Source organism: Thermobia domestica, chromosome 10, assembly GCF_964235325.1.
Source record: "Thermobia domestica chromosome 10, izTheDome1.hap1.1, whole genome shotgun sequence".
Taxonomy (NCBI): Eukaryota; Metazoa; Arthropoda; class Insecta; order Zygentoma; family Lepismatidae; genus Thermobia; species Thermobia domestica.
The window spans coordinates 188,388,458-188,965,173 of record NC_137463.1 but is presented as its reverse complement, the minus strand read 5'-3'; the positions used below and the strand labels follow the sequence as shown (position 1 = coordinate 188,965,173).

The window sequence follows — 576,716 nt, the reverse complement described above, 5'->3', positions numbered from 1 at the left end:
TGTGAGATTTGGCATATGAGTACATCTATGGGATATCTCCCCACATTCTAAATTTCATGTTTCTACCCTTAATAGAATCGGTTTTACAAAGCCTCGAAATCGGCGATTTTACCCAAAACTCTTGTTCGTGTATAATATGCTTACGGCAGTGCAGGCCAGTTTTCATTTGCTTCGCGGAACTTGGCTGCCATGCACTGCCGTGCATGTTGATTAAGAGTAAATGCAGAAAATTCACAGCCAGCAGGTAGCAGTTCACGTAGCAGTTCAATGTCTCACCTGTAGCACTGTTTTGGTATTGACTGGAAGAAATCTGTTAGCCATTGGTCAAGAGAAGCTTTTCTGTGCTGTTCTTTCAGCAATTGCTTCGTTCCCGTACACTGCACAATTTGTTCTCGCAGCTTCTGCTGTACTGGATCCTACTCAAGGTGACCAGAATTTTCACTTACGAAAACGGGACGCATACGAATCGGCTACGGGGGGGGGGGTATCTGACTTCCAGATTGCATTTTGGGACTCAGCAGTGTTCTGAATTTACAAAATACACAAGTAAGAGTTATAACATACCGTTTCTAATTTTACGTGTACCACACAACAAATAATGGTTCCCGATTGCAAGTTCTACCCAACAATTCTTTTAACTAGTTGAACAGTCAGAACTCCCACTTGAACCACGAACACTCAATTCCCATTTGAAAATTCAGAAGTTCTAGATACGGCTGAACCTTGGTAACGAGTATTGGTACGGAAGAGAGTAGAATTTCCATTGACGATGTATATTTTGAATAATAATTACGGGACAACTCGGTCATTTTTACTTAAAAACGGGACATTTAGGCGTCCCGTTCGAGAATCAGAAAAAAACGGGACAATGGTTGGAAAAAAGGGACTGTCCCGGCTAAAACGGGACGTCTGGTCACCTTGATCCTACTCGAAGAGTAAAATGTGACGGAAATGATCACTTTTCTCAACTTGACATTCCATATTAATTTGTCTGAAATATATACAAAAATACATTCACAATAAAGAAAACCTGTGTTTCACAACATATAAACTTCAAACTACGGTAAAACAACGGAATAACAATAAACAATCGCTTCACGCCGCATTGTTGCCAACCCGAAAAAAAAAACGTGCGAACTAATGCATCGACCCAATATAAGATAAAATTACATGGACTCACTCACTGACATAAAATAACGGGCACTTCTGATTGACGTGGAAAGTTGAAATTTGGCATGATTGTAGCTTTTTGGGACTAGCCCACACGGAAATTGCCAAAAGTGAATATATTTAATTTTTAGGGGTCTAAAGGGGACATGAATAAATTCCCCATGTTATTTATTTGGGCCTTTTTGGACCTATAATCTTATGTTTTATATACTTGGAATTGGAATAAACACTAGAAATTCAATATGCATGTACGTTTTCCATAGGATTGTTTAACAAAATCACACACACACACACAATCCTATTTAGAGGGGTTTTATGCGGAACTGAAAAATCTTCCCCATGTTATTTATTGGGCCTTTCCTGTAGGGCTACAATATAAAATTTGATATGATTGTAGCTTTTCGGGATTAACCGACAGGAAAATTGCTAAGAGTGAATATTTTTAATTTTTTGAGGGTTTAAAGGGGCGATGAAGAAATTCCTCATGTTATTTAAATGGGTCTTGTTTTGGACCTATAATCTCATATTTTAGGTACTTGCAATTGGAATAAAAACACTTGTAACACGGTATGTTTGTACGTTTTTGTTAGCGCTACGTAAGTAAATCACCAAAAATAAAAATTTCTAATTGTAGAGTGGTTTTATGGAGAACTGAAAAATCTTTCCCGTGTTATTTATATGGAATATATTCTACACCCTAAAATGTTTAGGTACTTCCGTCATGATTGGAATGATGAAATCTGGCATTATTGTAGCTTTTTGGGATTACTCCACAGGAAAACTGTCAAAAGTGAATATTTTTAGTTAAGGGGTCTCAAGGGGGGGATAGGGGGTCTAAAGAAATTTCCCGTGTTATTTAAATGGGATTTTTCTTGGGATACAAAATCTGATCTTTTAGATAGTTGAAATTGGAAAAGAAACTTGACATTTGGTAGAATTGTGGGTTTAAGATTTGCGAGGCTGTATGCCGAGCAAACGCGGGGATCTGGGTCAAAGCCCCCAGCTGGCGAAATTCAGGAAATATTAAGAGCAAATGCACGAAATTCATTGTTGATGCAATGGCTGATACATAAGAGACGCGAGCGATGTTTTAAGTAGCACCCATCAATTATAACGCTTCTGATCTCTCTCTATTTCACTTTTTATCATTCTTTCTTTTACGTGCCTGTTTAGATAACTCTGCTATCATTAAGTATCTCCCCTTTCCAGCTTCTGGTAACTGTAAGACTTCATCATTGGTTTTTCGATCCATGCAACTAATTATCTCTTAACAGTACTGAAACTTCATATATACAGGGTGTTTCAAAACAACACCGACGTTAGGGAGGTGATTCCTGACACCAAGATAAGACAAAAAAAAGTATAGACCAACCTGGGTGCACAAATGCTTCTTTTCGGAGTTATAGGCTGCCGAAAACATGAAAAAAAAAGAACTTTATAGGTCCATAGCTCCAAAACTATCGGACCTACCGTATTCGGGTTAAGACTTAGCTTAGGAACTAACATGTGAGCTACCCAAAAATACATGTTCCACAATTCTAAAGACTCACGCAACAATTTTTATAGAGGGAGTTTAGCTACCTGCATATAATTTGAAGTACTCACCAACTACCTTTACAAAAATTGTTGCAGAAGTACTGCAGGATTCTGAAACTTGGATATTTGGATAGGGCATATACTAATTCTTAAGTGAAGTCTGGACCCATACGGTAGGTTCCATAGTTTTGGAAGTATGAACCTTTAAAGTTCATATTTTCATGTTTTCGGCAGCCTATAAAACATACATTTATTTATGTATTTATTGCAACATGGATGAAGTGAACAACAAATTTCAGCACATCAAATAAAGATTATCTGTGGGATATTTGTAACGTCTGTAGTAAATTATGAAAATTATTACTTTGGAACTGAAGACAACTGGAAACTTTTTGCAGGGTTCGGCAGCCAACACCATTGATCTGTGCGTAATGTCCTGTTTCAAATCGTCCAATGTTTGAGGACATTTGATGTATACTTTGCCTTTTAAACGAGGTAGTCGGGTGATTTAGGTAGCCACAAATTCTCAGAAATTATCCGATTCACAAAGAAACTCAAAATCAGCTTCCTGAGCTCCTTTAAGGTATACCATATGACGCCATTTTAATGAAAGTAGCCGTGATGCAATTGGATATCATTAAGTTATTTAACAAACTCTATGAATATATGTCAGTAGTCTGCACTGTCCACAGTCCGCTCAAGAAAAAATGAACCTACTATCTGTACAGATATTACCTTGGAGAAGTTGGAGAAAACGGATCTGTGCAGGATTATTATTATTATTATTATTATTATTTTTTTTTTTTTGAATCTATACCTATAACATGTATGTTCCAAATTGTTAGATGTGATTGGGCTAGAGCATAGTTTTTGGTCCGCCACCCACAAGTTGTCCTAGAAATGTACTCTTTTGATCTGTTTAGGTTGAACATCAGTCCAGAACAGAAGAAGAAAAGCAAGTGATTTGCATATCAGACATTACAGTTGAGAATCTCAAACAGGTTCGGATTACGATGTATATACAATTTAATAAGGTAAAGATAATATGAATTCTAATAATTTATATAGATGTATTAGTGTAAAATGTTCGTGAGTCAATTCTTTTAAAAATGGATTTTTAAATTATAAATAACAATATAAAATTAAGAAAATTGTAGTTATTCCTATTTTAAAAATACAAGTATACGAGGTCTGACAGTTAAGTTCGCGAATTCATTACCTTGGGCAGCACTATACAAGCTGTATTCTATTTTTCCAGATGTCTATTATTTGAGTGTCACATCAGTGTTTGAGTTGACACGTGACGGTTTCGTGCTAAGTGGCGTCTATTGTGGTTTGTGCTTGCGTGTGTGTTTTCTGTCGTGATAATATCAGAGCTGAAGTTGCAAAAACGAACAAACGTGAAGTTGGAAATCAGGGACAATAAAATATAGTAGGTGTACGGCGAGAATGCCATTAAGAAAACAGCAATATACAAATGAGTTAAACGACTTTCGTACGGGAGGGGCAAACTGGTTATTAGTTACGAGAGTGTGGAGGACGGGCTGTAACGAGTCGAACAGACGAAAACATTGCCGAAATTCGTCAAGTTGTGCGTGCAAATCGGTGACTGTCTGAGCTATTGATAGCAGACAAAGTGAATATTGATAGAGAAACTTGCAGAAAATTTTAACTGAAGATCTTGGCACGCGCAAAATGTGTGCCAAAATGGTATATTGGTTGGAAGTGTGCAAGACCTGTTACCGAAGCAGGTCAAAGTTTTAGGCCAAATAATCACAAGTAATGAAACCTGGGTCTTCATAACCCTGGGTCTGTTGATAACATTTTTTTGAAATCCGTGGGAACGTATACCATGAGTTTGTTCTCATACTATTTGGGAGTGATGTAAAAATTGTATGAGAAGATGAGGCGCAAACACCCAGAACTTTTCGCGAGAAACTCATGGCTTCTCCATTATGACAATGCACCTGCCCACACGACACTGTCCATATGGGAGTTTTGGACCAGAAAACAAATAACTGTGCTAGGCCATCCGCTGTACTCACCTGATCTCACCCCAATGATCTTTTTCTTTGTCCATAGATGAAAATAGTGTTGAAAGGGAGGCACTTTAATGATATTGATGACATTAAGGCTAATACGACGGCAGTACTGAAGACCGTTCCAGAAAGAGAAAAACACGAGTTATATATTTGCTTTGGAAGGGGACAAGGGAAGGATGGTCCGTGGAACTTTTTGACTCATAAAAGTGGTTCCCACTTGAAAAAAGTTTGAGAAACTCTAGAATATATGCACTTATCGGGAAAAGGAAAGGATATTATTATTATTATTATTATTATTATTATTATTATTATTATTATTATTATTATTATTATTATTATTATTAATAATAATAATAATAATAATAATAATAATAATAATAATAATAATAATATAATGCAGCTAATCCTTTCCAGTGATTTGAGTGTTCATATCTAATCGTGCAAACCTAGCCAAAGCTTGAGGAAATTGTATAAGTAATTAATTTCGGCACCGGACCATAATTGAATTGCATAAATGGGAACCAGGTTGACATCTTCGGTTGTACCGGTACTGTAATACATACATTTCCCGGTTTTTTTTATATATATATATAGAGATCTATTGTGTCAGATACCAAGCTAAATCTTTTAAGTGTGTAGAAGTGGGAGTTGAAAGTCCAAATACGTGATTTTTTTTTAAAAAGTAAAGAAGGAAAACTATAATCAATCTGACACATTCTAGTCAAATTGACAAATAATGGGAAGACGGAATGCCGGGGTCTTGAATTTGTGAAATCTAAACATTAAAGAGGCTGGGGACATTTATGTGGAGAGGAACGTCAGAGGAAGAATTGAATATGTATCCTACGAAACACATTTGATGTATGTGTTTCAGATAAAACGTTCAGTGCTTATAAATCACAGTTGGAGAGAGAGAAAAAAAATTACAGAAGTGAGATACGGTAGGTAAAATGTCAGAGGCTGAATCGAATGAAACGTTCTTGCTTCATGTGGCCTTCTATCGTGGGACTGCGGTGATTACTTGAAAGTTTTAAATAGGAAGGTATGTATTTTTTCCACACCATTGGAAAAAAAGGGGGAAAAAGTTATGTTGAAAACAGTTTTATGGATGAGGCACTGTTTACGAAGTATCCACTATTTAATAGCGAATTCTACCTAACTGTGCAAAAAATCCACAATACAATTGTGGTCATTTCGTTAACAGTCTCCCACATGAAAACAGTTTTCTTCAAAAGTCGTTTGTTTTTCTATAATCTTTTCAATTATGTAACAAATTACATATCTTACTATTTGAAATTTTCCGGTAACGCCTCGCGGCCCCATGATAAGGGTTTATGTGAAAAAAGGAGAGCACTCCACTTGATTCACCCTTTGTTATTTTCCTATTTCGATTTTTTGTTTCATAGATTTATCTCCAACCATTTGAAATGTATAACAATTTGGCGTTTTATGTGTAACATCTTGTAACTCCGTAAACCAGTGGGGGCTCTACAAGGTAAAAACTGGTTGTAGTCAGACTCCAGACTATGATAGGTAAATCATGACTTTACTATACACTTTCCAAAATATATAAATAATAGCTTAAATTATTTTTAATTAAAAAAACTGGGGCGTAGGACCCCTCGGCCCCCGGCTAGAACCGCCACTGCCGTAAACAATCATATTTTAAAAACTACGGTAAAACACATAAAGTGGAAATGTCAGTATATGTTATTTAACTTGCTGATGAGTTTGTTCTATCGAGAAGTTCGGTGTCTTAGAAGTTAGCGGTAGGTAGATCATAGGGCTCAACTTTAATGGGAAGTTTGTGTCCAATTTCAAATCGTTTTAGTTCGAAGTGGACAAAATTGTAACCGTGGATTTTCTATGTGTCAATCAACATTTCAATTTTCGTTTCGCTTTGTTGCAAAACTCTTGATTGATAATTTAGTTCTTTAGTTAGGTAGTTAAAAAAAAAAAAAAGGTTTTTATGAATTGAGAACACATCTTGTAAAGTGCGTTTTCGTTGATACACTCAGTGTGTTATGTAATGACATGAGAAAGTTTAAACAATAATGCGCCTTTGTCAACTTTTTTAAATCATTTTTTTAAAAAGTGTTTTGATTTTTTCACTTCCTTTTTCTGTGCCTGAATGTCACGGTTAAAAATATAAATTAGAAAAAGCCATTGAAGTCTCTCTCAATAGCCTTTTTACGAGTAAATAAAGAATAAAAATATTTTAAAAAAGGACTGACAACTACGTAGACAAGTATTCTCTTTAATATGACCTTGAGAATCCAAAAATAAACACCGGAAAAAGCCAGGAAAAATTTGTAGAGCTCGTAACTTTAACTAGTAGCCACGCCTACTTCCTTGGGGTGTTCCATAATACCCAACCAATGCGAAATGCTCTTACATAATTACATAACAACATCAACAACGGAATAAAAGCAGAAATACTGTAGTGGAGGGAGAGAAAGAAAGAAAGAAAGAAAGAAAGAAAGAAAGAAAGAAAGAAGTTATGTAGCGTGTTTACTGGCGCGTTTTATATCGTATTCTTCTTTTGACATGTGACCCACTATAAAGAAAGACAGAAAGAATGAAAATATAAATATAGCACAAGCTTGTGTTATAGAAGTTTGCATTTAGAAAACGGTTATTTGTATTATTTTCGCATATCATTATTATTATCATTATTTTCAATGACCAAATCACAGATGGTCCCAAGCTTTTGCAACAAGCAGACGAAATAGCATATAATCAACGAATGGAAACAAATATATAATTCTGAAATAATTTATTGAATAGGAAACGGAGGAATAAATTACTACTTTTGAGAAACTCTAAGTGCTCAGTATTGTGTACCATAATAACCACATAATTGAATCTGTATTCGAACTAGTAAACCTATGTAATACGAAATATGAAAGCTGTACAACTTCCCATCATCACCATAATCCCTCTACATAGTGTATAGTAGTTACTGAGATATTTTGCTAGAGAGGGCCATTGCCCCTAATTTCTGAGAATTGAAAGAGCCTTACCTGTGGTCCAACGGTATTGTAGGCAAGGCCTGTCCTCCTTTAGTTTCACCTGTGGCCCAGTAGTCGTCTATATTGCACTTAGTTAAAATATAGTAAACAAGCAAATTGTAGCTTTTGAGCAAACGAATCACAAACATGAAGATACAGTTTTTATAGCCAGCGTAAAAAATTCCAGATTAAATGTAAGTTATATAAGTGCCATAACAATAATTTTTGAGGTATCTGGGAATTATTTCAGGTATGTTGAATAGCTAATCATCTGAATAGCATTCCTCATTGGCCATTCCATTCTTGATTTTAAATTGTCATCAGTGGCGTACTTTGCAGGTATCAGACCTACCGGTGTAACTTTACAATATTACAGAACAAAGTTAACGTGCAGGTGTAGTTTTGCCTCAAGGGGGCCAACAGAGATAATTGTTGAAAAATTACAATTCTTTTTCGATTTTCGTATAAATACGGTTTCCGGATTACGGCAGTAAGAACTACAGCGCAAAAGCACAAACCAACTTGTGCTAGGTGGCCACTAAAAAGCAAGAATGCTATCTAACCGAGTCAGAGTAGGGTGAAGCTGTGCTGCCGAACGGAGCAGGTGCGTCAGCGATGGTAGCTGTACGCATTAGCGAGGACAGTGAAAAAGAAGTGGATTTTGACAAATATGCGAGTTTCAATAGCACTTGTCATGGCTTTATACTAGTAACGTTCCAGTTGTAAACATAAAATACAGCTTCTATACATTGTGTAGAAATACACCGCCGGCGGAAAATATCTAGAGTCATCTTTCATATGCACTCACTTATTTTATTCACCGTAAATTTTGTTTAAAAAAAATTGTCGCCTGCAGAAATATGTTCCTTATGAATATACGAGGGTTGTACCAAAAGTAAGGTTCCCATATTTTTCACCAATAGAAAACATTGTTTATTGTTACTAATTTATACATCGTTCGAAAGCTTACACTGTTGTCTATCTTTCAACATAGTCTCAATTTTCTTCAACAAACTTTTGAAGACGGTGCTCCAGCTTTTGTATTCCTAAGTCGAAGAAGTCTTCCGCCAATCCGTTGAGGAAGCGTGTGATCTCTGTTCGGACTTCATTGTCGCTCTTGAAGCATTTGCCACCTAAGTGTTCCTTTAGCTTGGGGAAGAGGGAAGGATAAGTTCACGGACAGTGACCCTCCGATCTTTGAGCAGCTCACTGTTGATCTTCTGGACAATCGCATCCGACACCGGCGGTCTTTCACTTCGTTCTTCATCGTGAACTTCGGTGCGACCCTCAGCAAAAGCCCTGCACCATTTGCGGACGTGCTGCACGGACATGCACTCTTCACCATAAACCTCAGTCAGTTGCCGATGAATCTCCACGGGCGGTAACTTCCTTGCGTGAAGAAACCGGATTACTGCTCGAATCTCGTACTTGGCGGGAGTGGCGATCAACACTTCCATCTCTGACGGCTACCAAGCGAACACTGAGCGACCTGAAAAAATGGAGACTAAGTAGAAAGAGAGACAACAGTGTAAGCTTTCGAACGATGTATAAATTAATAACAATAAACAATGTTTTCTATTGGTAAAAAATATGGGAACTTTACTTTTGGTACAACCCTCGTTTCTTTTCATACAAAGTATTCAATTTCACCTGTAAATCTTCCAAAATGTTGTGCACCAAAACTTCACCAGCACCAAAGTTAATATAACACATATTAATTAATTTACTTTTTTAAAGTTTATTATCTTCTTTTAATAGTATATGTGTCTCAAAATTTTTCGTAAACATTAATGCGAACTAAGATATAGATGCTATCAATTTTGTGTACAGTCCGTTTTGGTTTCTTACGAGATTCGCTACATACCAATATGTAGAAACCTCTGGCGAGTGCCCATGGCAAGAAATGTGTCGTTTGTTTGTATTCACATTTGCGAGTTTATGAACGGGCTATCGGGATGGTGTAGTTGCCTCTGAGTTTATCGGAATCCATCGGTGTGAATCAAGCAGTGTTGCCAACAACCTCTGAAGAAAATAGGCTAGATGACCTTAAGAAATAAGATCTTTTACCCCCCAAAAATGGCTAGATATTGAACTGGTAACCTATAATTCAGATCGTACAGTTTAAACCCCTTTCTTGTCTGTGTAGGATTATATGTGAATTGTAGTACAATTTGAAATGTTGAATTTTATTCACTGAAGACTAACAAGCAACATTCATACTTTAAATTACAATAAAAACCTATCAATAACTCATCTGATTCGTGAAAGTCAACAGCCATCAGGGACGGCTTTAGAATTTTAATTTTGGGTAGACCCGCTCCGTCTCTTATATATATTCGGAGTGCACTAGTGTTGAGGATACCTGGATTGAAATTAGAGATACATTAAAATTTCAGCAAAAGAAAAATTGGGACACGCAGAAATACGTAGGAACAAACCATGGTTCGACCAGGAATGCATAAAACTAGCAGAGAAGAGAAAACAGGTAAAATTACGCTGGCTACAAAATCCGAATGAAATAACTACACAAAATTTCGCATCAGGCGGGAAACTTTCAAAACTTTTAGAACAAAGAAACGCGATTTTCTGAAAGCTAAAATTAAGGAACTTGAAGATAATAGTAAAAATAAAAGCATCCGGGACATGTATAAGGGAATCAACGAATTTAAGAAAGGCTATCAACCTCGTGCTTATATATTAAAGAAATCTGACGGTACAGTTCTCACTGACACGGATAGCATCTTAAATAGATGGAAAGATTTCTTTGACGATTTGCTTAACACGCAACCAAAAACTAGTGTGCGTGGAGAAAAGGAGATACACACCGCAGAACCGTATATTCCAGAACCCAACCGAATAGAAGTAGAAACCGCTATAAAGAAATTAAAGAAACACAAATCTCCGGGTGTAGATGAAATTCCGGCTGAGTTAATTTTAGCTGGAGGCGAAAAATTGTGGAACAAGATACACAAACTCATTCTCCTTATCTGGAACAAGGAAGAATTGCCACAAGAGTGGAAAGAATCAATCATTGTTCCAATTCACAAGAAAGGCGACAAAACAGACTGTAATAATTATCGAGACATCTCTCTTCTGTCAACATCCTATAAAATCCTTTCAAATATTCTATTAGCAAGGTTGACTCCATACGCAGATGAAATTATTGGAGATTATCAATGCGGATTTAGACGAAATCGATCAACTATCGACCAAATATTTACCATTCGCCAAATACTCGAAAAAAAGTGGGAATACAATACCCCGGTACATCAACTATTTATTGATTTTAGAAAGGCGTACGACTCGGTTAGGAGAGAAACATTATACAACGTTCATACAGAACTTGGAATACCGAGAAAGCTAATTAGATTAATTAAAATATGTTTAAATGAATCCCAAAGTAAAGTCCGGGTAGGAAAATTGTTGTCCACGAGCTTTCACGTCGAAAATAGCCTGAAACAAGGAGATGCGTTGTCGCCATTATTATTTAACTTTGTTCTGGAATACGCTATAAGGAAAATCAAATATAGCAACCAGGGCCTAGAGTTGAACGGTATTCACCAGGTTATGGCATATGCTGATGATGTAAATTTAATAGGGGATGATAGGAGAACAATAGAAAGAAATGCAGAGATCTTATTAAACGCTTGCAGGGACATGGGTTTAGAAGTAAATGCTACATGGAAGTGCGTCGGGACCGTAATACTGCAAATTATAGATGCGTTAAAATATTAAATAATACTTTTGATAAAGTGGATAGTTTCAAATATCTAGGATCAATATTAACAGAGGAAAATCATATCCACGAAGAAATTAAATGTCGACTAAAAGCAGGAAATTCGTGTTACTATTCGGTTTAAAATCTCTTGTCGTCGCGAATTCTGTCGAGGAATTTGAAGCTTAAAATATACAAAACGATAATCATGCCTGTTGTTTTGTATGGCTGCGAAACATGGTCACTTACTCTGAGGGAAGTACATAGATTGAAAGTATTTGAGAACAAGATCCTGAGACGAATATTCGGACCCAAGAGGAACCGGAATGGGGAATGGCGGAAACTTCATAACGAGGAACTACATAATTTATACGGTTTACCCAACGTTGTTAGAGTCGTCAAGTCTAGGAGGCTTAGGTGGGCGGGTCATGTAGCTAGAATGGAAGAAAGTAGAAATGCTTTCAAAGTCTTGACTGGAAGACCAATCGGAAAACGACCATTAGGAAGACCTAGGCGCAGATGGGAGGACAATATTAAGATGGATCTCGCGGAGATTGGAATACAAAGTAGAAACTGGGTGCAGTTAGCTAAGGATAGAAGTCAGTGGAGAGCTTTTGTGAACGCGGCATTGAACCTCCGGGTTCCATAGGCCATAGAGTTAGTTAGTTAGTTAGTTATATATATATCTATATATCTATATATCTATCTATATCTATATCTATATCTATCTATCTATCTATCTATCTATCTATCTATCTATCTATCTATCTATCTATCTATCTATCTATCTATCTATCTATCTATATCTATATCTATATCTATATATATATCTATATATCTATATATCTATCTATATATATATATATATATATATATATATATATATATATATATATATATATATATATATATATATATATATATATATATATATATATATACACGTTTAATTAATGACTGTTGTAAATTACTTTTACAGTGGTGGTTGATGCTATTTGTTAAATAATTATCTACCATTAATATAAAGAGTGGTAAATATACATATTTACTCGTTACTGTATCTTTTAACGTTTATATATTTTTCAAAATTTTTGGCTAGGCCCGTGCCTACCCTGCCTACCGCTAAAGCCGCCAGTGACAACCATAATTATCAGTTGCATTGAAATGAGTAATTATTAGGTCCCGGAATTTTATGTGCTAAAAACTGTAAAATATTTATTTTTTGTGCTAAAAAATTAAAAATATTTGCTAAAAATTTTTAAAAAAATAACAAAAAGTAACAAGCAAAAGTATTTTAAAACTCCCAACATAAAAAATAAATACTGGTACTCACCAATAGTTCCCATACATCAGATGTCGAAATTCCATGGGCATTGCAGTAAATTGCTAACGTCTTTAGCAAGTTGTGATTCGTAAAACCATGTCTATTCTCAGGGAATAACGCCTTATATTGAGAAAAGGAACGTTCTACATCATACGATGTTAACCTCGTGTATTTGAAAAAGGGCATACCACGAATATTCACACCATCAACTTCACTTGTGGTTTGACCTTCCAATATTTCAGATATTTGACATAGGGTTTTATAGCCTATGTTTTGTCTCAAACATGTCCTTTTTTTTTTTTTTTCTTACGACTTCAGCTTTCGAAGCAGAAAGAAGATTCAGCTTTCTTTCAGCGCATTGTACTTCTTTAACCAAAGTAGTCAATAAATCTTCTGTAGTTTCTAGTTTCTTTATAGAGTGAGTCACGAGATCGAAATTGGCAGATATGAAAGCCAAGTCACATATCAAGATACTGTCACTTACAAAATTTTGAACAATTTCAATGGATGAAGGATCGACTGAGCACAATTTATGACGATGCTGTTTCTGGAGGTGGGAGGTTGTAAATACAATGGATAGATTTATGTAGCCTATTATTTTCCCCATGTTAATTTTTTTTAAGGATGCGCACGAGTCGAGACATTTCTCGAATCTCGACTCGTGACACACTTTATAAAATTCGAGACGAGTCGAAACAAACGTATTTCTCGACTCAAATTTTCGAGTTGAGACACGAGTCGAGTCGAGACTGTTAGTAAAAATCTCGACTCGACTCGAATGTCTCGAAAATCTTTCTATAATTTTTAAATATTACTTTAAAGAAAGTATTCATTCAGAAATAGCCTTGAAACCAATTCCAGCATTTATTACTTTAGAAAGGTACAGAACTCTGCATATACAAGTGTGCAGGTGGACCGGTTCTATGTGTACACCAAGCGTCCTTTTCCTTTGTTCAATTGAGCTCGGTTCGAAGAGAACAGCTCCTTGACACCTGCACTGCGGAACGGAGACAAACTGGCGGCGGCTTAATTATGTTCTGGGTAACATTCACGTGAGCATCCATGTGTCTAGTGGAGCTCGAGCAAGGCACAATGACGGCCGAGGCGTATTACACACTGCTTGCAGACTGCGTACACCCCATTCATGGCGACCATATTTCCCAACGGTAGTGGCAATTTTCGACAAGATAATGCACCATGTCACAACGCCAGGAGTGTGAAGGAGTGGTTCGAGGGGCACAGGGGCAAGTTCCAAGTGATGTGCTAGCCTCCCAACTAGCCAGATCAGAAACCCAATCGAACACGTCTGGGATGTGATTGAACGTGACATTAGAGCGCATCGCTCCCCCCGGAATGTATGGGAGTTAGGTGACCTGTGTGTGCACTTGTGGTGCCAACTCTCTTGAGCTACCTACCAAGGGTCATTGTGTCCATGCCAAGACGCGTCGCCGTTGTTATCCATGCCAAAGGTGGGCATACTTACAATTAGGTAGGTAGTCATAATGTTTTGGCTGATGTGTGCGTATATTTTGTCTCGACTCGACTTTGAGTCGAGTCGAGACACGAGTCGAGACAGAAACATATTTTCGAGTCGAGCCGAGACAGGCTTAAATCTGACTCGACTCGACATGTGCGCATCCCTAATTTCTTTCGAGAGAAAGAAAAAATTGTGAAATTGAGAATGAAATAACGGAAAATTATTAAAAATATGTATTTATTACAAAAATGTCCAAAATATTTCTTTACATAACTTTTTTCAGAAAATATGTATTTTTATGTGAAGTAAAATTTGTAATTTACACTTGTAGACTCTTAATTGGGGTAATAAACTTCGTTTTGGGCTTGTATGTGCTTGGAAAGAAATATGTTTTTACATACAAATCCGGTTCTTACTCATTATCTATGACGTTCCAGCTAGCCGAGGTGCTAGAACTGGATGCACCATCGTTGAATTATGGATTGGTTGTATAGTAGATTGCAAGTATCCCAATTTTCAGTATTACTTCTTTCGGCAGGTCATAGTCCTTACAAGGCTTCTAATTTCTCCGTACATCCAGCGGCGCAAATCTGTCTTCAACATTGGGTAAGACTGTTCCCATTTTTTTATTTTTTTTTTTTTTACGATGTCCAAAATATTTTTGAAGTTGAAAAACAATGTTGTGGAGAATCAGAATTGTCTTCAACATTGGAAGGCGAGCAGATTTGAAGCTTATTCTGAGGAACATCAATTTCATCTCGCGTTCCTTTGTGGCAATTGGACAAAAATCATCAAATTTCTTCCCCAAAATACATTTGAAATCGAATTATTGGGGGGAAGGACAGTCCACTTTAATTACTGATTGGAGGGAACATGTCCCCCTCATCCCCCGGAATTTGCGCCAGTGCGTACACCCACACGAATCGTCTTGATTGCATTGAGCATTTTCAAGCTAATTAGATATTCTATTTGTTTCCTTTAATAAACTAAAAGAAAACAATCCCTGTGGCCTGAAGAACCGACAGTTACTAAATTTTTATTAGAAAACTCTCATTTTTGCAACAAAATGCGAAAATTAAAATAATTAAAAAGTAGCAAAAAGGGCCGTTACGGGAGCGACATTAAAACTCTTTGAGTTGACAAGTATTGTTAAGTACCTGTAAATCTGTTGGTGGGGAGAGAGAAGAAGAATAAGAATCAATGGTTTGTTCAGTAATAAAACACCCTCAGTCAGGAGAAATCAATTAGTGATAAATAGGCTTTTACATACGATTTTATATAATGATAAATGTGTTTTCTTTAAAATTACACTTTATTTTCAAAGAAAAAAGTAATTTTTGAATTAATTTAAGGGCTAATAAAAAGGGCCGAAAATGGCAAAAGGCTTTCATAAAATAAGCTTGTTTAAGGCTATAAGTATTTCTTAGATTTGTATGGCTAAATGCCTCTCAAAATAAGCTACATTTAGCCAAAAATAGGCTAAATTAGCATCACTGGTATCAAGTTTCAAGGCGTTTTTGTTCTTTCGTTTCGGAAGTAGAAATGTACGACAGAGTAAATGGATGTTATGACAGGAACCATTTAATATTAAGGAATCGATTAGAGAATGTATGGCATATAAACTCCATTTACTCTGGGGAGTGATATTGAGTACCATATAGTGGGAAGAAAATACTACGACCAAAAGTGACATTAAAAAATTGCCAGCATTTTTAATTTGATTTTTGAGTTTAACGTCTCTTTCAGTAGCAAGTCTATATGAGACGTGGACCTACAGCTTAACGTGGGATCCGAACCTCATGAGCTCCCGCCAGGTATCGAACCTGGATCGTCCACGCCAGAGGCTCTTCGCTAACCGCTTAGTCACGAAGGAGCTCAACTAGCATTTTTATTCCAGAGTAGAGTAATTACAAAATATTATTTGTACTTCTAAGTGGCAGGACAATAACTGTGAGTTTAGATTAAAAAACAGAGAAGCTAGGCCTATTCCGTGTCAACCATCACAAAATTTGCAGACCACAACACAACCCAACCATTCCATAAAGATCTATAGGTTGGTTAGTTGATTAGAGTTTATCGTCCTTTTCAACAGCCAGACCACGAGACACCGATGACTACAGCTTAACGCATGATCCGAACCACATGAGCTCCCCCCGGAAATCGAATGTTTCTCTAGCACCGAAGATGCATACGCCAACCATATAGCCAGGAAGGAACTCCTTTCCAAATATTTGTGGTTGTGAGTCTGTTATAAGAGTTACGCAGGATAGATGACTGCAAAACGCAAAATTTGCGCTACTGATGTCATTCGGAAATTAATATGTGAAAGTAGTAGAAAATGGATCGATCTGGGCCAACCTAGCTCATACTAGGACAACTCACAAGCCCCTGGGAAAATGACCACCGTACACCGTGAGCCCATTTAGGGGTGAATTTATTCCCTTTTATGAACACTTTTTAGGGGGTGTACTCGTTCTCTTTTAGGACCTCCATTTTAGGGGGTGTACTCGTTCCCTTTTATGAGCATATTTTCCAACCCTTATTTTAACATAGCAGAAATTACACTGAGACTATGAACACATAGAAGAGCAGATAACACACAACAGAACAGATAATACATAAGACTCGTTCCCTTTTATGACCTCCATTTTAGGGGTGTACTCGTTCTCTTTTATGAGCATATTTTTCAACCCCTATTTTAACAAAGGAGATAACACATAAGATTACGAACACATAGAAGAGAAGATAACACATAAGAGTGCGTAACACACAGCAGATTAGATAACACATAAGAGTACATAACATAACAAGGGTGTACTCGTTTCCAACCCCTATTTTAATTACGAACACATAGAAGAGAAGATAATAGATAAGACTATGAACACACAGCAGAGCAGATAATACATAAGAATACGTAACATAACAAGGGTGTACTCGTTCTCTTTTATTAGCATATTTTTCAACCCCTATTTTAACATAGCAGAAATTACACTGAGACTATGAACACACAGCAAAGCAGATAACACACAGCACTATTTTAACATAGTAGGTAACATAAGATTACGAACACATATAAGAGCAGAAGACTATATAACATAGCAGGCCTCCATTTTAGGGGTGAACTCGTTCTCTTTTATGAGCATATTTTTCAACCCCTATTTTAACATAACAGAAATGACATAAGAATACGTAACTCATTCCAACCCTTATTTAGTAAAGATTACAATCGAACACCACACGGTCTACAGATAATCATTTTAGAGGGTGTATTCATTCATTCTCTTTGATGACCATTTTTACCACCCCTAATTGAAATTACATAGGAGAGCAGATAATACATAAGATTCGTTCCCTTTTATGAACACTTTTTAGGGGGTGAACTCGTTCCCTTTTATGAGCATATTTTCAACCCCTATTTGAACATTTTAACATAGCAGAAATTTATGAACACATTCTCCACCCCTATTTTAACGTAGCACTGATTTCGTTCCCAACCCTTAATTTAACATAGCAGAAATGACACAAGCATGTCCCCAAACTACTGACCATCGTGAACAAAGGTCAAACTCAAAAACAAAACAACATATCGAGGTGCTGTTTCCACATTTAGTAAAATTCCAAAATAATGACCATCGAGGTCAAAGGTCAAAACTCGAAAACGGAGCCACATACTCAGGTGCTGTTTCCACATTTAGTAATTGGTCATCAACTACTACAAGTTCCAAAATAGTGGCCATCGAGGTCAAAGGTCAACATACTTAAAACCTAATCACTCGAAAATGGATCCACATATTGAGGTGCTGTTTCCACATTTAGCAATTGGTCATCAGGTACTACAAGTTCCAAAATAGTGGTCATCGAGGTCAAAGGTCAACATACTTAAAACCTAATATCTCGAAAACGGAGCCACATACTCAGGTGCTGTTTCCACATTGAGTAATAGGTCATCAGGTACCACAAGTTCCAAAATAGTGGCCATCGAGGTCAAAGGTCAACATACTTAAAACCTAATAACTCGAAAACGGAGCCACATATTGAAGTGCTGTTTCCACATTTAGTAATTGGTCATCAAATACTACAAGTTCCAAAATAATGACCATCGAGGTCAAAGGTCAACATACTTAAAACCTAATAACTTGAAAATGGATCCACATATTGAGGTGCTGTTTCCACATTTAGTAACTGGTCATCAACTACTACAAGTTCCAAAATAATGATCATCGAGGTCAAAGGTCAACATACTTAAAACCAAATAACTCAAAAACGGAGCCAAATATTGAGGTGCTGTTTCCAAATCTAGTAATTGGTCATCAACTACTACAAGTTTCAAAAATAATGGTCATCGTGGTCAAAGGTCAATCTCGTAAATGAAACCACATATTGAGATAACGTTGTGTGATCTATTCAATTTTGTACAAAGCAAAAAAAAAGTGAAGAAGGAATAAATTTGAGTGGCTTATTCACTTTTGTGTTAATGAGAAAGAAATCAAAGGAACACAATTTTAACTAGCGCAGACTTTCTGTGCCTGTTTGGGCTATTCAAATGGATTAACAAGAAAGAAAGCAAAAATATGCCATATTAATTAGCTATGTATTATTTAAGCAAAACGAAGGGCTACATTTGAGAAAGCGAACATGGACCATTTTACTCAAATTTGGATGGAGTATTTATCTTTGTATGAACCAAAAAAATGAAGAAGGTTCAATATTTCTATACAATTTTGTACTACCCAAATAAACGAAATTTTATTTTTGTACCAATCACAAGAAAATCAAAGAAGGGTCATTTTATACCTTTTTGTGCTATTCAAATAATAGAGGGAACAAATTTCAGTGGTCTATTTTATTTTTGTACCAATCACAAGAAAATCAAAGATATGCCATTTTAACTATTTAAACAAACGAAAAGATAAATTTGAATGACCTATTCAATTTTGTACCAAGGAGAAATACCATTTTTACTAATCAAATAAACAAAAAAAAACCGAAGGAGGATCATTTTAACTAACTCAGACTTTTATACCATTTTGTACTACTCCAATAAACGAAGGAATACCAGTAAAAAATAAGCGAAGATTAGGTGAATTATTTTCTTTTGTACCAACTGGAAAAGAGAAGAGGAGCAACTTTAACTAGCTCAGAATTTATGTAACTTTTGAACTACTGAAATGTTCTATTTTTGTATCAATCAGAAAAACCCGAAGAAGGATCATTTTAACAAGTTCATAATTTCGATGTTCTACTTTTTATACCAAAGAGAAAAAAAATGAACTAGCTGAATATACGAAATAATAAATTTAAGTGACCTATTCAATTTTGTACCAATGCTGAAATGTCATTTTTAACTGGTTCAGAATTTTACTACTCAAATAAACAATGGAGTATTTAGTTTTGTACCACCAAGAAAAAAAAGAAATTGCACCATTTTGGAGTATTCAAATAAACAAAGGAATTATAATTTGTGTCAACTCTAAAATCAATTAAACGAAGTAATGCATTTGAGTGAGCTATTTAATTTGAAAAACCGAAGTTGAGTATTTTATACCATTTTGTATTATTTCAACAAACAAAGGAATAAGCAAAAAAAGGATCATTTTATATCATTTTAAACTAGTCTAATAAACGAAGGCATAAATATGAGTGAGCTATTTAATTGTGTAGCAACCAAAAGATTTTCACGAAAGAACAAAATTGTACTAATCAGAAAAAGCGAAGAAGACCCATTTTAACTAACTGAGAATTTCTGTAACTTTTTGTACTATTTAAACAAACGATGGGATAAATTTGAGTGACCTGTTTTTTGTACTAACCAGAAAAATCGAAGAAGGTACCTTTATACTAGCTCAATGAACGAAAGAACAAATTTGGGTGTTCTTCTTTTTTATACCAAACAAGGAAGAACCATTTTGTACTACTCAAATAAACGAAAGAAAAAGCTAAAAAAGACCTTTTTAACTAGCGCAGAATTTCTGTAACGCAAAAATTAATTTGGATGGAGTAACAAGAAAGAAAGCAAAGATATGCCATATTAACTATTTAAATAAACGAAGGGATAAATATAAGTGATCTATTCCATTTTGTACCAAGGAGAAATGTCATTTTTATCTAACTTAGAATTTCTAGTGCATGTTGTATTATTTAAACAAAACGAAGGGCTAAATTTGAGAAAACGAACATGAACCATTTTACTCAAATTTGGATGGAGTATTTAGCTTTGTATGAACCAGAAAAAAAAGTGAAGAAGAACCATTTTAACTAACTCAGATCATTATACCATTTTGTACTACTCCAATAAACGAAATTTTATTTTTGTACCAATCAGAAGAAAATCAAAGAAGGGTCATTTTAACTAGCCAAGCAAAAAAAGGAAAGAATTAACACTTTGTACTAACCAGAAAAGGAGAAGAAGGATCAGCATTCTATACTTTTTGTGCCATTTATTGGGGTGTCCTATTTGTTTTTGTACCAACGAGAACCATTTTTAACTGACTTAGAATTTTATACCTTTTTGAAAAATCTGTATCAAATCGAAAAAAGCAAGGAAATATCATTTTAAATAGCTCAGCATGTTATAGCTTTTTGTGTTTTTGGTCTACCCAATTTCTTGACCATGTTGTACTATTTAAACAAACAAAGGAATAAATTTGTGTGACCTATTCACTTTTATAGCAAGCAGAAAAAGGAAAGAATACATTTGAGTGGCTTAAGCAAAGAAGGTCAATTTATACCTTTTTGTGCTTGACCTATTGAAGAATGAATCAATTTTGTTTGCAATTAAAAAAGCGGAGAAGGTCTACTTTCTGTACCAACCAGAGAAAAACAAATTTGTTTGACCTATTCACTTTTATAGCAAGCAGAAAAAGCACGAAAAAAGGGAAGAAGGTTCATTATAACAAGCTAGGTATTTTTATACCATTTTGTATTACTGGTGGTCTATTTCATTTGTGTAACAATCAGAAGAAAAGCTCAGAATGTTATACCTTTGTGATGCTACATTTTGTATTATTTTTGTGTCATTCAGATCCTTTGTAATTTTAGCCCTAACATGTTCTATTCATTCACAATCAAATGCATATGCTACAGTGTCTCAGTGTTCATTTACAGAATTAAATAATTGTTTATCTTTCTCTAAAAATATTTCTACTATTTCTTTGATATAATAATCACACTCTGTAATGCATTCATATACCAGATTAAATTTTTTTCCAAAGTATAAGTGTTCTTAATATTACAACTTTTAAAATGCTTCTTTAAATAGAGTTTATAGATTTGTCCACAAGATTGTCCACACCTTTTGTAATAATTCGTAATCATACTGCAGCAAACAGTTGTGATCTTTTTCATTTTCATTATGGTTGGAACATGCTTCACATAATAATAATGAATTTGGTGTGCACTCATTAAATAATTGTATAACACATGTATCACTAATACTTTCACTACTACACTCGCACTCATTAGCTTCCACTCCAAAACAGGTAATATTTGAAATACTGTCATCATTACTTTCCGGGAGTATTTCATCATTATATCTATTATACCGTCTAAAATAGTACACTTCTTCTATTTCCTGTGTTCGATATATGATTCTCACTTTATCACGTAATTCATCTGGCAATTCGGGGTAAGACGGGTGAATTAAAAGTATAGGTTTTTCGTTTTCACGCTGAATTTCTTTTTCTCTAGGTGAAACATAAACATTCTCCATGCTCTTCAGCAAAAACAAATCAAGTGTGATACATCTATTTATATACCTACAATAAAAGCATTCTATGCATTCTCCGTGTTTAATAACATGTTTTAAAACAATACAAAACAATTCGTTAATATAACATCATGATGTATGTTCTATTATTTCCAAATATACTCCATAAACTTATATTCCATTATAATAAAATACATAAATGCAAAAATATATATTTGTCTTTTTTGACTTAGACGAGAAAAAATGTTTTAAAAATATAATTGAATCGTTGAACAATAGGCAGTATACTAGAAATACAAATGTTGGGTAACGTTGCTTAAATATCTTCAGCACTCTTTATAGATGGTGTTCAACATGGAACTTTGAAAACTTTTCTTCTCCTTGATGAGCTGATTCTTCTGCTGTGATTCAAATTGGCCATGCATGATGTTACGCAAATTGCTATGGAGTCTGATCTACACAATTATGACGCAACTATGGTTTGTTAAATCTCACGTTCAAATATTTTATGAGCCTTACTTAGTGACGGGAGAGTCAATTTAAATTGTTCTCTGGATGACACAAAAATATACAAAATGTAAAACCACAAAGGTATAAAATTCTGAGCTGTTTTCTTCTGATTGTTACAAAAATGAAATAGAGTAATACAAAATGGTATAAACATACCGAGCTTGTTATAATGGACCTTCATGGTTGGTATAAAAGTGAATAGATCACACAAATTTATTCCTTCGTTTATTTGAATAACACAAAAAGGTATAGAAATTCTGAGCTTATTCCGTCGTTTGTTTGAGTAGCAGAATATGGTATTTCTTTGTTTTTCTCTGGTTGGTACAGAAAGTAGAATTTGAGTAGTACAAAATGTACATAAAATAGACCTTCTCCGTTTTTTTTAATTGCAAACAAAATTTTTTCTACTTGGTATAAAATTGAATAGATCACTCAGTTTTAATAGCACAAAAGGTACAAATTGACCTTCTTTGCTTAAGCCAGTCAAAATTTATTCTTTCGTTTCTTTGAGTTAGTTAATATGGTTATTTGATTAGTACAAAATGTTAATTCTTTTCTTTTCCTGCTTGTTCTCAAAACTGAATAGGTCATAAAAATTTATTCCTTCGTTTATTTGATTAGTACAAAATGGTATAAAATTCTGAGTTAGCTAAATTGAACCTCCTTCGCTTTCTTCGTTTATTTAAATAGCACAAAAAGGTATAAGATGCTGAGTTATTTAAAATGGTATTTCTTATTGATACCAAATTGAATAGGTCACTCAAATTTATTCATTTGTTGATTTGTGTATCACAAAACTACTCAGCTAGTTAAAATGGCTCTTCTTTGCTTTTCTTCTGATTGGTATAAAATTGAATAGATCACTCAAATTTATTCCTTCGTTTATTTAAATAGCACATAAAGGTATAAAATGATCCTTCTTCGCCTTTTCCGGTCAGTACAAATTCTTTCCTTTTTCTGCTTGGCACAAAAAATAATACTCCATTCAAATTTAGTTTTTTCATTTGTTTGAATGGCACAAAAGTACAAAAATTCTGAGCTAGTTAAAATGATCCTTCTTCGGTTTTTTTGTTTATTTGAATACTACTGAGCTGGTTAAAAAGGCATTTCACGCTGGTACAAAAAGTAGGACACCTAAACAAAACGTATCTAAATTCTGAGCTGCTAGTTAAATTGGTCTTTTTTCGTTTTTTCTTTCGTTTATTTGAGTAGTACAAAATGGTATAAAATTCTGAGTTAGCTAAATTGGACCTCCTTCGATTTTTCTGGTTAGTACAAAAAACAGGCCACTCAAATTTACAAAAAGGTACAGAAATTCTCAGTTAGTTAAAATGGGCCTTCTTCGGTTTTTTCTGGTTAGTACAATTTTGTTCTTTCGTTAAAATACTCAGCTACAAAATTAAATAGCTCACTCATATTTATGCCTTCGTTTATTAGACTAGTTTAAAATGATATAAAATGATCCTTTGTTTTTGCTTATTCCTTTGTTTGTTGAAATAATACAAAATGGTATAAAATACTCAACTTCGGTTTTTCAAATGCATTACTTCGTTTAATTAATTTTAGAGTTGACACAAGTCATAGTTCCTTTGTTTATTTGAATACTCCAAAATGGTGCAAAACTAAATACTCCATTGTTTATTTGAGTAGTACAAAATTGAATAGGTCACTTAAATTTATTATTTCGTATATTCAGCTAGTTCATTTTTTTCTCGTTGGTATAAAAAGTAGAACATCAAAATTATTCTTTCGTCACAGAAATTATGAACTTGTTAAAATGATCCTTCTTCGGGTTTTTACTGATTGATACAAAAATAGAACATTTCAGTATTTCAAAAGTTACATAATGGTCAATTTTCGTTTGTTTAAACAGTACATAATGGGCTAGTTAAAGTAGCTCTTCTTCTATTTTCCAGTTGGTACAAAAGAAAATAATCCACCTGATCTTCACTTCTTTTTTTCTGGTTGGTATTCCTTCGTTTATTGGAGTAGTACAAAATGGTATAAAAGTCTGAGAATGGCATATCTTTGCTTTTCTTCTGATTGGTACAAAAATAAAATAGACCACTGAAATTTGTTGCCTCTATTATTTGAATAGCACAAAAAGGTATAAAATGCTGATCTAGTTAAAATGACCCTTCTTTGATTTTCTTGTGATTATTTGGGTAGTACAAAATTGTACAGAAATATTGAACTAGTCAAAACGGACCTTCTTCATTTTTTCCTGGTTCATACAAATATAAATACTCCATCCAAATTTGAGTAAAATGGTCCATGTTCGCTTTCTTCGTTTTGCTTAAATAATTCTCAGCTAGTTAATATGGCATATCTTTGCTTTCTTTTGAATAGCCCAAAAAGGTACAGAAATTCTGCGCTAGTTAAAATTATGTTCTCAAATTTATTCCTTCTTCACTTTTTTCTGCTTTGTACAAAATTGAATAGATCACACAAATTTACTAAATGAGGAAACGTTATCTCAATATGTGGTTTCTTGACCTTTGACCTCGATGATCATTATTTTGGAACATGTAGTACCTGATGACCAATTACTAGATGTGGAAACACCACTTCGATATTTGGTTCCGTTTTCGAGTTTTGACCTTTGACCTCGATGGTCATTATTTTGGAACTTGTAGTAGTTGATGACCTCTTGCTAAATGTGGAAACAGCACCTCAGTATGTCGATCCATTTAAGAGTTATTTGGTTTTAAGTATTTTGACCTTTGACCTCGATGACCATTCTCGATGACCATTATTTCTGAAACTTGTACTAGTTGATGACCAATTACCAAATTTGGAAAACAGCACCTCAATACTTGGATCCGTTTTCGAGTTATTAGATTTTAAGTATGTTGACCTTTGACCTCAATGATCATTATTTTGGAACTTGTAGTAGTTTGTGACCGATTACTAAATGTGGAAACAGCACCTCAATATGTGGCTCTGGTTTTGAGTTATTAGGTTTTAAGTATGTTGACCTTTAACCTCGATGGTCATTATTTTGGAACTTGTACTAGTTGATGACCTCTTGCTAAATGTGGAAACAGCACCTCAATATTTGGCTCCGTTTTCGAGTTATTAGGTTTTAAGTAGTTTGACCTTTGACCTCGATGATCATTATTTTGGAACTTGTAGTAGTTGATGACCAGTTACTAGATTTGGAAACAGCACCTCAATATGTGGATCCATTTAAGAGTTATTTGGTTTTAAGTATGTTGACTTTTGACCTCGATGGCCACTATTTTGGAACTTGTGGTACCTGATGACCTATTACTCAATGTGGAAACAGCACCTGAGTATGTGGCTCCGTTTTCGAGATATTAGGTTTTAAGTATGTTGACCTTTGACCTCGATGGTCATTATTTTGGAACTTGTAGTACCTGATGACCAATTCCTAAATGTGGAAACACCACCTCAATATGTGGATCCATTTTCGAGTAATTAGGTTTTAAGTATGTTGACCTTTGACCTCGATGGCCACTATTTTGGAACTTGTGGTACCTGATGACCTATTACTCAATGTGGAAACACCACCTCAATATGTGGATCCATTTTCGAGTAATTAGGTTTTAAGTATGTTGACCTTTGACCTCGATGGCCACTATTTTGGAACTTGTGGTACCTGATGACCTATTACTCAATGTGGAAACAGCACCTGAGTATGTGGCTCCGTTTTCGAGTTATTTTGTTTTAAGTATGTTGACCTTTGACCTTGATGGTCATTATTTTGGAACTTGTAGTACCTGATGACCAATTACTAAATGTGGCTCTGTTTTCGAGTTTTAATTTTTGACCTTGATGGTCAGTACTTTTTTGATGACCAATTGCTAAATGTGGAAACAGCACCTCGATATGTTGTTTCGTTTTCGAGTTTGACCTTTGTTCACGACGGTCAGTAGTTTGATGACATGCTTATGTCATTTCTGCTATGTTAAAATGTTCAAATAGGGGTGGAAAAAGTAATCATAAAAGGCAACGAGTTCACCCCCTAAAAAGTGTTCATAAAAGGGAACGAATCTTATGTATTATCTGCTCTCCTATGTAATTTCATTAAGGGTGGAAAAAATGGTCTTCAAAGAGAATTAATGAATACACCCTCTAAAATGATTATCTGTAGACCGTGGGTGTTCGATTGTAATCTTTGCTCGTTATGTTAAAATAAGGGTTGGAATGAGTTATGTATTCTTATGTCATTTCTGTTATGTTAAAATATTGGTTGAAAAATATGCTCATAAAAGAGAACGAGTTCACCCCTAAAATGGAGGCCTGCTATGTTATGTAGTCTTCTGCTCTTATATGTGTTCGTAATCTTATGTTACCTACTATGTTAAAATAGTGCTATGTGCTATCTGCTCTTCTATGTGTTATCTGCTATGTTCAGAATAGGGGTTGGAAAATATGCTCATAAAAGAGAACGAGTTCACCCTTGTTATGTACTCTTATGTATTATCTGTTCTGCTGTGTATTCATAGTCTCAGTGTAATTTCTACTATGTTAAAATAAGGGTTGAAAAATATGCTCATAAAAGGGAATGAATACACCCTTGTTATGTTAGGTAGTCTTATGTTCTGCTGTGTGTTCGTAATCTTATGTGTTATCTCCTATGTTAAAATAGGGGTTGAAAAATATGCTCATAAAAGAGAACGAGTACACCCTTGTTATGTTATGTACTCTTATGTGTTATCTAATCTGCTGTGTGTTACGTACTCTTATGTGTTATCTTCTCTTCTATGTGTTCGTAATCTTATGTGTTATCTCCTATGTTAAAATAGGGGTTGAAAAATATGCTCATAAAAGAGAACGAGTACACCCTTGTTATGTGTTCGTACCCCTTTGCTATGTTCATTGTCTGCTATGTTGAAAAAGTGCTCATAAAAGAGAACGAGTCTTATGTGTTATCTTCTCTTCTATGTGTTCGTAATCTTATGTGTTATCTCCTATGTTAAAATAGGGGTTGAAAAATATGCTCATAAAAGAGAACGAGTACACCCTTGTTATGTTATGTGTTCGTACCCTTTTGCTATGTTCATTGTCTGCTATGTTGAAAAAGTGCTCATAAAATAGAACGAGTCTTATGTGTTATCTGCTCTTCTGTTATGTGTTCGTAGGGGTTGAAAAATATGCTCATAAAAGGGAACGAGTACACCCCCTAAAATGGAGGTCGTAAAAGAGAACGAGTACACCCCCTAAAAAGTGCTCATAAAAGGGAATAAATTCACCCCTAAAATGGAGGTCGTAAAAGACCGTGGGCTCACGGTGTACGGTGGTCATTTTCCCAGGGGCTTGTGAGTTGTCCTAGTATGAGCTAGGTTGGCCCAGATCGATCCATTTTCTACTATGAAGTCAGCAGAGTAATAAAAGATCAAGAGAAGCATATACAAGTACGCCTATCTCCTGAACTAGCCAGAATACTAGGTTTTGATCATATTCAACAAGAAGATATTGCAGTTGTTCATCATGCTCGTTATCCACCTGATTTACAAAAAGCGCTACCTACACTTATGTATATTTACAGTAATATTGTAGAACCACAAATGGTGGGTGACACCGTAGCTCCATTGTTACGTATTATAAATACAAATATTACAGAGCATGGTATTAATAATGTACATATTTTTGATAATCCTCATTATGTCACTGTTCAACGTAAACAATTTGATCAAATTATTATTGATTTAAGAGATAGTACAGGTAATCCACTTCCTTTCCAATATGGCAGTGTATGTGTAAAATTACATTTTCGTAGACGTAATATGGTATTGTAAATTTTACCATGTGTGAATATTAATTGTAAGAAAAATGCAGTGTGAGTGTATGAAATCAGAATTAGATTTATTTGCTGGTTTACCCACTCAAACCAGTATTATAGGTAATAAAATAGTTCCATATAAGCCTGTGGCTTCAATAGCTGATAATGCACCAATAGAATTTGTAGTCCCCGGTCATGGGGATGACTATATTGACTTACCGCACACAATGTTATATGTTAAAGGTAAAATTACTAAATCAGATGGTTCTAATTTAACTTCTACCGATAAGAAAATCGGCCCTGTAAATGATTTTCTCAATGCAATGTTCAGTGAAGTGCAATTATATTTAAATAATCAAATTATTTCCTACTCTTCACATACATATCCATATCGATCGTATATTGAAAAACTACTAAATTATAATGCTGAAGCTAAAACAACGCATCTTCAAACATCAATGTGGTTTAAAGATACTGCAGGGCATATGGACAGTGTGGCCGATGCTAATGTAGGATTTAAACAACGTTTTCTTCTCACTGCTTTAAGTCAGTCATTTGAATTATTGGGTTATATTCATGCTGATATTTTCAATCAGGAGAAATTTTTACTGAATGGTGTACAATTGCGTATTAAACTAATTCCAGCTAAACCTACATTTTGTCTAATGGGTGACGCAGATGCTGATGGAAAAGTTGTAATTACAGATGCAACATTGCTTGTGAAAAAGGTTGATGTATCACCAGCAGTTAAAATAGCACAAAATAAAGTATTACAAAATCCTAAATTTAGAATAAAATATTCTATAACAAAAGTGCAGGTGAAGACATAAACTCTGCCACAAGGAATTATGGATAGTACACTTCCAGATCTGTTTTCAGGCATAGTGCCTAAACGTATTATTATTGGTTTTGTTACTAATACTGCTTTCAATGGTACTTATCAAACAAATCCATCAGTGGCGGCGTAAGGCAAACAGGGGCCCGGGGCCAGAGAAGTAGATCGGGGCCTTTTCTCAAACAATCATGATTTACACACTGCTATTTTTGACATTCATTTGCATAATCATTCTTTCTCTCTACTTCTCCTCCCTTTCCCGTTGGTGTGTGTGTTTAAACAATCTTAATCTAGGATATATTAAATAAATGGGGGTAACCTTCAGCATCCCTGTCTATTATTTTAATGCTCACAACCGCCTTCACACTGGTATCTTTAAAAAAACGAACCAAGACTATCATTGCATTCATTTTTAACCAAGGACACGATAGAAAAAGGATTAGGGATACGATGTTTCTCTTGTGGAATTTCTCATATAGTTAAGTTTATTCATGGTTTCTCACCTGCTTGAGTTTACGATTACATTTTTCTCCTACAATTATCCCCATTCACTTTAACATTTAGTTTCTCTCCAGTGATCATACACGATACTTAAACACTTTTTTTTTTTTACCAAACTATCAGTAAATAATGGCTAGAATAGATTTCTCTCCTGCGTGTCTCCTTCACTTATTTTTTACTGTGTTTCCCTCCAGTGATAATATACAATCTATTTAGTCCCACTGCTTTTGCCGAAATATCAATGAATAGTTAAGTATTAGAATATTTCTCTCCTGCTTGCCTTTTTTATTATTGTTTATATATTTCACATTTTTTTGTGATTATATTATTTTCTATTTAATAATTCAACCAGGTTTATATTCTGTCATGTATACTAACATACTTTGTACTAGGAAGTATTACCTAGGTATAACAAATAATCCTGAATATGTTGAATAATTTGGGATATATCATAGATTAAGTATGTGAGTTCAGAATTCTACTACGGGTTGTACCATCCTGCTTTTCTTATTGACAGACAGATCTTGGCGGCTTTTTGTTATTCTTTTGGTACTTTTATATTTTTATTGTCTTAAGTTGAAATATGAAACTACTTTCGACGATAGTTCCACTACCTTATTAGCCTATGTTCCACCAGCATTCAGAATGCTACCTTCCTTGCTTTGGTAGCTGCGAAAGCCTCAATTATATTATCAAAATCCAAAGTAGATGCTATTTCATTTTCGGTAGAAAGAATGGCCAGATTCGTGAGTCTTTCTTGACTCATTGAGTAGCGCAAGTATGATTTTATCAGCTTCATTTTGCTGAAAGACCTTTCACGTGATGCGACAGATACGGGCAGTGGTATCAAAATCGGAAGAGCGGTTGTCAAACTTTTGTCAACTTCAAGCCTCACTTGAAGACACGTATTTCAGTATGCCTTGTGAGAAAAAGTTAAGTTGCTCTTTAGTTTTCTGAGCACACCTTAGTGAACGGATTATATCCTTACAATCCTGAAATAATTCTAGGCCATCCAAGTCATTCGGGTAGAACAAAGCCAAATCAGAGCAACGTGCTTTTAGCCTTTCTTCGTTCTCATAATCTAGCTGCGGCACAAAGTTGGCGATAGAACACAGGAATCCAAATCTATCGTTCAGGTCAGGCATTTGAGTAAAATGGTCATACATTTATTGTCTCATCTCATCTAAAATTTCATTTACTTCGGCCTGTGCAGTCAGAGATTCATCCTTTGCTTCTCCAGGCATGCATCTCCTCCTACTGCGTGTACCCACAGTTATTTTCCATTCTCTGCAACTTCCTTCAGCTGCGGATATGATTTCCTCGGCCAGCTCAATTCTCCAGGTGTCAATGATGTCAACCAGGGTCTGTAACTGAATAAAAGCCTGATTAAAACTCATATCCTGAGATTGAAGGCATTTTTGGATCCGATCAATATATGGGAGAACTTCAGACCAGAAATACAGTAAAGCGATGAAGTTAAATGACTTGATACTTGCAAGAAGAAAACCAACATGAGTATCATGAGTTTCAGTCGAAGTGTCACGCAATTCTTCCAACCCATCAATTACTTCATCCAATTGACTAGAAAGTGCCTTCACAGCTTCTGCTTTTGAACTCCATCTAGTGTCACTTTCACGTTTCAGACCAGTTTACGTGCTTTTGCAGCACATTCCATCGGGGAGTAGATGGGAGTAGATCTAGAAAAGAATACATACAAACATTCCATTACTCCAAAGAAAGTGACCCCAGAACGTTAACGTGCGCAGCATGTATTCCAACAAGGTTCAATGTATGATTGTTACAAGGAACGAAAATGGCAAAAAGATTTATATTTCATATCAAAGTTTGAAATCCAGAATATTGCCCGGCCATTGTAGCCTGATTATCATAAGACTGGCCTCTGCAATCGTGAATATCAAACCTATCATGTTGAAGTTTCTTCACTATTTCAGCAGAAATACTCTCAGCAGTCTTTCTTTCGCCAGAGATTAAATCAATAAATGCTTCCCAAACTTGAATAGAATCACGTTGTATGTCAACAAGTCGAATGATTTGTGACAACTGTTCCACATGAGAACAATCAGGAGTTGAGTCAAATACAATGCTGAAGTATTTTGCTCTTCTCACGCTTTCAAGTATGTGCTGTCGAACTTTTTCTCCAAGAAAGTTAAACAATTCATTCTAATCATGTGAAAAGTAAAATAATCGTCTTCGTCTTCCGTGTTAGTGCTTATTGAATCAATATGTGCCTTCATAACTGGATCAATTTTTTTTTCCTATGGGAGTCCCCAAGAGTGTGAGACTTTTACTTTTTCTATTTTTCCGTATATTCAACACTTTCCTTTAAATTTCTTTGGGGCCTCCAAGATAATGAAACTTTTATTTTATTTATTTTCAATCTACATTCATTTTTTTCTTTAAATTTCTTTTCGGGTCCCCAAGAGAGTGAGGCCCGAAGCTTATAGCTTGTTTAGCTTATGCGGAAATCTGGCACTGATTAGTTTTATTAGATACATATTTATGTTGTCTCATTCGTTATTTGGTGTAATACTGATTGACAACTAATTGCGTTTACTTTTAGAGAAGGTGCGGATTATAAATCTTGACGGCATTTGTACGGTTCATGTCAAAAAGGTTCTTTAGTAATTATTTTTTACTTACCGTCCAGGGGCCCCCACAAAGTGGGGCCCGGGGCGGAGGCACCGCTCGCCCCGCCCTTACGCCGCCACTGAAATCCATTCAATTTTCAACATTTTAGTATGTCATTTTTTACATTGTATGTTGATGGAAATCCAATGCCCTTCAAACCTTTACAACCAGATTTTGATAATAAGCTATATGTACAAGCATATTCTACATTATTTACAGGTTCAGGTATTTATTATTCTAATCAAGGTAATAATATTTCACTCGCTGAATATCCTAATGGTTATACTCTACTGGTGTTTGATTTAACTCCTGATTCAAGCGCAAGTGCTGCATTTCATACTAGTCCACAACGGCAAGGAAGTGTACGTTTAGAGGTTCATTTTTAAGAAGCACTGCCATCTCCTGTAACAACAATTATTTATGGTGAATTCTCTTCAGAATTAGAAATTGATTTCCAGAGAAAAATATATATTAATTAAAGAAAATGTTAAATACAATTGAGCTTTATGAAGCATTACAACAAAATTTGCCTAAAGATCATTTTATTGGTGTATATGCTGCTGATGAGTTACCTTTGTTTATTCATACATTTCCAGCCGCCATAATTATAAATACTGATTCTAGTGATAAGCCTGGTGAACATTGGATTGCTGTTTATATATCTAATATGTGTGTGGGAGAGTATTTCGATAGCTATGGTATACCTCCCTATATACAACATCATATAAGGTTTTTAAAACGAAACTGTCTGTATTATACATGGAATAATAGACGTATTCAAGGTGATTTATCTCAATTTTGTGGACATTACTGTTTCCTATATCTAGCATGTCGTGCATCTGGGTATTCGTTGCACGATTTTTTAAACAAATTCTCACTCACTACTATTGATGCTAATGATATTATGCTTTATTCATTTATGAGAGTATGATGATGTTATTTTTTTAAACTCCGCCATTGCCGGTCCCAAGCCCTGGATGAGAAAGGAGGAGGGTTGGGGGTGTTGCTACCCCCGTAAAAGAAAATAATGTTACATTAAAATAGGGGTTGGAAACGAGTACACTTCAATTCTCTGCTATGTTAAAATAAGGGTTGGAAAATATGCTCATAAAAGGGAACGAGTTCAACCCCTAAAATGGAGGTCGTAAAAGACCATAATATACCATACTCTAAATAAGGGTGGAACGAATCTTATGTATCTGCTGTGTGTTCGTAAAAACGAGTACACCCCCGCTATGTTACGTAGTCTCTGTCTGATGCGCTATGTTGAAATAGGGGTTGGAAAACGAGTACACCCCTAAAATGGAGGTCGTAAAAGACCATGGGTTCAAATAGGGGTTGGAAAATAAGCCATGCTCTTTCATTAGCTGTGCTATGTAATTTCTGCTATGTTAAAATAGGGGTTGGAAAAGGGAACGAGTTCACCCTTAAAAGAGAATGAATACACTCCTAAAATGGAGGATGTTGTGTTTATTATCTGCTCTGCTATGTGTTCGTTCTTATGCTAAGGGGTTGAAAACGAATACACCTCTGCTATGTGTTCGTAGGGGTTGAAAACGAGTACACCCCTTAAAAGGGAATGAATCTTACGTATTCTCTGGTCTGCTGTGTGTTCATTGTCTCAGTGTAATTTCTGCTATGTTAAAATAAGGGTTGAAAAAGTGGTCATAAAAGAGAATGAATACACCCTTGTGTGTTACGTATTCTTATGTATTATCTGTTCTGCTGTATGTTCATAGTCTCAGTGTAATTTCTGCTATGTTAAAATAAGGGTTGAAAAATATGCTCATAAAAGGGAACGAGTTCACCCCCTAAAATGTGTTCGTAAAAGAGAACGAATACACCCCCTAAAAAGTGGTCATAAAAGGAAACAAATTCACCCCTAAAATGGAGGTCGTAAAAGACCGTGGGCTCACGGTGTACGATGCTCAATTTCCCAGGGGCTCCTGAATTGATTGATGTTGGCCTAGGTTGGCCCAGATCGATCCATTTTCTACTACTTGTGAATTCCATTATTGTAAAGTAAAACGCAAAGTTTGCATTGCTTTGGCATTAACCGCTATGGAATGAGGCCCAAAATCGGAAAACATGTTTCAGTGTTGGAAAGTGATACACGAAACATCGCTAATTTGCTTTAGCACGGGGAAAATCTTGCACAAAATCACCATCATGACCCGGCTCTGGAGGAAAGCCAAGTCAGTAAAAAAAAAAAAAAAATGTAGTTACAAGTTAATTGTATGACGACCCTTCTGTTATGGCGATAAACAATAATGGTCTGTGCGGGGCCGTATTCCGTCAGTGGTATACTCTAGTTAATTTTGAAACTCAAATATCCACAACATCAAAAAATATATATATCAGATAGTGTAAAAAGTAATGATAATTTTAGCATGAGATGGTGATAGTGAATCAATTAAATCTCAGGGAATGAATCACACCACATAAGGGCTAATGCCACGAGCGACGAAAAGTTAACCTACCACAATGTGCGAAAGAGATAGTGGTCGAGGCGAGGAAAAGTTCCACAGTTTGTAGCAAAGCCACCAGGGATATATGCAGGAGTTGGGTCCTGGAAGTCCTGAATCTCGACTTTTCCGTAAATTTAGTCTAACTTAGGGCTGGTTTTACAAATTTAAATATAATTTGTCCTCATATTGATTTTGAACTCGCCGAAAGCTTTGGATACTACCGGAAATAAAATCCTGTGTACGTCCCTAAAGCCTACATTAATGTTGAGGAAGACTATAGTGTTCGTTTGGTGGGATTGGAAGGTTATTATACATTACGAGCTGCTACTGCTGAGCATAACGATACACTCAGAGCTGTTCTGGCAACAACTAGCGCGAATACACTTAGCAATTCAAAAGAAACCGTTGGAACTGATCAACAAATAGCGTGTCGTATATAACGCTGACAACGCTAGACTACATCTTGAACGACCCATCAGAAGTGCCGACAACTTGGCTGGGAAATTCTAATGCATATATCCGGACTTAGCACCGGAATCAGAAACTAAACCTGGATTCAGAACCACATGAGCCCCTACTGAGAACTAAACCCTTGTCTCTTGTATACGAGGATAATATAATATTGAAGATAGTTAATAGCCCGTTTCGAGCTGTGGTATTTTACATTTACAATTCTTATGATATTGTTTCCTAAATGAAATTGAAAATAAAAAAGTTACTCAAAGAAATATTCTCAGTCTCCGGGTAGGTAAGGTACAAAAATAGTAAGGACTTGAATACATGAACACATCATTAATAAATTAAATTGTTCATCCAAACTCCTTGACTATCCCATACGTTATTGAATATGTGATTTGTGAAAAGTTATTTTGCATTCCACATTAGCTTTTCTGTTCCACAGTCAGGAACGATTGAATTCGCGGCGAATAATTGGAAATTACAGCTATTGTAAAATATAAACGCATTTCGAACAAGTTACAGTTTCCTTTGCATCACAATAACTGTAGGGATGGGCACGAGTCGAGCTAAAACTCGACTTGACTCGAAACTCGAAGCTAATTCGAGTCGAGTCAAAGGCAATTTTCTCGAGTCGAGTTCCGAGCCGAGTCACTTTTTTGAGGTCGAGTTTCGAGTCGAGTCGAGTTTGATAAATCGCTCGCTCGTTCAGCTCGTTTTAGCTTGTTTTTGAAATCACGGCCTGATTAGACTGGAAAGCGAAAGCCATTAAAAATGTAAGCAATAATGTGGAATACTTTTAGTGTTGCTCATGAGAGGGGACACTGCTCGCATTCCGTCTTGTCTCGATAACGAGGCGACAATATATTTTTATAACAAGACAGACTCAAATGTCGGGAGCACCAATGTATAAACAGTACCTATGTGGACAAACTTGGACAGGTAATAGTACATCTATTAATAAAAAGAAGCAAAAAAAGTCCTAGTGAACATGGAGGAAATTCCGTCCCGTTTAGGAGTGACAGTGTCGAAAGCGTGGGAACATGAACTCCAGAGGCCAACAGCTTAAAAACAATACATCGTAGAGAGTCACTTAGTAAGTCATACCTACTCCACTGAAAAATGCATGTTTGAAAACGCAGCTACATGTGCGCACTGGATTAACAACGTGTGACACCTCTTTCCTTTACAGCATGTCTGGGAGTCCCTCCGTTCCTTTGGGGAATGCCGTGCGCACGCATAGCTGCGTTTTCAAACATGCATTTTTCAATGCATGTGACTCTCTAAGTGACTCTCTATGATGTATTGTTTTTAAGCTGTTGGCCTCTGAAGTTCATGTTGTCACGCTTTCGACACTCTGTCACTCCTAAACGGGACAGAATTTCCCCCATGTCACTAGGACTTTTTTGTTTCTTTTTAGATGTAATATCACTCGTCCAAGTTTGACCGCGTAGTTACCGTTCACCCTGTATATATATATATATATATATATATATATATATATATATATATATATATATTAAGCCCGAGTAATGATGTCAACCGGCTCCGCTCGGTTCAACTGAGCGAACAGCCGGAGCCGGCTCTGTTGGGATGAACCACTGAGTCGGCTCAGGTGTACCATCGGCTCAAGTCGGCTCGGTTGGGGTGAGCCATCAGCTCGGTTCGTTTCGGATCAAGTGAGCCACCAGCTCGGTTGGGTGATCTGTTGGCTCGGCTCGATAGTGAATGAGCTTAGGGCTGAGCCGCTCGAGCCGTTAACAACTCTAAACCCGGGCCGAGCAGTTTTGAAGATGTTTGGCCGGCGCCCTATAACTTTTAACAACATTTGACTCGAGCTCGAATACTTCCTCCTCTGGAACTCAAAAGCAGAACTTCCTGAACGATATCCTTGCCTCCTAGACTTCACGAATACCGAGGTCGGCAGTCAACAAGGTTTTAGTATTCAGATACAAACCTTTCATGTTTATACACGGTATTGTTATAATAATAATAAGCTGTAGTAATAGTAGTAAGTATCATGCTAATAATTAAATTGTCTATGTAGGATACTTGAAGAAAATACTTGAAACTATACACAGAATTTGGCTCGTTTTGGCTCGACTCGACTGGAAACTCGATCCAAATTCGAGTCGAGTTGGAGGAAATTTTTCGAGCCGGGTTCTCTAGTCGAGCTCAAAGATGTCTGTTTCGAGTCGAGTCGAGTTCAATGAAAACTCGCTCGTACCCATTCCTAAGTAACTGACGTAAAACAGGTTAAATCTGGAAAATAATTGTGGTTGGTATAATCGTTAATAATATGAAAGTAATAATGGAATTGCAAACCAATGATCTAAATAATAAAATTTGATCAAGAAAATTAATTAACTCAGCTAATGATCATTTCTTCATAGAGCCTTAGTGGCTCGTCTAGATTTACATGAAAGGATTTTAACTACGTAAAAACTTTTGTATAAACTTTATGAAGTGTATAGCAGAGGTGAGTGGCTAACGCTTTTAGTTTCTGAGCAGAAGTTACAGATTCGAGTCACAGCAGGTTCAAATTTTTAAGCATGCTTCAATTTTAATTTAAATCCATGCTCAGTGTGAGAAGTAGGATCTTTTGCTTTTGAAAACGAGATGTTGGAATGGGGAGAATGGCAGGGATTGAAGTAGGACAATGAGACGAAACAAAGATAACGAACTTACGTATTTCCTTTAATTGTTACTGATTTATATTTTCAACTTATCTCAACCAGTTTCGAATTCATATATGATCAGTGTTGTTTCTTTCTTCTCATATGCAGTACACACAACGAGTTATAACATCTTTGATATATGACACTAACTGGACAAGACGCTTCGAGATCAATTGCACCGCAGAAGTTTGTTTCAGTATTCCACGGGCTTACCAATAGCTTGAAAAATTGAAAAATAATGTTGGGTTGCATCTGACTAGGCTTTGTGATAGCTGCAAAGGTACTGGATCCTACCTAATGGAGTTTCAGGAGTCAGGTGTTCAACTACTTTTGTCGCTGACTGTACATCCACGTATTCAAAACTACACGTATGTCTGATGTAGGTTGGATTTTAAACAAAAAATAAAAGAGTCGTTCTCAATACTTTTACATCATGGACATGTCTCATTATTCTGAACATAAACATGAAACAGATATCAGCCAGGATAATCCACTGTTGACCAATACTATACATATAATACCAATAGTTTAATAGAATAACTTTCCAGTTACATCTATTCTCAGAAAAAAAGCTATTTTTATTTCATGGTTTTTCCGTCTGCAATCTAATGTTCACTGTGGTGGTAATTACACATTATACAATATCTAATGATCAACAGCATAAAACAATTATAGAAAGGCATTTCGATCCAACACAACCAGGTTTCACCTGTAGATAACAATTTGACTGCTCATTATACAGGATGACCCAAAACAACCTCACGCATTTGAAAGGCGAATAAAACAAAAAAAAAGTATTGCGGATAGAAAGTTGTTTATTAAAAATACAAAATAGTATTGAAAATAATTTGTAATTACTCTGTTCTATTGCGTGTTGAAATTACACTGCCATTTCAATATAATCATTGTCAGTTGCACCCAATAAAACTACTTACTTTTTGATTGACTGTAGCGCTTGTAGTGGAGGGGCAAGAGGGGCTCATAGTATGAGCTTACTCGGGAAGTGCGTGGAAATGCGTTATTCTCTTTATATCCAGTGCCAAGAAATGGAACCTTTCTGCAGGTACCGATACAAATCAGGATAACAACCTACTGTGGAATAAAAGATTCGGCCTGACCTCCAAATAGCGACCAACCCGTGCATTGGATCTGGGGAAGGAAAGGAGACGTGCGACCTCGTCATGATCTCATCAAGGTAGATAATGTAAACTGCCGTCTCTACAGGCGAAGCTGAGGGCTCACATTCAGCCTCTTAAATGGGCAACTAGGTAATGCCCTTAGGTTCGGGAGATAAGACTACATGGTACTTTAAGATGCATGAAAGAGGGATAGTGGTGTACCCACTGGGGCGGATTCATGCCGTACCGGGAGGATAATGTGGTACAGCTCTCAATTAGCGTGTAATGCGTGCTTTTGGGTCTGGAATGGGATATTTGTATCCCAATGGATTCTCAAGAGTAAGAGAAGTAGTGGGACCAATGCTTCGTCCCAGGTTTTCCTATTATTTTACTGAGTGCAGAATCCTACCAGGGGAGCCGCCACTCCCAAATGGCCATTATCTTTAAAGGGAGACAGTCTATGTCAGCCATTGGGTCTGGTAATGTAATGTACGGTATACCTATACCATTAATAGAGGTAATCCGCTGTTACTACTTGGATGAGCCTACCTGAGAGTGGGAGTGTCGGTCTACTGCCTGGAGGAAGACTGAATGACGACTATGGAAAGGCGTCGATCGTAAGTACCTGGGTAAAAACTTCTGATCTCAGTAGAAGGGAGAAATCTCTCTAGGATAAGGAATTGTCATCGAAATCAAATGATGGCCAAACACATACCATTAGATCCGAAATGGGATATGAGAGTATCTCGACATCACGGTACCTTTACGCAAAAGGCGGTAGCCATTGAACGACAGAGGTAGGCAGGGACAAGAATGATCAAGTCCCCTCGGATTCACCTGGAGCTTCTGGATTGGATTGAACTCTGCTGGGCTATAGTCAAACCATGGGATACTGTAGCAGTAGCTGTGCTCACACTGGCGAGAGGTTTCAAAAAGTTCGTGCGATCACCTAGAATTTGACGAGCTACGAACCTCCTCGAATATGCATTTTATAGTTAGGTTCTTGTATATTAAATATTCAGATTCTGCACTCGTTAGAACAACTCTTTCTTTCTTTTCTTTTTCTTTGTTCTTTTCTTTTCTTTCCAATTAAATTACTGAAAGTGCTATGATTGACAAGCTTGAGGCACGGAGCGTCATGAAGTTCCTCCATTTTCAGGGGGATCAGCAAAGTATATCCAAGAAGAGATGAAAGAAGTCTATGGGGATGAAAGCCCATTCTATGAGATGGTATTCAAATGAAAACGGCAATTCCAAACTGGACACATGAATACTGCGGACCACTAGATCTGGAAAACCATCTTTCCCTGATGAAGCTGCCTTGACGGAGAAAGTTGAGAAGATCATGATGGAAGACAGGAGGATAACTTCCAACTTCCCCGGACGTTGTTCTGCAATAGTATATCGCAAACGATACAGAGGGGTAGCATAGACATCACCCGTGATTGTCGTCTTGTTAGGCATGCTCCACTACCAAATGTCCTTGAAAATCCAGAATATGGTCGCCATGATCTTCCCTGTAGAAGGCTATGTAGAGAACTTATTCGGGGGCGGGAAATCGCGGTGTTTCTACTGCATGGACTTCTGCTTGCTTTTAAGATCTCAATGTTGGATTGAGATTTCGTCCCCTGCCACCAGTTGAGCCAGGAATTTGTCCCGGTCCTCCTCAAAGAAGTCCAACAAGTTTGGGACAGCTGCATCTGGCACTGCTTCTGTGTATGCGTGAGCATTCTGGGGACCCACCGAGCACATACCTTTGACATGAGCAAGCGGTCATGTAGAATTGTCAGGACGGATCTTTTGGATATGCCACATGCTGCTGCAACCTCAGCGACCTTCACACGGCGATTCTGCAGGACCATGTTCTCAACTTTGCGGTGCATTTCGTGGTGACTGTATCCGCTGGTTTCCCGGAGCTGCGATCATCCTTAATGGACTCCCGTCCCCACTTGAATTGCTTTGACCAGTGTTTGATCTGAAATTCTGACGGTACTGCATCCTGGTACGCTTTCGCCAGTCGCTCGTAGAACTCCCTTGGTATCTTCCCTTCTTTAGGGAGAAACTTGACGAGAGGTGTTCCACTTTCTGCAAATCCATTGTTCACGGCGTAATACAAACACTCTGCTGACAGCCGCTGCGTTGCTCTGACTGACCTCAAATTGGGTAGCGGGGTTCCCCACAGTCGGCTTGGCGTGCATGTCAGGCATCATGCTCCGCCTCTCCCTTCTTGTCTAGGTATGACGCCCCTCACAATTCCGTCCCACAACTATCATTAGAAATAGGTGGTTAAATTTAATAAAAACAAACAGCTTCCTACTAGTTGACATTCGTCTATTAGGTTCCTAGCAGTTCTCAACCTTTTTGGATCTAGCCCTCATTTGGTTGAATGCTATTGTCCTGAGCCTCTCCTATAATCTTAAACCAATCCATCCATGTATAGGGGTGAACATAAGACTTGGTCGAAGCAGTAAGAACCAGAACAAAGCTTCAATTCTTAAAATCAGCCTTGAATAATGTATAAGTATATACCGGGTTTATCAAAAGTCCCGGGCCATATGCCAAATACGTGATAAATAAAGAGATGAAAACGTGGAAAGAGAAAATAGTTGTTGGAAATAGGTGGTTTTCAATCTAAAGTAGTGGGATTTTTCTAATCACACCAGATGTTTGGACTCGATAATTGTAATGTGCCTTATATTAAATAAATAAAAAAAGTTGGCAGTTAATTAGGCTTTTCCTTTTGACTCTCACCATACCAACATTGTTGGAACACGGAATTGAGGTATTTAAGGTTCTCCATAATAACAATGGGTATACTTTCCATGCCATTTTTGTGTATTCTTAAGTTCCCGTCGAACAGCCTGCTGAACTGGAAACGTTTGTTTTTCATTCAATATTAGACGCCTTACCAATATGGAGTCCAAGCACCAGATGCGATTGGAAAATTTCCACCAATTTTGTTTGAAAAGGAACCAATGAAGATTTCTTTGATCTACTTTTTTAAAGCTATATTAACCGATTTGTATGTCGGTTGGATACATTTCACCATAACAAAATAACATTAATAATTATTATTACTCTGTATGATCATTATAATTGTAAAAAAAAAAAAAGTTTAAGCTTTTGATAATTTGCAAAATGCGTAATGCCTTTCGACTGATGATAGGAAAAAGCCCAACAGGTCATGAAATGTTAAACGTCCCCTAAATAATCTATCTCCCTCCCTCAATTGGCCCTTTTTCTTCCACAGGTTCCTTTAGGAACAAGAATGCCTCTGGGGGCCTTAACACCCACATTGAGAACTGCTTGTCTATACTGTTTATTTGATTTGTGGAAATAAATAAATCTTTTTAATTAGAATTAGGAAATGAAACATTTCTTTTCACATACTGGTGTTCAGATACTTTTAAGAGATGGCAAACTTTTAAACTTTTGTACCGTGACGATTCTTCTAAATGTACTCAGACGCAAACTGTAACGAAACTTTCATAAAGTAGTCCATTGCACAGATTCGTAACTCCAATGACAGTATAATATTTTTTTCATAAATTTTGCTGGAGATTGTTGTTTTACTGTAAAATTAATTAAGTTATTAATTGTTCTCTACTAACATATATATATATATATATCTTATTCTGAGACATAATCGTTGAATGTAAAAATTATATTAATCTCACTTCATATCCTATTCCGTTATTGGAGTAAGGCTAAACGCATTACGCACAATTTAATAGTGAAAACTTAAACCCTCAGTAGTATGGGCCTGACTTGAGGAAACTTTTTGGCCCCTGGGTCCCTGCCTCAGGACCCATGGTCCCTGGCCGGGGTCAATGACCTAGGGGTAAATAGGACCACCCCCTCTAAATTTTGGCAGGGGTACCATGGCCCACCCCTAAATTTTGGCAGGGGTACATAGGACCACCCCCCTTAAATTTTGGAAATTGCCAAATCTAAAAATTTGGTATGGTAGCCTAGGACCATAGTATGTACCTCTATCAGTATTGGGTGTCTATGTCGTTCCCTTTCATGGGTAAAAAATTGCCAAAAATTCAAATTTCGGGGGTTTTTGACCTAATTTATCCCCTTTGATGAGGTGTTATTACCCTATATGGTTATATGGGCGTATACAGGGGTCCATTCCCTTTCATAAGACATGGGTACATTAATGCACCCCTTGAAAAATTTGGGAGGGGTACCTTGGCCCACCCCTTAAATTTTAGAAATTGACCAATTTAAACATTTGGTATTATAGTACAGAACCCTAATATGTATTATGATAAATTTGGATGGTCCTCCTCGTTCCCTTCTAGGGGTACCAAATTGCCAAAAAATATAAACGTAAGCAATACGTAGTACCACGTGTTTGGTTTTCGACCTAATTTATTCCCTTGGATGAGGTCCTATTACCTTATATGTTTATATGAGCGTATACAGGAGTCTATTACCTTTCATAAGACATGGGTATATTGGTGCACCCCCGGGAGGGGTACCTTGGCCCACCCCTTCAATTTTAGAAATTGCCCAATTTAAACATTTGGTATAATAGTATAGAACCCTAGTATGTATCACGATAAATTTGGGTGGTCTACCTCGTTCCTTTTAGGGGTACAAAATTGTCAAATTTTAGTACAACCACGTGTTTTGTCTTTTGACCCAATTTATCGCCTTGGATGAGGTCCTATTACCTTATATGGTTATTTGGTTATGTATAGGGGTCTATTCCATATCATAAGACATAGGTACATTTGTGCACCCCAGGAGGGGTACCTTGGCCCACCCCTTATATCTTGGAAATTGCCCAATTTAAACATTTGGTATTATAGTATAGGACCCTAACATATATTACTATAACCTCGTTCCCTTTTAGGGGTACAAAATTGCCAAAAATATAAACGTAAGCAATACGTTGTACCACGTGTTTGGTTTTTGACCTAATTTATTCCATTGGATGAGGTCCTATTACCTTATATCGTTATATGGTCGTGTATAGGGGTCCATTACCTATCATAAGACATAGGTACATTTGTGCACTCCTTTAAGTTTTTGGTAGGGGTACATTGGACCACCCCTTCAATTTGGAAATTGCTCAATTTAAACATTTGGTATTATAGTATAGGACCCTAATATGTATCATGATAAATTTGGGTGGTCCACCTCGTTCCCTTTAAGGGGTACAAATTTGCCAAATTTTAGTACAACCACGTGGTTGTTTTTTTGGCACAATTTATCCCCTTGGATGAGGTCCTATTACCTTATATGGTTATATGGTCATGTATATTGGTCCATTCCCTATCATAAGACATGGGTATAATGATGCACCCCGGGAGGGGTACTTTGGCCCACCCCTTTAATTTTGGAAATTGCCCCTTTTACATGTTTGGTATTATAGTATAGAACCCTAATATATATTACTATAAATTTGGGTGGTTCACCACGTTTCCTTTCATGGGTACGAAATTGCCAAATTTTAGTACAACCACGTGTTTGGTTTTGGCTCAATTTATCCCCTTGGATGAGGTCCTATTACCTTATATGGTTATATGATCATGTATAGGGGTCCATTCCATATCCCCTTAAATTTTGGAAATTTTCCAATTTAAGCATTCGGTATCATAGTACATGACCTCAACATGTATCATGATAAATTTGGGTGGTCCATCTTGTTCCCTTTCATGGGTAAAAATTACTAAAATATAAACATAAGCAATATGTTGTACCATGCGTTTTGTTTTTGGCCCAATTTCTTCCCTTTGATGGGGTTCTGTTACCTTATATGGTTATATGGTCATGTATATGGGTTCATTTCCTATCATAAGACATGGGTACATTGACGCACCCTTTAAAATTTTTGGGAGGGGGTATCTTGGCTCATCCACTCGGTTTTAGAAATTGTTTAATATAAGCATTTGGTATCTTCGTACAGGTCTTCAATATGTACCACTATAAATTTGGATGGTCCACATCGTTCCCTTTCATGGGTAAAGAACTACCAAAAATCAAATTTCGGAGGTTATTGACCCCTATTTAGCACGTTATATGGTTTATTACCTTTATATGTTTATGTTCCCTTTTAAATTTGGGAATTATCAAATAACAAAATTCGGTAAACGTTTTCTAGGACCCATTGGTGTTCCTCTTATGGCCAAATATTCAAAATTTAAATGTTATTGACCGGCTTTATTATTGAATAAGTACAGGATTTATTACTTTTTCATAAGACACAGGTGTATTTGTGTACCAATCTTAAATTTTGGAAGGGGTACATTTCTTATTGTCGTATCAATAATTGGTAATTGGATAGTATCTCATTCATTGGGTAAATCATTATGATCACGTGATCAGTTATTGACCTATGATGGGATTAGGAGTCCAGGACATTGGTACATTGAAACTTTGTAGGATAATTTGAGAATGCGTCATTGGTTTTGATTATTCCCGCCAAATATAAACGTAAGCAATACGATGTACCACGTGATTGACCTTGATGAGGTAGTGTACAGGGATACATAGCTAACCTTATTGAATCTTATGACTCATAGTCTTAAGGGAATACATGCTACAACACTGGCAAAGTTATTGTTGATGTAATTTGATTGGTTGATCACTATCTTTCGTGCAATCTGATTGGCTGATCACTATCTTTCGTGCAATCTGATTGGTTGCTGATTTTCAAATCTTTGCTGCATTCAGTTTTAAGTTTTGTTTAACATTTAAAAATCTTGGTTTCGTTCAACATTTTGCACTCACTGATAAATATGAGTGAATTTTTTGTTTCAGAATTTTGTTTGAAATTTGTTTCAAAATTTTTTGTTTGAAAATTTTTTTGTTTGAAAATTTTTAATTTTTTGTTGCAAAATTTTGTTTGAAAATTTGTTGTTTAAAATTTTTTGTTTCCAAATTTTTTGTTTGAAATTTTTTGTTTCGAATTTTGTTTTTTCAAATTTTTGTTTGAATTTTTTTTCGTTTGAAATTTTTTGTTTGAATTTTTTCGTTTCAAAATTTTGTTTCAAAGATTTTTGTTTGAAATTTTTGTTTCAAAGTTTGGTTTGACATTTTTAAAGTTTGTGCACTCATTAGTAAAGAACCGGAACTGTTTAGAACTAAAACCTCTGGCAACATTGTGGTGCAATAGTACACGTCAGAACATGGGGTTGTACTTGAAATGAAAAAAACACAATTCATTGAAATGGATCATTTTATTACACTCCACATACATCCATACCAGATAGTGGTTCTGGATATTGTCGATACAATGTATTTTGAACTTCTTGCACTAGTTTGTCTTTAGCGTATAATTTTAATTCCAATTGAAGTCTTTTAAGGTCTATTGCAATATCAATTGGTGGAAACTCAATGTCCATTTGATCACAAATAAACTGTTTATCAATACAGTTATGCACCCACGAACGATGTTGACAACCATCACAATATCTAGATACATGTTGTACAATATGCATGACACATTTTTCAAAATAGTACTTTTTCAGGAATATACTTGTTTTGTTGCACACTTCCACTGCATGTTTCACACACTGAAAAACGCTGATGAATTTGTTCCATTCCGTTTGTGTTAGATACACCATGTTGCGAGGGACATGGAATGTACTCTTTTTACGTAACAGCACCATCTTCCCTTCGAGGACTGTACGCAGCACCACTTCATGATTTGAGCCTAATGATTTGACTATGGTCACATTTAGCTCATCATGAAAATAATCGTTCATTTGGTCGATTCGTGAACATAATATTTGCCATTCTTCAAAGGTCAGTTGTACACCAAATTGTTCTGCTTTGCCCAATCGAATTACTGGTTCAAATGTTCTAGCACTGATACCAATCATCACATGTTTTGTTTGAAATATATTTATTGGATAATAGCTTGCGAAGATGAACTCTTTATCGTTAGAAGTACACATCTTTCCACCTGAAAAGCACTTGCTCAAATGATTTCGTGGGATGACACTGTATTTGCTGGTTTATAGAACTACGGCTGACGTCATTGGAAAGGAATGTGCTGACATTTGAATTTATGGTTTCATCACAGTTACTGACGTCATGCTGACCAACCAAATTCATACAACTATGTCTGATGTGCTGACGTTTGAATTCATGATTTCATCACAATTGCTGACGAATCTGGCTGTGTACTAAATTCAAATTGATGACTTCGACCCAAGAGTCTTTTATAACATAAAGATACAGATCCAGTATTTAAGAAACGCAGCAGTTCTTCTTGTTTTGATGCTTCCATGGGTAAATATCTTGCTGGTAAAATTATATTCTTATCATTTTCAAGCTTCACTACGATTCTTAATCCAAACTTTGTAGGGATCATTTGGCTAGCTAAGATTCTATAAGGTACATTCTGTTGTAAATCAGTAATCTTGGTAAATGATTTCATCACATCACGTGTGTTTAGAAACTGCAGACAAGTAGCCATGATGATGTTATCATGAATACTAACTCGAACGATACTTATATATGATGCAAAACTGATGACGTTGCATTATCATGTTCTGACGTGTACTATTGCACCACAATGTTGCCAGAGGTTTTAGTTCTAAACAGTTCCGGTTCTTCACTAATGAGTGCACAAACTTTTAAAAATGTCAAACCAAACTTTGAAACAAAATTTTTGAAACGAAAAAATTTGGAAACGAAAAATTCAAACAAAATTTTAAAACGAAGAAAATTTTCAAACAAAATTTTGAAAAAACAAAATTCGAAACAAAAAAATTTTAAACAAAAAAATTTGGAAACGAAAAAATTTTAAACAACAAATTTTCAAACAAAATTTTGCAACAAAAAATTAAAAATTTTCAAACAAAAAATTTTGAAACAAATTTCAAACAAAATTCTGAAACAAAAAATTCACTCATATTTATCAGTGAGTGCAAAATGTTGAACGAAACCAAGATTTTTAAATGTTAAACAAAACTTAAAACTGAATGCAGCAAAGATTTGAAAATCAGCAACCAATCAGATTGCACGAAAGATAGTGATCAGCCAATCAGATTGCACGAAAGATAGTGATCAACCAATCAAATTACATCAACAATAACTTTGCCAGTGTTGTAGCATGTATTCCCTTAAGACTATGAGTCATAAGATTCAATAAGGTTAGCTATGTATCCCTGTACACTACCTCATCAAGGTCAATCACGTGGTACATCGTATTGCTTACGTTTATATTTGGCGGGAATAATCAAAACCAATGACGCATTCTCAAATTATCCTACAAAGTTTCAATGTACCAATGTCCTGGACTCCTAATCCCATCATAGGTCAATAACTGATCACGTGATCATAATGATTTACCCAATGAATGAGATACTATCCAATTACCAATTATTGATACGACAATAAGAAATGTACCCCTTCCAAAATTTAAGATTGGTACACAAATACACCTGTGTCTTATGAAAAAGTAATAAATCCTGTACTTATTCAATAATAAAGCCGGTCAATAACATTTAAATTTTGAATATTTGGCCATAAGAGGAACACCAATGGGTCCTAGAAAACGTTTACCGAATTTTGTTATTTGATAATTCCCAAATTTAAAAGGGAACATAAACATATAAAGGTAATAAACCATATAACGTGCTAAATAGGGGTCAATAACCTCCGAAATTTGATTTTTGGTAGTTCTTTACCCATGAAAGGGAACGATGTGGACCATCCAAATTTATAGTGGTACATATTGAAGACCTGTACGAAGATACCAAATGCTTATATTAAACAATTTCTAAAACCGAGTGGATGAGCCAAGATACCCCCTCCCAAAAATTTTAAAGGGTGCGTCAATGTACCCATGTCTTATGATAGGAAATGAACCCATATACATGACCATATAACCATATAAGGTAACAGAACCCCATCAAAGGGAAGAAATTGGGCCAAAAACAAAACGCATGGTACAACATATTGCTTATGTTTATATTTTAGTAATTTTTACCCATGAAAGGGAACAAGATGGACCACCCAAATTTATCATGATACATGTTGAGGTCATGTACTATGATACCGAATGCTTAAATTGGAAAATTTCCAAAATTTAAGGGGATATGGAATGGACCCCTATACATGATCATATAACCATATAAGGTAATAGGACCTCATCCAAGGGGATAAATTGAGCCAAAACCAAACACGTGGTTGTACTAAAATTTGGCAATTTCGTACCCATGAAAGGAAACGTGGTGAACCACCCAAATTTATAGTAATATATATTAGGGTTCTATACTATAATACCAAACATGTAAAAGGGGCAATTTCCAAAATTAAAGGGGTGGGCCAAAGTACCCCTCCCGGGGTGCATCATTATACCCATGTCTTATGATAGGGAATGGATCAATATACATGACCATATAACCATATAAGGTAATAGGACCTCATCCAAGGGGATAAATTGTGCCAAAAAAACAACCACGTGGTTGTACTAAAATTTGGCAAATTTGTACCCCTTAAAGGGAACGAGGTGGACCACCCAAATTTATCATGATACATATTAGGGTCCTATACTATAATACCAAATGTTTAAATTGAGCAATTTCCAAATTGAAGGGGTGGTCCAATGTACCCCTACCAAAAACTTAAAGGAGTGCACAAATGTACCTATGTCTTATGATAGGTAATGGACCCCTATACACGACCATATAACGATATAAGGTAATAGGACCTCATCCAATGGAATAAATTAGGTCAAAAACCAAACACGTGGTACAACGTATTGCTTACGTTTATATTTTTGGCAATTTTGTACCCCTAAAAGGGAACGAGGTTATAGTAATATATGTTAGGGTCCTATACTATAATACCAAATGTTTAAATTGGGCAATTTCCAAGATATAAGGGGTGGGCCAAGGTACCCCTCCTGGGGTGCACAAATGTACCTATGTCTTATGATATGGAATAGACCCCTATACATAACCAAATAACCATATAAGGTAATAGGACCTCATCCAAGGCGATAAATTGGGTCAAAAGACAAAACACGTGGTTGTACTAAAATTTGACAATTTTGTACCCCTAAAAGGAACGAGGTAGACCACCCAAATTTATCGTGATACATACTAGGGTTCTATACTATTATACCAAATGTTTAAATTGGGCAATTTCTAAAATTGAAGGGGTGGGCCAAGGTACCCCTCCCGGGGGTGCACCAATATACCCATGTCTTATGAAAGGTAATAGACTCCTGTATACGCTCATATAAACATATAAGGTAATAGGACCTCATCCAAGGGAATAAATTAGGTCGAAAACCAAACACGTGGTACTACGTATTGCTTACGTTTATATTTTTTGGCAATTTGGTACCCCTAGAAGGGAACGAGGAGGACCATCCAAATTTATCATAATACATATTAGGGTTCTGTACTATAATACCAAATGTTTAAATTGAGCAATTTCCAAATTGAAGGGGTGGGCCAATGTACCTCTACCAAAAACTTAAAGGAGTGCACAAATGTACCTATGTCTTATGATAGGTAATGGACCCCTATACACGACCATATAACGATATAAGGTAATAGGACCTCATCCAATGGAATAAATTAGGTCAAAAACCAAACACGTGGTACAACGTATTGCTTACGTTTATATTTTTGGCAATTTTGTACCCCTAAAAGGGGACGAGGTTATAGTAATATATATTAGGGTTCTATACTATAATACCAAACATGTAAAAGGGGCAATTTCCAAAATTAAAGGGGTGGGCCAAGGTACCCCTCCTGGGGTGCACCAATATACCCATGTCTTATGAAAGGTAATAGACTCCTGTATACGCTCATATAAACATATAAGGTAATAGGACCTCATCCAAGGGAATAAATTAGGTCGAAAACCAAACACGTGGTACTACGTATTGCTTACGTTTATATTTTTTGGCAATTTGGTACCCCTAGAAGGGAACGAGGTGGACCATCCAAATTTATCATAATACATATTAGGGTTCTGTACTATAATACCAAATGTTTAAATTGGTCAATTTCTAAAATTTAAGGGGTGGGCCAAGGTACCCCTCCCAAATTTTTCAAGGGGTGCATTAATGTACCCATGTCTTATGAAAGGGAATGGACCCCTGTATACGCCCATATAACCATATAGGGTAATAACACCTCATCAAAGGGGATAAATTAGGTCAAAAACCCCCGAAATTTGAATTTTTGGCAATTTTTTACCCATGAAAGGGAACGACATAGACACCCAATACTGATAGAGGTACATACTATAGTCCTAGGCTACCATACCAAATTTTTAGATTTGGCAATTTCCAAAATTTAAGGGGGGTGGTCCTATGTACCCCTGCCAAAATTTAGGGGTGGGCCATGGTACCCCTGCCAAAATTTAGAGGGGGTGGTCCTATGTACCCCTAGGTCATTGACCCCGGCCAGGGACCATGGGTCCTGAGGCAGGGACCCAGGGGCCAAAAAGTTTCCTCAAGTCAGGCCCATACTACTCCCTCAACCTTAGGAAGAGCGCCCGCTCAATGCTTTTAGCCTTAAGTGACGTCACTAATATTCATAAAGTGTTTAGGTCTTAACCTTAGTATTAATAAAAGCCTATGCTTTTAATCTTACTGCAATTATTCATTTTAATACAGAAGGAGAGAACTTTTTAGTGGATATTATAAAAGCAATATTTTTGCAAAATGTTTTCAAAGAACAAGAAACGAACTTTTAACATTAGCTGTAGTACTTTAGGGGCGGATCCAGGACCGACTTCTGAGGTCGGTCATACTGCTACTTTTGAGGGCTCCAAACTTTGGGATGGGTTTTATTTATATATATAAAATAAGAAAGTTTCCTCTTCTGGGGGGGGCGATCGTTCCTCCCCTGGATCCGCCCCTGATCAAATTAAACATCAAGTTACGTTTAAATCTATATTTTGCTTCATAATATTAGAAACATGAGAGTCTAATTAATGCCCACCCTGCTGCTCTAGTGCCTATTGCATGCCCCTTTGATGCATGTAGACTCAGATTCGAGTCCCTGTGGGTTCGATTCACAGTGGTTTAGATTTCATATTAAACTGTAAATCCATGTCTCGTATGGCATACTTCAGCTGAAAAGCGATGCTATACTTCAATAAATAAACAAACAAAAAAGAATTAAGACTTGTTAATAACGTAAGATAAAATCTACTGTTATTGAACTATTTGAGAAAACTGGCTTTAGATTAGAAGTGACAAAAAGTAAGTAGCATGACTAAGTCATGTGAAGTATTGAGCCATGTTCACTAAACGGTGTGACAAACATCTTGGCATTTGAAGACGGCGCTTCAAGTTCCCTTTAAATGCTGCTAGCAAATGAGAGGCCAGCGGTATTGCCACGTTTATTTTGTACACATACACGTCTATCCCTGCCACCTGATCGCTCTGTAGTTTGTCTACTTAGCTATAGCCACTTCGCAATGTTGCGCCAGAGCTTGCGTTTTATTCGTTTAGTTGAAATGCCAAGATGTTTGTCACAGGCTTTAGCAAATGAAGTTAATACTTGCAAATCACACACTCTACGATAGGAGAATTTAAAAATAATAAAACGTGTGTATGTGTGTATACACAATCTAACCTTGTATAGTAAAGTATAAGCAATTCAGTTTGTAGTATGAGAGGACATTCAAATGATTCTTGATCTATTCAACTATGTAACGAAGTGACGTAAAAAATAATAAAAAGACAGGTAGAATAAAATGGTATTACGTCATTGGGAAGTTTAACATTCCGTTCGAGGCATGTTGTTCAACCAGTTCTCAGCACGAATGGTAATGCCTATACCCACGAGGGAATAGCGTGGAGACAACCAATACTTATTCAAGTATATGTTCTCCCATATTAACCCATTCCTCCAATCCGGTTTCCTCCATCTCCGGAAAAACGTGGGTGAGTCGTCGTCGTCTTTTTGTTTTTGTTTCTATCTATATTTCCTTTTTACTTTATTTATTATCCGCTTGCTACTCATCCTTCTACATCTTCTTCTTCTTCTTGTTTAAGTAATCTTTTGCAAATACCACAGCCAAAGAGTCTTTCATTGGATGACCGCAGAAGGACAAACTGTGCCTGCGGTGAAAAGGTGGAGTGTAGGTAATTTTCTTTGGTGAACGAAGGAAGGTAATACATTTGTTGCTGTGCGCTTTTTTCACAGATAATATCCTCTCTCCCCCGAAATATAGCGAGAGTTATTATTATGCAAGTAGTTTATTTATTTAAATTACTTTGATGAGTCAGGAATTCCCATTGAAGCACTCATATGTACCTATATTGGCAACTTCACATGTCTGTAAGTCAACTGCCTTGTGGTTCTCAAACCCTTGTTAACCGCATTATTACTTATAAGATTGTATTTTTAGGATTATTATTATTTTTTTAAAACAATTCCTCCGATAGAAGCAGGGAAAAAATTATGATATTATATACAGTTTCTATAAAAAATATGTGGGTGGAAATCACCCTACTAGAGACCATCTATATTTCTCTACTGTCTCTTCTGGGTAACGTGATGTTACAGTCAAGTCTCTTTCGTTTATTTTTATAATATACGCGGCGAATTTCCATAGGATGTCATTTTAGTTTAGTTTAACACTCCGTGATTATGCTCCGAACCTAAGAGTGACGGTGATTGATGATAGTGAACGAGATGATAGAATGAAGAAAATGGGAGGAAACGGAAGATCTCGAGAATACTCAAGCACACGGTGTTTTCTCACCGCAAAGCCCACTTGGCGGGAACTGGGACCGAACTAGGAACCCCATGCATCTATGCACCTAGAAGCACAATATGACCTAGAAAACTAGAAGTATCATGCACATAAATGTGATGTAATAATGGGTCATAACATATCGATATCTACTTGCCAATTAAATTCTTTTTTCTATAAGGATCTTTGACATGTATTCAAGTACTGAAATCTTATGAAGATTTGCTGTTCCTAGTCCTTTTATGGTAGTATTCCTTGTTTTGGTATTAGCTCAGTGTTGCTCAGCCATGCCAATTGAAACATAGACCCCATATATTCATAGTTCTATATTTGGGTTTTACGATCTGTTTGAGAAATGCTTTGGCAGGTCTTCCGAATATTAATTATGACGTCAAACAGTTTGGGTAAGAGAGCTTTCTATTATTTGTGCCAAATATCATTTGGATTTTATCCAGGACGTTGACACTTATGCGATGATTTGACCCACCCAGTGTGCGAGGAATGCCATTACTCATATCTCCTTCACTTTTTAACTGTATTTTTCATTTGCACGATTTCTCTCTTTATTGCTTATTCGGAAACCGACCTTGGCCATGTAACGTAACAAGCTCAAGGAAATTAAAGCAAGCCAATGAAAAGAATGAGTTTATTTTGAATGATTTCTTCTTCGTTTTCTTTTCATCTTCAATGTCACATTCACTTAACCGTGTGACTCGTTTCGTATTCGAACCCACGTTTCATACTAAAAATAACTTGAAACAATTGCACACTGGGAAAAATCGCATATTTTCTATTCGGGCATAAGGAAGTGTTAAATATCAGTTTGTTTCTTAATGGGTGCATGCTTGATGTATAATATTTTAGACAGAGCTCATGGATTGAGAAAATGAACCCTTCGAAGAATTCTCTCCTCTAATATTCTTCCTCTTCTTCTTTTTTTTACGGCACATTAATAGCCTAAATTGAAAATTTGTCTTTAAGTCTAGTAGTACCAGTGCAGAAATCAGGCATGGTCAAGGGAGTGCTGAGCCCCTCTAGAATATATATGCGTCCCCCCTAGAATACCTACACATATGCATTGAAACATTTGATTTTTGTTTTGTTTATTTGTTTCGGAAGTAAGAAGTCTTAAAAGTAAAGACTTTCGTTTTTTTGTAATTAGTTTCTTCTTTTGCCCAACCTAATTGTTCTAATTAACAAACCGCGTTTTCATATAAAGTCGAGGTGAAATAAAAACTTGGAAATTGGATACAAACGCTTTACAACATTAGTTAGGTCAAAATGGCAATATGTTGATTATTGCAACCGAGCAGACAATAACAAGTCGCAAGTTTTGTTGCGACATATTCCTGCTGCCTTATTGCAATCTAGAACACAGCCCCCCACCTTAATTTTTTATTGTTCCCCTTGTACAAAAGTCTGAATTCAACACTGAGTAGTATTATGTACAAAAACAAATATATTCAGTAATACTATGTACAAAAACAAATGTATTCAGTACTACTACGTACAAAAACAAATATATTCAGTAATACTATGTATATACAAAAACAAATATATTCAGCACCACTATGTACAAAAACAAATATATTCAGTAATACTAAGTACAAAAACAAATATATTCAGTAACACTATGTACAAAAACAAATATATTCAGTAATACTATGTACAAAAACAAATATATTCAGTAATACTATGTATAAAAACAAATATATTCAGTAATACTATGTACAAAAACAAATATATTCAGTAATACTATGTACAAAAACAAATATATTGAAAATAAAGCTAAGTACACATCGCTTTATCTAGCAAATACTCATATCACTCTTACTAGTTAATATTCCTATCAAAGTATTCCAGAAATTAAATGTATGTGAAACAGAGAGAATATAGAAAAGTGCTTTTTTAAAATAGTATTATTCTATTTCAACTTTTGTCATTCATTCAAATATGTTACATGTACTGTATATTGCGAAAACGTAATGCTGGTTGTAGATGTAGTGAGCTACATCTTGCGGCCGCGATAATTCGAACTTAGAGCGCAATATTGATAGTCTTTAGCACATTTTTATTTTTTTCCTCTTTATGGAATTGTGTTTACGAGTATCTTCTTTCAGAAACGCATAGTATATACTTTTTTCATTAATACACTTACAAAAATATTCTAATAGTAGTTGGGGTTTGTTTTTCCTTAAAATATTATTTTCCTTTATGTATGAGTTTTATTTTTAGTATATACGTATTTGAGAACAGAATATGAGAATTAGTACTTCGTGAAAAGAAACAAAAAAGAAGAAAGCTTGAGTAGTGATATATAAAACCTAAAAAAAAAAAAGTTAAGACCTTACCTTTTGTTAACATCTTTTGTTGAATAGTAAACCAATTACAACAATTTTGTTTCGCTGTATTTTTAACGGGTTGAGTGTCTACACTACCTTTGATTATTGATTTTTAGATTATTGATTTATGTATCATCATCATCATAGGTATTCTGCCATTATTGGCAGGTCACCTTCCATTTGAGAAGCTTCCATGCTCCACGGTCTTCCGTAAACCTCTTCGTCTTCACGTACGATTTTTCTGTTTTGATACCTTCCAACAGTTGTAGCCTCCTTTGCCCTCTCCCTCTCTTTCCTGCCACCATACCCTCTAGCACATCTCTCATAATACAGTTCCTTCTTAGCCAGGGGTGCCCACAAGGGGGGGCTATGACGCAAACTGCGTCATTGAAATATTTGGGGGGGGTTAAAATCTATATAAATATGTTTGAGGGTGTGTAAAAATTAATCGAAAAGTTTTTTTTTTCATGGAACAACACCTACGGATAGACAATTGAGGGGGGTGCGTCATGGACATGAGGGGGGGGGCACCACTGTAAGTCTTAGCCAATGTCTCAACCAGTTTGTCTTCTTCTTTTCAACGATATCTATAATTGTTCTTCTCTCTTCCAAAATTTCTAACACCGCCTTATTCGTTCTCCGCTCGAATAAGGTAATTGTTACATTTCGAAAGCTTCCAGTTGTTTTTCATCAGTTTTGCGTAATGTCTATGTCTCTGTCGCATACGGTAATTCCACACGAAAAATTGTATGAGTCATTTCTCAACTCTTTACTCAAAGACCCACAAAAGAGACTTTTCAGTTTTCTTCTTCCTGAAGGCTTCTTTCGCCACTCCTACCCTTGATTTTATTTCACATTCGCACTTCATATTATCAATAATAATACTACCCAGGTATCGAAAACTCGTAGTCACTTGTTCTATTTTCTCCCCTGCCACTTCGGTAATTGACACTGACCGTTTGGCTCCAATCACCATGATTTTTGACTTTCTAACATTTTTCATCCCATATTATTCACAGCCCTTCCTCAAGTTTTCTAACATATTGATTTTCTTTTCAGATTACACAATAAGCTCCTAATTATCTGCTAAGCGTATGCACCTAATCATTCTACCTCCTATTGAACTCTTCTAGATATAGGGCCTATATTAAATAATGTTGGAAAGAAACAGCATTTTTGTTGAACTCCCTTTCCTATTGCACTCTCCTCTGTCATTTTCTCTTCTATTCTAATACTTACTTGTTGCTTCATTGTTATAAGTTTCTGAGAACTATTTAGTCTTCTTTAAAATCAAGTTGAATTTTAATATTGTGATTTTACTAATTCAGTCTTCTAATCTATGTACGTGTTCCTTGGTTCGACAGAATTAAGTATTGTGATGTAGAATTATTAATATTTAATTTTAAATATATAATAAATTTAATGTAAGTAATATTAAATGTGTATATAATGCAAATTCATTTTGAAAAGGTTAGGAAGATTTAACTAAACCTGAAGAAGAAATAAATAAAATAACGTTAGTACAATTCCAGATCGTTTCACACAGAACATAAAAATAATTGTGCATTTAAATGAATGGGATAGACACTTAACACCTTTAAAAACATAACAAAACAAAATTGTTGCTACTGGTTTACTACTATTGGAATTGATGTGTCTTCAATTAGCGTAGAAATAGATTTTTAAACATCTATTTCTACACTAATTGAAGAAATAGTTTTTTTTAAGGAAAAGCTATTTGATTGCTTTTATTGAAGAACTCAATTCCACCCATTCATTCACTTTACAAACTTTTTTGGCTCTCATGCTGACCAAAATGTTTTTGTTTAGAGCAGAAATAACCATAGACACACTGATGACAATGAATAGTGGTAATGGTCAGAGGAACCACGTGGTCAGTGAATGCATCTATAATAAAACGTAGGCACCTGCTTTGGAGCTCCATGATTTATATCTCTTATCACACTTTACGCGAGTTTTATTTTTGTGGCATTGTCCAATGGAAGTTTACCAATTTGACCTTCAGAAACTGCTTTTGTATGCTAAGAGAACATTTTTACTGACGTCAATGTTAGCAAAAAAAGATTTTTCTTTACAATACACGCCCAGCACAAGAGAGGAACGTAGGATGATGTCCATGGTATATAGTGACTGTCATAATTTTCATCCTATTGCTCAGAGTAGACTGAGACAACAAATTAAATGTTGTTCTGCCTAATAATAATGGTGCCATTAGACTTTTCTAATATTTAGTTAGTTGTTACTGGAAGAAAATGCAAATAGATTATTACCATTAACTGCTAAAATTGTATTCTTTGTTTATTTTTGTTTCTACATCTTACCGTTTTAAAAGAAATAAGAAAGGAAGTAAAATTTTAAGAATAAATGACAAAAAAAAAAAAATGTAAGTCTATATTACTTGTTTAATTTATTTTAATTTTGGGTAATTAGAGTATGTTTTGTTTTCGCAGTGTATAATGGTTAGACATTAGAAATACGAGAGATGTTAATTTTATGCTTGAAAGTTCTGAAATGCAAACATATTTTCATTGTTTCTTTCAAGGGATGACCAGGAGGTATTACTCCCAGACTTCGAGATTTATCCCCTCCCCAGAAAATTGTTAAATTTATGATTGGTGCAAGAAAAATGTTTGGAAATATTTCTTAAATATGACAACTGAGTAATAGGTGACAGAGACTCAATACGTTTAACCTCCTAGGGTTTCTTGTTTAAAATTTTTGATCGTATTTAGCTCATAAAAATGCCAGATATTAGAAATTTTTGTCAATTTTCCTGAGATATATGAAGATCATGTACAACAAGATGTAAAATCCTTCAATTGTTAGACAAAAACTTGAATGTCAGTGTGTTCACATTAAAATATATTCTGAATTTAGATTATGATGCACTAAAATACACGTCTGCATCAACGCTACAGTTGAAAGGTCTTTCAGCACAAAGAATTGAATAATGACGCCACTAAGAAATAAACTATTTTTATTGAAGGGAAATATGTTCCAAATGAAGAATTTTAAATACCAGTTCTTGAGCGGTTTGCATTCATAAGACAAAGAATAATAATTTTAGTTTAAATAAGGAATGCCTTTGCAAGAATTGTTGCAACTTGTATTATAAGTAAAATAATAAGCAACAGGGGCGTCATTTGGGGAGGGCAGGGAGGGGCATTTGCCCCCATGAGTTTGAGATTTGTATAGATTTTATCAATAGAATAGTAGTAAGTCAGTGAAAAACGCGAAATTTTACTTGTATCAAGAGGTCTTGCCCCCCCCCCCCCAAGCCAAATGGTGAAAGGACGCTACTGATAAGCAATTCTCTAGTATAAATCCTCTGATGTTAAATTTAATGGATTCGACCTTTCCAATAAAATGCACAGAGAAGTTTTATATGTAATAATTTGCGAATAATTTTGTGACTGATGACTACAGCCCGGATTTATATGCAAAATTCATGCTTATAGTAACATGCAGAAACGTATTGAAATTCTCTCTTTCTTTCCGACGGATATTCAAGAATTCGTTTGAGAAGCATATAGCGCATATAAGTGCATATTTTGAATGAATTTCGATGTGCATGGATATTTCGTAAACTTTGCAGGATAATGTATATTTCCGAATTTTATTGCTGCATACTAGCACATTTCAGAGTTTATCACAAGAAAGTAGATTATATTTTAAGTGAAGTGCATCATTTGTAGCGCAGATGTAGAATAAAATGTTTTATAGAATAATAGTCTAAATAATATGTGTTGTCTCCCAAATTAGTCCACCATTTTTGTCTTGCACACGGTCTTCATAGCGCAGCAGAAACAATCAAATGACAATATCTGGAAGCAGACGCGCTTGTACGAATGTAAAGAAAGTATTTGTGGAAGTTCCATCGCGCGTACATATCTTTTGCGAAGTTATGAAAAATATTCCACTTTCTCCTCAACCGGTTTTAACCTGATGGGGATCGAGCTAAAAGCTGTGTCGTATTATGCAAAAAACTAAAATCAAGTGAAGACAGTTGTAGACTCACTAAATCTCGATGATGCAGACTCTGTTTATGTGTAGCAAAAATGTTTCTCTACAAGTGGTAACACAACCATTTCTCAAGAATACCTGCAATTATCAGACAGTTGGAATCCCGTAACAATGCTTTGCAGCATTCACTCTCCTAGTAGGGCGAATTATTGCAGACTTTGTCCAGTAAAAGTCACGGTATTACGAAAATAGCATCAGATAAACTGGATTTTAGATATTAGGTAAAAATTCCGGATAGAAAACAATCTATAACATTGCAAATGTATTTACTTTTGAAAACAAGGAATTGGAAGAGGACCGAACACGAAGAAATTTGGTGTTTTCACTAAATTCTGCTGATGTAGAAACGAACTTTTCGATCTACAAAACGTTTCTCACTGATAAACAGAGAGGGTTTATAGAAGAAAACGTAAAAAAGGCGTTAATAGTTCATAGCAACAGAAGTCATTACGAAAAGATATTTTTGTAAGAAATTGAGATTTTATTTTCTTAGTGTATATTTCAGCTCATATGTTAAATATTTAATGCATATTTTAGTGCATATTTTTTAAATATTTTTCGTGCATATTTGCATGCATATCTCGCGGTTTGTTTGTACATGGAAATCCGGGCTCTACTGATGACTAGTTTGAAATACTGTAAGAAGAGCTACTTTCAAAAGCTTTACATATTAGGGCTAATTCAAACTAAACTTTCTTTGCTATTCATTTAAAGAAATCTCCCGAGTGAATAATAATAATAATAATACCCAGATTTAAACTCTTGGTAAACACTGTATATGCTTGGCTTTGTTGTTTTGGATCATGAGTATTATTATTTACTAGTTAATATTTATTTAGTAACATGTGCGCATGTTCTTCATTCTTTTTTTAAAAAATGAAGAGAAATAAAATAGTAAAAAACAATATTAATTTTTAAATCTTGTATTATTTTATGTAGTATTCGTGGAATAAAAGTCACGTGTCAACTTCATCATTTCAAAACATTAATACGAGGTGGTATCAAAAAGTTTTGAGACTAGTTCTGTAACATGGCAACAAATGGCAACTCAAGGCTGGACGCACAGGCACAGGAAGCACGGACCTTCATAAGTCAGTGTGCTAAGACACATCGTCTTGTATACATTGGGAGCTGTGCAGCTGATGCTATTCTGACCTCGTACGTTACAACGTCTGCGATTTTATCGTGGACAGCAAACCAAAACAATGAACGAACGTGAAATTCTGTGTGACAACTGGGCAAATCCGCCTAAGAGAGCTGAAACAATGAAACGGAAAGAGACGGAGGACTATTTTGAATTGTTACGTGTGATCTGTGAATACGAAGGGGTGCTGATAAAAAATAAGCCTTACCAGGAAAAAAATTAGCAAAGAAGCTGAAACTCCCACACTATCCCACATATTCCCCTAGTAGGTCAATGAATTTGCGACATCTGTCCTGCAACTTTTTAAGTCCTTGTAAATAGTAGTCTTTTGTCTGTTGCTGTAACCACTGATCTGTAGCATCAGTTAATGCTTAACACTCTGAAAACGGTGACCTTTGAGATATTTTTTTTTTTTTGATTCGAGAACAGATAATCGGATTCAGCTAGGTCAGACAAATAGTGGGATGAGGTAACACTTGAAAGCTTAGGGTAGCCAATGTGTCCTGTGTTTCAGATGCCGTGTGTGAGGAGGCATTGTCGTTCAAAAGCAGAACACTTTCGGAGATCTTACCGCGATGTTTGTCCTTGATATTTTCACGCAACTTCCTCAAGAGACCACACTAATATGCTGCATTAATCGTTGCACCCATAGTCCAGTCAAATTACATCGAAAACGGGCCAAACCTAGACATTTAAAATAAAAAGATGGGACCTTCTGGAATTTGTTTGGAATCTCATCCTCATTAGTCTCCAGAAAATCCCAAAATATCCAATTTCGAGTTTTCCGCCATTTTGAATAAATAGTCTACCATCTTGGATTTCTCACATACACTTAGTTTATGCCACATAACTTCTAAACTAATTAACGTAGAAGGATCATTCTTTCTTTATTATACTTCTAATATTATAGGCAATGTAACAAGTTATTATCACTTTTCTCTGAGTAACCATTTTTGCATAACTTTAAGATAAAGTGAAAAATTGGGATCTGTATTAGGGGACATAACATTTTCATTGCCTCATACAACTTAACAGAATAAAAATATGAAAAAATGTGCTCGAATAAAAGTTGTTGGAAATTTCAGAAACTTTAAAAGATGTATATATTGTCACTATATGCAATGTCAGAGATGCGCAATCAAGCTTCAAACGTCATCGAACTGCGCACAATTTTTGTTGAAACATATGAATGAATCTTTTAACATGAAGAAAGAGAGAGACTTTGTAGTGATTTGAGACGACTTTTTGTTGCAATTTTCGGTAAGTATCAACTGGTTTGGAAGTCCGGCTAGTTTAATAAATAGTTCATAAAACAGTGGCGTCAGCAGGGGTGCGCAACAACTCTGAAAGTAGACTTTCGCACTATCTTTCTGTATGTAAGCCTATATGTCCATTGAAATTAGTGTTTGAGATAAACGTTTCAAAAAGATGAAACCTATTGAAATATGTTTTACCAATTTTATCCTACAAAAAAATCCAGTTGCGGTTTTCCGCCTTTTTGAATAAATAGCCGTAGTCCGGTGCAATTACGTCAACAATCGATCAATCTTAAAGATTTTCTTAAAAGAAGATTAAACCTGTTAGAATATGTTATATGTATGATATTATACTAAAAGAGTACCAAAACTCCAGTTGTTGGTTTTCCATATTTTTTGCGGCCAATTATGTGAGCAATATGTGAGGTTTATCACAAAATACTATGGTAAATAAATTATTGTATTTGATGGTTATGATGGTCGACCTATCGTAAAGGATATAAAACAGTTGACATGAACAAAGAAATTATGAATACGCGTAATCGTTGAGGATAACATCCACGTTGTTCGTTTATCTCAACAGGAATTTCTTTGTAACATAAAGAACAAATCCGAATTGATATCACTTCTGACGAAATATCTCGATAAATCTGGTTGTACCTTACATCAATCACCTGGAGCTGCACACACATTAGTTGTATTAATCGCAACAAATCTTGCAAAATCTGGCTCGTCAGTAATAGTGGGAGAAGATTCAGATATTGGTTCTGATGGTAGCACTCGCAACAGCTGAGACTTACATGTTTATTCCTGACTCGAAGCCAGCACATAAGATATACAGCAGTACCAATCTTCAGAGAGCATTGGGCGATATGGCGAACTGCATTTTATTTCTGCATGCCTTCACTGGTTGTAATATAACTTCTGCTCCACACAGTGAAGAGAAGAAAGTTGCGTACAAAATACTGGGGAAAAAATGAGGAACTGCGTCAAGATATGGATGTTTTCAACAACCGAACATCTTCTGCTGATGATGTGGCAGCTGTTGGAGAAAAAAATGTTTTTATTGTTATATAGATGTGCAGAGAAAGAAAATCTGGATTGTAGAAGATTCTGCATGTACAGAAAGATTGTATCCAAACAACGCATTAGTGACACTTTCAACTTAGCAGTACTATCTCCAACAACTACTTCTGCAAATCACCATAGTCTCCATGTGTTCTATCAAGTTCAGCAATGGAAAAATCAAGAGATGACTCCAATTGAATGCGGCTAGAGAATTTGTGGTGATTGCCTTCTTTCTGTAACAACGTTTGAACAAACTGTTCCAGAAGATTTGTTAAAGTTTATAGCATGCAACTGCCAGGGGAACTGCGGAAACAATTGTGGGTGAAAAAGAAGAGAGCTAGATTGTACATCGTTTTGTGGGCAGAGTAGAGGACACGGATGCCACTTTAAGTGAAGATGCAGATGTAGGAAGTGATGATGAAGCTGTCACCAAACCCAACTTCTTTGAGAAGGAAGTTAACGAAAACTGTAGACATTCAACTGGAAATCGTCATCGAGAAAAGTAAGTCTCAAAGTACACTGGTATATTTAGAACTTTCGTTTAAGCTCATGTATCGTCGCAAGGCTTTTTACTTTGCCATATACACTGATCAGCAGTTGAACTAGAAACAGAAGGAAAGTTGCAGAAACCGCCCTGCAGATGCTCCACCAGTGCATGTGAATGAAATGCATCACAAGGGTACTGCTGTAGTGTACTTCCTCTCTCGGTATCAATGTCAGTACAGTGTGTGATTGGCAAGACGAAGGACCTGAGTGCACTTGACCGTGGTCAAATCGTAGGGGGCAGACGACTGGGTGGCTCGATTTCGGAAGTGGTTGCGGCACTCGGATATTCAAAGGCAACTGTGTCAGGGGTGTATCGTGAGTACCTGGCTTTCGGTAAAACCGCACCCACACGGGCAAACTGCCGCGGTCATTGGCGTGTCGACGACAGGGGCAGACGCTGAGTGGCTCGCATCGTAACGCCGATAGACGGGCCACAGCGCGTCAAATCGCGGAGAGATTCAATGCAAGATAACAACGCCGTACCAGCAGCCACACAATTAACAACCACCTACTCGCCATGGTGTACAGAGGCCCACGCGAGTTTCCCTTCTAACAGCACAACACAGGAAACGTCTAGCATGGGCAAAGAAACACTGTCTCTGGACCGTGGAAATGTGGGAAAACGTTTCCTGGACAGTTTCACATTGGTACATACCGATGAACCGGTAAGGGTGCTTCGCCTACCGCAAGAGCAAATGGATCCATCGTGACAGCAGGGAACTGTGCAAGGCCGGTGGTGGTGGTATTCTCATCTGCGCCATGTTTACGTGGAGTGAAATGTTTCTCCTAACACGTTAACACAGTCCTTCACAGGTAAACATCACCGCGATATTCTGGACGACCATGTCATGTCATTTGTTCGGCTGGACATCCAGGTGGTGACCTCATTTTGCAGCAGTACAATGCGATGGCCCATCGCTCAAGGATTGCAGCAAAATGGTTTGATGAGCACTCCTCTGATCTCGCAGCACGGTCATAGAACCTCAATCCGATCTAACACATCTGGGACGATGCATTCGGCTGTGGACCCTCTTCCAACTAACCTGCAAGCTCTGTGAGAGACTTTGCAGCAGATATGGATTGAGATTGCACAACAACACTTCATGCGCCTCGTGGAGTCCATGCCGCGACGGTAGCCTCCGTTATCAAAGCGAAAGGTAGTGTTACACGCTATTAGGTAGGTGTCTATAATTCAACTGGTGAACAGTGTATTTTGTCTTCCTTTTTATAGTTACAATACTTTTAAGTTCAGCAGTTTAATAGATGCGCAAAAGAATCTAAGCACAATTATAAAAGCTAGTACGTATAGTGAAATTATGAAAATCATGAAACAGGATATGATGGTATTTGTGTAAGTAGGATACAAAACGCACCTTAAATAATTCCGGTAAGTATATTTTCCCTCATTTTAAATAATTAATCCCTTGTTTCAATCACCATTTTTTAGTAGGGATCACTTATTATATAGCCTATGCTATAATATTAGAAGTATAATAAAGAAAGAATTATACATTTACGTTTATTGGCTTAGGAGCCATAAGGCAAAAACTAAGTGCTGAGAAAATTTTCAAGATGGCGTACCGCTTATTTAAAATGGAGGGAAACCAGCAACTAGAGTTTTGGGACTCTTTTAGTATGATATCAATACATATAACATATTCTAACAGGTTTAATCTTTTTTAAGAAGAAAATCTTTAAGATTGATCGATTTTTATCGTAATTGCGCTGGGCTAGGGCTATTTATTCAAAAAGGCGGAAAACTGCAACTGGATTTTTTGCAGGATAACATCAGTAAAACATATTTCAATAGATTTTGTCTTGTTTTTGCAACTTTTATCTCAAACACTAATTTCAATGGACATATAGGCTTACATACAGAAAGATAGTGTGAAAGTCTACTTTCAGAGTTGTTGCGCACCCCCTGCTGACGCCACTGTTTACGAACTATTTATTAAACTAGCCGGACTTCCAAACCAGTTGATACTAACCGAAAATTGCAACGAAAAGTAGTCTCAAATCACTACAAAGTCTCTCTCTGTCTTCATGTTAAATGATTCATTCACATGTTTCAACAAAAATTGTGCGCAGTTCGATGACGTTTGAAGCTTGATTGCGCATCTCTGACATTGTATATAGTGACAATATATACATCGTTTTAAAGTTTAAGAAATTTCCAACAACTTTCACTCGAGCACTTTTTTTCATATTTCTACTCTGTTAAGTTCTATGGCAACGAAAAGGTTATGTCCCCTAATACAGATCCCAATTTTTCACTTTATCTTAAAGTTATGCAAAAATGGTTACTCGGAGAAAAGTGATAACTTGTTACATTGCCTATAATATTAGAAGTATAATAAAGAAAGAAAGATCCTCCTACGTTAATTAGTTTAGAAGTTATATGGCATAAACTAAGTGCATGTGAGAAATCCAAGATAGCAGACTATTTATTCAAAATGGCGGGAAAACCCGAAATTGGATATTTTGGGATTTTCTGGAGACTAATGAGGAAGAGATCACGAACAAATTCCAGAAGGTCCCATCTTTTTATTCTAAATGTCTACATCAAACCTTATTTTGACTGCACTACCACTGGAAATAGTCCACCAGCAGAACTCCGTCCTTATCCCAAAATATTGTTGCCATTTGTTTCTGTGCAGACCTCTGCACACGGCACTTCTTTGGCCGGGGAGAAGAACTGTGCCTCCATTCCTTAGACTGTTCTTTAGTCTCGGTATCACAACGATAGATCTACGTCTCATCACCAGTTAATAGTTCCCCCCCCCCCAAAAAAAAAAAAACTCACTTCTTGCAAAATGTTCCAAAACTGTCTGCGAAGTTTTCGCTGTTTCTTGCTTTTGTTTCTTCGTCAGAAGTTTGGGGATCCACTTTGCTGCAACCTTCATCATATCCAGATCATTATGAATAATGTTACCAACTCTTTCATGTGATATCCTAGGAATCCTTTTGACTGATATTCGATGATCTTCCATTATCATGTCCTGGATGGCTTGTACATTTTCGGGAACAGGCATTTTCAACATCAAAATAACCAGTTCTGAAGTTTGCCACCCAGCGTTTGACAGTTGCATATGACAGTCCACGGTCTCCCAAAGTTTGTTTCATTTCATCGTCGATCTGCATCGCACCTTTCCCTTGGAGGAAGAGAAACTTCATGACGATCCTATGCTTCTCTGGACTGAAGCATGCTGGAGGTGCTGTCATGTTCACTTCTGAAATTAATAAGAAAAGTATGTTAATATCATAGAACATTGCATTTTGCAACATAGTTTATACAGATCCTGCCCTATATACCCTGCTAATTTCAGGTTCCTAGCTCAGCTTTTACTTAGTAAGGCTCAATCTTTATCAGCAACCCTTCGTATAATGCTTCCTTTAATAAATCTGAATTCAGGTTTAATGTCGATGAAACTGCTTTCCATATGAACTTCCGACTTGAACACGTTTCTGATGTGCCTTCGAAACCTAGAAAGGAATTTTTCATTCTTGATGGCCATGCTTCTCAGAGTTCTCACTGTACAAACCCAGAAATGCTTCGTATAGTATTTGTACTCATATTTTATCGCTGTGTCTGCCTAGCCATTCAACTAATTGGCTCCAGCCTCTTGATCGCGCCGTTTTAAAACCTTTGCATCTAGAGCTGTGAGTCACCAGGGGAGGAAGTTGAGCTGCAATCAATTTGGACTGTTTCTTCATTAAGTTTGGCAGAAGTCTACAACGATTGGCATCGTAAAGTGAGGATTAGACGCCTCTAGCATTTATCCTTTTAATCTTTCAAGACTTCTTAATGTTGCCTTTTCGATACCTGACAGAATTGGATTTAACATTTCAGCATTAAAAACAAACAAAACCTTTTTCAAATCTCGCCTTCCTAAATACGGAGAACAAAAACAAACAACAATTAACAAGACTTCACGTTAAGAAACGTCAACAAGCACTGCTTGTTTTGATCAGTCCTCGATGTCAGTCACAAAATCTCTCAGAGTAAAATTGACTGCCGCATTTCTGACGTCTCCGTAAATATGGTTCCAAGAATCGTATGACGAAAAAGAAAAGTCTGTATCGAACTTCAATGTCCCTAGCATCTCTACGAAACAGTTTTTCCACCGAAACTACAAATACCAAAAGGAGAAGGAAAATAACTTTGGTGCACTTTCCAGGTAGTCCTAAAGTGCATTCATTCAGAAATGGTTTCATACTACATGCTCTAAACATCCTGCTAAGTGTTCTAGTTGTAATTGTACATCGTAAGCAAATCTTTCTTGTTAGTGTTGGATATTACGAGCAGATGAAGTGGTGCCCATATCATACTGTATTTGAACAACATTAATCAAATGATATTTAAAAAATGCCTCTTACCGTTAGTACTGTGTAATAATATTTCTATAACTATTTAACATTTCTGATATTATGTCCATAGTACATAGCTTTATTGTAATTTCTGGTTTGTTATCTACTTTTACTCATTATATCTGTATTCAAATTGCCCTCTGTCTTACAGGCACGTAGCCAGGATTTCATAATAGGGGGAGTCCGTGACGAAATACTGCTGTTATCACACCAGAGGCTCGATCATTCTAAACTAGTTTACTGGAAACATATATTGGTTCGTTTAGCCAGGATTTCGTAATACGGGGAGGGGGGCGACATGTATTACTATGGTTACACATCAAGGGCTCGATCAATCTAAACTATTTTACTGGAAACATACCTATATTGGTTTCTTAGAACAATAAAGTGAGGATATGTTAGTACATATTTTAATAACGAACTATGAAAAAACTCGAGCAAAAGAATATAACAAAAACTATTGAAAAAGATATAATCTTCCGAATTTCTGAAGTTCTTCTGAGAGTCTATCTGATCGAACTGGTTTATCGATCGTCATTTGTAGTACATAGGATTAGCATGGAGCTAGATGGAATTCGGAATGCTCCGTTACAGTAATATCCATTTTAAACTTAACCCTCCCGTTTCCTCCAAACAGAGCTCATAAGAAAGAATAACCAAACACTAGCTGTAGCTTTATATTTTTAACGCTGATTCTTCTTTTTCTCGTTTCTTTTTGTTTCATCCTTCCTTATTTTTTTCATTTCTGATTCCGAAAGGGAGAGGGGTCCAGATCCCCCGGACTCACCCCTTAGCTACGTGCCTGTGTCTTAGTCTTGAAAGAAAGATTTTCTTGGAGTTACATGTTTTTTTTAATACAATACTAGCTGAACTTGCGCTATTTACACAGCGCACAATTTTAATATGAGCGAGAATCTCCTTCCCATTTCTCAGTATCTGTGAAGCCCCTTTACGGATACAAGCAAAGAACAGAAATACTCTCAAAGGAAGTGAATTGCTACGTCTGTGAAGTTGTCCCGCCCACCTAACGAATTTTTCTTTTTTTATCTACATCGTTAGTTTATCGTTAGTTTACGTTAGTTTTGCTAAAATTATAGTTAGTTTTGCAAAACTAACGATTTTATTCGAGAAATAAATGGGCAGGCCAACTTCACGGTTCCCCGCCCACAAACGAATTTCAAAAGTTTTTCATATCACATCGTTAGTTTATCGTTAGTTTACGTTAGTTTTGCTAAAACTATCGTTAGTTTCGCAAAAATAACGATTTTATTCGAGAAATAAAGTTTCTCGCCAACTGTGAATTGGCCCGCCCATATGAATTCTCATAAAATTCCAACTCATATCGTTAGTTTATCGTTAGTTTACGTTAGTTTTGCTAAACCTATCGTTAGTTTCGCAAAAATAACGATTTTATTCCAGAAATAAAGTTTCCCGCCAACTGTGAATTAGCCCGCCCATATTGAATTCTCATAAAATTCCAACTCACATCGTTAGTTTATCGTTAGTTGACGTTAGTTTTACTAAAACTATCGTTAGTTTTGCAAAAATAACGATTTTATTCGAGAAATAAATGGGCAGGCCAACTTCACGGTTCCCCGCCCACAAACGAATTTCGAAAGTTTTTCATATCACATCGTTAGTTTATCGTTAGTTTACGTTAGTTTTGCTAAAACTATCGTTAGTTTCGCAAAAATAACGATTTTATTCGAGAAATAAAGTTTCCCGCCAACTGTGAATTAGCCCGCCCATGTTGAATTCTCATAAAATTCCAACTCATATCATTAGTTTATCGTTAGTTTACGTTAGTTTTGCTAAAACAATCGTTAGTTTCGCAAAAATAACGATTTTATTCGAGAAATAAAGTTTCCCGCCAACTGTGAATTAGCCCGCCCATATTGAGTTCTCATAAAATTCCAACTCATATCGTTAGTTTATCGTTAGTTTACGTTAGTTTTGCTGAAACTATCGTTAGTTTCGCAAAAATAACGATTTTATTCGAGAAATAGTTTCCCGCCAACTGTGAATTAGCCCGCCCATATTGAGTTCTCATAAAATTCCAACTCATATCGTTAGTTTACGTTAGTTTTGCTAAAACTATCGTTAGTTTTGCAAAAGTAACGATTTTATTCGAGAAATAAAGTTTCCCGCCAACTGTGAATTAGCCCGCCCATATTGAATTCTCATAAAATTCCAACTCATATCGTTAGTTTATCGTTAGTTTACGTTAGTTTTGCTAAAACTATCGTTAGTTTCTCAAAAATAACGATTTTATTCGAGAAATAAAGTTTCCCGCCAAGTGTGAATTAGCCCGCCCATATTGAATTCTCATAAAATTCCTACTCATATCGTTAGTTTACGTTAGTTTTGCTAAAACTATCGTTAGTTTCGCAAAAATAACGATTTTATTCGAGAAATAAAGTTTCCCGCCAACTGTGAATTAGCCCGCCCATATTAAATTCTCATAAAATTCGAACTCACTTCGTTAGTTTATTGTTAGTTTACGTTAGTTTTACTAAAATTATCGTTAGTTTTGCAAAAATAACAATTTAATTCGAGAAATAAATGGGCAGGCCAGCTTCACCGTTCCCCACCCGCAAATGAATTTCAAAACTTTTTTCTATCACATCGTTAGTTTATCGTTAGTTTACGTTAGTTTTGCTAAAACTATCGTTAGTTTCGGAAAAATAATGATTTTATTCGAGAAATAAAGTTTCCCGCTAACTGTGTGTTAGCCAATCCATATTGAATTCCCTTAAACTTCCTACTCATATTGTTAGTTTAACGTTACTTTACATTAGTTTTGCTAAAATTAACGTTTGTTTTTTAATAATAACGATTTTATTCGACAAATAAAAGTTCCCGCCAAATGTAAACCCTAACAGCACATTTACATAACAGGCATACGTAAGAAGAATATAAGGCACATACTGCAAACATTCTCATGTACTGTACCTGAGGGAACATGATAGGCGTACGCCTGCTATGTAATTGTGTTTACATTTTGCGTGAACTTTTATTTCTCGAATAAAATCGTTATTTTTGCGAAACTAACGATAGTTTTAGCAAAACTAACGTAAACTAACGATATACTAACGATGTGATATGAAAAACTTTTGAATTTCGTTTGTGGGCGGGGAACCGTGAAGTTGGCCTGCCCATTTATTTCTCGAATAAAATCGTTATTTTTGCAAAACTAACGATAGTTTTAGTAAAACTAATGTAAACTAACGATAAACTAACGATGTTAGTTGGAATTTTATGAGAATTCAATATGGGTGGGCTAATTCACAGTTGGCGGGAAACTTTATTTCTGGAATAAAATCATTATTTTTGCGAAACTAACGATAGTTTTAGCAAAACTAACGTAAACTAACGATAAACTAACGATATGAGTTGGAATTTTATGAGAATTCAATATGGGCGGGCTAATTCACAGTTGGCGGGAAACTTTATTTCTCGAATAAAATCGTTATTTTTGCGAAACTAACGATAGTTTTAGCAAAACTAACGTAAACTAACGATAAACTAACGATGTGATATGAAAAACTTTCGAAATTCGTTTGTGGGCGGGGAACCGTGAAGTTGGCCTGCCCATTTATTTCTCGAATAAAATCGTTAGTTTTGCGAAACTAACGATAATTTTAGCAAAACTAACGTAAACTAACGATATACTAACGATGTGATATGAAAAACTTTTGAATTTCGTTTGTGGGCGGGGAACCGTGAAGTTGGCCTGCCCATTTATTTCTCGAATAAAATCGTTATTTTTGCAAAACTAACGATAGTTTTAGTAAAACTAATGTAAACTAACGATAAACTAACGATGTTAGTTGGAATTTTATGAGAATTCAATATGGGTGGGCTAATTCACAGTTGGCGGGAAACTTTATTTCTGGAATAAAATCATTATTTTTGCGAAACTAACGATAGTTTTAGCAAAACTAACGTAAACTAACGATAAACTAACGATATGAGTTGGAATTTTATGAGAATTCAATATGGGCGGGCTAATTCACAGTTGGCGGGAAACTTTATTTCTCGAATAAAATCGTTATTTTTGCGAAACTAACGATAGTTTTAGCAAAACTAACGTAAACTAACGATAAACTAACGATGTGATATGAAAAACTTTTGAAATTCGTTTGTGGGCGGGGAACCGTGAAGTTGGCCTGCCCATTTATTTCTCGAATAAAATCGTTAGTTTTGCGAAACTAACGATAATTTTAGCAAAACTAACGTAAACTAACGATAAACTAACGATGTAGATAAGACAAAGAAAAATTCATTAGGTGGGCGGGACAACTTCACAGACGTGAATTGCTATAGACAAACATATAAATGTAGTATATTAATATGTAGAATGTTGGGGTGAGTTTGTGGCAAACTTGGGTAAGTGATAGATGATACCAAATGCATTTTTTTTCTTATAATTCCACATCCAAGTACGCCTCATTGTGGGTGCACAAGCCTTCGTAGTTACCAGCTTGCGATAGATTTTGTCATTCAGATTAAAGCAAAGCACCTGAAATGTCCATCAACCCGCTATACGTAGCTCCTCTACTGGCTGCCTTTCACCAGGGTATCAACCTTAACGTCGTAGTGGTAATATTAAACCAATAGGGTCAAAACAACGCCTAAAATGTGGAATAGAAAAATAAAGACTAGTTTTAAAAAAATTAATGAGAACTGGCAAATCTACACAAAATTTGAAATCGCTCAGCGAACGGCACGTTTCTGGCTCTTGTGGTTTTCGAGATCTTATTGTCGAAAGGATTTCCACAAACATATAAATTTCCCTTGACCACAAGCATTTTAGTACATAGGCTAGCTGAACCTGTGCTCTTTACACAGCGCATTCATATATGAGCATGAATCTCCTTGTTATTCCTCAATCCTCACATCTGTACATGTTTCTTTGCAGACACAAGTGAAAGAAGTCTTGGAAAAAATCGGCAAGAGATACCGTAAAGGGGAAACTTTTTTCAATTACTTTTTCAATACCTCGTACCATTTGCAAGATTTGAGCCTACTTCCGGTTACAGTTTTTAATTCATATATGATCTCTCTTTTCTTTCTTCTTGCATGTAGTATGTAATAAGCAAATACATCAACTAAGTAACTCTATGGTCTATGGAACCCAGAGGTTCAATGCCGCGTTCACAAAAGCTCTTCTTGATTGTAATTTTTCTAATCAAGTCACTGATTGGTGTAATAAAAATGATATATTTCTTGGGTTCTTATTGTTTGAAAACTTTGTTGAAACTTTTTTTTTTTTACACAATAGGATTTCGTGGATCGTAGTATCCTATTCAATTTTCACAATCACCACTCATTTGCATTTGTATGGAGGGAGGGGTAGGTTGTGGTATGTTACTATAGGTGTATGCATTTTTCAATCTGGCAGGAAGCTGTGCAAATCTCTCACGTGACCTATTAATTCACAATGTGAGTAATGCAATAATTTCAATAGAAAGAAAACGTTTCGTTTACAACTTTTATGCACACTTCTCTGATGCTATAGCGTTACTACTGTTTCTCGTGCGTGTTACGCCAGTTCCGAAACATTTATCGCGTGTGTGCAAAAATTCCATATGGTAAACCTGAAGAACCATAACGAACTGCGCAATATGCTTTCTCATACCCTACCGTCTTTTCTTTTCATTCTTTTTTAATTTTTTAAAAAAGAAACAAAACGACCAAAACAACTAGGGAAGGAATAAAAAGCACTTCCTTTCTTGCTTGTGGTCAGGCAACCCATTTCTACAACGCAGCTTTTGTATGTATATACGTGTGTTGATATAGTAACCATTCTCAGAGCGTTTGAAGAAGAAGGAATTCTTAACGTGGGATATAAATGACCTTTTATTGACATTGAAACATAAAAGGCATTGGATCACTATTTTCAAACAGATGAACCTGAGGAGTGTTCAGTGTTACTAGCTTCACAAACTTTGTCAAAATTTAGGTACCATAAATCAACCTTCAGCAGTGTCCATCTGCCCACCAAAAGCTTGGGCACAATCCTCCCAAAGGGTATATCCGAATAAGGGGCTGAAAAGTGTCCTTACACCAATTGATATGATATTTATACCAAAGGTACCTCATATCCAGAGATAACTTTGGTCAGAAAATCAACTTCATATTTCTTCGACTTTCGAAGTTATCGTTGAAAAGTCAAAAATCAATAATCGTTCATATCTCGGAAACGACTTAAGTTACGAGGTTGAAAGAAATATGAATATATTTTGCTCAAAGAGCCTTACAGGAAACAATAAACGATGTATTTCGCCCTTCAAATTTCTAGCGAAAAGAGCGTCGAAAATACTCGAATTCAAAACTTTTTGTTTCACATTTAAGTAACTACCTTCTGTTTTCCACCATAGAAGCATCACCAACCCACCTTTATAATATATTTTGACCATGGTTTGCTTCCTTCCGTGCAACTTGCTGTAAAATGAGGAAAACCAAAGTCCGGACGAAGAACTTTCACCTACAAGATAGACAACCCACATCACATCATATACATTTTGGCCGGCACAAATACTGTTAGAAGTCAAAGATGGTTGATTTTGGGTTTTTGATTTATGAATCGCTCTCATAATTTCACATCTCCCAGAAACCGCATGAGAGCGCTAGTGCTATATTTTCAGCCTGCCTTCGTAGGATACCAATATTTTAAATCGTTATTTACAGATATAACGTACGGTTATCCTATACATAATCTATACCCAAATGTAATGTACTATATGTTACAATGCACAAGATGATGATAATACAAAAAAATATATAATGTGTTTATTGCAAATTCTTTCCTGAATTAGAAAGCATTACAAGAAAAATGAAGGATACGGTATTCGACACATCCGCCTACAAGATTAACAATTTTTGTTACGAAACAAATTTTATATTTATAGTTGTATGTATACGTCGACTAAAAGCAGGAAATTCGTGTTACTATTCGGTTCAAAATCTCTTGTCGTCGCGAATTCTGTCGAGGAATTTGAAACTTAAAATATACAAAACGATAATCATGCCTGTTGTTCTGTATGGCTGCGAAACATGGTCACTTACTCTGAGGGAAGAACATAGACTGAAAGTATTTGAGAACAAGATCCTGAGACGAATATTCGGACCCAAGAGGAACGGGAATGGGGAATGGCGGAAACTTCATAACGAGGAACTACATAATTTATATGGTTTACCCAACATTGTTAGGGTCGTCAAGTCTAGGAGGCTTAGATGGGCGGGTCATGTAGCTAGAATGGAAGAAAGTAGAGACGCTTTCAAAGTTTTGATTGGAAGACCAATCGGAAAACGACCATTAGGAAGACCTAGGCGCAGATGGGAGGACAATATTAAGATGGATCTAGCAGAGATTGGAATACAGAGTAAAAACTGGATGCAGTTAGCTAAGGATAGAAGTCAGTGGAGAGCTTTTGTGAACGCGGCATTGAACCTCCGGGTTCCATATGCCATAGAGTTAGTTAGTTAGTTAGTTTTTTAGTTGTATGTATACATATAAATATATTTCGTTATTAACATATTTGAAAAAATGATTATACAAATATATACTTTTCTCACAAACTTTTATTTTAATATTTACTTTGTTGAAAATGTTAATAATTTACATGAGTGATAATTTTATTACTACGAACCTTAGTCCTACCAGGGAAATGCTGAGTCGACTCCGGGATTTACGACCTAGGTGTAATTTGCAATTTCACTCACCAGTAATCGAATCCAATAGTCTCTGAAAATTACTACCAGATTAAACTTGGTCCAGAAGGTTACTCAAAGTGGTAGGGAACAGTGGTTCCCTGACCACGTGGCTTCCCCCAAAACCAACGTGGCAGGCTATGGTTCTTCATGGACTGTTTTGCCTCAAAGTTCTTTCGTTATGAGTAAAATGTAATTTATTTACGCCTTTGGTCACCTAAAGCTCAGGCCGGAATAGCGAAGGAGCAAGAATATGAAAAGGCAGCAATCCGGCCTTACAGAAAGTACTATCGCAGCATTTCCCTGATAAGACCGAGGTTTGTAGTAATAAACATTATCACTCATGTAAATTATTGACATTTTCACCAAAGTACGTATATATAATTAAAAAACGTTTGTGAGAAAAGTATATATTGATATAATCATTTTTGCAAATACGTTAATAACGAAATATATTTATATGTATACATCAAGGTGACCAGAACTTTTACTTTCAAAAACGGGACGCATACGAATCGGCGACCAGGGGGGTAGCTTATATATCTGACTTCCACATTGCATTTTGGGACTCAGCAATGTTTTCAATTTACAAAATATACAAGTAAAAATTATAACACGCCGTTTCTAACTTAAGTACAACCCAACAATACTTTTAACTACTTGAACACTCACAATTCCAACTCAATTTTCACTTGAAGCACAGAACACTCAATTCCCATTTGAACATTCAGAAGTTCCAGACACAGCTGAACCTTCCCAATGAGTGCTGGTACGGAAGAGTATAGAATTTACATTGACCATTTACATTTTGAATAATAATTACTTCACACCTGGGTCATTTTTGTTTTGGGATATTTAGACGTCCCGTTTGAGAATCAGATAAAAGCGGGACAACGGTGGAAAAAAGGGACTGTCCGGGCTAAAACGGGACGTTTGGTCACCTTGGTATACATACAACTATAAATACAAAATTTGTTTCGTAACAAAGATTGTTATCTTGCAGGTGGATGTGTCGAATACCATGTCCTTCATTTTAATTGTAATGTTTTCTAATTCTGGAAAGAATTTGCAATAAACACATTATATATATTTTTGTATTATCATCATCTTGTGCATTGTAACATATAGTACATTACATTTGGGTATAGATTATGTATAGGATAACCGTACGTTGTATCTGTAAATAACGATTTAAAATATTGGTATCCTACGAAGGCAGGCTGAAAATCTGGCACTAGCGCTCTCATGCGGTTTCTGAGAGATGTGAAATTATGAGAGCGATTCATAAATCAAAAACCCAAAATCAACCATCTTTGACTTCTAACAGTATTTGTGCCGGCCAAAATGTATATGGTGTGATGTGGGTTGCCTATCTTGTAAGTGAAAGTTCTTCGTCCGGACTTTGGTTTTCCTCATTTTACAGCAAGTTGCACGGAAGGAAGCAAACCATGGTCAAAATATATTATAAAGGTGGGTTGGTGATGCTTCTATGGTGGAAAACAGAAGGTAGTTACTTAAATGTGAAACAAAAAGTTTTGAATTCGAGTATTTTCGACGCTCTTTTCGCTAGAAATTTGAAGGGCGAAATACATCGTTTATTGTTTCCTGTAAGGCTCTTCGAGCAAAATATATTCATATTTCTTTCAATCTCGTAATTTAAGTCGTTTCCGAGATATGAACAATTATTGATTTTCGAGTTTTCAACAATAACATCGAAATTCGAAGAAATTTGAAGTTGATTTTCTGACCAAAGTTATCTCTGGATATGAGGTACCTTTGGTATAAATATCACATCAATTGGTGTAGGGGCACTTTTCACCCCCTTATTCGGCTATAACCTTTATCATTCTTCCTCTTCGCAAAAGAAGTAATAGAGTAGATCGAAGTTGGTTGTGACAAAACCAAATCACTTCCTTCGTAGACTAATTTTTTTTTTCAATTTAGCATTGTATGGCATCACTATGGTATTATTAAAGTTCGATTGTGCCGTTTTCAATTAAAAATCTTTCGATGCAGTGGCGTAGGGAAGGGGGAGCAGAGGGCCCCCCAAAGAGGTCCGACAATGTACTTTGGTACTTTGATGTTTGTAATTTTTATATATATTTTTATGTTTATATATTTTTATGTATATATATTTTTTGTTTGTAATTTTTCTATATATATCTATAACAGCACTAACCCCCCTATCCTGGTTACACTAGTGCCTCGATGGGTGTGCAAAATTAGGTAACTCCAAAAAAGTCATTCTGAGATCACCGAAATTTAAAAACTGGTTTCCGTATGATCGCACAATTTTCGTGAGATTGAAAGTTAAGTTTCTTCACAACCACTGGCGATATATGATACTGCTTTAAACATAGCGGTGCGAAAGAATGTGGGCTTCTTCGTAGTTTGATAACTGAATTTCCACTATTTCGGAGATACCTCTTTTTACACAACAACTCGAGAATAATCGTCCAGGAATTTCATGGGCGCAACGTGCGCCCTGAAACTTACCTGTGGACATCTTTCACTATTTCTGTTCAATATAAACTTTCTTCCAGAAATTTCTTCCAGGAGCAAAATCAAAATACGAGGGGCATTAAATTGGGATACTACTCTACACAAAAGTTCATGTAATCGCAATTATCTTAGCTATGGGAGAGGAAGGAACACTAGTATTGCTGTCCTAAAAGTTGTTGAAAACGAACAAGGATTCAAACGAATGGCAAGAAATAATTGCTGATATAATTTTCCAATAATAATAAATAATAATAATAATAATAATAATAATAATAATAATAATAATAATAATAATAATAATAATAATAATAATAATAATAATAATAATAATAATAATAATAATCCAAACTCATGCGTTTAACTAGAGATTGAACCGATCGTGACCAAAGACTACTTATAGATGTATATCAAGGCAGGAAGAAAGCTAATTGAATGTAGTCAGTCAGAAGCAGAACAAAAGTTCCCAGAAATTTAGTTAGATAAAGCACAAACACCCCGAAATTTTCATGAAACAGGATGCACAGAAAATAAGAAAACAGTGAAAGCAAAGCAAAGCAAAGAATTTTTATAAATCTGAAATCTGAAATCTCTGAGTTTTACGTCCCATGTTTATACAAGTTAGGCTAAAGGAGACGGTGATGATGAGTAATGAATGAAATGGTGGAATGAAGAAAGTGGGAGGGAACGGGAGAACCCCGAGAAAACCCACGCATACGGTGCTTGTCCACTACAAAGTTCACTTTGCTGGGGCTGGGATCGAACCCGAGACCCTAAGCACCAGAGCTGAACGCTTACTACTGAGCCACCGCGGCCCTACGAAGAATTTTTATTAGAGGTGTAACTGATACAGGGTATTTCAAAACAACACCGACAACGTTTGGGAGGTGATTCCTGACACCAAGATAAGGCAAAAAATATAGACCAACCTGGGTGCACAAATGCTTCCTTTCGGAGTTATAGGCTGCTGAAAACATGAAAAATTGAACTTCGAAGATCCATAGCTCCAAACCTATGGGACCTACCGTAGTCGGGTCAAGACTTCACTTAGCATCTAATATACACCCTATCCAAAAATACATGTTTCAGAATCCTAAGGTACTCACGCAGCAATTTTTGCAGAGGGAGTTTGGCTATGGGCATATAACTTAAAGTACTCACTAACTACCTCTATAAAAATTGTTGGAGAAGTACCACAGGATTCTCAAGCATGGTTATTTGGATAGGGACTACACATACTAGTTCCTAAGTGAAGTCTTGACCCGTCTGCGGTAGGTCCCATGGTATTGGAGCTATGGAGCTTTAAAGTTAAATTTTTCACGTTTTCGGTAGCCTATAACTCCGAAAGGAAGCATTTGTGCACCTAGGTTGGCCTGTACTATTTGTCTTATGTTGGTATCAGGAATCACCTCCCGAACGTTGTCGGTGTTGTTTTGAAGCACCCTGTATATAATTTCCTACAAGGAGACACATGGCTCACTGGTCGGGCGCACCTTTGGTGTATGGGGTCCTGGTTTGATCCCCGGCTAACGTCGTATTGGTACGTTTTCTCTCGATACTTCCGTTTCCTCCCACATTATCATTCCGCCAGTTTTTTCATCATCATTCTCTTACCTTAATCATCTATTTCCCTTTGCCTAACGGATATAACGGGACATTTAAGTGGAAAATTTCATTTCATTTCATTGCTTTTTCATTTTCTACAAGCTATTGCTCAATTATTTTTTGAATGTATGTAATTATTTAAGGTCATAAGTTAATTAATTGTTATGATTCAGTAAATTTTACTTAAGTTCTATAAACAGTAATTTGCCGACATTGGTGGGGATAACAGCCCCACAACCCCTGTAGTACAAGGGATGTGGCAAACTTTAGGGACTTCCTTAAATTATGAAACTCGATTCTTCGCATAGGTCTTGGTTTCAGTTCTGCGGGGGGAAGGGGCCGTCACTGTTTATCGGGTTTTGAGAGGTTCATTTTCTTGTGTTGATACATCTCCCAGGAAAATTCAGAAAAACATGATTCGTGTGATATTAGAGAGCAAGATATGCGCGTGTGTGTATGAAAATCAGATGAACATCAGTTTTATAAGTCTCACACTCCAAAGATGGATTATTATTATTATTATTATTATTATTATTATTATTATTATTATTATTATTATTATTATTATTATTATTATTATTATTATTATTATTATTATTATTATTATTATTATATTTCTTGAGTTGAAAAAAGAAAATTTACTTTTATTTCAATGCAAGAAAATCATCTCTAGTGCTATGGAGTTTATGAATCTTACGTGATCGTAATGTTTTACTAGCGATTTGAACTTTCATTTTGGGCTTTTGAGTCTTTGTGCAATATCGGCTCAGAACCACGATTGGGGGTTGAGTCTGGTGCAGTTTATGGGTGCAAGAGAGATCAATTGAATTTCAACGCTTACAGTACAGACCGTTCGCCATCACACTGTCTCACCTACAAGAAAGCTGGATTAACATGGTTTCTCAAAAGTCCCCTGATATATGATAACTCTGTTATTATCAGAGTTGCAACAAATTGTAAGAGGGAAAACCGTCTCCAAATACGACGTTTCCAGTCTAAAGAGAAGGATTTTTTTTTTTTTTTTAAGATCGGGCGACCTGTTTGGGCTGTACACTCTTTATGAGCCCAATGTGAAATGAAAATGGAACGTTGCCATTTACCTGGACCCACAATATAAGCGAAAGAAGTTACTGTCTTTCACACTAATGTGTCGATGGCCAGAGCCCATTTCAAACATGCCCCCATTCATCATAAGTCTTACAAAATTTATCCACCTCCCGTCCCGCTCTCCCCTTCTTCAGTAGTCTCTCTATTAATGGCAACGTTGTATTTTCATTTAACATTGGGCGCATAAAGAGTGTACAGACCAAATGGCTCGTCCGATTTTAAAAAAAAATCCTTCACTTTAGATTGAAAACATCGTATTTGGAGACGGTTCTCGTCTTACATTTTGTTGTAACTCTGATAATAACAGAATTACCCTATGTCATGGGACTTTTGAGACACTATATATATATATATATATATATATATATATATATATATATATATATATATATATATATATATATGCCACCGCCGCTCTCAGCAGGATCAATTTTTAATAATCCTATTGTGAAGGCAAGAAGCTATACTAAAATGAATACTGTAAAATCAAAGAAGTATTGCTAGAAAATTAAATACATTTTTAGTGGTAGATAGTATGTCAGAAGATGGCAGCACTGTAAAAGAAAACGACGAAGCAGGAAGTTGTAAGTTACACATGAAATGGATGCTATAGTGAGGGGAAAATCGCAATCTGTTTTTAACCAATAATTGTTGAGAACTTTTAAAAAAAAATTCAGGATATAACTTTTTTTTTCTTACATAGGCTATCCTTTTAGACTACATGTATTTCCCCCATCTTTCTGTGTTTTGATGAGTTTTTAGTTGCCTTTAGTCCAGTGTGCTGAAGGAGAACTTTTAAAAAAGAAAAGTCGTTTAATGCGGAATTCGGGTCAAGGAAAAGGGAAAAAATAGAAATAGGACGAACAAGACAACGGGACGAGGGAAGGGTAAAGAAAAACTTGATGAAAACGAGTGAGAGGGAAAATAAAAATACAGTGAAACGAGTAATTTGCTGTTGGCGTAAAAACAAAGTAAAAAGTGTAAAGCCATAACGAAATGGAAAAAAAAGAGGGGAATTGCGATCGAGTAGAAGAATAAAAACAAATTAAGAACTTGAGCTCAGAATACAAGAAGCCAGTAGTTAGGAAAAGGCCTCAGGAGATTAAATGACTGAATCACTAGTTCACATTCATTTAACCTTGACATCTTTCATTTATTCGTATGTTGAGATCTGTTGGTTGTGGATTTATTTTTTGACAATTTATTTTTAATGTGTTTGCAATCCTCTATAACTAAAAGGAACTTAGCTCTGACAGAACCATTCCAATACGAACTGAATATACAGTAGAACCCCTCTAATCCGTCATCTTGTTGGGCTGGGGGTATGGTCGGAACGCAAAAAAGGTCGGATTATCGGAAAATACAGAAAAATGCCGATTTGCAGTAAAATAAACAAATCTCTGAACTCAAACTATTGTTCTCTACTGTAAAAATAAACGAACAGTAAGCACCAAAAACTGTGCAGTAAAGTACAGTAAACACACACAACGAAGGAAACGATACAAGAGATGACGGAGCACTAAAGCGGACAAGCGACAACAACAATACCGTGACGATGGGATTCATGAGTCGCCGACGAGTCGGGACAAGATCGGCTCAAGCACGGTCGGGTCAACCGGAGTGGCGGACAAGAGAGGTTCTACTGTATTTATAAATTATGTTGTTTTCTCACAGTGGTGATTTACAAATTCCACTATTTAAGTAATCATGACAAGAGGGAACAAGTTATCGTGTCCTCCTCATTAATAACTTCAGCCTCATCTTTTCCCCCTTTTTATAAAAAATACTTCGATTTTACGTTCTCTATAACGTAACCAATGCATGGACTGAGGTCACGTTCACGCAGTAAACAAGCTCTCTACATGTTTAGAAAACAGGATGGGGTATCCAATCAGTCAGGAATTAGTGTGTTGTTGAAGAGGGTGAAAGTACACAGTGGGGGGCACAAAATTGTGAGGGTAGGCTGCCGCACAACGGGCGAAACGAACTTCGGTTTTCATCTTCCCTACAATAATTCATTGAGTTTTGAATATCTAATCTTTGCTCTTTGACACAAGTAGCTTTTTGTTAAAACAATCGATTTCAATAAACATATATTTTGAAGATATTATTACAATATTTAAGGCCATAATGCAGAATTACATATTTCTGTTCCATTCAACAGAAGAATGTGTTATAAAATATATTATACTATACTTGTTGTACTTAATGTAGTTTAAATAGTGAAATATGTACTGTTATACGTTTAGATTTTCTCGCGTACATGTGTGTTTCTTTACATATGTGCATAAACGAATTTATTAAATACATTTTTTTTCTGTCTCATTCATCCCCAACCTGCTCCCCACATTACTAAAATTCTACATCCGTTATTGATTGTGAGTGATTTAACACTAATTGAAACTGAAATATTCTGCACATCTAGCCGGAAAAAAAAAAAAAAAACACTATGTTTGGATCAGGAGTAAAATGAATGCACTATATAATGTTAATTTGTGAAAATTTCGTGCCGGTGACACAGCTTTGGAAAGTTAGTTCCACGGCCAGCGGATGGTCTAATGAGTTTCTCGGAAGCGCTATGGAAATGGACCCTTGAAGAATATATATATATATATATTTTTTTAAGAGTTAGGTATACATCATACCGCTGTCGTTTGTCGACTCTGAGCAATCGGTAAGATGGAAAAATTTGACTTAGTTCCATATAAGTTGATACTGGCCATGTGCTATTGCACTGTAGATCACTATAATTTTGAGATATTCTGATGACAATATGAATATTCTGTATATTGCATGTTCATGTTTGAATTAAGCCTATTTTCTTGCTTTATTTATAATTTTGCAATAAAAATATGTACTATAAGTAGCCTAGAAGTACAGTAGTTTATATTATTTAAATACGTTTTTGTAGACAATCTTCCAGTAATACAGCTATTTCTATAACTGGAACAGACTGGTCTTATCTGTAGGATTAATGAGAGCCAACTGAATTGCGGGGGGGAAAAGATACTAAAACTTATTTCCGTAGTTATTAGGTATTTAGTAAATACTACTTAGGAAAATATTTTGTGATTTCGACGTGTTCCTCGTTATCAAAAAGTAGTCTTCAAATTAATTTTGGGCGTCGTAAGCTTAGAAGGACAAACGAATACCATTCCAAAAATACTGACATGTTAACTGAGTTCTTACTAGGAAATGACAGAAATTTTAACATCTTTTGATTTCTGTGATGTCTTTTAAAAAAATAATGCATATACAAAGTACATAAGCTCATATGGCGGGTTCAGTGCACAAGTGAATCAAATCCACTTTTTTGGTGGTATTGGGCATATTCGATCTTTATGATCTCTATCTGAATCTCCTTTCACAGTTTAAAAGATTCGTGTCTAGATATTGTAGATACCTCTTATAATATACAGAGTGTTTCAAAACAACACCGACAACGTTTGGGACGTGATTCCTGGCACATATTAGTTGCTAAGTGAAGTCTTGACCCGACTACGGTAGGCCCTATAGTTTTAGAGCTATGGACCTTTAAAGTTCATTTTTTTTCGTGTTTTCGGCAGCCTATAACTCCGAAAGGAAGCATTTGTGCACCCAGGTTGCTCTATACTTTTTGTCTTATATTGGTGTCAGGAATCGCCTCCCAAACGTTGTCTGTGTTGTTTTGAAACACCCTGTATATAAGCAGTGTTAACGTTTTCATATACTTAAGTGTACCATACGAACTTTATATCTCTTTTACTCACAACTTTGGTCATAATTGGACTTTATTCTCTCGTGCTTTGAAAGCCCCAATACGATTTTCCTTTTTAAGTCACACAAGATTATGCACTGAGGCTAAGGGAGACGATAATGATCAGATGGATGATATGGTGGAATGAAAAAAAGTGGGTCAAACAGTAGAAACCAGAGAAAACTCACCCACACGGTGTTAACCCACCACAAAGTTCACTTGGCGCTGCTGTGATCGAACCAGGAACTTTACGCATCAGAGGTGAGCGTTCCACTACTGAACCACTAGTGTCTCAGCCCTGTGTGAGATGGTATTTAAATAACGATCATAAGGACAGAAAACTAAACAAGATGAAGGCAACGTCCTGACCACTTAGAAGAATTGACATTTTTTTAAAATCATTTTATTTAGTAAAAACATAAGCAGAGGAACAAAAATGAGAATATACAAAACGTTAATAAGACCGATAGTAACATATGGTTCGAAAACATGGCCACTGACAAAAGAAATTGAGAAAGATCTTAGAACCTTCGAAAGAAGAATGATAAGGAAAATTTACGGACCAATTAAAGAACAAGAAACCTGGAGAATCAGAGCTCACGAGATAAACGATATAATAAAGAATCAGGATATAGTTAGGTTTATAAGATCGAATCGACTAAGGTAGCTAGGGCATGTAATAAGAATGGAAAGCGGTAGGATGCCATACAAAACAATGAGAGAGACTATACTGCAGCAAAACAAAATTTGTGAGATGGATGGACGGAATAGAAAGTGATTTGGAAAAATTGAAGGTTTGAGGCAAATAGTGGGAGATGCCAAAGCCCACCCAGAGCTATATCCTTTTATATATTTATTTATTTTTTACTTCTTAATATCTATCAAACAGCATTGTCAAATTTATCACAGTCATCTTCAAAGTTTTACTATGCATTCTTTCGTCTTTTCTTTGATATAGGCCTACTTAACTCGATTATCTTGCTTGTTTAAAAATTTAAGTTCCCATTTACCACATCTGAAGATGTTTCTGTTAACAGAATGCTGTCTTCTTGTGTTTCTTCTCAAAATAATTAAGTACGGTCTCGGCATTTATATTAATTTGATCGAAAAATTCAGAGAGTTGCCTCAGGGCTTGTAAAGAGCATTTGATAGACGGAAGATGGCAATATGAAATTGTACCAAAATCTTTAATTCTTCAGAAACGTTCCCGGCAGGAGCTCATGTGATTCGGAAACCACGTTAAGTTGGAGGTCCACGTCTCATATAGCTTTGCTGCTGAAAGGGATACTAAACGTAAAATCAAATGAATAAAAATCGTGCAAATCGTTTTGATTGGTATATCATTAATCCTCATTTCTAATTTAAAGTTTTTAAGCTTGCTTTCTATACCACATTTGGTTATACCCTTCATAGAATGTGCGGGCTTCTGTGATTTTCCTTTTGTGAGCACAGATTGTACTTAAAAAGTTCATCTTCAAGGTATCTTTTATTAGTTTCTACAGTATTAATCACACCAATCAACGTAGCCTACTTTATTACTGTATAATATAAAGACTTATCTATAAATAGCTTCTATTTCTGTGGTGATTGAACCTTCGAGTTTACTTATTTACAATTGGTACTCACCAGGCCCGCAACCAGCCACAGAGGTTGGGGGGGGCATGAATATGTTAGGGGGAGCAAGTCATTAAACATTCGCTTACCAATAGCTAAATTGTGTTTTTTGTATTAATAATAGCATTTTGTGTTAAGGTCTGAAGAGGCCACGAAAAGTTTTTTTGGGGGGCAGGCCCCCTAGTCCCCTCTGATTGCGGGCCTGGTATTCACTCGTACAACAATCGAACGGGTGTTTTGAGAACAGTATGTAGTCACTCATTTCTACACCCCTGTCGTCCATGTAAACGTTCCGGTGAGCATTATACGGTTATAGCGGGGGGGGGTCCACGAATCTTTTGATAATTGAGCAAGATTCACCTGGATGATTTTGGAGTGATGGGGGGTAAACGCACCTGAATTCAACATACCTGTGTTTAAATGTTGTAAAATAAGCGTTAGAGGTAATCTCTGCACTCGTTCATAGAAGTGCCAACATAATGGGAGCGTCTTTTCTCGTGTCAAAAGCGCGGTTACAGTAGATAAGTCATACGCATGGAGAAAAGAAGCACATTGTTGTGTGTGTGGCACATTCTTCGAGAAAATACACATAATCTTAAGGAAATCATAAGACGGCAAGTTATTTTCGTAAGACGTTTATTAAAGTTAGGTTTGCAGCAAACCTAACTTTAATAAAAGGGGCGGATCCAGGACCGACTTCTGGGGGGGCGGTGGGTTGTCATACTGCTACTTTTAAGGGCTCCAAACTTTGGGATGGGTTTTATTTATATATATAAAATAAGAAAGTCTCCTCTTCTGGGGGGGGGGCGATTGCCCCGATCGACCCCCTCTGGATCCGCCCCTGGGTTTGCTTCAAGCAAATAGTGGTACTTTAATGTTGTAAAGGAGATTCAATCAGTCCGTTTTGTTTTCTTCTATGAGGACAAAGGTTGTGATGTAACATGAACGGAGGTGGTCGAAAACACGAGCCTTTATTTGTAACGTGAACTGGATTTCGACAAGGATGTCGAACTTATGATCAGTAGTGCAAATATAATTTTAAATGAATATCTAAACGTACAGTATGTTCAGTCTTTCATAAAGCTGTTTGTTGCATAATTCTCAGATACTTGAAATCTCAGTTCGACATGGGCTGTCGAAATCAGCTTCCAGCACGACGAATTAAGGATCATCGAAGTAACTACTCAGTTCAGAAAATTGAAGTTGTGTTCTTTTGCCCGTCTGATAATTTCTGCATAATAATAAAACAGTGTTTGAAGCTGAGAAGTGATTACTATTAGAGGAGAAGGTCTAAATACGGGCTACCATTTTTATTTTTCGAATATCAATAAAATGTTCTAAGGAATGTGCGAAATAACAACTCCAAATATGTTGAGAGACGTTAACTTTATAACAGAGTTACAAATATAGCTGAAAATTCCAAGACTAACAATAATAAACACAGTTTTCCGAGAGAGGTCATAATGTTAAGTTTTGAAAGTATGGTCTAAATATAGGCTAGCTTCGAAATTTGCCACAAAGAACTAAGGAAAATGCTTGAAGGTACAAAATAAGGTGAAAGAATAATGTAGAGGTGATGACCGTCTATTTACAAAAGTCACAGATGTAGTCTTCCTTTTCCGCACCAGCACATTCGATATGTGCCCACATTGAACACATTATACATCTAACCAATAGCTCCCCTTGTGAATCTTCAGAGAATTTCCTATCGCAGAATATACAATTTGCGTCTTCATCATCAGGCTTTTCGTGTCCAACAGGCATATCTAAGTTAGTATCTTCATCATCACAAAAATCTAAGTCAGAAATCACCATCCTACATTCTTCTGAATCTGATTCTGAGTCTTGCAAATTCCAGAGATCTTTGCCTTCTTTTCTGTCCAGATGTATTCTTTTTACTTGTGGTCAACGGTAGTCAACGATAATGGGACGTTTGTAAGGAAGTAAGAACTGTTTCTTTGTGAGGAGTACCCGTTGCAACAGTAGCACGTGCTGGTTTTCTACGTCGATTGCTGAGCCTTTTTTAATTATAGGAACTGTTGAAATATGAAATGGACTTACTAGATTTGAAATACCAGATACTGTGTTGTGAATATCTTGAGATGTGAGGCAGGGAAACTCTTCAAACGATGATGTAGAAGGAACAGGATCTTTGGCATTGTTGTTTTGGCTCGGATCTTGGGCCGCAGTAGGTTTAACGGTTGGGTTGCATGTTTTTGTGCTTCAATTTCAGAAGTTATGAAATCTGCATCACTGAAAATATTTGGATTCAATGGGAAAATACCTGTGGATTAAAACCATTTACAGCTATTTCCCCAGTTTGGACTTTAAGGTATGCTCTTTCAAATATCTCCATGATGTCATAAGGTGTAACTGGTCGTTGCGAATGCCGAAGCCATTGCTTAATTCCTCACTATAATAAGCCTTTAAGGCACCCATATAGGTCTTGTCTAGTGGCTGAAATTTGTGAGTTGTGGGTGGTGGCAATGAAATTATGGTGATGATTACGCGCCATCTCAATGACGTCAATATTTTGAACGTGACTATAGTGTCCATCAAGAATCAGCAGAGCCGGTGATTCTTCAGTCGGACGAACTTTCTCAACAAAATGAGAAAACCACTTGGTGAATAAATTGGCTTGTACCCACCCACTAGGATGCGCTACGCCAATGGAACCTGGAGGACTTCCTTTCATTAACTGACTACTCATGTTAGTTCGCGGAAATATTACCATGGGAGGCACAAATTGTCCATCGGCACTCATACAGGCAATAATTGTGATTGTTGCACCTTTCTCTCCAGAAGTTAGAGCTGCTATTTGTCTTTTACATTTCCTTCCAATTATAGACGGGAATTTGCTTTGAACAATTGTAAGGGCCGTCTCAACCACATTGTAGACATTCTCTGCAGGATATTTGTATTTTTCATATGCATCTTCGAGCAGACGAAAAAACTGCTGAACATTTTCCTTGTTGAAACCAAAAGTGCGAGCAAAAGACGTTCATGGTTTACGAAGCGAAATAACGTTTTTGTTCCGACGAAGGAAAAGATCAAACCACGATCTTCCAGCCTCTGTGTCCCTAAATGGATGTTGAAGACCATTTCGTAATGCTAGTTGATACGCCATCGTTGCAAGTCGCTCCTGGTGTATCCAAATAAATTTTGTTCCATCAGGAGTACATATTCTACCAATTGCTTTTCAAGCTCGTCCCCTAATATCGGATTTCTTCCAAGATTTGTCGTTGCTGCTTGAATGGGAGTTAGATTGTGTTTCTTGCTTAACGTTTGCAGAGTTGTACGTGGCACATTAAAAGTCTTTGCTGCTTTGAGCGTCTCCATGCGGTTTTCCCTTACGGCGCAAATATCACTTGGCATGTTCTCTTGCTTCCACATCTTTCTCTTGCCTTTTGGAGTGTACTTGGGTTTCGATCTTGGCATCCTGAAACAAAAGAGATACTTTTGAGAATTTTACAATGATGGTGCAAATATGGGCTACTAGCTTATATTTAGACCTAGCAAGGTAGCCTGTATTTAGACCATTCGTAGATTTTGCTTTGTCACGCAATAGTACTCATACACAATATTATTTAGGTTTTGTTTTCTACGAACTACAAGTGCTATCCCTGCATAATACAACTTACCTGTTACAATTTTTCAAACTGGGTTTTCTTATGGTCAAAAATAATACAAAACACATACCTGATAAAACTTTCCCACGATTGCACACAGGCAAAACACACAAGTTGATCAACCAGACCCAACTGTTCGACGCCAACTGAATCACGCCAGCACCTTCGTTCTTGAATAATGCTTTCGCACCTTTGTCACTAAGTGCTAGTACTACACAAGCACACAGAAGTCTGGAACGTCACCTAGCCCATATTTAGACCACTGCCCGTATTTAGACCTTCTCCTCTACTAATAATGCCTACTTAATGTTTTACATGGATATAATTGAAGGTGTCGAATTTAGGTACCGCAACTGTCGAAGCCAGGTGGTGTGTCGAATTCGAGTTCCATTAGCGAATTCCAGTTTTTTTTTTTTTTAAATAGCATTAACATTTGTACCGTGTCATGCGAAAACGAACTAAGCGCCACTTTCGTACTTTTGAGAAAATTACGTTTAAAGGTTGATGTCCAGCATTAGTGTAGCCGTAATCAAAAGTGAAATTATGTTTCTTTTTTTGGAAAGATGTTGGTTTCCCTCTCTTTTCGATTGTGCAAAACGTTCTAATGCTTATCAGGAACCAATCGTCGCATTTACATGGATTTTCAAAATTTGGCGCTTAGTTCACTTTTGCATAACACGTTACATTTGAGCCTTGAAGTGAATTTTAGTATTAGTAGGGACTATACAGTTCAAGGAAAAAAATGGACCAACACCGACCAATATTATGGCCACAATAGGCGATTGATTTAAAAAAAAATGTCCTTAACCTATCGAAATCCGGTGCGTTTACCTTAATTGTTTGCAATATACAGTATTTCTACAGTCGTTCATGTGTTGTCCGATATCTGGAACCAGTGGCGGCGTAAGGCAAACTGGGACCCGGGGCCAGTAAAGTAGGTTTGGGCCCCTTTTCAAACAATCGTGATTTATACACTTCTATTTTTGACATTCATTTACATAATCATTCTTTCTGTTTGCTCCTCCCCCTTTCCCGTTGGTGTGTGTTTAGATCATTATAATCTGGGATATATTAAACAAATAGGGCTGACATTTAGCATCCCTGTCTATTTTTTAAATGCTTAGAACCGCCTTCAGGCTGGTGTCTACAAATAAAACTGGACCACGATTATCATTGCATATTTTTTTCTTTTTTTTTTTATTCATTTCTAACAAACAAAGAACACGATAGAAAAAGGATTAGGGATACAAGTGTAACGGAAACTACAACCCACAACAGAAATAACAATCTTAAGGGGGCAGACTACTAAATATTTTTCAAAAGCTAAAAATTTTTCTTTTACCAGTTTTTCGTAAGTGAAAAGTAATAATGAAATGTAACTTACCACAGTAATAGATAATGTTATTCTACACTCGAAAATACGAATCGGAAGAATTTTTCAGTGTTGCCATCCATAGAAATTACAATGTGACCAGAATTTGAACTACCCCAAAATCTAGGTTATGGCAACGACTAGAAAAATGAACTCAACGGCATTAATGACTTATCATGCTGTCTGTGTTCCTTGTTAACTACTTTTAAAATAATATTTGTATTTATTTTGTAATAAAGAGTAGAAAATAAATACTTTTAATAAACAGTAGAATTAAAATACAAACATTATTTAAAAAGTAATTAACAATGAACATAGACAACATGACAAGTCATCAATTGCCGTTGAGTTCATCTTTCTAGTCACTGCCATAACCTAGATTTTTGGGTAATTCAAATTCTGGTCACACTGTAATTTCTATGCATGGCAACATTGAAAATTCTTCCGATTCGTATTTTCGGGTGTAGAATAAAATTATCTATTACTGTGGTAAGTAACATTTCATTGTCACTTTTCACTTACGAAAAACTGGCAAAAGAAAAATTTTTAGCTTTTGAAAAATATTTAGTAGTCTGCCCCCGACGTAACAATCAAGAATCCAGAATTTATCCTACACCTATACCATCGTAGTATCAACGCGTACTGTAATTAGATAGAATAGTGTAAGTAATTCTCCTAATAATACAGTTAGAGACAAATTTACGTACAAAACGTAACAATGAGCTGATATTGCAAACATTGCAAATAATAATATAACCGATGCGATTTTTAAATGTAAGCTCTATGTTTTCTAGAATATTTTTGTTCGGTTCTCGCCTTTGGTGTTTCTCCTGCGCAATTTCTCATATGGTTAAGTTTATTCATAGTCTGTATTTACGTTAGATGGGTTTTATTTGATTAGATTTTTCTTCCTACAATTAGCCCCATTCACTTTAACAATCGGTTTCTCTCCAGTGATAATGTACGGTCTATTTAGTCCCGCTGCTTTTCCCGAAATATCAATGGATAGTTAAGCACTAGAATATTTCTCTCCTGCTTGTCTTTTTTACTATTATTTCCAGATTTCGCGTTTGTTTTATGATTATATTATTTTGTATTTAATAATTCAGTCATGTTTATAGTCTGTCACTTATGACTATTTCCATTACCATTTACTAACATACTTAGTATTAGAAAATATTATAACAAAAAATCCTGAATATATTGAATAATTGGGGATGTTATAGATTAAATATGTGAGCACAGAATTCTACTACGGGTTATACCATCCTACTTTTCATTACCACCTATCACCAGTCAATTGACAAATCTTGACAGTTTTTTTATTACTCTTTTGGTACTTATAGGGGCGCGGTGGCTCAGTGGTAGAGCGTTCACCTCCGGTGCTTGGGATCCCTGGTTCGATCCCAGCTCGCGCCGTGTGGACTTTGTGGTGGACAAACACCGTGCTCGTGGATTTTCCCGGAGTTCTCCCGTTTCCTTCCACCTTTTCATTCATTTCTCATCATCACTGTCCCATTTAGCCTAAGCGGCATACCGTGGGACGTAAAACAAAGATTTCATTTTCTTTTGGAACTTTTGTATTTTTATTGCCTTTACTTGAAACATGAAACTACTTTCGACAGTAGTTCCACTACCATATTAGCCTATGTTCCACCAACATTCAGAATCATACCTTCCTTGCTTTGGAAGCAACGAAAGTCTCAACTATATTATCAGAATCCAGTGGATGCTATTTCATTTTCGATAGAAAGAATGGCCAGATTCGTGAATCTTTCCTGATTCATTGTGGAACGCAAGTATGGTTTTATCAATTTCATTTTGGTGAAAAACCTTTCACATGATGCGACAGATACGGGCAGTGTTATCAAAATCTGAGGAGCGGTTGCCAAACTTTAGTAAATTTCAAGCCCCATTGAAGATACATGTCTCAGGAACCTTGTGGTGAAATGTCAAGTTGTTCTTTATCTTTCTGAGCACACCTTAGTGAACGGATTAAATCCTTACAATCCTGAAATAATAATAACCCATTCAGGTCATTCGGGTAGAACAAAGCCAAATGAGAGTACATGCTTTTCGCCTTTCCTCGCTCTCATCATCTAGCTGCTGCCATAGAACACAGGAATTCAAATGTGCCGTTCAGGTCATGCATCTGAGTAAAATGATCATTTGTTGTCTCATCTCATCTAGAATTTCATTGATAGAGCGCTTCACTTCGGCCTGTGCAGTCAGGTTTCATTCCTTGCTTCTTCAGGCATGCATCTCCTTCTACTGTGTGCACCCACAGTTATATTCCATGCCCTGCAACTTCTTTCAGATGTGGACATGATTTCCTTGTCCAGCTCAAGTCTCCAGATATTAATGGTGTTAACCAGGCTCTGTAATTGAATAAGAGTTTGATTGAAACTCATATCCTGAGATTGAAGGCATTTTTGGATCCGATCAATATATGAGAGATTTGCAGACCGGAAATATAGTAAAGCGATGAAGTTAAATGGCAGAATGCTTGCAAGAAGAAGACCAGCATCTCCTGTAGTATCAAGCGTTTCAATCGAAGTGTCACGCAGATCTTCCAACGGATCAATTACTTCATCCAATTGACTAGAAAGTGCCTTTAAAGCTTATGCTTTTGATCTCCATCCAGTGTCATTTTCACGTTTCAGACCAATCTTTACGTGATTTTGCAGCACATTCCATCGGTGAGTAGATCTAGTGAAGAATAACAACAAACGTTCCATTGTTCCCAACAAAGTCACCGCCAGAACATTAACGTGCGCAGCATGTAAGCCACAAGGTTCAATGAATTATTGTTACAAGGAACGAAAATGGCCAAAGGACTTATATTCCGTATGAAAGTTTGAACTCCAGAATATTGCCCGGCCATTGTAGCCTGATTATCACAACACTGGCCTCTGAAATCTTAATACCAAGTCTATCACATTGAAGTTTCTTCAGTATTTCAGCAGAAAAACTCTCAGCAGTCTTTCCTTCGCCAGAGATGAAATCAATAAATGCTTCCCGAACTTGAACATAATCACGTTGTATGTCATTAGATCGAATGATTTGTGACAAGTGTTCCATATGAGAACAATCAGGAGTTGAATTAAACATAATGCTGAAGTATGTTGATTATTTGAACACTTGTTTTCTTATTGAACATTTTCTTCACTCTAAATTTGTGGGCTGAAATGTAAATTCATACGCCAAAAAACAAGAGCAGAAATGGGGAAAGCAGCTAAGCAAAAGGGTTTCGCTAGCTGAAAATTCGACATGTAAAGGACAAAAGAATGAAGACAGAAGGAAAACAAGTGAATCAGCTACTATAGCGTCTGCACCAAAGAGTTAGGAACAGAATGCTAGTACCCTAATAAAGCATTATGTACGTTGATTCCTTCTTTCTATCCTTCTCTTAAACTGATACATGAATGAATAAATAAATAAACAGTGATAGTTTAGGAAGCAGGATAGCAGACAGGGCCCCACTACTTGCATCATGAGACCTTAGAATGTAAAGAATTAGTCCCAGAAGCGACAGTCCTATTAGCGACAGGAACTGTTATCTGTCCTATGAGCGACCGATTCATTTACATTGAGATGATGGAAGATGATATGATTTCATTTCGTAAAATATGTTTGCCTATGGCGTTATTAGCGCCCGAACAACCTTGGTATGAAATACGTACGTGCCAGTGATACTGTTCGTCAAATATATATTTTCCTCTACTGTGAGTGCAAATAAAACTTATTTTAATTTTGAGTTAGATTTGACATAAAACATATCAAATAACTTAACGAGACAACAAGGATATTTCCCTGAAAAATATATTCCTATGTAATTATTGAAAATCCAGTTGTAATATCCCCCTTTCTTCAAAAGCTCTGTTTTTTGCACTTAATTTGATTCAAATCTAATTACTCACTAAGCACAGTAATATATTTTATTTTGAAAAACTTAAACGTGTAACTGTTTCGCCAACTATCTACTTTTTAGACTTCCTAAGATTCGATGAATAAAATGAAAAAAAAAAATGTCAATGATAAAAGACAGCTTTTGAGATCCCTTACATCTGATTGGCTATTCTCAACCAATTCCACCAATTACAATGCAGTTCACACTAAACAATCCAAAAGGTAAACAAACTCTTTAAACTACCTTCCCCCCTATTCTAAGCTAGTGAAGAGTAAACTAATTGCTTAATTTGCCTTCCTCCCTTGTTTTGACTTATGCATAAAAGCTTGTCGTGTAGCAATCTGAAATAATCGCTTATAACTAGACGAACTGTTAAGTCCTACGAGAGATTTGTAACTTGTGTAATAATTTCTTCGAATGCACCGTGCTTTTAGATTTCTTTGATATCCTCAAATGGTGAACATCTTTTTTCCATGGGCGCCCGATGGGAAGCCAGGGGTCGCCCCCCCCCTGGCTCACAAAAATGTATACGTAATATAGCAAACCACGAATATTAAATACCAGATATACCAGACGTGATACAGCAACCATGGAGATGCCCCTCTCTAGAAAATTTTCTTCGGGCGCCCCTACCTCTTTCTGATTTCTTTCTTATGCCATAAACATATTCAATCTAAACTTATGCTCCGTATCATTTTAACATGAAGTTTTTAATATATTAGAATCATAGGCAAAGGCGGAGCTACTTTAAATATTTAGTTAGTTTTCCCCTTGATAGAATCAATGTATTCATAGAAATTTATTCAAAAATATAATATTAGGAAAAACGTATAAAAGATTGTTAATGTAATGAGAGCATTCTCACGTATTAAATTCAGGTAGAGCGAAATTTTTCATAGTACATTTTGTTAGGTTGTAAATCACTTTAGCATTAAACAAGTTAAATAAGAGAGAACCTTATCTTCTTCCATTATCTTAGTATGAACGAATCGGTAACTCATAGGACAATTAACAGATCGAATCGGTCGCTCATAGGACAGTTCCTGACGCTAATAGGACTGTCGCAAGTGGGAAGACACCAATGTAAATAACACAATATACTTTGACTTTCATTATATTTTAATCTACACTCAGCTTTTCCTTTAAATTTCTCAGGTTATTGAACAGAGTGAAACTTTTATTTTATTCATATTTTAATCCACATACATTTTTTCCTTTAAATTTCTTTGGAGCCCCAAGAGAGTAAAACTTTTATTTTATTTATTTTTCACCTACATTCAACTTTTTTTAAAAAAAATAAAAGAGTATGAAACATTTACTTTATTTTTTACCTATATTCAGAGCTTTTTCCTTTAAATTTCTTTGGGGGCCTCCAAGATAATGAAACTTTTATTTTTAATCTACATTCAGTTTTTTCTTTAAATTTCTTTCGGGTCCCCAAGAGAGCGAGACCCGAAGCTTATAGTTTGTTTAGCTTATACGGAAATCCAGCACTGATTAACTTTATTAGACAGATATTTCTGTTGTTTCATCCGTTATTTGGTATAATATTGATTGACAATTAATTGCGTTTACATTTAGGGAAGGTGTGGATTATAAACCTTGACGGCCCTTGTACGGCTCATGCTAACAAGGTTCCTTAGTAACTATTTTTTACCTACCGTCGGGGGCCCCCACAAAGTGGGGCCCGGTGCGGGGGCAACGCTCGCCTCGCCTTTACGCCGCCACTGCTTGGGACGGGCCACCTCCGGATATTATAAAGGGGTTCTTACTTTGAGATGTCCAGGCTCAGACACCTTCTTTCCTAAATGGTTAATGTCTCTGCTTTTAGTGCGGAAGTCCAGGGTTCGGTTTTTAGATGTGCAAATTCTCGGAGTTCGGATCCAGCAACAGTATATACAGAGTTATAACATCACAATTTTTATTTGTCATCATTTGATATTCGCATGTGGTAGTCACACAATCCTATTATTCTTTTGTTATGCCAAAAACGCACGAAAAAAGCAGTTGTCCTAGTACTACAAAATACTGACTGCATGCGTGATATTAACATGAAAGCTGGCTTCATGTTAATTTTATAAACATAAAAGTTTAAAAATACTTACGTATGCACTCTATGGATGACATACTTTTTTTGTGCTGTGAAGATTGAGAATAATATATGCACTGTACGTTTTATATATTTATGCAGCTAGTTCGAATTCACAAGAGTACATGAAAGCAAAATTCGTCAGTGAGTACGTCTGTGTTTTCCAGTGATTCTCTCCTTCACTCTAATCCCACGAGATTATAATGGCAGAGCAAAAGTTAATGATGTATAAATATTAAAGAGTTTTCCAACGCAGAAACCTACCTTTGTGTCCTAAATGTTTCTCAAACGTGATTAAACTCGCATATGAGATCGACTAACAGCTTTAATGTAGGGTGTGAGATCAGTACTTGCTTCAACGTCTTTACTTGAAAGGAAAATTGCTTACAGCATTGTTCTGGAGCAAGAAAGAATAATAAATGTGTTAATTGTAAATACAAAAGAAGTGTTCTCCCTGTAATAAGAAGTCGTGCTTGGTGCGCGTGGCCTCAAGTTCGATACCCGCTGGAAGCTCAGTACTTTTGCTGTTAATCCAATAAGCATTTTCCGTGACGGCTCGCGAGAGGAGTCATTTTGGAGAAAAATCAACTTTTATCCCTTCCCTTAGCTTGTAGCGATAAATGTTTACTTGTTACCGATGTAACTTCCCTCAAATCCCGCTAGTGACTGTAAGGAAATCGGGAAGCTACCTGAATTAGCCAAGTAACGAAATTCGCCAGAAATAATGATATTGGAAGCCGACGCGTCGGCTACACATAATTCAGTTGTATGTTAGCCGCCATAAATGTAATTGGTTATACAACACTAGGGTCGAACATCCCGTAGGCTCTGTTTGGCATATTTAAAGTTTATCAGTACATCATTTAGCTAAATTGATATTTAGCTTGTGTTGGCTGTTATCAAAATCTAGCTATTCTTAATCTTGATTATTGCAGTCAGCGAATTTAGAAAAACCTTAGGTTGTTTTGATTGTTCGTTGTATCCCTCTTCAATGTTCCAGTGAGGCATTAACGAAAGGAATCTTAGAATAAAATATGTATTGTTTTTCACGTGTGAACTAATAGAATTCCATAACTCGAAATGAATATTTACTGATGTCCTTGAAACACCTGTTGTGGTCCAGATATAACCAGCAAGTTCTTAGCCCCAACAATCCAAAGGCTTGCTTTTTAATTAAAAATTCGATACTTCTATCTCTCTGTCTCACAGCACAAACTCAGCACACAAAACTACAAAGTATTTATCTGAAGGACTCTATTTGTGTCAGAAATAAACATTCCCCAAGTGCAGCATGCAATTTGGTTGCTCCATCATAGGTACCAAACTTATGTGATAAGAGCTCAAGTGCTCAAATAGAACTCACCCTCATTCGACCTAAACATCACGAAGTAAGCGTGAGTTCCAAATCATAATTTGTGGTCGAATAACCGTGATATCGGTCGAGTGGGTGTTAAGTCGAACAAGTTATATGAAGTTGAAGTTTGGTGAGAATGATGTTGAGTTGGTGATGTAAGCATGAGATGGAGTGAGCACAGTGTCAAGAGTCCAAGCTCGCGAAACTGGCTCTAGCAGAGCTCAAATGGCTTCGAAGTCAATAATTAAGAGCGAGAGTGGAGAGTAAACCAGAGTCCTAATCCGAACGAGCTCGAGCCCAATGGTTGCAAGCTCCATTGAGGACAATGAAGCTAAGCTTTGAGCAAGCGGGAGCCCAATGAGATTAATAACAGCGAGCCTGACTTTGGTCGAGTGCAAGTCTGAGCAAGTGTGATATTCATTGAAATTAGTGAGCACTAGATCAATTGAGTACAATGAGCCTGAGAACGCGCGATTCCGAGCCAAAACCCAACTACGGAAGGACATCTCTCTGTCAGACTTATGGCGTGAGCGTGAAGTTGCGTGAGCGTTATAGCAGACTGTTGCCCAATAATGATGTCTAAATGATGTGACTGTTATGTCAAACAAGCACGATGTTTTGTTGATGATGTGAGCGTTGTTAGGCTGAGGTTAAGTGACGTTAGGTCAAACTGGGAACTAGTTTCACCTATCGGTTTCCTAGATACCGGTCTGTGTGGTATCATCAAAACGCCATTGTTATTGACCTACCTTTCATGTTACGGCATTTTAAAACTTTCATGTTCATAAAACTAACATGAAGCCTGCTTTCATGTTAATATCACGCACGCAGTTAGTGCTTTGTTACAGTACGACAGCCGCGTTTTTCGTGCATTCTCGGCGTAATAAAAGGGAGGAAATTAGTATTAATATGGTGGATTGGGTGACTTCCACACGCAAATATGAAAAATATATTATGACAACCAAAAATTGTCATGTTATAACTCTATACATAATAGTAGAAATTGGGATATAGTGACAACATTCTAAACTTACTCTTGTACGTATAATGTATGGTCTATTGTAAGCTTTGTCAATCTATTTCATATCACAACCCTCTTTTATCACATTCTCTTGCTAGAAACCCCTTAAGTAATTTCCGGTCTGTAATAAGCTTTACAGTTGTATATGTATGTAAGTCTTATATAGGAATGGGAATGACAGTTTGGGAATAAGTTTGTAAATAAAAATACGTCTATACAAATGAGATATTTAAAATAATATTTAAAAATATTTTTCATGCTGCTAATAGATTCTAATAACATTTATCTTTTACGTCTCCCTTCACGACCCCTATGTGTTTCTCTTGTGATTCCTTAGGAGTCTCTACCCTCAGGTTAAGTTGAGAAACTTTGGGCTATTGTTTAGAGATTGCTACTGATAATTTATCTCCTAGACTTGGACCTCTGTTTCTTCTTTAACTCAATTCCGTATAAAATCTTGAAAACACATATAATAAATTTTTAATGCCTTATTTGCACTTTGTTTGGTATGCATGCGTATTGCATAATACTATATCAACGGAAGATGCAGACTCTTAAAGAGGATAATACATATTATGTTTCAAGGAAGTCATTTACTAAGGAATGATTATTGTTGTAGAAATATGATAATACTTTGATCGTAATTTCTCGAAATGGAAACGTCTGCATTTCTCATTGATTCGGCATCACCATTATCATTGTCATCATCTATTGTGTGCGTACGCTAAAGAAAAAGAAAAGGAAAATACTTATTACATCTCACTTTTCGTTGTCAGAAACGAGTTCTGCGGAGATTTGCATATTTCTGTCACTTCCTGTATTTGTTTACTGGATGAATAGTAAGCATCTGAAAGATAGGAAGTTGGGTGTGAACATATTAAATTTCTTCATACTTTCCTTTGTTCACAAAAGGATGTGCTCAATTTGTGAATGGAGGATCCGATCAGATTTGTCTGGAAATTAAACTTTTTTTTTTTTTTTGGTTGCTTATTTTAATAATCGCAGAATAGTATAAGATGACGTAATGTTGTAACTCGAACTTTCTTTAGTCCTTTAGGGGAAAAAATGTATCTTAAGGGAATATCCAATAGTTCTAAGGCCCTACAGAGCCGAAATGGGTCCCTTGATTAGCATCATAGAATCTTATACCTGTAGTATTCCGAATACACATATTGGCATCGTGCCTTACGGGACAAGATTCAGCCATAACTTCCGTATCTTCTCTTTGGGCCTCAATGACTCACACCTCATGTTCTATAAACATAATAATTAATAAATAAAAATAGAAAAAACAAAAATTGAACGTACCTAGAGGCGGCTCCAGATTTCTTCAAGAGAAAAGGCACATTGGCAGTGGCGGCGAAACCGGCTTCACCTCCCAGCAAAGTAATAGCACTAACCCTGATTTGGGGTGTTCAATGACTTTTCATTTGTTAGATTCTCATATAGGGCACAGTGCTGATTTCAGATTATTTTTTTTTTTCCAAGGGCGACTTTCAATACACAGAGGGTAGTAGTAGAACTGGGAGTAATTGTTGAAGGCTGACGTTAAATCATAGTGCCTAATATAGTCAGGTGTTTAGTTGCTGAAACTTTCACAATATATTACGTTTATAATAAAATTGTTTTGCTTTCCTCAGCGATTAGTTTATTATTTAGTTATAGCATATAATAAGCAAAGCTAGTTTAATGGAAAATAGTGCTGAGAAGAAACTAGTAATTCACGTTGAACAATTAGATAAGTGCCCCAAAGGGATTTTCGTAGTTCAAGGGGGAAATTCCCCCCGGTTCACCCCATGAGATTGTTGCCATTACATAATCATATGTTTAGTATATGCCATACATACGGAATTATTAAACTTAATTTTAAATGCCTTGCTCAACATAAAGAATTCGAACTATTCAACGAGTTGAAAACAATTGATGTTCCCAACACAGCTCAATCTACTTCTTCTATTTGAATTTCTCAATCGATTATGTAAAGATCATCCCGTTACCTATCCATTAACGCATATACTTAGTAGCAGTGATACGGATACAAAAAAGTAAGTAATGGTGAAAAGTTAACTAGCCTCATTTCTTGTATATTTATAATATTTATTAACTTCTAATATTTTCAAGATGTATTGAAATGCAAGTATGCATTCGATTTCGATCTTCTCTAAAGCATTATTATTATTATTATTATTATTATTATTATTATTATTATTATTATTATTATTATTATTATTATTATTATTATTATTATTATTATTATTTTCAGGATAAAGACATTGATTGACTATTTAAAGCACAATCTGAATCACACATACTCTTAGCGAGAATCAAATCTTGATATCCCATGTCGAAAGCGCGTTTGCTAGCTATAAAACTCTATCCAAGAAGAAGCACTAAAATATCGTGCAAGCTCCACAAGTCTAGTGGGAATCGAATTTACTGAATACCCTCTGCGTTTATTCCTTTAACCTCCCTGCATGACTTGACACTTGACTATTCTGTGTTGATAATATTTTATAATTATTTATTTGAGTTACAGGTGTGACACACATATTTGTCTGTGGCATGGCATTCTTTCTTTCACAATAATATTTCACAGAACTAAATCAATATATAATGTATAGGGACTGGATGTTAGGCAAAATTCCTAATTGAAGCTATGATCAAAAACAACATTTTAAAGTTTATATGAGGGGTTACAGTTTCAATTTAAGCCAATTTTATTTTGCCTATTTCGCCCCGTCCTTCCTAAATAGTTGCTTTAGTGCCTAATGTTGCCTATTCTATGCATTTTCTTCAAAATAAGACTTTATTAGGAAAAATATGTAATTTAGTGTTTCAAGAAAGGATTCTACTTCTTCCGAGAAATATAAGTGCTGTTTGTAATGATAAGATGCCGTAAAAGTTTGAACTGCCATGTGTACTGACAAAGTGTTATAAAAGTTTGGACTACATAGTGATGGAGTATTGTATAGAATGTATTTACCAAATACACACGGAATAATGTCAAGCTTCGTTTTTATATATACAGTTAAAGAAGATATTAACAAACAGATATGTTTCTATATTCTTTGAATTATCTATGTCTTGAATTTATCTTTTAATTGTATTGAGTATTTATCTTCATTATTTCGAGTTATATTTTAGTGCACATTTTACTGCCTATTTTTTAAATTTTTAGTTTCTATTTGCCTGCCTATTTTCCAGATTTTTAATGACTAAACATCCGGTCTCCAATAACGTAGTTCAAGCAAGGATGTTACAATATATCTATAGGAACATCCTTGAGTTCAAGAATATTCATTCGTTTCTTAATGCTTGGAAACAAGAAGAAGAAATTACGCAAACATATATTAGGGGCCTATTTGTCAAAGGAATAAGTCTTGTAATATGTTTTTCCAAGTCGCAAAATATCATGAAGTAGATATTCTAGGATAATAGTAAAAGTTGCTTCTAAATACTGTTCCTAGTACCTATAATTAGTCCTGATTTCATGGTTTATACAATTGTACAGATCGCGCCACAGAAATTGATACAAGACTTTGCCATTGAAATTACTCAAATATATTGTTTTGAAGGTGTATAGGCAGCCCAACTTACGTTCTTGAGTGATTAGTTATCTCTGGTTTTCAATTTCGCTCCAGCTCCTTTTGGCTTGTCTAAAGCAATCTTTTTCAATTCATTGCTGCTGAGGCGTGATATATTCCTTCCATTCAGAGAGAAATTCATTTGGAGCGATTTCTGAATCATGTTATAATGTGTTTATCAAACTTACACGTTAACCAAATGTAAAATAATTTTGCCACGTTTGAGAAGTTGTTTTCGAACACAAAAGGTTTGTTCTCAAAAAGACAGTATTATTTGCAGTATAACTCAAGAAGAAACGTAAGTCACTGTTTGCAGTTACTAAACGTAGACTATGTGTCTAATCAGATAGGAGTGAAAAATCAAAAGCATGAATATAATTGAAAAGGATCAGAGCAAGATATGTCTTAAGTTCACATCCTTCTCCCAGCAACGAACCAAGGCACTGCTAAAAGGTTAGTAAACTTAGGTTTTTGTAATAAATCCGCTTTGGGTTAAGCGAACAGCGTTTAGTTTCCTCGTAGGGCAGTGTTTAATGTACTCGTCTCCGGTGCAGAAGACACTGGTTCGATACCTGGGGGGAGTGCATGTGGCTAAGATACCACGTTAAGATAGTAGGTTCCGTCTCATATATTCTTGCTGCTGGAGGGACGAAAAAACTGAAATTACGAACAATGTTTGCTTGTTTTATACGTCTAAAAATTTCTATTTTCGGTACTAGTTTTTGCGGAACCCAAGTTCTCTAATGCAGGCGCAGAGCCCTAAGTTTGAAAAATGATGTTTACATGGTCATGCCAGCTACTAAAAATACGATCCCTCCGTTCAGAGACTTCAAGTTTTATTTCACTTTAAAGACAAATAAAAAAATGGCAAAAACAGCCTTTACCTCATTATTAGTATTGGCATTTTTCATATGGAATACAATTAAAAATAAGACATAATTTTCAGATAGACGGAGCTTGGTTTAAAGCAATGAAACGAGCTCATTTACAAGAGACCGACATCTCTAATTGGTGTTTTCGTTCAACATCTTTCTGTCTAGTTTGAAATTGAGATTTTGATAGTTTTCATATGTTTTACCTCTTATAAATCTATTATTTAATTTTTGAGTGATCATAGAAATACAGGAAATAATTCTGTAGTTAAAATTATAAATTAATAAATAAATTTCCGCAGATCTACTTATTTTATTAGTATAATAAGGACAGAAAAGTCGATATTAGAATTGTATATATATTCGGAAGCTTAATGGATGCACATTGCAAGGATTTTATTTCAAATTTAAACTTAAGATTTTTAAAGATTTCTTTAGTTATTTGTTTATTCATTTTATATTCACTTCCTGAAATAATACATACCTACTAATGAGCCAAAACGAAAAATTGTGATCCTCTCGAAAAAAGTGAATTTGATGAATTTTGCAAGTTCACATTATCAACTAACTAATTGCACAAAGCGATCTGTTTCAATGATATTATCATATGCTATTTAATGCGAGAGGGTGGTCCTTGTGAAAAGAAAACACAAGTAAAACTCAATCCTATGTAAGAAGAACAAATTACAACTCCTCAAAAAAAAAAAAAAAAAAAAAAAAAAAAAAAATTGTTTGAACGTTGCAGCAGAGAAAAGACTCAAAAGTCAAGACGACGTTTTCAATTTCATGAAATGTGCTTTAGATGGTGCTGTGATAGAAGTCCGTTATTTTTATTCTGATCCCCAACAGAGACGTTGCGTATTTTGGTCTCAAGCCATGCAATTACAGTCATTGACAGCTAGCTTTCTTTCTTTCTTCTTTCTTTTTAACTTTGAAGATAGATCTGTCTGTACTTTGCATTTGCGAGAATCAGTTGCACGAGTTAATCCACGTGAGAAACAAGGTCATAAGGAAGGGCGCTCCTGACCTTTCTCAAACTGTTCAGCTGAAGAATTTCAGGTTTAGTTGACACACTCGCAGACCAAGGCTCTGTGAGTAAAATTATCCTCATCTGGGAAGATGAAACAACAAGTTCATTGTTAAAATTAGAACTCTCTTATAAACAATTCTAATTGTCAACAGTAGTTAAAGGGGTATTCTTGATGCTTATTTCTTGGTGTAACGTAACCTCAATAAAGTTTCTTATTTGATTTCGTGTTTTGTGCTTTCCGTTCTCACCCAACACCGAGGTTATGAACGACATAACGTGACTTCCAAGCCAAAATTGTGGCTTAGCCCGTTCGTTTGATTCCAGGCCATGTGAGTTTGTCACTGACAACATTGTGTCCGGGTTTTCTTGGGATTTTCTCGTTTCCTTCCACACTATCATACCACCAATTATTTCATAACATTCACTTCCATTGATCATCCGTCTCTTTTAGCCTAACAAGTGTAAACTTGGATCATAAAGCTCAGGGCCGACTCTAGGTATTTTGACGCCCTAGGTGAGAAATATTTAGACACCCGCTGATTTAACGATATTACCTTTTCTATTGCTGTTCTTGTTTAGGTAAAGGACCTTAACCTAAACAAAAATGTACCGTTCTGGCTCGATGTCATTTCGATTTCGATGAAGTACGCGATGAAGCTTCCTGTCATATATGGTAGTTAGCTTTAATGCTTTTGACATAGCTTGTAATATCAATTGGTGTTCGCCCTATTAATATTATAAACATATCAAAGAAAGAAAAAATGTCCCGCCACAGCGCCCCTAAAATTTTGCGCCCTAGGCGGCTGACTAGTTCGCTTCCGTGTGTTTCGGGGGGGAGAGGAACAAGCCATTATACAATGTCAATCCTCACATGTAGGCCATTCCCCACCACAATATCTACCTCCAAGAATGTTGGATTACAATACTACACCATGGCCCTGGCAATAAATGTTACCCACAACACGAGGCGAGACGAGAAATAATGTTTTTTTTTCTCATATTGTTTCGTCTCGTAAATTTTGTACAAGTCTCGTCTCTCAAAGATTCATTTCCATCTCGTCTCGATGCTCAGACAGCTTTTCTAGTCTCGTCTCATTTTGAAAATTTATATCCTGATACTATCTGAATTTCATCTAAAAGTGATCTACGTCACGAGCGAATCACGAATGATTAATATTTAAACCACATTTATTATTGGAGTATTGTGTAATAACTTAAGATCTTTAAATGTTGATAAATACTCTTCATGATGTTCGTACAATCATTTTATCAATTTATAGTGTATATACTGTGAATTACGTAACACTAGAACAGTGGTTGAGATCTTAGGCTTGAGTGAACTAGTGTTAACCATGAAGCTTGTGAAATTTCTTGTCTCGCATCTATTCTTGTTTCTAACTTGTAATTTCGCGTGTCAATTGTGAAACAAAACATCAGATGTTTCTTAAGTAAGTACCTATATATATATATATATATATATATATATATATATATATATATATATATATATATATATATATATATATATATATATATATATATATATATATATATTATAAAAAGAGAGAACATTATTTGCATAATGTTTTATTTTCACAGAATGCTACACATCTTAAACTACTTCTCCACATACTTTCACCATTGTTGAGGCATTTGTCGTAATGGGAAATTTTTAATATTCCTTGGAAAGGCAACCAGGATAGATAATATATCAATCGAATTCGTTAAGAATATGAAAGGTGAGAACAAGACAGAATTGCATTAAGCAAAAATTGTGTTTCAAATACTAAACAGAAAGTTGTATGGAAGAACAAAATAATGAAGAAGTTCAGGAGGAACAGTTGGGGTTTACAATAGACAACAGCACAAAGATCAAAGATGCAATTGACTTATTAATGATAAGTCGGTAGATAATTTAAAGAAAAAGGGGGGAAAGGTGTATATTGTGTTTATTGATCTAGAAAATGCTTTTGACCGAATGAATTGGAGATTGTTGATAGGAATTTTAAAGAAGGTTGGATTGGAATGAAAATATTGAAAGCTCATTAGAAACTTATATATGATAGCGCTGTCAACGAGACGAGCCGTGATACGAGAAAAGACAGACTTTTTCCAATAGAAACAAATATACCTTTCGAGACAAGAAAAATCTTTCATTGCATCTATTCGAGACAAGATAGACGCAAATCTAGTCTCGTGGCAACATCATATACACAGTATGAACCAAAAAATAAGTGTTAGAATGGGGCAAGAAATAACACAGCGGAGTGCAAAGGGAGTTTAGCAGGGATATTGTCTGACGTTATTTAATATCTATCTAGAAGAGATAGTTGAGAAGAATCTACATCACGAAGACAGTATTTCAGTAGTAAATAGAATGATTAGTTGTATACAATTTGCAGATGATATGGCACTTGTTGCAGAATCTGAAAAAATAATAAAGATGTTAGAAAACTTTAGGAAGGATTGTGAAGAGTATAAGAAAAAATAAATGTTAAAAACATCAAACTTACGGTAATTGGAATGAAGCGACCAGTGTCAAATTTAGGAGGGCAGGGAAGAAAATGGAACACATGACTAGGTTTTCGATACCAGGTAGTATTATTAGTGATGACGTGAAGTGGGCGTAAAATAAAAGCAAGGTTAGGAATAGCGAAAGAAGTGTTTACAAGGAAGAAAAGTCTATTTTGTGGGTCCTTGAATAAAGTGTTAACAATAGACTCATAAAATGCTTCATATGGATTACTGTACTATATGAGACAGAAGGATGGACGTTAGGCAAAAGCAATATTACAAGACTCCACAAGCTTTCGAAATGTGAATGTGAAGAAGAATGGAGAGAATTAGTTGGGTCGAACGGAAAACGAATGAGATGATGTTAGATATAGTGGGGGAGGAAAGAACAATTTTAGATATTATTAAGAAGAGGAAGAGAATCTAGTTGGGACATTGGCTAAGAAGGAACTGTATCATGAGGGACGTGCTAGAGGGTATGGTGGCAGGAAATAGAGGGAGGGGCGAATAAGACTACAATTAATAGAGATATCAAAACAGATAGATCTTACGTGAAGACTAAGAGGTTAGCTGAAGAACATGGAGCATGAAAGCGTATATGTTGCGGCAAGTGACCTGCCAATAATGGCAGAATACCTATGATGATGATTTCAATATTACTTTTATTAAAAAAAGTATTAAAATAAAAAAAGATCACACTAAAATCATAAATAGTGTTGTAAATAGAAAAAAAACGGTTCGTATTTTTTCAGAAATGTACGTTTTTTTTAGAAAAAAAAAACATTGCCTCTCGTTTTTTTTCTAAATTTCGTTTTTTTTTCAAACAGTCATTTGTAATGCATTTTACGTATATTTAAGTATGAAATATTTTTATGTAGGGGTAATCACCGTAAAATGCAACATAAATTAAACGCTAGATACTGATACGCTACAAATATTTTACAATTTACATGAATACCATACCTATTAACAATTCGGGTTTCAGCAATTTTCATCAATATCAACTAAGAAATAAAAGTAGAAATGAAATTTTGTTTTTTCGTGAAAGTAGGCCTTTTAATAAGTACGAAAATAATGTCACGAACAGTATAAAATTCCAATAACCTGTCTAAAGGTAAAGAATAATACTAATTTGCCTAATAGTATTTTTCTAAATGTCATATATAAATAATTTGTCGACTAGATATATATATGATATGCAGAGCCGGCTCTACCATATAGATTTTGTTTCGGGAGGGGCTTTGCTAACTTTCGGGGGGAGGGCTTTGCCTGAAAATGTGAAAATTCTGCAAGATATTACATATACTTTACTATAGTAAGATTTCGGGGGGGGCCTTAAGCCCGGAAGTCCTCCTAAATACGCCACTGTATATATACAACACGTGCATTTGCGTGGAACGGCACGCTTGGATGGTCCGGCAAAATCTGTCATAAGTATATTATTTAAATTAAATATTTCTTGTTGGAAATAGACTTCATGATGATGGTAGTTACATTTACTAAGCTGACCTTCTATTTGAATACTACATTCATAAATTATGTTTAGGTTGCATTAGTTTAAGGCCACATGGACAATGCTAAAGCAAATGAGCGAATAAATCCGAGCACAAATTGCTTGATTGTTGTCAAATGCAAGAATTCAATTCTCGAATAGTAATGAATATATGTTCCATTTAGTAAGTTATCGCAGTTTTGATATGAAAGTAATCTTGTTTTTGTCTGAAGCAAGTTCCTTATCATTGAAGATAGAAACAAGTTTTTTTTAAAAATGTTAGAAGATGTAGAAGAAAAATCAAGAAATAAAGATAAAAGAGCTAGTTGCACTGGAAATGCAAACTGATACATTGAGATTGAAGCTCGATAGTGAATTCTATAAAAAGGTTACCATCTTTCCTCTGCAGGTGTGTTTGCTTTATCTTTCACTATCATAATAGATTAACATTTAAAGAAAAAAAACAGACACAACGGAATTGCATTTTTAGTAAGTATTTAAGCCTTTCTAAGTACGGCTGCACTTTTCCTCACCTTTGTTGTTCATGCTGGAGTAGCATACTTAAAATCATGACTTCTAAGATTTGTTCTTTTTGGAGAAAGGGGGAGGCGGCAAATTATGCCATTACACGAGGAGACAAATTGACTAGGACCTGAATATAGGATGACTCAATTTGAAGTAATGCAGGGTGTTTCAAAATTAATATTAGGGTTTTGAAACTTTGTAGTATTTATTACAATTAACTTACAATTATAAATATTATATCAGATGAAAGAGCAACTCAAACAGTTTTGTACGCACGAATGTACATGCATTTTTCTTCTGTCTGCCGTCAGAAAGAGCAAGTAGCGATGATGGAGACTAGAGAGCAGAAAGCTTTTTGTGTTTTAATAAAGACTGAACCTGTACAGTGCAACCGTCTGTGTGAAGAATATTAAGGAGACGCTTGCAACTACGTCTTTATTGTTTGCAGTTGCTACAGGTCTAAAACCTACAGACTACGGTTTACGTGCCAATTTCGCAAGTGAAATATTCCTGCATAACAATGAAGATTTTCTGGATCGTGTCGTCTACAGTGATAAATCGACTTTTCACCTAAGAGCTAATGTGAACACTCATAATGTTTGCATCTGGCCGTCAGCAAATCCTCAGGAGATGGTACAATTGAAACGAAACTCCCCTAAATTGAATGTGTTTTGTGCCATATGGCGGAAAGTTTATGGGCCTTTCTCGCCTATCGACTAGATGTGTGCCGTGTGATGAATGAATCTCACATTGAACACTTGTAAGAAAGACTGTTTGAGGTGCTCTTTTACTTGATGCATTGCTTATAATTGTACGTAAAATGTAATAAGTACTACGAAGACTTAAAACCCCAAAATTTATTTTGAAACACCCTACATTTCTCACCAACAGTGTTGGAACTAAGATGTAAAAAGGAGAGAAAATTTTCCTTATAAAGTTATTGTTTACAACGATATTATTAGTCGAGACTATAAGTACAACAACAACACGAGTTAGTAGTCAAAAAATGTAATCAAATGTGTACTCGGTAGCTCAGGTGGCCAAAGTGGCACACACAGGTGTGTCACTTGTTTAATCCGCTCCAGGGTGGACTCTAATTAAGATATCGGGATATTATTCTTGCTAAATGTGGTTGGACTATAGTTTATCATATTAATTTCTTTTTCTTCTGGTGTCGAATTTCCTTCTCAAATTTCACCCCAGTAAAAGATTAGAGAATTTTCTAATTTCGAATTTCCTTTACTTCTTTTTCCCTGTAGCTTCCTTCGTTGTAGAAAGACATCCTTAAGACTTGCCAGGTAAATACCTCGAATGGATACCTAACTGTTGACATCAATTGGACGGGCCTGCGCGCAGTGTTGCCAATTAGGGAAATTAAAAATCTCCTATATTTGGGCAAAAAATTAGAAACTTTTGTTTATAAATCCGTACCTATATGTCCGAGTGCAAGTCAACTTACACCAATCGAACATTTGTCCTTACTTAACAAACGAAAGTACAGATCGTTACAATGGGGTAATTAGGGGACGCACGTAAAATTCGTATTTAGGTTCTAGCCCCTGATTTTTCTAATTTTTCCTTACTTTTCTGTTTACCGTAATATATTTTTGGTAATTAGAAGCTTTGTTCCTTAAATATCGCCATAATAGTTGTAGGATATATTAGTAGTGTACCAATGTTTAATTTAAGATAGTTTGCGTCTGTCTGGTTGCAGTGTTGCCAGCTACAGAATATTTTAATTCCAGATTTTAGGGGGAAATTTTGGAAAAATTATATGTTTTGTCTCTATTATTTCCATCTTGTTGGCTATATCGGAACAAACGTACCAGTATCTGGAAGTCTTGTCTTTACTCTACACAACGCACTATAGAAAGTTTCAATAGGATAATTAGGGGAAGTAAAGTTGAGATTTACAGTGGACCTTGTTCTCTAATTGAAAAGATAACTTTTTAAAGGTAGAATGAGATATTTTTTTTATTGACATGCTTACTTTATTAGATATTGTCACAAAACTTGTAGGATATATTAGAGGGATACCAAAGCTTATTTTAAGATAGTTTCTGTGTGTCTGATAGTAGTGTTGCTAGCTACAAAAAAAATTAATTCCAGATTTTAGGGGCAAATTTTGGGAAAAATTCCCTTTTTATTTCTATTATTTCCTTCTTGTTGGCTACATTCGAACAAATGTACCAGTGTCTAACAGCCTCATCCTTAGCCTACACAGCGCACCATAAAAAGTTTTACTAGAATAATTAGTGGAAGTACAGTTGAGGTTTATAATAAACCATGTTCTGGAAATGGTAAGAAAATGGTGAATTTCTGAGGTAGAATGAGATTTTATTAAATTTCATGCTTACTTTGTTATATATCGCCATGATACTTGTAGGATATATTCTTTGAGTACAACGGTTTATTTTCAGATAGTTTTCGTCTGTCTGATGGCAGCGTTTCCAGCCAAAACAATTAATTCCCGCTATTAGGTGAAAAATTCGGAAAATTTCCCTTTTCCCCTCTATTATTACCCTCTTACTGGCTACATTGAAACAAACGTACCACTACCTGAAAGCTTCCTCTTTGCCCTACAGAACGCACCATAAAAAGTTTCAATAGGATAATTAGAGAAGTCTAACCCGGCATATTTGATTTTTGCCTCTGAGGCGTAAAAAGTGTCAAAATTTCATGTGTATGACAGAATTTTTTCTTTCCCTCTTTGAATGGAAGCCAGCGACTTCAGGATTTCACTGTACCTTGTCAACACACCAAAGATTTGTTTAGGTGACTTGAACCCATATAGCAGCAGTGGTGCTAGATACAAAATAAAGTTTGAAATTCGGTTAGGGATTTTTTGTAAATTTTCATCCCTACATTTCCCTCAATAATTTCCCACCCGTTGGTAACACTGCAATGCAACTTACACCAAAAAATAGCCACATCAATTTTCTTAAAAACAAGGCCTTAACCATATCAATCGAATGAATAGTTTTTGAGCAATAAGTCACTAATTGGAAATGTAGGAAAACGCCAAAAATGGCCTAGGACCGAAAGGAAAAATCACACAATTGTGCTCGTATAGGTACAAAGAAACAAACGCTTTTTAAGTTACGAGTGCTTCGACTCAAGTTCTGTTAATTATTTCAATAATCTGCAACATAAATAAATAAATAATAGCTGCCAGAAAAAAAACAGACTTTTGAAAAAAAACATGAAAAAGAACGGTGTTTTTTATTGAAAAAAAAAACTTCACAGAAAAAAACCGTTTTTTACAACACTAATCATAAAAGTACTCGTAAATAAAACAGGAGAAAAGGGTGTTAGAAAGATATAATAATTTTTCATTATTTTAATAATGTTTGTTGTTAGTATTGTTATTCAACTTACAACGTAATTCGTTATACACAGGTCCTCAGTCATGATTATAGCTAGATTAAATTACTAAAATCACTTAAACGAGTTTATGCTGCGTTTAACTTTCCTGATTTTTATTGTGGCACACACTTATTGAAATAAATACACACCTTTATGATTATGCGTACATTCCTTTTTATGATGGTTCCTGAATTATATCGTTTATTTACAAAACTTTGCTATGACAACGTAAAGACAAAAAGTCATCACAAAAGATCATATTAGAATCAGTTTTTTAATTCTCTTTTCTTTTTTTCTTTTTTTCTTCTTCTTCAAACTGGTTAGTGCATATTTTAAAATCATACATTGCCCGGAAATATAAGAAAAGATATTTAAAATTACACTGAAAATACAATACTTAATTATGCAGTATAACCATATAAAATAATAAAACCTTATTAAAGAGAATACATCAGGTGAAAAACCTACTTTTCATTTCTGGCCAAGTTTTAGCCTTAGAAAGGAAGAAGATGGATCAACCAAACTTATATGCTACAATAGCATTTTTTTTTTTTTTTTTTTTTTTGTAATTTCCGAAATTTAAAGCGGGTAATCTTATGCACCCATCCCAAAATTGAGAGAACAAGCCAAGGTACCCCCGTCAAAATCAAGAGAGCCTTGATCCCTATGACTCTATCTTATATTATTAATATTATTTTGTTTACTTCTTGAGGTCACATCAAACATTCACATTTAAGACAAATAACAATTTAACACTAGTACTGACACTAAACACAAAACAAAAGTAACGTCTTTCTATTCCGGGTTTCGTTCCAAGTGTGTCATGTTCTCTCCTTCTCTTTTCAATGTTTCTATTCCACAGGTTTCCTACTATACTGTATGCTTTGTCAATTCTTGGAACTTCTATAGCTTTATTTCGTCGCATGTGAACCAGAGGAACGTAACTCCAAAAATGCGGTTTTCGTTTTCTTCATGTTTGGACATAATTTTGAAAGCCCCATTTGGTGTAAATGAAACGTAATGCCATTTGTTTTCTTTGTCGATCATCTGTTGTAATGTAGCTCAGTTATCATCTTATTAAAAACACATCTTTCTAAGAAAATAATATTTTTTGTCCTCTCGCCTGTAAACCTACGAAAATGGAGTTACGTTTCTCTGGTTCTCATGCGATGATTTTATCCTGTCTCGTTATTTGTCATAGTATTTCGAAAATTGTCATTTCATTATTTTTCATCCACATTTTATAAGCCTGTCTTCTGTGTTAGCCGGTCTACAAAAATATCTTGGATTTTATTTCTAAATGAACTAGGTAATTCGAAACGATATAAATTTGGGTTAATTTTAGCTATTATGTTGCTGGGTCCATGATAGGATTTTGACCATATCTCAGTGACTCTTTTTTGCGAAATGGAAAATAAACAAGTACTCTAGTTAATTTTAAATTCAACCTGATTGTTCCTTTTGTCAAAATATTTTTCTCTTTTTCATGGGCCTTCAAAAGGTTCGTTTGCACTGTTTCCCTTATGTTGGTAAGATTTTTCTTTGAACTTGTATTTGTGTTGTGTTCAGCTAATAGTTAGCGAAGGTTCTCGCTTCGTATCTATGCATCCATAGGAAAGCATAGCCCTTAAATTCTATTTGAACGAACGTGTTTGCAGCGAACGCGATGTATGACACAAGTGCAGGATATTCTGACTAATTTTCTTAAACGCAAAATTAAAATAAGTTGTGAATGGTCTTGTCTACAAGTGCAATATCAGACTGGTTAAAACTAGACAGAACTTATACTGGAAATCGTAGATTTTCGCTAATTTCTGAAATCTTTTTACTTTGAGTACGGGATGTTGACCCAATTGAATGTGACTAAATGCACTGAATTGCAAAATGATGTCCTACACAAGAAATGTTTTTACTATTACGTACTCCGATATAAATAGCATTAACTACTCGTGTTACGATATATCTCATTGCCAACTTAGTTGCGAATAGGATACATTTTACTCTTCCGTTTACTGTTGGGAATAAACCTAGGGCGAAAAATTGACATTGACATCAATAAAACCAACTGAGTTATGAAGTAATTTAGCTTGCAGTTTTTGTGGTAAGCGCTTCAACTTCTGACATTGTGAAGGCTTTAATTTTGAATGCTTCAAAAGCTTTTATGTTTGGCAGGTAATGTTTATATACAGGTAATGTTTATGACGGCTCTACAAGTGTTGGTGAATCCATAGTGAGGAAATGTGAATGTCATACACTAGTTCAAACCATTGATTAGCTAAAGACTTAGGAATGCATAATTAATATGTAAGTCCCACTTTTGGATATTTTAGAGTGCAAATCATCTTTCAAACGAAAATATCGAGCTGAGTGTAGTGTGCATGATTTTGTCTGTTCATTTTCTTCTAATACTGAAATAATGTCTGAATATGAACTATTTTTGCTTTGTTCTTCTGTTAAATTCTTCAATGCTTTACTGTGATCTATTTGAAGAATGGAATATTGTAATACATTCGAACGAAATGTGTGAAAGTCTTCAGTTTCAAGAAACTTGTCTTAATCTTTTTTCTTTTTCCTTGTTATTTTTATTCTATTCGGGTTATAATATCAGCAGGGTGTTTATTTACTGCGCTATTTTCATATTTCGAAGTGATAGCTAAAATTCTTATATCTTCTGCATTTTCCAATTGCCCTATTTCTCAGCGTATTTAGCGACGTGAGGCACTTTGCTTAATTTGAATTTCCGGTTGATTATTAAAAAAGTGAAATTTTCTAAGAACATAAATCAAGGCAATAGTTCTTTTCGCCATGAGGCGCTTTGCGTTCGGATTTGGTTAGTCTACGACTATAATAGGCGACTACTTTTTCTATACTTATTTAGGGTCTTAACAGACGAGTAGGTCGCCGGTCTATACAGAGGGTGCATCTGAACAAGCTATGTTTTTTTAGATTACTGTCGATATGATGAGATGGCGCATTCAAATTGTCTTCTTTTAATTTTTCGAAGAGTTCGACATGAGTAGAATCTCACTTGAATTTAGAATTTTTGGAAAGATGCATTTAGAATTGTTCAATTTTGGTTGTAATTATGTAGTTTCGAAAATACGAGTAGATGGCAATAAAACTCTTGCTAATAAGTTTAGTAGTTGGTGTTTTAAAATTTCTAATTTTATTTGCTACCTTCGGTCATGCGCTGATGTTTTCACCTGAGACACGGAATCCTAGATACGTTTAGTTCCTTGTAGAATAGGTGTGTTTTCTTTGGACTCGCCCTCATATCATGCCTTCTAAGGGGTTGAAATAGGAGCTCCATGTCCGAAATTTGTTGGTGCCAATCGTGCGATCCTATCACAAGGTCGTCAACGAAGGAGGATGTGTTGTCAGGCCGACCTTCTGAAATCCTTCTTGTAGGTATTAAAAGAGCTTATGCTAATGTGGAGTCTCCCATGACGCATCGAAAGAAAGGGTATGATTTTCATGTGCGATTGAGTTGAAAGGTGATATATTTAGTGTTTTTCGGATGTAACAAAATTTGGATATGAGATTGTGAAACGTCAATTGTTGATATTACTGCTTTCTCTTTTAGTTTATTTAATACATCCTCAGTCGGTTGAAATGGTATATTTAAATATTTTTTTATACTTGTTAGCATTTTGTAAATTGAAGGCAATCCGAAAATCTTGAATTTGGCTTCTTTACTATTAACAAAGGAGAAAATGAGCTGCCACTACTTTCTTCTATTATCTAGTCGTCTGTTAGTAGCTGAATTTGTTAATGTATTTGAGGTCTGGTGATATTGATGGTGATTGATCGTGGAGTGATGCCGCTTCATTAATTGGAATTTTATGTATATAACCACAAAAATATCCTGTCTTTAGGAGATTATGCAAAAATCTTTTTCTTTTTATAATACATTATGCACTACAGTTTTTTGAGGATCAGATAAAGTTGGAATTACATGAAAAATATGAATATTTTTTTTTTAACTTGGTGGTTCGTTTTAGTCTTTGTTCAATTTCTCGTTCAGTTCTGTACTGAAATTATTGATGATTGATCCTTTTTATTTCGTCTTCGTTAATTTCGAACGAGATTCCCCCAGCATCTGTTACGGGAACGCCACTGAAGTATCGTTGTAAAGTGTTATAGAATGACTTTCGAAATTCAAAATTAACAACATAGGAATTTTCATTGCCATTGCTTCGAAGTCAAAGCGATCTTGCAATGTTTACAAAGTGTTATAAGGAAATATGCTACATCTTATTTTTACTTCTGAATATGAATAGGGACAAAGAGATTTTCCAGGAATTGTGATCTTTCTTGCTATAAAAGACATCAGCTGTGGCTTGCTGATGTATGTAGGTAATAACTGTTTGAGGCATTTCCGATTTTCCTTCTTTTGTGAGAAAGGTAGGTTTTCTTGGGTTACGAAAACAAAGACATCGTGTTTGTTTCCAAATCAATCTTGGCGTATAATCGTCTTATTAAACTTGTCCAAAAGAGATTGAAGTGTCCATGCTCTAAAATATGAAAATGGTGTAAAGGAAAAAACACCGTTGTTAATTCTAAGTTTGAGAAAAGCAACATGCTTTAATTTAATAATCTTGTTTGAAATTCTTTTAATTTGCCTTGCCAATGGCATTAATTTGTAGATATCTTTTCGTCCATAATGACAAAGATTGCCAGTGTTGATTATCACTGGTAGGCTCTGGGAATCCACCTCAACGTTGATTAGTAACTTATTTGCTTCTGTATTTGGGGTTGCATTTTAATGAGATTCACTTGATATTAATTGACTAGAAAGTGACTCGTAGACTTCAGGTGAACACTGAATGGTGACAGGTGATGATCTTTTAGCCGAGTCTTCTCTTGTCCTCGGGAATATGTTTTCCCTTAACGCGCTTGCGCGTTTTCCTGTCATTCTGCCAACATTTACTTTGTGCCGTATTGTTTTTGAAGCAAGTCGTGCATATAGACACTTTTTCCTCTCTTCTTGTCATTTTTACTGTTATAACTATTTTCCCTCCGTAATTATTGCCGTTGGTTTTACCATTATGTCCGAATCTTGATTGCTTATTTTGACTTCGCCTTTGCTCTGCGTTATTCCTGTGTCGTGAAGTTTACACTGTATTCTGAGCTACTTGTAGCTATAATTCGGCAATTTGGTTAGCTAACTAAGTGATGTCGGTAGAATTGTTAGATTGTTAAGGATGAGAGGGCAGGTGTTACTTCGAATTGAGAGGAATACTAATAGAAAGATTTAATGTTTGCATTTGTTCTTCTTGTGATAGGCTTAAAGTTGGTTGAGATTATGAAACTTTTTAAAGGAAGTTCTGAAGGCAAGGTTTGTAAATATTGAAATTTTTGATACTTGGTCAGATTTGGGGATTTTCCACATTAGGAATTGTTTGCTGTATATGCATATTAGGTAGAAGTGAAGATTGTTGGTTCGTGTAATAAGAAGTGTGCGAATTTTGGCCCTTAGAATGAGTAAATCGCTCGCGAAAGTTCCACATATTCCGTTTTTCGTAATAAGTCTTGGGTTGTTTTCAATCAATGCAAGTGGTTTTGTCGTGCTTGTACGGTTTGGAATGATTCTAGTGTGATTTTCTGTAGAAAACTGCGTTGCAATCCTAATGATAAAAAATATTTTCTTGTTCTTCCGCAGTCTCTGACATGACTTGTCTTATCGCCCTTAATTTACTAAGAAAATAGACATCTATGGGCTCATTTTCTCCTTGTTGACTTTGAAAAAATCCAGTTCAGCCTTGTATGCTGGAAGCTTTGGGAGGCTTAAGGCTACTAATTTTTGTTTTAATTGGTCATATGTAAGACTGACAAATTGTTCTGATTCTGTAATTGGAATACTAAGTTGAGAGGGATGTCTTGCAAATACATTAGTTGAATCTGTTTTTTCTTCTCTGGATCACAGGTTTGAAGGATGCTACATAATCAAATAGCATGAAGACCCTATCCAGGTCTGTCTTAATCCTACTTGAGTTTTTAGTTAGGTATCGCATAGTAAATGGTAACTTTGAGGTGGCTTCCTGATGTTTCCAAAATCCACTAGATATTCGTGTACTTTTCCTACATTTTCATCTCAAGTATTATTTTCCTGTTCTTGTCCTCGGCGAACGATTCATTTTTTAACTTTTTAAATTAAATCTCATAGAAAAGCTTAAGAGACATGCCTGAGGCAGTGCTGGTTGAAGTTTCTGACGAAAGTCTGTGTTATCGATTAAAATTTGGTTGATTGACCTGTCACTTCCGCCATGTAATATTTTGTTAGTAGAGTCAATGTACACAGGATTTTGTGTTTTCTCCCTTCACCTCTTTATTATAAAAGTTTACAAGAAAACAGTCCGAAGATCTAGTATGTCGATTATTTCAGATTTTCCTTTTGACTTAGGTCATTATTTAGTGGTAAGAGGAGTGTTTGGTCAGGATAACTCCGTAAAACAGGTAATCGACCAGAGTAGGTAAACTCGACTGGAAGTTCCGGCCCACGTAGTCGGAACAGGATGTTCAAGGCTCAAGCAGCCGAGAAATGTGAAGAATTTCTCAAGGAACAGGCTGCCAAGAGAGAGGTGAGGGTGTTTCTGGAGGTCCAAGAAGCCAACAGACAGGAATGATCAGCCCCACGCAGACTGATGTCGAAGTATGTGGTGCTCCTCCTTTTATACAGAAGTTTCGGAAATCTTCGGTCATCCTCGTTATTGTTGGTGACGTATCCTTTCTTCGTGACAACGTGATGGTTGGTTGACAGTTGATGCTGCTGTTGATATCCAACACATGGACTGGATATTACAATATCATTAAATCTCTTATATTAGATGCTGTCAAAAATCCTTGGAACTTAGATTTTGGCAATGTGTTGCCGTACGAGAGATAAGTATGAACAATTCAAATTTACAAAAGTATTTACCAAGTAATAAAGTACAAATTCCAAATTTTGTTTTGACCATATTTACAAAGGTTCGTATTTGTATCTAGATTCCCAAATTTAAGGGGTGATTCTATGTAGCCTCCCGAAATTTAAGTAAAATGCATCAATTTGTTAAAGATTACACCACTGTACTCAACTATTTACTATATTTTGTAGTAAAGCTTTATCAAAGAACATAGTATGTAGGTCAATAACCAACCTCGTAATGAGCACGTGACAAATAAATATATTTTAGGCAATTTTTAGCCATAGAAAGGGACAAAGTGGACCAATCAAATTTACAGAAGTGTATATTTGGGTCCTAGAGAACATTTGCCAAATTTTATTTTTTGACAATTAAATTTTATGAGTAGTCCTATGTACCCCTTTTCAAATTTTAAAGAGAAGCGTATCAATGTATGCATCTTATGAAATGGACTGGGCCTCTATATTTAATTATACAGTATAACCATATAAAATAATAAAACCTTATTAAAGAAAATACATCAGGTGAAAAACCTACTTTTCATTTCTGGCCAACTTTTAGCCTTAGAAAGGAAGATGGACCAACCAAACTTATATGCTACCATAGCATTTTTTTTTTGTAATTTCCGGAATTTAAAGCGGGTTATCTTATGCACCCATCCCAAAATTTAGAGAACGAGCCAAGGTACCCCCGAGAGGCTTGATCCCTATGACTCTCTCACGTGATCTGATCACTTGAGGTCCTTCAGCCAATCAGAGCCGATTAAGATGAAAATCAGTTGGTACTGCAGTCATCTTCTTAATGTCCTAATGCAGAGCATGATGATTGTATACTTCAACTAGAGATGCAAAAAAGCCGGCTTTTTTGAATCGATGGTTTTTTTCACATAAAAAGCCGGCTTTTTTGGGAAAAAAACGAGAATTTTGGAAATTTTGGCTTTTTTCAACTTCATAATTTTTCTATCTAAATAGCTTTCTTATAATATATTCTATAGTTAGATAAAAATTCCGTGACCTGAATGTGATATTTCGCTCTGAAATTCACCATCAAGATGGATGGAGCACATGTTTTACGAATTAAAGCTAACATGAAGAATGTAGTATTTGAGGGTAATTTTAGAGGCTATTTAACTTTATTTTAACTTTTGAGTTATCGACATCTTTTTTCTTCTCTAGTTTGTCATCCGTGTTTCATTTCTAAGAGCTTTTAGTACTCTAGCTTCTAGCGCAAAAGTTAAACTTGCCCGTTTTTCTATTTATCCGTCAAAGCGTACGTTTTTCAATATATCCGTCAAACCGTACTTCCACATTTCTGTTATACTGTAGCTGTGAAGTGATTTAGCAATAATTTTCCGGACACAACCTTGAATACCAATTTATACAAATAATCAGTAGCGGATTTAGTAAAGTACTTTAGGAGGGTTTTTTCTGATTGTTTCGTTTCCTAAAAAGTCCTAATTTTATTTGGGAAGTGCTTGAAGTTTATGAGTACAGGCATAACTAATATTTCGTTTCGTTTATATGTTTAGCAATAATCTTCCGGATACAACTTTAAAAATCATTTTATACTGAGAATCAGTGGCGGATTTAGAAAAGTATTTTGGGAAAGGTTTCTTACTAATGTTTAGTTTTTTTAAACATTCGTAATTTTTATTTGAAGGGAGCTTAAAGTTTATGAGTAAAGGCATAAATAATAGATATTTCGTTTGTTGCAGACATTCCGTAACTTTGGGGAACGGGCTTCAGTCCGAAAGACCGCTCCCCTAACCTTCGCAAAACCGTCACTGCTGGTAATTAGTAATAATAACGAATAAAAAACAATAAAAAAGGAAGTCGCCCAACTCACAGTACACGCACTATTTCTACATTCACAGATGGAATGAAGAAAAGCTTTGTCAGAATGGTCGAATGCTGGTTGAATCCCGGACTTCCCGATAGAAGCGCAAAAGCTAATCACTCAGTCATTTTTGTTGTGCAGTTGTATTTAACTTAACTTAAATATATTCCGTAGTCTTTTTTTTTTGGGGGGGGGGGTTCCGTAATGATATGTTGAATCCCTCTTGTTAAAAATTCAGAAAACTTGAGGATTGGGTAAACTGTGATGGTGGTTCTATAAAACTTAACTGTAGAATTTCAAGAATATACAGAACCAAAAGCTCTAGATGTGCAGCCTTTAAGTGTATCATATAAAATCTAAGTATTTTGTTTATCTAGGTATTTCTTTATTTCTAGGTATTTACTTAGGTTTGAAAATCTAAGTATTTCTCTTATGTTTTATTTTAATTTTATTTTGTTTCAAAAAGAGGGTATGGAATATTTTGAAGTAAAAATACTACATACTATTTTGCTAGTTATTTGTGTATTCTTTAAAAAGAAGTGTTTACTTTTAGGGTTGGCTGATTTACACCCATTTTTTTTTTTAATAACTGGTTTAAACCACAAAAATAAAAAGAATGAAAAATGCGAATCGTGTGAACTTCATGGTAACGTTTCCAGATATCAAACCACCTGCAATAGTTTTATTTCCCTTTCACCTTTTAATCAAGGTGTCCCATGTTCAATTCTCGGTCGAACCACAATCCTTTTTTCATGCGTAACCCAAGTAGAGGTTCGGATGTCAGTTTAAGCGAAAGTCTTCTCCTTGATAACCTCGGTATTTCGTAAGGATGTTAAGCCTAAATATACGAAACAAACCAAATTGTATATTTCTACATGCCTAAATGCGTGTTGTTTTATAAAGAAGCCAATATTGCTTAAATATATTGATAGAAATTGGCAAAATTTATCGATTGCCTACGTAGCTTCCAACATTAGCTTGGATTGGACTTTCAATGATATCTACGTACCGGTACTAAATTTATAATTTAATACCTCAGTTTTAGCGTACTGATTATGGTACGTTGACCTTTAAATTTTACATGCAAAGCAATAACAGGATTTTCCCGTTATTGTCTTACATTTCAAGTAATGACGGGATTTTCTCAATGGCTAGGGCGGGAGATTCTCAACTTAAGAAATTTACTGACCGCACTTCTTTAAGCTTATGGGAGTTCTTCCGGCATAACCCCGCTGTTGCATAATAACATCAAGGCGAAACAAACTTAGGCTATTTCTGTGAATATGTAATATAAATACATAAAGCAAAAAATCTAAGTCAAAAAAGCCTGGTTTAAACCAAAAAAGCCTGGTTTAAACATCCCCCAAAAAACGGGTTTTTGGCATATTCAAAAACAACCACGGTTCTTGCCAACTCTGCTTACTTTTGTATATAGGAGGTTAAAAAATTCTTATTATATACATTGGTTAATCCTGTGGAATTCATAATGTAAATATGTTGAAGAAAAACTGTTTGAAATATTTTTTCGAAATTCATAGTTTATTTTCGATGTTTTATATTATTATCAGCATCAACCACTAATTAAATGATCTTTTGTGTTATAGAGAAGCGATACAAAGTCTGTTTTATCAATTTAAAGCAGTATTTTGAAAAAAGCCCAAAATTTCCGAAGCAAAAAAGCAAAGCAGAAAAAACCGAGTTTTTTTCCAAAAAAGCCGGTTTTTTTCCGAGCCCTTGCATCTCTAACTTCAACCTCTCAGTTTCATCTTAATAGTGAAGTAAAGCATCAATGTTGTTTATAAAAAAATCTTTTATCGACTTTCTCGAAAACTACGTATGCAGATGCATGATAACCACTCCAGTTGCAGTTATTAAGATCTCACTCGCATCATTTTCATCTGCTCTGTGAGATCTTTCGATTAGTGTCTCATCTTCGGACTGCTTCTTTCCTAACAAATGTTAATAATATCGTAGACTGTTTTTGCGGGATGCTCTATGCATGAGCAAGTGTTGAATAGAATGTTTCATCGAAGAAAGGATGCAAATTTTAAAACAGGTTTAACAAAAGATATAACAGTTTGCAAATTGCTGATACAGAAGCAACTAATAAACTTCAGTGCCAGATTTTAAAGAAGTAACTTCCTCACTCGCTATTCCCAATCTTCACATTCTTTTTAAATGTAAGTAAAAATTATTTACATATTTGTACATCATAGCTGGAAATAATTATCGTAAAAATTATTTTCCACACGCGATAGAGTGAAACACAGTTTAGTAGTTTGTTTTTTGTTTTAAAGGGCTTTATTCGTCGTCTGCTAGATCCAGAGAACGGGAAGAGAGTGGATCCAGTGAGCGATGGCTTCCGTTAACGTGCTATCTCGCTGAAACTCCCTTACAGATTTTAAATAAGGATGAATTATTTCACAGAAAACTGCGTACACCGTATTTGACATGACTGTGACACCATAGTAGTGAATAGACTCCTTTAAAAAAATACTAATTACAGTTCAGTGTTTCTTTTTTAATGGATATTATTTTAAAATGAACTTTCCTTCATTAAATTAATTAACATGTACTTTATGTATATTCTGTTTGCAGTGTAACAGTAAAACGAAAAATTAAACACCCTGATTTTCTTTTTAATGTTCCAACAATCTTCATTAAGCGCGGGAGACTTGGATTCGATTCTCAGTGAAAGTTCATGTGATTCGGGCTCTACGATATGCTAGCACACGTGCCTTTAGTTCTCGAGCTCTGGTTTCGATTTCCGCTGGAAGAGAAACAAACGCACTACAATAGTTCAAATACCACTTTGAATTATATATCTAAACTAGTACTTTTCAAATCTTCCCTTATGGCGACACCCTATTAGTACACACAATTTTACACAACACCTTTTCACTAATAGTAATTGTACAATATATATTCTGTTGTAAATATGGTTTATTTTAGTGAAAATTTATTTTTATAGGGGATTTCCAAAGTATAATACTGTACATTAAACCACTTTTGAAGTTTCAAAGACGCCATTTGGATGATACACTTTATCTTGTTTTAGCTATAAACTGCCCTTTCTGACAACAAATTTGCCTATTTCAAAATATATCACTTTGAAGTAATAAAATAATTACACATGTCATGGAACAAAGAAACAAACTGAAGTGAAGGAAAACACGTGAATATTTCGCACTCTCATAGTATGTGGTGAGATGTCAAAACTCGAATAGTTCAAATACAATCGACAGCTATCGCCAATATAGTATTAAGAATAGAAGTATATGGTGCAATCATTCAATATTACTCGCAAAAAAAATCATAGAAATCATCATCTTCAATCATCTGAACGAAAATAAGAAAATTTATTATCTTACCACAAGTTCTTCATTTGTTTTGTCCTGAATTTCTAACAACAAAATCTCGCGACACATATTGGAAAGCTCTTATCTAGAGCTACCATACACCCCGACTAATCGGGATTCTTCCCTATTGAGAACGTAAATATATTGTCCCGATTTTTAAAGGTATATTTTGACACTTATTTTTATCACTATAAAATAACTTAGTTTAAGTTTTATTGTCATAATTATATGTTCATTATGTAACATTGTTTTACTATGTTTCTAACTTCACAATAAACACTGTTTCGTTTCAGATTTTCATTTTGTAATATATTTCACTGTGAAATAATTAACTTATTCCAAAATATAGTTTTGCTGCAACATTTTCTGATCTTAATTTCAGCTGTTGAAATTATGGTCGCTCCATACAACCTAGAGATCTGCACGGGGTGGAATATTTAGCCTGGGCCCGGCCCAGTTAAAGCCCAACCCGAGTCCGAAATATTTTTTAACATTTAGGCCCGAGCCGGTCCGAGCTTGTGTGATGATCAAATGAGCCCGAAACAAGCCCAAATTACAAAAACATAATAATTAACAAAATTGTACTTTTATTTACAGCAATTAGAGGTTTAATTTTTCAGTTTAAAAGTCTACATGATTCAGAGAGAATAACGAAATAAAGGCTATCCTTTACACTTATTACCTATATGAATTATCTAAAGAAAATTTCATTTATATAAATTTCGTCTCCCTTAGCCTCGGTACGTAATTGTGGGGACGTTAAACTAAATATTTCATTTCATTTCAATTTATATAACGTTAAATTATCATGAAATGGAAACATGAATACTCCAAATATTTAAAACAAAATGTCAATGTGTACAAATTCTTATGCAAATGGATGTGTACTGAACTCCCTCAGATAGTCCTCAAAGCAGTCATTGTCGATTGCTGTGAAGAGAAAAGAGTGGAATCCACACTCTGGCTGCTCAAACTTTCACTCACAGATGAGCTAACAATCGCACAATGATAATCAGATTTTTAGTGTGGGCATCTCAAGTTAAAAATTTAGATGTGCTTCAAAAGATCTCCGGAAAGAACAGTCCGATAACTATCGTTGTACAGTCTATTTACAAAGTTGGGCCGGAAATGCCCGAGAAATATGGTTATATATTTAAAATTTTCGGCCTGAGCCCGACCCGAACTCGGAGTGGTCTTTACTTTGTAGACCCCAGCCCGTGCAGACCTCTAATACAGCCTCACTATTGACAAAGAACGTAATATAAATCAATCAATCAACATATGTTGAGACGTACAGTAGCTTCACGTTTCATATAATCTCAGTGCTGAAAAGGAACACTAAACATAAAATCAACCTACCACAGCTCTTTACTAATGACTAACATTCTGTATCTTCAGTTGCGTTGTCGGAGTATATCTATTTATAACATTTTTCTTTTTATATATACGTATATAATTATACACACGAAGAGAAATATTACATCATGATGAACATGATTAGCTCTTATCTTTCACTGCACGTATGCGTTCGTGTTCATGTCTTGGCAGATGGAGGGAGGAAAAGGAACACGTTGGAGGGGAGAACAGATGTGCTAAAAGTAAAATATGAAAAACATGACCAAGTAAGCACTCAGTTGTTGCGGTGCTTGTTCGTTCATCCACCAGATGTACTTACGGCAGAACATACCGTGAAGGTCACCTTCAAATACATCTCTTGTTATGCACTGGTACCACGTGGTTTCCATGTGCAGTCTTACTAAAAATCAATAAACAACTCCACATAGAAGACTCCTTGTATTTGATCACGAGAGAGAGAGAGAGGTAACAGTGGTACCAACTTCTACTTCATCGAAAGGTTTATTTACGCCGAATTCAGTAGGATGAATCTCAATGATAAGCTATGCATTTAAGTAAAAGAATGAAAAAAGAAAATGAAATAAATAAATAAATATTCATTAAATTCTACTATATTATTAGCATTTACGAAAAAAAATGTCCGAATATGATACATATCTTTATACAGGGAGGTGCAAAATTCCGTTCACAACGCTTGGGAGAAGAATCTACACATGAAAACAAATAAACAAGTTAATATGACAGTTTGTTAAATCCGGCAACATTTTGGAGTTCAAGTTGTCGAAAATGACAGCGAAACCAAGTGTGACAACTCATTGCGGACAAAGGAAACGTGCAACAGCAAACAGTCCCAAACGGCTTAGAAAAGGTAATACTTGAATGACAATGGTATGTCAGAAACAGGGCGGTAGGGACGCAGCGCAAGGAATTTCTCAAAGGATATACTGATGTGGACAGACTGACATGAGGAAAATAGATGCCTTTGAGAAATTTCTTGCGCCGCGTCCCTACCCCCTGTTTCTGACACCATTGTAGGGTGCGAATTACGGCCAGGGATGCAGGGATCCCCCTTGGGAAAGCTTTTGTCCCTGGCTGGAAGGCAGAAAATAAATTCCCAGGGGGATGCTATTTTCCAGTCCTATTCTTAGTTATATTTCTTGTATCATTCAAATTCTACAATTCAATGTGCTAGACATAAATCCGTTTGAAAATTGTTAACAGAAAATTCATTGTAAAAAGTAATTTGGTTAGGTTATGTTAGGGTTGGTGTGTGTTGGGACCTTTTAAAAAAAAAGAAAAAGAAAAAGAAAAGAAATTTTAGTGAGATCTGGTGCTGTAGGTTAGGATTAAAATCGTATAATACTGGTGTACTTTCTCCCTAACCTAAGCTAAGTGTGTTAAGTTTAATCGTTGTTCTAAGCAGAATTGGCACGATTATAGCAAGTTTACTTAAATGGGATTTTTTTAACTTTATTCCCCCCCCCCCTGGAAAAAATCGTCTAATTCGCACCCTGCACCATTGTGTCATTCAAACATTACTTTCTCTAAACTGTTTGGGACTGCTTGCTGTTACACCTTTCCTTTATCCACAATGAGATGTTACACGTCGTTTTACCGCCATTTTCGACAAATTGTAACTCGGAAATGACACCGAATTTAACAAAATGCATCATAAACTTTTTTGTTTGTTTGTTTTCATGTGTAGATTCTTCTTCCAATCGTTGTAAACGGAATTTTGCATCATCCTGTATAAAACACCCCAGAAAAACTCGCAGAACTTTTCCAATAAGGGAAGCAAAATACTTGGCAGCGAATGCACATAATTATTTCATGTAAAATAATAATTATTAACACACACTGCATAACTTTATTAATTGCAGTAAATATATTAAATATTGTAATGGGTGAGTAAGCAAAACCAATATGTTTTGACATGTATTCCCAAGATGTAAACCCTTTTCGAAAATCGAGGGAGGGCAATTGTCCCTTCTTGACCCCTCCTGTGGGCGTCCTTGGGGCTCTGATATTTCTAGACTAAGAAAACCGGGACACCTTATGAAAATTTACAGTATATTCATACTTATAGACTTGTTTATTGTTGAAATATGAAAATTAATTAAATAATAGTAAATCAACATTTACCAAAAGTGAGAGACAGAGCAGATTATTACTTCAGTATCAACGAATAATGAAGAAACGGCAGTAGTATTGGGCGCTCTTTCTAAGATTAAGAACTAAATGCGCTATGCATATTGGGGAATCACTTGAAAATTAAATCATTCCCTATGTTTTTAGTCTTACTAGCATTTCTTCAGTTTACCCCATAAAAAAAAAATTATATCTTAGTTTCTACTGCGTTTATTAACAATATTGTTTTTAAAGTTTTCTTAACGTTGTTATGATTATTTTTTTTATTTTCAACGATCTTAAAAAGTCCGTTACTGAATTCCTTATGTCTGTGTGTCTATCTGTCCATCTGTCAGTTATTTGCGATTTTTTTTTCAATTTTGAGCTCTCCATTCTATATGGCGTTAAAAACATCTGAGAAAGTGGTGGAATTTTTCGAGTCTCTCTTTCTGTTCCTAAGATATTAGCTTAAAAAAAAAAAAAAAAAAAAAAAAAAGATTTCCGGAAATTTAAGGAGTCATATCTTGGGAATCGTAAGTTGTAGAGAGATGATATTGGTGTTGATTAATACCTAAGAGGATGGTGAACATTTTGATACCAAATAGTATCCGGTGGTCTCTGGCTAACTGGCCACCGTTCCCCAGATATTGACTAAAAAATTTCAAATTTCGGGAGATTTAAGGAGACATATCTCGGGAACCGTAAGTCATAGAAAAATGATATTTTACGAGAAAAAGAAGAAGTTGTGGGTAAAAAATTTACTTTTGCATGTAGGAACAATGACAGTTATCCTCCCCGTTCCATCTCTCCATTCTTTTTAAGTTCGTTCTGGCAATGCTCTTGGAACATTCTCAACTGGTTTATTATATTTTCATACTAAATCAGTTCTTAATCCAGCATAGTTTCACAATGTGAAACAAACTTGTCAAGATTTCCTGGATGATACACTACATATCGTCCCTCTCGAGACAAAAGAGTGTATCTCATTTTCTTAACTTTTCCATGAGACAAGTTTCAATCTTTTGTCATTATTTATTCTATCGCCTTCTTTTAAAATTTAGTTTTGATTTCCTTCTTTTCAGGTATATAACTTACGAGATCAAATTAAATTTTAACAGAACACGATAGAATAAATTGCGATAAAATCTTTAAACTTATCTCGTGGAAAAGTTGAAAAAATTAGATACGTCCCTTTGTCTCGAGAGAGACGATATATGAACTCTGGAGAATGTTTGGTTGCATAACCAAATAGGATATACGCGTATAATTGGTAAAGAATAATTGAATAGCATATTTTCCGTCCACACTAACTAGTTTTACAGTAGGAGTAGAAAATGTATTTGTCCGGGAATAGGTTGCTTTTAGGGATGCGCACGAGACAAGATTTGTGGTTGTCTCGTCTCGAGTGCTGTAAAAGTGATGCCTCGACTCGAGAAATGTATATTTCTCTATTGGAAGAGCCGTCTCGACTCGAATTTTTGTCAGGAAAATCCTGTCTCGACTCGTCTCGTGCGCACCCCTAATTGCTTTACAAAACTAGAAACGACTAATTTTAATTTGTAATTTCTAATAAAAAAAAAAATACCCTTTGAATAAAGTCTGTTGCATAATCCGATAGAGCTCTTTCCAAAGTCAAAAACTCTTGAAAAGTAAACTTGAAACAAAACTAGAAACATTCACTTTTGAAAATATGCTCCTAAATTAATAAATTAATTTCACCCTCCCCCCCACAAAAAAAGTCTAGAGTGAAAAGATATATGGAAATATTGTATTGTCTCCGGGTTTGCGCAGTGATGTTATTCTAATGTTTTAACAACCGGTAAGAGATAGATAGATAGAGATGAATAGGTATCTTAGGAAACAAACCATGCAAGGTACAGAAACAGCGTTTTTTTTTTTTTTGTTGTTTTTTTTCTGGATATCACGAGTAACAAGTAGAGAGCTACACAACATCCTAATTCAAGATAAATTAGATAGCACTGCGAATATCTTGGAAACGAATTATCCAAGATAAGATTGCTGTCCAAGAGTATTGGAAAGACCTTAATCCAGCAATGGACCAACAATTGTTGATAATAGTATGTTTGGGTTTCAAATAGAATTAACCCTCACCACCACTACACTCACGTACTCAGGAATTGATTTCGGGAGAGATCCAAAGTTTTGGGGAAATCCAAATTCAATATGAAGATAAATTATATTAAAATTTATAAAATCACTTCTAGAATTAAACTAAATTTACAGAAAAGTCGAGATTCCGGGAGGAGCGGTCCAGGCCCCTAGGACACGTCCCTGCTCCATTGTGCTCCTCGTACTTGATCATATACATGGTAAACCATGATTGCAAATATCCTATTAAATGTATCAGGCTATATTCCGTTTATATAACGACAGCATTTGTTCATTTGTGGATTTTCTAGTTTAAAACCTGTCCAATTGCTTCTGTCGATTGTTTGTAGATTTGTGAGGTAACGATGTCTAGTTACAAAAATACTGTGTTTTGAAAACCTTTTATATGGTACTGTCTCACTCATGTTTCCAAGGATCGCACCAGAGACTGCTCGTACCAGAGGCTCGTGTGCGCTCTACTTTGCAATTGTATATTTATTGTAAAGAACATTATCATATCCAGGTAAATTCTTTGTTTTTAATTCACCTATTGAGTAGATCTGTACTGCCAAATGTTTTCACTTTACTCTACACGGTGCGTATGAGGATCACATAGGATTTATTGCTAACTTCTTGTTTTAGTTTCACAAGTTTACCCACAGGATAAATAGGGGGTGAGAAGAGATTACTTGGAACAACAAGATCTCTCATCAGGGAGCATTTAAAATGCCATTTAATCATCCTATATAATCCTAGGGAAGCAAGTTTTAATTCCTTATATCCTCCAAGTATACCCTTGGTTTACCTGAATAAATTTTAGCTGCACTTGTTGTATTTGTTTGTAGTTCTATTACCTTTCTGAGATTAATAAGGAGTAAACTTCAGTCTGAAGTGGAATCCAAACTATTTGTATTTCCGTTAGGAATCGAACCTAGTTCCCAGTTGGAAATATTATGTATTGTCGATGAATGAATTAATTGTTACCTATGTTATCTCACGGTTGACTACATAGCAGATCGATTATATCTGCTTTTTCTTCTTCTTCTTTAAACTAACATTAGGAATATTTACTTCTGCGCCGCGCCGTACGCTTCAATCATCATATGGGGCTGTTTTCGTTGTCAACACAGAGCACTGTATTCATCTCAAGTTGATTTTCACTTCATTTTGTTATTTTGAATTCCAGAATTGTCAGAAAAATCGAAAGAAGCTGGTTCTGATAATACGAGGGTAAGTCAAAAATTATCCGCAATGTAGCTATAACTTTTCTTACTTATCTCTGTCACCGTTTATTTTATTGTTATGCTGTTGTGGTCATGCTGTGAAAGTTTGATCCGAATTCCTCCATTTGTATTTCCTTCTTGTAGACAGATCATGGCTGCTGCATTAGAAGTTTAAACCACAGAGGAACAACAAGCAATGATCCGGTTTTTGTGATCGGAAGGTGTATCAGGAGCCGCAATCCATCAAAGACTTTGGACACATGCGAATGGATTGAAAAATTAAAAAATGGTCGCACAAGTATTACGCACAGGGAAGGAGCCGGACGACCATGTACAGCCACAAATGAAGACAACATTGAGCGTGCACGTGACATGGTTCTGGTAGACAGCGAGTGACTATTGATGAAGTGGAACTCATCTGAAGTCTGGATATTAATCATGGTTCCTGATACACCTCCCGACCTCAAAAACTGGATCACTGCTCGTTGTTTCTCTTTGGTGCAAACTTCTAATGGAGCAGTCATGATCTATATCAACAAAAGGAAGACGAATGGAGAAATTAAGACCAAACTTCCATAGCATGACCACAACAGCATAACAATAAAATAAAAGAGGACAGAGATCAGCAGGGCTGTGCAGTGGGGGGGGGGCAAGCGGGGCGACGGCCCCGGGTGCCGAAATAAGGGGGTGAAAAAATCGGGATAGAAAAGGAAAATATATATGAAAAATTACTTGGAATATACGTATGGAGGCGCCGTCATGTAGTCTCGCCCCGGGCGCTGATTTTCCACGGCACGGCACTGGAGATCAGTATGAAGAATGTAAGAAAAGTTATAGCTACATTGCGGATAATTTTTGACTTACCCTCGTATTATCAGAACCAGCTTCTTTTGACTTTTCTAACAATTCTGGAATTCAAAATAACAAAATGAAGTGAAAATCAACTTGAGATGAATACAGTGCTCTGTGTTGACAACGTAAACAGTCCCATGTGATGATTGAAGCGTACGGCGGCGCGGAAGTAAACATTTCTAATGTTAGTTTAAAGAAGAAAAAAGAAGATATAATCGATCTGCTCACGCTAATATTAAATAAAACGTGTTCTGAAGGTCACATTGTAAACGGTAAGTGTCACCTATGTGTATACAGTACATGTGTGTGTGTGTGTGTGTGTGTGTGTGTGTGTGTGTGTGTGTGTCTGTGTGTGTGTGTGTAAGGAAGTGTTTATCAACGGGACAATGACTATATCCAGTTGCAGTGAACACGCCAAGAAAAATACAGTGCATATGCATAAATATAGCTTTCTCTGTGCTCTTTGCGCAGGCTTGGAAGGTGTGTTTCTGGGAGGGTACGATTTTTCATACGCAAGTATTTCGTAGTTGCAAAATTATGCAAAATAAAATGAGAGTAGAGGAAGATGGTTGGAGTTTCTCCTTCTTCTAGAATTCGTTTTACGCTGGTATCCCATGGCACCGGCGTTAAAGCATGCTCTCTCTCTCTCTCAAGGTCTATTTCATCGCCTCTGGTGCGTGGGGTCCCGGGTTCGATGCCAGCCCCCGCGAAGTGAACTTTGTGGTGGAGAAACATCATGTGTGTGAGTGTCCTTGGGGTTCTTCCGTTTCCTCCCACTTTCTTCATCCCACCATTTCATTCATTACTCATCATCACCGTTTCCTTTAGCCTAACCGGCATAACCGTGGGACGTAAAACTCAAAGATTTCATTCCATGGTCTTCTATTAAGCGACTTATCATGCGGTATTAAAATATGGTATCATATTCTGGAGTAATAGTATCAAGGATAACATTGCTCTTAAATAAAAAAAAAGAAAAAAAAAAAGAAAGCGGTCATGGTTTTATGCTGAAAGAAGTGTAAGATCTTATATTTTACCATTACAAAACTTATAATTCTATCATGCAATAGTACCCACAGAGTTAAACTATGAAGATTTTGTATTAAAGATATACATACTTAGAATACGCATAGAAGAGATGACTTTCACAGATTAACTTAGACAACATGTATTAAAAAGATGTAACATACGTACAGGGGTAAGGTGAGAGACCCGGGTTCGATTCCCAGCAAGAGCTCATATGGTTCGAATCCCACATTAAGCTGTAAGTCTGCGTCTCATATAATTTCACTGCTGAATGAGTTGTTAAACTCAAATCTAATTCAATATGCAGGTAAGGAATTATTCAGTATTTTATCCACTGAAATAATAATAATAATTTAATATAAATAAAATAATGAGTTTGTTTGTGTGTTTGTCTGTCTGTCTGTATGCGGCCTGGGGACCAGACGAGTGGACCGAGAGTTACCAAATTTTGGTCAGGGGTACCTTGGCCCAGGCCCCAGATCAAGACGAAGCCCTTTTTTCAAATTTCGAACCAGGGGGTATCAGGGGGGCGTTTACCGGAACCGGCTTGGAAACCAGACAAATTGACCGAGTTACCAAACTTTAATCACGAATACCTTGGTCCAGGCTCCAGACCAGAGTTAAACGTTTTTGTGAAAATTCGAATCATGGGGGTCTCAGGAGACGTTTACCGGGACATGTAAAAGTAGTAGAAAATGACCAATATTAGTGTCGAATTCATAGTTTTCGCGGTCGCTGAAATCAATGGTGAAACTCCGATCGCATCAACTTCCAAATTCACGCTATTCGGCTCCGTGCCGGGGGTCCCTGGGGGGGGGGGGATGATATACCGAGACATATAAAAGTAATCCAAAATGACCGATATTAGTGTCAAATCCATAGTTTTCGCGGTCGCTGAAATCAATAGTGACACTTCCATTAGCGATGACTTGCAAATTTAGTTACAATTGTATGCGGGCCGGGAGTCAGCGGGGGGAGGGATACCGAGACATGTAAAAAAAAATAACCTAAAATGACCGATATTAGTATCAAATCCATAGTTTTTGCGGTCGCTGAGATCAATAGAGATACTCCCACAGGCGTTGACTTCCAAATACAGCTCCCGTGCGAAGCATGGGTATATTCAACTAGTAATAATATAAAATGAGGAAAGTACTGAATTACTGAAAAAGAAATTACTGAAAAAGTGTCTTCAAAAAAAAAAAAACTTTTTTTTTTACAAACATGGAATTATCCTTACAATTTGACAAAGCTAATATCATGTATATACTGTATGTATATCAGGGGTGACCAATGCATGGCAATTGCCCTCCCTGCTCTCTCCAAATGAACAAATGACGTCCTGCTCTGAAGTAATGTCTTTATATAAACATACAATTTATATATATATATATATAATATATAATATGGAGTGCGTTGCCACTTGCCAGACTTTTGGTATCAATGATTTATTAGAGGTGTAAAGACAAGGAATAAACATATTTTGATCATTCCTCAGTAATAGGAAATATTTTCATACCTAAACATTTTGTTCCATAACAATATCAATGTACTAGACTTGTGTGCTATTCTCTTTTTTATATAGTATATATTTTTTATGTCATAAACGTAAAAAGAGAAAGAACGAGAAAGTAAATTACATACTGTCGTTATTTAGACGGATCTACTTTTCTTGTCCTTCTCCCGATGGGAGGGACGTAGCCAAGGGGTGAGTCCTGGTGATCCGGATTTCTCCCGAAATCCCAACTTTTCTGTAAGTTTAGTCTAACTTTAGGGCTGATGTTTATGAATGTTAATATAATTTACCCTCATGTTCGATTTGGACCCTCTCCCGAAAGCTTTGGATCCCTCCTGAAATAAATTTCTACCCACGTGACTGCCCAATGGGGACACTTGGTCTTTTCAGGCCAGCCATCCTGAGGAGGGATTCCTGGAATGTTCTCACTCGCACCAGACAAATGAAGGGATAGTATCTACCATAAAGGTTCCGGGCCCATTCTTCCTTCCCCATTCGTTTTTTTCCTTTCCTAGTCCTCGCCCATTATAGTGTGATCCCCAATGGACATCTTCCCTCACATGTGACGGACTAAAATGGTTATAGATGCTAAAAGCCCAGAAACATAATTCCTGAATCCTTTTTCCTTCCCATCGACAGAATTATTGAAGACAACACTTACTACGACGTTTCAGATAGAGTGTATTTAGCCTTTTAAAAAAGAAAGAAAAGAAAAGAAAGAAAACTGATATAAGATGTAAATATGCGATTACATTTTATTTATTTGCAGGAAATGTCAATTTATTGCCATCCTGCTGAACTACTACTTTCATTCTGGTTCAAGTGTACTTTGTCATTTTAATATGTGAAAAATAAGAAAAAACTTCTTCCACCTGTTTCAACTCAAGCTCTGGAATGACATAAGAGTCATCTGGTGTTGAATCTTTAAACACGTTCTGTCTCGTGCTGCCATCTACGCAGAATTGACAACGACCTTCATTCGACCTTGTAATTGTTTGGCGAATCAGAAGAATACATTTTTGCTCATCATGGACAGTATTTCCAACTGATATGGGAAACCACTGTTACTTTTCTTTAGTTTCTCATGAACTATATTTTTAGTTTCTCGTAATTCAGAAGAAAATATAAAAATAAAATAAATTTTAATTCGAAAATTGTTTTATTTATTTTAAATATTCAGTATATTGTACACACTGAACTGGCTACCGATTCTTAAAAAATATAATAATAATAATAATAATAATAATAATAATAATAATAATAATAATAATAATAATAATAATAATAATAATAATAATAATAATAGGCTTATATATATAAATGATTACACTACTTTACTCCGATTTGATGTAAAACTCTATATTTCAAGCTTATATTAATTTTCCAGAAGGCGATCTGCCACTTCAAAAACGATCCTTCCGGATCTTCTACTAATTATAGGATCTAAATGTATTCTTTAATATATATTCAAAAAATCACTACAAACGCGTTTGGCTGTTGTTTACTGAGTGTTGTTCCGAGTAATGTTTCTTTTAATTTTTTCACTCCCCAAAACGAAGATTTTTTGTAGTTTCCTTTTGAGTTTTGTGCTCCTCGGTTTTCGCAACTTGTGATATTTATTTGTCCAAACTTGGAGTAGAATCATTGGTGAATACAGTAATATTTTTAGTTTTAACTTCTGTTCAATATTTAAGCTTGTGGGGAACTTTTTTTCGTAATGGTGACCCTTTTGTACCTATGAATATTAGGGCATCGTGTACCTTTGAATGATAAATAATACTGTTTAAAGCTACACAATGTAAGTAGTTAAAACAATTGATATATTTTATATGCTCAACTTTATTGTTCACAAGTTTTTCTTAGAATTCTCTTCAATTTCTAATTTAATTAATAAAATTTCAATTCTGGGGAACTTTTTTATAGCTAAACCTTTTATTGCAATTGATAACTGTTAATATTTGTGGTTTCTTTTTATATTATTGTCGCAGAAACGTTGTAATTATCACTTTGTTCAAAGGTACAAGAGGGTTTGTTCAATGGTACACGACCATAATGTACCTATGAACAAAACGGATACGTTCATATTATAACCTATAAAAGCTATTGCAATTACGTAACACGTCTAAAAACCATCCTATCTGATAGCAAAGAGATGGCACTTCAAATATACGACAAAAATTGGGGGAAAAGTGCTGAATATTAGCACCAAAATTTCGAACACTCTAAAAGTGCATTATATATATATATATATATATATATATATATATATATATATATATATATATATATATATATAATGCATCCGTGAACTTCCATGTATCTTTAACTAACTTTACAAGTGATGTCTGAGTGCTTTGCTCAAAAGTGATATTAGGGGCACAGTGGTTTACTTCTGGAGCGTGGGCTCTTTGGTTCAATCCCCGGCCAAGTAAGTTTTTGGTGAACAACATCGTGTCGTGGGTTTTCTTGGGGTATTCCACTTTCTCATTCCACCAAATCATCATTCACTTGCCTTAAGCATCGTCTCACTTAGCCTAAAGGGTATAATCGAAGGACGTTAACCTGAAATATTTCATTTCATTTTCGAAAGCAATACTCTAGCCCATTTATCCAGCTTAGAACCATCAAGCCAGAACAGCAAGAAAGTATGGCCAAATCGCATTAAACAAGCTGTATAAATATGCAACGTCAACTACATAAAGAAGAAAGAGTTCGTTTCCTTCTGTTCCAAACATGTCCTAATGCTATTGCGTTGATTCAAATAACCTGTGGCATATGAGTTTCATTCTTTGACAAACACAATGAGAGAATCTATTAGAAACCTAACGTAAATCGGATCGTAATCGGTTAGAAACCTAACGTAAATATTACCACAGTAATAGAATTGTTTCGCACTGCTGCTACTTGTGGGCGGATATAGGGGAAGCTTTGGAGTTCTCGTTTTACAATTAGCAAGTACTGAATTCAAATCGGCCGACAGCCATCCTGATTTTGGGTTGTCATGAAGAGATTTCTCGGTATCCCCATGTATTTATGTTTCAGGCTTTTGCACAAAGGCAGGTTCTAGTCCAATTACCTCAACATTCCTAGGTAATAGTTTGGAATAAGATCATTGTATTCTTGATATATTTTGTCTCATTATACAATATTTAGGAAGTGTAGGTCTTTGTGTAGTGACATACATATTAGTAACTGCAAATTAATTCCGCATATGGAGATAGATTCATAGTATTTTTAAATACTTTTATTTATGATTTATTTATTTGAACACAAACATAGAAAGTAAAAACAGTATGCAATTTATTGATCTAGAAATTTAAAGTTTAGGTCTATTTATGATTTTAATTCAAAGAAAACTCCAGGGCTATCTTTTACGGTTATTTAAATAGCACTGTATACAGATGTGCAGTATGTTCGTACATTAAAACAGTACCATTGTGTTTTATAAATTGGCAACACTGATTATTCGATCATTTGGATTCTGTGATGGTAGTGGTTCCACAAAAGAGCAACTATTTTTTTTTTCTTTTTCTTTCATGTTCTTTTTTATATCTTGTTTGTAGTTCCTTCTTCTTTCTCTCTTTTTTTATTTCTTTCTTAAATTCTTGTTGGAGATCCCATCCATCCTCTGGACCAGTTTTGGCAAGATGCAGGATGCAGCTATCTTCTATTTCCATCGTGCATCTTGCTCGCTGAACTAAAGCTCTTGAGAATATACTTTCGTATGCTGAAATGCACTTCTAAATTGGCTGCATTACAAAGGGTATGAAGTGGATTACATTGGCTGCATTACAAAGGGTACAACATACCGATATTGTTGTATATATTGAAATTGTAAAATATGTAAGACTGCATACATTTAAATTTGATTCTTATTTATAAGATATGGGTATACATACAGTTGTATGATTAGATTAACTGGACTTGGTATCTTGTTTCATTCCAACTGAAGACCCACTCTTTCTTTCGATTAGGCTTCAGAAGACTACCCGAAAGAGTGAAACTAATGTGCTACTTCGGGTCATATGTTGATCCTAACTTGAAAATAACTGGAATCAGATTATTTTGATTTTTAAATTTACTTTCTTCTTTGATAATCAAACTAGTTGATCAAATACTCGGCGTTGCTTGGGTAAGATATAAAAACTTGATACTTTTTTACATAATAGGTGATGCACGCCTTTTAAGCTGAACGTTCAAAAACGCTGAATCACGTGCTCATTCATTTTTAATAACGAACTTATATACTGAGTTTTACTCCCTAATTTGAGAAGCTCCTGGTACCGTATGTTCTATCCTTCGAAAAATTAAAATACAGAGATTTCTCCGTTTCCTCTACCATTTGGAAGTGAAAAATTTCGAGAACGCTTGGACACGTGTATGGTTATTTTTACTGAGGAATGTATATACCGAATTTATCTGCTTAACTTGGGGGATGTCCTCCGATCTCTATATCCGGCATAAAATTTTAATCCATTTCCCCGTCAGGAGATGCATTTTAACGAAAGTAAATTATAAAAACCGAGTTCGAGGTAGGTACTAACTATGCTTCTAAATTCATTTCAAACAGTTCAGCGGTGTGAATTTGTAAAGTAAACAAACAAACAACGTTATAAAAAATCGCCATGCCTCTCTATTTAGAATCGGAATTTTAGAAAACGTTTAAACAGGTTTCCATTTTTATTTATTTATTTATTAATGAGGAGTATTTATACCGAGTTACGTCTCCGTAACTTGAAAAGCTTCTGAGATATTATATTTTGACATACATTTCAAACCACCTTTTCATCTTTGAATTCACCTCACGTTGCCCCCTTTAGGAGAAGCATAATTAAAACTGCCTATGGTCTGTGATACTGTTACTTACAACTATGCCAAGGCATGGATTTGTATATGGGACAAACAAACAAATAAAAATACATTTTTTTACATTGTAATTATTTAATATATTAAGATTGAAATTTAAAGATTAAAATACAAGTATTCAGTTACAAATGAAAGTTCATGTTGATTATCAATAAATTTCCAACCTATTACAAATTTCACTCAGCTGTCGAAATCGGAGGGGAAAAATATTTTTCAAGTTGAATATTAATATCTAGTAGCATGCATATAAACTTAGTTTGCACCGGTACAAGTATCCCTTGCAAATTTATTTTCATAATACTAATCATTATACAATCAAAGTAAGTCCTCTGAATGACCACCTTCTTAAGCAGGTCATCCTGATCACGACCGATTTTAAGCGGTATTTCAAAATAACTACCAATTAGTGAACCACGTGAGACGAGTTCGTCTCGATTCTTATCTCCAAAGTAAAACAAGAGTACATTTTTTTTTAATTCGAGACGAGACGAGACGAGAAATTCTCAATCTTGTGGGCGACATTAGTTCAGTCAAAATTTTATTTCTCGAACAATGTTTTAGTATTACGTAATTCATAGGGAAAAACCGTGAGCCTTATGCAGAGTCGTTTGAACTATGATTAGCACCATACTAAAAGTTTGACTAAAGCATGGTTATCAGAAGTATATTAGCTCTGATTAGCACGCAGTAGTTGACTAAGTTAATCAGACGTAATTTCAAGCAGAAAGTACCCTGGTTTAATCACAATAAACTTACATTATGAGAAGTAAGGCAATTAATTACCTGTCTTTCTTTCCTTCCTTTCACCTGGTCGGATGAATTAACTATGAAGCAGCTATCAAACCGAGTCCTCTAGAATAGTAAAACTGTTTCTTAAAGTGCGTGAGAGATAAGTATAAAATTTCCAGTTTTCTGAGGGATACATACAACTGTATAATAAATTATCTTCCCTTATAATTATAGCATAAATCTTCTATTGTTGCTAATATGAATTGACTTATACTTATTCCTGTCATAAATACATTCCTAAGTTAATTATAATTCGATTTCGAAACTATTTATAAGTTGTTGTGATGTCAAACCACGAAGAAAACATTTCGATTTCAAATTCCAATGCGCATATCTAAGTTTCCGTAGTTGTAACATTTATTTTTCTCACCCAATATATTAGGGTGATATTAGTTAATCATATCCAAATCAATTTATTAGCTGAACAACTACTCATGCGCATATCTAGATTTCCTTAGTGTCCACATTTATTTTTCTTACCCGATGTATTAGGGTTTTATTAGTTAATCGTACCCAAATCAACTTATTAGCTGAACTCCAAGCAGATTCTGAATACTAAAAAAGTACACCTCCTTAGCACAGAATTAACACGACACTAACTAATCGCGTGACTAATGCTTGATTAACTACTTTGAATATGGCCCTATAAATTTATACAATGATTGTATGAACACAATGAAGAGTATAGGCTATATCAACTTTTAAATATATGCAATTCATTGCACAATATAAATATTTCAATAATAAATATAGTTTAAATATTATTGTAGCACAACCTTCATGGACTTCTCGTGACGCGGGAGGATTCTGGCAATTTCTAGGTAAAATTATGAAGGAAATTCAGGGCATAATATTTTGTATCCAACTTACAAGACGAGACAAGAATTCCACAAAAATTTTGCGAGATGAGCTTAGAAAATTTTAATAATAATAATAATAATAATAATAATAATAATAATAATAATAATAATAATAATAATAATAATAATAATAATAATAATAATAATAATAATAATAATAATAATTGCTTTTCATATTACCAAACTATGCAAAATATAAACCAATAACGTCCTTGACGTATTTTCATATAGCATTCATTAATCATAGAACGCATTTCTTAATTTTTGCTTTTGCTATTTTTAGCTTCTCATTACATGCTATTTGAGATTTTTACTTCAATAAACAAACAATCGTTTAAAGGGAACAATAGTGAATAGTCATGCATTACTCATTAAAAAAAAAAGTCGTAAAAAGAAAAATTGACTTAAAATTCAATAAGAAACAAAGAACTTAAATGTCACCAATCATCCCGTGTTACAAATTGTTTTTTAAGAGATAACACATGCATTGCGTATATGTACACCTGTTCTCTTAAAGTATTTATTGTTGACATTTTGAGTCAATAAAAAAAAATGACATCATCCTTCAATTTGTAAATATTATGCTGTGTATGACTTCGCAATAGTAAGGAAGTAATTAATGAAGCTATTTTCAGAGTGGGCGTTATTTTAGATAACGTTGTCGTATTGATACTGTACATCAAGGGCATGCATCAAAGTTGATACGTAGACGAGTTGCCAAGTACATAAAGTATTTAGATTGACAATCATACACTGAACCATTCAGTAGGCGTGACACAATATGGTTCCTCCAATGGAGTTTTTCATTTAGGAGAACTCATCTTGAAATATTTCACTACAACTGATGCTCAATTATTACCCAAGCTATATAGTTATCCAAGTCATATAAGTATAAAATAGTGTTGTTCAGTAGACTAGCTTGAGTTCGATTCCCAGGAATACCTCGCTGGTTCGGATTCCACGTTAACCAGCAGGTTCACGTCGCGTATAACCTGTGCTGAAAGGGACGCTAAATTCTAATAACGCAATATAATACAGTACGCCAGCCAAATTACAAATTTACTTTTTGAATAAAACGTAACTATAGTATTAATTTGCTAGTAGTAATCATAAAAAGAGGTTATTTTCCTTTTACTAGCGGTTAAATAAAATGAAATTGTATCTTTAGTTTACCACCCTATAGCAGCGGTGTAGCCAGAAACTCGTCAAGAAGGGATTTACACACACACACACACAAATATATATATATATATATATATATATATATATATATATATATATATATATATGCATATGCATATGCATATATTTGTATATACACATGTAGGCCTACATATCGAGCAACTGCGGTCACCAGGTCGCCATGGCGACTGGAAATTCAAGTCTGGCTCCCAGAATTTTAAAAAATGTTTTAAAATGTTTATCTTAGACTATAACATGAATGGCTCACCATTCAAGAATTTTAATCCATCCAGAAAAGTGGGCAATTGGTATTTAAGTGCTCGAACTGCAACTCACATACATGGATATAAATCATGCACTGCTGCTTTGCACAACGTCATTTATATTACCATGAATTGAAAGGTTAGATGCAAAAACCAGGTAGGTCCATTTTTTTTGCGAATTTGGATTTTCACGTGTTCCAGTAGGAAAAATTACTCTACATTGTGTGCAAGAATCATTTGGATCCGATGATTATATTCAATGTTATAACGTAAAAGGAGGTACGTACACTACATACAGTGTCCGTCGTGAAGTTAGAGCAAGAAGCAGACAGATCCGGAAAATTTTCTAAAAATGGACTTACCTGGTTCTTGCATCCAACCCTTCAATTGCTGTTATATTTCAGGAATAGCATGTTGAGTGAGATAAGCTTGCCATTTTTATATCAGCAACTATAGTTTAAAGCCAAAACATACAGGACTACGACTCGACAGGACTCGTATTACACATATTAAATTTGATTTATTTGGCATCTTGTTTCAGAGCTGATGCCTAGATCAAATGAAAATTTTTCGAGTCCTGTATCTATCTATATACATCTATCTATACCAAGCAGTATGTGGCATTATATATATGGCCGGATCCAGGATTGTCTGAGGGGGTGCACCAATAACTACCAGTATATTTGAACTAAATTTGAGTTTTTTTAAATGCTTTTAGGCATCTGTGATGTGAATGAGAATTTCCTTTGGAAATACTGTGTGTGTGCTCTCGATGAATTCTTTTCCTTCAACCTTCAGAAAATTGAATTAAATTATTGATTTTGCAACACTCACTGCTAACTTCTCGCTTTAGCTAGTGTATATTTACAACGAAGGGGGGTGCACGTGCACCTTTGCATCCCCCTCTAAATCCGGCCCTGTATATATATTATATATAGGATGCGGAAAAGTCCCGAAACGGTATAATATCTCGCGAAGTATAAAGATCAGCAAAACAAAAATAACACGTGTTAAATAGTTTTGAAAAAGCTATCCAATGATACTAATCACAACCCCCTATCCCCACCCCTTTCGGGGGTACGGGGGATAACTTTAAAATTTTAAATGGAAACCCTAATTTTTTATTGCACATTTCGATTCTCCAGAAAAAGTGACAGTGATTTGACCCAAAATTGAAAACAGTGCCTTCACGGATCGCACTTGAATCGACACACAAACAAAAAAGGAACGCAAAACGTCATGAAAAGGTGATATCTCGGCATCGTACTCTGTCGCCATGCGGTTAGCGAACTGGACTGTGGTACCAGAGATCCTGAGTTCGATTGCCGTGCAGAGTAACATTTTTTGTGATTTTTTTTTACACCCAAATAGTGAATTCATACATTTTAACTTCGATAAAAAAAATAATGTATTTGTCCATATTTGCAAGAAAATACAAATGGCGACAAAAATGGTTTATTTTTGTTGTAAGTAACCCCATTACTAAGAACTACTTCATAAAGCTAGTTTCCAAAACAATGATCGAAATTTGTATTCTATGTAACTTCAAAAAAGTATTAATTGAAGTTAAAACATATGGAATTTATTTGGGGAAATAAAAGAAAGAAGATTGTTTTGAATGCGGATCGAACTCACAGCCTCTGACTCTATAAGCCAATACGCTAACCGTACGGCCACAGAACACGGGACTGACAGTTTGCATGCTGCACCACCTTCTATTGTGTGTCGATTCAAGCGCCATCTGCGGAGACATGTTTTCAATTTTGGGTCAAATTACTGTCACTTTTTCTGGAGAATCCAAATATGCAATAAGAAGTAGGTGTTCTCATTTAAAATTTGAAAGTTATCCCCGGTACCCCCGAAGGAGGTGGGAATAGGGGGTTGCGTTTGGTATCATTGGATAGATTTTTAAAACCAATTTAACACGTGTTTATTTTTATTTTGCTGATTTTTATACTTCGCGAGATATTGGACCGTTCCGGGACTTTTTCCACTACCTGTATATATACGGATGATTCAATAAGAACGTACCAGGCCTATATCGCAGCTAATACTGCACGTAGAGCATTCAAACAAAAAATTGCATTACCAAATCGTATGTATAGAATGCAATAAAAATAGTAGCGACACCAGTGGCGTCTCGTGAATACCTCCAACGGGGGACAACTTCAAAATTTGCAATGGAAAATGGTATAACTGTTGGAATCGTTCGAAAGGACATTAAATGTCATGCAACTTTTAGAGGACAAACTTTGTCATATCCTTTCCCATTTAGCCGCTAGGGGCGTTGTTGCAGACTTGTATCTGACTACCCGTAGCAGGCCTTTATCTCAGCTAATAATGCACATAGAGCCCTCAAACAAACAATTGAACTACCAAAGCGTATATGTAGAATGCAATAAAAATAGTAGCGACACCAGTGGCGTATCGTGTATATCTCCAACGGGGGTCATCTGCAAAATTTGACATGGAAACAGGGGTTGGTTGTGCCTCCATTGAAACAAGCGCACAATGGGAGAAACGTCGAGATGAAATACCTTGACATATTTCTTCCTCGTTGGCAGCAACATGGTCGCATTAGTAGGTGAAAGTCAAATGGTGCGCGGGTGTTTGTTCTTTTTATGATGAATAAAAACCGACACATATACAACATTACTGTATATAGGCAGAATCCATTTTCGATACCATTGTGCAAGTGGGGCTTGAGCAAGGTCAGTTCCCTTAATTACACCACTATTCTACGATATACCATGTAGCTAAAATAGACATAACTATGATAAATGAAGTTACTAACAATGGGAATACTAATTGACCGAAAATAATGGGATAAACGGAAAGATACCAACGGACTATCCAGGTACGATGTTGTCTAGTAGAAACTAGATCGAACTAGAGGCCATTTTCACCATAGTTGAGCATGTTACCACTGAGGGTGTATTGTATGTGATCCTGAAGACCTGAAGAAAATGTAATTTAAGTATGTATTACGTGGATCATTTGAAAAAAAAAAGAACGTTCACTCAAATATTGCTAGCAGCTACTTTATTGAAAACCAGTTATCCCACCGAGAAAACTTCTTCTTTTTTTCTTTTTTTTTTGCTTGTGGTTAAACATTCGCTGCTTGTAGTTGGATGTGGGCAGCAGCCTGTTGTAATTGATGTCGGGAAACAGTTCACATTGTAAATGTAACGAGCTGCGATAATGATCTGATTGGTAGCAAATCACGCCAACTGTAAGATAAGAAGTGAGATTCAGTTCTTACAGGCAAAATCGTGAGATCCTGCGATATTTACTGAAGACTTGTGGGTATCCACGAAGACAATAGGTGGACCGCATCATTCGAGGGAATCGACGGTTCACGATTAGTAAGATGCATGAGCAATGCCCTAAAGTGTAGCGGACACTTATTACGGAGTTTTCAACCAACATTTGAAATTCTACAAAAATTTATGGGATGCTCATCAATGACAACAAAGCTGCAAGAATAGGCGCTGCATTGACGTTCTCCCACGTTTCTAATTGATGATAATACACTCATTCATCAGGTTGTCACTGGTGACGAAATGTAGATTTCGCACAACACACCCACAAGGAAACGAAAATCAATTGACTGGCATCATGCGCACTCTCTTCAAATGCCACAATTTTCGAACAAAGTGCGTCATCTCAAAAACTGATGGTCGCTGTTTTCTGGGATCTTCAAGGGATCTTTCTTGTTGTATTCATGTCCCGTAACGCAACCATTAATTTTGATCTCTAATTTGTTACTCTTCGACGGGCTAATCAGAACTACCGTAAAAGCACGCTCTCGCGTGGCATTGTTTTAATCTATAACAAGATAAGCCTCAATTCCGCCCATGTGCTACAATTTTTGCTGCGTGACGAATTCCGCTGATACATATTTAAGCACCCATCCTACAGACACGATCTGGCTCCTTCAGATTATCACCTATTCTCAAAGATGAGAGAGAGTCCTGCTGGTAGCCTGGTACACGCTTTGCTATTGATGAGATCTAAATAGTCCAGTAAAGATAGGATTGAGAAAGGAACAAATTAGTAACAAGCTGAAAATTGGTATGGAAGTAGGGGGACGTGTCAGGAATAAAAGTCCCCTAAAATCCTACTGTAGCTTTTCCCGCAATTTTGAAAAAAATGTCCACCATCTTTAGACGACAAGAAATTTATGGAAATCATCACCCTTTATGTTTATTCCTCTAGCCACCGTTCTAATTATCACAAAGCAATGAATCATATATGGTTGGAAAGCTTAAAAAACAGAAAATCTAAGTAAATAACATATATGCCCATCGTGATAAATTTCTAGAAGAAGAGGAAGAAGAAACTGCTTTTGTCTTTAAAAAAAGATATATTTTCAGAAATCATGAGAAGTTTGCAACACTGACAGTTATTCCACATCAACGAAACAACACCAACAGGTGTCCTTGAGATTTATCTCAATCATAGCCAACAATGTCACAAATCGGTGCAATACAAGCCGAGAAAAAATATAACTAATGTTACTTTCTGACCTCTTTGTACAAAAATGCATAAGGTGACATTCACTTTCATGGTTCTAGTCACCTTCTTTTATCACATAGGACTAAGAGTTATGTATCATTGGAAATCTTAAGAAACGTAAATTCGAACGAGGTAACACATACTAATCAAGCCCAATCTGTGGAAGAAGCGCAAAACCCAAAATTGCGGGACAAAACGTGATTTTCGCATAAATTCTTTAAAGCTTGCAACACGAACAATTATCGTATTTTAACAAAACTCAGTCGCCGTTTTTACTATCATCATTATTAATTTACTTTTAAAATTGCGTACGTTTTTCCCAATGGAGTAAACTTTATGACATAGTTTTACATCACTTAAATATAGCACAAAAATTATTTCTTGACAGTAGCAGAAATTGGTAGTCTCCTTTTCATATCAAAATCGTAATTCACACACTTAAAATCACTCTCAACTACAATAGTCATTTAAGTGTAATTTTTTAAATGTCTTCTTTATAACTAGAATGCAATTTTCCTCCTAGTATTCTTCAAATCAACTTAATATTTACATTAGACGTTAGTATGCACTTTAAGAACATTTTTGTAACTAGTCCATTCGGACTTGTTTTATTAGAAATCAACGAGGTTATCATTATCTCGTTCATCTCCATGGCCTTCATCATTTGGTTTTGCATTCATAGATCCAATTCCTCGACACTGACATAAATTAGAGCACACAATTCATGCTTTCCGACAACCGTACATACGATCACAGCCCTTTTTACAGTAACAGGATATTACAAGGAGCGGGTTCCTTAGTCATTCTTGCTGGTACGAGAATACCTCTTAATGTTGTCCATTCATATTCAGTCTCTCGCATATCATTGAGCAATACCTGGGTTCAAAGAACGTACACTGTCAAAGAATGAATGGAATATACCACTTTTAAGATACACACGCAAAAGTAATGGCCTTTCGGATTTAATCATTGAAGATATAAGATACCTTTGTGTTCTGAATATCCAAACTGAAATCCACCTTCTGTACAATGTAACATGGATGATTCTGAAGTGGTTGAAGACACCAACTTAGCCGAATTGGGATGGATTTATGCAGCTGGTGACAAGCAACAACCATAAGTACCAAACATATTAAGTAGTTATTTTACCTTTCATCAATCTTCAGCCAATAAGCATGGATGCTATATACTCGGCGCTTATGTTTGCCAGCAAAGAATGTGCAGGAAATAAGCAAAAAAGCGTGCTTAGTCACGTTGGATCAACCTTTGTACTCTAAAGCATGTGACATTGTAGCAGTATGTAGAAATTTTGGTGAATTACCGTCAGTGGTTCTTAGACTTGGGGGTTTTCCACACTATAATGTCATTTATGGAAACAGTTACATATATAATGAAAGGTAGTGGCATTGAACCACATGTTGTCTGTATGCTAGTAACTCCATGCCACAGATGAAGTCAGGCCATTCTTGTTGCTCGTGCTTTATGAGCTCATTTTTTTGGGATACGGACAAAATCTCGCGGCCGAAACATCGCCGCCCAAAATCTCGCCGGCCAAAACCTCGCGGGACAAAATCTCGCCGGGCCAAAACCTCGCGTGGCCAAAACCTCGCCGCCCAAAACCTCGCGGGACAAAATCTCGCCGGGCCAAAACCACGCCGCCCAAAACCTCGCGGGACAAAATCTCGCCGGGCCAAAACCACGCGGTGCCAAAACCTCGCCGCCCAAAACCTCGCGGGACAAAATCTCGCCGGGCCAAAACCTCGCGTTGCCGAAACCTCGCCGCCCAAAATCTCGCCGGGCCAAAACCTCGCCACCCAAAACATCGCCGGGAATGAAACTTTTCTTTAAAATTTACCCAATGAGTTTCTTAAGATGCCATTTCACATTACAAATACTACTACTACTACTACTAATAATAATAATAATAATAATAATAGATACAAAACATCGTGTGCGTGGGCTTTCTCGGGTTATTCCCGTTTCCTCCCACTTTCTTTATTCGATCATTTCTTTCATCTTGGTCATCTACGTCTCTTTTAACCTACAGGACATAATCAAGGGACGTCGTAAAAACTCATATTATTTCATACTTTCATAAATATTAGATTTTTGTTAAAATTTTAAGTTTTTGGATGTTCCAAAGTTCACGGAACTAACCCCGTTAGTTGTCATTACTTTCCTTATGCAGACTTTCTTTCCCTATAACCAGTTTAAAAACATCCTGTCGCCTTACCTTCACATTGAAATCCTCTAATACAGAAATAAAAGTTTCATATGGTATCGCGGGACTTGGTCAAATACCCGTGATACTTCTTGTGAAACAGCGTCTTTTATATCGTCATCCTTATCATCTGTTAGAACATTTACATTTTGGTCAGGCGAGATTTTGGGTATGGCGAGATTTTGGGGCGCGAGGTTTTGGCCCGGCGAGATTTTGGCTCGCGATGTTTTGGGTGGCGAGGTTTTGGCCAGGCAAGGTTTTGGCCCCGCGAGATTTTGGCCCGCGACGTTTTGGACGGCGAGGTTTTGGCCAGGCGAGGTTTCGGCCCGGCGAGATTTTGGTCCGCGAGGTTTCGGGAGGCGAGGTTTTGGCCAGACGAGGTTTTGGTCCGCGAGGTTTTGTACCCAAACCCATTTTTTAACACAGTTAGCAATTGCAATATATATATATATATATATATATATATATATATATATATATATATATATATATATATATATATATATATATAATGAATTAGACGCCACTGAGGTGTTTGTGCATCAATTACGAAATGTTTGTATTCCACTGATGATTAAAGAAGATATCGATACTGATATAGTTGTTCAACATTCAAACATAATCAATCAAGATTGCAAATGACCTGAAGTTATTCATTGACACTGACGCAGAAACAAGCCTATCTCTAAGTTATTCGCTCTGTACTTTCAACTTGTAGAAATTATGCGTCTTTTAATTCGAAAGACTTGAATCTTCATCTTCACTGCATGTGAGAAATGTTACCATACTTCTATGCAGCTGGGCATCTTTTGTATGCCAAATACGCACATCTGTACTTACAAGAAATGTTGCGGTTGGACGATGAAATGGATCTTCATGAGTTCCAGCTATTTACAGAAGACGGTTACTTCACTATTCGCAGGAAAGATATATTTTGGAGTGATACATGGTCTGATATGGCGATTGAGTAGGTTTTAGCGAGAGCAATGAAGAGCAGCGGTGGACTGACCCATGGGAGAGGCATGACTGAAAAGATAATATCTAGGTGTGTGTCAAGTATGCCAGCAGCGTGCAATTTAACGAGAATGTCTTGAAAAATTATTAAACAAAGATAGGCATGAACTTCAGACTGGTCGGCATGTGGACCTGTACCAAAGAGTCAATCGCGTGATATATTACATCTAAAGAAATTCTTGTGTTGGTTTTGCCAGCATTCTCCATTTCCTTCATATCCGGAGCTCGCGTCCCTAAGCACTGGCATGGTAGGTAATGAAATGGTCAACTGATAAATCTAAGGAAATCGCATTGACTGCTATGGAAGAAATGTTTGGACAGACTTTTGGAAATGTGAAACTTAAACAAAAAGATAAAGTCATCCCACTATCCGTAATGCACAATGTAGTGTATATCCGTGATGAGCTACTGGATGTAATCACCATACTTCAACTGAATCATATGTGTAGTGAAGTCCGAAAAAGAACTCTAACAGTGTTTTGCATACGAGCTTGCACCCTATTCACTTTCTCTCTTCACAGAAATGTCCATGAGAAAAACGAAAAAATCCGCTTTGTACGACATGTTTGAATATCGGACAGATTTTAAACTCAAATTGAAAACTCTGTGTACGTTATAGATGGAGGCTGGCTTCTATATCATGTTGTTTGGCCATAACATGAAACATACCTTGACGTGCACAAGTCGTATGTGTCCTATGTACTCAAAAACTTAGGAACGAAAGCAACAATTATTTTCTTTTATGGGTATTGCATTGAAAACTGTACAAAACCCGCTGAGCGGGAGCAACGTGAGTCAAAGGCTCAGTCAGCTTTGGTGTTATTCACAAATGAAACCGTATTATCAACAAAAAGAAATAAATTCTTAGGTAATTTCAAAAATAAGGATTGTTTCGCCCATGAGTTGATGGTTCATTTGACACAAGCTGGAATTCAAACCTAGCAAGCAAGAAATGATGCTAACACACTTATAGCTAAAACTGCTGTAGCCAAGTCTTTAAATCCTTGTACGCACGTCGTAGTAATTGGCGAGGATGTTAACATTTTAATCATTTTGCTTGAACAAAGTAACAATCAGTACAACATCCGATTTCGAAAGCTTGGACGTGGACAAGACGTGAGTAAAGAATTTAGTATTAAGAAGTTGTAAGATACACAGAAAAATATGCTAACTGTTTTGTTCAGTTACCATGTTTTAACTGGATGCGACATATCATGTGGTTTGTATCGACAGGGAAAAAAAAGCCATTACGATTACTTCAAAAACGGGAGGATTTATGACGATCACTTGAAGTTTTGAACCATGATAATGATAGTGTACAATCTATGAAACTAGCACATCATTTCTACTAACACACTACGATTCTCCAGCAATAGTAACCTTGCTGGATTAATTCCAGCATCATTCATGTATCCATGCAGTAAGTCGCTCCCCTTTCAGAACGAAATACAATTGGCAAAATTGCCACCCACCAGTGATGCTGCGAAACACCATATCATCAGGTTCAATTGTACCGTGGAAATGATTTGCGAGCGACTCAATATCGATGGACAACATTAGGAGGTATTCTCGTACCAGCAAGAATGACCAAGGAACCCGCTCCTTGTAATATCCTGTAACTATAAAAAGGGCTGTGAACGTACGTACGGTTGTCGGAAAGCATGAATTGTGTGCTCTAATTTATGTCAGTGTCGAGGAATTGGATCTATGAATGCAAAACCAAATGATGAAGGCCATGGAGATGAACGAGATAATGATAACCTGGTTGATTTCTAATAAAACAAGTCCGAATGGACTAGTTACAAAAATGTTCTTAAAGTGCATACTAACGTCTAATGTAAATATTAAGTTGATTTGAAGAATACTAGGAGGAAAATTGCATTCTAGTTATAAAGAAGACATTTAAAAAATTACACTTAAATGACTATTGTAGTTGAGAGTGATTTTAAGTGTGTGAATTACGATTTTGATATGAAAAGGGGACTACCAATTTCTGCTACTGTCAAGAAATAATTTTTGTGCTATATTTAAGTGATGTAAAACTATGTCATAAAGTTTACTCCATTGGGAAAAACGTACGCAATTTTAAAAGTAAATTAATAATGATGATAGTAAAAACGTCGACTGAGTTTTGTTAAAATACGATAATTGTTCGTGTTGCAAGTTTTAAAGAATTTATGCGAAAATCACGTTTTGTCCCGCAATTTTGGGTTTTGCGCTTCTTCCACAGATTGGGCTTGATTAGTATGTGTTACCTCGTTCGAATTTACGTTTCTTAAGATTTCCAATGATATATAACTCTTAGTCCTATGTGATAAAAGAAGGTGACTAGAACCATGAAAGTGAATGTCACCTTATGCACTTTTGTACAAAGAGGTCAGAAAGTAACATTAGTTATATTTTTTCTCGGCTTGTATTGCACCGATTTGTGACATTGTTGGCTATGATTGAGATAAATCTCAAGGACATCTGTTGGTGTTGTTTCGTTGATGTGGAATAACTGTCAGTGTTGCAAACTTCTCATGATTTCTGAAAATATATCTTTTTTTAAAGACAAAAGCAGTTTCTTCTTCCTCTTCTTCTAGAAATTTATCACGATGGGCATATATGTTATTTACTTAGATTTTCTGTCTTTTAAGCTTTCCAACCATACATGATTCATTGCTTTGTGATAATTAGAACGGTGGCTAGAGGAATGAACATAAAGGGTGACGATTTCCATAAATTACTTGTCGTCGTCTCAAGTTGGCAGACATTTTTCAAAATTGCGGGAAAAGCTACAGTGGGATTTTAGGGGACTTTTAGTATGTTATTCCTGACACGTCCCCCTACTTCCATACCAATTTTCAGCTTGTTACTAATTTGTTCATTTCTTGGCAGAAAAATGGGCTATCTTTACTGGACTAAAAAGAGGCTGTCATGATCTGGTTTAATTATAAGGCGGCAATCTGATACGATGAAGGGATACTTAAACTGGTGTCGAGGCATGGCAAGTGCCTGAATTGTTCAAGGGAGAAGACAATATGAACTGTATTCTGCTGTTGTATGGTTGTTAATGTATATCATTTTATGATTAAACGTTCTTTACTTTTTGAGTGATTCACATTCTCGTACAGCGTGCGATCACCGTTAGCTTGGAAAACGATTCCGATTCGTCGTGGAATGGAGGCATATAAGTCATGAATGGTTTCCAGATATATCATATCATTTCTCATACAGAGATCGAAGGCACAACATCTGGGAAGTATGCCAGATATGGTAAATCTGTCATTCACACTTATGAAGGAATTATTATTATTATTATTATTATTATTATTATTATTATTATTATTATTATTATTATTATTATTATTATTTTATCATAATTGCAGTGTAAGATATTGCGTTGTTGGTAAACAAACATCATGTGCGCAGATTTTCTCAGAGTTCTCTGTTTTCCTCCCATTTTAGTCATTCCACTATTATTTTCCATCTCATCATCACTGTTCCCTTAGCCTCGATGCATAATCGTAGGACTTTAAACTCAAAAAAGACGTAGAGAGCAACATGTTGGTCTTTGTCGTGGTCGCTGAATATGTGGGGTACAGTCGCACAAAGTTTCTAAAACCGTGCGTAAATGTGTCTTCTAAAGGCTGTATACTCACAGCTCATAGTCCTCCTCCGGCCAATTCCCGTTTCGTTCGCTGTCAGTTCGCATTCACTGTCCTCATTAAACTGCCACTTCAGTTCAGACTGTGGAGTGTTGTTTATATCGAACTGTCCCTTCTTGAAATGAACATGTCACATTTAGACCGTCTTGATATTAATAGCGTTATCAAACTGCGACAATGGTTCTGGTGAACTCTGAGGCCGCCATATCTCGATTAAATTCAAACAACACAATGTACAGAAAATGTCCACTTGGCACTCCGTGGCCAATCACCTGCAACAGAGAAATGCGTTAATTAATGACGATTTTACATCCGACATAGGTTATGCAAGATTCCGACATAGATTCAGTGTACACATAATACTAACAGCAACGACTAGTTCACAGGAGACATTACACTTCATAACTTGACTGACCGAATTTATATGCACCAACCCAATATGCACAATTGTTATTGTCCTCTATTAAATGTTCTTTCTTTCAATCTCACTAAGCTTCTTACAAAATTATGTTGATGTGTTTGAGTGTTACAGAAAAGTATTAATCACACTAATAATAATAATAATAATAATAATAATAATAATAATAATAATAATAATAATAATAATAATAATAATAATAATAATAATAATAATAATAATAATAATAATAATAATAATAATAAAGGTTCATACAATGTATAAATAAGTACTATAGGAATATTTACAAGGATATCCAACATCTTATAGTTTAAGAAACTTCCTTAATCTATGCTTATACTAATTTTAAACCTGATAAACAAGAAAAAGGCTTGTGAAACTTGTTTCATGGTTAATATAAACTAGTCATAGTTTCCAGTATACTTACGTTGAATTAACATTTGGTCTGGATCTCTCTCTCTCTCTCAGTGGTAACACACGTTACAGCTGCGAAATACTTCCGCCACATCTTCAAGAGAAATGTTAGTTGTGCTCATCGCTTCACCTATCCAACAAACATCTTATACGTTCATTTACCCTCTGTATATGATTACCTAATTCTCTAACCACATTCATCCACTTCTAATCGCAAATATTCAGAACGCTAAATAAAACCAAAGCATGAAGGCGAAGAGAAAACTACTTCTGCAAGGACAACGATCTATCATCATAATACTTCACTTACAAGGTTGGAAACTTCACACATCTTTCTACATTTAAAGACTTATGTGCATAAAAGTAAGGTTCGTGCTTCGATACCACATAAAGAGTGCACATTGCATATAAAGAGTGTTCCACATTACTTGAATTTTAACAAATTTTACAGATTTTTTCTCTGTGTGTATATGTCATAACACGGCAAATTATATTATTAATTTTTTGTATAATTTGCACTACTAAAGTATGCATTTACTACTGAGAACTAAGTGTTCAATCAAGACGTAACAAATAAAGTTATCATAGACTAGCTGAAGTACTCATTCTTTGCACGGGGAGGATATGTGTACGAGAAATATTTGAATCCCCTTCCCCTTAGGATACACATTTCAATGAAACTAATGATAAAATACTCTACTTTTGAAATACATTTTGAAACACTTTACCCCAATTGAATACGAAAGTTCTTTCAAAGACGTCAACAGTTTTCTCAACATCAAAAACCATGGATTCAGAGCTATTCTCGGTCATTTGGGATATTTTATTATTCTCCCTTTCTCACCTATCATACCGATGGGCTGAACGTGGGCTTAACAGCGTCAACAGTGTCAGTATTCATCTTTCGATTTCGAAAATTATGGATTCAACACTAATATCGTTTATTTTTAAAAATTATTTTTACACGTTCCCCCTCCCAACACACCCCTAGAAGTGTTAGGAAATCTGGCACCGGAATGTCCCCAATCAACTTAAGGACCCCGAAAAATGTTCATTTAACCCATTAGTGCCCAGAATTCCCCAGTGGTATTTTGAAAAGTTTCTTTTCACCTATTTGGTCTTAATAGTACTCTAAAATAGAAATTAGAATATTTTTGAAAAGTATTTATTTTTTATTGTTTTTTTAGGCCGGCAACATAAGTTGCCAACAAGCACATACATATTCAAAAAAGGGAATATTTTGGAAAGTTACAATTTTGAGGGAGAAAATACACTGCGAAAACATAACTATTAAAATCAAATTAATCCTTCCTTTACAGACCTTCAATACTTCCTTCTGGAGTCTTTTAAATCAATCCAATTGAGTGTTTCTCCTCAAAATACATTCTAGCCAAAAACAGTGCTAACCTTGCGTCAATATATCATTCAAAAGAAAATGCAACGATGCTATGTCGAAACAAACTCCAAAGTATCTTCACGGTTAAAACCAGTAACGCCAATCCATGAATTTTTGCGCTATAATAAAAAATTGCAGTGGCAAATTAAGTTGCCAAGGGGACGTAATGGGTTAACAATAATATTGGTTATTTTCGATTATTTTACAAGTTCCTGGATTGCTACGGGGGGCTGAATTTGGACTTAAACGGCATTTGGATGTGTCACTATTCATCATAACGACCCTGAAAACGATAGATTCGAAAGTAATATCGATAGTGTTCGATCTCTTTTTATATGTCACTCCCTCCAACACTCCCTACGTGTGCTAGAGGGTCTTACCACTGGCGTCTCTGGCGTGTAAAATTTGGGGGGGGGGGAGACATCAAAGAAAGTGATTTAAATCGAAGTACCTAGCCCAATCTGTTTATTAACCTCGATTCCATTTGTTACCTTTCTGCTTACCTTCACGGACATGTCAAGAACTCTGTTGTAATCGTTTCACAGCCTGAATATTATATTCCAAATAAATATAATTAATATTATTTATATGTTATTCTGTCCTTAGTAAATAAGTTAAATGAGAATAGAATATTGAATATTTTGTACTTAAAATATTGGGGCGACGCATCCCCCTTTCCCTCCACCAGAGACGCCCGTGGGTCTTACCAACACTAGAGGGTGAAGTTGGACTTAAAGAACATCGAAACTGTCAGAAATCAACCTAAGAACACCGATTCGACACTAGTATCGCTCGCTTTCGATTATTTTTTACATGTCACCATTTCCTCTCCAGGGAAAATAATTGGGACTGAAGTTGGACTTAAATGACATTGTGAGTACCACTGTTCATCTCAGTGACCTCGAAAACAATGGATTTGACACTAATATCGGTCGTTTTCGATCCTTTTACGTCACCTCCTCCCACTACCCTTAGTGTGCTAGAGGGTCTTACCCTCCTAGGGACAGAAGTTGGACTAAAAGAGCATCAGAACTGTCACTGATCAACTTATGAACTCTGAACACTGTGGATTCGACATTAATATCGATCATTTTCGATCGCATTTATATATCACTTCCTCCCACGCCCATGGGCGGCGATTAGAGGGGGCAAAGGGGGCAGCTGCCCCCACTTTTTTGAAGTAACCCCTTAATGTATACTGTATAGTTTCATTTGGAAATGTGATTTTTTAATAAATTTTAGAACTTTTTGTATGTATTATGGTTCATAGAAAAATGGTGCCATATAATATTTGCCGTTGCGTGAGTACGTATTGTTTGTCTTCCCGTGGATTTAAGGAAGCTACAGATATTGCGTTTTAATTTCCACGGCTCATCTACTTCGGATTTCACGTTAATCAGTAAGTCCCGTTTCATACAGCCTAGTTGCTGAAAGGGATGTTAAACTCCAAATCAACTCAACACAACAATTAATTGCCACCGAAAATAACCCCAAAATTAACCTATTTGAGCACAACAATTCCAGCATACTTTCATTTTTTCTTACAAGGGCTGGATATGGTAATCAGCCGCTTTGAAACTAATTGAGAGAACCTTTTGCAAATATATATACGAAATGAAAACTACACCTAATGGGCACGAACATGTTTCGGAAAGCTGCAAAAGCAAATACTTCTTTAAATGTCGTAGCATATGCTTATGGTATTTACTGTTTTACATTTTCTAAGAGTAATAACATACGTTTAATAGTATGTGTAGAATTAAAAATTAAGTTGTTCATTAATCCTCAGTTTCAATATAACTTTTGCAAAACAAGCCTCATTGTTCATAACTATGATTAATATTATAGTGTCTATTTATTTATTTTGCAAATTTGTTATTAAATAGTCTTATCACAAAATTTTCCGGACAGGATTTTAAGATGTTCATGAGCAAGGAGGGAAATCTCTTCTTACGTATTTGTTGTTTTAGAGAACAAAGGACTAGTACTTACTTCAATTGTACTTGTCAATTTATTTAATGAAATATGAATTACGGTATTTTAACTGAAAACGACAGTATCCCATTAGTTATACAACCTTTCGTCAAACGAATGGTTAGAATACTGATATACAAACACTGATATACAAATATTCAGATCATGTCTTGTTCCCCTCACTTTCAACGTCCAATCGCCGCCACTATCCACGCCCTTACAGTACTGGTTTCCAGACTATACGTTTTATGTGTACCAAGTTTGATTAAAGTTGCTTCAGGTGTTAAAGAGTTAAAGTTCGAGAGTTATTCATATATATATTCTAATGATTTAATTATATCTAATGAATAAGGACAATTTCCTTCAAAATGGAGATTCGTAAAAAGGTATATTCTTTTATATATTACTACTTAATAATAATAATAATAATAATAATAATAATAATAATAATAATAATAATAATAATAATAATAATAATAATAATATAGAAAGTTTAAAAAGTGCTTCAAAAATAAATACAGAAAACAGGAAAATGGGATGAAAGATTTTCAATGAAATAAAAGTGTGAAAAAGGAAGTGTTATAATTTTGGAATTAGTTTCGAGATTACAATATGGTATAAAAAGTTTGTAGGGGTATGTGTGGGTCTTTTTTAAGCATGGACATTTTGATGTTTTTACATCAAACTAAATCATCTCATTAACAATTATTCTTAATACAATTATTTGAAATAACTTCAACAACTATCAAATATAACTGGAAATAATCTAAAACGTAATCAAGAAGGAGGAAGAATCTTCTAGAACACTAAAGAACAAATTTTAAAATTGTGTACCAAGCAGTGTTTCTTCCAGAAATGTTTTTGAGGGGCACTGCCCCCCGGAGCTCTGATAGTGACCCCCGGGAGGAGACCAAACTAATACGTCTATAATATAATAATAAATAGAATAGAGTGCCCCCAGGAGTGAGAGTCCCAGCAGTGCCCCCAGGAATACTAAGTGTGCTCCCCGGAATATTTTTCTGAAAGAACGACTGGTACCAAGTACTATGAAAATCTATCCAACTACATAACGTCATTAATTTATGGCAATTAGATATAACTTGAAAGCAAATAATTAACGTTCAACATATGAATAAATATCAATACATTAATAACTATAAACATTGAGAATGCAAAAAGAAAGAATGAAAGAAAGAAAGAAAAAAGAAAAATCTATAAACATTATTTAGAAATGGCGGCCAGAGACACTAATTTATTTTATCTTTTTTATGTTTCAATGTGAAACTATTAATTGAACTTACGCAATTTATGAGACATCAAGATACTTTATGAACATCGGTATGCTAAGAATCATAGACGACATTTAATTATTTCCGTGTCTTGCAAAAGACACCGTTGTGGTGTTAACTTAAAGTTATTTATGTGAGGATGTTTCTTTTTTTTTTTTAAAATAAAAATACCCCTTGTCCTTACGAATGTTACGTGTAAATGTTTTATAATCTCTTAACAGTAGCCAGTGCCCCAAGGTATTATTTTATCGAACAACAGTAACTTAAAACCACTTCCAGAAACTATCCAGGAAAAATTTCTACTATAAGTATCACTAGAGAAATAAATGAATTTTTATACTCTGACGTTCCTTGATTATGCACTTTGGGTAAAGAAGACAGATAATTAACGAAAATGAATGATTATGAAATTAAATTCTTGTGCTTTCTCATCGGGAATCGAACCCGGGACCAGGTACACCAACGACAAACGCGCTATTGTATATAGGGTGTTAATGAACTATACGACAAACTGTAAGAGGCGATTCCTCACATCAAAAAAGTTCATATGGATCTATGGGGAAAAGTGCATAGTTTCAGAGGTAAGGCTGTACAAAATCGTGAAAAAGGCGAATTTCAACACTCGCTATTTCGAATTTGAAAAATCGTAGTTTCGGTCCATATCAGCGTAAAGGAAGTCATACATAGGCAATCCAAAAATGCATATTTTATCAATGTGCAAAGAGATTGCCAGGGATTCCTTACAGAGTGTAATTTCTAGACATACTCTCAACACAACTCCTAGATATCTTCTGATGCCAAGATGGGTCCAAAGTAGACAAAAGGTAAGCCATGACAACAGTGGATACGGAATACTTCGGGGAGAAGTCGGAAATGTTAGAGACCGCCAACTCCACGGTTTCACGTGTTCGGAACTAAGCATGTTGCAATGTATTTTGTTACGGTACAATTCATATTTCTTTCACTTTAAGCGTTATTCCGAAAACAAAGGGCCGTGGTACTGGCGATCCCTTATACTTTTTTTTTTTTAATTTCCCGCCGAAGTATTCCGTGTCCACTGTTGTCATGGCTTACTTTTTGCTTACTTGGGATCCATTTGGCATCATAAGATATCTAGGAATTGTGTTGAGAATATGTCTGGAGATTCCAGCCTCTAAGGAATCTCTTGCAATATCATTGCATGTTGATGAAATACACATTTTTGGATTGTGTATGTATGGCTTCCTTTACGCTGATATGGATCGCCACTTTACGGTTTCTTGAATTCGAAATATTGCGTGTTGAAATTTAGCTTTTCCACAATTTTGGACAGACCTAGCTCTGAAACTATGAACTTTTCCCCTTAGGTCTATATGAACATTTTCTCTCACTTTGATGCGAAGAATCACCTCTTACAGTTTGTCGGTATAGTTCATTAACAGCCTGTGTGTATCGTATACATATAACTCTGAAACATGTGTTTATTTTAAATGAAAAGCCCAAATACAAAATTCATATCTCATCTAATTTTACGGGATACCTAGATATGGACATCTTGTTTTAATAATTCCAACCCCCATTTCCTTCCTTTCACACCGAATTCTCAGAAATCCTTCCTTAGTGGTACTTTACGTCACCAATCCTATGTACTATCTACACTTCAAGTTTCTATCTTAAACAGTTTGTTCTAGAAGTTGATGAGCCAATCAGTCAAGATTTCTTTTAGATATATAAATTAGTGGAATGAAAATACCACTAATTTATTTCGAGGAGAACCACGAAAAATTCCACGGACACGATGTTGTCCACCACAAAACTCACATGATGAGATCGAACCAGGGACCACTTGCATCAGAGTCTGTGCCTTTGTATCCTCGAGAGTAACGACAGAATAACTATGTATTTTGGGTGTAAATAGGTAGATTAAAGTTGCATGCATGGAAATGTAATTAAAATTCTTAACATATCATGATTGAAAAAATAAAAGAAATAAAGTTTTTATTTTTATGTCCTACGATCGTGCCCTTTAGATTAAAGAAGACGGATGATTAATGAACGCGAACTATTATGAAATGATTGATGGAATGATGATGTAGGAAGGAAGGGGAGAACTCTGAAAAAAAAACTAGGTACACGATGTGCATGTTAAAAGAAGATATCGACGTTTGCTGCTGACTGCACACAGCGCGTGTTCCTATACCGTAAAGTGCACGTCGTCTGATTTCAACAACTCGTATTTGCGTTTTAGAAGCGAGCAATCTGTCAATAAATTAGCAAGTGTTTCCTACATACAGTATATTAAGCCCCTTCGTAACGCTATCAATTTTACAAATATAAAAGAAAATGTTATTAAATCCTTACTGTTCCACGCGTGAAGAAGTGGAGCTTCAGCAGACGGGTTTTAGTTGACCAATATATGGTCAGCACTTCGATTTCCACCTAGGGTTGCCAGATTTTTAAATTATTAAATTCTTGTAACTATTTGTTAATTTGTTAAATGGTTTTCTTTCTAAATTTCTGATATTTATTTATTAATAAAAGTTCAAAACAAATTTGAGGGTAAAATGCACAGAAGAATACTAGTTCATTGCATACAAATCAATGAATATAAAAATTCCTTCAATAGACATAATTAAGAATGGTATATGTTTTACAAAAATATTGAAACAGCAAATTTGTAATGGATTAAAATCTCTTTGTATATTACACGCCAGTAAGTCTACATAGATTCAGTCCGCGACCTTTATTTCCGTGTTAACATAAGGTAAGCGGATGTCCTGATTAGAAAATATATAACATACAACATAGCATATCATTTATTAGAGAATTTCCACTCCTGCTAAATCACATAATTTGCTCAACGACTTCTCTGTTGTCTTAGGTCATGGCGTGAGCTGTTGAGAGAACACAGGACTGAAGTTGTAATGCTGTTTCAACGCTATCTGAAAGTGGAAAGAGAAACCACAGATTGAGGTCAAGTGATATGTCTTCTGCGCATGCAGTGTGTGTGTTTAAATAAAGTATTTCCACATGAGTTGAAATATTTTCTGCCAGATTGCCTATCGCTAATAGCTTAGCAATCAACGAAAACATAAACATGAAAACAGTTTTACTCTTCTAGGGAGTTTATTTTCTTCTACGTACGTTGTAGCGTATCTGCACAATGTCTTTAGATAAGCCCTAACTAAAAATTAGTCGAATATTCTTTTCTACCTGGGTAGTATTATGCATTAATAAGGACATGAAATGCAAATCTGGAATAAAAACTCGTCAAACAAATGTTTAAGAAGAAGAAAAGTCTATTTAGTGGGTCCTTGAATAAAGAGCTGATTTGTTGATTTTGTGTTTAACGTCCCTTTCAACAGCAAGGTTATGAGGCGGGAGCTACTGATTAACGTGGAATCCGAACCACATGAGGTCTCGCCGGGAATCGAACCCGGATTTTCCACCCCAAGGCGCGTAGCCACGACGCTAACCGCTTAGCCACGAAGGGTCTCCTCCTTGAATAAAGAGTTTTAAAAAAAAGAATCGTAGAATGTATCGTCTGAAAGTTGTCTGAAGTATTGTTCTGAATTGGGCAGAAACGTCGACATTACGCAGAAATGATTAAAAATGGAGGCTTTCTGAGTGTGGATATGGAGAAGAATGAAGGTAGTTAGCTGAGTAGGAGGGGAAACAAGTGAAGAAGTGGTAGAAATAGTAGGGGAGAAACGATAAATGTTAATTGTAATTAAGAAGAGGAAGAGAAACTGGTTAGGACATTGGCTGAGAAAGCATTATATCATGAAGGATGTGATTGAAGGTCTCATTGGAATCACCTTTGATTTTATCATTTTAACATTTATTATCATCCTTCATTTCATTTTTCTACTAAAAATAAATCACGAGAATAGTATATACCGTACGCTATCGACGAAACTCATTTGATCTTGACCAAAATTGGGATGGTGATAGAACTTCACGAAAATAGTCCACATTTCAAATGTTATTATGCACAGACCTTTCGTTCCTGAGTTAGTGACATTGAAGTTGGAGTTAGTGAAAGGATATTATAGATCGTATGCTATCAACGAAACTCATCCGATCCTAACCAAAGTAACGTGATGGTGGGTGATAATAGGCCACGACGAGCTCTCTATGCATATGAAATTTTATGGAATGCTGACCATTAGTTCTCGAATTATTGACAATCAAATTTGAATTGGGACTTAGTGAAATGAAGATATTTCACTAGATTGTGATCGATAAAAGCCATTCGATCTTGACCGAGCTTGGGATGGTGGTAGATGTTCACGAGCTTTGTATACATTCGAGCTTAATATGAAATATTACGGTGTACAAAGGATGGGTCATGATAAGAGGCGATTTCAGCCTATCAATGGATTTTTATAAAAATTTATACCTGTTATCTACACGATATTCCGCGTGAAAGGTCGTTTATATTATGTTGAGATCATTTCCGGTTGTCCCTGTAGAGCGTCCGGAAGTTACCCCTAACTCCAACCCTCGAAAAGCCAACGTAGGTGCGTGAGAAACGGATTTTCGTGGAAAGCGCCAACATGATGGAAAAATTCTTAATAATGTTTTGTTCTGCTGATAAAGGTACATAAAATAACCAAATAGCAAGACCGCAAGGTTGATTTGTTACATCATGAGAGCAATTTGTTTAGGAAAAAGCGTGTTCGGTCAATCTATATTTCGCTATTAATATTCGTTTTCGGAGTTATAGTAACAATAGAGCGGACACTCAGAACAACACCAAAAATTGCCAAACTGTAGTCTGATATGTCTACTTGAACATACTAGAGACTCAGATTGTTCTTGAAGTCCGCTATATATAAAACAAAACGTTGCACTTGAAATCGCATGTATGATATGAATCCACAGTAAAGCACAAAAAAATCAATTATGCAAACAATAAACTATCAAAGGAAAATATGTGAATACTTTTGTGTTAAATATCGTCCTGAAGAATGCTTGATCGTCAGTTCAGTCATCATCCACTTTACCCTGGGTATCTTCAACGTAATACTCCTAAGATGCTGGGCCATGGAATGCGGTTGGGTAGTGCGTGCGAAACCCTAGATACCACAAGACCGAAGCTACGTAAGCACAGCAGCCTATCACACTGGCACCGGCCTTACACGGGGAGTACGATTCCAGAATATCAGCAACATCGTACTTTATCCAGAGAGTGTAGGTGCGGGAAGCCGTGTGGCGAGACTGGATTTTAACACGACTGACATAATCCTTTTCCTGATTAAGAAAGAATTCATGGGCAAATCCAGTGTGCACATGCTCCATAGTATAGCTGTATGTGTGTTTGAGTTGGAAAACGTCGATAGTTAGTTTACGCAGCATCTCTTCGGACAATACAGGAAAGTTCAAGAGATCTACCGCATCCATCGGAGCCCATTTTATTTTGTTCGGCTCGCGATCCCAGCCTTTCTTGGTTAGTGTTGTTTGGAGTTCGTTTCCTTTGTGAAGAAGAGCATGCATCCTTCGTGCAATGTATTCGTCGTGGGAGGTGTCAAGTATGAGTGGAGGCCTAAATATATTGCAAAACGCACAAACAATTCGCACATAGTCCCCAATAACGGAATCTGGGTATTAGGCATAATATGTTTCAGGGACTTCAATCTCTGCATTCTGGAATTGTCGGATTCAACAACATATTTTTGTTGCCATACGAGACTGGTTGGCCTATTTCACGTTCACACGACATATTGGTGTGTCGCTAAATTTTAGAAGTTAAAAATCATTTAATAATTAGTTAAAATCAATTACGAGGCAAACTGTGCCAGTCAACGTCTCCAGCTGCAGCAATAATGTTCCATATTATTTAATACATTGTAACTACTTTATAGAAACTTAAAGCCTTACACTATTATAATTTATATTATTATTAATAAAAAAATCATATAAGTGTGTCATTATTAATAAAAATGTGTTTAGTAAAATGTGTCGTCAGTTTATAAAGGTTGAGAACCACTGTTTTACATCGTTAAGAGATAAAGAGACACACACACACACACAGAAATTGTAGTATTATTCTGTCTAAATCTTCTGATCAGAGATTCCATCCCAGTTAGTTAGCATTGCTAGGCTTGGTTGCTAAAACAATGGAGAGTGGGCAGTTTATTTTTATAATGATACCCCCAGGGGTGCCCACAAGGGGGGGGGCTATGACGCAAAGTGCGTCATTGAAATATTTGGGGGGTAAAAATCTGTATAAATATGTTTCAGGGAGTGTAAAAATTAATCGAAAAGAAGATTTTTCATGGAAGAACACTTACAGGTAGACAATTGGGGGGTGCGTCATGGACATAAGGGGGGGGCACCACTGTAATACTTAAGGTTATTGTGAAACATGAAATTTGAAAGCTGGCAGTGGCGAATCTCCACGGAAGTCTCATCCATAAAAATGACAGTTTAGTTAGTACAAGATAAGGGAATAAAATTTAATGACCTAATTGTGTTATACAAGGATTAGGATATTAGGTAAGTTTCCCCCTTAACTTGAAAACGACAAAATTGTAATATTCAGAGATCTGACTTCTCTCAAGTGCCGCCATTCAAAGAAGAAATAGATTGGATAGGGGATAGATTGAGAATAAGGATTCAGAATAACAAGTAAAAGACTGAATAATTATAGCTTAATTACCCAGACATTCACTTGTACATATCAATTAAGATTAATCTCGATTAATTTTATATTAGGTACTCAGTCTTGTTATAGTGCCAAATAACCAGAGGTTCAATAGTTCGTAAAATGGTGAATTTCCAGCCAAAAATTGATTTTATCACGATTTCTCATCTACTTTTATATTGTCTTGGCGCTTAAATTCGGAGAAAAAAAGGAATGAACAAACAAACAAACAAAAAAAAAAAACATCAGAAAAGAATACTTTACAAGCAAATAAATAGAAGTTAGATAGAGAATAAACCTAATTTGACGGGAACATTTTTTTTTTTTTTTTTTTTTTTTTTTTTGCTAGCCATCACCACTTCGAAAGAATTTTTTGGTGCAAACCACAAAGATAATTCTTAAGTGATATATTATGTCCAAATTATTTTTCGAAAAATAAATAACCACAATAAAATCTATTGTCTGTTTCCTGTATAGAAAAAATATAATGAACTGTGGGTGAGTCATGTCGTCTCAAACTAGAAGCTCGACTGATATGGTTACTGTACATTTCAGAGTTATATGGACCCCTTAATATAAGGAAGAACCATTTGTGAGATCTATTTTACTTATTTAAGACTCAAGTTTGCAGTTTTCTTTTAACAACTTACTTATAGATTTTCATCATATTACTGGATTTTTAATTATCTTTTTTAACATATCTATAATGCTGAACTGGATTAGTGGAATAGTTAGGTTTATGTTATGTTATCGTTTGACGTGATCAGTACTTACTTTACAACGCCTATCTTGCGTCTTCTATAGTTATTCTATAGCTTCATCTAAAAGAAAATACATTTTTAAAAAATGAATACACGAAATTAAAGAAGAAATTTAGAATTTTATTTTAATCATTGAATTGTCCTTATAATTTCGTTTATTTTATATACTGTAAGTTTATAATATAATTGACTGGTGTCATTCTGGTAACTATACAAAATGAAACGAAACTGTTTAATACCCTACGATTGTGCGCTAAGGCGAAAGGAGACGGTTATGATTATAATGAATGAAATGGTGGAATGTAGAAAGTGGGAGGAAATGGAGAAAAATAACGCACACACTGTTTGTCTATCACAAAGTCAGCAACTATAGAAACAGAAAATTCGATCAAGAAGTATGCAGGGTGCTGTAATTGTTAATGAATTACTGAAATACTCTAAGATTTGCTGCTGCTGATTAGGAGCATAAAATAATTAGAGTTGTCGTCTAGAGCTAATTGTAAGTTCTTGCTTTATATATATAGCTTTGTTATTGGGTTTGGTACAAAGATGTTCTTGGTATGAAGAAGAAGGTGTGGAGACCATATTCTTGGTGTGGAGTGTGTTCATCTATTTTTCTTTGCTTTCGTAGATGTATTGGAACTAGATTTGTATACTTCTTTCGTATATGCACGGTAGATTGGCATGTAACGTCGTCCAGTGCCTATAAATGAGAAACTACTGAAGATAATTGGATCAATCAAAAACTGGGCTCATTCGAAATTTTCAAATCGGAAAGTATGTCTTTTGATAGATCATTCAAGAGATCCAAAAAACAATAACTTTTATAGGAAAATGTTTTTCGTGTGGAGCAACATTCTTGATTTCACTACAGCTCGTTCGTGACAAAGCGGTTATCATACACGCTTTTGGCGTGAAAGACTCGAGTTCAATTTCCGGCGGAAGCTATTGTGGTTCGAATCCTACGTTGCGTTACAGATCCATGTCTCATGTAACTTAGCCTCGCTGCTGAAAGGAACGCTAAGCTAAGAAGTCAAATTTGATTTCACTGAGGTTGAACCCAACTTCGAAGTCCAATGACTCAGAAACCAAAAAGGTGTCGCTAAATGTAGTAAATTCCGAAACAATTAAGTTTGTTCTATGACAGAATTAACAAGATGAACACTTTATACAATGGTTTTATTAGATTACTTTTCTGTTTGTCTGTTACAGTCAAATCTTACAACTTACATTTCACACAGTTCCATATTAACGCGACCTCTGAAATTTTGTAAACGTACGTAAAGTCGATGACCGTTCAATATTTGCAAATATTTCTCGCTTTAGTGTATTGTTTTACTGTAAAATTATAGTACTGTTTATAATAACGTAAATCTCCACTGAAGTGTGATTAGTTGCGTACAATTAGGCGTTGGATTGACTTCATATCAACAAGCTTAAGCAGTCACATTTTTATTTCTTTTTGCAAAACATTTGAATGAACTGTTGTATACGTGTAATATATATATATATATATATATATATATATATATATATATATATATATATATATATATATATATATATATATATATATATATATATATATAATTAATAATATATAATTTTCGAGATGAGAAAGACGTTAATCTTGTTTTGTAGACAACAATAATCAATATCATGTAATATTTTCAACTTAATTAAGTTAGGAGTAAAGAATTGATTGCAGGATATTGAACAAGGACTAAACAATAAAAATAAGTAAATAAATAATTCTTAAATGAAGAAACTAGTCTTCGCGTATTATTTATTTTACGTCATCCAAAAATATCTTTTTAATGCATTTTATAAAAGCATTCTATTTTGTTTGTTTAATAATGTGGATTTCCGAAGACATTTCGTGAAGCAAACAAGCATGAAATAGTTCAAGCTATTACTTTCTTAAAGTGGAATTGTGTACTCAGTTACGTGGAATGCTGTTCTGGATGCGTAGAAGTAAGAAAACATTTGAAGGAAAAAAAAAATCCTCTTCCTTTAAGCAAATACAAGAAGCAGGAACAGTACTTTATAAATCCATGAAAACACATCTACAGCCATGTGTATGTATTAGTAAGAAATTGTACTCTTGGGATAAGAAATGCATGGAAATCGACCACGAAGTAAGTGTCTTGTTTGCGAACGTGAGCTAGAGAAAGAAGTGTGATTTGATTGGATGAAGACATTATGACGCACAATTGCGAGCAAATAAATACCAATTTGAAAATCAACAGGGGCTCTAACTAAAGAATAAACTTCTTTATGCATTTGCCACTTGCCATAAGACATCTTAAAAAGTTAGCTTCTCTTATCGTCAGTCTCGAATACAGTTATTCTGCTGACTTTTATCTGTTAACGCTGCCTGAATATAGACTGATGTAATATTTGCACTTTTTCTTCGTTTAATTATTTGTAGCTTTACGTTCCTTTTCAGTGCAAGGCTAGAGTTCAATGTAGAGTCCGAACAATGATTATTCCCTATCACCGGGAATTAAACTCAAGTCTCAAGTACAGAACTTGTTCTCAGTAATAATTTAGCCAGGAGGATTTTTTCTATCTCTTAATGATTGTTATGTTATCAGCAATATTGTTAGTATTTTCTTATTGGTATGATATAAAGATGAGAGAAACTCTTACTATAGTATCAAAATGGACATAATGCTACCTACATTAACTTTTGAATCAGCGCTTATTCACACTTTAATCAGCGCTTGTCTTGTTTTAGAAAATGTATTGCTTCGCTAGTTTCCCCCTTTTTTTCAAAGATTTTCCTAAATGAAAAGGTTTTACCTCCTATTTCGTTTAGGATTTTCAAGTATCAATTGTATATTTGTAACTTTTTTTTTTTTTTTTTTAAGTTCTCAGTTTGACCTGTATGTATGTAATTATATGTAGATATATTTGCGATTATGTCGAGAATCGTTAGTCATATTGCGATGCGGGTTTCACTAATCGAATAAACCAATCCCAAGGAAGGTTCTTGCGTATAAAATAGTTTTAGAAAAGAATTAATTAATTAATCAATTCCTGTAACACCCGATATTATCCTACATTAAGCGGCAACCAGATCATCAACAGAGTAAAGTGGGTTGCATATAACAAAGGGTTTGAGAACATCTTTGTGTGGGACATCCATGTGAAATCAACCAATGAAATGGCAAAACCTGACCTGACGATCTTATATTTTTGTAAAAATTGGTGCACAGCTTTATTATAGTGGGAGATGAAAAAATCCCAAATATTACCTCTCTCCTCCTGAAAGTGTGCCCATACGGGGTGTTCAAAAATGCCGAAAAACGGCATTTTTCAGTTACAGTGATTATTAAAAATTATCATAAAATGGTTAATATGTGCACTAGAGACGTGAAACAAACACCATTGGAAAGCTTAAAGATTGCTCTATAAGTTGTACTATATTTAAAAACCTGCAAAATAAAAAATAACACTTCAAAAATTCAAATTAAGATTTGAATTTTGAATTTCACATAGAAATGTACCTCTGAATTTGTTCAAATTGTCCAGATTGTAGTGTGTACTAAAACACCAAAAAGTTGCATTTTGGGCACTCAATGGGATCCGATTCAAAATTCAACATAACCAAGCATTGCGCGATATTGACCACGTGAATATCTGGGTTCAGATCGATAACCATTTACCTGGAGTTATTTACCTACAGCATCAAAGGAATTTATATTCAATTTCATTTGTTTTTTGATGTATTCATTTGAATTTACACAATTATCCACCTTTTTAGTTATTTAGAGAGGTATTACGTTTTAAAACAGTGCTTAATAGAACAGTGTTTAATAGAACAATGCTTATAGAACATATTATGAAAGGGAGGGATATATTTTCCTCCCTTTCACAATATTTGTATCAAATGTGTTATGAAACACAGTGACACTGCGCACAATCACTTCACACACTTTCAGCACAAACAATTAGTCAATAAATTCTTTTTCCTATATCAATTATCCACTTCCACATTTCTATGACAGCAATCCTGAAACAAAGGAATGAAAATAACATGTATCAATGTAGCCAATATAAATTTAGAAACATCCATACTGACTAACAAGAATAATGACTTGTATTGAGTACTGTTCGGAAACGTAATATCTCTCTAAATAACTCGAAAGTAGGATAATTGTGTAAATTCAAATGAATACATCAAGAAACAAATGAAATTGAATATAAATTCCTCTGATGCTGCAGGTAAATAACTCCAGGCAAATGGTTATCTATCTGAACCCAGATATTCACATGGTCAATATTGTGCAATGTTTGGTTTATGTTGAATTTTGAATCGGATCCCATTGAGTGCCCAAAATACATCTTCGTGGTGTTTTAGTACACATATGAGACTACAATCTGAACAATTTTGAACAAATTCAGAGGGACATTTCTATGGGAAATTCAAAATTCAAATCTTAATTTGAATTTTTGAAGTGTTATTTTACAGATTTTTAAAATATAGTACAACTTGTAGAGCAATCTTTAAGATTTCCAGTGGTGTTTGTTTCACGTCTCTAGTGCACATATTAACCATTTTATGATAATTTTTAATAATCACTGTAACTGAAAAATGCAATTTTTTGACATTTTTGAACACCCTGTATGGAGACTTTTTCAGGGGGAGAGATAATATTTGGGATTTTTTCATCTCCCAGTGTAATAAAGCTGTACACCAATTTTTACAAAAATCTGAGGTAGTCAAGTCTGATGACTTGTTTATTTGACATGGAATGTCCCAACATTATTATTTAATTTTAATAACTATATGTTAAAACTATTTTGCTTATTACAAACTAAATACAACTTGTATTTAAAAAGTAGTTCACAGGATACCAAAACAACATGATACATAATCAAATGCAGTTGAGTTCGTCCCTCTAGTCGCTGCTTTAACTTAGATATTGAGGAAATTGTTATTCTGGCAACACTCTAATTTCTATGGATGGCAACACTGAAAATTCTTCAGGTTTATATTTTCTGTTGTAGAATAACATTATCTATGATTGTGGTATGTTGGATTTCATTATCTCCATTTTACTTATGAATAAATAAGCAGAAGAAAAATGGTAAATTTTGGATTATTTTTAGGAAGTCAGGCTCTTAATTGGATAAAGTGTTAATTTATTGTTTGCTATAAAAAAAAAGAACACTTTCTAATGCATATGTATTTTCTTTTCAATCAGCATCCAATATTCTTTGTACGTTGGCAACATTCACTGCACGTAATGAGATAATTCGAGCGCAATGAGCTTTTTATAATAATAATAATAATAATAATTATTATTATTATTATTATTATTATTATTATTATTATTATTATCGTAAATTCAATGGTTCCCTAAGTCTGGACAAGCTAGGCCTAGTGTTACTAATATGCTATATTTGACAACTTACAGACGTGCAAGTGCTATTAAATGGGATTCTACTCTTTGTAAAGGCACAAGTTACATCCGTGGCCAAGCTGTCCTCGAGAAAAGATCATATTGTCCGTGGGAGAGCAAGATCAAATTGAAAGGGGGCTTCATTTGGACACTTCCTAAAGGACATGCCCAGCACGAGAGTGACATGTAATAGCAATTTTAAATTTACTTTAGCTCCAAGAGAACGATTACCAACATTGGGGGAAAAAGCCCTGTCCAAAAATATGTCTGGAAGAAACACTGTTATTTTATTCACTAGCATTCCATAGCAGCTATTTTATTCACTTACGAACTCCATCTCCCTTTTATGAATTCCCTGTATCTAGTTTCACCTTTGATTTTTCTTCTTACATTAAAAAAAAAACTGCAAAAAGTCAACTGGCAGTGCAATTATGACTTTAAATAGAACTATCAAGTACTTCTAAAGTCTAGAAAATTCCTCTCTTCTCTTATGGCAACCCTAGCTCCTTAAAGTGCTGCAAGGTTAAGCAATTATTCATTTGTCTTCTTGTTAAACATTGCATACCAACTGAAATCCGATGTAGTCTTTTCGTACGACCCAAATGCACTCACAACTTTGGTATAAATAGAACAGTCTGAATATGCGCCAATATGTCTATTTGGACGTCCTTTTTGCCTTTCCTGTTCTGTCACGTCTGAGTGATTGATTTCCCGACGAAAGAGGAGGAGGAGCACAAAGCTAAATGGAAAGCAATCTAATAATAAGAAATGACGTTTCTATCAGTTCTTGTCAGACAAGACGACGATTTTTCTCATCAAAGCAAAAATAAATTTGTCTTTCTGATGGCTAAATGTCACCTCTGTATTTTCATTTAGAATGTGTTACTTTCGTAGGCACGTAGCTAAGCAGTTTTGAATAAGCAAAAGTTTAATATCCGCCAGCATCTAGTCGCCCATTTTGGGCTAGTACTATTCAAATTTATGGTGGGAGGAAAAAGAGGCACAGATACTAACAGGATGTTTAACATGGTACGACAAAAATACTTAAAAGAAAAAAAAATCTTGACAGACTTTGTTCTTGTACCTTTATTCTTATACTGTCATTAAAATCAGGGGAAAAGATACTTGACAACTGTTGCGCAAGCTATATTTTAAAAGCCTTGGAATTAAAAGTTCCAACATATGGTACAGTCCGCAGCAAAAAACTTGCAACATGAGCATGCGAAACGACAGTCTTCTGCTCCAAAATAAGTGTGCAGGGGAGAACGCCGAGATTTCTCCTGGCGTGATTCGTGCCACTTAGACGTTATGTTAATTCCCTGCGCTGTTACGCGTAGTTTCACAATAAACTTACATGCTCATGTTGCACGTTTTTTTGCTGCGGACTGTACAAGGAGTAAAAGAAAGTTTGAACCAAGTAACAGAAAACATGTTTTAATCTCAAGACATAAAAAAAGAATATAATTAGTGTAATCTTAAAATTATATTTTATTTGTCTTGACGTAACAATGGATTTTAAGAATAGACGCACACTTTAAGCTTTAAATACAGTATTTTTCAAATCACTTATTTCGTAGTAGTCATCGTATTTTCTTTTTCTGATTTTATTTTATTGAGTAATTTCTATCACTGAATTATAGACCATCTGCTTTGTTTTTGGTTTTAGATGTTCTCAGCACGTTAATATGTTTGTTGTTTATTATTTATTATTATGTATTTTCCAATTATTTGTTTGTTCGTCTCTAGGCTCCAGGTTTTCTCCAGTATATATAAATTACACTTGAATGAAGTTCTGCGTATTTCACAGCTTGCACACCTTTTGCATTAAATAGTCTTAATTGTATGGTATATACAGTGATTTATTTGTGGATTTTGTAGAAAGGGGGAATATTTATGGAAGATTGTATTCCATATAACAGAACAACTTTAAAGTGGGGTTGGGACAACGTTATTTTTGAACCTACCTACTTTGAAATTATGATAATAGTTTGACAGGATACCCCAAGTTCATCATTTTTTAAACTTTTTTAAAAACAATTTTATGGTAAATACGGATGGGTACGTTAGATAAGATTTGGTTAGGTAGATTAGATTGCATGCGTTAGTTACCGCACTACTTTTTGTCCTACTGCTGAGGACAAGTGTAGAACATCCAGTTAAAGCCCTATAGTTGCATTGCAATCTGCACATCTTGTCATAATAAGTGTCACACTTCTACGCAAAACGGTTTTGCTATGACAAATAATTCTTTAGTCTGTTCTAATTTGGTCCTTAAACACCAAATTCCCCACCCGAACAATAAATACAACAAAAGGTAAGAGTTTACTTTGGGTAGAACAGTGATAGGTGCACATATACTTGAGCCTAATTTTATTAAATAGAAGGGGAAAGACGCTACTAAATGTCATTGCTCATTATCATAAATAAGTTTTAGTACCATTTTGCTGCTTGTACTTAATAAAATTGGATTCAGGGGTATGTGCACCTATGAATGTTCTGCTGGAAGTAAACTTTTGGCCAACAAAACATACTGGCATTAAAATGAATCCAGAATTGAACAAAGAAAGGGTTAAGCTGAAGCATGATTTACGGCATGTTATCTAACACTGTCTTTAGAAATTAACAATACTTTCACACCGTACCTCACTTTAGAATAGTGTAGCAATACGAGGTTGTTTTACATCGGATACCGTCTTTTCCCCAGTTGGTTTGTTGGTAGTAGCATGATGTCATGATGACCATTTTTTATCCAGCTGATGGCATACTTTTCTGCATTGAACGAGGTAATATCTGGTCCATTAACGTTTATGCAAAAAATAAATTCGAGGGTTTTTACAGATAAATGGTTTCTAGTATCAGTATGCTAGAAGTTTAAGCTGGAAAAGCCTCTCTCACACTCTGCAGAAGATACTGGAAAAACACTGACTTCCATGTTAAGATTTTGTAGATTTGGGCCAATATTAGGTTTCACCTTATGCTCTAGAAATTCCTGCAGAATTTTGTCTAAATCATCAGAGCAACATTTTAATTCTTTTATTTTTATTTTTGAAATTTGCACTACTTCTTTGTCGCCGTTTAACATTCTTACAGACAATTCTTCTCGCCAATTGGATTGTATGTTATCTGCTGGACCCTTGTAGTCTTATTTTCTGGTACTTCTCAAGAGAATTGCCTAAGAGTTTTGCCAGTGAGACTCCACAAAACTGACCAGTTTCTTCAAACTGACGTAATTGTTTCATGGACATGCCGCCTTTGTCTTTCAACACTTCCAGAACATTTAGTTTTTCAATTGAAGGGTAAGGGAAAAAAACAAGGAATATCCATGTGTGTGCTTTTTCGGGTGCTTTGTCCTATCTGTTGGTGACTCTTGGTACTATTTGACTGTATATGCCATGCATACGTAGATGTAAAAATGTTCATGTAAAAAGGGGCAAAAGATGCAACTAACCCTATTCTTCTTACGCGGTTTTCAATATTAAATCGCAGTTTTCTCGAAAATGCAGTTTTGTGATATTTCTTCTTTTTTTCCCCTTACCCTTCAATTTTGCTTATTACCTGTAAAAGGGATGCAGACCTTTCTTGTAGAAACAGGCTAAGGATATGTAGAGGTTCCAGCGCATCTCGGATCATGGACATTTCATAAACAAAATTCCACTTAGTGAGTTTTACGTACAGATCTGAAAATATTGCACGCTGCTGAAAGCTTCTCTGAAAATTTGTAGAAGCTTCTCGAAAGTGTTCCACTAGCGCAGGGTAGGACTTCCGCAATGCTTCTATTGAACGGTATGAAGAGCCTAACCACCGTACATCAAAAAGTTTAATAATATTATAGAAGCGAATACTTAATTCTGTTGATATTAATTCGATTTCTCCCCTGTTCTTCGGGGACATTGAGTAAACACAGTAAAGAAACAGCACCATTTATTTCGCCTTGCATGTTATTTGCGCCATCAATACAAACTGCTATAAGTCTTTCCCGTAATATAATTTGGGAAAGATTCATACTTTCACATATTTTAACTATGGAATCACAAACCTCTCTGGCTGTAGTCACCTATAACTCAAATAAACGTAAAAATATATTGCTACACACCTGATTAACTACAGTACGGATGAGAACCGATTTATGAGACACAGTTGAGGATTCATCCATAATTGGCGCGAAGGGTTCATCGGAATTCGCAAGATACTGGGTCATTTTTCGTTCATTTCTGTAGCTACAAAGTCAATAATATTTGAACACGTAACATTAAAATAGAGAACTTGTTCGAGGTTCATTCCATTTATTTCTTACTATTTAATAAGATGGACGGTAAACGACAGACGATTTTGGGCAATAACATAGGCAGTTTTAAATATCACAGTTATCTTTTTAACACGCATTTCATTCACAATTCACACGAAAGCCTCTTACTTTGTGTACCGGAATTACTTGGCTTTTAATCGTCAGGAGCTTTTCCTTTATTTAAATATAGTCTAATATCCACTTCCTTATATTCTTTTTAAGGTGCTTGTCAACGAAGAAACTACCAATTCACAACCGCAGTAACTGCTCACTGATAACTGAAAATGTTTTTATTATTATTATTATTATTATTATTATTATTATTATTATTATTATTATTATTATTATTATTATTATTATTATTATTACTGTGCTACTCAGATGAAGTACGATAATCAGTGGTATCAGCAGCAAGATTTTTCTTCGGGAAAGAATTCTATAAACAAGACCAGCATAGCTCGCGACAATAAACATACTAAAAAAAGTAAAGAATTGTTACTAAAATATGGAGTTGAATTATTGTACTTTAAAACAGATTGTATAGCCTAAGAAATGTGGAAAATATCTTCCCAGGCTGGGAAGATTGAATTAAACCTAGAGACAGGGAAACCAAAACTTAGAAGGGGGGAAATTCCCAGGCTTCCCTGGCTACAAATAAATCCCTGGGTGTATATATATATATATATATATATATATATATATATATATATATATATATATATATATATATATATATATATATATATATATATATATATATATATATAATTATATTAAATGTTTATTTTTCCATTATATCCTACATAAGGGAGGTTAAACCCCGAAATTTACTTGCATACGCCACTCTGTGGAAGTATAGTGATATGAAGTAAGACTATACTCGGGAAAGGGTGATGGAAACCACTCACTTAAAATTCTTAATTGTATATAGAATGTAATTACTCGTACATTTTAATTTTATCCTAGTGAAGGTTCACCTTTTCTTGGTCGACAAAACTTTTTCCGTTTTTTTTATTTCTTTTAAATACATCCTTGATGTTGATTGTTTAGCTGTCTTTTCGCAGAGAATATACTTCTGGAACGTAGATTCACAATTAGCTGTTAGTGTGGGCTTCACTTGGAATCGAATCCCACTTCCCAACACCGAAAGAGAAAACATTAACATTTTAGCTAAGAATCTCCATAGGTTTAATGTTTAAAAGTAACTAAGAAGGTTGTGTCGCTTTTTGTGGAGGTCTGTGTTCCATTGGCCTTCATACAGTGAGTTGAATGTGAATGGAGATAAGGCGAAGGTCAGTGGTTGGTGCGGGTATATCCAACATACTATCTGATGTTGGCAGTTCAGTTTCGCCGTGAACTTGCGTAACGACAGAGTGAACACGAGACCTCCCCAGAACGTCATTAGGGCGTGTATGCTGTACGATTCAAACTGGAGTCAAACGACGCTGCAGCGAGGTGGAAGATATGCCAGGCCTTTGGTAAGGGCATCGTGACTACGTGGACAGTGCAGCGGAGGTTTAACAAGTTTAAGGACGATGACAAAACACTCGAAGACACACCACGTGTCGGAAGACCAACAAATCACAAAATGAAGATCTTCAAGCAGCAATTGAGGCGAACAGTGGCCAGACATGTGAGGAACCGGGACCACCATCAACCTGGTAAGCACTATAAGTTGGGTCGATGGTTCCAACAAGATTTGACTCCGGGTCAGAAGGCAACGCGAGCAGACACCTGTGTTTCTTTGCTATCTCGTCTGAGGAAAGAACCATTTCTGGACAGGATGTTGACATGTGATAAGAAGTGAATCCTGTACGAAGCTCCACGGCGCTGTCATCATTGGGTAGCATCCCATGAACTGGTTTAAAAACAGCCGAAACCAGCACTTCACAGAAGAAGGTCCTCCTGTGTGTTTGGTGGACTGCTCGCGGCATCGTGCATCAGAAACTGCTACCAGCTGGTCAGAGCATCAATGCAACTGTGTACTGTTACCAGACTATTAGAAGCTTTAGAAGTTGGCAACGCATTAATAAAGGAACAAATGAGAAACTACTAAGAAGTTGCGTATACATCAATAGTTCCAGTAGTACGTATATGTTTCAACGCAGATGCTTGTTTACAGCAGTGGTTTCCAATGGCGTAGCACACTTTTGCGGACCCCCCGCAAAGTATAGAGAAGGGGCCCTAGTTGTAAAGCCGATAGAAGTAAGGTTAAAGTTCTACTTCTTTATTCATCACAAGACTTCGGGGACCCCGCACTGCGGGGGTTGCGGGGGCAGCTGCTACTCCACTGGTGGTTTCCAACCAGTTTGTCACAACATATTGGTGTGCCGCGCAGTCCCATAGGTGTCGCTAAATTTTAGTAAAAATAAAAATGAATGTAACTGTGTTTGATGATTAACTCCTCTTTTGACCACTGCACCGATTTTGGTGATTTTCGTTACATGAGTGGATCCTGGTCTAACTAAGGAATTTCTATCACATTTTTTGCAGGGATAAGAAGAAGGGTCGAGGAGGTAACATGTGAAGATAATAGAAAATATAGATATTAGTAACCAATTTATAGTTTTCAGGATCGTTGAGATGAATACTGACACTTCCGTTGCCGATTAAATACAAGTTCAGCCATCATCAGCATGGAGGTGAGAAAGTGTGAACGGGTCTTTCAACCAGTTTTGTGTATAAAACCCTAAAGCACTTATATATATATATATATATATATATATATATATATATATATATATATATATATATATATATATATATATATATATATATATATATATATATATATAATCCCTTTGTAAGTGTTTATTTAATTAAAAAAATAGAGTCTCAGGGCAGTTTTAGGTTGCTAACATCATGATTAGATTTATGAAATTGACTAATAGGGATACGTAGAAAACAAGCACAGTAGCGATTTATCCATAAGCAGGCACTAAAATTGGGAAAGTGCACGAGACAAGAGTTGACCCTGTCTCACCTGGAAAACGAGTCTGAAAATGATGTCTCATCTCGAAAAATATGTATTTCTGTTGGAAGATCATTGTCTCGTGTTAAACCTTATCACGAGTTTTGTCTCGTCTCGTCTCGTGGTGCGAACCCTTCTAAAATATTACGCGGTGTTAATATAAGTCTTGAATAATGTTTAATACGTAAAATGAGAGAGAATTGTAAAATCAAAGTAGCATATATTCAGTTTATCACATCACATTAATAGATAAACCAGGTGAAATATATATCTCCAAAACTCAATTTCCTATTATAGCCTATTATATCTATATTATATATAAATACGTATATAAGATTCATTAATAGAAATGTGTTTTCGGTCCTGCAATTTCGTTTGTCTTATTATATTCTATATTTTAAAGTGTCCCAGGCCAGGCACATCTTGTATGTATGTTTGTGACTAAATAAAAAATTCGGTAATTTGTTATGATGATTTCCAAGTATGGCTATTTAATATCATATACGTATATAATTTGTTAAACTATATATATATATATATATATATATATATATATATATATATAAAATTGGGTAACTATATATATTGTTATATATAATAGAAGCTTAACAATATATATTATATATTGTTACATATGATATATTGTTAAGCTTGATCGAAGTACCTGCTCTTATTACTTTATAGCAAAGATTATCATGTATTTTATTTGACAGCGTTGATTGATTATAATGCTAAAAGAGTAGATAAAAAGAATTAAAAAAAAAAAACTTGAAATTATTTTGAAGAATGTGGAAGTTATCATCTTTGCGTGCATGGGCACAATTCCTCCTGCAAATGTACTTTTATTTATTTTTATGACTAAACTTTATAAATAATAAAATGAGAAAGCGATTGAGGAGGGTTGAAACATCAAAGAAAATTATAGGCATGTACGAGTAGATACGTGGTAAGTTGTGGGAGCCTTAAGTTTGGTGCAACCAGGTGTAGAGACGGTTTGTTAATTTCAACCTTCCATTGCATTTCCGCATGCAAGAAAGAAAGAATGCAAATGTGGTTGGAACACTGCATTTACTTCCGTTTGTTCTATTCTTTTCTCCGCGAACGGAGGGCGAATGGTAGAGACAAGAGAATGGAAATCAATACTCATGTGTTTCCTGCAGTTACTGTATGTGGGGGTGCGTGCGTCAGACCAACTTTTTATTTTCAACTCTGAAAGCTGGGGGACTCCACAATGATGATAGTTGAGTTGGAAGTTATATCTTGACCGTAGACAACTGGCGTCAACATGTCCTATATGCAGATGAGTAATGCACATTTGATGGACATATATGTGGAAGAGGGACCATAACTACTAAATAAAGATCGATTTTCCTCTTTCCACACTTTCGGTGATTCATGCAAGTTCTTTCTGTTCTATTATTTAAAAAAAAAAAAAAAAAAAAAAAGAATCTCAGGAAATGGCTAAGGTAGTATGGTTGTTGTTAAAATTATTCCAATATTCATTATATCTAAAGGAATAACTCATTTATACTTGAATAAATTGTTCAATAATTCCATGACTATACGAGTACTGTCCTAATATTTGTCAGGATTAAAAAAAAAAAAAAAAAACAGAATAAACAATTTTATACTCAGGGATCAATTTCGATTTCATTCAGATCCATATATCTGATAATTTGTCTGAAGTTCAGGATAATTCCGTTTCTTGTGTTAAATGTCTCAGTATTCTTCCTTATTTATTGATCTAAACGATCTACTACTGAGCCTTATCACAACTACATGAGATCAAATCCTTCTATCATGAAGAAAAAGTATGCTATGCTGATTTCTTGTAGAACATAGCACGTTTCGGTAATAAATTAATGATCATATCACATTTTGCTTTGCAATTTTTCGTTAGGATCACAATTCTATAATTTGCTGTAGTGAACTGCGAGTGCGATGCAATTATTATTATTATTAAGTAAGAAAATGTAATTAATAACATCTAAAAGTGATGAGTTACAGTAGACATTTAATAATCACACTAGAGTAGTCAGATGATTATGATACAAGTTATTCAAGTTTAATGTAAACATATTAAGAGAAATCCGACCATTACTGAAAGAAAGAAAATAAGTGTTGTGGAATTTTCCTTAGTAGCAGGTTTGAAGGTGACTGAAATAAGCTCGAAGTTGGTGTGCTTACTGTTATAAGTCCAGATATCATAAATGCAAGTGCAAGTATTGCAAGTGCAACAATTTTAATTGAATTGTACTGAATTTGGCAAATATATTTCTGAAAACAAACAATTAATTAAGGAAAACAAATTAGTTTCCAGGTTCCGGACAAAATCTTCTGAAAAAATCTGTCCGAAACTGTATACGCTTACTAAGATGGTACCCTAGTTTATGTATTAGTCATTCTGTTACGAAGGAACATTGCAAAAGCTTACGTAGCACTAGCTGGAATTGAAATCGCTTTATTTTAAACTAGCTGTTGCGTCCAAGTCTTTGGCTTTCTATACACTATAGGTTAAATTAACACCTCTAATTCCTCACATTCTCTTTCTTACTTAGTTTGTCTACCAAACCAATACGCAGTTACATAAATATAAATGTTCAAATCTATATTATAAAATTGAAAGTGACTATGTTTGTGACTCTTAATCTCTTGAACCACCCGACCAATCTCGATCAAATTTTCAATGTAGATGAGGTTTAGGACTAGAATGATTTGTATCATTTCAGTTTGACGCAGGAATGTGGGGAGGGGTGGAGGAGGAGATATACAAAAATCAATAAATATAAAAATAAAAGTGACTATGTTCGTGAATTAATTACTTTTGAACCACCCGACCGATCTCAATCAAATTTTCTACATATATGAAGTTCAAACCTGGAAAGTTTTTTTTTTTTTTTTTTTTATCATTTCATTTTTGCAGTAGATCTTAGGGGAGGAGGAGGAGAGGAAGGGAAATATATGACAATGAATAAAACTTAATAACTCTTGAACCACCCGACCGATCTCGATCAAACTTTCAACATAGATAAGGTTCGGCGCTGGGATGTTTTCTTCGTTTCACTTTTACAGCGCAACAAAGGGGAGGGAGAGGGGGGAGATATATATATATGTAAAAAAAAAAAAGTAAAAATAAAAGTGACTGTGTTTGTGACCTCATCACGCTCAAACCACCCGACCGATCTTAAAAAAAAAAAAATCAACATATATGAGGTTCGGGCCTGAATGGATTTTATCATATAATTTTAACGGTGAACTTAGAGGAGGCGGAGGGGTGTGGAGAAATCTATAAAAATAAATTAAACTTAATAACTCTTGAGCCACCAATCCTATCTTGATCAAACTTTCAACATAGATAAGGTTCGGGCCTGGAATGTTTTCGTTATTTCACTTTTACAGTGCAACGAAGGGGAGGGGAGGGGGAGATATGTATGTAAAAAGAATAAATTATAAAAGTGACCATTTTTGTGAGTTCATCACGCTTTAACCATAGAACCGATCTTAATCAAATTTCCAATATGGATGAAGTTCGGACTTGGGGTAGTTTTTATTATATCACTTTGACGGTAGACCTTAGGGGAGGGGGCGGAGAGGGGTCGAATCTATAAAAATGAATAAAACTTAATAACTCTTGAACCATCCAACCGGTCTCGATCAAATTTTCAATCTAGATTAAGTTCGAACATGAGATGATTTTTGTCATATCACTTTGACAATGTAACTTAAAGCAGGGGAAAGACATTTACAAATGATCGAAAATGACCGATATTAGTGTCGAACCTATAGCTTTTGAGGTCTCTGAGATGAACAGTGACACTTCTGATGCCATTTAAATCCAAATTCAGCCCCGCAAAAATTGTATAATCAATATGTATATCAAAATGACCAATATCAGTGTCGAATTCATACTTTTCGGGGTCGCAGAGATGAACAATGACACTTCCGATGCCTTGGCCCGCAACATGCGGAGGAGAGAGGATGTATAAAAATCGTCGAAAATGACCAATATCAAGGAGCGCTTTAGTAACAGTAAAAAGTGACTGACTAACGAAACATATTACTGTTTTTCCTTAATTTAACTCAGCGAAGCGGGTAATTGATGCTAGTTTAATATAGAGCAAAGCTCGTTAATGTTTACAATAATCATCATTATCCATTTTGAAATAATTAAATAGAAACAATATAGTTTAAGTTGCAATTGAAAGATCGCAATATACTATTGTGGAAATACATAAATGTTATTACTCAAATGTAAATATGGTAACAGTTCTTGTCCTATTTTGAAATAATTAAATTGAAGCAATGCAGTTAGTTTTTAATTGCATTTAAATCGTCACAATAGTTTTAAATTTGCAAATTCAATGCACGTTACTGATATCTATCGGTATCAGACAAGCAGGCAAGGCACATAGCAACATCTATTACCATGACTACTTATTTTTATGAATTAGCGTTACGCACAGACTGAGATGTTCTCGTATTATAAATAGAATATGTGAATTAGAAAGAAATCTTAAAATTTTCTGCGTAATTTTGTGAAAAGTTTGTGTTATTGTTACGTTTCCCATCATCAAAAAAATGCATTTTCAAATTAATTATATCATAGTTTTAAATAACGAACTTCACAAGAACGAAGATCATCTGGAAAACATTTACTAGTTTACTGAGTAGTATTGTATACTTATTAGAACACTACGCAGAAAAAAATATAGGTTTAATATACAGTATTTGTCTCTTAAAAAGTTAACAACTGTAGACTGTGTCTCATATAGTCTCATTGTTGAAAAGGGACATTAAATTTCAATCACTCAATCATGATCATAATATTCCTGACATTCTTCTAGGATTCATACGGTATGAATGGCATACAAAAAAAAAAAAAAAAAAAATCAAGAATTCCTGGTTAAGTGACCTACCCAGAACCCAGAACTTAATCCATCGGGATTCTGGTAGGACAAAATACAGCGATAGATCCCGTCTGGATTAATCTGAAAATGAAATGAAATTTTTAAGTTTTACGTCCCACGATTATGCTGGTTAGGCTAAAGGAGACGGTGATGATGAGAGATGAGTGAAAATGGTGGAATGAAGAAAGTGGGAGGAAACGGGAGAACCCCGAGAAAACGCACGAGCACGGTGTTTGTCCACCACAAAGTCCACACGACGCGAGCTGGGATCGAACCAGGGACCCCAAGCACCGGGGGTGAACGCTCTACCACTGAGCCCCCGCCAGGATTGATCTGATCTTCACTGGTCATACTAGGAATATTGATTTGACAATGTGCAAGAACTTGCGAGTGGCTGATATAAACGTTGAGCATGGTGGATTGAGCAAGGACTGAGCCAAAATACATCATATAAGTGTTGCTCTATACTGCTTCCGATCACTTCTGTCCCAATAGTATATGTAATATGTTTACACTTACTGTTAGCTAATGTAATATGCAGTATAATCTGAGCTGGGACAAACATGCATTAACATCCAGATGCTAATACAATATAAACTTTTTTTTTCCTTTCTTTCGAGAATTGCACGTGTGGTATTTTGTCCTTGAAGTTTGATAGATTGAAGGCTGTTTTTGCCAATCTGACTAAAGAAAGAAATAAAAGAAAAACTCTTGAAATGAAACAGCAATGAGTTAGCAAGAGTATACACAATGAACAAGAGCGGGAAAACTCGCGTAAACGAATATTTATAGCATTTTTAATACCACATAGCCAAAGATCATAAAAGAGAGCCATACACCTGAGCACTGGGTGCCATGAAACTGCAGATTATATGGACATAACGAAATAACATAACGTCGCAGTTTCCTTTTTTGCAGTTTTTACCTTTCTTTCTTTAGATAACGTTAGGGAACTATCACACTTTATAGCCTACATTCTTTGATCTTTATGACTCCGTTATTACCCAGGGATTTTTTTTTTAAAAAATGAAAACATTGCTTTGTACTATACGTAGTAATATTTGAAGTGAATTATTTTCACGTTTGTAAACCTTTCATCATTACTTTAATGACTTAGACTTGAAATGAGGAAGGAAGCGAATGAGAGGGAGAAATATAACTCCAAAAGAAAAAGTTGTAAAGTAAACAATTATTTTCTATTATTACTAAATCGCACAAGATTTAATTCCCGAGATTGGCAGCAATATGTAAATTTCATTACATTTTACATACACACACATGCAGAGCACGAAAGGAATTTTAGTGTAACTAATTGTTCCCCCAAGCCTTCAGCTCGTTTTCAAGTTGACTGCACGCTAACTATATCTCTAGGTGTAAAGTATGGAACAACGCAGCTAAGGACAACTATTAGGATGAGTGTGAACTTATAGGAAATAGTGTGACAGACGGATGAAAAATATCTACATATCTTCGCCCAGATGTTTATGCAACCCGCAACTCGTAACTGTTTTTACAGTTTGCATATTAACATTTTATAAAGTTGCATATTAGTTTTAATGGGGAGTAAGCATCGAGGCTATTTTTCCCCATCCCGTTCAACTCGCCTGCGCAAAACATAGACATGACGTCACGCCGTTCCCCGCCTATCTTTGCCCATTATACTTTTTCAGGAACTGGGGGGGCCGCCCTACTAATTTTTTGGAAGTAGGGACGACGGGTCCCCGCGTTCCCTCGCACTTTTACCCCTGACAGCAACAAGAAATACTACCAATATTGATAATAGAGAAGACATATAGAAACAATAAATACAGTAGAACCTCTCTAATCCGTCACCTTTGGGGCTGGGGATATGGTCGGAACGCAAAAAGATAGGATTATCCTAAAATACACACACAAAAAAAAAAATGCGGATTTACAGTAAAATAACATTCACTGAGCTCGAAAATGACTCTAAAAGTAAAAACAAACATTCTCTACAGTAAAATCCAACGAACAGTAAGCATTAAAAACTTCGCAGTACAGTACAGAAAACAGCACAACGAAAGAAACGATACAGGATATGACAGAGCACTAAAAGCGAATTTGTTGTAACAGCAAGTAAACGACAATGAGCCTCGTGAGACACCGAGTAATCGGGACAAGTTCGGCTCGAGCACGGTCGGATCAACCGGAGTGACGGACCAACCTAGAGTGGACGAAAGGGTTTCTACTTTAGTGATAAAACAAGAAGTCAGTAGGGGAAAATTAAGACTAGCCGCAACTTATTGGCTCTCTGCGGTAGAACTTGAGAAGAAACAAGGAAAACGATATTTTTTTACTTTTTTTTTTTCGAGTTATGTTTAACCTTCACAACTATTACTATATAAATAACAAAAACCAAGACAGCCGTAAAATTTCTTTTAGAGCATAAAATTAGTTTCGGATTAATAATTTTCTCATTGGTGACGTTAAAACACACCTACATCGCTAAGCATATGTGAAAAACTAAAATATTTCAAGGTAGGTGGATATAATTAATGCTAAACTTGGTAGTTTTCCACCGTTGAAAGAAAGAAAAAGATTTTTTTCCCACCACAGTGTTAAAAACATGTAAAATAAATAGCATGTAATGAAACAAGAATGTTTCTCAAAACATACGCCACAGATCCAAGAGCGGGATGTAATTCACCTTGGCAATACGCATTCTCATACTTCTATTTTTAGCGTAGGCTACGTTGAAAAGCAACAATGGACTGTAGCTTCAAAGTCGCTGCATGTTCCCTTCACAAAGGCGTCGACAACACGTTATCTAATGATTGCTACAAAAGATTACTATAACATAGTAATTACATTCACTTGGCGAGAATTGTTTGAATATTGTACAAAACTTTGAGACAATAAATACGAAAACAATATGGGATCTTGAAAGTTGGAAAAGAGATTGCAATTGTGGAAGTAGTGTCATTCAGATTTTGCCAGGGGAGGGAGAGGAAAGTGCTCCAGCTATTAAGAATTACACGATTTTTATTACTATATTAGTACACAATCGATTAAAAAGTATGGATCTCTCAAACTCGTGGGGAGCATTTGACGCCCCTGATTGGAAGTAATATGATCTAATAATATTTCTTCTTCTTCACTTCAAAACAGAGGGGATTTTTCTTACATTGGATTTTCATCAGGTTTGAGTCTCAAAATTTGTATTCTAGATGCTTTCTGCTCCAGTTTCTAATAAAACGACTTCACTGCGCTTCGTTTTATTAGTAAAAGTAGCGGGGAGTGTAGTGAAGAATCTTAATGACTAATTGGTTAGGGAAGGTAAAAAGAAAAAAAATGCAATATTTAGTATTTATACTGTAACTACTATCGACGTATTCTTGCGCAGGGATTGAATTGGGCCGTCATGTCATGTGGCAATAAATTAAGATGCCGAAAATCACATCAGCTGTGAACTTAAAAATAAACAAATAAGTCTTTTGATATCGAAAATTAGCCGTGATATTGAAGTATGTACTCTATGCTGCATATTAATATAACATCAAGTAGTTTATGAATTTCGAATTTGACCGCTGCTCTTGCGTGGGTAATTGGTTAATAGCGCATGGTCTATCCGAGTTCCATTATCGATGTTGATCCAGTATCGTGAAAAATTGGCACTTTCTTACATTAAGAGTTGACAAACTGTGGTCTGGAAAATTAAGAAATGGGGAAGATTACACTCGAGGAGTGCTGACCACACATAATGTAAACTTAAGCCGTCAACTGGACAGATCCTTAGAAATCTCTACTATAACGGAGTTGAATTTAGTTTATTTATTCCCAATAGAATATAACTCAATTTCAAGTCAGCTATTGATCAATTTACGCCCAATGCAAATTGATCCCCTTCTAAATACACTTTCAGGATATAAATAAGCATTAAGTAACCAACCAATATAAATCATTATGGATATGAAGTAGAACTTTCATTAATCTGCTAATGAAAAGAAAACGGATATATTTCGTTCTTCTCTCTTCGTTTACTTAAAAGCGTGCCAATTCAAGACTGAAAACAAAATCCCTTCTGAATTCAGATGACGCAACAACTACCTACCCTTCCTTTGGGAAAATTGAATAAGAAAAAATACACATAGTATTCATTATAAGCACCTTTACCAATTGGTGCTTAAAAAGAAATAAATATGACGAGTGGAACAGAATGCAGAGAAGGAATGAATGAACGAATGAATGAATGAAATGAAGAATGAGAGGTAAGTAGGGTTTGTTGGACTTCCCGCGCGCGCGCGCGCGTAGAAAGACCCTTGAGAAATATGTTTTAAAAAAAACGAGTTGGATCTTCCTGTGTGGGGAAAACCGCCCTTCAGCTCTTTCCCCGCTTTTATGGAAGCACCCTGATGTTCCCAGAGTAATCGATGCATTGTATCAGTAGTTCCACCAGCGTATTGAAAATGAACCTGTGATATTGAGTCGTTTGCTTTTATATCATTAATAATAATATAATAATGATGTAAAAGCAAAATTTGAAAATCTGTGTATCTATATTTTACTAGTATATTATTATCATTATTACGAAGTTGTATTATTTATTGAAACCTATTTCAATTGGTTACAAAGAAAGTGTTTCAACTTACACAAATATGTATTGGAAGTTTGTCAAATAAGCTAAGTCAATTGCAAAAAAATAACGTTAATGCACACATTCGATGATTTCTTTAGAATTTATGGGATTACCAAACAATTCTACTAATACTTGGGTATATACACTATCACTTGAAAGAGCTTATCTAAGGATGTATTGTAAAAAATTAAGCTCACTCATTGTTTTAGTGTTAAAATTGTTCAAAATGTCTCATTCGTTGAAATACGGTATAAATGGTGCTTTAAAAATTCTAAAATATATACATGCTGTAGGAGAAAAATCAATTTTTAAAATCTCAATTTTAAAAAAGTACTTTATTTACTTTCTTTCACTATTTTGTCTCAACTTTCGAAAGAATATCTGCCAACTTTCTACAATAATTGTCTTTACCCATTTTATTTTGTCGTTGCACAAAGCTCACTTAGCTCCCTTTCTTCAATTTTAACTATAGTGTATCTTCTTTTATCGCATTCTGTATTCAAGCCAATTCCACACATGTTCAGTTACATTTAGTTTCGGAAATCTTGTGAACCAAGGAAGCAGAAGCACATCATTTTCATTAAGGCTGCCCTTTGATTTGCAACACAATACAATGCTTTGCTAGTATTATATCCACACAACAGTTTCCTTTTTTGCTTGGAAATCCCACATCTGTCCTGGGATTATCAGGCTCATAGTAGAAATTTGATGGAAGTGATGAAAATACCATGGAATTTTCTTGGACTACAATGAGATATGCTTGTCCTGGGAAATATTTGGATGTTCGAAAATCGTCGTGATTATTCCACAAAGACACCAGAAAAGTTACACAGGGATTCTGCCGGAAGTACCGTTTCCGAGATATAAGTGGACATTTGGATTTCCACAATATGTCCACGGAACATTCACTGGTCAAATTAGAATGTCGACGTCCCTAGGTTACCCAAGGAACGTCTTTGTTTTCGTGAAATAATGGTCCATGAATGCTTTACATTTTTAGCTATATTCTTGTTTTAATCCACGAAGCAAAACCTTCTAGTTTTTAGATCCGTATTAATCACGGCATACAAGGCATACTGACACTTCTTAAATGTTCTCAAAGTCCCTCGTGTACTATTTATAACTTTTAAATTCCATACTACTGCTTAGAGATCCACTCATTATGAAGAGCATCTAGCAAAAAAATATCTATCACTTTCTACTTTTCCCTTTTCAAACAAAATATCACTTCTTTGCCCCCTTCCCTTCTTCGTATATTGGTAGCGTAGGCGGCAAAATATAATAATTATATATAAGTTTGTATAATAAAATAAGGGTAAAGAGTAGAACATTACAAAACTCAGCAAATAAAATGTGGCGCGCACTGTGCTTCCTCCTGCTCTAGGTCACTGGTTCTCAATTTCTTTGAGCGCAGCACCCCCTTGGGTGAATGTGATTGTTCTGAACGCTCTCCGTCATCGTAACTCAATCCATGCATGCACAAAATTTCAATTCCTAAAATAATCGAAAATCATCCTTGAAGAATATATATATAAAATGAAAGGAAGTTTTGTTTCTATAATTTGTCTTATATTCCCCGTCTTTTCTCTTACGTTTCCTTCGTTACATTTTCTTACATTTCCTATATTACCTTATATTCGTGAGTTCGAAACTTGCGCCCATCTAAAACAAATGTTGCCGAAGTCGAAGGCGAATCTTGACAGTTTTCGTTTGGGGAGCTCCGAGAATCCATAGATTTTCCCGTCTCCTATTTGCTTCATAACTAGATTGGAATATAATAGAAATGATTATGTTGAGACTGCGACTATTGTAAGTTCTCTCGTATATACTTATGTAGGCATTTTCCCCGCAAGAGACCCAGCTGTAGATGAAGAGACAGATGGCGAATAGCAATTGGCTCTTATTTGAAATGAAGATTTGCAATTGGTTATTCGACGTGTGACCAAGCAGAGGCCTGCTTGGCCTAAAATATGTATTAGAGGAGTAGAGATCCAATCCATCATCAATGATGTCCACAAAGATTTCCATGAGAATAATAAATTTGGGAGAGCCTGCTTGAGTTTGGAGATGCCTCTTTTTATTTTGACTAAGATTGATGGTATCTTCAGTCCATGGAATAAATGGAGGAATTCTTTCAAAGTTGATTCCAAATCACTGGTTTCAGAAGTGTATGATTACTGAGCGGATGATGTGCTCCTGAGTATTGGCACAGATATATATATATATATATATTGTTGTTGTTGTGTGTGTATGGAAGCAACAGTGTTATCTGCTACCACGGATGAAGTGGGAGTCCGGGTGGTGTATTGAGTTTTCTGTTTGTTCTGTCTTTCCATCTCCTTTTGGAACATCGGACATCCTTTGAAGTTGGTTGGGTGGTCCCTCCTACAGTTAACACACTTGCGTCCTTACACTCTTCTTTAGGCAATCATTAGTCCAATGAGGGTTTGGACATTTGACACAGCGAGGAACTGCGTTTCACAGCTATATGATAATAAAGTAGATTCTTCAGCTGATAAATGCTGAAGGTATCTTCCTGTGTCAGAGTGTTGAATTTTCATAACGTAACCAGGAAAAGGGGAATCGGAATTTTCTCATTTGGCTGCTGGTTAATTGGGTTCTTGTTGATACCTTTAATTTATTACAAGGAAACAATGAGAAAACCCTTGACTTGCAAGTTCTCTTCGATGTCACCCAAATTGGTGTCAGTGGGCAGTTTCTTGACTACAGCTTTGTGAGTGTTGGCCTTTCTCTTCGTCCCGGCAACGAATTTAATAGCCTAGTTTTCTAAAAGAGCTTCCACCTTCATGTAGCCCTCCTGACTTTGGCATCGGATCTTGATGTCACGATTGACGGAAATCTCTGGTGTAGTTTGAAGATTGTGACAATGGATTTCTTGAACATGCTTGTTCTATCTGGAGTAATGCTGTAAACAAACAAACTCTTGACTGGAAGTTTTGGCTGGTTTCATCGGGAGTGAAAGTTAGTGCTTCGTAAGCATTGGACGTCGGAATCGGAGTGGGAGTGGTATTCTGCCACTCCTTTGCTGTTTTCTTCGCTTTACGAAAGGGTTCTTCTTCGTTGTCTTCTAACATTTTTCAATATTGGTAGTCGTGCACTGGACGTACTTTGTATTAAGTTGGTCCTGATAAGAGTCGGAATCCTGAACCTCAGGACTGCGATTTCTTGTGAAGTGTGAAGTCGTTGCTTGTTGCTTACTATAGGACCGTAAAAGTTTGTCATCCTTCCGGCGAAAAAACTCGACCATTTAGTTTGGGAAGCTTAAGCTGAAACAAGTTTCCTTGATGTCAGCAAACACGAATTCGAGCAGCATGAATTCGAGCGAACACAGCTTCGTACCCGGGGCGGAGTGCAAGGTCGAATGAAGTAAATCATCAGCTGGAACTCACTAATATACCGTGTAACGCACACATTGATGAGAGACTTTCATGCCACCCTGTATATACGAGATAAAACTATATTTAGGACATGCATTTTAAGAACTCTGTGATATTTTACATTTTTGCTGCTACTGTTTTTTTTTTTATTACTATTGTTGTTATAAGATAGTTGTTTTCCTGCATTTTTACCGCGTGAGTCACCTCATACGAGAGTTCCTATTCATTTTTTTTCCTGTTTTCTGCCAGTGAAACAAGAAAGACCTCATAAATCTTTCAGACATGGGACATAGCATGCAACTCTACCAAACAAACCTATTCTTTTTCACCCTTTGTTTTGTTATTCATTGCGAAACAACAACAAAACTTTTCTTTTTCCGTGCAGTGTTTTATCTCTTTCGCTTAAAAGAAAAAAGAAAAGAAACACAGAAGCTCTATATTTCTTTCTTGTCTAATCCCTTGTACCAGTATTACTATAAAACAACCGTAAATAAATTACAGGGTTTCTTGTAAAGCCTCAAGATTGGTAGATGAGACGTGAGTTCATATAATTGAGTACATTCTTCCTTTTAATATAGTATTTACTGAGAAGAAATAAAAAAAAGTAGAAAATAAGAAAGGAAGAAAAATCATGATTTACGAATGTAGAAGCTTCATCTCGAGCAAGATGGGTAGAAAGAAAATGTGTCATTGCATTTGGAGTACTGCAGTGGTTGCAGTCTTGTTTTGTTAATATTGCGACAACTTAAGATTTTTGTAAGTTACAGAACACTAGGGAATTATCTTGGGGATCGACAACTTAAGATTTTTACAAGTTACAGAACACTAGAGAATTATCCTGGAGATCGACAACTTAAGATGTTTATAAGTTACAGAACACTAGGGAATTATCCTGGAGATCGACGACTTAAGATTTTTACAAGTTACAGAACACTAGGGAATTATCCTGGAGATAATCTGAGGATGGTAAATTAATGGCTAGGATTACCAGATTACGTGCTATTATCGGATGATTTGGTATCCTAGCCATCGATGTACCATAGAATTTCCTCACATTCCCTGTTTTTCGCTACAATATTACTAAAACGCTAAAAAAATCGCCCGTCTTTTTTATGATTAAACCAAAAAGTTGGCAATTATTTTCGTAAAAGTAACAAGATTTAGTTGAAATAGCCCCATGAAGAAGCCGACGGATCCCGAGTGATGGTGACATGGAGGTTTGTCCGCGGAGATTTAACAATATTATGTTTATAGCGCTTGCGGGTATGAGGCTCAATCCAACATTATACGTCCATAGTAGTATTGTAACCCCCTAGTCGAGTTTATTGGTTCTTATGTAATAACATAACTATATAATAATTCATTTACTTTCTCTATCTACTCTCAAGTAACCACAGTTGATCAATTTTGATGTAAGATATCCGCATTTAATAATTACATGACTTTCGTACCACATGCATTCTAAACTGGAATAGAGGCTGAAACTTCAGGAAAATAGGATCCGTTTCATAAGTATTCCTTCACTTAAAACATTAAAATACATAATGCATGTATGTGTGCTTGTCATAATAAGAAATGTATCAAATTTTGCTATAGGCCGCATTTTTATTACTGCATAATATTTGATGCAGGAGAAGTTTTTAGGGTTTTTCGGAAATAAAGTTCGTTTTGAAGAATTCAAACGTTTCCTCCATTATCGCGTTTGCCAAGTTTAGTTTATTACCGGTTGTTCAACTTGTGTTTCCCATTATTCAAACCATTAACTTTCAAAGTACTAGAAATAGTGTCATAGGGTTTGCTGAGTGAGAACAGACAAGTACATACATATTGTAAAATTAAACCGTTTCGTGTAACATATAGTAGTAAATATTGTTAGCTGGTAGCACTGATTTCCTTTGTTTGATCCGGAAGGGCTCTTTCGCCCTACAAACAAGAATAAACATGCGCGCGCATTTCTATCTTGTTCTTCCTAATACTCGTTATGTAAGGGCGTGGGATGGAGAGAAACCGCACCCTTTGTCCACAATTGATTTTTTTCCTTCCTTCTCTAGAAAGGGTTGCTGCATCACGTGATTCAAAGCACATTAGCAAGAGACAAGCTTAGTACCTGACCTACCATAGGGTAGTTGAGGGGAATACAAACCAGTTCCATTCAACAACTTTCTTTTTCTTTCATATACAAATTATACCATTCAGATTATTACTAAATTAATCGTACGGTCTGCTTTTTTGATAATTTCGCAGCTTAAATTTGTAGAAAATACATAGAGTGAGTATATATATATATATATATATATATATATATATATATATATATATATATATATATATATATATATATATATATATATATATATATATATATATATAGTTGCAATAACAGTAGTAGTTGTCAATACCCTCCTTCCAAAGAGATTGCAGAGGTCATAATCATCAACATCATAGGTTTTCTGCCATTGATGCTAGTAGTATTGGCCTGACTTCAGGAAACTTTGGACTTTGACCCCGACATTTGTGACGTCATAGGTCAAAGGTCAATGACCTTGGCCCGGGGTCAATGACCTAGGGGTACATAGGACCACCCCCTCTAAATTTTGGCAGGGGTACCATGGCCCACCCCCTAAATTTTGGCAGGGGTACATAGGACCACCCCCCCCTTAAATTTTGGAAATTGCCAAATCTAAAAATTTGGTATGGTAGCCTAGGACCATAGTATGTACCTCTATCAGTATTGGGTGTCTATGTCGTTCCCTTTCATGGGTAAAAAATTGCCAAAAATTCAAATTTCGGGGGTTTTTGACCTAATTTATCCCCTTTGATGAGGTATTATTACCCTATATAGTTATATGGGCGTATACAGGGGTCCATTACCTTTCATAACATATGGGTATATTAATGCACTCCTTGAAAAATTTGGGAGGGGTACCTTGGCCCACCCCTTAAATTTTGGAAATTGACCAATTTAAACATTGGGTATTATAGTACAGGACCCTAATATGTATCATGATAAATTTGGGCGGTCCACCTTGTTTCCTTCTAGGGGTAAAAAATTGCCAAAAATATAAACGTAAGCAATACGTTGTACCACGTGTTTGGTTTTCGACCTAATTTATCTCCTTGGATGAGGTCCTATTACCTTATATAGTTATATGGTCATGTATAGTGGTCCATTATCTATCATAAGACATGGGTACATTGGTGCACCCCTTTAAATTTTTGGGAAGGGTACCTTGGCCCACCCCTTAAATTTTGGAAATTGCCCAATTTAAACATTGGGTATTATAGTACAGGACCCTAATATGTATCATGATAAATTTGGGTGGTCAACCTCGTTCCCTTTTAGGGGTACAAAATTGTTAAAATATAAACGTAAGCAATACGTAGTACCACTTGTTTGGTTTTGGTCGATTTTATCCCCTTTGATGAGGTGTTATTATCCTATATAGTTATATGGTCATGTATAGGGGTCCATTACCTTTCATAAGATATGGGTATATTTGTGCACTCCTTTAAAAATTTGGGAGGGGTACTTTGGCCCACCCCTTAAATTTTGGAAATTGCCCAATTTAAACATTTGGTATTATAGTACCGGACCCTAACATGTATTATGATAAATTTGGGTGGTCCACCTCGTTCCCTTCTAGGGGTACAAAATTGTCAAAATATAAACGTAAGCAATACGTTGTACCACGTGTTTGGTCTTTTGGTCCAATTTATCCTCTTGGATGAGGTTTTATTACCTTATATGGTTATGTATAGGGGTCTATTCCCTATCATAAGACATAGGTACATTTGTGCACTCCTTTAAAAATTTGGGAGGGGTACTTTGGCCCACCCCTTAAATTTTAGAAATTGCTCATTTTATATATTTGGTATTATAGTACTGGACCCTAACATGTATTATGATAAATTTGGGTGGTCCACCTCGTTCCCTTTTAGGGGTACAAAATTGCCAAAATATAAACGTAAGCAATACGTTGTACCACGTGTTTGGTTTTGACCTAAATTATCCCCTTGGATGAGGTCCTATTACCTTATATGGTTATGTATAGGGGTTTATTCCCTATCATAAGACATTGGTACATTTGTGCACTCCTTTTAAAATTTGTGAGGGGTACCTTGGCCCACCCCTTAAATTTTAGAAATTGCTCATTTTATATATTTGGTATGATAGTACTGGACCCTAACATGTATTATGATAAATTTGGGTGGTTCACCTCGTTCCCTTTTAGGGGTACGAAATTGCCAAATTTTAGTACAACCACGTGTTTGTTTTGGCTCAATTTATCCCCTTGGATGAGGTCCTATTACCTTATATGATTATATGGTTATGTATATTGGTCCATTCCCTATTATAAGACATGGGTATATTGATGCACCCTTTAAAAATTTGGGACGGGTACCTTGGCCCACCTCTTTATTTTGGAAATTGCCCAATTTAAACATTTGGTATAATAGTATAAGACCCAAATATATATTATGATAAATTTGGGTGGTCCATCTCGTTCCCTTTCATGAGTAAAAAAAAAATGCCAAAATATAAACATAAGCAATATGTTGTATCACGTGTTTGGTTTTTGGCCCAATTTATCCCGTTTGATGCGGTTCTATTACCGTATATGGTCATATGGTCATGTATATAGGTTCATTTCCTATCATAAGACATAAGTACATTGATGCACCCTTTAAAAATTTGGGAGGGGTATCTTGACTCATCCACTCAGTTTTAGAAATTGTTTTAATATAAGCATTTGGTATCTTCGTACAGGTCTTCAATATGTACCACTATAAATTTGGATGGTCCACATCGTTCCCTTTCATGGGTAAAGAACTACCAAAAATCAAATTTCGGAGGTTATTGACCCTTTGATAAGTATTTAGCACGTTATATGGTTTATTACCTTTATATGTTTATGTTCTCTTTTAAATTTGGGAATTATAAAATAACATAATTTGGTAAACGTTTTCTAGGACCCATTGGTGTTCCTCTTATGGCCAAATATTCAAAATTTAAAGGTTATTGACCGGCTTTATTATTGAATAACTACAGGATTTATTACTTTTTCATAAGACACAGGTGTATTTGTGTACCAATCTTAAATTTCGGGAGGGGTACATTTCTTATTGTCATATCAATAATTGGTGATTGTTCTTAAAATTGGATAGTATCTCATTCATTGGGTAAATCATTATGATCACGTGATCAGTTATTTACCTATGATGGGATTAGGAGTCCAGGACATTGGTACATTTAAACTTTGTAGGATAATTTGAGAATGCGTCATTGGTATTGATTATTACAGCCAAATATAAACGTAAGCAATACGATGTACCACGTGATTGACCTTGATGAGGTAGTGTACAGGGATACATAGCTAACCTTATTGAATCTTATGACTGAAGGAGTCTTAAGGGAATACATGCTACAACACTGGCAAAGTTATTGTTGATGCAATTTGATTGGTTGATCACTATCTTTCGTGCAATCTGATTGGCTGATCACTATATTTCGTGCAATCTGATTGGTTGATGAGTTTCAAATCTTTGCTGCATTCAGTTTTGTTTTAACATTTAAAAAGTTTGAAACTTTGGTTTGACATTTTTTCGTTTGATATTTTTAGTTTAAAAATTTTTGTTTCGAAATTTTTTGTTTGAAAATTTTGTTTCAAAATTTTGTTTGAAACTTTTCGTTTGAAATTTTTGTTTGAAAAGTTTTTGTTTGAAATTTTTGTTTCAAAATTTTTTGTTTGTAAATTTTTGTGCATCAATGTACCTATGTCTTATGATAAAAAATGGACCCTATACAAGACTATATAATCATATTAGGTAATAGGACCTCATCCAAGGGAATAAATTAGGTCAAAAACGAAACACGTGGTTGTACTAAAATTTGACAATTTCGTACCCATGAAAGGGAACGAGATGGACCACCCAAATTTATCATAATATATATTTGGGTCTTATACTATTATACCAAATGTTTAAATTGGGCAATTTCCAAAATAAAGAGGTGGGCCAAGGTACCCGTCCCAAATTTTTAAAGGGTGCATCAATATACCCATGTCTTATAATAGGGAATGGACCAATATACATAACCATATAATCATATAAGGTAATAGGACCTCATCCAAGGGGATAAATTGAGCCAAAACAAACACGTGGTTGTACTAAAATTTGGCAATTTCGTACCCCTAAAAGGGAACGAGGTGAACCACCCAAATTTATCATAATACATGTTAGGGTCCAGTACTATCATACCAAATATATAAAATGAGCAATTTCTAAAATTTAAGGGGTGGGCCAAGGTACCCCTCACAAATTTTAAAAGGAGTGCACAAATGTACCAATGTCTTATGATAGGGAATAAACCCCTATACATAACCATATAAGGTAATAGGACCTCATCCAAGGGGATAATTTAGGTCAAAACCAAACACGTGGTACAACGTATTGCTTACGTTTATATTTTGGCAATTTTGTACCCCTAAAAGGGAACGAGGTGGACCACCCAAATTTATCATAATACATGTTAGGGTCCAGTACTATAATACCAAATATATAAAATGAGCAATTTCTAAAATTTAAGGGGTGGGCCAAAGTACCCCTCCCAAATTTTTAAAGGAGTGCACAAATGTACCTATGTCTTATGATAGGGAATAGACCCCTATACATAACCATATAAGGTAATAAAACCTCATCCAAGAGGATAAATTGGACCAAAAGACCAAACACGTGGTACAACGTATTGCTTACGTTTATATTTTGACAATTTTGTACCCCTAGAAGGGAACGAGGTGGACCACCCAAATTTATCATAATACATGTTAGGGTCCGGTACTATAATACCAAATGTTTAAATTGGGCAATTTCCAAAATTTAAGGGGTGGGCCAAAGTACCCCTCCCAAATTTTTAAAGGAGTGCACAAATATACCCATATCTTATGAAAGGTAATGGACCCCTATACATGACCATATAACTATATAGGATAATAACACCTCATCAAAGGGGATAAAATCGACCAAAACCAAACAAGTGGTACTACGTATTGCTTACGTTTATATTTTAACAATTTTGTACCCCTAAAAGGGAACGAGGTTGACCACCCAAATTTATCATGATACATATTAGGGTCCTGTACTATAATACCCAATGTTTAAATTGGGCAATTTCCAAAATTTAAGGGGTGGGCCAAGGTACCCTTCCCAAAAATTTAAAGGGGTGCACCAATGTACCCATGTCTTATGATAGATAATGGACCACTATACATGACCATATAACTATATAAGGTAATAGGACCTCATCCAAGGAGATAAATTAGGTCGAAAACCAAACACGTGGTACAACGTATTGCTTACGTTTATATTTTTGGCAATTTTTTACCCCTAGAAGGAAACAAGGTGGACCGCCCAAATTTATCATGATACATATTAGGGTCCTGTACTATAATACCCAATGTTTAAATTGGTCAATTTCCAAAATTTAAGGGGTGGGCCAAGGTACCCCTCCCAAATTTTTCAAGGAGTGCATTAATATACCCATATGTTATGAAAGGTAATGGACCCCTGTATACGTCCATATAACTATATAGGGTAATAATACCTCATCAAAGGGGATAAATTAGGTCAAAAACCCCCGAAATTTGAATTTTTGGCAATTTTTTACCCATGAAAGGGAACGACATAGACACCCAATACTGATAGAGGTACATACTATGGTCCTAGGCTACCATACCAAATTTTTAGATTTGGCAATTTCCAAAATTTAAGGGGGGGTGGTCCTATGTACCCCTGCCAAAATTTAGGGGGTGGGCCATGGTACCCCTGCCAAAATTTAGAGGGGGTGGTAACATGTACCCCTAGGTCATTGACCCCGGGCCAAGGTCATTGACCTTTGACCTATGACGTCACAAATGTCGGGGTCAAAGTCCAAAGTTTCCTGAAGTCAGGCCAATACTACTATGCTTCTCAGCTGCAACTGAGAAGCTTCCGTGCTGCACGGGCTTCCGTTAACCTCTACGTCCTCATGTACAATTTCTCTGTTTTGATATCGTCCATTAATTATAGTCTTCTTCGCCCTCTCCCTCTCTTTCCTGCCATCATTCCCTCTAACACGTTCCTTATGATATATTTCTTTCTTACCCAACGTCTCAACTAGTTTAAAAAACACTTTAATTTTCTTGGCCTCGTTTCATTAAGATTTTGAAATATTTTTCAAGCCATTTCTCGTGTAATTAATTACTAAGATGAATTCTGTGTATGAAAAAATAAGTGAATTGGCTCCATGAAAACATACGTGGTACAAATATTGGGAGGGTGCCATGAGTGATTATGGAGACCACATATTTTCGAAAAATACCATATCGAAAAATGATTTTTGTGGAAACCACAAATGAAAAATTTCAAAAAGCTGAAAAGATTTTTAAAAATCGAGAAAAGAAAACTGATTTTTTTTTTCAAAAACGAAAAATCGAAAAGAACTGGAAAACCGAAAAATTAAAAAAATGGAGAAATGAAAAGGATAAACCTTTGAAAGAACAGAAAACTGAATTATTCTCGGAAAATTGAAAAGACTTTTTAAAAACTAGTTTCTTTTTACTAACCAGTAAGTCAATCCTATTTCCCACTTTATGTTTAGAAAATACTATATTTTGGTTGGTTTCGTTTTCTGTCAATGAATATTATTGTTTTGCCTAGACATACAAAATATGAACTTTCATATTTTAAACTATGCCTCGTAGTACAATGGCAAAAACGATTTCAATGTTTCACAGTACTGCATATCTAATACTGATGGGCAAAACCGGTTTTTATAAAGAATGGAAACGGTTTCTAGAAAAATCGAAATTTCGGTTTTCTCCAAAAGCGGTTCGGTTTTTCACCGAAACCGGTTTCGATTTTCTCCAAAAAACCGGTTCGTGATTTCACGAAAACCGGTTTCGGTTTTCTTCAAAACCGGTTTTCGGTGAAAACCTTTGGAAAACAAAATTATTTCTTTGAAAATGGAATCGGTTTCCGGAGAATAATGAAACACTATTCTGGTCAGAAATAGAACCACTTTTGGAAAAAACCGGAATCGGTTTTGAAGAAAATCGAAACTGGATCCGGTGAAAAACCGAACCGGGTTTGGAGAAAACCGGTTTTTGAAAATTTTCAAAACCCGTTTTGGTTTCCCTAAGAACCGAAAACCGAAAAGCCGGTTTTTGTGCTCACCACTAATATCGAATCGAAATAGCGTGTACTAAATCTCCAATTTGATGTACAGGATGACCCAGAGGGTTGTGACAGTTTCTAACACGTCACTGTGTTAACATCAATGTAGTGGCGGAGAAGCTATGTAGGTTAAGGTATTTAGCATTTCCTGTAATTTCAGTACCCATGAATTCTGAAGAAGACGATATTTAGAAATTATTCAAAAGTTTTCTCCAGCTGAATTGTGACACTGGAATAGATAATGGTTTATGATTCCTACACGATTTAAAAGATATTACCCAAGAAATCATAGCAATAAACTAAGCCCCGGTACATAGAGTTATGCAGAACTTTTAAGCTTGCAATTGTACGGCTAATTTGCTCCATTGTCCACGAACTCATGATTACTGAAACTCCAGGGAATATTAAATATTTTAACTGCATAGCTTTCCCACTACTTTGATGTTCACACAGTTGCGTATCAAAAACCATCATAACCCTTGTGTTTTTAAAACATTGTCATATTTAGTAAAAATTGTAATATTTCTTCATATTCTGTGTATACCTAAACTGATCTTTAACTTCGTTGAATCTAGTGACATTGCATCATCAGTAGTTATGGGAAAACTAGTCCACACTCATGAATATTCATGAGTGTTTACTTTTTTGACATTTTAGCAGTTCCTAATGCACGTTTGAAAAAATGGATACACCCTTTTTCCCCGCATACTAATGACACATAATGTATGCAGGTGCGGCCGGAGGTAACATGACATATAATAAATGTTTCCGGTCAAAAGAAATGTTAATTGGACAAGCAGAATACAGAAAAAACCTTTTGGAAATAAAATATGCAGATCACACACGTAGAACAAGGTAATTCATTAATATTCAGCACATGTAACGCGACAGCTGCTGCTGGAGAATTCTAGAAATTGTGATCGTTGGTATGAGTGAAAGAAAGCATTGGAAACTTCCAGATCTTTTTTAAATTTATTATTGTTGGAATAGGGGAAAGAACACACTCGAAACTTCTGGAAAGGTTTTTTGTAGTATACTTGTTTACTTTTATATGGGAAAGGGACATATTGTAATTGTTGGAAGTATAAGGGGGACGGAAGTGTTTGGTTTTATCGGGAATTGATTGCGGATTTTCCGGCATTGAAAAATGATATGACTCGGTGTACTTTTATGGAATTATAACTTGACTAAGATATAGTATAATGTAATATGTAGGGAATCAACATTTTTTCATTGCACCGGGACTGGAATTAGTATTCTCCCACGTGGAGAACCGTACGCTAAATTTTATGCTTGCAGTGCGAACGTGTTACTTATATGTAGCTATGAATTGTGTATGACATAACAGGTATATATAAATTATATTGTACAGAAAGTTAGCAGAATGCGCTTCCGGGAATCGAACCAGGACTCTTCCACGTGAAAAGCCATACGACAAACATTTTGCTTAGCAGATGTTGTTACTTATATGTAGCTATGAATTGTGTATAACATAACCGGTATATATAAATTATATTGTACAGAAAGTCAACAGAATGCGCCCTGGGAATCGAACCAGGACTCTTCCACGTGAAAAGCCATACGACAAACATTTTGCTTAGCAGATGTTGTTACTTATATGTAGCTATGAATTGTGTATAACATAACAGGTATATATAAATTATATTGTACAGAAAGTCAACAGAATGCACCCTGGGAATCGAACCAGGACTCTTCCACGTGAAAAGCCATACGACAAACATTTTGCTTAGCAGATGTTGTTACTTATATATAGCTATGAATTGTGTATAACATAACAGGTATATATAAATTATATTGTACAGAAAGTCAACAGAATGCGCCCTGGGAATCGAACCAGGACTCTTCCACGTGAAAAGCCGTACGACAAACATTTTGCTTAGCAGATGTTGTTACTTATATGTAGCTATGAATTGTGTATGACATAACAGGTATATATAAATTATATTGTACAGAAAGTTAGCAGAATGCGCTTCCGGAAATCGAACCAGAACTCTTCCACGTGAAAAGCCGTACGACAAACATTTTTCTTAGCAGATGTTGTTACTTATATGTAGCTATGAATTGTGTAAGACATAACAGGTATATATAAATTATATTGTACAGAAAGTTAGCAGAATGCGCCCCCGCGAATCGAGCCAGGGCTCTTAAACGTGAAAAGCCGTACGACAAACATTTTGCTTAGCAGATGTTGTTACTTATACATAACTATGAATTGTGTAAGACGTATAACCGGTATTTAGAAAGTATATGGTAAGAATTATTATTATTATTGTAAACTTGTGTTTTGTTTCATAAACGCTAGTGTAACAATGAGGTTATATGGCGACAGAACGTTTAACGTTACCGCAGATTGAACTTAAAGGTTTTTCATGTTGAAAGCTAAGGCAAAAGAGACCCGAGACTGTTTGAACATATTACCCAGGATGAAATGTAGTAGTGAAGTTAAAAGGGAAACTTTATACTTATAGTTTGTAATTGGAATCTAATACAGCAAATAATTAATTTTTAATTCTTTTATTGTTTTAGGTGGTGAAGGAAATAAAAAAATTAAATAGAAACAGTGGAGAACAAACCTTATTTTCCTGAATTGTTTGTTGTTGAAATATAGCGGAGGTTTTTTAGTGAAAAGGAGTTATAGATTGGTTTTAAAATATGGATTCACTGAAACCGTTGGATCTTAGTTGTATGAAATATTGAAAATATTGGATAATGTGTGATATGAATATTGAATACTGAAATATTGACATAAAAGTTATTATAAGTGTTACATCCAACGAATATACTGGCTAGACTAAAGGAGACGGTGATGATCAGAAATTAATGAATATGGTGGAATGAAGAAAGTGGGAAGAAGCAGGAGAACTACGACAAAAACCCACGCACATAGTGTTTGTGCACCAGAAAGCTAACTTGAAACAAGCTGGGATCGAACCAAGGACCCCATGCACCAGAGGTGAACACTGTATTGCGTACCCACCATAGCTTTTTCTATGTATTATATTTGGATGAATAAAAGTGCGCATGTATAAGTTGGTGGAACGAGAATGTAGGTGGAAACGGGAGAACTTCACACACAATGTTTAAACTAGAAAATACACTTTGATTGAGGGAAAGCATTTTGTTTTAGAAGTGACTTTTTATGATCAGCGCTATTTAATGTTTATGAACGAGAAAAGAAACTGTAGCAGTTATTGGAGAATTATACTTTTGAAACTCTTTATACAAAATTATGTGTTTATATAACTTCATACATACTACTAAAGAAGATATATGATGTACATTAAGGATGATTTTGACATTATTTGAACAGTGTAGATAACGACTCTTAAGGCAATACAAGAGACGGACAATTATTTGACAGCGCAGATTGTGATAGTAATGGTGTGCTTGGTTTATTAGGATTAGTCATATGCAGATGGAAACAATTGCTTTAAATAAGAGATAGCACTTTGAACGTATAGTTTGGTTAAAAGTGCTTTACTTTAGAACTCATAACATTAAGTACAAGGTAACCAACACCATTGGCGATAACTATTAGCAGGACTGTGAGCGATGGGAATTAGCGTGTTGGAGAGACAGATACATTTTGCGTACATAATAATAATGAGTATGAATATTTGACTTTGGCACCTAGAAGATTATGCAACCGACAAGTTAAAAATGTTTTGAGGATTGCATATAATATTTACAGACAGTCTGATACGATTTTGTATTTTATTTGAAGTGTGATGAATGTTTGTTGAACTAAAAAAGGGTATTTTATTTATAGGTCTTGTTTGTAAGTTAGAAAAACAAGAAAATATTCTTGTAATGGTGTTACGACCGCCAGAAACGAAATAATAGCTAACATGTCCTTTTTACAGTTGAAATAGATTTCTGTCAATTTAAACTTTAATAAAAACTAGTCTGAATTTCGACAATTTTAAACTTTGTTGTAATTGTTACAATTGCATAAGAAAATAGTATTTTAATGTTTTAGTTGTCTGCTTATACAGAGCAGATATATTTGTGAGTGAATACATGACATACAGTTATAACATATCAGAAATGATGTACTCCCGAAATTAGATCTTCCTAAACCTTAAAGAGATTATATTGTGCAGTTTTCACTTATTGAGTTAAATTTGGTAATTTAAGACGAACTGTGGTTTTGCTTTTTACCCACTGCAGTTGTATTGGATTGAAATACTGAACTTACTATATCTGGATTTTTAGTTACTGTTTTACTGGTTCTGTATGGTTGCGAAACATGGTCACTTACTCTGAGGGAATAACATAGACTGAAAGTATTTGAGAACAGGATCCTGAGAAGAATATTCGGACCCAAGAGGAACGGGAATGAGGAATTGCGGGAACTTTATAACGAGGAACTACATAGTTTATACGGTTTACCCAACATTGTTAGAGTCGTCAAGTCTAGGAGGCTTAGGGGGCAGGTCATGTAGCTAGAATGGAAGAAAGTAGAAACGCTTTCAAAGTCTTGACTGGAAGACCCATAGGAAAACGACCATTAGGAAGACGTAGGCGCAGATGGGAGGATAATATTAAGATGGATCTCGCAGAGATACGAATAAAAAGTAGAAACTGGATGCAATTAGCTAAGGATAGAAATCAGTGGAGAGCTTTTGTGAACGCGGCACTGAACCTGCGGGTTCTATAGGCGATAGAGTTAGTTAGTTTACTGGTTTTATGAATGATTTGGGAGGGCTGTTGTTTAAATTGGAATTTGAACCATTACTAATGCTTGTAACGAGAAACTATACATATCTATTGGAAAGTGTGGACTTTCTTTTACGCAGATGAGAAGTAGCCTGTGTGTAAGACAGCAATACGAAAACGAATATTTGCACAACGAATTGAATTACTATTGCTTACAACAAGATTTATTTTAACTGTACCTGGGACTTTTGATTGATAAGTAAATTAGTAAATTATATTTTAAGCGGTGTTGAGATTTATTTTGTATTAGGTTATCGACTACTGTTTGGATTATTTTTAATTTATGTTTTATATAACAACAAGGTTATAAAGAACAATATAACAGTAATATGGGTTTTGAACCACAATAGGGATAAATTTAATGCAGTTGCTGTGTACATGAACTGTTATGGAACATTAATCACTTAGTAGATAGCATTTTTATATTATTGTAACTGCAAGAGAACTGTATTATAAGACTACCTAACACATGTAAATAATAGTTAGAGCTAAAATACTGAGTTACTGGCAACTGAATTGTCAGTGAGAGTAATGTATTTTTAAAGAAATAAACTGATATTAGAAAAAATAATCTTAGTTGTTTGTATGCTATATGAAGAAACTAGTGTTTAAGAAACAGTGCATTAAAAGAAAAAATAATTGTTTTCGAAGAATATGGTAGGAAACTGAAAATATTTAATACTTTGTTTTAGATTTTAGAAACATTACCAACGTAAGTAAATGATGAACTATTGTCGATTGAACGGGAATCACTGAGGTTGATACCTTGTGTTTAGTTTATGATATGAAGACTTTAACATTCTTGTTTGCAGTTACTTTTAAATGAAAACAACATATAATCTTGTATGCAGAATGGATTGAATTAAGGGCATACTTACGCGAGGGATTCATTGGATGCGGACCACATTTAAAACTTTATAACCCAACAAACATTTCAACACTTTGTTAAGAGAATTATGGTTGCAGTAGGAGAGAAATGTGTGATATACTGTAGAAAACTCGATGTTACAGTACCCTTGTACTCTTTATGTCTTATAAAAAGAAGTTAGTGTACTCTTTTGCTGAGGACAATATTGTAAAATTACGTGTCGTTTAATTGCAACTAGAATAATGTTACTTTAATAATGCTTAAACGCAGTCACTGTTAGTGCAGAATCCACCCTCCAACAATTTTCAGGATGTGCAGACCCTTACTTGGTATATGATTTAAAAAGAATAAACATTGTACGGTAACCTCTTGAAACTTGTAGACCCACAGTGAAGTATAGTCGGATATGGGGGAGGGCACGGTGACTCAGTGGTAGAAGAGATTTTGATGTTTGTGATTTAAAAACCGAGCAAGTGAACTTTGTGCTGGACATCTCTTTTCTCCTGGTACTTCCATTTCCTACATTTATTTATTGGCTTAAATAGCTTATCCGATCTTTCTCTTTTGTAATAGAATCATTGCAAGGCTATGATCATACCTTATAATTATTATTAAATAATCCTTATTGAAGGTTTAATTTACTTCATGATTTCTTTGGAACAATAAAAATTTTTTGCTTGAGATGGATTGTTTTCTCAGGGAGGAAATGTTAGAATCATGAGAACTTGCTTACATGCTGTGTGCCAAACATAATAAGCCCTTGGCGGGCTAAGATCGAACCATGGACCCATCACGCGCCAGAGGTGAACGATTTGAAGACGATGAAGAATATTTTATAATCCCACAGTAGTATTAATAATTGTTTGAGATTCTTAGTATACTATGTGATACACAGGTTACACGAATTTTATTTTGTTCTTTTTGAACTAATGTTTAAGAGGACCAGAAGGATAGATTTCAAGAACCACCTATGGTTCAAGGATTACAGTTTTAAATTTTACAGCTTTATACACATGCATTCAAAATTATATGGCCATTAGATGGTTGTATAAGATTCTTGTTGGACTTGATTTGATTTGAGTTTAACGTTTCTTTTCATCAGCGAAGCTATATGAGACGTGGACCTATTGATTAACGTGGAATCCGAACCACATGAGCTCCCGCCGGGAATCGAACCTGGGTAGACTTTTGTTGGAATAAATGTTTTCGCTGGAACCATTTTTTTTAAATTTAATGTAAAACTTTAAACATAATGAAGAAAATAAGAACATACTGAGGTGAAATAAACTTGAAAACTTCCACCGTGCAAAAGAATTAAGGAAAACAGCCTCTGTTTTCAAGCTGAGACTATCCATGGTTGAGATTGACCACCAAATATAACGATTATTTTTCTCAGATGATGAGTTTGTATGCTTATGCCAGTAGCTAAAACTGGAAAAAGTGAACCAGGTAGTGTTTGCAAAATGTATCTCCTCACGTCCAAGTCTATCAATTCGCTGACGACACAGCATTTCTAACAACGGCTCGTACTATCCAACGTATCAACAGACTAATGCAGCCAGCCATCAACACATTTGTCCACTGGTGTGACTTAATCTCAGAACATGTGCAATTGTGATGGACAAAAATTCCATGGGTAGTGGGGCTGGTGAACAACAACAACAACTTCACGAAACATCTGTTGGTATTAAAATTAACGATACATGAACTTTCAAAAGACGAAATGTTTATTTATCTGGACTGTTAATACTTTTTTGAAATTTCATCGGTACAAGCATTCAACTTAAACTATAACAAACGAACGAACTATCTAGTTGCATTATAGGAGGGCGATACAGGTGTGGATGAAAAGTTTATGTATTGATTTTGAATACGAGTTGTGTGCGAGTAATTCAATTTTATTTAACTTTTAATATTAGAGATTATTTTATACGACCATTTAATATTTTATTATTTCTTATACATATTCGCTTTCATCATTTGTCCATTGTAATGTTAGTAGAAAAAATGTTTTATTTCACAACATGAGCACGAAAACCTACAAGAAAAATATTAGACAACACTCATAATTATCACTGTACGGAATACTTCTTTAAATGGAAACAGTTTGATCCATTGGTAGAGTGCACCCATCTGACACGAAGATCCCTAGTTCAATCCCACGACCGTGACAATTTGTGATGGACAACACTCTGTGGATATTCTCGGGGTTCTCCATTTCCTACCACTTTCTTCATATTCAACATTTTTACAATCATTAACCATTCAACGTTGCCTACTTGTAAAATGTCTCGAGTAGATGAGTATATAAGACTCATGCCAGAACAAAATGTTTTCTCTTTGCTCTCAAGCCAGAAAAAAAGCAGAAACTCATATCTACTTGCCAGAATAAGTGTTTTCGCTTTGCTCTCAAGCCAGAAAAGAAGAAACACGTATCCACGAAGTGAAATTTCTCGAGTTGCTACTCGCCAAATTTCACAAGTTTCGTGGATACGTGTTTCTTCTTTTCTGGCTTGAGAGCAAAGCGAAAACACTTATTCTGGCAAGTAGATATGAGTTTCTGCTTTTTTTCTGGCTTGAGAGCAAAGAGAAAACATTTTGTTCTGGCATGAGTCTTATATACTCATCTACTCGAGACATTTTACAAGTAGGCAACGTTGAATGGTTAATGATTGTAAAAATGTTGAATATGAAGAAAGTGGTAGGAAATGGAGAACCCCGAGAATATCCACAGAGTGTTGTCCATCACAAATTGTCACGGTCGTGGGATTGAACTAGGGATCTTCGTGTCAGATGGGTGCACTCTACCAATGGATCAAACTGTTTCCATTTAAAGAAGTATTCCGTACAGTGATAATTATGAGTGTTGTCTAATATTTTTCTTGTAGGTTTTCGTGCTCATGTTGTGAAATAAAACATTTTTTCTACTAACATTACAATGGACAAATGATGAAAGCGAATATGTATAAGAAATAATAAAATATTAAATGGTCGTATAAAATAATCTCTAATATTAAAAGTTAAATAAAATTGAATTACTCGCACACAACTCGTATTCAAAATCAATACATAAACTTTTCATCCACACCTGTATCGCCCTCCTATAATGCAACTAGATAGTTCGTTCGTTTGTTATAGTTTAAGTTGAATGCTTGTACCGATGAAATTTCAAAAAAGTATTAACAGTCCAGATAAATAAACATTTCGTCTTTTGAAAGTTCATGTATCGTTAATTTTAATACCAACAGATGTTTCGTGAAGTTGTTGTTGTTGTTCACCAGCCCCACTACCCATGGAATTTTTGTCCATCACAATTGCACATGTTCTGAGATTAAGTCACACCAGTGGACAAATGTGTTGATGGCTGGCTGCATTAGTCTGTTGATACGTTGGATAGTACGAGCCGTTGTTAGAAATGCTGTGTCGTCAGCGAATTGATAGACTTGGACGTGAGGAGATACATTTTGCAAACACTACCTGGTTCACTTTTTCCAGTTTTAGCTACTGGCATAAGCATACAAACTCATCATCTGAGAAAAATAATCGTTATATTTGGTGGTCAATCTCAACCATGGATAGTCTCAGCTTGAAAACAGAGGCTGTTTTCCTTAATTCTTTTGCACGGTGGAAGTTTTCAAGTTTATTTCACCTCAGTATGTTCTTATTTTCTTCATTATGTTTAAAGTTTTACATTAAATTTAAAAAAAATGGTTCCAGCGAAAACATTTATTCCAACAAAAGTCTACCCAGGTTCGATTCCCGGCGGGAGCTCATGTGGTTCGGATTCCACGTTAATCAATAGGTCCACGTCTCATATAGCTTCGCTGATGAAAAGAAACGTTAAACTCAAATCAAATCAAGTCCAACAAGAATCTTATACAACCATCTAATGGCCATATAATTTTGAATGCATGTGTATAAAGCTGTAAAATTTAAAACTGTAATCCTTGAACCATAGGTGGTTCTTGAAATCTATCCTTCTGGTCCTCTTAAACATTAGTTCAAAAAGAACAAAATAAAATTCGTGTAACCTGTGTATCACATAGTATACTAAGAATCTCAAACAATTATTAATACTACTGTGGGATTATAAAATATTCTTCATCGTCTTCAAATCGTTCACCTCTGGCGCGTGATGGGTCCATGGTTCGATCTTAGCCCGCCAAGGGCTTATTATGTTTGGCACACAGCATGTAAGCAAGTTCTCATGATTCTAACATTTCCTCCCTGAGAAAACAATCCATCTCAAGCAAAAAATTTTTATTGTTCCAAAGAAATCATGAAGTAAATTAAACCTTCAATAAGGATTATTTAATAATAATTATAAGGTATGATCATAGCCTTGCAATGATTCTATTACAAAAGAGAAAGATCGGATAAGCTATTTAAGCCAATAAATAAATGTAGGAAATGGAAGTACCAGGAGAAAAGAGATGTCCAGCACAAAGTTCACTTGCTCGGTTTTTAAATCACAAACATCAAAATCTCTTCTACCACTGAGTCACCGTGCCCTCCCCCATATCCGACTATACTTCACTGTGGGTCTACAAGTTTCAAGAGGTTACCGTACAATGTTTATTCTTTTTAAATCATATACCAAGTAAGGGTCTGCACATCCTGAAAATTGTTGGAGGGTGGATTCTGCACTAACAGTGACTGCGTTTAAGCATTATTAAAGTAACATTATTCTAGTTGCAATTAAACGACACGTAATTTTACAATATTGTCCTCAGCAAAAGAGTACACTAACTTCTTTTTATAAGACATAAAGAGTACAAGGGTACTGTAACATCGAGTTTTCTACAGTATATCACACATTTCTCTCCTACTGCAACCATAATTCTCTTAACAAAGTGTTGAAATGTTTGTTGGGTTATAAAGTTTTAAATGTGGTCCGCATCCAATGAATCCCTCGCGTAAGTATGCCCTTAATTCAATCCATTCTGCATACAAGATTATATGTTGTTTTCATTTAAAAGTAACTGCAAACAAGAATGTTAAAGTCTTCATATCATAAACTAAACACAAGGTATCAACCTCAGTGATTCCCGTTCAATCGACAATAGTTCATCATTTACTTACGTTGGTAATGTTTCTAAAATCTAAAACAAAGTATTAAATATTTTCAGTTTCCTACCATATTCTTCGAAAACAATTATTTTTTCTTTTAATGCACTGTTTCTTAAACACTAGTTTCTTCATATAGCATACAAACAACTAAGATTATTTTTTCTAATATCAGTTTATTTCTTTAAAAATACATTACTCTCACTGACAATTCAGTTGCCAGTAACTCAGTATTTTAGCTCTAACTATTATTTACATGTGTTAGGTAGTCTTATAATACAGTTCTCTTGCAGTTACAATAATATAAAAATGCTATCTACTAAGTGATTAATGTTCCATAACAGTTCATGTACACAGCAACTGCATTAAATTTATCCCTATTGTGGTTCAAAACCCATATTACTGTTATATTGTTCTTTATAACCTTGTTGTTATATAAAACATAAATTAAAAATAATCCAAACAGTAGTCGATAACCTAATACAAAATAAATCTCAACACCGCTTAAAATATAATTTACTAATTTACTTATCAATCAAAAGTCCCAGGTACAGTTAAAATAAATCTTGTTGTAAGCAATAGTAATTCAATTCGTTGTGCAAATATTCGTTTTCGTATTGCTGTCTTACACACAGGCTACTTCTCATCTGCGTAAAAGAAAGTCCACACTTTCCAATAGATATGTATAGTTTCTCGTTACAAGCATTAGTAATGGTTCAAATTCCAATTTAAACAACAGCCCTCCCAAATCATTCATAAAACCAGTAAACTAACTAACTCTATCGCCTATAGAACCCGCAGGTTCAGTGCCGCGTTCACAAAAGCTCTCCACTGATTTCTATCCTTAGCTAATTGCATCCAGTTTCTACTTTTTATTCGTATCTCTGCGAGATCCATCTTAATATTATCCTCCCATCTGCGCCTACGTCTTCCTAATGGTCGTTTTCCTATGGGTCTTCCAGTCAAGACTTTGAAAGCGTTTCTACTTTCTTCCATTCTAGCTACATGACCTGCCCCCTAAGCCTCCTAGACTTGACGACTCTAACAATGTTGGGTAAACCGTATAAACTATGTAGTTCCTCGTTATAAAGTTCCCGCAATTCCTCATTCCCGTTCCTCTTGGGTCCGAATATTCTTCTCAGGATCCTGTTCTCAAATACTTTCAGTCTATGTTATTCCCTCAGAGTAAGTGACCATGTTTCGCAACCATACAGAACCAGTAAAACAGTAAAACAGTAACTAAAAATCCAGATATAGTAAGTTCAGTATTTCAATCCAATACAACTGCAGTGGGTAAAAAGCAAAACCACAGTTCGTCTTAAATTACCAAATTTAACTCAATAAGTGAAAACTGCACAATATAATCTCTTTAAGGTTTAGGAAGATCTAATTTCGGGAGTACATCATTTCTGATATGTTATAACTGTATGTCATGTATTCACTCACAAATATATCTGCTCTGTATAAGCAGACAACTAAAACATTAAAATACTATTTTCTTATGCAATTGTAACAATTACAACAAAGTTTAAAATTGTCGAAATTCAGACTAGTTTTTATTAAAGTTTAAATTGACAGAAATCTATTTCAACTGTAAAAAGGACATGTTAGCTATTATTTCGTTTCTGGCGGTCGTAACACCATTACAAGAATATTTTCTTGTTTTTCTAACTTACAAACAAGACCTATAAATAAAATACCCTTTTTTAGTTCAACAAACATTCATCACACTTCAAATAAAATACAAAATCGTATCAGACTGTCTGTAAATATTATATGCAATCCTCAAAACATTTTTAACTTGTCGGTTGCATAATCTTCTAGGTGCCAAAGTCAAATATTCATACTCATTATTATTATGTACGCAAAATGTATCTGTCTCTCCAACACGCTAATTCCCATCGCTCACAGTCCTGCTAATAGTTATCGCCAATGGTGTTGGTTACCTTGTACTTAATGTTATGAGTTCTAAAGTAAAGCACTTTTAACCAAACTATACGTTCAAAGTGCTATCTCTTATTTAAAGCAATTGTTTCCATCTGCATATGACTAATCCTAATAAACCAAGCACACCATTACTATCACAATCTGCGCTGTCAAATAATTGTCCGTCTCTTGTATTGCCTTAAGAGTCGTTATCTACACTGTTCAAATAATGTCAAAATCATCCTTAATGTACATCATATATCTTCTTTAGTAGTATGTATGAAGTTATATAAACACATAATTTTGTATAAAGAGTTTCAAAAGTATAATTCTCCAATAACTGCTACAGTTTCTTTTCTCGTTCATAAACATTAAATAGCGCTGATCATAAAAAGTCACTTCTAAAACAAAATGCTTTCCCTCAATCAAAGTGTATTTTCTAGTTTAAACATTGTGTGTGAAGTTCTCCCGTTTCCACCTACATTCTCGTTCCACCAACTTATACATGCGCACTTTTATTCATCCAAATATAATACATAGAAAAAGCTATGGTGGGTACGCAATACAGTGTTCACCTCTGGTGCATGGGGTCCTTGGTTCGATCCCAGCTTGTTTCAAGTTAGCTTTTTGGTGCACAAACACTATGTGCGTGGGTTTTTGTCGTAGTTCTCCTGCTTCTTCCCACTTTCTTCATTCCACCATATTCATTAATTTCTGATCATCACCGTCTCCTTTAGTCTAGCCAGTATATTCGTTGGATGTAACACTTATAATAACTTTTATGTCGATATTTCAGTATTCAATATTCATATCACACATTATCCAATATTTTCAATATTTCATACAACTAAGATCCAACGGTTTCAGTGAATCCATATTTTAAAACCAATCTATAACTCCTTTTCACTAAAAAACCTCCGCTATATTTCAACAACAAACAATTCAGGAAAATAAGGTTTGTTCTCCACTGTTTCTATTTAATTTTTTTATTTCCTTCACCACCTAAAACAATAAAAGAATTAAAAATTAATTATTTGCTGTATTAGATTCCAATTACAAACTATAAGTATAAAGTTTCCCTTTTAACTTCACTACTACATTTCATCCTGGGTAATATGTTCAAACAGTCTCGGGTCTCTTTTGCCTTAGCTTTCAACATGAAAAACCTTTAAGTTCAATCTGCGGTAACGTTAAACGTTCTGTCGCCATATAACCTCATTGTTACACTAGCGTTTATGAAACAAAACACAAGTTTACAATAATAATAATAATTCTTACCATATACTTTCTAAATACCGGTTATACGTCTTACACAATTCATAGTTATGTATAAGTAACAACATCTGCTAAGCAAAATGTTTGTCGTACGGCTTTTCACGTTTAAGAGCCCTGGCTCGATTCGCGGGGGCGCATTCTGCTAACTTTCTGTACAATATAATTTATATATACCTGTTGTGTCTTACACAATTCATAGCTACATATAAGTAACAACATCTGCTAAGAAAAAATGTTTGTCGTACGGCTTTTCACGTGGAAGAGTCCTGGTTCGATTCCCGGAAGCGCATTCTGCTAACTTTCTGTACAATATAATTTATATATACCTGTTATGTCATACACAATTCATAGCTACATATAAGTAACAACATCTGCTAAGCAAAATGTTTGTCGTACGGCTTTTCACGTGGAAGAGTCCTGGTTCGATTCCCAGGGCGCATTCTGTTGACTTTCTGTACAATATAATTTATATATACCTGTTATGTTATACACAATTCATAGCTATATATAAGTAACAACATCTGCTAAGCAAAATGTTTGTCGTATGGCTTTTCACGTGGAAGAGTCCTGGTTCGATTCCCAGGGTGCATTCTGTTGACTTTCTGTACAATATAATTTATATATACCTGTTATGTCATACACAATTCATAGCTACATATAAGTAACAACATCTGCTAAGCAAAATGTTTGTCGTATGGCTTTTCACGTGGAAGAGTCCTGGTTCGATTCCCAGGGCGCATTCTGTTGACTTTCTGTACAATATAATTTATATATACCGGTTATGTTATACACAATTCATAGCTACATATAAGTAACAACATCTGCTAAGCAAAATGTTTGTCGTATGGCTTTTCACGTGGAAGAGTCCTGGTTCGATTCCCGGAAGCGCATTCTGCTAACTTTCTGTACAATATAATTTATATATACCTGTTATGTCATACACAATTCATAGCTACATATAAGTAACACGTTCGCACTGCAAGCATAAAATTTAGCGTACGGTTCTCCACGTGGGAGAATACTAATTCCAGTCCCGGTGCAATGAAAAAATGTTGATTCCCTACATATTACATTATACTATATCTTAGTCAAGTTATAATTCCATAAAAGTACACCGAGTCATATCATTTTTCAATGCCGGAAAATCCGCAATCAATTCCCGATAAAACCAAACACTTCCGTCCCCCTTATACTTCCAACAATTACAATATGTCCCTTTCCCATATAAAAGTAAACAAGTATACTACAAAAAACCTTTCCAGAAGTTTCGAGTGTGTTCTTTCCCCTATTCCAACAATAATAAATTTAAAAAAGATCTGGAAGTTTCCAATGCTTTCTTTCACTCATACCAACGATCACAATTTCTAGAATTCTCCAGCAGCAGCTGTCGCGTTACATGTGCTGAATATTAATGAATTACCTTGTTCTACGTGTGTGATCTGCATATTTTATTTCCAAAAGGTTTTTTCTGTATTCTGCTTGTCCAATTAACATTTCTTTTGACCGGAAACATTTATTATATGTCATGTTACCTCCGGCCGCACCTGCATACATTATGTGTCATTAGTATGCGGGGAAAAAGGGTGTATCCATTTTTTCAAACGTGCATTAGGAACTGCTAAAATGTCAAAAAAGTAAACACTCATGAATATTCATGAGTGTGGACTAGTTTTCCCATAACTACTATCATCTTCAAGGTTAAACACATGTCCGCTCCCCAAGTAGAAGGGGAAGAATCTTTCCTGTCAGATCAATAGATGGGGCAAAGCCTATTTCACAGTTGCACCTACTAGTAGAGGAACTCCCACAGCGAATGGGAATTTATCAGAATCTTCAGTGTTGGCATCGAAGCGTTTTAAGGAAATCTCTGTGTGGTGCCGGGAGGCGTTCCGAGTCTAATTACTGGAAATTAGTATTAAATGAAACCTTTATCCCCCTTGTTATAGGATACAATTTTGTTTTTCCCCTCATCGCAAGATACTAAACCCAATGACATGACTACAACCCAGTTTAGTCCAAGCTATAATCTGGGAACCGCCTGAAAACAACGATGCGATTATAATCCCAATCCTACCTTCTTCAGATTAGGGCTGAGATACCATCGGGAGTACGGAATTAATGACTCGTGTTAATGAGTTGACCGATCCTCTTCTTCTCCCGCAAGATGAATCGTCACATTTGGTTTACCTTACTTTATGAGAAAGCAAAACAATACTATCGTACGAGTTACTTGTACCCTCAATATATTTAAGTTTTTAAAACACTATATTCCACGAGGGACGGAGCCATGTGATGCTAACGCAAATTTGGGAAAACTAAGATGGTGAGAGTTGCATATTCCCAGGCTTGTATTCCTTTGTTTTTATTATTGTTGTATCCTTTATGTAATTCGTTTACGTGGTGTACACGGTTCGATCGAACCAGATGTTTCAATTTTTCAGGTTCCAGGAATTAGTTGTTAAAATAATCTTTCTATCCCTAGATCCAGCACTTACAAACACACTGATTCTCAAGTAATCATTTCCAGAAGCTACTACCTATATACGGTGTGTTAATGAAGTTGACCTACAAACTGAAACAGATGATGCCTCACATCAAAATAAAGAAAAAAGATTAATATGGACCTGTGGTTAGAAGTTCATAGTTTCAGAGCTAAGACTACCCAAAACCGTGGGAAACTTATATTTTGGGGGAGAATATCTCCAAAATTATTAGCCATTCAGTTGAGGCGGCATGTTATTGTCTTAGATTTGTAATCTGCTCTATCCAAAAATGCATGATTCTGAATCCTTCAGTGGTGGCTCAAGGGAGTTCCCCACAGGAAAGGGGGCTCCCGGATATTCCGTTAGGAAAAATGACTCGATTCATGACTGATGGAACTACGTCCTAGCAAGTAACAAAATGTCGTTGACTGACCATCGATATTTTGAACAGAATCAAGATGATGAAGAGTTTGGTGTATTGTGGGTGGTTGCATAACTACAGTAGGGACTGAGTGAAGCGGATAAAATGAAATTATTGAATAAAATCGTAATACCTGGAGGTTCCTGACCCACAATCATGACCTGTATGCTAAAGGAGACATACATTAATAATACGTAATGTTTTGGGAAGAATTGGTGCAATGAGGATTTCTGAGAAAAAGGGAGTATCACCACACAAAAAAGAAAACGAAAAAACAATTGACATAATGTTCACCAGTCCAAAAAAAAAAAAAAAAAAAACTTAGATAGGAAATTATTACTGATGGTATCTGCTACCTTCTAATTTTAGGTAAATTTCCTAATTAGGAAAATGCCGGAATGGTTTTCTTGGAAAATAAATTACGAACAGTGGTGAATTCAGAAAAATAGTTTGAGAGGGCTGTTTTTCAAATCACTAGTTTTTTTTTGGGGGGGGGGGAATTATACGCATAGGAATGACTAACATTAGATTTTTTGAAAAGAAATCATTCGTAAATCTTGCATTGATTACGGTTGGGATGATATTCTTGGATGTAAAGTGTAACCAAGACAAATAAGTTCATGGGGATTTTTTTTTTTCTGTTCCTGAGTTAGCATTTTTGTGGGACTAAGCTAAATTATCAGAATGTGGTTCCGTAGTAAGTACTGATACCGGTACCATCATTCTAAAATAATATTTGTATAAACTACATGCAGTTTTGTGTACGAAGTGAAATGTATAAATATTGAGGAACATTTCGTTCGTACGTTGAACATCCTTTTTTTTTTTTTATGTGCTGCAAAGTATGCTCACCTATGAGGTTACGTGGCACCAAAGTTTATAATTCAATAACTATGGTAATATGGAATACTTACTAATGCACTTGCACGAATAGTTTCCTTATATCTATCTATTATATGTATAAAATACAGTGTTCTAACGTAAACATTTGTAAGTTGCATGCGATTTTCTTTAAAATTCCTTACATCTGGTGTAAAAGTAAGGAATTACGGCACTAATATTTAACCTCATATACTTTCATTAAACATTTTCTAATTAAAACTATTTATAATAAGGTTTGCTCCCTCACTGTTGAGAGTCACTGACTATGGTTCATTCCAGATAAGCTGACAGAAGATCAAAACGAGTCTTCTTCCCACCATGTTATTACACATGGTCTGATAAATGTGAATTTTGGTGTGGCTCTTTCCTCCTGTCCCTGGACGCGGAGGTGTTGATATAGAATATACGTAAATATATCCAAACAATTAATTACAATTTTTATAATAACTCTTCATGTTTTAAAAAACTTTATTACATTTCTTTGCATTAGAGAGATAGGTAGCGCATTTTTAGCACATAATGTACCGTATGTAAATAAAGTGAAAGTGACTATATTTGTGACTTAATAACTCTTGAACCACCCGTAATCAAATTTTCCAAATAGATGAGATTCGAGCCTGGGATACTTATTATTGTTTCACTTTCACAGTGCAACTTAGAAGAAGTGGAAGGGGATATATATATATATATATATATATATATATATATATATATATATATATATATACGTATATATATGATCAAAAATGACCGATATTAGTGTCGAATCATTGTTTTTGGGGCCGCTGAGATGAACAGTGACATTTCCAATGCCGTTTAAATCCAAATTCAGCCCCGCAATTTGGGGGAGGGGGAGATATATAAAAATGGTCGAAAATGGTATATATCAGAGGGCACTTCAGTAATAGTAATAAGTGACTGACTAACGGAACATATTGTTATTTTTTTCTTATTTTCACCCAGCGAAGTGGGTAATTGGCGCTAATAGCAAATATATGAAGGGGTCAATGGAAGAAGGACCTATCCATTTTATGATTTGGAGAGAAATGCAGTCTTAATTTAGAAAAAATCTATGTATCGTAGGTATTTTAGTTTGTAGGAATAGGTACAGAACACTATCGCATATCCCACAATGTATTTAGTCCAATGAGTAACACTAGGTGACACTAGCTTACACTCCAGCGACAAAACTCATAGAGGAGTGGGATTGGCCCTTCTTCCACCAAGCCCTTTATATAACTGAACAATTGTCATTTCCTTGGTAGTCGGGTTGTTTATGAACTGATGTTGAAATGAAATGAGTACTTATTGTATTTATACAATAATTTAATATTAATATGCAATCCCAGAGCGCATACACTAGTGTGCAAAATTTTAAGAACGTCATAAATAAAACAACATAAAATATTACGTAGTTGGTGGAAATGAATAAAAGCGCAGCCATATAGGTAGCAAGACGTTGCATGCTGTGACTTTAGAGTGACCGTAGCGCCAAAAGAATCTGTTTCTCCAATAAAAAAAAAAAAAAAAAAAACTACGCCTTGGCTCACGCTAAGTTGTAGGTCCACGTCTCATATAGCTTCAGTGCTGAAATGAACGCGAAACTGAAAAGTAAATCCAATCAAAATCCAATATGAAACTGTTGAATGAAAGTGATGAGGTAGTGTGTGTTTCGGTCAGAGTGCTATTAAGGTGCATTGGTCTGGTGTTACTCACAATAACACAGTCTACAATAACACAGTCAAATTGTGTGCAAAAATTGATGTATGTACTAACAAGATCCGAACATTTAAGAGAGATGTTATAGATATAATGAAGCAATACGCCAAATAAGTAAACAACTAATATTGGTAATCAACACATTATTGGGAATATTATACTTTTACTGTAGTAAGAATTATGTATAGTCGAACACTGTAATTGGGATCTATCCTGTTATGTTCTATTTAATAAATAAATAAATAAATAACACACGGGGAAGAATCATCGTAGTCCTTCAACGAGTAAAAGGGACAGACAGGCTTATTTGTTTCCAAAGTGGCAACACACATAAGTAATGTTCAAAATAAATTAAGACTTTAAGGCGAAAATTTCCAAGACATATAAGTTACAAGTCCATTAGTATTATATATTCTGCAGTGGCGGCTGGTGACAATTTATTAGGTAGTGACAGAACTATATTATTATTATTATTATTATTATTATTATTATTATTATTATTATTATTATTATTAGAGCATATATAGAATTTCAATTTAATTATAATCGATTGTGCTTACATTATCAGTAATCAGGTAGGTACTGGTTCTCTTGCTTCTTTCACTGAAATTCAATTCTTCTTCATGCCAGTCAGTTATATATTGAAGTGAATTCAGAAATCAAATTTGGGGAATAAATCTTGAGATCCTCTTATTTAAGTAAGTTTGTTATTTATCTTGTTGATAAAAAAGACACATATACACTGATATTGAATAAAACACGAGTACACTGTTTAAAAAGAAACACTTCACTTGCACTGTTTATTCTCTTCGAAGTTTCAACTGAACACGTTTGGTTGACTAGTTAAGATGCACGATACTGAAACTCCATGCGACGATTTTTCTTGCTGGAAAAGGCGTCGATAATTTTTTTTTTTTTTTTGTTTTTTTTTTTGTTAAAATTATCTATCTCATTAACGAATGTCTTTTCACATAACAACATGCCTAACGCAGTTAATCTTTCCTCTTTCATGGTATTTCTTAGGAAAGTTTTTATTCTGTTCAACATCGAGAAATATCTCTCTGCTTCTGCTGTTGACATTGGCATAGTTATCAATAACTTTAAGAGTTTAACTGTTTCTTGAAACGTGTCGAACAATTCATCGTCTATAATGAACATTAAGAATGACACCGCGCCAGACACCATTCTCAGTTCGCGTCTCGAATAGCCCACTTGAAGTTCGCTTTTTAATTTCTTTTCCTCCAAGAAGGGATATTTTTTAACCATCTCACTGAGATAATTATCGGGGAACTCACTCCTTTTTGTAATTGTCAAATTCTTCTACAGCAAATAATCTCGTAGCTACAATGTGCTCAGTGAAGTGAAATCTAGATTTGATCTCCACTAGGATTGCATCACAAACTTCTAATGCTTGTCTTTTTTTGTCGTTATAGAACGCCTCACTTCGCCATATTTTTGCACATTCTCTTGCAGTTTCTAATTCGGTTTCTACTTCCTGAATAATGTCAATTTGTTCTCTGACTGACTGCATACCAAGTTGAAAATTATGCAGATGTTTTCGAACCTTGACAGGATCAGTACATTTCTTCTGTAGTTGGCTGAAAATAGTTTCTACGTGTGGCATAATCTTGTGGAAAAAAGTCAACCAAAATACGAAATTTTCTTCATTTAATAATAGCTTGTACGCGGAAGATTGAGTTAAGTGGTTTGTAATGTTATATCTTCACAGTTTTCTATTGCTAACATAACATCAATTACATCTTTTCGATACTCGTAAACTGTATTTACTCCACGAGACTGAAAATTCCACCTGGTGTGAGAAACCCGCGGCAACCCCCAAGCAGTGTATATGAGATCGTGAAATATCGGCTGCTTTCGGATTCTGCGTGACAAGCTTTCGTTGTCACGAGCTAGAAGCAATGGAAAGCCTTTTCCCGTACACAGCTGATAGGGCGCGTATATGGTGATACCACTATGCCAAGCAGTATTCAGAAGCAAGGGCCTGGTGACAGTCACCGAAGCAGAGTTGCCACCGCCAGGTTTTTCGCGCTAGGTCTTGCGACTAAACAGATACGGCAGCGGGCAGAAAAAAGGAAGAAATTCAGAAGCAGTTATGATATTTAACTCGCTTTCTTTTAGTATTCTGAATCTTCTACCTCTCAAGGCAGTGACATGTCACGGCGTCACTGCCTCAGAGGCCGCCACTGATATTCTGTGAACAAATTATCTACACATATTGACAATGAAATACTGTAATTAGCGCACAAAGTACAAGAGATATTAACAGAAACGTTCCGATTATAATTCACTCTTTTACTATATATAGATGCTTTTTCACTGCTTTTCAATCATAATGCACGTTTACGTTTTTTGCGCAGAATTAGTACTTGATTTTTATCAACCTCTATCAATTATTACTATATCATTCTAACTTGTACAACATTCAATTCTGCCTCAAAACAATACGTATGTGTTAAAAGCATATTTTAATCGTTTCATTGTTTTCGAAGCTAAATTTTGTTGGTTTTTGTAAGAATTCCCACCCCACACTTTCATTTACGGTCTAGAGTAAATGAGACTTTTTGATGCATAAGTTTCTCATACTAGCTTGATTATATCTCCATTCCAACTCCTGATTGGCTAAACTCAATCGCCATAAGAAAAGTCTAATTCGTTTTCAAAACTCGCTGCCAGGATACGGCCGAGTTATCCACACATACGAGTTATCGAGTGCCAAGTTTTTAGGGTTTCTACTGTAATATGTGTGACGTATAAATCCAAAATCACGAAGTGTACAGAGTGTCATTTTGAGGGAGATATGCTAATTAGCATGTAACTAGGAAGATCTTATAGTTTGTTACAATTTGCTGCATACGCAACGTTACATGATACAGAAGTTATACAATGGAGACAAACAACATAATTCACATTTGTAGACATAACGCTATTGTTTTCCGGCTTGTCTGGATAATTTAAAAACCGGATAAAAAAAACGAAATTAAGAAATCAACGTGCGTAAAATAAACATAAATAAACAAAGATTTCGATAGAATTATAAAATATTGATTTTCGTCTTTACTTTTTAAGATGGTATTTATTTTCACAGTACCGTATACTTAATTCTGGCAGGTACTAAACAATACTGTAGACAAAGCAATACTGTAGTGAACAAAAAAAGTCAAGCTAAATTCCCTAGTTCGAGAAGAAACTAAAATAAATTTCCTAGCACTGGAACACACAAATGTTATTGTCAGCCAGACAGTAAACATGCAATTAGAGGTGAAGTGAAATTTGTGGTTTTAGGTCCCATGAGGGACTAAAGGATGATTAATGAAAATGGATTGGTGAAATAAGAATATCCTAGGAAACGGGAGAAAACCTATGGAGACGATGTTGTTTAGCTAAACAAAGGTGGCCCCAAATGATTTTGATCTGTTTTATGTTTGTTGAACTTGTTCAATGCTTACAGCAAATTGCGAATATTTATATTTCGAGTGAAAGACAAAATAAAAAATACATCTTAAACCACATCAACGAGTTAAAATAACGAAAACTGAAATTAATAATCAAGTTTGTACTTTCATTTACCTAATTGGCTGTTCTTGTAAATTTATTACTATACTATTGCAAATAGTGTCAGAGTTTGATCTTATTTTTTTATAGTGTTTTTTTAAAATCCAAACACACCAATATAAATGCTGTCAAATAAATTGACTTCTATAAGCCGTTTTTGTTTCCTTATGATTACTTTACTCCTACTCACATCTGCAACCTGTGACTTCACGTATTGTCAAGACACGTATTGTTCGAAGAAGGTAGCATATTGGAAATATAATAATAATTTGTACGCATGTATGTATGAAATAATTATGTATGTATGGTAAGTTATTACATGGGCGGCGATTAGGGGGGGCAAGAGGGGGCAGTTGCCCCCCACTTTTTTGAAGTGACCGCTTAACTCTTTTAAATTATATCATTTTTTTCTGTGATAGGCCAGAATCTTCATTATTCGATTTAAAAAGTACCAAAAAAGCTTTTTACTTCTGTTTTTTCTCAAGCCTGGAGGCATTGTAGAACACGTTACATATCCTTTCACGCCTTTCTGCGTCGAGATGTAGTGTGATGACGTCATAACTTAAAAAATATTTTTGTTATGACTTTTTTATTCCTTTTTGCAGGGCTTACTTTTGCACCTAGAAGATTGACATTTTGCACACACATTCAGTGCACCCCTTAATATTTTCCACATTCTTTTCAGATTTCTGCGGTAAAACAGGGGGGTCCTGAGGAGCAAAAAAGGTAAAAAAAAAGTTATCTTTTTAACAAAGATCCCTTTTTTCGCGATTTTCCCTCCTCAGATACATGATGGAGACATGCGAGTGGTACCGTTTGAAAGTATGTTCTATTCTGAAGGGAATGATGTACGAACAATGATCCTAGGATAAATAGGGATGTCTCAGGAAAATTTTATATTACATCTGGATCATCTGGGGCATTGTGGGAATGTTCTTAGCTCATTGGTAAATATTTTCCCGCACTTAATTTTCAAGATAGAAGCTTGAAATTTTTTATACACATTTAGTACAGCCCTTAGAATTTTTCAGTTTGATTTTGAGATCTGTGCGTTGACATAGGGGGTCCAGAGGGGATCAAAGTTTGAGAAAAATCAGAAAAAATCCATATTTCCCTCAAAATTTCCCGCCTTAGGGACATGATAGGAAAACGTAAATGGAACCATTTGAAAGGCTGTTCTATTCTGAAGAGAATGAGGTACTAACCATGATCCTAGGATAAAAAGGGATGATGCTGTAGCTGATTGACTGAAATTCAATAATTTACCTTTAAAAAGCCATAACTTAAAATGGTTAATGTACTGTATATAGTTTAATTTGGAAATGTAAAGTTTTTGCATATATTACTGGTTCATAGAAAAAAATGGTACCATATAATATTTGTCGTTGCGTAAGTGGGTATTGGTTATTTGTCTTCCCATGGAGTTAAGGCAGCTACAGGAATTGCGTTTTAATTGCAATTCAAAGGAGTTAATATTACAATTGCGTCATAGCATATGCTTGTAGTATTTAGTGTCTTTCATTTTCTAAAAGTAATGACATACATTAATGGCAAGTGTGGAATTAAAAATGTAATTTGTTTATTAATCCCCAGTTTCAATATAACTTCTACAAAACAAGCTTCATTATTCATTAGTATGATTAATATTATTCTTTTTATTTATTTGTTTTGCAAATATGTTATTAAATAATCTGATCACACAATTTTCCAGACAGAATTTTATGATGTTCATGAGCAAGGAATCAAGGGTTAGTGCCTAATGTGCGTTGCTCTTGTGAATTTACTTAATTAAATATGAAACACGATATACGGTGTTTTAACTGAAAAAGATAGTATCCTATTAGTTATACAACCTTTCGTCAAACAAAGTGTTAGAAACAACCAGGAAAACTAACATTGATACAAATATTCAGATCATATCTTGCCCCCCCCCCACTTTTAACGTCCAATCGCCGCCACCGAGTTATTAATGCTTTCATATTTTGAAAGAAAACTTGCAACGATAACGTTTATGTATATTTAGTTATAGGTCAATAAGGACAATAGTATGAGGTACCTTATGATTACAAAGCTGGTGACTTGTTTAAACTTGTCTTATTTATGCTGTTAAAGATATAATAAGTGAGGAAGTCATAGTTGATTGAAGTATTTTTTTTTTTTAAATTTCTGTGAAGTAAATGATAAGTATTACGGAAATACAATGTTTAAAAGGTTTTAAAATAGTTTAATTTATTGAAATAATTTTCATTGTAAGTTTTGTCGATATTAAAGTACGAACGAACTGGGACCGCAATATTTAATTATATATATGTGTGTATTACAGACTTTTCGTTTACTTTTAGTTTGTAAAAAGTCCAACCCGCCTAAAATAAATAGTTTCACCCACTGGTGTTCTAAATGGAAGCTCACAATAAATGCCTTCAAAACTCAAGCCATCGTTTTTGTTCCATCTCAGAAACTTATCAAAGTTCAACACAATTCATCCCTTCGATCGCTCACTATCCATGATACACTCATCACTCCAACACACACTGTAACATACTTGGATATTATCTTCGATCAACATCTCACCTGAAAACTATACCTTCAAAGTATCAAAACTAAAGCCTACAACCGTCTGAACTTGCTCAAACGACTAACCGGCACTAACTGTGGTCTTAAAGCCAAACTTGTATTGAACACCTACAAAGTCTTCCTCAGGCCAGTTCTTACGTATGACTTTTCGGCTTGGATTTCCGCTTTTTCCTCCTATTATGACAAACTAGACTTGCATAGGCTTCCGAATCTTTGTGCCAAGTCAGACTCGTGATCTCTATTCCTTGATCTCATTTCCTATCCTCCGTTATCACCTTGAAGTACTCCGTTTAAAGTTTATCACTCAGCATTACACACATAATCAACTTTTCCTCTTTGAAACAATGCATCATCTTGCACTTCACTCCTCTCCCGCACGATACCATTAAACTCCACTTCACCTTCTGTTTACATTATACTGCTACACTGTACCACCAGACCACCTTGATTGTCAACTCCTCGAAGAATATCGCCTACTTGTTCATCTCCCTCATATTTTTCCATTGTTTTCTGCACAGTGATTCCACACTTTATTAACAGAGCTCACCGCTTCCTTATCAGCCTAGAGAGCCCCTAGGCAGAAGATAACCGCATTTGTCCTTCTATTAGTCCTCATTATGTATTGTGGCGTAAAGTTCACCTCACTTCATCTCTCATCTCCATCAGTGCTTATGATTTCTAACTTGTACTTTAGTTTATACTCCAATTTAGTCAGTTCTTTTCATTTATTCTTTCTTGTTATGAGTTCATTCGTTTACTGTGTTATTTTCGTTATTACATATTCTTATTTTGGGTAGTTTGTTATTTCTCGTTTCTTGTTCTGTAGTCTTTCATTTATTATAGTATTTTCATTATTGCGATAGTTATGTAAAATGTATATTCTATGCTATCTTCCTTGCCGTATGTTTATGATTGCAAAGATAATAAAAACATCAAAATAAAAAAAATGATTACATAAAGTTATCAATAAACAGCCCATAGACCATCAATCAATTCCTCAATCCTACTAGACCTTAAACTTCCCTTCCCTAAAAGAGGGTGTAGACCTCTGAAAGGTTGCTAACTGATGACTAGCCTTAAAAAAAATAAAAAATGAGTAAAAACAAAAGGCTAAAACCCGTTACTTCAAGGAACGATTCCAAGAAAATGACATGACTTGAGTATTCTGTAGTGTAGTTGTTATCGGCTGACGACGACATCAAGCATTTCTTTTCTATTTTGGGTGAAGATAATGTCAGTGATGTCGAAGATGATAGTCTCAGTTAGTGTGCAATGCAATGCAATAAAGTGTTGTTTTGAAATGCATCTGTATAAAATTTCTGTACGAAACGCCAATAATTACTTTTTTAATTGGGCTCTCTAAGGGACCCGAAGGTATCTCCTATGCTATATTTTTCATGGTAATACATAAAGGTTAAATTCAACACGATCAAATATAGTAAATAAGGTTCGAACGAAAGAAAAACAAAAGCATAAAAATAATGAACAGAAATCCGAGCACACAAGGCTATGCCTTACGACACAAAAATATCATTTTAATTGTTTGAAATTCTGAGAAATGTTGATTGCAATACCGAAGGAAAAAAAGTAACTAAACTGAAAAATTCTAAGAAAAATCAGAATTAATAACCACGAAGAAGGAAAATCATAAATAGAAGATGAAATTCTAGGAAATTTGATGTTGCAGACATGCTTTGTTACATCTTCCAATATTGGAGTTAATATTATAAATCTGTAGGTTGTCACAAGACACCATAAAAAAAATTATGAAACTGTGAAGAAACCCAGTGTTTTCTACGATGTTTACCGAAGGAAGATGTGTTATGGAAAAGTAAACAAAAAGTATCTTACAATGTTAAGAAACATGTACCAAATATATTGTTTTAAGAAAAGTACAAATATTGAATTCTAAGAACATGGCAAAGAATTACAGGGGTATTGTAATTAGGATTACAATGATAAAATGGCTTTATATCAAACATAATATTGAACAAATTGGAAAATACTGATTTCGCTAATATAGAAAATAATAATCGACTTGCAATTTATCAATTGTTTACAAATATTATATAAGTAATTACTCAAACACGAAAGTAGTATAAGAAACATCATTACGACTATTTACACATTATTCATCCAGTGTGTAATCAAATATGGTGTAGAGTAGCCTGTCAGGTGACAGGGCAAATGCTCAGTGTGCTCTCCCCTGTAAAGAATGAGTGAATGAATGAGTAGGGACTTAATGGGGACGTCAGCATCGAGGCTATATGTCCCCGTCACGATTGACTCGGTTGCTCAGGACTGCAAAGTTAAAAAAGGAAAAAGTTAAAACGAATAGGGTTCAAATGAACAAAAGTACTGCTAAATGAAAAGAAAAAAACAAAACCTAAAGTAGAAGATAAAGGAATAAGTAAGATAAAATACATAACAATCACAATATATAGAAAACACTAAAAGCTGAGAGAAAAGATAAAAATTTAATAGCAAAAAACAATGACAACAAACTAAAACAACTCAGAGAACGCGAGCAACCCCACAATCAGAAATGAACTGAAGTACCCGGTTAACAACAGCACTATCATCCCCCAAGGCACGGGTAAGTTGACAAGGCATTCCGAAATGTTCTTTGAGATATGAGTATTCAAGACATTCAACAAGAATGTGCTGAATAATCAGGGGCACAATACATTCTACACAATACGGACGGCGCAATCTCCGCAGCAAGTAGCAATGCTTTAGATGAGAGTGGCCTATACGCAAACGCGTCAGGAGCACTTCATTTCGACGATTAGGCTGCGATGACGTCTGCCAGTCCCCAAGAAGTGACTTCACAACGTGAAGTTTAATTTCAATGACCTGGTCCCAATCCGCTTGCCAGTGAGTGCGCATCAAGGTGTTAAAATGGCTACAGAGATCGGAATAAGGAAGACAGTGCTCCATGGAAACATCGGCCAAGGCAGCTTCTTGGCAGCTGGGTGTCTGTGCGTTCGTTTGCCCGAATGCCGACATGACCCGGCACCCAGCAGAAAATGACGACACAGTCCTGTTGCTGTAGCTGATGGCATCTCACAAGAATGTCTTGAACAAAGGCATTTCGGCTAAAGACATTCTGTAGGGTGACGATAACGCTCTGAGAGTCAGTGCAAACCAGTAAAGACGTAGCGAAAGCGTAAAAGCATGGCCAAGGGCAAGCTTAACGGCATGTAATTCAGCAGTAAAAATGGAACTCAGGCTATGTAAACTGAATTCTGAGCTGCCCTCGTCGGTAACAAAGGCACAGCCAACAGAATCTCCATCAGTTCGTATAAACACAGTAAAATCGGGGTACTGATCTAACAAAGCTCCAAACTCCTGCTGATATACCTGAGAACAGGTGCGCTGTTTGTAATGCAAAGACAAGTGCATATCTAATCTGGGTGTACGAAGGAGCCACGGAGGCAAAGCACAAAAATGGAGCAGCGAGAGAGATGGCCACACGAAATACTCAACGAGAAAACTCTCACAGGCACGAATATACCATGGGCGTGTGGCGCGAGGACGTGCAGCATAGCGCTGTAAAGCTGACCACCATGGACACAAGGTCGACAAGTATGACAGGAATACAACGCACGTGCGCACAATAATGGAGAAGTCTCTTCCGACGACATGCCAGCGATGGTTCGTTAGCTTCAACATAAAGGCTGGCAACAGAACTAGTACGGAACGCTCAAGTAGCTAGCCGAACACCTAGGTGTGATGAACCGTATCTAATTGTTTCAGTATAGAAGAGCGAGCGGATGAATAAGTAATACAACCATAGTCTAACTTAGACCGAATTAGACTACGTATAAACGAAGCAGAACAGTACGATCAGCACCCCACGTGCGGCGGGACAGGACACGAAGGAGATTCAGAGCACGGAGACAAGAATACTTAATACAGTAAATGTGTGGTGCCCACGACAATCGGCGGTCGAAGACCAGACTCAAGAAACGGAGAGTATCAACAAAGGACAAACGAGTGCCATCGAGATACAAGTCCGGGTAACCAATGCAAGACACATTGAGCCGTTGGCAGCAAAAGTAGACACATTGAGACTTCTCTGTGGAAAATCGAAATCCTGTCTCGTTCAACCAGCGAACAAGATGATTGAGAGCCAGCTGAAGCTTTCTAGTAATGCTGCGAAGGTGGCAAGAGACAGAAAATTACAAGGTCGTCAACATAAAGCAGACCAGACAGCCTGGATCTGCGAAAGAACGTTGTTGACGGCAACAGCAAACAGCGTGACGCTAAGGGCACTGTCACGAGGAACACCATTGTCTTGGATAAAGCGCTCTGAAAGAGTAGATCCCACGCACTCTGAAATGATGATCTCGAAGAAAATTTACAATGAAGTGAGCCAGATGCCCACGGAGACCGCAGTCATATAATTGTTTCAAGATTTCGTAACGCCACGTGGTGTCATACGCCTTCTCTAATTAAAAAAATATATAGCTACAAGATGTTCTCCGGTTAGAAAGGCGTCTTGTATTTTACCTTCAAGATAAGCGAGATTGTCAGCAGTGGATCGGAAACAACGAAAGCTACTTTGATTCTTGCTCAAAAGAGAATTAGATTCCAAATACCAGACCAAGCACTTGTTGACCATGCGCTCAAACAGCTTACAGGCACAGTTCGTAAGACCAATGGGTCTATAGCTCGTGGGGCTAGTTGAGGCTACCTGGCTTCAAGAAGGGAAGAACAAGAGCCTCATGCCAAGAAGGTGGAGAAAACCCTTCTATCCAGATGCGATTATACACTTGCAATAAAGCAAGCTGAGTATCGCGAGAGAGGTAGTGTAACATTTCGTAGGATAAACGATCAAACCCTAGAACAATATTGGACGATTCATGAAGAGCAGAATCGAACTCAACAAGGGTGAAAGTAGCATTGTAATCCTCGGTATTGGCGCTACGGAAGTTTAACGGATTCCGCTCTAACCGGGCCCTAATAGGAACGAACGCTGGAGGATAGTGTCCAGACTCAGAAATGGATGCAAAATATTGGCCCAAAATGGTAAATATCTATGAGGGGTTTGTCTGTAGTACACCATTGATAGATAAAGCAGGGACATCAACAGAAGAATTAGTTCTAGTAAGAGAGCGGACCCGACGCCACACAGTAGACATCGCTGTGCGACTATTCACGGACGAAACAATTCTTCCAGGTTTGGCGCTTCGAGAGCTTGATAAGACGTCTAGCCCGAGCACGTAGAATACGGAAGCGCTGGAGATTTGCGTCAGTGGGATAACGATTGAAAGTGGCAAGAGCGCATCAACGAGCCAGGATAGCCTCACGAATGTCCGCAGACCACCATAGAACACGCTGCGACGTCCGCCAGCACATTCTGGAATGGAACCATGAGCAGCATCACGAACAGTCTGCTCGAAAGCCTCTGCTACAGCAGCTGCAGGGAGATCATCACGACAATGAAACTCACTGAGCTCACGGAATTTACGCGTCAGCACGCTTCAGATTAAAGCGGCGGAGAGTTATATAAGGAGTAACAGGGAACAACGGGAAGTGATCACTGCCACAGAGATCAGGGTGCACTCTCCATGTCAATGAGCTCAAGAGACCAGCACTGCACTTTGAGAGGTCGATACAGGAGTATGTGTCATAGTCAGTGGAGAAATGAGTAGGACTGTCATCGATAAGGATAAACAAGCCACTCTCCTCAAGAAATTCCGCTAACAGACGGCCACGCCCGTCAGTACGGACAGAACCCTACAGACGTGATATGCATTAAGGTCTCCTACATTTAAGACTGGTGGCTCAAGCTGATGGAAAAGCTGAAGCAGATCGGTGGTTGTAAAGGCTTCTGAGTGAGGAACGTGTAATGAACAAACTGTAAGCGGGCGAGGGAAATATACTCGCATTACAACGGCTTGCAGGTGGGAGTCAACAAGAATCTACCGAGAATGAAGAGAATCAGAGACACATACTGCCACGCCGCCAACAGCTTGGTCAGCATCTCACTTATCACATCGATACATAGTATACCCGGAAAGAAGGAAGGACTGGGTAGGCTTAAAATGGGTTTCCTTCAAGCAGATAAGTACAGGCGAGTGGTCAGTGACAAGTTGTGTCAATTCCTCACGATGACTACAGAAGTCATTGAGGTTCCATTGAAGAAGCGCCCTAGTGAAAGAGATCAACGTTTGAGGCGAACTTTCTCACAGCGTCCAATAACAGTTCACTCCAGGTCAATCAGTTCGTCTTCCACCATGTCAGATTTCAGAGAAACTGCAGGTGGCTTACGAACTGGAGTAGATTTTGGTCTCTTGGTGGAAAGAAACATATTGTTGAGCCTGCGTATATGCTGGCTAAGTTTGAGTCCAGTGATGTAAGGTGATCGGTGATGTGCTGAAGTACGCCGAAGACCACCACTAACAGAAACACATGGGGTCTTGGGAAGTTCGCTCGTCGTTGCAACTGAGGTCCTGGGAGTCCAACTAGTCTTTGGGATCCAAGTATGTTTTTGTGGAAACGTCGACGGTCTGGGTTGCTAGGATTTGCGAGAACTAGCGGCAACAGTCGCGAATGGGACAGAAAGCGAGGAAGGAAGGCTTTCTTTCAAATGACACTTCGTATCGGCAGCAGAAATCTTCTCAACAACGAGTTTTCGGATACGCTTCTCACGTTGAAAGGCTGGATAATCTCGAAACCAAGCAGAATGTTCATCCTTGCAGTTGACACAGAAGGGCTTGGTCATTTTACAGGGATCCGCACCACGACTAGCCTGTCCACAATTGGCACGAAGAGCAGCACTCGCATGGCACGAGGTGTTAGTGTGCCCAAAATGTTGACATTTAGAGCAGCGCAAGGAACTAGGTATATAGGGCCGAACTTTGAGACGATAGAAACTAGCCTTCACGTACTTTGGAAGCGTTGGCAAACTGAAAGTAAGAATCAGCGACTGGGTAGCTATGAGTTCACCTGACTTCTTACTTTTAATGCGAGCTACGTCTATAACGTGTTGGTCCGCTCACTCAGAATTAATCTCCTCCTCAGTGGCATTGAGGAGATCCCAAAACGATATCACCCCTCGAGAAACGTTCAGTAGACGATGGGGTTTTACTGACACGTTCACTGGTCCAATAGAAGTTAACTTCAGTATCTTCGCTGTTTGCTTCTCGTCGATTGTTTCCACCAATAAGGTGCCTATTCCTCAATTTCTTGATGTCTTTAACCTGTCGGGTGTTACAAGTAAAACTTTATTAATAACAAAACTAGACAAGTCGTTTAAAGCAATCGGACTGTTAGCTGTAGCATCGGCTCGGCCGTTTCATCCAGTGTAAAGCTGAATTGAAGTACATTTTAACCAGTGTAAACCTGAGCGTCCAGGGGGGGCTATAGCCCCTTAGCCCCCCATTGGATCCGCCCTTGTATATATATGTGAGGCGTATTCCAAAAGCAAGGGCCGTTTGATGATAAAAAAACAGACGCTCGTGCGAAATCGGATTTATTGCCAGAGATAGGTTCCTACGGAGCTACTTCACTTTTTCATATAATTATGATGCCCTTCCAAACACTTTTCGTAACACTGCACCATCTTCCGTAAACTATCTGAATAGAAATTTGCCGCCTGGGATTGGAACCAGTTGGTAACGGCAGTCTTGAGATCCTCGTCGTTTTCAAACCGTTGTCCACCAAGCCACCGTTTCAAATAAAAGAAGAAGTTATCGTTGAGGCAAGGTCGGGACTGTATGGAGGGTGATCAAATAGGTCCAAACGAAAATCTTGAATCTCCTCGACGACGTCAGAGGTATGAGGACGCGCATTGAAGTGAAAGAGGATAATTCCAGACGACAGTTTCCCTCGGCGTCGATCTTGAATCGCACTTTGTTGAGCGTGTCGCAGTACACGCAAGCTGTAACTGTTGTCCCACGTTCCAAGAAATGAACCAACAGGACGATCTTGTTGTACTAAAAGACGATAGTCATCAGTTTGCGACTCGAGTGCGGCGATTGCTTAACTTTTTGGTTTGGGGGAAACTGAATGGCGCCACCGTATGGACTGTTGTTTGGATTCGGCGTTGGTGTATGAGTTCCACGTCTCGTCGTCCGTCACAATGTGGGAAAACAAATCATCATCTGTTGTCGATAGCGACCCAAAAACAGTTGAACACATTCGTTGTTCTTTGTGCTGGTCCGTTACCATTTTCGGCACCCTCTTTGCACTTAGCTTGTGATATCCAAGCGTTTCTGTGACAATCCTGTAAATGGTAGTTCATGCAACGTGGGAAAAGTCATGAGCGAGAGAGAGAGAGAGAGAGAGATCCGGTTGTTAAAAAATTAGAATAGCACCACTGTGCGAGACTACGATTTTCTTTATACTAACAGGGTTAATGGGCCCCAGGGACTTACTCTTTGTCTATGGTGCCTAAGTTTTTGTGCATGAACCTATCTTTGTTATGCTTATGAAATTGACTAGGTTTACTTCGGATGTCCGAATGACACGTTCATGTCCGTTCCTTGTAAGTAAAGGGTTAAATTCCATTATTACTGAAAATTAGCAACAAAATGAAACAATTTTAAATACATTACGAACGTACATAGCAAAACAATAACATCTCCTAGACACTACTTTCAACAAAGGCCGACAGTTTGGCGCGGCGGTGTCGTTTCTAAGAAATCAAAAGTAACTGCTGTATTTGCTGTTCCCCTCCACTACCACTTTAAAACAGTAACATATATAAAATCCAGTAACTTTCATTGTCTAGGAAAAGTTCGCAAAGAGTATAGCCCGCTATAAATAATACCAACTCCCCCTCCACTCTTTCTTCTACACGTAATGACTCCATTTGTCGATACAGCTTCCCTAGTACTATGAAACTCTCTTCTTCCATGGTGTAATGGGAAAAGATGATGTAATTGACGCTACTTTACAAGAATATAAACCAAAAAAGTCGGTAGAAAACACGTTATAAAATTTACAAATTGGACTGCATACAGATCGCATCTCACGGGTCATCTTTCTTATCTATCACCACCAAGTACCGAACCAGAACTCTACCATTATCTCGAATCTCTGATTACTGTCATGAAAAATGCTACCGCCAAATACATTCCTTAATCTACTACTTCTAACTTTCGACCATCCTCGCCTCCACAGTACCTGCCGTTGATCAAACGTTCTCGTCAGTTTTGCAGGGATTTCGTTGCTACTGGCAACCTAGACTCCCTGCATCACCACCGACAACTTCAACGTACTTCTCACAACTATTTTAGATATTACAATCTACGGTGTTGGATCAAAACCTGCAACCATCTCAGTTCCAGTATTGGAAGCGTTTTCGGCAACTCACTGGGCAAATTACTCGAACAACTTACCCTCATATTGACAATAATACGCCTCTTATACCGATACTGACAAGGCAAATGCTTTTGCACAGTACCTTCAGGACATATTTACACCACTGACCTCATCGTCCTCATCACCACCATCACCACCTCATCACCATTATTTACACCACGGGAATTGCCTCATCGTCCTCATCCCGTCAACAAGCTAAGTCTGGACGCTCTGCATTTACAACTTAATATTCAGCACACTCTTCCGGAAATTATCCCCTTACTGCGCCAGTCATCATATCTGCTGTTGCTTATAGGCATAATCCGCTCCTGGCATGGACTCTATTACATACAAGCACGTTCGAGAAAGCCGCTATATCTTATATTTGCTTTCACTGATATATACATTTATTGTTCGTACTGTCTATCCCTGCCGACTGGAAAACACCCAAAATGCTTATGTTTCTCAAATCAGGCAAACTTGCTTACATTGTCAGCTTTTACAGCCCCATTCAATTAACATCAACATTTTGCAAAATTCTGAAGTGTATCCTTGTGAACATCTTCACTGCTATCTGGTACTTGACTACAGGCTCCCTCTCGAACAAACTGGTTTTAGACTCTCAGCATCGACGACCAACTACTTCGCCTTACTAATCCCATCTACAAACCATTTTAACACAGGACATCCATCTTGTTTGGTCCTGTTTGACTTAGGAAAGGCATTCGAAAAGGTCTGGCATCCATTTCTTATGCAACTCAGATTACGTATTGCATATCTTCGCTTCATTTTAAATTTTCTCACTTGTCGCCTGCCCTACGTCTATATTAATTCCAGTTACTCCGTTTCAATTTTTCTTCAATCTGGGGTTTCACAAGGATCGGCTTTGTCACCATTACTGTACAATCTATATGATGCCGACTTTCCTGCTGTTCCAGCTACAGTACGATTCTTTCAGTATGCAGACAACACTGCACTGTTCGCCACTGGTAAAACTATTTATCAACTCAATTTGGCTTTGCAAGATGCTATCAATACTTTGTCAATTAGTGCTCTCACTGGCGTCTGAAAATAAATCCTACGAAAACGCAAGCTATTATATTCCTATCTCCGAAAAACCGTTCTCGCATACCCCGTAATCCCAGTCTCTTGAATCTCACTGTTCAGATGTACCACTCAAACCCTCTCATACTGTCAAATATCTTGGCCTTACTTTCGATCTCCGCTTTACTTGGTCGGCCCATCTGCAAGATATCGTCAGAAAAGCATATGGTCGTTTACATTTTCTGAAAAGCCTTGCTGGAACAATCAGGGGCTCTCTGCGACTACTATCCTGAACACCTATAAAGTTTTTCTGCGACCTATACTTGTCTACGGTTTCACGGCCTGGTTATCTGCACCACCATCATACTATGAGAAAGTACGTATTTTTGAACTCCATGCCTTGCGCATCGCTTTCGTATTAGGTTGCCCAGTCCAATCCTCTACCTCTATGCTCGCCTTACATTTCCATTCTACATAATCTGGAAACACTTTGCACAAAATATATTACCCGCTGTCTGCAGTCCAATCATCCACTTCTACATCAAACGTTTGAAGCACACGCCCGTAATCTCTCCTCCTCTGCCGCTCTCATTCCACCGCTTTCATTACTGCTTACTCTGTACCGCTACACTATTCCAGACCACCTTGACAGTCGATACTACGAATCATATTCTTCAGATGCTCATCTCCCTCATATGCGGCCATTATATGAACCGTAACACCTACCGTTTCAGCAGGACATCCTTGTCTTCATTAAAGCCTAGCGTCGCCCCTAGGCGATAAGATAACACGCATTTGTCATACTAACAGAACCTATGTGTTGTGGTGTGAACTGCACTTCATTTCATCTGCTTTCATTCAGCCTTGATGCTCCTTTACGTCTGTACCTTACACCTAAATAATGATTACGGTTATAAAAACCATAATGACCTAAATTGATTGTTAATAAAGATGCTTTTCTTAACTACTCATAGCTAATCTATTATTTTTCAATAGAATGCAATAGTACCTCTGCATCTCTCCCCTGCAGAGGGAGTAACACTCTTCTGGTAGTAGCTAGCGTTCGCTAGCTGGCAAAAAAAAAAAAAAAAAAAGCTAACTTAAAGTTACAGCTATATTGTAGGGTTCTTCTACATAAAATCAAAGTAAAACAGTACATTTGTTTGAAGTATCTTTGTTGCAAAACTGTCTTGTGATATAATTAAAATAATTTGCATTTATAAAATAATATGAGATGCCTATAGAAACAGATATCTATAAATGACATAGGATCTCCCTCTCTGACCAATTGGATCTCCCTCCCAATTTATTTATATATATATATACACCACCTTACTTTTCATGGCGCCCTCCCAATATCTGTACTTTCAGTCGACCATTGTTAGTAATAAATAATTTTCTCAATCTTTTCAGAAAAAAATCCATGATTGTACAGATTTCTGTGATTCCCTTGACAAAAGTTTATATATATATATATATATATATATATATATATATATATATATATATATATATATATATATATATATATCTATATCTATATCTATATCTATATATATATATATATATATATATATATATATATATATATATATATATATATATATATATATATTGTTTAGTAATAAGTGACGTTAGACAGCCTTAGAGACCATATTTTATCCCGAGAAGTTCAAGCTTTCAAATGATATTTTTAACTTTAAAGAAATATTAACTACGGGATTTGTTCATTCGGTTATTTTCTAAGTTTGTGAAATAATCATAACAGTAAATAAACTTCCGTACATCATGGATCAATAATATAAACTCCGCTGTGCTACGGCGTGCTTGTTAGTTGGGTGATGTATGGCTGCTTGCAACACATTTTCTTCAACCGACTTGTTTCTGGCTTTTAAAGTTCAAGTCAGGGGCGGATCCAAGACTGACCTCTTGGGTGGCGATGGGTTGTAATACTGCTACTTAGAGCTACTTTTAAGAGCGCCAAACTCTGGGATGGGTTTTATTTATAACTCATATAAAATTTAAAAAAAAAAAAAACTTCCTCTTCTGGGGGCCCGATAGCCCCGACCGCGCCTGGTTCAAGTTCAATGTCTCTTAATTCAAACAGCTCATAAAATAACTTAGGATGGAAGGTTAACATAGCACTTTTATCCCAATGAGATTGAAACCCAGAACCACACATAACGAGGGCAAGAGTGGTAAGCATTTAGTTACGAGAAGAATGCAATTCTGATATCAAACTTCAGGTCCCTATTGAACACCAAGGCTACGTGAGACGAAACCTACGGGTTCTTAATAATCAGAAATTTCATGAACGTAAATCCCATGAAATAATTAGGATATTGAGAAATAACCTCCGTATGACAAATACACTACACATACTTATTTGTTGTTAATACACGATTTTCTTAATTTGTATTTAACATTAACATGTAATATACAGACCTTTTGTCAACACTTACCGAAACGGGAACCGAATTCACGATTAGAAGTCCCGTGCATTACCAATGAGCTAACATGAACATTTCTGCCGAACTCCTTCTAAAGAAATATAACTTAATTTCCAAGACAATGGAATGGTATTCATATCTGTTGCAAATGCTATTTTTTGTTCCTTTTTCATTCTACTATGGGTGCGAGAACTATGTTTACTGCCTTAATTGGAAATGTTATTTTACGTATAAAAACGTGAATGCATAGGGGGAACTAGAGGGGGCAGGAAGGACCGGCCTCCCTAGGAGCAAAGCTGGCCCTCCCCAGAATTTTTCTACTGGACAAAAATAATGTTTTTAATTTACCTTAATTTACGCATAACAATTTTAGTGATGATTGCATTCGACATAAGTGTCTATATTCGTCCCCTCATCGATTTCTTTCTTTCTTTCTTTCTTTTTTTCTTTTTTTTTAATATGGTCTGGTGCCTGGATGTAATAAAATCCCTGGACCAGTGGTCAAATTTAGTTGGGTTAGACCCTCCGGCTCTCGAAAAACGTAACAATCAGTCGGCTTGGGACGAGCCCATTGTTAATTGCCATGCAGCTTCTTTAATGCAGACTACAAATAACATCGAAGATAAAGCCAGACTTTTAGCGGTCATGTCCCCAGAAGACGGAGCATGGCTTCAAGCTCTACCATCACCATCTCTGGGCCTACACCTATCCAATGAGAGCTTCCGAGTATCAGTTGCACTACGGTTGGGAGCAGATATATGTGAACCACACCACTGCCCCATTTGTAACACCTTTGTAGATAAAAAAGGATTACACGGTTTGTCGTGCAAAAGCAGCGCAGGCAGACACCCACGTCATTCAAGTGTAAATGATATAATATTAAGAGCATTAATATCAGCAGGGATCCCAGCAGTGAGGGAACCGATTGGATGCAGCCGATCTGACGGAAAAAGACCCGATGGTATGACATTAGTACCTTGGAAGAAAGGAAAGGCATTGATTTGGGACTTCACATGTTCAGACACCTATGCCCCCTCCAACCTACAATATGCCTCAGTACAAGCTGGACTCGTAGCTGCTCGAAGAGCGAAAGAAAAAAGGAATAAATATAGCAATCTACTCGATAACTATTGCTTTGTCGCAATAGCAATTGAGTCTAGCGGTTCTTGGGAAGAAGGAGGCCTCAAATTTATAAAAGAAATCGGCCACCGTCTATCAATTAAATCAGGAGATAATCGAGCAAAAAGTTTCCTGATTCAACGCATAAGCATAGCCATTCAACGTGAGAACGTGTCGGCTATAATGGGAACGTTACCCACTAGTAAAGAGCTAGAAGAAGTCTTTCTTCTGTAATTGCGGAGAAGGGAGGTTAGGAGAAAAAACAAACATCATTGGTGCATCAATTTATGTAGCAACCGAGCAAGGAGTATGAATAGACAGCTCACAGTCCATAAGTTTATATATATATATATATATATATATATATATATATATATATATATATATATATATATATATATATATATATATATATATATATATATATATATATATATATATATATATATATATATATATACAGGGTGGTTCAGTAATGTTGGACAGCCCTGAATAAATCGAAAACCAGAAGAGATATTAGCAAAAGTTTGGTGGATCCAGATACTTGTGGAAGGGGGAGTCTTTCGAGGTACCACACAATGTTACCAGGTTAACAGTGTTGCCAGCTCAGTACAAAGTTGTATTTTTTTAAATGGAACATATAGAAGTTTATGCCATCAAAAGAATTAGTACAGAATGTGAATACCAACAAGCGAAACCACACCTGTCAGTGTTGCCAAATAAGGAAGTTATAAAGCTTCAAAGATCAAGAAATTAAAGTGGCCGTAGAGCAAAACTAGCAAAATGGCAAGAAAAATAATACTATGGAATGAAAAGAAGGAACCGAAAGAGTAAACCAAAGAACGCACAGCATCCAGTGAGTAACAGGGTTGCCACGGCAAAGGGGGAAAAATTGAAAATTTTGCAGTTGCTATAGGAGGAAAAGTGCCCATATGACATAATGCTGGAAACACCATAGAAAGTTCATGTAAGATTCAGGAATCCTAATAGCGTGTGTTCGAAATCAATATCTCTAACTGTTTCCGAGATACACCAAAGGTGTGCGGAGTTTGCAACACTGCATAATAATTCTCTCGCCCTCCAAACTACAGGAACGAGCAATGAAAATGATACGCCCAACAAAATGTAAGAACTACACGGGTCTAATCGTCAAATCAATTATGCAGTGTTGCAAACCCCGCACACCTTTGGTGTATCTCGAAAACGGTTAGAGATATCGCTTTCGAACACACGCTATTAGGATTCCTGAATCTTACATAGACTTTCTATGGTGTTTCCAGCATTATGTCATATGGGCACTTTTCCTCCTATAGCAACTGCAAAATTTTCAATTTTTTCCCCTTTTACTGTGGCAACCCTGTTACTCACTGGATGCTGTGCGTTCTTTGGTTTACTCTTTCGGTTACTCCTTTTCATTCCGTAGTATTATTTTTCTTGCCTTTTTGCTAGTTTTGCTCTACGGACACTTTAATTTCTTGATCTTTGAAGCTTTATAACTTCCTTATTTGGCAACACTGACAGGTGCGGTTTTGCTTGTTGGTATTCACATTCTGTACTAATTCTTTTGATGGCATAAACTTCTATATGTTCCATTTAAAAAAATACAACTTTGTACTGAGCTGGCAACACTGCTGACCTGGTAACATTGTGTGGTACCTCACAAGACGTCCCCCTTCCACAAGTATATGGATCCACCACACTCTTCCTAATATCTCTTCTGGTTTCCGATTTATTCAGGGCTGTCCAACATTACTGAACCACCCTGTATATATATATATATATATATATATATATATATATATATATATATATATATATATATATATATATATATATATATATATAAACAGCATGAATGCTGTACCGTACGTCAAGACAGTGACATAACATGACAGGTTGGAGCCTTTGAAAGCAGAAGATTTAGTAGTACCTGCCGAACATCATGGGAACAAAGTACCGAAGAATAGATATTTACTGTTTCATTTGAAATTTTCATTATAACAGTTTTTTTAATAATCATTGTTATTTTACAATTCTTATGTAATTACTTATGGTTGTATCTAATTGCTTTCAAATCTCGATTATTGGATTAACTTATTTACTTGAATGTAAACAGATGCTTTCAAATGCCGATATTGTAAAATTATTATTATATTGTTATTATTGTTATCTATTATATAAAAGAGAACGCACAAATCCTTTGTTAGCTCATCACGCTAATACGGCTGAACCAATTTCTTTCATTTTTGGGGGGTTATTAGGATTTGGACCCTAGATGGTTTTTATCATATCACTTTAATTTTTAATTACCAGTGTCTTGAAATAATTGACCATTCAAGTGTCCATAACGTACAAATCCTTTGTTAGTTCATCATAGGTATAAAAATAAACGTATTTATATGCAACCCGCATGACCGTGTCACTCGGCGGGTTAACATAAATGACAGGCGATATAATGTTAACATTTACTGGAATCTACTATGGTTTTTATCATATCACTTGAAAGCGAAAAAGTAAAAATTATCTAAGTAACAAAGTTTATTGCGTTCCGGGGTGACCGCAGCGAAGCGGGGCGGGTTAACATAAATGACAGGCGATATAATGTTAACATTTACTGCAATCTTCTATGGTTTTTATCATATCACTTGAAAGCGAAAAAGTAAAAATTATCTAAGTAACAAAGTTTATTGCGTTCCGGGGTGACCGCAGCGAAGCGGGGTGAACGCTGCTAGTCTATTATATAAAAGAGAACGCACAAATCCTTTGTTAGCTCATCACGCTAATACGGCTGAACCAATTTCTTTCATTTTTGGGGGGTTATTAGGATTTGGACCCTAGATGGTTTTTATCATATCACTTTAATTTTTAATTACCAGTGTCTTGAGATAATTGACCATTCAAGTGTCCATAACGTACAAATCCTTTGTTAGTTCATCATAGGTATAAAAATAAACGTATTTATATGCAACCCGCATGACCGTGTCACTCGGCGGGTTAACATAAATGACAGGCGATATAATGTTAACATTTACTGGAATCTACTATGGTTTTTATCATATCACTTGAAAGCGAAAAAGTAAAAATTATCTAAGTAACAAAGTTTATTGCGTTCCGGGGTGACCGCAGCGAAGCGGGGCGGGTTAACATAAATGACAGGCGATATAATGTTAACATTTACTGCAATCTTCTATGGTTTTTATCATATCACTTGAAAGCGAAAAAGTAAAAATTATCTAAGTAACAAAGTTTATTGCGTTCCGGGGTGACCGCAGCGAAGCGGGGTGAACGCTGCTAGTTAGTAATGTTTAAATAGTTAAGAATTTGAGAGCAAATTAATGAGGTACAATAAAAAACATCAGAAAGGAAAGAAAGAAGAAACCGAATTCTTGAACTGCTAAACTTAAGCGATTGTAGCCTTCTACATACATGCATATAACACCCATTCAAAAGTCACTATTCATATTCTTTGTTGCTTTTTCTCATTATTATTTATGAACCGGAATTTGTGGTTAGATTCTTAAGGTATAAACTGTAACCAGGGGCGCACCCAGAAATTTTTGTGCAGGGTGTCGAAATTTGGGAGGGGTACAATATTGCAAGGCACAAACACAACGTTATTCTGCACCCAGTAAACGATAAATCTAATAGCGGAAGTCGTACATCCCAGGAACGCTTTTTATATTTTGCTTTCGAAAAGCGAGTATATTTGTGCTATGCTAAAGAAAAAGGTAAGTTCCTGATAGCCTGATATTTCGATTTCATATTGTAAAAGTAACATGGATATTGCAGCAATAACAAGAGCCAGAGCATAACCGAGCAACTGGGGGGAGGGAGAAGTACCAAGAGACTTAATTATTGTACCTAGGGACAATTATAAATCTGATGATAATCGATTATTGCTAACTAGTGCTCTCAAACGGGTCGGGTCAGGTCAACTCGGGTCGGGTTGTCGGGTCAGGCTACTCGGGTCGGGTCAGTCGGGTTGTCGGGTCGGGTCAGTCGGGTTGTCGGGTCGGGTCAATCGGGTCAGCTCGGGTCGGGTTGTCTGGTCGGGTCAATCGGGTCAGCTCACTTTGGTCAACTGAGTTTAGGTTGAGCTTAAACTCGGCTGGAGTCGAAAGCTGCTGTTTTTCACTAGCTGCCTAATTAAAAATAGCAATTTTCAATTGATTTTATAGAAGCCATAAATCTATTTTGAACACTTGCAGCTAGTGTTTTTATGGTAAATGCTTATTTTTGTACTTGTGTGTACTTTAATTTGTAAATGTGGAAGATTGATTTTACCAATCGACTGTAATATTAATATCTACGCCAACATGGAGTCTGGATTTAGAACAAAACTAGAAGTTGTCAGCTCGGGTCGGGTTACGGGTCGGGTCGGGTTGTCGGGTCAGACTTTTCGGGTCGGGTTATTCGGGTCGGGTTTTCGGGTTGGATCAATCGGTCAGCTCGGGTCGGGTTATTCGGGTCGGGTTGTCGGGTCGGGTCAATGAGGTCGGATCACGGTTCGGGTCAGTCGGGTCGGGTCGGGTCAGTCAAGTCGGGTCGGGTCAGTCTTCAACCCGACCCGACCCGACCCGTTGAGAGCACTATTGCTAACTAATTTGTTAAATTAAACAGTGATAAGTACAATACAGAAATCATAGCTTGCTCCTCATTCCCAATGGAATGGGCATTTTTGCATTGTCAAATAACTGTCTAAATACAAGGAATATAATGTTACATAAAAAATAAGATTGCAGTTTTATCAAATTACATACGTAGCTCAGTGGTAGAGCGTTCACCTCTGGTGCTTGGGGTCCCGGGTTCGATCCCACCCCCCACCAAGTGAACTTTGTGGCGGACAAACACCGTGTACGTGAGTTTCCTCGGGGTTCTCCCGTTTCCTCCCACTTTCTTCATTCCACCACTTCATTCATTACTCATCATCACCGTCTTTTTACCCTAACCGGCATAAGCGAGAGACGTAAAACTTAAAGATTTCATTTCATTTTCATTGATAACATTCCAATATGTCTTATTTCATTTAAAAGAAGGAAAAACACGTCTGCACAATTGGAAAGGAAAGGTTGGTTTGGCTTTGGGGCTCGAACTTGGTATCTTCGGTTTACTGTTTCCGAAGATACCCGAAGTTGGATTTCGAAAATGTTTAGCTCAAAATAGCCATAATCAACGAGCTCATTTTTTTTTTGGAATATGGTGTACCTGCCCTAGGCTGACGATGGAATCTTAGGCAGGGGCGGATCTAGAAGGTAAAAACTGATTGAAGGCAGCCAGAACCCAGGCTATAATGGGTATATCTTGAGTTTACTATATACTTCAAAAATATATAGCTATAAATAATAGCTTTAATTATTTTTGTCACTCAAAGAACTGAGAGGCCTATGCTCCCCGGCTCCGGGCTAGGTCCGCCACTGGTTTTAGGAAAAATGTCCTCTAAAAGAAGAAAAAAACACGGTTGAAAGGTTACATAACCGCAGTGCAACTTGCATCAAGTAGTATTTTAAAAATTATAAATAAATAAATAAACAAGATAAAAGGAATAAAAATAAAATGTACATACCTTTCAAATACTTCCCACAATCATTAATCTTTCCGTGGGTAGAATTTTCATGAAGTGATAATAATAATAATAATAATAATAATAATAATAATAATAATAATAATAATAATAATAATAATAATAATAATTGTAAACTCATAAAAAGAAATAGAAGACTAATAGAAACTATAAAATGTACGCAGAATGCACGAGGTGTAAAGCAATATTTTGCCATAATATATAAATACTTTGACAGATTCACACTATGGAATCACATATCACGTCTACCAATGAACAATTCAACATCGACTCCGAATACCGAAACGAAACAGTGGAATTTCAAATAAAATAAAAACAAACTAAAAGAAAATTTATGATGTAAAATTAAAGAAATAAAAAAAATCATTTATCTAAAATTAACATTAATTAAAACATTATTATTACTTTATGTATAAAACAATAAACAATAGACCTGTTCAAAGATTGAAGTTCAGTGCTTTTAGTTTCGGTAAAAATATATTTCAACGATAAAAAAAGACCAAAAACTGAAAGAAAAGAACACAGAAAAGAATAAAGAACGGAAAGGAACCAAAACGGATACGTAGAATTAATTAGTTTTATAAAGGGGGACCTGTGTTCTAGAACCTTGCCGCGTTTCTCTTGATGTTTACGAAATTACACCTTGCTTGAAGTTGCGAATTATTCGTATTGTGTGGAGTTAAAAGGGTAAGGCAAATAAATATAAGGGATGAATTGCCAAACTTAAAAAAAAGAAGAAGAAGAAAGAAAGGAAACAAATCGCTTGCTGTCAAGTATCTACGGCATACACACAACTAGAGTTTCTTGTATGTATAGCCATTATGCCCAACAATTTAAAAGTAGTATTCTATGGTGGCAGTAAGGTTATGCAGTCTATTCAGAAGAATTCTTATGAATAGTTATAATACCTGGACAAGACATATTTTAAACTGCAATTCAGATAAAAGTGAAGAACACATTGAACTCTAAGGGAACAAGTAATGGTTTCTGTATACTTGCGAAACCCTAATTTTCCGAAAGCGTTATATAAAATTAACAAAACTGAGATTTCTTCATTTGTCAAGTCAAAACATTCATCACACAAAAATATAGGCCTACAGTGAAGCTACTAGCCTATTCTAATGTCAACTTCGGGGACATGGTGACTTAGTGGTAGATCGCTTATTTCTGCGTCCTTGGTTCGGCCCCGGCCCAGTAAGTTTAAGGTAGACAATATCGTGCTCGTGGGTTTTGGCATTTCTTCCCACCTTCTCATTCCACCAATTATTTCATTATCATTCACTTACTTCAGTCATCGTCCCCCTTAGCCTAACAGGCATAATTGTGAGACGTTAAACTTAAAGATTTCATTTCATTTCAAAATGTATACTTATGCTTTTCGTCACATTTTTTTCTATCTTGAGAACAATCTAGCATCTAGCCTACTAATTAATGTATTCGAAATAGGTATATTAAAGAAAACGAATTCTTAGCAAACAGAAATCAGTACAACATACTAATTCTATTTTTTCTACATCTGTAGATATAAAAAAAACTGCAGCCCCGGTAAACGTTCCCCTCTCCCAGCTGAAGCTGACAGCTAACTTTAGTTCTACGTTAAAAAAAAAAAAAAAAAAAAGTGACGGCCTCCAGTGTTATATCTGCTGGAACGGGATGTCAATGTTGCCAAGTTTTGCTTAATATCTTACCCTAAAGAAGCTTGTACCTATATCAATTAACGATTTCTATAAAAATTAAAATACACTCTAAAACAGTAGTACTTTAGAAAAGTAACATTAAATCGTGTGCAGTAAAGTTCTTTATAACTCTTTCTCAGTGTTGTGACTTGACAACAACGTGCAGATTGTTCTTTGGCTGGTTCTTGCACTCAGGTTTCCTCCGGCGGCCATGTTGGAAAGAATGGAGAGATGAGTGCTGTTCGTCTTTCATTGATGAAAAACGAATTGCGGTAACAGTGATTTAATTAGTGTTTTTTGTGGATGAAAACGTGACAGGTGAGTACATATTCCTGTACTATATTTGTGTCTTGAAATACTATAAATTCCGCGGTATTTTTGTGATATTTTGAGTGCTTAGAAAGCCTGTCTCACGTGAAGTGTTAAAAGGGATCAATTGCGTGTGTGAACACGACGTGTCGAATGTTATCGGCGGAACCTGCTTGTCTGCCTGCACGAAAACCGCATGCTCCTCTGTGCGGGAAAATACTTGCCCAGGTTCGTCGAGGTGCGTGGAACAACCGCATATGTCATACCCGGCTAATAGTACATTGCTTGCTGTACTTACAGCGAAGAGTAACAAATAGTGATTTCTTGTACACGTCATTCCATACTACCTAAAGTACAATGCGAGATAAAACACTTGTGTATTTATCAGCTTAATACTTCTTTCAAATACGCAGATAAGTAGTATGTTGAACTGTTTGAAGTGTTAAAAAAGTAAAATACAATATTTAATTAATCAGATGTCATACCAGAATTCATAAAGACTAGCTACCACTTGAATACATCAATCAATATCTTGCATATGACGCGATTTAAGTCATGCACGCAAATCAAATAGGTCGAGAACATAATCTGATCAGGTGTACAGTTTTGCATTTGTACAAAGCCAAATCGACATCAGTAAAGATATACAGACAACAAAAATGGGTACGCCCTACTTGCTGATTTGTCAATAACATTGAATAAATTGACCAATTGGAGCACAATCTTCACTACTGTACAGAGAGGTACAACATTCTTTGTCTATGACAAAATAGAAAATTGATCGATTTGTCCAGAGCTGTTTATTATTATTATGGGTCTGTCGGCAGCTAGGCTATGTAAGACGTGTGCCTACAGCTATAATGGAATCCGAACTACCGTCACACGTTCAAATTTCAATCACTCTCCGTGAATCAAACCCAGGACCCGACCCATCAAACTGCGTAGGGTTCAAAGTGAATTGGTTTGGAAACGAACATGTATGCAGTAGTCATTTAAATTTCCTTGTAAGGGGACTCTCTATACACGGAGGTGAAAGGAGCAGGCCCGTAACCAGCCCAAAAATTTAGGGGGGAGGGCGACCCAATCATATTATACTTAATCACCATACTATAGTTCATTTGCAAGTGTACCGTGAAACTTTTATGGGGGCCCAGCCCCCCGTGAATACGGGCCTGGAAAGCAGTACTGCAAAAGTACAGGTAGGCTAACCCACATTGGATGACATTTAGTATCTCCCCCAACTCGTTTCATGGGTCCAGAACCGAGTATCTTGTTTTTGTCTAAATTGTGATAAAGGTCCCTGGCCCGGGGGGCCCTGGGGCTTCTAACTCCCTTCGCTAGCTGTCCCTAGCTCAGCTATATTTTGAGTAAGTAACACGCTGTAAATCTTATATGTGTAAGATTGGGGGAGATACTAAGTATTAGCCCCCACATTGAGCATGAGCGAAGATGTGGTGCTAGGAGGTGGAATGCATCCCAAATAAGGCCGCCTCCGAAATTAGTACATGTATGTGTACACATTGTTAGTAGTGGCTATATTGTATTGAATAATTCATGATTAGGAATTCACGTAATAAAGTTAAGTATGTCTCGGGTTCACACAATCAATGTGAACAGTGTGATAACGTGGCTATCATAACCAGATAACATGTTGGGTTTCATAGGTTTTCCATTGATTAATCGGGCACTTGGATTGTACCTGAACACAAATGATAAAACGTCAGAACATATTCCAAGTCCAAATGAGTGGGCCAGCAAATTCCCCGTCTTACGACTATCGTAGTTAGTTTGTCAAGCTAAGCTGCAAAGTATGTGACTAATTGACAAAATTAAAATTGCACTAAAAAGTTCAAGCCTAAGTAGTAAACTCTATGTGCAGAAATCTATATTTACAACCAATTTGTATAATGTATTGCAGATAATAGCAAAACTGTAAAGATATATTTGCATTTCATTGATAAATCAATATGCATATTTGGATGCAGATTGACAATATTCAGATCATAAAGTGAAAATCTTACAGGCAAAAATGAAATGCTTCAAAAGATAGGAGTGTTACGAGTTATTTTTACAATGTAATAATGATTTTGGGAAAGTTCTAGAACACAGGTTCCCCCCATATAGGTTAGTACTTATTGGTTCCTTTCTGTACCAAAGTTTAATATTTAATTCAAATAGTATTGCCGAGTGAGCGTTAGCGAGTGAAGGCGGGTTAGTGACCGCATGGCACGTTGTTTTCGGTCTTTATTACAGCTAAATGGGAAGGGGAACCTGTATTCTAGAACCTTGCCAATGCCTTTGTATTGTCCATTGCATAAAATTGATTTGTAATACTTTTAAAACACTATGTATTTAATATATTATATAGTAAACGTTTGTTTCCATTACATCTATATTGCACAAGGAGGAGGGATTAAACTCTTATGTATGCCACTAGGCGTTCCCGTTTGTAGTTGTTATTTACAGAAATGCGCGTCCCTGATATATATACAAGTTTGGCAACTAAAAGTGATAGACAGGCAGTACTTTGAAAGTGTTACAAATTAACTTTATGCCATGCATAATATATATGGCTACTTTTTATTATATTGTGAAGATAATATCGTAACGCCTCTATCTTGCGAAGCAATTCAATTTTACCTGTAATATTTACGCTTTGTAGGGTGGATATTGTTGATCTGCACCTAAATATACATACTGATTTACCAATGAAATGCAATCGCACTTATCTTACAGGAAATGAGACTGAGTGAGTTTGAATCCCCCTTGACAAAATTTGCGTACGCCACTGGGGTCAATGACCTAATGATTGATTACACAAGATATCCTATAATTCCTTTTTTTTTATATATAGGCCTAGTATTCAATTAGTGGCTTTTCATATTTACTACCCAGGTGTGGAAAGGGTAAAAATATGGGTACAACCATGAGACTACAGTGTTAATATATTCTTTCTTTACACCCTCCTCCCCTGTAATGTCTTAAAATTATATCTTATACGAACGACTTCCCATTTCGTTAGGTATTTTTGCAATAGGAATTCAGTTTCATATGGGAAGTGCAGGAGCCGAAGTCAGAGGAGACAAGCTACTAGCACAGGTTAAAGTACCGAAGAAGCAGAGCGGGTATTATTGAGTAATTGTCGTTTTACAGTAGGGTATACCTACAGAAGTAAACATGTTCAAATGTGTGCAGTTTGTCTGCCTTAATATTTTAGTTAGAGTTATGTTACGTACTTAAAAGATGCTTAGTCACTTCTTGAAATGATAATTTTACCCATATATTTTTCAGAGGGTGTGTGAACATTGTTCTTAATCTGCACTGAAGCTTTGTTGCATTGTAGCTTGTTTTTGTAGGATGCTTCATCTGGAGACTTAACTTGGTGGCGTGAATATTCTCAGCCTGAATGATATTTTCCATAACTGGGTTATTTAAGACTTCTCTAACTTGGTACGTTCTCCCTTTTTTGTAAACCCTGCAGACTTCTTGTAGCACTTGCTGGTTTATTGCCACAAGTGTGATTTCAATGTCAATCAGATGTGAATAGCCTACTTGAAATATTGGTTTATTCAGTGGTTCAAAGTGGGGTACGATATTGTTTACTCTTACCCCACTTCTCTAGATTGGGAACCACGAGTCGAAGTTATTTGTTCATAAACAAAAATAATTGATCAGCATTTTTGAAAATTACTTCGTTTCATGAGATAAGTGTTGAAGCTAAAACTGAAATAATTAAAAAGAAAATAAGGGTAAACTTTACAAAACACGCTCCAGCTGCGCATCGATAAGTAGGGCCCTTTTAGAAAGTATAGTAGAGTAGGGTAGGGTAGAGTAGAGTAGAGTAAGATATAAATAAGTAGGGTAGGGATTAGGCACGGATTAGCTTAAGGTTAAGTAAGTTTTGATCCATTTTCATAAAATTATTAGTGTGTAATTTCTCGTTTCTGAGTGAGTATACCTGTTGGAGCTGGCTGGCGGTGTAAAGTTAACCCGAAAATAATAAACACGTGATTTTAAAAACATATTTATATTTACTAGTTTATTAAACTTAAAAAGAAATTAATCTTGGATACATTGAAGTGCCCTTTTACAAACTGCGTACGGAAAGGTGTAGTCTACGTATCACTCGGAATATGTAAGTTGGTATTTTTCGATAGAGTAGAACATACGTAAATTTATAACATAAATCCAAAGCATTTGTGATCTTGCAGTCAAATGAAAGGATCAGTGATAAATTGTCAGATATGTATGATATTCAACCATTGTCAATCCACAGCTGAATGAAGGTCTTCTCAACTCTTCTCCAGAACAGTTTCAGGCAGTTCATTCCCATGCAACTTATGAGCACTTCTTGATTTCGTCACACCACATGTATGACGAAATACTCTGTCGGTATCCAGTCAAGAATTGCTTCAGTCAGTCAAGAATGATTTATTCTTCCAATATGTCCAGCCCACTGCCAATTCAGTGTCTTTATTTTCACGATAATATATCACTCATGATTATCTTTCTGATTCATGTGATTTGTTTCCTGTTTTTGCGAGTGATTCTTAACATGCATCTGTCCATGCTTTTTGTAGCCTGCAGACGCTGAATATCTGATTATGTTATTCCGATCTATATCGTTCTGATTCCGATTCCGATCTATATTCGTTCAGATTTTACGCTTTATACACATTAGTATTTTAATTTTAAATATGAAGTTGTTCCTTTCAAATGCACTACAACCTAATTTAATAACTCTGTTAAATTCTTCTTTCAATAATGCTATCCATGAATAGCTTTTGTAATCCCAGATAGACATAGACTGTAGTATATTTACTTTTCCTATTTCCGTATTTTCAATTTGAATTCTTGACCTCATTTCAAAGCTGTTGAACATCACCTTAGTTATTTCCATCACCTTGCCCTTCAAATATATACATAATATTTCTAACAGTTTATTTACTGAAAATATCCTGATGACATATATGCAAACAGATCTCTTCTATTACTGAACAACACACGTCAAAACTTTTCTGTGAAAAAATATATGCAATAATTGTGAAAAATTAAGGTAAAGAAAGAAGAATTGTTTTGCAAGAACACTGAAACAACAATATTTCGGTTCCTATTAATGCCAGAAACCTGATTCTTTTTTATTCAGACTGTCTTGAAGTTGTTTACCATTTAAAAAATGATAATTTCGGTAGAGCTGATAGAAAATTTATGAAGTCATTTGAAAGGTAACATTACATTAAGCTTATTACATCTAGTTTCACGTATACAAAAATTGTGATGGGCCATCCAAGCACTGAGGAGATATCCCAGTCAGTGTTGCCAACTGATTGCGAAATAAACATTTTCCAATAATTTCCATACTATTTAACATATCCACCACAAAATTTGTATAAGTACTCTTCAGTATGCTAGAAACACGTCTGTGAGCATTACCACTCTTCCCAAGCAACCCATTTGTCAGGGTTGCTAACCAATTTCAGGAGTGCCTGTCACACGTTAAACGTATCTGTGCCACATTTTGCAGTTAGCTTGTTACATCTATTTTCAGTATACACAAATTGTGATGGGCCATCCAAGCACGGAGGAGAAATAGGGAGTTTTGAAAATTTATAGTTAAGGGAGAAAATACAATAATCTGAACAAATGATGGGCATTAGCACATTTTTAAATGTTAATCAGAGTAACTACCAAAGAAGCAAATGTAATAAGCTTGATAGTATTATAAGGCCTACATGTTATGGCACACAAGATAAATATTCGGTTTTGCTGTAATTAGGTATTAACATGAAGTACTTTTTATGAGCGTTTCCCACATTGAAGTAGCTACTTGCGGAGACTTTGGAGATAACTGGTATGTTCTGCCAGTAACAGTTGTTATATCCACTTTACGTAAGATGTGAGTAAACGGAACATAACAGGAATCATTTTCAGCCCAATAAAATTAGGGAGATGTACCATGGGGATGTAGGAAATTTACTGATGCATTGCCTTCGTCACTATTCACTAACTAAAATCTTCATCCAAACTTGTCCGCTTTGCTCCAATCTTGAATGGACCAGTTTTTCCGAAGCAATGCATTGCACGTGTTCCAGGAATAGTTTTTGCTCAGAAATCTTCGTTGAAGTGTGGTACGAACAACAGACATTTCTTCTTTGTGCAGAAAGGAAAACACGGTGCTAATGATATTTTCTTCACAGAAATGAAACATAAGGGCACATATATTTATTTGATCAGACAATGGTCTCTGAATGCTTGTTTTTGTCACAACCCGGTTAAAAGTCGCACCAATTCCGTCACATGGGGACTTTCCAAGGTTACATACTTCGTTACAATATTACATACTTACAACTAGCATAAAACGTTCTATAACTCTACCAAATTTCATCCAAATCTGAGATAGTGGGTTAAATTTCCCCCAAATTTTGGTTGAATTGACGTGGAATGACCCGTGTGAACTTATTTAGATGTATTGCACTTGGTTGCGTTCTTCACCAGTTTCTGTTTTGATGTCTTAATATTCTAAGAGGAACTTAACATTACGAAACGGAGGTTGCTTAATATTTACAAGTATTTTATTTTGTAATATGTAAAAGGAATTGTGACAGATAAGCAGAGGCGTCATTTCAGATTTCGCTTGGGGGGTGCAAGAGCACCACTGACATAATACTTTCACGTTTTGTACTAGTATGTTTGTAGACAATTGATTAAAATATATGTATTCCTCAAACTCTTGGGGGGAGGGGGTCAGTTGCCCTCTCCTGCCCTCCCTAAATAACGCCCCTGGAGATAAGTTCTAATCTAACTTAACGTACTGTTATGTAAGCTAATTCGAAAGTACTTATTTAAAACTTATAAACAAAGGAATTAAAAATTCTGGTTGAATAATAATTAAAAATTCCGATGGAATATAATGTGTTCGAGTTATTAAATAAAGTCAAAATCATTAGCACTAGAATAGCAAACAACGAGAAAAAACTGTGTTTCCAGTACAGTGCCACCTAGTGTCGGCGATAGAAAAGGAATGAAGTATCAAGCACTAAAGCTGATAGAGCACTTGTAAGCTCTGTACTTCCTTTCCCCCTAAACTGTCAGTTTTATTCAGAATTTACAAGTGGAACAGGCTGTTGTAACTGAGGTTTGGTTGGTTAGTTGATCTGGAGTTTAGCGTTCAATTCAACACCGAAGCCGTATGAGACTTGGACCAAGAGTTGTAATGTGGGATTCGACCTTGAGTTCCCACTCGGAATCTAACCCAGATATCCTGGGCTAAAAAGAATAGCGTTACCCCGAGACGAGAAATTCTCATTTCGCCTCAAAAAGAGACAGGAAATAACTTTCTTAAATTCGAGACGAGCCGAAAAAATTTTCGAGTCGCATGGGGAACACTAATTCACCTATTTCTTAGATCGCAAACACTGTTTATAGGAACCGCGGTGGCAATGGGAGTGTTTGTTTGGTACGTGGGGTCCCAGCTGTGGTGGAGAAACACAGTGTGCAGGGGCTTTCTGGGTGTTTTCCCATTTTCTTCATTCCATCATTTCATTCATTAAAACATACCTTGAATCATTACACAACATACTCTACTAATAAATACGGTTTAAATGTTTTTATATAACACCTTTCGTGGACCTCTTGTTTCGCGGAATGATTCTGGTAACTTCTAGATGAAATTAAGAAAGAAATCGGCATACATTTTGTACATAGATTTACAAACCAAGATTAAAATTATATTTACACAACAGTATAGTAAACAAACATTGTACCCACAGACATGCTTAAGAGTCTTCATCCCGGCGAAATTAAAATACCGCCAATTTTACAGTAATTATGTGATATCTTCAAATAGATAAAAGATAATTGAAATATGGAACAAGACCGCCCTACACAATATTATTTTGCGTTAGGTACCGTTATCGCAAGTCACCTAGCGGCTTTCCGTTTTTATCTGTTTAGAAACGCGAAAATAAATGCCGATTTTCAAAATGGCTTGAAATCAAAAGCAGATAAGTGAGTCGTGATAACGGTTTCTCATGTAAAATAATATTGTCTAGGGCGCTCTTGTTCCATATTTCGATTATCTTTTATCTATTTGAAGATATCACATAATTACTGTAAAATTAGCGGTATATTAATTTCGCCGGGATGAAGACTCTTAATAACATATGTAATGCAGTGTTGCCAACTGAGCACAAAACAAAGTTTTGTTAAATGGCACGGAACAGAAATTATAACATCTACAAAATCTAATTAGGGGTAGAACCATACCTGTGAAGTCATGATGTACAGTGTTGCCAACGTTTGAAAATAGGCCTATATGAATATCGGATGTAGAAGAGAACATACAGTACACGATTCTAACTAGTTAAAACCAAAATATGAGACCACAAACAATAATATAATCACTGAAGCACAAAAATAAGGGACGAAGCACAGTGTCGAAGCAGGTGTGCCCAAATGGAAAATCAGAATAGTATCAAACCCAACACACAAAACTGAAATGATGCATGGTCTTGGATTGACAATTGATTAGCAGGCTCACGTTTCTGATGCACGTAATATTGTATCATCTCACACATTATTGGTAGTCAATTTTTCAATGTTGCTGTTGATAAAGCGCTCCGCATTGTATTGGAAATGTATGTACTCTTCTACATCCAAAATTCATGTAGGAATTTATATGGACCTATCTTCAAATGTTGGCAACACGGTACATCATGATTTCACAGGTATGGCTCTAATCATAATTAGATTTTCTACATGCTATAATTTGTGTTCCGTGCCATTTAACAAAACTTCATTTTGTGCTCAGTTGGCAACACTGCATTACATATGATGTTATTCAGCACGTCTGTTGGTACAATGTTTGCTTACTATACTGTTGTGTACATACCATTTTGATTACTTTAGATCATTTTGAAGTTCTTTCTGTGTCAGTGTATCTTTTGCATTGCTATCTTTACATGATTCTAGATTCTTCTTTCCTCTGTATCTCCTGTGTTTTTGGATGTCGGCCCGTAAAACTTTGGATTTCTCACTTTTCTTCACTCCTCTATCGATTGCACATTGTTTGATTGGGCAATGCTACTTTCAATATGTTCCCTTGTGAGAGTAGGTTTCTTGAACCATTCTCTGCGTATCTTGAACATTTTCCTCTACTGTACCTTTTGAAAGGAAAAGTCAGGGACGTACGGAGAGGGTGGGTCCTGGGGGTCCGGACACCCCCCGAAATTTCGACTTTTGTATAAATTTAGCCTAATTTTAGGAATTTTAATATAAAATACCCTCATATTGAGTTTGGACCCCTCCCGAAATAAATTCCTGCGTACGCTAGTGCCTAAAAGTGTGTGGGTATATATAAACACACCCGTGAGTACTACCTTTAAAACATATTTAATAATTATTAGATGAAAATTTAATTGTGCACTCATTACAAGTTAATTTTAAGGGTTTTCTATAGGAGTAAACCAAATCGCGGAGTAATTTTTTTTTAATTATTATGTGCCGCATGTAAAATATTAGTATCGTTACGAGAAGTGAATTATGAAATGTAAAACACAATGGAAGCACTTAATTAGCAACCCCTAGTGACACTTATTTTATTTTTCCTTAGAGCACGTAGGCAGCTTATTTACCCATATACTCAATTATTTAATGTTCCTTCTTCCATCGCCAGTGTGAAAAAGTTGGTCAAGGATACTATGTATTCTTTCACGTTGGAAGAAAAGATTTTCGTTATTAGTAGTGGAAGAGAGGATTTTAAGCCGGTTAAGAACACATATTTACTTACCCTTAACAAAACTTCCGTACAAAGAATTCCGTGTTTTAACATATCTTTTAGATATACAGTTGAATCCTTGACACATTTGCAAGGATATTATAATCACTAATTCATTTAACAACACAATAACAAAAGTAATAAATGTTCACGGTAAGTCATTGACTTCATGTAGTTAACTTCGCTGTTATTACGGAAACAAGAGAAAAGGAGGAGAAAAAGGGAAAGCTTCCATTTCATTCACTACAAGGATTCAAGCTTTAGAGTGTGGGAGTTAGGAAGCCATGTTAATCGGGTTCTCATCAAGAACTATCGTGACATTTGTTTCTTTAATCAGGAAAATGTTGTTCTTGTACCTGATACGTCATGGTAACAGCGCCCTGTCGAACACCGAGGCTATATGAAACGTGGGCCTACAGTGTAAGGTGAAATTCGAACTATTGTGGGACCGCAATGGCTGAGTGGCAGAGCGTTCACTTCTGGTGCTTGGGGTCCTTGGTTCGATTCCAGTTCGTGCTAAGTGATGTTTGTGGTGGACAAACACCGTGCGTGGGTTTTCTCGGGTTCTCCCGTTTCTTCCCCCTTTCTTCATTTCTGATCACCGTCTCCTTTAGCCTAGCCGGAATGATCTTGGCACATAAAACTGGAAGATTTCATTGTTTTCGAACTATTGTAGTGAGTTCAATGCTGTTTCACCGGGAACCTTAACACAAGACCCCATGCGCCAAAGACGCGTGTGCTGGCTTAGGTCAATGGGAAGAGCTTGTTATTTATCCTTTAGAAATAAAGAGACTTAATTAAAGGAAGCTATTATCATATACTATATTATATTGAAATGGAGCCTGTATTGTGATTGAAAAGACATTTCATGATTGTTATGCAAAACGTCAAGTCGGGAACAGATCAAACAGTTACATCGTAAAGGAAGATGATTGGCGTTATTTGGTTGTTGTTTAACGACCCATATCTACAACTTAAGTTGAATCCGAATCACTTCTCGGGAACGAGCTAAAGTTATGCATATTGATATCTTTATTAGTACCTTGATATTTTTATTATTATTTACTTTATGAAATACGGTTATTTGTCCCTTCTCTAAGCTGGTATAAAATACGGTTAAACTTTTAGTGAATAACCTAAAGACGACGAAGACATCAAAAATTTAGAAAATGAATCAAACAGTTTTGCTAAATTGTATTACATGAATTAATAATTATTTTAAAGATCTTTCGTGTACCGGTTATGTAAAAATTTGGGTGCTCAATCATTACGTCATAAATTACGTACCCCAAAATTCTGGTCTATAAGAAAAGACTTGGAAATAGTTTATTTTATAGCATTTCGTAGCTGTTACGTCGCTCACTTTCTACATTTTTTAAAATATTTTTCATTGTTTTATTTACTTAAATAATAATAATAATAATAATAATAATAATAATAATAATAATAATAATAATAATAATAATAATAATAATGGGGTGAGTTTAGGGAAGATCCGTAAGAAAACATCATTTCTGTGTATTTAGTCGTACATCTTTATGTATATAGAAGGTGCGCTGTATATGAGTGCTCGGTTGGTTTGGAATTTTACTACTTCCCCTTTCAGCATCGTAGTTATATGAGACGTAGATGTACAGCTTAACGTGAGGTCTGAACCACGTGAGTTGCTATCTGGAATCGAATTCCGATCTCCTTCGCCAAAGGCGGTTACACTAATCATATAAATATGAGGGAGCTTTGTTGTGTGCATCAGAGCTGTAAGTACGTTTATTGGAAACAAGTAGAATTGAACAGCTCCAACAATAAAATGTGGTATAAAATTACAAGTAGGTCACATGTCCATATTTAACTCTTGTGCTGCTAATGATATTTCAACCTTTCGAGACGCATGAAAATATTTATGACGAAGTCTGACGATCACCATGAATAATCACAAATTATTGGATATTCCTCTGTTGTTATTTGTCACAGGCTGCATAAGTTATAGTGCGTTCAGTAAGAGAACGTCTCTGACAGCTCGCAGTGACATTGCCACTACTCACGTGTCAAGGTTTTTTTTCGGTGCAACTGTAGTGGCAATTTAATTAATGGTATAAGACAGAAAGATCGTGGTTGGTAACACTGGTATCAAAGTAGGGGCTGCAATGTCCCACCGCATGTGGTAAGAAACGTCAGAGACCATCTCTTGTTGGCCGTGCTATAACAGACTTCAAGGTATCAAGTATTTGTTAAAAAAAAAAAAAAAAAATAGTATTGACACTTCATTACAATACATTTCGCGCTTAACTACTTTCCCCTGAACTATCAATAGCGATATTTCTTTCTTTCTAACTACTTTTCCGTTCTAGTAGTTAATTTTAATTACGAGATATCTCATATCCATATTTCCAGCGCTGCTAGGTGGAGTGCATTTGTAAGTCAAATAAATAATACATTACAGTACGTTAAATTTTGTGTATTAGTAAAGACAGTAGTGTCATTCATCCGACCCCGTTAACTTTTCAATTTGTAAGAGCCAGTTAGTAAAATTCTCTCTCCAGTACTTACGATCCAGATACCGCTTAGATCCAGTACTTATGAAAAGAAATTTAATCTTCTAGCCCTGTTTTGAGAATCAAAGTATCCAGCTTTTAGAGAGACAATTCTTGCTCAGTTGACACATGACATTTTAATTGTTATACAATATCTTATCAATGGAAATGTAATTGTGCCGGTGTGAGTGTCATTATAATTACGCTGCTTGACTTAATTCTAACCACTAGAGGGCATAATTGTGGGACGTTAAACTGAAGAATTTCATTTTATAAAGATAAAACTAGGCTCCGAAATTACACTGTTAGTGTGTGAAAACAGTTAGTAGAATTATTTCTTTGTCACCTTAGTGCCAGAACCAGAGAGAAATTCAGAGTGAGTCTGGGAGAAATTTCTGTCTTCATATATATAAGTTGTGAATTTATTATATGCCGAAACAAATTTACTTAAGCTTATACCATCCATACGCTCATGTTTTATCAAATACTTTTACTCCAGCTCTACCAAAGGACCTGGTTCCCATAATGAACCTAAAGGAAAGATACACTATGATCAAATTTTACAAGACAATCCCGAAAGGCCATAATCCAATCCAGTAATCCCTTAAAAGTGCAGGGGAAGTTTCTTCTTCTTCACCTCCCTTATCCCGAAAAGGTTCACATTCCACGAAAGAAATGAAATTATGATTTTTAGTTCAATGTCTCACGGTTATACCCTTTTCGAATTGAACCTTGGACCATGTGGACCAAAGGCGCAAGCGCTAGCCACTGGACTGATGTAGAGGACTTTCATATTCCTCGAGTGAAAACGCATGTGAATTATCTCGTGAATTTAATTTATACGTCAACCGATAAACATACTTAAAATACAAATGCAATCATCGTAAAGTTTGTTGAGTTTAAACCTTAACTGATTTAAACTTACAAGATATCGCGCAATTCTGTAAACTATCAGCCCTAAATTAATCTATCAGTCATCGTCGTTCCGCCCTTTTGCAGAAATCAAAAAAGTAACTAGGCTAATTTTTATACAATGTGCTTACACTTGGAAGGAGCACACTGAATTGTCGATTGTGCTACATATTCTTGCATTGGTTAATTTCCATTCATATATTGCTATCCACAATAAGTCTTTATTACTACAGGAATGGTGAATCATGCCTACATTCAAGTATTTACATTCAAACAACTACATAATTTATGGCGTTCTATATTAAGTGCAAACAGATCAGCCTGCTTGTAACACCTAAACTGCAACTTCGGAAAATTGTTGGAAACATTACAGCAGTAGGACTCTCTACTCCACTGTCCTACCGCGCTAGCAGAGTAACTACGGTAATGGGGGCCACTCACCTCTGGTGCATGTGGTCCTTGGTTCGATCCCAGCTCGCGCCAAGTGAAATGTGGTGGGCAAACACCGTGTGTGTCGGTCGCTTTTCTCGGGGTTGTCCTGTTCCCTCCCACTTCTTCATTCCACTATTTCATTCATTCACAGTCTTCTTTAGCCTAGCCGGCATAACCTTGGGACGTAAAACTTAAGGATTTCATTTTCAGAAGTATGACAACACTGACGCTTAGTCAAAGTAGACGCTGCTATCCTGATCATAAACACTTCTAATCAAAATCAGCATCACATTAAAACACATATATTAAACCAAACATAAATAATTGTTCTTTTGACTAATATATATTCTGGAGCGAAAAATAATTTAGAAAGATGCTCATTTAGTTCTTCAGTATATCACGTGGGTAATCATTATGTAAGAAAACAAGAGAATTTTGTTTCATAGTTGTGAAAATACAATAGACCTCCAAACTACGCGAATTATGTATTGAAACAGATTGTAACTTCGGGCTGCAACTAAGATTTAATTCGAGAGACGGAACTTCGTAATCTGACGATGAATCTATTCCTCACTCCACCCATTTTTTTTTCGTGTGTATTACAGTTATTACTAGATAGAAATCATACTGAAACCGAAGGTAATATTATTTTTTACTACTTCCGGATTCAGTAGAAGAAAAAGCTGAAATGAAATCTGTTCTTCAGATACTGAATCCATATGTATAAAATCGTTTCTTAGAAGAAATACTTCTAAAGGAAACGTTTTCTTTCTTTCAGTGGTTGGGTACTAGTAATTTAAAAGGCGTAAAGGTTATTGTAACATAATAAAACATCGGGATTATACTTGCACGTCAAAAATGTAAATTTCTCTTCCTGACAAAAGGTAGAATTGCTATAAAATTTAGCTTAAAATATTTTTTAGATGTAATTTTAAAATAGAAAAACATTTTAAAATTAAAGTCCCACGATTATGTACCGAAGCTAAAGAAGACTGTGATAATGAGATGGACGTGGTGGAAGGAAGAAAATGGGAATAAACGAAAGAAATCCAAGGAAACCTACGTTCACTGTGTTCATCCACTACAAAATCCAGAATGAGCGCGAGCCCGAATGAGCCCAGTGCAAAATGACTATCTATAGTTGACAGGCAAATAGAACGTCGGTGGTTTTGCAGATAAGCTACTCGTAAATCTAGGACTCCGTGTACACTTTCAATGTTTGTTTTAATCCATTTCCGTACCTCGTCTCGTCCTCTGCTTTGCTCTACCTCTTCTCTCTCCCTCGGATCGTAAGGAGGCACTCCTTCCGTCACATCTTAGTCAGTTGGAAATGGCAGCTTTAACACATTTCGTCCTTACACAATACAGCGCACATTTTCGTCATTGTATTCAAATTAGTGTGTGTAATGGCAGTTTTATAAAAAATCAAGTAAAATAAGTGGGCATCCTGATGCAATTTTCAGTTTTTTTTTAATTGTCCTTGGTTGTGCAGAAATTAGTTACACATCAACTCTGTTGCAAGTACACAATGACGTAGCAAATTGAGGAAGAGAACTGGTTTTGCAGCGAAACATAGCAATTTTCTGACCTAGGGCATTCTTTGTACTTTGGGAGAAGAGGGAAACTCGTGTTCTCGCTTCACATACCTTTGAAAATTCAGACATAACTGAACATCCGTAAACAAGTAGACTCTCAGTTGTACATTTTTTAAATTTTATTTTTTTAAGAATTCACTTGTAAAAGCAGGAGCGAGAGATTGTCTCATTCATAATTCCATTATGATGTATTTTACAGAGAAACATATATGATTGGTAATTGGTTTGAAGTAACTTTCCTCTTTAGCATTGAGCCTATATGAGACGTGGCCCTCCACGTAAAAATGGGATCGAAGCATATGAATTCCCATTGGGAATCGAAACACGATCTTCTACTCTGAAGGCTCGTATGTTAACCATATGACCACGAAGAAACCTAATAATTAGCGATGTATAATATGTTATTCGATAAACTTATCTTTATCGGTTTTATATCTGATTTGTGTGTGTGTTTTCGATGTACGTGGATCAATATTTTGAAATGTTTTTAAGCCATGATTTAAAGCGCCGATTAGAACTGAGAGAAGTTCGTTGATTAAGCATATATATATTCTGGCAGAAGACAATATTTTAAATATTAAACTCTCGTGCCAGCACTACCAATATTGTAGAAATCAGGCGAAATCTTAAAACCTTATTAAAATCTCCGCTTTGTAGTTTATCAGTACTCTGTTCCTTTGTACTTGAATGGCTAACGTTATATGTCTTTGGTGCCCTAATCCTTGGTTTTGGGTCTCCGTTGATCCAGAAGTTGCGAAGTCATTTAAATGAATACGTAGCAAGCTTCCGTCTAGAAAGCGAGAAATAATGTGACTCGATGCACTGGTCGCACGTTAATAAGGTTGAAAGTGTTTTAGGTCATAAAATGGAATTGAATGGGATCTGTGGTGAAGGTCCCAAGGATGTAAAAAAAAAAAAAAAAAAAAAAGTGATAAACGTAAATGAATTGTAGACTGAAAATGAAATCCGTGCCAAAAATGGAAGAGTTCGGTGTAATGTCAAATGTCAAAATGTGGGCTATGTGGTTAAAATCGGACTATCAAGTATTCACTGTGGGAAGTAGTTCCAATAATCGTCAGAAGAATGCGTGTGGGCATATGTGCTATCAATTCTGAAGTAAAATCTAGGCTTTTTACTCAACATTTTCATCTTGGCACTTAGCACGAATTTTATAGTCAGTCTACAATTATGATTGTGAAAGAATGGCGTCATTAAAAGTTGTGGGAATCGACAGTGTGAGAACTGCAACAAGACATCTCCACTTCGGAGTTGCGAGCCACTTTATTCCGTTTATCTGGCCATAGTTATTCAGTTTAGTTTAGCTTTTTAGTACAGTACTAACCAAGTAGCTTCAGTCAAAACGGATGTAACATATCTCTAATGGTGAGTCAGTAAATCATTTATTTCTTCATTGCATAACCGATAAATTTGTACAATAATGAGAAATATCGTGAAAATAGTGGTTATTTTTACAAAATATGCAGAAAACCAGAGAATATTATCAAAATTTAGATTTGATAGCGGTCTAGACAAATTGGTCAATTTCTGTGAGATATTGTCACAGTACTTTGACCGCCAAATTGTTTATGTCTCTCTACAAAGAACGGACAAAGTATTCTGGAGTGATAAACAATACCTCAAAGACACAGATCACCACACAAAAGTTTTCACTTATGTCCAGAAATAGTAAAATAGACACGTTTCAGTAACTAGAACAGGCACGAAAATGTAATTTCTAACCTAATATCAGAAGGCAATTAGGAGTTTGTAGTTCAAATGAACAGTGTCAAATTCCGATTAATAAGTTAGAAGTATCGGTAATAAGAATCTACGTTTGATCTTACTTCACCTACAAATTAATCGTCTGACAGGCTGATTGAGTTGTAACACTATAGAACCTTTTTTTTTTTTTTTTAATGTATTATTTGTTTATCCTTATAATTCATGAAACATTAAAATGTGTAAGTTGTAAGTTACACGTGTCCATTCTCTAGAATCTGAAGGCGACGAATATTGAAGAAAGGACTGGGAAGTATGAGAATAGAGAATGACTTTCAGAACAACTTGAAGCGTTAGTGATGTAAATGTTATGCAACCTTGGAGATGTATTATTTGATGATAAATCTATTCGTATTGTATTGAAAGAGGCTATGAGAGGTTTTGTAATCACTCATATATATATAGTTTGTAAGAAAGAGAGGAGAATTTCAGTCATAAAAGTAGGAGCAATTAAAAGTGGGCGTTTTTATATTACGATGGTGCCCCAGAAGAGATAGCTATGCGTTTTGTATACTTATGATTTCCTGGCAAGCGGTTGGAAGGAGTGGAGGTCCTTGCCCTCAACTGCGTGGCTCGGTTCGGTGACCTGGAGATCGAGAGTGAAAGTGGAGCTTTATGGAACTCTCACTTTTTTCAAGGTAATAATCATTCTAGAAATATCCTTGGTCATAAAAAGATAGAGCGATCTAACGGAAGTAGGAGGGCACTAATAATAATAATAAAAAGTAATGTACAAAAATATAGCGACAAATTGAAATTGCAATGTTAATAATGGTTGTTTCTTTTTTGTTGTTGGCAGACTGACTGACAAAATCGTTTTCCATTTTTTTTTTTTTTAAAGAGAACACATTTTGTCCCGATTTTTAAAAATTACCTGTGTAATTTACTTTAGCACAGTGATTAACTTACATTGGTCAATAAACAAGTTTTCAGCTAAAAATGAAGTGCCTACAAAAATTCATCTGAATACCGTATATCATATGCCTGCCACCTCTTGACAGAAGCATTAGAGAATCCCTTAATGTATGAATATGCACAGTAGTTTTTGACCCTGATAGCATATAATGCAAATATAGAGTTTCTTAGTGTTAACGTCTTCACAGCGCTTCAGACGAGAGGAATAAGTTCAGCACTACGAACATTAAGTATGTCTTGCACGCCTGTTTCAGTTTTACAAAGTATAAAATTTGTAATAACTTTTATAGTTACTTAGTAAGCTTGATTTATTGAATACAATAGGGACTTCAAGCAATAATCAAATCGTATATGAGCAACCAACGTAAGTAAATCATTTTAAATAATTAATTATCACTATAAAAGAATAATTAAGATTTGTTGTAATATAAATTATATAAATTTATTTCGGATTTCCTGTATCGATTCATGGTAGGAAAGATTAGAAATTTTGGCGCATTATGATGGTTTGGATTACATTTTAAATGTAGGTTCACGTCTCATACAGCCTTAGTGCTGAGAAGGAACACTAAACTCCGGCCAACCAACCAACTAGTGCCCTGTTGTTTCTAGCTACTCAAGATTTTTTAAAAGGTGTTTCAATTTTAACTGTTGGAATTATGATCATCTTAGCTTTGACAGAATCCCATAGCCAGACTTGAAATTATGATCACCTTAGCTTTGACAGAATTCCATAGCCAGTCTTTTGAAATTATGTAACTACACTTGCCATTGATTACTAATCAGAGTGGATCAGTAACAAGAATAAAGACTCTAAGCTGTCTTCACTGTCCTCCTCATCACTTTTTCTTATTTTATTTTATGTATTTATAGTAAATAGTTAAGTAGCAACGAAGTTCTATCGCAGGCCATATGAGTTAGTGGTAGATTGTATTGTGTTCTTAGGTTTTCTCGGGTTCTCTCGTTTCCTCACACATTTTCATTCCACTAATTAATTTATAATTATTCATTTTAGCGTACAGGTTTCATTTTAGTAGCAAGAAACTACATACTGTATATGAAAATGTTCGAAAGTGAGCCACTATCACAGGAATTTCAGTGCTCGATAACAGAGGCGTATCGTGAAGAAAGGAAACAGTTTTATCGCTTTAAACTGCGGGAATAAAGGTCATATACAACAATTAGTACATTACGAATGTATTTTTTAACTAATATAAAAAAATACTGGAGTGACTTCTCTCTCGACCTACCTCTTCTTGATAATTGTATGTGCTTTCAAATTTCTGACCTACGAGAAATGATCTAGAAAAGTGTTCGGTTAATAGCATACTACCGTATTTGACGCACTTCCTGATTTTTAAAGATTTTTTTTATTCATCAAAATAAAAAAGTAGCTGAAAGCGTAGTGAACGTAGATACCTAAGGGGTGTAGGTGAACGATTAGCGTTCTTAATTCGCAATTGGGAAATCTGATTGGGACACTGCAATCATGCGTTCTGACTATGGTTTTCCAGGGATCATTATGCGAACACCAATGTGTTTAAATATATAGGGCTTGATCGACTTTTTCCCCTTTCTTTGAAGAGCGCTTTCCTTCTGTTGCTTTATCTAGAATTGCCTCATATCGTCTAGTTTTGTAAATAAATTTACCAAGTATGCATGTGAAAATTATATTTTTAGTTAATCTTCTTTTTAAAATAAATTATACAAATGAGATTCATCGTGGTTAAGATATTATAGTTTGTTTTTAAAATGCCATGTGCTTTCCCTGGGTGGGATCTCATGCCGTTCTGTTTACTGTCTGATTGATTAGACCAGAGATTAACGCCGCATTTCAGCATCGAGGCTGCTTAAGGCGTGGGTTCGTATCCCAGTTAAATACTCCCACCGGGGATCGAACCCAAAACTACGTACCCCTATGCTAAAAAAAAAAAAAAAATGCGCATATATTGTAACTCACGATTTTTCGTAATTATTCCATTTTCCTTACGTTTATGGGTAAAAATCAGTTATTTGTAAGTAGAGATAATAGAAAGCAATCCATCTAAGAAGATATTTCCAAATAATATAATATAATAATAGAAATATAAGCAAAGAACAAAATTATTTTCGGTTTTGTGTATACTGGCAATAATGTTTTCGGGGAATTTTTGCAGTAGCAGAGCCACAATTGCAGAGGGAATAACACAATTGGTAGAGGGAGAATTGAATCAAGGAACTGGAAAGTGGAGTAAAATACTGCTTTATTGGCTTAAATCTACGGTGTAAATTGTCTGCCAAATATAAATTAGCTTCTGTAACCAAGATGATGTACGGAAATATAGAAACAAAGAGGAAAACTGTTTTCTTAAGTTTGGAAGGGACATGCTCTATAGCAATGAGCATTTATTTGTTAAGAAAAAGACAAGCAACAAGAGGTAGTCCCTGTGGTCAAGTGGGTAGAGTGGCGGACTGGTAGTTCTTATACTGTTTTGACACCAGATCGAATCCCATCCCATTCCATCCATTTTTTTTTACAAAACGTTATAGAAAGTGTATAATTTTTATGTTAATAAGAACCGAAACAATATAATAAGGAAATAATTTTTTGTTTCCTCTGATGACATATTTATTTAGAATTAATGTACTATTAGTAATAGTGATTGTTTTCAGTTTATGCTGTTGTATAGCTTCTCTCATCCTCTTTTCTTCGAAAAAGAACAATTTTGTCTCGAATAAAGTATGAAAAATATAGATAGACATCTTAGTACCAAACGTGATTTATCGTGATGAAATGAACAAGTTTACCGTTGTTAAAAAAGAAAGCTATACAAATTATTGAAGTTGGTCTTTCTTTAGGTTTTTAGCATGCTAAATATATATATATATATATATATATATATATATATATATATATATATATATATATATTCTTTATAAGACTATACTTTATAAGGCAAGATGTGCGATCATACCCACAAATTTAGCTAGTGAGTGAAAGATGTTTTCTGCACAAATATTTTACAGGTTTAGGTGCATGAAACACCAATACGCCATGGTCTCGCATATCTGACCTTCGTTTATTCCACATACCGTATTATCCGACATATCATTGCAGGTAAAAAGTAGGATCAATCGGCAAGAAGAACTGCAAGTTGTGCTTCGATCGCCTAGCACGCCTGTCTACACCATGATTCATACTCTATGATTCTGTGCAAGCACGTATCCAGGTTTTCTTTTCGGAGGGGGCCTAACACGAATCCTCGTAAGCACGTAATTCTAATGTTTTGAAAATATCAGTGATAATAATAATAATAATAATAATGCAAGAGTTCTGTATTTTTCTTATACTTTTTCTTACTTTTCATTTATGAACCGGTTTACTTTAAACAAGCTGCATTGTAGCACAAACGAAATCAAAAAATATTTTCGAGAGATGTATAAGGAAAACTGTCTGCTCCGTATATCATATAACAAAAATAGCAAATGGCAATGAATGTATCGTTCTAATACATTAATGTTATAAACAGAATAGCAACGAAATTTTAATTCCATTTAAAAGTGTTCTTTAATTCCATCTGGTATCAATGGCATTACGGTATGTTCTTAGAATTATAACAACAACGCATTGCCCACAGTTTGGACACTGACTCAAAGTAATCTAATATAAAAGAACCTCAAAAGGAAAAAAAGCAGGTTTATTAAAAAGTGTCTGAGTTTTGGAAGGGGACAACTTCCAGGACCTTACGCTGGATACGTCCCTGATTCAATGCATTATATTTATTTCTTACAAATCATAATTATTAGATGCGTAATATGTAAAATTATATCATAGTTTGACTTTTAATAGGTCTTTCCTTAACACATCCATATTATCCGGCGTTCTGCCTGCCTGTTTTATGTCGGATAAGCGAAACTCTACTGTATTTCCAAAGATAGCATATACACAGCAGAGCCCTGCAAACCCATGCCCGAAGACGGCCCGGTCCGGATGGATCTGTATGTGCCCGGCCCGGTCCGAACCTCGAGCCGGGCTCTAAACGGGCCAGGCGTAACCGGCCTGAGAACAACCAAGTCTGATAAGTCAAGTCAATCCTTCAATATGCAATGGAAAATGAGAAATGTGTCGTCATAATATTGCAATGTCTATTTGTCCTTCTGGAATGGGAAAATCGTGTGAAAAGTTACCCAAGGTTGGTTTTCTATATCCCTATTCTGTTTGTCTATGTGTTATCTATGCTTGCTCTATCCAGCCATGTTTATTATACCTAGATACAATAATACAGCTCATGGACGTAAAAGTCTTATACTACACTCATTAGTGCATTACGAGTAACAGAGAAGATATGTAAAACTGCTACACCATATGATACTAATACTACAACTACTACTGCTAATACTACTATTACAATTACGAATGCTAGTGCTAATTCCACTATTGCTGCCACTGTTACTACTATTACCACTACTACTCATTACTATACTAATACGACAGCGAATACCACTACCACTATTACCAGTAATACGAAAACAAAGCAATAAAAATGAAATCTTTTGAGTTTTACGTCCGATAGTTCTGCCAGCTAGGCTAAAGGAGAAATGGTGAATGAGTAAAGTGGGAGAAAACGGGAGAACGTTGATAATCCCCCTCCCACACGGTGTTTGTCCACCACAAAGTTCACTTGGTGAGAGCTGGAATCGAACGAGGGACCCCATGCACCAGAGGTGAACGCTCAACCACTGAGCCACCGTTCCAGGAACACCTAATCGACCCTGGAGTCTTGGTGATGTATTTGATCATTATATTATGTTATATTTGTAGTATCATATTATAAACTATACAGGAACATGTAACACTATTTGGTATTTCCCTTACTAATTGAACATTACTACAAATTGTGCTGATCTTATGAGCACGCCTGTTCACGGTTTTGGCCTCCGTGGTCTAATGATAGCGTACCAAATTCTACTTAGTAGGTCAAGTAAATTACTTGACTTTATCATACGTTCTTTAGGTAACTACGGCTCAGGGCGTATGAATGATGATGGGATGAATTGGTGTAATGAAAACCGTGGGAGGAAGCGGGACCACCCCGGAAACTTCCACTCACACTGTGTTTGTCCACCACAAAGCTCACATTGCAGGAGCAGGGATTGATCCGACGACCTCTAGCACTAGATGTGAGTGCTTTTCCTAATGAGCCACCGTTGTCCCTCGTAGATCAAGCATCGGTTCACATTCTACGCAGACCGGCGATAGTAACTAGTATTTCTCCTTTTTTTTTCTGTACTTAAAAGGTAAATTCGGTACCACCTAGTGTTGTAAAAAAACGGTTTTTTTTCTGTGAAGTTTTTTTTCAATAAAAAACATCGTTCTTTTTCATGTTTTTTTTCAAATGTCTGTTTTTTTTCTGGCAGCTATTATTTATTGATTTATCTTGAAGATTATTGAAATAATCAATAGAACTTGAATCGAAGCCCTCGTAACTTACAAATCGTTTGTTTCCTTGTACCTATACGAGCAAAATCGTGTGATTATTCCATTCGGACCCAGAACATTTTTGGCGTTTTCCTACTTTGTCAATTAGTGACTTACTGCTCAAAAACCATTTACCCTATTGATATGGTTAAGACCTTGTTTTTTAGAAAAGGAATATGGCTATTTTTTGGTGTACATTACATTGCAGTGTTGCGAGCGGGTGGGAAATTACTGAGGGAAATGTAGGGGTGAAAATTTACAAAAAATCCCTAACCGAATTTCAAGATTTTTGTATCTAGCACCACTGATGCCATATGGGTCTAAGTCACCTAAAAAAATTCTTTGGTGCGTTGACAAGGTACAGTGAAAATCTAAAGTCGCTGGCTTCCATTCAACGAGAGAAATAAAAAATTCTCTGTTTCCATACACATGAAATGTTGACACTTTTTACGCCTCAGAAGCAAAAACCAACAGATATGCCGGGGCTACAGCTTCTCTAATTATCCTATTGAAACTTTTTATGGTGCGTTCTGTAGGCTAAAGAGAAGGCTTTCAGGTAGTGGTACATTTGTTGCAACGTAGCAAGCAAGAGGGAAATAATAGAGGGGAAAGGGAAATTTGCCAAATTTTTTTTTACTTAAAATCAGGAATTAATTGTTTTGGCTGGAAACACTGTCATAAAACAGACGTAAAGTATCTGAAAGTAAACCTTCGTACCCCAAGAATACTTCCTACAAGTATCATGGCGATATCTAACAAAGTAAGCATGATTTTTTTTTTAAAAAAAAATCTCATTCTACCTCAGAAATTCACAATTTTCTTAACATTTACAGAACATAGTTTATTATAAGCCTTAACTGTACTTCCCCTAATTATTCTACCGAAACTTTTTATGGTGTGCTGTGTAGGCCAAGGACGAGGCTTTCAGACAGTGGTACGTTTGTTCGAATGTAGCCAACAAGAGGGAAATAATAGAGACAAAAAGGGATTTTTTCACAAAATTTCTCCCTAAAATCGGAAATTAAAATTTTCTGTAGCTGGCAACAGTGCTAGCAGACACACACAAACTATCTTAAAAGAAGCTTTGGTATCCCTATAATATACCCTACAAGTATTGTGACAATATCTAATAAAGTAAGCAGGTCATTAAAAAATATTTCAGTCTACCTAAAAAAAATCACAGTTATCTTTCCACTTAGAGAACAAGATCTGCTGTAAACTTTAACTGTACTTCCCCTAACTATCCTATTGAAACTTTCTATAGTGCGTTGTGAAGGGTAAAGACAAGACTTTCAGATACTGCACTTTTGTTCCTATGTAGCCAACAAGAGGGATATAATAGACAAAACACGTAACTTTCCCCTAACATATTGAATTAAAATTTTCCGTAGGTGGCAACACTGTTACCAGACAGACGAAAACTATCTTAATAAACACTGGTACATTACTAATATATCCTACAAGTATCATGGCGATATTTAAGAAACAATGCTTTTAATTACCAAAAATATATTTCGATGAAGAGAAAAGTAGGGGAAAATCAAGAGTTAGAACCTTAATCCGAATTTTTCGTGCTTCCCCTAATTACCCCACTGTAACGATATGTACCCGAGTTTGTTCAGTAAGAACAAATGTTCGACTGACGTAAGTTGACTTGCATTCCGACGTATAGGTACGGTTTATAACAAAAATTTCGAATTTTTTGCCCACATTTAAGGAGATTTTAATTTCCGTAGTTGGCAACACTGCGCGCAAGCCCGTCCAATTGAGTCAACAATTAGGTATCCATCCGACGTATCTACCTGACAAGTCTTAAGGAGTCTCTCTACAACGAATGAAGCTACAGGGGAAAAGTAATAAAGAAAATTCGAAAATTCTGAATTTTTGACTGGGGTGAAATTTGAGAGGGAAATTCGACACACAGAAGAAAAAGAAACTAAAATGATAAACTATGGACCAACCATATTTGGCAAGAAATATATATATACCGATATCTTAATTAGTGACCATACAGGAGCGGATTAAAAAATTGACATATCCGTATGTGCCACTTTGGCCACCTGGGTCCGAAAGGGTTACGAGTGTACATTTAATTACATTTTCTGACTACTAACTTGTGTTGTCGTATTAATTATAGTCTTGACTAATAATAATATCGTTGTTGTAAACAATCACAATCTCTCCTTTTTACATCTTAGTTCCAATACTGATGCTGAGAAATGCAGGGTGTTTCAAAATGAATATCGGGGAATTAAGTCTTCGCAGTACTTATTACATTTTACGCACAATCATAAACAATACATCAAATAAAAGAACACCTCAAACAGTTTTTGCTTCAAGTGTTCGATGTGAGCTTCATTCGTCACATGGCACACATAGAGTCAATAGGTGAGAAAGGCCCATAAACTTTCCGCCATATGGCACAAAACATTCAATTCACACAGACGGTTGCACTGTAACTACAGATTCAGTCTTTGCAAAGTTAAAACACACAAAGCTTTCTGGTCTCTAGTCTCCATCTTTGCTACTTGCTCTTTCTAACGGCAGACAGAGGAAATAATGCATGGCATGCGTGTGTACAAAACTGTTTGAGTTGCTCTTTTATTTGATAATACTTATAATTGTAAGTTAATTGTAATAGATACTACAAAGTTTCAAAACCCTAATATTCATTTTGAAACACCCTGCATTACTTCAAATTATGTCATCCTATATTCATGTCTTGTATGTACACTCATGTCCAAGATTATTGTTGTATGTCTATAAATATGTTGTTGTAAGAATATAATTTGATAACGAATCCGCCTGGTATTTCTTATAATATTAGTATGTGTATAATCGGCAAAGACATGTATGTGGCAAATTTCATGTCAAAACAGCAGTAAATAAGAACAATAAAACAAAAATAAAACTTTCTTTCCATTCAGCAACAGTTTCTTTACTCTTTCTCATTTTCGTATTTACAATTCTTTTCCTTTGAAATTTACAACAAATATACATTTTCCGATTATACACGTAATATTAAAAGTACCCTGCAAAATCATTATCAAATTATATTCTTACAAGAAGACAGTTATAGATATGCGACAATCATTGTGGACATGAATGTACATATCATCAGGCCGACCCCAGGCAATTTGTCGCCCGCGCAATGACGTAATTTGCCGCCTAAATCTTTCTCCAGAAAGAACAAATCTTAAAAGTCACGATTTTAAGTATGCTACTCCAGCATGAGCAACGAAATGGAGGGAAACTACACTCGCACTTAGAAAGGCTTATATACTTACTACAAATACAATATTGTTGTGTCTGTTTTTTTCTTTAAATATTAATCTATTATGTTAGTGAAAGATAAAGCAAATACATCTGAAAGATGGTGATCCATTTTATAGAATTCAATATCAAGTTTCAATCTCAACATATCAGTTTGCAATTATAGTGCAGCTAGCTCTTTTACCTTTATTTCTTTATTTTCCTTCTACATCTGTTATTTTTTTTTTTAAGTGTTTCCACTTTCTATGATAACAATCTTATTTGCGACAAAGACAAGAGAAGCTTTCGTATCAGAACTTTGATAACTAACCAAAGGGGACAGGCATTCGAGAATTGAGTTCCTGCATTTGACAACAATCAAGCAATTTATTCTGGGATTTATTTTACCATTTGCTTTAGCAGGGATCATGTTACTTAAACTAATGCGACCTAAATATAATTTATGAATGTAGTATTCAAATAGAAGGTCAGCTTAGTCAGTGGTGCCCACCCCCTCATGTCCATGACGCACCCCCCCCCTCAATTGTCTATCCGTAGGTGTTCTTCCATGAAAAAAAATCTTTTCGATTAATTTTTACACACCCTCAAGCATATTTATATAGATTTTTAATCCCCCCAAATATTTCAATGACGCAATTTGCGTCATAGCCCCCTGGCTTAGTAAATTTAGCTACCATGATCTAGAGACCTGCACGGGCCGGGCTTGGGCGGGCCGACTCTGCTATTTCTTTGGGCCGGGCCGGGCTTGGGCGGGCCGACTCTGCTATTTCTTTGGGCCGGGCCGGGCTTGGGCGGGCCGACACTGTTATTTCTTTGGGCCGGGCCGGGCCTGGGCTGGCCGACACTGATTTCTCTTCAGGTCGGGCCGGGCTGGGACCGATAAATTGCAATTCTTTAATAATTATTGACTTTCGTTAAACGATAATTGGAATAAAGCCAAACGTTGAAGAAGTGTGTCCGTGAAAAATGTTACAAAGGATGCAATAGCTATTTACAGTTTGTGTTGCTTAGCGGCTCCACTTTCACTATAGAGGATTGCAGGCATTATGCGGTAAATTGAGCTCTGACTTTGACCTTCACTGAACTCAAAATATAACAAGAAGGGGTGGGAATGTTTTGCCTGTCGCTAAACAATATTGCCATCTTTACTTTATGCTAAAGATCAATTAAGTTAGATTTTTGTTACAGGGAATGGAGTTTTTGTTCTCTCGATAATAGGCAAAGTTCTAGGAGGCAATGGTACCATACGGGAGGCAAGCGTCAAGTTGTGACCCAGAGTTTAGAAAATGTTTCTGAGGGTTAGGTCAAATTTAGTACTAAATTTTGAGAAAGTTTGGGGATCGAGCTAATTTTTTAAAAAATTATCGGGCCCGGGCCGGGCTTGGGCGAAGAATTTTAAAAAACTTATCGGGCCGGGCCGGGCTCGGGCCGAAAATCTCCAAAACTTTTCGGACCCGGGCTGGGCCGGGCCTAGGTAAATTCGGGCCGGATTGGGCTCGGGCCGATTCGGCCCGTGCAGGTCTCTACCATGATCATGAAGTCTATCTCCAACAAGAAATATTTATTTTAAATAAAACACTTATGACAGATATTGCAGCCCAGTGCAAATGCACGTGTTGCACATATGGTAGAGCCAGCAATGCATATCATATATCTAGTCGACAAATTATTTATATGATATTCAGAAAATATTAGTAGGCAAATTAGTATTAGTTTTTACCTTTAGACAAGTTATTTGCATTTTATACTGTTCGTGATATTATTTTCGTACTTATTAAAGGCCTACTTTCACGAAAAAAAACAAATGTTCATTTATACTTTTATTTCTTCGTTGATATTGGTGAAACAGTACAGAAACACGGATTATTAGTAGGTACGCTACTCATATAAATTGTAAAATATTTGTACCGTATCAGTATCTATTGTTTAATTTATGTTGCATTTTATGGTAATTACACCTACATAAAAATACTTCAGACTTAAATGACGTAAGATACATTACAAATGACTATTTGAAAAAAAACGAAATTTAGAAAAAAAACGAGAGGCAATGTTTTTTTTCTAAAAAAAACGTACATTTCTGAAAAAAAACGAACGGTTTTTTTTCTATTTACAACACTAGTACCACCAGACATGTCAACTCTGACGTGAAGTCGTAGCAGTTGTTGTAGTATTAGCAGTGGTCGTAGTAGTAATAGTGGAAGTAGTAGTATTAGTAGTAGAAGTAGTAATAGTAGTAGTATTACAGTACTTTGCAGTCTTGAATAAAGAGTCAGTTTCCCAAACACATTACGGTTAGCATAGGCTAACATTAGTTTCCGATGCGTCTTTCAGAGTGTCCGGGCCGAGCCGAGCCGGGCAGGCCCGGTCCAGTTTGAAACGGGCCCACGCGGCCCGTGCAGGGCTCTGATACACAGGGGCTACAGGTCTGCACGGGCCGGAATTTTTAGCCCGGCCCGGCCCCTTTAATTTATAATCTATAAGCAGGAGCGGATTAAGGGCGGAGTCAATGGAGCCCCTTAAAATCCCTCTGTTTAATACTAAAATATAGCAATCAACTTATTTTATTATAGGCTTTTAGACCTATGCTATTTTTTTTCCCGCTCGTTACGCTCACGGTATCGCTAGATTTAAGTCTTTCCATCAGCAGCATTTACCTGTTAATAATGAATGTAATTATTTAACTGTTAATAATGAATGTAACTAAAATAATTATTGTAAACTTGGAGCGCATTAAAATAATCGGCTCTCGGTGGTTCGATAAGCTTATGAGGCTGTGGAAGGCAGCAAAGAAAATTTATGCGCGTTCGATCCCAGCTCGCGCCGTGTGGACTTTGTGGTGGACAAACACCGTGCTCGTGGGTTTTCTCGGGGTTCTCCCGTTTCCTCCCACTTTCTTCATTCCACCATTTCATTCATTTCTCATAATCACCGTCTCCTTTAGTCTAACCGGCATAAGCGTAGGACGTAAAACTTAAAGATTTCATTTCATTTTCAAAATGTATGCGCTGGAACTATTCGTAACATAGGGCCCCCTTAAAATAATAGGCTCCAGGGCCCCAAAAGCCTTAATCCGCCCCTGTCTATAAGCAATATTTGACGAAAAACTGGTATTTTTTTTTTTTTAACAAATGTGTTCATCATCAAGTTTTCATACAGTAGTCCCTTTCTCCTTTAAATAATTTCAGAGGCCGTGGTGTATCAGTAGTAGAGCGTTCACCTCTGGTGCGTGGGGTTCTTGGTTCGATCCCAGCTCGCGCCAAGTGAACCTTGTGCTGGACAAACCGTGTGCGTGGGTTTTCTCGGGGTTCTCCCCACTTTCTTCATTCGACCATTTCATTCATTTCTCATCATCACTGTCTCCTTTAGCCTAGCCGGCATAAACGTAGGACGGAAAATTTAATCAAAAAACAGTTGCAGGAAGTATGTAATTTCGAATAAAACAAACTATTATATAAAATTCTGAGTATATTATTTTTTTTTTGAAATTCTCGCGAACCTTATTTCTAAATCGAAGGGTAAGAATACTAAATTCACTAGTATTATTATAGATCAATTTCAATTGAAGCAGTTGAAATTGTTAGGAAAAATGAAAAAGCCATACCCTATATTCCAGTGTGCCATAGTAGGTATAACGCGGCACACTGGTGTGTCCAGCAAAGTGAACAGTGTGACGCAAACTTTTTCCTATTATTTGCAAGAATATTTGTCGAGTTTCTGTTATTTATTATTATTATCAACGATTCTTCCATGGATCAGCTGTCTTTGTACGGTTAGGCAACCACAAGTATCACATTGAGGGAATGAGTATTTACTTTAATAGTAATAGAAAATTATATTTGCGTGTATATTCTACCGGGAATAACTGCATCCGGTGTAGAAAGTTAGGGCTAACAACAAAGAGATCCGATGTTCTGACCACACACCGCCCCAAAGTCGTGAATAACACAAGTTCTCTTCTACGCCTTGGCACAATAAGGCATGTTGCGTTCAGGGACAGAGAGAAACAGCTTAATTCCATTGCAGTTATATGCTTTAATAAATGTTAACTTATGTTTATAAATTATGTAAGTGATCGTATTGTTTTCTGTTTATTATTATTATTTTTATTATTATACGTTTCTTAATACGTTGATTGCCATGTGTATGGAATTCCATACACACGGCTCTCCCGTGCAGCACAACGTGATGATTTTCCATACACAAACAATATACCTAGGTAGATATTCCAAGGTTTTTTTTTTTTTTTTTTTTTTTGTTCTTTACAGGTGTGTGTGTAATTAGATACATATGGCGTAGAAATCAAAATTTAAGGTCCACGCCACGTATATGCAAAACCATACACAAAGAAATTTATGAACAAAGACATTGAGTTTGAGTTTAACATCTCTTTCAGTAACAAAGCTATATGAGACGTCGACCTACTGATTAACGTGCACTCCGAACCACGTGAGCTCTCGCTGGGAATCGAACCCGGGTCTCCCACGCCAAAGGCGCGTACGCCAACCGCTTAGCCACGAAAGAGCTCATGAACAAAGACATTTATGGGCAAAAACAAAGAATTACTAGCGGATTGCTGTCTGTGATGCACAGGTGATAACGGTCAACAGTTTTAAATTTAAACAAATATAGTTTTAATTAAGCACAAATTTAACTTACAATGTACAGTGCGGAAGGCTCAGGAGTTCGCTGGGATCGTTACAATATCGAACCCCGTCAAATACACTGCAAACCTGTGAGCAAGCCCCTAGCAATATTAAACAGATATGTTCTAATGTTTATTTCAATGCAAACCTATGTAGGCCTACGGACTTCAATACTCGCCCTCAAAGGAAGGTGCAGACTATCCATGATTTGCAGTATTAAACTCTCTCTCACCCTCTGTGTTCTCCTAATGTCTCCCAGCGATTACATTTTTTTGGTATCTCAATCACTTCTTAGTAGGATAGCTTAATCTAGAGGCCACTGATTAACCTGGCATTGTATTTTTCATTTTTTTATCTTTGGAATTGACAATCATCGCTTGGACATTTCAGTCGCACCTACCTAATATTAACAACGTTTCTTCGATAATTTCGTAATATTGTATTATTTCTTTGTATTATTGATTAGCTTGGTTAGGTTTATTTAAACACTTTTTTCTTTGCACCGACGTGTCACATTTCTTGGACGAAAATACATTAGCTCTCACTAGAAATCAAATCCAGAACCAATGCACTTGAACCATTTGACCACAACAAGGCATATTTAAAAAAAAAGTCCGATTTTGTTCGAAAAATTGTGATTAGGTATAACATTTAAAAATATATTTAAGAAAGGGTACGGAGCAAACGCACTGAACTTTCTCGCTCGAATTTCTTACACTGACATGCTAGGCTGCAGCTATTATTAAAACATTTATTTCGGGAATTGCGAATAAAATAATGTTTCGGAAAACTTTGCTAGAAGAAATTTTAGGTCCAAAAGTAAAGTACCCATTGGTCATATTTCCGTTAGAAATAACTTCAGCGTCTGAGTAATTTCTGAAAACATTATGAAAAAAGTAACACCCAAGAATATCCCTCGTGGATCTTTTCTGGACAAACGAGCTATACTATATTGTTAGTATTTTCATAAAACTATTTATGAAATATGAACATAATCGCCTGAGTCGTTCTTGAGAAAATCGCAGGGTAAAACTTACTGTCAAAAGTAATATACCACTTCTAGATTTTCAGAATGAGGGAATTATACCATATAGTTACGTTATTTACGTAACATTTATTTATGAAATATGAACAACAAACATCTCCTGAGTTGTTTTTGTGAAGGTCATCGGGAAAAACTTACCCCCAAAGGTAAACTATTCTATCTGTAATTTTGAGGATAAACGATTTATGCCATATTGTAAATTATTTATGAAATCTGGACCAAGTAACTCGAGTAATATTTAAGCAAATCATCGGGAAAAATTTCACTCTCAAAGTAAACTATTTCTTTTGGATTTTTCTTGTCGGAACAAGCGAGTTATACCATATTGTAAGATTACTACAGAAAATATTTTTACTGAAATTAGAACAAATTTGTCTGTTATTATTGAGAAAATTGTCAAAAAAAAAAAAAAAAAATCAACCCTTGAGAAAACCACTCCTGTTATCGGGATAAACGATTTATACTGTATGTTAGTTTATTAATGAAACATTTCTTTACGAAATATGAACAAAATTGCCTGAGGCGGTAATGGGAAAATCATCCAGGGAAAAAGCTCATCCTAAGAGTAAACTACTCCTGAATGTTTGCATGACGAACGAGTTGTCATATATTTAGGTTATTAATGATACGTTTATTTATGAATTGTGGTTGAGAAAATTGTGCAAAAAGAACGCATACCATACAGTAAATTACACCATATTTTTTTTTTCAGAAAAATGATTCATACTACGGTAGAGAGTTGTTAATAAAATACCGGGTATATATTTATAAAAATAAATAAAATCGTCACGGCTTTTTTTTTTTTAAGAAAATTGATTTATTTTAAATTTTCATGCTTCAGTAAACTACCCTTACTTTTAGGTGTCGAAGAATATAAAATTCGAAACGATAGTATGTGTTATTAAAACGTTATGTCTAGAATTTGGTCCAGATATGTTAAACAGTATGGTTTCTATTTGAGTACATTAAAAGCGTGACGAACCGACAGACGAATAGATGGGCACACATCGAAAAATATTATTTTTCGGTATGTTGGGGCCATGTAACTTGAATTCATTGAAATCTCGTATTCGATTTTTATAACTATCACCACACTTCCTTCTTTCGTCTCTCGAATGTGAAAACGAATAGGCCTATACCGACACGTAAAGTGATAATTTGTAATCCCAAAAATTTAATGTGTTGTCACGCTAGAAAAAAAGTTGATGCCTGTTACATCATTTTATTATGTTTTTCACGCTACTGTATAATTCAGAAGAACGGTATGAGTATCCAAGGCATCTTTGGGATGCAATCGTGTTCCTCACAAATAGAACAGTATAATTTAGTTTTGTTTAAAGAAAGCATTCTTTATTCCTTACACAGAATTATGATTGCACTTCTTGCCCTTGTGGATATGGAAGAAAAGGAGATAGATAGAGTCAATACTCTAAAAGTCTTACTTTACACACAAGCACTAGAACAATAATTTAACTTTTTTTTTCATTTCATGACAAGGAGACTATTCTTCTTCAGTCGCTAGGCTGCAGGTCGCGCATGTTTTTTTTTTTTTTTTTTGTTTGTTTTTTTTTCTGTTCCTGACAGTGCAAAAGGGAGTTCCTGTTCCTGACTCTGGAAGTGAGTTAAGTGCAGAAAGGGAGGGGAGGAACCATATCATAAACTGAAAACAATCGCTGATACCAATAATACTCGAATCCTGAATAAATACGTCGATTAAAGGACACTATCAATAAGTTATTTCCTTATTGTATTGTTTTGGTTCTTATTAACATGAAAATTATTCCTTTCTATAATGTTTTGCAAAAAAAAAAAAAAAAAAGAAAGAAAAAGAAAGAAAAGATGGATGGGATGGGATTCGATCAGGTGTCAAAACAGTATAAGAACTTCCAGTCCGCCACTCTACCCACTTGATCACAGGGACTACCTTTTGTTGCTTGTCTTTTTCTCAACAAATAAATGCTCATGGCTATAGAGCATGTAATTTCCAAATTTAAGACAACAGTTTCCCCTCTTTGTTCCTATATTTCTGTAGAACATCTTGGTTACAGAAGCTAATGTATATTTGGTAGGCAATTTACACCCTAGGTTTAAACCAATAAATGCAATATTTTACTGCACTTTCTAGTTCCTTGATTCAACTTCTGGATACTACGGTACTAGCAATCGTGAAATTCCCTCTGCAATCGTGCTCTGCTACTGCAAAAATTCCCCGAAAGTATTATTGCCAGTATACACAAAACCGAGCATAATTGTGTTTTTTGCTTATATTTTTATAATTTTATTATTTTTTTGGAAATATCTTCTTAGATGGATTGCTTTCTATTATCTCCACTTACTAATGACTGAATTTTACCTATAAACGTAAAGAATATGGAATAATTGCGAAAAATCGTTGGTTACAGTATACGCGCTTTTTTTTTTTTTAAGCATGAGGGTACAGGAAGCACACTTGTTAGATTCGTGGTTACAACAGCCACTCATGTTATTTAGATTACGTATTATAACTAAGGTCATGCCTCGTTTGTTCTCGGGGCTGGAAATGAACATTAAGTAATTGATTATTTACATCTATAAGAGTCGTATTAACTGTTCTTCAATATTTATTTTAACTACAAGGCGAAACAAGAAATTGTTGAGTGAATGTAAGATTTTGGACATACAATTTTCAGTGCTGTATTAGAACATTTGACCAATATTCTACTTTCTGCTTTTTCGTAATTGGATATTTTGTTTAGTCTGAAAATTACGTACTTTTTGTAAGAAACTATAGTTATATTTACAGTTATTTGAGGACAATATGTGGTTAAGGTCAGTGTGTAGGGAATTTCATTCGCATAAAAAATTTTCGCTTCATGAGCGCAAGAGAAATAAAGAAATTATGATTACAGGCGTACTTAATCATTGATTCACACGATAACCGTTTCCACTATTTCGCCTACTTTCTACAGCACTCTTATAGTTGAGTATGATTCCGGCATTAAAAGAATGTGTGGCCTACCTACAGATCATTCACCTCGGCCTGAAAAGTGTTCATGAAAACCTGTTTGATTCTGGCATTTTTAGGGCTATATTTATGTATATTACTCAAGTGAACATTATTCTTGTACTGAACCAGGGGCCGAAAAGGTTCTGAGTTCAGTGTTTATTGTGTACATTTTGCATGTAGGAACGGAAGTTAAACTCCAATTCATTATATTTTGATATAGAATTGTGTTTTCAGATAGTGTGTCAAACGAAATTGAATGCAACTGCCACGGCATGTGCTGAAAATAACAATGCGTTCATCTTCGGGATGAATCGGTTTCATGTGTTCGAATCCCTGTCACATTATTGGGGTTAACGCGTTAAATTTCACTCGGCATTCATAGTTCCTTTTTCTTTATAATTAATTTGCTTTGCGATGTCTCCTTTAATCGAAATGATAAAACTATGCGATATATGGTTAGGAGCCATAGAATTGATATTTGTTCTAGTTTTGTGTGTCGTGAAGATTATGCAAAAATCAAGAACATATCTTCTATATGAACGAAAACGAATATATAATGTGTAAATACTTAATTGAGATTGAGTTACTAGTTTCCGGTATAGTTATACAGTCGTGGTTCACTAATAGAAAAAAAAATAAAGTTATTGCGATTAAAGAGACTGCTTATTATTTAACTATTAAGATCATTAATATTCACATCACTGTTTTGTTTTTCAGAATGACTGTAAAAAAATAATATTCACATTTCGTGGACATACACTATCATATGCAGAACATAAGAAGTGCTGTGAAATAGGGGGGAGAATATCCTTAAACATGTTTATTTTCAACTTAGATATACAACATCATAACATTATAACATCATGACATCATAACATGAAAATGTGATACCTCTATATGTCATATTTTAACACTTCCTATGTTGTAGCGCACTATGTTCTCCAAAATTTCATTTTGTTTTAAAGTAAAATAGCTCTCAGGTATGCGGCCTTGCAGTAAACAAAAATTCACAGTGTTCTTACAGATAGCTATTCAGTAAAATGGAGCTACGTCAGATACTTTTAGGTGGAATAATTAAAATGCCTCAATGAATCAAATTATATATTGCGATGCATACAATTATTAATTACCCAAGATATATCAATTAACCCATTTAGACGATCGTCTATTTACATGTTTTATTTCATATTTTATCACCATCATGAATATTCTGCATTATCAGCCGGTCATTTTCTCAAGTTTTAGAAGTCTATCCACTACGTTCTCTCCCCAATCATTTTGTCTTTGCGTAAGATTGTTTTTCGATTGCTGTGTGTTTCATTCCTCCTCTTTTCTCTATAGCCGTTTTTGTTGATCGGTTTAATACTAGCACATGGTTTTGGTGCACATACTGCACGGCAGGCTTTGATTTCTGGAAAGCTTTGAAACTTGAACTCATTACGGTGATTCGGATTCCACGTTAAGCTGCAGGACCACGTCTCATACAACCTCGGTGCTGAAAAGGGACGCTAATCTCCAACCAACCGAAATCGTCTTTTTCCCTTTTATCATTTTTGCATCATGTTCTTCAGGGTACAGTTTATTCTTAAGCAATGTTCTAATCTGTTCCTCCATTTTAATTACAGTCTCTTCCCAGTTTGTTTCAATAGTTGTTGTTTATCCCTTTTTTCTTTTTAACTTCTTCATTTATGCATTTCGAAACACTTAAGCATGTTTTTATGTCATGTTTTTGTGTCTCAGAGTACGGTACACACGAAACATTTGGTAAACCTCTTTCTGTTGATTTTACACTTAATAACGTGCTATTGAATAAAAAACAAGTGAAATGAAGTTTTAAAGCTTTATGTCTCATGACTGTGGCTTGTAATGTAAATTAGAAGAAACGGATGATTAATGAAAGTGAACATGGAAATAACTGGTGGAATGCGAATCTGGGAGGAAAGGGAGAACCCCCAGAAATCCCACGGACACGATGTTATTCACTACAAACCAGGGTTGGCTGGTTTAAACCAAGGTGGTTTAAACAAAAAAAGAATGAAAAATGCTTTAAGTCGTGTGTTTCCACATATCAAGCCATCCGCATTACGTTTATCTACTTTTCACCTTTTAATCAAGGGGTATCGTGTTCAATTCTCGGTCGAACCACAACCAATCTTTCAAGTGTAAACCAAGTAGCGATTCGAGGTGTCCCTCTAAGCGAAAGTCTTCTCCCTGATAACCTTGGTATTTCATAAGGATGTTAACCCTAAACATACGAAATGAAACCAAATTATATACTTCTACTTGAATGAATGCATGTTGTTTTATAAAGAAGGCAAGGTTGCTTAAATATATTGTTAGAAATTGGCTAAATTTATCAACTGCCTACGTAGCTTCCAATATCAGCTTGAATTTGACTGGGTTTTAATTTTATTGAATGATATCTACATACCAAATTTGTAATTTAATACCTCAGTTTTAGCGTAGTGATTATGATACGTTGACCTTACAAATACATTTAAAGTAATAACAGGATTTTCTCAATGGCTAAGGCGGGAGTTTCCGGAATTATATATAATTCTGTATTACTTGTGTAACTGTTTATCTTTTAGTCCTTCTGAAATGACTCTTGACAATTATATTAACAAGTAGACCTATGTAAAGATCAGTACAACGTATTTTTATCAGGAGACCTTCGTGAGTGAGTCGACAATCACATTTGTGACCAATTAGTCCCGGTTTCGTGTCCAAATGGACAATTTCTCTTGGATGTACGCCGAGAAGCGGTCTGGATTCCACTTTAAGATTTTGACCCCTTCCAGCATAACCTTGTTGTTGCATAATAACACCAAGGCGAAACAAACTAATTTCTGTCCATATCTAATATAAATACATAGAGTAAATTATTTAAACCAAAAAAAAAAAAGTTTAAACCAGAAAACGGATTTAAATTAAAAAACCTGGTTTTTGTTTTTTTTTTCAATAAAAACCATGTTTTTTGTCAACACTGTTACAAACCTAAATGGACTGGGATCGAACCAGATACCCTTTTCACCAGAGATGAGCGCTGATTTGAAAAGAATGTTGCAATAAAGTTGTATTTGTACCCTTTCTGACGTAGAAATAGAAATTTAAATGAAAGAACCGTAACCCTTGTGTTTGTTTCGTCATCCAATTGATCCAAAATACTAGGCATATTTTAGCTCACGAATAACCTGAGCAATTGATTAGAAAAAAAAAAATGTACATAAAAAATGCTTTGTCAGATTGTTTAGCTTATTGTTAGGAAATTGTGTGTGAAACTGATCATAAGTTTTTCACATTGTTCAAATTATGAGTCAGCAGGTAAACATTGACACGCAATACCAAACCTTATTAGGAGTAGTTTTCCACTGGTCAGTTTCAGACTCAGTGTGTGGAATGAACTGCCGTAGTTCTCATGAACTCGAATGAAGTTACTGTAATTATTATTTTATTTATTTATTTATTTATTTATTTTAAAGACTGGAGTTCCTTCTAGTAAGTGAATTTTGAAAAATGTCCCATAATGCTAGTAGGAAGATACACATGTTCTTTTCTATGGTATGATACAAAGTCGTACGCGCTGTGAATTACGGTATATAATTATAAGTTTTTTTAATGATATAATTTTTGGTAGATGTTTACGCAGAATAGTACTATTAAAATTCTAATAGCCTATGTTCCATACTCAAACTACCAATATATTCTAATATCAGAACAAAATATTTCTTTGAGTAATATATTCCATTGAGAAGTAAAGCTTGTAATTGAGCTCTCTGTCGTAAGAAATTATGCTAATTGAACGATAGAATAGGCATCTATCCAGATCCACTTTTAACATGGTGACTTTGAAATGTAAATTTACAGAGCAGTTTCGGATTCAAGATCACATACGCGAGTGTCAAATGCAAAAATGTTCGTTCACGAAATTCAAAATAAAGGACATTTTAAGAGATCTTTTCGATTCTCTATGTGCAGAGATGTTCGAGTTGATGAAAGCTTCTATAATAATTCTGTTTTTGCAAGAAAACAGGAACAACTGTTGTAAATTGCAATACTCACAAAGTCATTTTACATCAGTTTTTTTTTTTTACATTTTTTTTTTTAAAATTACACATGAATGAGGCAAGGTTCATATCTCATATAGATAGCTTCATGGGAATTAAACTTCTCTCGAGAGAAATAGATTATGCTATTATTTTAATATTTATAACGTAATGAGATATTTACTCGTAAAATATTAAGAAAATCTTCAAAGACATTTTTGAGAAAGTCGTCCGAACTGAACACACACACACACACACACACACCAGTAATCCTTTCGCAAGCGCAGTGAGAAAAATGAATGATGATGCTCTATTGTACGTTGATTAGCGAAATGTTTATGAAATAAACAAAAACATGCGAGTCATTCCTAAGAAAATCTGAAACTTCCGTCGGTAAACTACTACTTCAGGATTATTTTCTAAAAATACAATAAAATAAAATAAAAATGATTATGCTGTATTATAAAATTTTAGCGAAATATCTATGAAAATAAAACAAAATTATGAGGCATTTTGACCTTCATTAAATAAAAAATAAATGCGGGTCCATGGGGTACCTAAAAAAGGGATTCCAAATTTGGAATGTAAACAAATACAAATATCCAGGGGAACGCGGTGGCTCAGTGCTAGAGCGTTCACCTCCGGTGCTTGGGGTCCCTGGTTCGATCCCAGCTCGCGCCGTGTGGACTTTGTGGTGGACAAACCGTGCTCGTGGGTTTTCTTGGGGTTATCCCGTTTCCTCCCACTTTCTTCATTCCACCATTTCATTCATTTCTCATAATCACAGTTCCTTTAGCCTAACCGGCATAACCATGGGACGTAAAACTCAAAGATTTCATTTCATTTCAAATACAAATATCCCAACTTTGAAGCAGTTTTTTTTCATGACTTCGTGAACGTCATGAAACTAGTTCTATTGGATTCAGGATCCTCAAATTAGTACACAAAGCGCAATTAGAAATTTATCAAAGTGTGGGCACTTTTTACTAGAGTCGTGATCGTTATAGTTCTTTGCTCCCGGTACGTTGAATGGTGTTTTCTTTAGGTCTATGTACCTGCATGCATCGTACGAGAGAATGATCAGATTGACGGACATCCCCCAAAAACTTCGTGGGCATCCAGTATCCGTAAAATATGAAATTAAATGAAATCTTTCAGGATTGCATTCCACGATTATGCAGTTTAGGCTAAATGATGAGAAATGAGTGCAATGGTGGAGTGGATAAAGTGGGAGGAAACGGTAGAACACTCGAGAATACCAACACACACGGTGTCCGTCCACTACAAAATCTATTTGGCGCGAGCTGGAATCGAACCAGGAACTCCACACACCAAAGCTGAACGCTCTACCATTGAGCCACCGCAGTCCATAAAACATGTAAATCCGTTGAAACTTTGAGTTCAACTTTCCATGATCACAGACAAAATTTTATTTTCGCTCTAAAGTATATACATATGAAGTATTTTTGTGAGTTATTAATAGACCACTTAATCATGAAAATAGTTTTTTTTCCAGAACCAAAATAAAACATTTAGGAAGAAGAAATGGAAGTGAAAATATCCGGAAATTATCTTCAGGCAAGTGCATGATTATTGTCGACACGCACGAAATGTAGGAAATAGGGGAGAAAGATTGTAAGCGGTTCTATGGCCTTGAGATTCGGTTTTAGAAAAAAGATCACATGTTTCTAGAACATTTTGTATCCTATTGTCAGCTCTTCAAATGTACTTCCCAATGATTTTTTAAAAAATCTTTTGTATCTAAAGAGGGTACATTCAGGGAGGCGGAGTCAAATTCTGTTTCAATCTAGTTCAAGGAGAACTACTCCACGCTTAGCAATTCATTATTTTTCTTTCTTTTTTTTTTTTATCAAGAGAAAAATGCTGTAGCTAATGTGTATTTTGTTTCTCCCCATAGCCTTAGGCGTGACTAAATTATGAGTTATACTGTCACAAATTATTAACGAAGTGTTTTTCTCTTAGTTTTGGGGTAATATTCCTGTATCGAATGTTTTTTTCTTTTCATTGTTGTGTTGCTATATTACTAGTTTGATCCAATGATCGAAAGTGTTCTTGGTCAGAAGTAAATTCGAAGAACAGGTAAATGATATGAATTTATTTAATCAAGGGTACATTTAGAATTAAAAAGAAATAAGTATAAATTTAGTAATTTCCTGAGTGGTAGAGAAAATAATTGTCAGTTTAACTGAAGGACGTATGGATATATCATGATTAGGAGGCAATCTCTTGTACGGTACATAACTTTATTCGTAGCCCACTAAAGTATAACTGCACTTCGAAATGAACACCGAGACGCTGTTAGATATGTGATTAGTGTTTTCACCAAGCAGTCTGTAGATTCCGGTTTGAATCGTAAACTGTTCATGCTACTCTGCTAAAAGTGGCCACATTTCTTGCAACTAAATATTTTCCTTCTTTCATTGTTACTTATCTAGTATAAACTTGCTTTCTAGCTTATCTGGAACTTCAAATAAATAAAAGCGAGCGCAAAATGTTTAATTAGATTTCCTGTTACCAGCTAAACGAAAATAATAATAATAATAAACTTAGAATTGGTAAAAAGGACAAGCGCTCATTATTCATGTAATTTATGTACTAAATTCCAACCGCACAATTAACTATCCTAATATATACAAATTATATATATCGTAAATGATTAATTGTAACAGAAATTAATTCTGGGAAACGTCCTTCGAAATATTAGAAATGGAGTGCGGTGAATTAGCCACTGGCCAATTTGCTACCAAATTTACGTAAAGGGGCAATTTGCCACCGCACACGATATGTTGCTCTACGATCATTCATAAATATACACACACATAAATGTTGAATTCATCAATCATTTTATGCGGAAATACTGGAATTTTGCAGAGAACTGTATGAACATAGGTACACGCATGTGTATGTATGATTTTAAAAATAACTGACTGTAATATCTTAATGTATATGCTGCTATTTCATTTTCAATGGAGAATATGAAAATACACCAAGTTCACCAACTCGCATACTTGTTGGGAGATTGGAAAGATGTGTTAATTGCAATAATACTTACCAGATCATTGCAATGTAAAATTGTTGTTAAAAGAAGAAAAAGAAGGATATATATATATATATATATATATATATAATGTTCTTGTTTATATTGTAGTTTTTGAAGATTCTACAGTTATGTAAAATGTATTGGTTCTTATAACTAAATTATATATATATATATATATATATATATATATATATATATATATATATATATATAATATGTATGTATGTGTGTATGTATATATATAATATGTATGTATGTTATAATTTTTATCAGTATATGTGGGAATACAAAATGCTATTAAGTACATGTCCACTGGTATATTTTGATAATGAATTGTTTGCATATGGATTTGTAACTGATTTTTATGTAAATATGAGAATGTTTATGTGTAGTTAGACGTACCTAGTAACCCTAACGATAAATGCAAAGTTCTTGATGAATTATCTACTGCAGCACGTATAAGAAATTTTGTACATATAACAATACTTTGATTTCCATGCTGACAAAATCTATTGCAAAACAAGTAACTGCATTTAATAGTTATTTACAATATTACTTTTATTTTCTACATTAGTATGCTGTATGCATAGATTCAGTCTCGCTTTAGTAGTGAAATTGCAGGTGTAGTTGAACTGATTAACTGTATTTGAAAACTTATTTACAATTGGAATTGGACGTGTTGTTGAACTAACTAACTGTACTTGAAACTTATTGGTAGTTTTGTGTTGTATTTTTAGCGGAGACTAATATTTGGCGATTTTAGTGAATTTAAAATTTTGTATCTGAGAAGCAGAAGTACAACGTTTTGTCTTTTGTCATTCTTTGGTGGTGTTTTTGCCTACATATACGAACAAATACGGGAAGGGGGCACAACATTTTCGTGGATCCAGACACCCGTTCTGTGCACGGGAAGAATAAGGTTTTTGGAAAATATTTAGTAATAATCTCCAGTCAGTAATAAGATTTCAGAGCAAGCTGTGACAATTTGGGTAAAAGGAGTTGAGTTGAGCTTGAGTTTAACGTTCTTTCAGCAGCGAGGTTATATGAGACGGGACATACTGATTAACGTGGAATCCAAACCACATGAGTCCCCGCCGGGAATCGAACCCGGGTTTCCCACGCCTTGGGTAAAAGGAATCTGTATTAATCTATTCTGCAGTGGAAAAAATAAAATGAAATCTTTTAAGTTTTACATCCCATGGTTATGCCGGCTAGGCTAAAGGAGACGACGATGATGAGAAATGAATGTAATGGTGAAATGAAGAAAGTGGGAGGAAACGGGAAAACCCGAGAAAACCCATGTACACGTTGTTTATCCACCACAAAGTTCACTTGGCGCGAGCTGGGATCGAACCAAAGACCCCATACACCAGAGGTGAACGCTCTACCTCTGAGCATTCTGGAGTGGGACCCCCCATGAACTTTTTGAACTAAGCTACAAAGATGTTTTTGCATGGTATTCGAGAAAAAGTAACGATTAATTTTTCAATCGTTACGAAGTTTTTTAATGAATGTCAATTAAAAGTTAACTCCTGGAAAATACAATTGATTAAATTAAAAATTAATGAACTATGTAACTGATTTATTTAATCTTTAATTTTTCAACTTATTAATTATAAAGCTGTTTATGCTGTCTCCTTCTTTGCCGCTGGTTGGACTGGGCCCTTTTGTGATTCAGATGCAGCATTGAATTATCAGATCTTCAATAATGATAATAATAATAATTCTTATCGATTTGTACGGTATTTAATTTAACATCTCTTTGTTACAACATAAAGTGTGCAATTATTAATGTAGGTTATTTCTGTCAATGTATTGCATCCCCCTTGCTCGCTATTCATGCCATCCAGGGTGTCGCACCCCCAGGTTGGGAACCACTGATACAGATATTAGTCTTCCGAATAAAGAAAATGTCCAGAGAGACTATCCCTAGAAAATGAATCAAAATACATGTTGTGGTACGGTTACCAATAAAAATTGATGAACACAGACTCCAATTGACCTGTTCGAACACACGGTCCACTGTCCAGGTAATTACATATTCTTTGTCAAAATCAACTCATTCCAAATTTGTACGGCGTGTATATGTATACCTATTTTCGGTTATGACTTTACTTTATCTTAACCTTTTTGCTATTACTACTTATTTATGCACTGCCTCCTGAAAATGGAATAGCCATTCACAAAAGGCACGGAGATTTAAGATACAGTATTAACATTAACACACAGAATAAAAACTCATGGGAACTCGTGATACTGAGAGATTCTAAGCAACGTGAAAGAAAATTTTCCACACATACTATTTACGCAAGATCATGTTTCTGTTGTGGATATTGCTTTAGGGAGATTCTTGTCTGGTGTTTTACTTCATTCTTTTCTAGAATCTTCTGTCTCTTTCGTAATTTTCCCGGCCTTCTAAACTCTTATACATGAATTTGGTTCGCTTGTTTTTATGAACAGCTGATACGGTAGCTACTTATATTTGCATTTTGTAATTGCACAAAAACGCATGGAATGCATGCACTTCTGGTAGTCTACTATACTTCATGACCTAGCACAACTCGTTTCTTTATTTTTAAAGCAGCATGGAATTTTCCATGTGATGTCTCAGATGAATTTGCAGTAGATACAGACACAACTTACATGGAATTTTCCAATAAAATCACATATCAATGTGTAAAGTGATAAACTTATCTTGTAGATCGCATGTTGATGATTCTCCCATAAAAGTTTATGCTCATGAACCCAATACACAACGTCAATTTTATTTTCAATTGTGATGTTTACTTCCTGTGCGTTGACTATACACAGTTTTTAATCTTCATATAACAAAGTGCAAAGGATACATTGAATCGACCGAAGGTTTTTGGTTAAATGGTTAGTGACCTTGCCTTTTGTACGAAAAATTCGGTTTCATGTAAACCCAGTGGAAATACATTTGATTTGGATTTCACTGCAAAAGTATAAGATTACGTCTTATATTACCAGGTTGTTGAAACCGAATATTTCCAAATAGTCGCGTAATTCAGATATTTAATGATAGATTGCCTGTGTGGTATAAACTAGGACTTTAAAAATTTTTATTGTGCAAGATATCCAAGTACTCTTTCCATTTTCAATTATTAAATATATATAATTTAATGTTCTTTAAAAAAGTCAAAATTGTAGCAGAGATTTGTAGTTTTACATGCAGGAAAGTCTTAAAATCGTTACAGCCCTTTCTCATTTGGCGGCGAACTGCCGCGCGCGGCTGCGTCGAATTGCCGTGCAGAGTAGAAAGACATTGAAAGCAAAGGAGCTTTTCATATATGCGCGGCGGTCATTCATAGAATTCTATGTATGATTCGATATTAATATCTCGGGCCGCGGTGGCTCAGTGGTGGAGCGTTCACCTCTTGTGCTAGGGGTCCCGGGTTCGATCCCAGTTCCCGCCAAGTGAACTTCGTGGTGGACAAACACTGTGTGCGTGCGTTTTCTCGGGGTTCTCCTGTTTCCTCCCACTTTCTTCATTCCACCATTTCATTCATTACTCATCATCACCGTCTCCTTTAGCCTAACTGGTATAAGCGTGGGACGTAAAACTCAAAGATTTTATTTCATTTCATTTCATTTCGATATTAATATCTCGTTTTGTCTGGTCTTATTTCACAGAAACCCCCATGCCATAACTTAATGAACATTTGGTAAAACTGTTCCGTTAGTTTCGAAGTTATTAGCATATGAACATATACTAGAAAGAGAGGTATTCACTACTGTGGAATACTACGTATTTAAATAACAATTTGGTATAAATACGATATTTTCTGTTATGACTGGAAGTAACGAATCCTTGGAAAACTAAGCAGTAGTTATGTAAAACTTGGTAAACTTACGACATATTTTCCCGGAAGGAATATATGGATAAAACAAATTGTATTTATCATTCTATATTGAGTGAAAATGGTGAAAGGTCAAAAGAAAATTGAGTTTCTATTTTGTCCATGATACGAGATTGTGAAACCTTTTGAAGTTAAAGGCTTTACTGGAAGCTCTGTAAAATGGCTTCTGCTTCAAGTTTTTATGCACACATAAGGATTCACTGGCTCGTGAGAGAGCGAAAGGGATAAAAAGAACGAAAGGGTTGGTCATTTTGCTATTTCATGTTTTTGTTGCTGTTTACGGCGAAATGAGATGTGTGTTCTGTTTCTGTTATGTTTATCTAAAAATGTTTTTCACTAGAGATGAGTCAAATACTTTCTGTAGCATCAAAAGTATTCTTCAGGTTCTGACATGACAGTTTTTGCAAGGCATTTCAACACATTTCGTTCTCAGCTGATAACTTCATTTGATGTATAAATATCTTGCAGCAAGTGTAATCCTTTCCTCTCCCTTGTTTTTTTTTTTTCTACAATACCTGGCTTGTACATCACTTTTCTAAGAATAGGATTTCTTCTTAAACGTTATCCCAAATAGTTGGGTAGACATATTGGGCCCTTGTGAGGATTAATATATTAATTTAATCAGTAATCAGATTTTCAGTATCTAGAAATTCTGAATTATTGAACTGAATTTTATATTTTGTAAACTTTCGGAGGTATCAACGTTAATGGTAGAAATTCTAAACCAGTGGGGAATCGAGTTCATTACTATTGTCTTTTATTCATGTTGTACAAGTTGATCACACACTGTTTATCAATTTCTGAAAAGAAATTGTACACTTTGTCAACTATAGAGAATTACGTAGCTAACTAATTAAAGTTGTCTCTGCGTAGGAGAAAGTTTCGGTCGTTTTTCATGATAACCAAGGGAAAGTCTTTTTCCATAATAACCAACGTTGGACATCTTTTTGCTAGAAAAGCAAATTTTCAAGACAGGTGACAATGGATGATTCTAAAAAGTTTAGACAACAAATTAAACAAAGTTTGGCATATCCTACAGCAAAGAAGTTCAAACCGATAATAATAAACGGCATTAACTTTCATACAACACATGAAAAACAGTTTCTGTAGAGGAATTGAATAGGCCCTTCTTCCACGGGTCCTTTGTATTTATTTATTTACATGTATAGTCATGTTGGAAGATAATATCATATGCAAAATATTAGAACTATGGTAATGTAACATTTGTTGTGAATAATGCTATATGAGAGGAGGCAACTCGTCCAGTATAAACAGATATTTTCCGAGACAAGACTGTCTGCCTCTACTCTTGTCTCGTACTCAGTTGCGAAATAAGTCTCAAATGATTCAGTATGATTATATTTGATAATTCTACGTACTGCTAAAAGCAAGTGGCTTTTCAGAGAGAGCTGGGTGGTCAGTCTTATCTGAACATGGCTGTACCTACTTATTTTTTTGCTTGTTTTTGACAAATAAGAAAACAGTAGGAAACTGTTCGTGGAATTACTGTGTGTCAGTAGAAATAATGTCGAGTGGAACATGGAAGCACACCATATTTTATTTTGTCAATATCATCTTCGCGACTGAAGAAGATACGATAGGATTCCCATCCTGAATGCAAGACCTTGACATTTCTATTGTAGGTTTTTTTTTGTTTGTTTTTTTTTTTTTTTTAGCTATGTTTAATAAACATAAACAAACATTGAACTTAATCGTTACTTGGCCACATGCAAAAAGATATACTCAGATAATCGAATACATCTTCCAAGGACTTTTGAATCAAACGGTACTTGTTATAAATTGTGCATACAACAAATAAAATGAAGTTGTGTAAAAATACTGTATTATAAACTCTCATATAATGGCTATAGAGTAAGTATATAAATTTTATTATCGCATTGACTTCAAGACTATAAAAGAAAGGAAATATATTTTAGTGCAAAAGAATGTGTGGATCAAAGTACATTGAGCATGTGGGATTGCTGTTTGGATTCTAATGTTAACGCTTTCTAAAACTTGACAGGTAAAGGCAATGTTTTAAATTCGATCCCTGTACCAATAGGTGAGAGAATTTCTACTGTTATATATGGAATATAGATGTACAGTGCCTCTTTTTAGTTTGTATGCCAAAAAGACGATTTGTTTTAGAATATAATAGGTACATAGTATTGCGATAATTTTGGTGATTACAGGAAATTTATCGTCATTTCTTTTCTTAGCGTGCTTTATCTATGAAGAAAGGAGAGAAGCATGGTAGCTGCTTGATATTGTTTATGGTTGTTATAACAATATGTCAGTGTCAATGAACTTATTCTTAAAATAACATACAGCCAGTGGTTCAGATGGCTAAGATTTACGAAGCAATATTCATAAGCATACAACGTAGTTTTTCCTTTATGCTATTAAGTTTATAAACGCACAAAACTAACAACTATGTAACTTATTGTACTTTGAATGTCGAGATACGTGTGTTTTCAATTGTCATTGACTATATATCCGTGGTACGTTTTTCTAGAACTATACTGTTTCAGTATTTAAAAGGCTTCATCCTGGCGAAATTAAAATGCCGCTAATTTTACAATAATTATGTGATATCTTCAAATAGATAAAAGATAATCGAAATGTGGAACAAGATCGCCCTAGACAATATCATTTGACATGAGATACCGTTATCACGACTCACTTATCTGCTTTCGATTTCTGGCCATTTTGATATTCGGCATTTATTTTCGCGTTTCGAAACGGCTGGAAACGGAAAGCCACTAGGTGACTTGTGATAACGGTACCTCACGCAAAATAATATTGTCTAGGGCGCTCTTGTTCCGCATTTCAATTATCTTTTATCTATTTGAAAATATCACATAATTACTGTAAAATTAGCGGTATTTTAATTTCGCCGGGATGAGGTCTCTTAAGTAAAATGATTTGTATATACGGGTAAGATTATAGAAGTATGAACTGATATGTAGGGCGTTAGCACAGGGTGCCTCAATAGTCCTGTTGCCATATTTCAACTCCCAACAGATCATCACGGTCCCTTACAAAATGAACCTCGACTCATTCACCAAGTTTCCTTATTTTTAGTGAAACTCAGTTTTGCTCGTTTGGTTGTGTGCAGGATATCAAGGCAATATTCAACCTACATTCACCATACATGTGGGGCATGGTAGCTCAGTGGTGGAGCTCTTACCTCTGATGCGTGGGTTTCCTGGTTCGATTCCCGGCCAAGTAAGTTTGTGGTGGACAACATCGTGTCGGTGAGGTTTTCTCGGTGTACTCCTGTTTCCTTCCACGTTCTCATTCTAACTAACAATTCTTCCATCATCATTTTTCTTGCTTTACTCATTGTTTCCCTTAGCCTCAAGGACACAATTGTGGGACATTAAATATATAATTTCATTTTCATTTTTTTCACCATACATGATGCGGCATGTCAATATCAATAGGGAGTACAATGTCAATTATCCGCATTTGAGTTTGTAAATAAAAAATAATGAATTTAGGAGATAAAAGTAAACAATTATACATACCTACTGTGGATTAATCATGGGTCTTCCGTAAGCAAAAGAAAATGTGATTTAACTTATGGCACCGTTTACTTTTCAATTCGCTCGGATCATTCAGATATATTGATTTTAGAAGACGTTATTGAATGAACAAGTTAAATAATGCCTCTTTTGAAAACTTATCTTTCCTCAGTAATTCCTAAATGAATGGGCCAGTTATTTAAATGCATGTAGAGAAAGGCAGTGAGATTTATTTTAAAGCAACTCTGAAAGGTATGCTTTAATTTGCTCAATTCATTTCCAAGTTAACTGGCGAAGAAAATTTCATTACAGGAAAACTGCAAACTCGTGCTGGCGTTAGACTGCGAGACTGGTATAATAAAATTAGTAGACATCTGGATATTTTATTTTACATAGACACCCTATTTTAAAAACAATTTTCTTGTGTCTTTAGCATAGCAGTATATTACTCATATTAATATTTATAATCTTGTACTTCATCCTTTGTATTGTATTATTATACCAAGATTAAAAAAAAAAAAAAAAATCAATCCCTGTTCTAGATAACATACCGTAAACCAATTCTAAGACACGGATGTTTACTGCAAACAAGTTTGCCATGGATCCTATCTTGTATGAAACAAATCCAGTTAAAATTCGGCATTGTATCATTACAGAAACAAATACTATTATTTATTAAGAAGATTTGCTTTGGTTAGAGTTTACTGTTATTAAGGTTGAACAGTAATATTTACGTCTTCCTACAGTAATATATATACATACATACATACATACACACACACACACACACACACACACACACATATATATATATATATATATATATATATATATATATATATATATATATATATATATATATATATATATATATATTGACGATTTGATTTCAACTTGAACTATACTGTTCCATTTTAATTATTTGAAAATGGAAAATAAAGATCCTGAACATGAACACGCTTTGCACTTTATTGTTAGGACAGAGGACGTAACGATATTTACATTTGATACATTAATATTTGTATAACTGCAAGTTAGTTGGTGGGCATACTAAAAAAGCAAAAGAAATAAAAAATTTGAATTCAAATAATTAGAACTTTTAAGCCCTAATTAAGGACGATTTTAACCTTCAGTGTACAGCGAGTAGAAGGCTTGGAAGAAAACAACTACCTGACAAAATTTTCGTATGCAGTTTCTAATATCACGTCCTTTACCTAATGTTCTTTTCTTATAGTTATATGATTAAAGAATTTGTATATTTAAAAAAAGTATCGACCATAGTTCAAGCTATCGCAAGAATAGGGGCCACGGTGGCTCAATGGTAGAGCGTTCACCTCTGGTGCATGGGGTTTCTGGTTCGATTCCCGTTCATGCCAAGTGAACTTGGTGGTGGATAAACGTGTGCATGGGTTTTCTCGGAATTTTCCCGTTTCTTCTCACTTTCTTCATTTCACAATTTCATTTATATCTCATCATCACCGTCTCCTTTAGCCTACACGGCACACTGTGGGACGTAAAACTGAAAGATTCTATCGCAAGAGTAGGAAAGAATATTACATGTTAATATAATGAACCTTAAAGCTGTTCAGGAGTAGGCATACTGCCAGAAACTGTATGTCATATCCATTTTGGAAATGCACTTGTCGAGTTTCGTAGCACTCAAGTTGGTCACCTCGAGCGCTTGAAGTCAACTTGTACAAACTTAATTATGGCGTTAAGTGTGGAGGAGGGCAGTGATTCAATACCGTGCTTGACAGCCTTTGTATCTGCTGTTTATAATAAATGTAATAGACATGGCAATTGTAGTATAGTCACCAGGCAACTCTTCTGCTGCATCAGGTATGTGTCAGCCTTCATGATGATAAGATAAATCAACAATAACAATACTGTAGCAAACTGCATATATTCATGGTTCTGACCTTCAATACTTCCCACTCTACCTCCATCCCTGAGTACAGCCTTGCTTAAAACGTGGTTTTCTTGTATAAATGATGCTTTTTTTTTTAAATACATGTGTTAAAGTTTCTCATTAGTATCAACTAATTTTCTCCCAACACGTTTAAACTTCAGTGATGCATTTTGCGTCCTACTCCGCTTGTGAACACTCCCCATTGGCGAATATATATTCTGATAATACACAGTACGTTTTCCGTTTCGTTCATCAATGTTTGCACCAAATACTTCCCTTATAGGGGTATTATGAAATCAAAAATAGAGACATCGTCATCTATTTCTCGTTATTAATAAAAATTAAAAAAGAAATGAATGTAAGTAGCATTATGTAATAATAATAATAATAATAATAAAAAAGAGAAAAGAAAAAACCTCAAAGCTAAAACCTTTGAAATGAATTTTTTGTGTGTTATTATTTTTCTTTTATTCATCTCTCTTTATCCTTTGCTATCCCTTTTGCCTTATGATCTAGTCGTTCTTGTGATTTGAACTGTGAACTTCTTTCATGTAAAGGAAAGGAAGAAATAGTTCATTTCCATTTCTTCCTTTGATATGTGTTAATTACGGCTTTTATGTGAAATCTCTTGAAGCGTGACAAACTAGCTGAGAAAAAATGTTATTAATAATTCAGGATCTCTCTCTCTCTCTCTCTCTCTCTCTATCTTTCTTTTTTCTTTTTTTTCTGACAAGATAGTACTCTCTTGATGTTTTAAACTAGTATTTCTTTTGTCTTCCAGAACGTTTAATGAGCCGTCTTATGTCTTGTAGATAAAAGTTTTTATTACCAGAGAATAAGGTTTCTTGCTGGGATAATAGATCCTTTGACCTTGTAATTCAAGCATTTGTGTCAGCTTCGGTATCAAATACGTAATGAAATATTTTGGCCAACTATCGTTAAACAAATTTGTTCAATTTATACAAATGACGAATCAAGAGAGTTACCGCAATATGAGCTTATATATTGTAAATATAACCGTATGGTTCAACAGGTACGAGTAAGTAGTAAAATAAACCATTGGCCAAATTACTTAAGTGCTGAGTTTTACAAGTTTTACGGTAATTGCAGTAAAATAACTGTGAAAATATTAGCCGTGGCCTGTCGCTTGGCGTCGAAACTACACTGTTCATTTTCGTTAAGTTTCCGATTAATACATTCAGGTTTCTTCTTAATATGATAGTGCAGGGAATGACGTACAACTGATTGTGTGTGAAGATCGAATGTGTTAAGTAAACACTAATACAAAATACGAGAAACTATCTGAATACAGATCTTTCTCTTTTCTGAAAAGAGAATTATTTCCCAAATGTTATAAACTACCTTTAGGAATACTCTGTATAGTGTGTGTGCGAATCATTATTAGGAATCATTGCGCCCTCATTACACATACGTGGCGTATGCGTATCGGGCAAGGCAGGCTTCAAGTCTTTGATGATACGCTAACATTTCAGGTCAGTGATTCATTGTTTTTTAAAAACCATGTTTGTAAAGTTTATTTAAGCACGCTTTCGGCATCTCGAAAAACGAAGGAATTTTGAGGACATAGTTACTGGAACTTGTATCCGTAAGTAGAATCACCCCCTAAGCATTGTTAATATCTTTAGAAACACCCTGTATATTGTATACAAATCAGTACTCATGGCTACGATGACTACATTCGAGTGTTTCTTCAAGTGTCGTTATGTCAAACGACAAATTTAATAATGTTTGAGACTCAAAATAAGTAAAAAAAATTGATGATCCCTCAAAATTAAACATCGCTGCTTCATACAATGCTATTAAATATCCCAGTGCTGAATGTGACGATTGGTGAAATGATTTTTTTTATATAGTTGTGAATTAACAATATGATCAAAATATCTCAATAATAATAATAAGTGTTGTTGCGGACAACCTGATAAAAAGGAACAGAGGCATAAGTTTTAAGTAATACTATGGACAACTGTGATAGGGAAATGAACAGAATATTTATTTATTTTATTTTATTTATTTATTTTCCATCAACGCAACAGGCATAAGCCCAATTATAGTGTTGGTGTATTACATAATACATTTATAATAATTTTCTTAAACATAGAGTTCCTATTGCAGATGTTGATTTCTTTGTGTTTGATACATATTTTGTTATAAGTAGAACACATTCTCCAAATTGGTGATTTCAATAATACTTTTTTTGTTTTTTGCAATAAAACAGACCAGAGTTACTAGCACGAGTTTTAAGTCTCGGGACATGAAAATTTAATGTTGATATTAGATCCGTACTACTAAATTCGTTTTGTACTATTTTATGGAGAAAAATCATATCTGTCACATTTCGCCTTTGTTCAAGTGTAGGGATACAGAAGTTGTCTATTAATGTTAGATAGTTTTCATAATATGGATAGATTCCAGTTGTCTTGTACGTCAAGTATTTGATAAATTTAAATTGGACCATTTCCAGTTGGTGTCTGTCTTGCTGTTGTGATGGGTTCCAGATCACAGCAGCATATTCCAGTTTTGATCGGACATAGGCATAATATATTTTTGTTAGTGTAGTACTATTGTTAAATTCCTTTCCAGTTCTAATTATGAACCCTAATATCTTGAGAGATTCATTAACTATGTTCTCTATATGGTTATTAAATGTCAGTTTCGTATCAAATATAACTCAAGATCTTTGACTGAATTTAATCTATTTAGTAAGATCTGATTCATTGAGTAATCAAACTCTATTTGACTTTTGTTTCTGTTAAACGATAAAATGTTACATTTGTTTGTTTACATTAAGGTTGTTAAGAGAACACCAATTAGCAATATTTTCCATGTCACGTTGTAAATCAAGACAGTCATAGATGGTCTTTATCCTACCGTATATTTTGAGGTCATCAGCAAAAAGCAATTTGTTACTTAATAATATATGATCAGGGAGATCGTTAATGAATAAAAGGAACAATAACGGACCTAGATTAGAGCCCTGGGGAATTCCAGAATATGCAATACAATCAGATGATTTATATTCTTTGTAGATAACAGTTTGTTTTCGATTATTTAAATATGATGAAAATAACTTGATCAAGGGAGAAGAGAAATTATATTCGCCTAGCTTATGTAATAGTACCTTGTGATTGACTCTGTCAAATGCATTTTCAATATATATATATATATTACATCAACCTGACATTCTACATCTAACGAATTTGCTATAAAATCTGTGATAAGTGCAAGGTTTGTTATTTGTGTGGGATAAAGCCATGTTGATGTGGTGAGATTACGGGTTGGATGTGGTCAATTATCCGTCGGTATAGGATTTGTTCAAATATCTTTGCAAAAGTAGGTAAAATTGATATAGGCCGGTAGTTATTTATTTCGTGTTTATCATTGTTTTTTAGTATTGGGCAAACTATAGATGATTCCATTTATCCGGAAAAACGCATGTTTTTAAAGCGAGATTGAATGCAATCCTTAGCGGATATGTAAACGCATCTATACAACTCTTTATGATATATGGAGGTATTCCATCAGGGCCGACAGCAGTTCTGGGCTTTAATTTTTTGATTGCCATTTCTACTTCAGATTGAGTGATTTCCTCAATGGTAAGTGACTCTAGTTTGTTACTTACATAGGTTAATAAATTGTTTATAGGAATGTTAGTGGCACCTGTATCTGGCACATATACTGACCAGAAATACTGTGCAAAAGCATTGGCTATTTCATCATTATGATAAAGTTCGCGTCCCTCATAATTTAATTTCCCCCCAAAGTTCCACAATTCATTAGTATTTTTATCAATGTTATTTTCAGAATCTTGTATGAACGCTCTGTATGCCAGCTTAATTTCTTTCTTTATTTCCCTACGCAATTCGTTGAATTTATTGAGATAATTTACTTCTTTATTACATTTGTATTTTTTTATGCTAGATTGCTTTTGTTTTGATTTTTTTTTGATAATTCCATTTGTAAAGCAGCACGGATAAGCTGTTCTTCAGTTGTTTGATAGGAACTTTTAAGAGTATAGGGATGCAAGTTCAATTCCAGAGTACAAGTGCATTGAACGGAATTCACTATATTATGTTCGCTCTTTGATGATGCTCTTCTCAGTTCTTTTTTTTAAATTATTATTTTCATTTATGTTTATAATACGGCTTCGTTTCTGTTTGGTGATTACTAGAGCAACCCACATTATGCTTTATTTTTTGTTTAATTATGCTTTATTTTTTTCCAAATTATGCTTTATTATGCTTTATTTTTAATTTCAATCATTATTTTACATTAAGCGTATATAATGTATAATATTTCATATTTAATGAATTTTCTACTTAATGCACTGTAAAGAAATATTTTTACTTTTTTTTTTGTTACTCGTGTGCGCCTTAGAGGTGCATACATACAGAAAGGGAAAGTAAATGATGCCACCAAAAAGTACTAAAAGTGTTTTTCAAGAGATACACATAATATAGTGTGAAGTTCTTGTGAACTTTTTTGTACATTTCGAATCTACACTTCTCTAATTCAGGGCGCGTACTAACTATAAAATCTTTAAACAAGGGCACCCATCAGGGGGGGACAAGGTGGGGCGCTGCCCCCTAGAGGAAATTGTACTCCGGAATATCGAAAACCCTATAGAATTTTTAGAATAGTTACAGCAAAATTTGAAACTATATTTGAAATGTTTCTTGTCCTCCCTTGGAAACTACAACATGGGCGCCCTTGTCTTTATGCTTTATTTTCTAAAATTACGTTTTATTATGCTTTTAAACTTAGTTGCTTCTGGACCCTTAGACAATCACGATCATGTTCTAGGTACCAACCATATGTGTAAATTGCTGTTATGCTTTTTATGTTTTTGGGTTGCGCTAGTGATAACTGTGTATCGTAAGGGGTTGTAGAAAAATATTAAAAATTATAAAATTGTAAAAAAAAAAAAAAAAAAAAAAACTTTTAAAAGCAAAGCTTTTATAAAGTACTAAAAAGGAGAAATTTTCTTTTGATGGGATAAAATGAAGAAGCGAGACTACAAGTAAAAACACTAGACGTGATAGAACCACTTCCCTAATAGCAATAAAAACTTCAGCTCTCAACCTCGGGAAGAGCGTTACTTCATCCCGATGGTAACACTCGGTTGAAAGTGTAGGAACTTTTTTTTAGGCCAACCATCCTGAGTGAGGTTTTCGCATTCAAAACAGGCAAATGCTGGGATGGTACCTAACATGTAGGTCCCAGACCGCTTCCTTCCTTCCCTTTTCTCAGAGAGTGTGATCGCCGAGGGACGTCATCTCTCATACATGACGAGCTAATATGGCCATAGGTGCCGAAAGGCCAGAAATCTAATTTCTAATTCTAATCATTTTACTTCGTTAAAAAACTTTTGTAGTGCAATTTTCTAAACTTCTGTCAATAAGGCAATAATGCTGAATTACCCGAGAAAAGGTGTAATTTATAAAAGTTAATTTTATGATTTGAATTTTATAACGGTTATAATTTGTATTTCTTTTAAGTCGTTGTTCAATATTTTAAATTCTATTGTGGATGGCAATAGTTTGTTTCCACATATTATTATACAAAAATAAATATGCTGAAATTTATTGTGAAATCAACGCCTAATCATCTGCAACCAACCAAACTTCTGTGGATTTGGGTTGTATAAGCAACAGGCGTTTGACAATTACCGGTATTTGTAAATTGTTAATTTTATTAATTTTAGAATAAAACATTAAGCTTCTATGGCGAATATTACTTGGATTGTATTGTTATATGTGTACAAAATTTCAAAGCTTTAGTATGGAAGTGCATGACATTTGAGTTTAAAGATTTGAATCTAACAAATAGAAATGTAAACTAAAAAATGCATTACAATAAAAAGTAATTTTAAATTATATAGGTGTGGTTTCTAATAATTTTCCCCGTTTAGATAGCATGTTTTAAATGGATATGGTACCACCAAATAGCTGCTTATGTTCCAGATATTTTCCGAGTCAGGAGTGCAGGGAATTATACATTATTAATTAGAATTATCAAAGCGTAGACTATCAGATCAGACATGCAGATTGAACTGACACCTTGTTGTTAGTAGAGTTATTTCATTAGTTTTGCAATGACGTCATTTGTCTCTGAACCTTGTTATACACCAACATGGGAAGTACCGAAAACAAAAAGAATGTGAAAACGTAATTTTACAGCAAACTACTTCGTCCTTGTTAATGTCCTCTTCATACTACTACTACTAGTAATAATAATAATAATAATCATAATAATAATAATAATAATAATAAGTATGGAGTTGAGCACATAGGGATTATATTGCTGTGAAAAGTAGGCCAGGCACGCTAATGGTGTATAGGGATCGATGGTAACCACGGCAACCGTCATTTCACGTGAGAGTTTTTATAGTTGGGACAGACTCTAATTCCTACGAGAGACTAACCAGTATATGCGTTTTAAGTATGCATGTGTGTGTATATAGGTATTAGTGCGAAGCGTTTGGTTCTTGGTTCTTCTATTAGAGTAAAACAAAAATATCGGAATATACATTTTCCCCCCTTCAACATGAAATAAACATTCCAGAATGGGAGTAGTATGTAAGCTTGACAGAACAAAAGGTAAGCAGATTATTCATCTTTATTAATGGCCTCTCTGGTACTAATTTATTTCTTTTTTGTTTTTTTAGTTATGTATTCTATTAGTCTGACTTTCAATGTTTGATAAAATTCAGTATATGTAGGTTTACGTAAAAAAAAAAAAAAAAAAAAAAACTCATCAAACAATTTAATGCAAATACTAATCATTTTTCCTTCACTTTGTGTGGCTGTTGACGAGCAAACAACATATTAATTAATATGTCCGTGTCAAATGCATGCACATCGAAACCTGATATATTAAAAATATCCATCTTGCTGAGTAGATTTTAATGAATACTAAAATTTCGTGTTGCCAAACGTATATGTTATAGAAGTACTTTATTTATCTATATTATTATATACTTTATTTTAAAGCAGTAGACAAGCAATTCTCTTACATATACTTTTATTTCAAGCTCTTCATTAGTTCGGTCTGCATTTTTAGCTTGCTATAAATAACAAAGACTGTGATGAGTGTTCGAAACGTGGAAAATATACAATATAATTCTAGAAAATACCATTAAATTTAACTGTTAGTGTACGTGTGTTTGTGTTACAACTACTCATAAATCGGAAGACAGGATTATGACGCCATAATTTGAGTTTCAGTTTGAATTTTTGTTTTGCGCCCGTATAGAACAGCGAGGTTATGAAGAATATGATTTGGGCTTCGAACCATGGCCGAAGCTTGAAACCACAAAGTTGACGAGTGCACAGACCATAATACCAAGACAACTGCCACAGTATATACCGTTCCCTATCACGCTGACGTGCCTTGAAGAAAGCTGGATTTCAGGACCACGCGATGTCATATAATTGGCAAATCCAGAAATACCTGCATTGCAATAAAGATCTGGAAAACATTTCTTTTGAATGATACTAATACTTTTTTTTTTTTTAATAGGAAGGAAATGTAGTTGCTTATAGATAGAGCTCCCCTGTAGTGCAAACTCCCATTTTCGATTTCCTAGTTAAGAGCCTGACATACTAAAAATAATACAAAATTTACATTTTTTTTTGCATATTTTTCATAAGTGAAAGAAGATAATGAAATGTTACTTTACAGTCATAGTTAATGTTACTCTACAACAGAAAGTATGAACCTGAAAGATTTTCAGTGTTGCCATCCATAGAAATTAGTTGCCAGAATAACATTTCCCCCAAAATCTAAGTTAAGGTAGCGACTAGAGGAACGAGCTCAATTACATTTCATTACGTATTATGTTATTTTAGTATCACGTGAACTACTTTTTAAATAACATTATTATTTAATTTTAATAACTCTATGTTAAAACTATTTTGTTTATTACAAGCTAAATACAACCACTATTTAAAAAGTAGTTCACAGGATTCCAAGACAACATGATACGTAATCAGACGCAGTTGAGTTCGTTTTTCTAGTCGCTGCCTTAACTTAAATTTTAGAGGAAATAATATTCTGGCAATACTGTAATTTTTATGAATGGCAACACTGAAAATTCATTAGGTTTATATATTTTGTTGTAGGATAACATTACCTATGATCGTGATAAGTTGCATTTCATTATTACCTTTCACTTATGAAAAGCAAGCAAAAGAAAAACGGTTAATTCTGTTTAGTATATCAGGCTCTTAAGTGAGGTTGCGGGGGGAAGCATAGTGTCTGTAAGGGTTTCCGCGAGTTCCCCACATTTTTTCCCCAATCATCGTTTCACTAATTCTTTAATTGACTTGAATTATTTTTAGCTTCGGGTAATACTGTATTTCATTTAATTTTATAATTAATTGAAGTGAATTATACCATTAATGAACCATTTTCTTATTTGCAAATGTTTGTCATAACGTTTAGATAGAAAAAATAACATTTCTTCAAGTGATTTATTCATTATTGACAAAATATTTTTACCGTCAATAGAAAACAAAACATAATATTTGTATTTATTTACAGATTAGAATATTTATTTTGAAATTATATAATGGTAAATATAATAAATGACCGTAAACAAGTTATTTACTAGTTATACTTATTTCGGCCTTATCTTTTGGCAGCTTGTATGTGAACGTAATTTAACGGAAGTCGTGGGAAGTCTTTTGGTGATTTGTATAGCTCCTCTCTTTCTATCTTTTATCATTTCAAGGTCGAAGGAAAACCATCCGTTCATAATTTTTCTTTCAGATTTTTTTCTTTCTTGAAGAGAGTTCTAGAAAACTTTTCTCTTAGTTCTAATGAACTACTGATATAATTAAATGGACGACGGATTTTCTTTCATTTATCTTGATTTTATTTTATTAAAAAATCTGATGTTACTGAAAGTCATGTCTTGCTATTAAGAACAAGAAAATTGCATTTTCTCTTCTTTTCTTTTGGACCAATTCCAGGAGCACATTTACTGATGTATTCCGTAACATGTCTTCTGATTTCATATCCCTTTTTTTGCTTTTTTTTCTTTTCTTTCTTTTGTGACCCTATGAATGTCGAGTCAGTTGTTCCATTAAGAGGAAAAATTGCTACTGATTGGTCTCTGTGACATGAATCTTTAATGTCTGCGTAGTTAAGCGGCTTTTTGAAGAATTCGAAAGTTGAAATTATACTGTAAACGTTGTGCAGTTTCTGTTTTGCAGGAACTTCCAAGTACTGAAAAATATGGGTGAAATTTACTAATTGCTAATTCGTGTGTGTATGCGTTTTTAAATTTTATTGTCGGTCACTTTGTTTTTAAGCATGATTTATTTTTTCTTGGTTTCTTTGTTATACATATTAGCACAGAATGACCGAACTAGAATATTTACATTAAATTTTTACTCTTATAGCTCAAATTCTGTCACTACTTATAAGGAAATAAAAATTTTTGCATTCTTCTTTCAACTCAAAGATTAGTTCTTAAACACGTATCTTCAATTGTAGTCTTTTTCTTTTCCGTACATTATACTGTATTTCACTATTTCTTTTCAAATTGTACCTTAAATAATTCTTTTCTTTTCTGTTTTATCATCTCAAATGTTGTTCTTTCCCTCGCCTTTTCTAACACTTCTTGATTGCTGTGCCCATTCTACTCAGCTAAGTTAAATTATCTCATTCTCATAGTAAGACTATTCATGGCTTTGGATTGATTATTTTAACAAAAGAGACACTGACCAAAGCTTAAAACCCAGTTTATTTTAAATAAAAATTAAAAAAAAAAAAAAAAAATTGAGAATGAATTCTTCCAGTGATATATCATCCCTATAATTTTCATGTTCATGTACACTCATGTCCAAAATTATTGTCGCGTGTCTATAAATATGTTGTTGTACGAATATAATATGATAACGAATTCGCCCGGTATTTCTTATAATGTTAGTATGTATATAATCGGCAAAGACATGTATAATTTTCGTATTTATAACTCTTTTCCTACGAAATTTTACAAAATTTACGAAATTTTAGCACAAATATACATTTCCCGATTATACACATAGTATCAGTATTAAAAGTACCCTGCAAAATCATTATCAAATTATATTCTCACAAGAAGACAGTTATTTTGGACATGACTGTACATTTGTGTTCTTTATAGTAGAATATTCAGCGTAAAACGCGAAAAGTTTTATAATATGCTGAAACACATCCGATATAAAACTGTAAAATCATACTTGAAGACACCTTTCTGGAAACTTTGCAATAAAGGGGAATATCATGGGTTCTACAGATATTTGATTATTATTTTTTTTTAACTATTATTATTTTTGGTTACCTTTCTGAGTTCTCTAAAGCGGAAAATTAACATGCTGCAACTATGAAGGAATGCAGAAAAGCATATTATATTCAACAACCATTTAAAATTAACTCAGCAACACTGAATATTCATAGGAGTCCAATATGGGTACAAAATTAGTGTATGTACCTTGGGCGCAGGAGATCCAGGGTTTAATTTCCCAGTGGGGATTCATATTGTACGCATTCCGTGTTTTTAAGCGTCTGATCTCTCACAGCCTTGGTGCTGAATTTGACAAACTCCAACTTAAGGAAATATTATTGGCAAATGACTTCTCGTAAATTGAAAAGCTTCCGCGCACTATACTACGAGGCGCATCCAGAAAGTAAGTTTCCGACGCGTCCTATAGCTAGGAAACCGTATGTTGCGCGAAGCGACTTCGTGTACGTGAGAGAGTAAGGTCCTAACATGGCGCATGCGCCAGCAGAACCCTAATTCTCTCAGTAGCGTCGTGGCAGTGATTGAAGATTGCTGTTCCAGCTCCCGGCGCGTGTGAAGTGCGAGCAGTTATAAAGTTTTTGAATGCACAGGGAATTCTCAGTTAACCTTCCCGATTTGGCGTAAAAGTTACCTATATTGTAGGGGTGTTCGGAATTGAGATTTCAATTCCGGAATTCGGAATGTCGATAATTCCGGAATTTTTCGGAATTCCGTTTTTCGGAATTTCGGAATTTTCGGAATCTCGGAATTCCGGAATTTTCGGAATCTCGGAATTCCGAGATCCCGGTATTCCGATCTTCAGAAATTTCCGATGGAGTTTAAAAATTCCGGAATTCCGACCTTCCGAAATTTAGTATCGTGTTCTGGATTCCGGAATTCCGATCTTCCGAAATTTCAGATCTTGTTTCGAGATTCCGGAATTCCGATCTTCCGAAATTTCGGATCGTGTTCCAAGATTCCGGAATTCCGAACTTCCGATATTTGCGATAATGTTCCGGAATTCCGATTTTCCGACATCAAATCTATTAGAGGCTTTATATTTTAGTATAGATATGTCGGAAATACCAATTGAAAATGTTCGTTGTGTAACAACAGTAGTGCCAATATTGTAAAGGCCATTGTTGACTTGAGTGATTTCCAACATTTGAGCTGTTTCGGTCATACTTTAAATATTGGAGTGAACAAAGCCCTTGAGCTACATCCAGTCAATGAAGTTATTAGGTAACTTCGTAAACTTAGACAAATTACGAGTCACAGCAGCAAAATGAGACGTGCGCTGCAAGAAGAGCAAGATGCATTAGGCCTCCCGCGCAAAGTACTTCCGTCATGCACACCAACAAGGTGGTGGTCTACTCTTCCTTTGATACAGGTAGCTTTAACAAATCAAGAAGCAATAGCAAAATTTCTGTCCCGAACAAAACATAAAAACCTTATCCTTCAGAACAAAGAAATAGAATTATTAAATATGATCATGACCCTATTATCGCCCTTACAAATGCTTTGTGACAGTATGTCAGCTGAAACATCGGTTACAGCGTCGGGCATATGGCGATTATATGAACAAATCTTAAAAGATTTTCAAATCGAAGAATCTCAACAGATAGAAAATACATCACAACAAGACGAAGCAAGTACACAGGAAACACATTTTTCGCTGTATGACTCTTTGACTGAAGAAGAAGATAGTGAACAGATGTTAGAAGCAGCACTCAAAGAAATTGAAAGAAGCATGAAAATGGAAATTTTATCTCCGTTGCAATCCCGATACGAGGAGGATGAAGAAAGCAGAATACTGTTGAAAATGTGTACATTCTTAGATCTCATGTTTAAAGATCATTTGGGTGAAGATACTGAGATAATAAAAGGTAGAGTACTGAATGAGTTGAGATTTATTCCAGCAGGAAGTCCTAAAAAAGATGATCGAGGGAATGTTGGTTCTAAAGGATTTGACAGTTCCCTAAAACGAAGGAAATTTGGTGACAGGAACGATAAAGAAGACAGTCAAATAGAAAAATTAAACCGATACCTAAGTCTTGGGGATGCAGATTTGGAGGAAGAGAAACTTGTTTGGTGGAATAGCCATTCCCACCATCTTCCAAGATTAACAAAATTAGCGAGAAAATATTTGTGTATTCCTGCTACGAGCGTGCCAAGTGAGAGAGTTTTCAACTGTGGTGGCAATGTAGTGACAGATTATAGAGCATCTCTTACCGCTGAGCATGCTGAACAGTTAATATTTCTGTCCATGAACAAAGCTATTGTCCCAAAATAATTTTAAAATGCTATTTAATATAAGCTAAATGTTCTCATTGTTTTACATTATTGACTTAGTATAACAGGGGATTCATAAATCAACACCTGACTTTTAAAGGTGCGATAAATTTAACTCTTTTAGGATTTCCCCTTTCTCAGGTAAATTTTATACTTTATACTTTATTTTATACTTTAAAGCTACTGCTTCCTGACTATTTATCGTAGGATCATAGTTCATACCTCGTTTTCTGTTTTAGGATAAAGCATACTTTCCAACGGTACCACTCGATTGTGCGTATTGTACACCGGAAACGGAAAAAGCGGGAGGCTTTTCGAAAAAAAATCGAAATTTTTGCGCCCCTCTGGCCCAAGCCTGGGTTCACGTAGGGATCTGAATTATTATTTTATAAAATACGTTGTTGTGTTCATAATACGTGTGCAAAATTTCAATCTTGTATCTTGAAAACTAAGGTCAGGAGAAATTTTTGAAAGACTGAAGGTAATCCATTCTTTTCGTATATATATATATATATATATATATATATATATATATACTGTACTTCAAAAATATACTGTTTATTACTACTTGACCTAGAGTCATGGTTCAAACGCCATTTTCTTCAGTATAATGAGCCCTTTCCAACGGTACCACTCACATGTTCGTATCATACACCTGAACCGTAAAATTCGGGAAAAACCCGCAATTTTTTTTTTTGAAAAATCCAGCCAAAACACTTTGCCCCTCGGATCCGGGCCTGCGTTTATGTAGAGATCTGAAGCTTTTTTTCTTATGTATATACATAATACGTGTGCAAAAGTTCAATCTTGTATCTTGAAAACAAAGGGCGGAAAAATTGTCGAAAGTCTGAATTTAGGCCCTATATAGGCCTATATTTACACACACACACACACACACACACACACACACACATATATATATATATATATATATATATATATATATATATATATATATATATATATATATATATATATATATATGTATATTGTGGAACAGTCATGGCTCATTTTCTTTGGTATATCGAGCCCTTTCCAACGGTACGATTTACATGTCCGTATCATACACCTGAACCGGAAAAATCGGGGAAAACCGGAAATTTTTCATTAAAAAATCGCCCTCTCGGAACACTTGCTTCCCTCGGCCCCAGGCCCGGTTTCACGTAGGGATCTCAAAAAATATATATATTCAGAAGAAATTTGCAGAGGTACACATAATTCATATGTAAAGTTTCAATCTGATATCTTGAAAAATAAAGACGTGATTTTTTTTAACTTGTCTTAAGAAAAAAGGAAAAACGCCCCTCCGCCCCCCTTGGCGCCGCCAAGTTGATCATCCGGTTCCAAAACGCATCTTGGGTGTTCTTAGGGCCATCATTGACTTGACCAATAAGAAAATAGCTTAAATACCTATTATAGAACCTAAATAAGCGGTCAAAGGCGATACTACGCCATAGTAACAGAAGTCGCTATAAATCTTAAAAGAGTTAAGCTACTGAGAAAGGTATAGTTACTAGTGTCATAACTGTATAGATGTATCTACATATTGTTAAAATAACATTTTCTTATGTTTCATAACGTTAATAATACAAAAATATTTCAATTAATACATTATTTGAACAAATGTTTCAATTGATATAGTTCATAAGATTCATAATATTTCGTATTTAAAATGTCGTTTTTACAGTATAACATTCCCTTAGTTTTCTAATGTTACATGTTAAATATGTGTAATGTATATTATTATTATTATTATGTTATTTGTATAAAATTTCCTTATGTTTAATAGTGATAAGTAGTTTTTATTTTAATTTGTAGTTAACGTGTATGTCCAAGTAAAATAACCAGACTGAAAAATGCTATTTGAATTTATTTTTATTTTCAAAAGTAGAATTTTGTAGTAGAACTAATTTACACATACAATCAGATTTAATGGCAACCATCAAATATATACGATATTATTTCGTTCTATAACTGAGTACCGTGTTCCGAAAAGCATTAAACAAGGTGTACAATGATAGTATTGGATTTGAGGTAATGCATATATTTTTTTTTTTACCTTTTTGTAAAGTAATTGTAATAATGTATTTTTGAATCAATAATGATAGTATTGGATTTGAGGTAATGCATATTTTTTAGTTTTTGTAAATTAATTGTAATAATGTATATTCTAATCAATGGAAATTTATACGAAATTTAAGTAGCATTGACCAATATCTTTAAAGAGAATAAGTTTTTTTTTGTTTGTTTATTTGTTTCATTGATCATATGAACAGGTAGATTATAAGGGTAACAGTCCGCTACTATGTAAAGCTGTACGATTATGATAGTTTTTTTTTTTATGTAGAAACTAAAATTAAAGGTTTCTTTAAATTAAATTAAAGAAACATGAGAGGATTAAAGTTCTATTGATATGGCATTTCATTATTACTTTGTGTTGAAACCTAGATTGTCTATTTCTCCACTGTTTTTACAAATATTAATTACAATTATTATAAATATATGATGTTTCTTATATTCTATTTTCAATTCTCCATTTTTATTTCTTCTTTATAGTAATACAAAATACATTTAACACTAAGGAAAGTTTATTTTTTATGTATTAAAAAAAGATAGCATGGCATAACAGTTAATATTTGTGTGTAATAGCATTATGCAAGGCTTACGTTATGAAAAACTATTTACCATCAGCTAGTTACGGAATCAACTATGTATGTGAGCTCCGAACCACGTTTTTATTGAAAAGTTTCCATTTTCCAAATACAAGAAATTAAAAACTAAGAAAGTTATGAGGGAGAAGAACTACATGTTTTATCTTATAAAAATGTATGTATGTATGTTTGTTCCAACATAACTCTGGAACGCCCGAAGCAATTTCAATTAAACTTCGCAATTTCAATTATTAAATTAAACATATAACTTTACAACCTGGAAACAAATTGTGTGTGAGAGACCTTCTAGCTTCCCAAGGAGGCGAGTTGAAAGAGCGTTAAATGCAAAAATAATGAGAAACGACCGGTATTACTGTCGAATTCATAGTTATTTTAGGTCGCTGAGTTGAACATTGACACTCGATATCGTTTAAATTTCAGTTAAGCCCTCAAGACCCTCTAACACCCCTATGGTTGGAGTGGCAAGAGGTGACATGTAAAAATAACCGGAAACTACCGATATTAGTGTCGAATCCATAGTTTTCGGGGTAAACCGTGTAAACAATCGTTGAAATGTGTATCGTAAGGGGAATTGGGGGTTCAATTATTTTTCATAAACTTACTCTGACCGTGCGAAGAACGAGCATTTCAGCTACGTTTTGAGAACCTGGCTTCTAAACATCAAGGAGTACGAGGATGGAATAATAGCAGAGGAATGTCAGTTTAAGTGTGCAAGTAAATGTGTGGGTAACGAACATGAAACTCGCAACTTATGTATTCACCGTGGTTCTAAATTTTCCATTTTCTATATGTCATTTTGAAGCCAGACAGGGAAGGAACTAGTTGATAATCTTTCTGTATTGCACTGGTGGCCCAGCTAGCAACCATGTATAAATGTCATAGAACCTGCCTAGGGGGAACATTAAAAAGACAAGAACCAATAAATGAAGTGTTTAAATTTTGTTCAATGAGTACCATGGCTAAGAACTTTCCGCTCCGCAGAAGGACGGAGTATAGCCACCACTGACAACGAGTGAAAGGAAGTTTCATCATTATATCTGTCTGAGTTGATGTCTATCTCATAATCATGTTATTTGAAGATTCCAGTTTCTGAACTTTTGTAACAATGAAATCAAAGAACTCTAAAATTTCAAAATCCAGTTACTTGGTTCTACAATTTCGATTGCCATGACTCAGAAATTTCAACATTCCGAGATTCTGATATGCTGGAACAACGTACAGTCGTTCGGCATTCTGAATTTCAGATTCGGAAGTGCTAAACCAAAGTTCTCATTTTGAAATTCCGAAATTTCTAGATGAAATTCCGAGATTCCGGAATTACGAGTTTTCGAAATTCCGAAATTTCGGACTGAAGTTCCGGAATTCCGAGATTCATGCATTCCGAAATTTCGGGATGAACTTCCGGAATTCCGAGATTCCGCAATTCCGAGATTTCAAATTTTTCGGAGTGAACTTACAGAATTCCGAGATTCCGGAATTCCAAAATTCCGAGATTCCGGAATTCCGTAATCTCGGAATTCTGGAATGAGAAAATTTTTAATTCCGATTCCGAAATTAAGATTTTCATTCCGAAATATTCCGGAATTCCGGAATCCGGAACACCCCTACTATATTGACACCTGTCATCAATTGATGGATGGGTAAGACATCACATACTTTCAGTAAGTCCCACAAGAAATGCGCTACTTACGAACGTACAATGAGTGTTATGTTTTTAGTTATCATATTATGTTATAATCTTTCTAAATTTCCAGAACAACAAACTTAAAAAAAAAATAATATATCAAACGCAAGAAAGATTATTGCATATAAATGTGAATTATACAGGTATACCATACTACGGTTTCTTTTTTAGCAGCCGTAATGTTTGAAACCGAACCGAAAATACAATTTTTTGGAGCCTTGCACTTTCATAATCGAAAATTATGAAATTACGTGACTCATCTTTTGTAGTCTTCTTTGCCCTTTTTCTCACATTTGGTTTTCACCATGTCTTCTGTCACATTCCATGTCTTTTCCTCTTCTGATTTATATCCAGTATTGTTCTTTGCTCTTCTTCTATTCTTTAGATTTCCTCAGTGATTGTAGTTTGACCCAGTTAATTTTTTTCATTCTTCTCCACTCAAATTCCAAGTATTTTTTTTTGGCGATTTTCGTAGCTTTATATATATATATATATATATATATATATATATATATATATATATATATTTAGACTTCTCCGTATTACAACCTTCACACGAAACAGTCGCCGCACCGTTTTCTTTTAAGCAAAGACACACAAAGTATGTTTTTGTTCCCAAACTCTTTTTACCATTCCCATCGCTACTATTATTTTTCGTGCACATTCCATATCTTCATTAATATTACTACCAAAATATCAAAAACTGGTTACCAGTTCTACTTTTTCTCCTTCAACTTTTATAGTTGTCACAGTTACTTTTGTTCCAGTTTCCTGTTATTTCGTCTTCCTTTGTTTTTTAACTTCCTGTTAATTTTCGATTGAAATTGCTCAGTGAGAGCATTTGCAATACAAATACTTTTAACTCTCTGGATTACTATCTACCGCTGTCAAGGCTTTATTATTATTATTATTATTATTATTACCAAAAGTGTATTGAATACTGTTTGTGAAAAATCACTTGTATCGAACTCCCAGTTGTACTTTTCTCCTGGTCGTTTTATCTTCAATACTGACTCGTATTTGCACCCCACTCTTGTTTAGCACACTCATCAAAATATCCCACTTTATCCAGTCGAAAACCTTTTCTGAATTAACAAGTATTATATGCTTTTCCATTCCTTCCTCAAGATCTTTCTATTACATTTAGAAAGCCAGTACGTTTCATGCTATATAAGGCCTTTTTTTCATTGGATCTCTTAAGTCAATATAATAATTGCTGTTTTTGCCTTTTCTTATATTTCAACACAAAGTCGGGCCCGTTGTTCCGTTATTTTTGAAATTATTTAATTGGAATATATACATGAAGTTGACAACACTGCATTATATACGTGATTTTTGTTATGTGTTTGTGGATATTATGTATAGTATGTACTGTGTTCTGAAAGTTTCTCAAAGATAGGTGAAGACCTTTTAATTTATCTTCAAATGTCATTGTTGCCTGGGTTCGTGATCCTCTTCTTTACCGACATATAATTTTGTAATTTATAGTAATTTGCAATTACAACTTGAGAAAAGTGATATCCCCAATGGATATACTAGATCACTTTTACTTCAAGAAAGGAAAAAAAAAAAGTCACAAGTTGACCATATTCGACTGATTTCTTTTTTGCAAGAATAAACATTGTACAAGTACACACCCTGTATTAGTAACTGAAGATATTTTGTGAGGATTGTATAAATCCTTTCTGGAAATTGTCTTTAATAATGCTAATTAATCTTTAAATTTTGAATTGAAAATGTGTAATTATAAAAACATTGACATTAGGTATAAAAACAGTGACATTAGATATAGACGTGGTTTAATTTGTGAATCTAAACAATTTACATATATGTTTGCCAAATTGTGAAAACTTTCGACGGGATTGATTCTAGGTAGGTGCATTGTGAAATTATTTCGGAATTCGTGTATCATTGTGATTCATTGTGGATGTTACCTAGGATTTCCGATCTGGAAAGGGCGTAGCAGAAAATTAAAGTACTATAATTTGATGTAGTAACTGGGCATCATTTCAAAACGAGGTAGTTTATGTGTTTCAATAAAGTTTCAGGTGGTTTTTAGTCTCACAGTCAGATCTTCGGTTATCATCTGTATGCTAATGATGTAAATATCCCCTTAATTGTTGCTGTTGTGCCATCCTATTAGATATTCTATAAGTTTTCATCACAAGTGTTATTTTTTTCCCTTAACAATGCATGTCTCCAGTCTCCTGGGAGAAGAGCGGCTTCCTAGGATATATATGTATATATGACAACCAATTTGCCTGTCTGCTGTCTGGTTTAGATAATGTGGTGCACCCTATCTGGTTAGTAACTAGGTTTCATGTTTTGTCATCGCCTAATAGAGGTGACCTTGAGTTTCACATCCTTTCTTTCAAGTGAACTTGTTATGTACCGTGTTACATCACTAATAAATTCAAAGTCAAGGTTACTATTTAAAAAAAAAAAAACAGTTGATTGTGTGTATATAATATTTGTGGTACTTGTAGTGAACAGTGTATTGACGTCAAAAGTGGATTTAGAGTTGTTAAACCCAGTCATACATTTGTGTACATGCCTGTGTATGTAGTATGTGTAATGGGATTTTTGCCTACTTAATATATATAAGTATAAAATGCACTAATTTGCAATGTCATTACCGTGCTTTATATGTTGGTTTAGCTGCTTACAGAACAATTTGAAGATTAATATAAGTGAACCTCAAATTGTTGTCCTGACGTCATTTGCGCAATAGGTAAATTATATGTTTGTTCAGCTATACATAATATTTGTAGTAGCAGAATCAGTGGTAGTTAGGATTGCCCATGAATATCACAGAAAGCTTAGATTCTATTGACTATGTTCTTTAGCTAAGACATGCCACACTCTAAATATTTGTTAATTTTTAGATAAAACCTTTGTTCAGAGTGTAAAGATAGGTGTCTTGCCGTAAAGATTACTGGTGACATTTGTATTTTAATGTATCGATAAAAGACTTCATCCTGTAAGAAATACGACATACTACGTATATTAGTACCTACTGTCTGAGCCAAAGAATTCAGTCATGCATGAGGAAAAAGACACGGGGTAATAATTTATTAACATACAAGGAGCTTTACAATTTGCGTGAGTTTCTACCTATGCAATAATATAGAAAGATTTGAGTTTGTCTATGAAAAATGTCGGTGTTAATCTCAGAGGGTTGAAATCCGTCTGAAACAGCATAGGTTTGAGATCTGATTGAAATATATATTAAAGAGACGTGAGTGACCACAAGAAGACTAAGCTAAATGGTTATCTAATTCACTATGACCCTTTTAAACTAGAGTAAGTGTCACTTATAGATACGAAACTAGAGCTGGTGTAAATATTATAAGATCTTCGTTGTTAAGAGAAACCGTGCACCCCACAATAACAGGCGAAATCTCTTGTTAATGCTTATTTCCTGTTACAATCCGCAACGTTCAAACTCTATTCTGGTATAAGCAGCAAATACATCAGCGAATTATTTTCACATCTTTTTGAAAAACAAGAACTACTAAAGTAGAAAAAAAAGTTTCAAAACCACCTCAAATCCAGTTCCCAACTCATAATAGTGTTCCTAGCTAAATGTATATTGTGTTGAAGATGCAGATCGGGATTATTTTTCGAAACCGTAAGCAAGCTACTACATTCGTGTGCTTCATTTGACTCGCAGATACTACAGAGAGAGCGAGCTCCCTCGTGGCTAAGCGGTTAGCGTACGCGCCTTTGGCGTGGGAGACCCGGGTTCGATTCCCGGCGGGAGCTCATGTGGTTCGGATTCCACGTTAATCAGTAGGTCCACGTCTCATATAGCCTCGCTGCTGAACGGGACGCTAAACTAAAAATCAACTCAACTCAACTACAGAGAGAGCAAGAAAAAAGATACAAAAACAAACAAACAGAGCGACCACTTCGTGTCGTAGTCACGATTGTTACAGGAACCTGGTTTGGAGCATAAAGAGTGAATAAAAGTGCGTTGTGGCACATGGGTTAAGCTGAGGCCCAACATTTGAGTATGTAGTTTTACTCCACTCCAGGTATGTCCGTTTACTTCAGATAGTCATTTCAGCGACGTCTTGTCTCTGTTTCACTAATATAATCCAGAACGTCAATTAAAAAGTCATTCCATTGCAACATTTTGAAATCGCACCCAAGTCTTCCGAATATCAAGCTGGTAAACATATGCGACTTCTCCATGCGCAATCCCTGTTCGATCCATAGCTGAAGTACTTCGAATGAAACCGATACTTATTTGAAGTTGGAGGTCCTCTTCGTAATCCAATTAATATGTTCTCAAAACCGTACGTAGGACACTAGTATTTTGACTTCAATTAGTGCTGTTACAATCAATTTTCTGATGTTATTCAATAATGAACTGTTCAAATTTTAAAAATACTAACTTCAATAAAGTCCTTCAACAGCCAAAGAAGTCACTTGTATTTCGATTACTTCTGCTTAAAAGGACAGGAGGGTTAAAAAATGCCTGGTCGGGATATTTGAGCAAGAGTATACGTACCAGGTAGCTACAAAGATCACAGTACACCTGTTTATAGGGTGTAACAAGAAAACGTAAAAAATTCAGGGGTGGGTTCCTTATAGGGAGACAAGTAGAAAGTTCGTATGACCATGTCGGAAAGTTCATCATTACAGACTTACGGCCATTGAACCGCCTGACGGTCTGAAATAGTTACATTCTGGACACCCCTACTTATAAGTAGAGACTCATGAATGATACATCAGCGCAGAGAGTATGGAACACAGATTCCAACGAGTTCAAGAGTGCCAATTGCGCGCTGAGTGCTAAACGAATCAGCAAAAGAAAACTAAAAAATCATGAACAAAACAATGAAACGTTTAATGTCCTTAAAGTGCAAAAATACTATAAGTAGAAGAGTGACAAAAACACAACTAACTTGCTTGTCAGAACCCAAAATCGGAAGAAAAACGCATTATGCGGGAGCTACAACCACGAACACAAAATCTACGTCATCAGAGTCAAGAATGCAGGTACACATGCCCATCAGACAATGGCTGTAACTCTGTAACGATGCATTTCCCGACAAATGGTCATATGAACTTTTTTACTTGTCTATCATAAGAAATCTACCCCTGAAATTTTGCCGTGTCTTTGTTACACCATGTATAATTTAATAGTATACGAAATATATGTTTTCATTATAAAAAATATTTTGACTGAATATAAGTTGTCATAAGTATCTTTTATTTCTCTTCTATCTGTGTTCGTTAAAGAGGAAAAGAAAAGTTACGAAAGTAATATAATGCAATGGAGCAGCACTTCTTGTTTAAAAGTGCTAAGGTAACAGGTAGGGTGTTTGCTTTCAAGCGGAAAGATAAGTTCTTTGAGCATCATTGACTTCTAACGTGTAGCGTGGCGTGTGATCTGTGCTGTCACTTTCAATGAGATCAAGAATCGATATCACTATGGTAACTGTATCTGTCGGTGACTTTGCTTTCTAGCATTAATAAATGACAACACTTTATATATAGAAGTTTATATTTAAGACATCTTCCGAAATAAGCGAATTTTGTCGTAGGTTTGCATCCGGCGTGAAGTTTTATTCACTGTTGCCGGGTTGTGAATAAGAAGCTAAAGATTCCTGCTCAAGGCGGACATATAAACTTAGCGAGAAATTTTGCTTATTTTAGAAGTGAATAGATTGAACCAAAAAGTAAATACATTTGCGGTAAAAACAAAATGATTGCTTATTATTACAGTGCTTTTATTAGGTTAGTTTTTTGTTCGTTTGTTAGAATTACAACTTATATGCAGGCACTTCCATACTGACTAGTGCTCTAAAATTTTATATGTGGCTCGACGGAGTCGCTGACTCTCTCGCCGTTGGTGCGAGCGGTATCGGGTTGGGTTCCCGGTGGGAACATTCGGTCGGAAATGTGTAAAAGCTTTTTCAGGCTAATCATCCTGAGTAAGGTTTTCCTCATTCTCACATTATCAGATACCAGGATGGTACCTTACATAACTGTTCCAGACCTCTTTCTTTCTTCCCCATTCCTTTCTTCTTCAATTCTCATAGTGTGATCATCGCTGAGGGACGTCATCTCTCATATGTGACGGGCTAACATAGCCATAGATGTCGAAAGCCTAGAAATCTAAATCCTAAACCTAATCATGATATTTTATACAGATACGTAAACCGGATATTAACACAATATTTTCGCTGTATTTTATCATTTCACTGTAAAATTAATGATTTAGAATTAATTATCGAACACCTGCCGCTTATGCAACCAAATACTCACAAGAGTGTGGTTGGTTGGGAACCACTAGGCGTTCTGTTCACTTCTATCAGTAAGTTTGAGGATTCGCATTTTTTAAACATATTTTTTTCAGAAATTTTAAATGATTAGTTATAAAAATCCTTAAAAATAAAGTGTATATATGTACACACAGTGGAAATCATGTAGTATTTTCAGTTTAAGGAAGTCAGGGTAAAGAATTAATTGCATAATATTGAGTAAAAAGAAAAAAGGAAAAGAATGACCGTAAAAAACATCTAAAAATAGTGCTTTTAAAATGCACTAAAATGAGAAAATTATTATTACTGGTGAGGGTAAAATGAAAAAACTAAGACTAAACTATTGAGCAGGTTTCTAAGGTTGAGGGCTTGCACTAGTCACCGAGCATTGGGTGCGACACCTCAACAACCTTAGGTAGAGTGTCCAATTCCTTTAGTTTCTTCATCTCACCCTCACCAAAACAATTTCTTTTTAAGTGCATTTTATAAAAGCGTTGTTTTTATAAATTATTTTTACGATTATTATTTTGTAGTTCATTTCAATTACCTCGCATATTAAATATTGTGTCTATTATTGCATTGGAAGATTAGAAAGTAATATTGAACGTGGAAGATTATACTGGGACATATTGAAAGATTAAATTGCTTGTAATCCGTATCAGATTTAAACATACTTGCTGATAAAACAGTTTTAGACGTCAATATCACTTCACAAATCAATTGAAAAACAGTGCCTTGTTAAAGCAGGTATTTGTGGAGTTTACAACCATATTATAGTATTGTTATTTTTAGCAAATTTTCTGTTGACCCAATAGGCCAAAACATTGGACGTAAAAGCACAAACAACCAAATCAAACCAGAAGAAACCGTAAAGGCGATTCTGCACTTTAAAGTGATCCATGTTGTGTGGAAATTTTCCGCACTTTCCTTATTTTCTTTTTTCAAAGCATATTGTGTAACTGTATATCTACCTATAAACATTTCAGCCCTTGTCAAATCTTAAAATACGAACAGAAGAGTTCAAATCTAAAATAAAACTGTATTGTATTGGAGGAAGCATGTTATATTCTAAGAGGAAAGTTCTAATGATCTAACTGTTAATTTCCAAGTACAATCACAATTTGGTTGATCTTGTTTATAGCGTATTTTCAGTTTACAATTACGCACCCCCCCCCCACACACAAAAAAGTAAGGATCATTTTAAATTCTTACAACGTAGCTTTGTAGTAGTTGCTAGGTGGTGTATTCTAAAATATCAGTTGATTACCCAAACCTATTTAAAAACATTATCCTAGAACAGATATTTGTAAATAGTTAACAATCGTATGATGCCAAATTGTTAAGTTTTAAGCTATGATGTCATACCCTTTGGTGAGATTCTGTTAAAAAAAAAAAAAAAAAAAAAACTTTTAAAGAACATTGGTTAGTTAGAAAACAGTATGTGATCCGTATAATCATTTGCTATTTTATTGATTTATAATTCCTCTGAGGATTTTATGAACATGGCATTGCGTTTTTAACTCCTCTCTCTCTCTCTCTCTCAATAACAGTGATATAATCAATTTGGTAACAAAAACAGAAATTAGGTTATGATTGTCGTTATTGAATATTAGTGAGTAATATTAAATAAACGAACATGCAATATTTTTTTGTTATTCTCTCTCTCTTTCTTTCTCTTTCTTTCTTTCTTTCTTTCTCTCTCTCTCTCTCTGCGCGCGCGCGCGCGTGTGTGTGTGTGCGTGCATGAGAGAGAGAGAAAACAAGGAACAATGAATTTTGATTGAAACGTGAATTAATAATACCAAAATATCTAAGGGAACTCGAAACAATTGTCTCGCTTCTCAACGAGAATGGTAAACGTCGGCATACGATCAGGGTGCTTAATATTTTTCGAAATAAAATTCCTTCGACGAATAAGTTACTGAAGGGGTGAATAAACTGACACAATTGTCAGAGTACATAATTAACGGGTGAAATAGTGGTTAGCCCAGTTATCCCAGAATCCTAGTTTAATAATATTGAATGTTTAAATATGTGAAATAGAGCTCATGGTTGATGTCTGGTGCACGTCTTCAGCGCGGGACATCTGGGTTCGATTCCCGATGAGAGCTATGAATCAGATTTCATGTTAAGCTCTAGGTCTACATCTCATATAGCTTTTGCTGTACTGGACGTTAAACCCCAATTCAACCAATGTGTGAACTGCATGTCAAAACATTGCAATACGAAGAGCTTCCTTTCTTCTTCTTTTTGCATTCCCGTATCCCGCCCCCATTCGACTTGATTTCGCACCCCTGATTTGCAATCCTATGAAATCGCACCCTATGTTAACCCCTGATTTGCATGGATGATGATCACCAACGTTTACTTTTTTTTTTTTTACTAATGAAATCGCGCCGATTACACTAGATGACTGTTTAAATATGTGGTACTTGTCAGAGGACAGCAACTATAATGAACATTTATCCATATAAAGTATAACACCATTTTGAATCGTAATTGAGAAATATACAAATTAATAAATTAAGCTTGTTTAACAAGTTTTTTTTTCTTTTCCCCCTCCAGTAAGTCAGTGTAGAATCGAGGGCGTTGACTAACGACCTTGGATTATCTGCAGTGATGTATTGCGTTACTTGGATTTCTTTCAGTCTGTACATAGTAGCCTACAACGGTCGTTGCACTGGGTAGGCGCGTTAATATCATACATTGACAGCGTGTATAGTCAGTGTATAGACACTTAAATCAGCCGGATGCGTGAGTGTAGGGGGCTTATGCTAGTAAATCTTCTGTACTAGATTACCCGTATGATGAACAAAGTTTTTTGTTTGAGGGAGATATTCAGTAGTTACTTGTGTTCTACGCAACGTAGTAAAATATATAGTTGAACAAAAAGATTAGATTGAAAAAAAGAATGGGTTGTAATTTGACGAAATGAAAGAATAAAGTTAGCAGATAATCGTAATGTATAAAATCATTTTGTGACAGTGGTTCCCCACCACTAGTTTCGAAGCTACTTTTAAAAGAAAATCTCAAAAGTATTTTTGTTCGCGACTATACAATCTGATTATAGTGATGTAGGTAAATATTTATGATTCACAAATTGCATTATCAACGTGACATTCCTAACGAAATTCTTTGGGAATATACTATAGGTGCGATATAGTATATAGTTGCCAACTGTAGCCGTTTCGAAGTTTTTCTCCTGATAAATTAAAAAGGTAAAATGATAAATGAAAATTCGTAAAGTTATATCCGTGTCCCGTTACTCTGGTTATTTTCAGGTGGTAGTTTTTGTTTGTTTTTTGCTAATTAACCTCTTCGTGGTAGAATGGTTACTCGTGTGCTTTCTGTGCTTGTAGTTCTGGTTCGATTCTCGGTAGGGGTATTTGTTTTGGATACGAATCCAAGTAGAGATTCGGATCTCCCTTTAAACAGTACGTTTTGTTTCATATAGGCACGATGCTAGAAAAGGATGATAATTTCCAATCTGTCAAACTATATAAATTTGTTTTATATAATTTCTTTTTTCGTAGTTTACCTAGGTCCTATAATTAGTGAAGGCACGGATAAGATATATATATTCAGTCGTTTAATTTTGTTTACTTTCAGTTTTGGAAAACTTACTTGGAAACAGGTTTCTAAGCAAAGTCACAGCTGACGAGAATATACAAGCGGTAGGAATAGTAATTAATGAGAGCCATAAATTGAGTTGCGCAATTAGAACTAACATAAAATAAAAATTGTTTGCATGGAATATTTCTTAGAGAGGAAATAAAGTTACGACACTGGAAAGAGAGAGAGAGATTTATAAGCTTTTTTTTTTCTTGTTTCTAAAATTAAACATGTCTGATAGTAAACGAAGAAACAACTAACCATATATTACCTTCAAATCCCAACATGACTCATTAAACTATTCCCGTAAGTTATAAATTTAATTTTTGATGTTTGAGATGAAGAGCATGTTTAGTTGAAATTTTTGAATATACAGTATAATGTTTTAACATTTTCACTGCTTCCCTGTAGCACCGAGTTGGATTGCAAGTCAGTTTAATTTGCAGTCATTTCTCTTACACCAACATTGCTTAAACTGTGGTCCACACGATTATCGAGGTCTCTTCCCCCCTTTTTTTCTTAACATTAATCTAAAATAATAATAAATTTAGGTAATTTGTTTTAGTATAACGTCCCACTACTATGTACCGAAGTTAAGAGAGATGGTGGATTGAAGAAAGTGGGAGGAAACAGGAGAACACCGAGAAAATCTACGCATACGGTGTTTCTGCACCACAAAGTCCACTTACATGAATTTTTGTATCTGCACTATAGTTCAGTATCTGAAGCTGTTATACAAATGATATTTTATACAATGTCCATACAATACAATACAATACGGTTAAGACAATACAAAATCTAATAGCTTATATTGATGTATTACTAGATGTATTAATGTATGTTTTCTTCAGTTTTTAACAATAAATAATTGTTATTAATAATTAATTGTTAACAATATAAAATACGAATTTTAATTACTAGTATTTTTAAGATGTAGGTATATTTGTCTATAATGAAAATTTTTTAAAAAATGCTAAATTTACGTTAGAAGGGATAAGAGTAGGGTGGTCCGTAGGACACTCTAATAGAAGAGTCGCCATCGCCACATGAAAAAGGTGTGAGGAACGCTTGCATCACTATATATTTATCATATTCAGAATTTAATTGTATCCGAAGCAGTGACCTAAATAATTTCCCTCTTTTAGTTATCAATTTTTGTAAATTCTTATTAATTCCCCATTCTACCCAGACAATTTTTCTTTATTGTTTTTATACACTTATTTCAAATAACTTTTTTTTTTTCATTCGTTTCTAATTCTTAATTTCTTTGAGTATTCAGTGTTTGCGGTTCTGGTATTGATGATCGTTAGTTAAATCATAGTGGACCCTACATTTAAAAACTTAACTGTGGATTGCAGATTTCGTGTCATACGTTGAATTCAGTCGTAATACAAAACACATTCAGAAGGTTTATAAATATCCAATGGATCACTATCTCATATATAAATTTATATTTGAGAGAATATGCTTGACATCTGATTCCAGTTCTGTTGTAGCTCACTCGTGGCTTTCCACTTCTGATATGAAGGCCGTTCGATTTCCATTGGAAATATATGTGATTCATGATTCCCCATATAACTTCGGTGCTGATGAGAATCTTAAACTCTAAATAAGCGGATAAATTGTATTTTATTAACTGAATGAAATATATGGGGAAATAAACTAAATAAGCAGAGAAATTGTGTTTTATTAACTAAATTAAATATATGGGAAATAAACTCTGCCCTAAATAAAAAAAAAGAGTACCAACCCATGTATATTTTTTATATAATAGAAATTGTAACGAATCGCCGAGATTAGCTCACGTGATGAGTATTTGTTTATTTATTTATTTATCAAGAAATCGTGTTATTGATACGTTATTCCAGAAGAACAAATGTTCTTTGACGATAAAAATGTATAATGTTTAAAAAAATTAAAGATACAAGGGTTGTGTTTCATCACATAGTGAATTGAGTTCAGGAGTTCTGTGAAATATTTTAATTTTCTCAAATGTGGCTTTTGCATCTATATATCATATGACGAGAAATTAGTTAAATTGACAGGAAGACAAAATTGAGTGTTTTTAGGGTGGTCATTGTAAGTTTTTGTTTTTTCAGTTCCAGATTGTGATACCAATGTTTCTTAAACTTCTTTCAGTGAGGACCACTTTTAGTTAATGTAATGTGGAACACAATACTCTTGCTCTTTTAAAAAGCAGATTTCTTTCTCTCTCTCTCTCTTTTTTTAATTGAGCTTGCGTTAATACCCACATTTTAAAAGTGGTATTACGAGCAATTAAATAATTCTGTTAATTTTAGTGTGGTATTAATAGAAAAAATATATTAGTGTCTTTTAATAATTGAAGTCCATAATATTTTATAAGATAGATAGGGCAGTAAATTTAATAAAATTTCAGTTGTGAGGGAGAAAAGAAAGATGTTTGCTTATGTAATTTTCAAACCATGTTCGAGATTCTTAACTGTAGATCCTAGTGTCTGATATGAAAATTTCTTAATTTTATTTTTTCTGTCTCTTTTTGACTGTTTAATCTATAATATCTGATATTAAAGTTACTTGGATTTTATTTTTCCTGTCTTTTTTGGACTAACGTTTAATCTAAGAGGACCACAAGTGTAGATCTCCTGTACCATGATTTGAGAAACACTTTGTAACAGTTTTATAATGTGCGAATCTACAACATACGAGAATCTAACGTTTGAGCCAAGTTTTGATCGTAAATTTCAAAATTTAACATACTTTTACGTGACCTTTTTGGGATGTTTGTAAGAACTTAAGTATATCTAAACTTATATACGAAATTAAATGTCATAAGCTGGATTTTCAAAAGAATGAATACCAGTGGTATCTGATATTTGGATCCAGTTTGTGCTCATGTGAATGTTAGCACTGACTAGAGCTATTAAACGGAATCTTATTTATTGCCCAGGTTTTAAGTAAAAGAGATCTGGCTTTAATAAACCTATTTATTCTACCTTAGCTGCAGTAGCGTACGCAGGAATTTATTTCGGTAGGGGTCCAAACTCAATATGAGGGCATTTTATATTAAAATTCCTAAAATTGCCCCTAAAATTTGGCTAAATTTACACAAAAGTAGAAATTTCGGGGAGGGTCTGGACCCCCAGGACCGACCCCCTGCGTACGTCCCTGCTTAGCTGGTTTGCATTTCTGAAGAATGTACCAAGTATGTCCATAGGAAATGTTCTCAACATCTTCGTTTCGTTGAATTCTTCAGAATAAATTAACGCTGTACAAAAGTTAGAAATGGATTTTGTTGTTTCTGCATTATGAATCTTTAGTAATGGATGTTATAAACATGTAATATTAATATTTTTCTCATTTCTTTTATTTCCAGGTAAGCATATGTAAATGAAGACTGAGTCCTGAACAAAGGTAAATCGCGTAATATTTGTTTTTCCATTTAACGCTGTAGAGATTATATCCTTGTTTAGCAGTGACATTTATGTTCTGATTTCACCTTTCAACATTCTTAACATTGACCCATTATGTCCGTGTGCATCAACGAAGTTCAAATGACGTTCAACTAAATGTATTCAAAATTAAACTATATTTTTTTGTGATCTGCGTTTTCAAAAGTTTGGCACTGTTATTTTCGAACACCATTCATAGCAAGGCGATATGGACAGGAATATGGTGACCACTTAAATCCAACTTTCTGATAGCCCAAGGACAACAATAAGAATAAAGTCGAAATTACTTTTAAATTTTCCGGAGTTTTCTTTCCTCATTCACATCAAGCAAATACTGGGATAGTATCTAACATACAGGTCCCAGGCCACTTCTTTTCTTCCCCCTTTTCCGGATAATGTGTTCGTCAAGGGACGTAATCTCATACGAGACTGGCTTACGACCGTAGATGCCGGTAAAATACAGAAATATGTATAAATTAATAAATTGTATTAACTACACAGAAACGAAGTTCATTTGAATTATTACATAGAATTGAATATTTATCTCTCATATCCCCCGAACATTTTATGTACGCATGTGTTATTGCAAGGAACTTAAATACTCTCTTAATAAGGCTAAAGCTCCAAAACACCGACAAGAAGTTAAACAAATCCCATGATTTCTGTAAATTCTAGGAAGGATATTTGGTTATTCCAAATACGATGTGACTGTGACATTACGTATTGTTTTGTAAAGTACATACTATGAAAATTACGACAATTTACTGTGAAAAACGAAAAATATGTCAACAATAATAGAAAAGAAATTAACAATTTATGAAGTCCGATTCCAGAAGATGCGTGATCCTACCCTAGAATACCGTTCATTTCACTCCGTAAACCAAGAAAATTAAAAAAAAAAAAAAAAAAAGTGTACTACTTGTAAAACACACAATATATCCATTCTCGACAAATAATTTCATACATGCAATAATAGAGTAGAAGCGAAACATATCAAGTAGGTTAGTACTAGGAAATTGAACCCGAGACCTTGCGGCAGAAGGCAAGGGAACTGAACTTATCAAATCAATGCTCTCATTCTTCTAAGAAATCAGTTATCAAGGAGAGGCATCGAAACAGAAGAAATGTAGATCAAGGCTACCAGAAGTCTTAATGAACTGGGAGCCATTATTTTGATTTCTTATTTCCTTAATGCAATATTAGTGTCTTACAAAATTGCACACGTGAAAGATACGTAGAACATAGTACAGAGTTCATGAATAAGAAGAAACAGGCCAAGGATGTTTGTCACAAACGGGATTAAAGATTAGGTATATACTTAAAATACTATTGTGTGATTTAAGATAAACTAATCTGCACGCAGGATTAAAAAATGAAACAAGAAAAGAAAAAGAGAGGGAACGTATGACAGCCCGTAGTTATTATTGCATGTACACTATCTACTTTGGAGGCAAGGCGTAGGGCAAGAAAATAATCGAATTTTAATTAAAAAGTTTAATTAATACTGATTTTTTTTTAATGCATCTCAATAAGGTATTTTCTATCGCGCAAGGCATAGACACAGTAATGTATATTCCTGTGATGTCTTCACTGTAATGTCTTCAATGAAGACTCATCTCTTTCTTGGTCTCTTGGAAGAATTTCTTGTTAATTTGTGTATAAATACGTACGAATCAGTGGCGGCTTTAGCGGTAGGCTGGGTAGGCACGGGCGTACCCAAAAAGTTTAAAAAAGAATATAAAGCTAAAAGATACATTAAAGAGTAAATGTATTTTCCACTATTTATATTAATCGTAATTAATTATAATTAACAAATAGCATCAACCACTACTGTAAAAGTAATTTCCTGCTGTCATTAATTAATCAAATGTGTTTATATATCCATGAACGAGGGAGCGGGCCCACCCAAAATTAAAATTCTAAAGCCGCCCTTGCTACGAATTCGAGTAAAAATCATTTGAAACAAATAATATTACGTGGCTCAGTGGTAAAGCACTCATGGCTGGCGTGTAGAGTCTCTGGTTCGATCCCAGCTTCGACCAAGTGGGCTTTGTGGTGAACAAATGGGTTCTTCCGTTCCTCCTCCATTTCGTTTATTCCACCTTTTCCTTTAGTATCATCACTGTCTCATTTAGCCTCAGACCATAAACGTGGAACGTTAAAGAAAAAGAAAATAAAGAAACTAAGATACTGTGGGACAAACTAGTGCTGTTAATATTCAAATAATTTATTGTAATATTCGAATAATAGATTCTTCGAATATTAAACTGAAATTTCGAACTTTCAGGTTCTCGTGTCACCGTGCTTTACCACATGAAAGGTAAGTTGTGAGTACTAAATAAATTTCTCCCGTAGTACAAATATTCATTTATTTTTAGTAATGGAACTTCCTTCGAAAAGCATATAATAATAATTGGTCATCTTCTTTAAATGAAAATGATAACTTATTTATTTGATTGATTGATTTTGAGTATAACAACCCTTTCAGCAGCGAGGCTATATGAAACGTGGGCCTACTGATTAACGTGGAATCCGAACCACATGATCTTCCACCAGGAATCGAACCTGGGTCTCCTACGCTAAAGGCGAGTACGTTAAGTGTTGTTTATTTGATGAAGCTAACTCGGTGCTTATTAACGCGGTTCTTAAAAACTGCAGATTTACCATTTAAAAAAAAAAACACTTGTATTTTTCTTAAATTTAACTTCTATTTTTCTTAAGTAATCTTCGAGAACTTTTCGATAACTTTTTTTTTTCTTCTTTTTAGCGACAGTTTTCACATCTATACAATGCTACGTACAAAGTTATGCTGTTATAAAATTTTACATTCAGTTTCTTTAATATACACTTTTGCAGGCTTACGTATAATGTAATTGATTGATCCACGATGTTTATGCGTTTCAAGAATAACGTTGTATGCTCAACGTAGTTTTTGCAGAGACATTTATAACGAAATAAGTAAGACTTCTGAATTTCTATACACTAACTTGTATACACTGTACACTAACTTTTGTTCTATTGAAACTTTACTGCTATAAGACATTCTTAACTTTGAATCAAAATCGAGGATATTAGAAGAAAGGTTAATAGTGAATATTTTATTTAGAAGATTGTATTTTCTGTAGATTGTTTAGGTTCATACAATACTAGAACGTACGATGCGCTCTTAAGCATCCGATTTGCATATCAAATGATGAAAGTCAAAGTATTATTATCAAGCCTCTTAACAGCGTAGACTTTGATGCTGCAAGCTGAAAGTGCTATTTCTTGAGCTGATACGTACATAGCTTTCCTACATATGTTGCATACTTTTAGAGTTAACTACTGCAAAAAACATCACTCATAGGTGAATGTGTACTGTAGGTGTTTGTCCAAATAGGTGAAGGTTCAAGGTTACAGATAATGTATCAGCATACCAGTATACACAAATAACAGATACATAAGCAGATCCGTGTTCTTTATGATAGGTGTATCTCTAAAATTAGTTTCATTCTTTGGTGGTAGTGTTGTTAGTTCGGTCATTTTGCGGCTGATTAGGTAGTAAAGTATAATTACTAGCTATAATTTTGACAAATTCTTCATTCATAATTGTCAATTTCTAGCCACTTGTTCGTAGCAGTAGTTGGATCTGTTTCACAGCCAAAATTTCCTTTATTAAAATATGAATTGAAAATGAAGTGTAACTTGCTGTTTACTATTTATTCTGATTGCAGCAGACTTATATTGCCACTACAGTATAGATGTTCCTTTATCTCTTTCATCCATGCGTCCATGGTTTCACGGCAAATTGGGGTTCTGGAAACTTCCACCTTTCCATAATTAAGTTTAACGCGTAGTTAATTTGTGTATGATTGTTTGGAGCATATTTTCAGCTTGTAATATGGAAGCAGAACAATAACTCGATCAAAATATAGCCAGCATTACCTCAAAAATTGCAAACGAAGAAAATATTTGAAGAGCATGGTAGTACCTCTCATCAATGAGGAACATATCGTATTGAAAATATTTTAAGAACGAAAGGGTTTGATTTTGAGAATATCCAGTGGCGTAGCAGCTGCCCCCGCAACCTCCGCAGTGCGGGGGGGGGGGGGCGAAGTCATGCGATGAATAAAGATTTAAAGAAGTAGAACTTCAATCTTACTTCTGTCGGCTTTATAACTAGGTCCCCTTCTCTATACTTTGCGGGTAGGGGGGGCGCAAAAGTTTGTTACGCCACTGAGAATATCAGAAAGTACTATGAAGACATGTTTTTCTGGATTTATTGTTTCATTTTAATAGCTATGATTTTAGGTAAGTTTAGTCATTTTTAGCTAGATTTTGTGCGTCATTCAGCTACTTTCTGAAGACACTTGTTGACTACACTGTGTGGTAGAGTAGGCAAAGGAGAAATATTGTACAAGAAATAAAAAGTGTATGTGGATACAAATAATATAAGAATACATGGACTTAATTTTGCTTTTAGTGTAATTGTGAACACGTTTAGTGTAGCTGGTTTTTCAGCTATAGAACAAGGTTGTACTGAAGCAGTATTTTCTATGCGGAACATACTTCCGCAGTTATGTTTGAAAAATTGAGCTCTAACTCTTGTCACCATATGAATGTTACACTTCAATATTTCCTATACATCTTGTAAATGAATAATTGAATTTTTAAATCACGCTTTGGCTCTGCACACGAATTTGGCAGTAGTCAATTGTCGTTCACAAACTATAACAGAGCGCATGTTCGATTTGGAATAAGCTAATATGATTTTTATTCCATGTTGAATGAAACTAATAATTTTTCATTGATGAAACAGTTGACCTTGTAGAACATAAACTTATAATTTTTCTCACTCTAGTAACTGCATTCTTCCTGTTTGTGAAAGGAAACCAACTACCCAGGGCAGTTACTGGTTGCACTTCTTGTTATTATCCAATGATTACTACACAGTACTCCGTACACGGTATCCTTGAGAGAGGACAAGAGATCGTAGCTTCATTTTCCGCCTCAGAAGACTAATGCGAGAAAAGGAAGGAAGTATATCAGTTCATCTCCCTATCTTTCTTCCTTTGTCTGATACAAAATGGTAACGGCCGACCATGAATCGAAGGTTAATCCTCTTGGTGAGTCATAAAAGAGCCTTGTAAGGAATATTCGAGATGTAAAGTGAATTCCTATAGTAGAATTTGGATAGGATTTCCCTGATAGAGCTCCTTCGTGGCTTATCAGCATTCTTGCCTTTGGTGTGTGACACTGGTTCGATCCCCATTGTTAGATCATATGATTTGTATTCCACATTAAGCGGCAAGTCTCATATATTCTCAGTGCTGAAAGTGGACATTGCATCCGGATAATATTTCCTGCATTTTTAACGGTTGGGTATGTGACGGTCACACTTTAGGCAGTCAGATATTTACAAAATAAAATTTTAAGAGCATGTCATAGTAGGTATTTTTTAATTAGATATTTCGAATTACAGAAAAATAAAGCTATGCTTATTAAATATATATTTAACAATTTCGGATAATTAGTTTTGAGGCCATTTTACTGCATGTGTTTAATGTAACGGTGAATGAAGAATTTTCATAAGAAAATCGGCTTGGGGCTATATACCATTACTCGTCTAGTTTGAGCAAGAAAATAATCCATGAAAAACCCAACTGAAGGTGATTGGACGTAATATTTGCATCTATGATCTCTTGCTGATTAGTCAGCGCCAAACATTAGTGTTTTACTGGGAATATTAAAAAAAAAGCTTATATATTTCTGCACAGATCTTCCCAAGGTATTGCATGTATCATGTAAAAATTCGTGTACATGTTTATGACTGATAATTGATTTGTTTGCACTTTTATTTAACAGTAAAGTATCGTATAGACATAGTGTTTCATGATAGGCTACTAGTACTACTACATTTTTTTTGAAAGCATTATATTGGGTTTGTTCTTTCCTCTCTGAGTGTTAAAAAATAGTTTAACGTCCTATTATTATGGCAGTAATTCTAAACTAATAGCGAGAAATTAAACTTCGATTTTCACTCTACAGCATATTGAAAAATACGGAAACGACTACGAGTACAGATTATTGTGCAATGTGAATCCGTAATGTCTCACATTTATTACCTTTTTGTTCTGAGAGAATATCGGCAGTCAACGAGATATTGCATTTGATGTAATGGTGCAATGAGGAATACTGTTTGCATAATTACTTTTTTTTTTGTATCGTTTTGTTATTAGATTAGTTTTCTCTTCGTTGGAATCAAACCTTGTAATTTAAATTTCACCATTTCTATACTAACTAGTAAAATTCTGACATTTTGTGCAGATTCATAAACCCAGTGACAATACAATGTTTTCATATAATTTTTACACTAATTTATCCGTTTACTTTAAAATTAATGATGTAGAATTAATTATCGAGCGCGTGTTACTTATTCAATCGAGATCCTCAGAGCAGTGAGGCTGTTTGCAAACGACCAGGCGTTCTGTTAACTTCGTGTCAAGTTTGAGCATTCACAAGAAATTTATGTAATTATGTAATTATGGTTTATTAATTAAAATGATTATGTAGTGCGGTACCTACTACATCATCCCCGTAAGATTCTGTAGAGAACTGATTGCATGTGAAAATATTTTATAGTAAAAAATAAGAAAAAATAATAACCGTTAAAAATATTTGCAATCAGTGCTTTTATAAAATGCACTCAAGAAGTAGAAAATAATTTTTGATTGTATAAAATTAAGAAATTAGATAAAAACTATAAGTATTTTGCTGTAATCCGTTATACCCTCTCATGCCCAATGCTTTTAGTGTTTGTACAATTTCTTCGTTACCTCCTCCAACACTTCTTCTTAGCCCATTTTATAAAATCAGTGTTTTTTAAATAAGTTTTTTAAAGATGTTTTTCGAACTATTTTATAGACAAATGCTTAAATATACTTTAGTAAATAAAAAAAACCTAGATCCTCCTGATTAGACCCGCGGACGCTACTTTGAGAACTATATAAGTTAAGTATTGCTTTCTTTAAAATCTTTTTCTCTGGTTTTCTTGAGTAATTTTTGAGGTTGTAAATAGGCGATAACGGTCCTATTTTAACTTTTTTCTTTTAAAGTTCATTATCGTTATTTTTGAAGGTCAAATGAAAACGACTTCAGTTGTGAAAGTGTTATGCTGAGTTTTTTTTCTATTTTCTTCTTTATTATGTAAGACATAATAAAAGACTAAAATGGAAGAAAAAATAGATTTTGTTCTGTCTTTTTGTGTTTTCTAAAGTAAGTCGCGTGTTGCTATTTGTAGAAGTTCAGTAACATTAATCGTAAGTTCCATTGTCTTTTTGACTTTTAATGTAAATGCACAATTATTGTTGTGTCACTCTTAAATTATGATTCATATTTCTTTCGTAATTAGGTGAAATTAATTAGATGTATTTACATTAGAAACTACTGTATTACAACAGATTTCAGATGAGAAGCGGCATGGCCTTGAGTTGGCTTTACACGGCGTCCAATTGACTTTGAGCGGTGTTGACAATTCGCGACAAGCAGTTCTGCACGCTGACTTCTCGCGCTACTGCGAATCTTGACAATAGCAGAGGCGCTTATTAGAAATATTGTATTAGCACATTAACTGCTCACTTTACGAAGTAGAGAAAAGAATTACGAACACATACGTGAAAACTACATCTTTTTATGATAACTGGTTGTCATGATACACGCTTTGAAAGGTTTCCATATAAAACAATTAGTAAAACGAGCGTTGAGTCCCGTCTAATTTCCAGTGGATTTTTCTTCGATTTGGAAATGGAACTCAACTTTTATTAAAGGATAATCAGGGGTGTAACCAACAGGTTGTTCTAGGGGAACATTACTTTCAGGGGGAGGAAAGCTTTTCACACATTAAAAACAGAACAAATGACCTCTTTCAGAATATGAAAGCATTTTAACTCACCATGTATACTATACACATATTATGTTTCCTCGATGCTACCTTAACAAAAGACGGATCTTAACAGTACTGAAGTTGAAAAGCGGATTGTAAGAGATAAATCAATAAGCTATTCATAAGAAAACAAATGCTGTTTCTAGCAGTCTGTTTATCCGACTTTGTGTTTATGTAGGTTAAAATACTAAAAGGAAAAAACTCGAAAAAATATCAACTCAGATATTATTATGCAATAATATAGTAGTGAGAGATCCTGGGGGGACTGAGGGAGCCAGGGCCCCTCATTTTATTTGTAAATGTGCAATATTAGGCATAATTTGAATGCAATTTGTCTTAAAATCATCATATATGCTTTCTGCATCTGAATGCACCCCCCCCCCCAATTTACAGAGAAATCAGCGTCCTTGTAATTAGGTACAGAAACTGTATTGATGATGTTTTCTTTTTTCTTTTTTTAAAAATCTTATTTTATTATAAACGTTCCTAATTTGCATTAATTATTAAATAAGTTTACTAAACATATACTAGATGAACCTCATTTCGGGGCTGGAAATAGTTTGGAAAGTCAAGGCCCGCTTTTCCCCCGTTTCTACACCCTTGAGAATAGTAAGCGATCGAATTAAATAACAAGCCTCTGCAATTTGATTCATATATATATATATATATATATATATATATATATATATATATATATATATATATATTCGATTCCCGGCGGTAGCTCATGTGGAAGAACAGAAGGTATGGGACATTCGTAATATTGTTTTGAAATCGCCTTCATGCAAGATTCTTCCTTATTCGACAGAAGAAACGCAGTATGATTTTTTTTTCTTCGTTTCAATACCTTACGTATGTGTGGCCAATTACGTACTCCTTCTTTACTCCTCTAGCAGGGACGCAAAAGCACCAGGCGTCTGAGTGGTGTCATAAATTATTGTAACCCAAAACAAACTCGACCATATCGTGTTGCTTACGAATCAGATGGATTGTTGTTGTGAGACCTACATCAAGTATAAGAGTATGTTATTACATGGAAGCAAAGGAGCTGATTGTGTGTGTAGGAACGCAACTTCTCTTCTTCTAGCATAAACAGAATTCATCAGTGTCTAGGTTGCTTTCTTTCGTGGTAGTTCATTTGTTCTCCAAAATTATAGTTGACAATGTCTTTAAGGAAACCGAGTACAAGTGCGGAATTTTCTTTAAAAAAAAAAAAAAAAAAAAAAGTGCTACGAAGTGAAGCTCGAAGAATAATTTTTTGTGTTTACAATTTTTGGAACTCATAATAAAAAATTTACAAGAGTCAGATTCAGACAATGGCGAAATATTAATTGACATAGACGATAGTGAAAGTAGTGTTGAAGACGAACGTTTAGCAGTTCCACTGGAATAAGTTAATAGGTAGGTTATTCAGTTGCTATATATACTTCTAGGATACACAGCCAAAATCTTTGAGTTTGCTGGAATAGTATATTTACATTGTGAATAATGTTGCCAATGTATGTGTAATAATCTCAACTAGAGGAAGAGCGAGAAGGGAAAGTTGAGTCCGAAATCCGGCAACACCGCGCGGAATATCGCACAGCATTGGCTACTGCCCGTGATGCTTTACATCTGAAAAACACAATAGCTACAGTTTCTGTCTAGTGCCGAGATGAGAGGAGAATGCAAATTTTGGAGAAGTCTTTTCTCGATTCGTGAATGATTCCTTCTCGAAAAGCTTTGCTCGTCTTGTCTCGAAAATGTCTCAATGCCTTTTGTAAATTTTTGTACTCGACTTTTGGAAGTAGTCTCGTAGAATTTTGCTCTTAGTAAATAGAAAATTCAAATGATATATGGGGTAATTGTTAAATAATTAGCATTAATTAAAAAAAAGATACGTATCATCCATGTACAGTATCTTAATAATGTTCATACCCAAATGAACGTAAAGTCATTCATACACGTAACTATTGTGCTGCCAAAATGAATTGAGCCGTGGCAAAAATGCGAACTAAAGCTCACACCCTCACCCACCTACGCGTTGAGACAATAAGGGTTCAGCTGTTGCTAAGCGAGAGTAAGCGAGTGGAATTCCTTCAGCCGATAGCAGCGCTTGCAACGAAAAACTAAGGATCAAGTCAATGTGGTATATCTATAGTAGTAAATGATTTTATCAAGGCAAATTTTCGGAGTCTACATGAAATGCTAAGATACTGACTAAACTTCCGATCTCTTGCAAATATCAGGTAATATAACAGAAGTAATAAGATACAATTAATCAAATATTAAAATAAATTGTACCATTTAAAATATAATTTACGTAGAAAGTAAGCTGCCTTAATTTTTAAAATCACACTGAGTCTCATGTATATAAAAATTAAAGTGACTATGTTTGTGACTTAATAACTCTTTAACTACCCGACTGATCTCGATCAAATTTTCATTATAGATGAGGTTTGGGCCTGGGATGATTTCTATCATTTCACTTTGATGGTTCAACTTAGGTGAGGGGGGAGATACATAAAAATGATTGAAAATGACCGATATCAGAGAGCAGCACTTCAGTAATAGTAAAAAAATGACTGACTAACGGCACATAAAAGTAATTTTTCTTGCTTTAACCCAGGGAAGCGGGTAATTGATGCTAGTATCACATAAATAGTTTAAACAGTGTAATAGTTAAATAGTATTGCATAAATAAAATAGTTTTAGTCTGAATCATTAAATCATGTAATGGCGAACGATGATTTAACTTCGGATTCTCATTGTTTCTTATGTATAATATTTACAAGAGAGAATTAAATATTCAGGATGTATAATGTATTCAGATGTTAAATTACAATATATAGAAAATAAAGTTCAGTTATAATGTATTGCAAAATCTGCATTTAAATCATATTTATAATTGAAGAATATTGTCTAATAACGTGCGTATCTCTAAACCATTATAAATGCTCTTTCCTTATATTTATCATCACTTTATCAATTAGTACTTTTTATATTGTGGAACCTGTGATATTAGAACTTGTTTTGGATTTCTCCTCTTGTGGGCTACAGTACTTCTATCATCAGATCATGGCTTCGCACAAGCAGTATCCTTCTTGATGTTGACATCACTATTACTCATGTGTGCATTGTATAAAAGCACTATTGAAACTACTAGTGCTATTAGAACTCGAACAATTAGGTGTCCGAATATTCTCGGTGTATTTGATTAATGAATAGTTGTTCGAAGAACTTAAACGGATGATTGCGTAACTGCTCCAGTAAACGAGTGGTTGTTTACATAGATATTCGAATAACGAATATTTGGATAATTAGGAATCATTTTCCGAATAATTTTAGCAACACGAGGGCCATTAGTGTTGTACATTGTAGTCGATCCACAGACCATTCTAACTAATAAAAGTTGTCTACATTTTAAAACATTTGAGAAATAGTGGTTTATAGTATTTCTACAAACCACTGTTTCTCAAATGTTTTAAAATGAAGACAATTTTTATTAGTTACAATGTCCTGTCACTTTTCAAAGATGTATTTGTATTTAGTGTATATATGTTTATCGCGAATATAACACATATCGGATGTTCTAAAAATAGCGCCCGTGCACTACAGGACTATTCTACAAGTCAAAGTGAAAAAATATATATAATTGTATATCTTTCGGATCCTTGTCTGAAGACTCGAAATGCACTATGTGCCAACGTCGCTGATAGAGCGCCACAGAGTAGATCTATGAGTCTATTAAATAGTTTCATCTATTTTTTTCCAGATGGCAGTTAAAATCGATACCAGTACCATCAAGGGGGGCTAGTACCACTTATTAACGTAACAATCGATATAACTGCTTGATGGGTTCGTAGAGCAATGCTAATGGTTCTAAGTCAGTTTACGGCGTTGCTACATCATTAATTTTTTGATTCTCCATAGCGACTGCAGGAGGCCCCGGAGGGTATAGCATTTATATAACATTTACACTTTATCTTGACCTGAAGAATATCGGTCGCCGTCTTTAGAACATTATATATATATGGGCGGATCCAGGATATGATCAAGGGAGGGGCTGAACCATATTTTACCGTTTTATCCAGTGTAAAGCAGGATTGAAGCCCATTTTATCCAGTGTATATCTGAGCATCAAGGGGGGGCTATAGCCCCCCTTGGATCCGCCATATATATATATATATAGGACCGGAACTAGGATTCTCTGGGGGGGGGTGCAGCAGTAACTACCAGTGCATTTGAATTAAATTTGAGTATTTTTTAAATGCCGTTAGGCATCTGTGATATGAATGAAGAATTTCTATAGAAATGCTGTGTCTGCTCTCGATGAATTCTTTTCCTTCAACCTTCAGAAAATTGACTTAAACTATTGGTTTTGCAAAACTCACTGCTAGCTTCTTACTTTAGGTAGTATGTGTTTACAACGAAGGGGGGGTACACGTGCACCTTTGCACCCCCCTAAATCTGGCCATATATATATACTAGCAGCGTTCACCCCGCTTCGCTGCGGTCACCCCGGAACGCAATAAACTTTGTTACTTAGATAATTTTTACTTTTTCGCTTTCAAATTGCAGTAAATGTTAACATTATAGCGCCTGTCATTTATGTTAACCCGCCGAGTGACACGGTCATGCGGGTTGCATATAAATACGTTTATTTTTATACCTATGATGAACTAACAAAGGATTTGTACGTTATGGACACTTGAATGGTCAATTATCTCAAGACACTGGTAATTAAAAATTAAAGTGATATGATAAAAACCATCTAGGGTCCAAATCCTAATAACCCCCCAAAAATGAAAGAAATTGGTTCAGCCGTATTAGCGTGATGAGCTAACAAAGGATTTGTGCGTTCTCTTTTATATAATAGATATATATATGCATGTTTGAGGCATGAAATTCGGAATATAAACTCTTCACAAAAAATAAGACTTAAAGCGGGTTACAGTTTCTATAATATTCAAATTTCCGGATTGATATTCATTAAACTTTATTCTTTCCGGGTGGCGAAGAACGGTTACTTCTAGTACATCTACGTAAGTGACAAGCAGATTAGATTATCGGGATAGTTCTCGAGGACTTGTGATCTTGGAACACAATTTGTGAAATGCTGCTATAAACGATATTACAGTTTTACAGATGCGTTTTTGTTTCGTAAATACAGCATATTAAAAATACTCTATATGTATTGATCATTGTGCAGAGAGTTGAACATGGGGAAATAACACGTCACCAGTAGACTGCTTATCGAAAAGGAAATTACGCCGAATTTCAAAGCAAGAGGGGAAACTAATCTGTTGATGAGCGCAAAGTTGCTGAACTCATCTTCAGATTACTTGTTTGACTGGAATGAAAAAGTGGTGCGCTAGTAGAGTAAATTGGGTAAAGTATTTCTAATCTCCGTCCACCTCACCCACGTTACTTGGCATCACTTGAAGAATTAAATCAATTTACTGTGTAAGAGCCACGCCTATTTCCTGTTCCGTCTTTGATGATAATATTTTTTTCTTTTAGTGTATGTCATCTATTTTTTTCTTTCTGTTTTTGTCGAGTTCACAAATTTCCCCTCTACTGGTTTTCCAGTTTGACACTCTCCGCGAACGAAACGGAAATTACCTTCCCCAACTCTCGTGTTGCACTTCACAGCAGGTTATATTTTTCCTCTTCCTCTTTTGTGAATAGCTTGTCATTTCATCTCTTACGTAATTTGCAAAATTTTCTCGTCAGAAGATGGTTTTCATTTGTTTTCCTTTTTCTTTTCTTTTTCCTTACGTGATTTACAGTATGATGTAAATTACAACGTAACATCCACCTGTTCTATATAACATCCACCTGTTCTATTTGGTACTCTTAATATTTAAAAATATTTATGCATCTGATGTGTGTTACGCTTAGGTAAGTTGGGAATCTTGTGATCAATGGGTAACGAAGTATATCTTCCATGTTTTCATTTTTATTATAAGAACAGAAACTACAATTTAAAATGAGCCACTCTGCTGAATGTATTCCCGTTAGAGATTGAACCTGGAACCATGACTCAGAATCACACGCTCTAACCACTTTCTTTTGCAGTTTATTACAGGCTATTTAAAGAAAACTGCAGAAAAAACTTGAAGTAGTAATCCAGTAGATTCATTATAAATATCTAAAGTAGATTGTACACATTCACTAGGGAAGGTCACAGGGTGTTATTCTGACTTCATATCGATACTATGATTAGTCGACTACTTTTTACATATGAAACAATGAGGCAACCGGAGAAATCCTTGATCGCAAGCGTGTTCGAATTTTGAGTGTTAAAAGTTCGAATTTGAACAGTTTTGGAAAAAGTTTGAAGTAACCATTCCGTAAGATAGATGCTTCATTCTTAGTATCAAGGGGTTTTGTTGGGTGTTCAACACAATGGTGAGGTCAAAACGTACGCATTTTGCAAGGTAAGAGAGCATATTGAGGACGGGATGCAGGGTAATGGCGCCTCACAACTTGCAAATTGCCTCATGTTTGGCATACCGGGCAGTAGACTAATAAAATGTATTTACTATCCCTGTTCAACTGTATTGTCATTCAAATGTTACTTTTCTGTGTGGCCACTCACAAATTGAACAATCCGAAACGCTTTGCCGCGGAACTAACGTGGATGAGACTCCCAACCCAGCCGGCCTCTGTTTATGCATTGTGGGGAAAAAATGAAATATTTCAGTTTAATGTCCCACAATTATGCCCTTTGAGCTAAGGGATACGATGATTAAGGCAAGTGAATGATGATGGAAAGATTGGAGAAATTAGAAAATAGGAGGAAACGGGAGTACTCCGAAAAAACCCTTGGACACGATTATATGCATTGTGGAAGACTGTTTCAATATCTCATTGCTAGCCATTCTTTTTATTAAATTTTTCAAGGGATTTTAATGGCGATTGTTGGAAAATAAGACCAAACTTCAGCCACAGGACCTTCAAGCATCATATTACTAGTCAGTATCATTGACAATATTAGTTATATTATAATCCAGGACCACTTGTCACTTTTTTTTGCACACCCTACATTGTCAATATTTAGAGCAACCCACATTGTTTTATTTTTTGTTTAATTATGCTTTATTTTCTCCAAATTATGCTTTATTGTTAATTTCAATCATTGTTTTACATTAATCGTATATAATGCGTAATTAATATTTACTATACATTAAATATTCTAAATATTATTCTATTCTATTCTAAATATTCTTGATCTATTTATTAATATTTTATGCAATCAGTTTCATATTTAATGAAATTTCTACTTAATGCACTGTAAAGAGATATGCTTTACTCGAGTCAGTTTTTTCTATCACTTGTGTGCGCCTTCTTTTCCTTTTTTTCCCCTCCACATCAAAGGATTACACCGAAAAATTTACAGAAATAAAAATAAGCTTTTCATTGTTGCATTGTTTTGTTCTCAATGATTTTGCAATGTAAATATTGGTTTTAAAAGACATTAATATAGTATGTTAAACTTGCATTAAATAGAATTTTCCAAAACTTATGCTATATACAATATATTAAATTATGCTTTATGCTTTATTTTCTAAAATTATGCTTGTAAAATTAGTTTCTTTCGGACCTTAGACAACCACAACCATGTTCAAGGTGCCCTATCAATATTCTTTCTTCAATTCGGGTGGTGCTCAGTACTACCAAAATGGTTGATAAAACGTAATCACAGAAACCAATTTTTGTAAATTTTTAGTACCGTAAAATACAAAAATCAGCAACAAACTACAATAAAAATTATGGTTCGCTCATGCAGTATCTATCTATCTATCTATCTATCTATCTATATCTATATCTATCTATCTATCTATATATATATATATATATATATATATATATATATATATATATATATATATATATATAATTGTTGTCAGTGTTTGTAGCCAGTTCCATAGTTGTGGTCAGTGTGCGAATTGACAAGGGAAATGCCAGGAATTACCTAACAAAAATTGATCCTCCTCAGAAAAGAAAATTTTCGTCTCTGGCGGGAATAACTTTTCCGTCCTCCAGATCGAATGATTATGAATCAGATAAAAGAAACAGGAAAAAACTTATTTGTGTAGCCAAACTAAGAAGAGACTTTTATGAATTAAAGTTAAAACTGCTTATAAAATATCTCGTTAATCAACCTTTTTGTCGTTGTTAGAATTAGGGAATTATATTTCAGCACTATCAGCATTCTGTTAGGTACCACCTCGGCATTTGCATGGTATAAATGAGGAAACCCCAGGAAAAATCTCACTAAGGATGACTAGCCTGAAAAAGTTTTTACATCTTTCCGATCGAGTGTCCCCACCGGGAATCGAACCCGGGACCATTTGCATCAAAGGCGAAAGTTTTAGTGACTACAGTAAGCAAGGCCATGTGTAGTTTGAAAATCTTCCATCGCTTCTTTGAGTGGTCCAAACACATGAAAGTCACTAGAGGCAAGGTTGGTGAATAGGGTGGATGAATGAGACATTAAAATTTGATGTCATTGATAGTCTCAACGGTCAAACGGGCAGCATGCGGTCGGAGGTTGTCATGCAGTAGGACACCTGAGGACAGAAGTCCTCGTCGTTTACGCCTGATTGCAGAGCGAAGTTGATTTTTCAGCAGATCTGAATACGAGGCACTGGTTACTGTCACTCCTTTTTCCGTGTACTGTTCCAAAATTACTCCCTTTGCATCCCAGAAGAGAGTGAGCATGATCTTTCCTGCTGATGATTGAGTGCGAACTGGTTTTGGTTTCGGCGACGAGCAATGTCGTCATTCCTTGCTTGCTTTTTTCATTTCTGGTTGATGGTAGGGAACCCAGGTCTCATCGCCTGTAACAATTCTGTCCAGAAATGCATTACCCTCAGCGTTGAAACGACGCAGAACTTATTCACAGGCGTCGACGCGACAATCTTTCAATTCAGCAGTCAGCTGACGTGGGGTCCATTTTGCAGACACCTTATTGAAATGCAGAACATTATTCACAATGTGTTGAGCTGAACCAAAGTTAATATTCATGATTGTGGCGATTTCTTTCGGTGTAATACGTTTGTTTACAAGCTGTTCCGCTAACGCAATGTTTTCGTCGGTCACTACGCGTTGAACCTGTCCCGGTCGAGGAGAATCCTCCACAGATGTTGCCACTTTTAAACTTTCTACATCAATCGTATACTTGCTGCAGGGACAAACACTAATCACCATACTTCGCTGCATCCTGCGATGAATTTCAATTGGTTTCACACTTTCACTGCTCAAAAACCGGTCACCGAACACTGTTCTAACGTGGTGCATGTACACAGTGGGGCGGCAATCTTGGTATTAATGCTGCCGTGTTCGCCGTTCTTCCAGCAACTCTACCTGTCGGTCATTATGTGCAACTCAAGGCATATTACTGCCACGTATCGAAGCCGTCGTCCAATTGAACATTGTTGCATTGTTCAGGTTTTCATTTGATTCTCCCTCGTATGTATCGCGCGCACGAGAGAAAGTGAACTCGCGCAAATTCCATTAACTGTTGCTTCTTATCACAACTACTGTTAGTTTCATTAACTTCCTCATTAAAAACATCTTCATTGGCACCAGGTATGTTGCCTATGGCAAAAGCAACAAATAACTGAAAGGACCGCGGAATGGGCAGTAATAATGACACGCACACACTTACTTCAATATTATCAATATTCTGCACCAAATCACAATATTGATGGTTGGATTTAAAGATTTTCTTCAATATCGTGGTTCTGCTTTCAATAATATTGGGAATATTTGTAAATATTGCCAATAATAGTATTACATGTGTAGGCTGTGCATAAAAGTAATGGCAGTTTTATTGGTAGTAAGGATTCTCGTATAAGAAAAGGCGTAGGATGGAGTTTGAGGCTTCCCCCTGGGTAACTTGAACCTATTATACACTGACATCCTTTTATACACTAATTTGTGTTTAATATGAATTAATTCCCTCAATGCTGATCGTTAAACAACTCCTGTTGTCTTCATTACTGCACTCGTGGTTACATATCGAGCACAATTACTGTCTTTCATAAGGTTTATATCGATAATAGTATTACCTCAAATGTAGATGATCAGTAGATTATCAATGTTACGTTGCTATTTGTTGTGATATGTGATTATCATGCCGTATAATTGTGAAGGCAAATACTGATAGAAATAATGATTGCGTTTAATGCGCTAACGAAACAAGTCGGAAGGAGGTTATATATATATTTGGTTCTAGTATAACTAACAAATAAGAGAGTTATTTTTGTCTGACTCTTCCCCTTTTGTAGTTGATAAAGAGTGCATTGTGTGGCGCTCATGGCAAAGGAAGAATAATTGACATTTGATTGGTAGTTTTTTTTTCTAAGTCCAGCTCTGTTTATTTTTCTCATAAGGATCAGATGTGTTGACGCAAATTTTAGGTCCTGCACTCTGGCATATTTGTTAATCTGTAAACAGCAACCGAAAAACAACCTTCAATTGCCTTTAATCGTGCTGCAAATAGATCCAATTTGACGTCAAGTCAAGTAGTACAGTGTTGCTACGTATTCTAAAATGTGTTGCCATAGTACGAATATTGATCTTTTGAAAAACTATAAGTAATTAAGCTTTATAACAATAGTCCAATTTTTATTTTTACCTTGAAATAATATGCAAGATAACAGGTATTTTTCATCGTGTTACTTTCCTGTTGTAACAAACTACATAGTTTTTTCTATTCTCTATGGAAGTAGGGTGGTTCGGATGCGGATCTCAAGTTAAACGGTAGGCTATGTCTCATACGACCTTGCGTGGAAAAGGGACATACATCGAAACACACAAACAGCATTTTGAAACGATAGATCTTGGTGGTGTATCAAAATTTTAACGTTAATTCTCTAATGCCAATTGTCTCTTCAGCGTTATAATTTTACCACAGTTCTTTCATAGTTTTCACGATTTCTTAATTTACGACGGTCGTCCAAGTAAATAACGTTTTGGCATGGTTCGGTAACAAAACTTTATTTACAAAGCCACAGGACCTTACTCTACTTTTCTATGTAATCGCCACAGGGACCAATTTTTCAATGCCCAACCTTTCCTTCTAGTAACCTTGGTGTGTGGGGGCGAAGCCCCTGGATGGACAGATTCAGGAAATGTGAAGAGCAAGTTCACGAAATTCACTGTTGATACAAAGGCCGATAGATAAAAAATGCGACGCCGTAGGCCGAGCAGACTCGGGGGTCTGGGTATATATATATATATATATATATATATATAATATTAAAATGCTAGAACAAGATTTGTTCTCATTCAAATTTTCAAAAAAAAAAAAAAATTCTATTCCATATTTTAGGCATCGTTTTGGCCCTATTTAATATTTTAACTAGGTTGATGCCCTTGCGAAAGGCAACCAGTAGAGAAGCTACGTATAGCGGGTTGATGGACATGTCAGGCGCTTTGCTTTAATCTGAATGACAAAACCTATTGCAAGCTGGCCACTTCGGAGGCTTGTGGACCCACAATGAGGCGTACTCGGATATGGAATTATAAGAATTCAAGTTTGCCACGAACTTCCCCCAACATTCTATATATTAAAATACTACATTTATATATTTGTCTATAGCAATTCACTGCCTTTGAGAATCTTCTTGTCCTTGTGTTGTTTGCACAGACATAGTGAGAAGGAGGTTCATGCAAATGTTAAAACTGTTCGCTGTGTAAAAGCGCAGGGTCACTTAGTAAGTAGTATATAATAATGAAAAATGTAATGAATTATAATGAATTCTAATATCAATTCTACTGTCTCACCCCCTTCTATCCTATTTTTGATTATACTTGTGGATAAATGTTTAGTATTCACGCCTTTGCTGCAGAGACTTGTTTTCTATCCCTGTTGGAAGTATATGTAGTTTACATTCTGCATTGAACTGTATGTCCACGTCTTATTTATCGTTGATGTTGGGGAAGTGATGCTTAATGAGCCAATTTATCCCATCCATGAAAATACATTTTTATCCTAACTATTCCTGTTATTACATCAAATGTTATTCTTCCATATTGTCTTTTCCAATACTTGGTTGTCTCTGCCACTTTTCTGTATTGCAGGAGAAGCTTAGCAAAAAGAAAAAGGAAATAGAAAATGGACAGAACCAGCTATTTCAGAAGAGGATTGCTTGTCCTATTACGTTAATAGTGTAATATAATAATGCTACGTTTCATGTCTCCGCCCTTTGGGTTGAAGAAGGCGTATCATAACTCTGTCATTAAGAAAGAAAGAAAACGATAATGGTAAAAGAACAGTACATAACAGCTACGAACTGCTCTTACCAGGATTCGAACTTCACGAAAGATAGGTATTGCATTCAGCAGTCTTCATCGTTCACGAATTAAGTATAAAAGGATGTCAGAGTATAGTTAGCAAGTGGAAGTCTCAAGCTCCGTCCTGTGCCTTCTATACGAGGATTATTAATAAAATTCTTTGACATTACTTTCCGATATTCGTATTGATTGTACGAATTGTATACGACCTCACAGTCAGTTAAAGCAGTTTTTTTCCAGGAGATCTTCACCTTCCTTTTTAAAGCCTGCAACATATTGCAAGGAAAATATTCACAAGTAAAACTTCTGTTTTGACAGTAATTGAATCAGTCGTTTCAGAAACGACTGTCCGTAAAGCTCTATTAGCCGGTGTTTTTACATTTGTGGTATTTGCCAACTTCTGTTTTAACATAGAGATTATATTAATGTTACTTTTGAAAATATTATGAAGGATATTTTAAATATCGAGTGTGGTTGTGAAGCTAATAGCTGTTTTTCTAATCCACGTGGAACATAAAAGTTAGTTTTTTTTAAAAAAAAAAAAAGTACGGAACGTTTGTTTTTAATGTATTCTGGCTGGGTATCTGTAATCAGTCCAAAAAACATGTGCCGGGCGGGGGACACTCTGAAACTACGTATTAACAAAGCTTACAGCTACTTGCCTTACATTTTTCTGAAGCATGCGCAACAGGACGTTCAGTTGTCACTTATCTGCTTAAGGTTAAAAGTTACAGACACATACCACCTAATATCTAAATGTGGAAAAACAAATAGCTTTAGAACAGTTGTAAAGTAGCAATATTAAAATGTTTATTTATTTGTTTATTGGATTCTAAAACCATTTATTTCCCACTGCTGGTACTATTCTAGTACATATTAACCTTATTTCCTCCGGGGAGCATCTCAGAGCTCCGGGGTTCACTGCCCCCCAAAAACCTGCCTGAAAGAAATACTGTGATCCTTGTTCTCTGTGGAGGTAATACGTAGCTCATTTTAAGTGGATTTCCATTGAAAATTTGTTTAAATATATGAGTTTCATTCCCTCACATATGCTTCTGAAAATATTAAATACTGAGCCGATGTTTTACCGTAGAAAATATAGAACAATACTCTGCAGTTTTGTTCTACTGTATATTTATGTGCGTTCCTGTGATGGAAATCAGTTTGTATCTAGTGAGGTGGTTTGATTAATACTTGCGTTTTGTATCGGTGTACGTATTACATAATACTATACGCAACGTTTTCTTTTTTTTTTAAATACTTGTTTCCACATACGACATGGACACATCAGAGACCGAGAAAATTTGGAAATGGTGCCTCACTGTACGAAATGAGTGAGCTGGGAGATATCCTTGATTGCGTTGGAGAGCGCCACCTCATTAGGCTAGTGGGCTGGCGGCCGTTCGTGTGTAAGGTCGTTGAACCCGTCGAAAAAGTAGGTTGTGTTATACTGCTTCAAGCGTCCTTCGTCCTTCTCCTCCTACCCTTTCACTATCTGTGGCAGACGGCGAGACTTCAGCTTCACACATTGTATTTACGTATAGTGGGACAGCCCATCCCATCCCCCGACTATGATGCCATCTATTATCGCATTTTTGCTTTCCAAACGAGGCAGATGTCACTCAGTGGTTGAATCCATAAAAGGTGAGTCGAGTCTGGTTTATTTTCAGCGCTGATGATGCATGATGAGGTGTGCTCTTTGTGCACGTGCCTGCATCAGTGATCTTACGTTGGTGGACGGTTTCCACTCATGCCAAGGTACATCTACTGCTAAAGGGAAAACAATTTTTATTTTTGATTCAGTAGCATTTGTGACTCAGCATTATGTCACAAACTTATTGAGATTACCAGTGGATTTTAGCTTTGCCAGAATTTCTTATTCATTGACTGTTAAACGACGGACTATAGTGATGCTAGAACATTCCTCACATGGTTCACTTATCACACGTAGTCATATTGCTGCATATTTTCTTCTTCAACTCGAAGCGGAGACATTTCCGAACTCACGTTTCAGGACGACTCACTGTCAGTTTAAAATTTCTCGTACATCAATGAGATAGAGTATACTGTCACGATGTTCGAACTTTCCCTGCGTGCAATTTTCCGCAGGATGTAGGCTATCTTGACTGAAAATGGTCGGGACCACAATGGCTCAGTGATAAGAGCGCTCACCTCTTGTGCAAGAGGCCTCTGGTTCGATCTCAGATCATGAGAATTTGTGGTGAATAATATCATGTCGGTGCTTTTTCTCGAAGTTCTTCCGTTTCCTCACATGTTCGCATCCCACCAGTTCTTTCATAGTCATTCACTTTCATCCATCTCTTTTACTCTACAAGGGATAACGAATTAACTCTTATGTTCAATGCCGCGTTCACAAAAGCCCTCCATTGATTTCTGCCTTAGCCAACTAGTTTGTTTCTACTTTGTTTGACTATTTCTGCGGGATCCATCTTAATATTGTCCTCCCATCCGCGCCTATGTTTTCCTAATGGTCGTTTTCCGATTGAATTTCCAGTTAAAATTTTGAAAGCGTTCTTGATAGTCGTTTTTATCCGGGCCCAGTGGAGATATTGAACAGTGAAACGTACCGAATTGGCATAATTTCTCATCTTTTACATTTTTTCAGCCCTTTGGGAGCAGCTACACGTCTGCAAATTTTTGTATATAAACTTATGACCTTGGACTACATGCACACACAAATTCAGACCTATACGTATTTTTCTCTTCATAAAAATGTCTTCAATTTCCACAAATATTGCAACTGTAGGCCTTGATTTTAGGCCTCACCCTTTTCAAGTGGTTTTAGACAAAAATGTTGAGAGATATCGCCTGAAATTGAGAAAACACAAAATGGCGGCAGCCGCTGCGTTGCCATGGGATGATGTAAAACGTAAATTATTGTGGCTTTGAAGTACCCTTATATCGACTCAACATTTCTGAACAAATTAATTTTTTTTTTTTTTTTGAAGGTCGAGCTGCAGTTTTTCTTTCTTCTTTTTTTTTTTTTTTTTCTCGATCACAGAGCATGTATTGACTGTACTGTGACTTGCCTGTCCGAGGATAGCAAACAGCATAAAGATGCGCAGAAACTACGCTGAAACTAAAATGTGAAAAAAAATATAAAGTAATACTACAACGATATTGTATATCTATTTTGTAATTTCTTCTATTTTTATATCTTGATTTTGGGCAACGTTGCATAAAAGTACATAATCTGTCGTGTAGAAGAAGAATAAAAAATGAATATATATATTGTTGATTCTAAATAGAAAGAAATAAGATTTAATGTCAATAGTTAAAGTATATGTTGGTTTTATAGGTGTAATCTGCATTTATACGAGCAGATAGTTAGTTGTTTAAAAACATTGCCATGACAACCGGAAAAGAAAAGTATAATTAATGAAGTTTTGGAGAATAAAAGTAATAGTGATACAATTTGTTGTGCCTGATTTAATATGACTGGATGATTTTGACATTTTTTAAAACATTTACACGGACTGTGGGCTAGAATGTAACGTAAAATATATATATGTATAATATAAATTAATCATTACATTTTAAATGGTGGTTCCCAATATATGTTACAATACGGTCATGTGAACCCATTTCAAGATCACAAGCTCGATAGATTTATAGTGGATAATTTAATTTTGTTCGGTGTACCTATGTTTGATTTTTTATTTTTTTTATAGTAGTAGTAATAATATGCGTATGGATGTGCCAATCATAACACACTGTCTGCATTTTTCTTTCCACTAGTTACTAAGAAATGTGGTATATACAAAACTTAGAACTGTCATGCTTTATGATGACCCATTAACAGTGTAATTGAAGGAGAGAATTGTAATTTTGATTGAATTTCAGAAACAAGAAATTAAAAATAAATAAATAAATAAATAAATAAATAAAGACGAAGAAGGAAGGAAATGTATTTCATGAAAATAAATATGAATTATATACAAGCCTATATTTTCTTTACCTAGCAGTCATATTGTCTAGAATTGAAAATGCAACTTTCGGATCTTACTTAACTCATCTATTATGTCTCTTCCAGGTATATTTGTTTGTAAACGCCTTTTTTATGTAAGAATTTGCAAAAGTATACTTCTATTATTTTCCAAGGTATATTGAATATATTTAATGTAGGTTATGTACACAATGAAATAAGACCATTATTCTCCCTGTTATGTGTTGTAGTGACTTGACGAAGAAGGGCGAAAAAGTTCCATTTTTTTTGAAGTATGGAAGAATTTATCGTTGCACACACACACATACTGACACATTCAATCCTGATCATGAATACGTTCGAATAGGCGTGCAAGTTTACATTTTCGCACTTGGCACATTCAAGGCTTGTTTACGATCTAACTATGAAAGCTACTGATCAAGGCCAACGATTAATAACACCTATAGAGGCACCCGATAGGTTGTTAAAATCAAACCAGCTAGGCAGAAGAACAAGGAAGAAAAAGCTGCAGGTCATATTTGATGGATGGTGACAATGAAGTGAGCTACGAACATGATGTTATTTTTGCTAATTATAAACAGAGTTCACGTTTATTTGAAGATTACGATGGATCATAGTTGACGAAAAATGTGTAACTCTACAATGTTACTAGTTTTTAATAATAATAATAATAATAATAATAATAATAATAATAATAATAATAATAATAATAATAATAATAATAAAAGTATCCAAAGATGATACATATACCAGCCGATACCTCTCACTGAGTTCAGCAAAATCACATCCTTGATGGTAAATTTTCATGCATAGTTTTCGAAAAAATCAAGGTAAATATTGGTAATCCTAATTTTTTTGGCGTACTATTGAAACTGACACTAAAAAATACCTATATAATCTTTTCATTATAATAGTAAACAAGACAGTAGTATACATAGTATGATTAATGAGATATAACGCGAATTGTAAATAAATCATTATACTTCAGCATTTGTATAATATTTTAGGAAATAAGATATACAGTAAACACTCGGATTATTCACGTCTTACTTCCTTTCTTTAAAATTCTTTTTTGTGACAAAAATTTGTTTTAAAACGCTTCAATCAAGAATTAAAATGTTCTAATATGAGTAACAAAAAAAAAAAAGTTCAAATTTTTAAAATGAAAATGTAATCCAAAAAAACTTGTAAATACTGAAAACTGTGTAAGGCATACATTTAAGCCCCTTACTGTAAATAAAAATTGATTAGAAATATTTCCGTATTGATGTATGTCCTTTTTCGGCTATTTTCCGGATTACACTGTTCTACAAATTTTACATTTTTTCTGTTGTAGAAATGAAAACACCCGTTCTTAACTAATTTTGAGGTGCTGAATCCGAAAATGATAATTAAAATTTTCGATTGGCTCTCGTTTCGGCGTACCGGGGGGGGGGCATGTCCCACGTTCTTATTCATGAGGCAACACCTCGGAAGGTCTGGCAACGTTGCATTCTATGTATATTACGTCACCATTGGTGTTGAAGTATAACCGAAACACACGCCCATAACCTGAAGCATCTAAGGGGGGCCCAGTCCCCCTCTGTTCTAGAAAATTTTCATGATTTAATGTTATGGGTTATTGAATACATTTTCTTTATTGTTTTTGGATTGTCAAACACGAAAACGACATTTACAATCAAAAGTCACCTCTTTTATTTATGACATACCAAGACTTGAATAATTACCTATGTATACAATACGTATTAATATAAATGTCAATCTTAATAACGTGTCTTCTTTGCCTGTCTCCTGTATTCTGTTTCGTTAGTATCCCCTTTTTTTTTTAATCATCCAACAAAAATCACTTAACATTGCTGCACCCCATTTTCCTTTATACCTGTGCTCCATCACTGAAATGTCCTGATGGAAGCGTTCTCCATTCTCGTCACTGACACTCCCACAATTAGACGGGAAGAAATCCAAATGTAAAAATAAAAGTGCATTTTTATTGACACATTGCATCCAAGCTGTTCATAAGTGTTGATTAGATCTTGAATAAGTTCTCTGTAATTTTCAGCTCTGAAATTGCCAAGAAAACTACTGGCTACATTTTTAAATGAACTCCAAGCTGCCATTTCCTTGTCACTGAAGACTGCTTCAAAGTTACTATCTTTAAAAAGTTCTCTAATTTGTGACCCAATCAATACACCTGCTCAGTGGCGTATTTACGATTTTGTTTCGGGAGGGGCTTTGCTAACTTTCGGGGGGGGGGGGCTTTGCCTGAAAATATGAACATTCTGCAAGGTATTTCATACGACAGTAAAATTTCGGGGGGGGGGGCTTAAGCCCGGAAGCCCTCCCCCTAAATACGCCACTGCACCTGCTTTTACTTTTTCTAAACTAAGTTTTGGAAATTTGTTACATAAATACGTGAATGCAGAACCCTTTTTATCTAATGCCTTTACAAAGTTTTTCATCAAACCCAGCTTAATATGAAGGGGAGGGGGACTTTAGCAGGTTCTATCAAAGGCTTGTGTATAACATTTTTCGTACCGGGTGTTAATGACTTTCTTGGGGGCCAAATCATCCTGGGATAGTGTGAACTTCTCGCACGGTTATCCCATTCGCATAGGGAGCACGAAAACTTTGTATAGCCAGACTGAAGTCCTTTGTATAGCCAGACTTTAAAGTCACCACACACGTCCCACTGATATTTCTTGTAATCTATTCCTTCCAAAATTTTTCCCACCTTCGTGTAAGTCTCCTCTGCACTAGTAGCATACGCCACAGGTATGGAAGGTAAAACATTTCCATTGTGTAAGAGTACGGCTTTTAAACTAGTCTTGGAGGAATCAATGAATAGGCGCCACTCATTAGCACTGTGTTTAATATTAAGTGCACCCATCAGACCTTCAATATCTTTATAGTATGAGAATTCACCTTCAGTCTCGAAGAACTGCTGGAAACTTTTGTTTCTGGTGCGGTAAGATGTCACTTTCACAGAATCATGTAGTAGATTCAACTCCTGCAACCGTGATGCCAACAGTTCAGCAATGTTTTTTGAACGTTCCAAATCCCTGACGAGGTCGTTAAGCTCCCCTTCTGTGATTTTATGAATGGAGTAATTTGAACTTCTGGGCAAGTAGTCTCTATCCTTTGATGTTGATGGCTCCTGTTGCCCTTCTTCTTCATTGGTTGAAGAAGCACTGTCATCAGCAAGCGAGACTGAATTAATATCTGCTGGGGGAACAGGAACAGGAAGTCCATCGCCATGGGGTACAGGACGAATTGTGGATGGTATATTAAGATAAACTAACTTTGATTTCTTCTTCATTGGAATACCACTTGCAATAGGAGGTGCAGTACCATACAAAAATAAGTCAGTGATATGGTTTGTTGGCTCCCTCCAAATCATGGGCATACCAAACTGTATACAACGTCCATTCAAGAATTTAGGTTTTGTCCATCCAAGCATTTAGGTTGGATGTACATGAACTACAGCACACGTGTGGAGCCCACTTTTTATCCTAATCGCCTACCTTACATCCGAAATATAAAAAATATGCTTTTCTTGTAGTGGGGGTTATAACACATTTCCTGTTTGCAAATGTCACCTCACCACAAATATAGCAAAAGTTATCCGGACTGTTTACACACTTTCGCGACATGTTTATAAGTACACTATGCATAGTTCTCGTATGAAGTGGGCCTAGTACATCACCACAACACGGTTTCCTCTCCACATACCTTTGAAAACTTCCATAGGAATTGGTTTCATTTCAGACTAACAAGGGGAGTAATATCATTAATCACATTGACAATAATAATTTTAACAATATCTGCAAATCACGCGATTTCATTGCTTGACAACAATTACCGGTGCAGTGCCAACTTACAATGTTGCCAACTGCTGAACAAAAAAAAAAACCACTGAAATTTTGACATGGCTGTAACTTTGAAACTTCAGCTAATTTTGACATTTTAATGCCATTTTCGAACTCAGCGGCACCGAAAGATTAGGTAGTCTCATTTCCATAACATTTTCAGTGTAGAACAGTGATCCGCGAAATTCGGTTATCGGCAGTTGCTGTGTCACAGTTTCCCAGATAATCAGAGTTCACTATTCTTCAATCGATAGATCACATGAAGCTAAACAAAATGAGCTAAACATACACAATCTGGCTAAAACTAGTTTGAGCACAGGAAAGCAGGGAAAACAATGCGTTTTCCCCGAGTTTCCAATAGAAATCGAGTTCAAGGCACGACTTACATAATAGTTTCCAGACCAAAGTAATCCCAATCGGCTCTAACCAATGCTGGAAGGTACGCTGCTTACAGATGGAGTATAGCATAGGTCTTCTAGGATATTCTGATTGACATAACATTTACATTTATTAAGTTAGAGCAATAGTTGTTTTGTGTTATGTTAAAATATTTTAAAGAGGTAGTAGACAGTGTCATAATCCTATCGTTTATTTTCTTTTTAGTTATAACCAATTACAACTTTTGTTATCCGGATAGGGATAGTTATCTTGCACGGCACGGGAATGGTATGGCAGCTCTGGTTGAGTATAGCCCTAATTGATGGTGGCGATATTACGCATAGAGAAGAATAATCTTTTATATGTGTTTGATAAACACACAGAAGAGCAAAATAAAGGGATTTTTATTATTTTTCTTTATAGCAAACTTGTTCCGCCTTATGCAGAGTCGTTTTGACGTATGATTAGCATCATACTAAATGTCTGACTACTGCAGAAAACAAATGTTAGTCGAACTCTTTAGTACAGTACTAATCACGAGTCAGAAAGACTCTGCATAAGGCCCGTTATGACTAACATTGCCCAAGAGACGAGATTTAGAGCTGTCTCATCTCGAAAAGTATACATGTTTCTATTGGAAATGCACTGTATCATCACAAAAATTGTGTCCCGTCTCGTTTACTGAGGCAAAACTAGTTAAGACTTAGTTTTAAAAGGGCCCTTAAAACATTTAACATTTAAACATTTAACAAACATTTAACAACCCTTAAAACCAACCAATGAAAATACTAATGGTGCTGTTTAAAATTTAATATAAACCTAGAAGTTGGGGCCGCGGTGGCTCAGTGGTAGAGCGTTCACCTCTGGTGCTTGGGGTCCCGGGTTCGATCCCAGCCCCCGCCAAGTGAACTTTGTGGCGGACAAACACCGTGTGCGTGGGTTTTCTCGGGGTTCTCCCGTTTCGTCCCACTTTCTTCATTCCACCATTTCATTCATTACTCATCATCACCGTCTCCTTTAGCCTAACCGGCATAACCGTGGGACGTAAAACTTAAAGATTTCATTTCATTTTAAACCTAGAAGTTACCACGTGAAATGTACGAAACATAACGCTCTCACAGAATATACTGATAAGAGTAGGCCAATTTCATAAATAAGCCAAGTTTCCTAATTTAGTACTTTCCTATGGAAACAATGTTGTTCATTAGACTGAAGTCTGTTGTATTGTGGTTCTGATAGAACATTTGTATGCGTGTGTATATATAGTATCTGAAGTCGGAGCTTATTTTCAAAGCGGAAAAGGAAATTTGCTGCTTCCTGTTTCCTATTGATAAAACTATATTTGGATTTCTCTGTCTATTGAAGTGCACTGCAGGTCATTATCTGCTTCTCTGCTGGAGATGAAATGTTGTGCAGGATTTTGGAGTTTCAATTAAACAAAACATTGCGAAGTTGTATGTCTTCGAAAGAAAAGATATAGCTTTCTTGTACAGTAAATATTTCTTCAATCATAACAATGCTTGCTAATAGTTTCTTGCTTTGAACTATTTTAGCGTAGGGCCGCGGTGGTTCAGTGGTTGAGCGTTTACCTCTAGTGCATGGGGTCCTTGGTTTGATCCCAGCTCGCGCCACGTGAGCTTTATAGTGGACAAAAACTGTGTGCGTGGATCTTCTCGGGATTCTCCAATTTCCTCCCACTTTCTTCATTCCACCATTTCATTCATCACCACCACCGTCTCCTTTAGCCTAGCTGGCATTACCGTGATACGTAAATCTTAAAGATTTCATTTCTTTTCATTATTTCGTATACCTTAGTGTAGTAATTCTTATTGTTTAAAGAAAACCATTTAAGCAGAAGTATTGATTCAGCATTAGAGGGAACTTCGTAAAATTAATTGCAAAATAACCGAAATGGGAACTGTATCGCTGGTTATATAGCCCTTCATGAGCTGTATGTGACGGGGAGTTTCTTTTTTCTATCTTTACTAAAGTATTTACCCACTTATTTATAGTGGCCGAGTCGAGTCTATACCTTTCCTAATAATCAGTTAAACTACAATAAAACATACAGATTGAAAATTCAGAATATTTAAACTGAAGTAGAATGTTAATTTGTGCATTAAAATTAAAAACTAAGACATTGCATATTATTCGTGCAGTGGAATACGAGAAAACACATTAGAATATTAAAATCGGTGCTGCATTGTTATAGCTGTAGGTTTGCCAGCGAGTTGAGCGATCATCATAAGGGAGTTAAAATAATTACTCGTACTGTATTGATAAAACTTAATTTTGATACACTAAACCATACAGGAGGGAGCACTGTGACTCAATGGTACAGTGCTCACTTCTGGGGCGAGTGGGTTGTAGTGGAGAATACTGTGTCCGTGGGTTTTCTCGGGGTTCTTTATTTTCGCGTATGTTCTTATACTACCAATTCTTTCATAGTAATTCACTTCCAGTCCTCTCAATCATCCACTTCCTCTAGCCTAAAAGAGCGTTAAAGAAGTCATTTTATTTTTACTAAACCATACTCCATCAGACTCTTGCTCCTGTGAGTAGCTTATATGAGTCAATTTGGACAGGTCGACTGTCAGACCAGGTCGTGAGTAAGCAAGCATTCTAACATTAATGTTGATGATTCTGTATTTGTAGCACGATATCGAGTAGTTCGAGCAAAGGGAAATGCTTCAGTGAATGTGCAGCTAGTTTGTGCTTGGTAGAGTAAAACATTGTTGGAAATACTTCTGGAACGCAGTTTTTGGAATGATGAGCAACCGTGCCGTCGCATTCAGCATAATATCTTCTCTTGACTCAAACGGGTCCCTTGTAATGACATTTTCAGCTTGAAAAACAACCAAAAGTCACATAGAGTCATGTCGGGTGAGTAGGGAGCCTGATGACACACAGGAATGTTGTGTTTGGCGATGAAAACGTGAATCAAATTTCGTGGACACTCTCGTCATGCCGAATTTCTCGTTTAAAATTCTCATTCAATCGGAATATACCGATCCGATTGAATAGTTTTCGCTTGGGTATTGCCAAGCTTTGATAGAATTTGATGCAATATCGCCGCTCAAGTTTTTCGGTTATTTTACAAAAAACTGGGTTACTATACGTCTTCACTCGTTGGCCGACTGCCAATGACTCGCTTTCTGCGGGCAGGGAAAAATTCAAGACTGCGCATGAGTGTCCCCTCTAGATCAGCACCGAAGAAAGTTTCCCGCGCTTCATTGGTGTACATGGGAAAAATATAAGGGTCAATACTTTTTGAACATACCTCGTATGTCTTGACCTATGTAATCTCGCTGCTGACAGTGATCGTAAATACTAATCAATCAATCAATCAATCTAAAGGAGGAATTAAGAGTAATCTGCCCTGGCACCTACGTACTACTCAATCGTTTATCCCAGACTATTTTTATTTTTCAATTTTTAAGAGTTTTCAAAGGGTTCATTTTTGTTTTCCTAATTTTTTCCTTATATAATTTACTACTGTAGCTACTATTATTCTATATAACTTATTACTATTATATAAATTTAGAGTAAGGATAATATACTAAATACAGTTCGAATTATTTAAACATAATAATTCAATGGACATGTTCGGGCATAATTCCAAGTCCCTTTTCGTCCTCATAGAACATCATTAGTGGTAAAAATGTGAATATTCTTTGAGAACTCAAAAATGACGAGATCAGGTAACTGTACTTTGAAGAGTACTTCATTTGGTTGTACATAACGTCTCTGCAATCATCTAATTGATTATGCACTTACATGTTTATAATTTTTAAAACTTGATATTTACATTTTCATTTCTTTCATTTCCCTGATTTTAATATACGTAGTGCTATCTATATATACAAAGGGGACACCAGTTTCATCCCAATGCCAGGAAGTAAGTGAAGCATAACAGGTAAACAGTATCTGACAAAAGATGTGCTATTTTTATTGATATCCTACAGAATAAATAAAAAAATCGTGCAGATCAAAGCGTGTGACATGGCGACTACCAGGAATCGAATTCCAGGCTTGCTGGTGTTGTTCGTATCATTCTTTCTGTTTCTCTCATGGTAAGTATTGATCCGAGATCCTTGTCTACTCAAAGTAGGTGGGGGAGGGGAGAAGGAAGGGGCACGCGTGCGTGGCACAAACCGTCTCTGGTATTCCGTATTGAGTTGAGAGTTTAGTGGGTGATTCGCAGGATACAGTAGTGTTACGTTTGTTCACAAGTCCTTGTCGTACCCGGAATAGGAAATGAGGAGGTAGGTCCCTAAGAAAAAGTGCCTATATCGCATCTAATGTCAAAAATTTAAAGTTAATAATACGTAGGCTGCATATGAGTGCATTAAGTATTTTACATTCTTTCATTTAAAAGTGTGACAGGTAGATGTCTAGGCAGGTTTTGAGTCAAATTCTCAGCACAACACGACGTGAAGAATATTCATTTCTTTGAATAATTTTGACAAACAATGGATACTTAAATATAACGTTTAGTAATGCATTAATGTAGAAAATAATATAATTACACATGTCAAGTGCAACTGCACGAGTGCTTGTGTACTGATTGTTAAAAAAAAAAAAAAAATGTGTCGTCCACATTTACAAAACATTCTTCAATGCGTGACTTTTTGTGTTCTTTTCATTGTCTTACGCAACGAAGAAAGATTTTATTTATTCTCCTTTATAGCCCACTACCTTCTCTTTAGCTACAAGGTCGTTGTGATGTATTAGGAAAGACAGAAAAAAATGTCTTTGTTTATCTTTCGCCACGCCCACCGCCCTCCCCTTCTGACCCGATGTCTTGGAACAGTCCAAGGCATTGGAAGAGTACACAGGTGCAGTGAACCCCAAGAGGAATGTATCCTATGTTCTATATTCCTTCGCAGGGAAAATAGGTGGGTGGTTCAAAGATATATTTAAAAGGTATTATTATTTTTGCTTCGTTTTACCCAAAAATATGTTACGGGATCAACAACAAATATTACTATTGTTTTAAATACTGGGAATACGTAGGCGTTCTTTGCAATCCGGATTTCAGGAAAAATAAGTAATTTTAAATTTCCTTATACGTTGAAAATGAGACATTCCATCATAAATGTAATCTCATGGATGTTATGACGTAGACTTGTATCAGTTAGCTTCCTGAATACAAACTCCCTCAAAGGAAATCGACTTATCAATATGCACCATTTACATGCAGCTTATCGACAAATAAGGTTTTTTGTCGTTTGTAACTTAAAAAAGGGGGAAGGAAAAAAGGAAAAAAGTACTGTTAGAGAGTTCATATATTTTTCTTAACCTTCTTAAAATTTTCAGTGAAAAGGCTCTGGCTCTAATAAATGTTAAACCTGAATTTTAAAATACAAAATTTGCAAGTGTAGCTAGAATTAATTTATATAACCTCAAATTAACATAGTACTTCTCTATTTAATAATTATAGTTATTTTTGATGATGAAATCTCGTATTTGTGTTGAAAGAGTATGAGAAGCTGTTGTGGATTTTGATTACAGTTATGCACTTTTTGTTTTACGTTATTGGATACAATATTGAGTGGAATGTGAATTGGACTGAACGAGGTACGTGTATTTGAAATAACTTTCCAAGAAGTCAATTTGAGCTAAATTGATCAAATCTTAAATGCTGATCATGGTCAAGATGTAAAAAGTACTTTGGTGTAAATGGTTCTGATATATCATGTCCTTGAGGAATAGAAGCCGAAAACCTGTTTCAAATATCTGCATTAGTAGTCGCTTCTTCCTGGTCTAATTGTTGCAGGATTGTTTCAACTACGTTGACCAAACTTCGCACTTTGATGATGGTCATAATTGATTGACATGGTTCTTTCTGATCGATCATGTCACTGAGGAGTGATTGCCGAAAAATGTGTTCCATACTTGCATTGAATTTTCCAGTGCTAGTTGAAGCACAGTGGTCAATATTTTCCACACTGAAAGTGGTCATGGGGTACTAGATAGTTTCCAAACGAGATTATTATGATATATTTGTAGGATTACCAGGTTGAGTTCCGTTTACATTCTTTCATGATTGAAATAAGCAGGAACCGTTTTGAGGTACAATTGAAATGGGAATTAGAGTTCTCTCTCAGCAGTTTTGCATCCCGAAAGCATTTGTTGATGTATAATATTAAGTTCCATAAATTCTTCTGAAGCTTCTTAAGTAGAATCATTTCTGGGAAATCACGGGCAGAGTACTCATGTTTCGCTATGAGTTTTGTCGTGATGTTCCTTGAAAAGAAACTCAAAAACTGAAAATTAGAAAGAAGCACAGCGAAGTTCTGTCAAGATTGGTGGTGATTTAATAATCAAAGTGATATTTTATGTATATAGGGTGTTTTTTAAAAAACTCACGGATTTTATTTAGGTCTAGAATTTCTACCTGAAGTACGATTTTTATGCGGTTTGTGACAAATGATCAAGAAGGGTGGGAGATTTATGGGACTATGTTTACTGGTTTAAATTCATCCGAAGAAATACCGATTACGTCTCAACAAAAACAGCAAATATTCGCCAGTGTACCTTACAATTGGAAAAAGATTTTGAATTTGTGAAATGAAATTGCAGAATACAAATTGTTAGTGGTAACACAAATCACACGTTGATAGTTATAGCCGGTTTCTTAGGACAAACGACGGAGATATTTCTTTTTCGACCTAAGGAATCAATAACTGACATCTTCCACAACACCCACCTGCGGGGTCCGATCCTTTCTTGTCTCTCTCGGAAGCGATCCTGTTTCTTCCAATTTATTCACTAGCAACTATGTTCCTGTCTGGGACAGAACGTGAGGCAAATTTATTTCTAAATGCCCTTAGCATAGCAACAACAGATTCCGTTTTCCAAAAACTTCTAACGATAAACTCATGTTGCTATTTTCAACTGTGTCCTGATTATATTCACATAATAACACAGAACTGTACAGCACAATTCTCAATGCAACGTCCAGTTTCCTGTTTGTTATTGACCTTGGCGAGGTTGTCATCTAACGAAGAAAACTCAAATCTGCACCTCATTCCAATTGTAAGTTACACTGGCGAATATTTGCTGTTTTTCTTGAGGCGTGGCCGATATTACTGCGGATGAACTTAAACCAGTAGACATAGTTCCATAAATCTCCCATCTTTCCTTGATCATTTCCCACAATCCGCATGAAAATCGGACTTGAGTTAGAAATTCTAGGTCCAAATGAAGTCCGTGAGTTTTAAAAAATATCACCATATATATATATATATATATATATATATATATATATATAAGGAAATATTTTTAGAAGTTAATCAAGTTAGTCTTTAGAAAAATGATGTATGCTGTAAAAACCTGTAGAAAACCGACGACACACACAAAATGTTCAGTAACTTACGTAATACCCTCTTCCCCGAAATGTAAATACAATGCATCTATTTTTGTGTGTGTGTGTGTGTGTGTGTGTGTGTGTGTGTGTGTGAAAGATTTCAGTTGTTTTCATTCACTCTGGTCATCATCAGCAATTTACATTTTCCTATACAATTTCTCAATTTCACTCCGATGACTGGTATCTCACCCCTGCTGACTAACTGTATAAGGCAAAAATAAATACCATCATTTGGTAATTCATTTGGTAATACTGTACCAGCATTTGTAAGAATTTGGTAATTCATGAAATTCACTAGGAAGAAGCCTGTTGATCAATGATACATTAAGAACTAAAAATTAAAAAAAGGCGCTATGTTTAGACCACTAGGTAGGGGAATTATATATGAAAAAAAAAAATAAATATGCGGTATTGATTTATAGTATAGAAGTAGTTCGACGATCAATTTGCAATTCAAGAGCTCCCAAGTCACGCTTTGAAACTGGTAGTTCTTCCGGGTTATTCCAAATAAATCGATGTCATCGAACTATTGTTGTGGAAGGCATGTTTTCCTCTTTTGTTGCCGAAGATAAAAATCGTAAACCTTATTACACTGTTAGATGAATTCGCTGCAGTTTAGAATATTTCCTCTTGGGATATTTAAAGTATGGTCTAACAGCATGATACTTAGCAATTTATCCGGTTTTACCATCATAGACTTGTTTTGACTTGACAGTTTTGTTATTTAAAAGGTAGAAACTCGTGCAGGCAGCAGATAAAATTAACTTAGTTATGTGTGAATGACAAATCTCGTAAACAAGTGTGAGACAAAAACAACATAGTTACGTAAGCGAAGAAGCTTGTCTCAGGAACATTGTCATCTTTTGTGGTGGTAACGCTGAATAACAAATATGGTACAATGTCTCCTCTTCTTCCGTGAATAGACTGCGTTACACATTTATCTTCTGCGGGAGACGACAGCGGTAAAAGCGGAAGCTGCATTACACAATAACAGCGTTCGTCGATCTAAAAGGAAAACAAGAAATTCTAAAGATAGATGAGTTCACAAAGACCAGTTTTCCTATATAAAAACATAAACACTCCAGATGATTGGCATAGTCTCTAGGTGAGATGAACATCTTTAATGCAATCTATTGGAAATACGAGGATCATCCGCAAAAATTTAAAAATAAATAAATAAACAAATAAATAAAATAAACATTTTGCCTGAAACACAAACGATATGTATATGTAAATGGTACGTACAAAATATTTGATATATGAACTACATACCTTACTCGATGTACGACGTACTTTTGCCTATGACACATTCAAACATTTATGTGTATTGTAGCATGATAACCGGTTTTCTTATACCGTCAATATGGTTTGTTGCCGCCAATATAAGTTATTTAGACTCTCTTTATTTTAGCTTCGTTCCAGAGTTGGCGTGGGTCAAACTTGACCCACCACCCACCGTGACCCATTCTTATCCACTGTGGCCTACTCCGACTCACCAAAATCCATCGTCATCAACTCTGACACATGATCCACGACCTCTTCTCTACTGACTAAAGAGTTCATACTTGTAATAAAACAAGACTGAAATTGTCACTAATCGGAGTTTGAATTTCTACGGCCAATCGCTCAAGCACCACTCTATTACAATAAAGGTGGATCTGACCTTTACGATATAAAATGGTAAAGTGTTTATCAGTGAGGAAATTGAAGCACTTCGAGGTGGGGGGAAATTAGTGTGTGCCTAATATATATTTGTACTAAGAGAATATTCTTGCAAGTGTTAATTTCTCAACGCATGCCAAAAGAAACTTCTATTCGCAGAAAAATACCCCTGTACAATATGGAAAAGATTATGATTTCTCAGTTCACAGTATTTTTCTCCAAAAGACTTGAAAAATCAGTTTTTCATAGCGTATAAAGGTGCTCGGATCCCCTCTGTGAGAGCAGCTTCACAAAGTATGCTCATAATTGTAATTTGTGTAATCACTAAAACACCACGGTAAATTTAAGTTACAAATATGCATAATTGCAAATATTATGAATATTTATTCAAAGTGGTTTACCTTTTAGTTTATAAAGAGGAAAGAAGAGACTCAGCCGCAGAGTTGGCTGGTTTAAACCAGCTGCTTAAAAAAAAAAATGGTTTAAACCAAAAAACGAAAAATGTTCGTAAAGGTGTAAGTGTTCGTAAAATCGTGATGAACACACATTTGTGGGTTATACGTTTCACTCTCATACATTATTCGTATTATATTCAGACCTAAATTCCTCATTCATTACTCAAAGGGATTATACTACAAAAGTAACTTTTATATTTTTATAAGCGTTTCTTTTGTGATTTTTTTTATAGTTTATTATTATTGTTATGCAATTGCATTCAAAGAAAAATTCTAAATATTGTTTCATTTTAATAATGTTTACTATTGATAAAATATATCGAAATACCATATTTTTGGGGGGAGGTCGTACAAACCCGACGAGGGACATTTATTGAAATCAGAATTATCTTTGGTATCTATGTATAAATGGGTAACTCAAAGTGAACTTACATAATTTGTATCTTTATTCACTTTTTTTTTACTGATATGCAAATTAAGTAGTTGTAGTCCTTTAACTTGGACTAATAAAAGTCGTAGTGAACTGACCTGGACTAAATTAGTTTTGCAGTATTTTGAAACTGTCCATATGTAATTCTGTATAATGGTTTCACTTGTACAACTGTTTTTCTTTTTGTCGTTCTGAAATGACTCTTGACAATTATATTAACAAGTATGTAAAGATCAGTACAACAACAAAGATCAACGATTCTGTGGTCACGCTTCAACGTCTTTTCTGTCGAAAGTTTAATGTCGAACGTCGAGATACAGTCCCAGATCGAAACACTATACTACAATGGGTTGCAGCGTTCGGAAGTACTGGATCTATGATGAAAAACACAATTTGAGATCATCATATAAGATGCGGTGAAGCGAACAACGTGACGTACCCAGCGATACAGCCTGTTGCCTAGCGAATCGTTTCGGACTAGCAAGAGCTGCCCTTTTCACTCTTATCTGTCTACGTTTTCCGGCGTTCGAACTGAACGGGGAAGACTAAGTGGTTTCTTTTTCATCACAGATTCAGTACTTCTGAACGCCGCAACCCATCGGAGTGTATTTCGATCATGTCAGTGTATTTCGATCTGGGACTGTACCTCGACGTTCGACATGAAACTTTCGATTGAAAAGACGTTGAATCGTGACCACAGAATCATTCTTTCTAAAGAACTGCTCGACCGTAAACACATGATACTCCAACGCTCCATAGCGACTGAAACTGCATTGTTTGAGCTGTCCGCCCACGGTCGCTCAAAATCAATACCCGTACTCGTCACCGAGTACTGGCGGTTTAAAAATCATGCGTTTCCTCTGCTGCACCCTGTATAATACTGATCAAAATAAATGTAATCTGTATTAACAGAAATCCATCCTGGATTTAAATAAGTTAAAGTTAGATGTGATCCCGTTAAACACATGTTTCACTGTAGCTTAACTTACATGTATGATACTTGAGACACCAGTGTTATATCCATCCCTTTGCGGATGTCAGTGTATCAATTATTACAGCTCTGAAACATGTTACATCATGTCATTTAGTGGCGGAAGTGAGCATTTAATATTTTAGCGAGAACACGTTCAGCATTGAATAGACACTTGGTGCTTCGACTAGCATAATAATTGTTTAACATTTTTTTGTTGACACGTCATTACTGGAAAGGAATGTTGGACTCTTTCAAGGATTTTCTTCTTAGATGCTAAACACGTACTTTGTTGCGCTTCAAAAGAAGAAAAATGTCAACCTGGTGAGGTGACTATATTATATGGTTTCCAAACATAGTATTCGTTCCTTTAATTTTCTGTTGGGTTTGCTGCTTATCAGAAATTATATATAGATGTTGACGTAGAGGAAGAAATGTTGCATTTAATCTAAGTATTGGTGTCGAGTTAATTGATCAGTTTCCTTTCTATAAAGTTTTAAAATATTCAGATTTCTGGGTCTATAAGACTCGGATATTAAGCCCAAGGTTTAACTAAAATATTTTTATGGTGTTTTTCTTTATGAAGTTCAGTGAAATAAATGCCTATCCATTTTGTACTAATACACAATAACACACTGAGCAAGACTATGTGATAATATGAAAAAAAAAAAAAAAAAAAACTTATCAGGTAACAGTTTCAACACAATAGCTGTGTCTTCATCAGTCTTCCACTTCTTCTGGCTGCTTGGGAGTTGGTCATCACTTATATACTCTCCGGAGATCAACTTTTAATTATGCTCCGCCCCTTCATTAAAAAGTAACACTTGTGTGGCTTTTACTTTCACTTTTTAGCTGCACACGTGTCCAGAATTTTTATTGAGGAGTTGTCAATCTCCCAAGTTCATACCATTTTATATGTTTGTGTACAGTACAAGTCTTAGTAAAGTAAATGTTTATTTTTGCATTATATTTCGGTCAAAGAGGGTTAAAACCTGAAATCTTCCTCTTGCGTACGCCACTGCATACATATCCATAACCATCTACTTAAAAGTACTATCACGGAAGCAGGAAGAGTGAGAATGGCAATGTTTGTGAACAATATTGTTCACAGTTGAGAGAAAATACCAGTTGGTTTAATTTATTTTTAAAATATTCGAAATACAAAAATCTAAAACACAGCCCTGTCATAGTTTAAAAATATATCTGAAGTAAGTAGAAAGTGTTACGAAAGAAGTTTTCAGATCACTGTTTCTGAAATGTTACTGCTATGAATAAATTTATTTCTGTATCTTCACAATTAGTCGGGAGTCCAAAATAAGATTTCGAAATCACCGATTATAATAGAAACCAATTTCTGAGCTCTTTTATTAAGATTTACTTTAGTAAATTCTTTGTGATTAGTATTGTATTGTTAAATGTAACGCTTCTGAAATCTATCTCTATATAAAAGAAGCCGTGAGTGAGTGAATGAGTGACTTATCAACGCTCAGGCCAAACAGCTTAAGCTAGAAACTTGGAATTTTGACAATCCATAGGGTTTGTGGCGTAAGGTACCACTAAGTAAGAACCTACGGAGATCGATGAGGAAGGGAGGATAGGGGTGGCAATTGTTGTAGTAAAATGTCCATGTTTCTGGAAGATAGAGACATGAAATTTGATATATTGACTTTTCATTTAAAATAATTGGACACGTGTTTCACCTTTTTTTTCTTTCTTTTTTTTTTTAATGGAAGAAGAAAGGGAAGGCTTGCAATTGTTGTAATAAGAATCCTTGAAATCCTTTAAGGTTAGAGACATGAAATTTGGTATTTATATAAGTAAACCATTTTTAAAATAAACATAAAGTAAAGTCGTGTTTCAGCGTTTTCTGATACTTTCCCTACAAAAGAAAAAAAATGTGAGAATGGTAATTTTTAAAATAAGATGGACATATCTCGGAATCCCTTAAGGTTAGAGGCATGGAAATTGATATTTAGACTTTTAATTTAAAATAAAAACTTTTCATCGTATTTTCCCCTTAGAAAGAAAGAAAAAAAGGCGAAGATTGCAATCATAATAAGGTAGCTGTATCTCGATATGAAACTTGGTATAGGAACTTCTCATTCAACAGAAGTGGGCATATGCTGCAGCGTTTTCGAAAACCCCTCTTTAACGTGTGAAGGGGTAATACCTGTTTTCTTTCTGAATATATAAAAATGACATCGAGATTGTCAGCCTGATCACGGAAAAGCAGGTAAACCATTTGAAACGGATTTTTGAACAGTTAGCATTTGGGCAGAGATAGGTTTTTTATCATTTCACTTTGAAATGCGTATTCTAAGGTGGAAAGGGGTTTGCTTTTTTTTTTTTTTTTTTTTACGCTACTAATAATGCCATTAACGTATTCTTGCCGTGCTAAGAACGGAAGCAAACGCAGTGGATTATTTAACAAAGTACATGGACTTTTCTTTAAAATAAAATGCAGTCAAATATCTCATTAACGGACACCGATAGGGCATGGTTATTTGTCTATAAATGAGATAGGCCTATTACACAAATGTAGCTTGTTCACAACTCATGTGATAATTCTTTGCCGTATATTAAACCCAATAATTATGGAAGCAAATGTAGGTTAATAACGAAACACTGTACGCAGTGTTCGAATGACTGGATGAATGAGAGGGAATTTTTTCTCTGTAAAGACAAAAATATCGCGGGAGAGGGGCTAGGAAGGTAGTGCAAGATATAATACTTGTGTGATATTCTCGTCTTAAAAACAAGACTTGCGTATATAATAGTCTCTTAATTCGCTTATTGGCTGTATTAAAAGTAAAGCCATAAAAACATGCGGCTTGATTATGAACCTACTGAAAGCAATTATGACGGTTATAAATCTGCCATAGATGTCTGTCGTGTATCCTGCGGACACTAATTTCAAATCGAAATTCATTTGTAAGTGCTGGATCAGTTAAATATTTATTTTCAAATTACAGAAAATACTATTTTTTGTGCTTAATTTGTGTGAGCTGAGAGTAATTTCTATCCGTTATGAAGGGGTTACTAAAACATTGGGGGATAAAAGAAGACTGTCCGTATCTGAAAATGCACCGTATGGAAGTGTCCGTTAAGAGAAGTTTCACAGTACCAATTTTACTTATTCTGATATATTGAACTAATTTTCGTTATAAAAATAAATCACAAGTACAGTAACTCAGTTTTTTTTATATATATAGAACTATATTTGCGGATGTGCATATTGTTTTGTTTCAAATGAAAAAAAAATGTTGCCGTATTTTTATTAGTATTTTTTCTCACTTTTACTTTTTTTAGTCGGTAATTACACTCTGTAGTCATTGGATCTGTAGAGGTACATTGATCGGAAGAAGCAGTTTAACTCAGAAACAAGTTTTAGTTTTATTTTGTTGTTTTTGCTTTGAAGTTACAACCGTTCGTTTGTTACGTAAGTTGATGGCTAATTAAAGGCAAGTCTCGTTCGTTTAATTATGGCAGCAGTGATGTTGAAAAGATAGAAGAAGGGCAGGTAGTTAGTTAGTTCTTGATATGTTACTGCTGTTACCATGCAACCAAGCTCAAAGAAGAACCGGCGCGCCGACAAGGAAAAGAGCAGTGTATCCAGGTGTTAAGAGAGGAACTTGTTTACTGAGAGTCAATTGATTTTTCTCCTCTCTCAGACCTTTGCACTGCAGCTTTTATTAGTTTCCACCCAAGTGTTTGCTTGTGCGCTGTAAATTTATATATCATGATATTAGCTCACTTCTATTGGAATCAAGTAAATATGAAGCAATTCGTTAGTGTGAGATACGAAAAGATGATACGTTATGTTTGTCTTTCTATGTTACATGATAAAAATCAGGGATTGAACTGTAAGATGGAATTGATAAAAATGTAACCTTGAGCTTAGAAAAGTTAAAAGACAAGTCACCAAGTAAGGGCAATCTAGTGACATATATTTCCAGTTTGAAATTATGCTATAATAATAATAATAATAATAATAATAATAATAATAATAATAATAATAATAATAATAATAATAATAATAATAATAATAGATTAAATGTGACTCACTCATCAATGCCCAGGTCACATTATTGTAGGTAGAAACGTAAATTTACTTTTGCGACCGAAAAAAGGGACGTGAACCTACGGCTTAATGTAGGATCCAAATCACATGAGCTTCGATTAGGAATCGAATCCGAAATATAAAGATAAAATGCACATTCTGACACCAAAACAGTCAGGTGGAAACACAATAATCAATCTGGGACCAAGCTACTAAATGTATCTAACAAATCTAGTACAGTCAGTCAGTGTATTGTGTTTGTTGGTTGAACCCGCTCATGTCAAAGTATGGATTTGACGTCCAAATACCAGTCAATTTGTTCACATCAATTGTGATTTCGTGAATGTATGAAGAATCTGTGTTACCAAAGTCTCAACTCGATTTGATAGACCACCTGCAGTCAAATTATGAGTCCAACATCGCTAATTGCTGATATGACTTCTATGTTGCTAGTAATAACGGTACACATGGAGAGTTTTGAAAGAATACGGCGTGAAAATAAATTCGTCAGGCTAAGCAAACTGTTAATATCACTATTAAGAATACAGTGAAATCTGTTCAACATGGCAACTCTTGGATGTACAGAAATTGCCTTCTTTTTAATGGGTAAGTTACTGTAACAAGTAGAAAAATGCATTTACAAGATTCCACAAATAAACAGCTAAATTAACTTGCGGGTCAATCAGATTGTCTTGCTCAAGTAAAAAAAAACTAATGAAGGAGAGCTTCACAATCCATTTTTATATATTGGATGATGTAGATAATACCGTTTTAAGAAAGTATTATTATATACGGCCACTTAAAGAAACATAACGTCCAACCATATTTCCCTTGAAATTGCTCACTAGCAATCCTGTCAATATGACCTTGAAAGTAAAATATTAAGTTTTTCGGACAAAGCTGTTAGTACTGGTGTGCGCTGACGTAATTCAACAGCTGTTAATAGTCTTCTCGACACTAATAATAATAATTCCATTATATATATATATATATATATATATATATATATATATATATATATATATATATATATATATATATATATATATATATATAATAGCTAATTTTAAAAGTACAAATTTTTGTTTTGATGGTAGTGGGCAAATGTTTCTTAGGCAAACCCGCTGTACAATACTGCAATTTGGGTTGCATAAGCATCCGACAATTTTTCTATATAGAATTTCGCAAGGTCGATCATATTGTCACTTGCTGTGCTAGTCCGTAACTAAGGAAGGTCATTTAGGGAGGATAGTGGGTGGGGGGAAGCAATTTCCCCTTGCTGAGTTCTTTATACTTTTTAATCGATTGAATACTAATATGGTAGTAAATGAACGTGAAACTCATGTTGGTGAAGCATCTTTCCCTCTCTTGGCAAAATCTGAAATGACACTACTCCACGTACCTGATGTGTGGTTCTGATGGTTATGGTTTGACAAAACATGACCGCATGTAGTTCTGTAAAATATATAGTGTACCTGCTGTTGATATTGATCAACTGTGAGTTGCTTTCAAGGGTATATAAAGCCATTTCGATTGTCAGGTAAAGATCTTCTGTAAATCATTGTTTTATTTGTATGCGGTCAAATGTACACGCGCCTTCACCCGTGATCAGGTTTTTCGCGGCCCGTCTTTTCTCTACACCAGTATAGAAATTTTTCGTGTTGCTACTGTTATTAATACGGTATATCACATATATGATGTCGCGTGGTTTCTGGAATGAGTGTAGCAAATATGAATGAATATGCAAATGAATCAGACAGTACGCATATTACACTTTATAAAATCCAAAATGATTTATCTGTGAATATTTAATTTAACTTTATATTTCACTACAAGATTGACTGCAACGGTGCTGTAAGTATACATTCACCGAATGCGAATGGATGTCGATCGGCAGAGTAGTTTACATCGCCTTTACATGCTATTTTCTGTACTGTTTATCAACTGTAGCCTCTTCCGCCCTCTCCATCTTTTTTTTTTCCTGCCACTATATCCTCCAACACGTCTCGCATGATACAGTTTCGTCTCAACCAATTTTTCTCCCTCGTTTCAATTACATCTAAAATTTTCTTCACAATTTCTAACACTATTCATTTTTCAGTGGACCCAGCTAATATTCTCCATACTCCTCCACAAGCACATTTCGAAGGCTTTTAGTCCTTTTTAATCGTTTTTGCATAATACTCATATTTCTGCCCAATATAATATATCCACACGAAACATTTTATGACTATTTTTCTAAACTCTTTATTCAGGGACCCACAATATATACTTTTCCTTCTAAATTCCTCTTTCGCCATTCCTATCCTTGTTTTTGTTTCACGTTCACACTTTATGTCCGCACTAATAATACTACTGAGGTATCGAAAACTATTTGACATAGTATTTTCTCCCCTCTTACTTTTATATTTGACACAGATCGCTTTGTTCCAATCACCATGGCTTGTTTTTCTAACGTTTATTTTCATCCCATAGTTTTCACAGCCTTCCTCAAGTTTTCTAACCTTTTTTTTCATATTACGCAACAAGCACCATATCATCTGCAAACCGTATATAGATATACTTAATCATTCTGCCTTCTATCGAAATATTGTCTTCATTATCTAGGGTCTTCTTCACTATCTCTTCTAGATAGATGTTAAATAAGATCGATGAGATAATCATCCCTAATTCCCCTACCGATTGCACTTTCGTCTGTCGCTTCTTCCCCTATTCTAACACTGAATGGTTGTCGTCATCCTTTTTTGCAGATCCGAGTTCCATTCCCAGTGGCAGATCATGCTTCAGCTCGGATTCTGTGTAAAGAAAGGGTCTTCAATACACTCGCTACACCTTTCTGATTATTTGTAAAAAAAAAAAAAACTCAGTAGCAACAAACAACATGACCATTGTGGAGCTTACCGTGATAAGGCATGGAGTCAACCGAGGGGAGGTGCCCTGGGCTCGCACTTTGCCTCTAATCATGCTTGCGAATTTGGGAAAGTAAGCTAGTTAATACTTTGGAAATGTTAATAAATAAGCTAATGGTAGTTCTGATGACCTTGCATTTACAGAGGTTTGAGTGCTCGGCATTTGTGACTTGCTTATCTTCACTTCTAGGTTTCAGGTTTATGAGAAAGAGTGTAGAACTAGTTTATTCAGTAACATTTTTTTTTTTTTTTTTTGTATACTATTTGACTCACTTTTGAGATATTCGGTATTTTTTTTATTGTCTTTCAGTTCAGCTAGAATAATGCAATAGAAAAATGTGGAAAGTGTAATGAAGACATTAAGCTGTGGAGCCATGTTTTATCATATGTCCTCGATGCTGTAAAGGCGTCAATCAACAGACATCTACAGAAGCTATCAATTTTTATTTTATCATTGTGTGTTTTGTTTCGTTTCTTTTTTAAATTCTTTTTTCCCATTCTGTTCAGTTATATAACATATTGCACTTACACTACCAACTCTCAACTTCACTTACGATAATCTGATTAAGAACTTGCTACTTTTAAAAAAGGAATAAATCTTCACTGTAATAAGCAATATACCTGAAAGATCTTGATTAAGAAAAATGTTAGATAACTATTTCGAAACTGAACTTAAAATATACGTTACAGTTTTTAGAATATACCTTTACGTCATTTAGATACAACAGATAGTGTTGCAATACTCCAATGCTATTATTAACGCATTTTGATTATAAGGAAGTGTTAACTGAAAATAACTATAATGACAAGGATAGAAGATAGTGATGTGATGTCAATCCGACGTATTTTATAAGTGGACCGAGGAAAAGTGTTGGTGGTTCAAAGTTTAATTCATTAACAAGTATGCTAAAGCTATATCACTTGTAAATAATATTGATGTCATTGTTGTACTATTGCCCTTGTGCTAAAGTTTATTTTCATGCGTAATTATCAGCTGATAAACTTTGATACTATATGTGTTAGATATATAATATAGCTTTCAGTAAAGCACTGATGGAGAGGCAACGGTATTCATAAAAGTATATAAAATACGTTAATATTGAAACTTTGTGACTTTATTAGTTTTTTTTTTTTTTAACTTCATACAATGTACAGAAAATACCAAACTTTTCGAAGAGATTATTTTATACCATATAAGACAATAAAAGTTGTAATAAATGTGGATTATGTCAAAATGCGTTCTTTCAGATCTATGAACTACACAAAATGAAAAGAAACCATGAATCTGCATAGATCGAAAAACTGAGTCATTCAATGTAAGGAATCAACGCCCTTGGTGTTTGGTGATTTACGTTATTTGTCCTAAGTTTGTTCGCAGGAACCATGTATCAGTATGAAGTAGTGCTGCTAAGATGAACATATTATTATATTCGAACATCCGAACACAATAGTTCGACCAATTGTTCCAACGATTTACTCGAATAATCTCACGAGTAACAAATAATCTCACGAGTACCGCTACCGCTAATATTTAAAGAAACGAATAACTGTTCGAAATCCTGACATGAATAAACAAATATTCAAACAATACAGTGAAAAAAATGATTCACTAATTTAACTGCATTATTAACATGTTAGAAAACCTGAGAATGGGCTTTGAAGAATATGGGATGAAAATAAATGTTAGAAAGATAAAAACCATGGTGATTGGAACCAAGAGGTCTGTGTCAAATATAAAAGTGGGAGGGGAGCAAATAGAACAAGTGAATAGTTTTCGATATCTCGGTAGTATTCTTAGTAATGACATGAAGTGCGAACGTGAAATAAAAGCAAGGATAGGAATGACGAAAGAAGCCTTTAGGAGGAAGAAAAGTCTGTTTTGTGGGACCTTGAATAGAGAGTTGAGAAAAAGACTCATAAAATGCTTCGTGTGGAGTGTTGTACTGTTTGGGGCGGAAACGTTGACATTACGTAAAAGTGATGAAAAACGACTGGAAGCCTTCGAAATGTAGGTGTGGAGAAGAATGGAAAGAATTAGTTGGGTCGAGCGGAAAACGAATGAGATTGTGTTAGAAATGGTGGGGGAGAAAAGAACACTTTTAGATATTGTTAAGAAGAGGAAGAGAAACTGGTTGGGGCATTGCCTGTCATGAGGGACGTCCTAGAGAATATGGAGGCGGGAAAGAGAGGGAGGGGGCGAAGGAGACTACAATTAATGGATGATATAAAAACAGAAAGATCAGAAAGTGAAGACGGAGAGGTTAGAGGAAGACCGTGAAGCATGGAAGCTTCTCAGCTGCTGCAAGTGACCTGCCAGTAAGGGCAGAATACCTATGATGATGATCAACATGTTACATTTCTGTGTTCTCTGTGTTGAATAATGCAAGGCAAAGCCATGCAATTATCTGGTAAACAACATACCTGCACTTGAAATAGTACAATGAAAGCAGGTTAAATTCGAAGTATAGCCCCTCGTGTTGGACTGTTTGCATCCACCTTCTTCCAGTTCCTCAATTGCACGTCGATATCGCATCTTGTCCTTAGAGGCAAAGATATAACTTACTGCCGTTTCCTTCTGCTGATTGGTGAAGTATCATGATTTCAGGAAGTGGATCATATCTCGAAGGAGAAAGACCAGAAATGTATGGCGGAAGTGCCATCAAGTTCCTGATTATTTGGTTCCGTTTTTCGAGCCGAATGTAGTTTTGCGTTAGCCTGATGCAGCAGGATGCGCTTTCGATTCGCTAATGCAAGATATTTTTGGCGAAGTGCAGCATACATTTGCCACAACTATTCTGAATAAAAGTCGACAGTGATAGTACGTCTGTGAGGAATGAACTTGAATAGAATTACCTTCTCGTAGTTTGACGACATACAGCATGACTTCGTTCTCGAAACAACCATGTGTTTACACCAGTTCTAGAAGTTGAGCCTTTCTCAGTCAGTGTTTTTCACATTCGGATTTCCGAAAGAGATCCACTTTTCGTCGCATGCAATAATCCGTTTCAGGAAACGCACATCACGTGGATCTTATGGCAGTTGACGGCACACATCCACTCTTCTCTGTGCTTGAGCTGTGGTCAACCCGTGTGGCACAGTGCAACAACTCCTAATGGTTTTCTCGTGTCAAGGTGACGCACTACAATGGACTGGGACATGCCGAACTAATTTAACAATTATCGTGTGCTGGTGGATGGATTTTCCTCAATGGCATGTAGTATGACCTCAGAATATGTTACCCTGGGGTAGCCGGACTTTGGCAGGCCTTTGGCACTTTTTTACAACCTGCACAAAATTTTTGGCACTAACAAGCTGTTGTGCTGTGGTACTGTGGTGAACATAGAAACAAAGACTCTAATGTCTGTAGTTCAAATCCACTTTCTTTCGCTTGTAAATGGTTATCGTATGAGTAAAAGTGTTTGTCTCGGTGCCAAGTCTCGATCATATTGCCAAAATCAAAATAATGAAAACAGTAATAAATTACCGAAATATACACACAGGAAAAATTACAAAAAAAAAAGACTGAAAATTTGTAAAATATGCAAAAAATACAATTTACAATTATCAATTTTTGTTTCAGAACGAAGTGTGATATTATGTGTGGGCATTGTATCATTGTAAAAGATAATTCGTCAACTTCAACCCCTACTTATGACTCACCTTTGTATTTTCTTACAGTGAATGACTATGGCTTTGATTTCAGATTATAGAAGTTAGTATAATTTTAGGAAAATACAGAATTCATTTTTACTGTGTAAAATCCAATATATCTAGCTCGAAGACTGAGGCTATGTAAGTCACGGTTATACAGTTTAATGTGGGAATCGAACAATATGCGCTCTAACTGAAATCGAATTAGGATCTTCCATGTCGAAGGCGCCTTTCTCACTTACGTAGCCATGAGGAAGCCCACGGAGAATGTAGTCAACCAGTTAATACAGTACCAGATGTTCGAATTGATAAACATTATTTTAAAAAGAAAATGAAGTTTCTTAAAGTACCTTTGTACTGATTTTTATATCCGTAAATTTTGAATCGTAATGTCGAAATTCCATGTTGTTTGGAGTAACTCAATGTTGGGCTTAGCTTTATTTATTTCCTTCACATTAGTAAAAGGGGTAATTGTGTAAGTACTATGAAACAGATACTTCATACTAAAGACAATCTTTGCAAGGCAGCATATATTGTTTGTAGGGTCATCTTTCGTGTATATATATACTTAGTTATATCTTATGACATTTACAGGGAACATAGTAAACAAACTTTATTGACATTTTCAACGTAAAAAAGTTCATGCATTTTTAATGATTTACCGCTATTATTGTGACAGAACTATTACAGTCACGATTCATTGATTTTCTTTATTGACATAACAAACCAATGCATATCTGATTTATCACATAAGTGTATTGTTTGCTTGTGGGACGTTGTTCGTAAACGAAGAGTCTAAATTTCAGATATAGCAGTGACTAATGTGGTGGTGATAAATTTTATATGATTAATTTCGTAATGGCGACATTCATTTTAAGCCTCGTATACTAGTAAACTTACAGAACGCACATATCTTGTCGCTATTTATTATTGTCTCGTCAATACATTCTGAATCAAAAGATTATAATCACCGTAGAAGTTTTGAGATGTCACAATAAAGAATTTCATCCCAGTCTTATTCTCTTTTAATTTATTATGTAATATCGTAACAGTGAATATATTACGTGCAAAGAAAATACTTATTCTAGACAGACAGGGAAGTCATATGGGAGAGGGAAATAAGGTTCACATTTTTTTTTTCTGAGAGTATGATCAAATAATTATTTCTAACCGTCAAATTAAAGTGAACAAATTGAACTGGTAGTGGCAAACAAGTATTCTTCAGATATGTATTGTAACTATACAGTTCATCATTTTTTCTGTTTAAATATAGATTTAAACATTTCAGGGTAATTGCTTTCCTTCCGTACCTACAGACTTGTACCCGGCATCATTGAGACAAGTAAACGCAGGTGTAAAAATCAATAAGGATGATACCAGTAATGAAATCGTGAGTCAGTGTCCAGTTGAAAGCTTTGCATACTTTATCTTACACGGAATCAACATATTAGAAAAACCCTTCCATTCTCTGTATTAGTTCATAATTAATTTTCAGCACCTCCTTTTTCTTCTTCTTAGCTTTTCGTGATAAGTGAAATGATCTGAGTGCATAGATTTGTGACTGCATAGATTTCGTAATATGTTGTACATTGACAAACCAGACTAGTATTACACAACAGTGTTTTGTTTACATCAGGAGTCAGAATAGCTTTTCTTTCTTTCTTGTGAGCTAGTGTGATAAACTTCACAAACACAAAATCTAATTTAGGATGTAAGCAGGTGGATTGCATAGTCGATCAAAAACCAGGACTTTTTTTCACTTCCAAGAAGAGCGTTTCTCAGAAGTAACAGACCCAAATTCCATTGAGTAGTTTGTTTAGATTTATTTTTGTTTGAGATTTGGTCGGTGGTCCTTTCCAGCCCAAACGCCTACTCTTTGGTTCCATTTTATCCCTTCTGCAACGCACATTTTACACGTGGCGTGATTTCCCCCTCCCCTTTCCACCAGAAGCAACAGAAACATCAACATTATTTTGAGGCCAAGGACGACTAACTGGGCATCCAAGGTCAGCAGCATAGCATCCCTCTTGGGCAACGGACGAAATCTCTGATGATTTTTTCTTCTTTTTTATATTGTGTTCGGAAGATGACTCAGCTGAAGCTTCCGTGTGAGAAATGGAACTTCTATCACGTAAACCCAATTGAATATTTAAAAGCAGCAGCGGTGAAGACTTTTCAAACTATTTTACGTATTCAAATATACCTTACCTTAGCTGTTTTGTTTTCCGTGCAGTAGTGCGCGGAGCTTGAGATTCTTATATTGTTTTTCTTCATACGGGAGGGGCAAAGGACAATTATTATTTATTTATAATTACAAGGAGTATTTGCGTCACTTTTAGGAGTATTCATCTTATTGTTTTGACAAAAGAAACACTGACCAAAGCTTAGGTATATATATAACATATAGGTATATACAATCTGTTAAAAGAATTTAAAATTTGTCATAATAGTACTACATATATGTCTGTATTTTCATTTATGTTTGATAGTGTCTGAAGAAGGATATGTTAAATATCCGAAACCGTTACTTATTATAATTTAAAATAGAGTGGGTTTTAAGCTTTGGTCAGTGTTTCTTTTGTTAAAATAACCAATCCAAAGCCATGGATAGTCTTGCTATTGTTTTGATTAAGGTTGGAAATTATATTTTTGGGCTTTCGGCATCTATGGCCAGGTTAGTCCTCACATATAAGGGATGACGTTCTTCGGTGATCACACTGCTCGAGGAATTGGGGAGGAAGAAAGGAATAAGAAAGTGGCCTGGGACCATTATATGAGGCAACATTCCGGCATTTGCCTAGTGCGAATGAGGAAAACTCAGGGAAGTCTCTCTCAGGATGGGTGGTCTGAAAAAACGTTTTACACTTTTTCGACCGACTGTCCGCACTGGGATTCCCTTATGATTTTGAGAAGACAAATAACATAAATCTGCTACTTAATAATAAAAAAAAAAAAAATGCATACAGTAATACATAAAAGACAGACAGTCTGTTCAAGAGCAATAAGAATTATCAGCTATATTGACAACGAACAACGTACGCTTTAGCGCCATAAAAATCCGTTTTTATCGATTTTCTCTACCCTCAGCCATGCCATTTTGCTGTCTTGTTAGTCTGCTAAGAAAAGCTTGACGAGTCTACTTCAGTGTCAGATTAAGCTGAAAAAGTGGCATGGTTATCAAACAATGACAGTTTTTAGGTTTACAAAAAGATTCATTTTCATAGATTTTGTGGAAAACTACGCATAAAGTTTACACTGACCCATATCATTTCGTTCAGGACAATGAGATTTATCTATTGGCATATGCCTCATCTTTGGACATTTTTTTTTTCTCATTAAATACTAGTAATTTTGTAGAATTTCAGCAGTGCAAACTTGATCACTATAATTCAATACAATTGCGAATCTACAAGAGAAAGGTAGGCAAGAAATAATTACATTTCCAGTTTTGTTTTTTTTTCCTTCTCTTTTGTTTTTATTCAATACTTTACATTAATGTAAGTTATCATATACTGTGGGACCTATACGCTCAAATAGAAAATTATTGATCCTTCAAGTTAATATTGAAACAATGTTTTAATTATTAATACTAATAAATTTTACAGCGATTTGTTGGACTTCAGAGATGACACTGGTAGATTGCTTGTGAAATGGCAAGGAATATTATTCCTCATATATTTTTGAAGAGATGAGCTGTTATCTAAAGTGAAGTATGTAGATAAAGGAAAATGCTGGAGCAATTCATCATACATTGGAAAAAATCAATAGAACGTCTTAAATATCGTATTACCTACATTTCAGTCACACCCGGACAAAATAACCCTAAAATACCAGAGTTGCTGAAGATAAATGAAATGAAATTTTTGAGTTTTACGTCATACGGTTATGCCGCTAGGCTAAAGGAGACTGTTATGATGTGGAATGAATGAAATGGTGGAATGAAGAAAGTGGGAGGAAACGGGAGAACTCTGAGGAAACCCACGCACACGGTGTTTGTCCACCACAAATTTCACTTGGCGGGAGCAGTGTTTGAACCCGGAACCCCGTGCACCAGAGGTGAACGCTCTACCACTGAGCCCCGTGGCCCCTAGAGTTGCTGAAAAAGTTTCTGCAAACTACTACTAACAGTAGCGCTAATGATCCGTTGTCCATCCACATCTTTGTTCCCATTAATGTTGATGCGAAGCGTAAAATGATTGAGAGAGATCGGCATGTCATATACCGTGAGATCAGGCATTCTTTAACATTGGCGTGAAAGCAATGCATACGCTTTTGCATGGTCATCTGAACGTACGGAAACTTTCAAGCCATACAACTTGACTAGAGCTCAAAAACAGGCTCGTGCCGATTTATGTAAAGAAGGTTTTTTTTTTTTTTTTTTTTTTTTTTTTTTTTTTTTTTAATCAACCAAGGTAAGTCAAATTTATTGTACTACATCGATACAGGGGATGAAGCTTGGATCTATTCATATCAACCCGAAACTAAACAGCAAATCCGTTGTTTGGGTGTTTCAAAGTGAGATGAAACCGACAAAAGTTGTTCTTGTGAGGAGTGCTGCCAAGGAAATTATTGATTGTTCCTTCCGTTATATTGGACATGTAACAGCCATACTTTTAGAAAATCTAAGTACTTTAATTGTAATTGATATGCAACAATTTGTTAGCCAGAGGTCATCAAGGAATTTCGTAAAACAAACCCACATCATTGAATAATTCTTCATCACCACAATACCAGTTCCCAATAAGAACACCGAACTTGATTTTTTCTGCTTTGTTCTGTAAAAATCTTAAATTAATGACTCATTGTCAGATTTGATGAGGCCCTAAGCTACCGAAGGTAATGGGACCCTTTACCTATCCTTTGTCAGACAAATTGCCTGCACTGCAGTGTGCAGTTGCATGTTACTTGTTGCCATGCAATTAGTGCATGAAGAACGTAGGCAGCTTATATGAAGAAACGAGCAAACTAGTGACATTTTTGGGGGCAGGTTAGCAGGAGGGACCCCATTACTTACATCATAGGAGCCTACACAATACAAAATACCGTTGATGTATTTAAGTTTTATAACTTCTTTTTTATCCTTTAGTTTGAAAATGTACTTTTTCCTGTATATTTTTTGGGGCTCCAAGAAAGTGGAATCCTAAGCTATAGCTTGTTTTGCTTATACGTAAATCCAGCACTACTCATTGTCCTTAGTGAACTAATTTAACACCTAATGACCTGTGTTTATTCCTGTGTTTATTCAGAAGAATAAGAGTTGTAGTGAGCGAATTTTGTTGCCTGAAGCAGCTGTTGATACATCCTGAATATCGGTTTCTGAAGCACATCTTCAAACTGGTGTGAAAGGTAAACGAATAGTCTTATACAAACAATCAAAAATACTTTAAACATCGAAAGGTATATTCTTCCGAATTTATAATAGCGGAATACCAGCGCCACTATAGTAGTAGTTTGCAGACTCTCTTTCAGCAGCCCTTATATATTCAGAAAAATATAACAATTTAAAGGATAGAGGCTACAATTGACTTTTAAAAATACGGGAATTTTCAAATGTGAAATTTTTATGTGTATTCTTTTAATAGTAAAAATGTACAAAAGTAAACCGATAGTTTTAAAGAAGAATAATCTGGTTAAAAGTTGCCGTTTTCTCCGTTTCTAAACGTTCTGACAGTGAGAGTATTTAGCTTCTCGTCCTCCAGCCGAATACTATTCAACCAGCTGGGTAGATCTTTAAAAAACGAATGTACGCAAACTCAAGAGAGAGTTCTTTTAAATGTTCTTCATTTGGTGTAAGCTGAAATGCCCATTCTTTGCATAGGAAGAATTAGTTTATCCCTCCCCCCTTAGAAGATGCATTTGATTCAAACTGTAATGATAAAAACTCAGGTCAGCGCAAGTGCAAATTACGTTCAAAAATTCATTTAAACGGTTCAACCCTTTCTTCAGTTCTCCGTTTTAAGAATAGAAAATAGGCATTTAAGATGACATAAAAAATTTCTCCCTCCCGCCCCCTCTAGAAACGGAATTTTGTAAAAGGGTAAAGCACATGCCCACTTATTTTTAGTAATGAGTTTATATCCCGATATTCATCTGTCTAACGTGAGGAACTCCTGAGCTATACTCTATATTTTGAATTCACCTTCCCTATTAGGATATTTATTTTAATGAAAGTGACACGATAAAAACCCGACTGGAGCCAAGAGCTAACTACGTTCCGAAATTAATTTTAAATGATTAAGTCGTCCTTCCGTCATGGTGAAATAGATTACGTCGAAGTCATTTTATATCTTGAATGCCTTCTTTTATCCCATAGAAGCGGAATTTTCGAAAGCGCCGGGACACGTTCAATTATTTTAAATGAAAAGTGTATATAGTGAGTTTCATCTTCGTAAGTTGAGGAATTCTGGAGATGCTGTATTTTTGGGGGATAAAATTTTAATACCCCTCTTCCCTTAAGTGAATGAGTCGGTGGTGAACCTTGGAAACTCATAAAAATATTCAGTATTACATCAGGTACGGGGAAGAGAGATGCATTCCTGTAAGTATGAAATTTCGGATGCGATGGTTCTAAGTAGTATGTCAGATGAAGTACCAACGTCTTTATAACAAGAAAATTCTTTTGTGCACATTAGGGAAAATTAATGTAACTCTTAAGAATTATCATAATTAACGATTTTTGTGGAGTATCCATACTTTCAATGTACCCTCTCTTCCTATTTTACTGCCTCTTAATCTAAAGTTCTTCTTTTTTTTCTTTGTAAAATAATGGGGGGCGAAGAAACAGACCCTATAATTGAGTTACAGTTGTAGAATTTTATTTGAGTTTTACTCCCTGATTTGAAATTCTTCATATATCATTAAATCCTCTTCAGGATCGCACTTGTAGACCAGCATTTTCTTTTTCTTTCGAATAATAATGGATGGTCGCATTAAAGGGTTTCACAAGTGTAAAGACAAGAGCATCATCCGTTCGTAATATAAACGATAACTAAACGTGATGAAAAAAAAAAAAAAAATCAATGAAAAGTTTCTTCTTTCATTATAATTTTGAAAGTCTGATTTGATCAGTAGTAATTTTCGTTTGGGTTGAAAATATTCACATTTAACCATGTAGAAAAAAAAATGTTTCCAACTACAGGTACATGACTTATGTCGAAAACAGCATAATTATCTGTAATATTTTCAAGGCTGTCATATTCACTAGTACAAGAACCATCATCTTGTTCGACAACTAGTCCCTTTTTTACGACGAATAATATTAGTCATCAGCAGATTTTTTTTTTTTTTTTTATAGTGGATGTGAAAATGAAGAATCTTCTATCCTGCTTCCTCTGAGATGTAATTTTTACGATTTTTTTTTTTTTTTGAATGAAACTTGTTATTACTTCATAGTAGTGGGAGAGAAGAGGGGAGGGAAGAAGTCCGTATTTTATGTTTATGGTGAGAGTCTTGATACTTGCCGCATGAATTCTTACATCATGATGGAAGTGTTCCCATATGACCTGCTTAGAGGTCAGAGACCTTCTTGTGCATAGGTGCTTGACCCAAAAAAAATGTGCAACAAGTACTGTGAAAGAAAATATCTTGGCATTATTTACAGTAACTTTCGTATTGATACCGACTTTGTTGCTTACATAAACTTAGGTCTATTTGTTTTCGACCATAGTGCCAGGAAAATATCTGCTTCTCTATGAATTTCAATGTTCTTGTTTTTAAATAACGATGTTAGAGCAAAATTGAATCGTTCACTCTCTAAATTAATATGATAAGAGCCTTTGGCCATCCCTTCTAGCTATAATTGCAATACTGTATGCAGAAAATTTGTAAGCTTATGACGCAATGTGTGTCAAGTGGAATAAGACTGGTGCTTATATTTGGAGGGGGCTGCGGTGGCTCAGTGGTAGATCGTTCACCTCAGGTGCGTGAGGTCCTTGGTACGATCCCAGCTCGCGCTAAGTAGACTTTGTGATGGACAAATACCGTGTGCGTGGGTTTTCTCGGGATTCTCCCGCTTCCTCACACTTTCTTCATTCCGCCATTTTATTCATTTCTCATAATCACCGCCTGCTTTAGTCTAGCGGCATAACTGTGGGACGTAAAACTGAAAGATTTCATTTCATTTTTCCTGTGTATGTTTATATACATAACGGGGGCGCGGTGGCTCAGTGGTAGAGCGTTCACCTCCGGTGCTTGGGGTCCCTGGTTCGATCCCAGCTCGCGCCGTGTGGACTTTGTGGTGGACAAACACCGTGCTCGTGGGTTTTCTCGGGGTTCTCCCGTTTCCTCCCACTTTCTTCATTCCACCATTTCACTCATTTCTCATTATCACCGTCTCCTTTAGCCTAACCGGCATAACCGTGGGACGTTAAACTTAAAGATTTCATTTCATTTTTTATATACATAACATAAGCATGCAAATTTGTTTACCATTCACTTGGTTGATACATTAATCTGAATAATTAGAAGTAATGCAACTCGAAGGAAACATTCCATGAATTATTGTTCCCAGGAAAAATGTGCCAAAGTTTGAAGCGTATCAGATGTTATATCTTCGTTAATCCTCATAGTTATGCATTGGAAAAGCGTGCATTTAAAACTATGATTTGTGGTCACATCTTCCTTAAACCAAACTTTATTTCAAAGTCACTTCAAATAAATTGGCTAGTTAAAACACATCTTTGATTACATTTTAATAAATACCGTTAAGAATTAATGTAATCACTCATGCATACGTAAGTTACTGGATAAGAGAGTGTTTTCTAAGGCAAGTCATTTTTAGGTATACTGTAAAATTGACAGTGATAGAAAAGGCAAGAGAAAGAAATGGCACATGGAAATATGCCAAGGATTAATACGACAGCGGAAATATATGTAAGGATATAAGGATACAGAATGGGAAAGAAGAGACTTACATCTTATGCGAATGCAATTATGAATAAGGCTAGAATTTTCCGCTTATTAAATTCGATGTTCTTCAGCAGATTGTCCTAGTTTACGAGGTTCTCCCCTAAAATATAGAGTAAGCAATAATAAAGAAGAAGAAATAATAAGTATGTGTTGTTCTGTAAAAATATTTATCGCTACAATTCACGACCATTATTATTAAATTTTATGTGCTCCTTCGTGGCTCAGAGTGACTAATACGTGTACAGCTTTCTGTGCGTATGGTCGCTGAATCGATTCGCGGTGAGAGTACGTGTTTAGATATATAATGTTTGTAATACAGATTTAAATTCCTAATATGTTAAACGTTATAAGATCCAATAATAAGATTATTAACATTTTATTACAAAATTTTGGTTATTGTGTAATATTATTACAAAATGCGGAATTAATAATTAATTAACTTTGTAATATGACGCTGTCAATTATATGCCAAGACTCAAAATGTGAGTGACTTCAGTATCGTACATGGTTTGCATCTTGACCTCCCTAGCGTGAGTTTCCGACTAAGGCGTTCTTCTGTCGCACGCACAGAATCAATTTCTATATTGTTAGTAATTAGAGTTGCCAGATTTTGTAAACGTAAAACCGGGACACCAATCTCAGGCTACATATAATGTCAGGATTCCTACTCATTTGGTCAGAATCAATTAATTACTGTCTTTTCCAGGTTAATACTCAAAATTTTCCAGTTTATTCTATACATAGTTACCACAAATGAAGCCCCACAAGGAATGTACAAAGAATGTGGAGTAGAGCTGCCTGGCGTCCCTTATTCCGAATTCCAATTTGTTGTGTTTAACAGATCCTAAATATTGCGCCAATTACAACACACTGTCCCATTTATGATTAAAGAGATACCCTTTTCTTTGTTGCGTCATCTCCTGAGTCAAAAACACTACCCTAAAAGAAATACGAATTTAGCATTTAGCAAGAAAAAATACATTTGAAGTATAAAATTTACTAATACTTAAAGCCAGTCACCGAGAAAAATACGTTCTATTCTATTGAAAGTGATATTCACGAAATTATTGCCATAAGATATGCCCCCGCTTGAATATTTTTTAAAATATATCTTTTCTTTTCCTCTGAAAGCTAAACAACCCATAGGACAAAAGAATGAATGTGATTTTCAAACTCCTTGTTGTTTGTTTAGTAAAATTAATTGGCTACACAAATCTTCCGAAAACCTTCCGTTTTTAGGTGAGACATACTAGTTCTTGTAGGTTGAATTTTTTCAATCTGCAGGAGGAAAACCGGGACAAACAAGCGTTCCGAAAGCCTTTATAGGGACAGTTATTTCTTTCATTGAAAACCGGGACGTCTGGCAACGCTAGTGAGTAATAAGTCGGAAGAACTTAACTATTCTTCTTTCGCGCATAGTATAAGGGAGCAAACAGTGATGAAAAATAAGGATTGACAAAGGTGATAAAGAATATCTTTTAATATAACAAATGCAATCAAACTTATGTGTATGGCAAACCAGTATACCTATATTATAATGAGGATCCCACGTTAAATTGCAGGTTTACGTCTCATGTAGCGTCAATGCTTAAGAGGCGCACTAACTCGAAAAACAAGCAACTATAGCTATCATAATTGTATAACTAATTAATTATTTTATAGTGTTCTCTTAAACTTTTGGTAATAGCTCATAAGAATTTACTTAAAGATTTCTAAAATTTGATGTAAACGAGAAACACATTAAATACGTACGTCCCTAACGTAACGTTTTGTAAAAATACCAATAATGCAGTGGAAACTCCCATAACGGATACCTTCATAATACGAACAGATTTTTCTACTCCGGCAAAAACATGTATTATTACGTGACAAGAGCAATATTCAAAACCGGGTTTTATAAACACTGATTACTGGTTTGTAGAAAAACCAAATTTCGGTTTGCTCAAGAGCCGAAAAACTTGTTTTTGAAAGATTTCAAAATCCAGTTTCGGTTTTCCTGAAAACTGAAAAACTGTTTTCTGTGTCCACTAAACAGAACCTTTCCTTTGCCGTACGAGTAGTATTCTTTCTTCTCCAATGTTTTAGTATTCTCTATAATGGAGAGGAATTATTTTCAGTGCATACGTATTTAGCACAGAAAATACCTTTTGTAATTTGTAAATAAATCTGACAGCAGAAAATCCGTTCCGTAACTATCCTGGTTGTTGAGTTCTGTTTAAATTTTCAGGATTCAATAATATTGTTGTATGTTCTTATTGCATTCTTTTACTTTTAATCCGTATGCTAATCAAGGGATTTTTACTTGGGGGGGGGGGAAGATGATATATGAGAAGAAAATGTAGAATTTAAAGTATACGCCCATATAAACACATTTCCCATACATAGCTCGTTCCCCAGTAATTCGAATACTGAGTATAATATTTCAATATTAGCCTTTATTTACATTTATAACTTACATTTGTTATGTACTGCTACTGCATACAATTTCTGCATAAGTTTGAATAATATAAATTTGTGTATCCTCTCTGTAACGGGCCTCTCTTATTTGCAGAGTGCCCCGTGTGTATGGTTAGCCTATGCATCAGTGATGCGGGAGACCTGGGTTTGATTCCTGGTGGAAGCTAATGTGGTTCGTATCCCACGTTAAGCTATAGGTCTATATCTTACATAGTTTCGGAGCTAGAAGGAACAATACTAATCATATCCCATCAATATCCCTTATTCAGAGAATTCACTGCATATATCACATTCCACGTTAAATATAGCCTTTTTGTGGTCCAATTCTCTTGGAAGTGTCAAACTTGTATGATACGTTTTGGATTCGTTTGTTTAATATTACAGTGTTGATGTTCAAGTAATAATTTCTCTATATAAGAAAATCACAATAATTGTTTTCTCTTCTGTTGCAGATCCCTGTATGAGCTCATTGGCCATACTCTGAGCATCTAGACCAAGAAGGAAAAAGGGTGGCGTTTCCCACCCCATGCTAACATTACGACTTGTATCCACTCACTTCTTGAAGCAACCATAGACAGTGTCAACATGTGCCGTGACCGGGACATGAATCCTTTTCAATAGGCGACCAGAACTGTTTCTATCTCGTGTTAGAGTCCGTTTACAAAAAAACACATCTAGAAGCTACAGTTAAAACAACCATTCGTTCGTGTTTATTAAAAAATAATAATAAAGAAGCAACCAGTGTTGTGTGTCGTATATCCATCAACAAATTAATATAATACTTCGTAACTATCATCATTGTCGTCGTCATTAAGCAGTTATTGTTGTCATCATACTCATCCAAGTTTCACTGGAACTATACCACCGCACCGGCGACCTGTGGTGCGTTACAGGGGACTTTATTGTAAGTACTAGTTACTGTTTCCTTATTCAATATGATGTTTATTTTTGTTGTATACATCTACTGATACATAAAAGGTTGCTTAATATGAGGTCACATTAGAAGTTTTATCTATGTAAATTTTAATCATTATAAATATTATGCCATTTTAAAATTTTCTTCCACGAATTGAATTGTTCTTTACATTATGGTCTGCTAACTCATTTGTTTTGCATAAGGAATTTTCCGTTTTAATACAGTCTACAGTTTGTAGTATTTCTCCTGTTTATCCTCTTCTAGAATTAGAATACAGTTTCTTCTCAAACAGTGCACTTACCCATTTCTATTCCTCTTTATAATTATCGTCAGTGTTCTCTTCTTCCTACTTGCCTCTAACATTTCGTTATTGAGTTTTCCTTGCAGCTACCTAATTATCCTCGTTCTTCTTTAAGTTCACTCTCCTCTTATAGTTTCTTTTTAAAGTAATCACTAAGGTTCTTGTTTTTCCTGTACATCATAGTACGCCATAGTAGAAGCATTTGATAAATAAATATTTTTAAATTCTTTACTCAATTATCCCCAAGTATATCTCCCTCTTAGTTTTATTTTTCGTTCATAGCTCAGATTTTCAGTAATGTTAACATCCTACATTATTTATTTTATGTTCTTGTAGTGTGTAAATCAAAATTTCACATTATGGAGCACATGCGACAATTAAAAAAAAAAAAAAAAAAAAAAAAAAACAATTTGCTCAGCATCTCTAGTGTGCAACTTTTCAACTTGGAGTTGAATTCGGCTGGCTGCCCTTGTTTGCATCCAATCAGAAGCAAGACGAATAATCTTAAATCTCAATGTAAACAAACACACGCCAGTTTCGTCAAAATCGAAAATTTCTATTAACATTCTCGTGCAAAAGATATATATTGTGTGTTCAGTGGTAGAAGCACGCTTCAGTTTAAAAAGAAAAAAATTAAATAAAAATAAATAAATAAAAAATAAATTACTTAATGCGGAAAATAATAACATTTTTGTAGAAAAAGAAAACTTTATCTCGCTTCACTAAAAGTATTTTCTTTCTTCTTCTTCTTTTTATTATTATTATTATTATTATTATTATTATTATTATTATTTACAGTTTTTACTCAACATTAGGGTCATTTTCGATCTAGACTCCACAGCAAGTGTATTATCTGCAAAGCGAAAATAAAAAGAAATGTATAAACGAAAAAAAAAAAAAAAAGAGAGAGAGAGAGTCCAAAGGTTTCCATAATGTTATTGAGCAAAATCATTATTTTTTTCATTGCAAAACTAGTTATTGTGTTTAGCAGTATTTTAAAAGTTAAAAACAGCATGTCTACTGCGACCTCCTATTAAGTAATCAAAATTATCACTTTTAATAAGTTTTGTTGTAATGTTTACTTTAGAGGTTTTTCAGTATAATTGCACTGGAAAATATCTTACTTGTTACAGTGAAAAAATGCGTTACGGTGTTGTAGTCGAAAGTAAGTTATAAAATTCAACATTGTAAAATCTTCAGCCAAATTGCCTATGATCATTAAAATAATAATAATAATAATGAAATTTTTGCGTGGTCAGGCATCTTTTACAATATTTGATATCCTGTTGATGCATTTGTGTGTATGTGTTATTATTGAGACAACGTTGTGATTGATAGGTTTCAAAGTAAGAAATGTGGAGATCAGTAAGCCTAATTGTGGGAACGGAAGTTTCTATAAAGACCAACCACCTGAGTTTGTTGTTACCACAGTAAACCCAATTGTTCTTATATTAATTTCTAAGCAATATCTTCTCAGTTACAGATTTTATTGGTGTATAACAATAATAATAATAATACACTAGTAGATTTGTAAATTCAACGTTTTTTTTTCGTGAATTCACGTGAATAAAAAGTGTGCGTGTAAAACTTATTTATCCGAACATCCTCAAAGTACCCGGACAACGGTTAGGATTTCCCATACCGTCACTAGCCACCCTAGATTTTTCTCTCACGTAGGCTTTACGAGGTGCTACCTAAAATATTCGAGAATGTCATCGTAAAAATCAGAAAAATATACTTATGTCCTAATGTCCTCCGTCACCATCAATGTAGTTCCCTTCGACATATATGCAAAGATCCCAGCGTTGTTCCCACTTCTGGAAGCACTCCTTGAACTCTGCAGGGGAAGGGTGTTCAGGACCGTTACGATTCCACTTAAATGCCTTCAGTAGAGTCAAAACGTCGCCCTTTGAACGCGAGTTTCATCTTCGGGAACGAGTAGAAGTCGCACGGGGCTAGGTAAGGAGAGTAGGGTGGGACCGTTGCCATGTTGTTTCTGGCCAGGAATTCCCTCACAACGAGCGAGGTGTGCGCGAGCGCGTTGTCATGGTGCAGCAGCCGGTTTTTCGTTTGCTACAGCTCTGGCCGTTGTCGCTGAACATTTTCCCTCAGTCTCTTCAAAAGATCGTAGTAAAACTTCCCATTGACATTCTGAGCAGATGGAACAACTCAGCATTGACTTCATGTTGCTGCGAACTTGTCGAGATTTTTTGGCCTTGGAGAGGATGGCGTCTTCCATGGTAATGATTTCTGCTTCGTTTCCGGATCGTAACCATAGACAAACATTCATCACCTGTAATGACGCTGATAAAAAGTTTGGACACTCTCGAACTCTTTGTTGTAGCTCAGTGGACGTCTGAATCCTAAGGTTTTTTTGGTCGATGCTGAGAAGGTGAGGAACAAACTTCGTTGCAAGTCTCATGTTCAGTTTATTGGATAGAATTCCTTAACATGTACCACACAACAGTCGTAGTCTGTTACAAACATCGTGAATTGTCTTCCTTACGCCTAATCACATCACGCACCTTCCTGATCACATTTTCGGTATTGTGCATGTTGATGGTCGACCAGAATGTTTGTCATATTCCACATCTTCGCGGCCTTCTTTTAAACTTGAACCATTCACGTGTTTTTGCTTGACTCAGTGCACTGTCATCAAATGCCTGTTTCAGCATGTGATGAGTTTTGGCTGCAGTTTTCTTCAACTTGACACAGAACTTGATACAAATCCGTTGCTCCTTAACGTCAGCCATTTGACAAATCGCAGAAGCATTGAAACAATCCTGACACATAACTACAACTCACAACTGAATGCACCAAAGATGATGCAACTTTGTGGTACAGCAGCTAATACATGTACCTCGAGACGCTTAGCGGCGGGATGTCGTACTGCTACTGGTTTGCTCGGTAAAAAAAAAAAAAAAAAAAAGTCGGAAATTTTGAGTATCACCTCGTATTTGTCGTTACGTGTAAGGTTCTTCTTGATAAGTTTGAATTGTAATATTGTTGAGATGATTTCTTACATTCTTCAGGTAAAAAATAATACAGGGAATAATTATTCAATATTTGAATAAAGAAATTTTATTCGCGTAATTTAAGAATTCTTACAGGAATAAGATTGTGCTGTAGTCGAATGGAGATGTGAAATTGTTCAGTGTAGGAATGTTCACATGCAACGGAGTTAAATGAGCTTTAAGTTGGAGCCATTGCTGCTAAATGAGCACTCACTTCTGGAATACAACTTCATGAGTTCGATAACTACTTTATAGCAGCTTATTACTAGTTATATAAGAATTGTTTGTTAACATTTATAATCTTAAGCTGAGTTTTGAATTTATTTGGGAAGGATTTGCAACGCTGGCGTTGTGTTCTTGCCCTAGCTGAAAATACTTTTCATAGTTGGCAAGTGATATTAAGATTCTTACCATTTCGTAACATTAATTAAGACGTCATCGCAACATTCATGTCGTCGCAACAAGACATATATTAAATAGGGACTAGTCTTATTGGGCCCACGGAACTTTAGTATGATTATAAATTCTGTTTCATAAGTTTAATATTATTATTATTATTATTATTATTATTATTTTTTTTTTACAAATCAACTATGCTATTATCGTGTAACGAATTGAATTTACATTTATATATTAAGCACAGTTGTTTTCTTATGTACTATTTAGTATTGAATTAAATATGGGGAAATATCCCGTTTCTAAATCTCATCAGAGAAAAATATAATGGAAAATCCCTCGTACGAAAAAATAATTGGACCAAACCCGAGATCAAGTTGAGGAGAAACGAACAGTGGAAGTTGCGTTTAAGGAAATTTCACTTCGTTTCTGTTACTGACAGGTTTAGATTAATGCAAGTTACATAGAACTTCCACAGAAGTTACCAGAGCGTTAATTGGAGAAATTGCATTAATTTATCTTTAAAACATTTAACACTTTGCTTACCCAATTTAAACCTCCCACTAAGGGCGAGGATATTATATTCATTCATGAGTTGACGATCTCTGCGCGTATTAGTTTGCTTAAAATGCTACAACTTCAGTATTCGTAAATATATATTAATGAAACAAAAAATAAATAGTAAAAGACACTTGGAGGAGAATGTGGAACTGCAACAAATATAGCAACTCCTGTTCAGTCCTGTTGGAAGACCAGTGAAAATTTTTGGTATGACACATTCGTATCCGTATGGATACTGTATCCGTAATCGGTATCCTTCGCTAGAACGAGGCTGTTAACTAAACACATTTTTCGAGAGTTTAGGGAAATAATAGCGGATATATAACATAATCCACTGTTAAGGGATACAATAGGGGAAAAGGTAATGCTCACATTGCATATATAAAGCATCCTATATCATAGAAACATGAACTGTTTTCCATTATTCAAGGTTAGAAAGTTATCCATTTTCTCGTTGAACAGATTCGAATTAATACAGGTTATTTGAAATTATACTCGTATATGAAAATTCACGGCCATAAATTCTTTTTATTAAAGAATTTAGAGGTTTCCGCTGAAAAGAAGATCTGTTACATATGGGTTTAACTACTCTCAGAACTTTTCCTTTCAAATTGACAAATAACACCAGAGGAATTATAAATGTGCATCTTATTTCATACAACTGGACAAATTTTCATAGATGTAATTTGTAAATTATCCTAAGCTATCATTTAAAATTTATGCCATTCTGTAGTGTTACCTTTTCTTCAGAAATTTATCTGTAAGATGCATGTCACTTTATTAGAAACCTCACACATTCTTCTTTCTTATTTGGTCAGCAGAAGTTTTAGTAACTTCAATTCGACGTGCCAAATTAGTGGGCAGGTTCAGGGATCGATCAGTAGACATTGAAATCTATATATAAAACTAGGCTTATATAAAAGAGCAATTGGACTCTCCGCAGAGGTAGTTAATTACTTTGAATTCCTTGGAAACTTTTACGTCTTTCATGTGAAGGAATTTTGATTGGACAGGTGTACTTGTACTCAGTTCTCTATACTATATTGTGGTAGGATACGACGTAAAAGAAACACAAAACATCAATGTTCGTGTAAAGACAAAACATAAGACAAGTGAGTTTCGTTTCAAAGTGTGAAACCACAGGGGACTCCAAACTATGGGAATTCAGTACTCAAACTTGTAGTAGTAGGCTACATCTATAACTATTGGTTGCAATATATTAAGATCGGAGGTACAACTGTTCCTCGGACGCTAAATCATTATCAGAAAGCCATTACTCGTTATACCTTACTGTTGTTTGTTCTATGGCAATAAAGTTGAAACCAGAAATAGTTAATTTGAACCATTTCCGGTTTAAATATGTGGTTAAATAAGATGATAGAACTTATTCTTGGGAAGCTGAATCGATTGCAAGAAAACTGAAACGCGATAACTCTCACCATTTTTGCTCTACATGAATCAATATTGAAACCGGAAGTAGAATAAATTACAACCATTTCCGGTTTCGTAGAGTGTTGCGGATCGTGATTATGTTTTCGTGATATCCTGATTCGATTGCAGAAAACTGCTTGTACCATTACTATTTTTGTTTTATTGCGATAAATGTTAAAACCAAAAATGGTTAATTTGAACTTTTTCTGGTTTGGAAAGAGGGTTAATGGAGAAGACGGAATCTATTCTTGGGAATCTGAATCAATTGAAAAGGGGAAAAAGAAAACGCAGCTCAATATCTCTTACCTGTGGTTGCTCAGTGGTAGAGCATTCACCTCTGGTGCATGAGGTCCTTGGTTCGATCCCAGCTCGCACCAAGTGAATTTTGTGGTGGACAAACGCTGTGTGCGTGGGCTTCCTTGGGGTTCTCCCGTTTCCTCTCACTTTCTTCATTCCACCATTTCCTTCATTTCTCATCATCACTGTCTCCTTAAGCCTAGCCGGCATAACCGTGGGATGAAAAACTTAAAAGATTTCATTTTCAATGTCTCTTACCGTTTTTGTTCTACGCAACTCAATATAGAAACCGGAAGTAGTAGTAAATTTCAACCACTTCCGGTTTTCGTAGAAAGTTTGAGAATAGACAAGGCATCTTACCTTGACACTGAATCGTTTGCAAAAAGCCGCTTCTTGCAATGTTACCGTTTTCCTTCTGTGGCGATAAACGTTAAACGCGGAAATGACTAATTTGAACCACTTCCGGTTTGAATAGAGAGGTTACAAAGGAGATTAAATCTATCCTTGATAAGCTAAGTCGATTGCAACGGACGGACGGACAAAACCGTTCTATAAGACAGTGGATACTTATGCGTGGTATAGTTGGGAAGTCTAAAAACTGTACTTACTCTTGTGTTGCTTGTCGTTCATATTAGATTTCAATATATATATATACTAGAACTCCATGTAAAACAAGGTGGCGTGCTACCACTTCTACTCCAAACATACTGTTTTTAAACCGTACTGAATAATAATAATAATAATAATAATAATAATATACTAATAATAATAATCTCAGGTGGGTGTGTATAGTGAGATAACGTCAAAAAGTTGATTTTAAGGTAAATTAAATTTAAAGTTTGCTCTTAGCATACCCACTAAATCAGAAATTACTTGGAGATACACAATCGAGTTCCTTAGCAACCAGTGTCGATATGAAATACCGCTTGATACACAGTGGTGCGACAGAATATTGGATAAGCATATTTTCTTATCTTAATTAATTTATTGTTGCACAAAAATAATTAAAAATATAACTTCCAGACTTTCGCGCTGTACATTATATATTTCATTGAATGAGTCGCAACTGCATTTCCACGTTCATCAGCTTTTCAACTGTTTGTTGGCTGGGAAATGGTAAGAAAACTAACGGAGACAAAATTTGATGCATTATACGGGCATATTCATGTGGATGATAACAGTTCAAGCAATACGAAACAGATAAACAACCAGCTTTTCGGTTATGTGACAAGTATAAGAGCTAGGAAATTAATACTTCTGGGTTTTTAATCACCTTTTGGGATGAGAGAGAAACAATAGCTGTTGGAATTACTTACTCTAGAGTCTCAGAAAAAGATTGTTGTATTTAGAAATGTGGTACGTCCGATTTAAAACCAGCCATGAGGTAAAGACATGTGAGATAAATGAACGTACATTGTATTCTGCAGATACTTGAGCCACAGCAAATAGTGAAAACGATGCTTTTTTTGTGTGTGTGTGTGTGTGTGTGTGTACGTGTACATGTACATGTAGCATGTTCCATATCAACCTTTATTGAGCACTCCTGTGATCACATTCTGAATGGCAGCAGTTGGTGTAATTTTTCAACTTTCGTAAGGTGTGTAGATTCTGTCCTTAAGCTGTTCATGTCAAACAACCCATAAGAAAAAGATGAAGACTGGGTGATATGGGGACCTGACGTGCTATAGTCCTTTAGAAGTAATCCTGTTACCCTCAACATGTCATGGTTAAATTTGTTGCTTCACTGAACTATACTCGTCTTCCTCCAGTACACTTCCTCTATCCTTTCTCGTCCTCTCCTTCACATTCTCGTCCGCTACAAGTAGGATACGTACAAGACTAACAAAACAGTGAAACAAATTACAAACATTTGAAACAAAATTGAGAAACGTTTTGAAGTGAATCTACTTTGGGGCCAGTTTTAAATCGAACGCACAGGCATCTAAGAAATATTAATTTGTAACAAGGACTTCCAAATACTGCGTTCACTGACAAAGGTGGGTCTAGAAGGTAAAAACGGGGAAGTGGGGAGCGAGAACCCAGACTATGATACGTATATTATGAGTTTACGGTAAACTTTCAAAAATAAGAAATAACAGGATAAATTATTTTTGTCACTCAAAAAATGGGGGGTTAGGCCTCCCGAGCCCGGGCTAGGTCCGCGATGGTTCACTGAATATTACTTTGCAGATAAAAATTTTATTAAGGTCTATTACATGTTCTTGAGTTAAAGAGATCATTTATGAAGATAGTGTTTTCTTCTAGCAACAACGTTATGAAACCATGTAGGTGTATCATGAGATGCTTTTGCAACATATAAATTATGTGTAGCCTTACTTGAAGTTCATGGTTAGATATGAGGAAAGGTTTTAATATATTTTTCCCTAAAGCAAATGCATATGTGGCATTAAAAAAAAAAAAAAGTTAGTGTTGCCGATAGATTAAGCGTTTCTTTGAAACCAGGAAAAAGAAAAAGAAAAAAACTGGAATAATATATGTATCTTTCTCAGATAAATCCGATAAAGCTACCTACTCGTAATATTTGCTTTCCTCTATCTACAGAATTGGTACTTCCATATGAACTTTCTTACCATGAAAAAGTTCTCAAAATATACACGTTTTCATGGGTTAACGATCTATGGGACGAAATATTGCTTACTACATTGTGACACGAAACTCCTATTGTCTTGGTTCATTAATTGTAATATTGAAAATACATGCGCATAGCAAGACAGAATCATTCTATGTTTTGATGAATGTGATACCCTCTGCTTGTGTTGTTAGCACTTTTGTCCTGTCGTTTATTTGTTAAGTAAATACTTTCTTTGCAGTAATACATTTGAAGGTTACTCTTGATGATACGAAAAACTGGATATGTTCAGTTGTGAACCAAACAAACATTGTCAAAACGTGTTTACACATAAGATAACGTTACGTAACTCACTAGTGAAAAAAAAAATATCAGAGAGTACGAGAGAGCCCTCCCTCGCTCTAAACGTGGCAAATATTAAAAGAAAATGAAGGAGTTTATTTTGGTTTTATATTCATGTGAGTACAGATAGCAATGGTTTCCTAGCTGTAGTAGTTTGTATACTACTAGCGATTGATAAAGAAAAGCTGAGTCAATTACTTAAAAACAAATAAAGATATGTAGGCCTACGAGTAGTTTGTACCTGTTGATATTTTAAGACGACGTAGGTGATAATAGTTATTGAAATACTTGAACCTTGTCCTTGACATTAATAACAATATTTAAGTTACTATCAAATTTATTTTCTGTATTCATAAATTTCAAGATAAATACTGGCCAGTGATGATACGTTTTTTTTTCTTTGTTTATGAAGTGCACAGTCTCTGTGGTTATTCTCAATCACGGTAATTCCTTCGTTAAATCCGTGGTTTTCGCCCGCAAGAAGATTGGGTCGTGGCTTTTCCCATGAAAGAACGAGTTGTCAAGAGCAGAAAATCTATCGTGGTGAATGAAATAGGTACACTTTCTAATATAAAGTATTAGTCATTGGTGCATGTACATCTTGTACTGTTAATTTGGATCCAAATTTATAGTTAGAAGTTCAAAGTACTGCAGTAAGCTCGTATAAATAAGTAGATTATGAATATTCTGCATTGTGTTCTCCTGCTGGAAGAGTATATAACAATATAACGTTCATGTTGTAGAATAATGATAGCTTTCTCTTTTAATATTAACAACATTGTACTTAGCAGTTTCAATAGATGCTTGTTTTTGGCTGGCCAAAGTTGAAAAATCTCAACAAATGCTTATATTTGGTTGGTCGAGCTGCTGTCGGTTTATAGGCCAAATTGCAACAGTATTATTAAGAATGAAAAGCAATTGCAGAAAAAAATAAATTTGATGAAAGTCTGTCAGCGCGGATCAGAAGCCTGAGTTAGGCTGTCTATCTGCGAGATTTGAACGCAGAACATCCCGATTGCGGAACGAAATCACAGACTATGAGGTACACACGTTAGGCACTAACGGAAGTTCCGTAGCTTAGTGGTTAGAGCGTTTGAGTCATGTTCGCGTGGTCCCAGGTTCAGTTCCAGGCTGGCCACTAACATTGCGTTGGAGCGGGCTCCCGGCGGCGAAACTTTGTCACGTCAGTGGTTTGGGTTTGGTTTTGGTTATACGGTAGCAAATATGAAATAAGAAACGAAGGAAAACTGGACAACATAAAAAAAAATGGATTATCAGAATGCTAGGCATCAGAAAATAACATGGTTAGAAATCTGTCACTCCTAGGCCGGTTTTATCCACGCGGTTCGATAGCGGTTGCCCAACCCCCACAGTATGAAAATCGGACTGCTGGGAGTTAGTTACGATTCGCGGCGGTTTCTATTTACATTGTGTCATGAGGAACTTTTTATTCTCAACGATTCGGATCGCGTCGAAGACTCATTTGGTTAAATTTAGTTAGAAAACGTGGTGGTTGAGCAACTACAACAGTGTGGATAAAAGGAGCGACAAGGGCACTAGCGAATCCGCGGCGGTCGAGCAACCGCAGCTAGGGATAAAACTGGCCTTAAATGAGTGCTGTACTGCTGAATCTTATGAAGTGTACATACAAGATAGAAATATTTTAAGCATCATTTTATAATAATAATAATAATAATAATAATAATAATAATAATAATAATAATAATAATAATAATATAATAGACCTCTAATAGCAATAGAGTAAGATAAAGCAGAAAAGTAGTTATTCCAAGTTGAATCCACTTCAATAATTTAGTTAACATTTATTGCAATGTCAAGTTCCAGAATTGTCTGATGTTGTGGTAAGGCATCTGAATACCAAACGAGACGGCCCAGTTTCCATCGGCGAGAGCGGGATTTATTTATTGTTCTATTCTCGTTCCAATTCGGCTCACGGATCATCCAGACTCTCTCTCTCTCTCACTCTCTCTCTCTCTCTTTTTTCTTTCTTTTTTTTTACTCTCGACTGTCGATACCCATCTGGTTACGAAGGAGCACCATTAAGAAAAGCAGAAAAGGTAAATGGCTAAGATTATATAAACTTCATCATCATTGTTTCCTCGCTTTTTTCTTTCGACGAATGAAGATGTGAACGTGGTGAAATTGATGATTTGGATCCAAGAAATGGGGAACCGTGAACTTTTATTTATGGTCCATTACCTCTGAATTTCTTCGTAAATGATGGAATGCTACAGTGCTGAGTTCATTTTGCTGAGATTGAATATATTTGCTTCTAATTCACTTTAATCGTAAAATATTTCCAGAAGCGCTTTCCTTTGTGTGGCGTTTTGGTTGGCTGGAAAAATTCCTGCTGCGTGAATAAAGAAACGCGAATAAATCACTTAATAAAAAATGTCATTGTTTTACTTCCTGTCTCAGAGTTGAGAAGATTTGTTCTTAGAAATACCATATTCTCAGATATTGGCATTTTAAAGATGAGACAATGATTTGAGTTCTGTCTCTGGGAGATGGACAGGTAACTTAGGTGACAGTGTAGCGTAGTCAATATTTTTATGTAGGGGTGGAGGTTGAGATAGGATGAGACAGTAAATTTATTCTTTAGTGTTCTTGAAGTCTTACTCATATGGTAATTTTTTAATCTGGAGGGTGACTTGCTCTTTTACTGTGTCATTGGAAACTAGTAATTATCATATCTGACTTAACTTGATAAGGAATAAGATTTACTACCTCTTCTGCATCGATGTACCTCCTATTTTAGATATATCTGATACAATATTTTTAACCGTAATTTAGGTGTTTTTAGACATTATAAAAACACCTAAAGTTCTTAATTCGGATTCATATTAACAGGGTAACACTTGTTACAATGTTTTTTCTAACGAAATTTCAAATTCATACTTTAAAATGTATCATTTGTTATCAATATCGTTGAGTTTGAGGAGTATCCATTTCTTTGTATTGAAGAATATATTAGTACAGTCAACAAATTCGTGGACTGGTACCCAGAAATAGAGGCAAGCAGTAGAACCCATGTTTGCTGTGCTCGATGTGAACGTCTACACACACGGAAACAATTACACAGGTCCAGATTGACCTCCAAAATAGTTCAAGCATTATTTTCTCTTTGGACCTGTCTTGGTTCGTGTTTTTGTGTTTTGCAGATGATGGTGATTTCCAGGTGGGTGCTTGTCTCATTAGTTGTGGATCGTAGAGGAAACACCATGTTTCATCTCCTGGTGTTATACGGTTCAGGAACGTTCCATCAGCGTCAGCACTTCTGATCGTTGGTCTTGTGTCAGAATGCGTGGGACACGGTGCTGTGTGACATGCGACATGTTCAAGTCATCTGTCAGAGTGTTGTGCCACTTACCTCCGTGACTGATTCGTACTGCTGTTGCGATGTCATCTACCGACAGGGAACGGTTAGCGCGCACCACTATTGCTACCTCTTCGATATTGCGTTCAGTTCGGACTTGTTTTCGACAAGTACGTTTACCATCCTCTAAACTATTTCTCCCCACCTCAAACCGTTGGAGCCACTTAAACACAGCACTGCGGCTCAGGGCGTTGTCACTATACACTTGCCTGATGATCTGCAACGCTCCTGCAGCGGATTAGCCTAGTTTTTGGCAGTATTTGATGTTTGCCCGGCGCTCAAACTGCGACATTCTCGAAGTTCGCCGCGACGCAATCAACTCCTTTTGCAACAGAAACAGTACGTCTGTTCACACTTTATGCTACCTCTTGCTGGGTCTAGAGATGAATTCCACTGCTTCCTCCAGGATATCACTCAGTGCTTCCCGTAGTATACTACAAGTGCCACACTGCATCCGGTCCACGAACTTATTGACTGTAGTAGCATAACAATACTACATAGATAGTCACACGTACTCTGAATTAATAATGAGGGCATTAAAAAATTTCATCCATTGTATTAGGAGACTTTTTATATTTTGAAAGTTATAGTATTTAGCTCCAACCATCTTGCCAGATTGACAATTTCAACTAACCTATAATTCGCTAAAGCCGAATTCTTCTGCGTATCATTGTAATAATGTTTATTAGGAAGACTGTCAACAAATCTCGGTAAATTCATTTTTAAACTCGTAGTTCACCAAATCAAACTACGATGATAAGAAATGTTCTCAACATTATGTTCTTAGTGCAAGCAATATATATATATATTTTTTTTTTTCGCAGCTATAGTATAAACAATGTAACCATGTGTATTCCATCCGTTCCGAATGCACACGTATGTTCATTCTGTATATCCAGTTCCGTTTCCTTTTTATTTATTTATTTATTTTTACATAAAGCTTCCTGGTGGCTGTGTAGTAAACATAATGCCTTTGGCTCGAGAGACCAAGCTTCGATTCCCGATGGGAGCTGTAGTTAAGCTAAAGGTTTACTTCTCACTTATTCTTCGTGCTGAAAAAAAAAACAAACTCAAAGCCCCACAAAATAAAAATAATATTATATAACAGAAATCGATATCTACATAAATACTTACGGCATTTTATATAATACCCTTTCCTTATAGTCCTTAAAATAAGATATTTAAATTATGTCAATTTCCAGTGAAGCAGACATAAGTTTAGATGAACTGTATGAAATTCGTAAAACAATTTAATTTCTATATAGGATTACTTCTCGTGGTAGTATACGGGAAATCAAGTGAATTGAAAGTGATGCATTCTTTTTAGGGTTTTCTACAAGTAATTGAACTTGATGATAATAAGAATTATTATTAAGTACTCTGCATTTCGACAGGCCCTGGGACTTTTTTTTTTTTTTTTTTAATGTGAAGGCAAACTCATTATTCGAACGTATGACAGATCAAGATCGTAGAGTAAATCATTTAACATTTTGATTTGGGGTAGTGCTTGAGCTTCCATTTAAAGATATGTCAGATACAATCATGTGACTCTTGAAATACAATGCCAAGTAGAAAAAAAAAAATTCCGAGGGAGATTTACCAGGCCCGAAATTTGAAAATACTGTTCCAGCATTTGCCCGGTGAGACTATCAGGAAGACAAAAATAGTTTTAGGAATCCTAATACGCAATGAGTACACATAATTAACTATTATGTAGGTGTTTCAAAAGTATGTGTATCTACTTATGATGTACTATTAAAAATAATCTGAGTATATAATTGTGATATGTGGATGCTTTAAATCTTACGAAATATAAATTAGATGTAAATAAAACAAGTAATCGTGTTCGGAGCAATATATGGTGAGGGCGGGAAAGACCCGAGAGTGATACACTCATCCCATGACATATGGTTCATTGAAAATCACTTTGAAATGAACAATATATGACAAATAGTTTTGTGGAAGAGTTTTAGGCAGGAAATATTGCAGAATGTTATCAAGGAATGCAGGAAATAATGTGCTTTCTGTATGATTGATAATAGGGTGGAGCAACTAGGAAGTCATACGATAAAAATATTACATACACATAATTCAGTATGTTATTTTTGATGATTTTATGATTAGTATGTGCAGTAGTTTACAGATGGTTTAATATGAGGGTTCCGGTGATATCTTGTGAGTTCTTTTTTGTGAGTTCCTTTGTATGCATGCGTGTGTCCGTTGGTATAGTGGAATATCTGTTGCTACAATAGAATAACAAACTAACCAACTTTTCATCTCAGAGTTTAAACTGTTAAAAGGAGAATAGTGACCATTCACGAACTGATAATGTACCGAATGTTACCACCGTTACGAGTTAACGTGTTGCCGTTGTTATCAAAGGGCTTCAGGAAGACTGACTTGGATTCTCATTCTGTATCAGCCTTCACAAAATTTACGGAGCTCAACGCAACGAAAGAATTCAGATTTGCGTTGCGTTGATGTCAATCGTTATGGAATGAGACCCCTACTCTTTCCTTGAATAATGTCACCAGTAAGACTTTACTTTCGATGAAAATTGATTTGTTTGTGTGCGAACTATAGGTTTCCTAACATGCAGTTGATTATCATCATCGTAACAATTTGTGTACACCGACTACAAGATTTTTAAAATTGAAAGAATTTTGTGTTGGAATCTTGTGTATTGAATAAGGAAAATCGTAAAACGGAAATGATTGCGTTTGTTTCTCCTTTTTTCAAGAGTATGCTATCCATATATCGATCATGAGTGACTTCCCGTCAATTGCGGAAAGTATTGGGGGAAAGTGGAATAATAATAATAATAATAATAATAATAATAATAATAATAATAATAATAATGACGAAACATAGATCCACACAGCAGGACCACTATTTTCTACTAGTGACATTATTTTCAGATGTTTTCCTTGTAAATATCATAGAAATCCTAATGAAATAAATAATTTAAATTTTTATGTTTGTGCGTATCTGGATCATTAATTTGCTCTGATAATACTGCAAGCTGTCACGTGGATCGGTGAGGGGCACGGTGGCTCAGTAGATGAGTGCTTACTTCTGGTACATGGGTCCCGGTTCGATCCACGGCCAAGTAAGTTTGTAGTGGACAACATCGTGTCCATGGGTTTTCTCGGTGTGCTGTAGTTTCTGCCTCTTTCTCATTCCACTAATTCTTCCATCATTATCTTCTCGCTTAGCCTTAAAAGGCATAATTGGTAAGACGTTAAAAACTGAAAGATTTCATCTAATTTTTTCGTCACATGCATTGTATACTGGCACCAATTGAGTTATCTCATACTCGTCACGAGAGTTTATTATTTGATCAGTGTGTCCAAAAGCGAAATTTGAAGTAGTTTTCGCAGTAATCTTGAGTCACAGTTCTGTATTTATGGAAATATTCCTATGAAATCAATGTTTTGTACTTCTCAAGAGTAAATGTCTTAATCGATAGGTGTTCTTATGTTTCTTTATATCAATACGTGGAAGGCAAAATATTATGTACTGTTTGTATAGTACATTTACAAACGCAAACTAGTTTGTGGGTAATACAGTACAACATTTTACACTTTTTAAGTATTTATTTCAAGGATATATATATATATATATATATATATATATATATATATATATATATATATATATATATATATATATATATATATATATATATATATCAATACCAGGCATATGCATCATTTAAAGAAAGCATAGTAAGTTTTATCTTAAATAGTAATTTATTTTCATTGTGATTGACGTTGGGCAAGCACCGTACCTGTAGTCCAAGCTCGCTGCAGCGTTTTCAGCAATACATTCTTAACTGTATGGTCTCCATTATTTGGACTATGAGTTCGTCGAAGTTGATATATAAGAGTGGGGAAAAGCACTTTCATCATGTAATAAGAATTTCTGAAGTTTAAATGTGGGAATCAAGATGGTCATCATTACACACAAGCCAAACTTTATTCATTTTACTGCGGAAGATGCGTACTGTAAATATAAATGTAGTAAATTTAATTTATCCTTGTCTACCAATGTTATGTAAAGCCCTTATTGAAACACTCGACTTATCGAATGGTACATGGCGTTCCGTACTTTGGCAGTGATTTATAGGAAATAAATATTGAAAATATTTTTTAATTTAATAATTTGTAGCCTGTTCACTAGAACTAAATAAGAACTTCACTGCCCCCGCCGAGATGCTTCATGTCTAGCTTCGAAAACACAATTGTATCCTGATGAAATTTAAGTGGGACCACAGAGGAATTATACTCTTGCAAACGAAAACCGATTGATCAAAATCAGTATACCTATGCTGAAGTTATGCGTGAACATACCCACAGAAATGTACAAAAACAGGTCGAATTGAGAACTAATCGATTAATCGAGATCAATTAGGAAGTTTTTTTTAACATACCATAAAATAGCTGATGTGAAGAGTAAGTTTGGCAGTATTTGTTTGTCGATTTGTCCATAGTATGCTAAAACATTTATTTATTTTTTAAATATAAACTTTTATTCATAATTAATGTATTTTCGCCAGTTTAACACCCAAGATCTGTTCGTATATTAGTATTTACTGTGGTTTGCAGTGTATTAAACTCACCAATCCGCATAGCATTCCTATAATAGTATTAATATTTTGCTTAACAAACTTAGCTTAAGACAAACTAGTGTACAGTCATTTGAAAACCCACACTTCTTTTAAAAGTTATGTTTCTTTATTCGGAGATAAAATTGTAACAACGGCATGCGTTATTCGTTTATAAGTAAAGATCGAAATTCCTGTCGAAATGAAACTACGGAAGATTTGGCAAAATGGCATCATAATAAAATAAAATAAGGCGTAATTACAATATGAGAAGTACTATAAACGTAATTTTAATAATTAAAAGTAATCGTAATTAGCACTTCAATAAGTATTTAACACTACATGTATGAGTTACTGTGCAACTATGAGTTACGCAGTTAATTCACAGTTACAGATAGTCACAATTATAGATACAGTATATATAGGTACACTCATGTCCAAAATTATTGTCGCATGTCTATAAATATGTTGTTGTAGGAACATAATTTGATAATGAATTCGTCCAGTATTTCTTATAATATTAATATGTGTATAATCGGCAAAGACATGTGGCAAATTTCATGTCAAAAGATCAGTAAATAAGAACAATAAAACAAAAATAAAACTTTCTTGTCCATTTAGCAACATTTTATTTTACTCGTTATAATTTTCGTATTTATAATTATTTTCCTATGAAATTTACCACAAATATAAATTTCCCGATTATACACATAGTATCAGTATTAAAAGTACCCTGCAAAATCATTATGAAATTATATTGTTACAAGAAGACAGTTATAGATATGCGACAATAATTTTGGACATGAGTGTACATTGTCAGAAATTAACATTTCTCGGCAGACTGCTTACTACACACTTTTTAAATTACTCATGCGTCGTACTTACAAGTGTTTCTTAGTACTTGATTCAGCTTCAACCACGCTATTGCACTAAAACATTTTTGGAACTTTCAGTTGAGGATATTGATATTTTTTCAACATTCCAATTGTATATCAAGCAAAGATCCTTACTGCTCTGTATTATCAGTTTATTATTTTAATAATTATAAATAATACATTGATTGCACTGATTACGTCACAACTAAGACCTCTGTTTTCCCTTAGAACTGTAGATTCTAATTAAAGTTAATGCATTTTTTATATGCGAAACGATTTTTTTTTTTTTTTTTTTAAATAAGGGAAGCTCATTGTGTTCAAACATGAGACTTCCGTTGCGAGTAGATAACGTTCAGAAGAAAGGTGGGTGTTCAAGTTTCTTTGCTTAAATGACTGTACATTTATGTGACAACTGTTGATGTAAAGTAATGAGCAATAGATCTTCAATTTTCGAAAATCGTAGCTTGTCTTCAGTATTGTTGTATATCCCCTTTCCAGTGTGGGTCCCAGGGCCCTTGCTCCAGGCTGGACGAAGATCGGCAGGAAAGAAAAATGCGAAGGCCCATTTTGTGTGGAAGCCTCGCAGTGGAGCAAGAAATTGATGAAAAGGTCTGTTGTTTCCGTAGTTGGTTTTTTCATGTTCCCTTCATTGTCACCATTCTCTCTTTTTGTTTATTCTTTCTTTCGTGGATTGTTTGTTTTTCACTTGTTCTTTATCCACTGCGTTCCTTGAATTATTATTATTATTATTATTATTATTATTATTATTATTATTATTATTATTATTATTATTAGTTGATGTTGACTTCCTTGAGCTGAGCGAATCTCTTACCTGGACATTTCGCTTTCGTGTTTCGTTCGCTACTTATAAGTCGGAAAACAAGGTACAGTGGCCAAGTTGTGCATATAAAAAGTTGTTATACCGCTTAAACGAATGCGTCGTCCGTTCGGTAAGGTATATATTAGGTATTAAGCTGTTTTACATAATTCTTTTATGGACATTGTGATTCCGGGCATTCAAAAAATATGACTTTTATTTCCGTTCAAGGACCGCCGTACTATGTTACACCTTCTCTACTCCGAGCCAAATATTAGATTTGGTAGGATCATTAGATAGGAAAGATGAATCCAATCTCTTATCACAGTGGAAGCCTTGATGATGCAGTTTACGGCAATGTAACGTTGAGGAATGATGATCGCAGAACTTCATGTCATCAACATTAAACTTTACATTTCAAAATGAGGAGTTCCACCATTGAACAATCACGAAATTTTATGTAATTACGCTAGATAGTATAAGTGCATATGCCACTAGTAGAAAGGACTTCTTTTTTCGTTAAGGACACAGTCATATAGCTTTAAAAATAGAGGTCATTTGAGCGGTCACCAATGATTGATGGATGATTTGGAAAAATGAAAAGAAATAGAATCTTTCAGATTTTTATCCCACGGTTATGCCGGCTAGCTTAAAGGAGACAGTGATGATGAGAAATGAATGCAATGGTGGAATGAAGAAAATGGGAGGAAACTGGAGCACCGCGAGAAAACCCACGAACACTGTGTTCACCATAAAGACCACTTGGTGCGAGCTGGGATCGAACAGCATCGAGGCTGTATGAGACATGGACCCTCAGCTTAAGGTGGGATCCGAACCAGAATGAGGCCCCACCGGGAACGTTCACCAATGACAAGTAGCCGTTATAAGTAAAAACTTTAGAAATCAGGGGCATCAGCACCCAGGGGAAAGGACTACTTATCTCAAGAGGTCCGAGTTTGTCCAGAGAGACTGACAAATCTTATCAGTTCAGTTCTGTCAGTAAAATTGTTACTTATGTAGTTGGTTGCTTTAGACTCGCTCAGCTCAATTTTTAATTCGTCTTATGGATTTAGTATTCCATTATTTGAAATCCTTCCGCATTGTTGTCACAGTATGTATGTATGTATTTTTGTGACAATAATTTTGTTGAATCTTTTCATCCTTCTGTTTGATTTTTTTTATTATCCTGTGTTCGTAATTATTTCAACGCTATTTTTGTTGCTTTGTCAGTGTTCAGTATTCTTTCTTTTCATTCAGTTTGTCTCATTTGCATAATTTTTATGATTCCCTGTTGTAGCATGATTTTGCACGTTTTCTTTTGTGTATTTGTTTATCTGTGTGATAATAAGTATTCGAATTATTTTATTGTTCAATACTTAGTTATTCGAACAATTGTTCGTTTTGGAAATGATTATTTGTTTGTTAAAATAAATTGTTCGAATGATTACTTTGGTGGAGTATTAGAATAAAAGACTCTTCGAATTTTAATATCATTACATGAAATTGGTGTAATTTTTTGTTTGCATGTTTGTTTTATGATTGGATTTTGTTTTTGTTTGTTGAAAGTTGGTTTGCAGTTATGTTTGAAATGAAATGGTCCTGAGTATTTTCGTATTCGCTTAATTTATATTCTCATTTTGGTGGTCAGTTGCCTTTAAGATGTTTGTTGTGATCTTGTGCCTTTCTGTGTCTGCTAGAAGTGCACGTTTACTACCAAGAAGAAACACCTCGATCTAAAGGTTATATTGGAAGGCTACCGCACACTTTTATTTGTACACACACCATACTTACATTCTATAAAACAGAAACCAACACGATCGGGCAACAGTGAATTTCGAAACAATATTTCAATAAGAGCTTGGAAAGTAGTATTAAACGCAATCAACCAAGTTAATGAAGTATTCACCACTGTGTTGACTAACTACAGTACCTAGTCATATAGATAACAAGAATTAACATTTTTTCTTTCAATTAAACGTAAACATCACTGATGTAAACAAAATAATGGTTTTATTTACCTCTACGAAGTATGTTTGCGAACATAATGAATCTAAGAGAAACTGGTTATGAATGAATGAAAGCAAGACAAATATATTAGTAAGTTTGTAACTGTGAACTTCATCTCATTATGTGACAATGAAATGTATGTATTAAAACTTTAATTATATCTAATTTAGAGACAAGGTGGTGGAAGGTTGCTTTATTGAAAGTGAAATGGAATTTCTGTTTAACATTTTACGTTATGCTGCCATGCAAGGTAAAGAAAAGATTGTAAATGCAAGTAAACTTGATGATGTCTTGGATACAGAGTCAAGGCGTCACAAAATTTCTTGTATCTGAAAACTAGTGACTAAATTTGGTGAAAAACGTTGGAATTGTTTCTGAGAAGAAGGTTGTGTGCCTGAAATAAATGTATGTACACTCAGTCTATTTTACAAAGTCATTGCGTAGCTGAATGCTTCGTACACTCTTATATTATGTGATATAATAAACGAAAGCTTTCTTTTACGAAGCCGGTAGAGCAAACTCCAAAATATAATTGAGGATTCCTGATATTTTTTTTTTTCAACAAGCATAACAACTGTTAAGTTTCGCAAATTAATAACCAAGCAAAATCGCTTTATCATATCTAAAATACAAGTTTTCAAAAAAAAAAAAAAAAAAAAAAAAGAAAGAAAAAGAAAAAAAGAAAAAAAAGAAAATCTTTGAAGCCGTTTTCGAAATAATTGAAGTGCCCCTAAAAATATTCTGCTGACAACCTAAGTGATTTTTTTTCAACATCGAAACTTAGCATAATCTCGCGCTTGTACCCGAAAACTGATTCTCGCCAATCCAACATGTGTAGCAAATGATGACGTACCTAGGATGGTTAATTTCTCATTCTGTACAACATAATTGGAAAATTTAAGTAAATTCTCAAGGAAATTTAAAGGAATCTGTTCTAAAATTTGAAGAAAACAGAGCACAATAATTGGTTAATTATGATTGCCATTTACAAGGAGGAGTCATAAGTCTTGCGGTATTGTAGTACACAACACATCTGTATTTATTACAGTACAATGAAAGTAGGTTAATATTTGAAGTATAGCCACTCGTGTTGGACTGTCTGTAGCCATCTTCCTGCCAATTTCTCGACTCCGTCAATATCATGTTTTGTGCTGGGGCAATGAAATCCAGCCACTGCTGTTTCGACCTCTTCCTCGTTGGTGAAGCATCGTGATTTCAGGAAGTGCGCCGTAGACCCAACAAGTAGTAATCCTAGGAGACAAGGTAAGGACTATGTGTGATGTCAGTTTGATGCCATCAGGTTTCTGTATTTTTATTGAATTTTTCGAGCCGATCGTTTTGCGTTATCCTGATCCAGTAGGAGGGCGCCTTCGTTTTACCAATGTAGAATATTTTTTGGTATAGTGCAATATACGTCCGCTCCAACTGTTCGAAATAAATGTCGACATTGATGGCACGACCGTTAGGAACGAATTCGAAGTAAATTAAACCCTTCGTAGTTCCAATACACCAGCAAGACTTCATGTTTTAAACGGCCCTGCTTAACGATTGGTTCTTGACATTGGCTCTTGCTTAGCCACTGTTTTTGCATATTTGGATTTCGGACCACCTTCCGTTGCGTGTGATAATCCGTTTCAGAAAATGCACATCACACGGATTTTATAGGAGTTGTAGGCACACATCCACTTTCCTCTGGATCTGAGCTGGGATCAACTCATGTGGTACAGTCCGCAGCAAGAAACCTGCAACATGAGCATGTAAGTTTATTGTGAAACTACGCCTAACAGAACAGGGAATCAACATAACGTCTAACAAGGAGGGAGATCATATATCGAAGTGGGAGATGGTTCATACACCAATCGAAAGCACTAGCGACACTTATTACGAAACTGTAATAAAATTTTTCCGAATGCATATGCTGTGCGAGTTATATGGATATACAGGATGCCCAGAAAGTCCGTTGCCACCCCTAGAAATTGCAAACGGTGAGATAGATGTCAAAACAAGAAAACATGTGTGTGATTATTTTAAAAGTACAACGTCTCAAAGCAAAAAAGTGTTGTCTCAGGACAACCCGCAAGATCCCAGGCACAAATCTTTTCCCTTGTAAATGGCACAAATCACGCCAGGAGAAACCTCGGCATCCTCCCCTGCACACTATTTTTGGAGCAAAAGACTTCGTCGTTTCACAATAAACTTACAAGCTCATGATGCAGGTTTTTTGCTGCGGACTGTACAATACAGTAACTCCTGGTGGTTTTCCTGAGTTCGTGAAGGTCACATACTACAGTGTACTGGGACATGCCAAGTTGGTTGACAATCGTATTTTCCTCAGTTGCGTGTTGTATGAGCTCAGAATATGTTACTCTGGGCAGACCGGACCTTTGCTGAGCTTTGATGTCTTTGAAACCGGCGCGAAATTTCTGAAACCAAAAAATTGCAGTGCTTTAGTAGATTGTGCCTTTCCCTTTTCGCATAACAAATGGGATTGCTGTCGCAGAGTTGTGCCCGAGTTGAAACTCGTGCAGTAAGAGTTCATGTATGAGATTACGTTGAGCACTCATCGTCACTGCCACTAAAAAGCTGACTGCTTGCCACACTGAGTCTTTTGCCAGTCTCAACTTGTAGTTACGGTCGATCACGGAGTATACACGCGCCTGCTGTTTGGGGTGTGGAAATATTACAAGACCTTTGACTCATCTTTGTAATAGACATTTTTATCTATTACATATCAGTTCTCTCCAACATATTGGTGATTCTTGGAAGTGAAATAGAGAATGAAAGGAAGGTGTAAAATGGAGAAAAAAAGTGAAGTCTTTAACATAAATCCCACTGTAGTCTAAAAGAGATGGATAATTAATGAATGATTATGAAATAATTAGTTATATAAGAATATGTGAAGAAAGGAAAAAAAATCCAATAAAACCCTCAGACACGATATCGTCTACCAAATTTGGGACGCATATAAGAGAGAAATATTAATTGGTGCAAAAACACTTCCCTGTCTATAGCAGAATTTTCTGCTATTTTTCTCCTTTTACTTATTATGAAATTATTTAGCTTGTTGCTCTTGCATTGTTCCCACCGACCTGGAAAAGTCAAGGAATTCAGCTCGTAAAATGTCCTAAAAAAAATCGGAATTTCATGAAAAGCTGGAAAATCTTGAAAAGTCAGAGAATTTTTAAGTTCGGATTTTTACTTCTTAATTTTTTTTCTTTGTTTTACCCGACTGTTTGGAAGGGGATATTTTATAAAATGAATAAGTGTATTTTGCAAAACATCTTTACCTACCTACACACACTATATATATACATGTACACTCATGTCCAATATTATTGTCGCATATCTATAACTATCTTCTTGTAACAATATAATTTGATAATGATTTTGCAGGGTAATTTTAATACTGATACTATGTGTATAATCGGGAAATATATATTTGTGGTAAATTTCATAGGAAAAGAATTATAAATACGAAAATTAGAATGAGTAAAACAAAATGCTGCTAAATGGACAAGAAAGTTTTATTTTCATTTTATTGTTCTTATTTACTGCTCTTTTGTTCTTATTTACTGAAATTTTCCACATACATGTCTTTTCCGATTATACACATACTAACATTATAAGAAATACCGGGCGAATTCGTTATGAAATTATATTCCTTCAACAACATATTTATAGATATGCGACAATAATTTTGGACATGAGGGGGTACATTCATAGTAGATGAGATATTCCCTGGTCGGGAAAAATCTAGTTGCTTTTTTACATTATAGGTCGAGTTGGAAATTTGTAAGTCGTGACGTGGAAAACCTGGAAATGTTAGGAAATTTCTGCTCACTAAATAAGTCCCCTGCCTTGCATCGACAGAAAGCATCCAATCTATGCAGCAATAAAAGCACATATTTATATGTATATGGTTCGACAGATACATGGCCAAATTAAACAAGTGTACAAATCAGAGAAGTAACCAATTTGATAGGTTTTATTGTAAATTTATAGGGAAAATATTACTTCTGAATTTCGATGACTGTAACAGCTGATGCTATTGCAGTTGAAAGCGAAAATGTAGCTATAGTTAAAGTATAACTTAAGACTCCAGTATAACATTGTGTTGCTGTATTCTGAGCGTAAGAAACGAAGTAACAAAATGTGAAACTTATATTTTGATTTTTTTTTTAAAGTCGTTAAAATGTTTTTAAGAAGCATACGCATAAGTAAAATACCAAGGCAGATTCATAGAAACTTGTTAGATGCGTTCTAAGAAAAGAGTAAGCATTCAATGATTACCACTTATCAACTTTAATCGTATATATATATAGGGTGTTTCAAAACAACACCGACAACGTCAGGAAGGTGATTGCTAACACCAAGATGGAAAGTATAGACCAACCTAGGTGCACAAATGCTTTCTTTTGGAGTTATAGGCTGCCGAAAATATAAAAAAAAATAGCTCCAATACTATGGGACCTACGGTAGTCGGGTCAAGACTATATATGAAGTAGTATGTGCCCTATACAAATATCCATGTTTCAAAATCCTGCGGTACTTCCACAACAAATTTTGTGGAGATAGTTGATGAGTACTTCAAATTATATAGCCAAACTACCTCTATAAAAAGTGTTGCGTGAGTACCTTAGAATTCTGAAATCTGTATTTTTGGATAGCGCACATATTAGTTTCTAAGTGAATAGGAAGGTCTTTGTGTTCATACTTTTCATCATATATCGGTGTCCGTGTCAGGAATCACCTTACAAACGTTGCCGGTGTTGTTTTGAGTTAATAGTATTTGTTGATTTTTTCATACTCAAATAGTTTCATGGACCACCAACTATCCCAAACTCTATAACGTTGTTCAGGCAAGCAGTAGCGTAGGTTTCAATTATTTGTGTGATTGTTTATTGTTAGAAGTAGGGTAACGCACGGACTTTTACCGTCCCTTATTTGGATTTTTCAAGACTAAAAGTAAAGTATAAATGCATATTTGTGTAGCTCAATAGGAATAAATACCATATTAGTAGCGTATCTAGGATCTATATTTGATGGGGAAGGATGTCAAGAGAACTGGCTGCACAGCTACCAATATTTAGTAGAGTATATAAGACGCACCTCAATATCTAAACTTCAAACATTGTACCAACTTCTTCTATTCAGTTTTAAGACGCATCCTAGATATTCAATGAAGCAACGCAGAAGTGATTCCAAGACGCATCCTCCATTTTATACCTGAAATTTAGGCAGAAATAGCGCGTCTTAGATTCGAGTATATACGGGCGGTAGTAAGTACGAACTGTACAGTATTATCTCTTATACTTGGGAAGGGCTCGAGTTATCGATTGATCTGGAATGCTTCCTAACTGTAAAATGGTTTTTGCATATTCTAATAATGGATTTAGATAGACTCTCCGAAGGTGTAACATATTCCAAAGCTGTAGCTGTAGCTGCAAATGGGCATAAATAATGGGCACAATAAATATTTCAGAAAAATGGACCAAGACAAAGGTAAAATTTTAAAGATAAATTGAAATAACTTCAAATGAATTTAAACAATCTGCAAGAAACTTTACCAATGTTATATATAAACTGTAGGGGCTAACCAAAGTCATTATCATCAATCCTGTAAGGATTATTAGTATTGCCAACTCGGTATGCACTTCCTTAGTGGCTAAGCGGTTAGCGTACGCGCCTTTGGCGTGGGAGACCCGGGTTCGATTCCCGGTGGGAACTCATGTAGTTCGGATTCCATGTTAATCATTAGGTCCCGTCTCATGTAGCCTCGCTGCTGAAAGGGACGTTGAACTCAAAAACAACTCAACTCGGTATGCACTTCTTATTTTTAAATAGCAGTACCTCATGTTATTATGTATATTAGATAACTACGTAATGGTGAACAGAAATAAGTCTAATATGTAGCAGTGTTGCAGACTTTGAGTTATTTGATAAGAATTTAATGCTACACTTTTGATATATAGATTGCAAAATACACTAGAAAAATTACTAGTTTCTAACAAAAGTTGTTCCAAGGGGATCTGTCCTAGAGATGCAAAAGATACAGCGTTTTTGAGACCTTTTTTAAAAAAAAAAATAAAAGAAAAACATCTTTTTGAATTTATAAACGGAAATTTTAGCCTTTTTTTGGGAGGGAGGTACATTATTTTCTTATTTACGTACCATCTTTGTATGCCTGCAGTGAGTTCTAAAAAACTGCTTTCGTAACATTTACTACTTAGAGTCCTATTTTTAGTCTGGGGCTATCATGATTGGTTTTTAAACTGGCATTTCTCTAGTTGTCAGCAAATATGTTATGCAGCCGTGTTACGCAAGTAGTGTCAATTTGGTTACCTTACAGTCATATCAAGTTTTTGAAAGTTATACAGTACATCTTGTCATATTGTTTTACTGGTTGTCTAAAGTCCAAGTGGCAGGGAAGAAAAAAGTATCATAAACCAAGAAACAGATACAACAACTAATTTACTGACGTTCACTACATAAAATAAAAGCTATTAACGACAGTTTTGGGTTTACTATTGGTTTAACACTAGAAAAACTTCATTATTCACAGAACTGATTCTTTTCTTACTGTTTATATCCTGTCAATATATTGAAATTGGAAACGTTTGTATTGTATTTTAACCACCTCTGCTTCAAGTTTTAATAGCCTCAATATACTTACTTCGCATAATCTACATGATATGCGTCTTCAGCTTCTAAAATGTCACTAACTGAAGTTTTAGTTTATGCATAAATTGTAAGCGAGAGTGTTGTTCCTAGAAATTACTACATTTTCAGAACAGTTATTGCTAACACTTAACCTTTTTAGTAAAACATTTTTGTTGAACATTAATAATTTACAACGACTCACCAAAGGTAGCCGTCAACCCTGGTACAGTTAATATAAGTATATTTCTATTGGCAATACTCGTTTATACCTTAAAATATCTTCTGATGTTATATTCACTAAGATGATCACCTTTTACTGAAATTACAAGTCCATGATAAATATTAAATAATTTATTCTTTGATTCCCTTTTAACGTATATTCACACAAACTGTCTTGCAATCAAACATGTTAAGTGCGTAAACAAACAACGACATAGCAACCCATAAAACAATAATATATATTCCTTATGTTAGAACATTCTTCTTTTATTATTTTAATTAACATTATAATATGTATAGTGCTTGTGTAAAAGCACTTTCTGCCCGAGATATATGCAATTATGAATCGATACAAAATATCTCGTTATAAATTCTACAAATAATTCTTTCGAAGTAGAAAGCCCATTGTGTCCACTAATTTGTCTTTTATTTTATTTTTTTAATTTCCTATTGAATGATTGATTTTCTTTGAATCATATTTCTTTTTATTTATTCGTTTTGTCTTCAAAATAGAGTAATTAAATGCCTTTTCTTGTTATGATTGGAAGAGTAGAACTATTGTTATTCCTGCATCAAAGTCGGAATATTCAAAAAAAGAGCCGAGATAATAATGATCTTTGTATTTTGAAAAATAATAATATTTATATTTCAAAATCGTATGAAATTCTGAATTAGGAGTTTGTATGGTAGAGTTCGGTGCTTCCCCACTCCCCTTAAAATACAGTAATTTAAAATTTGCTGTTTCCTTAAATTGTTGTAGATTACTGTTGCTTCTTCGAATACAGTTCTCTGAATAACTTGTATCTTGATCGTAAGTTAATAATCATGTACGCCAGATTGTATGGTATTTTATATTTCTCTTAGTCTTTGAACGTTTTAAGATATTATTATTCAGTAAAATGTTACATGTTACTTTATATGGTGTTAAACTTATACTTTCATGTAAATTTTTATGGGAAAATCTGAAGGATGAAGTGGCGGAGGGTTTAATCTGAGCAATGTGTATTTAACGTAGGGTTCTCTATACCAGTAGTTAGGCAATGTCGCTTCGAACAGCAGCAGTCAATTGCAGTATCGAAAACAAAAATTTAAATTAAGGTGTAATAATATCTCGTCAACTTGCATTGATAAGATATTGTATTTTTAAAATTTATTTTCTAAGTGCATTCAAAATGTCAAGATAAGAAAGACAGATTTGCTTTAGTTTTTCAATATTAATACTTTATATTAATATTTATTTCCTCTGTGAAACAAAATTTTTAGTGCAACGTCCCGGAGTTATGCTCTGTACGCTGTAGGAGACGAATGATAAGTGCAAGTGAATGATTATAGGATTGGCGGAGTAACGATAATTGTAGGAAACTAGACAATCACGAGAAAGTCCACAAACAGTATATTGTCCAGTATAAGCCAGTCATCGCTTGATGGGGTCGAACCAGATACTCTCCGTATCAGGGGATAGGGTTCTGCTACTGAGCTGCCGCCTCCTTGTTCACCTTGATATCTCTATATGATACTTAACTCACGTTGCTGCGTTTTTATGTAGGCTTTTACCGCTTGAGATTCTCTTTGCACCGGAGAGGCCTTGGATGCTAAAAATGGCTTAATCCACTGCGTTGAATACAACCATGTGTGCGTGTGACTGTTGTTTGTTGTTGTGAATGGGGTGTGGTGTGGTGTTGTCTATTTGCGTTGTCTGACCAGTGGCTCTCTTGTCGCAGCCGGTGGCGGGGTCTGAGGAGAGTGCCCTCATGAAGGTAAAGCGGATGCTGGCGGGAACGCTAGGCCGTCGAGGAAGGACGTTCGGGACTCGACTCGAGGAACTGGTAGTTCGAGGCGATGCCGAGGCTGTCCCTGCGGTGGTCCAGCGACTTTGTGTTTTCATCGAGACACATGGTAAGTACCTAATACATTATGTACGTTTTTGGATTAATTTGATAGATAAAATGTATGCTTTATTAAATATGAAATTCTGTGTGACATTGGCAAGTAGACATCCAAAACGTTTTCTTATTTTGTTTCTTATCCTCAAATCAACACACAGTTGAGTAGTCAATTCAATAGAGTTAAATATAAAACAAGCTGTTTAAGAAAAATTTATATACATACATAATATCTTTTTACGAGCTTGAGCGCAGAATATCACTTAGCGTTTGCAAGTGTTCAATTCTCTTCTGCACATCAATTAATTTAAATATAACAGTTGTAATTATGTAAGATAAAAGCAAACAGAGGGAGAGATATGGATGTCAAAGTCAGATCATCTCTACGAATTTCTCATTTTACAGTGGTTAAAATATCATTTTCAAGACACGACCCTCGAAATGTTTTATGTACACTCCCTTGTTTACTTTTTTTCTTATGCAAAATTTCTATTATGCTTTTGAAGAATAATAATTGATTATACATAGAATTCATCTATCCTGTTATAATTCCATCAGAAGTAAGACGTCCATTAGTAGCGATATTGTTTATTAATTCCTTATTCATAATTGGATATAGTAAAATATTATATGAAATTATACATTGCAAGATACTGGAGATAACCAAAAGAGGAGAAAGAAACTGATTAGGTCACTTATAGAAAATAAAGGAGAGAAGGCAACAGGAAAGAAGAAAAGGGAATTGCAATTGATTGGCAATATTGAGAAAAAAATGAACGGGTTAATGGAAGTCTTTCTGGGAATTACTTTGTGATAAATATAGTATTTACATGCTATTAAACAGAGTTATAACTCGTATACAGAAATTCTTTGCAGTTAATTAGTTTCCAGAAACTTCGTCGCTATGCATAACTGCGTTGTTTGAGGTCTAATTTTGTTTAGCACAGAATTCAGAATAGTAAACAAATTTATAAACGAAAGTTATTCATATGAATTACCTAATATGCAAAATCCTTTTAAACCAGTAATGTTACTTCAGGTTTTGTTATGGGAGCGGGGGATATTTTTCAACATAAATAGATATTCATGGTTTTTCTTTGGTACATTATTATATTATTGACTAAAATGCATACGTGTTTCAAACTCAGGGAGGGGGGGGGGTGATCCCACTACCTGAAGGCCTAAATTATTCCAATGGTTTAAACACAGTAAAGCTAGAAAGAAGTACGCACAGTATTTTGTCCGTTGTAAATTAAAAATGAAACATCTCAATTTTACGTCCCACATGTATCTTCTGTTGGCTAAGCGAGACGGATGATTAATGAAAGCGAATGGTTCTGAAATTAATTGATGGAATTGGAATGTGGGAGGAAAACTAGAGAACCTCGAGAAAACTACGGACATGATAGTTTTCCACACACACAGCCTGGTCTCGAACCAGAGACCACCCACACCTGAGAGAGCGTTCTACTACTGCCATACCACAGAGTCCCCATTCAATTGTAGTTAATACAATCATATTACAAACCAGTACAATACATGTACTCGATTCGACTTTTCCATTTGTATATGGATAGCGCTGTTTGCTGTCTTTGTCTGTATTTTTAGAAAATTTGAATTAATAAATGATGTAGTAACAAAAACCACGTTAAAGCAAAGTCATCGTAATTCAAAATCTCGTAATACTGTCTCTGACCGATGCTAGTGATGAAGCTCCATCAACAAACATTAATTCCAATGCTATTTATTATATACTAGCAGAAGTGCCCGCTTTCCCACTGACTGAACTGTATGCAATGTGCAATACATAGTAGTTTGGGTTGTCTGACTTGAGGGACTTCTGAGAAACTCTGTACTTTCTGAATCTCCAGAACACGTAACCCCTCTCATTTCCCTATCGAGTCAAAAATCGAGAAAAGACTTCCTACGCGATTAGATCTGGTGAAAAACTGTTTGTATTTGGTGGCTCTTTGATGACACATTCTTTTACTCAGGGCGTTTCAAAACAACACCGATAAAGTTTGGGAAGTGATTCCTGACACTAAGATAAGACAAAAAGCATATACCACCTGAGTGCACAACTGCTTCCTTTAGGAGTTATAGGCTGCCGAAAATATATATATATATATATATATATATATATATATATATATATATATATATATATATATATATATATATATATATATATATATATATATATATAAAACTTTAAAGGTTCGTAGCTCCAAACTATAGGATCTACCGTAGTTGGGTCAAGAGTTAAGTTAGAAACTAATATATGCACTATCCAAAAATACATGTCTCAGAATCCTAAGGTATTTTTATAGAGGGTGTTTGGCTATGGGCATTTAATTTGAACTATTCACCAACTATCTCTATAAAAATTGTTGCGGGTGTACCACAGGATTCCGAAACATGTATTTTTGGATAGTGCACATATTAGTTCCTAAGTGAAGTCTTGACCCGACTATGGTAGGTCCCATAGTTTTGGAGCTATGGGCCTTTAAAGTTCACTTTTTCATGTTTTCGGCAGCCTATAACTCTGAAATGACGGATTTCTGCACCCAGGTTGGTCTATATATATTTTGTCTTACCTTGGTGTGAGGAATCACCTCCCAAACGTTGTCGGTGTTGTTTTGAAACACCTTGTATATCAGTAAGGAAGGATGAAAGATGCAAGTAACGTCTTTTAAAAATTTTCTTTCTTAGTACAAAAATTTTCGGAAATTATCAGTGAAATACCGTCGCTAAGCTATTGTTGTTCCATTAGACTTTTTTTTTCCTAATCTCTAATTCTGGCTTTCTTTGTAAAATTGCGTAAAATTGCATAACATTCTCTCCAAAATAATGACAATGTATTCAAACACACAAATGTTCAAATTTTGGGGAATTTTTACATTGTTAATTGATTGTTTTGTATTGCCCTTGCAACAGATCAAAATTTTCCCCTTTTCACATCATCCTTTCGTATTATACAATTGACCACGTTGTCTCTAGTACACACTTCATGTGATGGTCACTTCGTGTTCTTCAGTGTTATTCGATGCTGACCAGAGGAAGTCAGAATTTTTTTTATCTTTGGCCTTTTGAACTTAATATTCCGAGCTTTATGTGTTATTTTTAATTATTACTTAGTTCGTAGTATCTGTTAATATGTTTATTATGTATTTATTTGCAATTCATTATCATGTCAACAACATTGTTTGTAGGCAGTCTTCGTGTCGAATTGCTTGTAAATAATGTTCATCGTAGATTAATGAGCAAAGGTCTTTTTTTTTTTTTTTTAATATTATTGATATGTAGCTAATTTCCTGTGTTCTTGAGACAGAAGATTATTGCCAACAATTGCAGATATATTTCTAATATGTGTGTGCAGTATTTTAGTTTCTTTTATTAACTTCATCGCAGCATTGTATCTTTAAATTCAATGATTAGTTCCTCGTCGTACAATTTCTATATTGCGAAAACCTGTATCAATATACCAGTATTGTAGGTTGAGACGTAAACAGCATATTGGTGCAATAACGTTCTTAAATAATCATATATCCAAAAAGGTGATTGTTTACAAATCGTCTTACATTACAGATGCAGCACAATTGAAGACTCGCTGTAGAAAACAATGTAAGCGCCAAAAGCAAAAGTTACTCTACAAGTGGATACAGAAGATAGTAAATTGTGCCCAAGCGTCACAAAATAGAAAATACTATTGCTTAGAAATACAATCTAGCATATAACGAAGTATAAAAATCTAACTAAGGCATAAACATATTTAAAAATAAGTGAAATATAAATAAGTGAAACAATTTCAAGATGGCACTTACATTGTTTTCTACAGCGAGTCTTCAATTCCTGAACGTCATCACATAGAGAGTACAATTTTTCTGCAAATACTTTTTACTATGCGTAAAGCACATTTTTTTTCTTAGCAGTTTATTTGTTAAAATTAAATTTCGTAGTTTTTCGTCCCACACTTATTCTTTGTGGGCTGAAACAGACGGATGCATAATTAAAGTGAATGACAGTGAAACAATATATGACAGGAAACGGAGAGAAAATCCTAAGACAACCCACGGACACGATGTCTACCACAAAATCAAATGGCTTGAAGAGATATCAGAGACCTCTCGCACCAGAGTTGAGGGCTGAAGAATAATAAACTGAAAAATACGACTACCAAGATAGTGTAGTTCGGACGTACTGTACTGCAGTTGAATGGGATTAATATTGAGATATTGTAACGTTAAGGAAAACTGCACGTGTGCACTGAGCCGCAACCGGAGAGAGTAAGTGAAACCTGTACTACATTATTATCCTCTCTTGTTCTCTTAAAATTCAAAGAAAAATATCTAGAAAGTATTAGTAAAAATATTAGTATTTTACTTCGTAAAATTTCGTTTATTACCTAGTTTAAAACTATTGGAATTTCAACCACACAGAATCGTGTCGGCATCGCTAGGGACGCCGACTCGTGACAAAGAAAACTACGAGTTAATCAGCAATAATGGAATTTCGTTATTCCAGTGACGTCAAATCAAAATTCCAAGAACACAAGGTTGTCTTTACTTTACATCTTAACATAAGTATGAAGATGGGAAGTGGAAACGTAAAAATAAAATAAATTACAATCAATCAATCTCGTATTAAAAAAAAAAAAAAAAAAAGAGAGAGAGAGAGAGAGAGAGAGAGAGAAGTGTAAAACTGTAAATTAAAACTACCCAAATTACACATGAAACATCCAAAATCGCGTAAAATATGAAATTGACGCCTTCTGTTTCAACGCTTGATGCGAAGAACGTGTTCCTCCATCTGTTAAGTAAGTTACTTCTACGCTACTTGTGCTCCATTTTGAAATTATACATGGCGTGTCAACCATTTGAACCATATATGCATAAAGAACTTGAATGGCGCACATAAAACTGTTAATTTAACAAATGAAGGCTAAGTATATTGGTAGTGAGAAGGTTTAACTCGTCATTCGTCAGCTAATTGTGAAATGGGTTATAGTATATGTGCGAGGAATAACTATATTTTAGTGCTTTATTTGAAATGGATAATTCTCACATTTCTGTTAAAAATGCAATTTTGTTACTCCTGTAGTTTGTGTTTCGCTCTACAAATAAGTTTTCCAAAACTTGGTTGCTCTCTTGTAGCTCAAGTCTGCTCGATCTAAGTGCTCTTTGATTGCAATTTCGATTAACAATTTTTTGCCGCGGTGGCTCAGTGGTAAAGCGTTCACCTCTGGTGCTTGGGGTCCTGGGTTCGATCCCAGCCCCCGCCAAGTGAAATTTGTGGTGGGCAAATCATGTGCGTGGGTTTTCTCAGGGTTCCCCCGTTTCCTCGCATTTTCTTCATTCCACCATTTCATTCACTTTTCATCTCCGCCGTCTCCTTTAGCCTAACCGGCATAAGCATGGGACGTAAAACTCAAAAGATTTCATTTCATTTACAATTAACAATTTAACCCAGTGGTTCTCAACGTACGCGCTAATGCTCCCTAGGGGGCGTTCTAGTTACCAAAGTAGGCAGTGGAACAAAAGGTGATTGACTGTTTAGGGGAAGTTTGATTGAAGGGGCTAATGTAAGACAAATTATAGAAGCAAAATTTCCTTATATAATATGAGGGGTTTAAGTTCACGGCACCTCCATGTGCTTTTTTCTTACTTCGAAAATGTCTTTGTACAGCCGCCGTGATTTCGTCGTCATCTTAAAATCTTCGTCCTCGTAAGTACTTTCTCAGATTGGAAGAAAGAAAATAGTCGCTCGGGACCAGGTCTGGACTGTATGGTTGTTGGTGGTCTTTCTGTAAAACCCGTACCTGCCTCGAAACTCGCACCGTGTAAACCGGCAGTTTTCCCGAAAAAAAATTCCGCGGCTGAGTTTCCCATATTACTTTTCAAACACTGTCTTACGAACCTGAGCCAATTAATTTTCCTAATATTGACCATTCATCGTGGTCCCCTTTGGCAAATAATTGATCAGAGAAACAGCTTCGCTGTCCCCCCCCCCCAAAAAAAAAACAGTTGCCATAAGCTTCGAAGCCAACTTTTCCACTTTAAATTTCTTTGGCGGTCTAATTTCTCGACTTCTGCGACGTTTTCTTCAGTAACCACCATCATAGGACGCCCTGGGCGGGGGTCATCTTCCCAGCTCTCTTACCTTTATCGAAATAGGCGGGCTCATTTTTGACCATGTTATACGAAGGCCTAGAATCCTTTAGGGTTGACGACATCTCTTCAAAAGTTTCTTTAGGCGATTTTCCTTTCTTCATGAGATATTTTATCGCAGCGAGATGCCCAAAATTGCGAGAATTTTCGGATTCGTATAGCATTGCGATGTTTGACCTTTCATAGCTAATAGTGTAATCGGATTATTATCAGAATGAAGTGATATTTATGTTACCAAAGAATGCCGCAATTAGTGCTATCATTAATGAGTACAACAATTATTGCTAAGTACCTCCTCGAACTTATCAAGCCACTCCTCGTATATATTCTTCGAGACAGATTTTAAAAATTGAAGCCTTTTTCTGGTTCTTGATTTCCAAGTCTTACGTTCAGCCTTGTGCATTGGTGAATTGAGTTAAGATGATACTCAGGACAATCGCATTCACTCAAGAGGGCGCTGGTTCGAAAAGGTTGATAACCACTGATTTAACCCACTGAATGCATTTATCATATTAATGAATTTTCACTTAATGCCTAATTCTGTTTTTGAATACGTGGCTTAGAATTCCGAGACCTTTAGCGTGTTCCTGTGATCCAGCAATCTTGGAGGCTATATAGTGTTGTGGGGAACAGCTTATGGTGTGAGGATTTATCTTGCGTGATGGACTGTGCACTCGTGAAGTGCACCAGATTTAAGCTCTGGTTGTAATTCGGAGTGATTAAATTAATAGTAGGGCCTGCCCTTAATAACGTCGGTGTTACAGAAAAACTCAAAACACAAAGATTTAAAAACTCTAGGCTTAGCAGTTTTATTGTCGCAGAAACAAAAACAGGCGATTGAATCATAAACTGTACAAAAGCTTATCTATTGCGGATTATCATTGCCAACTTCAGTAAGATTTTGCTTTGTATTGTCTTTTTACGTTCTAGGTGGGTATCAACAAATTTCTTTCCCGGAGTATCGCAATTAAAACTGTAGGTATCATGTGTGTACGATTTCCCATGGGAGTGACGTATCTTCCTTGCATTAGAAGTCCCGATCATAGTCGGACCTATGTTAATGCTTTGAAGTCCAGTGTTGTGTAACTTTGTCTCATCTGCTTGTTTGTCTCTTTTTGACTCAAATATTTGATTATTCAAAGGAGGTTGAAAAATCCTAAGTTATGAAGCAGTTGCAGCATTTTATCTGTATTCAAATAAGATCGTGAATTCAGTTGAGAGTTTCATCCTATGTATTGCAATTTTTAAGTCTTAAATGAACACTGCGATGCTGAAGTCGATATTTTCTGATAAGAGTATAATAATTATTATTATGTAGTTTAATGTTTCACGATTATGCATCAGACTAATGGAGATGATGATGTTAAGATGGAATAACGGAAATAGGAGAAAATGGGGAACTCCAAGAAAGTGTACACACACGATGCTTGCCCTCCACAAAGTGTATTTTGCGGGAGCTGTGATTGAACCAGGACTTCATACGCTAAAGTCGAGCGCTCTACCACTGAGTCACCGCGGCTTATTGTTATTGTTAATTAAACTTCATAGTAAAGATTTCTGGCAAGGATATGCGTCATATAATACAATGAACTGTATAAATTTGACTTCTTAGTTAGTTACTTCAGTTATACATTAAGCTTACAAGGGAAGAGAAGTGGAAGATGGTTCATACACCAATCGAAAGCACTAATGATGCCTATTACGAAATTGTAATAAAAATTTTCCGAATCCATGTACTGTAAGAGTTATATGAATATACAGGGTGTTCAGAAAGTCCGTTTCCACCCGTAGAAATCGCAAACGGTAAGACAGATGCCAAACCAGGGAAACACGTGTTTGATCATTTTAAAAGTACAACGTATCAAAACAAAAATTGTCACAGGGCCACCCGCAGGGTGTCAGACGGGGTCCAACTCAAAAATTGCAAATGGTGACGGATCAAGTAGCATATTGTTGGAAAGCTGTTGGGAAAAGAACGAAGACGAAAAAGAGTGTCGACTATCTAAAATTCCATGCGCAAAATGGCGGCCGGTCAAAATGTCAGTAAAACGTCATTGTAAACTCTATGGCCACCTTCATAAATTGAAATGGTGCGAAAGATGTCAAAACAGGAAAACACATGAGTCAACATTTCGAAAGTAGAATGATTGAAAGTAAAACTATTTGTCCCAAGTTCCTCCGCAGTGTCCCAGAGGAACCCTACTCAAAATCTTCAAATTTCAAGGGGGTCAAATAGAATATTGTTTGATAGCTGTCCTTAAACGAAACAACTACATGTGTATGGAAGTAGTCATTCACTGTGCATGCAAAATGAACTACGATTTAGCACTTTTGTCAAACGAAAATCTCTAGGAAATCAGTTTTAAATTATGTTCAAACCATTTCCGATGCGATCTGATACAATATTCGGTAAAAGTGGAAAACTTACAATTAAACATGCATATGACTCGAATCGAGCATGTTTTCGGACCAATAATATTACAGTTTCTTAATAAGCATAGTTAGTGCTTTTGATTAGTGTATAAACCATCTTCCACTTCGATATATAATATCCGTCCCTTTTCGTCTTTTCTGTTCTTGTCTTTTTTTCTTTCTTTCGTTCTTTCTTTCGTTACACATTAACCCTTTCAGCAGATACCCTTACAATTGTGAGTACAGAACACACTACTTATAAACGTTGTGATTTCCAATACTCAACAGATGGCAATTCAGTACCTGACAACTTTTCATTGAGACACTCACAAATGTGCTTGTATCTAATTTGTGTAGGCCTACTAAAATCCTTTGATTGGCATTTTTGTCAACTGAAAATAGCATTCACAATTGAGAAGAAATCTGCTCACAGTAGGCGCATTTCCTTTCTTTACGTTGCATACACGAATTAAAATGATAACAAACGAATATTCAACTACAGAAAAAAGAACTAAAACGCAAGATGTTTGCACAGTGTTATCGTAAAGCGTCCGGAATTGTTCCATCTGCTTTCATTTAACAACAGCTATGAAACAATATGGTACTTGACCCCCTTGAAATTTGAAAATTTTGAGAAGGACTCCGTCTGGGAGCCTGCGGAAGACCCTGAGACAAATATTTTTACTGTCAGTCATGTTACTTTCGAAATGATAACTCATATGTTTTCCTGTTTTGACATTTGTCGCACCATTTTAGATTTATAAGGGTGGCCGTAGACTTTATAATGACGTTAATTTTGAACGGCCGCCATTTTGTGCATGGTAATTTTAGAGTCGACACTCTTTTTCGTCTTCGTTCATTTCCCAACAGCTTTCCAAAATATGCTACTTGATCCCGTCACCATTTGCTATTTTTTAGTTGGATCTCGTCTGACATCCTGCGGGTGGTCCTGTAACAACAATTTTTGCTTTGATACGTTGTACTTTTAAAATGATCAAACACGTGTTTCCCTGTTTTTGCATCTGTCTTACCATTTGCGATTTCTACGGGTGGAAACGGACTTTCTGAACACCCTGTATATTCATATAACTCTCACAGCACATGGATTCGGAAACTTTTTATTACAGTTTCGTAATAGGCGTCATTAGTGCTTTCGATTGGTGTATAAACCATCTTTCACTTCGATATATAATCTCCCTCTCTTCCCTTGTTAGTATATTGGAGATTAATGAAGAAAATGAGTAATTCTATGTGAGGTAAATAAAAGTACAAGTGATAAAAATAAACTCTTTTAGTACTTCAAATATTACACGATTAACAAATTGAAAAAGAGTCAGAATAGGACAACGTTTTACGTGATGAATATTGTAGACGTAACAAGGAAGAAAAATCGATCATTGTAACTGATAAACGATATCAAATAATTGATTTTTGCGTGTTTTCCGTTGCGTTACGCGCAGCAGTTTGCAAAGGCTGGTAGAGAATAAGAGTCGGAATCAAGTTATCCCAAAATTCTCACGATATCGAATGAAAACAATATATTATGTACTGCGCCATGAACCGAAGCTGGGTTTTTGAACATCTTACCACATTCTGATCAATGGACTGTTCAGAACAAGACAGACGTGTTAGAGAATAAAATAACAATATTTAAAAGTTTTTTTTTTTTTTTTTTTTTTTGAATAATGACAGTATGCGTTGTACGTTTGAGTTAGTCGGAATTATACGGAATCATAGGTACTTAATTTTCTTATCAGGATATAATTTTGTTGTATATCTATATACAATAGATATGACATTGACGCGTGACGTTTCATCACCAAAAAAATATGATGTTAAATTGTTAATGCAGTTAAGCTGATTCTGTAAAATACTTTATTTACAGAAATTTAAAATGGTGGTATCAATATATATATATATATTTGGTCTAGGAATTAATTCGTGCGGTTTTACAAAAGATGGCGTAACTAGCTTATTGCCCCATAGTTTCGTTGATCCGAACATGCGTTGAAAACTACTGTCATTGAGCATCTTGTTTAGTATATGTCAGTTGCTTGAAGCGGAAACAACAACATTTTTTCTTCAACTGAAAATGGCGCATTTTGTGCCTGATAAAGTGTTTCTGCGGGGAGTTATTCTTCATTGCTTTAACATGAAGAAAAGTGCTACCGCAAGTCATCATATTTTAGTGGAAGTGTTTGGTGACCATGCTCTAGCTGAGCGAACGTGTCAGAAGTGGTTTGCACGGTTTAAAGGTAATGATTTCAGCTTGGAAGACCAAAAGCAATTTGGACAGCCAAAAGAATTTGAAGATGAAGAATTGAGAGCATTGCTTGATCAGGATTCGTGTCAAACGCAGGACGAACTTGCAGAAGCATTTGAAGTTGAGCAAACAACAGTTTCCAAACGTCTCGAAGCCATAGGAATGATTCAAAAGATGTCTTATTGGGTTTCACATGAATTGAAAAGAAAGACGTTGAAAGAAGAAAAACCGTTTACGAATTGCTGCTTCAAAGACAGAAAAGGAAGGGATTTTTGCATCGAATTGTAACTGGTGATGAGAAGTGGATTCATTACGAGAATCCTAAACGAAAAAAGGCCTGGGTGAAGCAAGGTGAACCAGGTTCTTCACAACCGAAACGAGATATTCATTGTGCAAAGGTTATGCTGTATATATGGTGGGATTTGAAACGTGTGGTGTACTATGAACTTCTGAAACTTGGTGAAACTATTAATGGACACCGCTATCGACAACAATTAATGCGTTTGAAGCAAGCTCTGGCCTGAAAACGACCAGAATGGAATAACAGGCATAATAAACTTATTTATCAAGATGATAACGCTCGACCACATGTCGCAAAAGCGGTCAAAACCTATTTGGAAAATGTCGGATGGAAAGTGTTACTCCACCCGCGATATTCACCAGACACTGCTCCGTCTGACTACTACTTGATCGATTGCATGAATAACGATTTGATTGGACAGCGGTTCACTTCTTCAGAAAATATCGAAAAATGGATCTTTGATTAGATTGCGTCAAAAGATGAGGAATTCTTTTGACACGGAATCCGTAAATTGCCTGAAAGATGGGAGAAAGTAGTGGCTAGCGATGGACAATATTTTTGTTAACGTATTCATTTACTTTGTTTTTGAAATAAAGCTTCAATTTTTATTAAAAACCGCACGAATTAATTCCTAGACCAAATATATATATATCACGTCAGTTCATTTTTTTAATCAAAAGATGTAAAATACAAATTGGCCTACAAGGTCATTTGAGATCTACGCAGTCGTTGTCTCAAGTATAGCGTTTGAATAGCTTTTTCCTGTCACATAATCAAGTGTGAAGAATGAAGCTGTATCAAAGTGGACGAGTTCAAAGTATTGTTTTCTTTTTCTCCTCTAATTTCCTTCTCAGATATTGTTTCGATTATTAACTCTTCAAATCTAGTTTGTGCCACTTTCTTTTGATATCTACGTGCTTCAAACAATTTGATGTCACATAGTTCGTGTCTGCTTTGATTATGACAAAGTTTCCGTGTAATTAGTATTTATTCTTCCTTGTTTTCGTGAACTGATTTAATGTGGTAGTGGAATTTAGGGTTAGATAGGGTCATAAATCCCTTTGCAGTGATAACATTGTAAATTATGTTTTGTTTAATGATAGTGATACCATTTTTGCAGTTCTTCCTTGTGTCACTCTGTGATAACTTAAGGGATACAATGTATGCTATAACTAGTGGCCATAACAAAATATGAGTCATATTTGTTGGTCAGTTTCCTTTTTTCCCTGAAGCAGCGGTTCGCTGGATGTGCTTAAACAGTTTATTTTGTATGTCTTTATTCTATTCTGAGTGAGCTACAAACATTTGAAAGTAGCTCATAACCTGCTTTTCCCTAAACATCAGCCAGGTACCAAGGGTCCTAACTTGCAGAATGGTCTTTGGTAAAGCAAAATACTATTTATTTATTTATTTATTTATTTATTTTAAACACAGTTTAAAGTCAGGTCTCGATTCAGACATAATATGATAACCCGCTACACTCTCTCTGTTTCATAGAAAGAAGAGAGAACGAATCCGTATACCTTTTTAAATTTATACTAGCTGAATCTGCGCTCTCTAGACAGCGCATCATTCACATATGAGCATGAATTTTGTCATTCCTCTCAACATCTGTACATGTCCCTTTACAGACATCTTGATCAAAATCGGCAAGGAGTACCATAAATGGGAGGTGTTTTCAATATCTCACACCGTTTGCAAGATTTCAGCCCACTTCCGGTTGGAATTTCTAATTCATGTACGATCAGTGTTTTCTTTCTGCTTGCATGCAGTCACTGGACAAAACACTCTAAACAATAAAGACTGGAGAAATGGTTATCCTTCGTTTTTCATTATCATTTAGCCATGAAACAAACCCCTACGAGATGTAAAACCCCTGTATACAAATATGTGGTGTTGGAATGTATAACTTAAAATATGTTGCTTTATTTTTTTTTTAATGGAACACTTCCGGTGTGCCCCTAAAAAAAATGTAATAAAGAAATAATGGCCATGTTTCTTTAAAAAATATTCAATTAAAATTGGACAATCAAAAAAAAAAAAAAAAAAAAAAAAACTGCAATCGATTAGTGAAAACGGCATCTTTCTGGTCCTAGGGTTTCCGAGATCTCATTGTCAAAAGGATTGGAGACAAACATATAAACTTTTCTTGACCACAAACATATAAACCTAGCATTTTAATATATAGACTAGCTGAATCTGCACTCTCTACACAGCGCATCATTCAAATATGAGTATGAATCTCCTTGTCATTCCTCACATCTATACATATCACTTTACAGACATAAGTGAAAGATATCTTGATAAAAATCGGTAATGAGAACCATAAAGGGGAGAGTTTTTTCGATTATTTTTTTTAATATATCGCACCGTTTGCAAGATTGAGCTACTTCCGGTTGGAGTTTCTGATTCATGTATGATCCGTGCTTCCTTTCTTCTTGCATGCAGTATGTAATAAGCAAATACATTACATACACAATTAATTATGATGTTAATGATATATGGTGTTCATTGGGCAAAACACTCCAAACAATAACGATTCAACTTACTATTAGACTGGAGAAATGGTTATCCTTCGTTTTTCATTATAATTTAGCCATGAAACAAACGCCTGAGAGGTATGCAACTCATATATACAAATATGTTGTGTTGGAATGTATAATGCGTAAGATATGATGTTTTAGTTTTTTTTTTTTTAATTTCAACATCTCCAGTGTACCCGTAAAAATGTAATAAAGAAATAATGGCCATGTTTTTTAAATTTTCAATTAGAACTGGACAATTTACGCAAAATTTGCAATCAATCAGTGAAAACGTCATATTTCGAGGGACTGTAGTTTCCGAGATCTCATTGTCGAAAGGATTGGCCACAAACATATAAACGTTTACAAACGTATAGTTTAAAAGAACTCCAAAGATGACAGCACAATTCATTTGCATTGATTTTGGAGAAGGTTTATTAAAATACAAAGGCTTTGAATAATAATTTAAAAACAAATTTTATGAAAAAGATGTATTTAAATATTTTTTAAAAGTACACATACTTGAAAATATTTGTCTTTGTTAAACGTCAAATCACAAATACCCGTAATTCAATGGTTTGAAATCAAAAGTTACAGGTTGGAGCTGAGGCGTTTTTAATTGCTATTGTAGCATTTTAATAGATAGATAAAAGATAGATAGAAGATTCAGTATTTGACCATTCAGCTATTATTGTATTACCATATATAGTTTGAATTAGTGCTGTTAAAATTCGAATATTCAAACAAAATTCGTTACTCGAAGAATTGTTCGAATAATTTTTCAGAGCGAATATTCGGGAAGCAAGAGGAGAAAATACGCGAATAAATTTAACAGCACTGATTTGAATCCAACCAGTGCGTGTTTTAACAAATATTACCAAGCATTATAATTAACAATATAATTAAAATTATTCGAATATGGAGTGCAATTTAGTCAACAATATCAGGTCTAGGCAATTTTTTTTTTTTTTTAAAGGGTAGTAATTCTGTTTGCCTTTTTCTGTCTTTAGAAAGATAGCAACTTTGTCTTTGAATATTGTTATTCGAGTTATCTGTTGTGACATTATCCCGAGTGCCCGCAGGATGTATATAGGACGAGGAATGCTTTATTTCAGAGTATGGTTGAGAGTACCATTTAATATTCATTTCTTCCATATCTTCGTTGAGTCCAGTTGGTACAAGCCTCGTACACAAACCAAGGAGTGCTTTGGATCCGCTTTTAACCGGTAGGCCCTGTCTCAGTAGATTAGGTGCTGAAAAGGGACGTTGAACTAATATTCACCAACCAAGACCTTGTGTGTCACTAGGGAGCTCAACCACTTCGATTTCTATACTGCTTTCATAGCTCGATTGACTTGACCTGAAGTCTTTATGTAACACCAAAGTTTGTAAAGATGGGGCTTCTGTTTAAGTTGAATCTGAACAGCGACATAGTTTGAATCCACAGCGGTTGGTAAGTGCAGAAATTGTTATATACGATTACTTCATTACATAAATTTCTTCGTCAAACGGCTTTTACAATGGTCATATTGTATCAAGAGGTGCTTTCATCATGTATCAGATTCAGCTATGTTCTATTTAACATACGACATTTTTAAAGGCGATATTTCATTTTATGATTATACCCTGACAATCAAAGATCACTAACGTGATTTTCACGCGTACACATCAATTTATTCCACTTCGTCGTGAGATTTTTCTTACGCAGCGGATTTATGTTTCATAGTCAGGTCATAGGCAAAATGTCAAGTTTGATCTAGGTACAATATTCGGAAAGCAGAGATAATCGCTCTTTGCTGTAGCAATAAAATTTTAATCTTAACGATAATTGGGTTACCTTTCTAGTTGGGATTAAAACAATGTGGAGCAGATCGCTAGTTTTCGTTTTTCTTATTGCGTCCTTGCCGTATATCTTTATTATTATTATTATTATTATTATTATTATTATTATTATTATTATTATTAGCCTACAGGTTACTTTACGTATTTATTTATTTATTTATTTATTAAGTAATAATAATTGTCGAATCTTCTCAGCTTTCTTTTTGTTATACCATTTGTTATCCTTCCTTCTCATGTATCATGAAACTATGCATACCATTAGAAAGAGTCCCTTCAAACTGGAAGAAATTCCCGTGTCGAAAAGTTTTTATTCATTTTTATCATAGTTATGCTCTGGAAAAAAAAAAAAAAAAAAAAAAAGTAAACCATGAATATTCGAACGTTTAGAAACAACTAAAGATCTTAAGTACACAGCATGTGTAGGTTTAAGACTTATTGCTGACCGTATTACATTTTGGAATTCTATGTCCCACGATATACCGTATAGCTAAAGGAGATGATGATGAAAAGTGTATAGTGATAATAAAATGAATGGTAAAATTAAAATGCAAGACACCCTGAGCATGCTCTGAACAGGATTGGAGCCCGCAGCAAATAGGTCTTGCAATTGCCAACTTAACCTTAGATTTTATTCGATAATGCCTGCCGGCTCGTGTTGCTGATCGTTCTTTCAGTGAAAAGTAGAGGGACGCCTCTGATATCGCTGTGTAAACTATCTTAAAACTTAATAAAGACACTGTGTGAAAGAATTGTGTCAAAACACTAGCCCTGTTGATACTTCCATATATGTATTTATTTCTGTATCAATCTTCCTTACTTGGTCTTTTCTTACGACAGTTTGTGTGTATGTAAGACGCAGAGACACTTCTTTTTTTCTTCTTCGTATCCATTAGATACCAAGTGGTAATAGTCGTCCACCAACGCTCTGTTGAACAGTACTACTAATTAATAAAGTAATGCTAAGGAAAAATTGTTTGCTCTTACTTACACTTTCTTCAAGGTCACTTCAAAATTCAACTATTTTTAAGACATTGGATTGTATTAAATAAATGAAAAACAACTAACTTCAAAATATGGACAGGCACGTAATCTATAATTTCTTCAGTACGAATTAATGTTTCGATTTTTATGATGATGCGGTAAACTCAATTGACCACAACGATAAGCTATTTGACCATTTTACCGTGACCAACAGTGACTAACATAAATTGGTTTTCTTACCTCAAGTTTAGAATATTCAAATACTGTTTCTAAGCAGCATAATTTATTACAAATTAAGAGAATTATGGTAAAGATTTTAGTATATGCTAACCGCTTAGTACTTTATGGTATTCTTGTTTCGTTAATTGTATAATCTGTTATTGAATATGAAATCAAGAATAAATGATTTTAAAAAATCATAGTTGAAAATGCGAGCAATCCATTGAAATGGTTAAATTTGTATTTGTTAAAGTATAGATGATGCATATTTGCACAAAAGCTTCTGCTAAACAGAAACACTGAATAAAATTAGTAACGCACTTCATAAATAGTTTTGTTCGTTGTATGTGTCTTTCTTTCTGAAAGTTTTAATATAATAGTTTCATCGTGAAGAACTAACTAATCTTAAATACAAGCTGTCGTAAAAGTCTTGCTTGGATCTAAAAAACTGTAACTTCCAAAGTAAGAGGTATATTTCAACGAGATAAAGTTTTTTTTTTTTTTTTAAAAAAAAAGGGGGGGGGCTTCAAATTTTACGTTTGATGTGGTTGAATTTATCGCCGGATTTCGATCTAGGAACCATTCACATTCAAACATTCTTGTAGTCTCCTGAAGCCAACAGTTGCATTCAAGTGAAGCTCATCGAGAATATTGCAAATCACATAATTTATATTGTGCTTGACGTACCTAGGTCATCGATATCTGTGCATGTGCATATACATGCGTCTTAACATATCCCACAACCAATAATCACATTGGTTAAGGTATGGGAACCTTGTGGTAGACGTTCGGTCACCATCCTCTATGTTTGAAACACCATCCTCTATGTAGGAAGACAGATTATAAGGTGTTGTATACCGAATGGAAAATGTTGGGTTGCTCTGACGGTATAGGAACGCGCGTTATATTGCTGCAAGATTTGAGACCTACCAAATGACCAATTAAGGCCAAATGACTAGATTGTTAAAACAACAAATACATATCACATTTTCTAATTACATTTTCGTGAATGAAGACTAGAGGGATTGGGATGTATAGTTTATCTCTTCCGCATACCAGTGCAACACACACGCTGCATATTTCTACTTCTATCCACGCCTATTGATACAAACATGACCGTCACTGTGTCCGAAACAGAAACAACTCACACCACCAAGTACTGTCACCATCCATTTGTCTCGCCACTGCGGTTTGTTCTTACACCACCGAAAAGGGTTTTCGTCGATGACCAAATGTCAGAGGTAATCACTCAAGAACAACATAGAACTTGGATCATAGAACTACTTCTAATAGTCGATTAGTTTTCGTGTGTTCACGTGGAACTTTGGTGATTCTCTGGTTGACTTGAATAATCCTTTTGTCAGGTGCTTTTCAGTGCGTTGCAGGAACACTAGGTGCTCTTCTCGAACACAGTGATCTAAACATAATTCTGCCAGTCGTTTGTTTCTCAACTACGTTCAAACTAGTAACAGCATGTCCTTTACAGACATTGTCATCACCCATGACCGGTGGGCTGGGACCTTTAAAATAAAATCAGCATCTCTCCTACCGACTACATTCTGTGGTGGACATTTTGTTCGGATTTAAGAATGTATACAGGATGCCCTGAATTGCATTCCTACCAGTTTGTACTCAAGCAGTGACATAGGATCACAAAGATTTGAGATATTTTTCCAGAACATTTTTTCTATAATATAAAACTCTGTTGTTTCATAATCGAGACTGTCCACACGATCCCTATATGCATACAATATTCACAGATAATTATTGTGTCATTGTACAAGTAAAATTATATTTAATCTTCTTGACTTTTATAAACTTTACCTTATCACATCTCAAAGTAACATTCGTTCTACCCAGTAAAAACAGTCTTGAATAGGAAAATAGAAGAATTAATCTAAGGAGAATTTTTTTTTTAAAAAATATTCCATATAGAACTACCCATTAGAGCAAAAGTTTATTATGTGGCCGAAGTGTAGAAAGTAATAATTTTTGAAGGGTCCCTAAATTATACATTAATCGTATTGGCCTTGAAACTGCTCTAAGGTTGTTCTAAGTCAGTTTTAGCTGTTGTGTATAATTGAAAATAAATAGTATATCTAAATAATGAATTAATATAATAGAATCAAGGGAATGGAGGTAGAAAGTACTCTTTCATCAGAATTGAAAGAATACTTCTCATTCGTGTACATCTTGTCACAGCGTATGTTTGGGTGCGCATCACTTTGTAAAATTGCGGTCATTAAATAATAATAAATAATAATAATAATAATTGTATCCTGTGATAAACGATATGCTTGTTAAAAATCAATTTCTGTCATTTGTGTATGCTTGTGTACCCTTGTGCAGTACATATTGATTATATCAGTATTTAGCAATAACAATGGATTCAGTTACGGAGTTCTTTTGTGTGTTTCTTTTTAGGATTGGAGAATGAGGGATTGTTCAGGTTAAGTGGGAATCAGAAAGTGGTAGACCGACTTCGAGCGTCATTTGACCGTGTCGGTGATGCTGATCTGGAAGGCAGTGGTGACGTGGCAGCCGCAGCTGCCTTGCTCAAGCTTTTTCTACGAGAATTGCCTGAGCCTGCGATACCCGAACATTTAACTACAGAGCTACTAGCGGCTCATGAAAGTAAGTACAGTGCACTCAGTTATTCAATTTTGATAAATTAAATAGGTCATCCCGAACAATTCTGTGAGTAACTATTGAGTTAATAATGGTGTATGAGCAAACCCACCCGCAAGAAGGCATGTTATTTTGTGAAATTTGTTAGGTTAGTTCTGTTTTATGCGTGTCTTTAACACCTAGTAAATAATTATACCATCATTATTTTAATTTTGATATTTTATATAAAAAAAATCTTCGTAATATTTTGGAAAATTTTAACTTGTGGTGGTCACAGAGTTGTTGGGGGGACCAATTCAAATAGTTTACTTGTAAATTTTATATGCTTATGAATAATTACCACTGTTGCATCTACGGAAATCAATTGGTAATTCCAAAATTTATCTGCGTAATTATGTAGTATTTAGAAAATATTAATTAGAAAATATTTACAGTAACTGTTGTTGTTATTGTTGTATTCCTTTATCAAAACCAACTCTTTCACAGCCGAGTAGCCTACGCGCCCGGTCTCGGGATCGATTCCTGGTGAGGGAATTTGCCTTGTGTATAAATCTGAGTAGTGGTTCGGATCCTACTTTAAACTGTTAATTCCGTGCCATATTGCCTTGGTGGCGGAAAGAGACGTTGAATTTGATTAACTAACCAACTAACCGATTGTCAAAGAATATGCCTTCAAATCAATTATGAAAACAGACTAGTTTACTGTAGTGAGTAGTATTTTATATACTAGAAAATAACGCAGAAACATTTTAGTATTATACATTGATTTGTGAAGGATTCAACAGTATAAAGGTGAGAACAAAGCTGGTGAACAATTTTAAGTCAGAACGCCGCTCATTGTTAGTCGTCCCAGTAGATAAGTTACGCTTTAATTATAATCATGAATATAACTTCATTGCAATGAGTATCGGAACAAGGAATCATTGGGAAAACTAATGAACATCACGTAATATTAATGGGAAATGTGTTCCATATATTCACAAAGATACTTTTTCAAACGTTCAGTCTCTGAATTGGTTTTAACATGCAAAGATCCATAAACAGTCGTTACAATTAGTTTATATCCCCGGAATTATTGCAGATCCCACATTTTCACAATATGCACATCATATCTGAAAAAGGGACATGCGCTAATGCATATGGTTGTGACGTCAGGTGACAATGGGATCCACTCTACTTGGGCTGCCTCTCCCAATCCAGTGTATGGGAAACCTGCAACTCCAGAAACAGTGGAATCAGAAAACAGTACCCGAATTAGAGCTATCATATACATAAAGAAAAGTCTTGGATGAAACCGTTATTAGAAACTGGCACGTTATAAGTTGTTTTGAGAAATATTTCGTAAAGAACAAAATTTCATCGTTTGTACTCTATTTGTTAAATAAATAATAAATATCGGTTATATAAATGTGTAATTGACTAGTTACTGTGTGAAATAAAAAAAAAAAAAAAAAAAAAAAAAAAAAAACGTGGGCGAACTGACATATGCATATGCCATAGAAAAGATTTTGAACTTCTTTCTTCTTTAAACTGTAATGTGACTGTAAGTTGGACATGTTTAACGTAATCATTTTCGAGATCAGTTTATCGGAAAGTTTTTCTTCATTACTAGTGTGAAAGATTCCTTTTGGTGCAAAGATTAGTATGTTACTTCAACAGGATAGAGCACCGTCACATTGTTGTGGACATATATTTGTATTTTCGCGTATTGCATTGTTTTTGTTCTAATCACCTAATGTAATTACGGCATTCACGTAATTTGAGAGGAAAACATTGTCGGAAGCTGCGCGTATCAAAACCAGAACTTGTTATATCGAAGATGTATTTCTACTGTTACTACAGTACTTTTGTCTACTGTTACTACAATATTTTCGTACTTTTTAATGAAACAGGTCATATTCATATTATAATGATATACATCCAATGAACAGTGTTCATATGTCAGTTTGTTTTCTTCGTGGTAATATTAAACCCAGAATTTTTGCGTGGGGTGGATCATAATGGATAAAATGTCCTTAGGTTGATGATTCCATGGATCGTCATGTGTTAGGCATGCGCCTCTCAGAGCATGGTATAAATGAACGAAACCGAGATTGTCTTTCATTGAGGTATCACGTAATTAACTTTAGACATTGGTATGGTAATTGACTTCTGTTATTAATACACTGAAGTTTACCAATAAGTATGTAATACAATACTGTCATAGAATGCGCTGTTACTTTGTTGATCGGCGTAGAAGTAATCGAGAAAGATTATCAACTTCAAATTATTTCTAATCGAGTTCAGAGTTACTATCTTTCAGTGTTATCGTATTAAGAATTACAAGATGTATAATAATAACAATATAACTGCTTATCTTCATTGAGGGCAATAACGTTTATATTAAAAGGGAAAAACAACTATTTGCTGAAGTAGGTAGTGTGAATGTTTCAGTTTTCTGACTATTTCTCAGAACGTGAAACAAAATAATAAGTACTTAAGAAGAGTGATACTTCAACAAGATAGAAGAGCAATGCAAATATGTCTCTTGTTCAAAAAATCCTTCTAAATAAATATATTAGGCCAAAGGAAACAAGGAGTACTTCAGAAAATTCAAATTCAGCATATTGTATAGAATTCAATCTTCAAAATTTTTGAATCAGTCAATTAAAATTTACCATAATAGGCAATTTGAATGTTCGAACCTACGAGTCGCTCGTACTTGTCAGTCAACGATTCCTTGTTCGTTTCCACTAGCATCAGGCTGATGATCGTAAGTCGAAACCTACTGGATGTTCGAGTCCCTTTGAAGAGCATGGGCGTTTATAGCTACTCTCGAAATTTCTGTATTCCTGTCCCTTTATTGCATTAAGTAGAATATCGAATAAGATTAATTAGAAGACCATGGAGACAGGTATTCCGGTTGGGGCGAATTAAAAATAAATAAATATAAGGTCGTAGGCATTAGCTGGAGATCACACGACCTGTCTCTCAAATTCGAATATCAGTCAGAACACAAGTGTTAAGTTTCTCTCATCGTCTCTTTTAGCCTAAAGGCAAATTGTGGGAGTACGAGTTCGTGTTATGAATGAGAACTGATTAACACTTTTTGCGTTCTGAGAACCTCTACACTCCTGTAACATTTTATCACCTTGAAAATCCCACCTTACCTGTATGTTTGAAGTATGCCTTTACGTAATAGCTTTACATTTTACGATTGTATCTGCATGTTAATAGAAAAGAAGTTTCTGCAGGAATACTGAATAATACCTCCTCTCACCTGGATACAGGCCTGAACTCTGTTTGGAAATGACTCCACAAACTGTTGCAGATATCCCACATTAATGTGAATCAACTAGATCTAGTGATGACCAAATGCAAGACCAAGACCAAGACCAGGGTGGTCTTGGTCTTGCACTGGAACCTTCGGTCTTGGTCTTGCACACTCAATCTTGGTCTTGGTCTTGCTTGTAAGAGTCTTGCAAGTCTTGCTTTTAAGAAATCTTATGCTTTTCATAGGTAAAATTTACTCTGGATATAAGGGATAATAAATTCTACAATGCTCCAATAGTAAAAAAAAAAAAAAAAAAAAAAAAAAAAAAAAAAAAAAAAAAAAAAAAGTATGTTTCTAAATGTAACATAGTTTATCTTCGTGTAAGAATGATAATAGTATACAACATAAGTGATGACCTTTATTTTTTTATTGGGTGCCCACGCTTCGCTACTTATAAGATAAATCACGACGTTTCGTAATATTTTTATATTTTTTAACAGATTGGACACTTCACTGGTTCCCAAACTGGGGAGGCTACCCCTGAGACGAATAAAAGAAAATCAAAACGGTACAGATTATTGAAATACCATGAACTGCAAATTTTACACTCTAAAGGCGTCAGATTTTCCTTTTCATCCACGATTAGCTAAACTTTGTATTAAACAGGGTGTCTATCGGTCACGAGATCAGAAACCGGTCATGAAAGTCAAGAAAAAGTCACGAAATTTAGCTTTTGGGTCACGATTTTTTTTTACCTGTGCAAATATAAGTGTAGGATAGGAAAATTTTGTTCTATAAAACGTCAAAATTCACCACCAAAAATGTCTCTGGTCGGCTTTAGATGCTACCAAATCGCAAAAACAAACCACGCTTCTATCGCATGCATGAAAATTCGGCCCAATTCGCACTCAAATTCGCTCTTGAGAATATTACTAAATTTTATGGTTTGGGAAGGAAAAGGTCACGAAAAAGTCACTAAATTTCATTTTGGAATTTTAGTAGACACCCTGTTAAACTTCCAATTGAATATTGAGACTTTGTTTTACTGAATCCAGTATGCACTCTATGGGGCAGAAACAAGTACATTACGCAAAAGCGATGAAAAAATTTCAGACTTTCGAAACGTGGGCATAGAGAGAAAAAAGGAGAGAATTAGATGGGTTGAACGGAAACGGAGGTGTTAGAAATATTAGCAGTAGGGAAAAAAGAAGAATTTTAGATATTGATAAGAGGAGGAAGAGAAACTGGTTGGGATATTGGCTGAGGAGGACGTGCTATAGGGTATGATGGAAGGAAAGAGAGGGACGGAGCGAAGGAGATTGTAGTTGAAGGAAGGTATTAAAACAGAAAATTGCTACGTCAAGACAAAGAGACTATCTGAGTAACACCGTACTACATAGAAGTTTCTCAGTTGCGGCAAGTAACCTGCCAATAATGGCAGAATAGATATAATGATTATGATGATATGTTTAGCATGTCGACTAAAAAAAAAAAAAAAAAAGAGAAAAATTAAAATAATTATTATAATCGAAACGTAATATTTTAGAATAATTTGAGTGAAAACTAAAAACGACTCACCTGTCTGTCTTTTCTATGAACTCAATTTGTATAAATACTTTTGACCTATATTAGAAATACAAAATAGCGACATCAAACTACAAGTTATTTAAAATAACTGTACAAAATCAGTCTCACTTGTGAATATGGATTACTAGCATCAATTACCCACTTCGTTGGGTTAAATAAAAAAAAAAAAAATAATAATAATAATAATGTGTTTCGTTAATCAGTCACTTTTTATTATTACTAAAACGCTTTCTGATATTGGTCATTTTCGATTATTTTTATATTTTTCTATATCTCCCCCTCCTCCTCCTCCCATACGTTACTCCTTCAAAGTGAACTGACAAATAACATTCCGGGCTCAAACCTGATCTATATTGAAAATTTGATCGATCTCGAACGGGTAGTTCAAGAGATTAGGAGTCACAAACATAGCCACTTTCAATTTTACAATATAGATTTACTGTTGTAGTATAATGTTATATCGCTCAATCCTCGATGTACCGTATACCTAAGGGGGGTAACAGTTATATTGATAAACAATTATTCAACGTATAAGCATCCACCCATGAAATCAAACTTGCGGTCAGATGCACTAAGTTTTTGTCAATGTCACGAAAATGTTATTTCGATATTAATTTTATGAGCGCACATTAAAAATTTCCAATGGATGCTTGAGTCTCGGAGTCAAGGCCATACCCATGTAGTCAACACCTATGGTGTATGGAATTACCGATGTTCAATACTACATTTCTCTTCAGTTTTGGAAGAACACCACCACTAGTATGCTTTAAAATAAAATGAAGTATCTAGTTTAACGTCCCACAGTTATGCACCAAGGCCAAGGGAGACGGTGAGGATGAAAAATGACAGAAATGGTGGAATGAAGAAGGTAGGAGGAAACGAAAAAAAAACCTGAGAAAACCCACGCTCACGATGTTTGTCCACCAAAATAGCTTACATGGCGCAAGATGACACCTGTGCGGCTTGAAAACGAACAATATCTACAGAAAACTCGAACAACCAATTCAGGAAACGATATACTGTATGTAGCTATATGTTACAGGGGCAGATCGACTCACACGGATTACATAAAACTGCTGGGAACACATTCACTCCAGTGGCATTTTTACTGAAGCCGAAAAATTCAAGTAGAAGATGTAATGATTTTTCTCCTTTTTTACATTCTATTTAAAAAAAATCGAGTAGTACCAGTACTTGTGCAAGACTCTTGCGCAAGAGTTGGTCTTGGTCTTGCACCCCTTTGATCTTGGTCGTGCATCGGTATTCCTGGTCTTGGTCTTGGTCTTGCAAAAACTGCAAGACCAAGACTTGCGCACATCACTAACTAGAACATCCTTAGTTCTAATAGATACAGGGATGCGTGCTCCTACGTTTTGTCTGTGCTTCAAATAGTCACTTATTTCTGAATTGGATTTAAATCTGGATACTGCAGTGATCTTGTATTAACCATGAGGAGTAATGTAGTTGTTTTATCAGTGAAAACTCACCTATAACAATAGAAAAGGACCAATACCAAGTTTGGAGAGGCTCACAGGTTTTTTTGTCTGACGTGTTTAGTTGCTCTTGGATAAACTATAAATTGTGTGTTTATCTTTTAGTTTTCAGATCCTAATTCGTTAATGTTTCAACTTTTTTACCAATCCATTCGGAAATTGTGTAAATACAATTTCTTCCATTATTCCCTTCTCCATTACGATTATCATCTCTATGTCTTATAATGAATCAATTGTAATCTTGATTCATTATAAGACATTCTGTGCATCAATAATGGTTGTCACATCAATAAATTACTGAAGCTACACATTAGCATTAGTTGTCTTAAGAAGTTCAGCATCTATTACACCCATTTAGCGTCTTTAGCTAGCTATTCATATTCATATCGGTTTCACAATTGTGTTCAGTTGTTTGGAGTGTTTTGCACTGGAGTCACATGTTCCCGCCTATTTGTTCTTTTCTCGATATTCTGTAGGTTTTTTCCACTTCACAACAAAGATCATTCATATATAGATACGATTACTAAACACTCGTGTGTTGCGTGTCTTAATGTTATGTGAACTGAATTGCTTTTCAAACTTTTCTGTATGATGTCAGAACTCATTCTTGGTAATCAAAAACACTTCATTTTGTTTGCGATTGTTCATCGTTTGTTCACAAGTTATTAACGATTTGTGTAGAAAACAAACCGGACACTGCTAACGCCACATGAAATGAAAAACAGGCGATACAGTTTGTTTATCGTTTGTTCACAGTTTACATGTTGGTGCAAATTTAAAATAGTCCTTTAATAGCTTTCAAAAGGCAACAGTGAGCTTCCTTTCCTTTTAGTTCACGACAGCAGTTAAGAATTAAAAATAAATGAAGTTATTTTTGGTTAGTCACTGACCTGCCTTTGTCTGCCCTTGTCACTGCCGTATCTTCCAACAACGCTGTCAAATAAACCTAATAAGACATATTTAAGTAATTACTAGTATTCATAAATTTTCGTGCATAATTTCAAACCTATTTTGATCCGTGTCAGCTGTTATACTGGGAGTAGATTTTCGCTCAAATCATGTTCCCCTCCTCGTTTCCAACTACTAATTTTCCTTGAAAACACTTGCTTGACAAGCAGTTGGGGGTGGGATAGAAATATTGGTTGGCCGTTCGAATTTACAGCAAGTTTTATAACCCACGTATATCATACAATACTCATTATAGTTACCGGCTGAGTCGTTGCATAATATCCATACCGTTTCGTCTAAATTCGGTGAAAAGTTTTGATGGTGCCAAAGGTGATTGAGATTTTTGGTCAAGATTTCTATGTAGAAGACAAGTGGGGAAGATTTGATGTTTCGAAAGCAGATACCTGTAACTCTCTTGTAATCCGCTTTATCCAAATGGTTTAACTCTATTTGGTGATGAATGTTGAGGTTATTGGCGCTGTTATAACTGCTTACATGCCGGTCATGCACTACTTTTGCCAGAATATCATCCACTTTTGCTGTGATTGGTCGCCCCCTGCAAGGAGCGTCTTGGACATCGAAATTTCCATAAGGAATCTAATTGAACCATATTTTCGCTGTCTTTTGATAACGTATCTTGCCCATAAACAGCATATATTTCTTCAGGGGCCTGCCCAGCATTTGCCCCTTTATCGAAATGAAATTGTGGCAGAAAGTTAACACATCTTAACAGTACAATACCTTCCTTCTGATTCTAAGATTTCCAACACTTCTTTCACATCTACTAGCTTCAGCTGTTAAGTGGCATAGGCCTGACTCGCTGCGACTGCTCATATATCCTGAGAATTGGGGCACCAACGCTGTGTAGTGCGCAAAAGACTCAATATTTATTAATTACCTGATATCACCACAATTCTGTACTAGAGAGATCATGCTCGTAAAAGTTTCACGATGAATTATCAGTGCATATATAATACATACCGGTATCGTAATTCAGTTTATAATATTTTCCTGTTGAAATGTACTCTTCAGTTGATTGCATATCATAGATATGCACTTATCAAATACTTTAAACATTATTTACACAAATCGAAAACATGGTTGGGACATAAATGTCCAAGAAGTTATTGAAAGTGTTTCGAGTTAATATCAAGTGATTACTGACGGGATAAAAATATTTTACGTAACAAAACTTGCACTTTCAGTATTATCAAAAAATTACTTCAATACCAATCATGTGTTATCGTTTAGTGTTCAATATGTATCTCAGTGTTGATAAGATGGAAAACAATGTGATATTTATAGGACTTACACATACGTCATAGAGACTGCATTTAAGTAGTATTTCTAAGATATTATTTTGGTGCCACGTAAATCACATTTTCATTTTGTTCATAGATCACTGTGTACATGTGTATTTGTTCCTATGCCATAGAAGCACTTTCCGGTTAGGTATTAAAACTTTTACAAGAAATTTAAAAATGGAAAAGAAATATGGAATGTATAGTGAGTTTCTTCCTGATGTTTCCAAAATTTAAGTTGTCTACTCCAGGCGAGCACCGGCTTGATGGATTAGTTCCTTTAGTACTCTGTTTTTAATACTTTTTGTTTCTGAGGCCATGGAGACCAGAAAAATACTTGTCGGTGCTTTACAAATTGGGCTTTTGAGCTTTAAGACTTCTGGCCTTTAGTTAGATTTTCTTTTAAGCTTAATTGGATCAATGAAGCTACTACGTAAGAGGTGGGTTTATAATGTAACGTGGACTGCAAATACATGTATACTCGACGGGGATTGAACTCAAGTCTTCCTCGCCGAAGTCAGAAACACTATCATGTAGCGATGAGCTACCGAGATCATCTTTGAACGTACACTTTTCTCGGCAGTAAGAAATGAGTTGCATATTAAGATTCAGCATTTAAAAATACTGAAAATGTATTCTTACAAGTGTTAATGGAAATCACTGTACCATATTTTAATTAAATTATACAATGATATTCATAACCGTTTGAACCCGTAAATGTATTTTTTTTTTTAAAGAATTATATTACCGTTAGAAATATTTATAGTTAAACAATTAATTTACAGGTGGTGAAAGTTATTTGTTTGCACCTGCATTTCATTGGTATTGTAATAGATAATATAAACATATGAAAGATCAGTGTAAGAAAAATAAATCAGAGAGAAGTAGCGAGCTCTATACGTTTGTTTCTCTTATTGTTATACAGTATAGGTAATATAATTTCCTTTGAAATAGTACAAATGTTTTTGAGCACGGAACAACAAAACTTTTACAGCTTCTAGGATGCTTGGGTTTTGTGTCCGTTTTGTAAATACAGAATTAATTTCATTTAATAGAATTGCTATTAGATGGCTGATATCAACGCATCGTTTCAGCTCCCCAATTGAGACAAGAAGGAAAAATCTTTTATATAAAGATATCTTTTTTCAATAATTTTTAAGTAATCTTTCATCGATTTCTTAAGGACTGTACTTCACCTTGTAAGTAAAATTTTATGTTTTCGGGCTTCGTCTGAACTTCCATTGTACGGTTTATGTTAGATTAGGTCTCATTCGACTGTGATCATCATAACAATTCTGCCATTACTGTAAAGTCACTTGCTTCAAATTCAAAAGCTTCCACGCGGTACTCTCCTCAGCCAGCCTTTTGTCTTAATGTTTACCCGCTTCTATGGTGTCTATCAGTTGTCGTTTTTACCCTTTTTCATCACGTCTCTTATGTTAGTATAAAAATTACAGCGCACTAAGCCGTCCATTTTCTCTTTTCAGTTATGTGAGTATTAATCCTGTAGTATGATCGTGGTTTTACACGAATGTTAGTTTGTTTTCAGTGAAGTAATGCTAATATCTGTTCCAGTTCCGCCAGGCTGTTCATTGCATTTATTCATATGCAAATAATTGAAATTAGCTAGTATAATTAACATATTAATGTTTAAAATTACCATGGTACTTTCCGATTCTAAAGCTTTTGATCGTTTCTCTGTTGAATAATGGCGAGTTTTCTCTGATAAGCAGAATGCTTTGTTGTATAATTTATATTGTTATTTAAATTACGCAATGACGCACTGCCTTAATGCATTGTGGGTCTTCGTAGGCTTGTAAGTTTGTTATTTACATCCTCTGCCAAATACTAGGGGAAGCAGACCGTGTTGAGGACACAAGCTGCCAGAGAATTTCTTTGTAAAGGTCTTTTAATAGACCTCTACAACTTGTAACTAAATGTGACGGAAGGTAGAGCCATATAGATATATTTTCAAGTCTTTATGTAAATCAGGCCACTATATTTGGATGTGTAATTGCAACATGGATAGATGCATCCAAGAAACAAAGGTTAAAGTGTTGTAAGGAATTGTAGGAAAAGAACTTGTTTCCAGGTTTATTTTTAAATGTATAAGTATATACTTCGAAATTTATACCAATTAAGATTTTTTTTTACTGTAAATAAACTAAGAACTACTGTGTGTGAATATCTGTATTATCCAATTTAAAGCAACAAACATCGTTACGGTAAACATATACTGAGAGTGTAATGTGTTAATGTACCCCAGAAAAAGCTGGTAGAGCGACTAGCAAAAGGATCGTCGGGACAATGACATACAAATAACAATAAAACTACACGTGAATTCACAGAAAAGATTTACTTGATTGCAAAACAGAAAAACTGTTTTCATTATGGATATGGCTCTTTTTATCGCGATGAAGCCACAGTTACTTGTAATAATACGTAGATATAGAATTAGTATCGCATTCATACGGTGACACAAAAGTGGCGATGATAGGTTACTTAGTTCCTTGAGTGTGATCACCGGTGAAGATACGGTTTTGGGGAGGAAAAATAGATATTATCATAGCTACTGCCACTTCTCTTATGTTAATGCGCCAAGGTACTCGCCTTTTTAAATAATGTATGAAGTCTTTAGGTTACCATTTTAGCAGCAAAGAGTTTGAAGATGAATTGGATAGCGTTAATTCAAGCCGCTGTTTCTTCTTTAATATACTTGGACCTATAATTACAAGTAAATTGCTAACCGTGTATCTATTCCTATTTGAGAGTCCTTGTACTTCCACAGCGGAAGGAGCAACATTACATAACCATCATTCATCCCATAAAAAGTGTTAAGTAAGAGTTGCTTTGGTTGATATAGTACACGCCTGTCTGTATACAATAGCTGTCATAATCAGCCCTAGTGATAAAGCAAACTAGCTGTAGCATTGTCCGCCATCAGAAGTACTGTGTGCCGGATACCAAGATTTAACACCCTGAGCTAACGACTGTGAAAAGTAAACCACATTTATTTAATTTAGTAATAATAAACACTCTAATTAATGTCCTGACTTTATTTATCTTACCTTAAATATCTGAAATAAACACATTACAGTCTTTAAGATTAAACATTTTAAAATGCATGAACTGATAAGTAACTTTCCCATTAATAAATTGACCCATTTTGATTTTTAATATACGTATTTCGTAAAAACACGTACGCAGTTTTACTATTTATTCTTAGGTTATGCATTAATTAATCTTGCGTAGATGCATAGATTGGGTTTAATGGGAACGTCAGTGGTGTGTTCCATCACATTTTATATTCTGACGTGGCCCAATACAATTTACCTGCATCATTATCGGCATTCAGTAGTAGGCTTTGCAACTACAGATCAAATAATACACAAGTGCTAATTCGAGTCCTCAAGAAGGAAAGAAACCGCTTGGGCTCCCATGCTTGATACCAAATAGACAACGGACTTCGATCGAAATTTAAACTACATGAGAGTAGAACTACCAAAAGATACTGTGTGTGTAAGGTAGAATGTTACCGGATCCGATGTTCACATGGTGAACGCTTATGTAGCAGTTTTTTTTTTTAATTGGCTTTCTGTCCAATTTGGTGCTATTACTTAAGAACGATACATCATAGTCACAAACTCCTCACCCATATACAGTAGTTATAACTATTTTGATTATCTTAGAAAATAAAAAGGAAATATAATTAATTCTTTAAAGGCCTGTGCTTATATGCTTTAAGCTAAATGTACGGCTATTCGATGCGTTTGCAACGCGTTTTTATGGCTCATGCGTACGCTTGGAATACGCTGACCCTGTATTTAAATATGGATGACTAATCACAATGCGCTGCAAACGCGAAAGCGATAAAAACGCGCAGAATACATTGGCTCGAGCGTATTTGGTGCGTTTTGGAACAATAGACCGCCTGCTGTTTCGGAATCAGTAAAAAATGTTTAAAGGAAGGGAAAAAACGGAAAGACGTGTTGCCAGGCAAGGGGATATTTAGCAAGAAACAGTTGCTTGGAAGATGCTTTGTGCAGAATATTGAAACCAGGGGCGGATCCAGGACCGACTTCTGGGGGGGGGCGATGGGTTGCCATACTGCTACTTTTAAGGGCTCCAAACTTTGTGATGGGTTTTATTTATATATATATAAAATAAGAAAGTTTCTTCTTCTGGGGGGGGCGATCGCCCCGATCGCCCCCCTCTGGATCCGCCCCTGATTGAAACTCTGTCATTATAAAATATTTGTGTATATAACAAAAGAAAATTCACAAAAATACAAGAAATTAAAAAAAAAAAGCTAATCACAGAAAAATCTATGCAGCACAATAAGGTTACGTCTCGTGATTCATGAGAATAAGGGTGTGGCAGTAAGGCGTGAAAACCCTGACTGGCTCACAGTGTGATTTATAACTCTAGCGAAAGAAAATTGCTGAGTAGCCACCTAGATCGCGTTCGCTGCGGGTGGAAACGCATTCTGGATAGCCATACACTTAGGAAGACGAATGATAAATGTATTTGGTCTAGGAATTAATTCGTGCGGGTGGACAAGAGATGGCGCAACGAACGGAGCGTCCCACAGTTCCGTGTATCCACACATGTGTTGCAAACCCCTGTCATCGCGTATCGTTCGTAGTATAGGGCAGTGGATTAAAGCGTCAACAACACCAGTTTGTAGTTAAGTGAACGTGGCGCAATTTGTGCCTGATAAAGTGTTTTTGCGGGGTGTCCTGCTGCATTACTTTAACATGCAGAAAAGTGCGACTGAAAGTCATCGTATTTTGGTGGAAGTGTATGGTGGCCATGCTCTAGCTGAGCGAACGTGTCAGAAGTGGTTTGCACGGTTTAGAAGTGGTGATTTCGGCTTGGCAGACCAAGAGCGAGCTGGACAGCCAAAAAAATTTCAAGACGAAGAATTGACAGCATTGCTCGAGCAGGATTCGTGTCAAACGCAGGAACAACTTGCAGCAGCATTAGGCGTTGATCAAACAACAGTCTCCAAACGCTTGAAAGCCATGGGAATGATTCAAAAGATGTCACATTGGGTTCCACATGAATTGAAAGACAGAGACGTTGAAAGACGAAAAACCATTTGCGAATTGCTGCTTCAACGACAGAGCAGAAAGGGGTTTCTGCATCGAATTATTACGGGTGATGAGAAGTGGATCCATTACGAGAACCCTAAACGAAAAAAGGCCTGGGTGAAACCAGGTGAACCAGGTCCATCACAACCAAAACGAGATATTCACTGTGCAAAGGTTATGCTGTGCATATGGTGGGATATGAAAGGTGTGGTGTACTATGAGCTGCTGCAACCGGGTGAAACTATGAATGGAGAACGTTATCGACGACAATTAATGCGTTTGAAGCAAGATCTGGCAAGAACACGACCAGAATGGGAGAACAGACATGATAAACTTATTGTTCAACATGATAACGCTCGCCCACATGTCGCAAAACCGGTCAAAACCTTTTTAGAAAATGTCGGATGGGAAGTTTTACCCCACCCGCCGTATTCACCAAACGTTGCTCCTTCGGACTACTACTTGTTCGATTGCATGAACAACGATTTGATTGGACAGCGGTTTACTTCTTCAGAAGATATCGAAACATGGGTCTCTGACTGGATCGCTTCCAAGGATGAGGACTTCTTTCGCCACGGAATCCGTACATTGCCTGACAGATGGGCGAAAGTGGTGGCTAGCGATGGACAATATTTTTCTTAAGGTATTTATGTATTTTGTGTTTGTACTACAGCTTCAATGTGTGCGTACCAACCGCACGAATTAATTCCTAGACCAAATAAGTGAATACTGGAAGAAGTGAAATTATGATACTAGAAGAAAATGAGGAAACCACAGACACGATGTTTTTCTCAAGCTATGAGCTGAGATCAAAACTTGATCTTTCACTTCAGAGTTTAGCACACTACCACTGAACTACAGTGCCTTTTGTGTACAAAAGATCAAACGTAAACTGCAGTTTTCTTTTCGAATTTTAAAAACTTTATATGGTGTCTTCAGTGAAGTATTTCCTTAATGATAGACATGAGTAAGAAGAGTTTTATCTTCTTCATATCTCTCCTTAAAAATTAATAGATGCCTTAGCAACACTGATAAATTTCATCGAAATAATATTATCATTAACATTCTTGGCACACTGGCGTGGCGAAGTTTACAGCTCAGTGCAAAATTGTAAACATCATCTTGGCAACAATCGCTGCAATGGGGGATCTCGCGCGTGTTGGATCTCCTCCAGGCTGTCAGGGCTCAGACGCAAGAAAGAAAGTTTTCTTGGAAATCTTTCATTCCAAAAGTAATGTTGAACATTTTTGCCGTAATATTAATGTCGTATTCAAGTTTCTTTTGAGTCGTTATGTAATGAGAATATATCTGTTTGAAGATGACTAAGTTATGAATTAACTTTTTTAAAGAGTGATTACTCTGTTGCTGATTCAGACCAGCTCAATTTGCTCTGGCGAACTCCTTAAAAGCTCATTGTTTTATACAAAAAATAAATATTTTAGAAACTAGGTTTGGAATGCATGACGTGTATATCAATTACAGTGCATTATCACATACAATCCAATGCCTCATTATGAATCTTATAGGCTATTTGGAATTTATTAAAATTTATATCACTCTTGGCAGAGCCGGATTTAGGGGGGGGGCTGCAAAAGTGCCCCTCCCCCTTCGTTGTAAATATACACTACATAAAGTGAGAAGGTGACAGTGAGTTTTGCAAAAACCAATAGTTTGTCAATTTTCTGAAGGTTGAAGGAAAAGGATTAATCGAGAGCAGACACTTGGCATTTCCAGGACAATTACTCATTCACACCACAGATGCCTAGAGGCATTTTAAAAAAAACTCAATTTAATTCAAATGTATTGGCAGTTATTTGGTGCACCCCCTCAGAAAATTCTATATCCAACCCTGACTCTTGGTATTATTATTATTATTATTATTATTATTATTATTATTATTATTATTATTATTATTATTATTATTAGTCTCATATTAGTTATATAACTATATAAAGTTAAATGTGAAAACTGAACTTGTTTGGTCACAAATACACTTATGGTAATTATGGAATCTTGAACTGGTGGCGGTATGGTGTTACTTATGGATGTAGTTTCTCAGACACCAGACTGGGAGGAGGGGGATAGCCTAAGCACTGGGCATTATGGTCACCTTAACTTTATTGACTTTGCTATATGAAAAATTTTGAAATATGAAGTGTGTGTATATATTATGAAAATCCAGGGTCTGAATTATCTCTGAAAGAGGATTAAAAACAATGCCTTCCCTGGATTTTCACATGTTGAGGATTCAAGGAAATATAGTGGAATGTTTGAGAAAGTGCAGTGCAAATGGTGGACGCTGTTTATCAAAACTTCACTTGATTCGAAATAGTACGTGCGGTGATTGGTATAGGAATAGCATGATTTGTAGCTGAGAGTTAAGAATACAAGTGTGTTGATAAATCGAGAACAGAATAACGAATTTCCTTCCACGGAACGAGAAACTTACCTTCGTGCTCCAAATATATATGATCTTAATAGCAAACGATAATGCGCATTTTCTCTTCTACATGTTTTACTAGCTTATTATTGAAAGATCTCCATTCGATTCCCGTTTAAGTCACCTTTGAGTTTTTTTTTTTTTCCTTTTTGTATGGAATGGCAGATCAAATACAGATCAAAACTACTTTAATTTCATATGCTTTCGTCCCCTGACTATTTATTAGCTTACAGACTCGGTGTAAATATGCATTTTCTTGATACCGATATGTGCATCGTACCTTAGTGCACTCTATTGTTATTACTTTATTAAGTTTATATTTCGTTTAGAAATCATATCTATATCATATAAGGTATATCTTAAAGAGGATAATACAAATACGTATTGTATTAAACGTCTTAATTCTTCCATTATCATTATCTGCCATTTATCATTATTCTCTCACAACGTATAGGGCGTTATAGTATGCAAACTAGAGTTTTCATTTGAATCTTTAGTTGTGGAATAATGCAAACGTTTTAAAATTAACTATAACTTTTATTTTACATTCAGTATTAAACTCTATTTCCATTGAATATTGAATACATGTTCTTTCCCATTTTAGCATACGTAGATACAGTGATGAGGATAGCAGAACACTTAGAAATAGTTGAATACATTTATTCGAAGGTTCCTGAATCTTGGTTAGCAAATTACACATAGTTTTCCTGTACCATGTAGGATATAGAGTACGTGCTTGTATTCTGAGGCATTTCAATGAATTAAATAACAAACCTTAAAATGAAAATAGTGGTAGTCATTTTAGTGATTTCATGATGTTCTTTTTTTCTTTGTAGAATTTGCAGATGAACCGAGGGAATACGTGATAACAATGCGTCGGCTAACATCACAAATGCCAGAGCCCAATTTGCATCTAGTACGATACCTCGCAGGATTTCTACACCGTGTTGCGAAGCACGAACCCCATAATCGCATGAGTCCAAATTCCCTTGGAATAGTGTTTGGACCCAATCTCTTTCGAGTGGGCTCTGGGTATAAGGGTCTTCACCAACAAACATTAACCAACCAGTTAGTGGCAAGACTTATCTCTGACTACAACGCTATATTTGAGAACATCGATACGGATATTCAGCCACGGTGAGTACCATTTCTTTTTTAATTTTTCTTTCTTTTATTTTTTAATGTCTGATAGAAGCTATGTTTAATGAAGCGAGGAGATAGATATGAGGAGAAAAAGTATATCGAATTCTTTTGGAGTTCGTAATTATTTTCTAAAAAAGTCGAACATCTTATCTACAGATTTTTGGTTTCGATCTAGGGCAAGTGAGTAGCAGAACTAAGTTAATGGTCAGAACGAAAGATCAATATCAGAAGATGATGATAAAAGTGGACTTGACAAAATAAAGTAGGTGGGGAAATGAAGGGAGCCTAACATGATGGTTAACGGATTGAACAAAAACATAATGAGTAGTAGTAAGGAGATAACAACATTCTTAAATATGTAACGATAGTTGAAGAAAGTAAGAGCAGAGTTGTAGCAAGAAACGCAACTAATCTGCGTAAAACTTCGTACCTTGTGCAAACTGGAAGACCTGAGTTCGATTCCCGGGAGAACTGATGATGTGGTTTGATGGATCCCATGTTAAGCTGTAGGTTCAGATCTCATTATAGCTGACGCTGAAAGGTACGCTAAACTGAAATCCAACCAACTAACTGTCGTGAGAAACGTCCTGTATTGTGGATATGAAATTGATACCTATTGTGAAAGGATGAATATAGAGGATTTGGAAGTCACAAGAATTCAGGGAAATACTTGGAGAAAAGATAAAGCAATAGATGATTGGAGACAGGTCACAATATGGAACTTTAGAATAGGAACGCGTCCTCCAAATATCATACCGATAATTTGATCAAATCATTTAAGATGTACGGATCGGGTTGCTCGCATGGAAAATTTATTGAATTCTTGTTAAAAATCCTTTAGGAAGCAGAACATTGGATAGGTCAAGTAAATGAGACAATTATAAGTATAAAGATGGATCTTAAGAATGTTGATCATAAAAAATTCGGTTTTATTAGCATGGCACACCATACAATCAATTGGCGGACATTGGTTAATCCTTATAATTAGTGCCTATTGCATGCTTAATTCTGTCTCTCTCTCTTGTGTTCTAGCCCTCTCCGCTGGTCTAGTAGCTAGTGTGTACAGCTTTGGTACAGGTGGTCCTGGGTTCAATTCCGGGTGGGAAGCACAAAAATTTAATTTCACAATCACTCACTCGTCTCCTCTAGCCTAAAAGGTACCATTGCGGAACTTAAACTGGATTTTTTTTTTTTTTTTTTGCTTGCTTATTTTATTTATTTATTTATTGCATACTCGTTTTAAATTAGAGGTTTTAGACAATACAATTGAATCGATATTTGCTAAAACGTCAGTCACTATTTTAACGACCATCATTTTTACTGCTTTTGAGGAATCTACATGGATAGGTATAAAACAACCTGTTTTTCTTATTTCGTAAATGTTCCTTTTTCAGTGTTTCAACTGTAAATGGTAGCCTTATCCATACAGACTTCAGAAAGCAGAAAAATGGAAATCTTTATAAAATATTGACTGACGTTGCTTTAACGAATGCCGATTTAAAATTGATGTGTCTGCATTTTTTTTTTTTTCATACTTGTCGTTATCGGGGTCATGAAAGAATGATGAACATACAATGGTGTTATTCAAAGTGTATGACTTGTCATAGATTCAGTGATTTATTTGTTTAGATATCACACTTTCCAAGGCATATATGCAACCATTGTATAAGTCGAGGAGATGAGAGAAGCAACAAATATGTCCTTGAACTTGTGATTCTGAAATGATATGACACGTGCAGATTGTTAAAGAAACTGTGATTATCATATTTAAGCCTCATGTGGCACATACTAGTACATAGGAATAATAAACATCCTAATTAGAGACTCTGTCTATAGTTTTCATTTTCTTCGTCTATATGGAATGCGCGTCTGTTGCCCATTATTGTACGTACGTTATCATAAAGAATGTAACTACTTCTCCTTTCATGACAGTTTAGTTCTATACATTTCTATACATTTCTATTCCCCATATATGTAATAGAAAAGTATATGATTGTCATTATTGTCTTTCTTAAAAAAAAAAAAAGAAAAAAAGCACGTTATAAGTAGACCTGTCAGTAATCTGTTTAGATTACAGTATACGCTTTCTAGTAGTTTGAATGATTAATGTACAAATATGTCATAAATATCTATAATAGTAAAGTTTAATAGTAAAGAAAGTAGATTATTTTCTTGGACAAACAATAACGAATATGACACACTTTTCCATTACACACAGAAATAATTGTGTAGAAGTCCAGAATTATAGTTCAGGATTACGATCTTAATTCAGTCATAGTACCATCATGTAGGTGGGTACAGTTGTTTACATATTTATTTATTTACTAATAAAGTTTGATATAAAGTTGTGAAACTCCTTTTACGCTAAGAACAATCAACAAAGAAACGTGAAAAGGAATTTCAGGACAGGGCCTGTTTAAATGTATCACCTCATCATTCACTCTTTTGATAGGGCGGAGGAAAATCTCTGATAAAGACAGAATAGCCATCCTGACTTTCAAATCCACGGTCTTGTGATTTGGAACCGGGAACGAGAACTGTTTACTTACACATACTCGCACCCAAGAACATTTTTCAGTTTAGTAACAAATCAACAAAATATTATGTTCTCTTGGATGATGTCATAGTCATAAGTCTCTTATGCTCGCACAATATTAGCATTGACGTCACAAAGTAGGCTACTTCTAGAAGATGCAACTATTCTAATATTTGTCACATTATGTTTTCTTATTTAAACTATAGATTGGTATTTTCGGAAACTAGAATTGTTTTTCCTTTAATTATTATCAGTCTAAGATAAAGTTTCGGAAATATGTTGTTTCCATTATAAGATAAAATTTCGGGAATACATTTTTCTACATCCTTTTGGGTCACGACGTGTAGATTATAAAGCAGGATTCGGCTACCACAAGTTTTTCCCATTAAATTAAAAAATACTGGAAATGATGGTGGGCCTACGGATGCCACAATAAAGACAATTTTTGCTCATTGATCTTTGAGCTAATGATACCGAAATATAAATTCAAATAACTTTAACATATTTAGGATGAGCTGTGTAGTCTGTCCCTCGTGGAATAACCTTACTTTTTATTTATTTGTTTTACCTTTTTATTTATTGTAGAACTTAAGCGACTCTTTTCTACGAATATTGCAAGACCCTACGCCTGCTGAAGGAAAAAGTTCGTCCACAAAGTGTTAACTCTTCTCGAGGTTTTAAGGTTGCAGATTAAAGGGGAAGAATGTGTTATTTCGTGGCAGTTGCAACGCGCGCTAACCACTTAGGTGCAAATAATGAATATGACACACAGAAGTATAATAGTTTCTAGTTCTATTATCTTCTGCATGTTTTCTTTCAGAAATATTTGGTTATCATTTCTGACATGGTGTGCTAGCAAGCAAGGATGCGATGGTTCTAGAATACTTGATATATTTTGCTTTCTTTGGCTTTAGAATTAGTGATAAAAGTCTCGGTCATTGTGCCCTGTGTCAGACATTATATAAAACTAGTATTCAAAATCTGACCCAGGAAGACAAATCAAGACGTTGACTTGTTTTTTCTAAGACAAAATCCACTTTTATCACTGTTAAGACTCTATAATTGAAGGTCAGTGGAATCAGTACTGACTGGTTCGATCAATAGCAAATTTTTGGATTGCAGTATGATGGTCTGGAACATGTCTGTCATGTCGGGTGAGAGTTCTTGCTATTATCTCTACTCATAACAGCCTTCAAAAAGAGGGGTCAAAGGGAGGAGTGGTCACGTATGCAGAGCAGGGTTATTTTTACAGCATCTAGATCAGTCCACCTACTTGGAAATAGTCCAACTGGTCTTCCATCTCATAAACAGATAAGCCAGTTATGATTTCTATACTTTTTTTGTTTTTTAAAGTTAAAACTTCCAGAATAATCAGCGGAAGTTGAATGATCTCAGCCTTCTCTTATTCATATTTATGTTAATTAGCTTTAGAGTGTAGTTAGGTCGAATTTTCAGTAAATATGTTTTGTAAAAGTTACACATCATGAGATAATGTACATATTCTTCTTGTTTTAGTACAACAGGTTTGTTACTTCTGGTATCATTGTTGTTGCCTACATACAGTACAGTCTTTTACACGTAAATGACTAAAACTTGAATTCTTTTGTCAGACATGGTAAAGTACGAGTAGATTTAGTTCTTGTGGTCTCGTAATGTCCCAGCCCCTAATATCGACTATATTATTTATGATATATTGGTTTTCCTTAGATTTTTGGTATGCAAATCCCAAGTGGTCGATGAATAAAACCAGTAACAGCGGTGGTGGAGTTGATTATATATAAATTACAGTACCTCAACCAAAAAATTTGCCTGTTTATTGGTCTGCCTGGGACTCCGTGCCATGGAGTTTTTAAAGTTAAATTTCAGTTGATATTTGGCAGATACATAGAAATTGAAATGCGTTGATTATATAACTTAATTTCCCCGTCCAATTTCCCATACAAAATGTTGCTATATGTCTTCATTAAAAAAGTAAGAACCACAGTGATTGGGGAAACATCTTTACCCTAGACATGGCTTGTAGTGCCCTGAGGAAGAAGGCTTATAAATTTAAATTGTCGTGTTAAGTAAGAAGAACCTGTTTCTAATAAAAAATAGACGTTTGGTATTTTGAGTTAATACTAACACGACAAGTGATCACACATGACCTTGCAAATTCGTATATAGCGTTTGTGTTGTGTATTCCCACTTAGCATGTGATCGATTTGAACTTAGATCACAATTAATTTGCTATGTATACTGACTGTATTGTTTTTTATTTTTATTTTTTCCATTTTTTTCAATATATAAGTTGAAAATAGTGGCGTACACGGAATTTTAAGGGGGAAGAAAGCAAGCTCAAGCACTCATGTTAATATTCACATAATGTTTTGATTTATTTCATATTATTATTATTATTTTAATTTTTCAACATCTTGTGGAAAGGAATCGTTAAAAGTCGGTACTCCTTTCTGTATGCCACTGGATAAAAGTACATTATGTTAAATTCAAGTTATGTACTTCTTATCAGCATGAACCTATTAGCAGAACTCTGATAAAATATCAGAATGGGAGAAAATCTTTTTTATTTCTGTTTTATTTTGTAACCTGATTTTCTTGCTTAGGTGGGTGGAAACAGATGCACCACTTTACTGTCAAAATATGTTATGTGCGTATATTTAGACTCCGGATGCGACGTCCGTTGAAAATGGACAAGTAGGCAGAATTATTATTAGCTCACAAGAGGAGAGAGGTGCGATTTTTTGAAATGACTTTGCTCGGTCGCTTCCCAGCTAATGGTGATACATAAATAACTTTACTGTCAGTGGATGAAAGAAGTGTTGTACTAAGCTCACACGGCTGTTCCATGCCCTTGGCCTCGTACTGAACCATGCAATGCGGTTTGATATTCTTTGCTGTAACCGTTTATTCCATGTGAACAGAGCTACTGCCATACATGCAGAATGAATGATCAGTTGATGTTTTGAAAGAAATGTAAGGATAAATGGAATTATTTCTTTCTTCGATTTTTCTCATGAAAACTAGCGCTTTGTTTGTTTGCAGCAGACATTTTCAATCAATAATAGTGAAATAAACTAAATTCTGTGGTATAATTGAATACAAGGAGTTCTAAATGGCCTGACGGTTTGTTGTTTGGTGCTAACATTATGGTCGACATGCCAGCTATCATCGTCGTCATTTCTGGCGCTCTAGAGTAGAGACTTTTACTGTCCTGACAGATGCTGGATCAACACCGAAAAATGTTATTCCTTATTCGGAATCGGTCCCCTGACCACATGCAGCACAGGAAGAAGTGCTGACCATTCACGTATATACGACACTGCAAAACTATTTTCAGGTAATTTCCATAAACCCAATCGGTTTCCTTATATTGTTTAATGTATCATAAAGAATCGAGGATGATACATCTGAAACTACGGCTACTGCGTGAACAAAGTAAGACCAATAATAAAACTATCTTAGAACAGCAAAACACCTCTTAACCCTTTCACTGCGTAATCGACTTTTGTCGGCGAAAAGATTTCCCTAACCAGTGAATGTTTTAAAATTTTCGTTGTTCGTATATTGAGCTTGTCGAGAGTAGTCGATTGTTGGCAAAGATGTTGCGTCCGATTTTTTGCGTTCCATTGTTTTCGATAAATGGAATCCTATGGCAAGCGCATAGACCATTATGTAATCACCTCAACAGAACAAACTCTTCCACCCTCGCTTTCTCGCCTCCAAGCTGGAGCTCTCCTTACTGGTCGAGTGGTTATTGGTTAGTACGCACACCTTTAGTACACAGGATGAGATCCGATCTCAGATTCAATCTTCATTGAGAATTTTTTGAAATTTGGATGCATTACGGATCTTGTCAATATATATAATATACTTAAAGTGACGTATTTCATTTTCCATAAGTTTGTTAACTCAATATCTGCATTAGTATTGAGCACGTTAAATTGAAATAATTTCTCGATATGTTAACCAATACCAATAGTTAAGATGTAATCATAAATTGGAAAATTTACAATAGTACATGAACAAGCTGCATCATAATTTTAATAGGAGGCCTTGAAAATGCTGAAAGCGTTGATCTCAAGAGCATATGAAGAAGAGTGTATGTTGTAACTGGATATTAGAGTGGAAATAAAACATGCCCTTCGAATAAGTAGGACATACGCTTGGGAAACAGAGAATTTTTGGAAGTTTTTGTTGCATACTGCATCTCCAGTCACTTTGCAGTTGTTGAAGTTTTTTTCTCCCTGACGGAGAGCAAGGTCGAACCATTGTCAAGAAGGTTGCCAATTTGGACTCGATTCACAATACAAGACTGTTCTATGTATGTGTGTACGCGGTATTGTTAAGTATTGAAACAGACACACACATATATACATACACACAGGCCTTGTTCTGAATTCCCACCCAAAGAATGGCCTGATACAAAAGTAACCAATTTCTGTGACATGCAGTCTTACTAGTAGCCTTTAAGAACTGAGCAGTGTCACGTTGATCAATAGGATACAGTTTTTTTAAACTCAATTTGACGGTGCCATTTTCAGTTCACGAGAATATTTTGAGGTTCTTAATTGAAGGTTATTGTAGCTGGAGTGTTTTTTGTGCATACCGATAACATCGTCCTTTGTAGTTAAATCACACAGAGTTGATAGCGTGAAGGTGGTCAGAAATTTCAAACATCTTGTTCAAGTTGTATTAAAAATATTCTCTGGAAAGTTTTGAGCTGAGAGTAGAAGATACATTGTTAATATAACTGTACGTTAGAGTGATGTTCACACACAGAGGTGGATTGGCCTGCCGCTATGCTCTCTCCTTTATGGCGTTTTCTTAAAAAGTCTATTTAATAAGGAAAAAAATGAATAAATTACCCAGAAACATCTACATTATTTTCCTATAATAATGTACAGAATAGTTGGCATATGTTGTGAATCTTCGTTGGTAATAATAATATTTCAAATTACAGCTATATTTTCGGGATGCTGCGGCTATTGTATGTGGTTGTAGATATAATATGAGATGTCCAGTAACATACGTCTATAAATGGCATAATACTTCTCTCTCCGACTAATTGATAAGGCGTCCTCCCAAGACCTGTACCACCGCCCTTTCCATAAACCCCTGTTCACGCAAGGTTCTTTTGCAAATGATTTTATTCAATTTGCTCTGCCTCTGTTCTATGTACTTTGTATTTGTTTAGGTCAATTCAATTTTTCACATACTTGTACCGATAATGTTCTTTTCTTTCTTTCATCCTTATTAATGCATGCTTACTAATATCCGAAATATAGCGACTGTCCTGCTACAGGATTCCTACTGATCTGAAGATATCTATTTCCCTAACTTTCCCTGACCTTTGGCAGGAAATTCCCTGACTTTCATGACAACTATCGAATGACGTTAACATATAAATAAGGAATAAATAACGGTAAATATTTATATATGAGAACATTTATTCTATAGAGACAAATAGTAATGAAATGCTCATACGTACATCGCACTTACCTCCCACAAAAATTCGAGCAACGTCCCATACTGTGATCATTAATATTACAAAGGAGAGAATATTGTTTCTTTGCATTCTCTGCAACAGTGACACTAATTTGATTTGGTGTATGTAAGATCTGAAATGAGTCAGAAAATATATTTTATAAAATTACCCTGATTTTCCCTAATTCTAGTCTTTTTCCCTGAGTTTCCTTGACCTGTATCATTTTCCCTGAGTTTTCTCTGACTTCCCTGATTTCCCTGACCAGCAGGAACCCTGGGCTTCGTACCCTAATTTGTCAAAATTACAATTTCAAGAACTAAACACAGTAGCAAAATTGAACATTTTAAGAATGATTTAACACGTAAGTTTTCATTTACAACAAGATGTAACAGTAACTTTAGCTTCAATAGTTTACGTGCGGTTGGCAAACAAAGCTCCATCAAAATAAGATAGTAAAAATAAAAAAAAAAAATAATAAATAAAAAATAAAATAAAATAAAAAAAGTAACTCCAGGTACCACACACATGTTTTCACCGATTGTACCATTGTTGAATTCCATTAAATCTAAGCGTAATATGTAGCTCTAGAATCTTCCTTAGCTTAACAACAACAACAACAAAAGACTGATGTCTGAAAGATTTGGGAACATAGTGTAAGTCACGATGCTTGATGTACGCTCTGTTCACGTGTTCTGGCTTGATTGTTCCTACAGATCGCCTACGTCACAGAGCAGACTTCTAAACGCGTGCCCCTACGTACAATGTAATCACATATTTTTCGTGACTGAAAAAAAAATCTGTTTCGATCGACAGACGGGACCGCGGAAGAAGAAATACCGCGGAGTCGAAGCTCTGTGGCTGTGCTGAAGTACTTAACCCGAGCAAAATGGAGTGAATTTGTTCCACTTCTCGCGCGTACACACACACACACATACACACAAAAGAATGGCTCACACTATCAAAGACGAGAAGAATCCACTATAAGATTTCGAATCATTGTATGTTTGCGACGTTCATATTCACATTATTATGAAGGAAAACAAATAAAAACACCTTCTTAGTACACTACAGTTTCAACATTTAATAACAATGATGTATGTGCACGCAACTTTTTTGTCTTGCAAGATTTAAGGAACGAATGAATAGTCTTGAACTACATTTTACATTGATTTATCACTATGTCACTATTAGAAGAAAACAATCAACAATAGATACAATCTGTTACTTACCAGTGTATTTTCTTTAATATACAATGCATAAGTAAATCAGCAATCTGTTCCATAAGCAATCTAACCGTTGTTATTGGCAACCGAACAATATACTTTTTAACTCCGATTTTTTTTTTAAAGTCTCTCGAAAACGACACATGAGAATGTACCCTCAAACATGTCATTTTGTTCAACTCGATCGATATATGTCTCACATTTAGCAGTGATAAAAGTGACTCTCAAAAGGTAGCGGGATGCATGACGTCACGCCGTTCCCCATGCCTATCTTTGGCCATTTAATTTTTTTTTAGGAAGTGGAGGGACGCTTCCATAGATATGTTTTGGAAGTAAGAGAACGGCGTCCCCCGCGTTCCCCTAACTTTTACTCCCGATCTTTAGACATTATTACACAAAAAATAAAGTTCAAAAGTTAATCATTCGGAGCTGTATCTCATAACCACACAATATGTTATTCTGTTGTTGGTATCACAATGACAAGCTTGATGAAGATATAATTTAATATGTTTTATATTAATAGGTAGCGTGATTATCGTACAGCATCAACTTTTAGATTTACAAAAAGAAAACAGATTTTCTCGAAAACGACGCATGAGGTCTTATACTCACCCATATCATTTTAATCATCTCAGTGAAATCTATCGATTGGTGTATGTTTGACCTTAGGTCTTTTTTTTTTTCTCTTTAAAACATTGGGTAATATTGTGGAATTATTATTATATGCTTACTTGGTGATATTAAATTCGACACTGGCAACAATGACGAGAGCTCATCGATTGATTAAGAAAGAAAAAGAAATAACATGTTGACATGGTCTGCGAACGCTGGATGTACGCGGGAGTAATAAATGCATGAAAAGGGAACGCAAGAGAGAAGAAAAGCGTAACAGAATAATTGTTTGCCTAAGTTGTTACATTACTTTTGAAATAGTCAGAGAAAACAAGATGGAGTGCACTCGAACTCCAAGGTCATAACGTGTGAATCAATACAAAGAAACATCGTGACAGAGAATTTTGTTTACTTTTATGTTGTTACAACAATTTATTCGCTCTCGATAATGAAAGGGTTGGAGAGGGCATTGAATAAGAACTTAGATAGATAAGACTTCAATGTAATATTCATTCAGCATCAGCAGTGCGTGTCTGATCATGGAGGACCAACTTGTCCCTGAAGATGGTCGGTGAGTTAAGGGGAAAAAAGATTTTCTGGATTTGAATTTGTGAGGTGTATAAAGCAAATTTTTAGTAGGTGGCCTTTGTTGTTGTAATTTTTATTTTTATTTTTTCATTGAAATAAAAGCGAAATTTGTGTTTAGGACCATATCATTCCAATATAAACATATGAAGGTTAAAAAAAAAAGTGCATACTTTATAGCTGTAATTGAGGGGGGAAAAACTGAAATTTGATCAAATGTTGCACAGTTGTATTCTGTAAGGTAAGTAATAATGCTGAAAGCAAATCAAAAATGAATACGAAAACAGTTAGATAACGCTGGAGAAGGTTTTTGCTTAGTTCTTGGTTCAGATAGAACGACCTGAAATCGAATTTGCAATCTCGCTTATCGGACGTTTGTTACGGACTAGGGATCCTTGCGACCATAATGTTCTACAAATTATTTGGATCGGTGTCATTAGTTCAGTTATTTAACAATCCGTAGTAATTTACGAAAAATCATTGAAGGTTTTAGGTAACGTGGACATAGTTGACCTGTTGGATCATTTTTGGTCATAGCAAACCTAGAATCTGATGTTCTAGGTGCGAATCTAGATACTGGTAATCTTCACAGAAGTTAACGTACCTTATTTAACCACCTCGGACGGCCAAGGAAGCACTATCCGTGCTCGATAGCGCTTAGGTCTGGAGAAGTATCGAATCAGGATAGACGAGTAGTGTATGGTTATATGGGGTCATGCGTTATCCGGCTGAAGAGGAGGTTCTACAATTGCCAAAATAAGGACGGAGAATGGGATTAACAACGTCACGAATGTATTACACATTTGTTATTCTTCATTGAATGAAAACTAGACGCAAGTAGAGTGTGTAGTTGATCGATCTCATACCTATGTCAGGTATAGGTCGTGTGTGGCAAGTGCGAATACATGATGCATTTTTCCGTCCACCTGCCCACGACCGTCACTGTACGGACACAGTGACGGTCCGCTCATCGCCGAATACCACCGCCTTCTATTCTCCTCGTCACTGCAGTTGTTTCGCACACCAGCAGTACATTTTCAACCCCAGATATAATCTTGTGAATGTAGACCTACCTCCATTAATCGACGGTTTAATGTTCATTCACTCACATAGAGGGAGGAGGTGCACAATGTCTCTGATTGCAATCGTGCCACTAATCCTCGAGCATTTCGTTCGAGACGGACAAAGTTTACTTAACAAATGCGCATCCTTAAATGCGTTTCCACCAGTGCGTATGTCAAAAATGCATTTCACTTCAAAATGTGCTCTGTACACTAATAGAATCTTGCGTCTTAGCGGTAGTCAGCTGTTACCACGTGTACTAACGAGATAGATTTTACAAATATTCGGAAATCCCATTTTTGTAGCACAAAATTTACAATGTATGTATGATTCTGTAATAGCACACTTAATTTTGCAATTCTCGAATCTCAAAATTTTTATATATTGAATAATGTTTGAAAACTTTTACATATGCGTTCTTTTTCTCTCTCGAAAAAATTTGTTTGAAGTAACCTCACCCCGAGAGTAAAATGGAAGACTTGTTGTGTGTTCTGAGTGTACAGTCATGTTGGATTGGTGGTACATGTATTTAGAAAATGTGTAGCACAATTATAGGATATTTCTTTATAGATCTGTGTGGCTTAATCGAAAGCAAGTAAAAATAACCGAAGCTGTGCATCTCACTCTTAACATCAAGTGAAATAATTGTCCTAATAAGTGAAATAATAATAAATAAGTGAAACAAGGAGGTCCTATCTCCGAGTACCAAAAAAATGAATTGAAATCTTTAAGTTTTATATCCCTCCGTTTTGTCGGCTAGGCTAAAGGAGACGGTAATGGTGAGAAATGAATAAAATTGTGGAATGAAGAAAATGGGAGGAAACAGAAGAATCCACGTACACGGGTTTGTCGACCACAAAGTTCACTTGGCACGAGCTGGGATCGAAGCAAGGACCCCATGCACCAGAGGTGGACGCTCTACCACTGAGCCACCGCGTCCCCTCCGAGTACGGAAAAGTATTACAAGTTGGGCATTAATAAGGAATCACAGTAGCTAAATTCAGTCTACCCTAATCCTGCCCAACATTGATGCCACTTTGCCTCTTGACTCCCAAAATTCACCAGTCTCCCGAGTGGAGACACTTGCTACCATATCTTGACTTTTCATTCTCATATAACGATAACGTCATCCGTATACAAAGTTTCGTACATGATCTGTGAATCTCATTGAATTTTATGGTAACATTTTTAATAATGTTAATTTGGAATAGCTGATATTCAGACAATTTTTGCGAACATAAATATTTGATATTCGAATAATGGGAGGAGAATCATTAAAATAATTTTAACTGCACTAGAACCTTATCTTTTAAGTTTCACGTCCTATGGCAATGTCCTGTAAGCTAAAGAAGACGGATGATTAATGAAAGTGGGAGGAGAATCATTAAAATAATTTTAACTGCACTAGAACCTTATCTTTTAAGTTTCACGTCCTATGGCAATGTCCTGTAAGCTAAAGAAGACGGATGATTAATGAAAGTGAATGATTGTGAAAAACGTGGATGAATGAGAATGTGGGAGAAACGGGAGAACACCGAGAAAACCCACGGACTTAATATTATCCACTACCAACTCAGATGATCTGGGATAGAACCAGAGATACATTTCACTAGAGATGAATGCTTTACCATTGAGCCCCTTTCCCTAGAATTTTATCTTACTTAATCTCACACACACGCAGCTTTTATTTCTCAACCTTCCTATTGACCACATAGGAATAAAGAACTTGTGTCTCATGAGATTTTTCCAAGCTATGGAAACATCCTACCAATCAAATCAAGTCGAACAGCAAGAGCGAAAGATATAAATATCAATTGACGGAGACATTCTAATACATATCTTTCCCATCACAAGGAATCCGAGGTGCGAGGTTGGAGAATTGCAACATTCATAGGCTTTTTGCCAAAAAAGTCTAATGGTACTAAGATTAAGGAAGATCATTTATACCAGAATATCTTGAAGTCAGACCTTGCGCAATGGAATATCTTGATGTAAATTCTCAAGCAGAGAAATTAAGGGATATTTTCCTATGTGTTGTAGTGGAGATTTCTCCCAATGTGAAGTTTCCTTCTGTGACGGCCGTATATTTCCCTCATCTGAGCGGATTTTCCCGCTGTTGAGGTAGTTGACCTAGTGGAGATACCGAAAATGGAAACATGCAGTGGAGCTGGGAATGGGCTGATTGCCGGACGACAGCGTTGCCAACTGAGGTTGCGTAAAAGGTTGTGTCGTTGAATATGAATGACAAGAAGGGGTGGCGGAGCAAGGAGCTCAAATATACGTCAGATATATATGTCATAAATATATCTTCCTCTCCCACAGTTAAACTGAAGAGATACTTCCGTAGTAACATTGTAATTTAATTCAAAATCTCAGCTTTTTATTATCGTACATTGAAAAGGAGCGTATTGTTCATTTATGTCTGTCTTTGTATTTGAAAAGACTTAATAGGATAGATTTGTTATTATTTCTTAACATAATTGACTTAAAAGTTGAAACACTTGGACATACCGGAATTTAATATGGAATAATTTGCAGTACGGTTCAAACATAATTTTCACTGAGAATAATACCTTTAACCACGTGCACCAAAGGCAGTTACGGTGCTCAGAACAAACCACCGAATAAGTTAACGTCACAATTACAGCCATGTTATGTAAATTAAAGAGAATTAGAAATCCAAAGGAATGATTAAAGAAGTATGAAGTATTGGACAAGCATAACAGTACAGAAGTTGGAAGTACTGTTATGCTTGTCCAATAAAAAGTTCGTGTCGTGTAGAGCACCATAGGTGGCTGCTTTGCCACTGAACGACCAATGTTGCCCTGGAGCACAGTTAAAAAAAAAATACCCTTTGCGTTAGTGTGAGTACACCTTTGATAAGAATAAGACGCAGAAGCGTAATTACACATTGAGGTATCTTCTACAATTGAATAAATGCCAAATGTTTTATTTTTCTATTATTGTCTCCTCTTTGTTGTTTCTGATGTAGTCATTTACTGTCCCTTTTCGTTGTCGACAGTAGAGATCCTTTCGAGTTGACAGGAATTTATCTTAGTAGTAGCCAAGTTGGCTTTTGGTGCGTTCACGTGCTGCTAAAATAAGTGATCTAGGCCCAGAGCAACAGTGGTGCCAGCTTGAAGAGTAATATTATGAGTTATATTGCTGGCTGCGCTATTTTTCTGTCAGAACTAAGATATAGGATGGTATTTAGAATTTAGATTTCTGGACTTTCGGCATCTTATGGCCATTTAGTCCTTCACGTTTGAGGGATGACGTCCCTCGGCGGCACACTATCCTCCGGGGAAAGGGAAGGAAGAAAGGATTGGGAAAGGAAGGAAGCGGCCTGGGACCTATATGTTAGGTATCACCCCAACATTTGCCTAGTGTGAATGAGGAAAACCCCATCCAGGGTGGCTGGCCTGAAAAAGCGTTTAATACTTTTTCAACCGAGTGCCCCCACCGGGAATCGAACCTGGGACCGCTCGCACCGAAGGCGAGAGCGTTAGCGACTTCGCTACGACGATTATATTTGTGGTGAAGCACGTTATATCTGGAGTATAATTGTGCTATGCGTACAAAGATGTGAGAAAGTTAAAGGAAAATGGAGCCTTAAATGGATTATTGATCAATAAATACTATCCAGCCAACACTGATAGTAGCTGTCATACCCGTCTGTTACTCTGGTTGAAGTTACGAAGTCAAATGAATTGTGTGCGTTTCGCAGATAAGAAATATGTTATTAAACTCTCTCTCTTCTCTCTCTCTCTCTTTTTAAATCAAAAGATGTAGAGGAACTTAATGCGTTATTCTCTTATTGATCAATTGCTTCCATTCTTCTTATATGATCATTCTCTAGCCGCTTAGGCGTATTCAACGATGTTTGGCACTACGTATGTATGGATAATATATAAGTATTATTGATAATAAAATCAGATGATAGTATGACTACTGAAAAATAGTACCATGCCGTGGGGGGGGGGGGCGAGCAGGGCGACGGCTCGGGGCGCCGAAGTAAGAGGCGCAAAATTCGAGAGAAAAAAGGAAAAAAAGAGAGGAAAATTACTTGTAATATATATATATGGAGGAGCCGTCGTATACTCTCGCTCCGGGCGCTGATTTTCCACGGCACGGCACTGCTGAAAAAGAACAATTACTAAGCTATTTCGTAATGAATTAGTAGCCGATAAATATTTCGATGTTTAATTCGTATCAAGTCGGAATTAGACGAAGCCCTTGACTGTACCGCTTGTTTGACTTGTTCAAGCTATAAGGAAGTACATCGTTTTAATAGCTTATTACCAATATAGAATGAAGATTCCTCTACTAAAATTAATATTCATTGTTGTTTATTATGTTCTACTTCCAAATATAGGGTGACCCGATTTTTTTAAATCGAAAAGAGTATATCTAAAAAAAAGAAAAAAAACTGACAGTAAGTATAAAGACAAGATGAATTACAGTATTTTATCCAATGCACATGCAAACGAGTTAAATACTTGAGTTTTACTCATCATCATTTATACTTCTGTGACGATTTTGCTTTCTTGAGTAAGTTAATGTCATCGTTTATTGCCAGTCTGAACTCTTCACAGGTCATACTTATATTGAACTTCACTTTCATCACTTGTTCCAGTGTCGACACTGTCAGTTGACTTTTTTCCTCGCTCCAGTAAGTGTTAATAGCACTGCAGAGCCTCTCACAACCAACGTTAGTGCCCGGTAAAGTAAACAAGAATTGCACGAGTGTCACAATCACTTTTAAATTTGACCCAGCCCGCACTAAATTTTTGTACACTATTTTCCATTTGCCCATCATTGTCTCTCTTTTCTCTCCCCATTGTTCAAGATGTTCTTTAACACATCTGGATATTACACAGTAAGTGTCAAAAATATCATTATCACTGAATTCCAACGAACTGTCTACATGTTTTACCTGCACATAGAAATATGCAAACGACTCCTGAAATTCTTCATAAGTAACTGATGTGTCAAGCAGTAAATGTTTCATCTTGTTTACTTCTCCGAAAAAACGTTGTGACCACATCTCTAAGTATGTTATCACTTCAAAGCAAAATCTTCTTGACACTGAGTAGGCGTATTCCTCTTTTATATTCCCTTCTTTTGCAAGTTTCATAAGTAAATTTCTAGCAGAAAACGGAAAAAAGTTTTAACCAATTCTATCTTTGTATTTCCTCAGAAGTTCAAAGTATTCAACAGAAACTTCAGTCGCTGTTATATCCTCCCTTTTTAATTTTTGTTAATTGTTTCAGTGAACAAGATTAGCTGAGCATGCAGGAAATACAGCCACAACTCACTTGTTTCGTCTCGAAAGAAATTGACTATAGCTATTGGAGCATTTTCATTTAAGTGGTTCATACTGACGTATAATTTTTTCTACACACGGAAGCAGAGACAAGAATATCGTCTTTGAGTGATACAAAAGACCCTCATAATGACAGCCAATGAACTCACAAAAGTTTTTCAAACTTTCTGTCCTTACAGTAAAAATATGAAATGGTTGTATATTTTAAAAACTATATTCTCAACATCGATCGGTATTACTCTCGAACACGCCACAGAAATTCCATTGTGAAGGATATGAGCCCCACACCCGATAGGCAAAACATTTTTCTTCAACCTGCACTCTAGTTCGATTTGCACGTTTCCTGTTGTTTTATTTTTTATGCTTCCAAAATTTACTGGTGCATTATCAGCTACAAAACCGATGATCTTATTTTCCAAACAAAACTGACGTAATATACCCATTAATACGTTCGACACAGTTTCCGAGGTTTCATTTGATATGTTATGAATTTTTAGAAGACATGTTTTTACATTAATATCAGTATCTACTTCACAGTACCGCACTAAAACAGGCATGAGTTTGGTTGCTTTACGATTGGAAGCATCATAAGCAACAACAACGAAAGGAGCCTTTTTAACACTATTACTTAAAATATTTTCTGACCACACTCCCACCACATTTGTTAACAAAGCCTCCGTTTTCGTTCTCGCACATACACATTTTTTATTCACTGTTGATTTCAAAAGTTTGCTAGTGCAGTCCATGCTTCTAAAAGAGTGGTTATGTTTAACATTATGGTATGACCACACAAGTTCTAGTCGAATTAAATCTAGCTCTTCTGAAGATTCTGTGGTGAAAAAACTATCCAACTTACCTGCTTCGGAAGTTGATGAGCATTCAGTGTGCGACTTAGATTTTATATGTTGTTGTATATCATATTTACCTTTATTTTTTATAGAGAACTCCTTCTTACATACCGTGCACCATGCTTTGTAAACATCGTTCTGCGGGCCCTTTTAATGCAAGGATAGCTTATTTCACACGCTTGATTATACTGACATTTTCCTTGCGACATTGTTAATAAAATAAATCCTTCCAATCCTCGAATAATATAATTGATTGAGTGTACGTACGCACGTTAATTAGAATAATAATCACTGCGCGATTCCCACTACCAAGAACTGACTCACTTTGAAGGGAAAACAAAACCACGTACCATAAACTGTACGAATACCAGATATAAATTCCGAAAATATAAATCATTCCAGGTACTCAATCAATTTAATTAACAATTTCATAATTAAAACGTTGAAAGTTTGGATAAATCTATTACTTTAATTTTGCCGTCTTTACTATAGTTTTAGTACTAACTAATAAAAACAGTTTAGCTATATTATTATTTTTTTCTTTTGCAAAAAGAAAATCTGGCAACCCTACAATGCAACGAGGACGAGAAACGCAGCACAGCGCAGCGGGTACTACTACTACGAGGTACGAAGTACTAACTAGTACTGTCAATGTCCAAGTTTTTACAGGAAAAAAAAAATGCTATTTTGAATGGGAAAATGCATTAAACGTAAAATGAAATTGAAAATACCATAAAAGAGTATAATTCGACATTTTTGGGAAGAAAAAAGAGTATAGAGTATATGAACCTCGAAAAGAGTATAATACTCTTAAAAAGAGTATGTCTGGTCACCCTATCCAAATATCGATCGACGTAAATTATGCGTAATAGAGTTTGCTTTGAGTTCAGGGAAAGCCGAAAGACAGTGGCATGGTGGCTCAATGGTTGATCGCACACCTGTGATGTACGGGATCTCTGGTTTGATTTCAGGCCATGTAACTTGTGTTCGTGGGTTCTCTCGGGATTCTCCCGTTTTTCTCACATTTTCATCCCATCAATTATGTCATTATCATTCACATTCATTAACCATCTGTTACCTTAAGCCTAAAGGATATAACAAATTTTAATTCGTGTTATTTTAGGGAAGAGTTTGCTTCGAATAACGTTGTGAGTCAAGAAAAGATTTGGTCCCTTACATCAAAATAATTCCTTCCCTTATAAATATGTGTAAAAATGAACTACAGTATTATGAAGTGCAGGAACAAGTTTATTCGTACCATAGATTCTATATTCAACTAATTTGTCTAGCCCAGAATAATATAGACAGAAATTCATTTTCCTTACCACCTCAAGATCCCGTTAATGAAGATTTTTCATTATTGCGTGCTATAAATAGAACACTATAAAACGAGGGGGGTGTAAAGCAGATAGCAGCTGTTCCAAAGTACATAAACAAGTTGATTCTTGTCTTGAGATTCTACAATCAGGAACCGATTTTTCCTTGTGCCAAGGGGAATCATTTCCTGGAATTGGTATTGCAAGTAAGCGGGAGGAATGTGGAGGGAGAAAAACCTTCCAATCCCATACAAGCAAACAATTTAGCCTTTGCTGTTGGGATACCATTGATATGTTTGTTTCCTGCTTCTATCCGCGCTTTTCATACCCACTTTTGTAAGTTTCATAGGCGTCGTGTTGAGAAAGAGGACAAGTAATTCCGAAGTTGCAGTAGGGCTGAAAGGTGGGTTCATAGAATGTATTTATTTAATTTAAATATTGAGACTTATCAGGATCAAAATATATTTTGTTAGCTAAATTTTATTACTCTTATATCTAAAAATCTTATGTCACAATACTAGAATTTCTGTTTTATGAAAAATTCTGTTGACCTTGTATGAAACTATCTAATACACAAATTTTATTTTTATGTTTATATAAATTGTTAGAGGTGGATTTAGAATTTAAACCTTTTCAGTTTCATCGTTATTGGATGGGACCATGTGGTCCTGTAGTAGGACTTTCATGTCTAGAGCGCAATGTCGCTTGTTTGATCCCAGGCTACACTGTGACTGGTTCTAGCACTAGGTAATCAATACGGCATGCCTGTATTACGGTTTTCATTGTTTCATTATTCAATTAAATTAATCAACTATTTATTAATATTTAATCTGTATTTCTGATTGTTTAGATTATAAAACCTAATATTAGGTCATTAAATTTAATAAATCGATTTATTGTTACGGACACGTTGACATCTTTGGTCCTTATAGCACTTTCATTTTTACATATTACTCTTTGATTTTGAATAGAAAGCGGGGTTTTAGGCGATCGGGGCGTTAATTGAAAGTAGCATTTACATAGAATGTCAGAAATTAATCACAAGGCTTGCTGAATTTGACTGAGACAAGCACACTGTTATTGGCTGTAATATTTATTTACTTTAGATTTCATTAATCTTCGTAGATTAATGAAAACCGAACAGTCATGGAAATTGAATCGCAAATCTCATATTCCAATGAATATGGATAACTATATTAAATTAATGAGTGCTTGGAGATTACTCAGACATATTAAACACACACACAAGTATTATACGACAGCCAAATTATTCGCAAGAGATCTGGTTAACCTAATTGTCGAGCAGGCGCACTAGCAAGCATAATGTGCAGTAGAAAAATCTACTTCTAGAACATTCTACAATGGAAGACTAACCTATTGCGACACGTGATCCACGTTTTTTTTTCTTTCTTTTCTTGCTTTCCTTTTGGCGTGTGCTAGGTGGAAACTCTGTATGGCATCTACTTTGTATAGTGAGTGAATCTTTGCTGATGCAATGTGCTTATATGATACAGTAATAGGTTGTTTCCCAAAGAAAACTTGCCCAGATGTTGCCTGTGATGTAAGGTCTGGGAACTATCGTAGTCCTAATCCTGACTTCAAAAGGTAGGTTAATTTGCATTAAAATTTTAATTTGAATTCTGTTATACAAAAGAGAATCAAGAATGGAAACTAGAAAGCAAATGTGCATAAATCTCTATAAAATTAAATGATAAACTAAATCCGGTTATTGTGTTGCAGTAGCGGCGTGTCAAATTGCCTTCAATACCGTACTTCAGGGAAATTTTAATATAAAAATTGAATGCAGCAATAATTTTTCGTAGTTTTTTAAAAAGTACTTTAGTTTGTTGTAAGTTTAACTTCTCTTTTCAGTATAAATTATATGAAACGTAGACTTCGTGGGATTCGAACCGTATGAGTTCCCTTCTAAAATTGAACTCAGGTTCCCCGCACCGAGGGCGTGAATGCTAACCAGTTAGTCATGAGGAAGCTGTCATTGAAAGTACTGTATCTTATATTATTATAAGTATGTTCAGTAATATTGTTGTTATTATTTGCAATGATACTTATGATTTTCCGTGGTAGGATCATGGAGATGGTACTTACAACATTGTAATTTAGTACTTCCGTTATTTCATATAATTCTTGAACCGGTGCTACTTTTTAGAGATGTTTTCCGCAGTGGTTAGCTAAAACAATTATCTTAGCCAAATTCGTTATCCGTTAAGATCTTAATGGATAATAGTGACTTACGACCGTCCGTTACTCCACACGATACCTCTTGAACGAAAGCGATTTTTTAAAATTATGTTCTTTGCAATAGATAGCTAGAGCGATTATCTCGGATAGGTTCGTTAATGGAGACAATCTGTTAATATTTTAAAAGTAAAGGTGATTTACGTTCGACCGTAAATCTGATATTTTAACTATGACTCTTGAAGGAAATCTGATTTTTGAACTAGGCCTATATTACTCTTGAAGGGAATTTGATTTTTGAACTATATGACTCTTGAAGGAAATCTGATTTTTAAGTTGTTTCTTACAGTAGATAACTGAAGCGATTATTTCACCAGAGTTCATTAACTGAATCAATCAGTAGCATCTTCACGAGTAACGGTGATTTTAACGATATATTTTCACATCACATTTTCTATTATTGAAACAGATGTAGAAGTAACACATCTCACCGTTAGATGGCAGCAGGCACCCTTCAGCGGTTATCATTTACCGAACGAAATTGAAACATCTAGTGCGTGATCTTTATTACTGTCTGCCATAGTTTATTGTTTAGTGTGGTATAATCTATATTCAGGGTATTTTCAACTGTACTTTCGCTTACAGACATTCCATAGCACTATTAATTACTATGCTTCCTTGTTTTCGAATGATTAGCATATATACCGGTGAGGGCTGAATGTTTTTTTTTTTTGTTCTTAACGCAACATCATGTCACACGTGAAGATCCACTTGACTTAAGATAAAGCGAACTATGGTCAAGAGAGCCAGAAATAATGACGATGATAGTCAGTGTGCGAACCACACAGTATCGCTTCTTCGTTTAATTTTCCAAGTTTATTTGTGTTGATTATAGTAAGTCCAGTGTGAATAACCTGTTACGTAAATAATGACGTATAGTTTTCCTTATGCTCTCAATTGTGATAAATGATTATAGGAAAATGTCATTTCATTCTAACTTACAAGGAAGCATTGCCTTGAACTTGTATAATGTTTTCAAGTTTTTTTCCACTTTACCTGTAAACACATTTTTTTTTTCTCTTCTTAACATACAAAATAGTAAACACATGTTTGAACTTCGTTTCATGATGACGTCAAATTCTCATGAAATTTCACGCTAATAAACTGCGTCGTCATTGTGATGATGATGGTTTAATGGTTTTAATATTGTGGAGAATTCATTCTAGTCTATAGATTATGTCGTCATTAGTTGACGTCACATTCAGGTTACGCATTTTTTCATGTTGAATAACACGCCCCACAGGGCAGAACTTACACACATTGATTGGTGTTAATAGCAACCTTTAAAGTTTTGTTTTGAATTTCGTCTTGGCATCCCAGGGTCAGACGTATATTTCAGTTCCTTTGTTTAGTTGTCTCTATATTTTAAATTACACTACGGATGAAATACATAAAAAAAAAAAAAAAAAAAACTTACTACGTTTTGTTGTTCTTTAAAAAGTAGTAGACCTGTAGCCAATAACAGAAGTCTGTAGATACAGAAGGCCTTGTGCAGAGTCGTTTTGACGTATGCTTAGCGACATACTAAAGGCCTGATTATTTCAGGAAATATATGTTAATCGAACTCTTTAGTATAGTACTAATCACGCGTCAGAACGACTCTGCATAAGGCCCGATACGCCTAAAAAGTTACTTTCCTTGATTAGTTTATTTTTGTTTAAGCGAGTGATGTTCATTGCTTGCAAACGAATTTTAGTATTTGTAAAAACACATGTAACTGCATGTATCTAACGCTTTATTTATTTAAACAATTTTGTGTCATTTTATTTTTACGATATATTTACAAATGAATTATAAATAAATAAGTTCATCCGTCACATAAAGTAGATAGACCTATTAGTCTACATTAAGTGGATTCCGCTTGTCTTCTAAATGATGTATGTAATAAGGTTGAACTCACGGGCAAGAATCCTCGATGTGGTCAACATATCTCAAGAGAGCCAGCACCATTTCTCTATCGCCATTTTTACTGGTTTTCCTGCACCATTTCTGTCATTTAAGTAGCTCCCCAATTATCTTCATGACGTTGGGTAAACGCCAAAGTGTAGCAACCTACCCACTATCTCCAACGATCTCCCATATTAAAGAACTGATCATCCGACCAATAGTCTGGGATTTGACAGAAACTGGTAGATTAGTGGGAGGTATTTCATTGACTCTACCACGTGCAATGGACATCATAATCAAATTCGATCCCCATGAGCTTCCACCGGGAGTTAAAGCCGGGCCTCCTGCTCAGAGAAGAATTAAGGAGAAGATTTGATCGAAGTTATTTATGTATGTGTACGTACGCATCTCTATGGAATACCAATAATTATAAATATGAAACCAGACGCATATATTGGGACGCTCTGTAAATGTTCAGAGCCGAACTTTAAAAAAGTATAATTTATATAAAGGAATTTTGTGTGTGTGAAGTTAAAAGAAAGTGTGACTTGAATGAAAGTGTGGTATCTCCACCTCTTCTGTCGGTGATCCAACTTTTTTTTTTTCCTTCCAAGTTTAAAGAAGTCTCACACAACCATCATTCATACTTACTATTTTTTTTTCTACAAGGAGCAAAGTGCCTCAAATATTCGCGAAATAACTGTCGTCCTTGCAGAAACACGCCATAAATCGTAAGTCCGGCGCCAAATGTTGTCAGAACTAATATGCAATGGTAGAGACTTTTTGCCACTCATAAACGCATACCTTACACAAGAGCCGCTTCCTCTTTTTCCTTCGTTCTTCTAAGAGGACATAACACTTGAAAAAATGCTTTAAAAAGAACAAAGAGTGAGAGATGCAATGTAACGTAGGATGTTTTCGCGAAAGCCCCATCGTTTCAGTTACTATTTTGGACTTTGTGACTCGGCAGCAAAACAGCAGCTGTTACCCACGAGCATTCCTTAGCATTTACATCCTCTGCGAAGTGGACAGTCTGATTTGGCATTTCACATCTTGTGTATTCATGCATGCCATCGAGTAAAACAAAACTTCTGTAAAGCTCCTGATGTTGATTTCTGTTTAGTGCTTACGGTTTATTTTTAGGTGTTGCTCACTGATTAAACTTAGCATCAATCTACCCACCAAGTCAAAGGATGTTGACAGTACATCAAAGACTGTTAAATTATACTTTATACGTAGCCTTCATGGACCGCATCATCAACTTTTTTGTAGTCCTTAGCAAAAATGAGTGTAGTATGCTCCAGTTGTAGTCAAACTTTTTGATTCAGTGGTCTACCTCAAACTATGAAAATCTTCGGAGATCTACTATGTGCAATTGCCACTGGCACTGCTCTTTCTTCACCCTTCATTCATTTCTAGGTGGGAAGTCGGAGTTACTTTCTTTTAGGAAGTATACTAATGCTTTTTAACCTAAGTTAAAACTCACTTAAAAAAAGAAGTGATTGGTATAAGATCTCTTCAGATAATATAACTTTTTCTAAAATGTTTCACTATCCGATACTCAGTAGCGACGATTGACCAGTCCAGTCCTAGTATACACCCTATATTTTGTTGTCAGGAACTGTTATGAGTTGGAACGTACCTCCCTGTAAAATACTGAAAACAGAATGCACATTTGTCAGTTTATTTATTTATTTTTTTGATCATATAGGGTATCTAGTTTTACTAATGACTGTACCACTAGTGGTTGCATGGAATATGTTCAAACAATAAAACGTGAAAAAAAAAGAAAGAAAGAAAGAAAAAGTTATCGTGTTGCAAAAATATTCATGTGTAACGGAATAATTGATACACGTGGTCGCGATTTTCATTCCTAGTGAGGCATCAAACTTCCAGAATTGATCGAGCATTGTGAAGCTTTAGAGCAGGAGTAGGAGTCTGTGATCCCAAGCCAGAATAATTGTGTTAGAAGATACTGACCACTCATCACATAGTTGAACGGCATAAAATGTGGCCTACCAACTGCATAACTTCTATAATTGTGTGTTGCGAGAAAATTTCCGTAGTTTAAATTTCATCACGAGTTAATAACTGTAACTTACGTTTTATTTGTTAAAAATTTCACTTTTGTCTCCACATTTTCGTGACTCTCTCTTTAAGATAATAGTTTTTTTTTTTTTTTTTTTAAGTAAAAGAAGAGAAGGTAACTTTTGAAATCCATTTAAGTTACTCAAGTAAGGTTTATTTGATGTAATCTCATAGGATTTTAGTGAAAAAAATAAAACGGATGTAGTTCGTTTGTTATCAAGTTCATTTCAGTAAAATCCTCATTAATCATAATACTTATCTTGGTTTACATCGCATTAGTTAAAATGAAATAAAATAATTATAGGGGACTGTTTGAGGTAATGTGTTTTGTACGCATTTTAAGTTCCATGAAATCACACTGACTTTATTGAGATCTTATATGCAGGTAAGAGGAGTTCGTTTCAGTAGCGAAATTATAGTGACATTGACTAAGAAATCTAAAAGAGCAATCCTGTACGTATTCGTAATAATCGACACTTATCATTGAAGTGGAACAGCAGGTGGAAATCTACCTAGCAATATTGTTCAGATAACTAGATTTGCTTATAACACTTTTCCATTGCTTTACTTTGCTCAGTCATATTGATATGGCTGGTTTATGTGCTGATTTCTTGAGAAAATATAAGAAAAAGTATAGAATTGATAAATCTCACGTCAAATACCAAGAGAATAGCGGAACCTCAAACTTGAACCTATTAATGATGGTAGAATGCTTAGGAATGAATGAATGTAATCTTATATACGTATGTTCGTGTTTATCCCGTACACAAATTCATAGTTGAAATTAGTGTAGCATAGTATCTACCTTAATCCAATCCTAAGGGATAAGAGATTTTTAAATTGTCAAAAATATAGTATCTGAGGACCCTTCAATTTAGGGAGATAAAACTCAGTTTAGGAATTCCTCATTAAATACACAGTGTTTTCGAAATTTTACCCAAGCAACGGTGGGTACTGTATGAATTAGTACGTAATAAAATCTATGAATTTGGAAATTATAATTCATAAATAACAAATATTTGAAGTTATATTAACACAAATTCAGTTTTACAAAACATTAACTAACTATGAAGATATTTGTGAGATAATTCCATTTCAAGAAGAATAATAAATTCTACAATTCAACAGACCAAGCAAACTTTGGTGAAATTATTTTTAAAAAGTGCCACATGCGGGAAAATGGATCTGAGAATTTTATTCCATCAGTTTCAGGGACAATTGCTACTTCTGCATTTGAGGGATACAAAAATAATTAGAATGATTGATTGGTTAGAAGTTTAAAGTTGCTTTTCAGCACCTGCAGCGGAATCCGAATTACGCTAACTTCCACCGGAAATGGAACCCAGGTCTCCTGCGGCGGAGACACGTATCTTAACCACATAGCCACGAAGGAACTCTAGATGCCACGGAGGATTAATGCGTCTCAACGCTACCACTATACTTGAACAAGGTCTTCTGAAAGCTTGAAAGAAAATATTGAACACCAAATATGCTAGATTTATTTGTGAATTTCGTGGATGAAATTAGTGGCAAATGGAACCAAAAGATGATTGTGAAGTAGTTGATGCGATGATGCAAGAAAATCACTTCTAGGTAGCATAGCAAGTATTGCCACTAATCCAAAGAGGGTTTCATCAATGCATAGTCATCATTAGGCTGTTCTTCATTCTCAAGAGAAATGTAGGTGGCAGGAGAGGTGAACCGGAACTCCTCCTTTTTATGACGTCAGAATAACTTTTTCCTCTTTTTACTTAAAGAAATATAATACAGAGTCAGTAAGGAACACATTTATATGAAGTATTCGCAAGTGACTGATCTGTGAATTGAATACGAAAATGGAAGTTCTTGTTGTTTTAACTCAAACTTTGCAACTTTGTAGCGTGTGAAGGTCAACCACATTCATCTTTTCATTAAGTAAGTTTGATTTTTTTTCTCCCTTTCATGGATGTATATATTTTTTCGTTCTTTAAATGAAAGTACAATTGAGAATGAGACATAGCTTTCAAATGTAACTGTATACAGTTTGTAGTTTTGTGGCAGTTTGCACAAATACGATTATTGTCATTTCAGTTTTTTTTCAAGGTATTCCAGAACTTCAGTCTACCATGAACACATAGAATAAATGATTTTGTGTGTGCACATATTCTAAAGATTGTAATTTATTATGTCTATTATGTGCAGTGGCGTTCCTTTGTTTTTCCTTCTGACTTGAAATTAACAACGGCGCTTCGTTTTTCGCAGATTAGTAGATCGAGGTTGCCACAGCAATTTGCTCAAATTATTCCAAATCTAATCGTAATTATGAACTCGATTATCACAGTTGCCGAGATTTGGCTGTACAAATATGACCCGGCAATTCAAGCTCAATCATCACAGTGGCAATCTCACAATCCCTCAGGAAAAAAAAAAAAAAAAAACGATGAGCAAAATGGAAACAAAAATGGTGCTAAGAGTGTGTTGCTGGTTACCGTGATAATACCACTCATCATGAATTCGCTTCAGAGGTTCACTTACTCATTCAACTTGTCGTTTTCACGACGAATGTTGGAGATTCACTACAATCGTGTCTGCGTCCATGATTCGAAAGTTGCCAATCAATGTATAAGTTTTCCAAGGATGGAACAAATAATAGCAAATACGATGAGATACAACATAAGCACTTCTAAAACTGATACCAAGTATGGAAGGACCATTGAAATAGTGTATACAATCGAAAACCCTTGTTTGGAAGGAAATAGAAGCTGGAGCACAGAATTTTTTTTTATTTACTGGAAAAGATCGGACACGTTTTAATCAGGATTGTATTGTTTTGTTCCTGAATCCTTATCTGTAGATAGACTTGCATAAAAGAAATGTCATTCTTCTTTAAGCAGTGAGAATTTTCTTTTAAGTCAAAGTACAAGTTTGTACGTACAGCTTCGAGAGTATAGATTTCGAAAGGAGGTGTCGGCTAGTTTTCTTTAAACAACTCTGCACGTGACATTTCTATGGATTACAACACAACAAATCGAACTAAATATAATCCCTGTTGTCGTTGTAATGGAGGTGTGATTAAGGGTAAAGTTAAACTGAAGAAGAACAAGATAAGAATTAAGCTTCTTAATATTGTTTTCCGCTTTATCAGAAACAACGACAAAATATCGTTTTATTTACAAGTTACCTTAGATAAAAGTCAGTTTATTTTAGGAAACCATAAATTCTTTGTGATCATTACTGTGTAACAGTTAGATAAATTCAATTTAGGAAGAATATAATTGAGAGAACAATTTTTATGTATAGTCTTCGATTGAGGAAACATAACCAAAAAACTTACTTTCGTAAAGCATATACTAGGAGAGACTTGATGTGCAGATATAAATTCATAGCCAGGAGTGAATGATTTATTTTAAAAATATAGTCCCTACAAAAGTGTGCTTGAATGATAACATTTTTTATGTTAATTATTCATCATAATCAATACATAAATTATTCTGTCACCATTCGAACCATGGGTAATCATAAATGTATTGGTTTTGACGTAAGATTTGCCCTTTTTAAATACCATCCATCAAATGTAATCTTTTCGTCCGTCTTTCACTTTCCATTACATCCCTTTGTAAGACAATTTCTTGTCAGATAGCCAGTTTCCATAACTGTCTCTTTCTTTACCGTTTCAAGTATTATACAAAGTACTCAACTTGTGTTTATACTCTTCCTCATTAGTTTGCCTTACCCACTAATAGACCTATAGTTGCTAGCACGCGCGCCTTAGGTACATGGAGTCCGAAGTTCGACTCCTGATGGAAGAACCTTGAAATTTGAACGCATTGGAATGGTTCAGATTCCATCTTGAACTGTAAATCTATGCATCATATAGTTTTGATGCTTAAAAGAAACATTCCATTGAGCTACAGATTTTTTTCCCTCGTTATACCCACGTTTCCAGTCATTTTTCATAGGTTTTTTTGTAGTGTATATGTTTCTGGTCTGACAGGAGCGTACAGTGTTCGATATAAAGATTCTACTTTTTTCTTAACTCATTGAGTTACGAAGTACACTTCTCTACTTCTAAAAGCCATGCGCCATCAGTTATTCGTTTTTTCCCGTCGCATTTAGGGTCTTCGTTTAGGGTACTTCCTACATAGTTACCTAAATCTGGCCTCCAAGAGTGAAACGCATATGCTTTCTGTGCACATCTTGGGTAAGGGTGCTAGCCTCGGTGCTCAAAAGCGACGGTAAACTCTAATCAATCAGGTCAATTAATGTATTCAAAATCCTATGAACTAATGTATGAACGTCGACGGATTTCAGCGTACACAAAGAAATGTTTATTTGATAGTATATTAGGCAAGTGTCATTATTTAATATGTTTAATAGTATACAGTAGAGTTCAGCTGAACCAACTTGTTTTCTCACAGCTCTCACATAAACCTTTGTTTTTCTCTATACCATTCTGTTAATGTGTGACCTTGATAAAATACGTGACCGTGAAAGTCGAAGAACAATAAAAGGAAATATTAACAACTTCAGTACATAAAATATTTTTCCACTTACTGAAGAAACAATTATTTCACTTCCTAATAAAATAGACTTTTTTTAAAAAAAAAAGTTAAAACGAACTATTTTATATTCCTTTGGTAAAAATTAACGAAAAACTATTTCTTTAAAATTTCATTGCAGTTCGTTTTTCTCTTTCTGCCTCTCTGAGGCTTGTTGTGTAAGGATATGATATTCCTTGCTCATTAGTACTATCGGGCATTTTCCTGGTAGGACTAATAAAATCTTTGATTGTATAAGGAAGAGTTACTAAACTTAGCAAAAAGTAGTCTGTCCGGGTTTCAGGTCTTTGTGAATATAGGTTCCATACCACGACTGAGGCTTGAATTCATTTTAGTTGACCGGTGCAGGCATATATCACCATGTAAGATCAATCTTTAACAGTATATGACGTTCCTTACCATACTACCTCACCTGTAAACAGGTGGACTACAGGACCTGTTAATGGTCTGTCTGTGTGTTAATGCTTAATTTTTTCTAAAGGAAAACCGTGTTGATGTTGTGCTTGTTGAAAACTTTGTTTGACAATTAATGTATTGCTGTTTTATTCTTTCTTCAGAAATCTCAATATGAACTAAAAATATATTTAACAAAAATATGGATTTAATTTTAAACAGCACTTTTGAAATGCATTTTTTATGAAAAATCTCTTTCCTTACTGAGATGATTAAGAAACCTTCTTTTCCTACATGATAAGCCTTCCAAGGAAATACAGCTTTACCCTCTTTCCCCTTTAAACGTTTTATGGTTATGTCCATCCAGTCCAACGAAGGAGAGAAAACACTACACCTAGTATCGTCTTAAAATTGATCGTAATGTTTTATGAGATTTTTCTTTCCTGAAGGTGGTTAAAATATTTTAAATTAGTTTCCGACTAGTTGGGGATTTCGCTCCCCAGACCCGAACATTTACTCGGCGTACAGCTTCGCACCGTATATTTCAGCCTTTGCTTCCGTTCTTCGCACAGCAGCAATACATTTATGGTATTATTCTTGTGAAAATTTTAAATTCCCTTCCTGTTTCGATTCAGTTGTGTTCAAAAATTAATTTCAAAGGGTTGTTCCATTTTTTCCTGATGATGAGATTGACAATCAAAGTCATTTTTGTATTGTGAGAAGAAAATAGAAATTCCCTGTCTTCTCTCGTTAAAAGCGGAATTTCCGGAAACGCTGTGCTATAAGTCCACTTGTTTAGAGTAAGGATTTCATATCCCAAGTTTTATAACCCTAACATGTCTTTAATGTTATATGGCTATCTTATTATAGCAGTTGCAACCCCACCTTATTTCTTCCCTTCTGCGATATAGATATAACGGTGAAACACATATTATTTTAAATGGGAAATTCACATACCAAATTTCATGTCTTTACTCTTCAGAGATTTGGAGATATGGACATATTACTATAATGATTGCCACCCATATTTGTCTCCTTGTTGAATTTCTAAAAATTCTTCCTTATTGGTACCCCACATCATAAATCCTATGCACTGTCCTATACTTTTCAAGTTTCCAGCTTAAGTGATTTGGCCTGGCCGTTGATAATTTAGTCACTCACTCAGGACTTTTATATATATATATATATATATATATATATATATATATATATATATATAAATGAAATCTTTCAGTTTAACGTCCCACATATGTGCACGTTAGGCTAAGGGAAACGAATAATTAAGGCAAGTGAATGATGACGGAATAATTGGTGGAATGAGAATGTGGAAGGAAACGGGAATCTCTAGAGAAAATGTAGACATGATGTTGTTTACCATAAACTTACTTGGCAGGGAATTGAACCAGGGACACCACGCACCAGAGGTATGCGCTCTACCACAGTGTCACCGTGCCCCCCCCCCCTCTTTCTTTTATATAGAGATTACAAGGCTGAACACTGGCTTCTGATTAAGTTAGTCCATTATGTCAATTTGGTTAACAGACATAGGTTATATTAAAAGTTTTGGTTTTTCTAACGACTGCTTAACCATAGTCGTGGCTTCTTGCTTTTAGACTAGTAGGTTTTCTTTTTTCTTTTTTGGTAAATGACAAGAGAAAAATATCTAAATACCGGTATATTAAAAAAAAAAAAAAAAAAACTTATCAGACTTTTGAACTGACATGATTACCCTGTATTTGCTCGGAATAGTAGCCGTCTCAAAGAATATTAAAATGAAAGAAAAAGAGCAAGGAAAAGAAGAAAGAAAGAAAAAAGTTCAAGCTTTTTTTTTTAAAAAAAAATGTGTAATAAAGGCTCTTTAATTCTTGACAGTCGGTGGTTCGCATTACGTTTAACACCTTGACCTTGCGGGAATCTCCTTTCACTAGTGTGAGTGAATGTGTGAAGTGGAACTGATGTTTACCGAATCTTGGCAACTGCACCAGCGAATATATCTGAAATTAGCTGTGTTAACGTAAATAACAACGTCAGCGAATTTGCATGTTTATACCAATCAGGATAACGACACACAGCACTATATTTAGAATAAAAATTTTCCCTTGCTGTGATTTGGATGTTCCACCTGTCAAGATAGGCAGTAAACACAGTATTCATGTTGTTCTGTTCATTACAATACTCAGTTTTTAAACATATTTTTATTATTAGTATTATTAAATATCATGTTATGAAAAACAAATTGTAGGAGAGGTTTTGGCTAAGATCCGTGTAGATGTACAACTGGTATAAAATACGTGTAGTCAGTAGTGTTAAAACATTTCGAGTTATTACTCAGTAGACGCCACTGTGCCTAGAGATTTGTCCATGTTGTAAATGGACTTTTTTGTATACATACCAAACTCTTTTTTACAAATTCTTTTCTTCTTAAGAGATTCAACATTTTTAGAATTGGGAACATTTACGGTACACTTCTTATTTAAGCGAGTGACTAACCGTGCTTGAGTTTAACTTTGAGGTTTTTAAAGTGAAGCAAAGCGCAGTCAGTGTGCAGTTAAAAGGAGGTTATATACAAGGACAGTTGCTGAAAGTGAAATGAAATTTAACTAAGGAAGTTAGATGAAAGTAAGTCATCCACCGATAAACTCTGATGAACTGTGAAGTGTACTAATTGAAGCAAAGCGTTTCAGATCAGAAGTCAGTAATGCAGTGAGTTCAACGTTTGGTATGTTTGACTTCGGTTCTTGTTTATAAGGATTTTGGTGTGTTATTGCTATTAGTCACGTAGAGATAAGTGTACTTGAGATGCATATTCATGAGTGTTGTAAAGAGTGGTCCATTTATAAATACCTTATTCCATCCTTTCTTTTTTTTTTTTTAAATTACGCTCTAAGTCTTGCTTGAATTTAGTTTTTCATTAATTAATTTCTGTTTACATTCTTTGCCAACAACAAGGGTACATTTTAAAGTAGAATCTGAACCACTGTATTGCTTTGTGTGTTCTCCCACTGGGAATCAAACTCGGGACCTCCTGCATTAGAGTTTAGTTTGGTTATCAGGCACGGTGGCTCAGTGGTGTCCTTCCTGCTGGTCTAATGGCTAGTACGTGCGCCTTTAGTGTACGGGGTCCTGGGTTCGATTCCCATTGGGAGAGCCTTTGGAATTTTAACTGTTCTCGATGTTTCTGTGTCCCTCCCCTTCTAGGTTACTGGAAAAGCGAGTAAAAAAGTAGAAATTGTAATTAGTTGTTAAGCAAGTTAATGTGGCACGTTCGGTGCATTAGTTAACTTTTCAAAAAAAAGGTTGTAGAGCGCTTACTTCCTGTGTTTGGGGTCCATGGTTCGATCCGCGCCCAAGTAAGTTTGTGGTGGACAGCATCGTGTTCGGTTTTCTCGTGGTGCTCCCGTTCCCTCCCACATTTCATTTCACTAATTATTCTATCATTCACAAGCCTTAATCATTCGTTTTCCTTAGCCTTAAGGGCGTAATCGTGGGATGTTAAATTGAAAGATTTCATTTAATTTTCTCTTGTATTTTAATTGCTAGATATGCTGTTTTTTTATTATTATTATTTTCTCTGCGGTATGTTCCGGATTTATTCTAAACTCATCAACCACTTTTTTTTTCTTTAAATAGTGAATAACAAAGATTATGACCCACATAAACCTATAGGAAACGATTCAGGTAGTATATACAAAATGCTGTTAATATATTATCTGTTTCCAAACCTTTACTTATAGACCAGAAATTCGGTGCGCCATTAATGACACCATTTATGGGCATCCAAATTTATAGACTACGAAAGGTCTTGAAAAGAGTTACTAGTTAATATAATATCATTTTGTACGTAGCATTTGGCTTACCTTTTACATTTCGATATCCTTCATTGTCTTTAAGTTATTCATTAAAAAAAAAAAAAAATAATAAAAAAAAATAAAAAGCGGGAATAAGCTTAGCGAAGAGTCTTAACAGCTCTTACTTGATTCCTTATAGGAACAGAATATTCGAGTCTTACAGTTTTAAAAAGTGTAATTCGAACTAATGTAGTGTGTTCGATGCTCTCCCACCGGCAATCAAATCCAGGATCTCTTGCACCAAAGAGACCTACACTAGCCATTAGACTAGAGAGGAGGCAAGATATTTCATGAAGTCAACCAAACCACGGAAAACATCAGGGTTATCTGAATCTTTGAATCCATAAGAGAGATGGAAAGTTAAAACGCACCCAGCATTTGATACAATTAATCAAAAATGAACGAATGTGACTTTTTTCTCCTACAAGCCTATTATAAGCCTTGATAAAAATGTAATAACCTACGATCAGTTTTTAATAGTATATAGTGTTAATAGTGTTAATGTGTTTCTTACAGTCCTCGTGCTTCTTGACTTTTCATTCAAATGTCCTAAGTCTATTATACCTGTTCTGGTCCATTGCGAATACCCTCCAAATAATAGGTAAAGGAAAGCAATTCAATCATATTTTCATTTAATTCCATAATCTGTCGGCCATTGATTACTTTTGTAAAACCAGCTTTTCGATTCCTGTATGCCTTTGAGTTTTCACCTCGTGATGATAGTTAACTTTGGCTCATGAGATCCTAACTTCTTTCTAATTCCCCACATTTCATCAATGCGGTAAATGATATACAGTAATTTGCAATCGCTCAGTAGAATTCATGATTACAGCTTCTTTAACACCCAATAGCATTGAGAGAATATTTTAGGAAAAGCTTACACTACAAACCTATGTCAAAGATATAATACTACTACGACTTACATATTTGTAAATCAACCAATATAACGCCACATAACACTTTCCAGTTTTGTCATTTTGAAGTGCATTGAGAGAATCGTGTCTCTCAATACCCGAGCTGAAGTAAATAACGCAAAATAAATAAATATAAATAAAAATAAAAAATAAAATAACTTTTATTCAGAAGCATTACAGCTCAACGTACACTCATGCTCAAAATTATTGTCGCATGTCTATAAATATGTTGTTGTAGGAATATAATTTGGTAACTATTTCGTCCGTGTTTCTTATAATGTTAGTATGTGTATAATCGGCAAAAGACATGTATGTGGCAAATTTCATGTCAAAAGAGCAGTAAATAAGAGCAATAAAACGAAAATAGAACTTTCTTGTCCATTTAGCAACATTTTGTTTTACTTATTCTAAGTTTCGTATTTATAATTCTTTTCCTATGAAATTTACCACAAATCTACATTCCCGATTATACACATAGTAGCAGTATTAAAAGTATCCTGCAGAATCATTATCAAATTATATTCTTACAAGAAGACAGTTATAGGTAGGCGACAGTCATTTTGGACATGAGTGTACGTTACTGCAAATACAATTAACGCGATTTTTCTAAGTCGCAAGTGTTAAAGCAGATTTTTAAAACAGGGAAACTAGTTTTGAAATCATCTTCGTGTTCTCATAATACATATTTTACCTTTGTAGCAATGTTACAATAAGTACACCACTATATCCATAAGCTATTCGCTGTTCTTACAAATATTCCGTTTATTTACGCCAGAAAAGCCGTATCCGAAAGAAAAAAATATATATATCTACATCCGCCTCGGCACGACCTTGGAAAACTAATTTTTCTCCGATTAGATTATTTTTTATTAGGAAAGGTGAGACAATAAGAAATGCAGACAACTGAGTAGAGGACGAATACAATAATATTTTTCTATTTTTAGTTACAAAAGAAATCTATTCTTTGATTCCATTTAAAGCATCACATTACAAGAAATTAGTGAAAAACAATTATCAACACTGCATTCAAATCCTCACTGCATTGAACGTCGGGAGACCGCAATTCTTTCGCTCCGCGGCCCTCTTGAGCTATACGTTCGCAGCCATGTTGTGAACGCAGTGGAAAATATATAATCAAAGGGGTAAAGCAATTTAAAGAAACTTGTGGTTGCTGTAATATATTACAGGAAGGAAAAAAGAAAAGAAACGGCACGATGATGTGATACTCTAAACATTATTATATAGCTTAAGAAACAATAAACAGTGATCAATATTTGATGGTTCACATGATCTTGTGAACTGTATAAGGCGCCCCTATTATAGTAGGTCTGCTGTCTCGGGAGTCCATTGAAACTTTTATTTCCAGATGCAATAAAATGTGAAAATTATAAACATCAGTTCTACAGCCAGTCTACAGTAATGTAGTGTATGGTCCATAATGAATTGATTTTTACTGAATTATTATTGAGAACTCATGTAGAAATGAACTTGAATGATGTAGTATGAGATTGAAAAAGAACGGTTGTCATAAAGGAAAGACAGTTTTTTTTTCCTCCACAAACAACTGATACTGGTAAGAAATTATGAATAATAGATACATCGTATTTTTCGTTTGCATAGCATTTCTTTCTTTCTTTTTTTTTAAGGAAAATGCGATATAATTTTTTTTTTTTTTTTTTTTTTTTTTTTTTTTTTAAGGCGATCAAAGATATTTCAGTTCTATCGAACAATCTTGTCAGCGTCCGTTCAAAACTTTCGTAAGAATATTTGGTAAGAAGAGAGTTTCTGATTCGAACTGAGGCCTTATATGTTTATAAGAAGCACCATCGTGTCTTTGGGTTTTCTGAGCACTCTTTCATTTCATATTTTATATCTTCATTCGACAGTTCTTTGATCATCATTTACCTGCATTTATCATATCTTGCTTATAATATAGATAATAAGAGAACATTAAACTAGAGATTTCGTTTTATTTATGTTTTTAATGACAAGCGTTTATAAATCTTGTTTTAATTGCCAGGTGCTATGTAAAATTAGGTAAAGAATGAAAAATAACAGACTATCAGGAAGATTTTCTCTGTTAAAGTTTCTTGTTTGGAGTTCAGTTGAACTAATTGACTGTATTATCGTAATATTCCATTATTTCCAAAAAGATCAATTAGCTGTAATTTATCAACGTGGCAGTAATCAATTAAGAGCGGTAATTTATCACATATGTCAAGAAGTAATTTTGAAAGCAGACAGTTCACGCTATTTTCAGATGTAATCAATTACAATCCATATTCAAATATATACGTATATATCTATACTTGCGTGTGTATATGTATGTTTTTAAGTAAACTGTTCTCAATGAGTGATCATGAGCTGTTATGCTTAACGAATTTAATTTGCGTTACGACCGTAATTTATCGTCATTTGTTGCAATTTAATGATTATTCAACGGAGAAATAATTTATATAAATCTATGTTGTTCGGAATACACATCCTTCAATTCAATTAAATGGTCTTTGAACGGTTCACTTTGATAAGCACAATTATATCTCACATTGTAAAGCACACTTAAATTTTTAGAGTTCTGTATTGATAAATGAAGTAATACCATATAGGGTATAGGAGTCAAATACAAGTGAATAATTATGGAAGAATTAAAGATCGAACCAGGGACTCTTCGCACCAGAAGGAAATACTCAGCCACTAAGCCACCGTGTCTCATCTGTATTTACAAGTTTTAGTAGCTATCCCTATATGTGCTGCCCATAATACCCGTAGCCAAATAGCTAGCATGCGTAATATTCGTGATTACGGTTGTAACTTACTCTCTCTTACGTTCTACAAGTTGTGTTTGACTTGGATAACCTTTTAAGGCTCTTGCATTCTGGTGCAACCAAATGAAAGTACTAACTTATAATAAACAATATCATAAGAAATGTAATCAATCTTACCTTACTACATAATTCCTCGATAGTCTGTTGGCAGTCTATCTATTCTATCGGTATTTTTGGAAGCATATATATATCAATTGGAATCTGTTTATTATTCACAAATCTTCGATAATACAGTTATGTCTTTGGAGAAACAGGAAAATAAAATGAAGAGAAAAGTCAATTTTTAACCATTAAAGAAAAAAAACAGTCCATGGACATCAACTCAGTTTCCAGACTTCGAGTTTCCTTCAATCTTCTTCCACGTAATTGTAACTGATAAGTCTGTTATATCCAAGGTGATGAATGACTTAATTCGACATCTGGGAAATGATATGCAGCTCTAGCCAACTTCAGAAAGACGACGCACTACTCTACTCTCAGGGACACAAGACAAGGACGAAGTACATAATAGCACCGGCCAAGTATACTGCTTTACATCATTCAATTATCAAATTTGGACATATTAATGTTTTTCCTTACACACCTTTGTTTTCTCTGATAAGAGCATGAAACAATACACCTACAAATTTGCTCTAATTACACAATTAGCAGTAAGAGTGATAACATTTACTTCTTTGCTTTACTATTAATATATCAGCGCAGCCGTCGTGACTTACAACAAATAGTAATACTATCAAAAATTAGTTCCGAACCACTACAAACGGGATTACACTTTTAAAATACAAAACAAGTCAGTATTACTCTGACAGCGGGACGTGCGATTTATTCAGCAACCGTCACCCAAATATATTCACTGGTGATACGTGCAATTTACTCAGCAACTGTCACTCACCTTTCATACATCTGAAATGTAACCTGTGTAGACGGAACTCCACTGTATTAACATCTATTTATGCCCATAGCCTTGACGGACTCCACTGTACTCTGATGGTGCACTTTAACAAATTATCAGGCGTGATAGGAATATTTCGTAATGACTTTCCAAATTGAAATAGGTAGATTCGCCGAAACTGATGGTAATCGCTTACTTTCGTATTTTTGACTAGAGAGCATCGAGGAGATACACGTTCTTTTATCAGAAGCCAATTCTAATTAAAATGCACTGAAATACGTAGAATTAACCTGACAAATTATCTGAGAGGAACTGCTCTTCGGTATCATCTCCAATAACATACCACACTTTTGTTTACGGAATAGTAGTGATGATAAACACAAAATCAAAGAACATTATTAACATAAAAGCGTAAATATTTCGAAGCAAATTATACTGTATTAAATACCAATAATAGCAAGAAGTACCAATAGACATATAGAAATTCTTAGAATACACAACCAAGAAACATACATAAATTTCTTCCAAATACTTTTTGTTGTTAAATTTTTAATGGTTGAGGGCGGACGTTTAAGCTAATAGGAATGAAGATTATCGAAGTTGTGGGAGCTCACTGCGGGAAAACACGTTTGTAATTAAGCACTCATTGTAATATTTTGCCACGAGACTGCTCACATGTAAATAGATCCCTTGTTAAATTACAGTGATTCATGCAATAGATTACCTCAATACAACAATAGGAAGTCGTTGGATTAATATGAAAAAAAAATCAGCAGTACCCGGACCTTACAATTTTTAATCACAAGCCCCCTGAGAGCTGGCTTTTGGTTCAAGAATTTCCAGGTGATGATATGCACTATAAACTATCACTTTCTGAATATTCGATGATGAATTTCCTTGTTTATACTTCTATGAAGACCACAGTATTTCAAATATAATTAGAAATGTGTTTCCATGCAGTTCGTCCCACTGTTCATGCAGATAAAACGAGTTTCTTCCAAAACATCCTGGATATCAATAGACTTATTATCTAAACTTTACCTGCATATGAAGCAGAAGAGACGGAAAATGTAAAACAAGCCACCAAGAACTCAAGCTCCCACTGATACATCACTTCAGCAGTTTTAAACACGTGTATCAGCAAGTTGATGTTACACGGCTTTTTATATTTTACGATATTGTTGTAATTATACAAGTAACGAAGTTCCTTTAACACACACTAAACACTGTATGGCTTCTGAATGTTTTCGTATTATTGTTTCTTCACATTAAATCTATTTAACACTGTTTCAGCGTAATATTGTGCGTAATATTTTGTACAAAAACTCACATTGTTACGACCTCCTTGATCAGCTAGCCTCGCGCCAGGTGCGCTTTCGCAAGTTCTGACTAACGCAAGCTAGCCTCGCGCCGGGTGCTTTCGTACATTCTGGATAACGCAATCGCAATATTTGCAACGGAATTTACAAGCTTCGGAAATTTCGGTGTAAAAGTTACTGAAATATTTATGCATTCTTCCGTACAGAGAACAATAATATATATAATAACTGAGGCGGAAAATCAGTCCGTCTCAGCCTCGCTCTAGGCCAAAAAGAAAATAAATGAACATTTTGAGTGAATTTATTTTTTTTAAACATTTACCACTAAAATCTAAACATAAGAAACACAACTAATCAAATCTCTATTTACATCGTGAAACTCAGTTTGTGAGGATAATGAGATAAAAGTTCTTGTCTCTTTTCTGCTGAGCAATCGAACAATTTCATGTTTTGGAAATTATGTGTTCCGATCGCTTCTCCAATAAGGTTGTGTAAAACAGCACTATTTCGCAAAATTTTCACTATGACGTATGGACCCACAAAGCAATTTAAATATTTCGACGTTTCCTTTCGGGAAGCTGATGACAAATAATGCGTCCGTACCATGACGAGATCGCCTACTTTAAGAACAATTTCACGTCCTGATTTCTTCACTTGCTGTTTCTTCTTATAGGGCAAGTTATCGTCCACTAAGAGGTGACGATCCTTCTCATTAATCTTCTCTAGACTTTGTGGCCAAGGGAAAGAACGTTTATAGGCCTCCGCGGCTGAGTAGGACATAAACAATTCTGCTGGCGTACAGTTAATACTCGTGCAGATAGAGTAATTTAATAAGTCTTGCGATGTTTTCAAGACTTTGCTCCAGTCGGTTTGCTTCTGACTACACTGTAGTCTTATTAAACGATTAAGTTCCTTGTGGGAACGTTCAGTCGTTCCGTTACTGTTTGGACTGTAGCTAGACGTCAACAAATGTTTGATAGCATGTTTCTGGCAGTACTCTTTCCAGGCTTTTGAAAGGAACTGAGGACCTCTATCCGTGATAATAGAACGAGGATAGGGTGTTAGATAAAAATATCTATTTTCAAGAAGAGCAAGAATCTCTTTCACATGGGCAGTTCTCATTGGATAGTACACCACAAATCTTGAATAAATATCTATTATAGACAGAATGTAATAATATCCGTGACTGCATGGCAATTTTCCCACTATGTCAATGCCTAGTTTATCATGAGGCGAGTCTGCCTCAATCACACAATCTTCCTTCGATATGACGCGATTAGCGTACTTCGTTTCGGCACAGCGAATACAGTCCCTAACGTACTTCTTGATGTCGGATTTCATATGTCGCCAGTAGAAGAGATTTCTACAGAAAGAAAAACACTTATGGACTCCAAAATGGCCTGTCGTGTGGATAGCATTAACTATTTTTAAAGTTAGCTCCTGTGGGATAACAAGCAGCCACTGCAATGTTTTCGGATTCTTCATATACAGAATGCCTTGGTGCAAAAGGAAACGTTCCGATTCAATAGCTTCTCCGAGAGAGGATTTGGTCCTTCGGCAAAACTCATCAGATCCTTGTTTTTCTTTAATTTCTTCTAAGTCGAAGAGAGATGCATCCTTCACTGAAAGAAAGTTTACAAATTTTTCCTCGGATATAGATGGTACTTCCGGTGGGTATCGACTCAACACATCTGCTACGTGATTACTTTTTCCGGGAAGATGTTCGAAAATCAGATCAAATCTCTGGAGCTTTAATAGCATTCGGGTTGTCCTTGGATCCAAATTCTTCAAAGTAAAAGCATGAGTTACAGCTGCGTTATCACAGTGGATTACAGTAGTCCTGCCGAGTATATACTGTGAAAAGTGTTCACAGAGGAATAACACAGAAAGCAATTCCAGCTGGAAGATTGAAAGAGAGAGTTCGTGAGGTCGAACCCTACGACTCGCATATGCTATAACATTTGGATCTGTGTCCCCTGATGGCCACTGAGCAAGGTAGCCAGCCAAATTTTCTACACAGGCATCTGAATACAGATGGAATGTTAAAGAGAAATCAGGTTGCCCTAAGGCAGGAGGTTGGCTTACTAGTTCCCTAAGTCTCTTGAAATTTTCCAATAACTCTGATGTAAGTACAAATTTCTTGTCTTTCTTAAGAAGGTCATACAATGGTCCCGTGAGAGCTGCAAAATTTGGCACGAAACGGCGTCTCCATCCAACTAAACCTAAAAAGGCTCTCAGTGCTTTCTTATTTTTGGGAACTGGAAAGCACCGGATCGGTTCATTATGCTTGGGATCTGGTTTCACAGCACTTCCACTTATAACATGACCCAGGAAATTTATTTCAGGCCGGATAAAGTCACATTTCTTGAAATTGAGAGAGAAATTTGCACTGTGAAACGTTTCGAAGACACGCTCCAAATGCTGGAAATGATCTTCTAATGAAGAACTTGAGACGAGTACATCATCCAAGTAAATAGTTGCAAATGCTCTCGTAGTGTTGTCAAAAAAGTTGTACATACAATTTTGAAAAATAGCTGGTGCACTCTTGATTCCCATTGGGAGCGAACACATTACAAATTGCCTCCCCATGTACACAAAACTAGTGTATTGATATGAAGAAGGATCCAACCCTATTCCATAATATCCGGCTGAGCAGTCGAAGCTACTAAAGAAGTTTGCTTTACTTACTTTATTCAGTATATCATTGATGGGCTCAACCTGTACTTTGGGAGCTATTACCTTCTTATTAAGGGCACGCAAGTCCAGAACAGGCCGCACTCCTCCTGACGCCTTACGCACACAGTGAACAGGGTTACGGTATGGAGAGGGTTGTTCCTTGGCTATCCCCAATCTAATCCACGTCCGCAATTCACGTTCAAAATCCTCCTGCATGGCCTGTGGAACAGGATAATATGGTCCAACGATGGGAATCTCGTCAATCAATTGAATCTTATGCAGAGGGGCACGCACTCTTCGGGGATATTCTGAGAATAAAGGTCTATACTTCAGAAGAAGCTGTTGCAGACGAATTCTTGACGAAGAATCCAAGTCCGTTCTTGTTTCTATGTAATTTCGTATATCCTCTTCAGAGATGTTAGGTTCAGGCTCTTCAATAGGAACATCCGTCAATAATGATGTAATGGAGGCTGAGACTTTATTTATAGCTACCGGCTGACACGTGAAAGAGTGGTCAGGCATCGTTTCAATTCCCACAGGTATAATTTTGAAGTCTTCATGAATATTCACCTCCTTCTCCTTGGTATTGACAGCTACCAATAGCAGGTTGGGTTCATATGTCTGCAGGATAACTTCCGTACCAGATTGATCCTTCAATTTAACTTCTTTGGTGCGTCGATCAATTATTCCCTGAAATTTGTCCAAGAAAGGGCATCCAAGAATCAAATCCGTACGCAAGTACTTGATTATGAAGATTGGGACTTCAAATAGATGGCCTTGTAAATTTAAGTTAAAAGTTTGTACACCTTGTACAAGAAACTTTTCCTTTCCTGCAAATGCTCCAAGTGATAATCCTGTATAGGGCCGTAACTTGGCCGATGGGAAAGCAAGTTTAATACGCTTCCAAATTTCCCAGTCCATGAGATTAAGCTCGGCGCCACTGTCTATCGTGCAGTTCAAATCAATACCTCCTATAGTTCCTCTTACTACTGGAGATGAAGAAAAATAATATTCTGTACGAGACGAGGATTGGTCATCTTCCACCACAAAACTGACATTAAATTCAATAAAATTATCGAATTTCGGGTCTGAAATAACACTAGATTCGATTTGGTGAAGAAAAGGTTTGATAGTTACATCTGAATTAGACTTTTGACTATTGGGGTTTGAACTCCCTCCGCAGCAATCTTCCCCCATGACTAAAGGTTGCTGCGAAATGGGTTTTCCGTACCTGACGAGCAATGGTCATGATCGGTACCATTTCGATTAAATGCTCGAGATTGATCTCTATCTGTATAAGAAACATTCTCACTATCTCCATTCATATCGGTTCGCGCCATGTTGTTTCCACCAGAAGGATTCTGGCTATCATTATTATGGAATCTCCTTCGATTTCCATGTCCTCGAAATCTTCGATTCCTACTATTGCCTCGTGAAGAACATCCATTCCTATTGTTCCTATTATTTGTGTGAGTTCGATTCTGCCAACTACAATTATTGTTGGAATATCCAAATTGGTTTGAATCAGTTTGGCTACTCACACTTACCTGTTTGCCTGTGTTTGAAACAATTTTGGCCTGCCTAGCAAACGGGCGTTTCTGAGAAAGTCTTGCCGAATCAACTTGGGATGACGCAGAGTGGCTGGATAGAGTAGCGATTCTACTCATAAATTCGTCGAAATCATGACAAGGATTGACAGTCAGCCACCTCACATCCTCTTCCGGAATACATCCAAGGATGAGGTTCATTAGTTCCGTATAGTTAGGAACTTCAGTCACATCGAAATACTTCTCGATCAAAGCCCACGAGAATTCAAGTAAAGACGAGAATTTCGTTTTATCATACTTGAGATTTTGTAATTGTCGTTTCTGAATATGTTCCATCTCTTGCGAACAATATTGTTTCTTAAAAAGTCGGATGAAGTCCTCGTAGCATCTTATTTCACCAGCAACCGTGTGAAACCAAATATAAGCTGTGTTTACCAAACAATTTTTAGCTACCCTAATTTTCTCAGCATCCGAGACTGAGTATATTTCAATACATCGTTGAAAATCACGAAGGAATCTGCGAGCTACCCCTGGTTGATTATCTCCTGAAAATCTTGGGAAATCTTTGAGATCTTTTAATCTGAACACAGATGGAAAAGCAGACACTGGTTGCGATACAGTATTAATCCCATCAAAAGAATCTCCAACTAAAGGTTTGGAATTTTCACAAACTTTCGACCTGGAACAATCAAAAGAAACATGAGGATAATTATCTCGAACCATACAACGCTGAACCGAGTTTTTGCTCACCACTGTCGTTGGCATACTCCATGACACCGTAGTAGTCGTCGTCGTTGGTATACTATAACTACAGTTAAACATCGTCCAGGGTGGAAAACCGCTAGGTTGGACGGAAGGAGTTACACGATATGAAGGTACTGTTGATACTTGAGGTAAGTCATTAGTACCGTTCCTAGTAAATATCACTTTATCATTAATATTTTGTCCAGAACCAAAGGAATTACTAGCATTGGAGCTGTAGATAGGAACATCATTACAATTATGGCTCACAAAAGAATAAGAAGTACAATAGGAATTTAGGGGAGGTTCCCTATTTACTTCAAAAATCCGTATTGGACCCTTAAGGGCATGTCCATTCTCAACTGGTTCAGAACTCACAAAAGATTGCTTCCGCGGAACTACTTTATCACTACATACACTCTCACAATCAGAGTGAACCGAAGATGATTTAAGATTATCAAGTTCATGCCTCAAGAGCGAGATATCCTTGACTACTTCACTATGATTAGCGTGGGTCTGCTGTTGTAGTACCGTAATACGGTTACTGATATCATTGGTTTGGACTTGCAACGAATTAAGGACATCATTATTAGAATCCTGGTATTCATGAAGGGATGCGATCTCGTGATTCTGCTTCCTCAACGTTTCTGGCAAACTTCTCAATGTCTCGCTTCGAGTTCTCTCCTTTTCGTGAAGTTCTCTGACACTTTCGTCAAGGGTTTTAATCCTGTCATCATGTTTCATAACAATGGCGGTTACCATATCTATACGTTCGTCTAGTCGCGACGCCTCCACGTTTAACTCTTCCCTCACTTCCAGTTTAAAACTCTCAAGTTGCTTAGTGACATTCTGTACAGTTGCAGCAACTTCCTTGAAACCTGCTGTAACTTCAGCCTTCTGTTCCTTTTGAACAGCCCTTAATTTCGTCTGTTCGATTCCTATGCTTCTTTGATCCTCACTTATTTTCTTTTGGTCAATGCTTATTTGCTCAATACATTTATTCATTTTTAGCAATTGAGCGAACATCATCTCAATAGTTATGGTACCCTGTGCAGCCGCAACCGGCGAAGAAGTGACAACTGGATCTCGAAAGACTCCAGAATTGTTCGCATTTTCGTCGTTTTCCCGATCCTTCTCAAGTTCAGGGATTTTGTCACCATCATCAGAAATCTTTTGGGATTCGCATTCCTTACAATACCAAAGATAGGTCTCAGCACTAACCAAATCATACGTGCTAGGTGATTCCTTCAAGCCTACACAACGAAAATGGTACCAGCGCAAACATTTCCCGCACATGACTGATTTAATTTTCTCGGAAAGTTCAAACACTTCCTCTGATACGCTATGATGGCAACAAGCATATGCACGCTCTCCCGTGTCAGAGCTATTACGACTATTTTCGGAACTACTTGACATTTTGCCTTTTTTTTTAGTTTTTCTCTATGTAACAACACAGTTAAATATATGTAACACACAATAAAATATATATATCTAGATATAACACACAATGAACTTCAAAATCATAGAATATGGTTTTCCCACAGAAACACTCCAACAACTCCGAAAATTCTTCATTCCGCCTTTTGTCCTCTCAACCATTAATAATTAACGAATGTTACCTTCAATAGCCTTATTTTCAGTTTGCAAGCCAGATGCAATTAATCCTGAAACTGGGCCGCCACTTTGTAACTTACTCTCTCTTACGTTCTACAAGTTGTGTTTGACTTGGATAACCTTTTAAGGCTCTTGCATTCTGGTGCAACCAAATGAAAGTACTAACTTATAATAAACAATATCATAAGAAATGTAATCAATCTTACCTTACTACATAATTCCTCGATAGTCTGTTGGCAGTCTATCTATTCTATCGGTATTTTTGGAAGCATATATATATCAATTGGAATCTGTTTATTATTCACAAATCTTCGATAATACAGTTATGTCTTTGGAGAAACAGGAAAATAAAATGAAGAGAAAAGTCAATTTTTAACCATTAAAGAAAAAAAACAGTCCATGGACATCAACTCAGTTTCCAGACTTCGAGTTTCCTTCAATCTTCTTCCACGTAATTGTAACTGATAAGTCTGTTATATCCAAGGTGATGAATGACTTAATTCGACATCTGGGAAATGATATGCAGCTCTAGCCAACTTCAGAAAGACGACGCACTACTCTACTCTCAGGGACACAAGACAAGGACGAAGTACATAATAGCACCGGCCAAGTATACTGCTTTACATCATTCAATTATCAAATTTGGACATATTAATGTTTTTCCTTACACACCTTTGTTTTCTCTGATAAGAGCATGAAACAATACACCTACAAATTTGCTCTAATTACACAATTAGCAGTAAGAGTGATAACATTTACTTCTTTGCTTTACTATTAATATATCAGCGCAGCCGTCGTGACTTACAACAAATAGTAATACTATCAAAAATTAGTTCCGAACCACTACAAACGGGATTACACTTTTAAAATACAAAACAAGTCAGTATTACTCTGACAGCGGGACGTGCGATTTATTCAGCAACCGTCACCCAAATATATTCACTGGTGATACGTGCAATTTACTCAGCAACTGTCACTCACCTTTCATACATCTGAAATGTAACCTGTGTAGACGGAACTCCACTGTATTAACATCTATTTATGCCCATAGCCTTGACGGACTCCACTGTACTCTGATGGTGCACTTTAACAAATTATCAGGCGTGATAGGAATATTTCGTAATGACTTTCCAAATTGAAATAGGTAGATTCGCCGAAACTGATGGTAATCGCTTACTTTCGTATTTTTGACTAGAGAGCATCGAGGAGATACACGTTCTTTTATCAGAAGCCAATTCTAATTAAAATGCACTGAAATACGTAGAATTAACCTGACAAATTATCTGAGAGGAACTGCTCTTCGGTATCATCTCCAATAACATACCACACTTTTGTTTACGGAATAGTAGTGATGATAAACACAAAATCAAAGAACATTATTAACATAAAAGCGTAAATATTTCGAAGCAAATTATACTGTATTAAATACCAATAATAGCAAGAAGTACCAATAGACATATAGAAATTCTTAGAATACACAACCAAGAAACATACATAAATTTCTTCCAAATACTTTTTGTTGTTAAATTTTTAATGGTTGAGGGCGGACGTTTAAGCTAATAGGAATGAAGATTATCGAAGTTGTGGGAGCTCACTGCGGGAAAACACGTTTGTAATTAAGCACTCATTGTAATATTTTGCCACGAGACTGCTCACATGTAAATAGATCCCTTGTTAAATTACAGTGATTCATGCAATAGATTACCTCAATACAACAATAGGAAGTCGTTGGATTAATATGAAAAAAAAATCAGCAGTACCCGGACCTTACAATTTTTAATCACAAGCCCCCTGAGAGCTGGCTTTTGGTTCAAGAATTTCCAGGTGATGATATGCACTATAAACTATCACTTTCTGAATATTCGATGATGAATTTCCTTGTTTATACTTCTATGAAGACCACAGTATTTCAAATATAATTAGAAATGTGTTTCCATGCAGTTCGTCCCACTGTTCATGCAGATAAAACGAGTTTCTTCCAAAACATCCTGGATATCAATAGACTTATTATCTAAACTTTACCTGCATATGAAGCAGAAGAGACGGAAAATGTAAAACAAGCCACCAAGAACTCAAGCTCCCACTGATACATCACTTCAGCAGTTTTAAACACGTGTATCAGCAAGTTGATGTTACACGGCTTTTTATATTTTACGATATTGTTGTAATTATACAAGTAACGAAGTTCCTTTAACACACACTAAACACTGTATGGCTTCTGAATGTTTTCGTATTATTGTTTCTTCACATTAAATCTATTTAACACTGTTTCAGCGTAATATTGTGCGTAATATTTTGTACAAAAACTCACATTGTTACGACCTCCTTCATCAGCTAGCCTCGCGCCAGGTGCGCTTTCGCAAGTTCTGACTAACGCAAGCTAGCCTCGCGCCGGGTGCTTTCGTACATTCTGGATAACGCAATCGCAATATTTGCAACGGAATTTACAAGCTTCGGAAATTTCGGTGTAAAAGTTACTGAAATATTTATGCATTCTTCCGTACAGAGAACAATAATATATATAATAACTGAGGCGGAAAATCAGTCCGTCTCACGGTTCCGGATTCGATTCTTTATAGGTACAGAATGTTCGAGTACTATAGCTTGAAATGCTCGAGCATTGCTTGACCTTAAACCAAGAGATGTTCAAGTCAATCTACAGTATGTTTTATTATATTTAAGTGTTACATTCCCCGTTTGAACAATAACCGATTCAGTTTTGAATGTGGATCTTTATTATTAATAATAATAATAATAATAATAATAATAATAATAATAATAATAATAATAATAATAGGAAATATTTCGTAGATTTGTGTAATTAGCTTCCAAGTATTGAGAAAAATTCACCAAACCTGTTTGAATCTTCATTAGTTCGTTTGGGCATACTTGTTTACAGTTCGTTCGAAGAATGGAAAAGGAACATAGAAAGTGGGTACTAATGTATCGTGAATGCAGTTTAGGTGGCAGATGTATCCCATGACTGACTGAGGAACGATAAGCTAGCACGTTCGTAAATATTTGGTCACTTGATTGCGTAGTTATTTTTCACGACAAATAAAGAGAAGGCAGTCGGTGTATGGAGGGGTGTTTTGTATAGCATTTCTTTTTCATTGTGTGTGTGTGTGTTGCAGTTAATTGGTAATGAAAAATGAGGGGGAGAGAAACAGAAAACAAATTGCGCGCAGATCAGTGTTGAATTCAGGCATGTTCAAGGCTGAAGCTGACCCCCCTAGAATATATATGCACCCCCTCTAGAATATCTACACATGCATTAAAATATTTACTTTTTTCTGTTTATTTTTTTTCGGAAGTAAAAGAGGCTTACAACCAAAGATTTTTTGTTTGTTAAAGAAAATTAGTTTCTTCTTTTGCCCAACCTAATTGTTCAGAGTAACAAAGCGCGTTCTCGTATAAAGTTGAAGTTAAATAAAAGTTTGGAAATTAGATACAGACGCACACAAACGCTTTACAACGTCAGTGAAAAATGGCAATATGTTGGTTATTGCAACCGAGCAGACAACAAGAAGTCGCGAGTTTTGTTGCGATAGATTCCTACTGCTCTATTGCAATCTATAATAGAGCCCCCCCTTAATTTTTTATTGACCCCCTATACAAAAATCTGAATTCAACACTGGCGCAGATGCAGTGCTTTAAGGAAGCTGAATTTAATACATCACAGCACAGTAGTAAGTAAGAACTTCGAGGACTACGTGCAATGTTTGACGAGAAAATCTAAACTCTTCATGGAAAACATTGGTTGCAGTTCCAAGACTTAAAGATGAACATTATAAATACGGTACTCTTATGAAAGGAACAGTGTTTTTATCGAATTTACTTGATGACAATAATTGCTAGTGAACTTTCGGAGGGAGGGTAAACTCTACACAGTTGTCCATCTCTACAAGGTAACTACTTGAATTACCACTCTCTATCGAAAAAAAAAAAAAAAGCTTATGTTATTATTGCTGTGCAACTTCGATATATTTCTTTGGAACTGGCAGTGCCCAACTTTGAGTTATTTCCACAACATTTCGATGTATCATGGAAAAAGGAAAATATCATTATTTAGAATCGATGAATGTGAATTAGACTACCACTGTTGTCCATCTTGTTCGTATTGAATATGATAACTTAAAGATTCCTCCTCTCCTTGAAAGAGGTAGCTTCAAGGGGGAGAATGTACAAACAGTCTTTAAAATATTTAAATTTTAAATCTCCGTCAGGATCTTAAATGCACGTTTGTGTGTGTTCTGGTGATTGAAGTTTAGCCTTCCGTTGAGTAGCGAATATAAGCTTGGCGTGGGAGACCCGGGTTCGATTCCCGGCGAGAGCTCAAATGGTTCGGAGTCCACGTTAATCAGTAGGTCCACGTCTCATATAGCCTCGCTGCTGAACAGGACGTTAAACTCAAAATCAACTCAACGAATATAAGCAATTCTTGATCTCGTGTATGTTATGCTTTTCACTTTCACAATCCCAAGAAATCAGATTTATTGTATAATTTTCTGCTGTGCAGTTCAGTGTATAAGTTAAGTATTAGACAATGAAAATGTGTTTCTTTCTATCATACCTATAAGATGAAGCTTTGTAATTAGGAGGAAGGTGTAGTAAGTCCTTTTTCGCCAGCTCTGTTTGTATGATAGACAGCACACTTTTTTCTTGTTTTATGACATTTTGTACGTGCGGTAGGCTTGGTTGATTGTCAAGAGAAAAAAAAAAAAAGAGATATAGAGAGATGTGTGTGTAGAACGATATACCCGAATTTTATTTGTTACTCTACCGTTCATCATCAGAGAGTATATTATTTAGTATTATAAATTTATTTTGGTGTGTTTAAGTTCTTAGAATATGGCCGTGATTTTTTTATTTTATTTATTTATTTATTTATTTATTTATTTATTTATTTTGTGTGTGTATGTGTGAAGGCATTCATCGTATACCAATAACTGTAACTTATACTGGAATTGTATCTAACTTTTAGAAGTCAGACAAAAGCTTTTAATTTTAAAAGCTTTGAATTTTGATAAGAATTACGTCTCATGAACCTTCTAATTCCGGGATTCTTAAACTGTGGCCCACAGACATTAGGAGTTACTGAAAGTATAATCGGAGATACGAAAGTAAAACTAAATTTTATAATAACTTCATTATGAAAAATACTAGTAAAATAATCAGGTATAATATACAGTAATTATAACATTATTATTATTATTATTATTATTATCGAAATTGATTTTGGCACTAATTTGTAATGTAAGCACTAAATGATTGTAACAATGTGTATAGTGAAAAATAAATAGATAGTATATATGAAAATAATTTCTCAAAGGCGCACGCACTAACTAGTCACTACATCAACAGCAGGAGAGTTCACGATGGTTAAGAAACGCTGCTCATATCCGATCCTGCTACTAGGAACAGCTAAGTAGCAAGTCCCCAACAATTATAGCTATGTATCCTTTCCCCTCGATGAACGTACACTCGTGAAGACCCTAGTAGCAGAGACAATTTGCATACCTCTTGCTGTAAGCTTGCATTGCAAATCGGCCAAGCTTGCATCCAGCTTGATTGGAAAACGTGCAAGTATGTCGCAAGCTGTATTCCAGTAACGAAGTTACATGAGGACAACCTTGCATTCAGTGTTCCATTCAAGCTTAACGCAAGCGTTTTACAAGTCAAGAGCAAATGGATGGCCAGTGATGCCATAACGCTCTACAAAGGGTCTAAAGCATCGCTTGCAAGTACAACAAAAGGCAGATTGTATGAAAACATGCGTTTCAAGGGCAAGCGTAGGAAGCCAAAAGCCAAGTACACGCCAACTGGGTGCTAGGGGAGGATCAGGGAGAAAAAATGAAATCTTAAAGTTCTACGTCCCACAGTTATGCCGGCTAGAAAAAATGAGACGGTGATGATGAGGAATGAAGAAAGTGGGAGAAAACGGTAGAACTCCGAGAAAACCCACGCACACGGTGTTTGTCCACCACAAAGCTCACTTGGCGCGAGCTGGGACCTATGGTGCAAGGATCCCATGCACCATAGGTGAAAGCTTTACCACAGCCACCGCGGCCCCGAAGACCAGAGAGAATAACCTTTAATCATGAGTAGAATAGTTACAATTATTCAGTTTTTGTAACAGAGTTGGGAAGCATTAATTTCGTTAATTTGTCTCTTAACAAGGAGAGGGGCTTAAAATGATTGATGATGATTTTTTTAAGGAACCAGTGAATAATTTGTCCGCATCATTAAGGAAGTTTCCCAGAAATACTCACTGGAGTTGAACTCGAAATGCTTTACTATGTGTATATTGAAATAAAGAGTCCAATAAGAAGACCAATATAATTATTTGGATAATTAATGCCGTGTTTTCTCCCTCCCTTTCCCTCGTGGATATGAATTATTTATTGATCTTCGAAGTCTTGAAAAGTCTTATGTAAGTCCTTTTTTCTTAATGAGATTCCTAATTAAATTGTAGACTAGCTTATTGCTTGATGATCGGAAGTAATCCTGTTTACATGTCTCAGCATATTTTTGCTGACTTTAGCAAGAACGTGTCAACGTGTGTGTGTGTTATAATCTGGAGTAGGAGTATATTGGAAGAGAAATCGATGCTTGAAGAAAGCCAAGGTGAGGGAGGTAGGCAACTATGAAAAACGTTATTGGATTGTCATGAAGCCAAGTCCCGCCTCTTTTTTTTACATGATAAGAATCTGTATTGCCGGCCGCTTGCTAGCATGCTGCTCTCGGCATGAATCGCGTTAGTTGAGTCACGTCGATTCCGAAAAGCGGTAGACAGAACGAAACAACGCGGCGAGAGTAGAGGTCGTTTGTGTGTTTACAGTGCTAAGTTCAGTGCGACTGACGTAATAGAGATACCGGCAAGGAAAGCCAATATACCGGTTGTGTTTGTTGTTGCAGTCGTGAATTTTCACGTGGAATAAGTGTCAACAAATTAAACTGTGTTAAAATTCCAAAAGATTATAATTATAATACGTAATGGTGTGTCGTTGGTCAAGGTAAGTATTTCTCTTGAGATGTTACAATGTTAACGTCGCGCATTATGGTTGTGTACTGATTGCAATTATATTTTCCCACTTTACGGCGGCTAGTTTTGCTTATACATAAAGGAGCGGAACATATTCTGTTGTGTATAATGCTAAATATAGAACCCCAAATAGATAGGAAATGGAATTTATGAACTACAAAATACCTTTATTTTATTTTGTTTGAAGGTGTAGATGTGCAGCTTTATAGTTACTGCGTAATTACTAATACTCGTAATCATTGATCGGGAAATATAGCTCTTCCTTATAATCAAAGTGAGCTCATAGTTTATATCCTAATGGAAAAGTTAATAGATATGATGTAATAATTGCTAACCAAAATCACCGAATCGCTTAAGATGTATTGTGATTGTTAAACTGACTTTCTACGTTGTAAACATTGTCAAACAGGTGGATCCAGTTGACACTGTAACAGCATTCTTCTATAAGAATCAATTACTAAGTCTAATACACGTTTCGTATTGCTTTGTTCGGTTCCTGAATATAAAAGTAATTGATATAACCCCTCCCCATGTTTTGTCCCAAACATACATTTCTCACAGAAATTAGCACATTAGATGGAGTTTCTTCCCTTCGATTTTTACCGATGTGACCTCTCGAACCGCTCTCAAGAGGCGTAAATCTGAGTTCAAGCAGGATGCTATCGCGGTTTTCAATGAAAATGTGTGTGTTGATCTGTGTAGTATTCATCAGTGTTTGGCAGAGTTTGGAAGTGCAGTACGAATTGATAGTGATATTTACGAATTACAATACTGTTACGAGTAATTGCTTGGTTTTTCAGGGTATTTGACGTGACCAAATTAAAATTTTCGAATGATAATAGATTTACGGTAGTTGCGAACTGGCTACGTATCATTATCCTAAGAAAATAGATGCACCAACGTTACGTTCCGAGTAGTCTCATAAGGTTTTAGAAGTTGGAAAATAATGTAATCAGTCTTCAATTAAATTATATTATTATTATTTTTTTTTTGTTAAATCCTTGTGTGTGTGTGTGATAATCTAAGTTTAAAAAGGAAATACATTTTCCTTCCCTCTCATGTAAATGACGTTTAATCTGATTTTATTAACTTCAGTTACGGTTAATGGAATCATTGATCTGGGTTCAGATGCGATTTCGTGACACTTTCCGCTTTGATGAAAAGTTTAATAGTTTAGCGAAAATATCATGACCTGTTGGTGATTCATAGTTCCATATATATTAAACATCTGATAAAAAAAATGCAGAAAGTTACATAGTACTTTGTAATAGTTTGAACAGTAAATTTCATTGTGTTTAAAGTTCTTATTTGATCTCTTGTGTGTTCAAAAAAAGGATATTAAGTCTTCTCAGACGGCATTTTCCATTCGCTGAACCGCAAAATCATTTAATATAATGATTTAATATAATGTTAATATGTACCCACAAGCAAGATTGTGTGCAAGACTATGATCACATAGATTAGTTTGCTACGTCAAGGCAAGACGTGATTGGTTGTTTTTCTTGCGTGAATATTTGTTTTTGTGAATTAGCTGATGTGGCTAATAAGGCCTCAGTTTCGTTAAAGCATAATCGATAACTTTCTGTATCCTACCAAGTGAAATAAATTTTAGAGACAGTATTTGTTAAAAGTCTACAAAATTCACTGGTGTAGAGAAGTCCGAATCTTGACTCGAGATAAATGGTAACTTGTAAACATCTATTTGCCTTCATTAATGCTAAGATAATACGAAATAATCCAGGTACGGATACGGATTAACCCTTATTTAAATTTATCAAAAGACAAGATAAGAATTGATATTCTGTTTATGCGCCTTCTTTTTAGAATTTGATATCGTGATTTATGTATATATAATGAAAAGGGCTTATGCACTTAATTGAAAATTAATGCAAGCTCAAGACTAACCAGAGGTGAATAATTAATGCAGGTATTATCTATATAGATTTATTTACGTTACAAATCCAAGATTTGCGATATCGTTCGCTTTTTAAAATATAAAAGATATCTACTGACCTAAGAAAATCAACAAATAAAATTGCATCATATTACGACAACGTAGTTTGCTGAAGAACAAGTCCATACGTGTTATGATAAGGAAATTTGAAACTATTTAGAGAATGGAATGATTAGATCCTAGTTGTCATAGCAATCCCACAAGCAAGGAATGAGGTGAAATACTTAAGACACGTGTGTTATAGGCTGTTTTTTTTATTATTATTATTTATTCCTACCTTTTGTTCTAGTCTCCACTTTTCTCCTTCACATTCATATCTGACAACTTTGTTAATAGTGATAGAATAGACACCTATAAAGGAAGCTTAACTTACTCCTTGGGAAATCATGAGAAAAGTGCATTCAAAAGTGCCACCACCTTCACTGATGCCGAACTAAGGTTCAAGTAAATCCATTAAATAGTCACAGGTAGCAAGATCTTCATTGGCCTTGATATGAAAGAAGCAGTTCGTCTCGGGTACTGATAAGAAAGTTTCTGAGAATAGTGTAAACACAGTTCTCGAAATCAAGAGTGAACAAGGGGACAATATAAAGATATTGGTTTTGTAACTGTCTAGTATTAAAATAATGTGAAACGGACTAATTGGCCACAGTTCATTATAGAACACAGCTTCTGAGATACAAGAGTGAGTTATAAGTCTTTCATTATTTCCACAACCTAAACAGCAGGTGCGTGTATACGCCATGATTGACTGTAAGTAAATGATCAAACTGGCCTAAGAGATAGTGCGGCAAACGGACTATTTAACACAGGGGCCGCCACTGCGTCAGTATCTTTCTGTCTGTTTGTAGTGGCAGTGACGAGTTGTGCTTAACGTCCGATACATAAACTTTCTGTATGAGTTCAAATTTGGGGGTTTACATTGCAACCAGAATATTGCAAGATTTATGACACACTCTTCCACAGCAAAAATTGCGTTCGATAAGGATCTATTACTAAAAAGTTATTATTGAATTACGTGTTAGCTATCTTTGGGATATTATTTATTGTCGAATAACTTGACCACATTCAGTAATTTAATAATATATATTGTTTAATATGAAAATTTTGTATTGAATTCATATTTAGATCAATCTATTACTTTGATTTAAAGAAGTGTTCCAAATTCATTTAGTATAAAGTTGCTATAGCAGTATTTACATCTAATTACAGATTGGCTGACCACACAATCCAGGCAGCAGTAGCAGAGCACCTTTTTGGGGACCTCCCACCGGACGCTCTGCCTCCACCGACGGCAGAAGTAGTACAACGAAAGCGGAAGGAACGCCACGAGAGTACGTCTCAATCGCAAGAAAGAAAAGTTATCAGGTAAAAAATAAAGATCCTAATTTATTTATATTCTCTAAAGTTCTAGAACATTTTCTAAACGTGATGGTGATAGTCTATAATCCTGCTTCACATGTGTGATGCTAAAAAAAACCTGAAACTCATCTTAATTTATTTTTAATGAAAAACTCAAAATTTGTAATATATATATATATGCATAGTGCATCATTTATTACGTTATTTGCTACGTAGAATTAATTAATTGCACTGTGTAGCGATATTACCGTAAATAACTATGCATTCGATATTTTTTTTTTTAAATCACTGTGGTTATTAATATAGAATGCAGTTTATTTAAATTAAAGAAGTAATGCTAAAATCTTAAATAGAAGAAGTAGTGATGAAAACAATGTTTACTTTACTTTATGTACAGCATTTACTTCAAGTGTACCTTGACTTGTAAATTTAATTAATGTGATAGAGCTCATGAGGTTCGGATTCCACATTAATCGGTAGGTCCACGTCTCATATAGCCTCGCTGTTGAACGGGACGTTAAACTGAAAATCAACTCAATTAATGTGATATTAAAAACTGGTATACTTGTTCAAAGTATCTAGCTAGCAACCAAAAATAGTGTATCGATAAAATCAGTGACTAGTGAGCTTTTACAGTGGTTATCAAGTATAGCATATGATTAACTTTAGACGCAGGCTTTTCCATATAAAGGGTTGTAATGGTAAACAGTCCTATTATATATATTAAAGATATTCACATTACAGACTCTTATTTCCAACAAACCTACATGAGACTCCAGATTTTTCAAAGTTCGAACGGAACAACTATATCAATCAGTAGATTAATGCATTGATCTATGTAACGAACATTCTTCTCGGTATAATCCTCAAAGAACTGTAAAATGTCACGTTCAGTTGGGTGATACATTCTTACGGTATCGAGTCGTAACACCATAATTTCTGGCTTTTTACACAGATCTTTACGATCTATAAATATGCAGTATCATGTTGCTTTTAAATATAATTTTTTTTTCTCCAGTAATTCACAGTTTAAAGATCATTTGCATTGACATAAGTGTAAGAGAAAGTAATGGAACTTTGTGATGTGTAACACTGCGAAATTTCTGAACTTGTGCATAATTTTGTTTATTTAACAAAAAATGTTTTTGTTAGCGTGTATATTTCTTCCTGAATGTTGTTACTACATGAGATGCAGATAATCTTTTATGTGCGAAAGACGTGATGCTGTATACAAATTTATACTTTAGATTCAGTTAAATCTTTAACAAGGCGTGTATAAATATGCCCTATGACAGACGAAGTTTGTCTTTTATATTCCGTGTCCAGAGATATATAGTATTTATTGCCAATCGAGAAGTATGTGCCGGTTTTGCAATTAGTACGTCTGTTAAAATGTCTTTAATGTAGGTACTTCTGTATTGTATTGAATACAGTTCGTAACATCGATCTGTGCGCTCTGAAAAATACATATCCACGCCTACATGTTTTTCTCGTTAATTCGCATGGAATGAATCCATTTTAGTTCAGTTTTCTTCGCTTAGCACACGCAATTTTGTATAACTTAACATCAGCTGTACTCAGTTTGATCAATTCGTATCAAAGTAGTTACGAAAGCAACATTGCTTTTAAAATAAAGAGGCTGGCTATAAATATTTGGTAATTATTAATTTGAATTGTGTGATTATAACCAAAAAGGTCATGAATATCCATTATTTGTTTTTCAGATCAAATTCAGAAGAGCGCCCTTTAGAAGAAGAAATGGTTAGTTCAAAGGACAATATGAGACGTGTCAGTAGCCATGAAGACATGACAGCGAAAGCAAAAACTAACAGTTTTCTCCAGGAAATAAATGACCCGTCTTTGGGGCATGGCATTGTAAGTAGGAACAGCTTACGAGTTAATATTTCATTAAGGAAACTTGAATTATTAAAATTGTTTGCAAATACTGGAAATAGTTTGTTAACGGTGTATTGTAATCTATTTAGGAAATCGTCGCGTTAAACTTTCGTGGAAAACATATGTCCTGAAAGGTCCTTCTTATACCTGAAAAGTATAGAAAAAAAATTAATAATTCAATATTCAGTGACTGAAATACCGTTGAGAATCAATTGTTTATGTATTAAATCAAGTAAAAGTCTTAAGGATATCGAATGATTTGCATCATATTCTTGATTTTAATGTATGAACCAAGCAGAATACAGACTTTTACTAAGAATCCTGTTGTATTCTATCCTTTTTCACTATTCTGTTGTCTAACTTGATAGATTCATATTTGTCGTGTCTGAAAGGACCAGGCATTATGATCCTCATACTCATTACTGACTTTCTAAGAAAGAAGTCGAACTGTTTGCTGTTTATTACTATTATTATTTTCGAACACAATCGATGAATGCTAGTAATTCTGTATTAAATATGGTTCTTTATAACTACTCTGTAATATATTGATTTCAACATATATCACTTTCTTTTGTAGCGTTGCACCAGCATGCCCCTTCACGAACATAATCCACCAAGTGGAGCTCCCAGTTCTATGGGATCCTCTTCAGAGGAACTGAATCTTCTCACAGATATAGATGATGAACATGAGAGGCGACGGAGCTGTGAAAGGTTTGCAAGTTTCCCACATCCAGGTGCAACCAGAGGTAGAAGATCACAAACTAGGCGTCGCCGAACCCATCGGTCATCTCGAACTGATGATCAAGACGAAAGTGGATCTTCAAAGGTAAACGCGTTTTCTATCTAGTTCAAAATTCAGTAGAAAAGTCGCTTTATAAATGTCTACATACTTGTTACAGTTTAGCAATGAAAATAAATTCCTTATTCAGTATGCAGCCACAACCAACATAAGATTTAAAATTCGTAGAACCATGGGTGAATCAATTTTCTGTTGTGTCTAATCTTCGACAATCTATTCCAGCGTTTCCCAACCGGTGTGCCGCGGCACAGTGGTGTGCCGCGAATGGGTCGCTGGTGTGCCGCGAGGAAATCGGAACAAAATTATTAATTCTATAGCAATCAAATTGCAAGACATACAGAAAAAAGTATATTTGTATTTCAAATTACTACTATGAATCTAAAATTTAAAGTTTCATACTGTGTTACTTTTCTGTAGAACATTTTTCTGTACATTTCTAATTTTGAAAAAAAAAAAAAAAAGGATTTGTTATCATTGTTATGACCATTATTGCTTCTTTATTGTTGCAGACTATTTCGTAACTTGAAATTTTAAAATATTATTCAATCCTTCCGGCAAAGTAAACATGCACACGAATTACCTATATTTGTGTTTTAAAAGTAAGAGAGATTCGTTTGTTCGTTCGTTATTTAGTGATCCTCCTCCTTAATGAAAGGTTGGATACAGTTTTCGAAAAAAAAAGTGTATTTTTAACAACTTGAGCCCTATATCTGATTGTAATTGTTTTCTATTTTTAAATTAAAATGAAAAATAAGCATAATGATTTACCACGGGGAAAAAACAGTGGTCTACCTTTCTTCTCTGTAAGAAGGATGTCAGTAATCAGAAAAAAATACTACAGTATTTTATATTTTCAAATAATAATAATAATAATAATAATAATAATAATAATAATAATAATAATAATAATATGTGTGCCGCGAGAATTCAAGTTACCCTGAAGTGTGCCGCAAGTTGAAAAAGGTTGGGAAACGCTGATCTATTCGCATGTTCGTATTCAGTGGTTTGAATAGATTTTGCCATTACATTTTTTTTTTTTTTTTTCGAGACTTTATTACAATGCTTATTTACTTAAGAGGAAGTAGAAGGAAATGAACTAACATTAGAATTTGTTTGAATTAGAACGATGAGAATAAACAATAACATTGATTTTTTTTTCTCGAATAAATTGTAAAACAAATCGACGCAGTTGACTGTTTAACGTTTCTCAAACTAAGGTACTTTGTAATCCTTAGATTAAACATTAACCCAAAAATAAGTGAATTAAAAAAAATAATCTTTAAGTAAACTGCATATCATGTACTGTAGTTGGGACTCTCAAACAGGTGTAGGATTCTCCAGCTAATAGATTATACAGTTTAATAGGTTAACGATTATATAAATTGTAATAGGGTTATATTGATATATGATTATAAAATATCCTTATTAGTCTTCAATTATTATTTTATTTATTTATTTATTTATTTATTTATTTAGAAATTCAAATTATTTTCTATTAATACCAATATAAAATTATGAGCATTTCAAAAATTTAAGTATACCTTCATATTAACATATAGTCAATCAATTTCCTTTCAAATGGGGCAGGAATGGGTAGTTCATAGAATGAATATTCTGACTAATGAAAATGGAACACACTTTTAAAAAGTTTGAAGAACGCTAAATTAAAGATTTGTGATGACGTATTAATATGTATTATGCGAATTGATAATTTTAATTAAACTCTTATATCTTCTTCCAAAGGAAAATGAGGACAGTGATCATACAGAAAGCAGAAGTCACCACCACCATCATCATCACCATCACCACCATCATCATCGCCATTCTGAAAACCCTTCTGTATTGGTACACAGCAGCAGTTTTGGCAGTTCAACTTCAGATGATGATGATTCCAGTCAAGATGTGGATTCAAGATCACCACACTCATTCCTGCAGCTCCATCCACAGGTACATATCATAATCTAATGATTGCCTAATGATTTACTAAAACATTATGTAGAAGTGCAATTTTGATCGGTTGTATTTGATTTGAAATTCTTGGTTCACTTTATTGTAATACAGTTTAGTCAATGGGTAGTGTACATCACATTGCACGTCTCAGTGCATCACGCTAATACCTAAAAGGAAACAGTCAAGCTAATGAATGTAGTTTCCTGCTTAAAACTAATTGGTATTGCCAGCGTGCATGCAATTCACCAATTTAAAACTATTGTGACGATTTAATTGCAACTTAAAAACTGTATTGTTTCAATTCAATTATTTCAAAATAGATAGTGATTATGCTGAACTTGAAGTGCTTTGCTGTTGATTATTAGGACAAGGGCCATGATCATATTTAGATTTGAGAATTATTATTTGTGTAACCGCATGTTGGTTGGTATCCAAATTAAAATAAATAAATAAATAAAATGCACTCGCTGAGGAGAAAAAGCAACCAGAAGGAATAGATGAAATGAAATGAAACTTTGATTTGCATGGCGATATGACTTTATTTAATGATTACAATATCAAATTAATTCAACAACGGGTTTGACTGTGGAAGCGTAATACGTGTTGCATACCAGTAAGTTGTTACAGGGCACGGATACCTATATTGATGAGCTTTGGAAGTGGGTCGTAGAGTCGACGTGTCGTTACCTGAGGGAAGTCAGTCCATGTGTGTGTAACTGCGCCTCTAGATATTGCAGATCGGCAGTGGCCCAGAGTTGGAATCAGAGGTGATCCCAAACATGTTCAGTTGGGGGAGAGACCTGTGGCCTTGCTTGCTAGGGAAGAACCTCAACGTGATAAACAGTCCATGGACACATATGTCGTGTTTGGCAGAGCGGTGTCTTACTGAAGTATTGTACTACTGTTCTCTCGCAGGAAGGGTTAACATACGGATGCAAAATCTCACCCGTCAGGGTTCCTCGAATTACTACCAGAGGTAACCTGAAGTCATACACGATGGTTCCCCATACCATGGTGCTAAGAGGAACGCCGGTCTGCGTTTCACAGTATTGGCTCGATGCGAACTGTCCCTCCGGCGACCCCACACACGGAACATGATGGTCATCTGTTGTAATACAGAATCGAGACCATCACTGAACATGATCCGTTGCTATTCACCGCCCGCTGACATTTTTATACAGTGGTGTTAATTGCATCCTAGCAGAGGACGGTGCACCTGGAGTCCAGTCGCCGAGACACTGTGCGGGATGATAAGGTGTTGTGAAGGATTTGCTACGTTTGTCCGAGTGGCATCATCAAGTTATTTAATGTTTCACACACAATGCGACGATCCTCCCGTGATTTATCGGAACCTTTACGTCGTACGTTGGTGCCTTCACATATCCACTTTCCTCAACATGGACCACTGTAATATCGGAATGTCCCATATATCTAACAGTCGCACGAAACATCCAGCCGACCTCGTGCGACGCACGATCCAGCCTCTTATGAACGCCGCCAAGTTCTCATAATGCTGTCTAATACGGCGACGGAGCAGTGTATGTGCTTCTTGACCTTCCTGCATTGTGCTGATTAACTTGCTCTCATATTGACTGCCATGACAAGGGCTGAATTCCTTACTGGTGACATTACTACCCTGTGGTGGTTCGCGATCTTTGAAACGCTAACCGTTTACACAATCTCCATAGTGCCGGAGTTCATCCACCGGATTATAGTTGAATTAGACTATTTTTTCTTCGTCAGTGAGTGTAAAATAAATTTATGGAGTATAAGCAGTTTTAACTAAGGACAGTTTTAACCTGTAGTGTACAGCGGGCCCGATGGCTTGGACATAACAACTAGCTATATTAAAATACGCCTTATTTAAATTATTTTTATAGGTTGAAAAAGAAGATCGTTCCCCATCTCCTAGTCCATCAACTCCTAGAAAAATTTTCACTCCTCCATTGGATCTATCCACACTTCATCAGCAAGTGGACTGCAGTGAACCACTCACTAGCCAAGGCGGTTGGAGTTTCACACATAGAATTCATGTAAGTACTTATAGACAACATTTATGCCTATTATCAGTCGAAAAAAAAATCAATCTTTATCAAAGTAAAACATAAGGCACAAACTGTAATACTGTTACAATAGTACTATTTATTACCGAATCAAAGAATAATAATGTGGACTTAGTTTCCCTGTTTTTTTAATTCTGTAGATAATCTTTTAATTTTGTCGGTAGTCTTATTCATGATCTGATTCTCTAAATAGTCGTATTCAGTATTAAGATTAAAAGTTTACTGTTATTTGTAGGACGATGGACATGTGATGCTGTCTCCACGGAATTCAATGATTCTTACAAGGAGGACGCACCTTGATCCCAACGTTCCACCAAGTCCACCTTTAGAGCAAGATATTCTGCATCTGAAGAGGATTGGTGCGGAACCAACTCATGCATCCAAGGTTAAACACATTACAAAACAGATAAACAGGTAAGAATCTGGTAATACTTATCTTTGATATTGTCATTGGTAATGACTTATTTTATTTAGGGTATAGTTCAGTGGGAAAGAGTATATTTAATTATTTGGGGACATCTTGCTTAAGTTTCATCGATTTGGTAGCAAGTACAGTCGCCAGCAAAACTGGATACCCGTCTATACAATTTCTTGTTTCAGAAAATTCAAGACTGAGTGAGCCGATTTCAGTTCAGTTTGCTGGAACTTGGATAATCTGATGTCTTTCTTATACATACTTGAGTATGTGTTCATCTTGAAGGAAGTTACGATCAGGAGAAATTTCATTGTCCACTTTTGCTGGCAACTACCTCCAAGCCTGTTTCAGTTGTACTGTTTTAGTACTGTTTTATAAATACTTTCTGTAAGTATTTTTTTTTTAAATAATAAACTCTGTAAAATTTTAAAGCGTAAATAAGGAGAAATATTTTGATTAATAATTGACATTAAATCAAAATAGATTTCATTTCAATAATTAGGATGTTCTTACGTAATTGCTACGGAAGGACAAATTATGATTATTATATTGTATTTAAAATGTGTAATTTTGTACGCATTGGGACACGCGGAGTAGGTAGGTTACTGTATTATGCTGTTGTAGAAAATATTAGAAGAAAAGATTCTTTTATCCAAGACCATTTTTGTATACATAAAATTATTTTATATAAATCTACCCTTTTCGAGGCTTTGATTAAACTATCTTTTATTGGGTATATCGCCAATTCGTTCATTTCATTGTTTCTATAATGCTTGAATTTTTCATTAAGTGGAAATTTCTTAAATAGATACGGCCATATTTTATAAGAACTTACTATATTTCTTTTTCTTAAGTATGAATCATATTTTTCTTAACCTTACTATTCTTCATATAGTGCATTTTATGTCGTAATTTGAACTAATAATGAAATATTATAATTGCAGCTTGAAAAGGAAGATAAAACAGTATGAAGAAGATTTTGAACGTGAATTTGGATATCGCCCTTCTCATTCGGATAAAATGGGTTGCAAAGAGATCAAGAAACTGTCAAGTGAATTGAGTAAACTAAGGAAAGAATTGAAACGTAAGTATTACTTATTGATTTCAGACCGTAGGATTTGGTTATCTCAATTCTGTGAAATACATTTGAAAAGCTTGCTTCTTCTAATTTTGTATTGGATATTTTGTTTGTTTCTTAAGAAAGCATTTTTCAAAAAATATATTTCCAAAATGCAGGATATTTCAAAAATGACTGTAGATCCAAAATTTACAAAAATCCTCATACTTCTGCAGTAGAGTTTAAATTATCGGATAGTAACCACAGGTTTCCAAAAACGTTTTTAGAAAAGTTAATAATACAGGCCTATCAATTGTCCTTAGTGTGTATGAATGCTTTGGAACTAGTATTTAATATTAATTAAATGAAAGTTGAGCTCATTATTTCAAAATATATACGTATATGTAACTAGTACTATTTAGCCTTCTGTATGTGTATTGAACAAATTTAAATACAATAAAAGACCAATTTTGACCAAAGCATATATTATCTAATAAAGAATAGCGTTACAGTTTCGGCAAAGTTTCTTTGCCTTCATCAGATTATGTGCCTGATGAAGGAAAGCTACTTTGCCGAAATTGTAACGCTATTATTTATTAGATATTTGCTTTGGTCAGAACTTGCCTTTTATTGTGTGCAAAAAATTCCAAAGCAAAAATGAGTGGTAAACAAAGTTAAAGTAACTCAATTTATGGGCAAAAAATAGGATAATTCATTTACATAGTTTCGTTTTTAATATACGAATCGCGGGGAAATCCAAAATAATATCTTATGAGCATGACTTTGCCTAGCTTGAATTTTTGTGTTTAATTACATTTAATTTAGATTTTGCAGTTATTTTAATCCTTTTGATCTTGTTTTCGGCAGAGATCAAGGAGGATCCTCATAGTTCAGTTCCTCCTCAGCTGTCGCAGGCGCCGTCAGCATCTGCAGCACAAAACAGCAAGCCTCGAGAGACTCTTCAGGAGACTTTGAACGACATTGAACAGGTATATATATTCTTGTCTAAAAATTTAGAATAATAATATATTCGGTGATACTATCAGGTTAATGGTGTAACCAATCCAGTATAATGTTATACTTTTTCAAATGACACTGCATCAGGTTAGCGCATGTTTCAAATCTTCATATTAAACTAAAACTTATCAGATTTGTTGTTCAGTGTGAAGTATCACAGACATCCAAATTTTGGTTGTCACTATAGTTATAAGTGAGACGGACAGAGCAATGTAGATCCAACGTACTTTAATGTCTAAAGCTATGAACATGATATGATTGATTTCATATTAATAGGAACAAAGATACAAAGAATTAAAATTTTGACTTTTTTCGAAAGCCTTTATTTCGAAAACTACTTAAATATCTCATCCAATTCCATGGATTACTTTCAACACATGTGAAGATCATAAAGCCGTTTACATCAACTTCATCTCAAACCATCTTGGAGATGTAATTTCGGGAGCCTGTTATAATTACACCTACCAAAAAGTACTGTTGTAATGTTATAGAAGCAAAGAAAGTCACAATTTGTTTTGAAAAGGTCCCACAAATACGCCATTTTAAGTAATATATCAAATTTAACTGTATTTTCATATCTTCGGAATGGTTTGAGATATATTGCTGTAAATGGCATTATGATCTTCGTCCATGGAAAATCATATGTGTAATTGGATGCCGCATTAACACTTCCTCGAAATAAAGAGAAATCAGTTTTCATCTCCAACTATCTTTGTTTCTACCTGTTTGAAAATACTTTATATGATGATCATAGTATTTGGCAGTAGATACTTTGTGTTGCTTCGTCCGTGTCTCTTGCGTTATTACTGTTACAGAACCATCCCAGATTTGGTTGTTTTTCGATGTTTGTAATATTGTAGCGTCCTTAGTTTGCAACATTGCATAGTAAGTGTAGGATTGTAAAATTACGTTCTTCACTTAGAAATATGTAATAACCTGAAGTAGTGCCATTTGAAAAAAGAATACTATTTTGTTAGGTTGGCAACTCTGTTAATCTGGTGGAATTGCAGAGTATGTCAGTATGCCTCTGTCGATATTTGTATGGTATGAAATTTGGGTGTTTATATCTATTAGTTTAAAAGTTACAAGGTACTTCAAGGGCATATCAAAATAATTGGTTCACCTTACATATATGTATAAGTGCGATAAAAAGTATGGGAACATTGTTTTCACGTCAGAAGGCTGTGTCTCGGCATTACAGGAGTTTCGTAACTAATACGGGAATGTGAAACGATGAATTGTGACGAGTGGTAACTACTGTGTTATTCAGTCAAAAGCAACAGTGCCGTAAAGTGGAGGAGGAAAGTGGAAGGACCATAGCAACATGTTTCTGAAAGATGAAAACGTGCCTGAATCAAGATTGAAGTGGCACGTGGGCGCAATACACAACAGTGTTTCGCAATATTTTCTCCAAAATGAAGGAATCACTTTGAAGCACTAGGAGAGAAGAGAAGCAGCCAGTCATGTCATATGACGGTTCCTGCGGGACATTGACGAAGATTGACGCGCTGACCATGTACGACTCCGTCCACATGTTTTAAAGATGGTAACAGGTATTGTTCTGTGTATAAAGCAGGTAGGAGTTACTACAATGTTGCCATTACTTTTTATCCAGTCCTTATATAAGAATAATTTCCCGTTATGTAGGACTTCACTGCAAATCGTAAACTATTATTTGCAGGAGTGGCAATTGCCATACTAAGTAAAGCCATTTAGATATCTCTTTTGCATGATGCTTCCTAAATATGGGAAATGTAAAAGCAAAAACAGAGGAAATTACCACGAAGAACAGAGTTTGCACAAATAGAAAAATAAACTTATTCGATTCCGAGATAGATACTTTACCTTGCATCTGAGGAGAAAACTTTTCCTTGCAGTTTCGTTGCTCTGTGGCAATTTTTTGAAAGTCCTCTACTTTACTGCTGGATTGGAAACCTTTAGATGGGTTCCTTTCTTTCTATAGAATCTCCTTTTCTTAAGGGACTAAGAGTCTAGCAGCAAAGTAGATAATTTCAAAAAGTTGCCAGAGAACAAGGAAACCTTAAGGGAAAGTTTTTCTCCCAGATACAAGATAATGGTTTATTTATTTAAGTATTCAGTGTGCATGTATCCCATATTTATAATTAGCAAAAGTGCTGAATTTCGGTTCGCTATACACGATTCAGCATTTAACCTGTTCGTACGGAATTATGCGCATTTTCCTTAAATGTGTTCATTCTGAAACCTGATGCGATCTAGAAGATCTTTTTGACTGTTATGATGCTTCAATATCGGTTTGGAATAGCGTATAATCTTTTCCCCACGGACTTTTCTCAATAGTGATTGTTTTTGCGTGGTTGTGAAAAATGTGGAAAGCATAAATTCAGCGAAGTACTATTATTGTTTTGTACGTGGCTTTGGTATATTGGCTCATGGATTAATTTAAAGAAAAAATATAAACCGATCAGAAAACTATTTAGGTGACCTTTTCTTTACATGTATATGTTGGTACATTTAAATATAAGTTAGTTGTGTATAGTCATGTTTCTTAACGCTTATTTTCTTTCATTATTCCAGCGGCTGAACGAGAAACGCCGTTTAGCTGGTCGACCAGAGAATTTGGAAGAACTGACTCGCGATCAGTTGCTGGAAGAAAAAGTTGCTGTTCAAAAAAGTCTTCTTTTGTTGGAAAACATTCACGGACGCCCAACTTCTCGAGAGGATCGTGATCTGGTTCGACCGTTGTATGATCGCTACCGTGCACTGAAGCGTTTAGTAGTGCGCAGCGGATCGGTAAGTGTTTATGGTAGAAGCCTGAATTTAATCTTAAACTTTAATGAGACTTACGTAATGAAAGTTAAATTTATCTTCAATCTTTATCTGCCTACGCTGTTTCTAGATAATAATCTCTTAATTAGAAATGAGCTACTATTCTCCCCTTCCCTCTTCCTTTCTTTTTTTATGTATCCTTCGGTCATTTAAAACATTTTCCGACTGCAAGTGTGAAGTCCATTGTCTCGATTTACGTAGCAAACTCATTGAACTCACTCTCTCTTCTAATAACGCACTTTTTTGCTGCAGTTTTATTTTCCCGCGCTTCATTATAAAGTAACATGTTTTTTGTATGGGAGTCGTATAGATTGAAGTAAATTACCTGGTGGGAAATGAAAATGAAATGTTACTCACTTGAACATTGTTCGTTCTTCGATGTAGTACTACCAACCTGCCTCATGAATAAGTTCCCAGATATCTGATCGATAGTGGATACCGTAGACAGCCCACGTTTGTGAGAGGGTTTCGAGAGAGCACCCTAAGAAAACGCGAATAAAATGCTGGGAATATGATTGAAGCGTTATTCCCGAAGTGGTTCTTTTATTTTGGGAAACAGTTCAAAATCTCAGTGGATTATGTCGGGAGAATATGGCAGATGATCCAGTACCTCCCAATCCCAACTGCATGGTTAGTATGACATCTGATGTTGTGAAGTAGAATTGCTCCAGATTGCAGGTGTGGATGTTTGCGTACCAATGCGGACCGCAAATGATGACTTAGATACGAGGCGTTTACGGTAACCTTTGGAGGCACTTGGTAAAGAGAGGATAGTGTCTTTGTGATCGTGGGACACTATTATCATGGCAAAAACGATTGCTTGCTCTTGTTTGACTTTTCTTGGACGTGAGGACGCCGGGTGGCACCATTCACTGGATTACCGTCATGTTGCCACTTAAGTCTAAATGACTCTCCTATTCATCAAAATTGCTAAACTCCGTTGGTGCTTTTCGCGTAAACATTTTTAAATGAATGTTGAATATGCATGTCATTAAATCAAGTAATTTTATATACTGATTGATGAAATTTCTTAAATCTTATACAAAAGAATGTGTGCATCCTTCCAGTTTTTCCTCTTGGATTGCTATATGACTCACATTGTTGTATCTATGTTGTATTTAAAAGTTGTTAGCAAAGTTTTTCATATTTATACAGTCTGTATCTCGTCGAATTCGATAAGGATGAAAATAATACAATCAAAAAAATTAAAATTTCATGTTGCATTGGCATGTATGATTTCAATTAATTTTCATCAGAAATTAAAAATATATGAGAGTAGCAAAAAATAGAAGTAAAGTCTTTATAGTTAAATTGTTTAAAATCTGTTTCTTGTTGGCGGTTCCATAGTGGTAGATGAGATAAGTATTTATTTATTTATTGCTGATACTACTTTCTAAATAATAGAATAAACTAGTGAAGGCATAATCATAACACTAGAAACGTAATATTGTTAGAATTATCTTTGCGTTACTTTCCATTTTTCAATTCTTTTTTCCTTATTTGAAGGTAAATCTTTTATCTTCATTTATTTCTTTCCTCTCGTGCACTTTTACTTGCTAGCTCGTCACATTGAGTTTATCGTCCCCCTTCCCTCCCTCCATTAAACTAATCTTCCTAGTCTGGTAAAGACTATCACATGACCTTTCATCCCAATTTGTTTTTAATTTTTCAGTTTTTTCTTTCTTATTTCACTTCTACCTGATGAAGTGCTTGAGCGAAAAGTTGAAAAGTTTCATTATGTTCTTTTAGTGTTGTGATTATGTTGTGATCAAATTGTATAAACACCGACTTATTTATTTATTTTTCTTTCTTTTCTGTTTTGTTTCGCAGTCTAAGCTAAAGGATAGTGTTACTGAGCTGGCAACCATTTTGGAACATGAGGCAATGGATTTCACCCAGGCTTCACCCCAGCATCAACTTCATTCTCCATCAGACAGTTCTTCAGGCGCTGCCGCGCCCTCACCTGCTGTGGCCGAAAGAAATTCAGTGGATCTGGTGCCTTTGCTGAATGCATCTTCAAGTGAAGTGGATCTTCCTGACCTCAAGCGTCAAAGGAAGGGAAGCGAAATAGGAGAAAATCTGCATGCTCTTCCACTGTAAGTAATTTGTAGGATTATTTTACTTACTTGTTTCGAAAGTTTCAAATTTCTCTAGTTCTAGTTAAGGAGAAAGCAGTCCTATCACTGTTCTTTATTATTTTTTTAAAATTTTGTTAAGAAAAACTAAGAAATTTGATTACGAAACACCGTTCATCCATAATAATAATAATAAATAAATAAATAAAATAATGTGTGTTTGTGTCCAACTTTTCCCATAGAGCTACCAAATTTTGAACATATATAAGTCTTAACCAAATCTAATCACGTACGAAGTAATATTTTCGATTTTCAACTCAAGTGGAAATTGGGGAGTCAAACTTCGTAATACGTATATGTACAGTATTTAGTGCTCTTGTTTAGTATACGTAGGTTGTAAAGGAAGTACTGGAGAGACTGTTGGGAGGAGACTATACGCGTGATTATGTGCGGTGAAGATCTGGAAATTAGTAGTTTGAACCATTGTCAAAATGTGCAGTACCAAAGTAATCAGTAAAACTAGTAGTTGTGTTACTTCTGCATGTGACTGAAGTAGCCTATGTTGTGTATGATGCCCTAAGGCATGTTTATGGAGTCATTGTCATGAAAAGTTGCAGAAAACGTGTAGCAATGTTGCACTCCCGTATTGGAGGAGTGTATGATGGGTCAGGGTGCTTCCTTCAGGCTGGGAGGAGTCAGTAGACAAGACCCATAGTCCGTCTGTTCCAGAGAGCAAGTAGGGCTAGTGCGAGGTCGTCTTGAAATTAATAACCACAGAAATGTCCGTGAGGTATTCGTGGAAGTTAAATTTAGTCATCAAATTGTGTTACATTCTGAAGGAGAAACGCTTGTTGTAACGTAGTGGGTACAATGACAGTTGTTGGCAAAGTAGCATTGGAAGATCTTGGAACAACCACAAGTTTCGGTAGACTCCCTTGCGATTCAGACTTATTTCCACAGTTGAAAGAACCACTCCGAGACATCAGATTTCCAGATATATCGTCTTTGTTACACGCCGTAGAGTGGTCCATTGCCAAGATCAACGAAAACATATGACTACTACCACGGATTCGGAAACAGTGCAGGATAATGCAGAAGATTATATCGAAGGCCGTAAATGTACATTCAATCGTACGTGTGTACTATGGTACTATGTTGTCAATACTTCTACTTACAGTCTACGTAGCCCATTATTTAGTATGTGTGGTTATGGCATGTCAGAAAGAAGTCATAGTTTGAGTGCTACTCTTATATTATTTCCGCATCTTTTTAACTTCTTTTGCGTTAATTTTGAAGAATGAGTAGAAGGATTTTAATGTATTCTTGTGATAATTAACTTTGAAGTCTCAAACAAAAATGAGTTATTACTTTGTTAACACTTTTTGAAGTATTTATATTTAACTATTTGCAAAAATCATTATTTCATTACATTAGCTCAAGTTAATTTTTTCTCCAGTTTATGGTGTTTGGCGATGTATATCTGATTGCCAATAGCAATTACTTAATTCTGTGTATCCGTAATAACAACGAAGGGATAGGTTTGGAAGGGAATGGTATTGTAAATAACATTACAAGCTTACGTGATACATTGTGTTAACGTCGAATCTTTAGCTGTTGATGTAAACTATTTAATACAACTCAATCGCATTCCTCTTATAAATAAGGGAAGTAAAGTTTTCTAATTTATTATTCACACGTATTTGATTTTAGGTCTGAATTACTTAGCCAACAGAGAGAGACGCGAGAAGAGAAGAGGCGACTTCGCAGATCGCTAAAGGAATTTGAAGATGATTTCCAGCGAGTCACTGGCAAGAAGGCTCAGAAGGATGATAGAACTCCCGTGGAGGGTATCTACACACAATATAAACAGGCAAAGGCCAAACTTCGGTTACTGGAAGCTCTGCTTGCAAAACATGGAACAATTGGAAATTGTGGTGGCGTCTGAACGAGAAACCTGCCAAGATTTTCTGATTTCAAGCTTATGTTTACCTTGTGAAATTGTTCTCAGGGTAGACATCATGATTAAAGAAGCCCGACTGTAGTCGGTGCTCTTATCTCCTGAATGTTTCTTGTATAAGAATCGTATATTTTCAGGGTACTTTACTGCTTATATTGTACCAAGAAACATATAATGGCTTGAGTCCTTTAAAAGGGATATTGCTATGATGTAACATATATATTGGTTTAGCGCGATACAGAGCGAAATTGTATGAATATTTACTACAGACTTGCGTTTATTACATACAAGAGATGGAAAAGTTTAATGCATTAATTTTAAAGGTTTAATATCTTATTTCAGATTGCTAGCTTTGATGGTTGAGTGAGTATTTGTAATCTGGAAAAGATTTATTATTTTGACTACCAGTGCTCAGCTTAGTATAGTGTGAAAGATTGAAGCGAATATGTGATACGACACACATAAATACAGTGAAGATGCTTCATCGGTAATAATTTGAAGTACTTGCTATGTGGAAAGTTAGGGATAAGTCGTTCTGCTGTAAAAGCAGGTGATTTGAAAATTGGTGCGTTTGTAGAAAGAGATGAATATGTATGTTTTAGTAAATATCTTAAGAGACTGAGTTGCAGTACAATATATTTTTCACCAAATTTAAACCTTAAGCCAAAGGACTTTTTTCTTTATTTTAACATTTTCAATAGATTAATAGAATGAGGGAACTTAACATAGAAAAAGGCTGATTACAACATTTTCTTTATTTAAAAAAAGAGAGAGAGAAAAAAAAAGCTGTAAAACCAAGTTAAAACTAAGGCAGAGGCGCAGATATCTCTTCGTCTCTGTTATTTGGGTATTTAAAAATTGACTTTTTTCTTTTTTTTTTTTTTTTTTTTTGCATTATTTAAATGAGAAAAGAAACTAAGAAAACTTCTAGTAACAAATATGAGAATCCCCAGATGGTATTAAATAAACCAAACTATCATTTTTTTTAAGCAAGGAGTTTATTTGTTCTAAATATTGAACAGTCTTTATAAGAATTGCTATATAAATTTGTTCTTGTGCACAGATAATGTTGCAAGAGATGATAGAATTTTGTTATTCAGTATTAGGAATCGATCGAACTTTTTTTTAATGTTGCAAGTGTTGGTTTCCACATGTCGAATCATTAGCAAAAATAAGCTCAATTAAACCAAAGCAATTTTTTTTATTACTGACATGTGGATCTAAATTTGTAGTGTGGAAAAGTTTTACTAAATGGCATACTGGGGAATATTGTAACTTGGCCATCGGAGTTAGAATGAACTAACTTGAAAACTTTAAAGAATTGGGGCTTTAATTCGAGTTTAGTTCTTAATTATTTTTGCTTTTTATATCATCAAAGTTGTTTTGTACGTATCGAGAACGCGCATTTCGTCTTCCAAAATATCTATACTCTGTATTTAGGTATTGTTGGACTATGAAATACACGTTTGTAATATTTAACAGCAAGACTTGAAATGCATATTTATTTGCAAATATTTTTGAAGATTCAAACGTGAATATTGCTTGACAATTATAGTAACTATTCCCAGTGATTGAAAGTCACCTTCCTTGTTTTCTATACTCTCAAGCTATAAAAAGTTAAGAGAAAAGCTACTTACGTAGGTAATATTATTATTTTAAGAACTACTGTCCCCGCACTTTTAAATTACTTAACACGTTTTTATGTATAGTTGTTGTAAAAGATGCTAACATTTACACAAAGTGTCCATGTTGCTATATGAGAAGTACAGAGATTATATGTACATAAACTTGAATATATTAATTATACACATATTATATATATATAATATAAAGTGTTCTGGTCATTATGTTAACAAGAAAAAGTATTTTTGCTTTAAAACTTCAATATAAATATTCTAGTAATGAGATTTTTTTTTTTTTTTTTTTAAAAAAAAAAGGTTCTAGCATGTTGATCCTAGTCTTTAAAGGAAGATTTTCCCAGACTTCTTTTTATTATAATAATAATTATTATTTGAAGAGATGATGATTTAAAGATTTGTTTATATACGATGCTATACATATTAAATAGTGTTTGTTCTGTCCTCAGGTTTAAATGCTGATAGACTATCTGTGATATGTAGGGGAGTTTACAAGAAAAACAGAGTGCTTGTAGTAGACTTCAATATCGTTGGTTAGTTTAGGTGTAGCATGTGATTCCACAGTCTTTTTTTGTTGTGTGTTATTTGTCTACAATATCCTATGCGTTTTGTTTGTCTTTAACGAAAATAATAATTAAAAAAAGGTTGATAGTAATAAATAACAAAAGTTTGTTAAATGCTGATGTTCACAAGAAAGCAGCTGGCTATCATGTTGCTAGTGCAGGTAGTTTTTTGTAGAGTGCAGGAGAAATTTTGTCTCGAAATTAACATTTATCTAGATGCTAACTATTATTATAGTCGTCGTGATTCTGCAGGCTTGAAGAAGCAGCTTTCAGCTTGTTGTACTTCCCGTAGCCAGCTGCTTTTAGTGTAGATCACTTTGGTTGTTGAAATAACGTTAAGTCACATATTTCACTCTAGTAAAGAAAACTTAGAGTAATAATGTATTATAGCACATTTCCAGTGACTGGTTCCATCATATCTATACAACTCGTTATGCTTTTATTTACTATTTACCTTCAGATATTTCGAGATGATATTTTAAAAAATCGGCCAAATTTGGAAAAAGTACTAGCAATATTGTACGATTTTAAATGAAAATACCGTACAAATACGAGGAAATTATTAGTTATTATACGATATAGTTAGAAAACAAACTGTTTTCAAACCTGAGTGGGACTTGATTCTTGTCAGGTTTTAGGAATTGTTCTTGTTTTCGCTTCCAAAATGTAGTCTAACAATTATTTTTTATTCCCTAAGTTTTATGAACATCGAACATTCCATATTGTTCAGGTCAAGTTTGTATTCTCATGGAAAATAAGTGTAGTTACGTATGTATGAGATATATATGTGTATGTGTGGTGTGATGTGAAAGAGAGAGAAAGAGGAATAAACTTGATATTCATAGAATTCTGAAATCAGCATGTTTGTAGATGGTTTTAAGTTTACTCACTAGTAAACAAACTCCCTCCAGAAGTGATAAAATTATTGAAATCTATTTCTTAGGAAAGAACAAAATTTTACTCAAAAATTTAATTTATAATTTCGCAGCTCTCGTTAAATATTTGTGTGGTAAATAGTGAATAATATCGATGATTTAGTGTATAGACATTGTGTGTCTAAACATTAGCTCATTAGTCACTGCAGACAGTCAAAATTATAAGACATGAATGAGTATATGACATTAGTGTTAACATTAGATACGTTTAAAATTAGATGAAAATGATAGAAAAAATGCTTAGCCTTCCACATTGTTTGTGCACTAATACCATCGAATTGTTAATCGAAACAAAAGTCATTTCATTTTATTTTTAATAACTTATTTATAAAATAATTTCTAATGGGAGCGACTGTGGAAATTAGTAAGCTTTTGTCTCCTCTAAGTATGTATGATCAAAGAAACTTAATAATGTGTGAATGTTTCTCTGCACATTTGCGATACTGTATATATGTATAATTTTTGTTTTTTGTGTGTGATGAATGATTATACAGAGTATACTTTTTTGTGGCGTAAGCTCTGGTATAATATACTTTTATCTTTTTTGTACGTTTTTTCATTAAATATAATACAACACGTCCTTTGAAGAACAGTTACATGCTGTGTAAGATATAAATAGAACATATTTGCTAAGAGGATGATTTTCTTTGAATTCACAAGCCCTTAGTGCGAAATATAATGGATTTTTTTTCGTGTTTGTGTATCTAAAAGAAATAAAACGCTGTAGATTACAGCATTAAAAAAACTCAGTTGTTTTTTTTTTTTTTTTTTTTTTTTAAAGTGCAGGAGAAAAACTTCGCGATTTATTATTACGTGTATGTACCTCTCTCACTATCAAGTAATGTTTGCGTCATCGAGTGCATGCATACGGTTGGTTTAGTTAACACTTTAAAAAAAAAAATAAATATATATATATATATCTTAAAAATATATATCTATAAATAATAAATGAATATATTTAAATGGATTTTTGGACGAGTTCCTCTATTAGATAAGAGAAAACTGTTAGTACCTGATCACTGTGCGAAAAAGTGGGTTGTTTGGTGAGAGTAGTAGTGGTGGGCTTTTGAGAATGGTTCAGAAAAAAGTACAAAGTCGATTGAGTGTGGTTTCGTTATGAGCAGACTTAGTGAGACCTATTTTTATGGTGAGAAGTTTGTGTTTAATTTCTTTTTTGTCTTGTACCAAGTTATTGTATACCAAGAATCTTGGTATGGTCATGGAAAAATATTGTATTAAAACGAGTACTTGTTAAGTACTAAAAGACTGTTTAACTGATGCTAGCTGTTTGGTATTACCTGGTAGTTTATAAGATGTATACCATAGGTAGTTGAGGACGTGAGGTTAAGAACTTAAGGCAGGTTTTCTGTTCATATGGAAAATTCTGTTCAAGGGAAATAGTTTTTTCTTCTTTAAAATGAATTAAGAGCAGAAGGGCAGTGATTCTATACACACATATATATTTTTTTTCTTTCATGTTACATATAAATAATGTACACGTATGTTCAAAATTCAAATTTATATAGTAGATATCTGTTATAAAGGATGGGACGAAAAAAAATTGGCACAGTAATAAACGATGCTTATAAAAATAAGTTTTGTTTTATTACGCATTCCTTTGATTTTTCACTTAATAAAGGGTACAATCCAATTTGAATTGGAAATTCACTCGTATCAGGTTCTTAATTGACTATTTGAGAGATTCAGGTTCTCTTAATTTTCCTACTTTTTAATAGGAAGGTTCCTACTTTTAAAAATACATCTGCTTTCCAATCAAAAATAAATATATATATACAAGTCATATTTTTATGGAGTCAATTTTTGTTGAAATAGTAGTTGGCCTTGATCTCAGCTGCTGAAAGAGTTAAGATTATATTTTAAGAACTCTCAGCCAGTCGCATTTTGTAGTCGATATGTCAGTACAACTTGAAGATTTTAAAGCTGTTTCAGAAAAAGGAGTCACTAATTCTTGTACGTCATGGAGTAAATTGCATTTTTGTCAAGAATTTGTTAGGCTGCTTCGTAAAAATCAATGAGTTTAGATCAAATTCGGTTGAACATATTCAAACAAAATATGCAAGTTCATAATCTCAGAATTAAATACTACTGAACTGGAAGTAGGATCAGAAACAAAGAAAGTTCTAGAAATCTTGTTTTCTTGCATGAAATGAAAAGGTTTTATCAGAAGGCCACAGAACATGCCTTTTTAAAAATACCTTTGACAAACCCTGTTCTGAAATAGTTTTAAGATATAACTCACGTAAAGCTTTGTGTTATAAAACCATTACTTCATCGAGCAGTCTTTTCTTCAGAGGATCAAAGAAGGATGATGAATCCTCAAATTAGGAGACAGCACATGGAGAAACCTGAATGTGTGTGTGTGTCTAGAAAGAAAAGAAAAGCCTGAATTAGTATGCTTTGGCAAATACAATCAATAAACAGTATTCAAATTACGAAACCACTTCATATGTAATTAAAAGGGATTCCAGATACGCAACGTTAATATGTATAAAGGAAGTATCTGTGATCCTAGTTCTATTTTAGGACCGAAAATTCCTACGTTTATATCATTAAAAGACGCTTGTATGTGCTATTTTCTGCTTTAAGAATATTGAACGTAGAACGGTGCTACTTGGTAATTATTTCAATCTTAGGATGTAAGGGTAAGCTGTAGAAAATATCTGTACAGGTCTTCTAAACTGGTGAATCGCTACTCTCGCCTTCGGTGCGAGCGGTCCCGGGTTCGATTTCCGATGGGGCCACTCGGCCGAAAAAGTGTAAAACGCTTTTTCAGGCCAGTCACCCTGAGTGAGGTTTTCCTGAGTTTTCCTCATTCACACCAGGCAAATGCCGGGGTGGTACCTAACTTATAGGTCCCAGGCCGCTTCCCTTTCCCCGGATTGTGTCCTCGCCGAGTGACGTCATCCCTCAAAAACGTGAAGGGTAAATGGCCTTAGATGCCGAAAGTCCAGAAATGTAAATTCTAAATTCTGGTGAATCGCTAAAATGTGATACCGTACTCGGTTTTCAAATACAGCCAAACTCGACAATGTTTCTACAACGACTTCTTGGTGAAACAAATCAACTACTTTCCTTAATAACAAAAAGGACACGGTGGCTTAATGGTAGAGGTTCACCTCTGGTGCGAGGGGCCTTTACATCTTGTTGACTAAATAATGCACATGGCGTTACATGATGTGGTTAAGACATATACTCTGTTGGACTGTAAAATAAACAAGATTTCCAAAAGATTGAATAAACGTAGAAATATAGAATGGCAAGAATTAAAGGTTCCAGAAAATTCTTGATATGTCAAGATACATAAAGAAATTAACTCGATGGCCTATGAAACCCGGAGGTTCAATGCCGCGTTCACAAAAGCTCTCCACTGACTTCTATCCTTAGCTAACTGCATCCAGTTTCTACTTTGTATTCTAATCTCTGCAAGATCCATAAAGAAACTCCAAAGAGAATAAATGTGTATGATCTATAGATTAATGAACAAATGTTCTGACTACTTGAATAGAACTATCTTCGTGAGACTAAGATTGAATATATAATCACGATTGTGTAAAACCGTAAATTATTGATCCTCTGCAATAGTTTTATTTTTAACACTAGTTTTGACAGAATTACACAATTTTTAACAACTAACAGAATCCAGGTCATGTGAGCTTATGATCAACATCTCAAGGGAGTTCGTCCGAATTTATTCACATTGCCATTTCATCAATTATACGTTAAGCGTAACAGCTTTTTCCACAACTATCAACAAAGCTCCCAAGGATGGTGTGAATGAAACTCAAGACATGTGCTAAAGAAAATCCGGCATTTGTTAGATAACCCAGCTGTTCTGTGAGCTGTACCAACTCTTAGTACTGTATGAAAGATTTAAGGTATAACATCTATCTCTGATGTTGAAATCGATTTCAAGCATAGACTATTCAGCGATATTCAGGGTCACTCCAGTTTCTTCCCACTTGTCATTCGAAGTTCTATTTACATTGTGATTTTGGAGTATTCACTTTTCAGTTGAATACATATAAGAAAAGCAAATTTTCTTATTTTATGTATAAATAAAACCCATCCGAGAGTTTGAAGCTCTTAAGAGTAGCTCTAAGTAGCGGTATTAACCCACCGCCCCACCCCCAGAAGTCCGTCCTGGATCACCCCTGATTACACTGTTCTACAAATTTTAACTTATTTTTCTGTTACATAAATGAAAACAGCCGCTCTTAACTAATTTGGAGGTGCTGAATACGAAAATTAAATTTAGGAAGTCCGATTTGCTCGCGTTTGGGCGTAACAGGCTGGGGGGTATATCTAAGCGTTCCCATACTTATATATGTGGCAACCCTGTTCAAGGTCTGGCAACGTCACAGTCCAATATATGTCACTATTGGTGGAAAAATATACCCGCAACATAGGTCGATAACCAGACGGGTCAATGGGGTCTAGTCCCCCTAAATTATAATTTAGGGGGACTAGACCCCCCTGGTCCTACGTAAAATTGGTGTTATTTGACGAAAAATCTTAGTAATATCGTTGGGTCCCTTCCTTTCTAACGTCCTGCATCCCCTTATAGGTTATGGCTGGCCCAGAGGGGGACTAGGCCTCCTTGGTCCTACGTAAAATTGCTGGTATTTGACGAAAAATCTTAGTAATATCGTTGGGTCCCTTCCTTTCTAACGTCCTGCATTCCCTTATACGTTATGGCTGGGCCAGAGGGTCAAGGGGAACTAGGTCCCCCTGGTCCTACCTAAAATTGCTGTTATATGATGAAAAAGCTTAGTAATTTTGTTGGGTCCCTTCAATTCTAACGTCCTGCATCCTTTTATACGTTATGACTGGCATAAATATAGTATTGTTACTGACTACACGCTTGGTTTGTTGTACAGGATAAATTAGCTGTTTTCTTACTGAAATAGAGCCCTTAAACATTACAAGCAAAAAACTACAAATATTGAATTACTAGGCTTACCTTCTTTAATTCCTGGATTTTTTAGCTTGTCGTTTGTAACGCACTTCTGTTCCTTCATTCCTGATACTCCAACAGAAATCAGCTAACATCGCTACATTTCCCTTCCCTTTGTATCTTCTTTCCATTGTCGCAATTTACTGATGAAAGCGCTCCCCATGCTCGTCGCTGACAACACCACATTGCCACTAAAGAAATTCAAATGAGAATGGAGAATATGCAGTTTTAGAGACATTCTACACCCAATCTTCTCGTAAGATGACAGAAGATTGTCCACAAGTTCTTCGTAGTTCTCTGCTCTCCTGTTCCCGAGAAAACTACGACACACTTCTCGAAATGCATTCCATGCTGCTTGCTCCTCAACACTAAGTGTCTGTTCAAATTGAGATCACGCAGCAGAAGACGCACCTGTGGTCCAATGAATACCCCTTCTTTTATTTTTTTCAAAACTTAGGCGTGGGGATTTGCGACAAGTACTTAAATGCCGGCCCATCTTTGTTCAAAGTCTCCACAAAATTCTTTATCAGTCCCAGTTGAATGTGGAGTGGCGGAAGCAATATCTTCATAGGATCTACAAGAGGTTGTGAAGAAACAGTTTTCTTACTAGGTGTGTATTATAAACGTACAGGCCAGTCTTTTTTTCTTATAACGTAAATCTCTAGCACGACTGTCCCATTCACATAAAAAGCAGCAAAACTTTGTGTAACCCTTTTGTAAGACCAGCAGAATAGTAATAACCTTGAAATCACCGCAAATTTGCCACCCATATCTATCATAATACAGTAACCTAAGAATTTCTTTCATGTTTTCATAAGTTTCTTGAACATCAATTGCATACACAACAGGCAATTGATGAACGTTGCCACTGTGCAGTAAAACTGCTTTAAGAGAAATTTGGAAGAATCAATGAAAAGTCTCCATTCCGCGGTCTTGCTGCAAAGAGTCCTTCAATGTCATGGCATACAGTCAGCTGCCCTTGTGTTTTGAAAAATGAAACAAATTCTTTATGTCTGTAGCGAAAAGTTGTTACCTTCACATCATTCGCGAGGTAATTCCAGTGTTGCAGCCGTGAGGCCAACAATTTGGCTTTGTATTTGGGAAGTTCTAAAGTCCCTGATTAGTTCATTTAATTCGGCCTGTGTTACTTTATGCGGTTTCCGGTCAGGTGAAGTTGTGGAAAAGTCTGGATCTTGAGATGTTAAGGGCTGTTCTCTATCCTGCATATCATCATCATCTATAGCCATGTTGACATTTTCTGGTGGATATGGTATTGGCACGTCAGGACCGTGTGGAATAGGGCGTCTGGCTGAGTGTAGATCCGGGTACACCAGTCTCCTTTTTCTTTTTGGTATAGCCTTTCCGAATAGGTGGGACCAAACATAAATAACAGTCAGTGGCATGGTCAGTAGGTTCACGCCACACCATGGGCAATCCAAACTTCATACGACGACGTTTTCCATGCACCCATCCATTAAGAGTAGAAGAGCGCGTAGTACAACAAACGTGAAGAGCCCAAGTTCGGTCTTGGTCTCTCACTTTGCATCCGAAGTACAAGAAGTAGGTTTTCCTTGTGTCAGACATTAAGGCATGTTTTCTAGACTTAAACGTAATTTCCCCAAATATGTAATGAAAATTGTCTTGTTTGTTCACACACATACGAGGCATGATTAGCACCTTTACAAATCAAATCAAGTCTCTAACAGCACAAAACACTTCGTATAGTTGTAACCAATGTATTTATTTAGTATATTCAGGGTTACACTTCAGCCCACAGTCCGAATAATTATAATCTAAACACACCATCTTGATAAGGCCATGTCGAAAGTTTTTAACAGCGCAATAATCTAACATCACAGCAACATTTTGTTTATTGCATTCGACACTCTGATATTTTTTGACTTTCAGCCATCGATGGCAACAATGAGTCTGTAATAGCATGGTCAGAGATAAGAGAAATAAGGAATCCCGCGTGACCTATTGTCTAGTTAGTCATGGAGCTGTCAAGACGTGACTTTCGCGCTATGATTTTCTACGATTACAAGAAGGGCTCAACCGCGGAGCAGTGCCTTAAAACTTTGATGAATACTTTTGGGGAATCTGCTCCTTCGCGAGCCAGTGTTGGAAATTGGTTTTGGGAATTTAAAAGGGGACGTACGTCACTTGAAGATGAACCTCGTTCCGGACGGCCATACACTGTAGTGACTCCCGAAAACATCGAAGCTGTGAGGCAAATGGTGAAAGATGATCCTCATGTATCTTTCCTGAAGATCGAAGCGACTCTCAACATTGGGCCAACAGCAGCGCAGACAATTATGCATGAACACTTGGGTCTCAGGAAAAGGCGTTCTCATTGGGTCCCCATTTACTCACGGAAAGGGAAAAAAGGGTAGGGTAGAATGGTGTGAATTTATGTTGAATAAATTCAACCAAGGGGCAAGTCGTAATGTTTACAACATCATCATGGGTGACGAAACGTGGATTTATCATTATGATCCGCCTACCAAGCAGAAGTCGCAAGTGTGGTGCTGTGAGAATGAAGATCGGCCAACCAAAGTGAAGAGACCTCGGAGTGTTGGAAAGAAAATGGTTGCGTCTTTTTTCTCACGGAAGGGACATGTTGCGACTGTTGTACTTGACAATCGGCGTACGGTGAATGTTGAGTGGTACTCAACAGTTTGTCTTCCCACTGTGTTCAAGAAATGGAAGGCCCAACATCCAAGGTCAAAACTCGGCCATCTTCTGTTGCATCATGACAATACAAGTGCCCACAGTGCTGCAAGAACTGTAGACTTTTTGAACCAGGAAGGAGTCAGAGTGCTGCCACATCCACCCTATTCGCCGGACTTGTGTGCCTTGTGTGATTTTTTTTTTATTTCCCAAAGTGAAGGAACACTTGCTTGGACGTCGCTTTTCATCGGATGATGATGCGATTGGTGCTTATTTGGAGACTGTGGACAATATAGACGAAAGTGTGTGGAATGAACAGTTTTCTAAGTGGTTTGAAAGGATGCAAAAGTGTATTCGTGTCCGTGGAGAGTACTTTGAAAAACTGTAAATGTTTTGTTCCAGTTCGATGCTTCTTGTGGTCAGAACTAAAAACTTTCGGCATGGCCCTCGTATTACCTTTTATTATAATACGTAATGAATTAAACATTTACCCCTTTTAAATATCATACATATTGATTCTACAAGATGGATCTTCTGTTATATATTATGTTTTTCGTTTCTATGACGACTAGAGATGCAAAAAAGCCGGCTTTTTTGAATCGATGGTTTTTTGCACATAAAAAGCCGGCTTTTTTGGAAAAAAAGAGAATTTTGGAAATTTTGGCTTTTTTTCATTTTCATGATTTTTCTTTCTAAATAGCTTTCTTATAGTATATTCTGTAATTAGATAAGAATTGCATGACCTAAATGTCATATTTAGCTCTGTAATTCACCATCAAGATGGATGGAACACGTTTTACGAATTAAAGCTAACATGAAGAATGTAGTATTTGAGGGCAATTTTAGAGACTATTTAACTTTATTTTAACTTTTGAGTTATCGACATTTTTTTCCTTCTCTAGATCATTTTGTTTGTCATCCGTGTTTCATTTCTAAGAGCTTAGTACTCTAGCTTCTAGCACAAAAGTTAAACTTACGTTTTTCTATATATCCGTCAAAGCATACGTTTTTCAATATGTCCGTCAAACCGTACTTCCACATTTCTGTTATACTGTAGTTGTGCAATGATTTAGCAATAATTTTCCGGATACAACCTTGAATACCAATTTATACAAATAATCAGTAGCGGATTTAGAAAAGTATTTTGGGAGGGGTTTCTCTGATTGTTTGGTTTTCTTCAAAGTCCTAGTTTTATTTCGGAGGTGCTTGAAGTTTATGAGTACACGCATAACTAATATTTTGTTTCGTTTATATGTTTAGCAATAATCTTCCGGATACAACCTTGAAGATCATTTTATACTGAGAATCAGTGGCGAATTTAGAAAAGTATTGTGGGAGGGGTTTTTCTTACTGATGTTTAGTTTGTCTAAACATTCGTAATTTTTATTTGACGGGAGCTTAAAGTTTATGAGTAAAGGCATAACTAATAGATATTTCGTTTGTTTTAGACATTCCGCAACTTTGGGGAACAGGCTTCAGTCCGAAAGACCGACCCCATAACCCTCGCAAAACCGTCACTGCTAATAATTTGTAATAATAACGATTTAAAAACAATAAGAAAGGAAGTCGGCCAGTACACGCACTATTTCTACATTCACAGATGGAATGAAGGAAAGCTTTGTCAGAATGGTCTAATGCTGGGTTGAATCCCGGACTTCCCGATAGAAGCGCAAAAGCTAACCACTCAGTGCAGTTGTATTTAGTTTAACTTAAATATATTCCGTAGTCCTTTTTTGGGGGGGAGGGTTAGTTCCGTAATGATATGTTGAATCCCTCTTGTTAAAAATTCAGAAAACTTGAGGACTGGGTAAACCGTGATGGTGGTTTAAAAAACTTAATTGTAGAATTTCAAGAATACACAGAACCAAAAGTTTCAGATGTACAGCCTTTAAGTGTATCATATAAATCTAAGTATTTCTCTTATGTTTTATTTTAATTTTATTTTGTTTCAAAAAAGGGTATGGAATATTTTGAAGTAAAAATACTACACACAATTTTGCTAGTTATTTGTATATTTTTTAAAAGAAGTCTTTACTTTACGGGTTGGCTCGTTTACACTAGCTTTTTTTTTTTTTTAATAGCTGGTTTAAACCAAAAAATAAAAAGAACGAAAAATGCGAATCCTGTGAACTTCATGGTGACGTTTCCACATGTCAAACCATCTGAATTAGTTTTATTTCCTTTTCACCTTTTAATCAAGGTGTCCCATGTTCAATTCTCGGTCGAACCACAACCCTTCTTCCATGTGTAAACCAAGTAGCGGTTCGGATGTCACTTTAAGCGAAAGTCTTCTCCTTGATAATCTCGGTATTACGTAAGGATGTTAAGCCTAAACATACAAAACGAAACCAAATTATATATTTCTGCATGCCTGTTGTTTTATAAAGAAGCCAAGGTTGCTTAAATATATTGATAGAAATTGGCAAAATTTATCGATTGCCTACGTAGCTTCCAACATTAGTATGGATTGAACTTTCAATGATATCTACATACTAAATTTGTAATTTAATACCTCAGTTTTAGCGTACTGATCATGATACATTGACCTTTAAATTTTACATGCAAAGCAATAACAGGATTTTCCCGTTATTGTTTTACATTTAAAATAAGGACGGGATTTTCCCGATGGTTAGGGCGGGAGTTTCTGAATTTAAGAAATTTACTGACTGGACTTCTTTAAGCTTATGGGACTTCTTCCAGCATAACCCCGTTGTTGCATAATAACACCAAGGCAAAACAAACTTATTTCTGTGGATATGTAATATAAATACATAAAGCAAAATATCTAAATCAAAAAACCTGGTTTAAACCCAAAAAAAAACCTGGTTTAAACTCCCCCCAAAAACGGGTTTTTGGCATTTGCAGAAACAACCATGGTTCTTGCCAACTCTGCTTACTTTTGTATATAGGAGGTTAAAATGTTTTTATTATATACATTGGTTAATCCTTTGGAATTCATAATGTAAAAATGTTGAAGTAAAATTGTTTGAAATATCTTTTCGAAATTCATGGTTTATTTTCGAGGTTTTATATTATTATCGGCATCAACCACTAATTAAATGACTTTTTGTGGTATAGAGAAGCGAAACAAAGTCTGCTTTATCAATTTAAAGCAGAATTTTGAAAAAAAGCCCAAAATTTCCCAAGCAAAAAAGCAAAGCAGAAAAAACCGAGTTTTTTCCCAAAAAAGCCGGTTTTTTTCCGAGTCCTTGCATCTCTAATGACGACCAATAACACATATAGTCAGATTACCATGTTAACAAATATCAATAATAATATCAGAAAATAATTATTTTTTTCATATTTTCTTCTTCTTCTTCTAACTAGCTTGTGCATATTTCAATAGCACATATTGCCCGTAAATACAAGAAATTATATTTAAGATTACATGTAAAATATACAATATCGTTATACAGTCCGCAGCAAAAAAAACCTGCAACTTCAGAATGTAAGTTTATTGTGAAACTACGCCTAACAGCGCAGGGAATCAACATAACGTCTAAGTGGCACGAATCACTCTACGAGAAAAATCGGCGTCCTCCCATACACACTTATTTTGGAGCAAATGTCTAATGACTACTGAGGTCGTTGATAATGAATACCTGGCAGTAGGTGGCAACACAATGCACCTAATATGAAAAACGTATGTTTTGTGGGGTGTCCGGATACTTTTGATCACATAGACTATATATATATATATATATATATATATATATATATATATATATATATATATATATATATATATATATATATATATATATATATATATATATATATATATATATATAATATACTGTGTATATATAGGAACAGTTTCAAAACAACACCGACAACGTTTGGGAGGTGATTCCTGACACCAAGATAAGACAAAAACTATAGAGCAACTTGGGTGCACAAATGCTTCCTGTCGGAGTTATAGGCTGCCGAAATCGTGAAAAAAATGAACGTTAGAGGTCCATGGCTCCAAAACTATGGGACCTACCGTAATCGGATCAAGACTTCACTTAGAAACTAATATCTGCACTATCCAAAAATACATGTTTCAGAATCCTGCGATACTTTTGTAACAATTTTTATAGAGGCAGTTTGGCTACGGGCATATAATCTGAAGTACTCACCAACTATCCCTATAAAAATTGTTGTGGATTCTGAAACTTGGATATTTGGTTAGGGCAAATATTAGTTCCTAAGTGAAGTCTTGACCCGACTACGGTAGGTCCCATAGTTTTGGAGCTATGAACATTGAAAGTTCATTTTTTTTTTTTCATGTTTTCAGGAGCCTATAACTCCGAAAGGAAGCATTTGCACCCAAGTTGGTCTATACTTTTTGTCTTATCTTGGTTTTAGAAATCACCTCCCAAACGTTGTCGGTGTTGTTTTGAAAGAGCAAAAAATCTTAACAAATAAGTCATTACCCAATTTTGAAATATATGTTTAAAATCATGTTTAAAACTGTTCAAAGTGTTGAAAACATTTTTTCGTGTGTGTTTTAAAACATCCTTGAGACATTTAAAACACTTTTTTCATGTTTTAAACACATGTTTTGTTGTTTTTTTAATGTATTTTTTCCAACCCTGCCTGGTGTACGAAAGTGCGTCTGAAATTCAATCCATATAAAACCCAGATATAGCCTTTCTCCTGCCAAAACGGAGATTTCGTGTACATCAAACTCCTTTGCTACTCAACATCCAAGTACATAACATGCAGGTTCATCTAGCTAAACATGCAACATATCTGGGAATTCTTTTCGATCACCAACTTACCTGGCATTCACACCTTGAGAATGAGATACCAAAAGCATGTAATAGACTAAAATTCCTCAAACGTATCACTGGTACTACTTGGAAACCATGAGCTAATAATGTTCGTAACACTTATAAATTATTCCTACGACGAGTCCTGACTTACGGCTTGACTGCATGGATAGCTGCATTCCAGCGTTACTATGAAAAACTAAAAATACTTGAACAACATCCCATATGACTAGTTTACAGAATAAAACTTCCGAGTCCTACTCAAGAACTTCATGAAGTCATGCCTTAGGGTGCCCATTACCTTTTGGGTGAAATTTATACAGGCAATAGATCGGTCCAGTATACGCATTTTGAGATAGGAAACCGAAGGTCAAAAACGGCTAGTTGAAGCGCCATGTCATCTTGAAATTACATCAATTTGTGGGAACAAATACGACGTTTCAATAACAAATGTTTTTATCAAGTCGACCTAACCTGCTTTATTGTGCATAACATTACATCTGAATATGTAATGTTTAGTGCAAATACACTCCTGCTGCACTGTACGTACCAAAACTGCCATAAGTAACTTGGTCTCTGATGTGTCGTCTGATACGGATGAAGACAATTACTGTGCAATTTGTGGTGGATACTTCTGTGATAAGAAAGGCTCCAAATGTGACTGGATACAATGTGTTCGTTGTAAGACGTGATTACATGAAATGTGCAGTAGGTTTGCTTCCATGGGTCCAAAATGGAATTCTATCTCCAAAAATAAGTAATAGTGTCATGTGATGTACATCTATGAGAAAATTATTACAGTATAGTCAGTAGCAAGTTTATGTTTTAGTATTTTGAAATGTCTTCTAATTTTTCAAAGTGTAGAATTTGAAGAGACATTTTGTTAGTAACATAGGTTAGAGACAATAGTTATAATGTTAGCCTCAAAGTGTCTGTGAATAATTTTATGTTGTTTGAACATAGTAGTGGTATTTAATTATGCTTTCATAAACTGCCGTATCTCTGTGAATTATAGCTGGCATCCCTAATAGCATGTTGGTTTGCAGCAAGTCTTTCACTATATTTGATTTTAACTTGCTAGACTTTCCGTGCATTGTACACCTGCAACAGGTGTTTTGAAAGAATTACCCGCAAATTTCGTAATTTGATTTTCACTTGCTAGATTTTACTTGCCTCGGAGGTTTGCTGCAACTTTGTAGCAAGTGTGTCAGTTCTAGTTTCTACCAACAGGTGGCACAAAAGTCTAATCTTAGAAATCTCCCCGTTAGGCCGCCATTTGTAGTAGGTGCGAAGTGTGTGAAGCATTAAAACAAGTGGATTACTAAGATAATTACGTAAGTATCCAGTATGTAGAGATAATTTATATTTTAAACGTATATTGTTTGACAAAGTTGTTGAGAAAAATATACCGTGTGATTGTTCGTATAAAGTAAATGTTCGGTTTCTAAACGGCATGCAATGCAATGCAAGTATATACCTGCAGAAGACTTACTACACTCACTTGATGAAGACCTGCTGTAGACTTGCAATGCAAGTATATACTTGCAGAAGACTTACTACAAACTTGCTGTAGACTTGCAGTGCAAGTTGTATCCTTGCAAAGACTTGCGTCAAACCTGCACTAACTTGCTTCCGACTTGCTGTGCACTTGTAGTGCAAGTGGCAACTTGCAGTAGGCTTGCTGTGCAAGTAAACCCCTTGCAGAAACTTGCTTTGCAAACTTACCATACACTTGCACTGCAGGAGTGCTGCAAGTTCGAAGAGCGTCAACTAGGAAGTTTGCATCAAACTTGCATCCAACTTGCAGACTTGCATCACAAGTCTGCTGCAAGTTTGCCAAATTTGAATTGAAAATCTGCTGCAAGTTTATTGCAAGTCATTTTTGCTATCTGGGATTTAACCTCCATGATGTGGGCATTTTCCCCACACCCTGGGGTGGTTTGCTTAGATTCAATTGCTTTTATAATTTAGTGAATAATTCATATGTTAGAGCACATGCCATTCAGCAACTTTCAGGCAATAACACTAAAAGACGTATCTTTCATTTGGCGTATTTTTCTTTGCACATGTTCTCTTGTACTGGGATATAATAACAGATAGACTATAATAACAGAAAATCTAAAAAAAGATTAAATAAGAATTAAGACACAGCAGGACAGTGAAAATCCAGTCTGCACCCTTTCTAACATGAAAATATCGAATCAATGTGTTCTGATGGATTACCCTCTCGGGGTACAGTCGAGATCAAAATTTGTATGATAGGGACTGTTCATTAATGTGCTCTATTTCACTGGGACTACTCTTAAATGAGAGCGACAATTCACAGAGGTGCTCGAATTCATTAGGGGTATTCTTAAATGACGGGGGCTATTCATAATTATGTTCTACTTCACTGGGGGCTACTGTCTATTGATGTGAGCTATTAATTAATATGTTTACTTCACTGAAACTACTCTTAAATAGCAGGGCCATTCATGTATGCGTTCAGCTACAGTAGGGGCGGATCCAGTGGGGGAATCGGGGCGATCGCCCCCCCCCAGAACAGGAAACTTTATTTTATATATATAAATAAAACCCATTCCAAAGTTTGGAGCCCTTAAAAGTAGCAGTATGACAACCCACCGCTTCCCCCAGAAGTCGGTCCTGGATCCGCCCCTGAGCTACAATGAGACTACACTGTAATGACAAGGTTATTCATGAAGGTGCTCTCATTCACTGAAGCTTAGCTTAAATGACACGGTCTATTCATAATTATGTTGTTCTATTTCTCTGGGATACACTTTAATTATAGTGCTATTCACAAATGCTCTGCAATTCACTGTGCTATTCTTAAATGACACTGGATATACATAAAATGTGCTCTAATTTACTGGGGCTACTCTTAAATGACAAGAGCTATTCATAAATGTGTTCTGCTTCACTGGGGTTACATTTTAATGATAAAGTATATTCATAAATGTGTTTTGTTTCAGTGGGGCTAAGCTCTAATAATAGGGACTATTCATAAATGCATTCAAATTCACTGGGGTACTCGTAAATGACACCGAAAATAAATGTGTTCTGTTTCACTGGGACTGGATTTTAATGATAGAAGATATTCATAAATGTGCTTTACTTCGCTGGGACTTCACTCTAATGGTAAGAGCTATTCATAAATGTGTTATACTTTACTGGGGCTACTCTTAAATAACAAGCTCATTAATATGTATTCCTTCAATGGGGCTATACTCAAATGACAAGGTTTATTCTTTGTGTGAACAAAGCTGCATAGATGATGTATGACGTTCCTAGCATAGATTGAAGCAGTGTTCGAAGTGGAGAAAAAGCAGAGGCGGTATGTTTTATTACCATTTTGACTAGACATACCGTCTATCTAAATGTTGAAATACAATGAGGGTATGTTGCCTCATTTCTATTCACACAATGACTCAAAACCATGAAAGAGTTTCTCCGTAGTTACGGGAGGCACGGAGAGACTTTGCCCCTCCCCAACTTTGACAAAAATAAAAAATATTACCTTTAATTGTCTTATAGAGAATTATATATGAAAATATCAAAACAGAGTTTTTACGTAACAATTTTAAACAATTTCCCACGGAAGAACTAGCAGACCCTCACTCGCTTGATGGATATTCCAGACCCACAGAAGGGTTCACCTCCATAGCAGACAACCCCCCAAAACCACCTATGCTCAAAACATGGTAATTATATGCAGTAAGGCAAGAAGATACACATATACATAAGAAAGAAACAAATTGACTCCGACACAACAAAATATAAAACGCTTAGTATAAAACGATAAGTACAGATTTAACACAAAACACTTAAACAAAACAACATATTTTTTGATTGTATAAACTATATTTTTTCTCGTAAATATCGAATTCAGTTATGTATTTCTTTATCATTGTAGACACAAAAGGAATCCCAGCGAACTGATAACAATATTTGCTGATTTCAGTTTAAACGAGTCGCATCTTCAATACACTGCCTTTTGTTTGGATTTTGCTCATGACTCATTACTTTCTGTTATGTGGCCCTTATCTGCAACCAATATAACCAACACGAGGATTTAGGATTTACATTTCTGGGCTTTCGGCATCTATGATCATTTAGCCCGTCACGAATAAGGGATGACGTCCCTCGGCGAGCACACAATCCGGGGAAAGGGAAGGAAGAAAGAATTGGGAAAGGAAGGAAGTGGTCTGGGACCTATAAGTTACGTACCACCCTGGTGTGAATAAGGAAAACCCGAGAAAACTTCAGTCAGGATGTCTGGTCTGAAAAAACTTTTTACACTTTTTAGACCGAGTGCCTTACCAGGAACAACCAACACGATTTCCTGCATAGAAGCAATGAGTGAACTTGTAGACTCCTCATTTTAAAAACAAGAGATAGGAAAAGGTGACAAAAATGTCGATGTTGCTAACTTAAAATCTTTGACGTGCGAAGCTATACGTCAATTATTGTGTATAGAAATGGATTTATTAAAGGTATATTAGCATCCACTTTCCAGTGACGGTATGTCTTGATCACCGAAAAACCAGAGGCGGTATGCCTTCATCACTGAAAAACCAGAGGCGGTATGGCATACCACCGCATACTGTCTCACTTCGACCACTGGATTGAAGAATATAACAGCACCTTTACAAGGTGTGTGATAAAATTTCTATGAATTACCAGAAAGTAGGAAAAAACTGCTCAAGTTATTCACAACAAAAAGACTTTCAAAAGATAATAGATTCAAGTTCAAGGAAGTTACATTATCATATTATTAAATGCCTGATCTTATCAGTTTACTGTAATTTTGGAAGTGAAATGAGTTTTATGTAATGCACAGACCTGATGAAGATGATGTCAGAGAGCACTGAAACAATACAGTTAATGTAGTAATAGTAGCAAAAGCATCTGAACATCGTCGTGCAGAGTATGTGAACACAATTGACTGATATAAAGGGCACGCTGTATATTATAAAGTAGCTTTTACCGTGTGGTATTCATCTACCACTATTTTCTTCCAAAACAAACCACACAAAGGCATGCTGAAAGAGAAATCTCATGTTCTCGAAGAAAAGTTGAGAGAGCAGTCCTTCCCTCGATGTTCTTTCCCATGAAGAACTGAATCAGAAATCGGTCTAAACAATAGATTGCCATTTTCCGCGCGTAAAGGTGTGGAAGAAAGCAAGTTATGAAATTGCACATAAAGAAATGTAAATATATCAACGTAAGAAATAAATAATAACAGAAAAATTCTTGACGTAGAGAAGTATAGTAAAACCTGTCAACTTGGCCACCTCTCTAAGTGGGTCACCTGCTCATCTTGGCCTGGTTCGTCTTGAACCTGCATTTTTCCATAAGACATTCTTTACTTATTACCCTGTAAGTTGGCCACCTATCTATCTTGGAAGTTGGCCACATTGAAGCAATGTGTACCCTATGATGATAATGATAAATTTACGTGCGTATCTTGGCCACGCAAATACCTTTTTGTTATATTTCTTAACTCTTTCGTACTCCCATATGAGAGGCAGATGTTCTGTATTTGTGACTGGAGACAAGGAAGCATAGGTTCCTATGGTTTGTTCTTGGAGGTCAATGACCAGAACACTACCCTGATAAAGGGGTGGTGAAGATATGAATAAGAAGAAGCACGTGAAGGAATTCAGAAAATGGTTGTACGTATTTGTTTACCCTGTCTGTTCTGGTAAAACCATTAGTTGTATCGGTTCCTTTCATCATTGGGGAGCTTTAGTAATTCCGGAAAATTCTCAAGATTAAAGCTAACCATTTCAAGTGTCAACTATTGGCACATGAAGGCTTGTCGAAAGATAGCGGAGATTTGAGATATGAACTCCCTTAAGATTTTCTCAATACATCTTTTGCTCCGAGGGAAACACTTGTAGGTCATTAACAAGAGGTAATTAAGTACAAAATCAGAATGTGCATATGTGCCCAAAAGACCCTATTTTGCAATAGAAATAACAGTAACAACTGAAAAATGTCATATAAATTGCATATAAGTTGTTCAATTTGCTGTATAATTTGCTTTTCTTGTCAATCTGAATAACTCAGTGTGCTATAATATCCAATTTCAATAAATTGTGTACATAAGTTTCTATTTTATGGTTGGTTGTGTTATTGTGTTTTCAATCCGAATAATTCAGTATACCAGACTAGTTTTTAGGAAGAGAAAGGTATGTACATATATTAAAAATACTGTAGTACTTTTTTCTGGTTCTATATATTGTTATGATTACTCTAGCTGTCGTGCCATTGCCTATTAAAATTTTACAATCAAGTAATACTTGAAATCCTAATTCTAAAAATACACTGATCACACTTCTTTCTGTAAGTTGGCCACTTTTCAATGGAATCGATGGTGGCCAACACAGACAGGTTTCATTGTAATACAGAATCACACTATCTGATTAAAATTAATTTTATAGAGAAATAGGTTTACATTTTATGAAAATCTGGCTCTTACTATAGAATAAGAAGGCAACTAAACAAGATCATTCGATTATAAAAAATCTGATCACATTGATACGTTCAACAAGTTCCAAAACAAGCTCCAATATTCCACCTTCGGTCTCAACAAGGTGTTGATTATCGTACACCATAAGTTAGTATTTTAATGCATATAATGTTAAAATGATATTTGAGCTTGCTTTTATTTAGTTGTATATTGTAGAGGTACCTTAATATTTAGTTATTAAGTTCTAGTTTTAGTTTAAATATATTTCGATTTTTACCTTATTTTTGTATTGTGTTTACTTAATTATTTATTTTCTTTCCTTTCTAAATTTTCTTTAAGATTCAACGAGGCTACGACACACTACGAATACACACTTCAGGTACGAGGTAAGTCGACGACATATTCCTATAATATCTAATCTTTTTATTATATATATATCGTAATTGTATTTATATATAATATTTGTTTAATATATTATATTATCTTTCTCATAACTTCATTGTACATTTATTAATTATTTTGTCTTTTTGTTTACATGAGCTATCGACTGTCTTTACCACCACTGAAAACACAATGTTCCTTCCTGTGACGGCAACGTACAAGATTGAATCTAGTTTTATAGTTTGACTTAACAGTAATAAGTATTCCAGTGTATATTGTACATAGATAATGAACGATGACACATATATCTAAGATACTTCTGTCATTTTAATAGTGACAACGATTGTTTATTGAAAGGGATAACCTTTTATATCATGCACTAAATTGTTTTGTAATCTTTAAATTTGGATTAATTTTGGTTATACTGTTATTTTAAAATAATCATATAATTCCAAACATAATATTACATTTTAGTGTGGCTGCAGAATTTTCGGAGGGAAAAAGAGTTCTCTCCCGACCTTTAAACAAATCACATTTCAATTTCGAAGTTACGCATACAGCCAAAATATATACACATAAGCTTTATTCTTTAATTTATGGGTTAGCTATTTTCGTTAAAGTTGCTTCAGTATTTGCTGGTACCGTAATTGGTTTATTTTCAAGAGAATTTTTATTTATCCTGATAAATTGATATATTTGTGTCTATATCACCACTTATTTATATTTTACTTTTATACTATTAGTTTCCTTCCTCTTTACTATTAGTAATGTTTATCAGAAAAAGAGCTTCAGACGAGTCGTCTCCATGAGGTAAAAATGTAAAACAGAGAATTATATTATAGCCTAGATTGATCAGGTAAGTGGGTGGATAAATACTTCGAAGCTGTCCTTTTTCTTCTGCTGAACTTAATATTCATCAAAATTGTCCCGATCTTTATCAGGATGTTTTATATCGGTATTTTGTTTGAAATCTATATTCTTTTATTTAATTTAAAATTAATTACATTTAATATTATCTCCTTGAATCAAATACTTATGATCTATTATATATTAGATGAAGTGTGACTTAACACTTTGACTACCATTTTTTTTTAATGCGAACATATTTTTATATGTACGACTCCTTTAATGTGGCTCCTATATTTCTGACATCTGTACACAGTTTTGGAAACTAAACACAGTCTCCTGGTCACATCTGAGTCGATGGGAGAACAACATGTATTTTTTTTAGAATTTTCTAAAAACAAATTCCCAACTATGTTTGAATTATTCGCATGGGACACATATATCCCGTTGGTAGTAAAGGGTTAATGCATTCTAATTATAGTATTATTTCAGAAGAAAGTAAAAATTTTAGCATATGTCTTATAGCTTTCCAATTATATTCTTCTAGTATTTGCTTATATGAGAAAGGTCCTGTACCAAGTACTTGATGAAGATGAAGTACAAAATTATTTCGATTGTTTTTAAGAGGTCATAGTTAAACAGAATGTGATTTAAAGTACCAATTACTTTATCACAATGGTAGGTATCCTTCTTTTTAATTTGATGTAATTTTGTGGGTGTTATTGCAGTTCCAAAAAGAATTCTATAATACAAGATAATTTTCATATAAATACCAGTTATTTATATAACTACAAGGTTTAATTCTTCTATTTTGATTTATGGACAAGTAGAGTTTTCTTGAATGGCTTTTGATGTTGTTTTTCCATGGTTCCATTTCACTTTTGTATTTTTCCTTTATAAGGTAAGTAAAATTGCTATATGATATTTTGATTGGAGATCTTATTCCATCCTTACATGCACTTTTAGCAGCTAAATCAATACTATTACTATTTCATATTTCTACTCGAGCCTTCATTTTCTGTTTTCTGTTGTTTTTTTTTCGTCCTAATTTTATATAAATATTTAATGTTGAAAATATTCCAGGTCATCTTGTGCTTCCACTGTATATAATTTAATGATTGTAACACACTTAAAATCGCTTGATATAAATTAAGGCCTCTCGAATCGCGAATAGAGGTATGTTTTGGTAATTGGTATTTGATAGTGATCGACCATTCTAGAATGTAAGTAGCCGCACCTACATTAATATTCTGATATTTTGAGGCGTCAGTGTATAATAACAGAGATTCTTTGTCGAATTTTTGTAATTGATCCCTCCAAATGTTCTGGTACATTTTAATTTAAGAACAGTATTTCCAATTTGAATATATTTTGGAATAATAACTTTTATACAGAACCATGTTAATATCACATTTCCAAGAAAAACAAGGCAAAAGATGCACTTTATGTATATACAATTGTAAATCTTTTATTTTAAGATATGCGTGAATAATCCAGGAACAATTGTAAGGGTATGGTGGTTTCTTATAATGTATGATAGATTCTAAATTCTGTAGTTACGAAATAATTGGTGATTTGTGTTTTCCAAACGTGTTAAGAAAAATTTGCAAGCCAATTTGAATATTATTATTCTCAAAAGGATAAGCCTGATTCTTCTAATAACGTTTCTTTAGAGCAAAAACTTGGTTGAGAAAAAATAAGTTTTCCTAAATTATATATTAATGGTTTCATTTTATTAAAATGTTTGCGAATGTTGGAACGAAAAATTCCACCAGAAGTTATTTTAGCCACCGTGCACTGTTTTAATATAATAAGTAGACTAAATGGATTAGTTTCCCATTTTCTGGATGTGAGGCTTTTAGTCAATTTGCAATTTTTATGTGTTTGTTTATGCAAATAATTAATGTGGGTATTCCAATTGAATCTTCTATCTAGTTATAGTCCTAAATACTTCATTGAATTCTCTGCAGATATTTTAAAGTTGTTACGTCGAAGATAATGATCTTTTTGTTCTCTCTTTCTTGAAAAAATATAAGTTTAATCTTTTTCCAATTGATTTCAAAGTCGTTATCCGTCATCCAATTGACCATTTTATTAAGATTTGTCTCTATTTTTTTTATCTCTGCTTTAATTTTATCAGTAGAAATACTTATTAGTAGGTTAGCTTGTGATTTGTATGTGTTATTCTAATTAACGTTCAATAGATCAATTATATATATATATATATATAGTGGCGAATCCAGGATATGATCAAAGGAGGGGCTAAAATATAGTTTGCAGCTTTATCCAGTGTAAAGTAGGATTGAAGCCCATTTTATCCAATGTATACCTTAGCGTCAATGGGGGGTTATAGCCTCTATAGCCCCCCTTGGATCTGCGCCCTATATATATTGAATAAAACTGGGCTTAGCTTACTTTCCTGTAGCACTCCAAGAGATGCTGTTTTTGTCATATTAAATGTATTTCTAATTTTTATATAAACTTTTCTATTTTTTTACTAGGGTATTGTGAATAGTACGAATTATCTTCCCAAAGATATTAATCTTATATATTTTTGCTAAAAGAATGTCCAAAATAATAGAGTGAGATGTTCTTTTAATATTCTAATAATACATTTTATCCAGAGTTTGGTAGATTTTTAAACAGTTATAACAAATTCCTTCCATTCCTGGTGTTGCAATTTTGGTGATATTTATGACTACGTTTTATTCCTCCATCGAAAAACCTTTGTCCGGATCATTGTTTGAGTTATTAAATAGAATTTTTCTGATATTTATCCTGTTGTTCAAAACTGGCGGGAGAGACTGCTGTTGATGAAAATTATCTACCCAACTTAGATCTTTGAAGTAATTAGAGCAATGTTTCTCCCAATATGTCCAAATTTTGTTGGATGGAGTCTTTTCAGAAAGAAAGTCACAGAATTTTTGCCAACTTTCTCTTTTGATATTATAAATTATTTTTTTGCTTTGAGCTTTGCATCGTTGATTTTTTAAGAAATGTCGTTTGGTTCTATTGATAAGAAAGAGTTTAAAGGCTTTATAACTAAGATTTATGCTTTTTTGACAAGTGAAATTCCTCTGTTATTTGATTGTAATTTTTATTTTTCATATTCTTATTACTGAAATCGAAGAAGTAATTATCTTTTGAGACTAAAGATGATGTAGATCTGATCAAGTCGAAAAGTTTAGAACTATTATTTATATGCTGTATTCTGTCCTGAATGATATTATGGTAATTATTCCAGTTCATTCCTGAACTAATATGCTGTAATTTAGATATAAGTGCTAAAGCATGTGATTGATAAATAATGTTAGAGGTATAAAAATGTATTTTGAAAATGATGGGATATTGATCAGTACCACAAGTATGAAAACGTTTCCCATTCTATTTCGATATAAAATTTATTTTTAATTAAGGTTAAATCTGGAGCGATAAATGTGTTGAATAGAATTCTGGTAGGTGAACCATCATTAAGAAAAGGATATGGAGAGTTTGTTAATATTTTAAGAAAAAGCTTACCAGTAGAATCATTTCTATTGGAACTCAAAATTCTAACATGTATATTGAAATCCCCACCTATATAATCTATGTTTATATTATAGATTACTTATAGATTCTGGAGCAATACTTGTTTCCAAAAGACTATGTCTGAAGGTATATTCGGAGGAATACATAAATTTAACATTTTTATATTTTTTAAATCGTAATTTCAACTATTTGTGTGTGCTGATGAAGATTAGACATATTTATATTAAACATGTTAAATGATAAATTGTTTTTAATACACACAGCAATACCTCCACAAGAATCATATCGATATGTGATTATATTATTTGATTTTCAATGAATTTGTGCATTACACCAAGATTCTTACAAAAAATTGTATCTGTTGAGTATATTTAAATAAGAAAGCTCAAATGACATATATATGCCAAATGACATATATTGTCAGTACCATTGAAGGATGATGAACTTAAAGAACCATTATTGAAATTAATTAATTTAAATCTAAAGAAAAATACGATATTGATGAGAATCTTTTGAAAGTGTTAATATTTATTCTCCAAAGTGCCTATAAAGAAGAGGGAGACTCATTTCTTAACAATTTCGTTTAATTTTTATGGAGATTTGGTATCAAATTCTGATTTGAAGAATGATTCTATTTTTTCACTATATTTTGGAGTCTTTGGCGTGGGAGATCCGGGTTCGATTCCCGGCGGGAGCTCATGTGGTTCGGATTCCACGTTAATCAGTAGGTCCACGTCTCATATAGCCTCGCTGCTGAAAGGGACGCTAAACTAAAATCAACTCAACTCAACTATATTTTGGAGTATTGATAGCAGAGTTTTCAGAAGGTTGAGGTACAATAGATCGATTAAATCTGTCCGAAAGGCTAATTTCTTCTGAGAACTTATGTATGGAATCTTATTCTTCTCTTAGATATTGGAATGAACTTTGGTCAATTTCCTGCGATAATTATGTGTGTAGCAATATCTTTTATTGAAGATGATTTTATTTGCTCTTTCAATATTGTTTGAAAATATTTACGCGTTTTTCACTGGAAGAATGTGCATGATTGTGAAAAATTAAATAATTTGGGTCTAGGTGATGTTTGACATTTCGCTAGTTTGAGAACTTGAAACATTCTCTTCAAACATGCTCCTTTTCCTTTTCCCCAGAGGAAAATCTGAATAAGATATTTTTGGGGTTACTAAAGGGGCCATGGAATCATATAAGATGACATTAGCGTGTGATTTAGAATATTGAAACTCTTTAGATAATTTTCTGATTTCTGGTTGTCTAGGGGAAATTTTCCGTGAGATTGATAACCTACATACTTTCAGTAAGGCAATGCTTGTTCGGATATTTTAAATATGGTCCCTCAAAAAGAACTCTAGATTAAATAAAGTGCTATGTGTCAAGTGGTTGAGTACACTCCCATAACACTTGTACAAATATTATTAAATGCCTAAACTGTGGTGACAATCACATACCTGATTCCAAGAATTGTCCAAAAAAAACTAAGACAGAGACAAATTATAGAACTCAAAGCAAAAGAAAACATATCTTTTAAGGAAGTAAGTACTATGATCAAAAAAGTTATGGGTCCATAAAGTCAATCGTAAGTCAATAAGGAAACAGGTCGGTAATTTTCCGTTGTACTGAAATGAGACTACTTGGAAATTAACACAATTACAGCAGTGTGAGTTGATTCTCCCTGAAGAACACTTTGAAGCACATAATTCACCCTTTCAGTAAGCATGGACTCCATTAGGTGGAGAAAAGTTTTATATAATAGAACAGCTATTCCATCGATGCCAGGAGTTTTAGAATTTGTAGCTGTCAGTACCTTTTTCTTCACTTCCTGCAAACAAATAGGTTGAGTGATTGCAATTTGTTGTTCCTCCGTTAATCAATACGGTAAGATGGTAAAATAATTAACTGAGGGTGCATCCACAACTTCCGGCAAATTGACTAAATGTTTATAATATTGAAAATGGTATCTTGGATATGAGAAAACTTGGTGACGGTCCCTCCAATTTCATCGATTATACTTTCAATAAGTTGAAACTGAGATCTATGGTACTCATGCAAGACTTGGTACACAGACACACACTTATCAAAATCTATGGAAAGTGTAGTACATGATTTCTACTTTTTGACTCTGAGGAATTTGTAATATTTGTGTTTTCATTTGGTGAATGTTTGTTACCCGTTTGTCCCCTTGAAAAGCCATAGTATATGAATTATGAAGTACACCATAATAAAAGTTACACAATTGATTTAAAACCTGCACCTTATCTTTGCAGGCCCAAACGTAGGTATACAGTCCCATACAAATACGTTCATAGCATTTTATATCACTTACTTATTGTTATCCATACAGGTACTGACTTAGTGTATTTACTATTTGTTCTTAATTTCTTTTCACGTACAACTTAAGCTCGAAACAGACCGAAATAAAGAAATTCATGATCTTAATAAACTGAAATGTCATACTTGATCATTCGAAGGCCGTATACCTACTTTTGGGCCACCCTGTATAACGAATCGTCCGTTTAATATTCTATTTCCACTATTCAGCTATACTTTTGTGTAGAGAGTGTGCTGAAGGAGACGTTGCCAGGTCTTCATGAGTTCTTATATACATAGTTGTTGTTCTAAACTGAAGGTGTTTTGGTATCATACGAGTAAACCTCTACCTATAGATATTTTCTCAATGTTTATCATTATAATAAAATGTGGCACAAAATGGTCAGATACACAAGTAGGGCAAATTTGAGTATGAAGTAGGCTGCGAGTTGAGAGAGAGAAATTATCCTAGAAGAACTGATATTTATAAAGAAGGTAAAGCCTAAAGCCTGAGGAAGACGGGTGCAACGTAAGCCAACATTTCAACCCAAGTCCTATAACTAGCCTGTGAAGAGAAGCACAGTAATTATATGCCGGCATTTACTGAAAACGATGTAAAACCTTGTTAATAATGCCCCTCACAATTAGACCAGCATTGTAAATATGCTATTGCCTTATCTTTAAAAATCTTACTTTTTGAAATGTTTTACGAGAGGTTTTTGTTAACCATAACATAACCAACTACTTTGCTACGCTCCTGCTAGGAAAGTCTAAACTGGTAAATTGTAGGCATGATGTTTGAACTTTTAATTAAAGAAACAAGTTTCAATTGTTGATCTTTTAATGACTCTGAATTCCTGTTGTGTTAATTGTCTGTGAATTGTTTTATGGACGGACCTGAATACGGCGGGAGTTCATGTGGTTCCGATTCCACATTAATCAGTAGATCCACGCCTCATATAGCCTCACTGCTGAAGGGAAAGCTAAACTCAAAATCAACACAACTCAACTAAAATTGACAGTTGGTAGATAATGATTACAATACTAAATAAAAAACGTGAAAACGTGGTAACCAATTGGAGAAGAGAATTTTGTTATTTCGACCAATACGGCATACAGTTATCAATGTAGAAAAACTAAGAAAAAGCTAAATACACGTGTTCAACTACAGAAAGAACTTACTAATATATTAAAAAGAAAAAGAAATATAAATTAATACCATCATACAAGACTCAAAAACTTGTGGGCGCCAGCTCACCATGAGACTGGAGTCTGACGCCTAGTTCCAATTTTTACGCATCATTAGTTGGGATTTTTATCCGCTAGTATATTTGTTAAAAACAAATTACATAATCACATAAATTAGTTTCAAAATTCACTCTAAGATAACCTCACGTTTTTACACCAGTAACTATAAATTAAGGCCAGAACTTGCAGGCCTATGTATGAAACTTGATTTTTAATACTATAACGCCTGCTTTTCAGAACTAGCTCCTAGGTCAGAAGAAAATTTTTCAAGTCTTGTCTGCATATATACATTAGAGCTCCCTTATAATAATGGAATTTTAATAAATTATTTAAACTGAATTCTATAATTTATAAACTAAAATAAAATTGTTACTTTATATCAGAAAATGAATAAAACGTACGGACCTGGAACTATTAATTTATAAATGAATATTTTGTTTAATCCAAATACCAATAGAGGTTATAATGTATTGTTTGGAATGGCAAATGTAATATGCCATTCGTATAATATATATATACGTATATATATAAAGTATGGAACAAAAATAAACAAACAAAATCTTAATTGGTTTTAGTGCCATTTTTGGTAATTTATTTTTGTCCTGTACTTTATACAGGGTGTTTCAAAACAACACCGACAACGTTTCGGAGGTGATTTCTGACACCAAGATAAGACGAAAAGTATAGGCCAACCTGGGTACACAAATGCTTCCTTTCGGAGTTATAGGCTGCCGAAAAATGAAAAAATGAAGTTTCAAGGTTCATAGCTCCAATACTATCGGACCTACCGTAGTCGGGTCAAGACTTCACTTAGGAATTAATATGTGCCCTATCCAAATATCCAAGTTTCAGAATCCTGTGGTACTTCCGCAACAATTTTTATAGAGGTAGTTGGTGAGTAAATTGTATCCCCGTTGCCAAGCTCCTTCTATAAAAATTGTTTCGTGAGTACCTTAGGATTCTGAAACATGTATTTTTGAATAGCGCACATACTAGTTCCTAAGTGAAGTCTTGATCCGACTACAATAGGTCCCATAGATTTGGAGCTGTGGAGCTTTAAAGTTCATTTTTTCAAATTTTCTGCAGTCTATAACTCCAAAGGAAGCATTTGTGCACCTAAGTTGGTCGATATTTTTTGTTTTATCTTGGTGTCAGGAATCACGTCCCAAACGTTGTCGGTATTGTTTTGAAACATCCTGTATATCTATATTTATATGCATCTCTCTCTCTCTCTCTCTCTCTCTATATATATATATATATATATAGTTTTCGTGGTCGCTTGGTCGCTGAGATGAACAGTGACACTTGCGATGCCGGTTAAAACCAAATTCAACCACGCAACTTGGGGGAGGAGGAAGGGGATCTCCGTTTAAAGAACGGGTATTCTGCTATTATATATATATATAAACGTGGCAATTGCTAAACCTCTTCCTATTTTCAATCTGGAAACATCGTCATCATATAACTACTCTTCAGTACAGCGAACAAATGGGAGCTTCAGTTACTGCTTTGTTCTTTAATTTTCCTTTGTTCCTACGTTTTCCTCTGTTTTCCTGATAAAGCTCTTAGCGAAAACTCTTACAATTCAACTGTAAACCAAATAAATCTAAGCAGAAAAAGGAGTTCAACTCGGAAAAAAACTCTAGAAAGCATAAAACTTTTGAAAAATCATTGAACTAAATCAATGAAACCAAATGACCTATCATCCCAGCGTACATGTGTTGCAGCCACCATACTGAAAAATAATGGACATTGCAGTCTTTATAGCAGTTGACTTTTAATCCTAATCCAAATTATAAAAGTGGTACGTCTAAGTCTGTCAATCTGTTCTATTATTCTGCTGGCATTAAGTGATTTTGCGAAAGAATGTTTAAACATACAGTTTTTAAAATAATTTTAATTTTAAAATTAACAGAGGATAATTAAAAAATGTTTTTTTTTTTCATTTTTCAGAGTGTAGAAGGTGGAAAATGTTTTTATGTAAATAGGACTCATCTTGCCCCGATGTGGTGGAAGAACATATTTGTTCAAATATAGTAAATAGTTTCTTGTAGTTATTAGCAACATACTTATGTAATTAGTTTTTCTATACCACATAAATGGCTAAAATTCAATTTTCAAGAATAGGTGTCATAAGAAAGATTTAGGACTGAAAAAAATCGAATGGGATTTCTAGGTATAAGATTTAAAAAAAAATATGGTATACCCATCCTATATTGTTCCTACTGGCAAAATTTGTATATATACCAAAGTTTAGGTCATTTGGTGATGTTTGATTTAATTAACGTATAACGTTTAGTTAACGTACAGTTAGGGTAAACATTGTCATGTGGTATACCAAAGAGTAGAAGAAGAAATTTGAGAAAACTTTCACTCTTAACTGGGAACTTCTTCCTTGTTAAGGGTTTCGAAGGTTTTCGTATTGCACGATTAATTTGTTGGGTTTTGCTTTGAAATATTTGGATTGTCCCGCTCTAGTAGGTGTAATATTAATGTCAGAATGCTCCCAAAAATGTTCTGTCTTCAGATTAACAAATTATATAACATTACCTCTTTTATCTTTGTGCATGGATCGACAATTGAGAAAAAGAAAGTAGTGAAGCATATCCTCATTGGTGGGCAGTTGAAAATATTTTTTTGCTGTCAAATCTTGCAGTAAATCTCGCGCTTCAGGCACTTATTTTTCATTCTTTCTAAGTACCGGTCGTTTTAGTATGGATTTAATTGGGGGAAACTATTTCCTATGGTGGTTCCTTATCCATATTTTCACACATTTCTACCTTTGTTGTAACCTAGATAAGGCAAAATGTTAACAACTTATTATCAGGTTGTTAATATTCGTTTTGAACAGAAAACTATTTTTGAGGTGGGCAGGAGACAAAACAGACCCACAAACCTGAACATTAGCAGTAAGCAGGAGACAAAACAAACCTACAAACCTGAACATTAGCAAGAATTATGTTTCAGTAATTGTAACAATATGGCAGCGGTACACGAGAAACATTCAGTTTCTTTTCAATGCACTAGTGAGGATCTACAAAATATTAAATGAAATCTTCCATTTTAACGTCCCCACAATTATGTCCTTTAGTCTACGGATGATGGATGATTAAGACAAGTGAATGATGCTGGAAGAACCAATGGGAGAAAACGAAAGTACTCTGAGAAAACCCAGGGAGATGATGTTGTTCACCGCAAGCTTACTTGACTTAAATATATATAAAATTTTAGTTAATATTATTCATTTAGCCAAAGTTACGAACTCACTAGAAATAACATTTTCAATTGATTCTAAATAAAAATATAATTCTTATTTGTTTTAATCATGGTAGAATCCTGAACTTAGACTTATTTTCAACTATAATAATAATATAGTATAGTATAATATAATAATATAAACATTTTCAGTAGTTTCATATTAAAATTGATGTAAATTTATTTCAACTTAACGTGGTATTTCTTGATATATTTAGGTTAAAAATTGTGATATTGATGACTTTGGAAAGTTATTTTTTGTGGGAAAGCATTTACTTTTTGATTCAGTGAAATTGTAAGATGTATTGGAAAAAAAGAACAAATAAATCACAAAACTAAAATTTGTTACTTGAAATATAAATTTACAAATGTTGCACCGTAGTTTTTTCTCTATTTTACTTACAGCCAAATTAGAAAATATATTTTGTTTTGTAATGCAGTAAATTCTCGACTATCCGATCTAATTAAAAAAAAAAAAAAGACAAACTCAGTAATAAAATGAGGAATATTTTTTTGAACTATCTACACAACTTCTAACTTCTTCCTAAAAACTCAACTTGGACAAATAGAAGCAGTGTAAGTTTTGACTCTTTTCGGCATAGCTTTTCAAATTTGAGTAATAATTTATCAATAAACATAAAACAAATTTAAATCAATTATTTAAGAATTAGGCCTACGTCTTATGTTAATGTTTTCTTTACTTTAAAATTGTAAATATAGTGTACATCATTTAATGTTTCCTGCAAAAGTTAAACATTATAAAATTTATCTTAAAATTGTACAGTGTTTTTATTCTTGGAATGCAATTACTTTTTAAAAACGTACAATACATAACAAACATTTATAAAGTATTGGACTGCACTAGGACAAAGAAAAAAGCGGATTTTGTTATAAAAAATTTGTTTTTAATGGTATATTTGAGGTAGAAGAGAGTAGTTAAAGAACTCCGGCCTATCTGGCTTTTTTGTTATTTGGCCTGTTCTTCTGCCACATTAGGCCAGAGAATCGGAAGTCTACAGCGCTTGTTTTAATGTTTGGGTGACTCCAATTAATGCTTTGAAGATTATTTTTTTTACAATGTATTAATCAACTGAAATGGAGAACTTGTGAAGTCGAGAAGTTCATCATATCTAGGGTATAAAGGGCAGGTATATATCTGTCGCGAATGGGCTAATGTGAGAAAGGATACTGATTAGAACGGCGTGACACTGCAGTTGTAACAGTATATACTATTATAATGATATTTGTATATAAATATGCTTTTTCTTTATTTACAAAATGATCCCTGTTTGCTTTGCGTCAATGATCGATGTCAGTATCAGTTATCTTTATCAGTTTAGGTCAATATAAATTGAATTATCTCAAAGGATTTACTTGTATTAAGAAACGGTTCAGTAGTACTAATGCTGGGTTAAGTAGAGTATTCATGCCAATATAGAGTACAATAGAGAAAGAAACTCAATATTATGCACGCTGTTATTTATCCATCTAGTTATCAGAATGGATGATTAAAGAATTGTAGTAAAGTTTTAAGTTGTAGAGACCAAAAATTGCTGTAGTTGAGACTTCAAGTAGATATTTTGCACAGTGTGAGGTTTTATACCGTGAGTAATGAAATATGTTCTGTGAGAAATTAAGTTGTAATAAAGTTTTTAGATAGTAAAGAACAGAAAAAAAGTGGTCTTTTTCTGTAGGACAAATAAGGTTTTTGTACGCTTAGACTCTTAGGTTCCATTCAGCTATCCAATAACCCTTAGAGAACAGCCAACTCCTTGATGCTACGTGGTACCAATTCAACAACACCTTGATCTCAGGTAGCACCGTTATGAATCTGAGAAGTGTTCCAGGAAATATGTAAGTGATAGATAGAAGTATAAATGTCAGAACTATTTTATGGACAGAGAAGAGTCAGGAGAAGAGAATCTAATTGCTGCTGGAAGTTGACCGATGTATTCTCTTCTTTTTCGATTTCGAGTATTGCCCGCTTAAGAGGAATGTGTTTCTTCACAATGCAAAGGTAGTTGTTGCACGGAAACCCATAAACCAATTTCTCTTGCGAAATACTAAAAGCGAGTCCACATCTGCGTCTATAATATCGCTAGAATCTCTCTCGACAGATGCAACCTCTTGTTGAGCTTAAAAACCATCTGGTCTTTCTATCTGGATTTTCTAAATAAATTTACTTTTTACTCCAGTAAATATTTCTACAAAATCTACGGATTTTCAAGGAGTTTCTACATATGTCCCTCTCTGTTCATTCTTTCGATCTATAAGCTCATGAGGAACTTACCTATTCACAAACCCAAGCTTATGAAGTTGCAGAATTAGGACGTAGGTTGTGAATTAAGTTACATGACCTAGAGATAAAGAATGCGGTAATTGTGATGGACAATGCGAGTTACCACTCAGTAATTTTAAATAAATCGCCAACTGCAAATACCAAGAAAAATGATAGTTGAATGGTTATCAGAAAACAATATTCCAGAAGATGCGAAGTAAATCCATGTTGAGATTTTTAAAACTTGTACAAATTTCCAAACCTCGTATTAAAGTGTACGAATTGGTCGAAATTACACAAAAGTTTCACAAACTGTCTCCAGCAATAGTTGACAGCACCATCACGCGGAAGGTGACAAACTTCATTTTAAACATCAGTTTTATGATTTGGTTCACTTCTGTACCCACAATGTGCGCAAGCAAGTGAAGAGGTAAAGAAACAGAAAATAGTTTATACCCTTCATGATCAGCGACCTCATTACATATCAGACTTTGCAAACTTCGCGCATACTAAAGAAAATTTTGCGTTGTGCTGACACGAATCTATAAACAATGAGGCCCTAGGTCGCTAGTATCTACATGCTTTGCGTTTTTTTTTTTTTGGTCTCCACTTCCCCCTGCCTTTGCCTTTTTATTAATGGGAGACTCAACTTGCCTCTTTTGTCTTGTTCTCTCTATATATATCTCTATGTACTATTTTATTTTTTGTAATTTTCTCCTCTTCCATTTAACCTCAGATCAGGGTGAGGCGAGGCTTATATTTTTTTATAGCATCAGAATTAAAATCTTATATCATGCCTGAATTTCTTTTTTTGCTTATTTATTTATTTTTATTTTTTACATGAAATGAAATGAAACCTTTCAGTTTACGTTCCTCGGTTATGCCCTTTAGGCTAAGGCAGAGGGAAGATTAAAGCAAGTGAATGCTGATAGAAGTTTTGGCGGAACAAGAATGTGAGAGGAGATCGGAATACCTCAAGAAAACCCACACACGATGTTATCCATCTTAAACTTGCTTCGCTGGGATTCGAACCAGGAACCCTACCCACCAGAGGTAATCGTTGTACCACTGAGTCACTGTGCCTCCTTCCTTCCTTATGAAATAAACAAACACACAAGAACAGAACCTGTAAAGAATAAAAGTTGAAAAGAGAAAAGAAAAGAAAGACGAGTAAAACATTAAAAAACATTAAGAAAACATCTATTGTCACTATTTTTTGTTTTATATATTCTTTCTGTTGTATAATTTCTACTTCCAAAAGAATAAAAATTCGAGAATTCCTTCTTTTTTGTGATAGGAATTCAAACCGTCAGGTTTCCTATTTGTTATTTCATCGATCGTTTTTCAATTTATTTCTTATTTTATTTGCCATTTTCTCAAGACTTGTTCGCTTTCTTTTCTCCGAAAAAAAATTCATATAACGAATATTGCACTCACTGCACTACACACTAAAACGTGAAGTTTTAATCTTTTAATATTCATCAGAGCTTAATTTATTCTTTATCAATTTTGATTTGTTTTTAATAATTAATTATATAAAATATTTTTGAGTATAAAAATTTAGTTTTATCCTTCTTTTTCATCCTTTTTTTTTGCGACAGTTCTCTTAAAATAACCTTGCATGTATAGTCCGCAGCAAAAAACCTGCAACATGAGCATGTAAGTTTATTGTGAAACTATGCCTAACAGCCCAGGAATCAACATAACGTCTCACGAATCACGCAGGAGAAACCTCGACATCCTTCCCTGCACACTTATTCTGGAGCAAGAGACTTCGTCGTTTCACAATAAACTTACATGCTCATGCTGCAGGTTTTTTGTTGCGAACTGTACATATTAGGTTTATCGAGTTTTTGACTAGTTTCCATTATTGTTTAAATTTCTTGTTTTAATTCATTTCTTATTTTTTTGATTGTATATATATATTTCACATTGCAAAAACATATGCTCTGTGTATGTTGTATAGGATTTAGATTTCTGGGCTTTTGGTATCAATGGCCATTTAGCCCGTCACGTATGAGGGATGCACACTATCCGTGGAAAAGGAAGGAAGGAAAGATTCGGGAAGGAGAGAAGCGGCCTGGGATCTATAAGTTAGGTACTACCCCAGCATTTGCCTCGTGTGAATGACAAAAACTCAGGAAAACCTCATTCAGAATGGCTGACCTGAAAAAGCGTTTTACACTTTTTCGCCGAGTGCTGCCACCGCTGCTGTATGTTGTTCTATATATATGCATTTATCATCGTCAATTATGTTTAGTCTCTTTACGTGTATTTTAAATGGTCTATGATCAGAAATATATTCCAATAATTCTGTCCTTTTAGTTCACATGCCTTTCCGTACTTCTAGATTTGGAATGATATTTCTAGTTCTTTCTCCTTTATAGGAATTTATGAATTCATTTTCTCATCTTGATCTTTTATTTTTCGATGTCATTATCTGTTTTAGGAACTTTATCTACTCTTCATTCCTGATCCATTATTTTATTCATTTTCTAAGTATTTGAAGATGTATTGACTCTTCGTATGTTAGGATTTTGTATTGTTTCGGCTGAAATTGTTTTGAATTATTATTTGTTCTTATTAAAAGTAATCTTTGTACTTTAATTATGGTTTGTTTCAATTTTTTATTAATAAAAATCCTATGTCTCCATGTGTCTGCAAAATATTGTAAAATTACCATTAAATTTGTTATGTTATATAATTTAAAAATCTTTTTGTATAATCTAAAGTTTTCTGTTGCAATTGTAAACAATTTATTGGCAACTTTTCTCGATTTTTCTATTATTTCTTTTATATATTTTCGAAAATTTAACTTTTTATCAATTCATACTCCTAAATACGCAAATTCGTATATTATTTTAATTTTTATGATAGAATCTCTTTTTAATATTCGAATAAATATTTTGTTTGTTTGTTTGTTTGTTTTACTACCAGAAAGCATTATTAGTTTATTTCCTGTACAATAGTATATCTAATTCTTTTAGTACAACTTTTCTTTTTCGTTTAATTCCATTTGTTCATGAAGCTGAATATACAATTACTTTCTACGTATCCCACAACTTCAATGGTTTCTTGCATACTGTTTAGGTGTTCTAAATATCGTTGGATTGTAAGGTTAACATTGTAGGACCATATATTGAGCTCTGCGGAGATCCTTTAGAATTAGTTATCATTTTTTTTTTTTTTTTTTTTTTTTTTTTTTTTATTACCGGTGCTTGTAATGTACAGTTTCCTTTCGCTGCAGTAATTTATCATTAATGTATACAGTGTGCTGCTTGGTTTTATTTATGTTAATTCTTCGAAAAAGACAGACCACCACAAATTTCGATAAATCTGCTTATGCCGGCGTATATTACAATTTGTGACCTTTCTGATTTTCCTTCCTCTATTAAATTCTTTAATCTTTTAATCGCATTTTCTGTGTTCTTCCCTTTTCTGAAACCAAATTGTGACACGACATTTGTCAAAATCCTTTCCGATTTATGCTTTCTAATATTGATCGTTCGAATAACTTACCTCTTTTATTTAATATATAGCATTTTTATTACCAATTTCTGGTTTCATATAATCCAAACCCGGTGCTGTTTTGTTTTTTAACCTTTTTATATGATTTATTATCTATTGATTTGCTATTTCCTTTCTTTATCTGTTATTTTATTTTGATAAGTATGTTTTAAGCTTTTATATTTGTTTAATCTTCTACTTCGTAGATTATTAACTGTAGGGTTTTAGTATAGCTTCCTAGATTTTCTTGTTTTCCTCTTTAAAATTTACAGTTCGTTGGCCCAGAAAGTATTTTTTTAAATTTATAATTGTGCTGTTGCTTTTGCATTTGTTGATTTTCTTATTGTCTCCTTAGTTATGTCTTTTATTTTCTGGATTAATTCATCTAGGTTATATCTTTTTTCAATTTCTGATAGTTTTAATGTATTCCAGAAATCTTCCAGTTTATTTTTCTGGATTATATAGATGGTTTTCCTCTCCCTGTTTATTTCTTCATTTGATATTTGTTTGTATAACATCAAAAATTATTATATTGTGGTCATTAACTATAGTCGACCTAAAACTTTCCAATTTTTTACTAGGTTTCTCATCCATGCGTACTTCCAGGTGCGTAATCCCAGCTCAAAGGCAGGGATTTCGTTAGGTTAGTCAGTAGAATAAATGAAAATATCACCAAAATATTTAACTTCCTGATACCAATGGCGTTTATCAAGTAAAAATCGGCACATCTGAATATCATAATAAAACTTAAACCAATCGTTAGTGCTACGTTAGTGCTGATTAGTTTGAAAACTTAGTACGAAAAGTTATTGACAAATTAATGTAGTGATTCTGGCATGAGGTCAACCCAAAATCGCCACTTTGCAAATAATCTTTGCGGAAAACTAAAATTGTGTAAATCGTTACTGCTATGTTACTGCTACAAACACAACGTTAGTACTCTTACTGCTGAAAGTTATTTACAAATTAATGTGAAGATTCTGGTTGGACGTGAAGTCAAAGTCACCACTTTTACAAATAAATCTTGCGGGAAACTAAAAGAATGTCAATCGTTAGTCCTACAAGCACAATATTAGTGTCCCTATGCACGGAAAGATAATTATAAATTTAAGCGTCAGTTATAACTTTATATTAAATCAAAATCGATACTTTTACAAATAAGCCTTGCACAAAACGAAAAGGCTATCAATCGTTAATGCTACGTTGGTGTTGGGTACTCCTACAAGCATAACATTAGTGCTCCTACATAAGGAAAGTTATTAAAAATTAAAGTAACTATTATGACTTAACATCAATCAAAATCGCCACTTTTAGAAATAAGCTTTGCAGAAGACCAAAAAATGTCAATCATTAGTACTACGTTAGTGCTGGTTAGTGTTACAGGTACAAAGTTAGTACTCCTACATGCAGACAGTTACTAACAAATTAAGGTGGCGATATATTAGCTTAACATCAAGCCAAAATAATCGCTTTTGTAAATAAGCTTTGCGGAAAACGAAAAGGATGTTAATCATCAGTGCAACAAGCTCAGCATGTGCCTAAATCTCCCCTTTGTCAATAACCTTTGCGAAAAACGAAAATTGTATCAATTGTTAGTGCAATATTAGTGCTGCTTACTGCTACAGGCACTACATTAGCACTCCCAGATGCGAAAAGTTATAAAAAATAATGTGGTGATTCTGGCTTAACGACAAGCCAAATATCATTACTTTTACAAATAAGCCTTGTTGAAAACAAAAAGGGTGTCAATCGTTAGTGCTGATTAGTGTTACAAGCATGACGTTAGTGCTTCTACATACGGAAGGCTATTAAAAACAATAACGTGACGATTCTGGCTTAATGTCAACCAAAATCGCCACATTTACAAATAAGCTTTTAAAAATGTCAATTGTTATGCTTCGTTAGTGCTACGAGCACAAAGGTAGTGTTCCTATGTAAGGAAACTTACTAACAAATTAATCTGGCGATTTTGGCTTGACGTGAAGCCAAAATTGCCAGTTTTACAAATGAGCTTTACTGTAAAAAAAAAAAAAAAAGTATCAATCGTTAGTGGTACTACATATGGAAAGTTAACAAATTAAAGTTGTGATTCTGGTTTGAAGTGAAGCCAAAATCGCCATATTTTCTTTTATAGGGCATATATCATTTAAATTTCCTCACTTGCGTTTCATCAATTATATATATAGTATAATAACTATAGAAAGATTTACATTATTTCGAAAAAAGAAATGCTATATCTCTCCTTCTTCTGAATAGGTGCATGAAGTGTCGCAACATTTTCTTTGGAAAGGTAGCAAAAAACATCCTCAAGCGTCCTGATATTTTGCCTTCGAAATTGACAACCTTAGGCAAAATTATCCCGTCATATAAGAATTTCACTTTTTTTTATTATTATTAATACAGCACTGTACAAATTGATTAAATGATATTTAATTCTGAAACTCAAAGGCAGGCCGTAGCCAGAACACTAACGTAAGACATTGGAGGGTGGGAGGAAGAGATCATTTTTGGAGGGGCCAATTTGAGATCACCTTACATTCATACATAGATACATATGAACAAGCAACTGAAAGCTCAGGAACTAGCTACAGGCCTGCTCAAGAGTTATGGCCTCCCCTAATGATGCCTCTGCTCACAGTACAGGGTGGCCCCAAAGTAGGTTTACACCCCTGCCATCGGCGCAAATCTGTCTTCAACATTGGGGGGGGGGGACGGGTAAGACGTTCCCATATATATATATATATATATATATATATATATATATATATATATATATATAAGGGACTTTCAAAATATTTATGAAGTTAAAAAACAATGCTGTGAAGGATCAGGGGAGCAGAATTGTCTTCAGTGGCGTATTTAGGAGGCTATTGGGGTCAAGCTCCCCCTAAATAAATTTATTAGTTTTTCGTATTCCACATACAACAATAATTTTTCCTACCTTTTCTAACAATGTCATTGACTTTCCATTTTCTTATGCTCTTTGTTCAGAAATAATACTGTATTTGTCAAATTTCAGTAACACCAAAACTAAGAGGAATTGATAAGCGAAATTGGTGTTCCACACTAACTTGCGCTGATATCAACATGACGGGACTTTAGTTATTATAACAAAGGAAAAATTATATCGTTTAGTTATTTTTAAAAGAATGAAATGTTTGAATTAAAGAAAATCAAAACGGGGGAATAATTAGCCCGGGAAATTAGGAAGGCCAAGAGGATGCTTCCTTTTTCTTGTTGAATAGAATAAAGGGTTAGATTCACTCCTAAATTTTTGTATCATATCATATAGGATTTATCGATCTGCAATTCTTGCAATTATAACTTCAATTTATGTATAAATTAAAATATATTTAATTCTCAAACTCAGGTGAGCAATTGCCCACTCCCTTCCTTGTGTTGGGCATAGCCCCTCGAAACAAAATCCAAAATACGCCATTGGTTGTCTTCAATATTGGGAGGTGGGCAGATTTGAGGCTTATTCTAGAGAAGGGAGATGAAACTCATATTACGGTAGATGAATCTGATCAACTGTTGTAGAGTATATTATATATTAGGCGATGTAGATTAAGTAGTAGTACTATCAGTATTACAAATCACTGCCGTGAACACATTCTGAAATCTGAATACATGCATATTTATAATTGGTATGTTTCTAATTAGGCATCTACAAAGATCCACGTTAAAATTGTTTTATAATAATATAATAATATAAATAGTGACTTCCCAAAAACTATGAAGAAAGAATATCAATTATGTATGACGTAACAATACTCTTTGAGCAAAATGATTATAATCTCAATAACATTACAGGAATCGTTACAGAAATCTGACGCATGTCACTCTTCACTTAACAGATGTAACCTTAAGATTACGGAGAAAAAATATTCCAGCAATTCAATTCTTTTATTTGCTTACGAAACATCCTCTCTCAAAAGAAAAATTGGGACACGCAGAAATACGTAGGAACAAACCATGGTTCGAACTAGCAGAGAAGAGAAAACAGGCAAAATTACGTTGGCTACAAAATCCGAATGAAATAACTACACAAAATTACGTAGACATCAGACGGGAAACTTCCAAAACTCTTAAGAACAAAGAAACGCGATATTTTGAAAGCTAAAATTTAGGAACTTGAAGATAATAGTAAAAATAAAAACATTCGGGACATGTATAAAGGTATCAACGAATTTAAGAAAGGCTATCAACCTCGTGCTCATTAAAGAAAGCTGATGGAACAGGTCTCATTTACAAATAGCATTTTAAATAGATGGAAAGATTTCTTTGACGATTTGCTTAACACGCAGCCAAAAACTAATGTGCGTGGAGAAAGGAAGATACACACCGCAGAACCGTATATTCCAGAGCCCAACCGAATAGAAGT

At 35.3% G+C, this 576,716-nt stretch overlaps 3 protein-coding genes across 8 annotated transcripts; all 3 read left to right on the top strand.

The window, feature by feature from the left end:
* Positions 1 to 249,574: 249,574 nt before the first annotated feature.
* Positions 249,575 to 537,682, top strand: LOC145662890 (protein FAM13A). 6 transcript variants are annotated; one of them, XM_081728862.1, is made up of 18 exons: positions 249,575 to 249,809; positions 334,110 to 334,142; positions 393,571 to 394,022; positions 412,343 to 412,453; positions 423,269 to 423,443; positions 442,562 to 442,771; positions 459,717 to 460,017; positions 516,766 to 516,921; positions 518,640 to 518,790; positions 519,389 to 519,637; positions 521,354 to 521,557; positions 523,441 to 523,593; positions 523,859 to 524,037; positions 524,983 to 525,122; positions 525,963 to 526,084; positions 528,669 to 528,884; positions 530,751 to 531,016; positions 532,706 to 537,682. In XM_081728862.1, the coding sequence occupies exons 4-18, from the start codon at positions 412,397 to 412,399 to the stop codon at positions 532,938 to 532,940; spliced, it is 2,814 nt and encodes a 937-aa protein (XP_081584988.1). In that variant the 5' UTR covers positions 249,575 to 249,809; positions 334,110 to 334,142; positions 393,571 to 394,022; positions 412,343 to 412,396; the 3' UTR covers positions 532,941 to 537,682. The 6 variants fall into 6 exon arrangements, with proteins under 6 accessions (XP_081584988.1, XP_081584986.1, XP_081584992.1 ...); XM_081728860.1 differs by lacking the exon at positions 334,110 to 334,142; XM_081728863.1 differs by lacking the exons at positions 249,575 to 249,809; positions 334,110 to 334,142 and adding an exon at positions 331,763 to 331,784.
* Positions 313,142 to 314,149, top strand: LOC145661711 (uncharacterized). The gene has a single exon (XM_081727043.1). It carries the CDS (start codon positions 313,142 to 313,144, stop codon positions 314,147 to 314,149), a length of 1,008 nt encoding a protein of 335 aa, XP_081583169.1.
* Positions 537,683 to 543,056: 5,374 nt separating the features above from the next.
* Positions 543,057 to 543,455, top strand: LOC145661710 (protein GVQW3-like). Its single transcript, XM_081727042.1, has one exon. It carries the CDS (start codon positions 543,057 to 543,059, stop codon positions 543,453 to 543,455), a length of 399 nt encoding a protein of 132 aa, XP_081583168.1.
* Positions 543,456 to 576,716: the final 33,261 nt, after the last annotated feature.

Excerpts from the sequence above, each read along its gene's own strand:
- LOC145661710 (XM_081727042.1), top strand. The coding sequence starts at position 543,057 with ATGGAGCTGTCAAGACGTGACTTTCGCGCTATGATTTTCTACGATTAC.
- LOC145661711 (XM_081727043.1), top strand. The coding sequence starts at position 313,142 with ATGAGACGTGCGCTGCAAGAAGAGCAAGATGCATTAGGCCTCCCGCGC.
- LOC145662890 (XM_081728860.1), top strand. The coding sequence starts at position 412,397 with ATGCGAAGGCCCATTTTGTGTGGAAGCCTCGCAGTGGAGCAAGAAATT. Across the intron at positions 519,638-521,353 it reads ACGAAAGTGGATCTTCAAAG|GAAAATGAGGACAGTGATCA; the intron begins GTAAACGCGTTT and ends CTTCTTCCAAAG. Across the intron at positions 528,885-530,750 it reads TAGTAGTGCGCAGCGGATCG|TCTAAGCTAAAGGATAGTGT; the intron begins GTAAGTGTTTAT and ends TTTGTTTCGCAG.